Source organism: Bos grunniens, chromosome 3 (assembly GCF_055505025.1).
Source record: "Bos grunniens cultivar Pamir isolate PY7600 chromosome 3, Bosgru_T2T1.0, whole genome shotgun sequence".
Classification (NCBI taxonomy): domain Eukaryota; kingdom Metazoa; phylum Chordata; class Mammalia; order Artiodactyla; family Bovidae; genus Bos; species Bos grunniens.
In genome coordinates this window covers 97129694-97702137 of record NC_141167.1, presented here as the reverse complement: position 1 = coordinate 97702137, position 572444 = coordinate 97129694, and the positions used below count along the sequence as shown (strand labels likewise).

At 42.2% G+C, this 572444-nt stretch overlaps 3 protein-coding genes and 8 long non-coding RNA genes across 37 annotated transcripts; 5 read left to right on the top strand and 6 right to left on the bottom strand.

The window, feature by feature from the left end:
• Window positions 1-5227: 5227 nt before the first annotated feature.
• On the bottom strand, window positions 5228-8707 carry LOC147376193 (uncharacterized). The gene is made up of 3 exons (XR_015160838.1): window positions 8361-8707; window positions 7822-7955; window positions 5228-6864 (listed from the first exon to the last, which is right to left on the bottom strand). It is a non-coding gene; the product is annotated as an uncharacterized LOC147376193 (long non-coding RNA).
• A 4463-nt stretch (window positions 8708-13170) lies between these two features.
• HAO2 (hydroxyacid oxidase 2) lies at window positions 13171-43926 on the bottom strand. 2 transcript variants are annotated; one of them, XM_086392147.1, is made up of 8 exons: window positions 43616-43926; window positions 28746-28884; window positions 26634-26785; window positions 24489-24772; window positions 22853-23062; window positions 18391-18549; window positions 17753-17822; window positions 13171-13995 (listed from the first exon to the last, which is right to left on the bottom strand). In XM_086392147.1, the coding sequence occupies exons 2-8, from the start codon at window positions 28874-28876 to the stop codon at window positions 13940-13942; spliced, it is 1062 nt and encodes a 353-aa protein (XP_086248273.1). In that variant the 5' UTR covers window positions 28877-28884; window positions 43616-43926; the 3' UTR covers window positions 13171-13939. The 2 variants fall into 2 exon arrangements, with proteins under 2 accessions (XP_086248273.1, XP_086248274.1); XM_086392148.1 differs by lacking the exon at window positions 17753-17822.
• On the top strand, window positions 28884-41678 carry LOC147376192 (uncharacterized). The gene is made up of 2 exons (XR_015160839.1): window positions 28884-32779; window positions 40566-41678. It is a non-coding gene; the product is annotated as an uncharacterized LOC147376192 (long non-coding RNA).
• Window positions 43927-91464: 47538 nt separating the features above from the next.
• LOC147376190 (uncharacterized) lies at window positions 91465-105384 on the bottom strand. Its single transcript, XR_015160836.1, has 2 exons — window positions 105339-105384; window positions 91465-91649 (listed from the first exon to the last, which is right to left on the bottom strand). It is a non-coding gene; the product is annotated as an uncharacterized LOC147376190 (long non-coding RNA).
• A 64470-nt stretch (window positions 105385-169854) lies between these two features.
• On the bottom strand, window positions 169855-201302 carry LOC147376189 (uncharacterized). 9 transcript variants are annotated; one of them, XR_015160832.1, is made up of 3 exons: window positions 200994-201302; window positions 197216-197303; window positions 169855-170941 (listed from the first exon to the last, which is right to left on the bottom strand). It is a non-coding gene; the product is annotated as an uncharacterized LOC147376189 (long non-coding RNA). The 9 variants fall into 9 exon arrangements; XR_015160829.1 differs by having other exon boundaries at window positions 197216-197337; window positions 200994-201301; XR_015160831.1 differs by having other exon boundaries at window positions 201012-201301.
• Window positions 201303-278049: 76747 nt separating this feature from the next.
• Window positions 278050-379250, top strand: WARS2 (tryptophanyl tRNA synthetase 2, mitochondrial). Of its 5 annotated transcripts, XM_086392139.1 has the most exons (8): window positions 278050-278149; window positions 325547-325804; window positions 354968-355048; window positions 362255-362340; window positions 372761-372852; window positions 372961-373016; window positions 376298-376416; window positions 378569-379250. In XM_086392139.1, exons 1-7 carry the CDS (start codon window positions 278060-278062, stop codon window positions 376370-376372), a joined length of 738 nt encoding a protein of 245 aa, XP_086248265.1. In that variant the 5' UTR covers window positions 278050-278059; the 3' UTR covers window positions 376373-376416; window positions 378569-379250. The 5 variants fall into 5 exon arrangements, 4 of the variants coding, with proteins under 4 accessions (XP_086248265.1, XP_086248263.1, XP_086248264.1 ...); XR_015160823.1 differs by lacking the exon at window positions 372761-372852; XM_086392137.1 differs by lacking the exons at window positions 372761-372852; window positions 372961-373016.
• A 5337-nt stretch (window positions 379251-384587) lies between these two features.
• Window positions 384588-386578, top strand: LOC147376187 (uncharacterized). Of its 2 annotated transcripts, none has more exons than XR_015160824.1 (3): window positions 384588-384927; window positions 385955-386091; window positions 386249-386578. It is a non-coding gene; the product is annotated as an uncharacterized LOC147376187 (long non-coding RNA). The 2 variants fall into 2 exon arrangements; XR_015160825.1 differs by having other exon boundaries at window positions 384794-384927; window positions 385977-386091.
• Window positions 386579-415093: 28515 nt separating this feature from the next.
• On the top strand, window positions 415094-540978 carry TBX15 (T-box transcription factor 15). Of its 12 annotated transcripts, XM_086392136.1 has the most exons (10): window positions 416591-416713; window positions 416979-421262; window positions 489951-490164; window positions 495224-495325; window positions 497215-497386; window positions 498572-498739; window positions 510146-510210; window positions 519813-519874; window positions 526292-526389; window positions 538482-540978. In XM_086392136.1, the coding sequence occupies exons 3-10, from the start codon at window positions 490064-490066 to the stop codon at window positions 538638-538640; spliced, it is 927 nt and encodes a 308-aa protein (XP_086248262.1). In that variant the 5' UTR covers window positions 416591-416713; window positions 416979-421262; window positions 489951-490063; the 3' UTR covers window positions 538641-540978. The 12 variants fall into 12 exon arrangements, with proteins under 12 accessions (XP_086248253.1, XP_086248260.1, XP_086248258.1 ...); XM_086392132.1 differs by lacking the exon at window positions 416979-421262 and having other exon boundaries at window positions 415475-416713; XM_086392128.1 differs by lacking the exon at window positions 519813-519874 and having other exon boundaries at window positions 416598-416713.
• LOC147376186 (uncharacterized) lies at window positions 469468-471800 on the bottom strand. Its single transcript, XR_015160821.1, has 3 exons — window positions 471573-471800; window positions 471375-471479; window positions 469468-470048 (listed from the first exon to the last, which is right to left on the bottom strand). It is a non-coding gene; the product is annotated as an uncharacterized LOC147376186 (long non-coding RNA).
• Window positions 485471-490056, bottom strand: LOC147376185 (uncharacterized). The gene is made up of 3 exons (XR_015160822.1): window positions 489925-490056; window positions 486591-486794; window positions 485471-485994 (listed from the first exon to the last, which is right to left on the bottom strand). It is a non-coding gene; the product is annotated as an uncharacterized LOC147376185 (long non-coding RNA).
• A 5790-nt stretch (window positions 540979-546768) lies between the features above and the next one.
• LOC147376183 (uncharacterized) lies at window positions 546769-552061 on the top strand. Of its 2 annotated transcripts, none has more exons than XR_015161428.1 (3): window positions 546769-547105; window positions 549692-550062; window positions 550845-552061. It is a non-coding gene; the product is annotated as an uncharacterized LOC147376183 (long non-coding RNA). The 2 variants fall into 2 exon arrangements; XR_015161429.1 differs by having other exon boundaries at window positions 546771-547105; window positions 549692-549981.
• Window positions 552062-572444: the final 20383 nt, after the last annotated feature.

Genomic DNA, 572444 nt, shown 5'->3' with positions numbered 1-572444 from the left:
CTCTAGGCCAGAATACTGAAGTAGGTAGCCTTTCCTGTCTCCAGGGGATCTTCCCAACCCAGGGACTGAATGTCTCTCACATTGCAGGTGAATTCTTTACCCCAGCTGCAGACACCCTTTAATTAACTTTCTGACTCTATAGATTTGCCTTTTCTGAACACCCTATAGGTAGAGTCATACAGTGAGTGCATGGTCTTTTGTGTCTGGCTTCTTTTTCTTACCACGACACACTTTTGAGGTTCATCAATGTTGCAGCATGTATCAGTATTTCATTCCTTTTAGGTGTCGAGCACTATTTCATTGTATTGATCTCCCATATTCTGTTTATTCTTTCACCAATTGATAGTTGGGGTGTTTCCACTTTTTGTACTATTACGGATAAAGCTGTTAGGAACATTCCCATACAAGTGTTTGTGGGGATGTATGTTTTCATTTCTTTTGGGTGGATAGCTAGGAGTGAAGTTGTTGGGTCATATGGTAAATTTATCTTTAACTTAAGACATTGCCTAACTGTTTTCCAAAGTGGTTGTGCTCTCTACCAGTACTGGGTGAATATTTCAGTTTTTCCACATTATTGTTTCTTCATATTCTTCAACTGATATTCTCTATTTTTTAAAAAAATTATTTACTTCCGGTTGCGCTGGGTCTTCACTGCCTTGCACAGGCCTTGTCTAGTGGTGGCAGTGGGGGTTACTCCTGTGGTGCACGGGCTTCTCCTTGCGGTGACTTCTCTTGTTGGCGAGCATAAGCTCTAGGCGCACAGGCTTCGGTAGTTGTAGCACGTGGGCTCCGAAGCTGCGGCTCACGGGTTCTAGAGCGTGGGCTGGGTAGTTGCAGACATGCGTTTAGTTGCTCCGCAGCGTGTGGAATCTTCCTAGACCAGGGATTGAACCCAGGTTCCCTGCATTGGCAGATGGGCTTTTATCCACTGTGCCACCAACGAAGTCCAGCGTTGTCTATTTTTAAAATCATAGCCATTCTTGTGGGTAAGAAGTGGTATCTCATCTTGGTTTTGATTTGTATTTCACTAATAATGAGTGATGCTAAGCATGTTTTCATATGCTTATTAAACATTCCTATAGCTTTTCGGTGAAAAATCTATGTGATTCTTTGACCATTTTAAAATTGGGTTATTTATCTTTTTGTTTTGATTTGTAAAGTATTTTATATTCTATATCAAGTTCTTTCATAGATATGTGATTTGAAAATATTTTTCCAAGTCTATAATTTATCTTATCGTGTTATTGATAATGTCTTTTGTTTTAATACTTAAAGCATTTTTTTTTTTACAATTTTGTGTTGGTTCCTGCCATATAACAGTGCAAATCATGCATAATGACACATACACCCCTTCCCTCCCTAGTCTCCCCCCTCCCCCGATCCCATCCCTCCAGGTCGTCACAGAGTGTCAGATGTGCTCCCTGTGCTCTACAGAAACTTCTCACCAGTTGTCTGTCTTACACCTGGTAGTGTGTGTATGTTGATGCTGCCTTCTCCGCTCTTGTCGCTCTCTCCCTCCCAACTGTGTCCACAGCCCATTCTCTACATCTAAGTCTCCTTTCCTTCCCTGCAAATGCTGGAGAGAATATGGGGAAAACGGAACCCTTCTACACTGTCAATGGAAATGTAAACTGAGACAGCCATTATGGAGAAATGTATGGAGATTCCTTAAAAAACTAGGAATAAATCTACCATATGACACAGCAACTCCACTACTGGGCATATACTCTGAGAAAACCATAATCCAAAAAGACACATGTGCCCCAGTGTTTATAGCAGCACTGTTTACAATAGCCAGGACACAGAAGCAACCTAGATGTCCATTGACTGATGAATGGATAAGGAAGATGTGGTACATATATACAATGGAATATTACTCAGCCATAAAAAAGAATGAATTTGAGTCAGTTCTAGTGAGGTGGGTGAACCTAGAACCTGTAATTCAGAGTGAAGTCAGAAAGAGAAAAGCAAATATAGTATATTAATGCATATGTATGGAATCTAGAAAAATGATATTGATAATGTCTTTTGAAGAATAAATATTTTTAATTTTGATTAAGTCCCATTTTTCCATTTTTTTTCTTTTACCACTCGTGTTTTTGTCTAACTCAATGTTGGGAGGTCATGAAGATTTTTAATCTATTTTTTCTTCTAAGAAGTGTATGGTTTTAGCCTTTACATTTATGTCTATGATCGATTTTGAGGGGGTTTTTGCATGTGGTGTGAGTTAATGGTCTAGTTCAGATGGTCAGTTGAAAAGATGTCGAGTAACTTCAGTGGGAGAAAATGATAGCCTTTAAACAAATGACTCTGGGACAACTGGACTGTCCTCCATCCCCTTCAAGACTGAGATTTGTACCTGTTCAGGGAAGGTCAGAGCCTGTTAAGTAAGGCCAGGCCCATCTGGGTTACCCCCAGTTGGCATTGGAGTTTGGGAAGAACTCCTCAATATGACGCAGCATGGGTTGAATAATATGCTGTATCAGGGACACTCACAAAGGCCTAAGGTCAGCAAAGGAACAGAGGGCATGAGTCCCCCATCCTTCTACCCTACACTGATTGATGCATGAATGTTCAGGAAACTGCCAGGCCTGCAGTATGGGTCTGTATTCTAGTGTGGGGACACAAGCTTCCTTTATTCAATTTTTTTTTTTTGATATCCCATTAGCACAAGAAAGCAGGCTAATCAGTAGAGGAAAATACATCCTGTTGGTGCCAAGCAGTCTGAATTTGGAGTGCCAGCTATTTATAAGTTATATGAGGGGACTTCCCTGATGGTCCAGTGGCTAAGACCCTGTGCTCCCAATACAGGGGGCCTGGGTTCGGTCCCTGATCAGGAAACTAGATCCCACATGCTGCAACTAAAGATCCTGCCTGCCACAAGGAAGACAGAAGATCCCATATGCCGCAACTAAGATATGGTGTAGACAAATAAAATAAATAAATAAATATTTAAAAAATAAAAAAATACTAATTAAAAATAATAAATTTTGAAAAAGAGTTGTATGGGAAAGACAACTGCCCAGCACCTGGAGTCTGTGGGGCTCATAGGAAGTGTTTCTCTCTCTTTGGGAAGAAGTCACTGTTTCCAAGGGATCTATTCATGGTACAGTCTCTCATGCTTGGAAGAGGGAATTCCTTTACCTGGATAAGTTGTGAAAGTCCTGGGCCACTTAGGACAATTAAGTTCCTTGTGCCACAGTTCTAGAGAGGCAAATTTGGAAAGAGAAAGCATATGATAATTTTTTAAGCCACAGGGTTAGGTGAGATACTATACGGAAAGAATGCTTGTGGATACAAGGAAAAGCCTCAGAACTGAAACCCGGGAAAAACTTAACAACATATAGAGGTTGAACAGAGGAGGACGAGCCAGCTAAGGTGATGGAGCAGGAGTGGAGTAAGGCAGGAGGAAAATCAGGAGAGTATGACGTTAGGAAAATGACATGAGGGAAGTACTTAAAGAAGGAAAATGTGGTCGACTGTGTTGGATGTTGCTGAAGCATCAAGTGCAATGAAGAAAACAATTGACCATTGGTTTTGACAACGTGGAGTTCATAAGTAAGTTGGTAAGATCAATTTCCATGGATTTCGAAATTCTAATTGGAGTATGTTGCAAAACAGATGACGTCAATAGAGCGACTACAAAAAAACACTGGGTCTTGTTTTTTGATCCACTCTGACAGTCTCTGTTTTTTAAATCTTATTTGGTGTATTTAGACCATTGATGCTTAAAGGAAGTATTTATATAGCTGGGTTAATATCTATCATATCATAAGAAATAACAAGTGTTGGTAAGGATATGGAGAACAGGGAACCCTCCACTGTGTATTATTTGTGGGCATGTAAATTGCACCCACTACAGAAAACAGTATGGAGGCTCCTTGAAAAACTAAAAATAGAACTACCATATGATCCATCAGTTCCACTTTTGGGTGTTTATCCAAAGAAAATGAAAACACTAACTTGAAAAGATTTATGCATTCCCCCATGTTCATTGCACCATTATCTACAATAAACAAGATATGCAAATAATCTAAATGTCCATCAGTGGGTAAATAGAAAAAGGAATGGAGAGTTAGTATATATGGAGAGTTAGTTCAAGGAACTGAACAATACAAGTGTGTGTCTGAAACACAAGAATCTGGGAGAGGGTGGAATTAGATGAGGTTGTCAAGGTGAGCTGGGCCTTGACATGCATAGTCTTGAAGTCGTGATAATGATTTTGGCTTTCTCCTAAGAGCAATGTGAAGTCAAAAAAGAAATTTGAGTCATGCAGTGGCATGATGAGAATTACATTTTTAATAGGTCACTTTGGCTCCTGTGTGTAGAACAGATTAGTGTAAGCTAAGAAGACTCAGAGAAATCCACTGGGAAAGGAGTTTGGAAGTGTAAGACAAAGGATGGTAACTCACTCTCAAGTAGTGATATGGAGACAGAGAAAAGGTGACAGGCGCATTAGAAATAGAAGGAAACATTGCAGTCCTTCTAAACCACATGCCAGGTACACATGTTATGGTCTGTCTGAGTATAGCCACTGGCTGGTGTGTGATACTCCCTGGAAATCCACGATTTTAAGTAGAATGTGCTAGTTCAGATTCATACCCCATGTTCTATGCTGTGTTGGTTGATTTTGTAAGAGGCGGGAGATGGACAGTTTGTAATAATGTCACAAGATATGTGTTTTGCCTCCTGGAGCCAGCAGATGGTAGGCAGCGTAAGGAGTGTAAACAGGTCAAGAGTGCAGGGGAAAGGCTCACCCACTCCCTGCGGGCCCATTGGTTTAAAAGGTTAAGCGTCTGCCAAACCTGTAGCCTTATCTAGTCTAGCTGAGCCACTCTTTCTAGACACTTGACAGGACTGTTAACAATCATTAAACATATTTGATTAGTGAAAACTTTCCTCTAAACAGTCCCATGAAATGTACCACATCATTGAAAAAATGCATTAACCCTTCTAAATTCAGTACCAATAGCTCAACACAGAACCCAGTGTAAATATACCCTAAGTATATGATAACAAGGAGGGGTACCAGATAGGCAAAGGGAGAAGGAGTATGAGAACAGTTTGTCTGCTCTACTTAATATCCGATACTTGTAGCTTTCATGCTATGACATCAGACTTAAGTAGATGCAACAGACTGTATGGTCTGCAGTGCCTAAAATTTTACCATCTGGCCCTTTAGAGAGAAAAGCGGTCTGTCTCTAAACAGAACCTGTTCAAGAGAGTAGTAGGCTTCTTTTTTATTATTCGTTTATTTACTTTTGGCTGTGCTGGGTCTTCGTTCCTGCGCGGGCTTCTCATTGCAGTGGCTTCTGTTGTTGTGGAGCACAGGCTCTAGGGCACCTGGGCTTCTGTAGTTGTAGGCACATGGGCTCAGTAGCTTTGGCTCTCAGGCTCTAGAGCACAGGCTTGGTAGTTGTGGCATACGGGCTTAGTTGCTCCGAGGCATGTGGAACCTTCCCGAACCAGGCATCAAACTGGCATCCCTTGCACTGCAAGGGAGATTCTTATCCATTGGACCACCAATGGGAAGCCCTGCCAGTTCTTGATGTCCATGCATATATGTAGTTACTCCTGTTTACAGAAACCTTTGAATTTGGCATTAGTGACAAATGGAAATGGAATTGTTCATTGTTATTCAAGAGTAAAGCCAGACATGATGTCCTGGGTAAGAGGAACTCCAGTCAATAGGCCTATAGTGATGTGCTGGTAAGGTCTGTGATAGGGAAAGTGTTTTCTAGTCCTATGGTTAGTCTTAGTCTTTTGGTGAGCCTGTAACCATGGACTGTGAATTTCACCAGTGCTTCTTGGTCCCTCCTTGCCCCCTTAAGTGGGACCGGGTGGCTAGAGGGGGCTGGAGTTGGGTATTTCCCATCTCCCAAATTGGTTTCAAAAAACTAAGATCATGGCATCCGGTCCTATCACTTCATGGCAAATATATAAGGAAACAGTGGAAACAGTGACACACTTTATTTTCTTGGGCTCCAAAATCACTGCAGATGGTGACTGCAGCCATGAAATTAAAAGACACTTGCTCCTCGGAAGAAAAGCTGTGGCAAACCTAGATAGCATATTAAAAAGCAGAGACATTACTTTGCCAATAAAGGTCCACCTAGTCAAAGCTATGGTTTTTCCAGTAATCCTGTATGGGTGTGAGAGTTGGACCATAAAGAAGACTGAGTGCCAAAGAATTGATGCTTTTGAGTTGTGTTGTTGGAGAAGACTCTTGAGAGTCCCTTGGACTGCAAGGAGATCAAACCAGTTCGTCCTAAAGGAAATCATCCCTGAATATTCATTGGAAGGACTGATGCTAAAGCTGAAGTGCCAATACTTTGGCCACCTGATGCGAAGAGCTGACTCATTAGAAAAGACTCTGGTGCTGGGAAAGGTTGAAGGCAGGAGGAGAAGGGGACGACAGAGAATGAGATGGTTGGATGGCATCACCAACTCAATGGACATGAGTTTGAGCAAGCTCTGAGAGATGGTGTTGGACAGGGAAGTCTGGTGTGCTGCAGTCCATGAGGTCACCAAGAGTCAGACATGACTGAGAGATTGAACAACAACAACAATTTGGTTAGGTTGTGATAAAATCCTAGTCCATGAGGGTCTGGTAAAGTGGTTTCTCTTGAGGGCATGCTCATGTTCAGTCACCCAGTCATGTCCAACTCTTTGTGACCCCCATGGACTGTAGTCTGCCAGGCTCCTCTGTCTGTGGGATTAAATCAGCAAGAATACTGGAGTGTTTTGCCATTTCTTCCTCCAGGGTATCTTCCTGACCTAGGGATCCAGCCGCATCTCCTGGGCTCCTCCATTGGCAGGCTCTTTACCACTGTGCCATCTGGGAAGTCCCTCTTGAGGGCAGGCCTAGATAAGAACAGAACATACTATTGGGACTTCCCTGGTGGTCTAGTGGCTAAGACTCCAGGCTCCCAATGAAAGGGGCCCAGGTTTGATCCCTGGTCAGGGAACTAGATCCTACATGCTGCAACTACGACCCACTGCAGCCAAATAAATAAATAATAAATATTAAAAAAAAAAGAAAAGAACAGAATTCACCGGAGTACTTCAAAATGGTTACTCCCCACTCCCAGTGGAAGCTCTGTGGGATTTTTCTCTGGTATTCACTGTGAGAACCTAGTAGAGCTCCTGTTGGTAAAACAAAAGTATGGGGCGGAGTCTCCCCTGACTGTTTCCGCCTGGATTTTGAATTCTCAGATTTGTCCACTATGAGCCTCCAGCTATTCATCAGTTACAGTTCAGGTTTTCTAATGTCAGGGCTGGTTTTCATGGAGGCTTCTGCTCATGGATTTCTGCTCAGACAAATTATAGTTCTCTGTATCTGTTAGTTCTTCCAATCTGAGGGGCAGTGGTGTGCTCTGTGACTTCATTTTTCTGAAGGAACTAGAGGAGCTGTCGATGTTTCAGTTTGTTCAACATTTTGCTTGTTTTTGGGATGGACTAGCAACTTCCAAGCTCCCTATATCTTATATTGGGAATCAGAAGTCCCCTATAGTGTTTAATTTTCACAGTGAGAATCCAAGGAGATTGGTATTATTATTTAGTAGAAGAAGCAAAAGATGTTTTGGGTCTTGCTAAGAGTCTTGAAGATAGTGGAGTCAGAATCTGAATCCAGATAGCCTGACCTTGGAGTGACTCAAAAGCTTATCCTCTTTATCAGAACACATTTCTTTTACATACTCAGTGTTCTGTTCAATTGTTGAAACTTTCTAATGGGGAGGATTTCTCTGCCTTCTTTACAAATGCATTCTAGTGTGTGACATCTTTGGGCTTCCCAAGTAGCGCTCATGGGAAAGAACCCACCTGCAATGCAGGAAACATAAGAGATGCAGATTCAGTCCTTGGGTTGGGAAGATCCACTGAAGGAGGGCATGGCAACCCACTCCAGTATTCTTGCCTGGAGAATTCCATGGACAGAGGAGTCTGGTGGGCTACGTCTGTAGGGTCGCAAAGAGTTGGACACAACTGAAGAGAGTGAATACGCAGGCACATGGGACATCTTTAGAGGCCAAGAAATGCCTTCTGATGTTTCATATGTATCCCTCCATGTAACTGAGGCCATTCTGTTGTCCACACTTCTGGTTCATTGGACACTCTCTTTATAACATCTTTGCCCATATCCCTTTGAATCTTAGATCCATCCCTCTGAGTCCAGAAGGAAAAGCAACTCAAAAAATAACACATACATGTGTCCAGGACCAAAAAAAGAGTACAGTTATCACCCAAGTAGAAGTGCCCAGGGAGAACTTACATCAGATTCTCTCATAAAGTAAGCTAACTCCATTATCTGCACACCAAATTACCTTCATGCCATATGCTATTATGATTTATTTCTCTCTTACCCCAAACCAGTCTGGATGACTCAGTCAAGATCCCAGCGGTGATTTCAGGACAGAAGAGACTTCCTGGCCATCATGCCTACTTAGAAGGGGTAGTAGACAGCATACCCTGTAATAAGTACAGTTATTACAGAGAAACTTGGCTAATTTTACTGCATGTTCATCAGCCAGCAAGATAATCTTAGCATGAAAATAAAAAATTTGATTTATGAGATTGTGGTGAGGTGGCTAGGGAAGTGGATGTTCTCTTACCAGTGATTTCTCTGGTGTCAAACCTTACTGTCAAGGCTGCCTATTTATTCTTTTAGACCACAAAGGACAGTGTGGTACTGTGATATTCTCATTTGGTTTCTGACATAAGAGAATCATGAGACCAGAGTCACAGACTTAACACAAATTGGAAGAGACTTCAACAAGTGGTATCTGAGGCATAGTTCTGTGATCTATAAGTGGAATTCTAGAGAGTGAATTTCTAGAAAGTGCACTAAGCCCCAGGGGATGCGATGCCGAGTCGTAATGGGCAACAGGGATATGAGGGCTGAGGAACAGGGCAGAGAAGAGCAAAGTCCATCTAGACATGATGTGGCTGGGCTGTCCAGTTCTCTCAGGAGTCTGTCCAAAGCCTATCTACTGTCAGAGTCCATGTTCTTGGGGACCCTTGTGTAAGAAATTATTTTTTAGACTTTAATCTCTTTAGTTGGTTGAGCACTTAATGGAGAAAGCCTACATCTATCTAGTAAAACTAAAATATGAGTGCAGTAAAGGCCTCTCCTTTCTCATTTATTGGTCAAGAACTGATGCCTATGAGCATGCTTGGTTTCTCAGTCACGTTCAACACTTTGCAACCCCAGGTTCCTCTGTCCATGGGATTATCCCGGCAAGAATACTGGAGTGGGTTGCCATTTCCCCCTCCTGGGGATATTCCCAAACCAGGGATAGAACCCTCATCTCTGCATTGGCAGGTGGATTCTTTACAACTGAGCCACCTGGGAAGCCCCACAAGGACTGATACAGTCAATTTTAATTTGTGTTCAGAGTCCCCGAAGCTCTTGTCTGAAAACTCTCTCTTTACTACCTGTCCTGGAGGTCAGTGTGCTACACGAACAGGCATACTTAATGGGCCATTAGGTCCTGTAGCATCCTAGGTCACAAGCACAAATGTTTTACGCTTTCTCTTGCTTTTCTGTTCTCTCATGTCTTTGGTCTTGGCTCTGTGAACTAAAGTAAAAAAAATTCCGGAAGATTCCCGCAGCAGTGTGTGAATTAGTCTGCACTGTGACCACCCCTGCACCATAAAACCCTTTTAGGTCCTGTGAACCTTCCACATGTTTCTTCTCCAATCTGTGTGTTGAGGGCCTTCTTCAAACCCATGGTCATTTAGGCCTCCTGTCCCACAGCTGTGCAACGGTGATTGCTGTGTCAACCAGGCAGGTGCCCTTGGACATGGACTTTACTTGGTATGTCCCTAAACTTTGAGCACAAGCACCTATTCTTGCTGCCAAATTAAGACCCCTCCTTGGCCTCAAACTGACCATGAGCCTGACAGTGTAGGAGCCAATTTTAACTTTTAATTGAATAAAAAGATAGGGTCTAGCACAAGGGTCACAGTCAATTACCTTTTTCCTTTTAAAACCCATTAACAATGCCATCTAACTCACTCTCCTGGGCCTCTTTTCAAAGACCACAATTCTATAAAGAGGTTACTGCTCTTTCAGTATTCTAACCACAGTAACTTTCCTTTCCTTCTTTATTCTGGTTCATCTGTTCTGCCCCGTCTGATAGATAGGAAGTATGATTTTTGTTGGGGAATATTTTATGTGGATAGCTCTCTGTCCAGAGTCCAAATTTCCACAGTTATGTCATAAAGATATAGCAGATGTACAAAAAAATAGAGCTATTTCAGTCATTGCTGATCTGCCCTTTAAAGATCTTTTATTCAGAGAAGAATCAAAGGAATCGATGATTTGGGAGTCTGGGTGTTCACATCTCCTGTATTCTGGGTTCTAAATAAACCCCAGTATAAGCAAACAAGATTCTCTAATGCCACCATAGTTTAATTTCTCTTTACAAATATGTAGGTGGCATATACTCCATACCTTTGGGTATGCAGATGGTTAGAGCATCAAGAGTTATGATCAGGGAGGCTACCACAGGACTGCTTTCTCTTTCCGTGTTTCCCATGCTATCTAATGTTCCCTTGATCTTGCTTATATGCAATAAGCTGGGCAACAGAGGACTTTTGTTAAGGCAGGAGTTCATGGAGAAAAGTGTCGGCCTAGGAATGATAGGAGACTTTCCGAGTCCGTTGGCTTAGATTGTGATTGATTCAGCTTCTTTCTGTTGCTAACTAACTGTGTTCCCTCTGGGACCACTATATTTCTCCGTATGTGGCAACGCAATTTGATCCAGCTTTTTCTTTTTGGATTAATTCATTTAACACATATTTACTGAAAGCTTTCCATGGAGCTGGGCCTGGTTCATGCTCTGGGAATGAAGAGGTGACCACAGCTGATAAAGGGTGCTGTGGTAGTGCAGATGAGCAATAAACAAAGGATAAGTTAATTGCCAATTGTATTAAGTGCTGGGAGGGGAAAACACAGGGTGATGTGATGAGTAAAGGAGAGACTATTCTAGATGGGATTGTCAGGGAACTCTCATCTGATTGGGGTGGTGACACTTAAGTGTAGTTAGTCGCTCAGTCTTGTCTGACTCTTTACAACCCCATGGACTATAGCCTACCAGACTTCTCAGTCCATGGGATTCTCCAGGCAAGAGTACTGGAGAGGGTTGCCATTCACTTCTTCAGGGAAATCTTCCCAACTTGAATCTTGCCAACCCAAGGATTGAACTCAGATCTCCTGGATTGAAGGCAGATTACCGTCTGAGCTAAGCTGAGATCTAACTATAGGGAAAGAGCCATTCATGGGAAGAGGATGGGGAAGGACATTTTATGTAGAGGGAATAATAAGGATGAAAGTCCAGAGTTTTACTTATTTAAGAAACAGAGATGCAGATGTAGAGAACGGACTTGTGGGCACAGAGGGGGAAGAAGGTGGGATGAACTGAGAGAGCAGCACTGAAATATATACATTACCATGTGTAAAATAGACAGCTAGTGGGAAGTTGCTATATAGCACAGGGAGCTCAGCCTTGTGCTCAGTGATGACCTAGATGAGTGGGATGGGGTGGGAGTGGGTGGGAGGGAGGTTCAAGAGGGAGGGGATATGAGTATATTTATAGCTGATTCACTTTGTCATAGAGCAGAAACCAACCATTGTAAAGTGATTATCCTCCAATTAGAAATAATAAAAAGAAAGGAATAGAAAGGACGCATTTTGGCTAAGGCATGATGAGGGAAGGGGAGAGTGAAGGCTGAGGGAAGAACCAGATCATGCAATCTCCTGGAGAGCTGATGCTCAGTGTAGAACTGATACTGAATGGAATAGGAAGCCATAGAAAAGCCTTAAGCAGGTGAGGTATAGCATTTGCCTATCAGAGATCATGGCATCCAGTCCCATCATTTCATGACAGATAGATAGGGAAACAATGGAAACAGTGACACACTTTATTTTCTTGGGCTCCAAAATCACTGCAGATGGTGACTGCAGCCATGAAATTAAAAGACACTTGCTCCTTGAAAGAAAAGCTATGACAAACCTAGACGGTGTATTAAAAAGCAGAGACATTACTTTGCCAACAAAGTTTTGTCTAGTCAAAGCTATGGTTTTTCCAGTAGTCACGTATGGGTATGAGAGTTGGGCCATAAAGAAACCTGAGCACCAAAGAACTGATGCTTTCAAACTATGTTGTTGGAGAAAACTCTTGAGTGTCCCTTGGACTGCAAGGAAATCAAACCAGTCATTCCTAAAGGAAATCAGTCCTGAATAATCATTAGAGGGACTGATGCTGAGGCTGAAGCTCCAATACTTTGGCCACCTGATACGAAGAGCCCATTCATTAGAAAAGACCCCGATGCTGGGAAAGATTGAAGGCATGAGAAGGGGACAACAGAGAATGAGATGGTTGGATGGCATCACCAACTTAATGGACACCAACTCAATGGACACAAACTTAATGGACATCATCAACTCAATGGACTCCAACTCAATGGAGTTTGAGCAAGCTCTGGGAGTTGGTGATGGACAAGGAAGGCTGCGATGCTGCAGTCCATGGGGTTGCAAAGAGTAAGACATGACTGAGCGACTGAATTAAGCACTAAACTAGCAGGATTTGCTTGTACTTAAAAAAGTCAATGATTGTTGTATAGAAAACAGTCTATAACAAGGACCAAGATAGAACATGAACACCAGTTATGAAATTATCAATATTTATTTAGGATATCAGGAATTTATCCTTAACTTCCTTAATGTCTTCAAGTGTCAGATCTTATTTAGCCAAGCGCCCCTGCTCTAGAAGTCTATTCTTGCTGACTGCTGGTCTGGGGAGTTTTTACTCTGATAGGGCATTTATTCATTTTCCCATCTCTCCTTTCACCCTTTTCAGTCCATCCACTCATCTATCCATCCTACAAATGTTTATTGAGATGCTGCTATATGCCAAACCCAGTACCAAGCATATAGTTTCTTGCTCAGAGACATGTAAAGTCTATTTATGGAGAGAGACCAATAAACATAACACATTATAATAAGGATTGTAATAGTATAATGTGCAAAGCACAATAGGAAACCTTTAGCAAGTAGCCAGGTAAGAATAGGTGATATTTGAGCAAGATCTTAAAAGATAAATAGGAATTTGCCAAATAATAATCATAAAAGCTAATAGCTCTTTATTTTTTAAGAGGGATTTTTTCAAGTTTTATTTATGTATTTTAATTTTTGGCCACATCCTGCAGCATGTGGGAACTTAATTCCCCCACCATAGCTTGAATCCACACCCCCTATATTAGAAGGTGAAGTCTTAACCACTGGACCGCCATGGAAGTCCAAAAACCACTCTTTCTTAAACTTAGGGGCTAAGCATTGTGCTCTGAACTTTATGTATGTTATCTCCCTCAATCTTTCTCCCAACCTAATAGGGTAGGTATTATAAACCTCATTTTATACACAAAGACATGGAAGAACAGAGATCAAAAAACATTCCCAAGTCTCACAGCTTGTCAGTAACAGACCTGGCAATCCTATGTCTGTATGACTCCAAAGCTTATGTTTTTAACTATATTATTTCTCTGTTGTCTACAGATAGGAGTATGATTTTTGTTGAGGAATATTTTATAGGTATAGCTCTTCTGTTCTTGGGTACAGATTTCCATAGTTATTTCATAGAAACACAGTATATTCAAATAGTTTTAATCACTAGTTATTTCAGCTATTGCTGATCTGCTCTTTTAAGATCTCTGCTTTCAGAGGAGGATTTCAGGCAAGAGAGCAACATATACAAGGCAGTGAGGCAAAGAAGGGCATTGGCATATTTGAGGAAGATGAGGGATTTGGGGTGGAGTGGTTGAGGGTGCAGGGATAAACTGCTGGCCAGGATGGGATTGAGGCAAGAGGGCATCACACACCCTATGATTTTGTCTTCCTCCTATGGGCAAACTCTGCAGTCAGGCCATCGGCTGTCTTTCTTTACAACCTGGAGAACCGGATCAGGTCCTGATTGATCTCAGCAACCGATCGGCAACCTAAAAAAAAACAAAAAAAACAAAATGTAGTTTAAAAGCTCATTTCTCTGAAACCCCAGTCACCACCCCACCATGGGGATAGAAACAAGCCTTGACCCTTGCCCTCACCCTGATAAAATGTTATATATACAGAACATATCACGTAATTCTGATTACATTGGGAATTGTTTTGTGAGCCTGTGCTTGTGTCCTCTTTGAAAACAGCCATGGCAAAATGGGATGGTAAAAAACATAAAAGCAGTATTTCAGCCTTTTGAAAAGTCAGTTTGTGTGCAGTGAATACCCCTGACTACTGAACCACCAGGGAAGCCCCTGGTGTTGATGGTAGGTGACAGGAACGGCAGGTGAGGGATGCGTAAATAACTCATAAAATGAACTAAGTCAGCAGAAGCAGGAATTTGGAGCCAGAGGTGCTCTCATCAGAAGTGACAATGATTTTGACAGCTCTGGGTTTCCACGGGGCAGACAGAATTGTGCAGCTTTGGAGAGGGTAGACTTCCTCAAGGAGTGCAGAGATGCCAGAATAGAAACTGCTGATACACTGTAGTAGAAATAAATATTTAAACTATGCAAAAATGTCTCAGTCGTTGCATCAAAGTGTGTGATACCATTTTGAGACACTTTGAAGCATCCCATGTAAGCCCTGGTGCTATTTGTGTACTTGTTCTACTTATCAGCATGAGCTCATCAGATGGAGTCTTGGTCCACATGGTACCAGGGACACTGCCTTGTTCTTGGTAGAGGTTCACTAAAGGTTTAACAATGAATTCATAATTACAATGTACTCATGTTTTTTTCATTACTGTAAATTAGGAGGATATTCACACTAAAACACTTTGGCTAAATTAAAACAAAGTAGGTAGTTTCGAGCAATAAAACTCAAGAAGATTCAGCCCCTGTTGAATCTTCTGTTTCAGCCCCTGTCCCTTACAAGAGATGAGACCTAAGTGAGGTCTGTGTACACATGATTTATATGTGCACAGTTTTGTTTTCCAAGACAAATTGGGATTGTAACATTCCTATATGTACAGTTTTGGCATATGGTCTCACAATTAGGAAAAGATGATTTCTAAGCTTATTTTGATTTCACATGCAAATAGGGTTCTCTTCTCAGGGCTGAGATGTCACAAGGTTACAGAGGAAAAATGTCACACATCTCCAGGAGGTTTAGGATAGAGAAGTCATATTGACTGATCACCTCCTGGGTGCTGGTTTTGTGTCAAGCATCTTACATGCATTGTGCAGGGAAGGGCTGATCTTGGACTGCAAGGAGATCCAACCAGTCCATCCTAAAGGAGATCAGTCCTGGGTGTTCATTGGAAGGACTGATGTTGAAGCTGAAACTCCAATACTTTGGCCACCTGATGTGAAGAGCTGACTCATTTGAAAAGACCCTGATACTGGGGAAGATTGAGGGCAGGAGGAGAAGGGGATGGCAGAGGATAAGATGGTTGGATGGTATCACTGACTCAATGGACATGGGTTTGGGTGGACTGTGGGAGTTGGTGATGGACAGGGAGGCCTGGCATGCTGTGGTTCATGGGGTCGCAAAGAGTCGGATGCGACTGAGCGACTGAACTGAACTGAATGTGAAACTCTATGGAGTTTCACATTATGATTTTCTATTTGAGTGAGTTCCACTGAAAACACAGCCCTCCTCACCTGAGACCCCCTTCTCCCCAGGGATCAGCTTGGGGAGTCTTTCCTGCGGGACCGATACCCACAGAGAATGCTGAGGGATGCCCTTCAGCCTAGATTTTCTCTTCTTTCCCTTCTTCCCCAAACCCTCCTACCTATCCCACATTTAGTTGTTGATTAGTCATTTTTCTCTGCATTTAAACAATACATTCTCATTGGAGAACAGTTAGAAGGAAAGAAATATAAAAAGTTAGGCATAAAAGTATTCATCATCCTGTTTTCTCTTTCTTTTTTTTCCTGACCCCATTTAAGAAGAGGGCTCTCTACCCTTTATTTCAGAAAAAGATTTTCCAGTCTCTATTTCCATCCCACTGGTTGTTAAGTATAAACTTTTGGTGGAATAAAAAAGCTTTGTTATTGTGAATTCCCCTCCAGGCTTCTGTTTTAAAAGGTCAGACATAATGTCACAAAGACAGGAGAAAATATTTGGGGGAGCAACAGAAGTCACCTCAATCTCTCGGAACCTGCAGAAACTCATAGATCTTTCCATCTCTCTCTCCCTCCCAAGGGCAAAAGACATCAACATGATATCTGTTCACACTTGTGCCCTCCTCGCCCTCATGGGAGAGACTTGGTAACCTTGGGTTATTTATTGACTTATCTTCATAGGCTTTGGCCCCAGATGGACAGTCCTGGTCCATGATGCCTTAATCCACTCCCCCAGTTTTTTTTCCTATTAATCTACTCAGTTGAAAGGGACTGGCATTAATGCTGGTCTAAGTTTTCTAGCTTAAACTACTTAAGCCCAAAAGGCTGAGTTCACAGCCCCAGTGAACACTATGTAGCTTGGATGCTAAGTACAAGATACTTGTCTAGATAGCTGATGAAAACCAGACTAGAAAAGACCTGGACACCTTGCCTTGTGCCTGGCAGATGGCAGACACTTGGTAGCATCATCTGTGGAAATAAGTCAATGGCACAAAAACGACTCCACTTCAGATCTCTGGATTCATTATTTTGTTACTTCTGGAGGAAGTTCCTATTATCACCAAATTTTAGAATTGAGGCATGAATGGAGGTCTTATTTGGGTTTATCTTGTCTGCCTCTCACATTACAATCTATTACCATCTACAGCAGACAAAGACAGTCAGAGACAGAGCTACCGATGACTGGCATTTGGGCAGGCTAATTTTCTATGAGACAGCTCCAAGCATTTTAGAACATTTAGCATCCTTGATCCCTGAGTACTGAACACCTCCAACACCAACCCTGCATCATTGTGCCAATGAGAAAAAAGGATAAGCCACCCCCCACCCCCAAACCAAATGATTCTGAAGAAGGAAGTTAACATCATTATCTGAGAACCACTATTTCACAGGATCACTGGATTCCAGTGATCACATGGATTTGCTGAACACATGTAAGTTTTTATGAACATTGCTTTATAGTTACCTCGTTTATGCCTGATACCTGCCTGTGTGTAACTCCGAGACGTTCAAGTTTGTCTTGCTGCCTGTGGTTACTCAGGATGATGTTTTTCCTTCTCTCTGTTCTGTCATCCTGCTTGCTTCCACCTTTACAGTTCCTCCATGCTTTCCCTGTGACTTAATTTCCCTACTCTTAACAATCCATGAATCTTACTTAAAGATCACCCCCAGAACTACATCTGACAAGTTTGATGGGATCTGAGCAGGCCAAAGTGAGATGGGACCCTCTTTACCACAATCTGAAATTGCACTTGCTTTTGTGGCAGAGGTATCACATTCTGAGTTTGTGCTTAACTGGCTCAGATGGTAGAGAGTCCGCCTGTAATGCAGGAGACCCAGGTTCAATCCCTGGGTCGGGAAGATCCCCTGGAGAAGGAAATAGCTGCCCACTCCAATGTTCTTGCCTGGGAAATCCCACGGACAGAGGAACCTGGCAGGTTTACAGTCCCCAGGGTCACAAAGAGTCAGACACGACTGAGAGACTAACACTTTCATTTCACTTTGTCTCGGGGATTTCCTCTGTGCTCTCTCTGGGTTTGGGAGAGGCAAATGAGAAGGAAGGGCCCGAGCTTCTGTTCTTTAGACAGCCTGCTTTTAGCTCTGAGTTAGGAAAAGCATGGTAAAAACTTACCTGTCAGGGTCATGGAAGTGTGGAATTCATTTTTTAAAATGTCCAAAACTTCCTTAACACCATGTTCACCCTGCTCACAAGACAGAGAAAAGAGGAGACTCAAAGTGGCATGAAGGAACATCCTGACCACAGGCTGAGTTTCAATACTAAGTGAGGGGACTTCCCTGGCGGTCCATGCTGTCAATGCAGGGGGCCTGGGTTTCATCCTTGGTCAGGAAACTCGATCCCATACACCTTGACTAAGAGTTCGTGTGCCTCCTCTAAAGAACCCATATGTCGCAACAAAACTGAGGATCCTGCGTGATGCAACTAAGGCCTGGTGCAGCAAAGTAAATAAACATTAAAAAATACTTCTAAGTGAGCTCAGAGCTGTGGTGGGGCGGATGGGGGCTATCTGTGAAATTTGAACTATGTTGGGAATAAAGGAAAGCAAAGAGTAAAAAGGTGGGGCTGAGAGCTCTTGAAAATTTACAACATGCTGTGGAAGAAGTGTGGAGGGGCAGGTGAGGTGTCACTGTCCTTCAGGATCTGTGGCACCTCCAAAAGCTGGTTAAACTTGGGGGTTAAACCACAGAAGCACGTGGAAACAAATGAGAAGTGGGGTGCCTTCCGGTTGGTTTTCATTTTACCACTCTCACCTTGTAGGCAAGACCCCACAGAATGGGTCTCCCCACAAAAACGCACTTAGCCCCGAGGGCTAGAGCCTTCAGCACATCGTTGCCAGTCCGGATCCCACCATCCAGGTACACTTCAACCTTCCCTTTCACAGCGGCCACCACTTCTGTCAGGGCATCGATCTGAAAACAAGAGACAAGTGTGGCTCAGAGACTTCCTTTTGGACTCTCAGGGTGTCACGGGACAGCACTGCCCCCTGGGTTTGGCTGGCTCCAGGGGGTCTAAGCTGGGGCAATGCCTCAGGCTTCTATGCTTGAGGCTGCAGATGCTGTCAAAGCAGGGTAGCTACATTCCCAAGGCCCAGGGACTCTTTCTAGGCTACCCACTCCTGCCCTTTCCTGCTCCAACTGAGTTCAGGTGTTTACAGCTTGGAAGAAATTCTTGGTATTTCTTAACATCCCCAAGGGGGCATTTTTCCATTTGTAGTGTTCGCTTTTGTGTGCTGAGTCACTCAATCGTGTCTGACTCTTTACTGCCCCGTGACTGTAGCCCTCCAGGCTCCTCTGTCCATGGGATTTTCCAGGCAAGAATACTGGAGCAGGTTGCCATGCCCTCCTCCAGGGGATGTTCCCAACCCAGGGACTGAACCCAGGTTCCTTGTTTTTCCTGCATTGGCAGGGAGATTCTTTAGCAGTAGTGCCACCTGTTCTTTTTATTTCATTTTATTTTTTACAAACATTTATATTGGGGTATAGCCAGGTAGCAATGTGGTAGTTTCAAGTAGACAGCAGAAGGATTCAGGCATACATATACATGTATCCACTCACCCCCAAACTCCCCTCCCATCCAGGCTGCACACAACGTTTTAATCTTCTTCTTTTTAAAGGACATTTTGACTTTTGATTCTCTTCCACTTTCTCTGCTTCTAAGGTGGCACAATTAGAAATGTTCTCCATTGCTAAGGCCCTAAGTCTTTTTGGCAAAATGCGATTAACCGTGACCCTAGTGTCTGAACCACAGCCTGTTCCATGTAACTGGGCTGTAACTTATTCCTGACACAACACATCTGAGCAACTTGTTTCTGACTCCCTTACGGGATATCTGAGACACGGGAGAGAAAGGCAGTGGTAACATTGTAAGAGCTTGGTTGAAGCCTTAGAAAGACAAAACAAAAACACCTGATCACTCTGGCTGCCTCTCTCAACTGGATCTTTTCTCCCACCTTTTTTTCTCTTTCATTCCCAGCTGTGTGGTCAACAGCCCTGTAGAAATAAGGTGCCCCAGACTGAGCTATGTTCCTGGGCACCTCCAAGTCTGTAAGGAGGGGTGATGGCAGAGTCTGGGGGGAGGGTCCTGAAGGAAAAGTTTCTGGAACTGCCTCAGGGCTCCTGTTCTGTCTCTTTGAGGAATAACTGAAGAGGAGGAGTAGAATCTGCAGCGGAAGGAGTCGATTGAATTCTGCCTGAATGAGATCCTTTGGTGAGACCAAGCAGAGTATGAAATCAGGGAGGAAAGAGCTTTGTACTTTCCAAGTGGGTGGGGGAGAATTGAACATTTTGTTAACCTACATGTAAAGACTGGAGAGAATGTGCATCAAAATCAGGGTATTTTTACAGTCCCACCATGGTACTATGTGAAACATTTCTACAGAAGGCTCAATAGCTGTGGCACTCGGGCTTAGTTGCTTTGTGGCCTGTGGGATCTTCCTGATCCAGGGATCAAACCCACGTCTCCTGAATGGGCATGCTGTGAAAAAGAAAGAAATGTACTCATGCAAACTCTTCTGCCCTGTGCACTCAGTTGCTCAGTTGTGTCCAGCTCTTTGCAACCCCATAAATCGCACCCTGCCAGCCTCCTCTGTCCATGGGGATTCTCCAAGCAAGTATACTGGAATGGGTAGCCATGCCCTTCTCCAGGGGATTTTCCCAACCCAGGGATTCAACCCAGGTCCCCCGCATTGCAGGGGGATTCTTTACTGTCTGGGCTACCAGGAAAGCCCTTCTAGTGAGCCACATTGGACAATGGAACTGAGAGTAGTTTAAGAAGCACAGTAGGGGGTGAATTTCAGCCTGCGGTTCACTCAGTATGGCTTGAGAGTTAACTTTTGATAAGCCACAATAGGGCATTCATTAGAGTCTTCTGGGGCCAAAGCTAGCCTCCTCTGGCTCTGGAAGGAAGCACAGGAGTGTTAGATATGAAACATTACAGAGATGGACTATCACTGAGACAGTCACACCCCTCACAAGGAGGGACTGGGTTGAGAAGAGTGAGCAACTTACCCCAGGCACAAAATTTAAAGGGTGTCAAAAATATAAATAATATTTGAATACAATGTTTATAAAAATCAAATGGCAAACTTTGACCTGCAAGCTGGGGGCTTGTTTTTATAAATAAAACTTTATTGGAACCAGGGCCAGGTTACAGTGAAATGAGTGAGGCAACATTATGCAAGTGCAGGATCAGATCCTATCTCTGTTAAAACTGTTGCTATTCACTGTGGATTTTTCTGCATTAATTTTCATCTTTCAAATGGTGCATGAAACTATTATTCCTAATTCAGTTTTTTTTGGCATCTTCTTGAATTTTGAGCCAAGGGTGGGTCTCTCACTAGCCTCCCACTAATCTTGGTACTGTCCCTGGATGATCTTGGGTTTGGCTGTTAGGTCAGATGGCCTGGGAGAACAGCATGTTGATCAGTGTGATGGGGCAGAAGAAACTCTTTTTGTTCTGGCACCTTCCTTCCTCACTGCTCATTCTTTTTTGAGGAAGTGCAGTGCGAAAATTAGTGGGCCGTTTATCCCCACTCCTCTCTCAGAACTCCCTGAGGGAGCAAGACTAGCTAAACTGATTAATGAGAGACAGCCAATTATGTAATGTTTTATTAGAGTTATTTCAAAAGTCAGTATTCTACCCTGTTTGCTGCTGGTTGGTGAGGGGCTCTTTGCTTTCTGTTCTTATTGTCAGCACAGTTGGGTCAGCTCAGAACCTGCTATGCTCTGCACACTCTATTTTGTCAATTACTGGATACGTGAGAGATGGCTTTATGGGTATCCTTGATGGAGTTGGGTGAGAGAGCTCAGCGCATGTTCTGAAGACCTACATTCTCCTAAAGTCTTAGGTCAAGAGTTGGGATGGGAAGTAGAAGGCTTGACCATTCCCTGTAGTTCAATCCATGCTTGTTTGCTATGAGGTAGAACCTGGTAGAGAGGAGGAGGCCAGTGATTGGCATTTGAAACCTCCAAATTTCATAAGCCTTGAAATGTATAAACTGGCTGGTTAGCTTTTTCTATTTCCTGTAATTCTTTTTAAAGGAGAAATTGAGAATGTGCTAAAGATTTCAGGATGGTCACTGATGTATTGTTTAAAAGAGTGAACCCTTGGAAGCAATCCAGATGTTAAACAATAGGAAGGTGGTCATATAAATTGTCCATTCATACTATACACCATTAAAAACAAAAGCGAATTTATTGAAGTAAAATGATGCTCTTGATATATTGATAAATGAAGAGAAGAAAATTGCACAATATCATATATAGTTTTCAAACCTAAAATGTTACATTTACATTAAGTTGATTACCAAACTATTGTCATTAATAATAATGATTTTTATCTTAATTCTTTTTGTTTAGATATATTTTACAATTTACTTGCAGTGAATATGTCCTACTTAAAAGACCAAAAAAAAAAAAAAAAAAAAAACCCTTAAGAGGAAAAAAACTCACTTCCATTTCTCAGAATGAGTCAAGCAGCATAGAAGAATCCCTTGAAAAATACAAGCTATCAGTCTCCATGAAATCAATGAACTTCCTTTAAAAATTCTTTCCCTGCCTCCCTCCTTTTCATTTTCTTTCCCCAGACTCCATCTCTAATGGACAAATTCATAAGCTACGGGAAAATTTAGACTGTCTTGGATTTTTAGCAAAAGATTCATAGAGCATCTTAAGTTTTACTGTGAAAGTTATTTATTAGCTTAAGTGAGGCACCATTTCTTCCTGGGATGTGTCATATGAGAAAATATGAGGTTCCAATCCATGCAGACAGGCAAGCTTCCAGCTGAATGCTTCTTCCAGAAGGCAGGTGACCACTATGCCTTGGGAACAACTCTTCTATCAAATTTCACCTTAACCACTTATTAACTGTGTGAACTCACAAGTTACTTAACATCTCTACATCTTACAGTATCCTCATCTGTTAAGTAGGGATAATAATGCAGGACTGTTGTGCGCTTTAGAGATGACATATGTTGAGTTTGTAAAAATAGCCTGGTACACACTAGACTATTATTAATGATTAAAATTCCTTCATATATATATACACGCATATAACCTTCATATATATATACACACATATAACCAACATAGTCGGTTAGGGAGAGGGGAACGAGCACCAAATATCACAGAGTGCCTTGCTGTGGACACACATACAAACGCATGTGCACACACACAGCAGTTACAGACACACCCACTCTGAAGTCATTCTACTTACTGAAGCAGGAACCTCATCAAGCTGCCTCCCACCATGGTTGGAAACAATGATGCCATGGACATTGTGCTTCACAGCTAACTCTGCGTCCTCTTTTGTCAAGATCCCCTTAAGGATGATGGGCAATCGAGTCATGCTTTGAAACCAGGAGAGATCTTCCCAGCAGATGGATGGGTCAATTGGGGACATTTGGAAATAAGGCATTACATTTCCCTGTGGGGAATAAGAGAACCTTAGCCTTGAATTCCTTTGAGACTCTCATTCCAAAGACGAGGCACATTTGAAAAGCCGCCATTTGTAAGCTTGAAAAGAGGAACCGTAAAACCCAACACTACGTCTAGCTCCTTTCCAAACAAAACTTTTGTTAAAGAATTTCTACTCCCATTGCTTATTTGTTAACCATTACTTGTGTCCCTGCTCAAAAATTTTTCTAAGACCTGGGAACACAAAAACAAATGAGACACAGTCCTTACTTTCAAACCGCCCCCCCCCCCAAATCTCAGAGTTTATTAAGTGAGATAGATAAGCAAAAACATTTATAGGCCAATGTGATTGTTGTGACTGAGATATGTACAAGGTAACAATAACTAAGCAAGACTTCAATAATCTTAAGTCAGTATTGCGTGCCTGCTCAGTCATGTCAATTCTTTGTGACCCTCTGAACTGTAGCCTGCCAGGCTCCTCTCTCCATGGAATTTCCCAGGCAAGAATACTGGAGTGGGTTGTCATTCCCTTTTCCAGTGGCTCTTCCCCATCCAAGTATCAAACTCATATCTCCTGTGTCTCCTGCATTGGCAGGCAGATTCTTTACCACTGAGTCATTTGGGAAGCCCATATTTATCTTTGCTCACCATGTGAATCAAATATCTATAGGCCCCAAGGTATCCCTGGAATCTGAGCTAAGATACCAGAAACCCTCAAGGCCAATTTGTGGCTAAAGGGTAGAACTATTGAGTCACTTGGCTGGATATCGCAGCTGCTCATTGGCTGAAAAGGCTGGTATCATTATTTCTAATGCAGTCAAGGGATTCCAACTTTACCACAGCTTTCTCTCTCTGGGACACTTCATCCCATTGGACTAAAGGATTTTAATGGAGGAAGTGCCTTTGTAGTCACCTTGTTCAAAAAACTACACTGTAGCTCTCTGGTGCCCCATGGATGAGTTCCAGGTGTGCAGAGATATTGCTGCCCAGTTTTCAAGGCAGTCCTGCTCCATAGGCATTCACCTTGAATAGGAGCATCTTTTTCACATGGTCCATTTATCTATGTATGATCGTTTTCTAAGTGTGCCATAAAGTAGAAAATGTTGGAAGAAACTTTTACTCTTCTGTCTCATGAAAAAAAAAAACCAAAAACTTCTTTCCCTAGCTTTCTTATTTCCTAACATCCAGACCTGCCCAGAACACTTCTGGGGACAGGCTGGCCAGCTCCAGAGGTGAGAACAATTTGTCTTATATTCTGCTTATCTGGAAGTTCTGAGCAGCAGGAACTCCATCTGCTTTTTGAACTGCTGCATCCTTAGTGCCTGGCACAGAACAGGTACAGAACAATGACTTCTTGAGGAAAGAAAGAAGAGAGGAAAGAGGGATGGAAATCTGCCTCGTTACACCTGCCCTCCCGGCTCTGGTATCTTTCCTACCATCTCAGGTGATCCGAGATCTTTCAACAATAACTTCTTCATCAAGTCCACTTGGTTCGTAATGTCATTTCGTCTGTTGCCAACTTTGGGTACATCCACAGTGATGACCAGAGCTTTGAAACCCAGGGATTCCACCTTTTGGATCATCTGTTTGTTTATCTGCCGGTTCGGGTGCACATACAGTTGGAACCACCTCAGGCCCCTGGGGGCAGCAGCAACGATATCTTCAAGGCTACAGCTGGCATATGTGCTGGTGATGTAGCAGATACTGGCTGCCTGTGCAGCTGTAAAGCAAATGATACAGCTCAGGTTGGAGGGCAGTGACATTCTGAACTGGGGTGAAATGCCCTATAGGTCTGTGTTCCCTCTGGCCAGCTTGCCTGTGAGTGAAGATAAAGCTTGACCTCATTCTTCTTCCCTATCGGGCAGGCATCAGAGGTGTTTGATCAGACTGCCTGGGTCCTCCACTGTATAACTGGTCTTATAAACTCTGTATTCCATTAAAATATTTCAGGCTAGAAATGACATTGAGTCCCCAAAACCATTTCCCCAAACCATTTGAACATGTTGCAGCTTTCAGATAGGAAATGGACATCTTATGAATCCATTAATGAAGCAGAAAGAAACTAAAGAAGGTGAAGGTTGAGAACATAATTCCAAGGAGAAGACTGAGCTTTGCAGTAGAAAAAGCATGCTATCTGGAGGTAGAAGAAAACTAGTTCTACAACTTCTTAGCTGTGTGGCCTTGAGTCTCTTTTTCTTTATCTGTAAAGGGGGAAAATGATAATATCACTCTTATAGGGTTGTTGCAAGATTAAATAGGATACCAGCTATGGTATCCTTTTTTTTTTTTAAAGCTATGAAGTGAGGTACTGTACAAATGCTAGTAATAATGTTGTTGATGATGGTGACGATGCTGACGATGGTGACAATGATGTGCCAATTGCACCTTTCTCATTTCTCATTTTAATCATTTTCAGGGAGGGGATTCCCCAAGAGGTTAATGTCACTACCATTCTACAACTCACAGGTAGAGACTTTGACCTAATCACAATTAATATTTTCATTTCCTAACATCAACAGGAGATAATGCTTTCTCCTGCCTAAAACAACCCAACACCCTCAACCATGAAGATTTAGTAGAGCAGTCATATTCATACAGGGTATTCATATTTTAACTCAGCCAAATTTGTTCCTAACCAGATGGATGTCACTTTAGCTCTAGTATCCTTGGATTCATCACTTCCTATATCACAGAGTCAAAGGAAAAGACCCCAGGGAACCCTTGGGCAACTTGAGAAAAAAAGATTTGGTTTCAGTTGAAGATGACAAATGAATCCCAGGAATATTTTTGCCCCCTGCTCTTCCCTTCTCCTCCCTTCTTGTTTTTTGGTGGTGGCAAATGAGGGAAGAGACTGAGATGGGACTAGGAAGAAGACAAAAGCCAATGGAAAACTTTTTCTCAAATAAGATGATCAAATCAACTGTGGTTTTTCGGTCATTAAGTTGTGTCCAGTTCTTTGCAACCCATGGACTGCAGCACACCAGGTTTCCCTGTTCTTCACTATCATCCTGAGTTTGCTCAAACTCATGTCCACTGAGTCAGTGATACCATCCAACCATCTCATCCTCTGTCATTCCCTTCTCCTCCTGCCTTCAACCTTTCCCAGAGGATAAGAGAAATGGAACATTTGGACGAGACCACCTGCTAGGACCTCATGTTAGGAGCAAGGTCATGACTTTCTCCTCGTCCTGAATTAAGAGACTCGGCATTTAGCCCCAGCCCTGGCCCACGAGGGCTCAAAGAAAGGCCTCCCCCTGCTGGCCACACTAAGCAGCCCTTACCCCACAGGGCCAGTGCCCCTTTCTTGGCATGGCTTGGTGGGGTTTTCATACTCCCCTATTCATCTGTAGCTCCCTCCCACTCTAACCATTCTTTATAATGGAAAACTGGTATTTCCTCAATCTTAGGTGAAATGATAGGCAAATGTAGCTTTAACTGTTCCTTTTCCTATCCTTGATTCCAACCAGGTTCATGTCCGTAAGCGTCTTCCATAGAGAAGCTGGTTGCCCCTGCCCTGAAGGACATGTCTGCACACCTAAAGGGCCTTGGGAGGGGAGCCTCAAGGTGGGGGCAGCTCATACCTCTGGCTGTGCTCATTTCTCCATCAGGCCAGGCGAGGCGGTGGAAACCTGTGGGTGCAATACAAATGGGAGCACTGATCTCTGCTCCTTGGATGGTGGTCCGCATGTCCACCTTAGACACATCTTTCAGGTACCGGGGACGGAGGCGGATTCTGTGCTGGACAACAAAGAGATGTTCTGTTGGTGGGATCATTCTCCAGCATGAAGGTGCTGCTGGGACCTCTAGATTCCTGGCACAGGTCTAGGACCTCATTGGGTCCCAAGAAATCACTTGTGGGGTCAGTTGGCTGGTGAGGCAGTATAGACAAGCAGGAGGCGCCTTTCTTCTGGAAAGCCTCTCCCAACCCCCTATTCCACATTGACCTGGCCTTCCCTGAACTCCCACTGCACATATAGTCTTTCTGTTCTCTGCCTGCTCAATCAGAGTCTGTGTCTTGGAGCCATGCCTCCATGACCAGACTCTCAGCATGTGGAGGCTTTGATTGATGCATCATAACAAGAACTAGAATGGATATAAATGAGCAGGGCATAGTTCTAGGCTCTTCTCTCTTAGGTTAAACACAAATCTCTGTGTGTGTGTGTGTTGCTCAGTAATGTCCAACTCTGTGTGACCCCATGGATATAGCATGCCAAGCTCCTCTGGAAATCTTGCCAAGATTTCCCAGGCAGGAATACTCTGGGGTGGGGGGGTTGCCATTTCCTCCTCCAGGGATCATCATGACCCAGGAAACAAACCCAGGTCTCCTGCATTATAGGCAGATTCTTTACTATCTGAGCCACTAGGGAAGCCCAGACACAAGTCTCTTTAAGGCAAGTAAAGGTCATTGCAAGAGGACAAATCCCAGAGAATTATCACTTTTTTTTTTTTTTTTTTTTTGGTTAGAGGCTAATTCATTGAAGATCTGACTTAAACACTACTTTAGAAGAAGGTAGGGAAATTAACAAGTGTTAATTATATGAAACACATTTGTAAGTCCCAACAGAGACTTAGTTAACTTCGGGGTCCAAAAGTCCTTGTTTTCCACAAAATACTATTATTCCTGTACATAAACTGAGAAAAATTTTTCTGGAAATGCTGATTGTGCGAACTTCAGTCAGAGAGCCTCAGTTACTTTATCTGTGAAATAGGAGTAATAATTCGACTTTCCTAATAGTCTTGTGAAGACACATGAGAGGAAGCAATTAAAGTGCTTAATATAGTGCTCAATAAATATGAAAACACAGAAGATAGGGTTCACCTTGTGTCCCATTTTCCAGTTTTTTTCTGGCCTCAGTATCACAGAGGTCAGCAAACATTTTCTGTAAAGGGTTAGATGGTATATATTTTAGGCTTAGTGCCATGAGGTCTTTGTCACAATTACTTGGCTCTGCTGTTGTAACATCACAGCAACCACTGATAAGATGTAGATGACTGAGCATGGCTGTGTTCTAATAAAATTTTATTTATGGACATTGAAATGGAAATTTCTTATAATTTTGACATTTTGTAATTCCTCTTTTAGTTTTTGTCAATGATTTAAAAATGAAAAAAAGCCCAGCCTTAGCTTGTGGACCATCCAGAAACAGTGGGCCCGACCTGACCATCCAGAAATAGGCAGTGGGCCTGACCTGACCTGTTTACTGACCCCTACTTTACCACTGTTGTGGCAGCCCAGCTCTTCTCTCTTGAATCAATCTCCTGCTCTTCCCAAGACTCCTTGGGTCTCCATATTTCCTCCAGCATTGAGCCCTCTCTCCTGTTATACCTCCAAGCTGGAAGTTCAGGCATTCAGGAGATTTAGGCTTACCCAGCTGGCTTCTCCTCCCCGCCCTGGGGGCTGGAGACCCGGAGACTGTTGTGCTATCTTTTCAAGTGGCAGAGTCAGCATGATCGGCAGAGGGTGGCTCACTTGTGCTAGTTGTGCAGAGATTAAAGGTCTCTCCACCCATCCTATCCCCAGTTACCCACTCACCTGTGGAGAAAACCCCCCAAATCCCCACCACCAACAAAAGCCCATTACGATATTTTGAATACTCTGTTCTTTGGAGGCAGAAACCAGGACTGCTACCTTCCAAGGAGCTTTCAACCTGGGCACCTTAGCTTAGCAATAGAAAGGATACAGAAGACCAGACTTTTTAAATGCTGCCATGTTTTCATCCCGCGTGCAGCAGTCATCAGCTCCTCCTTCGATAAAATCCCAGGTGGACTTAGATAGGTGCTCCCGAGCATGCTCCCGAAAGTCTGTCAAACACACCAAGGGCATTTCTGGACCTTTAAAGGAAAAACCAAAACCAACCAAACAAAACTCAATGCGAATTCTTCAGATAGTTGAGGCGGGTGAAGGGGTAGGTGTGGACTATAGCACAGAGCTGTTTGGATTCAACGTGAACCCCCATGTAATCTTCATCCACAAGGAGGGGCTGCCAGACAGGCTGATTCCCAGACTGAGAGCAGGGAGTCGTGCTGCCCTCCTCTGCTTTCCCAGCCCCGGCTCCCACTCCTGGTTGTTGGGTCTCCTCACTGTCCCTCAGGTCTGTCTCCTTGTTTCTAGGCCTGCTGCCTCAGATCTTATTGAGGCCCCACCACCTCTTATAAGAATATTATGAAAATTTCTTAGTTTCCATCTTGTCTCCCTCCAGCTGCCGGGGACCTTTCTAAAATGCAAGTCTGGCCATGGCTGTTGGCTTTCGAGTGCCCATAGCGTGGCATTTGCACCTTTCTAGGACCTGGCTCCTGACACCAGCTTAATTTCTTGGTGGCTTTTTCTCATCAGCTGAGTCACTATAAACAATTTCTGAACATTCTGGAAGGCTATTTCATATCTCTGCCTTTTGGGAAGGAGATCCATCAGGCCAAGAAAACTGGGTCTGAACAGAAATCAATATCTGGGAGTTCCTAGGAACCTCTGGGTATATGAATACATGAGGCAGTTAGTTCATTATCTGGTAGGAAGTTGACTTTTTGCAACTCTTTGCCTGGGTCATTGAGCATGGTGCTAATTTTGAGCCAAAGAAAGTGATACATGCTCTCTCCATTCATTCCTATCCCCTTATTTGAACCTCGTAAATACGTGGAGCTTGGTACTTCTGCTATGACCATCCCTGAAAGAGGAAAAAGGGCAGGATTAGGTGGCAAATTTCTCTAGTAGGAGCAAGTATCTACAGAAATTCTGAAGGCACCAGTTACGGTCAGTCTCAGCATGTAGAGCTTCTGCATAAGAAGGTTCTGCTATGAAGGGTGATGAAATCTGTAGTACATAGCTCAGCACATCTCCCCAGCAGTTGGCCATGGGGTGAGTTACCCAAAGCCTGTGGGTAGAAACTAAGTGCCTACCAAGTTATCATCTGAAGGATGCAGATAAGACCCAGGGACTAGGGCTTCTAATGAGGTAACTCCCTTAATGAATGATGGGACCAGAGAGGCCAGATGAAATGTGGGGTGTTGGGAATCTTGGTGGAGGTGAGGCTGTGCCAGAATCCAGTTAAGTCAGAGGAAAGTAGCCTAAACACCCGCTTGAAGGGCTAAGCAGAAAGAAGTTATACAACAGACAGGAAGCACCCCTGGGATGTGCCATGAGTTCTGCAAGGAGGCCTGGAGGTGGAGTTTGGAGCACAATCACAGAGCTTTTTGAGGACAGCACAACCTGTCATGGGCAGAGAGCAATTGGGGTGCTAAGTTGAGTTTGGCAAAGTGCAGGAACAATGTCTAATTTATCTCATTCCTATCTGACCCTTAAAGGTTCAGTGACTTTCAGTGAATGAATTCATCATTGTATTTATCCAGCTGTATTGCAATCAATTATTTAAACCTCTCGGTGCATAAAAGGGTTAATAAAGCAGACCTGAGAATGCTAGACCTCGGAAAGCTTGCATAAAGTTTGGACCTTGGCTGAAGTCTGGGAACTTGGATTTCAAGCGGGTTCCCACCATCTCCTGATAAGAATGTCTCTCTGTGTCTAAACTATTTGTGCAAACAATGTGCTCTATGCTGAACATCTGCTTTCTCTCTGAGAGTCCAGAATTTTGGTATGGGCTAGGCAGACAGTGTCCCTGTGACCAGCTCCCAGCAAAAAACCTTGGGCATCAACTTTCTAAAACAAGCTTCTCGGGTAGACAACATCTCACAAAGTGCCGTCACAGCTCATTTTGGGAGGAATTAACTGCATCGTCTGTGATTCTACTGGGAGAGGGCTCTTGGGAGCTTATGCCTGTTTTCCTCTAGATTTTGCCCTTTGTCCCTTGCTGATTTTGCTTTGCATTCTTTCACTGTAATGAATCATAGCCTCAACTGTCTACTGTGTCCTGTAGATCTTCCTCGTGAATCACTGAACCTGAGACCCCCAACACACTTTGCCTCCCCAAGCAGTGGGACGCTATGTGACACTGAGCTGCTGTTCATAAGTGTTCGTTCCTTGAATTTACCATTCCCCTGTGTATCATCTCTCTGCTTTGTGGGCTGAGAATTCATCATCAAGTTTCAGCTCCCAGTGTCTCAACAAATCCCCATATCCTAAACATTACCCGCTCACAGAAATGTTCTTCTGCAGACTTTTAGCATAAAAACTTAACAGTATTTGCTTCTAATCTAAAGGAAATGGTACAGCCTCACTCAGAATCACTCACCTGGGATAATGTGAATAAAGCTGCTTGGAAATAAATAACGCACCATCTTTACGTATAGCAAACACAATTTTATCTACTGTCTGTCTACTATTTCCTTTTTCACCTACTATTTCCTTTTTCTTCCTAGTGAAGGAGAAGGAGAAGGTATTAGTTTCCTCTGAAGAGAATGGAGCCTGGGAAACAAATACTTTGTGAAGGATTAGACAGTCAGTTACTACAGGGGAAAGCTCAGACTCATATCTTCTAGTAGTTTCTAAAGGTAGACAGTTTCCATTTTCAATTTCATGGTACAGAGCAAAGTAGTTGGTTTACCTAAATTACTTGTTATACTGAGTTTAAAAGAATTTTGTAGGGGGAAAGTATAATGATGATGCTTCTTTATTTTCTTTTCATAGCATGTGTAAAATTTAGTAGAGTCCTGAGCCCATAATTTTTACTAGAGGTCTAACATAAGGTTCATAATTGAAGAGAAGGACAATTGTGTTGTTTCAAGTTTTCCCTATTTGGGAAGGAAACTAAGCACTATATGTTTTTATGTATTTCAGTTTGACCCATATTGGCTTTAAAGCCCCAGAAATTAAAGGGAGGGTCCAAGTTGTCTAACAGGTATGTTTTGTATTCCCATTTCATTTGACCTTCATTCCAGCATTTTTTTTTCTTCTTTTCTCCTCTACCCCAGTTATGCAAGAGGAAGAGAAAAGGGAGAAAAGGATGAAAGTCTTTTGCTCGCTGATCAACAGCTTAGCTCACTTTAGCTCATTTCATCTGTTTAGCTTTTTTTTTGTCTAGGGTAAAAAAAAAGATAAGGTGCAACTTACATACCAGTAATAAGGAAACTAAAACCTAAGTGTAAAGACACTCAGTGGTACCTGTTGCTAACGATCTGAAGTTCAAATCTTCCCGAGTGAGGGAAAGGGGAAGTTCATGGACTGGGGCTGGTTAGCATTTCAAGGCAGATTTTGCTTTCTTCAAAATTGCTAAGTACCTACCAAATTAGGCTAGATAACAACCTGTCTTCCACTGGAGTTTCATATGGCTCATATGTTGATGTCTCTTTAGGAATGATTTGACTTGTATGCACTCTGTAATAAATCTCGGGGTGAGGGGACATCATGGTGCAGGTGGCTGAGATTCAAGGGAGAATCTCAGGGCTATCTCAGATGACCTGCCTCCAGGATCAAATGCTTGGTGTCCTTTAAGTCCATGCGGCCTTGTCCCCTGGGAGCTTATGCCAAGTTTCCCAATGGAGTGGTAGAGATAACATCAAGGCTACATGTTGGCAGCCTTGTTTGAGACATTACTCTGTTCAAGGTTGGCTGACAGTGCTTTAATCTCTTTGTGAGTGACTATCTTAAGGACAGTGGCTGCAAAGCCTGGAGCCATTGCCATAGCAACAGTGGCCTTGGAACCAGAGAAGCTGTAGCAGGAGGAGGCCCTGGGAGTGGAGGGTGTGGACAGGGGAAGGAGGGGTCCTGGTATTGCTGGAGCCACAGGCAGTGTCAGGACCAGGAGATGGGAGTCAACAACACCCATAACTGAGGCAGGTGAGCCCCCAGGGAATCCTGAAATGAGGAGGGAAGGTCAAGGTCAGGGACTTGGATTCCTCTGTTGATGGACATCAGATGAATGGATAAGTGAATTGTGGTACATTTAACACAATGGAATATTACTTGTCACAAAAAAAAAAAAAAGGAACGGAACTGGGTCATTTGCAGAGATGTGGGTGGACCTTGGGATTATCATACCGAGTGAAGTAAGTCAGAAAGAGAAAAACAAATACCATAAATTAAGGCATGTATGTGGAATCTAGAAATATGGAATAGATGATATTATTTGCAAAACAGAAATAGAGACATAGACATAGAGAGCAAACATATGGATGCCAAGGGGGAAAGTGGGGGTGGGATGAATTGGGAGATTGGGATTAACATATATACTCTATTAATACTATGTATAAAATAGATAACTGGAGAGAACCTACTGTATAGCTCAGGGAACCCTATTCAGTGCTCTGCAGTAACCTAAATGGAAAGGAAATCCAAAAAGGAGAGGATATGTGTACGCGAATAGCAGACTCACTTTGCTGGACACCAGAAATTAACACCATGCTGTAAAGCAACTAAACTCCAATAAAATGTAAAAACAGAGACAGGACTTGGACTCTCGGGAACATAAGGTCAGATGTCAGTAAAGATGGGATGGGAGTGTCCCTAACACTGGTGTGCCCTGAGGAACCACGGATGGCATTTATATGGGGGCCTGGAGGCAGAGGGCCCAGGGTGGGTCTGACAGGTGCCGGTAGTCCAATGCTGCAAGAATGTACCCAGGGCTCTGTCAGCCCAGGGTCAGCTCTGGCCTTTTCCCTGAGGCTTCCCACACTGAGCCGAGGACTCAGGACCCCTTCCAGGACAAGAGGGCCGTGGTTTTGTTTTATTCTGTTTGTGCAATAATAATCTGTCCTCTCCAGCCACCACCCCACCATCCTTTCTCATGAGCTGGTTTTTCTCCCCAGTCATTAAAATTCCCCTCTTGAGCTGTGGGCACATCTTCCTATGAAGAGTAGTACATGTGGGCTCTTCAGAATCTATTCTGCCACTAACTATGGAGACTGTCTTTGTCTTACTCTAGGAGCTCTGTTTAAGGAGAGTGTGAGGTTGTGAGGGGAGGTGCATTTATATTAATGCTCATTCTGGAGCTGTTGTGACCTAACTAGGTTATTAGTGACCCAGTGTTCCACCCCTGCGGATGGTAATGATTGCAAATCCTGCCTGGTGAGAATGAGAAGACAGAGCGGCTGTGCTTGATGGAGCTGAGAGGGACTTTAGAGAGATGGAGAGATGTCTACAAGTTCACAGCACAGCGGAATTAAAAAATGAGCCTGGGTCTCCTGTCTCCATGCTCAGTGCTCTTTCTGATGTAGTATGTGACTCAGAATTTCTCTGAAGAGCCTGGCGAAATTACCTGGAATTTGTTTATCCTTACGTGGGCATTAGTTTCTAGTGTAGACCTGAGGTTTCTAGAGACTGAACTTATCTACACTGGATTTTATCACTCCAACCCCTCCTGACCCTGCTTGGTTAGCCAATATCAGCAAAAAGGGGCTGAAGCTGGAGGAACAGACTAGACTCTTGCCTGTGTAGTCAGTGGACCCACACTTGTGGGGGATGGAGAAGCAGTCTGCTTCAGAGGTTACTGACACTTAGCTCTATGAGCAGAGACAAGTTACTTCCGCTCTTTGGACCTCAGTTCCTCATTGGAGAAACTATGGTTTTATATATTTAGGTATAATCTCCACCAGATTTGGGGGGCTTTCCAGATGGCACTGGGGCTTCCCAGGTGGTACTAGTGGTAAAGAACCCTGCCAATACAGGTGGAATAAGAGACGCAGGTTCCATCCCTGGTTTGGGAAGATTCCCTGGAGTAGGAAACGGCAACCCACTCCAGTACTCTTGCCTGGACAATCCCATGGACAGAAGAGCCTGGCAGGCTACAGTCCATGGGGTTGCAAAGAGTCAGACACGACTGGGTGACTAAACAACAACAATACCAGATTCGAAGCCACTAGAGAAATTAAAGGTTGGGCTGATGTTTTATGAGGTCCTCATTCTATGCTTCTTTTGCCCATAAAAATGCAAAGACCTCTGTTTAGATGGATCACATTAGCATTCTTGTTCAGCACTTACTTCATGGTGATAAAGTGCAGAGCAGGGAACAAGCCCCTTATCTAGGCTGGTTCCTGACACCAATCAGCTGGGAGCTCACAGACATCCTTTGCTCTTCCTCACCAACCTTGAGGCTGGTTTTTACAATCTCTTCTGACCCTGTGGTGCAACCAAAGGCTTCAGCGGGGAACACTTTCACCAGTCAGGGCACCGTTTCCCTTTTACAGGTGGGTTCTCACCCCACTTGGGTTCCCAGATGGCCCACCAGCTAATTCATCATCCTACACACGTATCCTCTTCTTTCCCTGATTTCTCCAAACTATTGGCTGATTTTTCTTTCAGAAAACCTTTCTCACTTTTTCCCTTTCCCTAGTTTCTCCCATATCCTTCCCTTTTCCATTTGCAAACCAAAAATAACCCCCTTGTGGTGGATGAGACTGGTGTTGTGGAGTTTCTTGGATTATGAACAAAGTGAAAAAGTTCTGAAGTCATGTTGCTGCTGCTGCTGCTAAGTCAGTCGTGTCCGACTCTGTGAGACCGTACATGGCAGCCCAACAGGCTCCTCTGTCCCTGGGATTCTCCAGGCAAGAATACTGGAGTGGGTTGCCATTTAGACTTGGTTGAAGAAAACCTCCAAAGCCTTTGAATACACCCTCAGGGGCACAAGACTTCTACCCTCTGTCACCACAGAATTCTTTCTTTGTCTAATTAAGCCTGCTTGTCCTCTTCATCAGCATTTATAAAAACAAAAGAAACTATTTAGTAAGCAACTTCTTCGGTTTCAGTTTTAGCCTATTTCTAGCGTACAGGACTCTATACTCATTTGCATTGCAAATATGCTAATTTTCTGCTACTCTGGAAATCAAGTGGGTATTTTCAGTAACCTAGGAATCCAGCCACTATCTTAATAGCTTTCTTTCTATGGGAAAATATGCGCTGAGTTCCCAACAAATGACCTCCTAGTAGAGCTTTGGAGCACAAGCCTCGTTGTGAATAGTGTGCTTTCTATGGGCTGTTGGCTATCGTTTAGGACATACTGGGAGACCTTGATCCAAGGGTTCACAGGGTGTTTGCAGAGACTGGGAATTTTCTTCTCTTGAGCAGTGGAATCATTTGATTACACAAAGGCCCTTGGAGACAGCGTGGTGGCTCCTTAATAACAAGAATAGTGACGATAAATTCGCAACCATTTATGGAATGCTTCGTGGCGTGTCACGTAGCTTATTTTAGGTGAATTAATGTGCAATCTCCAAACACAAATATCATTATCCTCATTTTGCAGATGAGAAACCACAGGTTCAGAGAGATTAAAATATTTTGCCCAGCATCACATATCTAGTCATATACTCTGACTCCTGTGGCTTGGCTCTTAAGCATCACGAAAAGAAGCAAATATCTGCAGCCAAGTGTGGTTTGTAGGGTGAGAGCTGGCATCGAAAATGGTGAGAGTCCCATTTTATAAATGAAAAAATTAAAACTCAGAAAATTCAAATAAGTCGTCTCTATTCACATGATGAGGATGGCAGGGCCTGCCTAGGAATTTTCTGGTTTGCTCTGAATATTGTTTAGTCGGCCAGTACATGGTCTTAGTGGTTTGCTAGGCTTCCCAGATGGCGCTAGTGGCAGAGAACCCGTCTGCCAATGCAGGAGACATGAGACGTGGATTCAATCAGGAAGATTCCCTGGTGGAGGGAATGGCAACCCACTCCAGTATTCTTGCCTGGAGAATCCCATGGATAGCGGAGCCTGATGGGCTACAGTCCACGGGGTGGCAAAAGAGTTGGACACGGCTGAAGCGAATTAGCACACACACGCACAAGATCAGTTCAGGTCTCTGCTCTATAGGGTCAGAAGAGTTGCACAGGGACTTGCCTGGTGATCCAGTGGTTAAGACTCTGAGCTTCCAACACACGGGTTGTGGGTTCAATCCCTGGTCAGGGAATTAAGATCCCACATGCCTTGTGGCATGGCAGAAAATAAAAGAGCTGCACAAAGTGAGCTTGATCAGTTCCCACAAGATCTAGGCCACTGGGAAAGGTGTCCTGTGTGGAGATCACAGCCCTGCACCTTCGTTTGCTCAGAAAGGGTGAAGCGCACTAAACAGATGTCAGAAACTACACAAAGGTTCAGAACAAGCTCTGAACTCTACTATTTTCACTCCTGACTTGAGGTCTCGTAGGCATAGCTCTACGCAGGAGTGGCAGCTCCTGAGAGGCAGCAGGAGAAGAGTGAGAAGACAGAGAAGCTGCTCACGATGCTCCATGAGACATCAGTAGCTGAGGGAGTGCATGGAGCCAGGAGGACAGGATCTCATAAGTGTTATGTCTTGGGAAACATGGGCTCAAACTCAGCTCTGCTGCTTGTTCACCAGGTGCCATGAACAGGTTATTTGTAAAAGAAGATTATTAATGCCTGTCCCACAGGGCCTCATGAGGACTAAACACTGCTGCTGCTGCTAAGTCGCTTCAGTCGTGTCCGACTCTGTGCGACCCCATAGACGGCAGCCCACCAGGCTCCACCGTCCCTGGGATTCTCAACACTACAGTTCACATAATGTTCCTAGAGCAGTGCCTTATATAGATTAAAGTGCCAGTGGAAGTGTTAGTCGCTCAGCCACATCTGACTCTGTGACTTCATGGACTGTGATCCATCCTTCAGAGGACCAGGCTCCTCTGTCCATGGGATTCTCCAGGCAAGAATACTGGAGTGGGTTGCCATGCTCTTCTCCAGGGGATCTTCCTGATTGAATCCACGTCTCTTATGTCTCCTGCATTGGCAGACGGGTTCTCTGCCACTAGCGCCATCTGGGAAGCCTAGCAAACCAGGGATTGAACTCAGGCCCCTGCTTTGCAGGCAGATTTTTTTACTGTCTGAGCCACCAGGGAAGCTCTTGTATAGATTAGACTATCCTTAAACGGTAGAACCATTGGCATTCTTTCTCTTGTTGATGACATTCTCCTCTGAGGCTCTGGAGGTTGAAAGTGGATTTCACCTTCGAGTAATTCTGTGATGGTAGAATTTATTTATTTTTCCTTTTTTATTGGAATATAATTGCCTTACAATGTTATGTTAGTTTCTGCTGTACAAGAAAGTGAATCAGCTGTATGCATACAAATATCCCCTCCCTCTTGGACCTCTTCCCCCTACCCCTCACCATCCCACCCTTCTAGGTCATCACAGAGCACCGAGCTGAGCTTCCTGTGCTAAACAGCAGCTTCCCACCAGCTAGCTATTTTACAAATGGTAGTTTATATTTGTCAGTCCTAATTTCCTGATTTATCCCAACCTCCCCTTCCCCTCCTATGTCTGCATGTCCATTCTCTAAGTCTGCCTCTCTATTCCTGCCTTGGAAATAGGTTCATCTGTACCATTTTTCTAGATTCCATGTATATGCATTAACATACAATATTTGTTTTTCTTTCTGACTTACTTTACTCTGTATGACAGACTCCAGGTCCTGGTGATGGTATAATTCAAACTGTGTTGGATTTACTCGTTGGTTAATCCCACAAGGCTTGTCTAGTGCACACTCTCAGCCAGGACGAGCAGAGGCAGTCACTGTTCCGCACGTGCTCCTCGATGGTTCCCAGCTGCTTATAGATAGGCAGGCTTTATATGACTAGTTCTGGTCAATGGGCTAGGAGTGGAAGTGACTTGTGTTCATTTTGGGCCGAGAATTTAAGAGCTTCTATGTGACTCTCTTTTTTTTCCTCCTGTTACAACATCCAGGGGCCATGTCCATCAGGAGGCATTGCTATAGGATAAAGGTAGCTTAGATCCCTGAATCATCACCTGAAAAGGAGGAGCCCTGGGGATCAGCTGTTTTTTTTGAATAAGAAATAGATGTTTGAATGTTAAACCACGAAGAATTCAGGGTTTATTCCTTACCACGGCAAAGCCAAACCCAACCTATTATATCTAGGCATCATGCCAAACACTACAGGTTAAAAAAAGAACTACATGATGTTAGTCTCTATTCCCAAGAAGCTTACAGTCAAAAGAGAAGGTGGATTTCAACAGCTGACTCTCCTTTAGTCGATATGATGTTGCCTATAACAGAAATCCTTTTCTAGGAAGGGTTACCCAGGAATGTGAGAATATTCCCATTGCTTCTCAAATGGTAGCCCATAAGTGATGTTCCACTCCATCTAGTCTAGACAAGCTCCAATTCTCATCTATCTATAAAGTTAGGTTATGGCTGTCTATCCCACAGAGCTCTTATGAGAATCAAAGGATCTTGTCAAATGCAGAATAGCCTAATGATAATAGTAAGTTATCATTTAAATAATAGTAATGATCATAGTAAATTATCATAATAAATTATTACTATTACTTCAATAGTAAAGGCTTTGGAGTTTTGCTTCCTGTTAGGAGGTAGGATATCACAAAAAGCCATTTCTCCCTTGATCCTGTTTCCAGACTGTCTATTACAATCCACTGATCTGGGTATCTTTCTACCAATACCACCCTGACTGATCACTGTTGGGGACAGTTCTTCCTGGACTGATCCATAGATTCAACTTGAGTGCATGCATGCTCAGTCTTTGGGAACTTACAAATTATAGCCTGCCAGGCTTCTCTGTCTATGGGATTCTTCAAGCAAGAATACTGGAGTGGGTTGCCATGCTCTTCTCCAGGGGATCTTCCTGACCCAGGGATCGAACCTGTGCCCCCTGCATTGCAGGCAGATTTTTTTACTGCTGAGCCACTGGGGAAGCCAGATTCAGCTTGACCCAATTATAATTTCAGGAGGCTATACACCAGAAGGAATTGTTACCCGGTTCCAAGTAAACGTACTCCCCAAAGAAACTACACCAGCCCGACTGTCTGACAACATTAACTTTTTTGCTTTTTAGGAGCAGTCGCTGCATCACTGTTATCCTCTGTGGCCACGAAGCAGTGGTCAAGTGACAAAGTAGATCCCCGGGGGAAGGAACTGTGACTTTTAGATTTTCCAGAACCCTTTCAAGTGGACATCTTTTAAGCTATCTCCCCTCCTAAGGACATCCATAAGTACTCCCTCAGGGCTATTCCTTGGTGGCCTAGCAGTTAGGATTTCAGGCTTTCATTGCTAGGGCCAGGGTTCAATCCCAGGCCTGAGAACTGAGATCCTGCAGGTTGCTTGATATGGCTCACCCCACCCCTCCAAAAAAAAAAAAAAAAAATTACTCCCTCAGGTGGTTCTAAAACTTAACTTCCCTAGACATAGCCTCTCTATCTATAGTTTTTTTTTTTTTTGAGTATGATTGTATCACAATGTTGTGTCAGTTTCTGTTGTACAGCATAGTGAATCAGCTATTTATGTACATATATCCCCTCTTTTTTTATTTTCTTTCCATTTAGGTCATCACACAGCGTTGGGTAGATTTCTCTTGTTATACAGTAGGTTCTCATGAGTTACCTAGTTTATATATACTACTATGTATAAAATGGGACTTCCCTGGTGGCTCAGATAGTAAAGAATCTGCCTGCAATGCAGGAGACATGAGTTGGATCCCTGGGTCAGGAAGATCCCCTGCAGAAGGGAATGGCTACCTCCTCCAGTATTCTTGCCTGGAGAATTCCATGGACAGAGGAGCCTGGTGGGCTAAAGCCCATGGGGTCGCAAAGAGTTGGACACGACTAAATGACTAACACTTTCACTTTTTAACTTTTTTGTATATAATAGATAACTCATGGGAACCATCGGAGTGACTCTGCGGCAAAGCCTTCCTTTGCCAGGCCCCTCAGTGTCCTACTCTCTGTGTCCACATGGCGTCTTTCTGCCGAGACTCTTTCTTTGAAGACTCACATTTGAGCGCTTCCAGTGCCTCCAAGGCGAATTGGAAGTGGTCAGACAAGAGATGGCAAGACTGAATGTCGACATTCTAGGAATCAGCGAACTGAAATGGACTGGAATGGGTGAATTTAACTCAGATGACCATTATATCTACTACTGTGGGCAGGAATCCCTCAGAAGAAATGGAGTGGCCATCATGGTCAACAAAAGAGTCCGAAATGCAGTACTTGGATGCAATCTCAAACACGACAAAATAATCTCTCTTCGTTTCCAAGGCAAACCATTCAATATCACAGTAATCCAAGTCTATGCCCCAACCAGTAACATTGAAGAAGCTGAAGTTGAATGGTTCTATGAAGACCTACAAGACCTTTTAGAACTAACACCCCAAAAAGATGTCCTTTTCATTATAGGGGACTGGAATGCAAAAGTAGGAAGTCAAGAAACACCTGGAGTAACAGGCAAATTTGGCCTTGGAATACGGAATGAAGCAGGGCAAAGACTAATAGAGTTTTGCCAAGAAAATGCACTGGTCATGACAAACACCCTCTTCCAACAACACAAGAGAAGACTCTATACATGGACATCACCAGATGGTCAACACTGAAATCAGATTGATTATATTCTTTGCAGCCAAAGGTGGAGAAGCTCTATACAGTCAGCAAAAACAAGACCAGGAGCTGACTGTGGCTCAGACCATGAACTCCTTATTGCCAAATTCAGACTTAAATTGAAGAAAGTAGGGAAAACCACTAGACCATTCAGGGATGACCTAAATCAAATCCCTTATGATTATACAGTGGAAGTGAGGAATAGATTTAAGGGCCTAGATCTGATAGATAGAGTGCCTGATGAACTATGGAATGAGGTTCGTGACATTGTACAGGAGACAGGGATCAAGATCATTCCCATAGAAAAGAAATGCAAAAAAGCAAAATGGCTGTCTGGGGAGGCCTTACAAATAGCTGTGAAAAGAAGAGAAGCGAAAAGCAAAGGAGAAAAGGAAAGATATAAACATCTGAATGCAGAGTTCCAAAGAATAGCAAGAAGAGATAAGAAAGCCTTCTTCAGCGATCAATGCAAAGAAATAGAGGAAAACAACAGAATGGGAAAGACTAGAGATCTCTTCAAGAAAATCAGAGATACCAAAGGAACATTTCATGCAAAGATGGGCTCGATAAAGGACAGAAATGGTATGGACCTAACAGAAGCAGAAGATATTAAGAAGAGGCAGCAAGAATACACAGAAGAACTGTACAAAAAAGATCTTCACAACCCAGATAATCACTATGGTGTGATCACTGACCTAGAGCCAGACATCCTGGAATGTGAAGTCAAGTGGGCCTTAGAAAGCATCACTATGAACAAAGCTAGTGGAGATGATGGAATTCCAGTTGAACTATTCCAAATCCTGAAAGATGATGCTGTGAAAGTGCTGCACTCAACATGCCAGCAAATTTGGAAAACTCAGCAGTGGCCACAGGACTGGAAAAGGTCAGTTTTCATTCCAATCCCAAAGAAAGGCAATGCCAAAGAATGCTCAAACTATTGCACAATTGCACTCATCTCACAGGCTAGTAAAGTAATGCTCAAAATTCTCCAAGCCAGGCTTCAGCAATATGTGAACTGTAAAATTCCTGATGTTCAAGCTGGTTTTAAAAAAGGCAGAGGAACCAGAGATCAAATTGCCAACATCCGCTGGATCATAGAAAAAGCAAGAGCGTTCCAGAAAAACATCTATTTGTGCTTTATTGACTATGCCAAAGCCTTTGACTGTGTGGATCACAATAAACTGTGGAAAATTCTGAAAGAGATGGGAATACCAGACCACCTGATCTGCCTCTTGAGAAATTTGTATGCAGGTCAGGAAGCAACAGTTAGAACTGGACATGGAACAACAGACTGGTTCCAAATAGGAAAAGGAGTTCGTCAAGGCTGTATATTGTCACCCTGTTTATTTAACTTATATGCAGAGTACATCATGAGAAACGCTGGACTGGAAGAAACACAAGCTGAAATCAAGATTTCCGGGAGAAATATCAATAACCTCAGATATGCAGATGACACCACCCTTATGGCAGAAAGTGAAGAGGAACTCAAAAGCCTCTTGATAAAAGTGAAAGTGGAGAGTGAAAAAGTTGGCTTAAAGCTCAACATTCAGAAAACGAAGATCATGGCATCTGGTCCCACCACTTCATGGGAAATAGATGGGGAAACAGTGGAAACAGTGTCAGACTTTATTTTTCTGGGCTCCAAAATCACTACAGATGGTGACTGCAGTCATGAAATTAAAAGACGCTTACTCCTTGGAAGGAAGGTTATGACCAACCTAGATAGCATATTGAAAAGCAGAGACATTACTTTGCCAACAAAGGTTCGTCTAGTCAAGGCTATGGTTTTTCCAGTGATCATGTATGGATGTGAGAGTTGGACTGTGAAGAAGGCTGAGCGCTGAAGAATTGATGCTTTTGAACTGTGGTGTTGGAGAAGACTCTTGAGAGTCCCTTGGACTGCAAGGAGATCCAACCAGTCCATTCTGAAGGAGATCAGCCCTGGGATTTCTTTGGAAGGAATGATGCTAAAGCTGAAACTCCAGTACTTTGGCCACCTCATGTGAAGAGTTGACTCATTGGAAAAGACTCTGATGCTTGGAGGGATTGGGGGCAGGAGGAGAAGGGGATGACAGAGGATGAGATGGCTGGATGGCATCACTGACTCGATGGATGTGAGTCTGAGTGAACTCCGGGAGTTGGTGATGGACAGGGAGGCCTGGTGTGCTGGGATTCATGGGGTTGCAAAGAGTCGGACACGACTGAGCAACTGATCTGATCTGATCTGATCTGAGTGCCTCCTGAAGTCTCTAGCCTCTCTTCTCGTCCCACCTGCCACCTGCTCTCCCACCCCAGTTCCAAATACACGGTAGACAACCATCAACACACCTGGTATTAGCCTCTTCCAGTGCCTGGGGATAGTGGTGTCCGGCAGCAGCCACCCCGATCTTGGCTCACAGCTGGCTGTGGTGGGAATGGCAGGTCTCTATCCACAGCCCACTGAAGACAGAAGAGGTTCAAAGTTACAAGTTAATCTTTAATGGGAACAGCATCTAGCTTGGAAGCCAGTGAGCAAGTGGGCCAAAGCATGTTAACCATGAAATGAACTTTGCCAAGTTACATCACATTCAAGTGACATTCATTACCAAATTCAACCTCAAAATAAAATAGCTGTTAATTTGCTCAAGCCATATATTTCTCCCCTTGGGCAGCAAGGAGATCAAACCAGTCAATCCTAAAGGAAATCAACCCTGAATATTAATTGGAAGGACTAGGGCTGAAGCTGAAGCTCCAATACTTAGGCCACCTGATGTGAAGAGCTAACTCACTGGAAGAGAGTTGGCTGGGAAAGATTGAGGGCAGGAGGAGAAGGGGGTGACAGAGGATGAGATGGTTGGATGGTATCACTGACTCAGTGGACGTGAGTTTGAGCAAACTCCTGGAGATGGTGAAGGACAGGGAAGCTTGGTGTGCTGCAGTCCATGGGGTTGCAAAGAGTCGGACATGGCTTAGTGACTGAACAACAATTTATTTTCCCAATCCTTCAAAGATGGCTAAAGGAAGAGAATCAGTGATTTCAGTGGAGAATTACAAAAACCCCCATGTTGTAAAGGAAAGGCTTGTCTGGGGAAGTGCTGAGGGGATGGGTACGGAGCAGTCACACCTGGGAACTGGAACACAGGCAGCAGTGACCCAGCCAGGTTGTTCTGAGGGCTGTGCTATGTCAAGTCCTCCAGGCCTGACCAGAGACGAATAAGGGAAGCAGGGGGAACCACTAACACTTCTGAGTGGGAGAATGACTCAGTAATCAGGTGTAAGTCTGAGGAAGCCAATGCAAATGTTGTTGTTGTTGTTCAGTCGCTCAGACTCTGCAACCCCATGGATTGCTGCATGCCAGGCTTCCCTGTCCTTCACCATCTCCCAGAGCTTCCTCAAACCCATGTCCATTGAGTCGATGATGCCATCCAACCATCTCATTCTCTGTCACCTCCTTCTCCTCCTACCTTCAATCTTTCCCAGCATCAGGGTCTTTTCCAATGCGTTGGCTCTTCGAATCAGGTGGCCAATGTATTTCACAATAGTACATGTTAAAAAAAAAAAAAAAAAAAAAGAATTCTCCAAGAGCAGTCCTGTGGGGCTCACTAATGTCACTAATTAATGTCTAATTTGTCCAGGCCCTTCCCGCTGTGCTCCTGAGCCAGCCCCTCATTCTGCACCAACCACGTTATGAGTTGCTGACAATAGGCCTGACATGTGACACACATTATTTCACTTGATTTTCACAGCAACCATATGGGGCAATATTATTTTCCCATTTTTCAGAAAAGAAAATGAAGTTAGCTGGCTCAAGCTTTCCATCAGTAATGAGAAGAGTTGGGATTTGCATCTAGCCTGTAGCCCATTCAATGGCAGGTGAAAATTCTAGGATATTTCAAGGACCATGGCAGCGGGATTTCCCTATCGTTTAGAATCTGCAGCTGAACTGAAAAACAACTTTGCTGCTGATGTATTTACCTTCCCCATTCAAGGCTCATTCTACATTCACTTGAGGGTAATTGCTACCTGCTGTTTTACCACTAGATGGCAGGCTTACCTCAGAAATACTTTCAAAGTGACCCTCCGGCAGGATCTGAAAAGTCCTTTGCCACGGTGATTTTTACCCCTCCATAATCAGCCTCCAGGCCATGCCCACAGTCAGCTCTCACACCACCGGGCCTCCTAGCTATCCAGGAGACATTATGTTATGGTCAGGAACACAGACCCTGGAGCCTTGTGAGCGCCTGAGTGCCTGTCTGTTGCCACTTCTAACTTCTGAGTTCTGCAGTTTCTCCCAATGTCTCCTACACTTTAATGAGAAGTAAATGAGTTAATACTTATAACGTTCAGGTAGTCGGTGGAACAGTGGAGGTTCTATAGCTCTTATAGCTAGATTCATAGTTTGAATCAACTTCAAATTAGGTTCTCAAGTTTGAATCTAATGTGAAGTCCTGGGGATCTTTCAAATCTGGTCACTGAGCTAAGGAACATTTTCTCTTCTTTAGTATCAGCCTTCACTGCTGTAGCCTAAGTGAATTAATCCCCACAGGGGCACAGAGGGACACAAGCAGAGCTCTCTTGAGGTGGTTTGTAGCATCTCTTGAATTCCAGAGACTGGAACCATCTGGTGTTCATGATGGGTTCAGCTTTGGATTTGACACTGGGTTGGACAGGACAGCACCAGTGTGCTGGGAGCATGTTTCAGGGAGGCTGTAAAGAGATGTTGTTTTTCAGGTAGCCCTGGGGCTTCCCAGGTAGTGCTAGTGGTAAAGAACCTGTCTGCCAATGCAGGAGAGAAAGGAGAAGTGTATTTGATCCCTGGATGGGGAAGATCCCCTGGAGGAGGTCATGGCAGCCCACTCCAGTATTCTTGTCTGGAGAATCCTATGGACAGAGGAGCCTGGTGGGCTACAGTCCGTAGGGTCACTAAGAGTCGGACTTGACTAAAAAGTGACCTAGCATGCATGCACGCACGGGGTACCTATTAATCATTGTATGTGTATGTGCTAAGTCACTTCAGTCGTGTGGCTATAGTCCCTGAGGTTCATCTGTCCATGGGATTCTCCAGGCAAGAATACTGGAGTGGGTTGCCATTTCCTTCTCCAGGGGATCTTCCCTACCCAGGAATTGAACCCATGTTTTTTATGTCTCCTGCATTGGCAGGCGGGTTCTTTACCACTAGCACCACCTGGGAATGTGCCTGCTTAATTTGGGTGAAGGGAAATGATAGGTTATTCTTGGGCAGTCATGGCCCAGCTCTTAGAGAACAAACGTAGTTCTGCAAGCATAAAGGCACCCCCCAATCCCCTATGATGGGGGGCACCTAGGCCCTCCTGGTCCCAGCTGTGCCATGCAGCCATCTGTCTTGCTTAAGCTGATTCTAGAAATCAGACGAACCTGGAACTTTGAGGTCTGGGCTCAAGCCCACCACATGCCTGACCCTAAGGAGGTGCAGGCAAGTTAATATTGAATTATTGAAGCCTGAAGCCAACCAGTTGTGGATGGGGTCAAACGAGGGACAGTTTGATCTTTCTGCAGCTACTGAACCTCTCAGAGGCTAAGAGGCCAGCAGTGTGGTTGTTCCCCTGGGTGGGAGCAATTGTGCAGTGAGTCACAGGGAAGGATGGGGACACAGCCTGAAGAAGGGCTTTTTGGGGAATATGGTTATATGCCAGTGATGTTTGTCACAGGGCTGCATTGTCTGTCCTTGTTTTACAGGGTCTGAAGGGGGAAGGAAAATTCTTTCTCCATTTGCTAAGTTTGCTACATAGATCAGGTCTGATAGGAAGTAGAGAGAGCTTCTGAATATGAAGGTGAGCTAGGTAGCAAGAACTGGGATTATAAAGCTTCCCAAGATCTTGGAGAAAGTTGGGTGCGGGGTGCAGACAAGAGTTCAGGATCTCAGATTCTGCTGGGTGTCTGGGGTCACGGGCACGGCTATCCCCATGGGAGACAATGAGGGAGCCGCCATCAACAGCCCATTGATATGAGAGCCGCTGGCATCTTGGAGATGATTTGTATCCTTCAGAAGGTTTATGCTGATTCAGGATCAAACACAGCTTATATATGAGTTAGGTGACAGGGAAGAACAGTTGGTACAGGAGAGGAAGCAGTGGTTTCCTCCCTAAAGACACCTCATTTGTGACTTGGTCTTGCTCAGACACCAGGGGGTCTCACAGCTGCCCCATGATGAGGTGTGTAAAAGTCCTCACACTGTGCTCATAGTAGTGAGTGCTCAATAAATGGTAGTGTTATCCTTAACAATAGTCAATAACACTTAAAGGACATTTACAATGTGCCAGGCAGTGTTCTAAGGGCTTTGCATGTATTAATTCATAGGGATCAACTTTATCCCCATTTTACAGATAAGGAAATTGAAGCACACAGCAGAAAGTAACTTTTTCCAGATCACACGGCTGGCAAACACAGAGCTGGGATTCAAAGCCAGAAAATCTGGCTCCAGAGTCTACGCTGTTAGACAAAGTGACAAAGTGTTAGTTGCTTAGTCTTGTCTGACTCTTTGTGACCCCATGGATTGTAGCCCGCCAGGCTCCTCTGTCCATAGAATTCTCCAGGCAAGAATACTGGCGTGGGTTGCCATGCCCTCCTCCAGGGGATCTTCCTGACCCAGGGATTGAATCCTGGTTGCCCACATTGCAGGCAGATTTTTTACTGTCTGAGCCACTAGGGAAGCCTGACACTGTTAACTATTATGCTATTAATTCATATTTCAGAGTAGCTTATGGGAGACCAGAGGAGGAAGAGGTTGCTTCTGGCTGGGGTGACCAAGGAAGTGGGGGACCTGAACTAACAGATGTTCATCTGGCGCTTTCACATAAATTTAATTCTATTTCCTGTTTTCAATCCCAGTCCGTGGGTCTGAAGTTGAGCCTACAAGTCTTGCTCCTATGTGGACGGAGCTAGGGTGTTCAGCTGAGGCCCCAGACCTGCTGAACCCAGAGCCAGTGGGCCAGTTAATGAAGGACTCCTAGAGATCAGGAACTCTGGAAGACTCAGCGAGGGCCTTTGAGGCTCGCTGGCTGACTTTTGTCCCCGCTTGCAACCAAAACATGATGTTTCCATGTCTCTGCCTGTACTTGCTATTCCTTCTTCCTCAAATTTTCCCTTTTTTTTTTTTTTAGTTTTTAAAATTAAACTTAAAAAAATTTTTTTTTGAGATAATTGTAGATTCACATGCATGCTTCCTGGAATATTCTTACACTCCTACTTGTCCTTATGATCCAGTCGATGTGTCTCCCCAACCGTGAAGGCCTCCCCAGTGCTGTCAGGCAGAGCTGGCACTCTGTCTGTGTGTGTGTGAGTGAGTGAGTGTGTGTGAAACATGTCACACTGTATTCCAATTGGTCCATTATGGCTTTGCAGGATTTGGAGTTCCTTGAGGCCAGGAACCCTGTTGTATTCATTCTTGAAACTGAGCCCACCAGAGCCTGACATGTGACGAGTATTTGTTGTAGAATTAGAGAATAGATGAAGAAGCAAGCATAGATGCTGTCAGCATCTTCCCTTTACATTTCTACCCAACCTCTCCCTCCTCTCTCCTTTCAATCATCTGTCTTACTGGAAGAGCATAGCCAGTTTAATGCAAAGGTCAGGATAACTGGTTTCTGAACTGTTGACTGATGTTCACATTTCTGAACGTGCAATGACCTCAGCAGATCTAGGGCCAAACTCCATGTAAACACGATGGGTTATGTAGGGACAATCAGCTTTGTGAGGTGGTAGCTTTATTAAAGTCCTTAGATTCTGGTCAGCCCCAGCCGCTTGCCTGTAAACGCCACCACGGACTCCCACTGGAGCCCAGCCCTGTGGTTGTTGCATGAGCTGCACCAGGCCCCAGTGGGCTAACTAGCCTGCGATGTCACTATGGATAAGAGGAGGCCCTAGAGTCTCCGAAAGCAGATGCTAGAATCTGCCTTCTCCTTCCCTCTTCATGCACTGACTTTGCATGGTCTCCTCCCCTGAAAGTCTCCTGCATGTGCTCAGGGCTCATTCCTTGAACAAGGCGTATTCAGGACAGGCATATTCAAGTCGCATTTTGCAGGGAGGTGACAGCAAGCATTTAATGTGCTTCAAAAATATTTGATATTTGAATTGATAAAGAAGATGGGGTACATACATACAATGGAATATTACTCAGCCATATAAAAGACTGAAATAATGCCATTTGAAGCAACATGGAGGCAGCTAGAGATTATCATACTAAGTGAAGTAAATAAGAAAAAGACAAATATCATATGATATCACTTAAATGTAGAATCTAAAAAAATGATACAAACAAACATATTTACAAAAAAGAAAAAGACTCCCAGACATGAAAAGCAAACTTGTGATTGATTACCAAAGGGGAAATTTGGGGGAGGGATAAATTAGGAGTTTGGGATTAACATATACATACTACTATATATAAAATGGTGGCTTAGATGATAATGAATCTGCCTGCAATGTGGGAGACCCAGGTTCAATCCCCAGGTCAGGAAGATCCCCTAGAGGAGGGCATGGCAACCTACTCCAGTATTCTTGCCTGGAGAATCCCATAGACAGAGGATCCTGGTGGGCTACAGTCCACAGAGTCGCAAAGAGTTGGACATGACTGAGCGACTAATATATATAAAATAGATAATATATAAAATAGATAACCAGTAAAGACCTACTGTATAGCACTATACTCAATATTTTGTAATAACCTATAAGGGAAAAGAATCTGAAAAAGAATATTATACATAATATAAAAGGATATTATATATATGTGTGTGCTGCTGTTGCTGCTTCTTAGTCACTTCAGTGGTGTCAGACTCTGTACAACCCTATGGACTGTAGCCCACCGGGCTCCTCTGTCTATGGAATTCTCCATGCAAGAGTAGTGGAGTGAGTTGCCATGCTCTCTCCCAGGGGATCTTCCCAACTCAGGGCTCAAACCCAGGTCTCTTGCATTGCAGGCAAATTCTTTACCACTGAGCTACCAGGGAAGATATATATATATATATATATATATATATATATGGAAGCCATATTCCAATATATATTGAAATATATATATTCAGATATATATATGAATCACTCTGTTGAAACTAACACCTGAAACTAACACAACATTATAAATCAACTATACTCTAATAAAAAATCTGGGGACTTCCCAGATGGTGGGCCAATGGTTAAGACTCTGCACTCCCAATGCAGGAAACCCAGGTTGGATCCCTGGTCAGGGAACTAGATCCTGCATACCATAACCAACACCCAACTGAGTGCAAAAAAAAAAATGATCCATAAGCTGCTGAATCTAATTCCTAGAACCATGGGTTGACTATTATTTAACTACTAGACTACAATGGATCCCACCGTCCCAGCCCCCAACTCCCAGTTATTTCCACTAAGGATTGACTGTATGATTCCTGACGGTTTAAGGCCTAAGGCATGGAAAACAAAGTGGAAGAGAAGGCAGAAATAGAAACAGAACACAGTTATGTTCCCCCAGTAGCTGAAACAATCTTAGGTTTCATTTTAAAAATTAGAATGTAATTTTTACACAATAAAACAAACTCATTTTAAGTGTACAGTCTGATGAATTTTGGCATAACTGGTATAACCACTGCCAGTGTCAAGATACTGAACATTTTCCTTGCCACAGAAAATATCCTTGTTTCTTTCCAGTCAGTGGCTTCCCACCCACAGCAGAGATCAATGTTCTGATTCCTATCACTATAACTTAGTTCTGCCTGTCCTAGAACTTTACATTATTGGAGTCAATTAGATGGTTATTTATGTATGGATAGGTCCTTTTACTCAACAAATGCTATAGAGATACATTTCTGTTGTTACTTGTATGAGTGAAAGTGAAGTCGCTCAGTCGTGTCCCACTCTTTGCGACCCTGTGGACTGCTTCTTAGTCACTTCAGTGGTGTCAGACTCTGTGCAAACTCTATGAATTGTAGCCCACCATGCTCCTCCATCCATGGGATTCTCCAGGCAAGAATACTGGAGTGGGTTGCCATTTCCTTCTCCAGGGGATCTTCCCAACCCAGGGATCGAACCCAGGTCTCCCGCATTGCAGGCAGATGCTTTTAACCTCTGAGCCGACAGGGAAGCCTTGTATGAGTAGTTTATTTCTTTTTGTAACTGTTGAGTATTGCTCTATGGAAGAGAGTGAGACGGTTGGATAGCATCACTGATTCAATGGACATGAACTTGGGCAAACTCTGGGATATAGTGAGGGACAGGGAGGCCTGGCATGCTGAGCCCATGGGGTCGCAAAGAGTCGGACATGACTTAGCGACTGAACAACAACAACATTGCTCTATTATATTAATATAACACAAATATGTTTCTCCATTCACCTGTTGGTAGGCATTCAAGTTGCTCCCAGTTTGGGGGGTTATTATGAAAGTTTATTATGAAGCTTGGAGAAGCATTTCATAATTTCTGTGAAATTTCTTTTACAATTCTTTTTGTGAATGTTTTTTTTTTTTTTTCTCTTGGATAGATGCCCAGGAGTAAAGTTGCTGAGTAACAGAGTGAGAACATTTTTAACTTTGTAAGAAAAGTTCTCCAGAACTTTGAAATAATTGTGCCATCTCACACTCCCAACCATCAGAGTACTCCCACCATTCTCGGAGTAGGAGAATTTGGTTACCACCTAGGCTTCATTGTATTATCTCATAGTCGCTACTTAGAGAAACAGGTCAAAGAACCTTAACATTGGTTCTTATAGATTTCAGAGAGCGGTCTGTCCCCATGAAATGCCTCATTCTTGTGTATCCTTGATAGGAAAAAGATTTTCCATTCCTTGGGACCTAAGACCCAGCATGCAAACTTAGGAAGGATGCTTGAGGACTGGTGAAGGGGGACGGCACTATAGCTCAGCCCACCATGCAGGATCAAACCCAGCTATCAATTTGATGACAGATGTTCAAGCCAGATCACCCTCATCTCCAAGAGTGGCTTTGTAACAAGTCACTATCCCAGGCCTAAGTAATCACAGAATTTATTTGCAGTCTGTTAGCTAATTGTTCCCATACTGAGCACAGATCTTAACTAAATGCCAAAGTGACATTTACATTTCTGGTCTCCATTATGAAACAGCTGATAAATTACCATGCTTATATCCTGCCAGTAGAGTTTAATTTGCTTAAGATCACAGCTGATTTCTGAGATCCCTAAACAAGATAGGATAAATATCCCAGGATATGATGGAAAAGTTAGAGAAGACACAGATTTGCAGCCAGGACAAGGACATTACACTCCAGCTGTAAGACATTTAGCAAGTCACATCACTTCTCTCGGCTTCAGGTCCCTCAAAAGCAAAGTGGAAACAATTCCTATTTCTATCCATCTACCTGCTAGGGTGGGTATGAGATTCAAATCAGATGCAGCTGCATTCAAATCTTGGCTCTGCCACATTCTACCAAAAGTTTGACTGTGTTACTTATTTAATTTCCCAAATCTGGGGTTTCACCTCTGTTAAATGAAGATCATAAATGAATGCTTTGTGTGTGTGTTAGTAGCTCAGTTGTGTTCGACTCTGTGTGACCCCATGGACTATAGCTCACCAGGCTCCTCTGTCCATGGGGCTTCTCCAGGCAAGAATACTGGAGTGCCATTCCCTCCTCCAGGGGACCTTCCTGACCTGGGGACTGAACCTGGGTCTCCAAGATTGCAGGTAGATTCTTTACTGTCTGAACTGCCAGGGAAGCCCAAATGAATTCCTTGCACAGTTATAAGAATTAAGTAATGTACATAAAGTGCCTACTGGTAATGAGAGCCTCAATTTTAAGCAGACTACTTGAGTTATACATCAATCAGATGGCAGTTTTCTCAATCAAATGGCATTTACTCACTTGCCAACCAACCTTTGTTGAACTAGGCACCATGTCCTGCTGATAAAGCTCATACAGTGACAGCAACACTGGGGGGTGTTTTGCAACCCAAATTTCAACTGTTTTTCTTGTTTTTATTCTTCATTGGCCCAAATGTAAAACACATCTTTCCTCTTTCAGTAAGGTCATTTCCTCTTTTCTCCTATCATGTACTAATAATTAGGGTGGTCTGTTATTAATTATTCAAATAAAAGGATTTATTCTAGCCCCTACCCATATTTCTCCTCTTTTATTTTCCTGCACTTCTTGTATAGAATGGCTTCTGACAGTTATACTTTTCTTAAATTCACACTTAATCATTTTGTGTAAGTGCAAACATGTGACCCAATTGCCTGTCCTAATTTGTTCATGTGTGAATATCTACATATTGAAACACATTAAAAAAAAAACCATATGCTACTATATTTTCACCTTTGTATTATATTAATCGTTATGACATTACATTAATTTTCATAATAATGTGCATAACTGATTTTATTGTCAATGAATTTAATTTTAGAGTAGTAGAGGAGACAAAAGGCTTCCCAGATGGTGCTAGTGGTAAAGAAACTGCATGTAAGCTGTAAGAGATGCAGGCTTGATCCCTGGGTTGGGAAGATACCCTGGAAGAGGGCATGGCAACCCACTCCAGTTTTCTTGTCTGGAGAATCCCATGGATGTAGGAGCCTGGTGGGCTACAGTCCATAGGGTCGCAGAGTTGGACATGACTGAAGCGTCTTAGCACAGCATGACACAAAGGGGACAAAAGCTAAGGATACATAGTACAAAGAGGGTGTTGGGTCTGATGGTGTTGAGAACGATTCTTGCGGGTGAATTGGAGCGGCATCTTTCCATTCCTTTGGCTCCTCTTTTTGCTAGTACCACTCTTGCTAGAGCACGGGCTGTTGAATGTAAACCTGCAGTAGAGGATGGAGTCTCCTTGGGACCCTCCTTTGTCTGTGAGTGCTGTATCTGTATACCATCTGCTCCCCCGTCTTTCCACTAGATGCCAGCAATGTCCCAGGAGACTGCCTGGCTGTGCTGGGCCTCCCCGATGGTAATGGTTATGGTTTAGTCGCTAAGTCATGTTCAATTTTTGTGACCTCGTGGCCTGTAGCCTGCCAGACTCCTCTGTCCTTGGGATTTCCCAGGCAAGAATACTGGAGTGGGTTGCCATTTCCTTCTCCAGGAGATCTTCCTGACCCAGGGATCGAACCCATGTCTCCTGTGTCTCCTGCATTGCAGGTGGATTCTTTACCCACTGAGTCATCAGGGAAGACCTGGGAATTTTCAGAACAACACAAGGGCAGTTGTTCCAGCTCCAAGCATACAGCAGTGCTCCTGGAGTTGCTGATGGTATCTTAAGTGTGTGGTTTCCTACCTGCCCTGGTGTCAGAACAACAAAAGGGTCAAGTTTAGGCATACAGCAACGTATCGGGTGAGATCCATGGCATAACCACGGGTGAGATCCCAGCTTCTGTGCTGATGCCCTCACTGACCCACTCACTCACCCACTGACCCACCCACCCACCGAGTACATCTGCTGGAGACTGACCATAAATATTTACCTTTCATTAAACATGTCATCACTGCCGTTCACCCAGAGTCTCAAGAGTACCAGCACAGAAGCCAGGGGGGACTGGAGCTCAAGGCGGCCAAGAGTGAACCTGTGATTTTTCCAATCCCTGGAAAACAGTGCTCTGCATTCTGCCCTGGTCCAGGAGCCTAAGATAAGGCTCTGCCTGTGCTGACAACTATCTAGCTCTTAGATTTTGCTGAACAGAATTGAAAATGAATGAAAGGCCTCTCAAAGGAAAACTATATCTTCTCTGGATGATTTTATAAAGCTGAATTTTTGGTTAATTTTCTTTCAGCCAATAGGTTTTTGCGAATTTCCTTTTGGCAAGCTGGTTTTGCTTCTGGGTTCCTAACAGTTTTCCTCTTCCCTTAAAAATCTCCTTGCTTCCCCTCAACCTAACCATCCCCCTACCCCTTATGCCACCACCAGACATGAGCTGTATCTGGAAATATGCATTCCTTGTTCTTCTCCAGGGACACCCCTTCCGGCCTGAGGAGGAAGCATTTCATTGTCAGACTAGCTGTCTGGGACTGTGACAGTGGTGGGCTGTCACTGGTGTCATCCTGGTGAGGCTGGACCAAAGATTTGGCTTCAGTTCTGATTGGCTGGGGCTTGTATCATAATATCTATCAAATATTTTGAGTATCATCTCTGGCAACCATTATGTGGGTAGCACATCCGTTTTAAAGAGATAATCCCTGATGTTGGTAAAGGGATACTATGTCCAGAAGCTTCCTACATTTTGCTCTCGTCAGCCTATGAGAGCCTTAGGGCAAACCCCATGTCTGTATTTTCCTTGTTTGCATCTCTAATGACTGACCTGTGTCAGACACACAGAGGCCTAGTGGTTAAAAGCGAATGAGGACAGGTCTGGATTCAGAGCCCACGAGATATGTGACGCTGGTGAGTCCTTCCGCCTCTCGGAGGTGTCTGTCCACTGGGGAAAATGACAACAGCCTTCTGTCTCATCAGGATGCAGGAAGGAAGGGGTGTCAAGGGCTTTGAACAGAGTGTGACACGTAGTGAGCACCCAGGAAGTGCTAAGGATCGCTGATGAATGAATGAGAGAGAGCTGGTTTGATCCTCACAGCTATCCCGCTAGTTCGGCATTATTATATGCAGATAACCCACATGTCCCTTGGGCCTCCATGCCCTTTGGGGAGGCGCTAGTGGTAAAGAACCCACTTGCCAATGCAGGAGATGTGAGAAATGAGGGTTCGATCCCTGGGTGGGGAAGATCTCCTGGAGAAGGGCATGGCAACCCACTCCAGTATTCTTGCCCGGAAAATTCCACAGACAGAGGAGCCTGGCAGGTTACAGTCCATAGAGTCACAAAAAGTCAGACATGACTGAAGCAACTCAGTACACACAGGCCCTTTGGAGATTTAAGTGAAATGTACTCACACCTCAATTCCAGGACTGAGTAAGCCTGATTTCTCCATAGAAATCCTTGCTTCTTACCCTTATGTTCTTACTGTTTTCTCTTCCTGACCCTCTTGATTCTCCTCCAAGAACCTCATATCAGATCCATATTTCCACAAGAATCCAACCATACTTAGCCTTTTCTGAAGTGGGTCATTTTACTGAAATTTTTACAGCAGGTCAATAGCACCCATTCATCTCCCCCCCCCCCCCCGCCCCTCCCCAACAAGTCTCCACATGCTCTCTGGACTTTTTGGGCTCTAATACTTTCTCCGTTTGACCTTCTGCCTGACCCCACAGCCCTGGAAAGTGCTGTCCAGTTCTGGTTCTCTGGCTGTGCCATTTCTCATGAGGAGAGGTCTTGCTGGGCCAATTCGCTACTCCTCAGCCTTCCTCTCCCCAGTGTCTTACCTTCCACCCAGAATTCTGGTCAAAAACATCCTCAATGTCAAGTACATCTTGTTTTGAGAAAAAGGTTTCTAGCTTGTTTCAAATCATGCAGACAATCTCCTCATGCAGAGCTTAGTGAGAAGAAAGTATCTGGCTTTATCGTGTCTGTTAGTTTTTAATTTTTTATTGAAGTATAGTTGATTTATTGGGTTGGCCAAAAAGTTTGTTCAAGTTTTTCCATAAGATCTTATGAATCTTTTGGCCAACCCAATAAAATGTTGTATTAGTTTCTGCTGTACGGCAATGTGAGTCAGTTACACATATACATCTATCCATTCTTTTTAGATTCTTTGTGCATACAGGTCATTACAGAGTATTGGATAGAGTTCCCTGTGCTACACAGTAGATCCAGTCAGTTATCTATTTTATAGTATATACGTGTGTGTGTGCTCAGTCACTTCAGTTTTGTCCAGCTCTTTGCAACCCTATGGACTGAAGCCCACCAGGTTCCTCTGTCCATGGGATTCCCCAGAAAAGAATATCAGAGTGAGTAGCCATGCCCTCCTCCAGCTTCCTGATCTAGGGACTGAACCCATGTCTCCTGGGTCTCCTGCATTGCAGGAGCCACTAGGGAAGCCCTTATAATATATATAGTAATGTGTATATGTCCTCTCCAATCTCTCAATTTATCCCTGCCCCACACTCTCCCTGCCACCCCTGCCCTGGGTGGGTAAGTTTGTTTTCTACATCTGTGATGCTATTTCTGTGTTGTAAATAAGTTCATTCATACCATTATTTTAGATTCCACGTATAAATGATATCATATGATATTTGTCTTTCTCAGTATCTGTTTACTTGTGGCATCCAGCTTGTCAACCCATTCCTCCACAGAGGTTGCTGATATGGAGAGGGTCCCTTTCACTGCTGGCTAAGCCGACCTCATTCCCCACTGGCTTCATCCATCCCAATGAAGCAGCCATCCCAGGAGGATCAAAAGTGGAAGCATAGAGGTGAAAGGTGGCCTGGATGGTGGGGAGAATTCTCAGCCACATCTGCTGCTCGTCTTGTCTCCCCATGGGGAGCTCAAGTAGGTAGGGTGGCATGTTCTCTCTTCCCCACTTCTAAGGTTTTCTGTATTTTGTAGAGAAGAGAAATGGTACATTTTCAAGTTGTTTTGCTCTAGGCTCGGACAGTCCCTCACTCTGGCTTATTTTCCACCTGGAACTTGGGAAGGCTCCTGGAGGCAGGCAGTCAGTCACAAGGAGCCCATCTTACTGCAATTAAAACCAATGGGTAGACATTTCCATCTCAGAGTTTTGAGCAATTCTTTGCTTTTCTGGAATCCACCCACCTCTACCGGGGCTAGGTAGTGAGGCTGGGTGGTGGGTGGGCCTATTTGAATGGTCACATGCAGACTGAGGGCTCTCCCAGCCAGAGTTGAGCAACCTGGGTAGACCCCAGGTCAGATACACTTTGAGGAGGAGAGGGAAGACAACATGGAGGAAAGCCTACTGGGACCCCCAGAACTCAGTCTCTGGAGGCTGAGCCCTGCAGGCCACCAGCTGTTGAGTCTTCCCTGGCTCCTCTGGTCTCCACTCATTCTCATACTGACAACTTCTCCTTTCTTCTAGTCTCTGGTGAAGACTGAACCACTTCCAGAAGCTCACACCCCACTAGATCTTGCTCCAGTAGGCCCAATTTTCCAAGGTGATCTCTCGTACCATGGCTTACTCTTTTAGCTCGTTCATGAAAATCTTCTCTTCTTTCTAGTATTGCTTCTGTTCTGCATTTTCTCTTTTTCTGAAGTTGGGTCTGGGTGAGGAGGCTGCTCTCGCTCTTTGCCCCATGAAGTCATAGGCCAGTTAGCAGTGAGGTGAAGGGGAGCTTTCCAGGATCTTCCCCAGCCTCACTGACTTGCAGAAGTCTGCTTTGTATCAGCACAGATCTCTTGTGATTACAACCCTAACCTGTGTCCCCCTTCTCTGCCATTGGACGTACCTCAGTAGAAACATTTGAGAAGCACTGGCTCTGGACAAAGGGGCTCAACTGGGCTGCTTTTCTCCTAAGCCTTAGGCTAGAAGCCTGAACAAGCCTTTGGGGCTCACACATGGTCTACCTCACCAGGAAACTTCACAGACATGTGGGTTCCAAAGCCTCAGATCATAACAAGGTATTTGCTCACCTGGGGCTCTGTCCCTATAAATCCCTTGGAGACTTGAGCCTTGTGGGAAGGTAGTCACAAGCCAAGGAACCCATGACAAGTTACCCAAGTTCTCTGAGCCTTGATTGATTTATCTGTAATAGGAGAGCTATAGTTTGTATTTTATGAAGGACTTTGATGAGAATTAAATAGGATGATGTGTGTGGGAACCTAATATGATGCTTCCTATGTGGTGGGTCTTCTGGATTGGCTTCTTGTTCATCCCTTGTTAGACGTCATACTGCATTGTAGGCAGCAGGGCAATGCCTCATGCTCCCAATTTCTACATGTTCCCTTCCCTTTCATCATCAGAGTCTGTCTGACCTTAGTCCTATCCCCTCACCGCTTTGTTAGCAGAACTGATGAAATAAGTCAAGCTAGGGTGGGATGAAATTCAGTAGACATCACTATCATGCGTTATTTGATCAGACACTGTAGGCTGCATTCACCAAATTGATCCTCACACCTCCCCCACTCCCAACTTCTTTCTTGCTAGTAGAATCTGATTTTTTTCCAGGTGTATACACTCTTCCATGTAGCAATGTCCCCAGAAAACTCCATCCAATTTCCAACTCAAGGGTAAAAGCTGATGGGAAGTCCATTCTCTAAGCCAGTACTTAGTTTGGAAGTGGGCATATAACCCTGTTTCTGTCAAGGATGGGGAGGAAATGTTTGCTCTGGGAGCTTTCGATAAAGGTTTCCTCATTTTTTTCAGAGTTGCCACTGGAAGCTGCCATGTCTGTGAGTGTCATGTACAGCTTCTGTGCATGCTTGTCACCTTGAGGAGGGTATGTGTCTGTGAGTAATAGCATGCCTGTCACCTTGAAGAGGGTCAACCCAGGTTGTGAGCCAACATGCTGAGGCTGGCAGAGGACAAAGACAGACAGACCTTGGGACATTGCTGATGTCTTTGAGCTGTGTCATTCCTCAGCCCTGAGACATTCTAACTTCTTGTTATGGGAAGATAACAAACTGTCCATTAGTTTAGATCTATTTGAGTGTTTTTCTGTTACTTTAGCTGAGACATTCTGAATGATACAGTGAGATACCAGATATGGGTGTGGAAGATGGAGAGAGGAACATGGCAGAATGTTAATTCCCAGGGAGTGTAAAATCTACCGGGAAAGGCAGTGTGTGTGTGTGTGTGTGCCTAGTTGCTCAGTGGTCTCCTACTCTGCGACCCATGGACTGTAGCCTGCCAGGCTCCTCTGTCCATGGGGATTCTCCAGGCAAGAATACTGGAGTGGATTGCCATGCCCTCCTCCAGGGCATCTTCCCAAGCCAGGGACTGAACCCAGGTCTCCCACATTGCAGGCGGATTCTTTACTGTCTGAGCCACCAGGGAAGCCCATGGACACTGGAGTGGGTAGCCTATCCCTTCTCCAGGGGATCTTCCCAACCCAGGAGTCAAACCAAGGTCTCCTGCATTGCAGGTGGATTCTTTACCAGCTGAGCTATCAGAGAAGTCCCAGGGAAGGCAGAGGAGGACACAAAAATTTCTGAGAAGGGCTTAAGTAAAGGCATGGAAAACAGAGTGGGAAGAGAAAGGAGGGCTGGTTGTAATTCAACCACAAAACAATCTGTAGATCCACAGTCCTCTTTCTCAAAGTGAGACAGCTTGGCTTGTTTTTCTGACTAGCTAAGCAGTGGCCTGATAACATGAATCTTTAAGTGTTTTTGTTTGTTTGTTTGTTTTTCCGCCGTGCTGGGTCTCCGTTGCTGCGTGAGGGCTTTCTCTAGTTGTGGTGAGTGGGCTCCTCTCTAGCTGCAGGGCATGGGCTTCTCATTGTGGTGGCTTCTCTTGTTGTGGAGCACAGGCTCTAGGGTGCATGGGCTTCAGGAGCTGTGGTGTGTGGGCTTAGTTGCTCTTCAGACTGTGGGATCCTAGTTCTCAGACCAGGGATTGAACCTGTGTCCTCTGGATTGGCAGGCAGATTCCTAACCACTAGACCACCAGGGAAGTCCCGGTATTTAAGCTCTTAAACATGCAGGTGGTCAGTGGTGGGGCAGGTGGAGCAGGATGAAGGTAAGACAAACTTTTCTAGAGGGGTTTTTCTAGCCAGTTCTTGCTAGGCAGAACCCACTCCATGCTCTCAAAGACCTTCCCTGACCCCAAGACCTAGGTCTTCTTTTCCTGGTTCAGTTTTATCCTGGGGCAGGTAAAGCAGGAAGAGCAGGAGGAATAGTGGCCTTGGAGCCTAGATCCAGTTCCAACAAAGGGCTTTGTTGCTAGAAACATGAGGCTCAAGGGACATTGCCCGTTTTCTTCCAGCAGCCTGACTCCGCCTCAGGCCTTCCCAGGCTCCTCTTACCTTGCCCACTACCATCACTCCAGCTTTCCACCCATCACAGGCGGAGGTGGCTGTGGTCTAGGAAGTTCAATAGAAGAGACAGACAGCAGGAGACCAAGGTGTGAGATTCCTGAATGCTGAGGGCACGGTAAAGTGGGGCTCTGGCCAGCTTCCTGTTCCCTCTGTCCTGGAATGCTGAGTGCTGGAATTGAGTGGTGGCCAGCAAAACAAGAACTGGAAGAAAGAGCCCAGGGTTTCAAATTCTGGTGCTACCCAAGGACCGAGTCTGGCAACAGGGTAATACATGGGCTACAGCTTGGGCCGGTCCAGCTGTATTGAGTTCTAGGTCCACCTCTTCCCAGCCATACTGTTTTTGCTGACCTACTGAAGCTCTCTGTGCTCCCATTTCCTCATCTGTGTAAGGCTTTACTGATTAGCAGTTACTTAAACATAAAGGGTGTCAACTGAAAAAAGATGTCCAATGTGAGAGTTGTGAGTTAAGTTTTATTTGGAGCAAAATGAGGACTGCAGCCCGGGAGACAGCATCTTAGATAGCTCTGAGAGACTGCTCCAAAGAGGTGGTGGTGGGAGGTCAATATATAAAATTTGGTGAAGGGGGAGTTCAGTGCAATCAAGCACTTATTTTATGAAAGGTTTTCTGCTACTCATGAGAAGCTGATGCCACCATGCAAGGATATACTGCTTTTCAAGATATGAAGAGATGCAAGGATTGGGGTCATGAAATCAGTGTCTGAGAATATTTAACTATGTAAAGACCTGTTCCATCAGTTTCCCTGGAGCACGGACTGCCTCACGCTCCACCCTGAACTCTCTTCAGGGTGGGTTAAGGGTCAATAGCTGTGGCAGCACAGGGTTCAATCTCCACAGAGGTAGATGGCAAATGCCCTTGGCAAGTGCCAATTTGTAGTTGACAAGGGCTAGAAGGATTCAATAAATGAAAAAAATGTGTATACAAGGTTATAAGGGTGCCTGGCCCTGAGCTGAAGTGCAACCAATGTTAACCACTGTTGTTCTAGAAAACTGCAAACCTATAGGCCTGGAGGGAGGCGATTATTCTGTGGCATTAAAATGATCAGGTAATTGAGAACTTAACCTTTCAAACAATGAATGTCTTCTTTATGTTCAAAGGTTTCTTTTCAAAAGGGATGTCTATAATCATTGTCTCTACTTTCTTTTATTTTCCAGTCAGGCTTTGGTTTCTTGCCTTAACAATTGAATCCAAGCTTGATTTCTCAGGTCTCCTCTTGAGCTGTCAGCGCCATTAAAGTGGTGGTGGTTTAGTCATTCAGCCCTGTCCGACTTTTGTGACCCTGGGGACTGTAATCCACCAGGCTCCTCTGTCCATGGGATTTCCCAGGTAAAAACACTGGAGTGCTCTGCTGTTTCCTTCTCCAGGAGATCTGCCTGACCCAGGGATTGAACCTCTATCTCCTGCATTGCAGGTTGCCTCCTGCCTTGTGGGTAGATTCTTTACTGACTGAGCCACCAGGGAAGCTGGCATTAAGCTAGGAGGTCACTATTTCTTTTAACTCTTTCTTCCTTTGGCCTTTAGGACATAATTATATCACATATTTCCTCTTACCTCTTGCTGGTTCATCCCCATTTTCCTGATTTTTTCATGTTGAAGCATCCCAGGACTCAACCTCACAAATTTCTTCATCCCAGAGATGGAAACTCCATGTTACTAGCTTCTCAGGCCACTTTCATCAGGTCTCTCCCAACACTCAGTCCAAACAAGAGGAAATGATCACTGACCATGCCCACACACCCTCCAGATCCGTGGGGAGTTTTTGTGGCTCTTCATTCTGATAGTGCTTCATCTGGCTACAGTGCTAAAAGAGAAATAGCTAGGAATTATGACAACGTGTGAAGAAAGAGTCAACTAAACCAAAGACAATGAGATCAACATCACAAAGTTTAGTTCAGTTCAGTCACTCAGTCGTGTCTGACTCCTTGCGACCCCACAAACTGCAGCACGCCAGGCCTTGCTGTCCATCACCAACTGCCGGAGTCCACCCAAACCCATGTCCATTGAGTCGGTGATGCCATCCAACCATTTCATCCTCTGTCATCCCCTTATCCTCCTGCCCTCAATCTTTCCCAGCATCAGGGTCTTTTCAAATGAGTCAGCTCTTCGCATGAGGTGACCCAAGTATTGGAACTTCAGCTTCAACATCAATCCTTCCAACGAACACCCAAGACTGATCTGCTTTAAGATGGACTGGTTGGATCTCCTTGTAGTCCAATGGACTCTCAAGAGTCTTCTCCAACACCATAGTTCAAAAGCATCAATTCTTTGGTGCTCAGCTTTCTTTAGAGTCCAACTCTCACATCCATACATGACTACTGGAAAAACTATAGCCTTGACTAGACAGATCTTTGTGGACAAAGTAACATCACAAAAAGGCATGTTTAATCTCCCTTCTTCTTCCACCTTTTCTACTTCTTTTTCTGTTTCATATTTGTCCATATAGTCAAAGCTATGGTTTTTCCAGTAGTCATGTACAGATGCGAGAGGTGGATCATAAAGAAGGCTGAGCACCAAAGAACTGATGCTTTCAAATTGTGATGCTGGAGAAGACTCTTGGGAGTCCACTGGACAAGAAGGAGATCAAACCAGTAAATCCTAAAGGAAATCAACCCTGAATATTCATTGGAAGGACTGATGCTAAAGCTTAAGTTGCAATACTTTGGCCACCTGATGCAAAGAGCTGACTCATTGAAAAAGATCTTGATACTGGGAAAGATTGTGGGTGAGAAGAGAAGGGGACGACAGAGGATGAGGTAGTTGATTGCTCACTGACTCAATGGACATGAGTTTGAGCAAACAAGTGGAGGACAGAGGAGCCTGCATGTTGCAGTCCATGGGATCACAAAGAGTTGGACACGACTTAGTGACTGAACAACAACAATCTGTCCTTTCCTGTCCTGTGGATGGACACCTTACATATGCACTGTGAGCCCATCCCTGAATCCCTACAACACTCTCACTCACTGCCTTGAGCAGAACGGTGTCTGCTGAATAAATAGGTGGAGAATTTTCTTCAAGGATCCATTCTTACCTAGGGAATCCAGCCTGAAAGTTTTATTTTGGTGGGAATAAAAAAAGAGGTTTGGGTAGAATGACTAAACCACATTGGTCGTCTTTCAAGAAGGCATACACGGTGGCTTGGTGGTAAAGAATCCGTTTGCCAGGGCAGATGACATGCATTCGGTCTCTGGTCTCGGAAGATCCCACATGCCACAGAGCACCTAAGCCCATGAGCCACAACTTCTGAGGCTGTGCTCTAGAGCCCGGGAGCAGCAACCCCTGAGTCCACATGTTCTAGAGCCTATGCTCCATAACAAGAGAAATCTGTGCACCAAAACTAGAGAGGAGCCTCTCCTTGCCGAAACTAGAGAAAAAAAAAAAAATCCCATACAGCATCAAAGACCCAGCACAGCCAAATATAAAATAATAATTTTTTTTTTAAAAAGAAGGCATACCTGTGAAATGGAAAGGAGATTTGAGAAGGAAGACATATGGCTTCTCTTCCTGACTCTCTTAGGTTCCACATTCTGGAAAATAACCCCAAAGTTCCCTGCCTTTATTTTTGTTTATCATGAAAAATGAGACTGAGTTTAAGTGGGTCAGGACCTCACATACCAAGAAAATGGGGAATCAGAAATGCTTGGCATCTGGAGGGAGCGGGGTGGTGGAGGGGTAGAGTAAGAGATTTAATGCTTACCTTGTTTTTCTTTTTCACTATGAAAATCACAAAGTCAGATAAAAATCCTTGCTTCTGTTTTCCCGAGGATTTATGGCTGCTTGCTTGAGCTCTGCAGAGAGAAATAAGTCTTATAAACTGATACAATGCCCACTATTCTATATGAAAATGAATTTAAGGACCAACCAGGACAGGTCCCAACCTGCACAGAGCCCAGTGAATGAATAGAACCACATTATAAGGTTCTCCAGAGAGTGGGGTAAAAGGAACCGATTGTCTTCCTAAAATATACCAGCAAGAATGCAAGCCTTAATTAACAAAGCCCAAGGTTGATTTTTCTTGCTGCCTTTTTCTCTGAGAGACAAATCATAAGAAATGAATGAGGCTGAAAACAAATGAGAACCATATTTGGAAAGCAAAGCATAGTCTAACTCTTGGCTGAGCTGGTTGCAAAGAGCTAAAGTTCTTTAATCATCTCACTGGAGATGTAGCCAAAAAATGCAATTTGAAACACACACATACACACACACATACACACACGCACACACACACATTTCCACACCATGCCCTCCTCCTTTTTCACTGTAGATGAATCAAGATGGTGGAGACAGGATATGATCAGAACCATTCCTGCTCTCCATGACTTTATAAAAGGCTTTGGCAATAGGTAATCTTTGCTGCCATGGTCTGGGGAATTCATCTATCAATTCCTATTCTTTAAATGTTCACTGTGCGTGGTGCATTAGCTGCAAGGAGCAAACAAGCAGTTGGAATAGGTAACGGATTGTGAATATGCTAAGATGGCAACCTGTTTAAGATTCAGATTCTTCTAACAGATGATTTTTTTCTAGAAGAAGATGAATTAGTTTGGCTTAAAAAAAGAACATTACTACATCTGAAGGTGGGGATGGGGTGGGAGGGGAAATGACAACTTTATGAGAATTAAAATAGTCTCTTATTAGCTAATAAATTGAGGAAGCACAGAAGGTTTTCCTTGCATCTGCGTTAGCCACATCAACTTCGCACAGAGGCAGAACTGGTGGCTGAATATGGTGGTGTGATTTCAAGATGGTTCAGTATACAGTCCATTTCACTCCACCCCACAGTACCTGACAGTTTGCTTAAGGCTTGAAAAATTACTGTCTTTGTTAACATAGAGACAGAAGACATATCTATCTTGCTCTATGGAAGTGGGTTAAATTAAATATGGGCTTTTCTAATGAAGCCTAACTTAAAATGATATTAAATAAATCTAGCTTATTGTAGGAGAAGGCAATGGCACCCCACTCCAGTACTGTTGCCTGGAAAATCCCATGGACGGAGGAGCCTGGTAGGCTGCAGTCCATGGGGTCGCTAAGAGTTAGACACGACTGAGTGACTTCACTTTCATTTTCCACTTTCATGCATTGGAGAAGGAAATGGCAACCCACTCCAGTGTTCTTGCCTGGAGAATCCCAGGGACAGAGAAGCCTGGTAGGCTGCAGTCCATGGGGTCGCACAGAGTCGGACATGACTGAAGCGACTTGGCAGCAGCAGCAGGCAGCTTATTGTAGGAACATTTTTACCCAACTCATGATGTTTCTGTTTGTTAAAGGGAACTCATTTAGTCTAACTCCTGGCCCCCATTCTCTCTATTACTCTCATTTCCCTAGGGGAGGATGGAGTATCTTAACTGACTGAAATATCTGGGTGTGCTCAGCTCTGCTCCACCCTTCTTCCTCTTGGGAGAAGCAGCTCAGAGAGAGGAAGGATTCTATCCTGCTCTTCTGGGGGAGGGATCTTTCTCCTCAGTGGGGTCCAGTGTTGGCAGATCTACTTGGCTGACAGACAACCATATCCCCCAACCTGGTCTCTGTTACAAACAAGGGAGATTTATGTCTCGACTTGACCAGGCTTTTGTTTTACTGTCAGTTTGTACAGAACACGGGCACAAAAGAGGAGTGTTATATACTGGGCTCCTTCAGACACCCCAGCATGGTTTAAATATAAAGAAATCTGAATAGAGAACTTGAAAATGTTAGTTCTGATCCTGTCCTGGCTCTGTCTTACTTTCAGTTCAGTTCAGTCGCTCAGTCGTGTCTGACTCCTTGCAACCCCATGGACTGCAGCACACCAGGCCTCCCTGTCCATCACCAACTCCCGGAGTTCACCCAAACTCATGTCCATCGAGTCGGTGATGCCATCCAGCCATCTCATCCTCTGTCACCCCCTTCTCCTCCTGCCCCCAACCCCTCCCAGAATCAGGGTCTTTTCCAATGAGTCAACTCTTCACATGAGGTGGCCAAAGTATTGGAGTTTCAGCTTCAGCATCAGTCTTTCCAAAGAACACCCAGGACTGATCTCCTTTGGGATGGACTGGTTGGATCTCCTTGCAGTCCAAGGGACTCTCAAGAGTCTTATCCAACACCACAGTTCAAAAGCATCAATTCTTCGGTGCTCAGCCTCCTTCACAGTCCAACTCTCACATCCATACATGACCACTGGAAAAACAATAGCCTTGACTAGATGGACCTTTGTTGGCAAAGTAATGTCTCTGCTTTTGAATATGCTATCTAGGTTGGTCATAACTTTCCTTCCAAGGAGTAAGCGTCTTTTAATTTCACAGCTGTAATCACCATCTGCAGTGATTTTGGAGCCCAAAAAACGTAAAATCTGACACTGTTTCCACTGTTTCCCCATCTATTTCCCATGAAGTGATGGGATCAGATGCCATGATCTTAGCTTTCTGAATGTTGAGCTTTAAGCCAACTTTTTCACTCTCCTCTTTCATTTTCATCAAGAGGCATTTTAGTTCCTCTTCACTTTCTGCCATAAGGGTGGTGTCATCTGCATATCTGAGGTTACTGATATTTCTCCCGGCAGTCTTGATTCCAGCTTGTGCTTCTTTCAGCCCAGTGTTTCTCATGATGTACTCCGCATATAAATTAAATAAGCAAGTTGACAATATACAGTCTTGACGTACTCCTTTTCCTATTTGGAACCAGTCTGTTGTTCCATGTCCAGTTCTAACTGTTGCTTCCTGACCTGCATATAGGTTTCTCAAGAGGCAGGTCAGGTGGTCTGGTATTCCTATCTCTTTCAGAATTTTCCACAGTTTATTGTAATCGACACAGTTAAAGGCATTGGCATAGTCAATAAAGCAGAAATAGATGTTTTTCTGGAACTCTCTTGCTTTTTCCATGATCCAGCGGATGTTGGCAATTTGATCTCTGGTTCCTCTGCCTTTTCTAAAACCAGCTTGAACATCTGGAAGTTCACGGTTCACATATTGCTGAAGCCTGGCTTGGAGAATTTTGAGCATTACTTTACTAGCGTAAGATGAGTGCAATTTTGCGGTAGTTTGAGCATTCTTTGGCATTGCCTTTCTTTGGGATTGGAATGAAAACTGACCTTTTCCAGTCCTGTGGCCACTGCTGAGTTTTCCAAATTTGCTGGCATATTGATTGAGTGAAGCACTTTCACAGCATCATCTTCCAGGATTTGAAATAGCTCAACTGGAATTCCATCACCTCCACTAGCTTTGTTCATAGTGATGCTTTCTAAGGCCCACTTGACTTCACATTCCAGGATGTCTGGCTCTAGGTGAGTGATCACAAATCATGATTATCTGGGTCATGAAGATTTTTTTTGTACAGTTCTCCTGTGTATTCTTTCCACCTTTTCTTAATATCTTCTGCTTCTGTTAGGTCCATACCATTTCTGTCCTTTATTGAGCCCATCTTTGCATGAAATATTCCCTTGGTATCTCTAATTTTCTTGAAGAGATCTCTAGTCTTTCCCATTCCGTTGTTTTCCTCTATTACTTTAGGTGTTTAAAATTAGGGGGAAAGCAACTTCTCAAGGGGCTTCCCTCGCAGTTCAGTTGGTAAAGAGTCTGTCTGCAATGCAGGACAGAGGAAACCCGGGTTCGATTCCTGGGTTGGGAAGATCCCCTGGAGAAGGAAATGGCAACCCACTCCAGTATCGTTGCCTGGAGAATCCCATGGATAGTGGAACCTGGCAGGCTACAGTCTTAGGGTCTCAAGAGTCGGACACGACTGAGCAACTAAGCACACACACACAACTTGTCAATATTTCAGTTTTCTTGAATGTAAAAGTAGTTCCTAAGATCATTACCTTATAATTATACATGTAATAGAATGTCACCCCAAGACTTATGTTTATATAATAATGTGTTCTGTTAGAGACCTTTTCCCAGCCAGAGAAGATTTCAGGGCTTTGTAAAGACAGAGCCCGAGGAGTCTCTATTATTTACATAAGAGTTTGCGGATCAAGTTGTAATTTTCCAGAGAAGAATATAATTGGACCTTCTAGGTTTTGAGCCTTTATAAAACTGACTACCTCCTTGAGAAGGGGAAGTCTTGCAAGAGGTTAAGAATTATTCGCAAAAGGATCCCCAGTGTCTTCTGGGAAAACAGGGTCTGAGATCTCAACCTTGTGTCCCAATAATCAAAGTTATGATGATACACTGGAGGTGGATGAGGCTAACCCTAAGCAAGACCAGGGATGTGGAAGATTGATGAAGTCCCTGAAAATGAAATTATCTTGAGAAAGGGGGGGGAATTGAAGTTGATAGCTGGAGCTCAACACAGAGCTGATGGCACACGGATCAGTTAACAATGAGCACACTAGTACTGCCTAACAAACAACCACATAACACATATGGGTTGTTGGCAAATTAATAGAAATACAGCTGTAAATGTGCCCCAAGTTGATGACACAAGTAATTTCACATACAAATGGAAACCATTCACACGTGGATCTCTGACACTCTCCTCTTCTTCCCTTCACTTTCCTGTTTATTCTTAGTTTTCCTGAGTTTATAGTTATAGATACTGAGGAAGGGGAAATCTTGATTCCTATGGGAAATGGTCAGTGTTGTGGACCAGAGGAATAAGTATCATTCTGTTTCTTCTCTTCCTGAAAATCAGTTTTGAATAATCCTTTCACACCCATTTCCAACAACTGAGTGTGTGATGTAAATTTAGCCTCCAAGACTTCACTCAACCAGGGCAATAATTTCATGTTCCCTGTCTCTTGTTCTGGAGAAGGCGATGGCACCCCACTCCAGTACTCTTGCCTGGAAAATCCCATGGACGGAAGAGCCTGGTAGGCTGCAGTCCATGGGGTCGCTAAGAGTCGGACATGACTGAGCGACTTCACTTTCACTTTTCACTTTCATGCATTGGAGAAGGAAATGGCAACCCACTCCAGTGTTCTTGCCTGGAGAATCCCAGGGACGGCAGAGCCTGATGGGCTGCCGTCTATGGGGTCGCACAGAGTCCGACACGACTGAAGTGACTTAGTAGTAGTAGTCTCTTGTTCAGAGGAAGAATCCTTTCTTCCAACAAGGCCATGGGTCCTCTGACAAGAGACCACTGGTTCTGGCTGCTACATGTTTATAAAAGAGCAGAGGTTTGAGATCAGAGGATACTATTCTGCCTGCACTGGCCCCTCCTCCCTTGGTCTGTGGGACCTTCCAGCATATCCTTCCTGTGGTACCACGCTGTCCAAAATAGGGAGTCACGCAGATTAATGAGCAAACATTTTAAATGAACAAATAAAAATTACAGATCTTGTCTGCTGACCAGGGCCTGAGGCCATCTCAGTCTACACTGCCTATTTACAGCTTTTAAAGGAAAGGACAGGTCTGCTGCTCAGTTGAAGTCTGGTTCTCTGCGGTCAGTGCTTCACGGACATTTACAAAGAAGAAATGGGAAAAGAATTAAATGGTTTGTGGATATCAATGTACTTTTGTACGGGGAGGATATGAAGACTGGGATAAGGTATTGTAAAAACATTAGCTTTATATGGACACAGAGGAATGACTTGTGGTTGCCAATGGGGGAGGGGTTGGGGAAGGGTTGGGGTTAGCAGATGTAAGTTATTATATATATAGAATCGATATACAATCAGGTCCTACTGTATAGCACAGGGAACTATATTCAATCTCCTGTGATAAACGATAATGGAAAAGAATATAAAAAAAGAATGTACACATGCATAATTAAATCACTTAGCTGTACAGCAGAAATTAACACAGCATTTTGTAAAACAACTATATACTTCAATTAAAAAATCATTGAAAGACAACAGCTTTTGCTTTTTTGTTTTAATTATATTTATTGTTACAAACCCTGGAGGAAGGCATGGCAACCTACTCCAGTATGCTTGCCTGGAGAATGCCATGGACCGAGGAGCCTGGTGGGCTACAGTCCATGGGGTTGCAAAAAGTCGGACATGACTGAAGCAACTTAGCAGCAGCAGCAGCACTGTTATAAAGGTTAACAATATATAGTTACATGATTTAAAATTCAAAGGTACAAATGTTATCCTTGATAAATTCTTCCCTCTAATCCCAAGAATGTATGTTTTCAAGTGATCAATACAGATATAAATCCTGGTCTAACTGATGATTAGCAAAGTGAGCTGGGTAGTTAACTTAATCTCTCCAGTCTTGTGTAGTGGGAATAGTAATACATCATAAAGTTGTTATGATTAAATGAGATGATATGTATAAAGTACTTGACATAACATTGACACTGGATAATGATAGACAATAGCTAATGTTAACAACTATTCACTTCACAAAACAGACTCAGGTGGGCAAACAAACAAACAAAAAAATGACTTCTATCTTTCCTATTTATAGCCTTACTTTCTTTCTTGAGTCTCAATCAAACCGTTGGAGAAAAGTTAATGTAAATATTTGTGATTTCTGAGTCATCCTGGGTTACATGGTTGTTGTGTGGGTGGGTATCATGGTTAAGATTTCCTTCTTCTCTTTTACCTTCTCCCAGCTTGGTCTTTGTTCCACTAGGGAAAGGGCTACCCACCCCTTCTCTGGCTGCTGTCATACTTGCCAACTTGGTGTTGAGGGCTGGGATGGGTTCTGGGCATCTACTTCTCAGTATTGGTTTGCCTTGGTGCTCTGATGGGAGGACCCTGTCCCATATCCATCTGAGATACCCACCCACACAATAACCACCCTCTGAAATGCAACTGCAGTTCTTCAGAACTTCAGTAGTCCTGTTCAGGGGCTGCAAGATTCCGATGTGGCATTCCCTCATGCTGGTCCCAAGGCCCCATGGGCTTCCTCTCTCCCAGCTATCTTCTGTATCTCACTCAAGAGCTTTGGGTATTTTCAGATGGTCATGCATACCCCTTCAGGGATGCATAAAACTCAGGGTAGCCTCTGGCTCCATTATGGTATGCCACCATTTTTATTCCATTGTTGATACACAGCACTGTGTCATGCCTGCAGTCTTTCTAGACTTCATGCAGGAGGTAAGACACAGATCCTCTCCATCTTCAGACCCCCAGTAGAAAGCATGCTGTCCAGTAATCCTGGTGAAAGTGAAAGTCACTCAGTCATGTCCAACTCTTTGCGACCCCATGGACTATAGAGTCCATGGAATTCTCCAGGCCAGAATACTGGTGTGGGTAGCCTTTCCCTTCTCCAGGGGATTTTCCCAACCCAGGGATTGAACCCAGGTCTCCAGAATTATAGGCAGATTCTTTACCAGTGAGCCACAAGGGAAGCCTAAGAATACTGGAGTGGGTAGCCTATCCCTTTTCCAGGGATTTTCCCAACCCAGGAATCAAACCAGAGTCTCCTGCATTGCAGGCAGATTATTTACCAACTGAGCTATCAGGGAATCCTGGTGTGGAGAAGTTTGTTTGCTTGTTTGTGCTAAAAAGGCATCTATGGATTAAGGAGAGGGGCTTCCCAGGTGGCTCAGTGGTAAAGAATCTACCTGCCAATGCAGGAGATGCAGGAGATACGTGTTCGAACCTTGAGTCAGGAAGATCCCCCAGAGGAAGAAATGGCAACCCACTCCAGTATTCTTGCCTGGAGAATCCCATAGACAGAGAAGCATGGTGGGTTACAATCCATGGGGTCACGAAGAGTTGGACAAAATGGAGCAGGCAAAGAGAAGAGCATTGGCCTTGATATGAGAGGACCTGGGTGAAATCCAGACGCTGCCTCTTCATTGCTTGGTCACCTTGAGCACTAAATTCTGTTGAATCAGGGTTTTCTCATTTCAAATTATGAACAAGGATCACAACACCTTCTCTCAAGTTTGCTGCAAAAATTTTCAGGTAATGTTTTGAAAGTGGTTTAATATCTGTAAAGTTGACTAAAATCTCAACTATGGTTTTCCCCAGTCTTTCATACAACTAAACCATCTTACTATTGAAAGTCAAGCAAAGAAAATGAGAAAAGTTACCAGATAGGCTGACAAGATTACTCTTGATTAAAGATGCTGAAACAAAAGCTGGTTGGTAATGAAGCCAACACAAATAGGTAATTTACAAGAAGAGTTTATGAATTTCTGATTTAAAATCCTATTTTAAATAAAATAGGATTTCAATAATAATATCAATCCCTTAAAGAAATTTAGAGGCACTTAGCTGTGATCTGATATTTGACAAAATAATTTTATATATCTGCTATGAACTTAATTGCATCATTCTGAAACCCATGTGTTGAAAGCCTAGCCTTCCTGTGATAACCTTTGGAGATGGGGCCCTTGGGAGATAGTCAGCTTTAGATAAGGTCATGAGGGGTGGGAACTAGTGCCCTTACAAGAAAAGATGTCAGAGAGCCAGTACAGTTATTATACAGTTATTTCTAGAAAGAATGTAGGAAAGTTTCTGGCAGTTTTCAAATATGTATATAGTGAAGAGTTATTTTTCTTCATCTTTGTTTTTTGTGTGTGAGAAACTCAACCAGTTCTTCTCTTGTCTTCTCTAGTAAGTCATAAACTCATTGAAAACGGTAACAATGTCATGCTTGCTTTTGAATGATATGCAAACCCTAGATGAGACCTACTTAGGCTTCTGTTCTCATCTTGCAGCTGTCATTGTGTCACTCAGTAGCTGTGTGACTTCAGTTTTTACCTAACCTCCCTGAATCACCCAGTTTTCTCATTTGTAAAGCAGGGAACATGCCTGCCACACAGAGTTGCTATGAGTATCAAAGTGAATGGGGGAACATCTTTTCCATACTGCTTGATTCTCAGCACGTGCATAAGCAGAAGGTATTGCTAATTTAGCCAAAAGAAAATGGAGCCCAAAGAAGTTGATCATCTGTAGCTGATGAGAGGAAGCTGGGCTCTCGCAGGGTCTGGGAGGTTCAGAAGCTATGCAGACACAGGCCTAAGTCTCCTAGGAACACAACCTTTCCCAGGGGAGCACAGAGGAGCTCAGAGATGCTCAAAGACCAGTGGGACCTTGAATCAGGGAGATAAGCAGGAAGTTGCCATGAAGCCATGAGTCAGTTCTCCTCTAAGGCCTCGTTAGTAATAATGGATGTGCCCTCATATCAAGACTATGACTTCAGAGCTTGGGGTTCCCTCTCCTGTCCCCAGTTCTGGGCACCCAGACAAAAGGGTCAATGCTAGGGCATGACCATGAGGGAGGAAAATGAAGGCACAGATTTCTAGGAAGGAGTGTGTGTGTGTGTGTGTGTGTGTGTGTGTGTGTTGGCAGCAGGAGTGAGTCCAAACCCAAGACCTTGAGAACAGAAAGCAGGGAAACCCAGGATGAACACCAACACCAAGGCCAAGGGCAGAAGCAGCCTGAAATAAGGAGAGGTTTGAAGCTGGAGGGGAGTAGGAACTGTTCTCGAATGAGGACAGGAAGTTCCTACCAGCTGCTGAAGGTAGCACGACAACCCCCCAGGCTTCCCAAGAGGGCAGATGGAGCACGGGACACACACGTGCAGGGCTAGTTCACACACAGGCTGGGGCCAAAATTTCATCTCGTGAGCTATCCTCATGCTGTTCCTTCTCATTTTGATTCCTTTCTAAAATTTCCAGCAAAGCAGTGCCCTGCACATCACAGGGATTAAACCTTTGCTGACGTGAACTGAAAGTCGTTGTCCATGGGGCTGGGATTCACCTGGGGCCTCCTTGGAAGATCCGCTTTATCTTAAATTACATTCAGAACAGTAAATAATCCTTAGAATGTGTTTCACAGGAGCAGGACACTCATTTTAGTGTCCTGGACATGGTCCAAGGGATTGTAGTCTAAATTCTCCATTTCATACGTTCATGTTTCTAGCGTGGCTCAGAAAGTTCATTCCTGGGTTGCAATGGATTGTGAAGGAGGAAGTAAGAACTCATTTTCAGCCCTACCACAGACTCTTTCTGTTGCTCTGAGTCCCTGAGCAAGCGATCTCCTAACTCTGCTCTCAGTTACTCCATCTGGGAAATGGGAATAATAAACTCCCTCTTGAAAACATGAAAATGGATTAGAGATAATATTTTCAAAGTGATTTCCCAACTAGGTAAAAGAATGCTGCATATTTCATAGATACTCCCAGGGACAAGCTCACACACATGTAAAACCCATCTTCTTTCCTCTGGAATTGAGAAAAATTATAGAACTGGAACTGTGCAATTTATCCTTATCAGGTTTGAGAGGGTGTGGCTGAGTAATCTAACAGTTCGTCATTCCCAGCTAACTTCCAGAGGGGGTGAAACTAGTGGCTTTATAAGGAAGCAGTAAATCGAAACTAGTTCACTCAACTCTAGTCTTGGCTCTGGTTTGAATCCTCCCAGTAGGGCTTTAAGGTTTGGTGTGAAGCTTTTTTATTTTGCCAGGCACCCACACCTGGCTCTAGTGGTAAAGAACCCACCTGCCAATGCAGGAGACGTAAGAGACATGGGTTCAATTCCTGGGTTGGGAAGATCCCTTGGAGAAGGGCATGGCAACCCACTCCAGGATTCTTGCCTAGAGAATGTCATGGACAGAGAAGCCCGGTGGGCTATAATCCATGGGGTCACAAAGAGTCAGACATGATTTAGCGACTTGGCACAGCACAGTATCACCCTGGGGTCCAGCAGGCCTTATAAGACTTTCAACTGTGCATGAACCTGCTTCTGCTCACCAAGCAGGGGAGGTATCCATGATGCGCTCTTCTGGTGAGCCCAGGACTGCAGCTAGCTGGAGGCTCCATGTAAAACACTCTCTCCAAAGCCTAGCTCAAGGCCTGGCACATTGTGGGTACACAATGATAGCTGTTGAATGAATGAATGAATGAATGAATATCCCTGCTTTGTGTAGTTGAAGGTCAGGGCAGCTTCACTTACTCTGCCCTGAGAAAAGACACGACTGAGGGCATACTAAAGGGACACTTGGTGGGGGAAAAGGGGCCCTTGATGATAATACTAACACATTTAGCAATGCCGAAAGTACCATGATTATAAGCTTTTTTTTTTTTTTTAAATTTCACACACAATCCTATGAGGTAGGTTCTGTGATTATGACTTCTACTTTATAGATGAGGTCAATGAGGCCCAAAGGAGGTTTGTATCTTGCCTGATGGTTCAGTTGATGGAGGAGTTTACCTGATTGTGAGCATTGGTCTCTCAGTTGTGTCCGACACTTTGTAGCCAACCAGGCTCCTCTGTCCACAGAATTCTCTAGGCAAGAATACTGGAGTGGGTTGTCATTTCCTTACCAGACTGTAGACAGCCTCAATCCAGACCCTGCCCCCATAACCGCTCAGTTAACGTGAACATGACCCACAGCTCCAGCCAGGGAGCAGACTGCTGAGCACACGTGCAAATCACTGTCCTCTCCAGCCAGCTAGCATGAGACCAGAACTGCGGGCCACCACTGCTCAGCATCAGGACGCCTCAGAGTAAGCTGGACTTGGTGTTTCTGTTTTCAAACGGGGACCCGAGGCTGCAGAGCAATCAGATGTCTTGCTCAGTCACTGGGCTCCACACAGGAGAGCTGTGATCAGAAAGCAAGTCTCCTGTCCTCTGATGTGCAGCTCAGATCTCTGCAGTCCGGGCCCTGGCATCAGAGACACCCACCTGGTGCACCTCCCAGTCCCACCATCAGCGGTGACAGTTGCTGCCACACTTGGGAAACAATCGATAAACACCTGCTATGACGGAAGGACCTCAGGCACCAGAATAAAGAGCCAGACATGGAAGAGACTTTAAGGAATGTTGAATCCAACCCTTCATTTTACAAAAAAACAAAAACAAAAAAACCCCTGCAAAAACAGAGGCACCTTGCTTAAGGTCCCAAACTAGCTGCTAGCAGTGTGAGGAGCAGGTCTCCCAAGATGCCTCCTGTCCATTTACTACTCTGCTCTACTGTGCTGGGGCTTCCCTGGTGGCTCAGATGGTAAAGAATCTGCCTGCAAAGCAAGAGACCCTGGTTTGATCCCTGGGTCAGGAAGATCCACCGGAGAAGGAAATGGCTACCCACTCCAGTAATCTTGCCTGGAGAATCCCATGGACAGAGGACCTTATGTGCTACAGTCCAGGGGTCACAAAGAGTCGGATACTACTGAGCGACTAACACTTTCACTTTCATTTTATGCTGTGCTCAGAGGTAGCCATGAACTCGACCGAAAGCCTCTCCTTACTGCCTGCAGTGCCTCTCTGGCCTGGGCGCAAACCCTCACCACACCTTGCACAGAATGTAAGCCCTGCCTTGTGGAGCAAAGCACCCATCCTCAGAGATTCTCTCCTGTGTATAAAAGTGATCTTCAGTAAAGGCCATCAGTTCTGACCATCCCCCTCCTGCTCCTCGCCCAAAACTTAATTAATCATGTTTGCATCTGGATCTAGACAAGACAATAGCAGGGATGTGTTTTTGGTTAGGAACTGAAGCTGCATTCACAAAGGAATGTTGATTAGTCAGTGGTCGGTATCATTTTTCATGCCTTTTTAAGTTACAAAAAATTTTAATATCAAAGCATTTCTCCCTGCACCGCACATACCTATTTCTCATAAGTGCATTCTGCTGGCATAATTTTCTTTTCCTTCCTGCGGGCTCTGTTTATGAGATGATCCATCAGGTTGTCTGAGTCTCCATCTAGCCCTTCAGCAACCAAAGGCTTTCCAGGTGAGCTGTGAGCTACAGCCCACGGCCTCCCCCCATGTCAAAGGGGAAGGAGAAAGGCAGAGTTGCTTAGGGAGATGACTGGCTGGGACAGTAAGCTCTCCTTCTAGTCTGTTGGGGTCAGACTGAGGCCTCGTGATAAACGCTGCTGCTCTTTAGAACAGAGATGGACCCCTAAAGGGGAGATGGCATCCCGAACTTACTCTAGACTCAAAGATGCTGAGGTCCATCTGAATACCTCAATCTAGTCTTCACTTCTGCACCAGGAAAATGTCCTCAATCTGGGGAAATCTCCTAATGCAGGAAGCATGTAGTAATGTGTACGACACGCCCATATGTGTAGAACATGTCCAGTCACAGATGATAAGTCATGGGAGCAAGTAATGTTGGAAATTTGTGGCAGAACCAGAAATCTGCCTACCCCACCAGCCCTCAAGCTAGATGTGCTTTTCGTGCAAAGGTGATGCAGCAGTCACAGGGGACGGTGAGGTACTTCTTCTTGTTCAGTGGATTTTTCTGCTCAGTTCCAAACCTGGCTCAGGCACCAAGAATATAGCTGTGACAGGACTGACCAGAGAGGGCAAAAAGAATAAGATGTCCTAAGATGCTCAGGTGCAGGCAGACCCTCTGTTTTAGAAGCCATCAGCATCACAAGATCACTGATTCCTCAAACACCACTGGCTCCTGGGAATGGGAGAGGGCTTGTTATAGGAAAGGTTCATGACAGGAAACTCAGAGAACCCAGCTGAAGCAAATGGTCCCCAAAGCAGTTGGGGTTTACCATTTGAATTGATCAGATAATATGTTGTCATTGTTGTTCAGTCACTAAGTCGTGTCTGACTCTGCGACCTCATGGACTGCAGCACGCCAGGCTTCCCTATCCTTCACTATTTCCCGGAGTTTGTTCAGAATCATGTCCATTGAGCTGGTGATGCTATCTGACCATCTCGTCCTCTGTCACCCCTCCTCTCCTTTTGCCCTCAACCCTTCCCAGCATCAGGGTCCTTTCCAATGAGTCGGCTCTTTGCATCCTGTGGCCAAAGTATTGGCGCTTCAGCTTCAGCCTCAGTCCTTCCAGTGAATATTCAGGGTTAATTTCCTTTAGGATATATATCAGTTAATGGCCCCAGATAACTGTTCTCACTACTGATTTTGGCCAAAAAAACATTGATTGTGGGCTTGGACATTGAAGCTGGTGACTGACCTGGAGACCAAGAGTAGTCTGGGATAACCAAACAACAAACTCACATTCCCAGAAATCAACCAACTAATTAAATGGCTACTTATTTAGAAAATAAATTAGGTGCCACGTATGTGCCAGGTACTGTGCTAGAGGTGGACGGCACTGGTCCCATCTATCCCCCAGCTGTTTCCTAAGGCATAACCTTGGGGTTGGACAGGGACAAGGCTGGGTGTGGAGTTGCAGCCAGCCTCAGCCAAAGGAAATATTTCAGGATGTCTGTTTTTATACTCAGAGGCACAGATGGTACAAAGCAGAGGTCTGTAAACTATTGCCCTCGGGCCAGATCAGGCCGGCTGCCTATTTCTGTAATTAGCCTTATTGGAACAGGCCGCATCATTTACTGTTGTACCATCCACGGCTGCTTTTACACTACCCCAACTGAGTTGAGTAGTTGAGACAGAGACTCTGTGACCTACAGGCTCTAAAATATTTACAATCTGGCTCTTTACAGAAAAATATCTGCTGTTTCCATGTAGAGAATCAATGGTCAAAGAGGAAGTATGCTCAGCTTTCCTGGTTTCTTCCCCAAGACCCAAACCAAAAACTGGCCTCCTCATTAGAAAGTCCTTTTGTTCAGGAATTGTGATCATCTAGAACTGTCTGTAGGGCTTCTTTGGTGGCTCAGTGGTAGAGAATCTGCCTGCCAATGCAGCAGACAGAAGACATGCGAGTTTGATCTCTGGATTGGGAAAATCCCCTGGAGGAGGAAGTGGCAACCCACTCCTGTGTTCCTGCTGGGAAAATCCCATGGGCAGACGAGCCTAGTGGGCCACAGGCCATGGGGTCATGAAAGAGGGAGATGTGATTTAGCAACTAAACAACAACAACAAAACTGTCCTGGCAGTAAAATTAAATACTCAGTTTTATTAGCATCTGGGTAAATAACAGGTATATGTGGTCCTTTTTGGAGAAAGAAATGGCAACCCACTCCAGTGTTCTTGCCTGGAGAATCCCAGGGACGGGGGAGCCTGGTGGGCTGCCGTCTATGGGGTCGCACAGAGTCGGACACGACTGAAGCGACTCAGCAGCAGCAGCAGCGGTCCTTTTGGGCCTCTGGGGCAGGTGAATAAATGATGAACAAAGGTCAGAGTTGTTCAGGTTCTTCTACAGGGCCACAACACTGTCAGTCTGGCTAACCCAAGTCAGCCTTACTTAAACACTCACATGTCAGAAGCTCTCGACTTTGCTTTTTGTGGGGAAGCTTGGTGCCCTGGAAAGTTGGGCTCACAAGGCAGCCCTGGGATGATCCTCACAGCCGGGCTTGTGCAGGCTCTCCCAGGCCATGCTCCCAGACACCTGTGTCCTCAGATGACACATGAGGCCATTCCCAGACACCTCTTTGGACCCTAGATCTTTTTCCATTCTTTTTGAGATGCTAAGTCAGAGTTTCAGAGTGTCCAAGAACTTGCTAGAACCGTGTGTGCCTTAGCACCTTCTCCTGGATCTCTGTCTTCTTGGACTATACGGGCCATGGTCCAGGAAGGGTGGGATGGACAAAGAGGAGGAGGGTGGCAGTGTTCACACAATTCATGAATGTCAAAGAAGAGACAACATCTAAAGCTTCTGGGAAGGTTTTCAAGCTGCCAGTGGGATCCGCAGTGGAATGGAGGGCCGTGAGGGAACACTGATAGTTCCCAAGTCTCCAGATCTGCTCAGCCCAGCCCAGCACACATTAATGGGGGCCTGCTTGCTGACAAACCCATCTGAGTGCTGACTCGGGGAACTGGGGAGGAACAAGGCCCATGCCTTGCTTCAGAGGCTCTCCGTGGGAACTGTTGGCCTGGCCCTGCCAGTGGAGGGGCGGATGCTGCAGTGAAACCTGGGGCAGGAGTACACGAGGCGACACCAGGGCTCTGGAGGGCACCTGCAGAGAAGTCCTGCTATTGGCAAGGCCTGACTACTTGGTGTCCAGCCATCCCTTTCTTGCACTTAAAGCCCCTTCCAGCTCAAAGGTTTGGAATTTATCTCCTTACCACCAATTTTGTAAAATGAGATTGTCATTAGAAACATGAGGGGGTGGGCCTCGAACATCTAGATTATCTCTCTGTGGGAACAAGAACCAGAGAGAGAGGCAACGCTATGCCTGTTTGATGAAAGGGGAAAGTACCTCAGGTACGCTCAGTGCCCCATATCACAGATTTAAAAAATGGAGGAGCTGGGACTCCCACGAGTCTGGACATCAGATGCCCACCAGGAGCCCTAACGGAGGCCAGGAAGGGGCAGGCCAATCACAGAAGAGCACCTTGAGGGCTGGGTCTCCCTCACAGTTGTGCAGGTTGACCCCTGTAGAAAGAGCCCCCAGCAGGGGGAACCTGTGGGCTGAAAGTCAGTCTGTGTTCTAAATAACGACTCTCAGTGATCTGGGCCCTCTGGAGAAGGGCCTCTTCTCTACTCTCCACAAGAGGGGGCACTGGGGGATGGTGCTGGTCCCTGCTTGTGAGTGGATAGGTAGTGAGGTTGGGTGTGGGGAGGGATGGTAGATTCACCCCAGTGGGTCATTCGGGGAGGGCTGTGGACTGATCTGGTGCAAACGTATTTCATTTTAGAACTTTCACTGTTGTGGCTTCATCTGCTTCAGTCACTTCCTCTCTTCATCAAATACCTATGTGAAGTCATTCAGCAGAACATTTACCCATAAAGTACTTGTCCCGAGACCAAGACAGGAGATTAAAAAGAGAGAGAAGATGAGCGACAAGAACAAAGCATGCTGTCAACTGAGACATTCAAAGAAGTTGTTCCAAACACAATTTAGAGTTATTCCTTTTCTATAATTGAGGGCAAAATGGAGTTCTAGGAAAGAAGCAGAGACAAGTATTCCTTGAGTATTGTGGACTGAGTATTCATGAAACCTGTTTCCTAACTGAAGACGCAACAATTAGTGATAAAAGCATTGCCAGGACTTCCTGCCAATAATGTAGCCATTGGTGGTTCAGCCATTGGTGGTCCAGTGGCTAAGACCCCATGCTCTCAATGCAGAGGGCCTAGGTTTGATCCCTGCTCAGGGAACTAGATCCCACATACCACACCTAAGATTTGGCATGCCATAGCAAAGATCAAAGACCCTGGATACCACAGCTAAGGCTTGATGCAGTGAAATAAATTAATATTTAAAAAAAATACTGGAATTCATCAAAATCATAAAAAGTTTTTCACCAACTTGGGGTCCAAATGAAGTTTAATATCTTTTGTTTTTCCAGCCCCTCCCACCTGCTCTGTGAACAGTAAAATCCAAGGTTCTTTTCTGTGCTGTGACAAACAGTTGATTCTGGAGGAGCTTCTAGCATCAGCCACACCATGCCATGTCAGCACCAGACCTCCTCTGTAATTCTTTTGGCTATTGTATCGAGCAGGCTTCCCTTTTCCTTAAGTTATTTCTGCAGCCCAAGTGTGTCTCTCTGTCCCTGGACTTTAGTTGGGGGCACCCCAGTGCTTCTCTCCCAGAAGGTTCTCAAGCTCCTTTTACAAGTGGATACCACTCCACTTCAGAGATTGGATTGGCATGCCAGTAGGTGGAAGGACTTGCAGCTCCACCATAGTAACAGGAAGTTCTCTTATCTCTCAAGGCCAGAATATGGTGGGCCTCCAGGTTTACATAACCAAGGAAGACCTTCAGATTTTTTTCCCCCCTAGAAAAACTAAATCCCCTAGATGACCTAGAGTCTTTACTTTCCGAAATGAGAAAGTAGATTTTATCTCTGCCTTAAGAGAAGCCCTGCTACACACACTAATAGAACACTGTGGCAAATGGGGAGACGCGTGATTGGGTGACAGTCAAATCCATACCCTGGGTTCCCAGTCGCAACTTCACTTTCTGTGGTCGTTTCACTCACACTGTCCTTCTTGCCCCCTTTCCAGGCGTCTTCCTAGTAATATCATCCGTCAGAGCTGGGTTGGAAACTTGACCTCCTAAATAAATCATTGACCCACCATGCTCAGCGTGTGTTTTCATCATTCCCATTTTACAGATGAGGGAGCAGATCCAGGGGAATTCGTCACTTGGTTTCTTTATCTAATATTGTCATAGGGCCAGAACGCCCACGCAGCTCTGAGGTCTTAAGTCTCCAGCGCCAGACGTAATGGTGAGAGATTTCAGACCGGTGTGAGGACCAGTGCGACCAGGGGCCGCCGCGAGACCCCATCCCACCCTCGAACTGGGAGAAGCGGACGGTGGGGTGTGCTGCAAAGGGACCGCCCGGTCCTCAGGATCGCTGGGCACCCGGCGGAATAAAGCCTGGGCTAAGGCGGCTGACGACACCCTCACCCGGCTCAGGCTGCCAGCCACGGGACAGAAGGCACTGGCAAGAGCCCAGAGAGGATTCCCCGCGAGAAATATATCGCGTGCTGACATTTTTATGACCCGGGCCCGCTTACAAAACACAGGCCGGTGCACAGCTCCTCTCTCCCTGCCCAGCTTGAGATCACATGCTCGGCCTGCGGCTGCCACTTGGAGTCAGAAGAGCCCATATATTTCCCTCCTCAGATAGGCCTAGTGGTTCTCGTCAGGTGCAGAAAGCCAATAAATCACCAGCGAGGTCTCCGCGTATCTATCAGTCAGGAGGCTTGTCATCTTCTCGGCCTCGATTCACTTGAAAGCCGCCGGCGGGCGGGGCGGGGCCGGGGGCGGCGGGGGCGGGGCCAGCCGGCGCGGACACCTGGCGGGAGCGGGCGGGGCCGCGAATGTTCACAGCTCCGAGGGAAGCGGAGATTTACACCTCCTCCCCTCCGTACGCGCCGCCCTTGGCTTTGAAGTTCCGCGGCTCCGGTTTGGGGGAGGGGAGGTCGGTTTCCCCCTGCCCGTTGGGGCGGGGCGGGGGGTTAATATTCCCGTCACGTCCTCAGTGCAGCTACGGCTGGGAGGGATGGAAGCCGTGGGGGAAAGTTCTGGGCAACATCCCCCAAGGCCGGGGGAGGCAGGGAGGCGTCTCACGCCCAACTGTCCTGTCTTGACATCCGTAGCCGGACTCAGCTCAGCTTGGCCGAAAACACACTGAAACCGGAGTGAGAAGTTGGGGCGTCAGGTCCCCCCAACCCTTCTGCTCGGGAAACTCCGTTTCCTGTGTTTCAGTTCAGTCGCTCAGTCGCGTCCGACTCTTTGCGACCCCATGAATCGCAGCACGCCAGGCCTCCCTGTCCATCATCAACTCCCGGAGTTCACTCAGACTCATATCCATCAAGTCAGTGATGCCATCCAGCCATCTCATCCTCTGTCGTCCCCTTCTCCTCCTGCCCCCAATCCCTCCCAGCATCAGAGTCTTTTCCAATGAGTCAACTCTTCCCATGAGGTGGCCAAAGTCCTGGAATTTCAGCTTTAGCATCAATCTTTCCAAAGAACACCCAAGGCTGATCTCCTTCAGAATGGACTGGTTGGATCTCTTTGCAGTCCAAGGGACTCTCAAGAGTCTTCTCCAACACCACAGTTCAAAAGCATCAATTCTTCAGCGCTCAGCCTTCTTCACAGTCCAACTCTCACACCCATACATGACCACAGGAAAAACCATAGCCTTGACTAGACGGACCTTTGTTGGCAAAGTAATGTCTCTGCTATTGAATATGCTATCTAGGTTGGTCATAAATTTCCTTCCAAGGAGTAAGCGTCTTTTAATTTCATGGCTGCAGTCACCATCTGCAGTGATTTTGGAGCCCCCCAAAATAAAGTCTGACACTGCTTCCACTGTTTCCCCATCTATTTCCCATGAAGTGATGGGACCAGATGCCATGAGCTTAGTTTTCTGAATGTTGAGCTTTAAGCCAACTTTTTCACTCTCCTCTTTCACTTTCCTCAAGAGGCTTTTGAGTTTCTCTTCACTTCTGCCATAAGGGTGGTGTCATCTGCATATCTGAGGTTATTGATATTTCTCCCAGCAATCTTGATTCCAGCTTGTGCTTCTGCATATAAGTTAAATAAGCAGGGTGACAATATACAGCCTTCTTTCAAATACCATAAAGTGGCTGCGGAATCTGAGAGACCTTGATTCAAATCCCACCTTTGCCTTTGGGATTCCCTAGTGGTTCAGACCGTTAAGAATTTGCCTGCCAATGCAGGAGACCTACATTCAATCCCTGGGTCAGGAAGATTCCCTAGAGAAGGGAATGGCAACCCACTCCAGTATTCTTGCCTGAAAAATCCCCCTGGACAGAGGAGCCTGGTGGGCTATAGTCCATGGGGTTACAAAGAGTCCAACATGACTGAAGGACTAAAGACTTTAATTTTCTTTGGGATTTGAGTGATGGGCTAGACTTACTGATGGGCTTTCCTGGTGGCTCAGACGGTAAAGAATCCACCTGTAATGCCGGAGATCAGGGTTGGATCCCTCCCTCTGGTCCGGAAGATCTCCTGGAGAAGGGAATGGCTGTACGTGCCAACTGCTTAGTCTGTGACCACATGCAGTAGAATCATAAAAGATGATAGCTGCCTTTTTATTATTTTCTTTACCTGTAAGATTTTGGGTTTGGACTACAAACACTTAAAGGCCTCTTCTAGCTGGAAGTTGCACACCTCGTGCTGCTCAAGCAAGAGCAGGCAGGGGTGGAGCTGCTGACTACTCCCAGCCAGCCAGGAGTTCTGCTCAGGCCCTGGGATCCCCAGTTCTCAGCTCTCTCTACCTTTAGGATTTCAGAGCCTTAGGCCTGGGAAGTCTGACTAGGTTTGATAAATGCTTCCTTACTTGGGAAGCATTTGGAAGGCTCCTTCTATGCCCTCATCACATCTGGGCTAGGGGCATCACCCAATTCTGGGTGGGCGACCTATGTCTGGGGGGTTAACAGGAACTGCTCTTGGAGACACGGTCAACTGTGCACCACAGGCTGGTGGAATCCAGTGGCCCTTTTCCTCCCACAGTCACACCAACGTGTTCAGGGACCACATTCACCAGGCAGAGGGGTAAAAGCAGTTTTTGCTCTTATCCCATGGGAAAGCCAAGGAGAACCTGTAATCTAACCATTCTTGGTCTCAGATTTTTCAACTGCAAATCGAGGCTGGAATACCAGTGTTTTTCAATGGGGAGCTGTTGGCATCTGGGTCCAGGCCTATCCTGCACTTAGGGAATATTTAGCACTCTGGGCCAGGCATTAGATGCCAGCTGGACCTCCTGGTATTGGGACAATCAAAATGTCCTCATGTTTCCAAATGCTTTTCATTGAGGATCACTGGTTGATCCCATCTCCCCTCTAGTCCTAATGTTGTGTCAGTTTAGGAGTCCTGCTTCAGGCAGTAACCAATTATTCTCACTGTGACTTTGGCCAAACTGGTCAATGTTTTTATTTAATTAATTAATTAATTTATTTTACTTTACAATATTGTATTGGTTTTGCCATACATGGACTTGAATCCGCCATGAGTGTACATGTGTTCCCCATCCTGAACCTCCCTCCCACCTTCCTCCCCATCCCATCCCTCTGGGTCATCCCAGTGCACAAGCCCCAAGCACCCTGTATCATGCATCAAACCTGGACTGGCGATTCGTTTCACATATGATATTTTACTTGTTTCAGTGCCAGTCTCCCATATCATCCCACCCTCACCCTCTTGGTCAATGTTTTTAAAGAAATCAGTATTATAGGAATAATCAAACTCACCCTGTACTTTCTATACGTCACATAGCTTTGGTGAGGATATATACATTTTTTTTTAAAGGATGTGAAAACACTAAACTGATTTCTGAAGGTAAGGCACTACTATTAGTATGAAAAAATAATGATAATAGTACCTTATTATCAGGTTCTAGGCACTGCATGGGCATCTATTTAATTCTAAAAGGAGCCTCTCATGTAGGTTTTACTATTTTCATTTTACATATAAAGAAAATGGATTAAAAGAGTAAGTGATTTGCCCAAGACCATGTAGCTAGAATTTGAAGCCAGAACACGGACTGTCTGAATTCATGTACTAAATAATGTCCTCTTCTTCTTGTTCTGCATGGGTCATGGATTTGATCCCTGGTCAGGGAACTAAAATCCTTCATGCCATGCATGGTGTTCAGCCAAGAAAAATAAAATTAAAATTGAAAAAATAATAAAAGGAAAGCATGTGGGAAAAAAAGAAAAAGGGGCCAGTGATCTTAAGGTCTGTCTTATTAGTCTCTATGCCTTCCAGCCTCCCTTAGTATGACTCTCCATTTTCCTTGCTTCCTCTGTGAAAATGAAGCTTCCTTAAGGTCACTTTCTTTTGTACAATATTTCATATTATCCCACACATCCAGCTGTGGGAACCTGGACCCCCAGACTCAGATAGTCTCAGTATTCTCCTCTCTAAAATGGAAATAGTCCTAAGCACTCCTGCGTCTCCTGTTCCACAGCACTCTTCTGAGGATCAAAAGAACAAGAGTATGTGAGATTGCTTTGTAAATTGTAAAGTGCCATACAAATATGAGTTATTATTATTTCCAGCTGCGGTTGTCTAAGGACTACTTCAATAAGGGCATTATAAGTGATTGATAAGACTTTATGTGGTATTTGTGCTTTAAGGGGGAACAAGTCTTAAGTCAAAGGACTGAAACTCTGGTTTGGAATGTTGTTTGCAGTATCTAGACCAAGGGATTCAGGCAAGTGAATGGGGGGTTTGGGCCCAAGTCCAAAATACCAGTGGGCTTAACGTAGGTTAGGAATGACTATTAAATGTTGATTATTATTTGTTCATTGAACAAGTCAAAGAAAGTTAGTAATAATACTAGCAAATATTAATTTGAGAGCTTACTTTATATCAGGCATTATTCTAAATATTTTGTATCTCTGTTTGTGCTCATGCTCAGGTGTGTCTGACTCTTTGCGACCCCATGGACTGTAGCCCACCAGACTCCTCTGTCCATGGGATTTCCCAGGCAAGAACAGTGGAGTGGGTTGCCATTTCCTCCTCCAGGGGATCTTCCCAACCTGGGAATCGAACCTGCATCTCTTGTACTGCCAATAGGATTCTTTGCCACTTGAGCCTCTTGGGAATCTGTTTTTTATCTGCTGCTGCTGCTGCTAAGTCACTTCAGTCGTGTCCGACTCTGTGCGACCCCATAGACGGCAGGTCACCAGGCTCCCCCGTCTACATATATTTAATTCTTAAGAGAATCCAGTGAGACGAATATCTCTATGGGGAATATGACTATCTTCATTTTCCAAATGAGGAAAATAAGGCTCAGAGAAGGTATGAGGCTTTTTCTAGGGTCACACAGCTAATAAGTGATGGAGCTTGGGTTTGAACCCAGTCTTTCTGACCCCTTAGCCAAAAAGGAACAAAGAAGGGATGGAAAGAGGGAAGAAAAAAAGGAAAGGAAACTCGAAAGAAAGGTAGGCTGGAGAGAAGGACATCTATGTACTGAACACTCCTCAGATATATTATTCTGAGACTCTACGAGACAGAGATCTAGAACCCAGTGATGTCTAAATGAAATGTGTCCTGAAGGAGTCAAAGAAAGATCTTTGGGTCTATCTTTCCCATAAGGTAGAGCACATTCATCTTCACATCTGTGGACTATAAAGGAGCCACTACCACTGAGATGAAAATCTAGCCTGAGTGTGTGGAAACACATAAGGAGGGGCAGACAAGAGTTGGTAGAGGGGTTGTCTGGGTGAATCTTTGGGAATTCATAGGATCCAGCCAGGCAGAGTTGGGGGAGGAGGCAGGAAGCCACACACAGTGGGTGAAGCTACAAGTAATCTTTACCATGCAAAGACCGTGTGCAAGAGACAGGTGTGAGGCTGAAAGTGCAGTAAGATCCAGCTCGTTTGTGCCAGGAAGTTTCTCAGACAAGCCAAGAAGCTTGGGCTCCATCCTGTAAATGACAGAGGGCCATCAATGGTCTTAAGCAGAGTTAGGTTTATGATGTAGCTATTCATTCTGGCTCGAGTAGGGAAGCTGGATTTGATGGGTTGAGGACATGGCAAGAGATAGAGAGTGTTCAAAGTTCTGACAAGAGACTATGAGCTCCATAACTAAGGAACTCACCCTAGAGCTGATGAAGAGACGGAAGAGATATTTAGGAGATATTTTTAGAGGCATTTCATGATTGGATTGAAGTGGAATGGCTGGCACTGGAGATGTCTTGGTTGATACCTATATTTCTTGATTTAGTGACTGGAAAACTAGGGTGCTACCAGCAGAGGTTTAGAGTGCCAGAAGAGAGGTCAATTCAGAGAAATGGATTTGCCCAGCAGCAGACTGGAAAGAATAAATATGAAACCCTGGGAGGCAGTCCGGGTTAGAGATACTTATTTGATTTGTTAAAAAATAATTTATTAACTGTGGGGTGTTGACATTAGGCTAGGTGTGAGACTAGGAAATCAGGCTAGAACAGGTTATGTCACAGTAACAATTTCCAGATCTCAGTGACTTAAGACCAAAACAAAAGTTTATTTCTCATTTATACTACATGTCAAATTTAAGTGCTATTCAGGGGCTGTGTTCCACTTTGTCACCCAGGGACCCAAATTGACGAGGTTGCATCATCTTGTGACTTCAGCATTTAGCACTTGAGTCCTCCTCAGTCACCTTGGCAAGAGAAGAGAGAGGCTAAAGAGCCATACAAGGCCTTTTACCCCCTGAGCTGGAATTGACATGCATCATATCTGCTCACATATCACTGCTAGAGTTGGCCTAATGGTCCCACCAACTGCAGGGGTTGGGAAGTGTAGAGGAGCCAATATTGTATTATATAATCTTTGCTATTATAACTATAATATTAGTTAGCAAATATTATTGCTAACTAACAATCCTTTGATTTAATTGGGAGCTCACATTTGTGGTTTCCTATCATCTCGGGAGAAGAGGGTCTCATTACTTCCTTTTTCATTTTTTTCTCTTGAGAAAATTGACCTGGGGAATAAATGACTAGTCCATGATATTTTGACCACACAGTTGTTGAGCACTCCTGGGAGAAAGGAGCATGGAAGAAACATTTGTTGAGTACCTGTTACATGCCAGACAGTTCCCATATATAATTTCCTTCAATCTTCACAACCACTCAGGAAAAAAGATTTCTTCTATCCTTATTTTACAGAAGTGGCAAAATTAAATAGAAGGCCCAAGTTTGCAGACTCCAGGGGCTCTGTCCCACTTGCTATCAGCTGAATAGAGCCTAAAATTGAGCCTCCATTTCTATTTCTCACAGGATGGCTGTGAATTTCTCAGTTCCTATTGGCCCAAAGCTGAAAAGAGGCAGATGAAAGGCGTCCTGGACCCGTGGACTGCCGCTATGCCTTCCGAGGGATGGACTTCCAGCTTTTAGCCACATGTATGAAAGGGGCTGTTTCCATCTGCTGACCTGTCAGGCTCCCCCTCTCTCGAGCTTCTTTCCTCCCTCCTTGGAGTTTCTTCAATAAAACATTTCACTCCCCTGAAAAGCATCTCTGCTGAGTGGCATGGGGAGGGCCCAATATGGTTCCATTTAGCTCTCTGGGGATGCGGAGGCATCCTCTGCTCACATAACTCTAACAGCAAGTGGTATGTGTTTCCTTTCCCTCAAAACTATGAAAAAAAAATAAGTCTGGTTAACCTAGTCTTCCAGCCCACAGATCTCAGAAGTCCTACTCCCCACAGTCTCTGCATCACTCTGGATCCTGAGACTCCTGACTCTCAGAAAGACTCACGGGAGGGACACGACTGAGCAACTGAACAACAAGAATTTACATCTTACTGAATTTTCATTGGTTTTTAACCCCTGTTGCAAATCTGAATCACTATTTAAAAACACATGTATATATGTGGTGTATATATATATCAGTCAGTTTAGTTGCTCAGTTGTGTCTGGCTCTTTGTGACCCCATAGACTGCAGCACACCAGACTTCCCTGTCCATCAACAACTCCCAGAGCTTGCTTCAACTCATGTCCATCAAGTCGGTGATGCCATCCAACCAGCTTATCCTCTGTCATCCCCTTCTCCTTCTGCCTTCAGTCTTTCCCAGCATCAGGGTCTTTTCAAATGAGTCAGTCCTTTGCATCAGATGGCCAAAGTATTGGAGTTTCATCTTCAACATCAGCCCTTCCAATGAATATCCAAGACTGATTTCCTTTAGGATTGACTGATTTGATCTCCTTGTAAGTCCAAAGGGCTCTCAAGAGTCTTTTCCAACACCACAGTTCAAAAGCATCAATTCTTCAGTGCTCAGCTTTCTTTATAGTCCAACTCTTAACATCCATACATGACTACTGGAAAAACCACAGCTTTAACTAGATGGACCTTTATTGGCAAAGTAATGTCTCTGCTTTTTAATATGCTGTCTAGGCTGGTCATAGCTTTTCTTCCAAGGAGCAAGCGTCTTTTTATTTCTTGGCTGCAGTGACCATCTGCAGTGATTTTGGAGCCCACTCAAAATAAAGTTTGTCACTGTTTCCATTGTTTCCCCATTTATTTGCCATGAAGTGATGGGACTAGATGCCATGTATATATACACACACATATATATGGTATCTGTGTGTTGTGGGTGTTTTCAGAGATCAATCCCCGAACCTGGGGTGATTCTAATGTGCAATCAGACTGAGCACCTTTGTAAATTCAGACCGGGTCTTCAACTCTCAGAGGTTTTTCAACCTGAATAAAAAGATTTGAGAAAATTTTCTTCATGAACCAGTTAGACCCTAAGAAATACATTTCTAAAATTAAACTTCAGGCACTGTGCAGACTGGCAGAAAGGGTAGACATTTATTGAAAGAAACCAGCCTCCCTGGTATCCTTCTATTTCATTGCTTGCTTAAGTTGTCGGAATCATGAATGGTAGCCAGCATGAAGACAGGTTCCAGCTCCACCCCTTCACTCACTGTGTGATCTGGGCCAGCTACTTAACTTCTCTACATCTCAGTTTTCACATCTGTGAAATGGAGAAAATAAGCACACTATTATATATGGTTGTTATGAGGAATATATGAAACAATTGAGGCCTTCACACATAACTAGAATTTCATTAAAGACAACTACTATATTACTGCTGAGCTTCCCTGGTGGCTCAGATGTTTACGAATTTGCCTGCAATGCAAGAGACCTGGGTTCGATCCCTGAGTCGGGAAGACACCCTGGAGAAGGGAATGGCAACCCACCCCAATATTCTTGCCTGGAAAATCCCATGGACAGAGGAGCCTGGTGGGCTATAGTCCATGGGGTTGCAAAGAGTTGGACATGACTGAATGACTAACACTTTCACTGTATTACTGTTACTATTCTTATCACTATTGTTCTTTTTAGAACTCTTTGGATCAGCAATGGGAGAACTAGTGGATTCTTATTCTGACTTTAAGCTTGAGGATCTCTCCTCTGTGAGTCATAAGAGATAGATATACCTTTGGTTCCTGAGAACCTTTCCACATCCTATTTCACCTCCATAACTTGTTACTGGTCTGTAATCCATCCCAACTACCATCCTTGCCAGAATGTCCACAATACTCCTTAAATGTTACCTGTCCAGACCTAACACTTGACCTCGCTCCCTGACCTGCCCTCATATCCTGTGGGACTCTCTCTAGGAATGGTACCTCCATCCACCACCTACTCAACCGCCCAAGCTAAACACCTGGAGTCATTCTAGACTCCTTCCTCTTGTTCACTACCCCCACTCACTACTAAAACACCAACCAACCAAACAAAACAAACCCATAAGCAATTGCTTACTGGGTCCTGTTCTTCTCTTTCTTATTAGAAAGAATAAATTAATTCTTCTCTTTCTTAAATTAATCTTATGTGCATGCCCTTTGCTGCTGCCCCTTTCAGGCTCTCACATCTGGACTATTCTAACTGTCTCTTACTTGTCTTCATCACTAAGTCTTAGTTCTCCTATCTCATGGGCCACATTACCATTAGGGAGACACAAAGATAATCATGCTGTGCCCCTGCTCAAAACTCTCCAGCGGTTTTCTGTCATCCATCAGGTAGAACTGGGCTTTCAACATGGACTCAGGGTATGGACCATTAGTAAAACAATATGCACTCAGGTGTTGGCACTGTGACCTGTCTAGGTATGTGGTCTTTCAAAACCCTGTACAAACCAAACACAACATCTCTTAGCCACGAAGCCCCCAGGCCACCAGTCTGAGCCACTCCTGGTCTACCATAAAAATTCTAATTTCTTTGGTAAATCCTACAAGGCCTTTCCTGATGGATCTCATTACCTTTCTAGTCTCATCCCAACTTCTCTTTCCTAGCACTTTATACTTGCGTAATCCTGAACTACTGAATAGGTCATGTGCTCTTGCACCTCATGGTTTTGCTCATAATGAACCCTCTAATAGAATGTCCTTCTTCTTGGTATCCTGGGAAAATCTAGTTTATATTTGGTAGTTCAGTTCAAAGGTTAGCTATGCATGGTTCCCCAGAATAACTTAATTCTCCCTCTCCTACTTCTATCTGCTAATCCGACAATGATCACATGCATTGAAATTATTTATTTCATTTCATATTTATTCCCTCTGCTAGTCTCATAAACTCCTTAAAGCCAGGAGCTGTCTTTTAATTTAAGCATCCCCAACTGTCATTATGGTGCCTGGCCATAGAGAGTCTAGTGGAATACACAAGTGGAGGAATGTCATTAGCTAACATTTCAAGTGCTTCCTGATTTTCAGGCAATGACCTAAACACTTTACATATATTATTTTTAAATCACTATATCAGGATTTTCCTGGTGGCTCAGATGGTAAAGAATTTGCCTCTAATGCAGGAGACCTTGGTTTGTTCCCTGGGCCAGGAAGATTCCCTGGAGAAGGGAATAGCAACCCACTCCAATATTCTTGTCTGGAGAATTCCATAGACTGAGGAGCATGGTGGGCTACAGTCCACGGAATCACAAAGAGTCAGACGTGACTGAGCGACTAACACACAACACAACAATCCCTATACTGAATATACCTAAAATTAAGATAAAACAGGTAAGTACAGAATGGGTTCCTCTATAAAACACACACACACACAGGTTGTTCCTAAGAGCTTCATTCTCAGCTGAAAGTGATTCTGAAATCTGTAGGATTTGAGCATTTGGAATGCTCCAGAGTGACCTATTATGTCCTTACTATACAGAAATTATTAATTTTATATCCTTTAAGGTAGTAAAGTTCATGAAGGCAAGTACTGCAGTTTCTGTTTCAAAATTCTCAGCACCTGACATCAATCTTGGACACAGTGGGACCTGTGTAGATGTTAGATAAATGAATGAATGGACGTTCTGGTAGATCTCTTACTACACGAGTTTGGGAAACTCTGAAATCCTGGATACAGGACTCTGGCAGGCTCAGTGTTTTCTCTGACTTTTCCCTTCAGAAATGTACTGGGTACCTTGGATATAAATAAATAAATAAACCACAAATAAATGTGTCTGAGAAAAAGGGAAAACGAGAAAGATGGGGTCCAGAAAATGATATTAAATATGAAAAAGTGAGTAATAAATAGAAGACTGAGAAAATTAAAAGGCCAATATTACTACAGATATTACTTGCAAATATTACTCCATGATGTGAAGGTCAATCTTCACATTTTACTTGTGACGCTAAAAAATATTCCTGCAATTAAGCTACATGGCCACCAGATGTCAGTAAAGTAACAACATGGTCCATCGAGATTTATCAACCTCTGGAATTCTAGGCTACAACGTTTCTCTCAACCTATACAGAGATTTATAATTATGTAGTTCCATTGTTATAGTGGTGGGAAAAAAAGTTTATTAAAACAGATGACATTAAGTAAACAAAGTAAGAATGAAACACATACTTTTTATGGAAAATATAAATGTCCGCCAGACTCCTCTGTCCATGGGATTTTCCCAGGCAAGAATATTGGAACAGGTTGCCATTCCCTTCTCCAGGAGATCTTCCTGACCCAAGATCAAACCCGAGTCTCCTGTATTGCACGTGGTTTCCTTATTGACTGGGCCACCAGGGAAACCTCTACCCAAATTCTGTAAATACCTAAATGTATTTCTTGATTACTGTATAATAGCTAAAATTCCTAGCTTGAACTTCAACTGTTATGATCCTTTTAACAATTTCTGTGTAAAAGTAAATGCGATATTTACCTAGTCAAACTATTATCAATTCCTTCCATCCCAATTATCATCCAGGCCCCTTATCCCCAACCTCATCTTATCCCTCCCTACACACACACACAGCCACCTGTCATTCAGTGTTTGCTGCAGAATCTTCTGAGTAGAACATAGTAAATTAATGCTTACTTCCATAGCTAATTCTCATACAATTCCCTGAGTGAATTTCTAAGTATCTCTAACTTTCATCTTCTTCACATGAGGAACATAAGCTAATCCGGGTAACATGTTATAATTTCATCCCCCAGTTCTTTGAGCAATCATATTAGGATCCCTCTCTGTTCTCCCCCATTTCCATTATGTTTTTTAAACCTTTGTCATTTTATTTATTTTTACTTTTGGTTGCACTGGGTCTTCACTGATGTGCACAGGCTTTCTCTAGTTGCAGCGCATGGGCGTCTCATGGTGGTGATTTCTCCTGTTGCAGAGAATGCGCTCTAGGGCATGTGGGCTTCAGCAGTTGCAGCACACGGGCTCTGGTAATTATGGTGCATGGGTTTAGTTGCCCCATGGCTGTGCAATGTTCCTGGCCAGGGATTGAATCCTTGTCCTTTGCATTGGCAGGTGGATTCTTAACCACTAAACTATGAGGTAGGTTTTTGGAAGCTGTTTTTGGAAGCTGTGCTGAATTTTACTCATCAGCCCTAATTCAAGGATTGGCTGACAGGGCGGTGGTGGCCAATCCTTGACCTCGGAACCAGAGAGAAGTGAATTTACATCTTAGCTCTACCTCTTTTTTCTGCTTTTGCAAAAAGTAAGTGTATCCCTCAGAACATGAAAGGCTATGTTGCAGAATAAGCAGCTGTAAAACTTCAGTGGCTTGAAACAAAAGTGTATTTTTCACTGCCTGTCTAGATCAGGTTGGCAGAAAACCTCTGCTCTTTCCAGTCACTCAGGGACCCAGGTTTAGCAGCCTCCTTCTACATGGAGTAAGATGTCTCAAAGTCATCCAGAGTCATCTCAGTTGGCTAGAAACTGAGTCAGAGAGTCTTGTACTGTCATTTAAACACCCTAGCTCACCTCTCTTTTGGTCACAATTCATTGACCAGAGTGGATCATATGGCCCCATCTAGCTTCAAGAGTGTGAGCAAGTACACTTATCTATGTTCTTCATAGGAGAGGTGAGCTGAATATTGGCCAATAGTAGAAATATCTGCTATTGCCTAGCTTCAATCTCCAAAATTTAGTGCTGTGTTCTTAAGACATGTGGAACATGCTCATCCCCTCCCCAAGGAGACAACTTAAATATCCCAGTTCAGTTTAGTTCAGTTGAGACAACTTAAATATCCCAGGTCAGTTCAGTTCAGTTCAGTTGAGACAACTTAAATATCCCAGGTCAGTTCAGTTCAGTTCAGTTGAGACAACTTAAATATCCCAGTTCAGTTCAGTTCAGTTCAGTTGCTCAGTCGTTTCCGACTCTTTGCGACCCCATGAATCACAGCACACCAGGCCTCCCTGTCCATCACCAACTCCTGGAGTTCACTCAGACTCACGTCCATCAAGTCAGTGATGCCATCCAGTCATCTCATCCTCTGTCGTCCCCTTCTCCTCCTGCCCCCAATCCCTCCCAGCATCAGAGTCTTTTCCATGAGGTGGCCAAAGTATTGGAGTTTCAGCTTTAGCATCAGTCCTTCCAATGAACACCCAGGACTGATCTTCTTTAGAATGGACCAGTTGGATCTCCTTGCAGTCCAAGGGACTCTCAAGAGTCTCCAACACCACAGTTTAAAAGCATCCATTCTTCGGTGCTTAGCTTTCTTTACAGTCCAACTCTCACATCCATACATGACCACTGGAAACACCATAGCCTTGACTAGATGGACCTTTGTTGGCAAAGTAAATCTCTGCTTTTGAATATGCTATCTAGGTTGGTCATAACTTTCCTTCCAAGGAGTAAGTGTCTTTTAATTTAATGGCTGCAATCACCATCTACAGTGATTTTGGAGCCCCCCAAAAATAAAGTCTGACACTGTTTCCACCATTTCCCCATCTATTTCCCATGAAGTGATGGGACCAGATGCCATGATCTTAAATATCCGAAGTCAGGTATTAAAGTTTAGGATATCTGAATGAAGCATAGACATTCCTTCCTCATGATAACTTGGGTTGTAATTTGTATATCAGGTCTGGATGTGGCATCTTTTTATCTCAAGAGCTATGAACCAAAAATCCAAGTGGTCTGTTCCCACTTCCCAATTCACAGTGGGGATGGTAACTCCACATAGTAACCACAATAAGCACACCTATTCAGTAAAGAGGAAGAATGAAGACATGGAGCAAACACTGGCCTGCTAAAGTTCTGAACCCTACTGGGTTAACTTCTTGAGGCCCCCTGCTTGGAGTGGAAATGTACTTTAATTAATCTCTGATTCATCAGGTTGAAAGAGCTCCCTCATCCGTTCTTCTCTTTCACTGCTTTATCCACCCTATGGGATGTTCTTCCTGTTCTTTCATCCCACTGACAACCTCTAAAATAAGCATTAGGGAATATGATTTCCTAGGGCACTGAGAATTTATGCCAGTCTACTTCCTTCCCTAGATGATTAGAAGCTCAGGTCATAACAGTCACCATCTTTTTAGTCAAAGCCTATGATTCCTTGGTGTATGACTCTCAAACACTCATGAACCAGAGCGGAGGTGTTGTGGGAGGGATGGAGTGGGAGGTTGGGGTTAGCAGATGTAAGCTTTTATCTACAGAATGGATAAACAATTAGGTCCTTCTATACAGCATAGAGAACTATATTCAATATCCTATGATAAACCATAATGGAAAAGAATAGATTTTAAAGAATACATATGTGTGTGTGTGTGTGTGTGTATATATATGTATATATATTTGTTGTACAGTTGCTTCAGTCATGTCCGATGCTTTGTGGCCCCTTGGACTATATAGTTGGCCAGGCTCCTCTGTCCATGGGATTACCCAGGCAAGAATACTGAAGTGGGTTGCCATTTCCTTCTCCAGGGGCTCTTCCCAATCCAGGGATCAAACCTGAGTCCCCTGCATTGCAGGCAGATTGTTTTCCGTCTGAGCCACCAGGGATGTATCCCTTTGCTATACAGAAGTAATTAACACAACCTTGTAAATCAGCTATACTTCAATACAAAAAAATGAAAGTCCTCATATATTGGATTTCAGTTAGCTTAATATGCTGCTAACCACACCCTCAGTCCTTTCTGAAACGTGGCTTCCATATTTGCTATTTCTCACCTCCTTTGCTTTCTTTCTCTCTCTTAATTCAAGTGTCACATCTTTATTTTTATTTACTGGATATCCCACCCTTCACTGGATCTTCAAGACACGTTACTTCGTTCAGAGGTTTTAACACTCTGTACAATGGTATACCCTCAATTTGATCCTCCCCCCAGGGCTGAATTTTAGTTAGCCTTTGTTGCTCACAGCCTTTCTTATTCCTATTTTTTATAGTTTAGAACTGAGAAGCAGTTGACTTTGCAACTCTTCTAGTTTCTGAATTTTTAAATCTTCTCTATTTGCTTTCATTCCTGCTTGTAAATAAACAAATTCTTTCTGATTGCATCTCCTTCTAATCGCACCTTGCTACATATAACCAACTAAGACCAGTGCACACTACAATATTTTGCTTCCCAAACTCTTCTCATAGATCTGTATGTTAATTAGATGCATGATATGCCTCCAAAATGACTGGTGGTGACAGTTTTATCAAATGCTTTATCTATAACATGGATCATCAACTTTCCAGCCTCCAATATCAGTTTTCTTACCACCCACCACCTGGCCTATTAGCCAATGTCATTTATTTTGGGGGTCACATTGGGGTTTCTTTGTTGTTACAATATCATCTTTCTTCCTGCTCTGACATCTTTATCAGTCAGAATAGGCTATGCTTTGGTAAACAACAACCCTAGAAATTTAGTGGTTTGAAACAAGGTTGTGGTTACTCCTATCCGTTCAATGCAGATTGGCAGGAAAGCTCTGCTCATTGCAGTCCCACAGAAAACCAGCTGATGGAGGCTGTCACCACACCCTAAATGTGGGAAGCCCCCACCCTGGGTCATAAATGCTCCAGCCTAGAACTAACTTACTTGATTCCCCCCTGCAACTCATTGGACAGAAATAGGCACGTGGCCAAGCTACATGCAAAGGCTCATAGTGTTAATCCATTCAGTGGTTTTTACTTTCTTACCATATACACAAAGCAGGGCAGTGCTGATAATGTTTGCCTTACTGTTTGGTATCTATTTGTGTTTTAGAGAGGTTCCCGCTGACTACAGTAAGGAGAAGGGGTTGGGTGTCTTCATAATGGGGAGTGGAGCACAGGATGGACATAAGGAGGCCAGTTAGCTAGGAAGCTGGTGCAGTAGTCCAGCTGAGCGAGGATAATACTTGTGAATCAATGGATTTGATGATTATGAAGATCAGTCAAGATCAACAGTGAATAGAACAGGATGAGCTCCAAGTCATAAAACAATTCCAACTGTAGGTCAACAGAAGAAGCTTATATTTTTCAGCAATGGTAAGGATATCATACTCTGACACTCAGGCTAAAACTGAACCACCAGCCCAGAAAAAAGCAGTTTGACAACACTTCTAAGACCAAAGAGTGAATATTTCAGAATGTGGAGAAGAACAGCTAAATGTTTTTGTCAACTGCTCCTCCATTTAGCCTTGCTCACTGAGTTCCCACTTAAACCATTGTTTGTAACCTCAGACCTCTGAACCTTGCATCTACTCAGGGCTAGAATTTTTACCCTGAATTTCCAGGAACAGGTGCTGGATATATTTCTCTCTCTCTCTGTCCTTACACGGTGGTTCTTTCATTTTCCTCTCAAGGTCTCCCTTTGGGATTGATGAAAACTCCGAGTGCTGGGAAAGGAGGCCCTTTCCATGTTTTCACTCAAATTCCTCCTCTGTCAAGTTCCCTAGTTTCCTGTGAAAGTGTTATTGCCACAGACTCTTCAGACTTCATTATTAGGTTTGGTTTTGGTTAATGTCTGATAATGATCTCGAGAGAGGTGATAACTGCATATTAATGAGATTCACAAAGGAGCCAGATTGAAAACTGTTGCAAACTCCAGTGGTGACAGCAATAAACTGGAGAGAACTGAATAACACCCAGGGACAACACACCGTGGTGGAATCAGCACATATGACACTGACACTTCTGGTGAAAGAAACAGGAGTTTAGGCACTTTTTCTGTAAAGGAAAGGAGCAATGTAGAAAACAGCAGTCAACAGAAGGTGTTAAGGATAAAATGAAAAAACAAATGCAAACAGAGTTGCAAAACTTGTCCCTGAGAGAGGAAGTTGAGAAGGTTGCGGTGATTTCATCGATCTCCATCTCTGCCCTCCACCTCCATTTCCCCCACTTCAATGATGCTCACATGACCGAGGTCTAGCAAGTCAGTGTATGCTAGAACACAGTTTCTGGTTCTGGTGTACATATGTGACGTCACTTAGTCCAATGAGACTCATTTCTGGGATAATTTTGGTTTCACTGAAACTAATGTGAAAATAAGAAGATTTCTTTCTACAAAGATGGCAAGTTATACAAGTAACATAAGCCTGTAGCTGTCAGGGTACACCTAATGGAGAAGCCCTGGTTGTAAATGAAACCACATAGTAAGAAGCAGGGCTGACAATGGGCAGGGAGTGGGGAAGAGAATGAATGAGCTTTCTGGAACCAGCCATGCCTGAAGCTGTAAACCTTTGAATTGTTCAGTACTTTGTATTAACAAATTCCTTTCTGTAGAGAAACCAGAAGTCAGTTTCAATTCATTTCTTCATTTGCAAATGAAAGGGTACTAACCCCAGTTATGTTTTCTAACATGCTGCTCTTTCTTTATGTCCTTTATTCTCTAGCCATACTGGACAACTCCAATTTCCAGAGTATTTCGGGAAAATTATTCTTCTGAGGGTTTGTTCTAACAGTTTCCTTCTCTTGAAATGGAATAGCACCCATCCTACTAGGTTTATTTGTAAAAACTTCATGGTCCAACTTAGACCCTATCTTTCTGTACAGCCTTCTTGAACACTAAGCAGAATATCAAACTTTTTCTTTCTTTGCTTTACTGTATGAACAAACTAAGATTTTGAAAGAGAAGGTCAAAGTTGGAGAATTAAAATCATTTGATTGGAAGATTTACTGTAAAGCTATAGAAATCGTGTCAGGGTTCTCTAGGGAAACAAAGCCAATAGGCAGAGACAGATAGATACACATAGATATTAATGGATAGATTTATATAAGAGAGAACCCTGACTGATATGCGTGTGTGTATACATATCAGTTCAGTTCAGTTCAGTCACTCAGTTATGTCCGACTCTTTGTGACCCCATGAATCACAGCACGCTGGGCCTCCCTGTCCATCACCAACTCCCGGAGTTCACTCAGACTTACATACATCGAGTCGGTGATGCCATCCAGCCATCTCATCCTCTGTCATCCCCTTCTCCTCCTGCCCCCAATCCCTCCCAGCATCAGGGTCTTTTCCAATGAGTCAACTCTTCCCATGAGGTGGCCAAAGTACTGGAGTTTCAGCTTCAACATCAGTCCTTCCAATGAACACTCAGGACTGATCTCCTTTAGGATGGACTGGTTGGTCCTCCTTGGAGTCCAAGGGACTCTCAAGAGTCTCCTCCAACACCACAGTTCAAAAGCATCAATTCTTCAACGCCCAGCTTTCTTCACAGTCCAACTCTCACATCCATACATGACCACTGGAAAAACCGTAGCCTTGACTAGACAGACCTTCATTGGAAAAGTAATGTGTCTGCTTTTGAATGTGCTATCTAGGTTGGTCATAACTTTCCTTCCAAGGAGTAAGTGTCTTTTAATTTCATGGCTGCAGTCACCATCTGCAGTGATTTTGGAGCCCAAAAAATAAAGTCAGACACTGTTTCCACTGTTTCCCCATCTATTTGCCATGAAGTGATGGGACCAGATGCCATGATTTTCATTTTCTGAATGTTGAGCTTTAAGCCAACTTTTTCACTCTTCTCTTTCACTTTCATCAAGAGGTTTTTTAGTTCTTCTTCACTTTCTGCCAAAGGGTGGTGTCACCTGCATACCTGAGGTTATTGATATTTCTCCTGGCAATCTTGATTCCAGCTTGTGCTTCTTCCAGCCCAGTGTTTCTCATGATGTACTCTGCATATAAGTTAAATAAGCAGGGTGACAATATACAGCCTTGACGTACTCCTTTTCCTATCTGGAACCAGTCTGTTGTTCCATGTCCAGTTCTAACTGTTGCTTCCTGACCTGCATACAGGTTTCTCAAGAGGCAGGTCAGGTGGTCTGGTATTCCCATCTCTTTCAGAATTTTCCACAGTTTATTGTGATCCACATAGTCAAAGGCTTTGGCATAGTCTATAAAGCAGAAATTGGAGAAGGCAATGGCACCCCACTCCAGTACTCTTGCCTGGAAAATCCCATGGACAGAGGAGCCTGGAAGGCTGCAGTCCATGGGGTCGCTGAGGGTCAGACATGACTGAGCGACTTCACTTTCACTTTTCACTTTCATGCATTGGAGAAGGAAATGGCAACCCACTCCAGTGTTCTTGCCTGGAGAATCCCAGGGACAGGGGTGCCTGGTGGGCTGCCGTCTATGGGGTCACACAGAGTCGGACACGACTGAAGTGACTTAGCAATAGCAATAGCAATAAAGCAGAAATAGATGTTTTTCTGGAACTCTCTTGCTTTTTCGATGATCCAGCAGGTGTTGGCAATTTGATCTCTGGTTCCTCTGCCCTTTCTAAAACCAGCTTGAACATCTGGAAGTTCACGGTTCACGTATTGCTGAAACCTCACTTGGAGAATTTTGAGCAGTACTTTACTAGCCTGTGAGATGAGTGCAATTGTGTGGTAGTTTGAGCATTCTTTGGCATTGCCTTTCTTTGGGATTGGAATGAAAACTGACCTTTTCCAGTCCTGTGGCCACTGCTGAGTTTTCCAAATTTGCTGGCATATTGAGTGCAGCACTTGCACAGCATAATTTTTCAGGATTTGAAATAGCTCAACTGGAATTCCATCATCTCCACTAGCTTTGTTCATAATGATGCTTTCTAAGGCTCACTTGACTTCACTTTCCAGGATGTCTGGCTCTAGGTAAGTAATCACACAATCATGGTTATCTGGGTCGTGAAGATCTTTTTTGTACAGTTCTTCTGTGTATTCTTGCCACCTCTTCTTAATATCTTCTGCTTCTGTTATGTCCCTACCATTTCTGTCCTTTATCGAGCCCATCTTTGCATGAAATGTTCCTTTGGTATCTCTGATTTTCTTGAAGAGATCTCTAGTCTTTCCCATTCTGATGTTTTCCTCTCTTTATTTGCATTGACCACTGAGGAAGGCTTTCTTATCTCTCCTTGCTATTCTTTGGAACTCTGCATTCAGATGCTTTTATCTTTCCTTTCCTCCTTTGCTTTTAACTTCTCTTCTCTTCACAGCTATTTGTAAGGCCTCCCCAGACAGCCATTTTGCTTTTTTGCATTTCTTTTCCATGGGGATGGTCTTGATCCCTGTCTCCTGTACAATGTCACAAACCTCCGTCCATAGTTCATCAGGCACTCTATCTATCAGATCTAGTCCCTTAAATCTATTTCTCATTTCCACTGTATAATCATAAGGGATCTGATTTAGGTCATACCTGAATGGTCTAGTGGTTTTCCCTACTTTCTTCAATTTCAGTCTGAATTTGGCAATAAGGAGTTCATGATCTGAGCCACAGTCAGCTCCCAGTCTTGTTTTTGCTGATTGTATAGAGCTTCTCCATCTCTGGCTGCAAAGAATATAATCAATCTGATTTTGGTGTTGACCATCTGGTGATGTCCATGTGTAGAGTCTTCTCTTGTGTTGTTGGAAGAGGGTTTTGCTATGACCAGTACATTCTCTTGGAAAAACTCTATTAGCCTTTGCCCCGATAGAATGTGGTCCACTGAAGAAAGGAATGGCAAACCACTTCAATATCCTTGCCTTGAGAACCCCATGAATGGTATGAAAAGGCAAAATGATAGGATACTGAAAGAGGAACTCCAGAGTCGGTAGGTGCCCAATATGCTACTGGAGATCAGTGGAGAAATAACTCCAGAAAGAATGAAGGGATGGAGCCAAAACAAAAACAATACCCAGCTGTGGATGTGACTGGTGATAGAAGCCAGGTCCGATGCTGTAAAGAGCAATATTGCATAGGAACCTGGAATGTCAGGTCCATGAATCAAGGCAAATTGGAAGTGGTCAAACAGGAGATGGCAAGAGTGAACGTTGACATTCTAGGAATCAGCAAACTAAAATGGACTGGAATGGGTATATTTAACTCAGATGACCCTTATAACTACTACTGTGGGCAGGAATCTCTTAGAAGAAATGGATTAGCCATCATGGTCAACAAAAGAGTCCGAAATGCAGTACTTGGATGCAATCTCAAAAATGACAGAATGATCTCTGTTCATTTCGAAGGCAAACCATTCAATATCATGGTAATCCAAGCCTATGGCCCAACCAGTAACACTGAAGAAGCTGAAGTTGAACGGTTCTATGAAGACCTACAAGACCTTTTAGAAAAAACACCCAAAAAAGATGTCATTTCATTATAGGGGACTGGAATGCAAAAGTAGGAAGTCAAGAAACACCAGGCTTCACTAGTGGCTCAGACAATAAAGAATCTGTCTGGAATGCAGGAGATCCATGTTCTACCCCTGGGTCAGGAATATCCCCTGAAATGGCAACCCACTCCAGTATTTTTGCCTGGAGAATTCCATGGATGGAGGTGAGTGGTGGGCTAAAGTCCATGGGGCTGCAAAAAGTCAAACTTGACTGAGTGACATGTGTGTGTGTGTGTGTGTGTGTGTGTGTATGTTAAGGAATTAGCTCACATAACTGAGGGGCCTGCAAGAATGAAATTTATAGGGCAGGCTGGCAATTTGGGCAAGAGTTACTATTAGGTTTTGAGGTAGAATTTCTTATTCAGGAAACCTGTTTTTGCTCTTTAGGCCTTTCAAATGATTGGATGAGATCCACCCACATGATTAAGGGTAATCTCCTTTACTTAAAGTCAGCTGATTGTAGATGTTAACCACATCTACAAAATATCTTCACAGACACAAAAATATAAAAAACAAACAAACAAACAAAAAGTCTTCACAGTAACATCTAAATTAGGGCTTGCTTATATAACTTGGTATATACCCAAATTGGCATGTAAAAGTAACCATCGCAGTAATCCAGACAATGTGCTATTGACATGAAGAGAAACAGATTCATGGAGTAAAAAAGAGAGCCTTGAAACAGATGTATACACAAATGGATAAGTGATTTCAACTGAGGTACAATGGCAGACAATGGTGAAAAATAGTTTTTTACACAGTAGATCAATTGGATATTGATATGCAAAAAATGAGCCATTATCCATCTCTTTTACCATATAAAAATTTAACTCAAAATAGATCATGGACCTAAATGTAAATTCTAAAACTATAAAACCATAAGAGAAAACCTTTGTTACCTTGAGTTGGGTAAAGATTTCTCAGATATATTACCAAAAGAGCAATCTATAAAAGAATAAATAGATAAATTAGATTTAATTTAAAAAATTTAAAAGATCCTGTTAAGAGAATGAAAAGCTAAGTCACAGACTACAACTATTTGTAAAGTGCAAATCTGAAAGTAATTTGGGTCTAGTATTCATGGACTGTGGGGCTTCCCTAGTGGCTCAGCAGTAAAGAATCCCCCTGCAGTGCAAGAGACATGGGTTTGATCCCTGGGTTGGGAAGATCTCCAGAGAAGGAAATGGCAAACCACTCCAGTATTCTTGCCCGGGAAATTCCATGGTCAGAGGAGCTTGGTGGGTGTTAGTCCATGGGGTCTCAAGAGTTAGACATGATTTAGCGACTAATCCGCTATCACTACCACCACTCATTGAAAAAAAAAGGTCCTGATGCTGGGAAAGACTGAAGGCAAAATGAGAAGGAAGCAGAGGAAGAGATAGATAAAATCACCAACTCCATGGCCATGAATTTGAGCAAACTCTGGGAGATTGTGGAGGACAGAGGAGCCTGGTGTACTACAGTCCATGGGTTGCAAAGAGCCGGACACGAAAAACAACAACAAGTACTTAGAAAGAATAGTCAAATTTAACAATAAGAAAACAACAAATACAATAAAAAATAGGCAAAAGGTGTTAACTGACACTTTGCCAAAGAAGACAATTAGATGGCAAATAAGCAAATGAAAAGACATTCAACATTGTTAGTCCTTAAGGAAATGCAAATTAATCCCATAATGAGATATTACTACATACCTCTCAGATTGAGGAAATAAAAGGACTGATCACACCAGTGTTAGAAAGGATGGAGAGGAACTGGAACACTCCTACACTGCTGCTGGGATGTTAATATGACTCCATCCTCTGGGGAAACAAACTTAGGTGTTTCATAGATTGTTAAAGACACACCTACCATATAACGTAAACATTCTACTCTTACCTACTGGCCAGGGAGAAGTGAAGACATTTGTCTAAACAAAGAGTTGTCGTGAACATTCTCAGGAGCTTCACCTGTAGTAGCCAAATACTCAAACAACTCAAATATTCATTCAGTACAGTGAATGGGTAAACAAACTGTGATGTAACCATAGAATAGACTTCTATTGAGAAAAAAAAAAAAACTGATAGATGCCACAACATGAATGAATCTTATGTCAAATTTGAAAAGAGCTCATTCTGTATAATTCTATTTATATAAAATTCCTAACAAATGCAGACTAACAGATTGTGACAGAAAACAGATCACTGGTTGCCTGGGAGTGGCAGGGAGGAGTGAGGAGGGGTAGTTACAGTCAAGCCCAAAGAAACTTTTGTCTGGTAGAGGGGGTGATGAATAAGTTCATTATCTTAATTACAGTGCTGATTTCATGGGTATACACACATGTCAAAACTTATCAAGTCGTACACTTTAAATATGTGCAGTTTATTGTGTGTTGATTATACCTCAATAAAGACGTTAAATAAAAAGTCAGTGCAGACTAAGGACAGAGAATTTGAAGCGAAGTAACTAAAGAACACTTGGAGCTAAAGTCGCATATTTTTCAGCCTGCAAGTTCTTTACTGGAACCTGTGGTCTCGAATTCTGACGATGCCATTTTTAACTCCTCTGAGTCCCATATCTATCATTTGTAAAATGGAGTAACAAGGTTTTTTACTCTGCTACCTACCTCAAGGGGGTCACGTGAGGGCCAAAAGCGATAACGCACGTTAAAGTGCTTTGTGAAGGACAGCACACGACACAAATGTTAACTATTTGTTTCGTTACTAGGTAGCATCTGCATGCTATTCTTGCCCAATATATACGCTTCACGCCAGCTCAAACCCTAATCGCCTGTATAGAAAGTGCAATTAATTGTACAAGCTCCTGGAATAGCACTGAAACCCAGTATTCAGGGCATGTCACACCCTAAATACACAACAGATTTTGGAAAAAATCAGTTTCAGCCTAAACTAGGATGGGGAAACAGATGCTTTCACACATATGACAGGCAAGGGAGACCCACCCAAACGGGATGGAGTCCAGGGCAAGGGAACACAGCCAGCCTGCAAGCTTTTTGTGTTTCCTTCCAGAGGTTGTTACAGGGAGCAGTGACCCTGTAACATGGCTGGCCCTGATTGCTAAGAGGCTGTCTACATTTTGAGCCAAGTTTACATGGAAATTAACTGCTTTTTCTTGGCCTCTTATAGTAATCAATGGACTTCCCTGGTGGCTCAGACGGTAAAGAATCTGTCTGCAATGCAGGAGACCCAGTTTCGATCCCTGGATCAGGAAGATCCCCTGGAGAAGAGAATGGCAACCCGCTCCACTTTTCTTCCCTGGGAAATCCCATGGACAGAGGAGCCTGGCAGGCTATAGTCCATAGGGTTGTAAGAGTCGGACATGATTTAGTGACTAACACACACACACACACACACACATACACACAAAAGATGACTACAGAAACAGATAAATATCCTCAGTGCGACCCTCCTTTTCTCTCACTTGGCATTGTCATTTATCTGATCTGAAATAAAGCTGGTACATTCCCCATAATTAGAATTCATTTGCAATTACTGAAAATTTCCTCCTAATCCTCTCCAGGGACTGTGAACGTGCCAGATCCAGCTTCCCACTGCTGACTGAGGGAAAGCACTATGGGGCTGGACTACTCCTGAGCAGGGCTGCATAGGATCTTGCACAAAGCAGGGTGAGCATTTCCTGTGTGAGCTATGCCTGAAAGGAGCCCCTGGGAAATAAATCAAGAAGTCTGAGACATGACTCAGATTGGAGGAAAGATGGCAAGGTGGAGGATGGTGTGTGTAGAGGGGACAAGGGCAGAATTAGAGAAAAAAGTGGGAAGAAGTTAGAGAAGTAAGTGGCCTCAAAAACTGGGTGGCCAGTAATAAGTCAAGGAACAGACCTATGAGGCATCTTACCCCACAAATGTCTCAGATTGGCCTAGTCCTGTTTTGTATGTGGGACTCCACACATCTCACTGACTGGGGCTGGTTTCCTAGGAGACCAAGTGCATCCATCACCGAGGACCCCAGAGGTCCTGCAGCAGAGGCCCCTGTGACTGGGGATCACCTCACCCAACACTGAGACTGGGATGCGTGGGAAGCAGCATGTATCTTTACAAGCTCTTGTCATTGCAGCAAAGACTGTATCTGGAAGGAATAGAACTTGGCCCAAGGGGTCCCTTCTGCAATTTGGAAGTACATTTCTCCATCTCCTGAACTATTACCCTGATTCAACAGAGCAACACTGCTAGTTCAGAGTGCCTGAGCAGATTTTGCTCTCAGGAAGTCCTAAAGCCTACTGAAGGGCTTTCTGGTAGGACTTGCCTTTTCCCTGAGAAGGCCCACTGTAAAAACAAAACTCCTCTGTAGGTCCTTCAGTGTTCATCATTAAAGACTTATTTATTAGTGTTAAGTTTGCCATCTTTCTGAAGTCTTCTTCTAGAATATTTCTTTTTTATTTTTTAAGTAATTCTGTGGGTTTAAAATTATGTGGGTTTCTTTGTTTATTTTTGGCTGTGCCGGGTCTTTGTTGCTCTGCAGTCTTTTCTCTCGTGGCGGCGAGCAGGGGCTACTCTATAGCTGTGGTGCATGGACTTCTTGTGCTGGCCTCTCTTGTTGTGGAGCAGGGGCTCTAGAGTGCAAGGGCTTCAGTACTTGGGGCACGTGGCTCAGCAGTTGCGGTTCCTGAGCTCCAGAGCACAGGCTCAGTAGCTGTGGTGCACGGGCTTAGTTGCTCTGCGGCATGTGGGATCTTCCTGGACGAGGGATCGAACCCATGTCTCCTGCATTGGCAGGTGCATTCTGTACCCCTCAGCCACCGGGGAAGCACTGGAGTACTTCTAAGAGGACTAAGCCACCAAGTCTGAGGCCCTCAGTATACATTCGCTATGGTTGGAGGGGTGACTGTAAGTCTGAATCACCAGAGCCCTGTGTCCAAAGGAGAGGGAACTCCTGTGGAAGACAAAAACATAAATGGTAGCGGGCACAGGGAAGGAGTCAAGAAAGAGTCAAAGGCCAAGCCCACTTAGGTACCTTTTTGCTCAGTGTCAGGAGTCTTCATTAATCAGAAGTTGTTATTGTTTGGTAAATGCGATATTATTAAGCTTCAGACAAAGGAGCACAGAGAAGAAGGATACACTTGACTAGATGCGAGGCTCCTTCTGTGATGACTGATGAAGGCACAGATTCCAGGCTTCGGCAAGGAGGAGCACTCCCCTGGCTAAGACAGCACCTTCAGCACCCTCAAAGGGCAAACCCAGCTCAGGCAAGCCAGGCGCACCTCTGCTGTCAACAAACACCCTTCCCAGTGTTTCCAAGGAGCCACTCACACAGCCACCCTGTACTGAGGATGCTCCTTCTTCCAAATGTGTGTGCGGTTAAGGGGGCTGGCTTAGAAGCCCAGCCCCGAAGGACTGCAACTGGAAACATAGAAAGCATGAACCCTTCCAGATACCAAAGATTCCCTTTTTTCCTATGCTGTGAGGAGGCCTTCTTTCGAGCCAAAGGTGCTCCTGCAAACCCCATGATAAACGAGTGAAAGTGGGCTTCTTCAGCTGGGGTACGTGGCCTATGTGACAGATGGCTAAGTGGTGTGGGAACCATATAATCACCTGTGTCCTCCTACGGGGACAAGTTTACTCAATAGGACATAGTTGAAAACATTCTTCTGTGTGGAATATAATCAACACTGTCTATGAGCTTTCAAAAAAGTAACTGCAAGGCTTCTTCTTGCTGTTTCAGGTGGTGCCTCTCAGACTCCCAGGGTCAGCACTCACAGAGAGACAGCCTAACCCTCAAGCCCTCCATGGCTTTAGGGGGCTTCCCAGATTTCCTGTGAAAGTCATCAGCTCATATGGAATCCATCCCTAGGAATCCCTACTTGCCATTTCGGAAATTAACTCTATTGGTATAAGAGAATTCTTTAAGGCTTTGAATTCCAGTAACATGAAGACAGTGACCTCCATCCCCAAATACCTTGGGTCAATAATCTATTTTGGTGTGAACATAATCCATGCTCTAAAACCAAAGGCAAGATTTAGTGAAGGGGGAGAGAAGAATACCACACGAGAGGCTCACCATCAGAAAGGTTGGTGGTGTTAGAATGTACTGCCTTAATTTCATGACTTTGCTGAAGACCCATCTTAGAGTCGTGTGATGCCCTAGTTCTGCCAGCACACGCTCAATCCAGCATTTGCCCACAGCCTTGCCCAGAGGTGTGCACTGAAAGGGTCTGAGCCTAACTTCATTATATAAGGCTTGAAGAGACTATTCCAACAGAGCTGTACGAGGTAGGAAGAGAGATTCTTACTTAGCAGAGTGACCACCAACGCTGTCACTGATTTCAGATTGCCCAAACATTTCAGACTGCCCAAGGGCAGATCCAGGTTCTGTGTGGCATGAAGCTTGTACAATTTGGGGGAGAGGGGTCCTATCTAAATTAAGAAAAGAATGCAAAAGTAGCTTACTTTTGCAACCTTACAAAAACTTATGAAGAAGTGTATTGCTAGGCTCTCCCAAGGCCTTGGAAGAGGTCTGTGCAATTGAGGGACTGTTTGACAATAATCTACTCTGCTCCCAGGCTTGCATATACTTATGTATTTGCTGGGATTGGGGTGGGGAGGTGGTGGCAATACAGGGATTGTTGGTAATGTATTATTTTCTCTCCCAGTTGTAACAATCTGTATTTTTTCAAGCTGTATCTCATTTTATAGCTTCCTGTCCCAATTTTCCAGTCTCCTTGGGTTTGTATCTATTTCTCCTTCTGGCCGGGCTTGAGAGCAGCTCCTTGGGAGACTTTCAGGGGCATTCAAACAATGAGCTTGGCCCAGGAGCGTGGAATTTCCTGAAAGACGGCAGGCGTCTCTGGTGGGTTGCTGGGACAGACTGATCAACAATGTTGAACACTGGAGATGGAGCTGTACCAGTCCATGCCAAGAAGCTTTCAGCTCATATGGAAGCCATCAGTTCCCATCCATTAGCTAACTTGAAGGTGGCCAAGCCAGGGGACCAGAGCTGCCATGGCCAAGAACAAAACTACCCCATGCCCTGAAACAGCTGAGAGTACTGATGGGAGTTTCACAATGCCAAAGATTCTCTATTCTCCCATCCAGTTAGCCAAAAATGCGTATAATAAAAGTGGCTGCATTGGTTAGCACTCACACACATGACACTGCAGTCAAGATGGAACTTAATCACAAATCGTTTACACTACTTCAGGTTTCCTTGAATATTCATCAGAAGGACTGGTGCTGAAGCTCCAATACTTTGGCCACTTGATGCAAAGAGCCAACTCATTGGAAAAGACCCTGATGCTGGAAAGATTGAGGGCAGGAAGAGAAAGGGTCGACAGAGGATGACGATGACTGGATGGCATCGTCGACTCAATGGACATGAGTTTGAGCAAACTCTGGGAGATGGTGAAGGACAAGGAAGCCTGGCATGCTGCAGTCCGTGGGGTCACAAAGAGTTGGATATGACTGAGTGACAGAACAACAGCTTTGGGTTTACAATCCTTTGAAGGCCTCCCTGCTGATAGATTTCCAAATTCTAAACACTACTGCCTTCCTCTCGTCTTATTCCTCCTCATGCCCCAAGATCAGGTTGCATGAAAATTATGTGGGTTTCTCTTTCTTTTCTCACCTTCACACATGACTTTGCCTCTCTCCAGAACATTCATCTCTCCTTTTCAGTTAGTTAACTTTTACTCATCCTAAGCTCTCAACCTGGGGACACACTCTACACTTGATAGTTCCCTGCATACTCATCACATTTTACTATTATCTCCTATTTAATAATACCTGTCATCTTCACTCAACTAGAAGCTTAATGTTTCTGCTACCTTCTCCAGTATAACAAGCCACCCAAAACTCAGTGGCTTAAAACTGCAGTGGTTTTAATTAACTCTCATGCTGCCACAGGATGACAGATCTCAGCTGGGTGATACTTTTGCTCTAGATGGTGTCAACTGAGCTTCAGTTACCTGGGGCCTGGACTAGGCAGTGGCGTCTAAGGGAGCTTATCCACATGGCTATAGTAGTTGGTGCAGGCTGTCGGCTGAAACTCAGCTGGAGATGTTGGTGAGAGTGCCCATGTATGGCCTCTATATGGGACTTGGACTTCTCCCAGCATAGTTATGGATTCTATGAGGAAGAAAGGAGAAATGGCAAACCTTCTCCAAGTCTGAGCTCCAAACCCCCAGAATACTGCTTCTGCAGCATTCTATTGGTCTATGCAGACAAAAATTCAAGAGGAGAGAAAATAAATACTCATCAATAAAGGAGTGGTGTGCTCATATAGAAGGGTTTCCCAAGTGGTGCTTGTGGTAAAGAACCTGCCTGTCAGTGCAGGAGACATAAGAGATGTGGGTTCAATCCTTGGGTTGGGAAGATCCCTGGAGGAGGGCATGGTGACCCACTCCAGTATTCTTGTCTGGAGAATCCCATGGAGAGAGAAGCCTGGCAGACTACAGTTCATAGGGTTGCAAAGAGTTGGACACGACTGAAGCGACTTAGCACACACACATGCATATATAGAAAGCAGGAAAAATCAGCGGTAGCCATTTTTGGAAATTCTCTAGTATACTCTGAGAACAGTGACTAGGCCTTTCTTGGTCTCCAGCACCTGGCCCAGAGTCTAACCACTGAGAGGCAACATTTTGTCCATTTGGTCTAAGCCTGTCTTCTTTGCTAATGCTTGCATTCAGTCTTTGCTTTTGATGTATGCCCTACTCTCCCGACCATGTGGGTTGACTTTTCCACTTCATGGTTTATCAAAAGTCAAAGCAACAACCTTAATGATCTATTGGTTAAATAAGAGATTTATTACTCATAACCAAAAGGGCACTTGATGCAAGAGGAATACCATATGCATTAACTGAAAGTAAAAGGTTCTGATTTCTGCTTAGCAGATTATTATGGCCCCAGGAACAAATCTTCCTCCACCATCACCCCATTTCTTTTTTTTTTTTTAATTATTTATTTTTGCCTATGCTTGGTCTTCATTGCAGTGCATGGACATTCTCCAGTTGTGATGAGAGGGTGCTACTCTCTAGTTAGTGAGCCAAGGCTTCTCACCGCAGTGGCTTCTTTTGTTGCAGAGCATGGGCTCTAGAGCACAGGCTCAGTAGTGGTGGTGCGTGGGCTTAGTTGCCCCATAGCATGTTGGATATTCTCGGACTAGGAATCAAACCCATGTCTCCTGCATTGTCAGGCCGATTCTTAACTATTGGGCCACCAGGGAAGTCCCCCCGACTCATTCCTCTACCTATTATATCTGACTACCAGAGTATAGCCAAGAATGAGGAACCAGAAACTGAGGTTCTGCAGCCAGGTGACATATACCTGGAAGCTGGCCACTGCTGGTTTCTTTGGACCAACTTCATGGTTTCTAAGAACTTGGCAAGCATGATTAGAAATGTCTCCTGTCCTCTGATTGGTTGTAAGGACACGAGATGCCATTGCTCCTCCAGTCACAAGGAAGGAGCGGGGAGTGGTGAAGAAGTCAGGCATTGGTAGAACTACAGGCAGCCCATTAAGTATAGGGCTGGCTGCCACCATCACTAAACCTAACTGGTCCCACAGCTGGAACAGGAGCAGAAAGGAACTGCTGTCAGTTCACATATGTCATATGGTCACGTATGTCATCCTAGGAACAGTGTCTGGAGGGACAGGACTTCACTCTTCCTCATACCTTCTACTGCCATACTGACTCAGGCTTACATTTTTCACCCAACTCAAGACACACAAATGAGGTGAACACATTCCTCAGGATACCTTCAGGACACCCTCCTCAGATCATGACAGACCAAACATTTCAGGTTCAAAGTTCTTTCCATCCTTCCACGGTTTGAAGATGTAAATTACCCCTTTGGTTTCTCGTTTTCAGTGTTGAAGAGTCTGATACCAATTAGATACTTGTTCTTTCATTGACAATCTTCCTTTTTTCTCTAGAAGGTGATTTGGGTATTGTTAATTTACACTGTGAAGTGTTTCCCCTTGTTAATTCTGTTTAGAGTTCGAGGCATTTACCAATTCACAAAGACCCACTAACTGGTACAGAGGGCAGATGGACATAACACCCTGTGTATTCAAAATTGCAAGTGCTAAACTATTCAGAATACATACATATGGTAAGCATTTTTTAAAAACAGACTTTACAGACTAATACAGGTACTCAATAAACATTTGAGAGTAAAAAAATGGAATGAATGAATGAGGAGCACATTGCCTAGCACACAATAAATTCAGTGTAGCTATTATTATTAACAGCAGTGCTACATAAGTAAAGAAAGACACAAAAGACTTGGCCTCTGCCTTGGGGAGTGCTTAGCCTAGTTGAAACAGGTAGATATGCGTGCAGTACTTACGATATTATAATATATTCTTGAAATTCTAGAGCATCACAGAAGACAATGCTACTAACTCTCAGGAAAGTCCTCTAAGAGAATCAGTTTCGAGGATAGAATAGGATAGAGAGGGAGGGAGGAAAGTGTATTCCAGCCAAAGAGAAAAGCTTAATCCAAGGCCCAAATAGGGCATACCATCTTCAGTTTGTTGTGAGTAGAAAGGAGGTTAGAGGGAGAGAGGAAAAAGAGAAAGAGGAGGGAGAGGTTATCTTCAGAAGGGAAGTGAAGGCTGCCTTGGCTCTCTGAATCCCCACACAGTGCTCTGTGTAGATTTTATAGGTGAGAAGTCTGGGCTGAAAATGGTTTAGAGACCTGCTGAAGTCACCTGCATGTGTCGGGATGAGCCTGACATCCAACTGAATGGTGTTAAGGATAACTTCCTCATTTTGCAGACAGGATGAGTTTAGTCATGGGGAAGATGAATCCGGTTGTGGACTGAAAAAAAAAAAAAGCACAATGTAAAACCTGAGTTATGTTTTATTTGGCGGACATACTGAGGACTTCAAGACCAGGAGACATCTCAAGTAATGCTGAGAAACTGCTCTAAAGAGGCAAAGTAGGGAGCCAAGATACATAAGAGATTTTGCAACAAAGACCAGGTAGCCGGGACATCAAAAGATTATTGTTAATTAAAGAAAACCAGATATCTTGCATGTGTGCTAAGTTGCTTCAGTCATGTCTGACTATGACCCTATGGATGGTAACCCACCAGGCTCCTCTGTCCATGACATTCTCCAGGTGAGAATACTGAAGTGGGTTGCCATGTCCTCCTCTAGGGGATCTTCTTGACCCAGGGATTGAACCCGCATCTCTTATGTCTCCTGCATAGGCAGGCAGGTTCTTTACCACTAGTGCCACCCGTGAGGCCCCCCATGGGAAGATGCAAGAATCAAGGCTCACTGAAATCATTCCTTTGATATGCACCTCAGCTATCTGGGGGCTTCCCTGGTGGCTCAGATGGTAAAGAATCTGCCTGCAAGGCAAGAGACCTGGGTTTGATCCCTGGGTCAGGAAGAGCCCCTGGAGAGGGAAATGGCAACCCACTCCAGTATTTTGGCCTTGAGAATCCCATGGACAGAGGAGCCTGGAGGGTTACAGCGCATGGGGTCGCGAAGAATCAGACACGACTAAGCAACTACACTCACTTTTCAGTTATCTGGGGCTGGTATACCGTGTTTTCTTATCCTGAGTCTCCTCAGGTGCACCATGGAGTGGGGGTGGGGGGCAGCGGCTGCTTGATGGCGGGCATTGTTTCCTCCTTGAGTTCCCTCGGGGCTCACCCAGGGTGGCTGTAATGTGGTGGCTTAACGGCTGCAGCACCTTTTGTTTCCTGATACGCCAGGCTGCGTTCTTAGTCCACATACAGGTTTGCCCAAGTCCTCAGTCTGACCTGGGAAGTGAGCAGATCTAACTCATGAAAATTCTTGGCTTTTCCATTAAAAGGGCTTTCCCGTGGCAAATTCTGAACACAGCCTGAAATCAAGGTGTGCTCATGTTAAGGAACTGCTGACCGAAACTGCCCGCCCTGGCCAGGAACTATAACAACTGGTTGCATAAGTTGTCTCACAACAGGAGGCTCTGCTAAGGAGCATGGTGCTGCTGCTGAAAACTAACTGGGGAGGATTTGGGAGGAGCCAAATGGTGGGACGAGATGCCAGCCAGGAGATGGCAAGGCAAAGACAACCTGGAAACTAACCCTTTTACCACAAAACCTGAGACTTTAAGCCACGTGGCAGAGCAGTTCTCCTGGGTTCCCTCACCCTGTTGCTCTCTGCCGAGGTGCGTGCTGTGCGCTAAGTCACTTCGGCTGTGTCTGACTCTTTGAGATTCTATGGACTGGAGCCCTCCAGGCTCCTCTGTGGATGGGATTCTCCAGGCAAGAATATTGGAATGTGTTCCCATTTCCTTCTCCAGGGTATCTTCCTGACCCAGGGATTGATCCCATGTCTTTCTTTGCTACGAGTGCCATCTGGGAAGCCGCCCAGGTGACCTGTCCCAATTAAAATCTTTCATTTTGTCATCATGAGTCTTCTTGGACAATTCATTTCTGAGTGTTAAACAAGAGCCCACTCTTGGGCCCTGGAAGGAGTCCCCCTCCTGGTAACATTAAAAGACCTGCTCCTTTGGAGGTACAGCTTGTGCAGCTTAAACCATTTGTCTTAAAAATAGGAAAAAGCACAGTTAAGTTTTCTTCTCTGGAGAGAAGTTAACTGGAGGTTGTACTCTGGTTCTTTCCATACTGGTAGCAAATTCAGTGCCATTAGTCAGAGCTCACCTGACTTGGCCTGAAAAAAAACACAGAACTTGCAATCAGCTGAGGTTGCAGAAGTCATTTTAGAGAGAGAGGACTCTCTCAGCTGAAAATGATATGTTTCAACCCAAAACATGCCCCTTTTCATACCTGCTTGAAACTCCAAAACTTGACATGAGGAAGGCACAAGAAGTTAGAATGCAGAATCAGGCCTGTTTGGGCAGAAAATTGAGCTTGAAGAGGGGCCTCATAATGCAAAGCAGTTTACAGCAAGACAAAATATTTACACGGCAACTTCTTTACCTGTATCATTTCCTAATGGGACCTTAAGAGAGCTGAAGATCACTGCTATCTTCAGACAAATGAAAGCTGTTTTTAGCCAGGTTAAAGTGGCTCCGTCACCCTGACCTCTAAGAAGCTTAATATCAGGTCTAATGAAATGCAACACGCCTCTGACATCAGAGCCTGTCTGACTGCACATCAAAGGGGAGGAAATGAATGCTTTGATCTTCTCACTCACTGCTCTCTACAGAGCCTTCTAACGAAAGGAGGAGGGGGCTGCGAGTGGGAACGGGGCTCAGGGATTCTGTGTTTTCTTTCTGCTGTTAAAGTTCTTCCAGTTATGGAGAACTGGGCGGGCAGGGTGAAGAGAATGCGAAAATCAAGCTTTGAAGGATTCTCCAAGTGTGATTTCTATGGTTGTTGTTGTCTAGTTGCTAAGTCATGTCCGACTCTTTTGCGACCCCATGGACTGTACCCTGCCAGTCTCCTCTGTCTATGGGATTTCCCAGGCAAGAAAACTGGAGGGGGTTGCCATTTCATTCTCCAGAGGATCTTCCCAACCCAGGGATCAAACCTGAGTCTCCTGATTTGGCAGGTGGATTCTTTACCACTGAGCCACCAGGGAAGCCCTGGTTTCTATGAACAGAAGTCTCAATCTATCTTCTCCAAATCCCTCCCCTTCCTGTACTGTGTGACTCCTGAGTTCTAATATTAATGAGTTTCATTGATGTAGCTTGAGGCTTAACTTCCAAAAGAATATAAACCTCTCCTGGGAAAGGCAATAATATGAGCCATGTTATCCTTTTAAAAAGTGTCATTTTTATAAGGCATTTCAGATCTGGTCACTGTACTAGTTACAACTGTTCTGACTCCTGGTGATCACAGGGGGACGTCTGAATGCCTGACGGTGGGGCACAGGTTCCCTCCCTGACCTGGCCCTTGTCTAGCCCCTGGTCTCGGTGTCTACCTCTCTGTGCCCAACACATTAATCTTCGGCAGTCTCGAACTGCCTTGTGGTATTTCACCCACATCTGTGTGACTTTGGGCCCCTGACTTAGGATGGGCCATTCTACATCCCCATGGATTCAACCAGTCACGGACGGTATACAGTTGACCTTTGAACAATGTGTCTTTGAACTTCAGGGGAAGGTGAAGGGGTGGGGTGGTGGTGGTGGAAGAAGACCCTTTGCAGTTTAAATCTGTGTTGTTCAAGTGTCAACTGTATAAATGAATGAATTCTTAAAATTTACATCATTATGTATCTGCTTTCTTCTTGTTCTGCATTTTCAGTGAAGGGGGGAATGTGAAGAAAAGAGAAGAGAAGAGAAGAGAAGTGTGAGGGCCTCCCAGAGGGGAAAGGGCAGCTGAAAGAGGCAAGTCATGGTATTTTCAGGCACATTGGCTGGTGCTGGGCTCACTCAGGATGATACCAGCTCTGCAAGGTGGCGGGGGTGACTCAGGGCTGATGTCCTAATGTTCTGAGGGACAAGACTGGCACATTTAGTTGGGGTGGGGAGGAGAGAAAGGAATGGCAGGAGCCAGAAGAGGGAGTTAAGGCTGAAGAGGCAGAACACAGCTTAGGAAGCCTGGGCCGGGGATGGGTAAGAAGGGGTGGAAGGGCATTGCCTACCTGCAGTGGTACCAAAGGCAGAGGACAGATGCCTATGAACTTACTAGAATCGAAGATGTTGAGTGAGTTTCCCTTCAGTAATTAGAGTCTACACGAAATAGGAGAAAGTAATCTCACAAAAGAGTTGCATGCAACTTAGCAACTAAACAACGACAACAGATTTGCCTAAACTATGAAACACGAGGAGGTGGAAGGTTCGATTCTGGCTGAAGGTGGAGAAGCTTTGCATGGACACCTTGGATTTTGGCTTCTCTGTATTGCCCATAGTAATAAAGACTGAATGCATGTTTTCACCATAAAAAAGTGCAGAGAAATATTTCAAAATTACTAAAAGTTTATCTCTGAAAAAATAAAAGTATCCTATATATCTTTCTTTGGGCTTTTCTTAGTTCGGCATTGTGGCTTCCATGAAAAAGAGGGTCAGAACTATGATTTTTATCTTGTTGAAGTCTTACTCATGGTCATTGAAGTCTATATAATAAGAATCCTTCAGAGGTAATATTCTCCCTTCTGAGACAAGGATGTGGTAATACCATTTGAAATGCATCTGTGGGACTCTTCTGGTGGTCCAGCGATTGAGAATCTGCCTTCCAATGCAGGGCCATGGGTCTGATCCCTGGTCAGGGAACTAAGATTCCTCATGCCTTGGGGCAACTAAGACTGCAGACTGCAACTAGAGAGAAGCCCGTGCGCTGGAAGGAAGACCGAGTGTGGCCAAAATTAATTAACTAATTAGTTAAATAAAATGCATATGTATTTTCTCTTCAAATCTCTAGGAAGGGGGCTAGGTCATTAGCAGAAAGAAGGAGAGAGAGACAGAGAAAGAGTTTTTTTTAGAAGATAGGGCCTAAGGCACAACCCCATGTGCCAGGGCAACAAGACTGAGGCAGAAGTGATGCCAGGCTGGAAAAGTTGGCATGGAAATTCAAGATGCTTTATTAACCAATGAATCACTCTTTTCTGAATAGTCAGAGTTGGTTGCACATGGCTCTGCCGTGGACAGTGCCTCAGAACAGACCATCAGAGATGGAAATGGAGAGGAAATTTATCTGCTGGTCTCTCTCCATCCTGTCTCTAGTTGGTTAATTTCCTCCCTGTGGAAGTAATTCCTCAGCACTTTTGGGTTGTGTGACCTGATCCTTTGGGTATTCCAAAAGCTGTGGTGTGGTATTTCATCTGAATTTGGAACAGCTGGGAGGATTTTGAGACTCTGGCCAGTACAGAGCTGGCAACTCTGAGAGCAGAGAAAGCAAGTAAGGGCCTGGGAGAGGATAGGGAGACTGATACAGAAAGTTAATTGTTTAAGATGGGAATTGGTTCATCCTAAGCAATCATTCATTAACACTGAATATATTTCTCTTGCTTCTGGAGATTTTGGTTTTGAAGAAACCTCTTTGTCACTGATAAATGAACAACCTTGAGCATAGTCTACCGACCATGATCTTAATGGTTTATTTGTGGTATCATGTAAAAGATTTCTGGAAATAAATCCTTCATTGGAACTCTAGCATTATTATCAGTTTCTTTTTAAGATTTTTTTTTAAAGGTTTAAGAATTATCTCATGTATTTTTAGTTTCATGTCATTTGTTACTGTATTTCTAACTGAGAGAGCCTCTGTGTGGTTGGTTTTAGCAGAAGCTTTATCAGAGAACTGGGTCCTGATCCTGTTTGGGTCAAGGTCAATGTCACCTCGCCTTTCTCTTGGGCTAGAAGAGTCGTTCTTAATTTGGGGGGATTTTAGGCACACTAGGAGTTCTGATAGCACACCTGAAGGGATGAAAAGCCTCCAAATCCCACTAATGACACCATAATCACCATATCATCACAGCAATGTTTCAGAATGCCTGTAACACTGCCTGTGAGGGCTCTCAGCACACAACCCCCCTTTAGTTCTTGGGTGGCCAATAACAGAAGCAAGTACTGTCCTGGTCTTGACTTCTCCTATCTACCAGCAACACTCTGTGTGTTCTGAAGGTCATAGTCTTAGCTCTTGGTCCAAAGATCCCTTCTTACTAGATCACATGCCCCGCTCAATTCAGTATTCTGTTGGAGAGCATTGCCATAAAAACCACTCAGATATAGAAAAGAGAATCCACACCTCAGTGAACACTGGCAGCCCATCTTTGAAGGGTGTGCATGTCCTTGTTGAACTATGACACATTGTTGAAAAAATACCAGACTAAACAGAGGACCAACTATCTTCTAGACCTAACATCTATTTTTACAATTGCAATAGCAGAGAGTATGACGAAGGAAGCTCATGAAGAGCAACCCTAAAATCCAGAGGCCTCCTATTCATGGCTTAATCTTGTGGAAACCCTGTCTCCTATTTGAGGAACACATGTTTCAATGAACAGTTGGGTTCAGTTGCTACATGTCCTTGTCTGAGAAACGCATCTGTTGACATTACCCATTCTTGACATGCCCAGGTTGTCTTTTTTGGGAAAAAAAAATGGGATGACTACTAGACTATAATTTAGTTTTGATCCTGCTTCCCATACTCCCTCTGCTATTAACTGATCATGATTTTGAGCAAGTCATACAGATTCCTTCCCCTTCAGGCTATCAGTCATCCAATGAGACAGATACAGTAGCTGCTCCAGCTTCCTCTCTGGTCCATTCTGAAGCTATGATTCATCACCGTCATGGTCTTGGATTTGGCCCTCATCATCTCACACTTCTACCTGCATTGCAGGAGACACATGAGACTTGTGGGTTTGATCTCTGGGTTTGGAAGATACCCTGGGAGAGGGAATGGCAGAAAAGCCTGGTGGGCTGCAGTCCATGGGGTCACAAAGAGTCTGACATGACTGAAGGAACTGAGCATGCATGCACGCACCTCATGTTTAGTCGATTCTACTCCCTCACCACCAGTCTCTCCCTGTGCCAGGTATGTGCCTGGTCCAACCTCCGCCACCTGCTGCCACTGTATCTCTCTAATCATGGATCTAACCATGTCTCTTACTGCAAAGACCTTATGATAATATTCCTTCAACATTTTCTAGCTGATCATAGGATAAACATTAAACTGCTAGTTTGGCTTTCTAGGTCCCCTAATCTTCACTCTTACCCTCCCCTCGGACCTCCAGGCCCCTCAGCATTCTCTCAGTTTCTCTACTTTAGGACCTTTGTACAAGCTATTCCCTCTGTCTGTAAAGCTCTCCTCCACTTGACCCCACCTGCTTTCTCTTTACCTAGTCTTTAACTTCTTTTCCTTAAGATATCATTTGAAATGGTCCTTTCTCCAGGGAAGTCTTCCCTGACCATCCCTTCTCCAGATCATATCTCCAGTTACTTATATTTCTGCATAGGTGCCTATGCTTACTGCCTATAACTCACTTCCATTTATATTTATATGATTTTATTCATTAATGTCTAGAATGCATATTGCTTAAGGGCAAGGACTATTTCTGTTTTGTTCACTATATGCTTCCCAGTTACTCAGGAGACATTTGTTAGTTTAATAAAGCAAAGATGGATGGGTGACCTATGAGGAGGAATATTTGACTTTTCCCAACCTGGCCTGGTTCACCTTCCCCACCTCCGTTTCCATGTCTTTTACATTCCAGTTACTTAACATTACTCACTGTTATAAGATGATGCTGTGTTTATGAACTCTACACCTGTTTAAGATCAAAATCCTTTCTATGTTGCATCAGTTGGTTGCTAGAAAGATGATTCTAATATTACAATGAAAAGACCACAGTCTGTCTCAGGTAATGAGGTAATAAACCTTATTAGGAAGAGGTTTTGGTTGGGAAAAGTGAAGACACTCAAGAAGCATGTTAGTTCTTTACAAATACATGAAAGACTCTCATGATGATTTATGCTCATTCCCTTCAACTTTAGAGACAAGAATCAGAAATAAAAGGTGAAGTTCATAGGGGAACAAATTCTGGCTCAATATAAAGAAAGAATTTTATGATAAATATATGTGGCAGAAAGGAAATATGCTTGTGTCCATGAGCTCTTTATCACTAGAAGTGTATAAGCCAAGGTTAGAAGACCACTGTGAGATGGTTGGATTTGATGACCTCCCAGGCTGCTGCTCTACTTCCTGTGGAATAATGTTCCTATTAAACCAGTGTCTGAATGGGACCTCCAAGAACACTATGGGTTTAATGGAGACCAATCCGTGACTTAAATATTTAAGCCTTTTATTTTAAATTTTGACAAAGGGCTGAGGTGGCTTGGAGAAATGACTTCTCAATTCAAGTGATCTTTTTGCAGGCAGAGAACAATATAGACATGTAATCTCCCACAATGCCACTCCATTATTTTTTCCCTTTTTAGTCTCCCAAGGAACCTAGTTCTCATGCAAGGTGTGCACTGTCTTCTGGAGCCCACAACACTCTTCCTTCTGCTAAGATCCTGGCTCCACCTAGTGGTATGACTTGATGTTTTGTACACAATGGGTGCAAGGTTGGGACTGAAACAGTGACCGATGGGGGGGCTCCTGTCACTTGAATGGGTCTCCTTGCTCTCTGACTTGATGTCTCTCTCTAGTCTTGTTTTGTTGACTGGGATTTAGTTGACTTGAATTGGTGATGGCATCATTCTACTCTGCACCTTTAAGAGAAGTCTGCCTATATCAACACACATGTTATTAGCAAGGAAAGGACTTACTGCTTCTCAAGCTGTGCATCATGGAACCCAAGGGGTTGCACAGAGGAGTTTTGGGAGTCACTACAGAGAGTGAAGAATATAGGCTGAATTGTCAAGAATCTGCCTCCCTCTGCCACCCTCTTATCCCCCTTTCCTATAAATGTTTCAATGCTGTGTTCATATTACCTTTTCTTTTTTATAAATTTTGTATAAAGTTTACAAAAGAAAAATGTGTTATTTAAAATAATATGAAATATCCTCAATTTCCCCTAATTTTAGAGCAAATCAAAGCTGGATAATTTGTCCAAGTTTACAGAGTGGACTCTGTTAGAACCATAGCCCACACCTCCTGATGGTCAGACTGCGGCTCTGTCATCCCAAAGGAGTGTAGTCTTAACCCATGGGTACTTTAGTGGTCAGGCCAGAGTTCCCCACCCCATTTCATTTTTACATATGGAAAAAGAGGACTGCAGTGATTCCAGAAATCATATTGTGCATGGTTGCTTCATTCTTATAAAACAGTTATTAATAGTTTTATAAATACGACAACTGAATCCTGGAGAAAGCAAAATATTTGTTAAAAGTACATGATTCGTCCATTGGTGACCAACAAAAAGAAGCATTAGTCACTCTCTTCCCATCTTAAGTTTAGGGTTCTGTGCTTAAGACATGAATGTTATAGGAATATATGATAAGTAGACACTTGAAGAGATGTATACCCTTGATGACTGAGTGATGGCTGCAGTATGATGCTCAAAGATGACAATCTTTTTGTCTTTTTACTAGAATGTAAGTGCTTCAAAGACAGTGACTATGTCTGTTTTGTTTATTACTGTATTCCAACATCTTGCTCATTGTTGGCACAAAGCACATACTCAGTAAGTATTAATTGCTAGAAGAATAAAAAAATATTTTTCTACCAGGAAACTTGACTCCTAAAAGTGTCTAATTACATCAATTAATTACTTATAACCACTCTTACCCTCAGCAGCCAACTAGACCAGATATAGCCTAGGTTTTAAAAGCTTGAAGATGATCTTTTGAGGGTAATGATGGTGATGATGATAAGGATGATAACATGCATATAGGTGGTTTTCTGGCTCTACTGCAAAACAAACTGAGCTAAAACATTACTGATCTAATTTGAAAAACTTGTATTAGAGTGAAGAATTTAGGAAATTTTGAAGTAGGCACATCACATCTACTTGTCAGGTTTTGCTTCTTAACAACTGAGGGCGTTATTATTGTTAATGCGTCAGCTCATAACAAAGATAAAAATAGACAAGAGCAGAAAGGAAGGAGTTGTTCTAGGCCAGTACTCACTCTATATTGCTTCATTGATGATTGTTAACTCCAGTAATGAAATGCTTTTTCTATTTAATAATAAGCTGTTAACAATTCTCTTTGAGCTTCTGACCTGCTACCCAGGAGGCTTCTAGTCTAAATATATTTCATCAAATGTAACCCAGATTTCCTGAACTAGTGTCCAAATCACCTGCTCAATCTGTCATTTGTAACAGAAAAACAAGCGTGCAGAAGGTGATAACAGTTACTGAAAAGAGCAGTGTAGTGGAAATGTGCACTCCAGTTCCTAATTTATTGACAGTTGGTAGTAAATTGGCATCACTGATACAATGGACATGAACTGGGGCAAACTCTGGGAGATGGTGAGGGGCAGGGAGGCCTGGTGTGCTGCAGTCCACGGGCTTGGAATGAGTCCAGCATGACTTGGCGGCTGAACAACAACTACACTAGTAAATTAGTAACTGCAAGAAGGTACAGAACACAAAGTTCTTGCCTAATGTGTGATAATTCTGACGACATAGGAAATAAGCAGATTTCATGGTTCCCTGAGGAGACTGGGAGAACACAGTTTGTTGGGGGCCAGCGTGAGGCACTCCGCCCGTGGCAAAGTTCATGAGGAAGGAGGCTCAACATACGCAAAGGTGGGATCGAGCCTCAGGAGTCCCCCTGGAAATCCTCGAGCATCTACCCCCATAACCACAACCTGCCTACTTTACTACTTTGTGCTTTCACCTACACCTCTGACCTTATGGGGGGCTGTCCCCCACCACCTCTTTCGGAGAAGGAGTTAACTTAGAGCTCCAGTTAATAAAAACTCTTGGGCATGACAAGAGTGTTTTAACCTACGAACTCCTCTGAAGGTTCTCTAGCCTGCCTGACAGGCTTGTCCGGCCACATGTGATTGCTCACAGCCTCCCAACCGTGAGAGGCACGAGATGCTTTAAACCTTCTAAAAACAGGTTCCTTAGAAAAGTTAGAAAACCATTAGTATAAGTATAGTGGGCTGATTAGAAACTGTATTGATGAAGGGTTTTTCATTTGTTGAGCCAATGTTTGTTGCTGAGTCTCCACATCCCCTGCCCTTACACACATTAATGAATATATAGAAGAAATAAGTATTAACCTTTGATATTAATCGCGTTAGACCTTAGGCTAAGTAAATTCTTTCCTTAATTAAAACCCACTATACCCTCACCCTATAGGAATGTAACTTTATCTGGTACCTTCAGAAGGTGGAGTCTTTTTTAAGAATAATCACCCCTGGAGAAATAAGTGTCCTGGTTGACTGACTGCTGTCACAAGGAGAGGGTCATAAATTGTCAGCAGGCCCCCTGGCCAGAAGATGATGTAACACCCCTAAGACCTCTGTATACATTTGTATGAAGCACCTGACTTTGATAAAAGTCAGGACTGCTGACCCTGCGTGACTTTTGCATAACATCTCAGTGTATAAAAGTAGACCATGGAAAATAAAGAATTGGGATCAGTTCCTCAAAAGACTGGTCTCCCCATGTCTCTCTCCCTCAAACTCTGGCTGAGTCTCCATCTGGAGTGTGGAGCCTGCCATGCTTACTAATTTTGCCTGGGCTTCTAAGATCTGACCGGGGAGGCCTCAGTGTCTCCTCTCCTTTGGGAGAATGGAAGGACGCCTGTGGCCTATGTAAGTGGTGCAAACTTCTTGTCTTGAAGTTTTATTGGTCTCCCGCGTAAACCAAGCTACTCAGCCTCTTTTCTCCACTGATTTTCCCTACTGAGCTATCCTCATTCTATTACTCTTTATATCTCTAATTAATATCTAATTGAAGCTATTGTATCCTGATCCTCGCCGACGCCATTCCCGCTTCGAACTCCCTGGATCAGCTGGGGCTGGACCTCAGCAACAGTTTAAGGACATCACACAGAAACATCTTCTGGTAACCAACATAGCTCCTTAAAAGGAGAGTTATTATTCTTGCACCATGACCATATGAAGTTAGGAATTAGATACACTTCAGAAAGCCATTCCTAGGGTCTGAAGGAGGATTTCAGACAAGTAGACTCTCTAGTCATTTCCATGATAACTGGATAAAAGTCACCCCCAAATTACCTATAAAAATTTGAAGACTTTAGTCATTAATATATAGGTTACATATAGGTCAAATACCACTGGGAAGTGACTCAGCTCAATCCATGTTGAGCTGGCCTACTTCAAAGTTCATGCTCCTGATTAAAAAGTCCAGTTATGTACTCTTTTTAAAAATCGTGTTCTTTTTTTTTAATTTTTAAATTATGAAAGTACAATAATACTTTTACAGGAGACTTGGAAAATACAGAACAAAGTTACACATAGTTTCACTATATATTAGAATTATTTTTCAAGTAGATAAATTAATATTTTAAGTTGGCAGTCCAGTATCAAATCCTCAAAAATTAATAGAATGAATAGATGTAAAAATAGAAGGATATAGTTGACCTGAAAAGCACTATGAACCAATTCAACATAATTAAGATTTATACAATTTTCACACAAAAGCAGGGCACAAATTCTATTCAGTTATGTACTTTTAATGTGTATTTTTTTAAGGACTATGATGTCTTGATAACTGTATTCAACTGGATTGTTATTTGGTCTGGTGATGGAATATAACTGAAACCTTGGGACAACTGTACTGATAAGCTGTGGAGTTACCCCATCTCAAATACCTAGGCAAAACTGGATAGTCTCCTTAAGGGTTGATGCTTTTCCAAAATTAGTTATACTGGAAAGAGAAAACGAGAGAGATGGGGAGAGATGGAGAGAGAGAGACAGATATCATCTAATGCTCATGTCAATTCTTAGAGTGATATATTTCAAAGTAACATGGGTGTCGATTTTGTGACCTTCTTAGCAACTTGCTTTAGGCACTTTCTCGTGGATACTGTGGACTCAGGGCTACTTAAATCCTATCTTATTCTGCAGTGCACAGAGAGGCACGGTCACATATGGCTGGGAAATATCTACCTGTCAAGTTGGTCCTACATTTGAAGATGAACCTTGTGGCTAATTTCAAGCTGGTCATTCTATCTGATTCTTCCCTGGAAACAAGAAGACAAATCTACCCAGTTGCTTACAGTTAATCTGGATCCTTCTGACTAAAAGTTCCAAAGGCACAGATTGTTGGCTTGAACAGCTTTAACCAAGGAGGGATGAACTGTCCTCCCTAGAGGGTGCTGAATGCTAGTAGTTTGGGCTGGACAAGGGCTCTCCTTTTACACTCATGTTGGAAATTCTTGTCCTTTAAATCTGTACAGATATAGAGTTTTATGGAAAGAAGAGGAATTTTAAAAGAGGCATAATGGTTAAGTGGAAAGACAAAGAGAGAGTTAGTTTTCCAAAATCAGAGAGATTGGAAAGAGAGTGACAGGTCAGTTTTATCGAGGAAATTCTGCTGTGCTAATCTTAGTATAGCTTAGCAAACAACAAACTGATCACAACAAACTGTGGAACATTCTTAAAGAGATGGGAATACCAGACCACCTTACCTGCCTCCTGAGAAATCTGTATGCAGGTCAATAAGCAGTTAGAGCTAGACATGGAACAACAGACTGGTTCCAGATTGAGAAAGGAGTATGTCAAGACTGTATATTGTCACCCTGCTTATTTAGCTTATATGCAGAGCACACCATGTCAAATGCTGGGCTGGATGAAGCACAAGCTGGAATCAAGATTGAAGTAAGTGAAGTGAAAGTCGCTCAGTCATGTCCGACTCTTTATGACCCCATGAATTACAGTCCATGGAATTCTCCAGGCCAGAATACTGGAGTGGGTAGCCATTCCCTTCTCCAGGGGATCTTCCCAACCCAGGGATCGAACCCAGGTCTCCCGCATTGCAGGCAGTTTCTTTAGCAATTGAGCCACAAGGGCAGGAATCAAGATAACTGGGAGAATTATAAATAACCTCAGATACATAGATGACACCGACCCTTATGGCAAAAAGCAAAGAAGAACTAAAGAGCCTCTTGATGAAAGTGAAAGAGGAGAGTGAAAAAGTAGGCTTAAAATTCAACATTCAGAAAACTAAGATCACTGCATCTGGTCCCATCACTTCATGGCAAATAGATGGGGAAACAATGGAAACAGTGAGAGACTATTTTGGGGGGCTCCAAAATCGCTGCAGATGGTGACTTCAGCCATGAAATCAAAAGATGCTTGCTCCTTGGAATAAAGGCTTTGACCAACCTAGACAGCATATTAAAAAGCAGAGACATTACTTTGCCAACAAAGATCCGTCTAGTCAAAGCTATGGTTTCTCCAGTAGTTATGTACGGATGTGAGAGTTGGACTATAAAGAAAGCTGAGTGCCAAAGAATTGATGCTTTTGAAATGTGGTGTTGGAGAAGACTCTTAAGAGTCCCTTGGTCTGCAAGAAGATCCAACCAGTCAATCCTAAAGGAAATCAGTCCTGAATATTCATTGGAAGGACTGATGCTGAAGTTGAAACTCCAATACTTTGGCCACCTAATGTGAAGAACTTATTAGAAAAGACTCTGATGCTGGGAAAGATTGAAGGCAGGAGGAAAAGTGGATAACAGGGGATGAAATGGTTGGATGGTATCACTGATTCAATGGACATGAGTTTGAGCAAGCTCCAGGAGTTGGTGATAGACAGGGAAGCCTGGTGTGCTGAAATCCATGGAGGATCAAAGAGTCAGACATGACTGAGTGACTGAACTGAACTAAACTGAAAATATCTATTTTCTTTAATATTATTATTCGTAGTAGCCAAATCTCAGTATTCTTATCCTAAAAATTATAATATCTACCTTGCTGGGATGTTAGGTGGATTGAATTGTGTAATGCACGTGAATTGTGAAACAATCTATAGCTACTTTGTGAGTATTATGTAATCTAACACCTGTCATCAAAAATACTGTTTTGTTAAGATCTAGATTATGATGTAATGATCATGGGAGGGGTGACAACGTGTATTTCGTATAGATGACAAAATGTTTAATGTGAAAATTCAAATGCATTTAGAATTAAAAATTTCAATTTATAGTGAATATGTCTAATGTATATGAATTACACAGCCTAATTATAATATTTAATTGTATTACCTATCTTAAACTATTTAATATAATTTTATACATGCATGCATGCTAAGTTGCTTCAATTCAGTTCAGTTCTGTTCAGTTGTTTAGTCGTGTCCAACTCTTTGTGACCCCATGAATTGCAGCACGCCAGGCCTCCCTGTCCATCACCAACTCTTGGAGTTCACCCAAACTCATATCCATCAAGTAGGTGATGCCATCCAGCCATCTCATCCTCTGTCATCCCCTTCTCCTCCTGCCCTCAATCCCTCCTAGCATCAGAGTCTTTCCCAATGAGTCAACTCTTCTCATGAGGTGGCCAAAGTATTGGAGTTTCAGCTTCAACATCAGTCCTTCCAAAGAGCACCCAGGACTGATCTCCTTTAGAATGGACTGGTTGGATCTCCTTGCAGTCCATGGGACTCTCAAGAGTCTTCTCCAACACCACAGTTCAAAAGCATCAATTCTTTGGCACTCAGCATTCTTCACAGTCCAACTCTCACATCCATGCATGACCACTGGAAAAACCATAGCCTTGACTAGACAGACCTTTGTTGGCAAAGTAATGTCTCTGCTTTTGAATATGCTATCTAGGTTGGTCATAACTTTCCTTCCAAGGAATAAGCATCTTTTAATTTCATTGCTGCAATTACCATCTGCAGTGATTTTGGAGCCCCCCAAAATAAAGTCTGACACTGTTTCCACTGTTTTCCCATCTATTTCCCATGAAGCGATGGGACCAGATGCCATGATCTTCATTTTCTGAATGTTGAACTTGAAGCCAACTTTTTCACTCTCCTCTTTCACTTTCATCAAGAGGCTTTTGAGTTCCTCTTCACTTTCTGCCATAAGGGTGGTGTCATCTGCATATCTGAGGTTATTGATATTTCTCCCGGCAATCTTGATTCCAGCTTGTGGTTCTTCCAGCCCAGCGTTTTTCATGGTGTACTCTGCATAGAAATTAAATAAGTAGGTTGACAATACACAGCCTTGATGTACTCCTTTTCCTATTTGGAACCAGTCTGTTGTTCCATGTCCAGTTCTAACTGTTGCTTCCTGACCTGCATATAGGTCTCTCAAGAGGCAGGTCAGGTGGTCTGGTATTCCCATATCTTTCAGAATTTTCCACAGTTTACTGTGATCCACACAGTCAAAGGCTTTGGCATAGTCAATAAAGCAGAAATAGATGTTTTTCTGGAACTCTCTTGCTTTTTCCATGATCCAGCGGATGTTGGCAATTTGATCTCTGGTTTCTCTGCCTTCTCTAAAACCAGCTTGAACATCTGGAAGTTCATGGTTCACATATTGCTGAAGCCTCGGTTCTGTCCAACTCTTTGCGACCCTATGGACTGTAGCCTGCCAGGCTCCTCTGTCCATGGGCTTCTCCAGGCAGGAATACTGAAGTGGGTTGCCATGACTTCCTCCAGGGATCTTCCTATCCCAGGGATCAAACCTGTTTCTCTTACATCTCCTGCATTGGCATATGGATTCTTAACCACTAGAGCCACCTGAGAAGCCCAGTTATACACATATACAATTTCAATTTTTTTCCAAGATATCCAAGATCTTAAAGATTATGACTATTGCAGATATCTTTCGACAGTGCTCCTAAAATAAGTATTTCTATATAAACTGTATGTAATAAGTTGCTAATCCCTTCCTTCCAGTGTTTTTTCTGATGATACCTACCATGATTTAATCATAGTTCCGGGATATCTTTGATGAATCTATTTCAATGTTAACTCAACTACTAGCCAATGTTTATGAAAGAAAGTTTGTTAGGCATAGATTGACTTCTTTGACATGTTTTAGCCCTATGAAATAATTCTGGTCAACTACCTTCCCCTCCCAACAATGCTCATAATCACAATTTCTCTGCCTCTCTATAGCAAGGTCTTGTGAGAGAAGGTTCCCCAGGTTATTCCCATCAGAATGACAAATGATGGTTACATCAAAAAGGCTTTTCAGAAAGGGAATTCCAAGCTCTGAACACAGACCACCCATGAGAGGAATTTCCTTGATTCACAAGGACTGGGTGGGTTATGCTACCCAACACATAGTCCCTTGTCAGTGGCAACAGGGTCAGGAAAGAATTCCACTATTAAATGACACTGCATATCTTTTTCATTGCAGCTCATGAAGACAAGATTGTTTTTCTGCTTTGCATTTCACATTTTATACATTTAATGTTTCAGCCTTCTGCCCATGCTATTTATTCATTTTTTTTACAGTCAGTTCTCATTAGTTAGCTATTACATACATTACTTTACCAACAAAGGTTTGTTTAGTCAGAGCTATAGTTTTTCCAGTAGTCATGTATGGATGTGAGAGTTGGAATATAAAGAAGGCTGAGAGGTGAAGAATTGATGCTTTCGAACTGTGGTGTTGTAGAAGACTCATGAGAGTCCTTTGGACTGCAAGGAAATTAAACCAGTTAATCCTAAAGGAAATCAGTCCTGAATATTCACTGGAAGGATTGATGTTGAAGTTGAGGCTCCAGTACTTTAGCCACCTGATGCAAAGAGCCAATTCATTGGAAAAGACCCTGATGCTGGGAAAGATTGAAGGCAGGAGGAGAAGGAGATGAAAGAGGATGAGACGGTTGGATGGCATCACGAACTCAGTGAGGACATGAGTTTAAGCAAGCTCTGGGAAATGGTAAAGAGCAGGAAAGTCTGGCGTGCTGCATGGGGTCAAAAAGAGTTGAACATGACTGAGTAACTGAACAACAAATACATAATATCAATAGTATATTTGTGTCAATCCCAATCTCCCAATCCAACCCAGTTTCCCCCATGTCCCCTCGATATCTATCCATTTAATCTCTATGTATGTGTCTTTATTTCTGCTTTACAAATAGGTTCATCTATACCATTTTTCTAGCCTATACTATTTCATTATCATCATTATTAAGACTTGATAATCCTTCCCCCTTATCATCATATTTATTATGCATCTATTTTTTTAAATAGAATTTTTAAATGTTGTGTTGGTTTCTCCAATACAACAATGTGAATCACACACTGGTATACATACATCCTGTCCCTTTTGAACCCCCCTCCCACATCTACTCCATGCCATCCCTCTAAGTTGTCACAGAATACAGGGTTGAGGTCCATGTGTTATGCAGCAACTTCCCAGTAGCTATCTATTTTACATATAGCAATGTATATGTTTCAGTGCTACTCTCTCAAATTGTCCCACTCTCTCTTTCCCCTGCTATTTTTTTTCTGCTATGCTTACTACAGGGCTTCCCAGATGGCAATAGTGACAAAGAATCTGCCTGCCAACGCAGGAGACCTAAGACATGGGTTCAGTCCCTGGGTTGGGAAGATCCCCTGGAGGAGGGCATGGCAACCCACTCTAGTATTCTTGCCTGGAGAATCCTATGGATAGAGGAGCCTGGCAGGCTACAGTCCACCAGGTCTCAAAGAGTTGGACATGACTGAGCAACTTAGCACCCACACAGGCTTACCACAGAGTGAGCTGGAGCTCATGACTTTTCATACTATCTGGCCTCCCACCACACAACAACAAAGCCATTAGGCAGCTATTAGAAATTAAATCAGAGAAGGCAATTGCACTCCACTCCAGTACTCTTGCCTGGAAAGTCCCATGGGCGGAGGAGCCTGGTGGGCTACAGTCTATGGGGTCGCTAGGAGTCAGACACGACTAAGCGACTTCACTTTCACTCTTCACTTTCATGCACTGGAGGAGGAAATGGCAACCCACTCCTGTGTTTTTGCCTGGAGAATCCCAGGGATCGGGGAGGCTGGTGGGCTGCTGTCTATGGGGTCCCATAGACAGTCGGACACGACTGAAGCAACTTAGCAGCAGCAGCAGAAATTAAATAGTTTAGTCACTGGCAGATTTGGGTAGATAAAAATTGGCGTCCAGAGGATGAGCCCTCTAATAAAAAGGTGATACCAAGGGTGTGATTAAAAAATGAGTACTGTGCCCAAATCCTACCAAACTTATAAAGCCCTGTGCCAGTGTAGCCTCCTTACCTTAGAACTTGCTCCGTGAAAAGCAGATTTTTTTAAAACCCTCTGACATCTCTGCCTTTCATGCATATCTTATTTTCCCCCCATATTGCCTACTCTCTGAGCTCATTAAGTTCATTAACAGTCATGTTCCTGACCTGGAATCACACCAAACACCTAGCACAATGCATGGAGCAGTCAGTCAATGCCTGCCAAATGAGAAAACAAATCATAATCTGCCAAGAAAAATGTGTTGAGCATCCAGGCACTGTGAAAAGCACTGAGAGTATAACAATGAAGAAGGCATCTGAGATCCTGCCCTTAGGGAGCTCACAGTCTGATGGGGAAGGAAGCCCAAGAACTCAACAGGCAACTGCTGTAACATGGTATGCTCTCTGATCTGATGAAATGACTGTGGAGCAGAAGAAAACTCATGCACAAAGCCCTGTCAAGTACCTTGGGATTCAGGATGAAATTTCCCTTCCTCCATTTAAAGCAAGAATGACAAATTCAAATGTCAACAGAGGCCAGGTGGGTAACATTAATGATCAACAGAGGGGAGCATGGAGAGTATTGACCTGAAGAGTCAACGTTGTATCTCCAGCCTGAGAGCTGCTCAGCTCCCATCAACCATAGTCATGCAGGCCTGAACACTGGCCCAGTGTCACCATATCTATTTCTTTTCTTGGAAGCAGGCAGTTGGACTTTTATGTGAAATCTCCTGATTTTTAAATGTCGATCACTAATTTTCCATTTTGATGGCTCATATCCGGCTTTAGAGCTACCAGTTTGTACTTTTGATTTGGGGCTTCCATTGAAGGCGTGCACAGAGCATGTCATGTGAAATGCTGGGCTGGATGAATCAATATTGGAATCAATATCAAAAGCTGGAACAAATATTGCTGGGAGAAATATCAACAACCTCAGATATGCAGATGATAGCACCCTAATGGCAGAAAGCAAAGAGGAACTTAAGAGCCTCTTGATGAAGTTGAAAGAAGAGAGTGAAAAAGCTGACTTAAAACTCAACATTCATAAAACTAAAATCATGGTATCTGGTCCCTTCACTTCATGGCAAATAGATGGGGAAACAATGGAAACAGTGACAGACTTTATTTTCTTGGGCTCCAAAATCACTGCAGATGGTGACTGCAGCCATGAAATTAAAAGACACTTGCTCCTTGGAAGAAAAGCTATGACCAACCTAGACAGCATATTAAAAAGCAGAGACATTACTTTGCCAACATAGGTCCATCTAGTCAAAGCTATGGTTTTTCCAGTAGTCATGCACGGGTGTGAGAGTTGAACTCTAAAGAAAGCTGAGTGCTGAAGAACTGATGCTTTTGAATTGTGGTGCTGGAGAAGACTCCTGAGAGTCCCTTGGATGGCAAGGAGATCAAACCAACCAATCCCCAAAGAAATCAGTCCTCGATATTCACTGGAAGGACTGATGCTGAAGATGTAGCTCCAAAACATTGGCCACCTGATGCGACTCATTGGAAAAGACCCTGATGCTGGGAAAGATTGAGGGCAGGAGGAGAAGGGGGCAACAGAGAATGAAATGGTTGGATGGCATCATCGACTCAATGGACATGAGTTTGAGCAAACTCTGGGAGATAGAGAAGGACAAGGAAGCCTGACATGCTGCAGTCCATGGGGTCACAAAGAGTCAGAAATGACTTAGTGACTGAGCAACAACAATGAGTGAAAGTATGCTTCTTAGGAGGACCCTGTGGGCCCTGTGTACCATGTTTGAATCCCAGAGGCTAGGCCACTATCTCTCCATCTCTCAGCCCAATCTCCTCTCTGCGTTCCTCTCTCACATCCTAGTCCAGTAAGTGTCAAAGGCTTTCAATCAAAACTGGTTGGGGAAGACTTGACACCTATAGCTCATGGTAAAATGGGTTAACCTTTGAGAAAAGTCAGAGGTACAGGGCCCCTGGCCAGGAGGTGGGGGTGTAAGTGGAGTGGGAGAGACCAGTAGGGAAGTCTCTTGAGTTTTACATGATGGGCAAGGCTTTCCTTTAAAGAGCATTAACCAAGGTCAGATTAACAAGTCAACACTGAAACTGTAGCCAAACAAGTCTCCCTAATTGTGGGGAGAAAATCAGAGAAGGGCCCAGAGGAAAGAGACCAGCGGACAAGACTGACTCCAAAGTCTTCCCTTCTCCATTCCCTGGCAGGCTTGGGGCATATTAGATAAGGTGAAGGGAAATTGCAAAATTAGAACTGGCAACTTATATAGAGAGGCCCATTGCAAGGCCATGGGCCTGAGGCGGGCTGGGAAAGTTGAGGAATTGTGGGGGAAAGAGGATTTGGCAGCCTGACTTCCTGTGGCTGTATCCAAGGCTAATTAGTTTGCAGTGTTCTGTGTGTGCCTGAATGGAAACGATCCCAGTACTCAGAGGCACGGGGGTGAGGAAATCAAAACCACATGCACCAAGAAAGAGAGGGGAAGGGGCTGGTGGGAGAGGATGGCGAAGGGGGAAAACCTGTCCTTTTGGCTACATTTTCTTTTTTTCAGGAGAGAGCTCTCATCATTCTGTTTCATGACCAGTAAATCACCACCACGGCCCTGTCTATCACATCGCCCATCTGCTGCAGAACTCATTAAACATCAAAAGATGGTCTATCAGTTCTGCTTAGTTAGAAGTCTGACTTACTAGAGGTCTAACCAGGGAGAGGTTTGCATGTTTTCAATAATAGCTTAAGGAACTTCTTAACACCCCATAAATTACTTAATGCAACAAACTCTTCCTGTAGTCCAGCCGGCATCTGCAAGTTGCTGAACCAACCCAGACCAACCCCACGGTGATGGCTTTGGGGCAGACACATTCCAGAAGACAGCAGAGTTAATGCTTTAATGCATAATTCTGAGCCCTCTATTAAGAACGAGACGATCTTGCTGTGTGTGTCCTCCCTAGAATGTGCAACTCAGTATTCCTTTGTCTTTGTATTTCTGACTCACTGTCTAAAAGAGATACCTTGGCTGGGCTCTTGTATGTATGTGCTGTGAGTTCACGTTGCCAGGCACCTCACTGCAATGGGAAATGGTCAAGTTGAGAGACAGATTCATAACTAGGGGCAATAAAATTAGAACCCTGCCCCAACCTTTAGGGTACAAGCTCAACAGACACTTAAATCAATAAATGTTTATTGAGTGCCTAACTGAGTTAGAGCTGAGCCATACAAAAGTGATTTCAGACATTTTGACTCCCTTAAAGAGTCCCCAGCATTATAGAAACATTACAGAGACATAACCATTTTCTGTTTTTTCTTTTTTAAAACATGGGAGGATGACATTTCCTCCACCAGCTGCCTTAGAAGTTCCTTGGGTGTTGGGTGCGTTTTGCTGTCACTGCTTCATGCCACCTAGACTCCTATGTGCTCAGCCCTGTGAGGGACACAGTTTGAGTAACACACAGCATCTGCTCAAGAGAAACTTCAAAGAGGTAACTCAGAACCACGTCTTCTCTAAGAAAACACAGGGTCAGGAACTCAGCCTGCAGCTCCTCATTCCATTTCATTTTCTACGCACTTGACAAGGTCACAAAAGAAATTTCAAGCACATGCCTAAGCATTATTCCCTCTACAGAGGAGTCTGTCTAGCATGAGGTTAATACTGAAACAAATATCAATAGGGACAAACGTCATGCTATTATTTTATTGTTTATGGCATGCCATGCTGGCCAAGATTATTAGGACACAATCCCTCACCTCAGAGAATCCCCTGGCTGTGGTGAGACAAAGCCCACCCCAGTAAGAGAAATGACACATGTATTAAGAAGATTCTATGGTAACAGGAGAAGGTGCTCAACTCAGACATGTGTGTGAGCAGGAAAGGCCTTCTTAGCAAAGATGATGCTTAAGCTGAGTCTTAAAGAACCAACTCACCTACGGTAGGGAATTGGAACATTCTAGTACCAATGGTGTGGCTATTTGCAGTGATCTGTCTCCCAAAGCAGCAGATGATTTCATTATCCTTGTCTTTACAAGACAGTTAATGAGTAATTAGTATGTGAAGACGGAGAAAGCAATGGCACCCCACTCCAGTACTCTTGCCTGGAAAATCCCATGGATGGAGGAGCCTGGCAGGCTGCAGTCCATGGGGTCGCTAAGAGTTGGACACGACTGAGCGACTTCACTTTCACTTTTCACTTTCATGCATTGGAGAAGGAAATGGCAACCCACTCCAATGTTCTTGCCTGGAGAATCCCAGGGACGGGGGAGCCTGGTGGGCTGCCGTCTATGGGGTTGCACAGAGTCGGACACGACTGAAGCGACAGCAGCAGCAGCAGCAGTATGTGAAGAACACCATACTAGGTACCCTAGATTCAAAGATGACCTCTGTTCCTAAGTGACACAACTTAGAAGTGATGAATGGATGGATGGATAGAGACAGATGATGGCAATACCTAGTCTGTACTTTTGCTGCACTGAGTCTTGCTTGCAGCACGTGGGATCTTTAGCTGTGGCATCAGAACTCTTATTTGCAGCATGTGGGATCTAGTTCCCTGACCAGGGATCAAACCTGGGCTCCCTGCATTAGAGATGTTGAGTCTTGACCACTGGACCGGCAGGAAAGTCCCTACCCTCACTTTCTTGAGAGGGAGATAAGAAAGATATTACTTCATCCATTTAGAAACTGAAGAGACTTATCATGGTAATGAATACTGTGGACAATGAGTGCACAAGACTGATTACTTGAAGGAAGAGAGAAAGGGAGGATAAATGTGGGTAAAGTGATGGAGAAACAGGCCAGGAGAGTGATGTTTTCAGAGGAAGAAGATGACCTGGCCAAGCTGAGGTGGGAAAAGAAAGCCATCATTCTGAATACTTGGGCCATGTGCAGCTATCAGTCTCAGAGCAAACTCTCACATCTGGCTGAGGCAGCACCTCTGTGAAGGCTTAGAGGCCTGAGTAAGGGGTCAGGGACACATCATTGATAGCCATGTTGAGGGACACAGAGGTAGAAACAATGTAAATAGAAACGATCTGTGGGAGGTTACCCTGGGCTTGCCCTTTACACTGCAACTAACGAGGTTAGCAGCTGCTTGGAGTGGGGTCAGCATGGGCCAGGGGCCAGGACGTCACTGCAGTGACTTTCCTGCCATCTCCTCTCTGCTCTCCTCCATGCCAAGTCCCACAAGGTTTAAGTCTAGACCCTACTTCATGCTCCTCCTCTGGCAAGCCTTCCTTGATTTCACCAGCTGGGTCAGAGGCCCATCTGACAGTCACCAGGGGGTCCTGAAGCTCTGAGTGTCTCTGTCTCTCCCTCTAGACTGTAAGCCTCCTGAGGGCAAGGACCATGTTTCTATAGTCCCAGTACTTTCCACACTGACTGGCAAAGGAGGGGTACTGGATGTCTGTTGAATAACTAAATGAATGAATGAGTTAGTCTACACAAGAATACCACCAGATTCTCCAGACAATGACAATATGCCTTCTACATAAATCATCTAGTTCCTGGAGTCTACAGAGTATCTTTTATTTATTTTTTTTAAATCTAAAAGCTCTTCTCTTTAGAAAGAGCCTAGGTTTTAAAACACAATTTGTGATGGTCTTTTGGGTATGTCAGCTTGGCCAGATGACAGTACCTGGTGATTTAACAAAGCAGTGGTGGCTTAGATGGTAAAAAATCCACCTGTAATGCAGGAGACCAGGGTTCAATCCCTCGGTAAGGAAGATTCCCTGGAGAAGGGCATGGCTACCCACTCCAGTATTCTTGCCTGGAGAATTCCACGGACAGAGGAGCCCGGTGGGCTACAGTCCCTGGGGCTGCAAAGAGTTGGACAAAACTGAGCAATGAATACTTTCACTTTTTCCCCCCCACAATATAGGTGTTGCTGTGAAGGTATTTTGTAAATGTAATTAACATTCATAAGGTATGTGGATTTTTAAATAGGGGAGATTGTTTTAGATAATCTCAGTGGGCTTGATTCATTCAGTTAAAAGACCTTAAAAGCACAGCTGAGGCTTTTCCAAAGAAGAAAAAATTCCCTCTGTGGACAGCAGTCTGGCAGCTGCCTTTCTGACAGCTTGCCCTATGGACGTGGGACCTCCCTAGCCAGTCCCCACAGTCAAGTAAGCCAATTCCTTGCAATAAATCTCATAATACACATGTTCTACTTCTGCTGCTTCTCTGACTGAGTTCTGACTGATACACTATAAACTCAAGCTGAAATACACTTGAGCTTATACACTATAAGCTCAAACTGAAAGAGTTTGAGCTTGGAGTTCCCTAATGCATTTCCAGTAACTAAGAAGATGTCAGGCTTTCACAGCTTTAAATCATTCTTGCTGATACAAGAATTCATTGGCACTCTCTTTCTTCTTGCCGATACATTCTGTCAAGTATCTTTTCCTAACATGGATGTGTTTGTTTTATAATAAATCTATGGATCTAACCCATCTTTCTCAATCATTTATGCAGGGGTGGTAAGAAACAGATCTTAACATCAGACTGGGCTGCTCTGCCACCTTGAAGTAGTACAGATTGGAACTGGTTTTAAGACTACAGAACTGACCATGAATCTTTTGAGTTTTCAGGCCCAATTCCAACGCCCATATGCAGAGGGTTTCCTGTACCAACATGCAATTCTGGGACACCAGCAGAGTGTCCAAGAATTCAACTCAATCCTGACACCATCTACCCAGAGACAGAATCAGAATTCACAGATGAGGGCTTAATCCCACAAGACCACCCTCCATTTCAGACACCAGTCACAAGCCCTGGTTTTTACCTGTACTTCTGACCAACTAGCTATAAATCAGAAGTTCTCATGATCTCCTCCTCAGGTTTGGTTAATTTGCTAGAGTGGCTCACAGAACTCGGAGAAACATTTAATTTACTGGAGCACTGGTTTAATATAAAAGGATATGATAATGGACACAGATAAACATCCATATAGAAGACGAGATGGGCAAGGCAAGAAGAAAAGGTGTGGAGTTTCCATGACCTCTTTAAGGGCTACTGTCCCCAAAGCTCCATGTGTTCACTGACCCAGAAGCTCCCTGAACCCTGTCCTTTTGGGTTTTTATGAAGGTTTCACTACCTAGGCATGATGGATTAAACCACTGGCCATTGGCAACTGATTCCGTCTACAGCCCCTCTTCCCTTCCTGAGGTCAGAGGGGTGGGATTGAAAGTTCTAACCCTCTAATGACATGGCTGGTTCTCTTGGCAACTGGCCCCTACCCTTGGGTCAGACGCCAAAATACCCTACCCCAAGGCATCTTCAGAAACTGAGGACAAGAGACCAAATATTATGCCATTGTTCTTATCACTCAGGAAATAGCAAGAGTTTTAGGAGCTGTGAGCCAGGAACATCTGAATGACCCAATATCTGTTTTCTCTATAAATCAAAATATCACAACGACTTATTCCAGAAACTTAAGTAGCAGAACTTTTACCATGTTTAGTTCCAATTTCTGGAAAAAAAAACCCCAGCTTTCCCCAGAATAAAAAGCAACCTAATTGCGATTGCTTGGTTTTGGCCGGCTGCATAAAACTGAAAGGAAAGAAAGAACTTGGATGGTTGGTGGTAAAGATAAAGCATGCACTGAGTACTGTAATCCGTTTCATCAGTCCCAGCATCTCTTGCTTATTATTGTCAATTGCGTAGGCATAACTCCTTTCTCAGGCTTTATGATTCACTCTGCCCTTTGGGATTGTTTCTACTATCTAAAAATTAACTCCATATGTATGTGCAACCTTCCATTTATTTTCTCACCACCTTCTATTTTTAAAAATTATATCTACTTTCCTTTTGTGATATTTATACTTCTTTTCTCAGTAGACGTTTTAATAGTCTCACTATTTTAGCACTTCTAAGGTATATGGAGTCAAAAACGTTTATAAAACATCTGAAAATTATGCCAAAATGCAGCAACTATACTAAAGAATAAATGTTTGGCAGAGACCTAAAGTGTAGGGTATTGGCCAATAGCGCCATCTGTTGGTCCTGGGTAGAGCTGGCTTCTGTTTGGCTTTATTCTTTTTCTTTTTTTTTAAATTAATTAATTTATTTTAATTGGAGGCTAATTACAATATTGTGGTGGTTTTTGCCATACATTCACACGAATCAGCCATGGGTGTACATGCGTTCCCCATTCTGAACTCCCCTCCCACCTCCCTCCCCATCCCATCCCTCAGGGTCACCCCAGTGCACCAGCCCTGAGCACCCTGTCTCATGCATCAAACCTGGACTGGTGATCTATTTCACATATGGTAATATACATGTTTCAATGCTATTCTCTCAAATCATCCCACCCTTGCCTTCTCCCACCGAGTCCAAAAGTCTGTTCTTTACATCTGTGTCTCTTTTGTTGTCTCATATATAGGGTCATTGTTACCATCTTTCTAAATTCCATATATATGTGTTAATATACTGTATTAGTGTTTTTCTTTCTGACTTCACTCTGTATAATAGGCTCCAGTTTCATCCACCTCATTAGAACTGATTTAAATGCATTCTTTTTAATAGCTGAGTAATATTCCATTGTGTAACCACAAGGTTCTTATCCATTTGTCTGCTGATGGACACCTAGGTTGCTTCCATGTCCTGGCTATTGTAAACAGTGCTGTGACGAACATTGGGGTACATGTGTCTCAATTCTGGTTTCCTCAGTGTGTATGCCCAGCAGTGGGATTGCTGGGTGGTATGGCAGTTCTATTTTCAGTTTTTTAAGGAATCTCCATACTGTTCTCCATAGTGGCTGTATGAATTTGCATTCCCACCAACTGTGTAAGAGGGTTCATTTTTCTCCACATCCTCTCCAGCATTTATTGTTTGTAAACTTTTTGATAGCAGCCTTCTGTTTGGCTTGAGATGGTACCTTATTGTGGTTTTGATTTGCATTTCTCTGATAGTGAGTGACATTGAGCATCTTTTCATGTGTTTGTTAGCCATCTGTATGTCTTCTTTGGAGAAATGTCTGTTTAGTTCTTTGGCCCATTTTTTAATTGTGTCATTTATTTTTCTGGAATTGAGCTGCAGGAGTTGCTTGTATATTTTTGAGATTAATTCTTTGTCAGTTGCTTCATTTGCTATGATTTTCTACCACTCTGAAGGCTGTCTTTTCACCTTGCTTATAGTTTCCTTCATTGTGCAAAAGCTTTTAAGTTTAATTAGGTCCCATTTGTTTATTTTTGCTCTTAGAAGATCCTGCTATGATTTATGTCAGAGACTGTTTTGCCTATGTTTTCCTCTAGGAGTTTTATAGTTTCTGGTCTTACATTTAGATCTTTAATCCATTTTGAGTTTATTTTTGTGTATGGTGTTAGAAAGTATTCTAGTTTCATTACTTTACAAGTGATTGACCAGTTTTCCCAGCACCACTTGTTAAAGACATTGTCTTTTCTCCATTGTATATTCTTGCCTCCTTTGTCGAAGATAAGGTATCCATAGGTACGTGGATTTATCTCTGGGCTTTCTATTTTGTTTCATTGATCTATATTTCCATGTCTGTGCCAGTGCCATACTGTCTTGATGACTGTAGCTTTGTCGTATAGTCTAAAGTCAGGCAAGTTAATTCCTCTAGTTCCATTCTTCTTTCTCAAGATTGCTTTGGCTATTCAAGGTTTTTTGTATTTCCATACAAATTGTGAAATTATTTGTTCTAGTTCTCTGAAAAATACTGTTGGTAGCTTGATAGGGATTGCATTGAATCTACAGATTGCTTTGGGCAGTATACTCATTTTCACTATATTGATTCTTCCGATCCATGAACATGGTATATTTCTCCATCTATTTGTGTCATCTTTGATTTTTTTCATCAGTGTTTTATAGTTTTCTACATATAGGTCTTTTGTTTCTTTAGGTAGATTTATTCCTAAGTATTTTATTTTCATTACAATGGTGAATGGAATTGTTTCCTTAATTTCTCTTTCTGTTTTCTCATTGTTAGTGTATAGGAATGCAAGGGATTTCTGTGTGTCAATTTTCTGCAACTTCACTATATTCTTTGATTAGCTCTAGTAATTTTCTGGTGGAGTCTTTAGGATTTTCTATGTAGAGGATAGAAACAGTGAGAGTTTCTATGTAGAAAACAGTGAGAGTTTTATTTCTTTTTTTCCAATCTGGATTCCTTTTATTTCTTTTTCTTCTCTGATTACTGTGGCTAAAACTTCCAAAACTATGTTGAATAGTAGTGGTGAGAGTGGGCACCCTTGTCTTGTTCCTTACTTTAGGGGAAATGCTTTCAATTTTTCACCATTGAGGGTAATGTTTGCTGTGGGTTTATCATATGTGGCTTTTATTATGTTGAAGTATGTTCCTTCTACACCTGCTTTCTGGAGGGTTTTTTTTTTTTTTTATCATAAATGGATGTTGAATTTTATCAAAGGCTTTCTCTAGACAGGAAACACAGAAAAGGTTTATTAAACTCGAACCCAAAACAACAAAGTAAATGGCAATGGAATCATACTTATCAGTAATTACCTTAAATGTAAATGGGTTGAATGCCCCATCCAAAAGACAAAGACTGGCTGAATGGATACAAAAACAAGACCCCTGTATATGCTGTCTATAAGAGACCCACCTCAAAACAAGGGACACATACAGACTGAAAGTTAAGGGCTGGAAAAATGTATTTCATGCAAATGGAGACCAAAAGAAAGCAGGAGTAGCAATACTCATATCAGATAAAATAGACTTTGAAATAAAGGCCATGAAAAGAGACAAAGGACACTACATAATGATCAAAGGATCAGTCCAATAAAAAGATATAACAATTATAAATATATATGCACCCAACATAGGAGCACTGCAATACATAAGGCAAATGCTAACAAGGATGAAAGGGGAAATTAACAGTAACACAACAATAGTGGGAGAATTTAATATCCCACTCACACCTATGGATAGATCAACTAAACAGAAAATTAGCAAGGAAACACAAACTTTAAATGATACAATGGGCCAGTTAGACCTAATTGATATCTATAAGACATTTCACTCCAAAACAATGAATTTCACCTTTTTCTCAAGTGCACATGGAACCTTCTCCAGGATAAATCACATCCTGGGCCATAAATCTAGCCTTGATAAATTTAAAAAAATTGAAATCATCTCAAACGTCTTTTCTGATCACAATGCGGTAAGATTAGATGTCAACTACAGGAAAAAAACTATTAAAAATACAAACATGTGGAGGCTAAACAACACATTTCTGAATAATCAACACATCACAGAAGAAATTAAAAAAGAACCAATACAATATTGTAAAGTAATTAGCCTCCAATAAAAAATAAATAAATAATTTTTTAAAAAAAGAAAGAAAGAAAAAAATGTTCAAGCAGGGCAGGAAGTACATAGAGGGGATTCTTGTGTTGGTTGGAAGGTTGGACTGAAAGTCCTTTAATGACCTTTCCAACTTGGAGTCTATTGTTTTTGAAGTTTGCTTGCAGCCTTGAGAGGCAATACAATAGAGTGATTGAGAGTACAAAGTCTGGAACCAGATTGCCAAAGTTTAACTCCTGACTATTGACTTTATGGACTTGGGCAAATATTTAATTTCTCAGAGTCTCAATTACTTCATCTGTAGAACTGGGACAATAATTGTACCTTCCTCATAAAGTTATTAAAGATTAAATGAGTTAATATATGGCAAGTACCAGCAACTGACACAGAGTAAAAAACACACAAATGTTTTTTTCAATAAATTTTCTGCCCCTTCAAAAAAAAAAAAAAAAAAGAAAGAAATCAAAATATACATAGAAACAAATGAAAATGAAAATACAACAACCCAAAACCTATGGGATTCAGTAAAAGCAGTGCTAAGGGGAAGGTTCATAGCAATACAGGCTTACCTCAAGAAACAGGAGAAAAGTCAAATAAATAACCTAACTCTACACCTAAAGCAACTAGAAAAAGAAGAAATAAAGAACCCCAGGGTTAGTAGAAGGAAAGAAATCATAAAAATTAGGGCAGAAATAAATGAAAAAGAAACAAAGAAGACCATAGCAAAAATCAACAAAGCTAAAAGCTGGTTCTTTGAGAAGATAAATAAAATAGACAAACCATTAGCCAGACTCATCAAAAAAAAAAAAAAAAGGGGGGGAGAAGAATCAAATCAACAAAATTAGAAATGAAAATGGAGAAATCACAACAGACAACACAGAAATACAAAGGATCTTAGGAGACTACTATCAGCAACTATATGCCAATAAAATAGAAAACTTGGAAGAAATGGACAAATTCTTAACAAAGTATAACTTTCCAAAACTGAACCAGGAAGAAATAGAAAATCTTAACAGACCATCACAAGGACAGAAATCAAAACCGTAATCAGAAATCTTCCAACAAACAAAAGCCCAGGACCAGACGGCTTCACAGCTGAATTCTATCCAAAATTTAGAGAAGAGCTAACACCTATCCTACTCAAACTCTTCCAGAAAATTCCTCCATCCATGGGATTCTCCAGGCAAGAATACTGGAGTGGATTGCCATTTCCTTCTCCATCAGAAAATTGCAGAGGACGGTAAACTTCCAAACTCATTCTATGAGGCTACCATCACCCTAATACCAAAACCAGACAAAGATGCCACAAAAAAAGAAAACTACAGGCCAATATCACTGATGAACATAGATGCAAAAATCCTTAACAAAATTCTAGCAAACAGAATCCAACAACATATTAAAGGGATCATACCTCATGACCAAGTGGCCTTTCTCCCAGGGTTGCAAGGATTCAATATTTGCAAATCAATCAATGTGATACACCACATTAACAAATTGAAAGATAAAAACCATATGATTATTGGCTTTGTTCTTATAAAACATTGTAGCTGACCCTTCAACAATGGAGGGTTAGGGGTGCTGACCACTTCCCTTGCCATCAAAAACCCATGTGTAACTTCACAGTGGGCCCTCTGTATCTTCAGTTCTGCATCCATGAAGTCAGCTAACCATGGACTGTGTAGTCCTGTGATATGTGCACATTTACTGAAAAATCTGGACTCTTGAAGTGTTGTTCAAGAGTCAACTGCGTTCCTGTGACAGTGCATGGGAAGGGGAACTACTGTCATTATTCCACAAACACTGGAAATACCTGCTTGCTCTGGGTGTTAAAGAATTTATGGTAAGGTCCACATTGATCACTAAGTAATAAGAGCTTTGGGGGCCCTTTAGGGGGCCAAAGGACCCACACTGGGAGAGCTGCAGGAGCTGCTCACTGTCCCCAAGGCTGAGGCTTTTTTCAAGGGACCTCATGGTGACTGGGGTGAGGGCCACGACCCAGACCAGAGGTTCTCTGGCTGCACATTAAAACTTCCGGGTTGAGGCACAGGCTTTTGTTTCAAAGTTCCCCAGCTGATGTTAGTGTATATTCAAGGCTGAAAACCACTTACCTAAAGGCGTAAGAGAAAGACATGGAAGAGTTAATGTCCTACATGTTTGTCCACCCTCCTCACCCCAGGGTCCATTCTTTTCAGCCACAGTGCCATTTCCCAAAGCTACTTCCAGGAGACCAAAATTATAAACATAATAAAAATTTAGCTATCTAAGACAAAATTTATATATAAATATATGAAAAAGATAATGAAATTCACCAAAGTTAGATTATGAATAAACTCTGTGTTTTTGTATTTGTCCATATTACTTATTTACTAAAAGGATCATTATTACCTTTATAATCAGAAAAAAAGAGTTCTATAAAAAGAAAGAATATAAACTAATCATTCTGTTACTAAAATACAGGCAAATTAAAGAAACGAGATGGAATAGCTCAGGGAGAAAGGAAGATGTCTCTACTAAATGATGTCTATGAAGCGACTTAGCAGCAGCAGCAGCAGCAGCAGACTGTCTCTACTAAATATATTCACGTCTATTTTCCAACCCTTGCTTTATCTCTGCATCATGCATGACTGTCTTCTTTTAGTTATTAATTAATTATTGTTATAAAAGAATGCTGTGTACTCAGAGCAGGCCTCTCCATCACTGCATCTGGGATGAAAACTGTTCCCTAGAATAACAAAACAGAACTAAATTTTGCTGAATAGACTTCTTAGAACACATTGATCCATATAAGGAAAGGAACAGTAGAACAGTCACATTGTTTGGTACTAAGATGATGGTCACTAATTTGCTGCACATTTTATGTTTAAAAATTAGGCCTAAAAAGTAGTGATTATGGCCTCATCTGTTGCTTTAGACCTGTATTTTCTTTGCCTCAAAAAACTAAATCCACCACAGGTGAACTTCATATTCTTTATAGAGAAAGGAATCAGGGATGGCTTTTGCACCCTGGCATGACAAGATAGCTTTCCACAATTTCAAGAAGGACACGGGTCTTGGCCACAGCAGCATGCTATGCTGAGATGAGCCAAGAAGATGAATGCAAGTTGTTCTGTTCTTAGAAACTTCCTGAGGATTTCATTAAGGGCTTTTTTCATGAAGTGTTCAAGTTTAAGGTTTAGGAATGTTTTAGTATGTCGAAACACAGAGTTTCATTCAGTGGAAGAAAATCTTGCATTGACAAACCTATCTACCAAACATTTCTGTACCCTTAGATTACAATCTACATTGATTGATATGCCACATCCTGACACATTCCTTCAGACTTTTGTGACGATTATAATCTGCTGGGGTCCAGCCCCGGTGGATCCAGGGAATTCGAAGGAGAGACGGCATCAGCGATCAGGAAACAACAGGTTACTTAAATGTTAATTAAAGATATAAAGAGTGGTTAAATAAGAATAGCTCAGTGAGTAAATTTAGTGGAGAAAAGAGGCTGAAATAAGGATAGCTCAGTGAGGAAATTCAGTGGAGAAAAGAGGCTGAATAATTCAGCCAGAAGGTGAGAGAAAGAATGACATGGGGAGACCAAGTTTTGGTCAACAAGGCCCGCACTTTATTTTCCAAAGTAGTTTTTATACCTTAAATTATGCATAGAGGATAATGGGGGAAGGGGTAGAGTCATGCAGCAAGCCAGGCTTTCTTCCTGCAAACTTATCATATGCAAAAGTTTAGGTGATTTGCATCATCTTCTGGCCTGGAGGCCTGTTAACATTTTAAGACCCTTTCTTCAGAAAACTTATTTTTCTCTAAAGGTGATTGGTCAGGAGCCACCCTCCAAAAGCATTAGATAAAGTTGCATTCCTATAGGGGAAAGGTGTGGTGGGCTATAACAAGTAAAAGAATTAACTCAAGGGTCCAAGGTTACAAACACTGCCAGGGACACAGCACGTAAGGGATATGGAGACTTAGCAGCAAACATTGGCCCAACAAGTGAAAAACCCTTCACCAATACAATTTCTAATAAATCTTTTAACTGCTCAAAGAAATCTGTATTTAGACAGTTTAGAATATCTCATGCCTCTCACAGTTGGGAGGCTCTGAGCAATCACATGTGGCCAGAAAAACCTGTTCAGGCAGGCTAAAGGACTTCCAAAGGAGTTTGTAGGTTGAAACACTCTTGTTATGCACAGGAACTTTATTAACTGGAGCTGTAAGTTAACTCTTTTTTTCAGAGAGAAGTAGTGGGGGACAGCCCCCCCCCCCCCCCGTAAAGTCAGAGGTGTAGGTGAGAGCACAAAGCAGAAAGTAGGCAGACTCTGGTTTTGGGGGTAGATGCTCAAGAATTTCCAGGGGGACTCCTGAGGCTTGATCCTGCCTTTGTGTATGCCAAGCCTCCTTCCTCATGACCTTTGCCATGAGTGGAGTTCCTCACGCTGGCTCCCGGCAGTGATAGAATTCCAGTTGAGCTATTCCAGATCCTGAAAGATGATGCTGTGAAAGTGCTGCACTCAATATAGCAAATTTGGAAAACTCAGCAGTGGCCACAGGACTGGAAAAGGTCAGTTTTCATTCCAATCCTAAAGAAAGGCAATGCCAAATAATGCTCAAAGTACCGCACAATTGCACTCATCTCACACGCTAGTAAAGTAATGCTCAAAATTCTCCAAGCCAGGCTTCAGCAATATGTGAACCGTGAACTTCCAGAAGTTCAAGCTGGTTTTAGAAAAGGCAGAGGAACCAGAGATCAAATTGCCAACATCTGCTGGATCATGGAAAAAGCAAGAGAGTTCCAGAAAAACATCTATTTCTGCTTTATTGACTATGCCAAAGCCTTTGACTGTGTGGATCACAATAAACCGTGGAAAATTCTGAAAGAGATGGGAATACCAGACCACCTGATCTGCCTCTTGAGAAATTTGTATGCAGGTCAGGAAGTAACAGTTAGAACTGGACATGGAACAACAGACTGGTTCCAAATAGGAAAAGGAGTTCGTCAAGGCTGTATATTGTCACCCTGTTTATTTAACTTATATGCAGAGTACATCATGAGAAACGCTGGACTGGAAGAAACACAAGCTGGAATCAAGATTTCCGGGAGAAATATCAATAACCTCAGATATGCAGATGACACCACCCTTATGGCAGAAAGTGAAGAGGAACTAAAAAGCCTCTTGATGAAGGTGAAAGTGGAGAGTGAAAAAGTTGGCTTAAAGCTCAACATTCAGAAAACGAAGATCATGGCATCTGGTCCCATCACTTCATGGCAAATAGATGGGGAAACAGTGGAAATAGTGTCAGACTTTATTTTTCTGGGCTCCAAAATCACTGCAGATGGTGACTGCAGCCGGGAAATTAAAAGACACTTACTCCTTGGAAGGAAACTTATGACCAACCTAGACAGCATATTGAAAAGCAGAGACATTACTTTGCCAACAAAGGTTCGTCTAGTCAAGGCTATGGTTTTTCCTGTGGTCATGTATGGATGTGAGAGTTGGACTGTGAAGAAAGCTGAGCACCGAAGAATTGATGCTTTTGAACTGTGGTGTTGGAGAAGACTCTTGAGAGTCCCTTGGACTGCAAGCAGATCCAACCAGTCCATTCTGAAGGAGATCAGCCATGGGATTTCTTTGGAAGGAATGATGCTCAAGCTGAAACTCCAATACTTTGGCCACCTCATGCGAAGAGTTGACTCATTGCAAAAGACTCTGATGCTGGGAGGGATTTGGGGCAGGAGGAGAAGGGGACGACAGAGGATGAGATGGCTGGATGGCATCACTGACTCGATGGATGTGAGTCTGAGTGAACTCTGGGAGTTGGTGATGGACAGAGAGGCCTGGCGTGCTGCGATCCTTGGGGTCGCAAAGAGTCGGACATGACTAAGTGACTGATCTGATCTGATTTAGTATGTATTCTTTGATGCCTGGCTTCTTTTGCTCAGTGTTACGTTTTTCCAGTGGTCATGTATGGATGTGAGAGTTGGACTCTGAAGAAAGCTGAGCACCGAAGAATTGATGCTTTTGAACTGTGGTGTTGGAGAAGACTCTTGAGAGTCCCTTGGACTGCAAGGAGATCCAATCAGTCCATTCTAAAGGAGATCAGCCCTGGGATTTCTTTGGAAGGAATGATGCTAAAGCTGAAACTCCAGTACTTTGGCCACCTCATGCGAAGAGTTGACTCATTGGAAAAGACTCTGATGCTGGGAGGGATTTGGGCAGGAGGAGAAGGGGACTACAGAGGATGAGATGGCTGGATGGCATCACCGACTCGATGGACGTGAGTCTGAGTGAACTCTGGGAGTTGGTGATGGACAGAGAGGCCTGGCGTGCTGCGATTCATGGGGTTGCAAAGAGTCAGACATGACTGAGCAACTGAACTCAACTCAACTCAACTCATGTTTTGATAATTATCTCTGCTGTTGTATGGGGTGGTGGTTTCTTCATTTTCAGTGCCGTATATTTTTCATTACATGGATATAACCATAATTTATTTCTCTATTATACTATTTGAGGACATTTGAGTTGTTTCCTAATTTGAAAAAATGCTGCTATGAACTTTCACTTCTAAAATTTGTTTTTTGTAGATATTTGCATGCATTTGTTTGGAGCATATCTAGTAATGAGATGACTAGGCCATAGGATATGCATATGTCCAATGTCAGTACACATTAAGTTTCTCAATGTGGATGCACCAATTTGCACTTCCAATATCAACATGTGTTCCATTACTCTACACCCTCACCAACTGGTATTACCTATCAGTCTTTTAAATAGTCAGCCAATGTGTTGATATATCATATATTTCATTGTCATTTTAACTTCCAAACCCTAAACCTCTTTAAGGTTGTTTAGTCACTAAGTTGTGTCCTACTCTTTTCTTCCCCATGGACTGTAGCCTGCCAAGCTCCTCTGTTCATGGAATTTACCAGGCAAGAAGACTGGAGCGAATTGCCACTTCCTACTTCAGAGGATCTTCTCAACCCAGGGATCAAACTCATGTCTCTGGTGTCTCCTGTATTGGCAGGTGATTTCTTTACCACTAAGCCACCTGAGAAGCCCATAGATTTCCCTCTACATTCTGCTAAGTTTAGTTACATCTCTTCAATTTTGACATTGTATTTTTATTATCATTCAAATATATATCACATCTTCTTTATCCATTCATTTATTGATGGACACTTAGGTTGCTTCCACGTCTTGGCTGTTGTAAATAGTGCTGCTACGAACGTTGGGGTGCATGTATTTTTTGAATTAGAATTTTCATTTTTTCCAGATATATGCTCAGGAGTGGGGTTGCTGGATCATATGGTAACTCTATTTTTAGCTTTTTAAGGAACCGCCATACTTTCTTCCATAATGGCTATGCCAATTTACATTACGACCAAGAGTATAGGATGGGTCCCTCTTCTCCATAGCCCCTCCAGCATTTATTATTTGTAGACTGTTTAATGATGGCCATTCTGACCAGTGTGAGGTGATAATTCATTGTAGTTTTGATTTGTATTTTTCTAATAATAATCAATGTTGAACATCTTTTCATGTGCCTATTGTTTCTATTGCCTGCTTTAGAAATTACTATATTCCTTTTTGACTTATCATAGATTTTCTGAAGCTAATAGTGTGTAGTTTCATGCACAATGTAAGAATTTTGCAACAGTGCATTTCCATTTACAGCTGCATCTTTTATACCATTTTGCACATGATTACATTCACCTGTATTATAAGCTACATACTACAATTCTATAGTTTCATATGAAATAGTCATTTCTTATAAAGAAATCAAAAGGAGAAAAAATATGCTTCTATTTATCTATGTATTTACCGTTTCTAGGCACCTCCATTCCTTCTTATTGCCTCATGTTTTCATCTAATGTCATTTCCTTTCAGCCTGATGAAGCTTCTTTAGCATGTCTTATAGTTTAGTTCTGCTGGTGTGGTAAATAAAAAAAGTTATGTCTGGTCTCTCTCCCTTTGGAATTTCCTTAGTAATAGGAGTGTCTTTGTTATGCTAAGGAGGTGACTCTTGGTAGATCTCTAGGTAGCATCAGAATGAGGACTGGTCACTAGAAAAACCAACCACATAATTAGAGGAACTTTGGGCCAGCCCAATCTCTGGACAAGGGAGGGGAGCTAGACACTGAGCTCAGTCATATGACCAATGATTTCATCAATCCTGCCTATGCAGCGATCCCTTACTCCTTCCCCTAAATCTGTGGCTCAGTGGAACTTCCTTGTTGATGAACATATCAACATACTAGAATAATGATTCTGTGGGGCAGAAGCTCCTGTGCTTGGAACCCTTGCAGATCTTCTTTTATGTATCTGTTCATGTGTCTATTCACTTGTATCCTTCATAATAAGATGGTAGTGAGTATAGACTTTCCTGAGTCCTGTGAGTCAATTTAGTGAATTATTCAAACTGAAAGTGTGATGTGTGTGCTTCTCATATCTGTGCTCGGTCAGTCAGTCGTGTCCAACTCTTTGCAACCCCATGGACTGTAGCCTGCCAGGCAGCTCTATCCATGAACTTTCCAGACAAGAATAATGGAGCAGGTTGCCACTACTCACTCCAGGAGATCTTCCTGACCCAGGAATCGAACCCATAACTCATACATGTCCTGCATTGGCAGGTGGGTTCTTTATCACTAGCGCCACCTGGCAAGCCCAAAAGGGGGATGGGAACTCCTACATTTATAGCTGGTAGGTTAGAAGTGTGGGTAGCCTCCAAGACTTCTGACTGGAGTCTGAAGTTGAAGTAGTCTCATGAATAACTTTGCCTTTAACTTGTGGGTTCTGCACAAACTCCAGGTAGTGCAGAATTGAATTTAATCGCAGAACACCCAGATCCTGTCAGGGAATTGGTGTAAGAATATAGATGGTAATGAGTTTTCTTAGCTTTGTCTATTTAAAATGTTTTAATTTTGCCCTCATAGGAAGGATATTTTCACTGGATATAGATTCTATGTCTATAGTTCTTTTTGCCACCTTTCAGCACTTTTAAAGATACTGTCCTATTGTCTTTTTACTCCATTGTTTCTGATAGAATCCCAGTCATCATTTGAATTGCTCTTATACACGATCAAGAGGAACTAAAGAGCCTCTTGATAAAGATGAAAGAAGAGAGTGAAAAAGCTGGTTTAAAACTCAACATTTAAAAAAACTAAGATCATGGTATCCAGTCCCATCACCTCATGGCAGATAGAAGGGGCGAAAGTGGAAACAGTGACAGACTTTATTTTTTTGGGCTCCAAAATCCCTGCAGATGGTGACTGCAGCCATGAAATTAAAAGGCACTTGCTCCTTGGGAAGAAAGCTATGATGAAGCGAGACAACATATTAAAAAGCAGAGATATTACTTTGCAAAAACATCAGAAATGAATATAACTGACTGGAGTTAAGAGCAGATATGAAAAGGCCAAATAAAGTGTCAATAAAATTTAAAAAAAAGGCAAAAGATCAATAGAAAGTATTCAATCTAAAGAACCAAGGAAAAAACTATGGCTTTTCCAGTAGTCAGGTACAGATGTGAAAGTTGGACCACAAAGAAGGCTGAGCCCTGAAAGACTTGATGCTTTTAAACTGTGGTGCTGGAGAAGACTCTTGGAGTCTCTTAGGCAGCAAGGAGATCAAAGCAGTCAATCCTAAAGGAAATCAATCCTGACTGCTCATTGGAAGGAGTGAGGCTCAAGCTGTAGCTCCAATATTTTGGCCACCTAATGTGAGTCATTGGAAAAGACCCTGATGCTGGGAAAGATTGAGGGCAGGAGGAGAAGGGGGCAACATAGAATGGGATGGTTGGATGGCCTCTTCGACTCAATGGACATGAGTTTGAGCAAGCTCAGGGAAATGGTGAAGGACAGGAAAGCCTGGTGTGCTGCAGGCCACGGAGTCACACACAGACATGACTGAGTGACTGAACAACAACATATACAATGTTTTACTTTCCTCTGGTTCCTTCTGGATTTTATCTTTATGTTTGCTTTTCAGTAGTTTAACTATAATATACCTAGTTGTGGTTCTCATTGTATTTATCATGGCTGACATTTATTCAACTTCTTGGATCAATTTTTTCATGAAATTCAGGAATTTTTCTAATATATTTTTTTCTGCCCCATTTTATCTCCCTCTTTCTGAGACTCCAATCACCCTTAAATTAAACCACTTGACATTGTCCTCCATGACACTGAAGTTCTGGTGATCCTTTTTTTCTAATTTTTTTTCTTGGTTCTTTAGATTGAATACTTTCTATTGATCTTCTTTTTTTTTTTTTTTTCTTATAGTGACACTTTCTTTGGCCTTTTCATATCTGCTCTTAACCCCAGTCAGTTATATTCATTTCTGATGTTTTTCCTTTCAGGTCTAGAATTTCCATTTGGCTGTTTTTAATAGGGTTTCCCTGATGGGTACAGCTGTAAAGACTCTGCCTACAATTCAGGAGTTGCAGAAGATACAAGTTCAATTCCTGAGTTGGGTAGAGGAGCCTGGTAGGCTATAATTCATGGGATCGCAAAGAGTTGGACATGACTGAAGCAACTTTCCATGCATGCAAGAATAGTTACCACCTCTCTGCTGAAATTCCACATAACTCCATTAATTATAATCATGCTTTCCTTTGAAAGTCTTTGAAAATATTTATATGGCTACTTTAAAGTATAAAAATGCCAATATCTGGACCAGCTTAGAGTAAGTTTCTATAGATGATTATTTCTGTTAATCATAGTTTTCTGTTTCTTTGTGTGTCTAAAAATGTTTCATCACACTGTAGAGGCTGGATATTGTTATCTTCCTCTGAAGAGTGTTTTTTTTCCCCTTCCTATCAAGGAATTAGCTTGGCTGAATTCACACTCAAGGATCTCTCCCTTATGATGTGCAGTAGTTAGTGTCTCTGCTAAATTCTTTCAGACTTCTGTTGCTGCTTTTCACTGGGCTATCTGGAGTCTACCCCACACATGTATAATTCAGGGGTTATTCAGGGTTTGAGCAGAGTTTATATGCACATTTTGGAGCTCCTCTCTTTGCTCACACTTCTATGATATGTTTTTTCTCTCTGCTACTGCTAAGTCACTTCAGTCGTGTCCGACTCTGTGCGACCCGAGAGACGGCAGCCCACCAGGCTTCCCCGTCCCTGGGATTCTCCAGGCAAGAACGCTGGAGTGGGTTGCCATTTCCTTCTCCAATGCATGAAAGTGAAAAGTGAAAGTGAAGTCACTCAGTCGTTCCCGACTCTTAGTGACCCCATGGACTGCAGCCTACCAGGCTCCTCTGTCCATGGATTTTCCAGGCAAGAGTACTGGAGTGGGGTGCCATTGCCTTCTCCGATTTTCTCTCTAGCTGCTTTGAAAGTGTGTTAGTTGCTCAGTTGTGTCTGACTTGGTGCAACCCCAGGCTGAAGCCCACCAGGCTCCTCTGTCCATGGGATTCTCCAGGCAAGACTACTGGAGAGGGTTTCCATTCCCTTCTCCAGGGGATCTTCCCAACCCCGGAATTGAATCCAGGTCTCTGCATTGCAGGCAGATTCTTTACTGTCTGAGCCACCAGGGCCGCAATAGTAGTCCTAGTACTAAACTCCATTTAGTAATTCTTCAAGCTGATAAGATTGCTGGTCAGCAGTAAAATCCGCAATGCAGGAGACTCGGGTTCAATCCCTCAGGAAGATCTCCTGGAGAAAAAAATGGCAACCCACTCCAGTATTCTTGCCTGGAAAATCCCACGGACAGAGGAGCCTGGTGGGATATAGTCCATGGGGTCACAAAAGAGTAAGACATGATTTACTGACTAAACAACAACAACAGATCTATTTAGATTTCTTATTTTCTCTTGTCCCACATCTGATAAATTGTGTTGCTCAAGGAGTTTAAATTGAAAATTTCAAATTTACTGGCATAAAGTTGTTTGAAATATTTCTTATTATATACTCTTTTACAGTAAATATTTTGAATTTACATGTAACTGAGTAGGAAACTAGAGAAAATTTCAGAGTACTGCCCCAATCTAAATCTAAAACTTCTTTTAAAAATAGTATCTGTGACATTTATTTATATTTTTACACTATCTATTTCACTTCAACTTTATAAAATTTGTCATTTAACAAAATTTTCAATTATTTTTTCAAACTATATAGGTTTTATCTATATAAAATTTCTGTTTCAAAATATTATTATCTATAAGTTAAAATATGGTTGAACTTCCCCCTTCAAAATTATATATCCTGAAAATTACCTAAACCTTATACTTTTCTCTTTAGTAGTAAAAAAGGCCTTAGAAAATGGTACTATAGTTCAATTACATATGAACTAGAATATATTACCTGAAAAGTGGTTTTCTTGTAAAATCTAGATTCCAGTTTTTCCAGCCAAAAGGAAAAATAGCAAAAAGATGTTGATTTAAAATCAAGTACAAATTTAAAAGGCTAGTTCTGTGAATTTTAATTCTCAAGTTACAATCCAGGGTAACCTCATCTGGGAAGTAAACTTCACTTGATACTCAATAAGAGAACGTTTTTATATACTTCTCAAGTATCTTTTTGTTCATTCCCTTGTCGTTACCCATAATTCAGTTATCACAATGGATCCTTAATTCATTATTTGAAACTTATACTTGGTTTTCTACACTTAGAATAACCTCATGTTTTCTTTTCCATCCAAGCAAATATCAATTTCACCATTCCTGTTTTCTATCAAGGGGTGAGGTCAAATAGGAAGAATGAGGTTAGATCTGTGTCTTCTTCAGTCTAATGAAAAGACTGCTTCACTCTGTCACAAAGGACATTACTCTATTTTCTTTTTCATAAGTCAGGATTATTGAAGAGTAATTTGCACATAGTAAAATCCACCCTTTTTGGGTGCAATAAATTTTAAGAAGCTCATACAGTACAGTAGCCACCACCACAATTAAGATACAAAACATTTTTCTCAATCTAAAAGTTCTGTTATGCTCCTTTGTTGTCAAATCCCTCCTTACATTCCCAGTCCACAAATAACCACTAATCTGTTTTTTATCCTTATAAGTTTGCCTCTTCCAGAATGTCATGTAAATACAATGATGCAGTACTTAGCATTCTGAGCCCAGCTTCTTTTACTTGTCATAATGCATTTAAGATTGATTCATGTTGTTACATGGATCAGTAGTTCATTCTGTTTCATTACTGAGTAATATTCCACTGTGTAGATGTACCACATTTTGTTTATTCATTCATTAGTTAATACACATTCTCCCATCAACAGTTGTTCAGCAGCGAGTTGTAATTTTGGAATTCTTGCAGGAGAAGATGAGCACACATCCTCTACTTCACCATCTTGTAGTCTTGTCAAAGGTCAAAGGCTAACAGAGTTTTGCCAAGAGAATGCACTGGTCATAGCAAACACCCTCTTCCAACAACACAAGAGAAGACTCTACACATGGACATCACCAGATGGTCAGTCTGAAATCAGATTGATTATAACCTTTGCAGCCAAAGATGGAGAAGCTCTATACAGTCGGCAAAAATAAGACCGGGACCTGACTGTTGCTCAGATCACGAACTTCTTATTGCTAAATTCAGACTTAAATTGAAAGTAGGGAAAACCACTAGATCATTCAGGTATGACCTAAATCAAATCCCTTATGATTATACAGTGGAAGTGACAAATTTAAGGGATTAGATCTAATACAGTGCCTGAAGAACTATGGAAAGAGGTTCGTGACATTGTACAGGAAGCAGTGATCAAGACCATCCCCAAGAAAAAGAAATGCAAAAAAGCAAAATGGTTGTCTGAGGAGGCCTTACAAATAGCTGAGAAAAGAAGAGAAGTGAAAGGCAAAGGAGAAAAGGAAAGATATACCCATCTGAATGCAGAGTTCCAAAGAATAGCAAGGAGAGATAAGGAAGCCTTCTTCAGTGATCAATGCAAAGAAATGGAGGAAAACAATAGAATGGGGAAGACTAGAGATCTCTTCAAGAAAATTAGAGATACCAAGGGAACATTTCATGCAAAGATGGGCACAATAAAACAACATAAATGGTATGGACCTAACAGAAGCAGATATTGAGAAGAGATGGGTAGAATACACAGAGAACTATACTAAAAAAGATCTTAATGACCCAGATAACCATGATGGTGTGATCACTCACCTAGAGCCAGACATCCTGGAGTCCAAAGTCAAGTGGGCCTTAGTAAGCATCGCTACAAACAAAGCTAGTGGAGGTGATGGAATTCCAGTTGAGGTATTTCAAATCCTGAAAGATGATGCTGTGAAAGTGCTGCATTCAATATACTAGCAAATTTGGAAAACTCAGCAGTGGCCACAGGACTGGAAAAGTCAATTTTCATTCCAGTCCCAAAGAAAGGCAATGCCAAAGAATATTCAAACTACTGCACAATCGCACTCATCTCACACACTAGCAAAGTGCTCAAAGTTCTCCAAGCCAGGCTTCAACAGTACATGAACTGTGAACTTCCAGATGTTCAAGCTGGATTTAGAAAAGGCAGAGGAACCAGAGATCAAATTGCCAACATCCACTGGATCATGGAAAAAGCAAGAGAGTTCCAGAAAAACATCTATTTCTGCTTTATTGACTATGCCAAAGCCTTTGACTGTGTGGATCACAACAAACTGTGGAAAATTCTGAAAGAGATGGGAATACCAGACCACCTGATCTGCCTCCTGAGAAATCCGTATGCAGCTCAAGAAGCAACAGTTAGAACTGGACATGGAACAACAGACTTGTCTGAATCAGGAAATGTCAAGGCCAATTTAACTTATATGCAGAGTACATCGTGCAAAATGTCAGGCTGGATGAAGCACAAACTGGAATCAATATTTCTGGGAGAAATATCAATAACCTCAGATATGCAGATGACACCACCCTTATGGCAGAAAGCAGTGAAGAACTAAAGAGCCTCTTGATGAAAGTAAAAGAGGAGAGTGAAAAAGTAGGCTTAAAACTCAACATTCAGAAAACTAAGATCATGGCATCTGGTCCCATCACTTCATGGCAAATAGATGGGGAAACAATGGAGACAGTGACAGGCTTTATGTTTTTGGGCTCCAAAATCACTGCAGATAGTGACTGCAGCCATAAAATTAAAAGATGCTTGCTCCTTGGAAGAAAAGCTATGACCAACCTAGACAGCATATTAAAAAGCAGAGACATTACTTTGCCAACAAAGGTCAGTCTAATCAAAGCTATGGTTTTTCCAGTAGTCATGTATGGATGTAAGAATTGGACTATAAAGCAAGCTGAGAGGTGAAGAACTGATGCTTTTGAACTGTGGTGCTGGAGAAGATTCTTGAGAGTCCCATGGACTGCAAAGAGATCCAACCAGTCAATCCTAAAGGAAAGCAGTCCTGAATATTCATTGAAAGGACTGATGTTGAAGCTGAAACGCCAATACTTTCTCTCTCTGATGCGAAGAACTGACTCATTGAAAAGACCTTGATGCTGGGAAAGATTGAAGGCAGGAGGAGAAGGGGATGACAGAGGATGAGATGGTTGGATGCCATCACAGACTCGAAGGACGTGAGTTTGGGTGAGCTCCGGGAGGTGGTGATGGACAGGGAAGCCTGGTATGCCGCAGTCCATGGGGCTGCACAACTCAGGGACGGAACTGACTCACTGAGTTAATGAACATTTGAATAATTTCCATTGTTTTGCAATGCTGGATAATGTGACTATAAACAGCTGTGTATATGTTTGTGTGTAGATATATAGCTTCATTTCTCTTGGGTAACTATCTACGATTGGGATTTCTGAGTCATATGGCAATTGCATATTTTGTTTTATGAAAACTTCCAGGCTGTCTTCCAAAGTAGCTATATAATTTGCAACCCCCTCAGCAATGTATTAGAGTTCCATTATTCTGCATTCTTGGTGGCATCCCTTTTCTAGTAGGTGGTATCTGACTGCTGTTTAAGTTTGCATTTCCATAATTACTAATGTGGTTGAGTGTCTTGTTGAGTGCCCTTTGCCATCCATGTATTATCTTTAGTGGAGTGTGTGTTCAACTGTTCCGCTCAGTTTTAAACTGTGTTGTTGGTTTTCTTCTTCTTGAGTTGTAAGTGTCCTCAATATATTTTAAATATGTGTTTGAAAGTATTTTCACCTAGTCTATATCTTGTATTTACATATTCTTAAAGTATCAAATGTTAAAATTTTGATAGTCATTTATCAATTTTTCATTTATGGGTTGTACTTTTTATATTTTATCTAATAAGTATTATCTGACCCAGGGTCATAGAGATTTTCTCCTATGTTTTCTTCTAGAATTTTTAAACTTTTAGGCTTTACATTTTGACTGAAACCCATGGACAGAGAAGCCTGGCAGGCTACAGGTCCCATAGAGTTGGGTAGGACTTGAAAGTAAATTACCTTTAATTCCTGGTTTTATACATAGGTTTTATATGTTTTATACATAGGTTAATGTATGGGTCAAGACACATTTTGTTTCATATGGATATCTCACTGTTTCATCATCCTTTGCTGAAAAGACAGTTCTTTCACCACTGAATTGCCTTGGCTGATTTCTAAATTCTTCACTGATTTTTAAGTATTTCATTTCACCAATATCTCACTGTCTTGATAAATGTTGTTTCCTAGTAAGTTTTGAAAACATGTAATGTGAGTCCCCTTTTAATTTTCCAAAGTTGCTTTGATTATTTAGTTCCTTTTATTTTTCTCATAAATTTTAGAGCCAGCTTATAGAGTTCTAAAAAAAAAGAAAGAAAGAAAAACCTGCTTATTTTGATTGGTTTTGATTGGAATTGCATTAACTCTAGAGATGAATTTGGAGAAAAACTGATCTCTTAACAAGGCTGAGTCTTCCAATTAGTGAACACAATATATCTTTCCATTATTTTAAGTATTTTGTTTCTCTCATAATAGTTTTAGGCCTTCAGCATACAAATCCTACACATATTTTATTAGATTTTTCCCTTAGTATTTCAAGTTTCTACACAGACTCTATATAGGCAATCATGTCATCTGTGATTAGGGACTCTTTTACTTTTTTTCTAACTCATATACCTTTTATTTCTTTTTCTTGACTTAATGCATTGATAAGGACTTTCCGTATGATGTTGCATCAAAGTGATGAGAAGGAGCATGTTTATTGTATTTCTGATATTAGTATCAGCATTCAGTCTTTCACCATTAAGTATGATTTTAGCTATAGCTTTTCCATGGATGCCCTTTATCAGGCTTTCCGGGTGGCCCTAGTAATAAAGAACCCACCTGCCAATGCAGGAGATGCAAGAGACTCAGGTTCGATCCCTAGGTTAGGAAGATCCCCTGGATAAGACCATGGCAACCCACTCCAGTATTCATGCCTGGAGAAACCTATGGACAGAGGAGCCTGGCAGGCTACAGTCCATGGGGTCCCATAGAGCTGGGCACGACTGAAGCAACTTGAAAGTAAATTACCTCTAATTCCTGGATTGCTTAGAGTCTTCATCATGAACGGTCGTTTTGTCAAATGCTATGTCTGCAACTAGTAAATGATCTCATGGTTTTTCCCTTCAATCTGCTGATACAATAAATTATATTGTGTGATTTTCAAATATTGAATGATTTTGCATTTCAATGACAAACTCCACTTGGTCACAGTGTATTATCATTTTAATATATAGCTGGATTTTTTTTTTTTTTTTGCCTGTGCTGGGTCTTTTGTGTGTGAGTGTGAGTGCACGGGCTTTCTCGAATTGCAGTGCACCGGGCCTACTCTTTGTTGTGGTGCTCAGGGTTCTCATTGCAGTGGCTTCTCTTGCTGTGGGAGCAAAGGCTCTAGGCTTGTGGGTACACGATGTCAGCAGTTGTGGCACACAGGCTCAGTAGTTGTGGCTTGCAGGCTCCAGAGCATGGGCTTACTGGTTGTGGTGCCTGGGCTTAGCTGTTCCACAGCATGTGGAATCTTCCTGGACCAGGGATTGAACCCATGTCCCCTGCATTGGCAGGTGGACTTCTATCCACTGCACCACCAAGGAAGTCCCTATATTGCTGGATTTTATTTTCTAATATTTTGTAGAAGTTTTTATATCTGTATTCACAAGGAATATTCGTTTGTTTTCTTACAATGTTTTTGTCTGACTTTTATATCACAGTAATTAAATTTAGTTACTCATAAAGTGAGTTGGAAAGTTTTTTTCTCATTATGTTTTTTTTTCCTCTTATAGAACTGATATGACATCTTGATAAAATGCAGAATTCATCAGTGAGGCATCTGGGCCAGGAGTTGTATTTGGGGACTGTTTTAAACTATGAATCCAAAAGTTTTAATATAGGACTGTGCAGTTTATCTTGAGTAGTTTTTCTGGTTTGTATCTTCCAAGGAATTTGTTCATTTATTTGTCAAATTTAGTATGTATTGTATTCCCTTATCCTTTTAATGTTTCCCATGTTGAGAGTTACAGCTCAAATCTCAGTTCAGCTCTTCTAGCTTTACTAGGTGTCCGGTGCTTGCCCTATATAAGTGTATTTCCAAGTAACAGTCAGGTTGTAGGCAGTTGTGTTTCCCTCTCTTGGTATCTGTCCTTTTGGGGATTCCCACTTAGCTTTCTACTGCTGCAGCTGGACCATATTCTCGTTCTTCTCCAGTAAGACTGGGTTTCATACTAGAGCTTTAGCCATCTGCCTGGTGCAGATTAAAGTCTGAAAAGTATAAAATCTGGAAACTCAATGGTATCATTTTCTTCTTCATGTATTAACTCTCTTCTATAACGATAGTTTTTTAAAAAAACATATTTTGACAAGTGTGTGTGCACTTGTGCATGAGGTGTGTGCACTCATGGGCACACACGTGGTCTGATAATAAATACTCAGATATTACTGGAGGTGGAATCTACTCTTTTTTTTGTCACTGGTCCTATAACCCCAATTATTAAGTCTGTACCATATGACATATAATCCCTTTCTAAAGGAGGAGGAGGAGGAGAAGGGGACGACAGAGGATGAGATGGTTGGATGGCATCACTGACTCGATGGACATGAGTCTGGGTGAACTCTGGGAGTCGGTGATGGACAGGGAGGCTTGGCATGCTGCGATTCATGGGGTTGCAAAGAGTCGGACACGACTGAGCGACTGAACTGAACTGAACTGAAAGGAGAGAAGTCTTCCTTAGACTCTATAAATCAAAGATAAATCATCCCAATAATTTCAGATCCTGCAGCATTTTCTTGAGCCATTTAAAAATTGCAAGCATCAAGTAATGATCTAGGAACCTTCCTTCCTAGATTTAAAGGGAATACAATTTGAGTTCTCACTTAATTACTTTCACAAGATATAGTATACATCATGCTTTCACAAGATGTAGTATGATAAATTCTCCAGTTACATGGAAACTTATTTCAGAGAAAGTCTTTTGCCCTGAATCCTGCCTCCTTTCCTGTGCCTCCCTGCTGGGTTAAGCTGGGAAACCTAAAGGAATACCTGAAAATCCCTTTGTTCACTTTTCCTTAAGCCAAGAAGAAATGCTGCACAATCAACAACTTGTTTTTTCACTTGAGGTCCATCTGGTTTGCTCTGCTTTTCCAGCCACCAAAAAGTACCAGAACGTCCCTCATGTTTAGATTTCTAAATATCTCCAAATAAGATAAGAGAAGGGCAAGTTGATTAACACTGGGACTTCACTCTACCTCTGTAATATCCATCTATTCTTCCTGCTGCTGCTCCTGCTGCTAAGTAGCTTCAGTCATGTCCGACTCTGTGCGACCCCATAGACGGCAGCCCACCAGGCTCCCCTGTCCCTGACTTCATCAATAAATAAGATGCTTATTCATGCAGCAGACATCTTAATAGGAAAAGGAGGGTCAATGATAACTAAGACATGGTCCTTGCCCCCAGGTAACATTTTGTTTAGCCATGTAAGCAAAAAGTACAGCAGTGTGTTACAAGCTTTGTGCTGGAGGGGTGGACAGTATTGGGAGTCACAGAGGAAAGAGTGGATAATTCCATCTGGGGAGTTCAGGGGAAAATCAGTTTGGGTGAGTGTTGGCAAAGTGTACAGAGATAAGCAAGGGAGAACCTGCCATTCAGGTATGGAGATCACAGGCCTGAAGCCACCTGGTATTTTTAGAAAAAAATTACAGAAATGTTGGTGCCACTGAAACATGAATATGAGATATGATAGGGAAGGAGGCTGGGGAGGTAGGAAAGACTCCCAACAAGGAGGGCTCTGTTGCATGATGAAAGAGTTTGGACTTCGTCTTGTAGAGGGTACAAAGCCATTAAAGTGTCTTCATTAGGAGGATAACAGGATCACATGTGTGTTTTAGGAAAATCCTATGTTCATTCCTGTATGTTCTTGATGCCTGTCAGGGTCCCTCCCTGAGGAAGGGGTCTGAAGAGGATAAGAAGCAGGGTCAGCAGAGAAGAAACATGGTCTTGAGAACCATCTGGTCTAAAATTAGACTACAGTCATCTATTGTGCACTGCACTGAGCCTCTTTTCATGCCAGATATGGTCTGCTGACCAGACCTGTTTGGACGTGGCTTGGGTGAGAAACTGGTTGGCTTTTCCAAAGACAGTTTGGACTTTAAGAGGAAAATCACAGCATCAGAGGTCCAAGCAAAGGGGTATTATAGGCCAGTCAGACTACAAAAATTAATGCTGCAAAAGAATCATAATTAAGTCTTTCTGACAGTATAACTGGGAAGGGAGTTGAGGCCATTGGTCACTGGGAATAAAATTGGAAAGTGTTATCAGATACTATTACTGTTGGGAAATTAGAAAGAAAAGAATGAAAATTGAGTTCATTTTTCTTTCTAGAAGCAGGACTAAGAGGTTCAGGCAAGTTCTTGGGAGCTCTTAAATGAACAAAATAATGAAAACTAGGGAGCTGCATGTAATGGCACAGGAAAAATGTGTCTCTCCGCAAGCTTTGCTTTTCTTCCCAGAATCAGAAGGTGTACAGTCAGAGCTGGGGCAGCTGACATGACATTTATTTATTTTTTTCTTTAAAAAAAAATTATTTATTTTAATTGGAGGCTAATTACTTTACAATATTGTGGTGGTTTTCGCCATACATCCACATGAATCAGCCACAGGTGCTCATGGCATGACATTTATAATGTGGCAGTGTCTGTCTAAACCATTTGACCTACATTAACTATAATATGCGTGCTCAGTCGTCTCTGACTCTTACAACCCCATGAACTGTAGCCCTCCAGGCTCCTCTGTCCATGGGATTTCCCAGGCAAGAATACTGGAGTGAGTTGCCATTTCCTACTCCAGGGCATCTTCCTGACCCAGGGATGGAACCCGTGTCTCCTGCGTTGGCAGGTGGATTCTCTACCACTGAGCCACCTGGAAAGCCACCTATACCATGATAGTGAATTAAAACTAAAAGGCAGCTCTCTGGAGTCTTCCAAAGAAACCCCGCCTGTTCCGCACTGTGCTGAGGTTCCCTGCAGAAATGGTAGTACCTGGTGTACTGGAAAACGTAGACTTAAGCACCTGGCTTCAAGTCTTAGCTCAACTACTTACGAGCTTGAAATTAAGCCTGCTTATTCAACTATAAAGGGGAAATAATGGAACTTATCAACATGGTCATTACTAATGAGTTAAAAAAGTAAGAATTCTTTTGTTAAGGGTTACTAAAATGTTAATTAATAATAATATTGACCAGTGAACACTGATAGTATCTAGAGCTAAACTGTTGAATACAGTGGTTGAATACAGACCATATGTAGCTATTTGAAATGTGGTTTGTCTGAACTGAGATATCTTGCTAGAGTTGGCACCAAAAAAAAAGAAAAACATCTCAATAATTTTTACATAACTTACACATAAAATCATAATATTTTAGATATATAGGGTTACATAAAATATAATTAAAATTTATCTCTTTGTCTTTATTTATTTTAATGTAGCTACTAGAAAATTTGAAAATATGAGTGTGACTTGCATTGGGGATTTGCATTCTATTTCCAATAGGCAGTATTTAACTAGGGTGTTTCCTGTTTGTGAAACAAGTGATATGGAATATGAGGATTTTGAGAACCACTTTTCAAAGTAAAGCCAGGATACATATATATGACAAACTTATCCATCTCACAAATTCATCCACTTTTACAATTCATTTCACTGACAAGCTTTGAGCATCCACCTTATGCCAAGGACTGGATACAGCATTGTTGTGCCCTGTGGGAGCTCACACATGATCATGAATGAGGATGGGGAATTCCTAGACAATCTACAGCACTTCACAGTCATCAGGAATGTGTTTGGCACCCCTCATACGCTATTGGTGGGACTGTAAATTGGTGGAGCCACTGTGGAAAACAGTATGGAGGTTTCTCAAAAAACTAAAAATAGAGCTACAATTCAGTTCAGTTCAGTCACTCAGTTATGTCTGATTCTTTGCGACCCCATGAACCGCAGCACGCCAGGCCTCCCTGTCCATCACCAACTCCTGGAGCCCACCTAAACCTATGTCCACTGAGTCGGTGATGCCATCCAACCATTTAATCCTCTGTCGTCCCCTTCTCCTCATGTCCTCAATATTTCCCAGCATCAGGGTTTTTTCCAGTGAGTCAGCTCTTTGCATCAGGTGGCCAAAATATTGGAGTTTCAGCCTCAACATCAGTCCTTCCAATGAACACCTAGGACTGATCTCCTTTAGGATGGACTGGTTGGATTTCCTTGCAGTCCAAGGGACTCTCAAGAGTCTTCTCCAATACCACAGTTCAAAAGCATCCATTCTTCAGCACTCAGCTTTCTTCACAGTCCAACTCTCATATCCATACATGACCACTGAAAAAACCATAGCCTTAACTAGAAGGACCTTTGTTGGCAAAGTAATGTCTCTGCTTTTTAATATGCTGTCTAGGTTGGTCATAACTTTCCTTCCAAGGAGTAAGTGTCTTTTAATTTCATGGCTGCAGTCACCATCTGCAGTGATTTTGGAGCCCAGAAAAATAAAGTCTGTCACTGTTTCCATTGTTTCCCCATCTATTTCCCATGAAATGAAGGGACTGGATGCCATGATCTTAGTTTTCTGAATGTTGAGCTTTAAGCCAACTTTTTCACTCTCTTCTTTCACTTTCATCCAGAGCTACAATATAACCCAGCAATTCCACTACAGTGGATATATCCAAAAATATTAATTTGAAAAGATATACACACCCGAAGTTTCACATCAGCATTATTTATAATAGCCAAATATGGAAACAATCTGTGTCTATCAACAGATGAATGGATAAAGAAAATGTGGGGTATATGTATACACACACACACACACACACACACCATGCAATAGTGCTCAGTCAGAAGAATGAAATTTTGCTATTTGCAGCAATATGGATGGACGTGGAGGACATTATGCTAAGTGAAATATGTCAGAGACAAGTACTGTGTGATGTCACTTGTACATGGAATCTAAAAAATACAACAAACCAGGTGGCTCAGACAGTAAAGAATCTGCCTGCAACGTAGGAGACCTGGGTTCGATCTCTGGGTCGGGGGAAGACCCCCTGGAGAAAAGGCATGGCAACCCACTCCAGTATTCTTGCTGGAGAATCCCATGGACAGAGCAGCCTGGTGGGCTACAGCCCATAGGGTCGCAAAGAGTCGGGCACAGCTGAAGAGACTTAGCACGCATGCGGTGAATAAAACAAAAAGAAGCTGACAATAGATATGGAGAACAAACTGGTTGTTATCAGTGGGGAGAGGGAATGGGGTTGTAGGAGTTAGAGGTACAACCTACTGGGCGTAAGGTAGGCTCAGGGATGTACTGCATAACATGGGGAATGTAGCCAATATTTTGTAATAATTATAAATGGAAAGTAGCCTTTAAAAGTTGCATAAAATTTTTAAAAATGTGCTTGGTTCTGACTCCATATCACCCTAATATATCCTCAAGGTCAGAGGACACGTGACGCTGGGAAATCCCTCTTGGTCTGAATATTCTTCTTCTTGCTGCGGCCCACAGCCTCTCAGTGTTTCAATGTTGCATATGGACCTCAGTGAAGGGTGGGTTTTTAGAAAGCTCTGTCAGCTGAGTCTGTAAGTGCCTAAGAGGCCAAGGTCATAGGTTTGTTCCCTGTATGGGTCATTTCACTTTGCTCTGATCCATGCCTCAGACTTGCCCCTGCAAACCCCAGCCAGCTGCCTTGTGAATATCTTTGAATACTTGGGGGAAAGGGTGAGAGCGTGTGAGGGGAGCAGGGCAAATCTCTCACCACGGTTGGGGCAACAACTGAAAACATTCTTGACCAACAGTGAGACTCCTGGGAGGAGAGCCTGTGTAACTTAATGTATTCCTTTGCACAGTGAACCCAGTTAAAACCATTTCCCCCTGGCACCCCTCTATGTGATCACTGACCAGTGTGGAGCTGGTGGGACAAGGCTCCTGGACACCATAACTCCTGGACAGGACACATGTAGCATTCACTGGGAATTCAGATTTTAATTTTTTTCTAAAGATGATGTTGCCAGTGAGCACATGGGGTCTTCATGTCTGACTGACAGAGATTGTTTATATTTGGAAATAAGGACAACTATCTCTCGAGTGACCTGCTGGTAATATTTATATTCACATTCACACAGAAAGGTGATGTGTTTTAATTCCAGCCTAGGATTCAGCCCCGAATACCTCACTGAAGCACTGCTGACAGAAGGACTGGTCTGGGGTCTCCAGCTACACAAATAAATACTGGAGCAGGGCCTAACAGGAAGACCCTCACTACCCAGCTTTTTCCAGAGGATAATGATGGATGGCTGTATGTTTATGTTTACTTGGTTTCCCAGGAGACTGGCGTCTTGGTTTCTACCGGTCATGCCTTCATGAGCTTTCCTTGAAGATGTGAGCTGCTCACCCCAACAGCCCAGCTCTGGCCCATAGGTCTCCGCCACGCTCAACGCAGTCAAGAGAGGTCATTGTGTTTCTTGGATGACTGGTTAACTCTTCACACACCACTGCTTCTCTGAGCCTCTGCCTGTAGATTTCCAGAACCAGCATGGCAAGAGTCAAATCTCAAATCGTATAAAGAAACTCGTGGTTGGCAGAATAATGGTCCTTTGACGATGTCTGTGTTCTAATCCCCAGAACCTAGGGATATGTTCTGTTCCGTGGCCAAGGGGAATTAAAGTTGTAGAGTGAATTAAGGTTGCTAATCACTTGACCTTAAAATGGGGAGACTGTCCCAGATTATCCAGGTGGGTCCAGTGTAATCAGAAGGCTTCTTAAAAGTGGAGAGAGATGCAGAAGGAGAGATCAGGAAAGATCTTGGTATGTGATGTAAAGACTGGACCGGTCACTGCTGGAGGAAGGAGGCCATGAAAAAAGCAAAAAAACAAGAACTGGTGATTTCTAAGAGGCTGGAATCCCTACAGCTTCCAGAAAAAAATACATTCAGCCCTACTGACAACTTGATCTTAGCCCAGCAAGACCCTTGTTGAACTTCTAACCTACAGAACTATAAGATAATACATTTATATTGTTTTAAGCCATTAAGTTTATGACAGTTTGTTACAGCAACAAAAATAGAAAACTAATACAGAGTTAGATGGGGTGAACATGGACTTGACATCCAAACTCCTCGTGATATGCAAAGTCCTCCCCGCTTTAGCACAGTGTACCCTAACAGAATACATTGTTCCCCAGATATGACAGGCTGGTGTGCACACCACATGCTGCTTCCTACAAAGTTTTGGAAAGCGAGGGATGATGGAGCCCTAATCACCAGGTCCTCCTGATTCTTCGTTAGCAGGGAGGATGAGCGTGGACTTTGGGATTCAGCAGACCTTGGTCCTGGCTCTGGGCTTTCATGCTTTTATGATCTTCTCTGTGTGAGTCAGCCTCTCTGCTGTTCTGCTTCTGGAGGGGGATGTTACACCTTCACATGGTTGCTGCAAAGAGTACATAAAATAAAGTGTGCAAAGTATCTCGGGGCCTGGGAGAAGGTAGAAAGTCAACAAATCTGGTCCTCTTCTATCTGCTTTGTTATTATTTCTCAGATATCTCCTATCCCTTCTAATCCTGTGGCTCTAGACGGCATTTGAAAGTGAAAGTGTTGGTCGCTCAGTTGTGCCCGACTCTTTGAGACCACATGGACTGTAACCCACCCAGCTTCTCTGTCCATGGGATTCTCCAGGCAAGAATACTGGAGTGGGTTGCCATGCCCTTCTCCAGGGGATCTTCCTAACCCAGGGGTCGAACCCAGGTTTCCTGCATTGCAGGCAGATTCTTTACCATCTGAGCCACTGGGGAACTAGACAACACTTAGTTTCTTATTATTTCTTACCAAGATTGTATCAACAGCTCCCAAAGGGCTAATCACAGACTTCACTCCTCCTTGACAGCCCTCCAGGAGTTTTTTCTAGAAGATAGAATTTCTAGAACATGACAACTCTCCTGCTGCCAATTCTTCAGTAGCTCCCTGTGGCCTATGGGTTGAAAGGTCTGAAGTCATTGGGATGGCTTGTGAGCATTCTCCACAATTTCATCTCCACTCCCTTCTGTATTAGAGCTCTCTAGCCTAACTTCCGGAGAAGGCAACGGCACCCCACTTCAGTACTCTTGCTTTGAAAATCCCATGGGCGGAGGAGCCTGGTAGGCTGCAGTCTGTGGGGTCGCAAAGAGTCAGACACGACTGAGTGACTTCACTTTCACTTTTCACTTTCATGCATTGGAGAAGGACATGGCAGCCCACTCCATTGTTCTTGCCTGGAGAATCCCAGGGACGGCGGAGCCTGGTGGGCTGCCGTCTATGGGCTCGCACAGAGTCGGACACGACTGAAGCGACTTAGCAGCAGCTTAGCAGCCTGACTCCTCTCCTCATTATGCTTTTACTCATCTTGCACCTGTGTGCCCTAGTTGCTATTTTCCATCTCTGGAATAGCAGCCCCCCTCTCTCACCTGTTGCTGTTGTTGCATGCCTGCTTGGTCATGTCTGCCTCCTTGCACACCTGGAGAGCTCCTTTTATCTTTGGAGGTCCTGTTCAAATGTTGCCATTTTTGCAAAGCCTTTTCTGATTCCTCTGTGAATTTAGCACTGCCTCCACTGTTTCTGTCATGCTAAGTACACTACAGAACTTAATCAGAGCACGTTTTGATGGTTTAATACATTTGCCTCCCCCTCCATCTTTGATGACAGAGACAGTGCACTTGGCACCTTTGCTCTCGGAGTTTAGAGTATTCGTTTTGCATATAATATATATTCAATATAAAATATACTCAATATTTGTTTTTATGAGTATGGAGGAATGAATGGATGAAAAAAATACATGAACAATCCACATCTTTTAAGTCGTTGCCATGGAACTCAATTTTACCTTTCACATCCCAGGCTTGATGCCCCCAGGAGGGGCTTTCTGTGATGCTGCACACACATTAAGTCTTCTAAAATAATCAGATTATCGAACAACTTAGCATTTGTTCTATTCTTCTTTTACTTTGGTTCCCCAAAGAATGTTAACCTTAAATTCACAGGAAATATGTTTTTGAGTGCCAACAAAACAATAAGTCAGTAATTCCAATATAATGGTTGGGAGAAGATATGAAATATTCTTGTCTACCTGGCCAACTCCCTCTTTTCTGGGAAATGTACCTTCTTTCTCTTAGGAATTGCTTCCCCTGCCCCCTCACATCAGCTATGACCATGGAATTTGAGTAAGGACTGCCTGTCACAGTGGAGAGGAAGGGACAAAACTCAAAGCTATCCAGTCAGAACTTCCTCTGCATTGCGGTCCCCTCCAAACACCATAATACTGTAATGATGACATCATATGTAGAGTTCATTATCTGATTCTTCTGCCATAAGGTAGAGTTTCTATGTTTATTTAGAGCTGTATCCCCAGCATTGAGAACTGTGCAAGTACAGAAGATCTTGAAAGTATTTGTTAAATGAATAAATACATAATGGGATTTCCAGGAGCCATGAAATCTGCCATCTCAAAGAAACTGGTGGGGAACACACAGAAAGAAGCAAAGAAGTAAGACAGGGTCCCAATAGGCTCAAGTGTCATAGTTCTGGCCCTTGAGGTTTTTGGAGTTTCTGTGGTTCATGCCTTCTATTGATCCCCTTTTTGGGGGCTGATGTTAGTTTAACTTAACTCCCCAGTGGCTCAGAGGTCAAGAATCTGCCTGTGATATAGGAGACCTAGCTTCGATCCCTGGGTCAGGAAGATCCTCTGGAGAAGGAAATGGCAACCCACTTCAGTATTCTTGCCTGGAGAATTCCATGAACAGAGGAATGTGGTGGGCTGCAGTCCATGGGTGCAAAAGAGTCGGACACAGCTGAGCAACTAACAATCACGTATATACCTGTCACTTGAGACTAAAAGTCCTGAGTGATCTAAAAGTTTTATTGTAATAAATTCAACTGTGAGAGCCCAGGAAAGTAGCCTATGGAGTTTACTTGGCATAGGATATGAATGTATAGCAGTCAAACTCCTGAGTATTTGAGTAAGGAACATTTGAGGCAGACTCATGCTGCCCCCCAAAAAAGAGAGGCAAAAAAACGATATTCAACAAAGATTTACTGGGTAAGATCACATATGCATTATTTCCTTTTCCCTGTAACTTTATTTACCCCATCCTCTGACATCCTATCAGTCAGGGTCCAACCAGAGAAACAGAACCAGTATGTGATACATATTAAGGCAGCAGTCCCCAAACATTTTGGCCCCAGAGACCAGTTTTATGGAAGAAAATTTTTCCACAGGCTGGGGGTGGAGGATGGTTTGGGGATGATTCAAGCACTCTACATTTATTGTGCACTTTATTTCTATTATTATTATTAAGCTCCACTTCAGATCATCAGGCATTAGATCCCAGAGGTTGGGAACCCCATTAAAGGACTTATTGGCTTCTGTGATTGTGGAGGCTGGCTAGGCAAATCTGAAATCCATGGTGCAGACCATCAGGAACACACAGGCAGGAGGTGCTTCCACAGGCAGAATTTCCTCTTGAGAGAAGCCTCAGCTTTGCTCTGAAGCCTTGCAACTGACTGAGTCAGGCTCACCTAGATTATCTAGGGTGTGATTCCTTACTTAAAGTCAGACTTAAATTGTGGACTTAAATGATATTACAAAATATATTCAAAACAATGCCTAGATTAGTGTTTACCTGAACTCCTGCAGACTGTAGCCTGGCCACACTGACACATCAATCTGCCCACTGCACATGGCAGAGCCTATCTACCTCAGTTTGTTTTAAGGTCTGAGACTGTGCTGCTGTGCTCAGGGGCCATCTGGCTGGCTCCAGTCACATGCCGAGTATCTGATGAGTGTCACTCTCCAAGGACTCTTGGTCCTGCTGGGTTCCTGACTAATAATTTTGTCTTCAACTTCTACTTCTTGGAGTCTCAATTCCTATTATTCTCTTTGAAGTTACTTGACTGTCCCTGCTATTAATCCAACTCATGATGACCAAAGTTTGGGTTTATTAACTAGGTCTTAACTAGGTCACTCCTTCACTTTGAATTCTTTAGTGACTTCTCCTTGCCTTAAGAGAAAATCCAGAGTCCTTAAGACAGTAAGTCTTAGCTTCTACTTGACCATTTTTTTGCTTTTAATCACTCTACACACCTTCCCCTCCCCTTTAATTCCCTAAGCATGACTTTCCTTCTCATTTATCTGGAGTTCCCTGACCCTGATCTTTATCTCAGGATTTTTTACCCTTAAAAATGAAGCCCAGTCCTCCTTTGATGCAGAAAGGCTTGACATTCCTCTTGCCTTACTCATACTGCCCATCCTATGCCCTATGGCACCACCACCTCCACTTATCATATACAACATATTGCATACAATAGCATTTTCAACTATTTTTTTTTTTAAAGAAGAAGAAGGTAGCCACCTAGAAAAAAGTGATCTACAGAGGTGTCAAAAGAGAAACATCTACTTCCACCTCCTAACAGATCTTTCTGCCAAACTGTTAACACTTCCTTGCTAAACTTTTAGAAAAATTGTTTATGCGTGTATCCTTCTACATGTACATATAATACCCTGCTTATTTATAAATGAGGTGATGCCAAACATGCTGTTCTGCCTCTTGCTTTCTTCACTTATATGAGAAAATATTTTCATTCCAACACATAGACATTTAATATGTGTAGTGGCTAAATAATATTCCATTTTAGTGACAAAAAAACTTTATTTAATGAATCTCATATTGATGAATATTGGGTTATGTTCAGGTTTTCATATTATTTATCTATATCAGGTTGCTTTTATAAGTATATTTCTAGAATAAATTTTAGGACTGGCTTAAAGGACATTTGAACATGTTGAAACATTGCCAAATTGCATTCCAAAAGTGTACACTAATTTAAATTTTGACCAACAGTATAAGTTTTCTTACTTTAATATTTTCTTTCCAATATCAAATTTGTAAAACTTCTAATACATGCCTATTTGTCTGATGAAATGAATTTTTTGTTGTTGTTTTGATTGGCACTTTTTAAATCCCCAGTGAGGTTGGGCATCTTTTCTTATATTTCATTTGTATTTTAGCTTTTTCTGAGAATTCCCCGTATAGGTATGTATGTGTGTACATATGTACACATATATATAGTGTGTGTGTGTGTGTGTGTATGTATATATATATTCACATCGCTGTTGTTGTTTAGTCGCTCAGCTCCATCTGGCTCTTTTGTGATCCCATGGACTGTACACCACCAGGCTCCTCTGTCCATGGAGTTCCCAAGCAACAATGCTGAAGTGGGTTGCCATGACCTCCTCCAGGGTATCTTCAAGATCCAGGGATCGAACCTGCATCTCCTGCTTGGCAGGCAGATTCTTTACCCACTGAGCCACCAGGGCCATACATACATATACAGGGAGTTCTCACAAAAAGATTATATATATACACACACATATACACATACATATATGTATTTATTTATATCTTTTTCTGATAACTCCTTGTTTATAAATTTATGTACTTATTGTCTCTTTAAGGAAAGAAAATTAACCTTTTATCTGTCATGTTTGTTTTGGACTTTTTTTTACCAAACTACTATTTGTCCTTAGACTTTGGTTATAGATTTTATATAAATATTTTAAAGTTCTCAAATGTAATATACTAGTTTCCTTTATGGCTTCTGGGTACACTGTGTGTTGAATGCCTATTTTTTGGCAGGAAATCCAGATCTGGGATTCAAAAGGGAAAATCACCCGTCATGCTAAAGGATTATTTTAATAGCCATGGAGAAGTGAAAATGTATAAGGAATTTTACTACAAAATGCTTCTGTTTTGGGTCCTAGGGAGATCCTGTCTCAACCCCTAAAACCTGACAAGCTGAAGAGGGCCAGACATTCTCAATTGAGGATTTCTTAACCTAATTGAGGTTGGGTTTCAATTCCAGCCTTGGGAGAAGCTCTATCTCTCTAACCATCTCCTTGTCAATGCACAAACCTCACCCAGGCTGCTTGGTGAAGTCTGAGAAGAAAGGTCCCTAACTATAGGGAGACACAATTCTGACTCACACTCGATGGTTCAAAAGAAAGTTAAACTCACTCCTGGAATCTTCTCACATGTTCTTTCTGTGTCATGAGATGAAAAAGAAAAAGTCATCATTTGGAGAGGACAGTGTTCAGGCAAGATAAAAGGGACAGACTGGATCAAGCTGGTGGCATCCCGTCTCCCTCCATACAGTCATAACTCACAAAACACACACCAGCTTAGGCACATTGCTTCCAAAGTGTTGGGAGCTGTTAGGGACAACGGCACTGTGTTCCAACATGACCATTCGCACTGGCTTCCTGTCATCTCATTAAGAACTGCACGTGAAGTTAGGACAGCTTCTTCCCAGACAGCAAGCTTCCCAGTTGCCCCCCTGTGTGTAGTGATCATGAGTCATCATGTCTTGTAGGTATCATGGCAGTAGTTATGTCTGGGCCCATGCTGGCCTCTTTGCTGGTGATATCAATGTTGAAATGGGACCACAGGGTTAAAAGTAAGGTTGGAAGAGGATTAGGTGCTAGAAGGAAATGTGAAGAAAATGCCCAAATCCAGCCCCTGAAGAAAACCCGTCATGGAACTAGCCAGAATGAGACAGTAGGTTACCATAAGAGAAGACACATGATTGGAGCAGAGGCAGAATTAGAATCTCTGGTCAAATCCAAGGTCAAAGCCACAAGGAGTTAATATAGAACAAAATGCAGAAGTCAAGGGGGAAGGATAGTCAGTCCGGTTAAATCCTCAGGAACAGTAGAACTGCTCTCTCTTAGAAGCCCCAGTGCTTTGTGGCATGAGCAAGACTCTTAATTTTCAAGGCATGTGTTACAGCCCTCAACTTCAGAAATAGGACAACAGTTAGCAGTACTGTAGTAGCAATTGCAACTATGCAGACACTGACTCCACAGAAGAGCACCCCAAGTCCAGGAGGACAAGTGTGGTCCTGAAATCTCAATGGTCAGGTGTGTGGGAACAGTTACTGGGGAGACCCCAGGCACATGGTTTTCTGGGCTCTATGCCCCAGCTTCTATTCCTTGGCTCTTTAATTATACTTTATTTTCCCTATCTTAAATAATGGTTTAAATATTGGTTTTCTTTTTTGATTTCTAGTTGTATTTAAAAAATTACAGAAGTAGTGCATGATCATCATAAAATAGTCAAGTAACATAAAAGTATAGGCTTCTCTGGTGGTTCAGTGGTAAAGAATCCACTTGTCAATGCAGGTGATATGGGCTCAATCCCTGGGTTGGGATGATCCCCTGGAGAAGGGAATGGTGAACCACTCCAGTATTCTTGCCTAGGAAATCCCATGGACAGAGAAGCCGGGAAGGCTACAGTCCTTGGGGTCGAAAAAAGAGTTGGACACGATTTAGTGACTAAAAACAGAAACAACCACATGCTGCTGCTGCTGCTGCTAAGTCGCTTCAGTCGTGTCCGACTCTGTGCGACCCCAGGACGGCAGCCCACCAGGCTCCCCCGTCCCTGGGATTCTCCAGGCAAGAACACTGGAGTGGGTTGCCCTTTCCTTCTCCAATGCATGAAAGTGAAAAGTGAAAGTGAAGTTGCTCAGTCGTGCCCGACTCTTAGCGACCCCATGGACTGCAGCCCATCAGGCTCCTCCAACCATGGGATTTTCCAGGCAAGAGTACTGGAGTGGGGTGCCATTGCCTTCTCCGAAACAACCACACAAAAGCATATAAAGTAAGAAATGGAGTGTCTTCCTTTCATTCTACTCACCCTCCCCAGTGGAAATCAATTTCAAAAGTTAGATTTACATATGTTTAGAGCTTCTCCTGCAGCTTACTTTTTGTAACTCAATCATACACTACAGACACCCATTCCATTTCGGTATATGTGTTTCTATTTCACTCTTGTTAATGACTACATAGTAGTCATAGCAAAAATATGCATTAATTTTATATTATAAATACACACACACACATATTTGGCCGTGATAGATCTTAGTTACGGCTCACAGTATCTTTGTTGCTGCATGCAGGCTCTTAGTTGCATCACGTAAGATCTAGTTCCCTGATGAGGGATCAAACCCTGGCCTCCTGCATTTGGAGCATGGAGTCTTACCCATTGGACCACCAGGGAAGTCCTATATTTTACATTATAAATAATGTTGCCTTGAATATTTTTGTACAGATATTCTTGCTTCTGTATATATCTATACAGATATAGATTGCTTCTGTAGGATAAATTCCTAGGAGGGAACTGCTGAGAGCATATTTAAAATTTTAATAGGTACTGTCAACTTGCCTTCTTTGTTCTAGTTTATACTTTTACCAGCAGTGTGTGTGAGGCCCTTCCCCCCACCTTAGTCACCACTGTATAGTATTGCTTTATTTTACAAATCAGAGCCTAATTTGATGTACACTGCAGGCTTCAATGTATACTCCAGGCGATGGGTGTTCCAAACCTGGCACTGATCATTAGGCTGTGAATACTGCTCTGGCAGCCTAGAAACTCTTGGTTGGGGCCTCTTGGGTTCTTCTCCTACTACTTCCACTCTCATGATCACTGGGGTGTATACATTTTTTGTTTGTTTTATTGTTGAAATCATTTATTGGAATAAACTGTCATATATCATATTCAAACAACAGCAATTATCTACATTTTCACGTTCTTCATTGACCAGGGTACATTGCTTCATTCTTTTTTGTTGTTCCTTTTTAAAAAATTTTAGTATTATTAGAGGATAATTACTTTACAATACTGTGATGATTTTTGCCATTCATCAGCACGAATGAGCCATATGTATACCTATGTCCCTTCCCTCTTAAACCTCCCTCCCAACTCCTCCCTATCCCACCCCTCTAGGTTGTCACAGAACACCAGCTTTGAGTTCCCTGCTTCATACAGCAAACTCCCATTGGCTATCTATTTTACATATGGTAATGTATATGTTTCAATGCCATTCTCTCAAATCATTCCAATGCAAATCAAAAATACAATGAGGCATCACTTTACATGGATCAGAATGGCCATCATCAAAAAGTCTACAAATGATAAATGCTAGAGAGGGTGTGGAGAAAAGGGAACCCTCTTATGCTGCTGGCGGGAAGGCAAATTAATACAGCCACTATGGAGAACAGTACAGAGATTCCTTAAAATTTTTTATGTTAACAATTCCATGCATTTTAGAGTTTGCCTAGTGTCTTCCCCACTTTATTTTATTTAATCTTCACAAAGTTTCTATTGGGTATGTAGGGAGGAAAATTTTATTTTGGAGATGTGGAGCAATTAATGATTTTCTTAAGTTCACATAAAGGGAAAGGCCTAGGACTTGAATACAAGTCTCTTAAGTTCAAAATCCATGTTTTAGCCACCATTTCCCTCTATGACTCACTAGAACAGAGTTCATCAAAGTTTGTGTTTCTGATCAATAGCTTTCTATACATAGAGATTTCTACATAGAGATATGTCTACTATCTCTAGAGAAACTTACATTTGTTCGTTGGTTGGTTGGATTCAGGGCTGCTGTAAAGTTGGTTGGTTGGCTAGATTTGCTGTAATTTGTGACTTAGGGGTATCCATTTTGCTCATAAAGTGTTCTTAAAATTTGAATATTCTGGTATGTGGCCCACGGTGACCCAGGGCCACATCTCCAGGAGAAGGTAACTGGTGGGGTGCCCAGAGGCCTCATGGTGACCTTATCTAGTAAGTGTCAGTGACAGAATTGGAACCAGACCTGTCTGACTCCAAAGCCAAAACCTTTTAAACTTTATTCTATGCACCTCCTCATATAAAGCAAGATGCTCAGGGCAGAAGATCAGTGCATTCTTTATAGGCAAATTACATGGGAATCCAGATTCTCACCAAGTTGCATGCTGAGCACAGAATAAGAAAAAGGAGAGTTCAGGGTCTTAAAAAGTTAATTTCAGTTCAAATAGTTGAAGGCCAGCTTACCATTAGGGGGTCACACAGTCAAAAGCCAAGAGGTACAAAAGAGTGCAACATAGATGAATCAGGCAGGTCAGGGAGCAGGTGTGTAAGGAATAGTAGAGACTGTGGCAAACTGGACAGTGATCCCTTTCTAAAGGGAGTCGTCGCTGCTTTATCACTCTAGCCCATTGTTGCCAGTTCAGACAAGCCAGGTCTTCCCAATTTTTCAACAAAAGCTAGAATCTTAGATGTTTTCTATATGAAATTAGTGGAAGATTTTTTAAAATACTGTTAAATCAATACAGTGTAGACCAAGAAAAACTTGTCTGTGGGCCAGACGGGGCTTATCAGGTGCCAGTCTGTGAGTTTTTATGATAGCAAAACATATACCCTGAAAATCACAAAGCTCAGAGCCCTTTAGTAAAGCCTGCTTCACCTCTAAATGATTAAGATCGGCACTCTTTAGATTTTCCTTTTTATCTTTTGGGGCTGATCTCTGCTTATAGTCAATCTCCAGAGAGAACAGAGTTATATTTTATTCCCTTTCCTCTTACTAAATTACATCTACATTTCAGCCACGTCTCCTTGGGAGGATTCTTAGCTCAACTTTTGGTTGGATTGACACTTAAGTAGTCAGTCCCTTGTATTCTTATTATTGCCATTATTATTTAGGGAGTTATCATTATTCTTAAACCACACAGCTAATCACTGCCTTTGAGTGTGGATTTTTCAACTCTTAGAGGACAACCCAGTTTTCAAATTCTCAAACGGCCCTTTACTGTTACCAAGTTATAGGGACAAAAAAGCCATTTTCACCTTTTTCAGATATTAAAAATTATTTTTAAGTACATAAATATAGCTTCATTGGCTTATAGAATTTTTTTAGTGAGTGATTTATTCTTCTAAGAAGGGTTTGGGAGAGTTACAGTTTGTAGAAAAGAAAGGAAGAAATAGGAACACTCTTCTATATTAAAAAAATATAGTTATTTGGCGGCATGTAGGATCTAGTTCCCTGACCAGGGATGGAACCCCAGCCTGCTGCCCTGGTGGCATGGAGTCTTAACCACTGGAAGTCCCAAAGGGACACTCTTCTTGACACCAAAGTAAGCAAGAGGAATTGGACTGAATTTTAATTCAAAATGAAGACTGACCTTTGCTTCTAGATCTCAGTGATTCTAGAACTGACCCTCCCTCCCTCCAGATGGGTGCAACTACTCCTGCCTCATGACACACAGAAACTGCAAGATCAGTTGAACTATCACTGGAAAGTGGAGGAAGAGAAAAAACTCCCAGAAATGGAAGGCATCACCACCCTTTAGGCACATCACGCCAATCAGAGCAACACTGCAATGTGTCAAGCATGTTTTCAGCAGAAAGGAATGGGTGAATTTAATGGCACTCAGGCACAGGGGATTCTATCAGCATCTTTCCTTCATAAGAAAACTACTAAAAAGACACTAATTCAAGATTTACTATTGGACTTCCCCACTAGACATTATGTTGAGACATGATATGCGGTGACACGTTACAAAGTAAATGACATTCAGCCAGAATCTAAATGACTAGAAATCTAAAATAACCAGATTTCATCTCCCACCCCACAGACAATGATAATAATGACAACCCAAAAAAGCCTGACATCTGCTAAGTTTCTAAAGTTTCTCCAACTCACCATAAAGATTTTATTTATTCTCTTGTAAAATGTATGCTCATTATTTTTATGGTAAGGTGATTCTTTGAAAATTGGTAATGTGAAATATGAGACTTCTAAGACAGCTTTAGCAAGAAAATCTGCCATATTTGCTTTCTGACTATCCCACCAGATTATGCAAGAATTTTTTGGGATTGCCACTTCTTAAATTTGGGTGGTGAAGAGTATAGTTAAAATAGATATGGGCTTGAATCCCATCCAGTTAAACCTAATATAGTCTTGGGCAAGTTCATTAACACAGCTCAGTTTCCTCAAATGAAAATCAAGAATGGCAATATTTACATTACAAGGACATTTGTGTGGGGATTGAATGAGATAATTTATAATAATAACATACCATACAGTAATTCTTTAATAAATGGAGGCTGCTAATGTCTTCATCTCAACTCAACCACCTGTTTAGGGGCTAAATGGCAATAAGTCATACAAAAATGCACACTTCTCTTGAAGTAACCATCTCTGGTGGAGAGAAACTGCTACCACCCAGGAAACCTTGAGAGCTCAATCTAAGACCATTTGTAGAAAAGGGCCAAGTGACCAGTGTGGGCTTCCTTGGTGGCTCAGCAATAAAGAATCTGTGGGTCAATGCAGGAGATGTGGGTTCAATTCCCAGGTCAGGAAGACCCCCTGGAGAAGGAAATGGCAACCCACTCCAGTACTCTTGCCTAGGCAATCCCATGGACAGAGGAGCCTGGCAGGCTACAGTCCATGAGGTAGTTGTAAAGAGTCAGATACGACTTGGTGACTCATTACCAACAACAAGTGATCAATGTACAACATCAATTTGGAAATGGAGAGACATCATGAACACAAACAACAGAGCATTTCTACTTCCCCTTCTCACCTGGTCCCACTGCTGAGGCACAGAGCTGGGGGAGGGAACCAAGACCAAGCTCCCCATCTTCCAGCCAACTCACTTACAACCTGAGAGCTGCAGGCTGAGGCATCACCAGCCAGGCCAAGGATGGTGGATGCAATTATCTCCCAGCCCTTTGAAGTTTCAGCCAGGAATATTTGTTGTCACTATCACGTGTGATTAGGACAGCAACATCCTCCTGAAGAAGACAGAACTCTTTGTCCACCACCCTCCCTCCGTCACTGCCAGAGAGCAGGAAGCAGGGAGAGGGGCGCCAGCCCCTCTTGGTCCAATTTCACATGTTGGTTTTTCAGCATTAATAAATTGGTTACATTTGCCCCACATTTGGCAGGCAAGGTTTCTAATAACACTCTGATCCCTTCAGAGAACATGAATCACTGGCATGCGGGGGGCTCTGGTTACCTCCCCCCACTCTCTGCTGCTAAAGATCCCACACATTAGCAGGGGTCAGGCGCTCGCCTGGGCCGGGGCAGAGTCTAGGACAGGGGCCATGGCTTCGAGGCACTGTCACGGAGCTCAAAGATTTTCCCTCAGAGGGAGAACAGATAACTTTGAGCCCAGGCAATGTGCAGCTTTCTTCAGCTGTCAATCCTACCTGGTTTGCATATAGATTGAGAAAATGTGTGAGATTTTACCACAAGAATTGGTCCAAAGAATCTGAGGGGGGTGGTGGTGGTGGTGGTGGGTGGAGAGGGGATAGGAGAGAAAAAATGTGGGATGCAGATGTCTGAGAGTTATGTGCTGCCCCAATGCTGCTTCCCTTGTGAAGCTGAGAGTCGTGGGGGATGGACATCCTGAATGAGGACAGTGTACATTTCTCAGAGGCAGCTTTTCTTTCTTTTCTTTTAAAAAGGCTGCTCTGTGTAGCATGTGGGATCTTAGTTCCATGACCAGGGATCGAACCTGTGCTCCCTGCACTGGGAGTGTGGAATCTTAATCACTGAACTGGCAGCTTTTCTTCTTGCAGTGCAATTAGGTGTGAAAACTTTCATGCATCAGGGGAAAGCCCTGAGAAGAGGTCCAGAGTCAGGAGGCAGCCACAACTGCGGCCTTGGTGGGGCAAGGAGAGGGATAAAAGAAGGGGAAAGAAAGAAGCTAAACAGAGCATGGGCAGGTGGGGGACAAAAACTAGGAACAAAATAGGAGGAAGGGAAGGGGAGAACAACAGAAAAAGAGAATCGAGACAAGAAGGAGAGGAAAGCAATTCAATTGATTCCAATAAGTATTTTGTGGGAGAGAGAAGTGTTTTTATATAATAAGTATCTATCAAATCTGCTTCCTGCCCTCCAAGAGCTTACAGGTTAGTTAAAATGCTCAGTCACACAGCTCATCCTGGAACAAAATATGACAGAATATAAAGCAGATGTCAGCGTCATGGAACATGAGAAAGAAGGGCAGAGGTAATCGTGGGAAGACTTGGTAGAGGAGGTGGGTCTTAAGAATCTTCTAGAAGTTTGGTGAGCTAGGTAGGCAGAGGTGTGGGGCAGGCATTCCTGGTATTAGAGAAACAAGGAAAGGAATAGGAGTAAAGAAAAGACAAACGAAAAGTTGAAGCCTGCCACTGAGCTGCCTTAGTTACCACACAAGCCACAACTATAATACCTTACCCCTTTTATTCAAAGAAATTAGAAAATTCCTAGAGGACCTAGTAATCTCAGGTAAGCCACAGCCCAGCAGCTCAGCTCCAGGCCTGGGGGAGGGAAGGGAAGTGTCTCATGTACCCTGGGCTAAAGCGGGTAACTCTTTCATCCTGCAGGCACCTGGGTGGCCTCAGACAGAGGTTCCCAGTCAGCCCACCTGAGGCCACAGACTCGTCTAAGAGTCTCACCCGGCAGATTCCCAAGCATCCCCGCTCTCCTCCGTATCCTTCACTCTGTGGTTTTCACATTTCCAGGAAGGAAGCTCTTTTTCTGTTCTGTTTTTCCCAACTTTCATTATGAAAAATCTAAAATCTTCACAAAGCTTGAAAGCATACCATACTGAACATGAGGCACACTTGAATCATTTCACCAATTATTAAAATTGAATTCTATGTTCAATGGTGTGCTGATAAACCCAGTCTCTGGGGGCACAGGAGAAAGCCCTAGGTGTAACATGTGTCAATCTCTGTGGTATAAGGACTCCCACCACGACTGATTTCAAACTAATTTTAAACCATTAGTTTAACAATGGTTTCCTGATATTTATTTGCTCTCAGGAGCTGGTAAGAGCCAGTTCCAGTATACCATATTTTTCCTGAACTATTTTAAATAACTTGCAGATACAATGGCCCTGAACCAAATAACTTCAGAGTGTGTTTCCTAAGAAGAAGGACATTCTCAAACATTCACAACATCATTATCACACTTATGGGGAAAAATTAGCAACATGCTTCATTGTATTATCTAACAGACATTTCCCACTAAAAATTTCCAAATCATCCCCCAAATGTCTTTCATAGCATGTTTTAAAAAATCAAGAATCCAATGAAGGCTGCATATTGCATATGGTGTTTGTTTGTTTGAATCTAGAATGGTCACCCCCCTGACTGCTTTTTAATAAGTTTTTTTAATGACACTGACTTTTGTGAAGAGTCCAGACCAACCATCTATAGAATGTGCCACATTCTGGGTTTATAAGGTTGTTTCTTATGGTTAGATTCATTAATAACTTAGATATTTTTTGGCAAAAATAATCCATAAGTGGGCTTCATATCAAAACAATAACAATATCAGATTGTTCCACTATTGGTGATGCTCAGTTTGATCACTTAAAGCAATAACCATCAAATCTCTCCAAACCAAACATTTTCCCTTTTGTAATTAATAATTTGTGAGGAAATATACTGATGATGTATGAACATCCAGTTACTTTTACTCAGTGGTTAACATCTGGTTATGGTCCTTGCCTGAATCTATTATTACTGTAGGGACTGAAACACAATGATTCCCTAATTCTACCACTTTTTCTGCATTTATTAGGTGGAAGATAGAACCCTTTTTTTTTTTTTTTAAGTTATTTCTCTTTTCAGAATGACTGTGGACTCATGGGCTTTTTTTTTTCTTCCCCAAAAAACTTCAATGGATTTTAATCCATTACTGTCATTTTCTTTTTGATGTTCAAATTATTCCAAAGTTGGCCAGTGGGAACTCCTTCAAGCAAGATCCTGTGTCCTTTTGACATGACCTCATTAATCTTTAAGTATTTCCTTTCTTTCTGGCACACCAAGATTTCTCCAGGTTCCCTTGTGTTTGCCCTGTACCAGATCAGAAGCACTTATTTCTTCATTTCTTTAGTGAGAAGTGATATTTAGAAATCAAGATCTGGGTGCAAGGTGTGCTCATTGCCACAGTGGTATTGTTGGTGTTGTTGCCAAAGGCCCTTTTGTTTGACATGGTTAGATGGAAATGTGTGTGTGTGTGTAATTCATAAACAGAATAATTTATATGTACATAATTTATAAATCCCCTGGAGAAGGAAATGGAAACTCACTCCAGTATTTCTTGTCTGGAAAATTCCACTGACAAAGGAGCCTGGTAGGCTATAGTCCTTGGGGTTGCAAAGAGTTGGACACAACTGAATACACACACAATTTATAAATATATACATACATACACACACACATATATTGAGTTCCCCAATGCCTAGTATATCAGAATGTGATCTTATTTGGGGATAGGGTCTTTACAGAGGTAATGAAACTAAAATGAAGTCATTAAAGGGTAAGCTCTAATGCAATATGACTGGCATGCTTATGAAAAGATGAAACTTGGATAGAAAGGCATACACAGAGGGAAAATGATGTGAAAACACAGGGAGAAGATGGTCACCTTCAGGCCAAGGAGACCTGGAACAGATCCTTCTCTCCCAGCACCAAGGAAGGCATCAAGGCTGCGACACCTTGACTTTGGGCAAAGCTGCGAGATAACACAATTCTGTTGTTCAAGTCACCCAGTCTGTGGTACTTTGGATTGGCAGCCCAAGCAGAGCAGATAAATACACTGCCATAGCAAACTACGTCAAACAGCAACCTAAAGCAACACATGTTGGCTTTCTCACATTTCTGTCGAAGGCTGGTTGTCAATCTTACCAGGGTGAAATCAAGCTATGGGCAGGGCTGCACTGCTTTCTGAACTTTGCAATAAAAGGATCATGAACTTCTTATTGTCAAATTCGGACTTAACTTGAAGAAAGTGGGGAAAACCACTAGACCATTCGGGTATGACCTAAATCAAATCCCTTACGATTACACAGTAGAAGTGACAAATAGATTCAAGGGATTGGTTCTGATAGAGTGCCTGAAGAACTAAGGATAGAGGTTCATGACATTGTACAGAAGGCAGGGATCAAGACCATCTCCAAGAAAAAGAAATGCAAAAAGGCAAAATTGCTGTCTGAGGAGGCCTTAAAATAGCTGAGAAAAGAAAAGAAGCTAAAGGCAAAGGGGAAAAGAAAAGATATATCCATCTGAATGCAGAGTTTCAAAGAATACCAAGGAGAGATAAGGAAGCCTTCTTCAGTGATCAATGCAAGGAAATAGAGGAAAACAATAGAATGGGAAAGACTAGAGATCTCTTCAAGAAAATTAGAGATATCAAGGGAATATTTCATGCAAAGATGGACATAATAAAAGACAGAAATGGCATAGACAGAACAGAAGCAGAAGATATTAAGAAGAGGTGGCAAGAATACATCAGTTCAGTTCAGTCGCTTAGTTGTGTCCTACACTTTGGGACCCCATGAATCACAGCACGCCAGGCCTCCCTGTCCATCACCAACTCCCAGAGTTCACTCAGACTCACGTCCATCGAGTCAGTGATGTCATCCAGCCATCTCATCCTCTGTCGTCCCCTTTTCCTCCTGCCCACAATCCCTCGCAGCATCAGAGTCTTTTCCAATGAGTCAACTCTTCGCATGAGGTGGCCAAACTACTGGAGTTTCAGCTTTAGCATCATTCCTTCCAAAGAAATCCCAGGGCTGATCTCCTTCATAATGGACTGGTTGGATCTCCTTGCAGTCCAAGGAGATCAGGAATCTTCTCCAACACTGTAGTTCAAAAGCATCTATTCTTCGGCACTCAGCCTTCTTCACAGTCCAACTCTCACATCCATACATGACCACAGGAAAAACCATAACCTTGACTAGACAGACCCTTTGTTGGCAAAGTAATGTCTCTGCTTTTGAATATGCTATCTAGGTCGGTCATAACTTTCCTTCCAAGGAGTAAGCGTCTTTTAATTTCATGGTTGCAGTCACCATCTGCAGTGATTTTGGAACCCCCAAAAATAAAGTCTGTCACTGTTTCCACTGTTTCCCCATCTATTTGCCATGAAGTGATGGGACCAGATGCCATGATCTTCGTTTTCTAAATGTTGAGCTTTAAGCCAACTTTTTCACTCTCCACTTTCACTTTCATTAAGAGGCTTTTTAGTTCCTCTTCACTTTCTGCCATAAGGGTGGTGTCATCTGCATATCTAAGGTTATTGATATTTCTCCCAGCAATCTTGATTCCAGCTTGTGCTTCATCCAGTCCAGCGTTTCTCATGATGTACTCTGCATATAAGTTAAATAAGCAGGGTGACAACATATAGCCTTGACGTACTCCTTTTCCTATTTGGAACCAGTCTGTTGTTCCATGTCCAGTTCTAACTGTTACTTCCTGACCTGCATACAAATTTCTCAAGAGGCAGATCAGGTGGTCTGGTATTCCCATCTCTTTCAGAATTTTCCACGGTTTATTGTGATCCACACAGTCAAAGGCTTTGGCATAGTCAATAAAGCAGAAATAGATGTTTTTCTGGAACTCTCTTGCTTTTTCCATGATCCAGCAGATGTTGGCAATTTGATCTCTGGTTCCTTTGCTTTTCTAAAACCAGCTTGAACATCTGGAACTTCACGGTTCACATGTTGCTGAAGCCTGGCTTGGAGAATTCTGAGCATTACGTTACTAGCGTGTGAGATGAGTGCAATTGTGCGGTAGTTTGAGCATTATTTAGCATTGCCTTTCTTTAGGATTGGAATGAAAACTGACCTTTTCCAGTCCTGTGGCCACTGCTGAGTTTTCCAAATTTGCTGGCTTGTTGAGTGCAGCACTTTCACAGCATCATCTTTCAGGATTTGAAATAGCTCAACTGGAATTCCATCACCTCCACTAGCTTTGTTTGTAGTGATGCTTTCTAAGGCCCACTTGACTTCACATTCCAGGATGTCTGGCTCTAGGTCAGTGATCACACCATCGTGATTATCTGGGTCATGAAGATCATTTTTGTACAGTTTTTCTGTGTATTCTTGCTACCTCTTCTTAATATCTTCTGCTTCTGTTAGGTCCATACCATTTCTGTCCTTTATCGAGCCCATCTTTGCATGAAATATTTCCTTGGTATCTCTAACTTTCTTGAAGAAATCTCTAGTCTTTCCCATTCTGTTGTTTTCCTCTATTTCTTTGCATTGATTGCTGAAGAAGGCTTTCTTATCTCTTCTTGCTATTCTTTGGAACTCTGCATTCAGATGCTTATATCTTTCCTTTTCTCCCTTGCTTTTCGCTTCTCCTCTTTTCACAGCTATTTGTAAGGCCTCCCCAGACAGCCATTTTGCTTTTTTTTATTTCTTTTCCATGGGGATGGTCTTGATCCCTGTCTCCTGTACAATGTCAAGAACCTCATTCCATAGTTCATCAGGCACTCTATCTATCAGATCTAGGCCCTTAAATCTATTTCTCACTTCCACTGTATAATCATAAGGGATTTGATTTAGGTAAAAAAGATCTTAATGACCCAGAAAACAATGATGGTGTGAACACTCACCTAGAGCCAGACATCCTGGAGTCCAAAGTGAAGCAGGCCTTAGTAAGCATCACTATGAACAAAGCTAGTGGAGGTAATGGAATTCCAGCTGCAGTATTTCAAATCCTAAAAGATGATGCCATGAAAGTGCTAGACTCAATAGGCTAGCAAATTTGGAAAACTCAGCCACAGGACTGGAAAAGGTCAGTTTTCATTCCAATCCCAAAGAAAGGCAGTGCCAAAGAATGTTAAAACTACTGCACAATTACACTCATCTCACACGCTAGCAAAATAATGCTCAAAATTCTTCAAGCCAGGTTTAACAGTATGTGAACTGTGAAATTCCAGATGTTCAAACTGGATTTAGAAAAGGCAGAGGAACCAGAAATCAAATTGCCAATATCTGTTGGATCATTGAGAAAGCAAGAGAGTTCCAGGAAAACATCTATTTATGTTTTATTGACTATGCCAAACCCTTTGACTGTGTGGATCACAACAAACTGTGGAAAACTCTTAAAGATATGGGAATACCAGACCACCTGACCTGCCTCCTAAGAAATCTGTATGCAGGTCAAGAAGTAACAATTAGAACTGGACATGGAACAACAGACTGGTTCCAAATTGGGAAAGGAGTACATCAAGGCTGCTTATTTAACTTATATGCAGAGTATATCATGTGAAATGCTGGGCTGGATGAAGCACAAGGTGGAATCAAGATTACCAGGAGAAATATCAGTAACCTCAGATATGAGGTTTCAACCACCCTTATGTCAGAAAGCAAAGAGGAACTGCAGGGCCTCTTGAAAGTGAAAGAGGAGATAGAAAAAGCTGGCTTGAAACTCAACATTCAAAAAATGAAGATCATGGCATCCAGTCCCATCACTTCATGGCAAATAGATGGGGAGACAATGGAAACAGTGACAGACTTTATTTTCTTGGGCTCCAAAATCACTGCAGATGGTGACTGCAGCCTTGAAACTAAAAGACGCTTGCTCCTTTGAAGAAAATCTATGACCAACCTAGATAGCATATTAAAAAGCAGAGACATTGCTTTGCTGACAAAGGTCCATCTAGTCAAAACCATGGTTTTTCCAGTAGTCATGTATGGGTGTGAGAGTTGGACCATAAAGAAGGCTGAGAGGTGAAGGATTGATGCTTTCGAACTGTGGTGTTGGAGAAGACTCTTGAGGGTCCCTTGGACTGCAAGGAGATCCAACTAGTCGATCCTAAAGGAAATCAATCCTGAATATTTATTGGAAGGACTGATGGTGAAGCTGAAGCTCCAATACTTTGGTCACCTGATGCGAAGAGCCGACTTATTAGAAAATACCCTAATACTGGGAAAGATTGAAGGCAGGAGAAGAGGGGATAACAGAGGGTGAGATGGCTGGATGGCATCACCAACTCGATGCCCATGAGTTTGAGCAAGCTCTGGGAATTGGTGATGGCCAGGGAAGCCTGGTGTGCAGTCCATAGGTCACAAAGAGTTGGACACAACTGAGCAACTGAACTGAACTGAACTTCTTTCCAGAGTCTCTGGGAAAGAATCTGTTCTCTTACTTAATTGGGTTGTTTGCAGTATTCAGTTCCTTTTGGCTGCAGGGCTAAGGTCCCCATTTCCTTGTTGTCAGTTGAGGGGTGTTTCCAGCCTTTGAGGGTCACCTACCTGCTTTCACTCATGACTGCCTTACTCCACTTTCAAGACCAGCAATGGCAGGCTGAGTTCTTCTCATGACTTGACTCTCTCCTGTTTCTCCTTCTCTTACCTTCTCTTCTGCCTTCCTGTCTCATTTTTAAGGGCCCATATAGTTTCACCAAGCCCACTCAGATGATTTGGAATAATCTCTTTGGATTAAAGAATTAACCTTAACTCTATCTGCACAGTTTCTTTTGCTATGCAAACACAGGTCCAGATGTAGATATCTTGGGAAGGGGTATGTTATTTTTCTGACTACACGATGATATCAATATATTTAGTTATTTGTTTTGTCAAACAAATATGTACAGGATAGTTTCAGGACTCCAATTATGATGTTATTATGATGAGTTTCAGGACTCCAATAACATCATAATTATTAAAAAATGGCCAACTAAGTAAAATTAAAATTTCTTGAAATTCTTTTTGTCCCTACACTGAGAAATTGCACACGGAGTACTATGTTCAGAATTAGACTTAAATTCTTTACACTGTGTCGTTAGATTATCAATTTGGTAACAACTTGATTTGTTTCTGTTTGCATTAAATGTGAAGGTTTACTTCTTTTCCATCTTTTCACACTTTGTTTTGTGAATAAGTAAAACACTTATGTCTGACTCTTTGCAACCCCATGGACTGTAGCCCGCCAGGCTCCTCTGTCCATGGGATTCTCCAGGGAAGAATACTGGAGTGGGTAGCTATTCCCTTCTCCAGGGGATCTTTCTGACTCAGGATCAAACTTGGGTCTCTTGCACTTCATGTGATTCTTCAACAACTGAGCCACCAGGGAAGCCCTGATACAATTTATAAGTCAAATCTATATGAAAAGATACACCTAGAGAAGTCTTATTTGTATTCTTAATCCAACTTCTAAATTCTAAGGACTGGTGTGCCAAGTACCTGCTCTGATTTCTGTCACTGCTGCTGTGTAAGACAGATCTTTGACATATTTAGAGCAAATATGTGTTAGTACATATCCATCATCATTTTCACCAACTACCATTTATTGCAGATCAATTACTAAGAAGAAAAAATAACAGAGCACCCTGTCCCAAGGTACAACAGAAAGAATCCTTGGGGAAATAGACTTGGAATGCTACAGAACAGAACAGGTGAGGAGGGAGGCTCAGTACTTGATGAAAGATTTAACTATTAATACATGATATAAGGCCATTGCTTAGGGTTCTGGAGAAAGACTTCAGGAAGGATACAAGACTTGATTCAGAGCACTTTAAGAAAGGAAAATGATATGAGCAAAGGCACAGAGGAGGCGCATTCCAGACTGGGGAACAATTAGCCAACCAGCTTGGAGGAGTGGAACAAACACTTGAGATGGAACTCAGTGAAACAGACCCAGCTTCAAACGCTGTCTTGTGACCACAGGCAAGTCATCACTCAACTTTTACACTTCTCAGTTTCCTCGACGAAAAATGGAAATAAGTCTAAGGAAATAAATATTAAGCCATTCTCAGAATAATTTGATAGTAACAGACCTGGAATGGATATTTGGATTTTTTTTTTTTTTAATGAATATACTACGGGCTTAGGGTCGAAGAATCAGTCTGAAGCAAATAATGAAGGACCTTCATTACCTGGCTAAGAAGTTTGAAACCTATCTTATAGGAGCCAGTTCAGTTCAGTTGCTCAGTCGTGTCTGACTCTTTGCGACCCCATGAATTGCAGCACGCCAGGCCTCCCTGTCCATCACCATCTCCCAGAGTTCACTCAAACTCACGTCCATCGAGTCAGTGATGCCATCCAGCCATCTCATCCTCTGTCGTCCCCTTCTCCTCCTGCCCCCAATCCCTCCCAGCATCAGAGTCTTTTCCAATGAGTCAACTCTTCGCATGAGGTGGCCAAAGTACTGGAGTTTCAGCTTTAGCATCATTCCTTCCAAAGAACACCCAGGACTGATCTCCTTTAGAATGGACTGGTTGGATCTCCTTGCAGTCCATGGGACTCTCAAGAGTCTTCTTACAGTTCAAAAGCATCAGTTCTCCGGCGCTCAGCTTTCTTCACAGTTCAACTCTCACATCCATACATGACCACTGGAAAAACCATAGCCTTGACTAGATGGACTTTTGTTGGCAAAGTAATATCTCTGCTTTTCAATATGCTATCTAGGTTGGTCATAACTTTCCTTCCAAGGAGTAAGTGTCTTTTAATTTCCTGGCTGCAGTCACCATCTGCAATGGTTTTGGAGCCCAAAAAAATAAAGTCTGACAGTGTTTCCACTGTTTTCCCATCTATTTCCCATGAAGTGATGGGACCAGATGCCATGATCTTCATTTTCTGAATGTTGAGCTTTAAGCCAACTTTTTCACTCTCCTCTTTCACTTTCCTCAAGAGGCTTTTGAGTTCCTCTTCACTTTCTGCCATGAGGGTGGTGTCATTTGCATATCTGAAGTTATTGATATTTCTCCTGGCAATCTTGATTCCAGCTTGTGCTTCTTCCAGCTCAGCGTTTCTCATGATGTACTCTGAATATAAGTTAAATAAGCAGGATAACAATATACAGCCTTGACATACTCCTTTTCCTATTTGGAACCAGTCTGTTGTTCCATGTCCAGTTTTAACTGTTGCTCCCTGACCTGCATATAGGTTTCTCAAGGGGCAGGTCAGGTGGTCTGGTATTCCCATCTCTTTCAGAATTTTCCAAGGGGAGGTTTTATTTTGCATAAGTAATAAATAAATTTATTGTTTTAAAACAATATAAATTGTGGTTAATAATATGATATGTAGGATTTCCCTGGTGGTCCAGTGGTTGAGAATCTATCTACAATGCAAGGGACATGGATTTGATCCCTGGTCTGGGAAGATCCCACATGCAGTGGAGCAAGTAAGTAGGTCTATGCACCACAGCTATGAAGCACACACGCCCTAGAGCCCATGCTCCACAACAAGAGAAGCCAACGCAATGAGAAACCGTGTGCCACAGCTAGAGAGCAGCCCCTGCCCACCTCAACTAAAGGAAGCCTGCGTGCAGCAACAAAGACCCAGTGCTGCAGAAAAAATCAATTAATTTTAAAAAAGAATATGACATATTTACGTCTGCAAATTACTTTCCTTGCTAAGTCATATGTACTAATGGGCTTTCTATGCTAATACCTTTTCTCTTTAACCAATGCATAGTATTTCACAGGATAAATTAATAGAACCTATTTTCCTACTGAGTACATGTGTGCTTAGTCGTTCAGTCATGTCTGATTCTTTTTGACCCTTTGGACTGTAGCCCGTCCGGCTTCTCTGTCCATGGGACTTTCCAGGCAAGAATACTGGAGTGGATTGCCATACCCTACTTCAGGTGGTCTTCCCAACCCAGGGATCGAACCCAAGTCTCCTGCATCTCCTGCATTGCAGGTGGATTCTTTACCTTCTGTGCCATCGGGGAAGCCCCATAGGTTGTTTTTAATTTTACAACATTATAAGTAAGATTGTAATGTAAATCATTATACAGTAACACTTGTGCATTTGTTCACAAAGGTACTTACTTAGGAAGGCTGTTTCTTCGGGCTCTAAAACTTTAGCGTGCATCAGAATGGCCTCTCCAGTGACTGTTAAACCACAGATCCTGGATGCCACACCAGGATCTCTCCTGGCTGACCACACGGACACAACCATGATGCAGCAGTAATCCCACTGCTTTTTAGGTGCAGCTCATATATCGGGCGGAGAAGGCAATGGCAACCCAGTCCAGTACTCTTGCCTGGCAAATCCCATGGACAGAGGAGCCTGGTAGGCTGCAGTCCATGGAGTCACTAAGAGTCGGACATGACTGACAACTTCACTTTCACTTTTCACTTTCATGCATTGGAGAAGGAAATGGCAACCCACTCCAGTGTTCTTGCCTGGAGAATCCCAGGGACAGGGGAGCCTGGTAGGCTGCCATCTCTGGGGTTGCACAGAGTCGGATACGACTGAAGCGACTTAGCAGCAGCAGCAGCATATATCGGGACCACACAAAGTAGCCTGTGACCAAGCGAGTACGTTGTGATGCACGTAAGCAGTGCTATAAATGATCTCAGCTGTTACATAGTCATTATTTACAAACCTGGGGTGAGAGAGTCTGAACACGCCATCTTGGCTAATTTGCTCTCTCCCCACACTGGATTGCTAAAATTAAACTTGTTGGGTAAAAGTTCTGCAAATTTTTCACCCTGATGAATCCTGCACAGTATCTTCCACAAAAGTTGTATTAGTTTGTACCCTCAACTGCCGTGCGTGAACATGCCCTTTCCCCCAAAACACACGCTATTTTAACTCTTGTACTTTTTTGGCTAATTGAATTGTGTAAAAAACAAAAAAGGAATCAGGAGATAAAGCTGATGTTGTTTAAGGGTACAAATTTGTAATGAATAACAAATAAGCCACACTGATCAATGTAGGTATAATGAATATAGACAATACTGTACTATAATTATGTGATGTGATAACTATATCTACAAAGGTAATCATATCACAATACATACACATATCAAAGTAACATGTTGTACATCTTAAGTTTACATGGTTATGTCAAATACATCCAATTTAAAAAATGGAATAGAATCTCATTATTATTCTCTATTATACTACCCTGAGTACCTTTTCATTATTTTTACTCTAAATCCTAGTTTTTTTCATCTTATTAAAAGAATAATGTTTATTGCAAAAAATTTAAGAACTCTAGAGAAGCAAAAACAAAATAAAATCATCCATGATTCCACCACACAGATCACCCATACTAACATTGGGAGTATTTCTTAACTTTTTTTCACTTAATAACATATTACGAACATTTTTTCCATATCATGTCATTAACTGTTCTTCTCCAACATCAGCTTAAATGGCTGCATCCTATCAATGGAATGTTTCTGAATGAGCATTGACATTTACAAGATGACATTTTTGGAGGACTGATTTAGGAGCAAGATTTGGGATAGGAAAAGCCTGAAAGCAAGAAGTCAGGAAACTACTGAAATAATACAGGAGTGGTGACAGTGGAATTAGATGACAAGGTGTGAATACAGAAAACATTAGGAAGAAAGAATCAGTTAGCATCCATGATGGAGGGTGAGGAAAAATTCTAAGCAAAATCCAGCAGGAGAGCCCTGGTTTGGGGATCATAAATCTGGGAGATGCCTTGAAAAGGGACAGAGATCATCTTTTCTATCTTAGTGGTTCAGTGGTCAAGAAACTTCCTGCCAAGGCATGGGACATAGGTTCAATCCCTGGGTCAGGAGGATCCCTTAGAGAAGGAAATGGCAACCCACTCCAGTATTCTTGCCTGGTAAATCCCATGGACAAAGGAGCCTGGCGGGTTACAGTCCATGGGGTCACAAAGAGTCAGACATGACTGAGCAACTCAGCATGCGTGCAAGCACACAGGATAAGGTGGAAATACCACAGGCTTGAGTATTAAAAAGACAGCATTGTGCATCGCTGCTTTGTCACTTATTGTGACCTTTTTCAAGCCTCTGAACTTCCTTGACTTTTTTTGTCTATAAAATGAGAATGATATTTATCTTATAGAGTTGTTGTGACATTAAATGAGACGATGTGTGTAAAATGCTGGTCAACAGCCAGCAATTATTTAAGAAGTGGTGGTTTCTTTTTATCACTCTAAGAATAGCAATAATATAATACACCATGCAACTTGGCTCCTCCCTAAAGGAGGAGCTCATGGATAACCTAGGCATATCTGCTCGACTGTGAAATGAAACTCACCAATGAAATGAAGTTAATTCCGAAACAGTCCCTTTCGTGAGTAGCTCTCTGCTGTAGCATGCAGAGCAGGCTGCGACTTACCTCCTGAGCTGAAGCTCCAGGGATGTGCCATGTGGTGGCTGGAATCATTCCATGTGTGCAGGATTCTTCCAGAGGTTTCCTGAGAACACTGAAGAGATGGCCACAGTGGAAGCAATGAGCAGCTGAAATCAATACCACAGAATTGGTTCTTACTCTTTTTTCTTTCCTTTCCCTTCCATCAGTGCAGAAGGAACTCAGGCTTGGTATTTAGCTCATTTCAGGGTACAGGTGCTGATTGTAATATAGCTGGAGGCAAATCAATGTCTCTCAGTTGTGGTCTTCCTTTCTTAAAGTGGAAATGTTACTTCCTAGAGTAAGTCTGAGAAGCAAATGGGGTATTGCATTTGAAAGCGCCTAGCATGTGTCCAAGAGGAGTAGACACTGAACACTGTTGAATTTCTTTTGAGGATCTCTCTAAGGCAATCTGTCTATAGGCCAGAAGAATTAAACCATGCCAGAAAATGTAGTTGTTTCAACTGCCTGGCAACCATCTAGTGTATGATTTAAAGAGACATCAGAATAGCTTTCACCCTACTCCCAGTCAGCCCCCAACAACCAACAAATCTCTGACATAGCAAGAAACACAAAATATCTACCCTTCTAATTTAAATCTCAGGAGACAGGTAAGGTGGTCTGGTATTGCCATCTCTTTAAGAATTTTCCACAGTTTGTTGTGATCCACACAATCAAAGGCTTTAGTGTAGTCAATGAAGCGTAAGTAGATGTTTTTCTGGAATTCCCTTGCTTTTTCTATGATCCAACAGATGTTGACAATTTGGTCTCTGGCTCCTCTGCCTTTTCTAAAACCAGCTTGAACATCTGGAAGTTCTCAGTTCATGTACCATTGAAGCCTAGCTTGGAGAACATTGAACATTACTTTGCTAGCATATGAAATGAGTACAATTATGCAGTAGTTTGAACATTCTTTGGCATTGCCTTTCTTTGGGGTTGGAATGAAAACACCTTTTCCTGTCCTGTGGCCACTGCTGAGTTTTCCAAATTTGCTGGCACATTGAGTACAGCACTTTCACAGCATCATCTTTTAGGATTTGAAATAGCTCAGCTGAAATTCCATCACCTCCACTAGCTTTGTTCGTAGTGATGCTTCCTAAGGCCCACTTGACTTCACACTCCAGGATGTCTGGTTCTAGGTGAGTGACCACACTATCATGGTTATCTGGGTCATGAAGATCTTTTCTGTATAGTTTTTCTGTGCATTCTTGCCACCTCTTCTTAATATCTTCTGCTTCTGTTAGGTCCAAACCATTTCTGTCCTGCATTGTGCCCATCTTTGCATGAAATATTCCCTTGGTATCTCTAATTTTCTTGAAGAGACCTCTAGTCTTTCCCATTCTATTGCTTTCCTCTATTTCTTTGCATTGATCACTGAGGAAGGCTTTCTTACTCTCCTTGCTATTCTTTGGAATTTTGCATTCAGATGCATATATCATTTCTTTTCTCCTTTGCCTTTCACTTCTTTTCTAGCTATTTGTAAGGCCTCCTCAGACAGCCATTTTGACTTTTTGCATTTCATTTTCTTGGGGATGGTCTTGATCACTGCCTCCTGTACAATATCACAAACCTCTGTCCATAGTTCTTTAGGCATTCTGTCTATCAGATCTAATCCCTTGAATCTATTTGTCAATTCCACTGTATAATTGCTAGGGATTTGATTTAGGTCCTACCTGAATGATCTAGTGGTTTTCCCTACTTTCTTCAACTTAAGCCTGAATTTTGCAGGTCAAGAAGCAACAGTTAGAACTGAACATGGAACAACTGACTGGTTCCAAGTTGGGAAAGGAGTACATCAAGGCTGTATATTGTCACCCTGCTTATTTAACTTATATGCAGAGTATATCATGTGAAATGCTGGGCTGGATGAAGTACAAGCTGGGATCAAGATTTCCAGGAGAAATATCAATAACCTCAGATATGCAGATGACACCACCCTTATGGCAGAAAGCAAAGAGGAACTAAAGAGCCTCTTGATGAAGGTGAAAGAGAGAAGTGAAAAATCTGGTTTAAAACTCAACATTCAGGAAACTAAGATCATGGCATCAGGTCTCATTACTTCATAGCAAATAGATGGGTAAACAATGGAAACAGTGACAGACTTTATTTTCTTGGGCTTCAAAATCACTGCAGCTGGTGACTGCAGCCATGAAAAAGATGCTTGCTCCATGGAAGAAAAGCTATGATCAACCTAGACAGCATATTAAAAAGCAGAGACATTACTTTGGCAACAAAGGTCCATCTAGTCAAAGCTATGGTTTTTCCAGTAGTCATGTATAGATGTGAGAGTTGGACCATAAATAAGGCTGAGTGCCAAAGAATTGATGCTTTTGAACTGTGATGTTGGAGAAGACTGTTGAGAGTCCCTTGGACTGCAAGGAGACCAAACCAGTCAATCCTAAAGAAAATCAATCCTGAATGTCCATTGGAAGGACTGATGCTGAAGTTGAAACTCCAATACTTTGACCACCTGATGCGAAGAGCTGACTCATTAGAAAAGACCCTAATGCTGGGAAAGATTGAAGGCAGGAGGAGAAGGGGACGACAGAGGATAAGATGGTTGGATGGCATCACCAACTCAATGTACTTGAAAAGAAAACTTAGACCCTATCACCAACACCCCATTTGCCTTAGATAACATGAAATGCACTTCTGCAGTTAAAAGATACTTCACCAGAGAATAGGGTGATCTGCCAGAGAAAGTGAACCAAGATTGATTTGTCCAATATCTACTACTATAAGGGCTTCCCTAGTGGCTCAGATGGTAATAAATCTGCCTTCAATGCAGGAGACCTGGGTTTGATCCCTGAGTCAAGAAGATCCCTGGAAAAGGGAATGGCAACCCACTTCAGTATTCTTGCCTGGAGAATACCATAGACCAGAGGAGCCTGGTCGGCTGCAGTCCATGGGGTTGCAAAGATTCAGACACGACTGAGCAACTAACACTTTCACTACTATAAGTCAAGCCCTCTTACATGCCCTGTATAATCTTATTTTCATGAGCCCTTGGGTAATATTACCCTGATTTATCAGATAAGGAGACAAAGACTCAGAAAGTTTAAGGAGGTATTCAACACAGTTAGAGGTAGCTACTTCCCCATTTTCACCTTCTTTAAAGTTAGTCTCCCAACATATAGTCCTATCATCTTGGTTGCTTTGGAGAAACACAGTGTCTTCTAGCCCGCCATAGAGAGGAAGCAATAAAGACCATGTTTCCATCTTTGTTCAGTTGCACCCAACGCTAGCTTCATCCTAAACTAGTCACCAGTTAACTTCAGTGGCTTGTGTGCATGCTCAGTCATGTCTGACTCTTATGTGGCCCCATGGTCTTCGCAGACCGCCAGGCTCCTCTGCCCATGGGATCTTCCAGGCAAGAATACTGGAATAGGTTGCTGTTTCCTCCTCCAGGGGATCTTCTTGACCCACAGGGATTGAACCCACATCTCTTACATCTTCTGCGTTGGCAGGCAGATTCTTTGCCACTACTATGCAGTGTTAAGCTCTACTATCTACTACAGTATTCAACTCTGTAGCTTTAGTATGTACTGTCAAGCCCACGCTGATGAAACTGTGGGCAGTAAAGGTGGAGAATTACATTTTTAAAATTAAAACCCAATTTGTTTACTCACTTGCTAAAAACAAACTTTCATAGTGTGAACTGGTTCCTGAATTTTTTTTTAAAGAAGCCCATTGTGTTTTCGAGATGAAGTGAGTGGAAATCTGCTGTTCCCTGCTGCCCTGTCTCCTGCTCCTTTCTCTTTCTCACCCTGTGTGCATCTATTACCGCTTGCTTCCGTCCAGAGATGCTCGCAGCTGTTTCCCTTCCTCCCTCTTGAGCGCTCTAGGGCAGCTTTCATTCTTCTACCTCGGCACGCCTGGGGCCACATGGAAACTCCCCCACCGTGTGATTGCTTCCACACTTTTCTAGGCTTTAAAGAGTATCAGCTGAGAACTGCTGATTGATCCCGAGTGGGGAATCCTCCCTGACAAAGCAATTTGCAGTTGATGAAGGAATGTTGAGGCGTCCTTTCTGCTTCCTGCCCCCACTCCCACATCCCGTCTGCAGGTTGATACCCTCCAAATCAGAGCTCACCCTTGCTAGGGCCTCCTTTCCTAAGTATTAATATTCCTGGGGAAGCTGACTTTTCTGTTTCTCAGACGCTGATTTTTTTCTGATTGAATTATGCTGCTGCTGCTGCCAAGTCACTTCAGTCGTGTCCAACCCTGTGCGACCCCAGAGACGGCAGCCCACCGGCTCCCCCGTCCCTGGGATTCTCCAGGCAAGAACACTGGAGTGGGTTGCCATTTCCTTCTCCAATGCATGAAAGTGAAAGTGAAGTTGCTCGGTCGTGTCTGACTCCTAACAACCCCATGGACTGCAGCCTACCAGGCTCCTCCATCCATGGGATTTGTCAGGCAAGAGTACTGGAGTGGGTTGTCATTGCCTTCTCCGATTAAAGTATAGTTGATTTAAAATATTGTGTTAATTTTAGTTGTACAGCAAAGTCATTCAGTTATTTTCTGATTACATTCCATTAAAGGTTATTGGGCTTCCCTGGTGGCTCAGATGGTAAAGAATCTGTCTGCAGTGCGGAAGACCTGGGTTCGATCCCTGGGTTGGGAAGATTCCCTGGAGGAGGGCATGGCAATCCACTCCAGTATTCTTGCCTGGAGAATCCCCATGGACAGAGGAGCCTGGCAGGCTACAGTCCATGGAGTCTAAAAGAGTCGGACATGACTGAGTGACTAAGCACAGCACATAAGCTATTACGAGATATTAACTATAATCCCCTGTGCTATACAGAAAATCCTTGTTGATTATCTATATTATGTATAGTAGTCTGTATCTATTAATTTCATACTCCTAATTTGTCCCTCTCTCTCCCCTTTGGTAACCGTAAGTTTGTTTTCTGTGTCTGTGAATCTGCCCTATCTTGTATATAGAGTCATTTGTACTATTTTTAGGTTCTACATATAAGTGATATCATGCAGTATTTATCTTTCTCTGATTTTACTAAGTATAATATTCTCTAGGTCCATGTATGTTGCTGTAAGTTGCAATATTTCATTCTTTTTATGGATGAGTAATACTTCATAGTTTGTGTATGTGTGTGTGGGCACATACCATATCTTCTGAAGCCAATTGTCTGTTGATGGACACTTGACTTGTTTCTATGTCTTGGCCATTGTAAATGGAAGACATTGATCATTTGAACCACTTGATCATTTCAGTTTTAAATTAGATTTCTAGCTAGACTAGAGGAGCTTCCACGGTGGCTCAGTGGTAAAGAATACACCTGCAATGCAGGAGATGCAGGTTTGATCCCTGGGAGAAAGGAATGGCAACCCACTCCAGTATTATTGCCTTGAGAACCCCATGGATAGAAGAACCTGACAGCCTACAGTCCATAGGGTCACAAAGAGCTGGACATGACAGAAGTTACTGAGCACACATCTACGCTAGATTAGAGATTTTATTTTGAAACTCAAATATGGAAAAGAATCAATTGCTTCCCAAGTGTTTAAGTTCCAGGAGACACAGATTTCTCCTGCTCAGGTAGCATGAATGGTTCATACCCTCTGGTACCCACCAAGCAACAGGAAACCAGTGGGGGGGGCTAAGGCAGAGCAGCAGATGCTGCTGATAATGTTATTTTTGGTTAACAGGGAGTTACTGCAGCCTCATCAGTGAGTGAAGGAATGGGGACAATAGCAAGCAGAGTTAGAGTGCTCACTTTGCTCCAGGGACTATGCTAGTCACTATCAAATATGGGATTTTATCAATCCTGTCCACAACCTTTCTAGAAGATTCAACCCCATGTTCCTAGAAAATTAAGACTTTCCAAGGACCTTTCTCCTACGTCAGTAATTTATCAATGAAATACCTGAACGCAGAGAAGTTAAATAGGGGCAGTGATGCAGGCCACTTGGTCCTCCGCCTCCCAGCTCAGTGTACTTTCCATTTCTCCACCACCAGCAAGGATTCCACATACTCAAAATTCACACTGGGAATACAGTAAGTGTTTCAGATTGTCCATTTCATGTTGTGACATCTGCTGTCATTTGGGGCTACCCAGGTGGTCCTAGAGGTACGAAACCTGACTGCCAATGCTGGGGACATAAAAGATATGGGTTCAGTCCCTGGGTGGGGACGATCCCCTGGAGGAGGGCATCACAACCCACTCCAGTATTCTTTTTTTTTTTTTTTTACTTTTTTATTGGAGTTGTCCTTTTTATTTAATTTTAACTCCAATTTTTTGGAGTTGTCTTTTTTGTTGTTGATTAACAATGTTGTGTTTGTTTCAGGTGTACAACAAAATGATTCAGTTTTACATGTACATGTATCTAGTCTTTCTCAAATTCTTTTCCCAATTAGGTTGTTATAGAATACTGAGTCAGAGAAGACACTGGCGACCCACTCCAGTACTCTTGCCTGGAAAATCCCATGGATGGAGGAGCCTGGTAGGCTGCAGTCCATGGGGTCGCTAAGAGTCGGACACAGCTGAGCAACTTCACTTTCACTTTCCACTTTCATGCATTGGAGAAGGAAATGGCAACCCACTCCAGTGTTCTTGCCTGGAGAATCCCAGGGATGGGGGAGCCTGGTGGGCTGCCGTCTCTGGGGTCACACAGAATCGGACACGACTGAAGTGACTTAGCAGCAGAATACTGAGTAGAGTTCCCTGTGCCCTACAGTAGGTCTTTGTTGGTCATCCATTTAAAATTTTTGCTGTTATTATTAAAAGTGGAACCAAAATCCCTAGCCTATAACAAAAATTAAATGTTATAATACATTGAAATAGAGCATCATATGGATTTTAGGGATATTGTATAATTTATTCACAGGTATTCAGACCATCTAAAATAGCTTAACATTCCCATGAAGGTTTTATCAGTACCTCTGCTCCAATATCTCGCCACCTTTATTTGGTGAGTAATTTCTAAGGCATCATTTATTCATTCTTCCAGAACAATAGCCCCAGGACCAAATGGCAGACCAAAGAATTACAGTGAAATCGATTAACATATAGTAGGTGGTGCACACGGTGAAAACATCTAGACAAGTGATAGAAGATACATTGATTAGCCACTCATTCTACAGGGATTTATTGTGTGCTTATTTGATTGATGCCGTCAGATTGCAGGGCGATCTAGTTTAAATAGATAAGGAGATTGTAAGAACATCAAGATATCAAGTGAATTGGAACTGAAAACTGGAAAGCCACTGAGGGCTGTTAAGATAGCCCTCCGCCCATCTTGCTCTCTGTGGGCATAGAGTGTTCAGGCTCTGATCCTGTTTGTGCAGTTCCATCTTCCTCCAGGACATCATATTCTTCTGATCCGTGGAGACCACTCCTCATTCTCAAGCCTGCATGTCAGTTTGTCTCTCCAGACTGTGGGTTCAAGCCTTGACTTGGCTTGTCTTTCCCACCTGGTTCCCACAATGATTGTCTCAGGTGCCAAATATTACAACTCCAAATTTCAGAAAGAGGAATGTAACTGGTCCAGCTTGCATCAGAAGTGGTCCAATCAGCCGTGACCACGGAGTCATGTCTTACGAGTATGGCCATCTCAGGAGGCCCCTTATCAGAAGTGAGAGGTTGGGGGACTTAGCAGGGAAAAGAGATGTGGGCTGATTGATTTTAAACACTAACTCTATGCTCTGTACAGCACAGTGAGGCAGAACAAACATGGCAGCATAGACAAAACTTTCAAAACCACCTTCTGCCACTTCCTAATTAATCTGGATAAGTTAAATGACTCTCAGCATTGATTTCCTTGTCTGTAGAATGGGGACAATAACTACCTCTAACTGTTAAAGTGGAGGTTAAATGAGAGGATGTTTGCCAAGAGTTTGGCACAGGACAGTAAAATGCTAGTTTCCTTTTGCCCTTGTTTATGCTAAGCTGTATGCCAAGTTTAGAAGCATCACCTCTCATAAGTGTTCTCATGGATGTGGAAAGCAAACCACTAGTATTTACACTACAGAAAAACCAAGAATTCTCTACAATACAGAGAGAAAATATTAAACAGACACTTTCCTTTCCCAGCATCTCTTTTTTTTGGTGCCAAATAACATTAATAATTAAAGTTTACATAGTGCTTGACAGTACAGAAACCATTTTTCTCTCCTGTCTCCTCTTGTTATAATGACCTTGTAAGGCTGATAAACTTATTAGCCTCCTTCTACAGCTGAGGTTAAATAAGCTAGTCAAGGTCACATGGCTTATAATCGACAGATTGGGATTTAAGCCTGATCCTTTGACTCTAAAATCTGTTATGCTTTGCAGTGCATTCACCAGAATCTAATTAAGCTTAGTGTTGACTATTTCAGGAATGGGCTCCCAGATGACTCTGGGTAAAGAATCTGCCTGCAATGCAGGAGAGGCAGGTTCAGTCCCTGGGTTTAGAAGATCCCCTGGAGTAGGGCATGGCAACCCACTCCAGTATTCTTGCCTGGAGAATCCCTTGGACAGAGGAGTCTGGTGGTCTACAAAGAGTTGGACAGGACTGAAGTTTTGGCACATTTCAGTAACAGACTGCCCAATTTATTATCTGGTTCCCTACCTCCTTTCCACCACTGCTCCAGGTAAAGTCTAAACACTGTACTGTGACTGTTAAGAGCCTTCCACAGTTGGGTTCCAGACTCTCTTTCCAGCCTCACAGAGTACATTGACCAAATACACCATACTCTTCTGTGCCTCTGTGGGTCTGCTTACTTCTTCCTATCCTAAAAGTATCTTTCCCTTTCTTCTAGTCTAGTGATGTCCCATAAAGGTCCAGTTCAACTGTTGCGCCTCTGGAAAGCCTTCCTTATAGCCCCACACCAGGCAGCATTATTCCTTCCCTCCTCTGGCTTCCCTTCAGTGTTTTCACACAGCCTTGAATTAAAGCAGCTACAGACAATGACAGGAACAGAAGACTCTTCACCTTTGTGTCCTCAGAATCTATCAGAGCACCTCGCACACAGTAGACACTCAATAAAAGTCTACTGAGTTGAATTGGTTGAAAGTACCAAAAGTTGTATAACCACAACAGATCTGGTTCTGGAAGAATGTCTTTTGGTCATTACAATGATCTGCATATACTCTGCCTACCCCAGAGCACTGTAAATGAGATCAGAGCCCTTTTCTGATGCATCACTGTACCCCTGAAAATGCTCAGCATGCTTTGTTCTTTTTGTTTTTTAGTATTCATTTTAAACTTTTTACTTATTCGGCTGCACCAGGTCTTAGTTGTGGCATGTGGGATCTTCCTTGCACCACGCTGGATTTTCCAGTGCGTGCACACAGCAGTTGCAACACGTGGGCTCTCTAGTTGCCCTGTGACATGTAGGATCTTAGTTTCCTGACCAGGGGTTGAACCCAGGTCCCCTGCACTGCATGGTGGATTCTTAAACACTGAACTACCAGGGAAGTGCTTTATTCTTAATAAATACACAATAACATTAAAGAAATAGGAATTCCTTAAAGATCTGACATGATTATGTGAAGAGAATTGTAAAATATGCGAGTTAAATTTCATGCCTTCTACTCAAAGGGCATAAGTACTCTGAGGTTTTACCTTGTAGAGTGTGCCCAGGTAAATGGCACCTGGCTTGAGCCAATTCCATTGTGGAATGCAAAATTCAGTGAACCCACACCATCTCAAATCCCTCACAATGCCAGGAAAAACCCATGCTCGGATCAGGCACCAGTTTCAAATATTTCCTCCAAGATGGCTCAAGGTACCTAAGAACAAACGATAATAATATTTTAAAAGCAAAACAAAACACTTGTGAGCTGGGCCCTGTCATCATGTTACACTGTGGTCATCCTACTGGTAATTTATAAGACTCAGGGAAAACAGTGGTTAAAGCAGGAACTGTCTCTGCTCCAGCTTCCTCACCTAAAAAGGGGAATGATATTTGTAATGAGTTCATCAGGTGGATGTGAAAATTAAATGAGTTAATACACAGAGTTTAAAACAGTGTTTGCCACATGGAGCACATGTTGCTGCCGCTGTTATTAATGACAAAACAACAGGGCGATTTCAGAGGGAAAATGCAAAAAGTTTGCCAACCTTCACTAAACTTCCCTGGTGGTGCTAGTGGTAAACAACCCACCTGCCAATGCAGGAGACATAAGAGATGAGGGTTCAATCCCTAGGTCAGGAAGATCCCCTGGAGGAGGGCATGGCAACCCACTCCAGTATTCTTGCCTGGGAAATCCCATGGACACAGGAGCCTGGTGGGCTACAGTCCATGGGCTCGCAAAGAGTTGGACATGACTGAAGTGACTTAGCACACATGCATACACGCACCAAATTCTAGGCCCAAGTTACTTTGTTTTACTGACCTAGATTTCATGACTAGACCTGAACACTAAAGGAAATCATTAGGCATCTTTGACTCCGCCCTTGAGTGTATGTGAAGCCTGAGTGGTTGTTGGAGATCTTTCCAAATCTCTAGTAGGTCCCCTGGACTGGATAAAGTGAAAGATGAAGAATGAAGCCATCTGCCCTCTTTCCTGACCATCCCCGTGCTGCCCTCCTTCTGCTCGACCCTTTCACTAGTGTCTGGGAGCACCCTGTGCCTCATTCTCCCCCTGTCAACTGTTTTCCAGTGTCTTTTTGTCTATTAGCCCTTTCCCTGTGACCATTTGTCTGCATTTGTATGACACTCATCATCTGGCTGATATGGGTCCCCGTACTTTCCAACGTGTTAAATCTTACTTCTCAGACAGCAGTGAACTCGTCAAAGGCAGGGCAGCACCTGTGTCTCAGATTAGTCTGTGCTCTGAATTCCTGCTGCCTGCTCTGTAGGGCGGTGTGTGACTTTACCCTCATATTTTGTTGTCTCTCCAGAAAATATTTTTTAATGCTTGTGATAGACAGCAAGGAGATCAAACCAGTCAATTCTAACGGAAATCAACCTTGAACATTCATTGGAAGGACTGATGCCAAAGCTGAAGCTCCAATACTTTGGCCGCCTGATGCGAAGAGCTGACTCATTGGAGAAAATCCAGATGCTGGGAAAGATTGAGGGCATGAGGAGAAGGGGACGACAGAGGATGAGATGGCTGGATGGAATCATCAACTCAATGGACATGAGTTTGAGCAAGCTCTGGGAGATGGTGAAGGACAGGGAAGCCTGGCATGCTGCCCCCCATTAGGTCAAAAGGACTCGAACATGACTGAGTGACTGAACAACAAAAATAGGTTGAGAGAATCTAGTCATGTATTGCAAAAGACCTTAGAAGAAAATGTAGAGTAACACATACCAGGTATTGTCTAGATGTTTAAGTAAGTTTTTCCTAGGTGTTCATTTTAAACCCTCTTCTATTTTCACGGAGGGTGCTGCTCCTTTGACATTTGTCTAGAAAGGAAGAGTTATTCCTGTCCAGGTAGGTGCCAAGTCCAGTCCTACCTAGTTTTGAAGCCAGTCTGACAAAAACCCATGCTTCTCCAGGGGCTCAGACCTTCACCCAGTAGGTCTGGAACTGGTCTTATTGCTACTCATCTGCTCCCTATCTTGTATACTTGATGTTGAGCCTGACAAGCCATAGCTATGCCTTTCTCCCGTCAGAAGGCCCAACTCAAGTGACTGGGCTTCTCCATCTCTTTCCTACTGAATACTTCCCTTGTGGGCTGGCAGTCTGCCTAGACCTCCAGCTCCACTTAGTCAGCCAGTATGACCCTGTCCACTCCCCTCCCCTGGCAGGGGAGCAAGGCACTGCCAGCTAAAAGGCTTCATCGTTCAGTGCTCTTATGGAACAAGCTGTTTGCCAAAGATGAAGGCCAAGAGCAAGGTCAATTCACTGCTGGGAAATGCTTAATAATGGCATGCTGACCCAGGACCAGGAACCCAGAACCAAGCTTAAATGTATGTTACTGTGCTCTACTGATTGCTGCCATATTGATTCATTCTACTGGACTTTCTTAGAAACCAACGGCTTGAGTCAAGTGTGAATTCACTGACTCCTACAGTGGGTAGTTGGGCATCTTTCTGATGAGACCCTGAGCCAGGTTTGATTCCAGCTTCTCATCATTGCCTCCAGCCCCTACAACAGAGGGCTTCTCAGGTGGCTCATTGTTAAAAAAAAAATCCACCTGCCAGTGCAGGAAATGCCAGAGACACGGGTTTGATCCCTGGGTCAGGAAGATCCCTTGGAGAAGGAAATAACAACCCACTCCAGTATCTTGCCTGAAAATCCCATGGACATAGGAGTCTGGTGGGCCTACAGTCCATGGGGTCTCAAAGAGTTGGAAATGACTATTCTTACACAGCAATTCCTCTGACATGAGTCTTTCTAAGGTTTTCCTTCATGGGAACTAGAGATCAAAATAAATCTAAGGGTGAGAGAACACACCAATCCTTACATGTTACCTGGAGGCCCTGGCCTTAGCACCACACCAAGCTGAATCCTTTAAGGGAGCTCCAGGAGCTGCCACCGGCTCATCAAAACAGGGTGCCCTGGTATGGTTCTCCACCCCTTGTTCCCCCTAATGCTGTCATTTCCAACTAGGAAAGATTTTATTCGGTGTGCCTGTTTGCCAAAATTCATATAAATCAGGGTGTACAGTTTGCAAGACTAAGATTTGATTAATCTTAAAAAATTTAGAAGCTGCATGAGTGGGGTTTGAGATTAAGTGTGCAAAGATGTTTAGGAGCAGCCTCCCCACAGCCTTCAGATTGAGATGGATGAGGAGCAATACTGGGTTTGAGCTGCCCATAATTGAAAAAGTATGTGCCCAAAATATCATATTTATCCTTCATTTCTCCAAGAGCCATAACTCTAAGGCCTTCTGTTAGAACCTCAATAAAATGAATGTCTTCAGCTTTAAGAGTCCCGGATACTCTCGGCGTTTATGATACTTATTATAGAACAGGGTTGGAATGCTGTGGATAAAAAGTATTGTGGGGAAAGAGGGTAGTCACTTTCCTAAAGGGATCTGGCCCCTAGGATTCCCTGAGAAAGCAACACCAAAGTGTAGATAAGTTGCACTGGTGAATGAGTGAATAATAGGAGGGACTGCTGATACACAAATAAAATCTGCCAGCCCCAGGGGGCTGTGCCCATAGCAGCCACAGCATCCTCCCAGAAGGCACCCAGGGCACATTCAGAGCTGCTAGGGGCCTGGTGCGGGGGCCTCCATTCACTCTCTGTTGTGCACAAGTGAATGTGATTCCCGAAGTTGTGCAACAGGGTGGCTGTGAGTAGCTGGAACCAAAGGAGAGACCAAAATGTGGGCCCCAGGGACAGGATTGTAGGTCCACCTGCCCTCACTAAGCTCTGAAATTATGACAGTAGCCCCTTCAGAAGAAACTGAGGGATGACATTCATAAAAGCACTCAGCAAATGCCAAGCACCTACTCTGGCTGCAGTCTCTTACCTGCCATGACTCTGCTGCCTGACTACGACTTCAGTGGGCCAACACCTAATCTGCTGCTCACTCCCTGACCACCCACCCATATCCTTTCCCATTTCACCCATCCCTGCTTCCTTAACTCTTCTTGTTTTAAATGACATAATACAGACCCCCAAACAGAAGCAACTGTAGATCAGACCTTGGACTTCAAATCTGTCCTGAAAATTAACTTTGTCCTTTTCTCCCTTTGGAATACTTGGATGTTGACATTTAAAAGTTCTGTGAGTGCTTTGTGTGAGTGCATTTGTATTCACACCCATCACCAATACACAAATAATTCACAGATGACGTTTCTAGTTAAGGGCAGGCCTAGGGCTATAAAATCAACTTTCAATGTGAATTGGAAATTAAACTTAAGTATTAAAAAGTTGGCAAGAACCTTAACATAAGATTTTATTTTCACTGCAAGTCTGTTGAGTTTGAAGAAGGGTCATGCCTAGTAGCTAAGTGGAAGAGTGCAATGTTAGAAAAGGAAAAGAGGGTGATTGTCCTTGTTTATACTTTTAAAGGTATAATGCAGGGTCGAAAGAGATGATATCAATTAGCACACTATTCTGACCATCCATTGGAGCTGGTAGAGTTAGCAAAACAAAGAATGAATGGGCAGGTCAATTGACTCCTGGCTCTGTATTGAGGATTACAACAGGGCATTTCACAGGTAGCAGCCCATCAACGCTCCTTGGGGAACTGTATGGAGTGCAGCATCCCAGACTGCCCTGAGGTCCTGAGTAAAGAGCTCTGGGTGGTCAGGGGACCATACCGAGAAACTCACATGCTTAGTGAAAACCTGCTCACCAAGCCTCCGTCTATACCAAGGACACCCAGGGGTTCATTTGATTATTCTTGAAATTTATTCATAAGTTTAAATTTTCATAAAATAAGAAGTAAAGTAAAACAAACAAACAAACCAAAAAACCCATCCTCTCCTTAAGTGCCTAATCCTCCGAACACCCACACATCTCAGAAACATAAGCACATAAGACAAAGGGGAAGTGGAATTCACCTCCAGCCCTAGTTCTTGGCTCAGTATGGAACTGTGTGTGCCTTGAATCTCTTCTGCACTTGTTGAAAAGCCACATAGGGGATGCTTAGTCAGAAGTCTGGCCACTTCAGATGAGACCAGATGACGGACTGACAGCATATACGAAGGGGTACTTTTGTCCCTGACCCTCCCGAGGACAGAAGAGGGGCCCTGCCAGACCCTCAGGTGTAGATGTGTTTTCCCCACCGAGTGACAAGCCACAGTCAGAAATTGTTTTCCTAGGGCCTAGGAATCCAACATATGTGACTGATTAGAGCTAATATCTCATTTCTAATTCCACTGATTCCTTGAAAAGAGCAAATCTCAAAGACCATGGCTATTCTTAGCAATTTCATCTCCTCCCCCATGGTGCTCACTGCCCCCGAGCCAGGGAGAAGGTGGCCAGCAGGGACTGTCGCCAGATGCGGGTGGCAAGGACTCCTGCTGCCCTCGAGCGTCGGTGGGACATGGTGTCCCGAGGACATGCCTACAGTCAGAGCAACACAGACCCACACATGGGGCTCTTTCGCCTCCTGTCTCTCCGTTTCCAAGCCACAGCTGTGGTAGAGCCACCATTAATAATGAGAAAGCTCCTTTCTGGGCCCACAAACTCTCCGACTTCCTCATCCAAGATACATTCCTTTTCCCTGGCCCTTTAATCTTCCTGTGGTTTGGTAGGAAAGCCTCTCCATGGCCTTCCTTTTTGTTACCACAGGAAACAAAGGAAAACCTTGGGTCCCATCCCTCCAGACAGAAGATTTTAGTCCTCAGAGTGAATTTCTCAATGTAGACATAGCAGCGTCTCAGGACGCTTAAGCAGCGTCTTAGGCCCCTCCGAACAGAACTGAGGAACAAATAGAGTTGGACCCGCCCGTTCAGCCATTGCGAGCTGTGGCGGGGAGGGGGTGTCCCACACACCTCAGTGGTTTTCCCTGAAGTGGCCTCAGTGAGTGTTTATTGAACTGAGTTAATCACATGAACTCTGCCTCAGCATTCTTTAGGCGTAGCCAGCCCTCAGTTTTGAGAGAGCCTGTGGTTACACAGATGACACCTCAGACCCAGAACAAATGACCTGATGCCTATTTTCAGCACCACCACCATGCAGTTGTGTGATCTCAGGCAAGTGTCCTGACTTCTCTGAGTCTCACTTTCTGCATCAGTGAGAACAAGAGCTACTAAACGTTTTCTATGACCTCTTCAAGGTCTGAAGAGGTACAAGTGCCTTAAGTGAGCATCCCCACCAAATTGCCGAAGGCCATTATACATTTCGGTGTTCTGGTCTCTATTCTTCTGGCTTTGAAAGTAGATCATGATGAATGCAAACTCAGGGTTCACATTCATACAGCAAAAATCAGAGCCCCCAAAGCAGCGCTGGGGATAAAAATGATGATAAATGGAAACTAACTCTATCATCCAAAAATACCCCCTCAAAACTCTGAAGAAATATTGATAATAACTCTCCATCTGCTGAATAAATCAGAACAAGACTGGAGATCCTACCCAACATTGTTTGAGCATGGAGGACAGCCAATAACGTACTAGAGTTTCATGAAAACTGATCTCAGGAGGACTGACATAAATAAAACATGTCAAAGTTTTAAAGAGGAAAGTGAAAAGAAAAGGGACAGCAGAAGTGTTTTCTGTTTACTATTATCCTCATTGTAAAGAACTTTTGTAGAAAGAGCACAGGTCTGGGACTCAAGATGCTTGACTTCCAGATACTCTGTACCACTGATGACCACCTAAACTTTACAGTCATTTCACCTTTCTACGCAGGCTACTTTGCCTGGTGATTGTGAGAAGTGGATAAAAAAATTAAACAAAACATATAAAAATTTATTTGGGAAAAAGCTGCCCCAAAACCTAAGATGTAATGTGAACAGACTGCATGGTTAATTACAAATAACAGCGGAAACTCCTCTCAGTACTAAAGTGAAAGAGCTGAGGGAGGGAGCATCTGCTTTAGGGCTCCCCCTGCAGGTTGTCCCAGATGTTGACACCAGGCTAGAGCCCAAGATTTCCAGCCCTATGGGACCCTCAGGGGATCTGAACTCAGCCTGGGCTAAGCAGTGAGACCTGTGGTGGGGATGAATGAGGGGGGAGCTGAGTGAGAAAGCTCAGTTTAATCTCTACTGCCAAGATTCCTACAACGCTATTAAGGCCCACCGGGATCCTCTCCCCACTGACAAGTCCCAGATCTGTTGGAAAGGGCCCAGATTTTTAACAGGGTCTTAGTTATCCCAGCCTCTTGCTCTCTTCAATCTAAATATTCTGGGGGAAAGCCCAAGTTCCCCCAAAATTCCCTCAAAGTGCTGGGTAGCTCTGGGTAGCCTGGATGGTCAGTTACTACTTAGGATGGAAGAGGGGTGAGGGGATCTCTACCAGTTTGCAGAACTGTTGGCTTATATATCGACTCTTGGTGCCTCCAGTGAATATCTGTTATGTTCCCCAAACAATGTTATAAATGTAGTCTACAGTTGAAATGACTAATCAGCCATATAATGGACCAAAATATCTTAGGTTAAAGTAAGAACAGCTGTAATGATTGTAGTACATAGTTGGAAACTCAAACTGGGACAAATCCAATAATTTATAGTTATCTCTGCATGTTTACATAAATGTGGTCAAATGCCAGGATTGCTAGCATATACCACATGGAAAATAAAACTCATTCTTTTGGAGGGGAGAGAGGGGGTGTTCTCTTAGATATTCTGTCCAGGAAAGAACCTGAAAATACATGGCACAGAGAGTAGGGCATGCAATCTGAGATACATACAATAATCTTCAGGAGAGTTCAATACCACACACACAAAAATTCTTCTGTTTAAAAGTCGTGTTTTCTAAATTTCTCCTCTTCCTTATCCTTCTTCCCCAGATCCTGAGCTTTTGATGCTGATGAAATGTCTGAATCTGTTGCTTCAGGGGCACACCCCATTATTCTCAGGCTTCTGGGAGGCATGGGGGTATCAGAGATCATGTGTGACTTTTTAATATAGATGCAGGGTAAAGTGATCCCCACAGAGAAAGAAAAGGGGTTTGAATTATCACTTGCCTTGTCAGCCTTGATAGGGTCAATTTCCACAGATTTTAGGGGGAGAAAGTTGTGTTACTTGAACAAAATAGGTATCCCAAAGAATCTGAGAATTTTAGCATTGGAGGGAAATTTAAGAATCATTATATATTACTGACCAAAAAAAAAAAAAAAAAAACACCTGTTGCCTAAAGAGGGAAAGTGGCTTATTTGAAATGTATTAGCATCAGAACCGGAGAAGGCAATGGAACCCCACTCCAGTACTCTTGCCTGAAAAATCCCATTGATGGAGGACCCTGGTAGGCTGCAGTCCATGGGGTCACTAAGAGTCGGACACGACTGAGCGATTTCACTTTAACTTTTCACTTTCATGCATTGGAGAAGGAAATGGCAACCCACTCCAGTGTTCTTGCCTGGAGAATCCCAGGGACGGGGGGAGCCTGGTGGGCTGCCGTCTCTGGGGTCGCACAGAGTCGGACACGACTGAAGCGACTTAGCAGCAGCAGTAGCAGCAGCATCAAAACCAAAGCTTCCACTTGAAAATATGCATAAACAGGAAAAAAAGAGTGAAAGAGGAAAAGGGAAACAAAGGAAGATGTTGGTTTTGCAGCGAGAGACAGAGAGAGTCAGAGACAGAGAGACAGAGATACAGAGAGAGGCAGAATAAAGAAGAAACTAAGAGATAAGAGAGAGAAGAGCCAATCTTATAAGAAGACAGAAAGCAGAAGGGTTGTTGCACAAATATGAGAAAAATATGCCATGGTATATATTTAACAATATCCCACTGTTCCCTTTCCTGACTCCTCTGTGTACCAACCAACCCTCCAACTTACCAGACGGCATGTATCTTGAAATAATCTAGAGTTCGGGGCAGTCACAAGCACTGGAAAGCCTGCCATCAGCTTTAACAAAGATATTTTTGTCTAATTTGGACCATTTTTGAAAGAGACCTGAAAAATCATCTTTTCATTTTTGGATTTTTGTTTTTTTCCTTCCCAGCCACACCTAAACCATTCCAGAGAGATGAAACTCTCTAGTGATCCTATTCCCAGAAGGAAGCAGACTGTCTTAAAGCATCTGGCCTGGGGCCCTCGTGTTGTCACAGCTCATAGCTCATCTTTCTCTGTGCCCTGAGCAGCTGATCTGAATACAGAGTTTACGTGAACTTCAAAGAAAGCTGGCAGGATGGAGTTTGGGGCCTCACTGCTTTTAATCAAGATGGATTCAAAACTTTTGCTTATCAAGTAGAAAACTAAAACCAGCAACGGCAAATTAATTGACACCGACTAAAAAGGAAATGGCAATCAAAAAGGTGCACGAAACTCAATAAAATTATATTTAAAGCGGTAATACTCTCCTCCCAGTTGATGATGGATCGAGTTTACTTCTTGCCTCCATAAATAATATTAGCTCATGAAATTAGATAGCCTCCTAATTCTATGCAGGGAAACATGCAAAAGCTCAAAAACATTGTTTCCACCTGCATGTCATGATGATGCTATTCCTTTCTCCTTGACGGGGGGCTCCCTGTCCAAGCTTTTTGGCCAGCTGGTGGGAGCTGCGCCACTGGCCACTCACCCTGGCTCTGCACTTCAGTGTACCATCACTCAGCACTCCACCTGCTTCTTCTCCTCTCGAGCTCTGCTTCACACAGGGACCATCCACATGGAACACATCAAGTGCTGACTTGGGATCTAAATTGTTTTTCCCCAAGTTGGTCTCCCTCAGGAAAGCACTGAGTCTGGCACATCATAGGTGCACAGAAGGAACTTCTTAAGTAAAGGAGGGAAAAAGAAACCCGCATTCCTGTAACATCACCCCAGCACCCAGCACCATGAGAAGCATGTACGAGATGAGCCTCGTTCACAAGATGGCGACAAGATGGAGTCCCTATCACTCTAGACTGGGAAGTTTGCTGAGTCCCTTACTGAGAAGATACTGCGAGCCACTCGGAAGCCCTTCTGTGTCAGAGCAGAAGGAAGAGTTGAGGAGGAAGAAAGGGCAGACAGGGGAATAGGTCCCTGGAGCCAGTCCCTGGCTACAAATATCTCACTAACTTCTTCATGGGCTACATTTTTTTTGCTGTTCTCTCCTTCTTCTAATACAAGCAAACGTGATTTCTAAGACTTCAATTTCCCTCACCCTCTTATAGACATCAAAGGAGAAAGTGTTCAAAAACAGAACCCAAAGGGAAAAAAGATAAGCACTAACATATTGGGTGTTTCTCACTCTCCCTTAAGGAGGTTTTTCTAGTGACACAAAGAACATCACCCCCTTTTCCCACCCTCTGTCCACTCCGAGTCTACCGCTGCTTCTGCTGTTCAATTCTCTCCAAGTAAAGATGCAATCAAGAGAAAGATATGCACAGTACTCTAGCAGTTTACTCTTAAGGCGAAGAGGAGAAGCAAGGAGTAAGCTAGAGAGAACTAGTAACAAAGGCAGATCTCTCCAGAGACACATACAGTATTTTTAAAAAAAATGCTTTTCAAAGAAGATAAGTGGTCAATAAGCACATGAAAAGATGTTCAGCATCATTAGTCATTAGAGAAATGCAAATCAAAACCAAAATCAAAGTGAACTATCCCCTGCCACTCACTAGGATGGCTAAAGTAAAAATGACAGAAAATAACAAGTGCTGATGAGGATCTGGAGAAACTGGAACCCTTGTATATGACTAGTTGGAATATAAAATGGTGCAGCTTTTTTAGAAAGCAGTCTGGCAGTTCCTTAAAAAATTAAACGTAGATGTCTATATGACCCAGCAATTCCACTAAGTTTATACCCAAGAGAACTGAAAACATGTACACTCAAAAGTTTATAGAAGCTCAATTTGTAATAACCAAAAGATGGAAACAACCCAAATGTCCATCAACTGATGAACAGATAAAATGTTGTATATCCATCCAATAAAATATTATTTAGCCAAAAAAGGAAAGAAGTACTAATACATGCTACAACATGGATGAACCTTGAACAGATGATGAGTGAAAGAAGCCAGATACCAAAGTCCACATACTCTGTGATCCATTTACGTGAAATGTCCAGAACAGGGAAACCTAGAGACAGAAAACAGACTAGTGATTGCCAGGGACTGGAGAGAGATGATAATGCAGAGTGACTGCTAAGGGATCAGGGTTTCTTTTAGGAGAAATGAAAATTTTCCAGAACTAAATAGTGGTATTTGCTATGACCAGTGCATTCTCTTGGCAGAACTAGTCAAAGCTATGGTTTTTCCATTAGTCATATAGGATGTGAGGGTTGGACTATAAAGAAAGTTGAGTACCAAAGAATTGATGCTTTTGAACTGTGGTGTTGGAGAAGACTCTTGAGAGTCCCTTGGACTGCAAGGAGATCCACCAGTCCATCCTAAAGGAGATCAATCCTGAATATTCATTGGAAGGACTGATGCTGAAGCTGAAACACCAGTAGTTTGGCCACTTGATGTGAAGAACTGACTGATTGGAAAAGACCCTGATGTTGGGAAAGACTGAAGGCAGGAGGAGAAGGGGACGACAGAAGATGAGATGGTTGGATGGCATCACTGACTCTATGGACATGAGTTTGAGTAGGCTCCGGGAGTTGGTGATGGCCATGGAAGCCTGGTGTGCTGCAATCCATGGGGTCACAAAGAGTCGGACATGGCTGAGCAACTGAACTGAAATAGTGGTGACAGTGGCACAACCTTTTGAGTATATTAAAACCCACTGAATTGTACACCTTAAAGTGCAAACTGTACGGTATGTGAATTACATACCTGGTGGTTCAGAGGTTAAAGCGTCTGCCTGCGTCTGCCTGCAGTGCGGGAGACCTGGGTTCGATTCCTGGGTCGGGAAGATCCCCTGGAGAAGGAGATGGCAACCCACTCCAGTATTCTTGCCTGGAGAACCCCGTGGACGGAGGAGCCTGGTGAGCTGCAGTCCCCCGGGTCGCAAAGAGTCGGACACGACTGAGCGACTTCACTTTCACTTTCAAAAAATATTTTAAAGAAGATTTTGGTATTGCTCAAATGACATTTAAGACCCTGCTGGGAACTCTAATATTAACTTGGAAAGTTTGTATAGTTACAAAGAGCACCAGCCTCTCCACCTTTCAGCCTCCAACTCTAACCCCAGTGAAGCCCAGATCCATTCCTATATAGCTACTCCTAAAGGAAAAAACAAAAAACAGGAGGACAGACATCAATCGGTGATTATAGGTGAATTGAGGCCCATCTAAAGTTTGTGAACATTCCTTGTGAGGAGTGGGGAGGAAGCTGGATGGAGAAACGCAAATAAAGGAAGATGAACCACCACGTTCCAAGAAGGGGTCACACACTGAGTATGAAAGGAAGGCAGTGTCTCCTAAGAGGTCTCTTCTGAATCCCTCTCCAAGTGTTGATTCTACACTAGTGTGGCCAATGTAACCCACTTACTTTGGTCATTTCTGAGCAAAAGTGAGGCTTGTCTGCCTGCTGGGCTTCTGCTGGGGTTCCCACTTTGCTGGCCTAACCTCTCCCCTTCTCTCTCCTAGGATGTGTAACGGCCTCTGAAGGGCTGCCAGTGTACTGCATGACTAGTTGCTTATTTGTTTTTAAAGTTAAACTCAAAAAAACCAAAATGATATCTTCAGAAGATACTAGGCAACTTTTTTTTTTTTTTGAAAATAGCTTTTATCTTGTTCTTCTGCATCATGGAAGAAAAATGGGTACTTAACAAGAATATTTTAACAAATTCACAAAGAAAGAATAATAGAATGTCAGTGTAATCTTAATGAATTAACAGAGTGTTGGACATCAATGACTACTATTACCATAAGGAAGGCTTTGAGACATACATGCCTCCTGATGAAGAACACTTCACCCATGAGGTTGTTATGACCAAAAGGGGGGGAAAAAAAAAGACCTGAATTGGGATAAATGGAAACATAGAGGTTAGAGGAAAAGATTAAGCTTTGCTCTGGGGAAGTAATCAGCAAAATCCAGACTATAGGAAACTGCAAAAAAGTGATCCAGTTTCTTCATTAAGTGAATTGTAAGGAAAAATAAAGTCATGGAAGGGAAAATCTATGGATTAAAGGACATTTAAAAGATAATTTTAGAAACAGGTAAAACCAAACTAGTGTTTAGGAACATACACCTAGGTGGTAAGACTAAAGAAAAGTGGGAAGTGGTTGCAATAAAAGGTGGATGGTGGTTACTCTAGCAGAGAGAGGGGTGGTGGTTGAGGCGGGCATTTAGGGGCTTCTGGGGTGACTGGAAAAATTCTCTAATCATGGGTAGTGTTTACAAGAGTCCTGAGTATTCTTGCCTGGAGAATTCCATGAACCGAGGAAACTGGCAGGCTGTAGTCCATGGGTTCACAGAGAGTCAAACATGACTGAGTGACTGAGCACGCATACATGCATGCACACGATCTTAAAGCAGTGGCTTTAACCTGCACATCTTCTTTTTATGGTTTTCTGTTACTCATTATAACAATAAAAAAGATTTTCAAATAACATTTAAATTAATTCAGTGGGAGAGATGGGAAAGAAACCCCAGAAGATGGAGAGAAAGATATTAAGAATGAGTCACATTTACGTGACATAATTACTTTTTATAGCAAAAGCAGAACCCCTTTCTTTACTGTATACAAAGATGACTGTTGATGTCACTCAGGACTCTCCTCTTTAAAACACACACTTAATTTGCACCATTCTTGCAATGGAGTTAAGGTGGAGATGGAAGAGTTAGTAGGGGAGAGATGGAAACAGAGCCTGGCTTGGTGATCGCCGGTGTGGGCTGGGGGAACGGGAAACATCTTGAGGCCACCACTGGGCAGAGGCCTAGGCAGCAGCAAGGAAGGCATCTGGCCCAGTGTCCGCAGGGACCCCCGCCAGCGAGACACCAGCTTCCCCAGGAGCAGCTGTGGAAGTCAGGACCCGTGCGGGGAAGTGTCAGCCATGTCACAACCTTGGCAGCTGAGAAGTGAGGCCTCCGTGTCTGCCTGTCTGCATGTCTGTCAGCATGATATTCTGGGTCAACAAATATTCACCAGGATGCACCATTTCAGCTGACCTACGCCACCCTCTCTGCTGCAGGAGAAAATAAACAGGGCCGGGAGGTGCAGAGGACTTCTGCCACCTTCAGAGCTGCCGTTGTGCTTTGTGTGTGAGCCGAGAGCTCAGGCAAATTTGTGCAGCTAGTATCATCACGAACCCAACACCTCCCTTGAATGTTAGATGGTAACACAGGGCCATCGACATGTCAAATCTGAGAGGATAACATTCAAGGGGAGCTTAGCTAATCAGTGAGCAACTCTCTCTGTACACTGCCAGTGGGAGGGGTCCCCTGGCGCAGTTTCTTTCTTCCTCTTCCTTTTCTGTGCCCTCAACATCTATGTTTGTATATCTGTTTCAATTTTTCCTTTCATTGCTAGTGTCTATGCATCTGTATTCACAGCTAGACTGGGGGCCACTCATTCAATAAGCATTTGTTGAGCAATTCATTATGTGCAAAATAAGAATAACTAAAAAATAAAAATGCTAAAGTGACAAAATAGTAACTCATAGACATAAGAGATATTAAACAAACATATAAATACATAATTACACACGCTATGAGTGCTGAGAAAGGGAAGAAAAGGGTAAGACGAATGATTATACAGAGAGATCTGTTTGATATTGCCACATCAGGGACAACTTCAGTGAGAAAGAATAAGTAGGAACTGGCCAGTCCTGGGATGGGGAGTGTGTTGCTCGGCAGGGAATGTGTCCAAGGCATGAGGATGAGAGGGACACCGGTACAAGCCAGGAATGGAGAGGTAGGCAGGGCCATGACATTAGGAACCTGGTAGACCTTGAAAAAGTCTTAAGATTGTTACCTAGGTACAAGGGGAAGGAGCACATATTTAGTACTGGGAGACAGGATAGATAACTAGCACGGTGGACAAAAGCAGTGATGATGGTAATGTGGACCAGAGAGGAGAAGGTCCTGATGGAGAAAAGTCCACAGACCTGAGATGTATCTGGGAGACAGATTTGGAGGGATGTGAGTGGTAATGGTTCATTATACAACTTCTTGAAGAATACCCAGGTAGGTGAAGGTAACATTTACTATCAAAACCCAATATCCAAACAATATAAGACTAGCACAAAAATTTGTTGTTGTTCAGTTGCTAAGTCACGCCTGACTCTTTGAGACCAAATGGACTGCAGCATGCCAGGCTCCTCTGTCCTCTACTATCTGCCAGACTTTGTTCAAATTCATGTCCATTGAGTTGGTGATACTGTCTAAGCATCTCATCCTCTGCCACCCCCTTCTTTTGGCTTTAATCTTTCCCAGCTTCAGAGCCTATAGCAACCCACTCCAGTGTTCTTGCTGGGAGGGTCCCATGGACAGTACGAAAAGGCAAAAATGGAAGCACATAAATGCACAAATGCCAAAGCATGACTGAACCCATTTCTGAATATCAATATAAAACTCTAGATACAAGAATTAGCAATTTGAATCCAGCAGTGTGATACTAGTAGCTAACATCATTAGGGATATATATATTCACCATGGGCCAAACTGTTATACATATATTAACACGTTTATCTTCACAACATCCAACATAAGGAATATTATTGTCCTCATTTTACTGTCGGGTAAACTGGTTCAGAATAATGAGCTGCTTTACCTGTATCAACACAGACGACTTTCCCAGACATCAGTTCAATTCAGTTGCTCAGATGCATCTGACTCTTTGCAACCCCATGGACTGCAGCATGCCAGGCTTCCCTGGCCATCACCAACTCCCAGATCTTACTCAAACTCATGTCCATAGAGTCGGTGATGCCATCCAACCATTTCATCCTCTGTCGTCCCCTTCTCCTTCTGCCTTCAGTCTTTCCCAGCATCAGGGTCTTTTCCAATCAGTCAGTTCTTCGCATCAGGTGGCCAAACTACTGGCGTTTCAGCTTCAGCATCAGTCCTTCCAATGAATATTCAGGACTGATTTCCTTTAGGATGGACTGGTTGGATCTCCTTGCAGTCCAAGGGACTCTCAAGAGTCTTCTCCAACACCACAGTTCAAAAGCATTAATTCTTTGGCACTCAGCTTTTTTTGAGTGTGGTCCAACTCTCACATCTAATCATGACTACTGGAAAAACCATAGCTTTGACTAGATGGACCTTTGTTGGCAATGTCTCTGCCTTTTAATATGCGGTCTAGGTTGGTCATAGCTTTTCTTCCAAGGAGCAAGTGTCTTTTAACTTCATGGCTGCAATCACCATCTGCAGTGATTTTGGAGTCCAAAAAAATAAAGTCTCTCACTGTTTCCACTGTCTCCCCAACTATTTGCCATGAAGCGATGGGGCTGGATGCCATGATCTTAGTTTTTTGAATGTTGAGTTTCAGGCCTACTTTTCCACTCTCCTCTTTCACCTTCATCAAGAGACTCTTTAGTTCTTCTTCACCTTCTGCCATAAGGGTGGTGTCATCTGCATATCTGAGGTTATTGACATTTCTCCCAGCGATCTTGATTCCAGCTTGCACTTCTTCCAGCCTGGCATTTTGCGTGATGTACTCTGCATATAAGTTAAATAAGCAGGGTGACAATATATAGCCTTGGTGTACTCCTTTCCCAATTTGGAACCAGTCTGTTGTTCCATGTCCAGTTCTAACTGTTGCTTCTTGACTTGCATACAGATTTCTCAGGAGGCAGGTAAAGTGGTCTGGTATTCCCATCTCTCTCAGAATTTTCCACTGTTTGTTGTGACCCACACAGTCAAAGGCTTTGGCATAGTTAATAAAGCAGAAATAGATGTGTTTCTGGAACTCTCTTGCTTTTTTGATGATCCAAAAGATGTTGGCAATTTGCTCTCAGGTTCCTCTGCTTTTTCTAAATACAACTTGAATATCTGGAAGTTCACAGTTCACATACTGTTGAAGCCTGGCTTGGAGAATTTTGAGCATTACTTTGCTAGCGTGTGAGATGAGTGCAATTGTGTGGTACTTTGAGCATTCTTTGGCATTGCCTTTCTTTGGGATTGGAATGAAAACAGACCTTTTCCAGTCCTGTGGCCACTGCTGAGTTTTCCAAATTTGCTGGCATATTGAGTGATTGAGTGTAGCACTTTCACAGCATCATTTTCTAGGATTTGAAATAGCCCAACTGGAATTCCATCACCTCCACTAGCTTTGTGCCTAGTGATGCTTCCTAAGGCCTACTTGACTTCAAATTCCAGGATGTCTGGCTCTAGGTGAGTGATCACACCATTGTGGCTATCTGGGTCATGAAGATCTTTTCTGTATAGTTCTTCTGTGTATTCTTGCCACCTCTTCTTAATATCTTCTGCTTCTGTTAGGTCCATACCATTTCTGTCCTTTATTGCACCTATCTTTGCATGAAATGTTCCCTCGGCATCACTAATTTTCTTGAAGAGATCTCTAGTCTGTCCCATTCTATTGTTTTCCTCTATTTCTTTACACTGATCACTGAGGAAGGGTTTCTTACTCTCCTTGTTATTCTTTGGAACTCTGCATTCAAATGGATATATCTTTCCTTTTCTCCTTTGCCTTTCACTTCTCTTCTTTTCAGAGGTATTTGTAAGGCGTCCTCAGACAGCCATTTTGCCTGTTTGCATTTCTTTTTCTTGGCGATGGTCTTGATCACTGCCTCCTGTACAATGTCATGAACCCTATAATGTCCCAGACATAATGGTAAGTAAAAGTCAGAGACTTGTTTCTGTGTATGATTCCATTTAGTATATGAAATTCAAAAATGGGCAACATTGATCTATGATATCAGAATAGGGGTTACTCTGTGGGGAAGCGCTGACTAGAAAGGAACATGAGGGAGCCTTCTTGGATACTGGAAATGTTATTTTTCTAGGTCCAGGTGATTGTCCTGTGATGTATACATGAAAGGTTGTTGCTGAGCCATGAAAGACACCAGGATTCTTGGCTTCTGGAGGAGAGGAATTCATTCTGGGACAAGTGACGAGGCTTGATTGCTCAGAGCTTTTGCGTAATAAAGTTTTATTAAAGTATAAAAGGTAGAGAAAGCTTCTGACATAGACATTAGAAGGGGGCAGAAAGAGTGCCCCTCTGCTAGCCTTTAGCAGTATGTTATATACCTGTCAGCAAGCTGTTCATTAGAGAAATGTCTCAAAACTCAGAGTGCTACCAGGCCCCTCAGCCACAACATGCATTTTGAGATAACATTGGCACAAGGTGAGGCATCCTGGGCGGATAAAAGGTTGACATGAATCTTGAAGAAATGCAGGTTTCCAAATAAATATATAAGTTCATCAACATAGATTAGGAGAACAATGTATGAGCAAAACATATAGGTTTGTTGAGCCCTTTTCAGTTCTGAGTCTTAAGTGGAGCCGACTTGAAGAAAGACAGTCTAGGGTAAATACATAGCTTATTAACATAGCTTCAGAAAAACATTTCCATGAGAAAAACACATTGGTTAGCTCAAGGTTTGAGAAAAGTTAAGTTCAGGTGGAACCAGGTGTCATCACAGTAACACAGAATTTTAAGAGAAACCTCCTTTTAATTTTGTATAGAGAAGGGAAAAAAATCTGACACTTGTAGTTTACTTCCTCCTGCCACCTAAGAGAGAGAGAAAAATGTCTGACACTTGCAGCCTATTTCCTCCATTTGGAGATCCCTAGCCTTCCTGCCTATTACCCTCTCATACATACCTGTCTGTAAATTAAGATTTGTGCACTTTATTGTATATGTTTTACCTTGGTTTTAATAGAAGGCATGACAACCTTGGAAAAGATATTTGGATGACACGTAGAAGATGAAAAATTAGTATCTTCATAGAGCACTCTAAAAACTAATTTAAAAGGTTGAAAAATCAATCTATTGGTAGACAAATGACATAAACACACAGTTCAAAAATAAAGAAATGTAAGTAAAAATAAATATATATAAATTTGGTAGGCTAAACAATGCAAGATAAATATCAATGAGATATTTTTCTCCTACGTGTGTATGTATGTAGTCAGTCATGTCCGACTCTTAGTGACCCCATGGACTATAGCCCACCAGCTCCTCTGTCCATGGAATTTTCCAGGCAAGACTACTGGAGTGGGTTGCCATTCCCTTCTCCAGGGATCTTCCCAACTTGGGGATTGATTCTGGGTCTCCTGCATTGCAGGCCGAGTATTTATTGCCTTAGCCATTAGGTAAGCCTATATTTTTTCCTAAAGAATCACTAAAATAAAAATGGTTGGTAATATCAAGTATTGTGACAGTGTGAGGAAATTCATACACAATGTTGCACATGAAAGTATAAATTGTTACTAATTTTTGAAGCCAATTTCACTGCAGGTATCAATATTCTTCACTGAATATACTTGAGACAGAAATTCTATTTCTCTAAATTCATCATAAAGAATTATTCCAAGTATATATCAATATTTGGCTATACGGATGCTCCCCATAACTGTCTTGAAAAAAGCAAAAAATTGGAAGCCACCCATATACAGGTAGTTAGTGAGAAAATAGATGATTAGTGAAAAATTATTGTGTATTCATATAACAGAACAACTTCCCCGGTAGCTCAGATAGTAAAGAATCTGCCTGTAAGGCAAGAGACCAGGGTTTGATTCCTGGCTTGGGAAGATTCCCCTGGAGAAGGGAATGGCAACCCACTTCAGTATTCTTGCCTGGAAAACCCCATGGGCAGAGGAGCCTGGCAAGTTACAGCCCATGGAGTTGCAAAGAGTTGGACATGACTGAGTGACTAACACACTCGTACAACAGCCACTGTTTCCACTGTTTCCCCATCTATTTGCCATGAAGTGATGGGACTGGATGCCATGATCTTAGTGTTCTAAATGTTGAATTTTAAGCCAACTTTTTCACTCTCCTCTTTCACTTTCATCAAGAGGCTCTTTAGTTCTTCGTCACTTTCTGCCATAAGGGTGGTGTCGTCAGCATATCTGAGGATACTGATACTTCTCCTGGTAATCTTGATTCCAGCTTGTGCTTCTTCCAGCCCAGCGTTTCTCATGATGTACTCTGCACATAAGTTAAATAAGCAGGGTGACAATATACAGCTTTGACGTACTCCTTTCCCAATTTGGAACCAGTCTGTTGTTCCATGTCCAGTTCTAACTGTTGCTTCCTGACCTGCATACAAGTTTCTCAAGAGGCAGGTCAGGTGGTCTGGTATTCCCATCTCTTTCAGAATTTTCCACAGTTTATTGCAACCACACAGTCAAAGTGGATCACAATACTGCAGAGGAACCTGAAATATTAGGTCTGTACATCAGGGTAAATTAGAAGTGGTCAAACAGAAGATGGCAAGAGTGAGCATCGACATTTTAGGAATCAGTGAACTAAAATGGACTGAAAAGGACGAATTTAATTCAGATGACCATGATACCTACGACTGTGGGCAAGAATCCCTTAGAAGAAATTGAGTAGCTACCATAATCAACAAAAGGGACAGAAATGCAGTACATGGGTGTAATCTCAAAAACAATGGAATGATCTCTGTTTCCAAGGCAAACCATTCAATATCACAGTAATCCAAGTCTATGCCCGAACGGTTCTATGAAGACCTACAAGACCTTCTAGAACTAATACCCAAAAGAAATGTCCTTTTCATTATAGGGGACTGGAATGCAAAAGTAGGAAATCAAGAAACACCTGGAGTAACAGGCAAATTTGGCCTTGGAATACGGAATGAAGTAGGCCAAACGCTAACAGAGTTTTGTGAAGAGAACGCACTGGTCATAGCAAACACCCTCTTCCAACAACACAAGAGAAGACTCTACACATGGACATCACCAAAGGGTCAATACTGAAATCAGACTGATTATATTCTTTGCAGCCAAAGATGGAGAAGCTCTATACAGTCAACAAACACAAGACCGGGAGCTGACTGTGGCTCAGATCATGAGCTCCTTATTGCCAAATTCAGACTGAAATTTAAGAAAGCAGGGAAAACAACTAGACCATTCAGGTATGACCTAAATCAAATTCCTTATGACTATACAGTAGAAGTGATTAATAGATTCAAGGGATTAGATCTGATAGAGTGCCTGAAGAACTGTGGATGGAGGTTCTTGACATTATGCAGGAGGCAATGATCAAGACCATCCCTGAGAAAAAGAAATGCAAAGAGGCAAAATGGTTGTCTGAGGACACCTTACAAATAGCTCTGAAAAGAAGAGACGTGAAAGGCAAAGGAGAAAAGGAAAGATATATCCATTTGAATGTAGCATTTCAAAGAATAGCACGGAGAGATAAGAAAGCTTCCTCAGTGATCAATGCAAAGAAACAGAGGAAAACAATAGAATGGGACAGACTAGAGATCTCTTCAAGAAAATTAGTGATACCGAGGGAACATTTCATGCAAAGATAGGTGCAATAAAGGACAGAAATGGTATGGACCTAACAGAAGCAGAAGATATTAAGAAGAGGTGGCAAGAATACACAGAAGAACTATACAGAAAAGATCTTCATGACCCAGATAGCCACAATGGTGTGATCACTCACCTAGAGCCAGACATCCTGGAATTTGAAGTCAAGTAGGCCTTAGGAAGCATCACTAGGAACAAAGCTAGTGGAGGTGATGGAATTCCAGTTGGGCTATTTCAAATCCTAAAAGATGATGCTGTGAAAGTGCTACATTCAGTATGCCAGCAAATTTGGAAAACTCAGCAGTGGCCACAGGACTGGAAAAGGTCTGTTTTCATTCCAATCCCAAAGAAAGGCAATGCCAAAGAATGCTCAAACTACCACACAATTGTACTCATCTCACACGCTAGCAAAGTAATGCTCAAAATTCTCCAAGCCAGGCTTCAACAGTATGTGAACTGTTGAACTTCCAGATATTCAAGTTGTATTTAGAAAAAGCAGAGGAACCTGAGAGCAAATTGCCAACATCTTTTGGATCATCAAAAAAGCAAGAGAGTTCCAGAAACACATCTATTTCTGCTTTATTAACTATGCCAAAGCCTTTGACTGTGTGGATCACAACAAATGGTGGAAAATTCTGAGAGAGATGGGAATACCGGACCACTTTACCTGCCTCCTGAGAAATCTGTATGCAAGTCAAGAAGCAACAGTTAGAACTGGACATGGAACAACAAACTGGTTCCAAATTGGGAAAGGAGTACATCAAGGCTGTGTATTGTCACCTTGCTTATCTAACTTATATGCAGAGTACATCACGCAAAATGCCGGGCTGGAAGAAGTGCAAGCTGGAATCAAGATTGCCGGGAGAAATGTCAATAACCTCAGATATGCAGATGACACCACCCTTATGGCAGAAAGTGAAGAAGAACTAAAGAGCCTCTTGATGAAAGTGAAAGAGGAGAGTGGAAAGTAGGCTTGAAACTCAACATTCAAAAAACTAAGATCATGGCATCCAGCCCCATCGCTTCATGGCAAATAATTGGGGAGACCGTGGAAACAGTGAGAGACTTTATTTTTTTGGACTCTAAAATCACTGCAGATGGTGATTGCAGCCATGAAGTTAAAAGATGCTTGCTTTTTGGAAGAAAAGCTATGACCAACCTAGACAGCATATTAAAAAGCAGAGACAGGGTTATCGTTAGCATCTTTCTAAATTCCATATATATGCGTTAGTATACTGTATTGGTTTTTTCCTTCCTGGTGCACTGGGATGACCCAGAGGGATGGTACGGGGAGGGAGGTGGGAGGGGGGTTCAGGATTGGGAACACGTGTACACCCGTGGTGGATTCATGTTGATGTATGGGAAAACCAATACAATATTGTAAAGTAATTAGCCTCCAATTAAAATAAATAAATTTAAATTAAAAAAAAAAAGCAGAGACATTACTTTGCCAACAAAGGTCCATCTAGCCAAAGCTATGGTTTTTCCAGTAATCATGTATCTATGTGAGAGTTGGACTATAAAGAAAGCTGAGCACCAAAGAATTAATGTTTTTGAACTGTGGTGTTGGAGAAGACTCTTGAGAGTCCCTTGGACTGCAAGGAGATCCAACCAGTCCATCCTAAAGGAGATCAGTCCTGGGTGTTCATTGGAAGAACTGATGTTGAAGCTGAAACGCCAGTACTTTGGCCACCTGATGTGAAGAGCTGACTCATTTGAAAAGACCCTGATGTTGGGAAAAATTGAGGGCAGGAGGAGAGGGGGATGACAGAGGATGAGATGGCTGGATGGCATCACTGACTCAATGGACATGAGTTTGTTTGGGTAATCTCCGGGAGTTGGTGATGGACAGGGAGGCCTGGTGTGCTGCAGCTCATGGGGTTGCAAAGAGACACGACTGAGCGACTGAACTGAACTGATGCATATATATATATACAAATAATGTACATATTAAGGGCTTCTCAGGTGGTTTAGTGGTAAAGAATCTGCATGCCAATGCAGGAGATGAGGGTTTGATCCCCAGGTCAGGAAGATCCCCTGGAGAAGGAAATGGCAACCCACTCCAGCACTCCTGCCTGGTAAACTCCATACGCAGAGGAGCCTGGCAGGTTACAGTCCATGGGGTCACAAAAGAGTCTGACATGATTTAGCAACTAAACAACAACGTACATACACATTGTGTAATTTTATTAGATGAATGGTTGAGTATGAACCAAAGAGGTAAAAGTAGTTTTATGCTGGTAGAATTAGTCAATGATTCTTGTTTCTTTCCTATAATTTTTCTATTCTTCATGAATTTTTAATAGTGAGAATATATTTTACAATCATATTAATATAAATATATATGGATATATTCACAATAAAAGAGAAAGTATATCTGGCTAGATTTCCTTGCAGTTTTCATTTACAAGCTCCATCTACCTTATTTTTCTTCCTATTCAGTAAAATAAGCTTTAAAAAGTAGCAATTACCTTTCATATAGTACAGGGGTTGTTACCTGGGGCACTGATTTTCTCCTAGATAGAGTAGTTTGAAGCTGTCCAATTTCTTCTGAACATAGTTTCTGAATTTTGGAGAGTTTCCCCCTCTGTAATCCCCAAGATATAGCCAGAAGTCACTGTCCTAGGCCCTCTTGTTGCTGACATCATACACGTAATGGGTGTTGCCAATCAGATGTATCACATGAGTCCTCAGCTGGCAAGCTAATGCTGTAAGCGTGCTGACGTGAATGGCATTTATCCCAGGTGAATACGACCACAGGGGCTCAATGGTTGAGCTCTTGGCATTTTCAGTGCAAATGGCAATGTCTCTCTAAGAAGCAGAGTTGTTGCCAAGTGTTGGTAGCAACGGTATTTTCACTGGAGCAAATTCTACAGTATGATTTGGTGTGGTGTCTGGCCTCACTATTTCTAAGTCTGGCTCTCTTGCCCTCCAGAGGATTTTTGAACTGCTTAATATTTTTACCAAATTCTTTTCCTGCCTAAACTAGCCAAAGTGGATTCTATTATTTGCAACAAAGAACTGTGCCTAACAGTAATACCTTCATCTCATTTTAAAAATGAAGAAATTGGACCTTAAAAAAGTGGCAAAAATGTCCCAAGAGTATATATCAAGTAAACAATGAGACAGAAGTCCAAGACTTTTGAGTCAATTTCTAAGCTCTTTAGACTCTTAAAATTAAGCTATTCTAATATTCTCCATGAGGGAAACTCTTCAATAAAAAATAAATGTTACCATTTAATGAATGACTTCTATGCCAAAAGACTCTGATGCTGGGAAAGATTGAAAGCAAAAGGAGAAGGGGCAGCAGATGATGAGATGGTTAGATAGCATCACAGACTCACTGGACATGAGTTGGAGAAATCTTTGGAGATAGTGGAGGACAGAGAAACCTGGCATGCTAAATCCATGGGTCACAAAGAGTCAGACATGACTTAGCAGCTGAACAACAACAAAAAATGCCAAAATTGCACATCAGCTGTGAGAGGGATTCCAGAGATCACCTAACAAACCTGATTTACAGATGAGGAGACTGGGGCCGAAAACATAATGGAATTTTCCCAGTGTCACTCAGAAAGGGTAATGGCAGATCAAGGAGAGACAACCAGGTTTGCTGATTCCCATTTCCTTTACATCAGTGAAGAGTGAAGCCGTTTATTAACCTACACAGAAATGCTTACATCACACAAATCCAATGCCTAAATGAAAATCTTGTTTAAACTTAAGAAGAAGTAAACATTAAATGTATAATGAATAACCACATTGAAAACTTTGCTGACCAGTCACATGGATACTCTGGATTCTACCAGAATCACCCGCTTTGTATGTAACTGAGAAGCCTGAAGTAGCTTTTAAGAAAAACCTTACGAACACACTGCCTGGGGCAGTGAGATCACATTTCTACTTGGTTAAGAAATAGAGAGTTTCATCAATAGGTTTGGTGCAAGAAATTGTCCTTTCTGAAGAAATTGGGGAAGTTGTTAGATCCCTTGTTAACCAATAGAAAAATTATGAGATTGAGTGTCTAAATATTTTAAAATAAAAGTATTTTGGAACAGACATTACTATCTGTACATGCATCGATAAATTTTTGCATTTTAAAAAATATTTATTTTTGATTGAAGGATAATTCTTTTACAATACTATGTTGGTTTCTGCCATACACCATAAATAATCATTTTTGTTTCAATAAAATCTAAGATGTGTTTTACCCTGCAGGCTATTTCTATTGACTCTGCGGGTATGGTGAAGTCCTGTTACATAGAGGAAAACTGAAACTTAATATTTCTGATTCATTTCCCTTTAAATCATCCAAATATTACTTTTTATGGACTATGAAATAGCCAAATAGTCTCTAAGGGGGTATTAAAGCATTTCAAGCTTTGCTTCCCTTAAAATAAAATAATAAATGTTAAAATGGAGGAGGTAGACTCCAAGTGATTCTACTTGGTCTACAAAAGTTCTCATCAGTCCAAGATCTAAAATGTCTGAGTGGTTCTGAATTTTCTAAATTTTCCTTTTCCATTAAGAATTGACTCTTGTCAATTGATCTCCTTGTCAAGGAGACTGCCTTGAGCACTTAAGATCTATCTTCCTATCAGAAGAATGAACTCTGTCCCTGAAAACCGTATACCCTGTCTTTCTCCATCCGAAATTACCTTCAGAAACCAACACAATTTTAAAGCAATCATCTTCCAGTTAAAAAATAAATTAATTAATTAAAAAAAGAGAAATTGTCTCAAGATGTTTTAGGATGAAAGTATTATACTAATATAAACCATATACTTGTTACATGCAATCCAAGAGACAACTATTGAAAATTTGCACTTAACTAAGCGAGTCTACTTTTTCAAAGCCATTGAGTGGTTCAGTAGTGGAGTGTACAGCACACTAAGGGCCAAATTAAGTAAAATCATACACTGACACAATGTGGACTTCTTCCCATCTTTATCATTGTTTTTGAGATGAACACCTCTGAATGGTTGAAAGAAATCAGGTCACTTTTGCCTTAAGCCCTCCTTTATCTTAGTTCTCCCATAAACATACTTACATGAATAACTTGAGTAATTTGAAAGAAGGTTTAAGAAGTCTAAGACTGAAGAAGTCTTTATTCAAACAGCATTTTAGCACATTGTGCCATTTGGATAGTAAAAGCAATCACCCTAAGTTCTCCATTTCCAGGCAATTGAAGAACTGATTAGAATTTGAGGCTGGATTTTGAATTTGAAGTCAGAATGACAGAGATACCAACAAAGCATCTAAAGCAGAAGTCAGAGGAAACCCCTCAAATTAACTAATTCACTCTATTAATATTTACCCAGTACTAAATATGGACAAGCAATATATTTGGCACTGATGATATGACAGCAAACCAGAGAGACATGCATTTTCAAAAAAAGCTGGATGACTAGAGATATGCTTGGCTTGGTAATAACAAATACATTCCAGGACCCTTTGATGGCATATTTTATATTTTCAGAGAAAGGAAACATAGAAATACAAATACCCATTGATGAATCTTCACTTGCAGTCCTGAGATATTTAGTCAATGCTTTACATACCCACTAACACTCTCCTTACCTGGGATTCAATAACCCCATGATTATAATACATAGGATTCACTCAAATTTCCATTGTTCATCCTTGGTCTATGTTTCAGCCCTACTCTACTCACTCTCAGCTTGTCTTTGCCTCCTAGGTCATCATGAAAATTAAATCATTGAACTTCTACTCTCCTGAGTCTTCACTTTGCCATCTTTGAACTTGTCTAGGTCCTACTCTGAAATGGCAACCCACTCCAGTGTTCTTGCCTGGAGAATCCCAGGGATGGGGGAGCCTGGTGGGCTGTCATCTATGGGGTCGCACAGAGTCGGACACGACTGAAGTGACTTAGCAGCAGCAGCAGCAGCAGCAGGTCCTACTCTCTTAATGTAATCCCAACACATAACATTATAATAAATCAGAAGAAAGTTGAAAATGATATGAAAGCTCAAGTAGAAAATAGCATATGTGGATGCTCAAGGAAATCTTGAAAATAAAAAGAAATAAGAGATAATTAGCTCTACTAGATAATGCAATATATTTTGAAACTTCAACAAGTAAAAAAGGTTTGCTATTCAACAAAAGATGGAAAATCAAAGGGACAGAATAAAGAGTTCAGAAACAGACTCAAGTATCCATGAAGTTTATGGATAAACTTATGGATAAACATATAACTTTATGGCTTATGATAAAGGTGACATTTCCAACTGGGTGAGGAGGGAAGTGAAGAATTCAAAATATGATCTGGAGCAATTGGCTAACCATTTGAAAAAATATTAAAACTATATTTCTCTCAATAAAAAATAAATTCCAGATGGATTAAAGATGTATAAAACAAAAGATATAAAAGAAAGAATGAGGAATAATAGAGACCTTACCTTGTCTCTTGAAACAACTTAAAAAAAAGACAACTACAAGGAACAATGATTTTAAAACACTGGAAATCAGGCAACAAAAGACAGCAGTCTTTGAGAGAAGGAAACAAATGATATGAGTTTTAAGATTGCCCCAGCTGTGAGCTGGAGAGACTATCAAGGCTGCAGAATAGGGAAGAGGAAGCCAGTTACAGTAAAGTGACCTCTCTAAATTGAAAAGATGTATCTGTGAGTCCAGGGAGGCCAAGGTAGTTAGAGTAGAGGGTAGGGCACTAGAGAGAAAAGAGTTGCAGAGAGAGCTCTGGAGGTTTTCAGAGGGTTCCCTTGCAGTAAGTATGCAGCTCAGTATTGCTTGGAAAATGTGAGTAAACTAGTAGAAGCCCCAGAAGCTGGGGAAGCAACCATTTGAAAGGTTGAGAGAGAACAATACCTCACAAGAGGTCACTCACAAGGGGACAGTTCCTGTTGCCACCAACCACAGTGAAAATCCTAAAACTCACAGGGAATCAGGAAAAGTACTCACAAGAGTTTGTCTTATTAATGGAGGAAAATGAGCCCTAGACTGAATGCTACTCTGGTCCTACCTAACAAAATTTAACAAGATCTAAACAGATCAGTGTTTTCCAAGCAATTAACTATGTTCTAGGACAAAACTCAAGAATATTTACTGTATAAAGAAATCAGCATCCAAGAAGATAAAATTCACAATGTCTGGTATCCAATAAAAAAATTACCAGGGATACAATGAAATAGAGAAATATTACACAGTGGGAAAAAAATCAATCCATAGAAACAGTGTCAGGAATTAGTAAGACAACAGAATTAGTATTCAGGGATATTAAATCAATTATTATAAGTATATATCACCTAGAAATCATAAAAAGGCACAAATCAAATTTCTAGGAGTGAAAACTACAATATCTGAAATTAAAAATATACACCTGATGGGAACACCAGCATATTAGACATTGCAGAGGAAAGTATTAGTGAACTTGAAGACACAGCAATAGAAGAAAGCTTGAGTGATTTTTAACAATAATTTTGAAATAAATACATTAAATAAAACAGAGAAATAAAAAAGGAAAAAAGAATGCCATTTGACATATACAAATTAAAAACTGCTTGAAATGAAACCTGAACAAAAATTTTATTTAGGTTGAATAAATATAGTTGATTTACAAAATTCCATTAGTTTTAGGTGTGCAACAGTGATTCAACATTTATACAGATTATGCTCCATTTAAAATTATTATGATATATTTACTATATTCCTCATATTATACAATATATTCCTGTATCTTATTTATTTTATATATAGTGGTTTGTACCTCTTAATCCCCTGCCTCCCTCTTGCCTACCTCCATTCTTCTTTCCACAGGTAACCACTCATTTGTTCTCATCTATGAGTCTGTTTCTGTTTTGTTGTATTCATTCGTTTCATTTTTTTTAGATTCCATATACAAGTGATAACATACAGTACTTGTCTTTATCTGACATTTCGTTAAGCATAATACACTCCAGGTCCATTCATGTTGTTGCAAATGGCAAAATTTCATTCTTTTTATGGCTAGGTAAAATATTGTGTGTGTGTATACACACACACCACATCTTTTTTATCCATCCATCTGTTGAGAGACATTTAGATTGCTTCCATTATTTTGCTATTGTAAATAATGCTGCTCTGAATATTGAGATGCACATCTTTTCTAATTAGTGTTTTCACTTTCTTTGGTTATAGACCCAGGAGTGTAACTGATGGATCATTTGCTAGTTCTATTTTAGCTTTTTGAAGAACCTCCATACTATTTTCCATAATGACTGCACCAGTTTATATTCCTACTAACAGTGTAGGAGGATTCCTTTTTCATGTGCCAGTTGGCCACCAAAGGGTGAGCTTAAAATGATAAATATTCTCAAAATCAGTAAGAAAAAAATAAGCAATTTATGGAAAAAAGAGGGGGGAAATGTTGTATTAGTTATACATTGCTGTACTACAGATTACCCCAAAATTCGGCAGCTTAAAACAACCTGCAAACATCTACTATCTCGTGACTTCTCAGGGCGGGAATCTGGAGTGGTTTATCTGGGAGGTTCAGCTCTGTGTTTCTTGTGAAGTTGCAGTCAAGCTGTCAGCAGGGCCACAGTATCTGCAGGCCTGACTGGAGCTGGATCTGCTTCAAACTCACAGAGTTTTTGTCAGGCCTTACTTCCTTGCTGGCTGCTGGCCAGAGACCTCTTCCCATGTGGGTCTCTCTCTAAACTGCCTGGGTGTTCTTATGACATAGAAGTTTCTCCCAGTGTGAGTGACTAGAGAGACAAAGAGAGAGAGAGATCTCAAGACAAAAGCCACAGTGTGTTTTTTCAACTTAATCTTGGCAGTGACTCACCACTACTTCCACCATATTCTTTCTTTTAGTAACACAGACCAAACCTGGTGCATTGTGGGAAGGACTCTACAAGAATCTGAATACTAGGAGCTGAGGATCTTGGGGCCATTTTAGAGGTTGCATACCACAGGTCAAGAAATATAGCTGTCCAATAAACATATTAAAAGCTGCCTAATCTCACTTGTCATTAAGGAAGCATGAATGGAAACAACAATAAAGTTATTTTTCATATATTAGAATGACAAGGATTGCAAAGTCTGGTATTAACAGTGTTCAAAGTAAAGACAGGCATATGGGTACACTCTAAGGCAGGAGTATAAAATAGCTTCTCCGCTTTGCAGGGGTAGTTACTGATACCACTCACCTAGAAATACAATTTCTAAAGTTTTATCCTATGCATATATTAATATTTGTACAAGTGGACATATGTGTACACAAATACACAAGAATGTTTAGTAATTTGTTAGTTGTAAAAGCAAATAACTGGACACAGCTTCAATGCCCCTTCCTTAAGCACTAGGCTCTTAAATGAACTACGATAACCTATTCAATGATGCATTAGCCAGCTGTTAAAAGAGAATTCTAAGATACATTATTAGGTTAGAAAATTAAGGTATAAATATGTAAGAATGGCATGCTGCTGTATATACTATGTATATACACAAATACGTACACACACATAAACATGGAATTCATTTACACACATGAACATGGAATTCTCCAGGCAAGAGTACTGGAGTGGGTAGCCACTCCCTTCTCCAGGGGATCTTCCTGACCCAGGGAATGAACCCAGGCCTCCTGCACTGCAAGCAGATTCTTTACCATCTGAGCTACCAGGCAATCCCCATGTGTATATATATATGATTAAATATACATATATACATTGAGCTCTGCTTCTTCCTATCCTGCATAGGCTCAACACCTCTACCGTTTCTCCTCCTTCCACAGACTCAATCTCCCTTTGGACTCTAATCCCTAATTACTCACTCTATTGAGTTGTTTCTCCTTCTCCTCTGATTTGCATCTGCCTACAAATGTGCTCTTCCAAAATTATTGCCCTCCTTTCTGTCCCCATCCTGTCATCCTCATGCTGTTGACCCACTGCTTTCTTTTTCATCAGTTTCCATCTTGATGGAATAAGAGCTATAGCTAATTGAACCCCCACTGTGCCAGGCACTAGTCCAAGTTCTTAATGTATAAGTCAACATGTTCCAGATATGGAAATTGAGGAAAGGGGAGATTAAGTCCCTTGCCTAAGATCACAGAGTTAGTAAACACAGTGGGGATGCTAATGACAACAGTCTGATTCTAGGATCTGTGCTTTTAACTACTGCTTCCCCTACACAGGTTTTATTTGTCCCCTCTTCTTCACCTCCCATTAATATCTCAGACATTGCAATCTGCCTTCTACTTTCTAGCTCCACAGATGAAACAGTACACATTTGTTTTCAGACTTTATTCTTTTAAATCTCTTTGTGGCATTAATTCTAACTCCTTCCCTCTTAAAGTGCTTTGCTTGGTTTTCATAAGACACTCTTGTTTCTCTTTCCACTTCTTTTACTACCCCTTTATCATTTCCTTTGCTTGTTCCTCTTTCTTCAGTCACCCTTTCCAAAAGGCCATTCCTCAAGATTCCATCAGTGGTTCCCTTCTCCTTCTACATGCCCCTCCTGAAGTGCGGTCCCATTCCATGCCACTCATCTCTAACCCTGCTTACTCTGTGAACTCCAGGTCTATACTGTCTTCAATGGATAGCTACAAAGAAGTGTTTCCTGGTCACCAAATCAGTAACTCCAGAAATCTCAAACCATATCCATCTTCTCGCTCCTCTTTATGTCTTCCTTACCCTTGTATCTATTGTCTACTAGGCCACTTGAATAAAAACTGCAGAGTCACCTTCTAATATCATTCTCCTCCTTCTTGTCCATTTGCTTTAGTTCAGTTTGTCTGACTATACACTATACTATGACAGGACCTTCATGATTATCTTCCTGTCTCTGGTCTGTCTCATTTCCAAGATATACTTCACACTAGTACTAGCACTAGTCTGGCTTCCCTGGTGGCCCTGGTAAAGAATCTGCTTGTAATTCAGGAGACCCGGGTTTGATCCCTGGGTTGGGAAAGATCCCCTAGAGAAGGAAAAGTCCCTTTATGGCTTTTCACAGCAAACAACAATGACAATAAAAAACCAACCTCTGTAGCTTATCACTCAAAGACTCAAATTATCTGCTCCCCAGCCTCACCTCCCATCAGTTCCTCTCACCTGTCCTAACTTAAAGTTCCTAGAACTACTTCCTTGTCACCAAGTACATGTTTCCGTGTTTTCACACTGATAGGCTCTTGCATATGTTATTCCTTCTTCCATGAGTTGCTTCCATTCTTTTCATGCTTGGGAAATTCCTGAAAATATTTTAAGACTGGGTCAAATGGTGCTTCCCATGTGAAGCCTTTTTAAGATTTATTCGCCATTTTCTACTTTCATGTCAACCTGACATTATATACATCTACCTATTATAACACTTATTACAGTTTACTTAAATTAACTGTTTATATACCCGTCTCCTCACTAAACTCTGGATCCACTGTTGCTAGGCCCCATATCTTATTTAGTCTTGTACTCTCAGAACCAGGAACACAAACATCTTCATGATTTTGCAAAAATGGTAAATATCTTTGGAAAAATATTTTAACTGCATCTTGCGTATGTTTCCTGAAATATGTGCTCTAGTCATATACTATCCAATTTGTAAAAACAAACACAGAGTCAAAGCCTATTCACAGCCTAAAAGTGAGATATCCATAAGTTTGTTGGATTTTGAGTGAGATTTTCCCTCAGTTCTTATTTTATCTGGATCAGTGTATTCAATAACCCACCTTAACAGTAAGCACGTGCTTTAGTCGCTCAGGCGTGTCTGACTCTTTGTGACCCTTTGGACTGTAGACCACCAGACTCCTCTACCCATGGAATTTTTCAGGCAAGAATACTGGAATGAGAGATAAATCCATGCACCTATGGACACCTTATCTTTGACAAAGAAGGCAAAAATATACAATGGAGAAAAGACAATCTCTTTAACAAGTGATGCTGGGAAAACTGGTCAACCCACCTGTAAAAGAATGAAACTAGAACACTTTCTAACACCTTACACAAAAATAAACTCAAAATGGATTAAAGATCTAAATGTAAGACCAGAAACTATAAATCTCCTAGAGGAAAACATAGGCAAAACACTCTCTGACATAAATCACAGCAAGATGACCCACCTCCCAGAGTAACAGAAATAAAAGCAAAAATAAACAAATGGGACCTAGTTAAACTTAAAAGCTTTTGCACAACAAAGGAAACTATAAGCAAGGAGAAAAGATAGCCTTCAGAATGAGAGAAAATAATAGTAAATGAAGTAACTGACAAAGAATTAATCTCAGAAATATACAAACAGCTCATGTAGCTCAATACCAGGAAAATAAATGACTCAATCAAAAAATGGGCAAAGAATTAAGCAGACATTTCTCCAAAGAAGACATACAGCTAACACATGAAAAAAAGCTCAACATCAATCATTACCAGAGAAATGCAAATCAAAACCACAGTGAGGTACAATTTCACACCAGTCAGAATGGCTGCTATCAAAAAGTCTACAAGCAATAAATGCTGGAAAAGGTGTGGAGAAAAGGGAACCTTCTTACACTGTTGGTGGGAATGCAAACTAGTACAGCCACTATGGAGAACAGTGTGGAGATTCCTTAAAAAACTGAAAGTAGAACTGCCATACGACCCAGCAATCCCACTGCTGGGCATATACACCAAGGAAACCAGAATTGAAAGAGACACGTGTACCCCAATGTTCATCGCAGCACTGTTTATAATGGCCAGGACATGGAAACAACCTAGATGTCCATCAGCAGATGAATGGATAAGAAAGCTGTGTACATATACACAATGGAGTATTACTCAGCCATTAAAATGAATACATTTGAATCAGTTCTAATGAGGTGGATGAAACTGGAGCTTATCATACAGAGTGAAGTAAGTCAGAAAGAAAAACACAAATACAGTATACTAATGCATATATATGGAATTAGGGAGAAGGAAATGGCAACCCACTCCAGTATTCTTGCCTAGAGAATCCCATGGACAGAGGAGCCTGGTGAGCTGTCATCTATGGGGTCACACAGAGTCAAACACGATTGAAGCAACTTAGCAACAGCAGCAGCAGCATATATAGAATTTAGAAAGATGGTAATGACTACCCTATATGCGAGACAGCAAAAGAGATCCAGATATAAAGAACAGACTTTTGGACCCTGTGGGAGAAGGCGAGGGTGGGATGATTTGAGAGAACAGCTTTGAAACATATATATTCCCATATGTGAAATAAATCATTAGTCCAAGTTCGATGCATGAAACAGGGCACTCAAAGCTGGTGCACTGGGACAAGCCAGCGGGATGGATGGGGAGGGAGGGGGGAGGGGGTTCAGGGTGGGGGACACATGTGCACCTATGGCTGATTCATGTCAATGTATGGCAAAAACCACCACAATATTGTAAAGTAATTAGCCTCCAATTAAGATTAAAAAAAAAAAAATACTGGAGTGGGTTGCCATTACCTCCTGCAGGGGATCTTCCCAACCCAGGGATCAAACCTACGTATGTCTCCTGCACTGGCATACTTCCTGAACTGGCATGTTCTTTGCTGCTAGCACCTCCTGGGAAACCCACTTGATGGTAGGTTTCATCAAAAGTTCTTTGAAGAACTAATTCTACTCTTGTACCAACTCTTCCAGATAATAGAAAATAATTACATATCACTCAACTCATCAAATGAAGCTAGAACATTGATAGCACAAGCTAAGTCAATTTAAGAAAAGAAAGTACATGCCAATCTCACTTCTGAAAAAGGATATGAAAATCCTAAGGAAAAGCAAACAGAATCATCCCAGCAGAGATCTAGACAAAAGATTAAAAGAGGCAATTCACGGCAGAGGAAATAGTTGACCAATTAGCACAGTCTCAGGTTCTCAACCTTAAGGAAACATGAACTAAAGTCATAATGAAATTCCACCAAAACTCTTTGGGTTCCTAGAAATGAGTATCCTGATAATAACAGATGTGGCAAGGATGTGGAGCATGCAGAACTCTCAAAGAGTTAGTGAGAATATGAATTAGTGCACCCCTCTTTGAAAATTGTTGTTCAATTTGAATTTACACACACCTGGCTTAGCAGTAGCAGCAGCATGATCCAGAATTTGATGTTCAAGCTGCTTTTAGAAAAGGCAGAGGAACCAGAGATCAAATTGCCAACATCCGCTGGATCGTGGAAAAAGCAAGAGAGTTCCTGAAAAACATCTATTTCTGCCTTATTGACTGTGCCAAAGCCTTTGACTGTGTGGATCACAATAAACTGTGGAAAATTCTGAAAGAGATGGGAATACCAGACCACCTGACCTGCCTCTTGAGAAATCTGTATGCAGGTCAGGAAGCAACAGGTAGAACTGGACATGGAACAACAGACTGGTTCCAAATAGGAAAAGGAGTACGTCAAGGCTGTATATTGTCACCCTGCTTATTTAATATATGCAGAATACATCATGAGAAACGCTGGACTGGAAGAAACACAAGCTGGAATCGAGATTGCTGGGAGAAATATCAATAACCTCAGATATGCAGATGACACCACCCTTATGGCAGAAAGTGAAAAGGAACTAAAAAGCCTCTTGATGAAAGTGAAAGTGGAGAGTGAAAAAGTTGGCTTAAAGCTCAACACTCAGAAAACGAAGATCATGGCATCTGGTCCCACCACTTCATGGGAAATAGATGGGGAAACAGTGGAAACAGTGTCAGACTTTATTTTTGGGGCTCCAGAATCACTGCAGATGGTGACTGCAACCACGAAATTAAAAGACGCTTACTCCTTGGAAGGAAAGTTATGACCAACCTAGATAGCATATTCAAAAGCAGAGACATCACTTTGCCAACAAAGGTCCATCTAGTCAAGGCTATGGTTTTTCCTGTGGTCATGTATGGATGTGAGAGTTGGACTGTGAAGAAGGCTGAGCACTGAAGAATTGATGTTTTTGAACTTGTGGTGTTGGAGAAGACTCTTGAGAGTCCCTTGGGCTGCAAGGAGATCCAACCAGTCCATTCTGAAGGAGATCAGCCCTGGGATTTCTTTGGAAGGAATGATACTAAAGCTGAAACTCCAGTACTTTGGCCACCTCATGGGAAGAGTTGATTCATTGGAAAAGACTCTGAAGCTGGGAGGGATTGGGGGCAGGAGGAGAAGGGGACGACAGAGGATGAGATGGCTGGATGGCATCACTGACTCAATGGACGTGAGTCTGGGTGAACTCCGGGAGTTGGTGATGGACAGGGAGGCCTGGCCTGCTGCGTGATTCATGGGGTCGCAAAGAGTTGAACACGACTGATCGACTTAACTGAACTGAACTGGATCAGAGAAACTCCTGCACTCGTCAGCCACAATACAGGTACAAGAATGCTCATGGCAACATAGTTCATATTTGTCCCAAACTAAAAATAACTCATCTGTCCATCAACAGTAGAATGGACAAATAAATTGTGCTATATTCATATAATGAAACACTATAAGGCAAAACTATAGATAAACCTAACAAACTTAAAGAAGCCAGATACAAAAGAATAGGTCTAGTATCAATACATTTACGGAAAGTTTTAAAACAGGATAGAAAAATTATTAAACTATCTCAATAGGGCACATATTCATAGAGGGTAAAGTTACAAAGAAAAACAAGGATCAGGAGGATTATGATAAGGATGGGATCCACTGTTCAGGGGACTGGTAATGTGCTATTTCTTAATTTGAGTAGAAGTTACCCATAATTTGCTTATTTATACAGTACATTTAAGTTTTATATATGTATATATTTCTATATGTGTGTGACATTCCAAAACTTGAAAAAGGCTTTAACAAGAAAATAAGCAAGTCCAGCTAAAAAATACTATCATTAAATTCTGCTTCACTTCATAAAAACATGATTAAGAACAAATTTTGCCCTTTTGCATTGTATGTTATTCTATAGTCAATGTTGAATTCTATAGACAATAATCACCCACAAAGCTGCTGACAAGGCCCAGACTATTTAGACTCTCAAAGAGTCTATGTTCAATAAAAAAGAAATAATAGGAATGGATGTTTCTTACAGAAATATCTGACTTACAACAGTATCAAGCCAGTTTTTTCAACTGGTTTCCCAGTATTTAACATTTTTAAGAGATGATTTGGATTGGTTTGTTTTAGTCTTAATTCTTCAGATAAAGAACTTGTATTCACATAATAACAATGAAGATAACAGCTATCACATATCGAGTGCCTGAGTTTTCAATGAGAGTTAACATATTGCATTCTTGCTATGTTCTCATTGCATTGCTCATGTGATCTCATTTAATGGTCACTGCAACCCTACAATGTAAGTAATATTCATAACTGCTTTGCAGATGGTATTTACAGAGATAAGATAACTTGTACATACAGGTAATAATCTAATGACTCTTAACAAGGAACTGAATGCAGATCTTTCTTACTCCAAACACTCTGCCATGAACCCAGCACAATGGTAAACATTGCAAAAATGCAAAAATGGTACAACATAGTTGAGAGTGTTAACAGGGTGCAAGATGTCATAACACGCCTTAAGGAACATGATGATATCCCTTCAAGCCTGCCATGTATGAGTCAAGCCCATGGAGAAGACAGTGGTCACACCTTCAAACAGCTAGAGAACATGCCAGACACCATGCAGTGAAAGCGGGAGTGTGATACAGAAGCAATAGATTCCACTTCCCTCTTTTTATTACTTTTAACTTTTAAATTCATGAGGTTTGTAACTGTGACTGATTTCTACCGGTAGCTTGGCCATGAACTATGAATAGTTCATAGTTCTATGAATATGAACTATTAGTTCATGAACTATGAATAGTTCATAGGCCATGAATGGCCATCACTTCCATGGCCACTTCTAGGCATTGTTTGTTGTTACAACAGAACATTGGGCCTTAGCTATTTCCATTCTTGTGATTAGACCCAACAGTGGCTAATAGAAAAGTGGGCTGGGAGCAGGTTGAAATAATGAATACCTTCCTTGGATTATGAACAAAAGAAATGGTTCTTAATCAGAAACAAGTAGAGACAAGGAATGCCACTAAAATCCTACAATACACAGGACCACACCTCCATCCTTCTCTCCCATCACCCCAGCAATAAATAATTACCTGGCTCAAAATGCCAATAGTGCAGAGTTGAGAAATCCTGGCCTACAAGAACCTTTGAGAAACACTCAGAGAGAACAGAAGAGAATTTGGGAATGTGTCTGGTGATTACAAAATTAATCAGCAGAAAGCAAAAGTGCATACACACACAATTGGTTAGAAGAGATGATAAAAGATCTCAATTTATGCAACCAAAAAGATATAAAATTATCAAGAAACGGGCACAATTTACAAAAATAAAACTTTAAGGGCTACTGAGAAACATGTGCACAGTGAAAAAGTTTTCTTGGGAAGGAGCAAGCAATGTGGTAAAGATGCCTACTTTCCATGATTAATCTGTAAATTTAGCATGCCTCTGATTTTTTTAAATGCCAGAATGATTTTCTAAAATAGTCAACCTGATTCTAAAATTCATATAAGAAACCAGCAAGGAAAACAGGCACAAATGCCATGGAGATTTTATACATTATAAAAGTAGCATTAAAATCTATGAATAAAAGATATCCATTTAATAAATGATGTTGATACAACTGGGTAGTCATCTGGAAAAACAAAGCTTGCTTGTCATTTATATGAGTACCAGAAGACACTATGGAATTTCTTAAAAACAAAATCAAAGTGGGAAAAACTTATCTAAGTATGTCACAAAACCAAAGCCCAGAAATCATGAAATAAGAGGTGAATATATTAATTTTGTAAATAGAAAAGAATGACAAGCAGGAAGATACATTTGCAACTTAAGTCACATGGATCTAATCTTCTTAATTTATTAAAAAGCCCCTCTAAACCAATAGAAAACCAACAACTCAACAGAAATGTAAAGAAAGGAAATAGACCAGCCACTCAAAAGGAAATTCAAATGGCGCTTAAATTTGTGAAAAGAAGCCAACTTCACTTACAATAAGGGAAATTTACAAAAATGTTTTACCTTTTCCTCCATCAGACTGTCATAAGTTCCAAAAATGTTGTATTTATGTGAGTATGGGGAAACAGTTATTCTCATACAGTAGTGTGGGTATGGGCTTCCCTGATCGCTCAGTGGTAAAGAATCCACCAATGCGGGGATGCAGGAGATATGGGTTCAGTCCCTGGGTCGGGATGACATAGTACGCCAGGAAGGCATGACAACCCACTCCAGTATTCTTGCCTGGAGAATCCCATGGACAGAGAAGCCTGGTGGGCTACAGTCCATGGGGTTGCAAAGAGTCAGACGTGACTGATCACGCACACATATCCATGCAGTGTGGGTATATAAGCTGATGGTCAGCCAGCTTTGAACTAAACAACTTGATGTCCGTACCTTGTTTTTTTTTTAATTTATTTTTGATTGGAGGATAATTGCTTTATAATTGTCGGTTTTTGCCACACAACAATGTGAATCAGCTGTAAGTATACATATATCCATTCCCTCTTGAACCTCCCTTCCACCCCTACCCCATCCCACCCCTCTAGGTTGCACATATCTTTTAACCCAGGAATTTCATTCTACATATCTACTCATACATGTGTAAAATGTTTAACTTATTTAGTGAAGCTGTATCAGTAATACCAAAAAAATTAGTAAGCTCCATAAATGTTCATTAATAGCAACCATAAAAAGTCAGTATATAAATGTTTGTTAATTGTGGATGCCAAAATCATAGCACATTTATAGTATAGATACTATGTAGCCATAAAAAATACTAAAGCAACTATTTTTGTGTGAATATGAACCAATCTCTAAATCTCCAAGGCAGATTGTTTTAAAAATGCAAGTTCAGTTCAGTTCAGTCGCTCAGTCATGTCCAACTCTGCAACCCCATTGACTGCAGCATGCCAGGCCTCCCTCTCCATCACCAACTCCCAGAGTTTACTCAAACTCATATCCATTGAGTCAGTGCAATGCAAAGAGGAGAGCAATGTGTGCAGTATGTCACCATTTGTTTAAAAATGGAGGTGAAGAGATTCATGTGCACACAGATATAAATATATATTTGATTGTATACATAAAATATCTTTGGAGTGAGTCACATAGAAACAAGTGACTTTGGTTGTTTCTTCAGGGTTGGTGACTAGGTAACAGGAACAGAAGCAACACTTTCAGTTCATTGTATATACTTTTACACCTTTTAGATTCTGAACCAAATGTGACTGTCACCTCTAACAATCAACCAACAAATCAATCAGTCAATAGGAAATTTAAAAACAAATCCAGAACAATCAGCATGGTCTTTTGCTCTGGTCAACAAAGTTTCTTGCCCCTTTTCCTACCACCCCTGGCCTTTTCTAGGCTGTTGTTGCTGGGAAAACTGGGAACAGAGAGTTTAAAACATGGGGTTATCTTTCCTCTGTATGCACCAAAGCCAGGCTAGAACTCTGCATGGGTTCGCAACAGTCTGCTTTTAAATCCACAGGAGTGGGGAATTTAGCTTATTTTTAAATTGGATGGAATTCAGAAAAGAACTGCCAAAATGATTAAATAGACTGGAGAGAGTGGTTCATAAAGAAAGATGAAAAGACCTAGATGTGTGTAATTTGGCTAAATGACAGCAGGGCCAGGCTGTGGTTAGAACATACAAGTATTCCAAGTGTTCAATCACCAGGAGAGGGGAGGAACAGTCGATGTAAACAAGAGAAAGACAAAAATATGAAAAGAAAAACAGAGTGTCTCCATCCTTCCGTCTGTCTCTATCTCCAGAGCGGCCTCTCCAGGAATGCCAGGGATGTTCCTTGGATAACATCTTAGAAAATCTTTTCCTTTGCATCGTTACAAGCCCACACCAGCTCCCAGGCCAGGGGGTGAGCTGTCACCACAGAGACCTTTTATCTCTACCTAAGTTCCCCTTCCCCACTACTCGTCTCCTAGAACTAGTGCTGTCTTGGATCCAGGTAAGCATTTTGCTTGCTTTTTCTCTCTTCCCCATGCATACTCAAGGGGGGTCAGTCTTTTGGGTGCTCTGTGCAAAGTATATTAATCATTCACTCATATTTCAAAATCTTTCTGTGTGTATATGATAAGGCTGGAGAACAAGACTGCTGTTCCCTGCTACTCTTAGGGAGTCCACAACAGCTCATGAGAGTTCTACCATCAAGAAGAGACCAGTGATGGGACTTCCCTGGTGGTCCAGGGGCTAAACTCGGCACTCCCAATGCAGGGGGCCTGGCTTCAATCCCTGGTCAGGGAACTAGATCCCACATGCTGCAACTTAGAGTTCGCAACTAAAATCCAACATCCCATGTGCCGCAACTAAGACAGTGAAGACTCTGCCACAATGCAGGAGAACTAGGTTTGATCCCTGGGTTGGGAAGATCCCCTGGAGAAGGGAATGGCAACCCACTCCAGGATTCTTGCCTGGAGAATTCCATGGACAGAAGAGTTTGGTGGACTTCAGTCCACGGGTCCCAAAGAATCGGACATGACTGAGCCACTAACACTTCAACTAAGACTTGGCACAGCTTAAACAAATAAATATTTTAAAAAAAGAAGAAGAGACCAGTCAGAAGACCAGGTTGACATGGGCCAGCTTAGCAGCAGCATTGGACTGTACATTAAGCCCATCTCCCTAATCAACCTCTTATTAAGCCTATCCCTGGAGCATATAGAAAATTTACTGCAATGCCATAGAAAAATGAGTACCCTGGGGGTTATTTTACTCTTTCACAATCTACCTGCCTGGTCTTTTTACCTGCTATATCTACTCCACTCCTTATTTTTCTTATTAACTAAACTTCTATTCATGTTCCTTTGAGCTTGTGTATCAGTGTCATGGGTGTATGTATATATTGATGTGGGAGTATGTATAAGCATCTCCATGTGTATGTATGCATACTCATGCACCCGGTCTGTACTTGTGCATTTCTGGGTTTACACTCATAAGTTGCTGTGTTTCTAAGAAAATGCACATATGGGTAAGATGAGCCAAAAATAAGACAAGTCAAAAATAAAATTTAAGAAGTACTCTGGTAGGGATTCCAAAACTAATACCTAAGAGTATATTTTAAAAGCCATTTGTGGTTTATGTTTATTTTAAATGTTCCCCATTTATCAGATGAAGGAACTGAACTGTGGCTGAAATGTGAGCCCAATGTGCTTACTATTGGCAGCAGCAGGTGAGGCCACGCCCCTGTGGGCAGAAAGTGGGGTCTAGGGGAATAATCATTATAACTCTCAATTATCCTGGAAAAGAGCAGCTTCTGGGTCAGGGGGCGAAACATTGGCAGTTGGCCCCTCAACTGTGGGTAAGGAGAAAATTACTTCTTTCTGGGCTCTGGTTCTCTTGAGAAGAAGCTCTGAAGGGTCTAGAAGTGCTGAAGGTTTCTTCTACACAATGGAGAGAAGCTGGACTCCACCATATGCAACCAGGTCAGGCGATAGACAGCCTTGTAGCAAGGGAGGAAGCAGGCTCATTGCTGCTGTGCCATGATTAATTAGGATTGCCTGTAGATTACAGAAAACCCATCACACACAAATATGTCCAGAAGTCATTATTCCAAGGATTTCATGGTGATCTCACCAGGTCATTAGTGACTCCATCTCCTTCTCTCTGCTCTACCATCCTCAACATTCCCTTCTAGCCTCAAGACCACCTCATATTCCAAGATGACTGCTGTCAATTCTGCCCTCACATACTCATTTCAAGCATCAGGAAAGGCAAAAAGGAAGTACCTCCCAGTTATATCAGCTGCAGCAAGGAGCCTTCCCAGAAGTCCACTTCTGCTGCATTAGTTGGAACTTAGTCCTGTGACTGTACCTAGCTGAAAGGGAGGATGGGAAAGAGATCCTTTTAGTCTGGTTCATCACCATCTCAAATTCAGTTATTTTTCTACAAGGAAGGAAGATCAGAGAACAGATATTGGATGGAGTTTCTTTGCAGCAGCTGAGCAGAAATGTGGCCTATAGCAAACTGCATGAAGACGTATCAGTTCAGTTCAGTTCAATTCAGTCGCTCAGTCGTGTCCGACTCTTTGCGACCCCATGAATCGCAGCACGCCAGGCCTCCCTGTCCATCACCAACTCCCGGAGTTCACTCAGACTCACGTCCATCGAGTCAGTGATGCCATCCAGCCATCTCATCCTCTGTTGTCCCCTTCTCCTCCTGCCCCCAATCCCTCCCAGCTTCAGAGTCTTTTCCAATGAATCAACTCTTCCCATGAGGTGGCCAAAGTACTGGAGTTTCAGCTTTAGTATCATTCCTTCCAAAGAAATCCCAGGGCTGATCTCCTTCAGAATGGACTGGTTGGATCTGCTTGCAGTCCAAGGGACTCTCAAGAGTCTTCTCCAACACCAAAGTTTAAAAGTATCAATTCTTTGGTGCTCGGCTTTCTTCACAGTCCAACTCTCACATCCATACATGACCACTGGAAAAACCATAGCCTTGACTAGATGGACCTTTGTTGGCAAAGTAATGTCTCTGCTTTTGAATATGCTATCTAGGTTGGTCATAACTTTTCTTCCAAGGAGTAAGCGTCTTTTAATTTCCCGGCTGCAGTCACCATCTGCAGTGATTTTGGAGCCCAAAAAATAAAGTCTGACACTGTTTCCACTGTTTCCCCATCTATTTCCCATGAAGTGGTGGGACCAGATGCCATGATCTTCGTTTTCTGAATGTTGAGTTTTAAGCCAACTTTTTCACTCTCCTCTTTCACCTTCATCAAGAGGCTTTTTAGTCCCTCTTCACTTTCTGCCATAAGGGTGGTGTCATCTGCATATCTGAGGTTATTGATATTTCTCCCGGCAATCTTGATTCCAGCTTGTGCTTCTTCCAGCCCAGCGTATAGTTGCCAGCTAAAAGATGATTTTGGTATATACTTCCTTTTGGTTATTCCTGAGGCTGGACAAAAAAAGTAATAAGTTCTGTTCTTGGCTGCACTGTGGGGTATTAAAGAAAGTTTCTGTGTCTACTCCTGGGCAGAGGGGATGGTGATGGTTACAATGGCCACAAAGAGCTCTCTGGAGCAGCAGAGCCACTTCACAGTCAGGGACGATGTGTCTGCGCTGTTACTACTGATGGTGGCTGGGGGCAGGGGGACAAGCAAAACATCTCCTATAGACTCCTTGAGAAACGCTAGAGGATAAGAACACCTCAGAAGTCACCTGGGGTGAGGACAAGAACACCTCAGAAGTCACCCGGGGTCCTACTGTCCCACAGGTTAGGGTTACCTTGTTAAGGTACTTTGTGCTGAACCACACACATGACTTCATTTATAACCATGAGCAGGTGAGGCCTGGATAATATTTGGTGACTTGAAGTAAAAGACACATTTCAAAATCATATGTTTTGTAAAGAAAGAATTGTTTTAAAAATGTGGATGCATGCATTTTAGACTAAGTTATACTTTTTAAAGTAAACGTTAGTTGATGCTCACTTTGGTGATTGGTAAACTTGGTGATTTTCAAAGCATCTTTCATGGACCTCTTATTTCATGGAGTACCTCAGAGACCAGGGGGAGGCCAAATGAGCTAGGCATTGGTGTCCAATTGCTGCTGCTTATATGACATTCCTGTTTTTGTATTCCATATAACTTTGTATTTGAAAAACTATTTCCACTGCTCAAAATTAGAAACTACTGGCTCAGGTATTAAAGCTTATTAATAGTGGTCATCAGTAAAATTGGTCTAATTATCTTAAATACAGCAGTGTAGCAGAAAAACTAAATAGAAGGACGTGAATATACTACATCTACTCTTCTAAGAAGAAGATCCCAGCTTATAGCAACATTAACTGATACATGTTATATCAGTCACCATGATTTAGGTACTAAAAGAGCTTCTGGACATCATCGACTAAAATATTTAGAAGGAGAGAAAGGGATTCTCCGTGATTCAAGTTTTAAAATTCTTGTTTATCCACCTGGAAAGATGAAAGTGGTGGCAGTGAGGAATAGACAGATGAGTGGAACATGTAATAAAAATCTGATCAAAGTTTTCCAGGTCATGAAGAATATAGAAATGGTGAACCATAGACTCTTAAACCGAATCCTAGAATACAAGAATTTGGTGAAACTCCTTGAGTTTGAAAGAAGCAGATACACAATGAATAAGAGGAAGTATTACCCTATGAAGCAGGTGATGAATTTATGAGACCTATTATCTCAAGTGAGCATACAAGGTGAAAATAGAAATTGAGTACAGAAAAGTTTAGCTACATGGCGGGCTACATCAGTTCTTCAGGTCTTGACTTCATAAATGGCTATTGGAAACCTGAAATAGGAATTTGAAATAAGGTAGCAAAGTCTTGAAGTCCCTCCTAATCTTCTGGGGCCAGTGTCTTGTAAGGTAATCACTATTTTCCATGCACAGTCCATAATTCTACTTTCAGACTTGCATACTGTATGGATGGACCACAGATTGACATGTATTCTTATGAGTGTTTATATAGTGGGAAGGACTGGCATTTCCTCCATAGCCAAGTTTTCCTAAAGCAGTAGGGTATAACATCAATCAAAAACACAATTTATAGTGTACATACTGCTGTTACTCTCAATGTAAGAATATATATGCCTGTTTTGCTAGGTTGGCTTTATGTTTTATTTATCATAACATGGATAATAATTATGACAAGCAATATGTATATATATGTATATAGCTGTAATATCTTCATTGTACAAAGCTAACATTCAGTGACATTTCACCATTAATCATATATACATACAACTTTTATTAAAACTATTTTTTTAACCGATTTTTAAAGAAACTGGGGTATAGGTGCTTTACCACATTGTGTTACTTTCTGCTATACAACAAAGTGAATCAGCTATATGTTCCACTACTGGGCATATACTTCAAGAAAACCATAATTCATAATTCAAACATGTACCCTGATGTTTATTGCAGCACTATTTACAATAGCCAGCACATGGAAGCAACCTAAATGTCCACTGACAGATGAACGGATAAAGAAGATGTGGTACATATATGCAATGGAATAAAGCTATTTTATTACTGAAATTTCAGCAGGAAAAGAATTCTATTACTGCAAATCCAAGCCTTGATCATCTAGCACTCCATTTCCTTCTGAAACAGTGGTATTTGGGACACACACAGTTACTTTAAGAATTATTGCATGGCAACAGAGCTGCCCACAACTGTAACTTTGTGCAGGTAGCCCGTCACAGGCAGCACCAGCACGTGTGATTTACTGAAGAGAACCGCGGACTGGCAATTCAGGCTACTCCGAAGAGACAAGAATAAATCCCCTTAAGACTGAGTCGGTTCCAACACTGTGAGAAGTGTGGCCCTCTACAGAAAAGAAGAGGCGGCTGCTGAATGAAAAAGCTGCAACTGACCTTGCAAGGTCAGCCAGTTCATCCCCCTCAGGCAGAAACCCTTAGAACCCAAAGTAATTTGAGGATAAGGCAGCCTAAGAGAGAGGGAGTGCATTGGATTCCAGAATCTCTTCAACATTAAGAACTTCACTGCCAAGAAATTCTTTTCGGGTTTAAAGATAATTCTTCACTTGTATGGCTAATTTGCTTTTGTTTTCTCTTTTCTTCTCCCGAGAGACAAATAAGTTGGTCAAGGAAGACTGAGGAACCCAAGGAGCACAACTAGCCTGCTGCTGCTGCTGCTGCTGCTGCTGCTAAGTCGCTTCAGTCGTGTCCGACTCTGTGCGACCCCATAGATGGCAGCCCACCAGGCTCCCCCGTCCCTGGGATTCTCCAGGCAAGAACACTGGAGTGGGTTGCCATTTCCTTCTCCAATGCATGAAAGTGAAAAGTGAAAGTGAAGTCGCTCAGTCGTGTCCGACCCTCAGCCACCCCACGGACTGCAGCCTTCCAGGCTCCTCCATCCATGGGATTTTCCAGGCAAGAGTACTGGAGTGGGGTGCCATTGCCTTCTCCACAACTAGCCTAGAGATGGTGAATTCACATCCAGAGCACCCATTATGTGTCTGTTCTTTCCCTCAGGTCTGAAGAACAGCAAGTGCTTTACTTGGCATGCCTGAGGGCGCTGGTAGGAGGCAGCTGGTCTACCTGTTTTTTAGATAACTAAAATTCTTTCAGGCTCAGGGTACAACGCACCAGGGAATCATTTGTTGGTGCCTACCAAAAGAGAGAAAAAAAGAAAAAGAAAAAAGAGTAGAGAAAAGGAGGAGAGTGGCAATTTAAAACTCTATAAAAATACAGAGCTCTGTGGGTGCAAGCCTGGTGCCTGAACATGGGGGTGAGCAGGAGGTCTCTTTTTCACCCAGGTAATGACTGTGTGAGCCCCATAAGGAGATGGTTAAATGAAACACCGTGATGGCTGCTCTTAAGAGGGGAAAAATATGTCAATCACAGTTTGCCTTTGACACAAGGAAATTCCTTGAAACTGAGAATGGAGAGTGGAAGGGAGGGAGAATGTCTCCTGATGTGGGTGGCCAGGAAACCGGGGGCCAGGAAAGCATGAGAGGAGAGAGGGAGAGAAAGAGAGAGAGAGAGACAGAGAGGGGAAAAAAACACAGGATTGAATTCTAATCAAAATGCTATGAGGCGTTCACACCAGGCCTTGAGAGAATATTAACAAGGTTACCCGAGGGGGGGGCCTTTAGCCCCAGGAATTATTAGTGAATATGGAATTATATTTGCACAAACATTACCAGATGCAAGGAGCTAAATGTCCTGCAGATGTGGAAGGAGCCAGTGTATGTTCCAAACTGGCGGCAGCTTTATTTGTTTTACCCTCCTTATGAGAGCCTGGGCAGCACGTTTCTGAGGGGTTACATTTCTGGGATGACCAGCACACCACTAGGCCCCTGCTTCCCAGCTGCTGTTTGCACCAGCCTCAAAAATACCTCTGCCCAGGACCATGGGGAAGGGCTCTGAGGGAAGTTTGCAACCTTGCCAGCTTACCTCTACCACCACCAGGTATCACAGGGCTCCAAGGGGGTCATGGGCCTCCAAGAAGGGATTTTCAGAGATGAGAGAGTTCAGAGTCAGATAAATCATCACAAATTCAAAGAGGAGCTTTGAAATCAAATGTAACCAACTGACGTAAGGGTGAAAAAAAAAAACAGCAAAATCTAAGACAAAGAGCTCCTTCTGGTGCGCCACCATCAGATTCTTGAGTCTCCGTTTAATTTGGATTCATCACTGCTGAAGGGGTCACATCTTGTCTCTGTGCCTGGACAAGTTGTTGCCTTCAGGAAGTCTCCTGAACTGGATATTCCAAATTCCTGTCACCATCTTGCTCACTTCAAGCAAGACGTGCCAGTATGAGGGACGGAATTGTTCGACATGTTGATACAACACACAGGGGCAGTTGATTGTGAAGCTAATGGCATGAGACCCCTCCAAGGCTCTCCTAGGAACTCTGTCAGTATGTGGGCACGGTTATCTGTTTTTATAAAGTTTACAAAATTAAGGTATTTAATACCAACTAGTCAATACTGCTCTGACTCCCCTTCTCCCTATCACACTTGCTTTTGTTAGATTAGCTTCGGAGCTGAGTTGAAAATACATTCAGCTTGAGTAGAGTGGGATGTATGATGTATGATACACGTCACTTCTGTGTACAGTTGACCCTAGCCACCCAGTTGTGGGAATGGATTCCAGAAACACTCCTAACATTGTCGGTTCACCCAAGGAGCTGAGACCAAAATACATCATGCTGAACTGTGCATGTATCTTACAAAGCCCAGCTCCAACTATGATGATGGAACACGATTTGACATGGATAGTCAGAAGCTAGTTCAGAAAGACTTATCTAAATCTTACTGTGCTTATATGAAAAACCTTCATAGAAGTTTTCCCAAATTTGACAACAGTTGTAAAATTCTGCCTGATAGCAGAAGCAAAAGTTGTGCCGAAAAAGGTTTCTTAAACTATCAGTAACTAAAAACAAATCTTGATAAGTCACATCAGACATACATTGAAATGTTTCCATTCTCTCTAAGCAATATATTACAAAATTTTTGTCATATGAAAAGGACATTAGACTATATACACACATATCAAATAGAAATATTTCAGGTAATTAATAAGTTAAAATATTACGTTGTGATGTTTGTGGATTCTGTGGTATTTGTGGGATTTATCGATTTGTTGGTTTTTTTTTTTTTTAAGAGTTTTGTTGTTGGGTTTTTTTTTTTTAAGAGCTTTTTTGTTGTTTTTTTTTTTTTTTTTAAGAGCTTTGTTCTTTTCTCATTCTAAATAAATACCTGCTTTAAATTGATAACCAGAATTGTGTATTCTTTTTCTTAAAGAAGATTTCCAATACTATATAAACTTCAGACCCAATATAACCCAGATTTGCCTCTGGTCCACGTACCATGCAAACATACTACTTTCTTGTCACTCATCAGCTTATAAGGTAGGCCTTGTTGGTACCATTTTGAAAAGGAGGAACCTGAGACTTTTAGTCGTGTAGTTTCTATATAGATTTGAATCCAGTCTGTCTTATGCCAAAGGAAGTAAATAAGTGCTATTTCTAACCATTTCCCCCACCCCAGGACACCCTGCTTCCTGAAGTCACCACTCTTTGTTTTATCTAGTCTGGTTTAAATGGATTGTACTGATACCCTGCTCCCTGCCACCCCAATCCATCTGCCCTCTGAACCACCTCATTGTTAACAAATATGAAGGATCTCACTGTCGGAAAAACGTTTCTTCATTTCCTTTCCATTACTCTGAAATGTGCCCTAGTGGACCCCTTGGTTGATTTCTCCTTCTTGTGATATTTGACAATTTTTGGTAGTGTTTACACTTCATGGAAAGAAATAAGAAAGATATTTCAAAGCATCTGGGCTGAAGGACAGACCATCTTTGAAATTTTTTTAATTGAAATTCAAAACACACCCCCTCCAGGAAGCCCACTAGATTAATTCCAGGCAGCAAAATCCCCCTGCTGACCTTTCACGGTCCCTTTATAATTTATTATTGGCTATATGGAACCATACTAGATGTGTTTGCTTATATCTTTTCTTACTAGAAAACTCAAGATTAATGATGCCTTACAAACTTAAACTTAAATGCATATTTGGATCCCAATTTTTCTGTGGGAACTTAGTCAAATTTTCGCAATATATTAGGTAAGGAAATAAAGCCGACTTTTGTCTTTGGCATTCCTCAGTATCCATCATGTTGCTTTCAAATTGAAAAACATGAAAATTCATTTTATGTAAAAACAGAAAACCTCACTTCTATGGTAGAACAAAAGTCCATCAAACTCCTAGTCTGGTTTTCCCAAATTCTAATATGTGGCTTTAGCTCTTTCAGGGTGTAATAGCGGCAAACAAAAATGCTTCAGTTTTTCTCTCTGTAAAATAAGAATTTTGTTATTTCTTTCCCATTTACTTCACAAAAGTCTCATGGGGAATAAGAGTTAAATGATTAATGACCGAAAGCTCTTGGACAAACACAAAATGCTTAATAAAAATAATCCTTCATTGCCACAGTGATAGGCACCAATGACATGATGCTAAACCTTGACCAAGATTGAAGGCAATTCAGATAAACCTTGGGCTCTGTCCATGAATCTGGGTTCCTTTCCCCCTTGTGAAGACAATCGGGGCTCATGTTCCTTGACTTCCTTCACAAAGAGGCCCTACCACGCTCAAACTCAACCCCCCAAGTAACCTGAAATCTTGCTTCCTGGTTGTGGAGAAGCAAAATGTGGGGAACTGTAAAATGCACCATCGTGAGGTCAATATAATTTTATCCTCTCTTTCTCAGGGAACATGCCTGCTCAGTCCATACCACAACATTATTAGGAAAACTATTTGAGATCAGAACTCAATTTTTCATCTAGTGCAAGCCCTTCCCGAGAGAAGCTTTTGCGTAACTCTGCAAAGAGTCTCCAAATGAAATAATGTTTCCTGTCATGACCGAAAGAACTGGGGTGTGCTTGAAGAGTAAATACATCTCTATTGATAGAAACTGCAAAAGTTATTTTAAAAGGGAACGAGGGATTCTGGCATTTCTTAGTTTATCATGTTTAATAACATAATCTCTCCCTGGTCTTCAGGGATAAAACAGCCACATGAAATCACCCAGGACTCGAATCTAATCCCTGAGAAATCCAGAAAACTCAAGATGCATATTTACTCAAACTGCCTTGTCCTAAAATGACTTTTTTTTTATTCCCTTCTTTAACAGGATGAAAGAAAAATAAAAGAAAAGAACCTGTTAAGTTCTTTCCCTTTTCGAGAAAAGAACCACTAAGCTTCGTTATGCATTATGGAATGGGACAATGCAGTACAAGAAGCTTGGGATTTGGAATCAGATAGAATTGAGTTTGGAATCTAAACAGGATCAGTTACTAGATGTGGGACCTTTAATAAAGTTTATTTAACTCCCCTGAATCCATTTCCTTGTCTATTGTGCTCAGTTGCTTCAGTCCTGTCTGACTCTTTGCAACTCCATGGAGTGTGTAGCCCACCAGGTTCCTCTGTCCATGGGTTTAGCCAGGTGAGAATACTAAAGTGAGTTGCCATACCCTTTTTCAGAGGATCTTCTCCACCCAGGGATCGAACCTGCGTCTCCTGCACTGCAGGCAGAATCTTTACCACTGAGCCACCAGGGAAGCCCTTTTTTGTCTATAAAAAGGGACTAAAAATCTCTATATCATAGAGCAATAGTGGAGACTGAATGAGATACTTTATAAAGTGCCTGGTAGAGTGCCTAACATAAACAGTCATACATCATAGCTAGTCATCGTCATATTAGTGAAGACAATAATATATTCCTGGACTACCCACAAATCTATTATAACTAATCAATAAATTATTTTGAGAATCTACGTGCTGGGCACTACAAAGGAGGAAATAAAATGACTTACAAAATGAAACCTATCCTCAAAAATTTGACCATTTACTTTTAGTTTTGAAAATGTGAGTAAATTATCAGTGACTAGATTTACTTTGCTGTGTTTAAAAAAAAAAGAAGAAGAACAATAGCAACAAAAAGCTTAGACAAATATATGAATCAAACAACAGCTCTCAAGATATTGGAAATAAGCAGTGAAGACTAATGATCTCTGAGTGAGCCTTAGGGTTGCCTAGCTTACTGTCTGAAGAGTTTCCAGTCGGGTGACAGAGAGAGAAGAGTTGAGGAGATGAATTTGGGAGTCCTGGTAAGCTGACAAGGCTGGAATTCTCAGACAGAGAACAAGAGAGGAGAGAACTGCACGGAGAACTGAGAACTGCTGAGATTCCCTTTCAAACTTTCAGTAGGTAGCTGATTAAGCATGTCAATGAGCAAACTACCTGAGACTAGGTAGTGAACCCGCCTTATGGAATAAGAGCAAACTATTCAGGGGTTCACACAGAGACAGGAAAGTGGCCGTTCCCATCAGCCAGCATGGAAAATTTCTTAATTCCTGAGGCTGAGATTAGTAACAAGAAGTTTCTTGCCTCAGTAGTGGGGAAAAAGTAACCCAAGGCTAAATATTGTTCTGGTCCCACTAAACAAAGCCTAGAAGCAAGACCCAAAAGTATCAAACTGCTTCCAAATAGTTTAACCACATCTCAGAACAAAGTGGGATGATATTTTTAAGAATACAAAAATGTCTGACTTCCCACAAGATAAAATTCATAATGTTGGGCATCTAATAAAAAATGCCCAAATACACACACACAAAAAAATAGAAAAATAAAACCCATAATGAAGAGGGAAAACCAACCAATCAAAATGTACTAACAATTACATAGATGATAGCACTAATAAAGGACAGTAAAACATTTATGATAACTCTATTCCATTGTTCAATAAAAACCAAAAGAAAGATTGAACAAGTAAAGACAGGGAACATTTTTTTAGCTGAACCTCTATAAATGAAAACTAAAATGTCTAAAATAAGAAATACCCTAGACAGGATTAACAGCATATTAGGTATCATGGAAGAAAAGTAGGTGAATTTGGAGACACACCAATAGTAACTATCTATCGATAAAATGAAGCACAGAATTTTTTAAAAGAAAAGAACAAGAGAAAAATAAACCACTCAGGTTACAGTGTTCAAAAGTTACCTTAATTCTTTTTAGCTGCATGGTTATCAACTTGATAAAGGGTTAGGTTTATTTTTTCTGATTGTATTCAATTTGGGGGTTTGCTACTTTCAGTCTTTTCAAATTAATTTATTTTTGAACTTGTAAAACATCAATGTATATTCAAAAATCCAAACTACATTACAAACTTCGCTGGTGGTAGAGTGGTTAAGAATCTGCCTGCCAATGCAGGGAATACAGGTTTAATTCCTGGTCCAGGAAGATCCCACATGGCACAGGGCAACGAAGCCCATGCTCCACAACTACTGAAGTCTGAATGCCCTAGAGCCTATGCCCTGCAACAAGGAAGGCATCGCAATGAAAAGCCCACGCACCCTAACGAGAGAGTAGTCCACGCTCGCCGCCACTACAGAAAGCCCACCCACAGCAGGAAAGACCCAGTGCAGCCCAAAATAAATTAATTAATTAGGCCAAGACTACACTAAGGGAAACCACACTCCCATCCCTATCTTAATGAGCTCATTACCTACCCCTTACCTTATATCGAGTACCACTGTCATTTTTTATTTTTACTCTCTGTGTCTATTTTGTGCAAAAATAAGCAAAGACACACGTGTTTTTATTTTTCCTTCCTTCTAACACAAAACATAGTATACTACATATACTTTGTAGTATCTTGCTCTTTTTTGTGTTGTTTTGTTTTTTTTCTCATAACAGGATGTCCTGGAAATCATTTCATAGCAGTTCACAGAGGTCTTCCTCACTGTCCATCATGGCTGCATCAAACTCCATTGAGAGGATATACCATAGCTTACCAATCTCTTGTGGAAGGAAATTATGATGTTTCTGCTTTTTTGCTATCACAAATATTATCACAATGAACAATTTTAATTATATATTGTTTCATTTTTTGTGGCAGAAATATACTGAGTATATATGTATGTATCCAAGAGTGTATTAGTCAGCTAGGGCTGCCATTAAAAAATACTACTGACTAGGTAGCTTAAACAACAGAAATTAATTTTTTCACAGTTGTGGGGGCTGGAAATCCAAGCTTGAGGTGTTGGTGAGTTTGATTTCTTCTGAGGCCTCTCCTTGGCTTGCAGACGGCCACCTTCTTGCTGCGTGCTCACACGGTCTTCCATCTTTCTGTCTGTTGTCTGTGTCCTAGGATCTCCTTACATGGATACCAGTTGCACTGGATTAGGGTCTACCTTGTTGTTGTTCAGTTGCTAAGTTGTGTCCAGCTCTCTGTGATCCCAGGGACTGTAGCCCACCAGGCTCCTCTCTCCATGGGATTCTCCAGGCAAGAATGCTGGAGTGGGTTGCCATTTCCTTCTCCAGGGGATCTTCCCAACCCAGGGATCAAACCCATGTCTCCTGCGTCTCCTGCATTGCAAGCGGATTCTTTACCACTGAACCACCTGGGAAGCCCAGGTAGCACCTATATAACCTAACCTCATTTGCCTTAATTATTTCTTTAAAGATCTTATTTGCAAACACAGTCAAATTCTGAAGTACTGAGGGTAAGAATTCAAATATATGAATCCAGAAAGGGACAGTTTCTGGCCCCAAATCAACGCTCAGTCAGTTCAGTTCAGTCACTCAGTCATGTCTGACTCTTTGCGACCCCATGAATCACAGCATGCCAGGCCTCCCTGTCCATCACCAACTCCCGGAGTTCACTGAGACTCACATCCATCGAGTCAGTGATGCCATCCAGCCATCTCATCCTCTGTCATCCCCTTCTCCTCCCGCCCCCAATCCCTCCCAGCATCAGAGTTTTTTCCAATGAGTCAACATGGAGTCACATGAGGTGGCCAAAGTACTGGAGTTTCAGCTTCAGCATCATTCCTTCCAAAGAAATCCCAGGGCTGATCTCCTTCAGAATGGACTGGTTGGATCTCCTTGCAGTCCAAGGGACTCTAAAGAGTCTTCTCCAACACCACAGTTCAAAAGTATCAATTCTTCGGCGCTCAGCCTTCTTCACAGTCCAACTTTCACATCCATACATGACCACAGGAAAAACCATAGCCTTGACTAGACGGACCTTTGTTGGCAAAGTAATGTCTCTGCTTTTGAATATGCTATCTAGGTTGGTCATAACTTTCCTTCCAAGGAGTAAGCGTCTTTTAATTTCATGGCTGCAGTCACCATCTGCAGTGATTTTGGAGCCAAAAAAAATAGTCTGACACTGTTTCCCTATCTATTTCACATGAAGTGATGGGACGGGATGCCATGATCACTTTCTGAATGTTGATCTTTAAGCCAACTTTGTCACTCTCCTCTTTTACCTTCATCAAGAGGCTTTTTAGTTCCTCTTCACTTTCTGCCATAAGTGGTGTTATCTACATATCTGAGGTTATTGATATTTCTTCCAGCAATCTTGATTCCAGCTTGTGCTTCTTCCAGTCCAGCGTTTCTCGTGATGTACTCTGCATAGAAGTTAAATAAGCAGGGTGACAATATACAGCCTTGACGTACTCCTTTTCCTATTTGGAACCAGTCTGTTGTTCCATGTCCAGTTCTGACTGTTGCTTCCTGACTTGCATATAGGTTTCTCAAGAGGCAGGTCAGGTGGTCTGGTATTCCCATCTCTTTAAGAATTTTCCACAGTTTAGCAAGAAGAGATAAGAAAGCCTTCCTCAGTGATCAATGCAAAGAAATAGAGGAAACAACAGAATGGGAAAGACTAGGGATCTCTTCAAGAAAATTAGAGATACCAAGGGAACATTTCATGCAAAGATGGGCTCGATAAAGGACAGAAATGGTATGGACCTAACAGAAGCAGAAAATGTTAAGAGGAGGTGGCAAAAATACACAGAAGAACTGTACAAAAAAGAGCTTCACGACCAAGATAATCATGATGGTATGATCACTCACCTAGAGCCAGACATCCTGGAATGTGAAGTCAAGTGGGCCTTAGAAAGCATCACTACGAACAAAGCTAGTGGAGGTGATGGAATTCCAGTTGAGCTATTTCAAATCCTGAAAGATGATGCTGTGCAAGTGCTGCACTCAATATGCCAGCAAATTTGGAAATCTCAGCAGTGGCCACAGGACTGGAAAAGGTCAGTTTTCATTCCAATCCCAAAGAAAGGCAATGCCAAAGAATGCTCAAACTACTGCACAATTGCACTCATCTCACATGCTAGTAAAGTAATGCTCAAAATTCTCCAAGATAGGCTTTAGCAATACGTGAACTATGAACTTCCAGATGTTCAAGCTGGTTTTAGAAAAGGCAGAGGAACCAGAGATCAAATTGCCAACATCTGCTGGGTCATGGAAAAAGCAAGAGAGTTCCAGAAAAACATCTATTTCTGCTTTATTGACTATGCCAAAGCCTTTGACTGTGTGGATCACAATAAACTGTGGAAATCAATGCTAGGTACTGTTAAATTCCACTTCATCAGTTTATACAATTTGCGCTACCACCAGCAATCAAGCACTTATTTTTAAATTTCTTAAAGTACAGCTGAAAGAACTATTGCTTAGCCGTAGCCACACTAAAGTGTTTTCCTTTCATACTGAAGGTTACAATTTTCTTCCAGCTACTCTAGCTCTCCTTATCTAGGAAAGTCAAGTTTCAGTTCCACTAATCCCAAGTTATTTTCTTATTTACCAATTGCATATGAGATACCTGACATTGTAGAAACATCTTTTGTAGCAGACCAGATTGGACTTTAAACTGTTATGACACAGATGTTTTATCCTGAATTTGGATATTGTTTTACAAAGAATTCTTGCCCTGAAAAAAAAAACCTCTTCTACTACAGTAGTGATTCTAAGAGTAGGACATGTGGGTTTTCTCAACTAAAGAAAATGTATAAAGCTGGGGATAGATCCAAGTTTTCCAGCCTATGTGAGGGAAAAGGAACTGAGCAGACTTTATCCCCAAAGAACTTAAAATAAGAAACATAGATTGTACTGTCCTTAACCTTGTCCTTTGCATTTTACTTGTAGCTTATAAAAATTTTTACAGTAAGCCCTATTCTATGGATAACGACCTCATGGGAAAAGAGCAACACTGCAAGAGATTTACAGCTATCTCTGGGCTCCTGCATCTGGGTACCACAGGTTATCTCCTCCAGTTCTCACAGGTGAGTAGCCTATAAGGTGTATTCCTTTCCCCCACTTCAGCCTAAATGTATTAGACAAAATTCTGCCTCCGACTTCTCCCTCCCAAAAGTCTTCTTTTGAGAATGGTCTCATACTCCGGGCTTTACAAGTGAAATCTTATCCCTAAACGGTTACATACAAGTATTTGGAAACTTTAATCTTTTTTAATTACAAAATAAAACATTGTCGCTGTATCAAATATAGTACAGACATGTATGAAAGCAGAAGGTGTAACCCATGAGAGTGTTTATATGTTGTCATTTATAAAAACAAATTTTTAGTGATGAGAGCAGGCAGGAAACATACTTTCATGCCCTGTTGCTGGATGTACACCTAGGTTACCATCTTTGGAGACAAATGAGATAGTCTTCAAGATGCAAATACACATAACTTCAGAATTAGTCATTTCAGTTTTTGAAATTCACCTTGTAGATATTAGATTTATTTTTTATATGTACAAACGTGTATTTATAAAGGTGTTCACTGAATCACTGTTTGCAATAGTAACAATCTAAAAGCAATCCAAATGTCTACCAAAAAGAGATTGTATAAACAAATAAAGATAACTCTCATTCAAAGGAAAACTATGAAGCATGTCGTTTTCGTTAAAACTGAGTTATAAGTGTTTACTGATATGTTAAGATGCTTGTGACACAATAAGGGAAAAGATGAAGTTGTGGAGCTTGTAGGGAAAGAAAACACGTGGGTGTTGTGACATCTCTATCCTTTGCATAGAATATTTTCAGAAGGATGCATGACAAATGGCTAATACTTCTTTGGGCAGCAGGATTCAGGATCTCAGACAGGATATTGGAAAAGAGAACTTTTTGCTCTTGTTTTGTATTTTTCTTACAATTTGAATTATTCAAGAAGCCATTTCCATCTTCTTGGGCATGCCTCTTACTCACAGTCCCAAGTTAAGTAAATCATAATGCATTTGTTTCTCATTTTTCCCTGAAAGCTTTTTTTTTTTCCCTACAACCTTCCTTTTCAGTAGCCATTCTACATAATGTTAGAAAATGGTTGAGTTTTGTCTAAGATATAGTAGGAGTGGAAGGGGAAAGAAAAGCAAGTTGGGTTTCGTCTTACATAATTCTTTTCTGTGTTATAATAACACGTCTAAACTCCCAGGCAACACACCAAGATATGCTTAAATAAAGAGAGCAAGAAATTTGAGGTGGAGAGCTTGGGATGGAGATACACAGAACATCTGCTTCCCCAACCATAATTCTAAGATTCCTAATTATTTGTTAAATGTTTACTAACTAGATCTTGGAGACCAGGAAATAGTTTTCTCATACTAAAATTACATTACAGCTGTAAAATGTGGATGCTTAGTTATTTTGTTATTGGAAAATATCTGACCAGTATTTATTTGAGAAAGATTAAGAACTGCTAGAACTCATTAGAATAAGACTTTATGAAATAGATCTGACCATCTTGAAACTACAAAATTTTTTTACAGCCCCACAGAAAGATAAATATTGGCTAAACCTCACAGCTGGCCAAGGTGAAAATCAACGCTGTACCAGAGGACTATCAGCATCTTATTCTGAGGACTCATAGCTGTATGTCAGAATTGAAACATACACTGGCTGGCCATGTCATTCCACAGTACTGACATCTTCTAAAAGTACTGGATGGCATATGTAAATTAAAATAAAATGAATATTTAATTTCACTTCTAGAATATTTAAAAGTATTTTGCAATTCCCCTGGAGAACTGCAGTCTCTCTGGACTGTTGCAAAGCCAGGGCTAGCGATCCCTGCCAGGGAAGACAACTGGTGCCAACTGCTTCTGAGAAGTCAGGGATGGTATGAAATGGCACCAAGACATGTCACCGTCACTTGTTTGATTGGAATTAAAAAAAAAAATGAATCGAGCAGTTGACCTTTCCAAGTAGTTACCTGAACAGTGTTATTGTTCAAAGATTTCTTAAAAGCCTGCATTGCCAATTCAGTGAAAGCACAGCCTAAGCGCTTCCCCCACCAATTCCAGCAATGGAAAACCATCTGCATTCTGGCTAAGCCCAGAACAATTGAATTCTCTGTGCAGAAAGTATCCATTCCTCCCACCATTCCTGTATCCCATCCAAACACTGATGTCTGCTTCAGTCTGCAAGGGAATGAGCGCACAGAGGCAGTTTGTTTCAGTTGTGTGAAACAGAAACCAAAGTCTGCAGCCCACTTGAGAGTTCTCAAAGCATTTTCCCCTCATATATCCTGTGTTCCTTCTTTACATACAACCACAAATTAGAGGGAAATTAAAATATAATTTTCTATCACGTGTGCAACCGACCTTTCCTCCTCAGTCTCTCAAATCAGGCTGAAAATGTCATCAATCCATATTAACTTGAGAGTTAGGTGAACATTTTTATGTTTCCTTAGAAATAATAAGGGCTTCCCAAATAGCATGGTGGTAAAGAATCCACCTGCCCATGCAGGAGGTGCAAGACACACAGGTTCGATCCCTGGGTGAGAAAGATCCCCTGGAGAAGGAAATGGCAATCTACTCTAGTATTCTTGCCTGGAGAGTTCCATGGACAGAGGAGCCTGGTAGGCTAACAGTCCATGAGGTCTTGAAGAGTTGGACATAACTGAGCACACAAAAATAATAAATTAAAATTGAAAGTGATTTGTCAGCCATCCAAAATGAGAATTTGACTTCAGATGTTTCAAAATTAGCATCTACGTTGTTTTATAGTATTTAATGCAACTAAGCAATCATTTACTGAGCACTGCCTGCATGCAAGGCCTGTGCTGTACAACCTCAGGAAAACCGGTGGCTGCTCTAGAAAGATCTTGGGAGTCCACGGAGAACACAGACAGTCATTGTGTTGAGACAGAGTGTGAGTGGCCCTCTAAGATATGGGAGCATAGGGCACTGAAGGGAGCACCAGCTGGCATGCTAACCCCACCTTTGGGAGGAAAACATGTCTCATGGGGCTTTAAAATAGATGGTCACCACATCTTCACGGTATGTTAAGGAGAAACATACTGCTTGGATTATGGGAAATGGTATGAAAGCATCCTGTTTGGCGAAAGCAAATGAAAACATGCATATTTCCCCCTTGACTTTGTCCATGTTCCTCATGTTTTTTTCCCAAATCCCTCCCATATCTCATCATGAGCTGTAGTTCCTTTTGAGCCGCACAGGGTGCTGGCTGTAAATAAATTCCCGGGAATAGGGCCTGAAAATGTGTGTGTCGTGCCAGGGAATGGGAGGCAGGGAGTGGAGGGACCGAGGAGGGACAGTCAGACAGCGGGGAGAAGGCACCCACAAAACAGCTGACTCTGGTTAGCAAAACACCCGAGGCCAGGGACAGGCAAACTTGATAAGGATCAGACCGCTGAATTGAGATATTGCTTTTGGGATTCTCCAATAGCTACCCCTCCATTCCAGTGCTTTCCTCCAGGCAGGGTTAGATTTCCCTCTCTGAGCCTCCACCAAAAGTCTGCTTTCCTCCCTGGTGACACTTGCTCGAGGAGGGACAATCTGATTCTCTGTTCATTTGTTACCCCTAGAAAGCTCTAAGTGTATGTAGTTCAAGAATTTTATTTTATCTCTAGGATCTACCATAGTATGTGGCTCAGAGTACCTCTCGGAAAATTAATTATTTTTATGGGCTTCCCTGGTAGCTCAGTGGTAAAGAATCTGCCTGTCAGTGCAGGAGACGTGGGTTCAATTACTGGATCGGGAAGATTCCCTGGAGAAGGAAATGGCAACCCACTCCAGTATTCTTGCCCGGCAGTCTCATGAACAGAGGACCCTGGTGGCTACAGTCCATGGGGGGTCGCAAAAGAGTTGGATATGACTAAACAACAAAAACAATAATCTTTTAAGTTAAAAAACACTAGGAATCCACAAATTGAAGCAGAACAAACACACATACTTAATCCCACAGCTCAAAAAAAAAAATTACATAGAGATCTAAAAATTCCCTTTTCATATCCTTCTTTTTTCTTTTGCTAAAATAGATTTATCTATCTATCTATCTATCTATCTATATATATATATAGTAAATGTTGGTTGAGTGAATAAATAAATCTAATAGAGTGGAAGAACCTGAGGGAAGGAATGTCAGAAGTTAAGCCAACAATCCAAAGGATCATCTCCCCATCTCAAGATCCTTAATTTCATCACATCTGTAAAGGCCCTTTTGCCACATTTCTTGGCTTTAGGGTGTAGACATCTCTGGCGTCTATTATTCTGTCTACCATAGAGCCTAGGGGGCAGATAGACAGAAGATTTAAGTCTTACTGTGTCCAGCCTCTCCTTCTAAGGAGCACTCTGACCTCACATACTTTCCCTCTTTTGATCTTAATTTCTTAATCCATAAATAGAGAAATTCATCTAATAAGTGTGTTGCTAGCCACACACTTTCTAAATTTTAGATATAGAATAAAACAGACAAAAGTCCCAGCTCTTATGATGCTTGCATTCTAAAGAATGAGAAAGTAAACTAAAATATGTTAGATGGTGATACACACTGAGGCCTGTTGAGGAGACCAGCGTGTCCAGGGTAGAGCCAGGTGAAAGGAAAGCAATGGGCCCAGAGGCCAGAAAGGGAGGCTGGGAGGGAGAAAGTGGACCATGGGGGCCTTATAGGTCTTGGCAGGGCCTTGGGTTCTTTCCAAATGACATGAGAAGCTACTGGAGGGTTTTGAACAAGTGGCCATGATCAAACACAATTTTAAAGGCTTACTCTGGCTGCTGGTTGAGAATAAACTGAAGAGGACAAGAATGGATGCAGGGAGACATGTTAGTACCTTATTCTCCTATCTTCACTCCTCTGTTCATCTTTACATGAAGGACACCTTCCCTGTCCTTCATTTGCATATCCATGCTTCCATCATGTGGTTATCCCTCCTAAAGGCATCCAGCTCCTCTTTCCAATTTGAAATTCCACTTAGCTCTCCTTCATGAGCCAGCTCAGCACTCAGAGCTATAAGGGCACTCAGGAACTCATTATTTTTGGGTGAAGAGAGTGGGGTAAATACCCTGAGGCTGCCTGTCCAAGGTTATAACAAATAGTAGGTAGTGGACCCAGGACTGTCTCTAAAGAAAATTTAAAGATCTTCTTGATGCGAAGATATTTTCCCTGAAGTTGTTTGTGTTTGCAGTTTCCCTCATTAAACTATGAACTGGAAGAGCATCGACACTATCTTTTTCATTTTTGTGTACTTACTGCTTAGCATGGTGGCTGGCATAGGCTAGACACCCAGTAAGTTTTTGCTAGATGAATAAGTAACAGAATGTCAAACCCTGAAGAATGTGTTTTAGCATCATGTTGTCAAATTTTACCCCGCCGTCTCCTGGCTTCAACTGTCAGACAAATTTAAAGGTCTAAGAATCTCTGAGACCTAGGTTGAGTGTTCTAGGAAAAGGGGCCTTATTATTTAACAAGTGGAGCTGCAACAGGATTGGGGCAGGATCTTCCTGACACAGTAAAGATCAGATTTCTTTACCTTCCCTCCTTGATTCCCAAGTGGTTCTAAGACAACAGGAATAAAATAAGCAGTAATAAAATAAGCTCTAATGGAGTGTTAGTCTTTGAGGAGAACCCACAGATCTTCTGTGCCTTAGGCATGTGGATTTTGTTTTTATTTAGATGTTTGTAGTTGTCAGTCTACTACAACTACACTTCTCAGTCGTGTCTGACTCTTTACCACTCCATGAACTGCAGCACCCTAGCCTTCCCTGTCCTTCACCATCTCCTGACTACAGTGATAATAGAATTGATCAGTGTAGCTGGGGCTGGCATAAGGGCTGTGCGTGTCGACCAGGAGAGATGTCCCAAGAAGTGCATCCTTGTTCTGTCAAGGGCTTTGGGGGCTCATATTTAGTGATCTGGTTGCTAATATTTTAGAAATTGGGATATCTGAGAATGGTGCCTATGCTATTGTATTTTAACAAGTTTATAAGTTGTCTTCCCTGTAATATTCAGCTTCTCCATGGTGAAATCCATGTCCTGATACTCTGCAGATCCCCAGCGCTTCAGACAGTCTCAGGTTAACAGTAGGTGGTCAACAAGTATGACAAGAAAGTAGGAAGGAAGGATGGGAGAGAGGCAAGAAAGAATGCTGGCTTTCCAATTCCTTTTGTTTCTGAGGTTTCAGAGAGGGAACCAGAAAACTAGAGCCAAACAAAGGAGGTGATACATATGATAAAATCAAAGAAGTATCACATGGTACTTGAGGGACAGAAAGATTATGTTCTTAGTACTTTAGTTTTATGGAGTATGTATGCAGTAAGCACATATTAAATGATTTTTGAAGGCGTGAATAGTATGAATCAATAAAAGTAATAGTGCATTTGTCAAACAACTTTACAGCTAAATGGTTCTCCTATCTCTTCCAGTTCTTACTCTGCCTCCAGGCTCTCTCCCTGGCACCAGCTCCCAAACACCATCTCCCCCTAACCCAGTGCATGTGATAATATTAGAAGACTGGTTTGTTAGAAGATATTAGGCAAAAATATTAGAAAATATTTGTTAGAAAATATTAGAAGACTTTGTTTTTTATTATCTAATGATGTTCTCACTGCCAACACTCTCCTCAAGTTAGTCACAACTTGGTTCGATGCCTCCAACACAGTACTCAAAACACAGTTCCTAGATCTTTCATAGACTTACAATGAAATGATTATAGAGTCACTGACGTCCCAGTGGGACTATCTGTCAAAATGGGAAGACAGTTCAGCCTACTGGCCTGTAGATGTATTTGCAAAGCACTAGGAGACCTCTGAGGAGAAGGCAATGGCACCCCACTCCAGTACTCTTGCCTGGAAAATCCCATGGACAGAGGAGCCTGGTAGGCAGCAGTCCATGGGGTCACGAAGAGTCGGACACGACTGAGCGACTTCACATTCACTTTTCACTTTCATGCATTGGAGAAGGAAATGGCAACCCACTCCATTGTTCTTTCCTGGAGAATCCCAGGGACGAGGAAGCCTGGTGGGCTGCTGTCTATGGGGTCGCACAGAGTTGGACACGACTGAAGTGACTTAGCAGGAGACCTCTGGGTTGAACATGTAACACCTGCATGAGTATAAGCTTATATAGTTAAGGGCTGGAAGGAGTTTTGAACACGATCTGATTCAACCACTCCCATTTTTTTCAAATAAAAAGCAAGCTGAGAGGTTAAGGACTTTCTAATGTCACTATGCTAGTTATGGCAGAGTTGGGACTGGTAATAAAATCCATTCAGTACTCTCATCACTTCCTGGAACAGTCTCTTCTCATACAGTCTCTCCTCTCTTGCTTCCCATTGCTTCAACCCTTCTGATGGAAGTTTATCCTCTAAGATGCAAAACTGATATGAACAAATCCTTAAAAAGAGATGCTGGCAAACAGAGAACTTGATGATAAATAGGGAGATGATGCAAGCACAAGAGCTGAATCCAGAAATAAATCATATCTTCACATAGTGTTTACTGAAATTGCATTCTGAATAATTTCCATAGAAATTATTTTACCCACCGCAGGAATGTTACTCCATCCCACAGGGATCTGACCAAACAGAAAGAGAAGCAGAATGGAGGAAAAGAAGTAATTGAGATTTATATATAAAACATTAGTTGGAACCTGAGTAATAAGCCTCAACTAATCAGAATATTTTATGCATTCTGCCTTTTAGTGGAAAAAGCGAACCACAAGAAAGAAAGTATATATTAGAGATTTAAAAAATGTTTCCAGGACTTATTTTAGGCTTTACATTTTTTCCCCCAATTCCCTGCACTGTCTCTTTAAACTATCCCACTGGACACTCCCCCTCCTCCTTCTCACAAGTGTTCATTTATTCATTTAATTAATCTGCCAATATTTATGGAACCCTTCTCTGATGTCCCAGGTATTAGAGATGAAAACATGGCTTTCCCTCAAGTTTAATGCCCAATTAAATGTTATCTTAAGAAGACTGGGATTTTTTTTTCACTTTTTAAAGTTATATTTCTAGTTGTATAAATGGATTGTTCTGTATTGAGCATTTCATTTGGCCTTCTAGATCTATATTGTACCATTCTGCAACATGTTCTGTGCTTCTTGGGGAGTAGGGACCTTCGTGTCCTTTTGCCTTGGAGTTCGGAGAATGACAGAAACCAACAGATGAGAAGATAAGAATGTGGGAGGAGAGATAGGCAAGGCTATTCTCATTCCCCACACCTGCTAAGCTGTGGGTGTACAGTGGCTACATCCCTCTCCTAAAGATCACAGCACTTGCTAGGTAACCTTTCCTAAAACTCTTGGATTAGCAGCTATCCTATAAATCACTGACATAAATATAGTTCTGAGCAATATCAAAAAGCGATGTAGTTGGGAGCTAAGTGAACTGCTACCTAAAGTCACAGATCAAGATATTCTGCCCGCCTACCCTCTGAAAAGAGATCTTTGCAAAGCCACTTCATGTTCACAGTTGGGTGTGAAAAGTTTCATATTCTCTGTTTTTCATAAAGATAACCCTCCCAAACCAGGACAACAAGTAGGCCCAATTTTATTTGGGTGAGAGTAACTGCCTGGGGCACAGTCCTGAAAAAGTTTTGAGGCCTGTTCTCAATATCTGTATCTCAGTATCATCCATGGATATTGGTCAGGGCATATGCTCTGAAATGCAGATCCTGACTGTATCTGATCTGGGACAATTAGATTCTCTGACAGAAACCAGTTCCTAGAATTCCAAGAGTTACAATGTGAGGCATTTAGCCCTCCAATTTTTTTTTTTACTCATTTTACTTAAGGAAAAAGAGGGACGTGATGATTAAATGGTTCACTGAGATCAGTAATGGAACTGCCATGCAAATTTTCTCCAAATTCATGCTCAGTTCTACTTATTAAGGACAAAAAGTGAAAAAAAATAGCTGATTTTTAGAGAAATTCGGGTATCTTTTGAGGTTGTTTTTAGAAAGATCAAAACCTAAGAGTTATGTCTAACTTTCTGTGCTCACAGCTAGGATCCTGGAATCACACCAGATAGGTACAGTGTGGGAAAGAATATGATGTAGTTTGATTACACAGACAAAATAGAAAAGAACCTATCTAAAGACACTCCAGGAAGCTTTTTGGAGGCCTTGCTATAGTTCTTTTTGTAAAACATAAATTTAGAAGAAGGAAGCCTGAAGTAGCTAAGAGCAAAGAGTGGCAATTTAAAGAAAGAATGACTGTACATATTACATATAGAGCTTGTCTTTAGGGCCACACCACTTGGAAAAGATACGACATGCAAAAACAGACAGCAAAGTAAGATGTTCCTTCAAAACTTTAATTTGCTCATTTCTAAGCTCCATTTCCTGCAAGGAACGTATGTCCTACAATTGTGGGTAAACAGTAGGGGTGGGAAACATTGAAAAAAATCTTACATTTCTCCAAAATTATTCTCACCATTCTCAACCCACTTAATTAAGGAAATTAAGGAAGCAATTCTCTATCTTCTCTGAAAATCTGTATTCTAATATTGAAAAGGCAGTTTGAAAAAGAATATGGAGAGAAAATATAGAAAACAAACAGGAATCCCAGGGCCTGTAACACCCTCATATAAAGAGTCTTCCAATATTGCACACAAAGAATTCTACAGGTAATGCAGTCAGTTGTCCAAAGATCAATAAATCAATCACTTATGTCTACTCTGGCTTTCCCATCCTTACCACCTTCTCCCAACCCTGCTCAAAATGTCTTCACTGTTGTACACTAAGAAAGAGTCCTTAAGGTAAGAAGTTGAATCTGAAAAAGACTATGACCTTGATCCTTAAACTTAAGAAAAAGATACTTTGAGAAAAATTCTACTTTCCAATCCACATTACCTAGCCTCTCCCTTGATTTTTGCTAGATGATATCTTTCAGGAAAAAAGTGATAGTACTGCACCCTTAAAACCCTAGCTTTCCTAAAGACCAGATAAGCCTCCTAATTACTACCTTCACTCAAAGAAGATGCTACAACCTGCACTTTCCCCAAAAAAACTACTAGGGAAAAACAGCATCTTTGAATGTTAGGGAAGGAAAGATGAGCCCATCAACCCTCTAAGATTCAGCCATTTATTTACTCTGAGTTTGAAGTATGACAAGGATGTGCCCTTAGGTAAAACTGTCCCCTGCTTGGACCAGCATCAGTCTTAGCTCCTTTAGCTTCACAGTGGTGTCACTTAAACTACAGCACTCAACTGGAGAACAAATTCTTCCTATTTCTGCTCTTATCTGTTGTGTGATTTTCAGCAAGGTACTGAGTATCTCCGGACCAGTTTCATTAGATATAAAATGAGATACAGAACTAGAATTAAACCAAAAGTATAAAAGAACATTGTCCAAATCACTGTTATTATTTCCCACGTATTTTAGTGACTCTTGGAAGCTATCTCACTCTAAGGCAGACTCTGCCTCAATTCGATTTAGATCATAATAAAATGAGTCCAGTAAAAGATGGTATGGCCAGAGAACTGTGGTTGTCTCCCCAGATTACGAAGAAAAAGGTTTGCCTTCATTGTGCAATCTCTTCCTTTGTATTTGAAAAACATATTCCATATAAATGAAAGGTCAGAGGTGAATGGACTGTGCTTCAAGTAAGTTTTGAACATAGATGCCATCTAGTCTTTGCATTCTGCAAAATTCTTCTTTAAGTGAATAAATGTGTAGGGTAACTCTCCATTACCTTGATCAGCATCTAATACCAACCTGACACTTAGAATTAAATTAGAGAAAACAAAATTGGATACTTTGAGACTTGAGGGCTTATTACACTACAAGAGCTAAGACTGGACTTAAACTCTTTCCTTATCCCATTTAAATCTAACAAGATATAAACTCTCCATTACTGAGGAATAGAGGTGTGTCTACAGAGGTGGAGGTTTCCCCTTGATGTTCTTGGACAAGGAAACCTAATCCTTTCTTCTGACACACATGGTTGCAATAGAAAGCCTTCCCCAACTGCCAGTCTGGTTTTAATCTATTGTTTCAAGCAAGATGGGATTTGCGGGGAATGTTAAGGAAAGAGCAAAATTACCAGAACTTACTATAAAAGTGTTGATGAGAAATCAAATTTTAAACAAGCATTCAAAAGTGTAAGCATGAACATATGTAGACGTACAGTGCACGCTACAAGTGTTAGACAATAAAAGGTTTTAATTGTAAGTATATCTAAAGTCTGCTTTTAATACATTTATATCTCATTTTACTAAAGCTCTTTGGCTTACCAAATGATAACCATGGTAAAATAATGCCAATAAATATAGTGGCACCTCATTTAAAAAACACTGTTGCACAATGAAATACTCTGTAAGAGAACTTCCCATGTAATCAAACTAACCCTGCCTTATACAAACCTTTAAAATGTTAACCATTTTACAGAGAAACTTGTCCAAAAGTTACAAATTTTTCTTTAAAAGAGACACTGAATAACAAATCTTTCCCTGAAGATTCAGGATTAAGGTTTAAAATACTTATTAAAATATGCTGAATATACTGCACTTCTTAGAAGAGCAGAAGATGGTGAGCTTTCTGGTGACACTTTCACCAACACCAAAAGGTTTCAGAATGTCATTGTGAAAAAGTGTAAAAGCAGACAAAATTAGCTTGCTTTCAATAGTGTCTTTTCTGCTGTCAGTTGTCCCTTCTGTATAAAAGTATATCAACCTATCAATTATTTGCTTGCCTCCTTTGTCAAACTAAAATTTATATTTAAAATGTGTGCCTACTCTGTGCAAGGTATTACATACTAGATGCTAAGGAAATTTAAGAAATACAAAAGGAATCCCCATGCTGGTTGAGTGACCTGAGTTACCAGATCACCACTCTGGTGGGAAACACAATTTATTCTATGTTTGAAAAGAACTTTTATTTTTTGAGGTATAGCTGATTTATGTTAATTTCAGGAGTACAGCAAAATGGTTGGGATATATATATGTGTGTATATATTCTATGCACATGCATATATGATATATATATATATGTATATGTATACTAGTTGCTCAGTTGTGTCTGACTCATTGCAACCCCATGGACTGTAGTCTGCTAGGCTTCTCTGTCCATGGAATTCTCCAGGCAAGAATAACTGGAGTGGGTTGCCATTCCCTTCTCCAAGGGATCTTCCCAACTCAGGGATTGAAGCCAGGTCTCCTGCATTGCAGGCAGATTCTTTACCATCTGAGCTACCTGGGAAGCCCCTATACACACACACACACACACACACACACACACACATTTTTTAGAAGATTTTTTCCCCCTTGTAGTTACAAAAGATTCAGCACCCTGTGCTATACAGTAGGTCTTTAAGAAAAGAACTTACTTTTAAAAAATATATACTGAAGTGATTACACTGCTGCTGTCCTGACAGACCTTCTTCAATGGAAGCATGTCTTGGAAATATGTCCCATGAAAATATCATCAGTCATGTTGAGTCTCCAGAGATAAAAGACTAAACTTAACTGTTGGAGGAAGTAGAGTGGGCAGATCCTGTGACAGCTTTCTGCCAAAACCCTCCTCTTCAACTGTTAGGCTTTATCTTATAATCCAGATGGCTGAGGATGTTAGAAGTTCAATTTTACTAATTCCTAGGGTCATTAAATCTAATTAATAATATACCAGTAAAAAAAAAAACCATGTTTTATAATGTTAATGCTTTACTGTACACATGAGTATAAAACCAAGGCATTTATAAAACTGCATGTTTATAAGTTCACATCTTTATAAAGATCAATCGTCACTTCTGCTGGCAAGGTCTCTTTCCTGGGTTTCAGTAATATCACATTTGGGGGATTTTTAAACACATTTTGGCAACCCCCTTCAATTTCTATCATCTGACTACTTTTATTCCACAAACTCTACCTCCTAGTCTCAAAGGTTTTCTTGGATTCAATTACCATCTGTTTTGTAGCTCAGACCTCTTTCCTGAGGTCCAGACCTATCTATCTAATTGGTGCCATATTTTCAAGTACTACAAGCACCTCATATTTAACAGAGACAACCAAACAGATTAGTTCTGTCGAAGAATGAGACTTGATTTCCTTAGTGTTTTTGTTTGTTCTTTTTGCCCTCATTCCTATGATTCCTTCTCTGCTTACTTCTGAATTACATCAATTATGCTTGAACTTCACCAGTACTCTGTACCTCTCTTACGAAATTTTTATTGAAGGGTTTTAGTTGAATAGTTTTGTCTTTGTTAATTTCAGTTCCATTAAGTGTATCGGTATCTTTTTATGTCCTGCATTTATCTCCTACCTCTCCCTAATGAATAAATACAATAAAACACATAAATGAATTCTAACGAATCTTTCCCAATATTTTTACTGACAGATTTTTGGGTACATTAACAGAGGTAGGAGTACCCTGTTAACTCTTCTCATAATTTAAGCTAAAACTCAAAACCCTTTCTTCTATCAAGTATCTCCTTCCTTCTGAAGTCTTCTTTAGGGGAGGCTGAAGCACCACAGTCTTTACCATCCCACTTTCCCAATGTTGGCATTTACTTCTTTAACACCTAAAACAGTGCATCATTTATCTGCTACCCCATACACTACTTGAAGGCAAGATGTGTCTTTGCACTTTCAATACCTAGCAGACGGCCGGGTTCAGCAAACGTTTGCAGATCACCTGCATTAACGAGGCCACATAGCTCTCAAAAAACCACCTGCTGCCCTCTAAGAGGATTAGGGAGGTCCCACTGCAAGAGAAACTTCTTAAATGCTTGCCTCAGGACGGTTAGGATCCGAAAGGCTTTTTGACTTTCTTCCAGTTTAAAACTGTTACTAATATCCCGTCCTTCAAGAAACCTGCGCAAATACTAGGTCTCCATGGCATAAACTAAAGTCAAGACACATCCGGATCCTAATCCACAGCTGCTCTGCGAATGCCGGACTCCCACCACCCTCCAGCTCAGAGGACCGCCCCGAGAGCAAGGGCGCATGCGCAGCAAGCAAACGCGCTGAGAATCTGGGATTTCCTCTGACCAGATGTCACTCAAGACAAGACGGCTCCGCCCTTTTCAAGATGGCGCTGCACTCAATGCGGAAAGCGCGTGAGTGCTGGAACTTCATCCGGGCACTTCATCAAGGACCCGACGCTGCTCCCGTTCCCCAGGTAACCAATGCTCGCCCTTCTTCCGCCGGTTTCCCATCTCGCTAGGTCCTTCTCGCCCCTTTCCTCCCTCCTTTTGCTTCACCCTCCCCGTTTTCTCTGGAGAGTACCGAGCTCTTCCGTTCCTAAGGTTGATTCACCTAAGAGTGCCTTCCTACTCGGAGCGTGAGGACGTTGCAAGGATACGCGTGACGTAACGCGCCCCTGGTGGGAGGTGCGCGCCGCCGCTTGCCCACTTGGCCTTAGTACCTTAGTCTCTGGGCGCCGTAGCTCCACTGTTGCCGGGCAACCCGGGAAGCTCTTCCCTGTGTGAAGTTGTCAGACACCAGAGAGCGAGTCCATCTGGCACTGCCCTCGTCCTGATGTTTACTTTCCTTTCCCTAACAGTAAGCCAAGGGACCTGGCGGAGAAATTGGAGAAGACACCTCATTAGTAATTAGAATGTTTAAGGAGGTGCACCCTCATGGCATCCTCTCTCTGGCAGTGCGATACTTGAACAATGTCAGTGTACCTTCCACTCTATTTCTCCCCATTGTCCGGAAGCAGACCTGTATGTAGAAGGTTCTATGAAGGAATTTAAGCAAGCTTTCCAAAGGTGTGGTCCTGTCTGGTAGCACTGCTGTTACCAGGCTCCTCTGTCCATGGAATTCTCTAGGCAAGAATATTGGAGTGGGTTGCCATGCCCTCCTCCAGGGTATCTTCACAACCTAGGAACTGAACCCAAGGCTCCCGCATTGCAGGCGGATTCTTTACCATCTGAGCCACTAAGGAAGTGTGACATGACAAATCATTTTCTCTCTCTGGACTTCCTTTCTTCAGCAAAATGGGTGGAAGAAGGGTTAGACTGATGACAGTGTTACTTCACGCTTTGAAAAATGAGTGGCTCCACGATAACGAAGCCAAAGCAAAGCAGTGATATTAATTATCAAAACCCAGATATAAATTCAACTTGGTTTTCTAATCATCCCATAATTACTTAACTTTCTGTGCTTAAGTGTTCTTCATAGATATTGGCCTAACCAGATTCTTCTAAGAACAGAGGATATTACATTGGAAAGTTATTTATCAAAACAGTTATTTAAATGTTGTTTTAAATTTCAGGTGGCATAGTTAAGTAAGAATTGATTGCTACTTAGATAAATACAGCAAATATCCCTCTCTTTGAAGTTTGGAGATTTGATTCTGTAGTACCAGAATTGGTTGATTTCTGGGAATTCTTGGCGGTCCAGTGGTTAGGACTCTGAGGTTTCACTGCTGAGGGTGTGGGTTCAATCCCTGGTGGGAGAACTAAGATCCCACAAGCTGAGTGGGCGGGGAGATTTGGTTGATTACTATAGTTATATACTATATTTCTAGGTAATAGCATAATAAAACCTGTGAATCCAAAGTTACTAAATCTTAGACTCAAATTCCCTCTCATAACAAACTCAAGAGTTGTGAATGTCATGAGAAACAGAATCAAAGAGAAAAGGGAATCAAACTACAGTCTGCTAATGCTTGTCCCAGGAAGTTTAGGGCATTAAATCATTATAAACGCTAAAGAATAGAATTTGAAATCTCTACTATTGTTTCAGTGGCATTTATGAATACAGTTATCTTAATCAACTGTTAATCTAGATTGTTTCAAGATGTAGATTCTCCAAAATAGTGTTCTCAAACCTTTAATTTAGCTTTTGGTAGAATACAAATTAAATATACGAAAGAGCACTTCTTAAAGCATAATTCTACATGTAAATTTTAAAATTCTTTTTCAGATTCTTTTCCATTATGGCTTATTGCTGCATATGGGATGTAGTTCCCTGTGCTATACAGTAGGACCGTGTTGTTTATGTGTTTTATATATAGTAGTCTGTATTTGCTAATTCCAAATTCCTAATTTAGTCCTCCACTGCCTCCTGTAATTTTCAGTCATTAAAAATGATGGTTTGAAGGACTAGTGCAGTCTTTTGAAAGACCAATTGAGAAAAGGTACAAAATTACATTCACAGTGTCATAATATTATATTTGCAAATAAATATTTATGTAAGTATCTATGTACAGGAAAAAGGACTAGAAGGAAACAACTGTTCTTAACTTTTTTTGCTTTCTCTTTGGTCTTCCTAAGTAATGGATTAAAAGTGATTTAAGTGTTCTTCTTTAAGCTTTCTGTAGTTTTCACATGTTCTAAATTGAAGAGATACCACTCTCAGACCCAGAAACAAGTCTTAAAACATAAATCTTCAGATGAATGCATAGCCATCATATCATCTGTGCTATTGTAGATCTCTGAGGGAGAGTTTGTGGGACAGTACTTGTCCCACAGTGCTGTTATTTAAAATGGCCTTAGAAAAGTTATTAAAATGGCTTTAGAAAATGAAAAATTTATGGCCATTTTTCCCGTATGTATCTTCTTTTTCACTTGAAAAGCTTCCTTTGAAGTCAAAGAGATTTTGTGAACAGATGCAGAAATATGTGAAGGAAGAATTGGATTCTTAAACCAGATGCATTAGACACTTTTATGATATCTCATAACCTTTGTAGAAAACAAAAATTATTTTGCAGGGCTATAATATAATGAAAAGAAATGTGTATTTATCACATGAATGATTCTATCAACAAGTAAGAAATAGCAATTTGCTTCTTATTAGTTTTGGCTGTACAGTCACTTCCTGAGGTGAGAAGCAAAAGTGGATGAACCGTGGCAGTACTTTGCCAGAGTATTGAGATTCATAGGTTGTTTTAATGATTTCCTATGAAAGCAAAATCTTGGTTAATAACCATGGCATTGGGGACCTTCAGTTATCTCAAGAGGAGGCTTTTGCCCTTCAAGGCTAAATGTAGAATCAAGTTTAAAATGAAAGCTAGAGAGAAAACAGAAATAATAGTGTATCAAGCCTTACTCATTATGAATGTCTACAATTTATATGAAAGCGGTTTATTTTGCCAGGTGTTACCTGACAGGAAACCAGTGAAGTCTGACAAGATGAGAGTAGTCACAGAGTCAGAGGAATGAAGATCTGACATTTTATGTTTAAACACTGATGGCATTAGGTAAATTTAAGCCTGTCATCTTTGACCAAACCAAGAATCCACACTTACTTAAGCACTAACTTATGATTGTATTGTGCAAAGAGTGAAATATTGATGGTTAGTAGACTTTTGCAAGAATATTTGTGATCATTCAGGTGAAGTATAAAATGTCCACATTTTATCACTGTTGAACAACACACTTCTTATTAGCTGTCCCATCCTGGATTTGGCCCAGTATTAACATACTGTTTCTACTGTTTATGGTCACTAAATGTGACCTATGGTTATTCAATGAAGGAATCATGCCTGCCAAAAAATAGGCAATGTATTAGATTTTAGATCTTGTGTTTAGTTCTTACAACAAGTCTTTTTTTAAAATCGCTCTTTTTTAAAAAGCATTAAAAAAAATCATTTGGGATAAAGAGTCGCAAAATGAGTACAGAGCATTCCTGTATATGCGTCACCAAGCAGCTTCATCTTGCATAATATACTTACTAAAGCCAAGAAATTAACATGGGACAATTTCAAATTTCACCGATTTTTCCACTAGTCTCCTGGCTTAGGATCAAATCCGGGATCCCATACTGCATTTAGTTGTCATGCCTCCCCCAGTCAATGGCACTTCCTCAGTCTTTCATGACCTTGGCCTTTTTGAAGAGAATTGGTTAATTATTTTGTAGAATGTCTCTCAGTTTGAGTTTGTCTGATATTTTTCTCATTAGACTGAGGTTAGACAAGAATCCTCTAGAATACTTCCTAACAAGGCTTTAAGATAGGTATTAACACCTTATTTTAAGCATCCAGAAGTAGACTTTAGTTAAGTAACTTGCCTAATGTCACAAAGCTAATTAATTATGGAATTAGGATGGTAAAATTGACTGTTAGCATTTCATTTCATATTTTGCAATTAGTATTTGTTGTTAGAGATTTCTGTGATCTTAATGGCATTAAATTGGGATAGTGTTCCCAGTGACTCTTCCCTTTAGCTTTTCTCTGCCTTGTCCATTGTCTGTCCAACCGGCAGCATGAACTAATCAGCCTGGAAAGCTGTCAGGACTGCTATGACCCTCTGGAAATTGTGCTAGCTGCTCACTGTGCCAGTTTGATTTGGCTACCTCCTCTCTGTGCTTTTCTTAAATAAGGATGTTGCGTGGATGCACTCTAAAGTTCCTTTTAAGCTCAGTCTATGAGTCCATTTGGTTTTTTTTTTTGGCTGTGGTGGGTCTTCATTAACTACACATGGGCTTTTCTCTAGCTGCGGTGAGCAGAGGCTCCTCTTCTCTGTGCTGCCCGTGGCTTCTCTTGATGCAGAGGATGGGGCTCTGGATGCATGGGTTTAGTTACCCTGCACCATGTGGAATCCTCCTGGACCAAGGGTCAAACCTGTATCCCCTGCATTGACAGGCAGATTCTTAACCACTGGACCACCAGGGAAGTTCCGAGTCCATTTGTTTAAAATGCTATCTAGGTTAATTTTCCTCGTGAACTGACTTAGCTTATTCAAAACAATAGTATTTAAAAATCTTTTAAAATCTCTTTGTGTAGCTGATGAAAACTGAGGGTAACTGCTGAAAATACAGAGAGAAAGTATGAATCAATGCTGAGCATTTATGCTAGCAGCCACAGTTAGGAAATGCTGAAAAAGGTGAGGCTGCTGACTGCCAGCATCTTTCTCAGTATACCTATTGCATGTCTACAGGTTACAGAACTGCCTGTGGAGGCTTATGCAAATGTGTGTGTGTGTGAGAGAGCACGTGCATGCTAAGTTGCTTCAGTGGTGTCCAACTCTTTGCAACCCTATGGATTGTAGCCTGTCAGGCTCCTCTGTCCATTGGATTCTCCAGGCAAGAGTACTGGAATTGGTTGCCATGCCCTCCTCCAGGGGATCTTCTCAACCCAGGGATCAAACCTGCATCTCTTACATCTCCTGCATTGGCAGGCAGGTTCTTTACCACTAATGCCAACTGGGAAGTCTCTTTCTATATATATCTATACACACACATATAATATATCTATTTGTATATTTAAGCATGTATGTATGCATATCCTATCTTTCAGAGAGGGAACTAACATTTAGCTAAGGCTTGTTATGTGCTAAGCCTTCTTGCTATGTACTATACAGCTTTATCTTATTTACTTCTCACAAAAATCCTGTAAATATTATTCTATCCATTTTGTAAAACTGGAAACTAAGGTTTAAAGAGGTTAGGAAATATTCCCATCAGAGAGTTGGTAAATGGCAGTGCCAGGATTCCCACTCAGCCTTTCCTGAGCTCTTCCCACTTGACCAGTGATCTCTTATCAAATAAAATCCTATATGAATCCCTCTTAGATAAAGCAGATAAAAGTAGAGCATTTTTCTCAGAATGGGTGAAAATAATTGCAAATGAAGCAATTGACAAAGGACTAATCTCCAAAATATATTACTACAAGCAGCTCATGCAGCTCAATATCAGAAAAACAACGCAATCAAAAATGGGAGAAGACCTAAACAGACATTTCTCCAAAGAAGACATTCAGATGGCCAATAAACACAAACAATGCTCAACATTGCTCATTATTAGAGAAATGCAAATCAAAACTACAATGAGGTATCACCTCCTACCAGTCAGAACAGACATCATCAAAAAATGTACAAGCAATAAATGCTGAAGAGGATGTGGAAAAAAGGGAACCGTCTTGCACAGTTGGTGGAAATGTAAACTGATAAAACCACAGTGGAGAATAGTATGGAGATTTCTTTAAAAAATATAGGAATAAAACTACCATATGACCCAGCAGTCCCACAACTTGGCATATACCCAGAGAAAGCCATAATTCAAAAAGACACACGTACCACAGTGTTCATTGCAGCACTACTTACTATTTGCAGCAGCTAGGACATGGAAGCAATCTAGGTACCCATCGACAAATGAATGGATAAAGAAATTGGGGTACATATGTACAATGGAATATTACTCGGACATAAAAAGGGATGAATTAGAGTCAGTTCCAGTGAGGTGGATGAACCTAGAGCCTGTTATACAGAGTGACGTGAATCAGAAAGAGAAAAATACTGTCTTAGTGAATATATACGGAATCTAGGGAAAATGGTAATGATGAACCTGTCTAAAGGGCAGAAATAGAGACAGAGAGCAGAGGACACAGAGGGTTGGACAAATTGAGATAGTAGCTTTGGAACATATACATTACCATGTGTGAAATAGATAGCCAGTGGGAAGTTGCTCTTAAAACACAGGGAACTCAACCCAGTGCTCTGTGACAACCTAGGAGAGTAGGAAGAAGATTCAAGAGGGAGGGTACATATGTATACTTATGACTGAGTCATGTTGTCATATGGCAAAAACTAGCAAAACATTGTAAAGCAATTATGCTCCAATTAAAAATGAAAAGAACTTTTCTGACTTAAGAAATACTAAAGTAGCTATGGCCCCACTTGCTTGGCCCCTCCTTCCCTCCACACACAACCAGGGACTGCTAAGACGGTGCCACGGTGTCTTGGATTTCTTAAGATAAAGTTTGAAAAATACTTCATCTTCCTTAAATATCCAAGTGGGTTTGTTGGCTTAGGACCACATATGATGGATGGATTTTTAAGGGGCTGCTCTATAAATGAGTTTATATGTATGTATTTTATTAATAAAATGCAACCTTTTTCCATTTATCTTAAGCTAGAGTATTTGAGATAATAGCAGTCAGTTTTCTTTCCTTTCTTCTTTCTTTTCTAGCTTCTTTCATCCAAACACAGTTTGCTTCTGCATAATATGCAGGTGCTTATGCACAGCCTAGCCTCTGTGCATGCGTGCTACGTTGCTTCAGCTGTGTCTGACTCTTTGTGAGCCTATGGATTGTAGCCCGCCAGGCTCCTCTGTCCATGGGATTCTCCAGGCAAGAATACTGGAGTGGGTTGCCATGCCTTCCTCCAGGGGATCTTCCCCACCCAGGAATCCAGCCCAGATCTCTTATGTCTCCTGCACTGGCAGGCAAGTTGTTCACCACTCACCTGGCCTCTAGCCACCTCCCAAAGAGTACTTTCTTCAGCTCTGCTCTTGATCCTGTTTTACCACCACCTATCAGGGGTTCAGGAATCTCTCTTCTATCAGCATGAGGCCTAAGCCTTCCTCCTGAATTTCCACAGGATAAATGTACAGGCTTACGATAGAAGCTGCTCTGCCCATGTGAGGCACTAGATGCAGAAAGATAATTTATAGGCACAGAGGTGATACACTGACTCCAGCATGACTGACTTTAACCCTGCTCAGGCATTAACAGTTTTCTGTCTGTATCATTTCTTAGCAGTGAAAGTGAAGTGTCCGACTCTTTGCAACCCCATGAACTGTAGCCTACCAGGCTCCTCTGTCCACAGAATTTTCTAGGCAAGAGTACTGGAGTGGGTTGCCATTTCCTTCTCCAGGGGATCTTCCCAATCCAGGGATCAAACCCAGGTCTCCCACATTATAGGCAGATGCTTTACCGTCTCAGCCACTAGGGAAGTCATACCCTACCTCTTATTCCCAGTCAGAAGCTTACACTTTTTCTTAACTACCCTGTTTACTGAGCAAAGCAGGGTCATATCTAGGTTCATCCCACCCCATCATCTGACTGTTTATGGTCTTGTAATCATTTACCAAAATTCATCTACAGCTCTGTTTTTTCTTTGGCACAGTCTTCCTCGCATTGAGCCTACTTCTGGTTGGCTAAGAACTGCCTTGTCGACTTTGCTTTTGTCTCTTCAAAAGCACAGTTGACCACCCTGATTTCTAACCCACAGAGGTTCTCTCAATTTCCACTTTTACATTCCCTGCCCTCTAGGCTGGGACACCAACCAGTGGACAGACAGAGATGTCAGTTTCTCCTTTGCATTCCTGTCCTGGTGTTCTAGTGAAATTCTTCAGTCCCAGGTAACTCCACTGTGGATGGAGCCCCTAATGACCTTGGTTACACTGCTTCTCGTTTAAGGTTCTTGGGATAATGATTGTAGATTTTTCATCAGTGCTTTCAGAAACATAATATAACATAGCATATCACAAATAACAATTTTCAAATGGAATCTGTTATTTTCATTAATAATATTCTGCTCTAATATAACACTTTGTAGTTTTCAGAATGCTTCCCATATTCTCCTTTAATCTTGAGGACAACATGCAATGTTTTGTTATTTAGTTATCTAAAATTTTTACTTATTGATTAAATTTTCATTGTATCTTCCTATTTTTTTTATTATCATCATCATTTATTGTTAGAAGAATCCACTGTATATTTATTTGCCTTTCTCTAAAAAATAAGACAAAAAATTAGCTTCTATGGAACAACACATGGCCTTTTTAAACAGTCAGTTCTACATGTATTTCAGCAGGTAGGAAAACTTTTTAAAACAAAAGTATCCATGTTCTTTCAGTTATCCAAAATCTTGGAATTGTGGAGGCAAGCTTCAAGTGTGTTTCCTTGTAATATATATCCAAAGGAGGGTATGACTTTACAAATGCGTTCTTTAGTAACTAATAGTACATATATTAGTATGTACTAATATATTGAGCATAATAAATTGAGCATCAGTGCATGCTTAATTTAGGATGATAAAAATAACTGGAACCAAATCAGCACAATATGAAGCTGTCCTGAGGTTGAATGTAACAATTCCCAGAAAAGAAGCCTGGTGATATCGACAGTTTCAATGATGAAATTTTCACTTCCCAGCAGCGGGGGTTTCTTGGAACTGTTTACATATTCAGTATTAGGACATTGCTAAAAAAGATAAACTGAGACACAGGATGGAGTCACCTTTGACCTGAGGCTCAGGCTGAGGACACAGAGGGGACCTGGCCATTCTCTGGAGCTCTCAACCAGCCGGGCCCGACTTTGAGCTGAAGCACAGGGAGCTCCTGAGCAGTAGGCTATTAAAAGCCACACAGCTCTTCTATGCTTGTCCTTTGTTTCTTCTTGGAAAGACTTTGTTCACTCTAGATATACATGTTTCTAGAGCAAAGAATGTTCAGAATTGTGCTTGGCCCTCGAAGAATTTTATTTATTTTTTACCAGTTCTGTAACTATGATGAATTAAATAAGTAAATGTCAGTATCCTTTAAAGTTTTAGTTCAAGAGGTATTATTTTCTTATTTGTACTAAAATTAATTCAATGTTTAATTCATTTTGGGACCCTGGTCTGATGGGACTGTGACCATTTCAGTTATTATGGAATATGATGAGAAGGGAAATGATACCAGCACACTTTTATTGAGTGTTTACCATGTACCATGCATTGTTTGAAGCACTTGACACGCATTAGCTTGTTTAATCCTAACAATGCAATGAGGTCATTGTTAATATTAGCCCCATTTTACAGATGAAGCTACTGAGAGGTTAAGTAGCTCACCCAAGGTCACATAGCAAGTATCAGACCCAAGATGGCAACCCTAGGCAGTACTGATTCCAAATTCTGTGTACTAAATGTATTAAACGACATTAAATTCTGAAGCAAATTACCCGTGTTAATACGCTGATAACTGCCATGCAAACTTTTAAATCTGTTCTGTGAAAGTCACTTATATATCTTGCCATGATAACATGCAGAGTAGAAATTATAAATCATCCTCTGTTGTTGCTGAACTTACAGTCTTGTTTGGCTCAATGAGTTATGAGAAAGGAGCAAAGCTGTCTTATAAATTTATCTCCGTGTCTCTCTTTGGCTACTGCCACTAGGATTACCCTGTGTAAAATAAGGGCTTTTAACACATAAGTCCCTAGGTGCATGTAGGAAGTTGTGTTTATACACAGTCTATAGCTGCAAGGTCAACCTGTGCACAGCCCTGCAGGCAGAGGGGAGGTGGTGAGTGCTGAAGCTTATGGATGGCCAGGGGACCACTATCTAGGGTCTAGTTGGGATTTATGGCTAGAATACTTTCTTCAAAAATAACAGAGGTGCAAAATGAGAAGATGGGAAAGATTAAAGTAATTAGTGTTGTGGGGCATTTCTACAAGGAATGAGTAAGAATTTGATTCTAAAAGATTCTCATTCCAAAAAGTTCTTAGAGTCTATTATAAGTTGAAGTGTTATTACTAATTAGTATATTAGTTGGGATGCTGTTGAGGCTTCACAATTAGCAACATTGAATAGAATTTATTTTACACACCAGACAAAGGGCTTCTCATGAACCTTTCCTTATAACTCCCACAAACAGAGACTTTGCATGGACCATTCTATTTTATATTCATTCAGCCTCACTCTTTACTCTAATAGTTTGAGCCCCTTTTGGGGAGCAGGAGAATGTAATTGTGAAGGGAAATGGAGCTGTTTACTTAAATCCCTGATTTGGATTCCTGTCCTCCCAGGGGGAGAATGGTCTGAGCAGCCAGTTCATAAATTTACTGGAAGAGAAAAGAGCCTCTTGGGTTGGGGGTAAGTGTGCAGCGTGAAGGTGGAGTCCCAAGGGAGATGTTAAGGGCCAGATGATGTGGAGCCCTTGCCAATTCTGGGGAGAGAGCCAGGTTGGCCCTCCGTGGATACTGGTTACCTGGCCATCTTGGTTGGGAAGGAAATTCCTTCTGTGCAGGCAATATTGGCTTCTCCCATGGCTGGCAAGTTTCCAGGCACCCCCATGCTGCCAAGCTGTGAAACTCAGTAACCCAGAGAAGCCAGTGTCTAGAGACTCAACAGCCATACAAACATTACACTTGTCATCTTAAACTTGACTGACCTCTCACGAAGAGGAAGTGTGGTAAAGCAGAAGGGACACGACTTTCAGGATCAGTCAGATTACATGCTAACTGTGTGATGTCAGGCAAGTTATGCAACCTCACTATACCTCAGTTTCCTCATCTGCAAAGTATTAATAGTAATACTCACATGGTAAAACTTTTATGTGGATTCAAAATTCTATCATATGTGTAAAGTCCCTTGGCCAATGCACAACACCTGGTGGGTCCTCTGTGCTTTATGATGGTTATGTCTTCAATAATATATAATTCTTCTCACCTACTTTGCTCTCCTTTACCTCTTACCAATCTTAAGAACCTTGTGATTCTTCTCATTTCCACACTATCCTTCCCCTTCAGTTCAGTTCAGTTCAGTCACTCAGTCGTGTCCAACTCTTTGCGACCCCATGAATCGCGGCACGCCAGGCCTCCCTGTCCATCACCAACTCGCGGAGTTCACCCAGACTCACGTCCATCGAGTCGGTGATGCCATCCAGCCATCTCATCCTCTGTCATCCCCTTCTCCTCCTGCCCCCAATCCCTCCCAGCATCAGAGTCTTTTCCAATGAGTCAACTCTTCGCATGAGGTGGCCAAAGTATTGGAGTTTCAGCTTTAGCATCATTCCTTCCAAAGAACATCCAGGGCTGATCTCCTTCAGAATGGACTGGTTGGATCTGCTTGCAGTCCAAGGGACTCTCAAGAGTCTTCTCCAACACCACAGTTCAAAAGCATCAATTCTTCGGCGCTCAGCCTTCTTCACAGTCCAACTCTCACATCCATACATGACCACTGGAAAAACCATAGCCTTGACTAGACAGACCTTTGTTGGCAAAGTAATGTCTCTGCTTTTGAATGTGCTATCTAGGTTGGTCATAACTTTCCTTCCAAGGAGTAAGCGTCTTTTAATTTCATGGCTGCAATCACCATCTGCAGTGATTTTGGAGCCCCAGAAAATAAAGTCTGACACTGTTTCCACTGTTTCCCCATCTATTTCCCATGAAGTGATGGGACCAGATGCCATGATCTTCGTTTTCTGAATGTTGAGCTTTAAGCCAACTTTTTCACTCTCCTCTTTCACCTTCATCAAGAGTCTTTTTAGTTCCTCTTCACTTTCTGCCATAAGGGTCAATCTGACTAGATTAACCTCCCCAAAGCAGTGTGCTAATGATGTTGTTCCCTTGTTCAGAAATCTTTGAGGGCTTCTCATAAAGTTTAGACTCCTTATAACCCCTCATTCCAACCTTCCTTTCACAGTCCAGATCCAAAACACTTCTCTAGGTCATTGCTGTCCTACCTACATGGATCCTCTGCCCTGGAGTTAATAGAATTTCCAAGTTTGCTCAGAGCTATTTCCTTTGACTTCTTTGTTAATGTTACTATCTCTCCTTGTAAAAACCTTTCTTCCCATTTAAATTTGTATGTACCATCAATCTTTAAAGAGTGGTGATTCTTTAAAATAAAAAACAAGAAAACAACAAAAACATAACTCATGTATGGAAAACTGTCCTTTAGCTGGAAATGATTGCTCCCATTTTGAAATTTTATAGGACTTTGTACCTTTCTTATAGAAATTAACAAATCCTTCCTTATATACTCTCTCTTCTTATGGACATTTGCTTTAAGACAGATGGAAAGCTTGATTTGGAGAAGGGGTTGTTTTTTATTCAGACTTTTTTGTGAATACTCCACCAGGATACAGTTTATGATATATACATTGTTTCACAGGTGCAGCTTCCGTTTTTCATAACTGTATCTAATTATACTGGGGTTTGCTACCTCTGTAAATTATACTAAAGTTTGTTACCTTTGTATATAGAAAAGCATAGACAAACTGAGAATTAAGATGAGAAGGTTTAAAAAAAAAAAGATGAGAAGGTTTTATTTTGAGTGTAGTTTTGCCTCAAGAGACTGTCTAGTTCAATAAACACGCATATTATCTATACAACAAATGACATCACGCTTTGTAGTATTAAAAGTATGCTTTCAACTCCTGAAGGAAGTATAATGTTCATTTATTATGTCAGCATTGATACAATACAATTTTTCTTAATCATTCATTGTAAGTTCCTTTAAAGCAACCTGTGAAGGCATGCCTTAGGACCTTTGCTCTACAGATCTTGGTACGCTCTGCAGAGATATAGAAAACAGCCCTAAGTCTCATTGTACTGTTACACTGTGTAGACAATAAGGCCATTTGTAAGTGTCCCACCTGGAGGAGGAAATGGCAGCCCACACCAGGAATCTTGCTGGGAAATCCCATGGATAGAGGAGTGCAGGTTACAGTCCATGGGGTTGCAAAAAGCAGGCATGGCTTAAGTGACTAAACAACAGTAACAAGCTTCCCATCCAGTGCTACTCCATTTTCCTTTGGACCATGATAGAGTACAGTGGGGCTTCCCAGGTGGCTCAGTGGTAAAGAATCTGCCTGCCAATGCAGGAAACTTGGGTTTGATCCCTGGGTTGGGAAGATCCCCTGGAGAAGTGAATGGTAATCCACTCTAGTATTCTTGCCTGGGGAATCCCATGGACAGAGGAAACTGGTGGACTATAGACCATGGGGTCACAAAGAGTCAGACACAACTGAGTGAGCACGCACGCACACACACACACACACACACACACACACACGAGTACAATAGTATGATTCAAGAAGAATTTATATCTACATTACAAAGAACTTACATTTTCTTCTTTTAAAATGGCCTATTGACATTTTAGTAGTTGTTAAGGAAAGTTTATTGTTATACTTCCTTACCAATTTATCATTTACATGTTTAATAAAACCCCAAATCAACCTAGCATAATCACAGAACTGTTTTATGATAGGATGTCTTGTCTGTTAGATGGGGTTTAGTTGCAGCATCTTCCTGATAAGTTCGTGACTACAGTGGCCAAACATCTTGTTAAACCCAGGATGAGTTGTACCCATCAATCTTTAAAATGTCTTGGAAATTCCAATGTTTCAGCATCCACATGACATCTCCCACATTGTTTTTCACATTCTAAAATAGAACAGAAATTCTTTAGCAGACCATGTGTCCTTAATTTTGATTGGGAATATATTAACATATCTATGACTCAAACAGAGACACAGCTTTCCCCTCATCTTATTTTTCTGTTTAAATAGCAGACTTTTGGTCAGTGTTCCGTGACTCCTGTCTTCCTGAAAGTCAAATGCCTGCCTTCACACTGACTGTGGAGAGAGGGTCATCCAGCTTCCATGTGGACCACATGTAAGAAGGAAGGGGGAGAGAAAGAAGGGACTCTTCCAAAAAAAAAAAAAATAACAAAGCCAAGATCCCTGACAAGATAGCTGTCAGCTGAGTAGCACTTTAAATTATGTGTTTAGAGAGATCATCAAGAAAAGCACATAAAGTAGGAAAAATAATTTTCAAAAATTAGCAGTTTTTAACCCTTCATAGTGTTAAACTGAGAGAGAGAGACCAGAGTTGAAAAATCCAACAGAGAGATGAGAGAAGAATCATTAAATTGTGGGTCAAAGGATTCCAAGAGTGTAGAGAATTTCAAAGGAAAAATGAAGAGCAAAATAGTGCTATAGTATGATACAAACTAAAAATTACCTCCCAGGGTTTATAACTGGTGTATCACTAATGATATTAGCAACAACAACAGCTTTAGAAGTCATTGGTGCAAATTAATGAGATGAGAGGTGAGGAAGTTGGGACTGCTCTTGTGAGGAGCCTAAATGAGAATGACGTGCCAGAGAGGGAGAACGGAGCTTTAAAGAATGATCTGACCAAGAGGATTGTTTGGAGGTAAGGTCTTTGGGGATGGTGGAGACTTGAGCATGATTGCAGGAGCCAGTAAAGATGGAGAGATTGCAGATACAGGAAAGAGATGGAAAGAAATGCACTCCAGAGCAAATGATTGAACATCAGGAGAAACAGATAAACTCTGAGGCTGGGAGAAAGGGGGTAGAGATGACTGTGGGTCTAGATGAGTTTGGGCTGGGAAATTCAGGAACCCTAAAACCTGAGGGGTATAAATTCACTCAGGGAGCTTCAGTCCTGAGATAATGGAATCAGGTAGTGGTTTAGCGGATAAGCACTGAAAGTCAGACTGCCTAGGTTCAAAGTCAAGTTCTATTCGGTAATTGGAAGTCCTTGGGCAAGTTACTGACATCTATTCCTCATTTTCCTCATCTGCAAGATGAGTTAAAAGCTTGAACTCCATAGGCAGACTGCCAGAGTTTGGAAATAGTAAGCTCTCCTTCCAGCTAGCAATACGTACTTGGCAAATTGTTTAACTTTTCTATACCTCAACTTCTTCATCTGTAAAATGGAGACAATAAAAATGTCTACCTCCCAGAATTACTGTGAGGATTAAGTGAGTTAATGTTTATGTGTCTGGAGCAGTACCAGGCACATCGTTAATACTACGTACGTTTTTAAAAATGGTTCATTAAGCAGTGTTGAGAATCTAGGGCCTAAGAAACTATAACTTAAATTTATGGGTAGATTCTACATTGTTTTAAGATTTCTCACCAAAAGTGCTCAGGTACCAAAATATGTAAGTGAAGAATGAGCTTTTTAGCCTTGACCCAGGATTGGAGTTTCTGCATGGCTGTCAGGACATAATGGAGATATGAAATCAGATGGCTAACAGGAAGGTGGACGTGGGGAAGACAATTGTATCTTAGAAGCAATTATAAAGACTTTGTCTTTTATTAGGATTGAGTTGCAAAGCCATTGGAAGGCTTTGTTTGGAGGAAGGAAGGCTGACACAGGTTTTTATTTTATTTTTTTATTTTATTTTTATTTTTTTATTCTTCCAATTTTATTTTATTTTTAAACTTTACATAATTGTATTAGTTTTGCCAAATATCAAAATGAATCCGCCACAGGTATACATGTGTTCCCCATCCCGAACCCTCCTCCCTCCTCCCTCCCCATACCATCCCTCTGGGCCGTCCCAGTGCACCAGCCCCAAGCATCCAGCATCATGCATCGAACCTGGACTGGCAACTCGTTTCCTACATGATATTTTACATGTTTCATTGCCATTCTCCCAAATCTTCCCACCCTCTCCCTCTCCCACAGAGTCCATAAGACTGTTCTATACATCAGTGTCTCTTTTGCTGTCTCGTACACCGGGTTATTGTTACCATCTTTCTAAATTCCATATATATGCGTTAGTATACTGTATTTATGTTTTTCCTTCTGGCTTACTTCACTCTGTATAATAGGCTCCAGTTTCATCCACCTCATTAGAACTGATTCAAATGTATTCTTTTTCATGGCTGAGTAATACTCCATTGTGTATATGTACCACAGCTTTCTTATCCATTCATCTGCTGATGGACATCTAGGTTGCTTCCATGTCTTGGCTATTATAAACAGTGCTGCGATGAACATTGGGGTACACGTGTCTCTTTCCCTTCTGGTTTCCTCAGTGTGTATGCCCAGCAGTGGGGTTGCTGGATCATAAGGCAGTTCTATTTCCAGTTTTTTAAGGAATCTCCACACTGTTCTCCATAGTGGCTGTACTAGTTTGCATTCCCACCAACAGTGTAGGAGGGTTCCCTTTTCTCCACACCCTCTCCAGCATTTATTATTTGTAGACTTTTGGATCGCAGCCATTCTGACTGGTGTGAAATGGTACCTCATAGTGGTTTTGATTTGCATTTCTCTGATAATGAGTGATGTTGAGCATCTTTTCATGTGTTTGTTAGCCATCTGTATGTCTTTTTTGGAGAAATGTCTATTTAGTTCTTTGGCCCATTTTTTGATTGGGTCGTTTATTTTTCTGGAGTTGAGCTGTAGGAGTTGCTTGTATATTTTTGAGATTAGTTGTTTGTCAGTTGCTTCATTTGCTATTATTTTCTCCCATTCTGAAGGCTGTCTTTTCATCTTGCTAATAGTTTCCTTTGATGTGCAGAAGCTTTTAAGGTTAATTAGGTCCCATTTGTTTATTTTTGCTTTTATTTCCAATATTCTGGGAGGTGGGTCATAGAGGATCCTGCTGTGATGTATGTCGGAGAGTGTTTTGCCTATGTTCTCCTCTAGGAGTTTTATAGTTTCTGGTCTTACATTTAGATCTTTAATCCATTTTGAGTTTATTTTTGTGTATGGTGTTAGAAAGTGGTCCAGTTTCATTCTTTTACAAGTGGTTGACCAGATTTCCCAGCACCACTTGTTAAAGAGATTGTCTTTAATCCATTGTATATTCTTGCCTCCTTTGTCGAAGATAAGGTGTCTATATGTGCGTGGATTTATCTCTGGGTTTTCTATTTTGTTCCATTGATCTGTATTTCTGTCTTTGTGCCAGTACCATACTGTCTTGATAACTGTGGCTTTGTAGTAGAGCCTGAAGTCAGGTAGGTTGATTCCTCCAGTTCCATTCTTCTTTCTCAAGATCGCTTTGGCTATTCGAGGTTTTTTGTATTTCCATACAAATTGCGAAATTATTTGTTCTAGCTCTGTGAAGAATACTGTTGGTAGCTTGATAGGGATTGCATTGAATCTATAAATTGCTTTGGGTAGTATACTCATTTTCACTATATTGATTCTTCCAATCCATGAACATGGTATATTTCTCCATCTATTAGTGTCCTCTTTGATTTCTTTCACCAGTGTTTTATAGTTTTCTATATATAGGTCTTTAGTTTCTTTAGGTAGATATATTCCTAAGTATTTTATTCTTTCCGTTGCAATGGTGAATGGAATTGTTTCCTTAATTTCTCTTTCTGTTTTCTCATTATTAGTGTATAGGAATGCAAGGGATTTCTGTGTGTTGATTTTATATCCTGCAACTTTACTGTAGTCATTGATTATTTCTAGTAATTTTCTGGTGGACTCTTTAGGGTTTTCTATGTAGAGGATCATGTCATCTGCAAATAGTGAGAGTTTTACTTCTTCTTTTCCAATTTGGATTCCTTTTATTTCTTTTTCTGCTCTGATTGCTGTGGCCAAAACTTCCAAAACTATGTTGAATAGTAATGGTGAAAGTGGGCACCCTTGTCTTGTTCCTGACTTTAGAGGAAATGCTTTCAATTTTTCACCATTGAGGATAATGTTTGCAGTGGGTTTGTCATATATAGCTTTTATTATGTTGAGGTATGTTCCTTCTATTCCTGCTTTCTGGAGAGTTTTTATCATAAATGGATGTTGAATTTTGTCAAAGGCTTCCTCTGCATCTATTGAGATAATCATATGGTTTTTATTTTTCAATTTGTTAATGTGGTGTATTACATTGATTGATTTGCGGATATTGAAGAATCCTTGCATCCCTGGGATAAAGCCCACTTGATCATGGTGTATGATCTTTTTAATGTGTTGTTGGATTCTGATTGCTAGAATTTTGTTAAGGATTTTTGCATCTATGTTCATCAGTGATATTGGCCTGTAGTTTTCTTTTTTTGTGGGATCTTTGTCAGGTTTTGGTATTAGGGTGATGGTGGCCTCATAGAATGAGTTTGGAAGTTTACCTTCCTCTGCAATTTTCTGGAAGAGTTTGAGCAGGATAGGTGTTAGCTCTTCTCTAAATTTTTGGTAGAATTCAGCTGTGAAGCCGTCTGGACCTGGGCTTTTGTTTGCTGGAAGATTTTTGATTACAGTTTCAATTTCCATGCTTGTGATGGGTCTGTTAAGATTTTCTATTTCTTCCTGGTCCAGTTTTGGAAAGTTGTACTTTTCTAAGAATTTGTCCATTTCTTCCACGTTGTCCATTTTATTGGCATATAATTGTTGATAGTAGTCTCTTATGATCCTTTGTATTTCTGTGTTGTCTGTTGTGATCTCTCCATTTTCGTTTCTAATTTTGTTGATTTGATTTTTCTCCCTTTGTTTCTTGATGAGTCTGGCTAATGGTTTGTCAATTTTATTTATCCTTTCAAAGAACCAGCTTTTGGTTTTGTTGATTTTTGCTATGGTCTCTTTTGTTTCTTTTGCATTTATTTCTGCTCTAATTTTTAAGATTTCTTTCCTTCTACTAACCCTGGGGTTCTTCATTTCTTCCTTTTCTAGTTGCTTTAGGTGTAGAGTTAGGTTATTTATTTGACTTTTTTCTTGTTTCTTGAGGTGTGCCTGTATTGCTATGAACTTTCCCCTTAGGACTGCTTTTACCGTGACACAGGTTTTTAAACTTACCCTGGCTGTTATGTTAAAAATAGAAGAGCAAGATGAAAGTAAGACCAATCAGAGGCCAGTACAAGATCTGCATAAGGGATGACAGTGGCTTGGACAAGGATGTAATAGAAATGTGCTTGTGTGTTTAGTCACTTAGTTGTGTCCAACTCTTTGCAACCCCATGGATTGTAACCCACCAGGCTCCTCTGTCCATGGGATTTCCCAGGCAAAAATACTGGAGTGGATAGCCATTCCCTTCTCTAGTGATCTTCCTGACCCAGAGATCAAACCTGGGTCTCCTGCATTGCAGGTGGCTTCTTTACCATCTGAGCCACCAGAGAAGCTCAGTAAGAAGATTTCATCAAAGATGAGAAGTGGTCAGATTCTTGATATTTATTTTAAAGAATGTACAGTCAACAAGGTTTTTTTGTTTGTTTGTTTTTTACTGATTATCTGATCAGTACAAGGGGAAGAAGGAATCAAGATTGATTCCAAGGTTTTTGGCTAGAGCAACTATAGGAATGAGTTTGCCACTTGCTAAGATGGTAAAGACAGCAAGAGGAATAAGACTTTGGGGATTGGGTTGAAGATCAGGAGTTGAGTTTTAGACATCAGGAGTTTAGATGAATAGTTTAGATCAGGAGTTTAGATGACTAGTTAACATTTGAATGGAGATGTCAGGTAGACAGTTGAATATATGAGACCCAACCTCAAGAGAGACATCTAAATGCAGACATTAATTTGTAAGTCTTCAGCATATACTGTGCTTAAAGCTATGAGATTGGGTGTGATCATTTAGGCAGTGTTTTTAGAAAGAGAAGAGGTCTAAGTACTGAAGCTGTGTGAGCATTTCAACTTTAAGAGATTGGAATGATGAGAAGAACTAGCCAAGATAGTAGTAGCCAGGTAGGTAGGAGTCCAGTTCACGTGCATCTGTGCATTTGCGCAGTACACACACACAGGCACACACACAAGTTTTTGCACATGCATACGTGCACACAACATATCCTATATGAAGACAGAATGATCAGGGGTACCAGCTACTTTTCTTTATGGATTACTTGCAGGAAAATTTAATTTCTCTACTTGTAGGAAAAATTAATTGGGAAACCAGGTGATTAAATAAGGTAGCTTGATGGGTGTGGAATCAGAACAAGGTGTGTGTGTGTGGTGGGGGGTGGTCTTTGGGTTACCTCACTGGTGACTGTAATTAAGCTGTGATAACCCAAAACGCCGCCCTCACTTTGGAGCATACATGCTTCTTGGACAACATATTCCTGACTGGTGTCATAGCACTATTTCCCTTGGACGTGGCTTTAAAACAGATGGCCAGAGTTTTCCCAAAGGAGCTGCTTTTTCTAAGCTTCCACCCCTCCAGGAGGCATATTCTTTCCTTAGATATGTTAATGTACCTCATCTTGTTTCCATTAAGTCTTGTCCTCAGAGTTATACTTTGGGGGGTGGGGGGCGTGTCACTATTTCCTAAAATATGGACCTTCTACCTAGAAAAATATGTACATAAACTCTCAAAATTTTGTGTTCAGTTTTACAAGTCCATGAATCCAGCTTAAGAACTACTTGAAGTTTACCTTTCTGTTTTGTTGGCTCGTGGAAGGTAAACTTATTCCTTTCTTTGAAAGCCCCCTTTATTGTTGTCTCCTGTACCACTTACTACTTACAAAGCTGGTCTTATGAGCTACACCATAGGATTTTTATGTGAAATTATTTAATAATGAAGTAGTCCTGGCACTTCAATGAGTGAAATCTTTTGTCCGAAGAAGGAGGTAGACTGTCATACCATATGCCTTCAAAAGGACTCAGTGAAGTTCTAGTGTGTGCGTATACAATAACACAAATGTGCAAGGCTCATGCTCACCAATTCTGAAATTCAGCCTTTAGTAAGTGGTGTGTGAATCTTACTATAAAATGCTGCTGCCTAAACATTTAAGAATATATATATATATATATATATTATTAAAGTTTGGAGGAAACAGAGGAAGATTGAAAATATTTGCTTAAAAGGTGAAAAAAAAAGCTATCCAGAATATTAAGAGCAACACCCATCTGAACTTCACAGAAAGTGTCATGAGAGTGCCAGTGATTAGAACTGATCAGATATTTGGCTGTCCTTTTCAACCAGAAGATGGATTTGAACCATATTACTACATCCATCGTTTAGTTTTGAAGAGAGAGGGGGGAAAATAAAGTCAATTATTTGTCTCTTTGTTCAAAGGCCTTTTTTGTATTGTAGATCCCTGAAAAGCTGGTGGAGAAGCCAGCCTTTCACATCCATTAAGGTTAGCTCTGAAACTGTTGAATTTGATCTCTTCCATTTGCCATCTGGATACAGTAGAGAAAAAGCTATTCTGCATTGGGTTGCTGGACACCATCCAGAAAATAATATGTCAGGGGCATCAAAGGCTTGAGGCACTTGGTCCAGTCTGTCTAATGATCACAGGCAGGGTCTGCTCTCCAGTTTTGTAGTATGTTTTATTTTTGCAGTGACAATATATATCCCAGTAAAATAGATCACAAGGATTACTGCCAACTTGTCAAAGCTAGGATTCTTCCATCATACACTTCAAAAAAAGCGGCCAGATTTTAATTGGGCAAAGCTTGACTCCCAAAACTGAGGAAGCTTCATCTCATCACAACCTGTACCCTTTCTTAAGGAGAGCACTTAATACAAGAAGGATTTTAATTCCTAAGATTGTTTCATCTCACATCCAAATGCCATATTTTTAAAGTCTCCTTAAAACTGACCTCATTTAAAGTTGTATTCCTTACTCTCTTTATAAGTGGGCCCAGTATCTGGACAGCTAATGACCAAGCTGGCAGCTTTCCAGGATTCTGACAACCACATCTCATTATTCACACCAACTGGAGCCAATTGTGGCTGGATTTTTTTTTTTTTTTTTTTCCCATTCTATTCTGTTATTTAAAAATGTGGATAGGAAGCAACAGCAAGCAATGGCATGTCATTTGGTATCCTCTGGGATTGGGAGGAGCCTTGCATAATAGGTCCTGTAATATCAGGGGCATATGGCTGTGTTTTAAGGTAGCTGGAGGCCATCTAACTCTAAGCTCTGATAAAGCAGGTTTAGTTTGGGTCTTTGCAGATTGTATTTAGGGATTAATTTATAGCTTCTGCAATAGGTATAATCATAGGGCAGTTGCTGTTCTGTCTCTTATGCTGGTAGGGGGTAGCAGGAAGAGTTGCCAAGCCCTAATCATGGACATTACTTTTCTTTGTGGACAAGAATGGTTGCCAAGGAACTCGCAAGTCTCCCATGCTGACCTCGGAAGCTGGAGAAACCCTGGCTGGGTTCTGGCCAGCTTACTGAAAGGGGTGTCGTGGACAGTAGTACTCTGGTTGTGTGCCTTGTTCAGGTTATCCAGTAGATGGTGGTGGTGGTTTAGTCGCTAAGTCATGTCTGTACTTGGGACCCCATGGACTGTAGCCTGTGAGGCTCCTCTGTCCATGGGATCCACCAGGCAAGAATATCGGAGTGGGTTGTCCTTTCCTTCTCCAGGGGATCTTCCCAACCCAGGAATCGAATCTGGGTCTCCTGCAGTGCAGGCAGATTCTTTACTGAGCTATTATTCTGCTCCAAAATGGTACCATCCACACTCTCATTGTTTAGGACTTTATTCTCAGAATCTTCCTGTTCTTTTCCATTTAGATACTGCATTGAAAACAACAAATACTTCTCCTCCATGAAGAAACACAAGTGAAATCCCCAAACCATACATCAAGTAAAGCAGCATTATCCCCACTAAGCTCTGTGCACATGCTCACAGCTTCTGTTTGGTTATTACCAGGATAGACTGGGGGCTTCCCTGGTGGTTCGGTGGGTAAAGAATCCGCATACAGTGGAGGAGACACAGGAGACTCGGGTTCAATCCCTGTGTCGGGAAGATTCCCCAAAGAATGAATATGGCAACCCACTCCAGTATTCTTGCCTGGAGAATGGACAGAGGAGCCTGGCAGGCTACAATCCAAAGGATCGCAAGAGTCAAATATGACTAAGCACGCACACACTCATGCAGGCTGGACTAACCCTTTCTGTAGTTGGCGCGTTGTTTTTTCTATAGTTTCTACCTGCTCTCAGATCCCCTCCCTGGCTTAAAAATAAAGGGAAGATGGTGATGTCAAGTCATTATTAGAGCCAGACTTCCTGGCCCAGCCACCTCCTTCCCAAGGGACTTAGCCTGTCTGTGCCTTAGTCACCTTACCTGTGACATGGGACTAGTTGTAGCACCTACTGTTTTGTTATAGGTTTGTTCCAACAGTTGAGCAGCAATGTGAAGAAAGAGCCTGGCATACCACAGTGCTCAATATATATTTGCTACTGTTGTTATTATTTGATGTACTTTAATACGAATGGATTTCATTATTTTCACTTCAACCAAATATTTAGCATTTTGAACCCTTTATTATTCATTGAACATGAAAAAGATTTTGAATTCTGCTGAAAGAATTTCAGGGATGCACAAGCAGGAAAGATTGAGCAAGGGCGGTCCTTCAGATCACACTATTGCCCTGCTGGCTCTGAAGCTGCAGCAGAACACAGTGAGTTGGAGGAGCTGAGTGGCCCCATCCCTTATATGAAGTCCCTATAGCTATAGCTGGGGGCTTGTCCTGGGGCTCAGCGGGAAAGAATCTGCCTGCAATGCAGGAGTCACAGGTTCAGGCCCTTTGCTGGGAAGGTCCCCTGGAGGACGAAATGGCAACCCACTCCAGTCTTCTTGCCTGGAAGATTCCATGGACAAAGGGGCCTGGTGGGCTATAGTCCATAGGGTTGCAAAGAGCCAGACACAGCTGAAGCAGCTTAGCATGCATGCTCAGCTCACTGGAAGATAAGCTCCAGGAATGCAGGGATTACATCTTTTCCTTCACCTTTGTTTTACCAGTGTCTAGAACTGAGCCTGATCTCAGCTCAGCCCCTCACAGACTCCTGTGATGATTTTTTTTTTAATATACTTATTTATTTGGCAGTGTTGGGTCCCAGCTGCAGCACTCAGGATCTTCCACTGCATGTGGGATCTTAGTTCCCTGAGTAGGGATCAAACCCAAGTCCCCTGCATTGCAAGGGGATTCTTAACCACTGGACCACCAGGGAGTCTGTTTTTAAAAGATATTTATTTACTTTTGTCCTTTAAAGAAAATTTTATTTAGTGCCATTATCTGTCTGGACCCCTTCTTAGTTTTAAAGAATCCCCTCTGAGCTTTGCTGGGTACGGTGGCCTATGAGAATTAAAATACTGTTTTATCATCAACTTAGCATGGGCCTGATACCCTAAATGTGTAGCTCTGATAAACTTGATTAGGCCAGAGACTCTTTACCTAAACCCAGACCCAAATGTTGGGATGTGAATTACCAGCAGCCTGAGATAGAGGGTGCAAGAGATCAACTTGACCTCTTAATAGGGGAAGAGGGGAGTCTAGGGAGCCTGGCTCCAGGCAGGGTCATAGGGATGGCAGAAAGGGCAGGATTCACCTGGTAACAAACAGGACCCATGCGTGGTCCTTGAAACTGATCAATTCAGTAAGTCATTCTTTGACCCAAGTGGGGAGCAAGAGAAGGCGAAGAAGGGAGTTCTTCCTTCAGTGAGCTTTATCTGTCATAGAAGAACAAAGGTAAAAACAGCTGCTGTGGCGTAGGACCCCATTTAGCAAGTAAGAATGGAAAATCGGGAACCAAGAGAGACAAAATTGAAGATACCAGGTAGACAGAAATACAAGCAACACAGTGTAGTTTTGTGGAAATCAAGGAGAGGGTTTTGAAGTATGATAATAAAGAGTGTCAGTTGTTAGATTCAAAGAGGTCTTTGAAGAACAACAAGGCAGATGAGGCTGTTGGAGTGAAGGATTAAGGAACCATTATTAATTTAGAAAAGCTGTAGTAACTTGGTGGTTGAGAAACCAGTTTACGGGGAGTTAAGAGTGGTGGTGGCAAGTACAGGGTTCTTCTCATGGTAATTTTGGGGAAGAGTAGAAAAGGAAGAAATAACTCCATATAGGGCTAGACCTCTTTCTGTACTTCTACACAATGGGAAAGAATGTAGAAAGAGGTAAGATTTAAGATGGAAAAAAGCAAAAGAAAACTTGATGGAGAAATATTCTTAAGAACATAAGAAGGTATAAAATCGGTAGCACCGTGGGAAAAGATTAATCTTAGAGGGATTTTCCTCTCTAAAACAGAAGAGGAAAGAAGATGGTTATCTACATGGAAATATTTGGCAGTACAGAGTAGGGAAGCTGATGCTACATATTGAAGTCAGTAAAAATGGACTAGGGTCATCTAATAAGAGGGGAGCTCCTGGGTCTTAAGTAGACTAGAGATTTTAAATTAGCTATAAATAAAATGGACCAGTGAATTGCTAGGCATGGCACAATAGTCATTGAGCTACAGAATTCTCAAGGGCAGGGATCATGTATTGCTCTTGTATCCCCACTGATACAAGAACACAGTGTTTGTACCATGGTTAGTCCTCAATAAGTATTTGAATGGATGGGTGGAAGGATGGGTGGATGGATGGATAAATGGATGGGAGAAAGGAAAGAAGAAAGGAAGGGAGGAAGGAAGGAAGGAAAACAGGATTGGTGGATGGTTGGATGGTCTGTTACCTACATGTGTGTATTGAAAGTTTATTTTAATTGAATTAAACTATTCTTGACCCTAAATGAGGGCCTAGGTGAAATCAAGTATAGTCATTAGACTAAGCCCTTAACAGTTTGCAGTTTGGAAACAGGACTTAATATATGACACCTTTTGTCTAAACCCTCAGTTTTTGTTCACTTTCCTTAGGATGCGGAACGGCAGTGGTATTTTGTCAGTGCTGGCTGATTGCGTCGTTAGATCTGGCACACATTATTCTGCTGCTTATAGCTTCTGGCCCAGGTTCAGAAATGTCATTTTTGGGCCCCTATTTGCAATTTCAGGGTCCCCCAAAGAACCTGTACCTTCCTGCTTTTGCCTCCTCATCTGAGTTACTAAATTCTGGTAACTTAGATAATTCAGATGTCCTTACTTAAAGCTGAATGACTGGCTTGTGTGTTAGACTTGGAACCCATGTTAGGAATTCTGTATCAGATGTAATAAGTGAAGATCCAGATTTCAGATTTAATGGTTTGTTTTACAAGTAAAAAGTAAAAGATGGAAGGGAAAGGAAGGTAAGGACAGACAGTGCTTGAAAAAGAAAAGGAAAAAGACTTCTAGTCTTTCATTTTTCTAAGAGAAGAAACTGGTGATGACACTCTCCTTTAGTCAGTAATTATAGTTAGAGTACCTGTGGTATACAGAAGCATGAGACTAGTAAAGTGTAACTTTTTCACTGGGAAGACTGTTTTATTGTCCTTTATTTAAAAAATAGCATGGGCTTGTTTTTATTTTAAATCAGTGAACTGATATTCCAAATCAGTTATTTCCTAGTGAGGGGAAGTTGAAATAATTCTGATACTAAAACATACATTCTGCTCAACTTGCCAGTTAATGTCAGGAGTTTGCTGTTTCATTACCACCAGGGACACTAGTAGGACCAAAGCATTTTTCTCCAGGTTGCTTTTGGTTGTTTGGAAATGTCACAGTGGAAGCCCTGGCCCCTTGAACCAGAGCAACAGCAGGTGAGCAAAGGAGGAACTGGATTTCAAAATATTTTGTTTTAAGAGGTTATTTGTTATGTTGAAGTCATCACACAACATCTGATGTTGATTTTGAGATTGTTAATGTATCCTTTTTAAGCATTCAGATTAAAAAACATAAACACATTTCCACTCAGTTTTCCCATAAATCCCATCCCCTCACTCAACTCAAAACATCCTGACCTGCAGTGTTCTGTTGTGCTTCTGCCCTTGCTGGCTTAGGCTGCTCCCGGGTTCCTTGGGGGCGGGGCAGGGGCGGGGGCAGGGGGTTGGGGGTGGGAGCAGTGCACACTGCGTCTTCCAGAAAAAGGAAATAGTGCTGTATTGTACAGTAGACACACTCTACCTAAGGGCAGAACTAGTCAAAAGTCAAATTGAGTTTACACTACAAGCTCTTTGTATGCTTGCAAATTGCCTTCTAACTGTACCTAGTTAAAATAAAATCAGGAAATTATCACATAAAATCCATCCTGAACCTTAAAGTAAAATTGCTTACATTCTGAGCAGAGTTGAACAACTTTATCAAGGGTTCGTAAAAATAGTGTTTTCAGCACATTTTATTCTAATAGTGTGTTGTTATAGATTGAGCTAAGATTGCAATACAGGGACTTCCTTGGCAGTCCAGAGGTTAAGACTTTGCCTTCCAGTGCAGGGGGTACAGGTTCGATTCCTGGTCAAGGAGTGAAGATCCCATATGCCCTGGGGCCAGAAAACAGAAACAAGAATGTAACAAATTAAAGAATCAAAAAAATCTTAAAAAGATTGCCATACATTAAGAATTTGGAAAGGTGTTCTGATAGTTGTAGGTGTTGTTGATAAAAGATGCGAAGGTAACCCGGCAAAGGATAATTTGAAAATGTCCTTCTAGTCTTGTGAATATCCTTCCCTCATTCTCTTCCCTGGGGATGCTGAGTAAGATAAGACCAGACTTCCAGCTCCTGCACTGTGGAAGTGTCATACGGTTAGTATGCATTCCTACCTCACTTATGTACATTTATTAAACCTCCACTCTGTTGATGTTAAGAATGTTAAGAAACATGAATCTTGCCCGTGAGAATTTCACTGGCTGGTGAGGGTAGCAGACTTGCTGGAAAAGTAAATTACAGCCCAATCAAATGCTGTACTAGAGGGAGAACAAAGCATTGTGGGTACTTAAAGGAGCAAGTAACTCAACTTAAACCTAGGGAAGCTGGGGAAGACTTCATAAATGTGGTGACAACTGAACTGAGTCTTAAAAGATAAATTGAAATCTGGCAGGTGAAAGGCACACCAGGCAGAGAGAAGTGAATGTGCAAAGGGTTCAATTTTGGAAAGAATATGGCTTCTTCAGGTAACTAAAAGAAGTAGACAATTCATGGAGTAAAGCGGTGAGAAAAAAAGGCTGAAAAAAATACACTTAACTTCTTAAGTCTTCTTGGGTCTTCTTAACTCATCAGTGCTGGTGGGATAGAAACCAGCAAAATTGCTAGAAACACAAGAGAACTTGCAAAATACTTTGTTACGTAATTCTTCTAATAGGTCATTGGGCTATTTATTCTCCAACAGTGCTTTTTTTTTAAAAAAAATTGTCACCAAGATGGAAAATTAAAAAAGAAAATCATCTATATATTATACTTTGGTATAACTCAACTGATGACATTTCAATAGCATCATTTTTACACAGCTGGGGTTCTGCCTGTCCTCACAAAACAGCTTTGTTTTACTTTGTACATACATTTCTCGCTCTTCATTATTTGATGGTTATGACACAAACATCTGCAGTTACTTTCTCAATAACTATGATTATTTAATAGTAATATACAAAATAAGTTAGTGTTATTTTTCACAAAAATGTCCAAGAACTGAGGTAAGCACCAGTGTCATTTGTGGTACCAAGTATTTCATCATTAATCATTATTCAGTATATAGTAATTTGTCATCTAAGTAGTTGAAAAATAAGACTACTTTCAAGATGTACTTTCAAGCCATCTGATTGAAACTGTTGAAGATGGGAATATTCTGTTACTTACACTAATTATTTTACTTACTAATATTTAGTCATAAAACAGAATTATGTGCAACAAAAAAACATTTCCAATTGAAGAGGAAAGGGTCTCAAAAATGCCAAGGGAAATTGTATTTAAAATCATTACAATTTGAATGTGAGTGCTGCTGTGTGGTGAAGTTGTTGAAAATTTTTCATTTTTGACTCAAAGTATGTTTATAAAAATAGAATATGCTCATACAGATACATAAACTATGTAAAAATAGTCAGATTTGGAAATTTATTGGAAAACAGTGTTTACTTCAAAAGGGACATGATAAATATTCATTGATGAATAAAGGTAGGTTTTTGGAATTGAAAGTCAAACTAAAATGTAAAGGAGAATAATTATTTTGGTTTCTATTTTACAATTTGATCAGCACCAAAATGCACAAATTCCAAATAAAATAATTGGAATCAGAGAAATGAAACTATGATACTGCATTACTTTATAAATGAGATAAATGTTTCTTCAGCTTAGTCAATGATAAATGATGAGACAATTTAAAGCAGAATGAAAAAATGTCATCAATTTGTATAAACAATCAGAAAAAACAAGTCTCCCTTAATTAAAGAAATATTCTTGAATTTCATTAGGCACAATGAGACAACTGACTAAGGAATGCAGAGTTATTTTGCACATGTACACACACAGTGAGTGCAAATCAGAACTATGACATTTCCATTAAACATAAATAGAAAATTGAATGTGGGGTGGTGAAGTTTTAGAGGAAGGGCTAAAAACTCAACTGTGAAAAATTCTAAGGTTTATTAACAAGAGTGGGGCTTCTCTGATGGCTCAGTGGTAAAGAATCTGCCTGCAATACAGGAGATGTGAGTTCGATTTCTGGGTCAGGAAGATTCTTCTGGAGAAGGAAACGGCTACTCACTCCAGTATTCTTACCTGGGAAATCCCATGGACAGAGGAACCTGGCGGGCTATGGTCCATGCAGTTGCAGAAAAGTCAGACACACATTAATAAGTATAAAGAATTGGAAACTCTGAAATGACCTCTATGCTGACACTTCTTTGACAACAGAGCCTCTAGATCTGCATAAGTTGCCAGATTTTTCAGAACTTTTATATAAGAGGCTCAACAATGTGACAAGCAGGAAACTCTGTGGCATGCTGAAAATATGTTGGATTATTTGTTCTTCAACATTATGGGCTATCATTGATAACTTCCTGAGATCTTTCAAATATAAAGAGGGATGGTGAATTAATGATCAGCTGACACTGGTTTCCAAATGTGAATTTTACCCTTTCCCCCCCCAAGTTTATTTCATACAAAGCTTTATAAGAATTCTTTCTAGGAAATTCCCTAGTGGTTCGATGGTTAGGGCTCCACATATTCATTGCTGAAGCCCAGGTTCAATTCCTGGTTGGGGAACTAAGATCCCACAAGCCACATGGCACAGCCAAAAAAAAAAAAATCTTTCTGAAGAGCTTCAAAGAAAGATTATAGATGTGTTTTCTTAGTTTTTAAGAGAAATAGTTCACTGTTTATTATCTAAGAAAACCTGTATCTCAAAGTGATTTGGGCTGGGGTCATTATGCCAAAAAATAATCTCTAAGGTTTCAAATAAAAAAAAAAACCCTTTCAGGGGAGAACAGCAGTGTTTGTTATTGTTGTTCAGTCTCCAAGTCATGTCTGATTCTTTGCAACCCCATGAACTGTAGCACACCAGGCTTCCCTGTCCTTCACTATCTCCCTGAGTTTCCTCAAACTCATGTCCATTGAGTTAGTGATGCCATCTATCCATCTCATCCTCTTTTTCCTTTCTCCTCTTGCCCTCAATCTTTCCAGCATCAGGGTCTTTTCCAAAGAGTTGGCTGTTTGTATCAGGTGGCCAAAGTATTGGAGCTTCAGCTTCAGCATCAGTCCTTCCAATGAATATTCAGGGTTGATTTCCTTTAGGATTGATTAGTTTGATCTCCTTGTTGTCCAAGGGACTCTCGAAAGTCTTCTCCAGCACCACAGTTCTAAAGTACCAAATCTTCAGCCCTCAGCCTTCTTTATAGTCCAACTCTCACATCCATACATGACTACTGGGAGAATCATAGCTTTGACTATATGGACCTTTGTTTGCAACATGACGTCTCTGCTTTTTTTACATGCTGTCTAGGTTTGTCATAGCTTTTCTTCAAATAGTACATATCATACTGCTTCATCAGAAGAGGTGCACAATCAATATTTTTTGGACCAAAGGAAACAGTATTTGCTAAGAGTAAGTTTTCATTTTCTGAGTTATTATAGTGTGAGGAAATTTCAGATCTGCTGTTTAAATGGACAGAATAAATGGAGCAAAGCTAACTATATACAGTAATTTTGTAGAAGCAATGCAAATATGATCCTAGACCTTTGATTTTTCCCAAAACAAAGTAACAGCAACTCATTACATCCCTGTCATTGATTTTAGCTATTTGTTTATTTGATGTAGGCTGGATGGGATCACCAACTCGATGACATGGGTTTGGGTAGACTGTGGGAGTTGGTGATGGACAGGGAGGCCTGGCGTGCTGTAATTCATGGGATCGCAAAGAGTCGGACACGACTGAGCGACTGAACTGAACTGAACTGAACCTAATAAAAATGCTTCCTGACCTCAGCACCACTACCTGCGTATGTGTGGTTGTGGTCTGGCCAGTCACGATAGCTAATGCAGAATGCTCGTGTTCTAGTCTGCCTGGCCCCATCATGGGCTTGGGCAGCTCTGGAGAAGAAGCTCAGTGTCCTAACAGACTGGCCCTGAAAGACTCATCGTATTAGTTTACCACATTATCCAAGTGTATTATTCTTTAAGGCTGCGTTAACTGTGTCGCAAACCGGATGGCTTAAAACAACAGAAATGTATCGTGTCACATGCCTGGTGGCTCAGAGTCTGAAATCAAGGTGTCAGTAGGGCCATGCTGTTCTGCAGGGGCTTTAGGGAAGAATCCTTCCTGGACTCTTTTCTAGATTCTGGTGACTTGTTGCAAACACGGGCGTTTGACTAGCAGCTACATCACTGCCATCTCTGTCTCCTTTGGTGCATGACCTTTCCCCTCTGTATCTTTATGTGTTGTCTCCTCTCCTTATAAGGACAGTAGTCATTGGATTTAGGTCCCACTCTGATCTGGTGTGACCTCGTCTTAGTTAATTACATCTGCAAAGACCCTACTTCCCTGTAAGGTCACATTCTGAAGTTCTAGATAGAATGAATTTGGTGGAGGGGCATACTCAGCAATGGAAATGCTCTAAATTTAATCTGACCTAGAATAATATCAGCTGGCATATAAATATTTTGTACATTTGGGTTTTAAATTATAGATCCTGAAGATTGCTCTTGTGGTTTTAATTGAATACAATATTGGCTCTGATGCTAAGGATGATAAATGAAAAATAGCATGTTATAAAATATTAACTATAAATCATTAACCTGGAGTTTCTAATGAGACTTCTCAGTTGCTTAATTAGGGTTCATTCAGGGAGCTACTTGCCCCTGCCAGGTCTGTTATCTGTATGTGTGTGAAGTCAGATTATGAAGGATTTTATGCACTAACTTGAGGGGTTTGGACTTGACTCTGTAGAAAAGGACAAACCAGTGGAGAGTCACTCTTTTAAAAAGATAGTTCAGATAGTGATATGGTGGATATAGATGCTAGATAGAAGCCACTGAAACAGCACAGGTGAAGTGATTGGAGATTAGACTGTTGATAGAGAGGGAGTAGTGAAATTGTGTTGGAAACTGTCCCTGAAGATTTAGCAATTGGTTAGGTAATGTTAATAATAACAGCTGATTTTTTCCAGCTTAAGATATATTTGACATATTGTATGTTTAAGGTGAACAACAAGATGGTTTGTTACCCATATTATTGTGAAGTGGTTACTGCAATGAAGTTAGTTAACACATCCATCACCTCATGTAATTTTATGTATATAAATACAGTGAGCACATTTAAGATCAATCATTGCTAATATTTATTGAGTACGTTCTTTGTGCCAGGCACTATTCTAAGCACTTTTTATGTACTAATATATTTAATTCTTATAATAACCCTATGAAGTAGTATTAATACCATTAAAATGTTGGTTCAGAGGAAGAAACTGAGTCACAAATATTGGGTTGGTTGGCCAAAAAAGTTCATTAGGGTTTTTCTATACACTGTTTCAGAAAAACACAAGTGAATTTTTTGGTCAACCCAGTACTTGCCAAAGATCACATATCTAGCGATTGAAGGAGTCAGGATTTTAACCCACAGAATCTGATGAAGGAAACGAAAGAATCTGGTTGGCTGCTACCTTTGGGAGACTGAGTGGATGGTTCTGTCATTAGCCACGATTGAAAATACAGAAGAGCAGGTTTGTGGGCAGTTTACTGGAAGGTTATGAGCCAGTAGATTTAATTTTGGATATCATATTAAGTTTGAAGAGCTGTTGGTGGGAAATCCTAATGAATATACCTTGTAAATAGTTGATACTAAGTACTAGAAATAATATTTGGTATTCAAATTCATCTTTTCTCAAAAAGAGAGTACTGTGTTTTAATACATACATTATGTAGCTGTGGTAAAACACGACAAATTGATGATACCATCTCTCAGCTCTAAAAAACTAAATGAGTGCCTTCATTGGGGCAAAAAGTCTTTGTGGGTATATTCCTATGTCCTCTTTACATGGTTAGGTAAGTAAATATCTTACCCAGACTTTATGACATTTTTCAGCTAAACAGACAGAGGAAAGGAATTCATTCATTATGATTTGTACCCAGTGATCACAAATGAATTTAATTCATTACAAACTCCCCTTATACCCTCACCCTTTGCTCCACACATTCCACCAAATACACCCCTGCCTTGCTGTAACCGCGGGGTATTCCAGTTCAAACCCAGCTGTTTATGGGAACTGCTTTTGTTGAAATCATTAAAGAAAGAAAGGCCTGTGAATTCTCCTTCCGAAGCACCGCCTGTTTTCTGTGTCATTTCAGTCTCATTAATCAGCGTGGCCACAAGGTAGACGTTGCGCTGTGTATTTTACTGTCCCCAGCACAGCAGCTCCTGCATCTCTGCCCCCAGGCCGACGCACTGGGGAGAAAGAGAGAGGGAAACCATCAATCTTGCCAGTTGCACATGTCAGCAGTGATTCCTTCCCCCTTCCTGTTGGCTGTCTCTCTCACCACCTGTGTTTAGAATTAGCACCGAAGCTGCTGCCCAGATGAATAAGAACCACTGTCCCTGTCACCTGCCCTGTACTGGCCACCACTTCTAAAGGAAAACAAAAAGTACACAGGGCAATTATCTTTACTGTGTGCAGTGCAAGAGAGAGAATCACACATCCCCACAGAAGTTCATTATGTGAACATAAAATTACAGCAGATTTGAGGTTGTACAGTCTAGGAGGTAGCATCATTTATTGAAGCAGAGGGATAAAAGCAAATAATTTATTGAGTGCTTTGTTGTATTCTCATACACTTCTTCTGAAGTATCTACAGAGAGTCTAGTCTCACAGGGAGGCTTGCTGGTGGTTCCAGGAGTCCACTCTGTCCTGCAGTGGGTCCCTCCCCTTCATGTGTATGCACCAAGTCTCTGGACTAAGTGAAGCATGTATAGCTGAATTTGATCTGCTTCTGTTCAGGCCCTGACTCCACTATTTATTAGACATTCACTGCTCACTGAACCCCTCTGTGCCTCAGTTTCCTCACCTATAAAACAGAGTTGATAATACTACCTACCTCATAAGGCTTTTTGTAAGGATTAAATGAGATAATGCATTCATAGCTCTTGCTAGAGTATTTGTACATAGTAAGCACTCAACAAATATTAGCCATTATTATTATTAACCTCATTGTTCAGATTATCAAACTGAAGTTCAGAGAGATTAAAGAATTTGTACAAAGTGCTGGGATATGCAGAAGCAATTGAACCTGCTACAGGACTGTCTGATCCCCCAAATCTGTTTTCTATTACATTATGTTGTTCTATTCTAGTTCCATCTTACAAATAACTTCATGTGTGAGCTTAATCAATCACTTCACTTTATTCATGTCTTTATTTCCCATTATGTAAAATGAAAATGATAATACCTGACATTCCTGTTGGTATGAGACTCTTGTAATTATATGTAAATTAATCATCATCGGGCCATATGCAGTAAAACCAGGCATTTATTTTTTTTAATTTGGCTACAAAAAATGTTCATGCCCTTAAAAAGAGTTAAATAAATACAAGAGTGTCAAAAAAGTAATCATTGCTTATTCCCACTCTTTGAGATAACCACTGTTAAGTTAAATGTGTATTCACCTTCCTTGTCAAAGGCAATGGCACCCCACTCCAGTACCCTTGCTGAGGAGCCTGTTAGGCTGCAATCCATGGGGTCGCTAAGAGTTGGACATGACTGAGCAACTTCACTTTCACTTTTCACTTTCATGCATTGGAGAAGGAAATGGCAGCCCACTCCAGTGTTCTTGCCTGGAGAATCCCAGGGACGGGGGAGCCTGGTGGGCTGCCGTCTATGGGGTCGCACAGAGTCCGACACGACTGAAGTGACTTAGCATAGCATATAGAACTTCTGTGGGCTATGCATTGTTCTCAGGCCTTGAGGAGGGTGCTATTATTACACCCATTTTACAGATGAGAAAGTTCGGTGACTTGCACAAGGAAACACAGCTAGTGTGTACAGAGCTGGTATTGGATTTGGCCCTTTGACTCCAGAGTTGGGCCTCTTCACCTCCACTCTGTGCTCTTAGTACTTATGTTCTTCTTATCTGTTGCATGCTACTCCATCATTTAAAAATAAAACTACTGTTTATTTAGTATGTTCCCTAATGGACATTTAGTTGCTTGTAGTCCTTTTGTCATTACTCATATAGGGAATGCCAGGTAGACTTACATTCTAATATGAGTATTTCTGTAGGACACATTTCTGTATGTTGGACTCGTATGTGCATGCTAAATCACTTCAGTCGTGTCCAACTCTTAGTGACGCTATGGACTGAAGCCCGCCAGGCTCCTCTGCCCATGGGATTCTCCAGGCAGGAATACTGGAGTGGGTTGCTGTGCCCTCCTCCAGGGGATCTTCCCAACCCAGGGATAGAACCTGTTGCTCTTGTGTCTCCTGCATTAGCAGATGTGTTCTTTACCACTAGCACCACCTGGGAAGCCCTACTGTTGGATGGTTGGGTGAAAATCTTTAAACACTTAAAAATTTGACCTCCATCAATGATCAGATATTTTCTGGAGAGCTTACTCCATGCCAGGCACTAAGCACTTTACACTAAAAAACTCATCACTAATAAAGTCATCTACCCTGTGAGTCTGGTATATTATTATCCCATTTTGTAGGTGTTTAAGACCATATAAGTCATAGAGCCAGGACTCAGCCCAGGCAGTGTGGTGCTAAAGCCTACTGCTTAACCACGATAAATAACCAGACAAGTTATCACAGTCATCATATTTTACTGCTTGAGTTTGCCATTTTTCTAACTTATTCTAAAGTTAACAGAATGAGCTGACAGAAGGGTCTGAACTGAAACAAATACTATTCAAACAACCCTGGGAATTGTATCAGTCTACAGGTTGGATGGGAGAAGGCAAAGGCACCCCGCTCCAGTACTCTTGCCTGGAAAATCCCATGGACGGAGGAGCCTGGTAGGCTGCAGTCCATGGGGTCGCTGAGGGTCGGATACGACTGAGTGACTTCACTTTCATTTTTCACTTTCATGCCTTGGAGAAGGCAATGGCAACCCACTCCAGTGTTCTTTCCTGGAGAATCCCAGGGACGGGGGAGCCTGGTGGGCTGCCGTCTATGGGGTCGCACAGAGTCGGACACGACTGAAGTGACTTAGCAGCAGTAGCACAGGTTGGATGATGAGAAAGGGGGCCATGGGTCCTGCAAAATAACTTTTTTCACCCAGTAGTATTTAGGATAGTCGAAGAGTTTTTTTGGTGAAATATTTTTATACCGAGAAAATAACTTTAGAATTTTTTTTTTCTCTGTTTGTAGTATTGTGTGTATGTGTGTGCTCAGCTGCTCAGTCGTGTCCGCCTCTTTGCGATCCCATGGACTGAAGTCTGCCAGGCTCCTCTGTCCATGGAATTCTCCAGGCAAAAATACTGGAGTGGGCAGCCATTTCCTTCTCCAGGGGATCTTCCTGACCCTGGGATCAAACTTGGGTCTCCTGCATTGCAGACAGATTTTTTACTGTTTGAATCACTAGGGAACCCTGCAAGATATTCATGCTGTCTCTCAAAGTTTCAGAACACCGAGGTCATGGAGTTCCTTCATTTGTTGGATATAAGAATTTCTGGCATCTTGGTTTCACTTATCCAAGGCCACCAGTGGTTAGTTCAGGTTTTCCTCAACTGACTGAGCTGACCATGAAACCCAGCTACAACTGCCTGAGTTTTGAATTCAGACTCTGTAGGGGTTAGAGGAAGTTAGAGAATTTTTCACACAGGGAAATAGGTAGAAAAAAGCATTCTATACAGTGATAATTTTGTATTCTATCCATTACAATTCTGATAGCAAAATCTTAGTGGGATTATTTTCTTGTCAATGTCTGGGCTCTACGTGCTTCTTGAATCCCTGCTTGCTAAGTCACTTGAGTCGTGTCTGACTCTTTATGACCCTATGGACTGTAGCCCGCCAGGCTCCTCTGTCCATGGGATGCTCCAGACAAGAATACTGGAGTGGGTTGTCGTGCCCTCCTCCAGGGGATCCGACCCAGGGATTGAACCCACATCTCATGTCTCCTGCATTGGCAGGTGGGTTCTTTACCACAAGTGCCAGCTGGGAAGCTTCTTGAATCCCTGAGCCATAAGGATTTATGAGACTGGGCATTATCAAGTAAGTTTACCTAATGGTGGAAGGTAGTGTGCTTACTTGATCTTTTCTCACCAATGTAGGGACTCTAGCCACACCTTCATAATCTGTTGACCATAATTTGCTGAACTTCTGCCTGAAGCCAAAGGGATCCTTGACTGTGGATTAATGCATAAATGCTCAGGGATTTTATTACCTTGAAATGTAAATTATAAGCAAGTGAACTTTTCGCATTTTTGTAGTCCATTTGTATGCTCATGTGTGTGTATGCGTTTGTTTGTGTGTGTGTATTTCTATGTTTCCAATCAGGTCGGCAGTTTTAGAGAGTAATTATGTAGTAGTTGGTAGGAATAGTGGTTTTTCAATCTTGGACACACATTAGAATCACACAGGGAACTTTTAAAAATTCCCTATGCTCATGCCAAATCTCAAACTGATTAAATCAAAATCTCTGAGGATGGGACCCAGGCACTGGTATTTTTCAAAGCTCCCAGGTGATCACTGTGTAGACAAGATTGAGAACTGGTAGCTTAAAAATGTACCTTCTGTCTTTTATTCAGATGTTTTCATTTGTACCTCATTTTATGTAGTTGAAGTGAATTTTAAGACTACATATGAGTGCCCCCAAAGCCCCTCTCAAATGAGGGCATCAGAGTCACCTGGAAGGCTTGTCAAGGCACAGCTTGCATAACTCTTTAAGTTTTCTTCTGGAATAAGCCCAGGTATCTGGGCTTATTGGTAGGTCTGGATTGGAGCCCAGGTATCTGCATTCCTAAAAGGTCCCTATTCAGGTGATATTGCAGGTACAGAGACATAGGGTGGGAACCTCTGCTCCAGCACCTGCCTTCCACCTTCTGAACTTTCTTCTCAGCAGTGGCAGCCAGGGCAGCCACCTCCAGGACAGACCATATAGGCACAATATCAGTGTTAGGTAAGCTGATAATGCTGAAGGAAGCTCCCACATGTTGCTCCACCTCCAGTTCAGTTCAGTTCAGTCGCTCAGTTATGTCCGACTCTTTGTCACCCCATGGGCTGCAGCATGCCAGGCCTCCCTGTCCATTGCCAACTCCCGGAGTTTACTCAAACTTATGTCCATTGAGTCAGTGATGCCATCCAACCATTTCATCCTCTGTCGTCCCCTTCTCCTCCAAATAATCGTAAATCTAATCTCAAAAGTCCGTATGCAAATACAGCCTGCTCTTCCTACCAGATTGTTCCTCTTAAGTGTTTTCTGCTCTGAAGTCAGAGCCACCACTGGGTAGGTAGTTCTCGTGTGTCCCAAAATAGAACTTGGATTTCACTTTCCCACAGAAACAATTTTATGAATGGTGTTTAGGTGCAGCTGAAATACTGTTGTTAAAACCATCCTTCAGGAGTACTGTGGGTTCAATGAGGCTTCCATGGGCTGCCTTCCAGGAGTTTAACTGCCTTTTAAAGAATTGAGTTTCTGAGTTTCAGAAAACCAGTTTTCAAACATGAACGTAATTTGTTTAGGAACTACCTATAACTGGAACATTTGGTTCATTCTGTGTGTAGTTATTTTGCCCTTTACATGGAGCCAGAGTCAGGGGTAGGAGTGGGAGATTTGTCATTTATTCCACTAACACTTAGTAGATGCTCACAATGTGCCTGGCACTGCTATGTACTAGGGATATAAGATGAAAAAGACAGCCCCAGCCCTGGAGAGCTCATATTCTAGGTGGGAAAATATTTACTAAGCAAATAAGAAAATATTTACCAAGTTACCAGGCTGATATGTGCAATAATGAAGAGCTGATGAAAGAAGGATCTGTTCTTCTTGGAGAGAGTGACTGCGTGTGTGTGTGTTTGGTAGGGAGAAGGTATATTTAGCAAGTTTAAAATCAGGGAAAGATTGTTTGGCCTTGAAGACTATGGAGGGGTTCTCCAGGCAGAGACGAGGACGAAGGATATCCAGGCTGAGGGAAGAGTCTGAGGGCAGAGGGGAACGAGCAATACAAGAGTGGCAAGTAACTAGGTCAGCTGCTCATGGAAGATAATGGAGGACGACTGGGAAAGGGATTAGTGGTCACATAATGTCCGAGCCTTATCCCAGAGGAAGAAAGGAAAAGATGTATACATACAGCTAAGTCTGTGTATGTGGTATTTACATTTTTGTCCCAGCCTTTTTTGTGTGAAAACTCTCTTTTCTGTATATTTCCTGTTACCCTAAGGAGGAATATTTTTTCCAACAACATATTAATATTTCGAAAATATACTGAATCAAGTTGTTTGCAAACCTGTGCTCTAGGAAGCTCCTCATGAGGCTGGCTGGATGAAGGCAGAAGAGCCCACCGGGGCTCCTTCACTGACTCTACTGTTGGCTATACACCAAGCTTTTCTTTGGACTTTTCTACATGTTGGGCATATCTAGTAAGAATATTACATTTGAAAATGAGACTCGGGTTCTATCCCTGGGTCAGGAAGATCCCCTTAAGGAGGAAATGGCAACCCACTTCAGTATTCTTGCCTGGAAAATCCCATGGATGGAAGAGCCTGGTGGGCTACAGTCCATAGGGTCACAAAGAATTGAACATGGCCAAGCGTACACGCATAAGCCTGTATTTTACCAAAAAAGGCAATGATAAAAAAAAAAAAAACTCTTGTATCTTTCTAGGCAATGATTTCTCTAACACTTTGAGATCAATGTTCAAATTTTCTTATGGGGAAAAACTAATATTTTCTTAAGCATTTCAGATCATTCTTTATACTTAAAAATTTTTAGTATTCTTGATCTCTTGCCTGTATTTACTGTTCCATTCAATGTAAAAATAAATTATGTAGTGGTGGTTAAGATGTTTATGTCAAGAATTTGACCCTGGCTCATTTGGTTTAGGAAGCAGTATTATTGTTAGAAATTAAAAGTGTTTCTCACTACATATCATGTTATAATTATTTATGTTGTGTTTAGATAATATATTTGAGTCACTCTTCCAATAAAAACTAAAAGGACTTGCCAGATTATTCCATACCTACATATAAGCTTTGCGTTTCAACATAGCTTAGCTTCCCTTGGGTGACAGTGCATTCTCTCCTAGGAGCCAGAGTCCCTAGATTTTATATTTCATCATCTGATGGGGAGACATTCACTGAGGTACTATTCACTGATGTGTAAGAAAGAAAACAAAAAAGAAAGGCGTGAGGAAAATAAGCCCAAAGATATGCTGAGCTACAAAAGAAATAGCTGCAGGAGAAAAGAATGTGATAAATATGAATACAAAAGCATCAGGTGGTCTGGTGAGCCTAGCTCTGGAGGTCTGGATTCTGGGCCCAGCTGTGCCACCAGCTGTTACCTGGGCCTCTCAGGAAACATCTCCTTCCCTTTCTGAGAAGCACACCTTCCCTTTTGGAGAAGCATGTGTGTGGAGAGGGGAGTTGTGGGTGGGAGTGAAGGTAGTTAAAGTTCAGGCCAACCTTGAAGTCAAGAAATTCTAACCTGATGCAGACCAGTGAGAAGGTGGGCGAGTCCAGTTCTGAGAGCTGAGATTCAGATCTGACCACCTGCCTGTGATCTTGTGCAGGTTACTTAGCCTTCCAGTGTCCTTCCTGGAAAGTAAGGCCAGTAATTCCTGCCTCTGTCACATGCAATGAAGCCCATGCAAGTGCCAGGGAATCTTTCTGATTGCTTGAGTCCAGCACAAGAATGAAAAATACATCTGTGAAAGCATTCTGCTGTGTGATGGAAGGACAGCACAGTGCGTGGGGTGGGAGACAGATGCACAGCTCTTAAAATTTGGAGGTGGCTTAAAAAAGTTTATAGAAAACTGTTTTAAAAACTCAAGTTTATTCCTTTCAAACTGCTTCCCTGGCCTAACAATATGTGGTCAGTGCGTCTCGTCTGTGCCCTTATGGAACTCGAAGTCTAATGGATTAGTCACTCCTCTTTTTATCTTTTTGATAATGATTTTTTCCTACAGGTTTAATTGCTGGCCTACATATTCCTTCTGGTTTGAGGGTGACGTAAGACCTGCTTTCTCTTATATTGAATTAATATTTACTATATTGATTCCCAGGTCTGAGCATCTGGTTTCATTTCTAAGCAGAAACGAACCCTTTCTTTTTTTTTTTTTTCCTTTTTTTTTTTTTCGCTTGGTGCTGAGTCAGCATTTTCTCACCAGACTCCTGGCTCTCTGTGCTTCTGAAAGAAAGCGCTGACTGTGGCAGAACAATGCTGAGCCGTGGCCAAAGAAAGCTTCAGAGAAGCACCTGGATCCTCCCAGCCAGGATGGAAGTGCTATTTTTCTATGCTGGGTCTCCTATGTTTCAGCTCTTAAATCACTAGTTGATGGTAGAGACATTTTCAAGGAAGTGTTGAAAATTATATGCAAGGGGCCTAGATATATGTGATAGGGTGATATACATGATAGAATTGAGAATCCCTAACAGAGAGCTGCTTAAGCTGTATTTTTTATTTAGCAAAATAAAGACTTACAAAAAGAGATTTGAAACCTAATTAGTTGATAATGCTGATTCCTTTCTAATCACAGTCTGTGATAACATGCTTTTCATGGAACCAGGTAGACACGATGGTTGTTCCGCCAAGTTTTTGGCCTACCATCGACTATAGTTAAAACAGGTATGATGCATACACAATCGATGCCCCAGCTGGACACAAGCAGGAGTTTGTAATAAGAATCTTGAAATCTTTAGTTGAAGTCTTTGGTTGCCACCTCCATACCAAAGTTGAAAGTGTGTCTAAGCTTGTAGGCAGGCTTTTTTGGATGTATATTATGCACTTGGGAATAAAATCAGAAGCTCTCTTTAGTTGATTAGAAAAATTATCTTTTGCTATTATTAGCAGCTTGGGATTTTTCAACTGCTTTTGGATGCAATCACTGAAGTTATGATAATTACGAATTTGGAATGTGCTCAGTCCCTTATAACAGGAATGATTTGAGCTACGTCTGTCAGATTGATAAATTTGTTCTCCCTCTGATTCAAATTCAAACTCCCATCCTCTCTTCTGGAATATATCAAATCTCAGCGTTGAAGCTACCCATTGGTGATACTAATTCTGTTACAAAATGAGCCAAGGCCTGCATTGACTGGAAGTGGCCTTTGTTAAAGAAATACATCTGAAATAAAAATGAAGACCTATTTTGTAAAACGGACCTTCTTTTTAGTCTCTGTGCACAGCAAAGGGATCGAAGGTTGATGCTCCAGCCTGCCTGAGGAGTAAATGCCTGTGGGCTGGTCTTGAAGCTGTTTTCTTTGTGGTTTGCCTCCCATCCACTGGGAAGCCCATGCTCCTTTCATTTTCATTCTTTTCCAGCTCTCCTGCTTTTGAACACAGAACCCCCATCCTCCTACCACCCAAACGCCACATTCCAGCCCCATGATTTCATGGTACCAGGCGTATCTCCCCTGCCATGCCGTCAGGCTGCCTGCTGACTCTTGCAGGGGGAACAGACGGGAACATAAACTCACCACCGAAGAGCAAGACACTCTCTGTATATTTTTAAGGCCAGGAATCCAGTTCTCATTTAGAGCCTGTATTTTCTTAATAGCTCCTTGAAAATTGAACAAACCATTTCTTGTTGCTCTTACTTCTTGATAACATCATTCCCTCTGCCTGGATGTATAGAAGCACAGAAACTAGAGAATGAAAAAGATGTATTAGATCATGTCTAGTTCATTCCCACTGGTCACAATTCTTTTTTTCCCACAGTCTGTCCTCTAGTGCTTTTCTCTTCTAGTTTTCTCAAGAATTAGTGTCTCCATTTGTCCTGCGGGATAATTCCTGAACATGGAGGAATTTGTATGGAAATATTCTTTTTTTTCCCCCAGCTTGATAGTCCTGGTCCTTACAATCTTTTACATGACCATAAACAGTCCCCTTTCATCCTAGTTCAAGCGTTTCTGGATGGTATTTTTTTTTTCCTTTCCATTTATTAAGTTCAGAGCTTGTTTTTCTGCTTTGCTTTGTCTCTTCATCAATCAGTCCCTAAAGCCCATTAATCATTTTTAACCTCACTGAAAGCTCCTTTACTTATTCCCATATCAGGAACTCAGGGCTTACTATGGTCTAAGGTACTAGAGAAAGCCTCACTGATAGGTACTTATTCTATGCTAACTCTCTCTCTCCCTTTCTTTTCTTTCTCCCCTTCTTCCTCTCCAGCCCCCACCTCTGTCCCTCAGCCTCAGTTCTCATCTACCAACTATTTTTAAAATAATATCTCTAAATTATGATTTCAGGAGTTAGTCATTGAGGGCGTTGTGTATGTGTGTGTGTGTGTGTACATGTGTATGATTCTAAGTGCAAATCATATTTGTTCTCGGTTACTTAAAAGGTATTTTTCATATTCTCAGAGCCACAAATCTTTTAGGTCTCCTGAGTGCTTGGATCAAGCACAATTCTGGATCATGGAACTATGATGTAACATTCTATTTTATAGCTGTCATCTGAAGAATAAAGAGGAAAATAAGCAGATATGGGGAAAATAGACTGTATTTGTAGGATTTTAAATTTTAGGGAATAGGAAAAGGCAAAATTTAAGTAGTCTTAGCACTCACATATCTGAAGTAGATTAGCTCTTAGGAGCTAATATTATATATAAAGTCTGTGGTAAATGTTACATTCTTTTTTAAAAAATTTCAGCTTTGTTGATATATATCAACAAATAAATTGTAAGATACTTAAAGTGCACATATACCTTGGTAATCTGATATATATTGTGCACAGATCCCCCTTTCTGGCTTTGTGATAATCTGGAGGAGTGGGATGGGGTGGGAGATGGGAAGGAGGCTCATGAGGGAGGGGACATATGTATAGCCATGGCTGATCCATGTTGATATATGGCAGAAACCAACACAATATTATAATTATTCAAGTAAAAGTAAATAAATTAAGGAAAAAAAGATCCCCCATCAAGCTCATTATTACCACAACCAACACCTTACATATTTGTGTGTGTGAGAGGGAGAACATTTAAGTTCTACTCGGTTAGAAAATTTCAATTATACAACACAGTGTTATCAACTATAGTCATCATGTTCTGCATTAATTCTCTTTTGCTGTATGGTTTTCAAGATTGGAGGACCCAGTATTATAAAGATGTTGGTTCTCCCCAAAGCAATCTATGGACTCAATGTAATCCTAATCAAAAATCCCAACAGGTTTTTTTTCTCTTGGAACTTGACAAGATGACTCTAAAATGCATTGAGAAGTGTAAAAGACCAAGGGTGAGTTAGATACTATTGAAGAATAAGGCAGAAAGCCTTGCTCCACCAGGTCCCAAGACTTATTAAAAAGACAACTGTAATACTGGTGCAGAAATAGACAAAAGGACCAGTGAACCAATGAGACAGAATAGAAAGACCAGATACAGACTCAGACATATAGAGATATTTGATTTATGCTGAAGTGGAATTCTACAGCAGTGGGAAAGACAATCTTTGCAATAAATGGTGCTAGAACAATTAGGTATCCACATAGGGAAAAATTAAAAGGAGAGAAAATAAAGCAGATGCTTGCCTCACACCATATGTAGAAATCTCCAAATTGATACAGGCTTAAATGTGAAAGATAAAACCTTAAAGCATGCACATACATATATGTTTTATATATGTATACACATATCTTCATAAACTTGGAATTTTGGAAGATTTGTTCTATGACATAAAAATCTGTAATCAAGATTACATATTTGGTAAAATTAGGACCATCTCTTTATCAAAAGATAACAAAAAAGCAAATAGCCACACAAGGAGAGAATATATTGGCCACACATGTAACTAACAAAATAGTAGGATCCAGAATATACAAAAAGTCCTAAATCAATAAAAACATTTTCCAACTTCAGAAAAATAGGCAAAATAACCTGAATAGGCTCTCCACAGGGGAGAGCAATATGGGTATTAAAATAGCAATAACCATAAGAGTTCTCAGCTTCTCTAATAAATAATCAAAGAAATGCAATTAAACTGTAATGAGATTCTACCTTATATCACCAGTTAGCTAAAATTAAAACTACTGGCAAAGTGTTGGTGAGGATGTGGACCAACAGAAATTGGTGGTAGAAGCTGCATACTTAGGAACAGTTCAGCACACTGTAGTACAATTGAAAATACATATGCATACCTTGAAGAACTGACTCACTAGAAAAGACCCTTGATGCTGGGAAAGATTGAAGGCGGGAGGAGAAGGGGACGACAGAGGATGAGATGGTTGGATGGCATCACTGACTCGATGGACATGAGTTTGAATAAGCTCCAGGAGTTGGTGATGGACAGGGAAGCCTGGCGTGCTGCAGTCCATGGGGTCGCAAAAAGAGTCCAACACAACTGAGCGACTGAACTGAACTGAATGCATACCTTGAATTGAAGTGAAGTGAAAGTCGCTCAGTCGTGTCTGACTCTTTGCGACCCCGTGGACTATACAGTCCATGGAATTCTCCAGGCCAGGATACTGGAGTTGGGTAGCCTTTCCCTTCTCCAGGGGATCTTCCCAATCCAGGGATCGAACCCAGGTCTCCTGCACTGCAGACAGATTCTTTACTGGCTGAGCCATATGACCCAGCAATTCACCTCCTAACTATGTACACTAGAGAAACTTGTACACAAGTAAACATAAGAATATTCTTTTTCACCCATAACTTTTTTTTTTTGGCGACAGAGAAGTTGCAAAATAATACAACGAATGTAAAAAGTTTGAATACTTGGTGGCTAAGCAAAACATGATAGCCAGTGGAAGGAGCATCCATGAGCTCTGAAGTCAGTGATACTTGGCTTGAAATTGCAGTCTCATGTATGAGTTGTGTGACCATGGTCAATATCTTAATATCTCTGAACCTCAGTTTTCTCGTCTGCAAATTGGAGGTAATCATATGCCTACCATATTGTGTATTATAAGGGATAAATGCATTAATGCATATAAAGCATTGAGCATAAATATCAGCAACATAGTAGTTGTCCAGTAAATTGCGGCTATTATTAGTAATATTTTTACTATTGTTAAAAATGATAAGGATGCATTTTATTTTTTCAAAGCCTTTTAGTTATAGCACATTTATTGATATACATTCATTTTTGGTTTTTCACTATACAATGCAAAATTATTAAAAGGAAACATGACATTTTTTCACTCTGTATTAGGGACAGAAAATATATTTTGAAAAAAATTTGCAGGGGAATTCCCTGGCAGTCCAGTGGTTAGGATTCCATGCTTCCACCACAGGAGGCACAGGTTCAATCCCTGGTTGGGGAACTAAGTTCCCACAAGCCACATGGTATGGCAAAAAATTTTTTTTTGCATTCAAAATCTTTCAAATACAGAGGCACATTTTTTTCCCCACTTCCTTTTATGACTTCAATAACAGCAAATTAGGTCAGTAGGAAAGCATGTCAAAAATGATTTTATAATTTAAAAATTATGCAAAATTAAAAACTTCTTTTGAAGAAATAAAAAAAAACAAGTATGATTTTATCAAAAGTCAAAGGAAACTAAAATGTGAAAATGTTAAATAACTTTATCAAGAAGTAATATCAGAAATGAAGTATAGGTTTCCTAAATTTTAACCCATGATTCTGCACGTTGAATTATATCAGCAATTATTTTTAAAGAAAACTGAATTAAGTGGTAGTAACCTTTAGCCCTAATGCTGTGGCCTTCATTGCCTTACCTGCACAATGAGTGAATCATGTCATAACAAACCCTTGGAGCCCCTTTAACCTGCAGTGAAATTTCACTTCTATGTCTGAAGTCTTTGTAATGACCACCAGAACCACAGTCATCTTTTGCTCTTGGGCATTCCTGCCTGTACCCCACTATTTATCTTTCCAAACGGGTTATGACTGTGTTGTCATGTTGTATTGTTCCTTTTATTTCCATAAGCGTATCTTCTATCTCCAATTAGATTGGAGATGCAGACCTTTCCTTACATGTCTTTGCATTTGTAAGGTTTTGGGTGCAAAAAGAAAAAAATATATATTATCATCTTCTGTCCCCTAATAGCACCTAACATAGCGTTTGCACCAAGTAGGAACAAAATAAATGCATAAGGATGATGAGTGTCAGATTTCATTAAAAAAGAAAAATAGGAGTAGCCATCATAGCTGTGGTACCATGGGCATCAGATTCATGGATTCTGCTTCAAAAACAATTTTGTTTGTTGTCCTTTGTTCCAGAAAGATGCCGTGAAGCGAATATTCTCGGGCATTCAGCCTACAGGAATCCCCCACCTCGGCAACTATCTGGGAGCCATTGAGAGCTGGGTGAGGTTACAGGACGAGCATGACTCCGTGCTGTACAGTATTGTTGACCTGCATTCCATCACTGTCCCCCAGGACCCAACCATCCTCCGGCAGAGCATCTTGGACATGACTGCTGCTCTTCTTGCTTGTGGCATCAACCCAGAGAAGAGCATCCTTTTCCAGCAATCTCAGGTCAGCTTCTCAGATTAGAACTGAGAAAACTTTTATTTTCAGATTATTTGAGGAAAAAATTCAGTGGTTTATATAGCTCCTGTTTGTGATTTTTTTTTGACCTTTCAAAGGTGACTTCATCAAATGTAACTGTCTCATTTTCATTTTTCCCTGTATTCATATCATTGAGTATTATTATAATGCAATAATATTTTTAGCTATTTCCTGAACTGTACTTGGTAAGTTTATAATGCTTCATATACCAAAAAATTTTATCCTATTATTACTTCTAACTCAAGAATTGTTTTTCTATATTGGGTTGCATTCAAACTGATGAATTCATGCTGTTGACTAGTTTCCTGGTGATGAGGGATAGAATTTAGCAACTGATGGTTTTACGTAACTCCAATGTTGCTTTGCTGGGTATTGCATTTGGAAGGTCTGTTGGATAATTCCTATTGTTCATTCTTTGTATAATAACTTTTGAGAAGATTTGAAAGAGCTAGCTAGGAAATTGGAAGACGATGTCCAGTGTATTGAGTCCAAGCCAAGAAAGGCCTCAGAACAAAGCCAGAATATTTGACTCATATCTTTACTATGGATGAGTCAGTTTGCTCTTGGACAGGCAGATAACCTGGCCTAGAGACAGAGCACTTAAGAAACTCCCTAGCAAAGAAGATGAGAGTTTTATCTGAATCATGCTTTACATTACATGTTGTCTTTAACCTGATGATGAGCCCCAGCCAAGAATAGTATGTTATACATGTTTTGGCAAAATTTAACATGTATGCAAGTGTGGTACGTGTCATACATGTGTACACCTCCTTTCTTGATCATAAACTTCTGACACTCATTATTTTTATGCATACTTAATCACCCACAGAACTTAATGTAAGGATTCACACACAGTAACCATTTAAAAATATGTAATGAATGAGAAGACTATCTTCAAAAAAATAAATGCAGTTATCAACTTAAACTTGTTGCCAGCTTAGAGATAATCTGAAAGAATAATAGAATCTAATCATTAACGTGACTTTTAAAGGCAGTTTACCTCAATTTCCTTTTTCACTAAGGAAAGTCAGGAAGGCTTTCTTTACATATGACTTTACAGATTGAATCTTGAACAGATATAATTGTTATCAAGAACTTGCTTATGTTGAACAAACATCTGCCTTCCTGTAATTTTCAGCCACTCATTTAACTTCTCTCTGAAAATACGTAATAAATAAACTCTGTCTTCCACATGACTGCTATTTCAATACTTGGAGGTATTGCTTGTGCATCATCCTTACCCTCCAGGTCCTTGTTCCATAGGACTTACCTTCTTCATACTAGCTGTCCTTAGATGTCTCACCCTCCTGGTTGTCCTACCTCAGAAGCATTCCTACCTTTTCTCTGAAAAGATGGTGCCTCTCATATTTCATGAAACAATGTCTATCCGAACTCTTCACACCCTCTCTCACGTTATAATAATCAGATCAGATCAGATCAGTTGCTCAGTTGTGTCCGACTCTTTGCTACCCTATGAATCGCAGCACACCAGGCCTCGCTGTCCCTCACCAACTCCCGGAGTTCACTCAGACTCATGTCCATCGAGTCAGTGATGCCATCCAGCCATCTCATCCTCTGTTGTCCCCTTCTCCTCCTGCCCCCAATCCCTCCCAGCATCAGAGTCTTTTCCAGTGAGTCAACTCTTTGCATGAGGTGGCCAAAGTACTGGAGTTTCAGCTTTAGCATCATTCCTTCCAAAGAAATCCCAGGGCTGATCTCCTTCAGAATGGACTGGTAGGATGTCCTTGCAGTCCAAGGGACTCTCAAGAGTCTTCTCCAACACCACAGTTCAAAAGCATCAATTCTTCGGCGCTCAGCCTCCTTCACAGTCCAACTCTCACATCCATACATGACCACTGGAAAAACCATAGCCTTGACTAGATGGACCTTTGTTGGCAAAGTAATGTCTCTGCTTTTGAATATGCTATCTAGGTTGGTCATAACTTTCCTTCCAAGGAGTAAGCATCTTTTAATTTCATGGCTGCAGTCACCATCTGCAGTGATTTTGGAGCCCCAGAAAATAATGTCTGACACTGTTTCCACTGTTTCCCTATCTATTTGTCATGAAGTGATGGGACCAGATGCCATGATCTTAGTTTTCTGAATGTTGAGCTTTAAGCCAACTTTTTCACTCTCCTCTTTCACTTTCATCAAGAGGCTCTTTAGCTCCTCTTCACTTTCTGCCATAAGGGTGGTGTCATCTGCGTATCTGAGGTTATTGATATTTCTCCCAGCAATCTTGATTCCAGCTTGTGCTTCTTCCAGCCCAGCGTTTCTCATGATGTACTCTGCATAGAAGTTAAATAAGCAGGGTGATAGTATACAGCCTTGACATACTCCTTTTCCTATTTGGAACCAGTCTGTTGTTCCATGTTCAGTTCTAACTGTTGCTTCCTGACCTGCATACAGGTTTCTCAAGAGGCAGGTCAGGTGGTCTGGTATTCCCATCTCTTTCAGAATTTTCCACAGTTTGTTGTGATCCATACAATCAAAGGCTTTGGGATAGTCTGTAAAGCAGAAATAGATGTTTTTCTGGAACTCTCTTGCTTTTTTCATGATCCAAAGATGTTGGCAATTTGATCTCTGGTTCCTCTGCCTTTTCTAAAACCAGCTTGAACATCTGAAAGTTCGCAGTTCACATACTGTTGAAGCCTGGCTTGGAGAATTTTGAGCGTGACTTTTCTAGCGTGTGAGATGAGTGCAATTGTGTGGTAGTTTGAGCATTCTTTGGCATTGCCTTTCTTTGGGATTGGAATGAAAACTGAACTTTTCCAGTTCTGTGGCCATGGCTGAGTTTTCCAAATTTGCTGGCATATTGATTGCAGCACTTTCACAGCGTCATCTTTCAGGATTTGAAATAGCTCTACTGGAATTCCATCACCTCCACTAGTTTTGTTTGTAGTGATGCTTCATAAGGCCCACTTGACTTCACATTCTAGGATGTCTGACTCTAGGTGAGTGATCACACCATTGTGATTATCTGGGTCATGAAACATCTTTTTTGTACAGTTCTTCTGTGTATTCTTGCCACCTCTTCTTAATATCTTCTGCTTCTGTTAGGTCCATACCATTTCTGTCCTTTATTGTGCCCATCTTTGCATGAAATGTTCCTTTGATATCTCTGATTTTCTTGAAGAGATCCCTAGTCTTTCCCATTCTGTTGTTTTCCTCTATTTCTTTGCATTGATCACTGAGGAAGACTTTCTTATCTCTCCTTGCTTTTCTTTGGAACTCTGCATTCAGATGCTTATATCTTTCCTTTTCTCCTTTGCTTTTTGCTTCTCTTCTTTTCACAGCTATTTGTAAGGCCTCCTAAGACAGCCATTTTGCTATTTTGCATTTCTTTTCCTTGGGGCTGGTCTTGATCCCTGTCTCCTGTACAATGTCACGAATCTCCATCCATAGTTCATCAGACACTCTGTCTATCAGATCTAGTCCCTTAATTCTAAATTTCACTTCCACTGTATAATCGTTAGGGATTTGATTTAGGTCATACCTGAATGGTCTAGTGGTTTTCCCTACTTTCTTCAATTTAAGTCTGAATTTGGCCATAAGGAGTTCATGATCTGAGCCACAGTCAGCTCCCAGTCTTGTTTTTGCTGACTGTATAGAGCTTCTCCATCTTTGGCTGCAAAGAATATAATCAGTCTGATTTTGGTGTTGACTATCTGGTGATGTCCATGTATAGAGTCTTCTCTTGTGTTGTTGGAAGTTGGTGTTTGCTATCACCAGTGCGTTTTCTTTTTGACACTCTGTTAGCCTTTGCCCAGCTTCATTCTGTACTCCGAGGCCAAATTTGCCTGTTACTCCAGGTGTTTCTTGACTTCCTACTTTTGCATTCCAATCCCCGGTAATGAAAAGGACACCTTTTTGGGGTGTTAGTTCTAGAAGGTCTTGTAGGTCTTCATAGAACCATTCAACTTCAGCTTCTTCAGCATTAGTGGTCAGGGCATAGACTTGGATCACCGTGATATTGAATGGTTTGCCTTGAAAACGAACACAGATCATATATACATGTTAATATATGTATATATAGATTCCATATATACATGTTAATATATGACATTCATTTTTTTTCTTTCTTATTTACTTCACTCTGTATAATGACTCTAGTTTAATCCACCTTATTAGACCTGATTTAAATATGCTCTTTTTTATAGCTGAGTAATATTCCACTGTGTATATGTACTACAACTTCTTTATCCATTCATCTGTCAATGGACATCGAGGTTGCTTCCATGTCCTAGCTATTGTAAACAGTGCTGCAGTGAGCATGGGAGTACATGTGTACTTTTCAATTATGGTTTCCTCAGGGTATATGCCCAGTAGTAGGATTGTTGGATCATATGGTAGTCTTATTCCTAGTTTTTTGAAAGAAATCTCCATACAGGTCTCCATAGTGGGTTGTATCAATTTTAAAAATTATATTCTATTTCCATAATTATTCTAGGTGAAAATGTCTAATCTCCACAAAGTAGCCACTTGTCAGACTGCTTTTAAAGCAACTTTTAAAATTAAAGGCTTATGTACAACTGCATCCATTACTTGCACTTTGAGCTCATAGCCCCAGAAGGAACTACTCTATTTTAAATATGTTCTCTGTTGTAAAGGGTTTTTGGCAGTGACCTCCATAAATATATAAAAATTTGCAATTATTGACGTATCTTCTTCCACATGGTATATTATTGTTCAAAATAGCAATTGAAAGAGTAATCCACAATATGGCGAGCTTTGTAAGAACTCTAAGTGAGGGATAATAAAATTCACCTTCCCTTTGGCTTTTTATGTTACACAGTGAGCTCTCTGTTTCCCCAACTATTGTAGGTCTAGGTCAGAGAGTGGAGGCAGCTGGGGCTGCCTGTTTCCCCGGTAGCCTCTGAACTGTCTCACAGGTCCCCTCTTACCATCCCTGACTTCGGCTCCCTTGGGGGAATTTGGATAGTTTGTCAGGTAAAATTTGAGAAGAGTGCTCATCAGCCCATATTCCACAATTTGTCACACAAAGACAGTATAAAAGACTTCCTCAGGTATCTTTCTGTCCTCAAGACATGCTTGGTCTGGGCCATTTCCTTCTTTAACTCAGGCAACCAATATTATTACAGCTTAGTGGGTAGACTGGTTATTGTATCAGATTTTCTTTCCTGTTTAAAATATTTAGTGAAGAAAACTTGAAATATATGTAGAAGAGTAGGAGAATAGTATACTTTACCCCCATCATTTATTAACATTTTGTGATTTGTCTCTCCAATTTTGTTTTCTTTTTTTTTTAAATATACTTGTTCGTGGTTATCTTTGCCAATTTTATTTATTTATTTATTTGGCTATGCTGGATCTTCACTGTGGCCTACAGAGGCTTCTAGTTGCTGCATGCAGGCTTAGTTGCCCTGAGGCATGTGGGATCTTAGTTTCTGGACCAGGGATTGAACCCACATCCCCTGTATTGGAAGGCAGATTCCTAATCAGTGGACTACCATGGAAGATCCCATGTTGTTCTCTTTGTTGAAGTATTTTATAGCAGATATCACACATCATGGCATTTCATGCCCTAAATATTTCAGCATGCCTTTCCAAAAAGTCAGGAAGATTTCTTACATAACCACAATAATATCATCAGACTTAACAAAGTTAATGATAATCCCATATTATCATCTAATACCCAGTCCATGTTCAAACTATGCTGGTTCTCCCAAAATGTGTTTTGTAGTTGGCATATTGAAATGATGATCCAACCAAGGTCTACAAATAACATTTGATTATGGATCTTAAGTCTCTTATTTTTCATGCCTTTTGATTTGTTGATCGTTTTATTTCTGTAAAGTTAATCTTTCCTCATTTAAAACTTTGGTTTTTGTGCTACCACTTTTTTTATCCCTTTAATATGTTAATCAGCTTTTCTTTTACTCACTAGAAAATTAGCCTTTCTGGGAATAAACATGAACCTTAATTTTCTTCTTAAGGCACTACTTTTGCAAGTTATATAGACAGTTTCTGACTTATAGTGGTTAAACTTATGATGCTTTGAAAGCTATATACATTCAGTAGAAACTGTACTTTGAATTTTAGATTTTGATCTTTTCCCAGGCTGATAATATGTAGAAAGATACTCTCTTATGATACTGGGCAGCTCCAAGTCAGCCACAAGATCACCAGGGTAAATGATCAAGACATAATCAATCTGTTTTCCACTTTGAGTACAGTGCTCAATAAATTACATGAGATATTCAACACTTTATTATAGTATAGGCTTTGTGTTAGAGCCCCTGGAGAAGGAAATGGCAATTCATTGCAGTATTCTTGCTTGGTAAATTGCATGGACAGAGGAGGCTGATAGGCTACAGTCCATGGGGTCACAAGAGTCGGACACGACTTAGTGGCTGAACCACCACCACCACCACCACCAGGGCTGATGTAAGTGTTCTGAACATAGTTAAGCTATGGTGTTGGGAAGGTTAGGTATATTGTATGTATTTTCGACTTGGGATATTTTCAACTTAATGGTGTGTTTATCAAGACATGACTCCATTGTAAGTTGAGTACTCTTGGAGAGAGAACTTTATTCTGTCTCCCACCATGCCTTTGCCTCAGGAGCTGATGGCAGAGAGGCAGTACAGAGCCAGAGCTGGCCTCCAGGCCCTGGACTACTAAATTACCCTTTCACTCCTGCCTCAGTCTTACCAATCGATGGTCCGTTCCCCACATTGTAGCCATGTGCTCTTTCTACTTAAAATAAACCTACCCTCAAGGCAAAAATCTAAACTCAGTTTCTAGAAAACCCTTCAATCATAAAGTCCCTGAGAACATCAGGTCAGTGTTTCTTCCACTCCACCACTTTTTATCACAAGTTATTTTGTGTTCAAATGATCTGATTAACTTTTATCAAGAATTCTTTAAAGCGGAAGTTAAAATATTTTCTTGTTTTATTTTGAGAAAACTTGATAAATCAATTCTTAACTTATAAACAGATAAATTAGAGATCAGTTATGTAATTATAACAAGGTTTTTTTTTATTTTTTTTCTTCTTTTTTTAAAATTTTATTTTATTTAACTTTACAATATTGTATTGGTTTTGCCATATATCAAAATGAATTGTCCACAGGTATACATGTGTTCCCCATCCTGAACCCTCCCCCCTCCTCCCTCCCCATACCATCCCTCTGGGTCGTCCCAGTGCACCAGCCCCAAGCATCCAGTATTGTGCATCGAACCTGGACTGGCGACTCGTTTCATATATGATATTATACATATTTCAATGCCATTCTCCACAGTGTTTTTAAGCATTTAGTTGATCATAGAATATGATAGGAATTTAGAAAACAAAATATTGGGAGCCGATGCTAGTTAAAATTGGTTATTCTTGCATTTGCACACACACAATTATTTGCAAATAAAATGAAGAATTTTTGAAATTGTGAGTTAGAAAAAATTTTTTTTTACATTATGTAAGTGTTCTTTTCATGTTCATCCACTGTGTTAAGCAAAGTACTTCACGGATAAATATAGAGGCCAGTTCCCCGGGCTATTGTTGTCTACCAGAGTAAGTTCTAGTAATTGTTTGAAATAGCGAAAGAATTTACCTATGTTGGGATGCTGATTTTATCAATTATTTTTATCTCCAGTCCTTTGCATTCTTTCTCAGCAGTCTGACTGGAACGATTGAGACTTATTGAAGATTTTTCTCATTATTTTCTTTTTCTTTCTTTCCCACTGGCCTCTAGTCATGGTGCTTCCCCTAAAATATGTTTGCCATATGTGGGGAATTTTTCGGAGCCTCTCCTCTAAAAGGTGTGCCTATGTGCATGCATTTGTGTGTGTGTGTGAGTGAGAGAGGGAGAGAGAAGACGCCTGCCTGTGTGTGTGCTTGGCAGAGCTTTCCATCCAAATGCCAAAGTCAGTGGTCTTTTATTTCTAGCAGGCTTGAGTGCAGATCCAATCTGATTCCCACAGCTGTCTCTGAGGTGCATGTCTCCACGTCTTTAGTTGTTACTTTGCTTGGGATTGAGTCACCCTGCAGATGGAAGATAAAAGCTGGAGTTCATAGCTTTAGGCATTGGCTTTCTGCCAAGGCTAAGAGAAAAGGACAACTTTGACCATCAGACCTCCTGTTACAGAGGGTCCGAAACAGTCCAGGGAAGAGTCCAGGGCAAAGAATGAAATCTGCAACTTCAGAATGTGACCTCATTCTCTAATTAGAGCGAGGTTTGGTTTCCCAGGAAACAAAAATCAATAATAGTAATACAGGAAGGGGGACTATGAAGGAACCCATTTCCGAATGAGGGCCAACGGAACTGACTACATGAATCTTGGCTCAGTAAATACAAACAAAAGTACCTGACCCATGGTGCTTGTCTTAAAGATACAAAGCCAAATCCTAAACTAGGACCGAGAATCTCTTGTGTTTTCATTTATCCTCATAATTTTGGAATCGTGTTTAAGTATGTATTTATATTTGTTAAACTCTCAAGTTGTTAGGCTACTGACAACAGGTATACGTTCAACTCATAAAGGAAGCAAACAAACCTCTATATAACTTAATGGTCTTGAGGAATCTATTTGTAAAATTGGCATCACTTCCAGAGTTTCCAGGGAGAGGCAGAGGTTCTAAATGTCCCATGGAATAAATAATAAAGAGAAGTTAGGAAAATTATTAAAATACCCAAACTCCTCATGTTATTTCCTTCTCTAAAAGTTTCTGCTAGTACCACTTCCTTGCCTAGATCTATACTCATATGTGATTCGATGAGAAGCTATTGTATTTGTGTTGCTTCCATCCTGGAGCACAGAGTTAGGTCATATCTTAATTACACCTCCAAGAAGAGCTTTTTTACTATCAGGGCAATGAGTATGGGCTCTGAAGCCAGATACAGTTTGAATCTCACTGTGATCTCTTCTCGTTGTGACATACTAGGCAAGTTACTGAAGCTCTTTGAACCCCCTTTATAATGTCTACAATAAGGATATTTAAATAACATGATGTATACATATGATTCCTGACAGATGTTAACTTTCTCTCTCACCTTACCTCACCACACACACACTGTCCCCAATCCAGGCTTCTTGATTTAAGGATGGAGTGCATTTGTAAGATGAAGATCAAATATAGTGACTGTGCCTCTCTTCATTCCCAATGACAAAATATTTTCACAAGAGTTTGTTATCGAGAAATATTTCAAACATTGAGAAGAGTATGAGTATGGATGGCTGCTCTTTGAAATGCTAACCTTTTGGCATACTTGCATGCAGTTTTTGTTTTTTAAGAAGTAAAACATTACAAGTATAGTCAAAACTTTTTAGCTCTCTCTAGTCTCATTCTGCTTTCTGCCTCCCCAGAAAATGTGTGTGAAAGTGTTAGTCACTCGATCATGTCCGACTCTTTGTGACACCATGGACTGTAGCCCACCAGGCTCTTCTGTCCATGGAATTCTCCAAGCAAGAATACTGGAGTGGGTTGCCATTTTCTTCTCCAGGGGATCTTCCCGACCCAGGAATTGAACCTGGGTCTCCCTCGTTGCAGGCAGGAAATTTAATCATTTTGACTGCTGTATGATATTCCATTGTCTGGCTCTATCACAATTTATTTATCTATTGTTGCTTGCCTGGCTAAAGATATTTAGATTTTTTCCAACTTTTTGTTACTGTGAATATTATTACAATGGGCACACTTACATATGCTTTTTGTGCACCTCTGAAAGCCTCTCCAGAGGGAACCACTATGCTGAATTTAATATTCATCATTCCCATGTACCTGTTTACATTTTTATTGCATATGATTTGGCCATAACAATCCATATTATTTATTTTGTATGTTTTAGAACTTTACATAAATAGCCTTATGCTGCACATATCTTCCTGAATCTATATTTTTGTATGCAGCATTAATTATGTGTTTGAGATTTAATCATTTTGATGGCTGGATGATATTCCATTGTCTGGCTGTATCACAATTTGTTTAATCTATTGTTATTTTCCTGGCAAAAGATATTAAGATTTCTTCTAACTTTTTGTTACTGTGAATAATACTACAGTGGACATACTTACATATGCTTTTTGTTCACCTCTGAAAGGCTTTTCTAGGTGTACATACCCAAGAGTGGAATCATGAGGATATATGACATCAATGTTAGTGAATTATTGCCAGCTCAGTTCAGTTCAGTCACTCAGTAGTGACCGACTCTTTGCAGGCCCATGGACTGCAGCACGCCATGCTTCCTTATCCATCAGATTCTCAAACTCATGTCCATCAAGTCGGTGATGCCATCCAATCATCTCATCCTCTGTCGTCCCCTTCTCCTTCTGTCTTCAGTCTTTTCCAGCATCAGGGTCTTTTCCAATGAGTCAGTTCTTAGCATCAGGTGGCCAAAGTATTGGAGTTTCAGCTTCAGCATCAGTCCTTCCAATGAATATTCAGGACCGTTTCCCTTTAGGATTGACTGGTTTGATCTCCTTGCAATCCAAGGAACTCTCAAGAGTCTTCTTCAATACCACAGTTCAAAAGCATCAATTCTTTGGCACTCAGCTTTCTTTGTTGCCCGACTCTCATATCTGTATGTGACTACTGGAAAAAATATTCCAAGGAGTATTGCCAGATTGCTCTCCAAAATGGCATTCCAACTTATGTTCCACCAAAAGAAGAGTTCCTTTTGGTCTATGGCAATATTTGGACTTCCCTGGTGGCTCAGACGGTAAAGCGTCTGCCTACAGTGTGGGAGACCTGGGTTCAATCCCTGGGTTGGGAAGATCTGGAAAAGGAAATGGCAACCCATTCCAGTATTCTTGCTTGGAAAATCCCATGGACGGAGAAGCCTGGTAGGCTACAGTCCATGGGGTCACAAAGAGTTGGACACGACTGAGCAACTTCACTTTCTTTCTTTCTTTCTATGGCAATATTTGGTATCAGTTCAGTTCAGTTCAATTCAGTTGCTCAGTCATGTCTGACTTTTTGCGACCCCATGAATTGCAGCACACCAGGCCTCCCTGTCCATCACCAACTCCCAGAGTTCACTCAAACTCACGTCCATCGAGTCCGTGATGCCATCCAGCCATCTCATCCTCTATCGTCCCCTTCTCCTCTTGCCCCTAATCCCTCCCAGCATCAGTCTTTTCCAATGAGTCAACTCTCTGCATGAGGTGGCCAAAGTACTGGAGTTTCAGCTTTAGCATCATTCCTTCCAAAGAAATCCCAGGGCTGATCTCCTTCAGAATGGACTGGTTGGATCTCCTTGCAGTCCAAGGGACTCTCAAGAGTCTTCTCCAACACCACAGTTCAAAAGCATCAATTCTTCGGCACTCAGCTTTCTTCACAGTCCAACTCTTACGTCCATACATGACCACTGGAAAAACCATAGCCTTGACTAGACGGACCTTTGTTGGCAAAGTAATGTCTCTGCTTTTGAATATGCTATCTAGGTTGGTCATAACTTTCCTTCCAAGGAGTAAGCATCTTTTAATTTCATGGCTGCAGTCACCATCTGCAGTGATTTTGGAGCCCCAAAAACATAAAATCTGACACTGTTTACACTGTTTCCCTATCTATTTGCCATGAAGTGATGGGACCAGATGCCGTGATCTTAGTTTTCTGAATGTTGAGCTTTAAGCCAACTTTTTCACTCTCCTCTTTCACTTTCATCAAGAGGCTCTTTAGCTCCTCTTCACTTTCTGCCATAAGGGTGGTGTCATCTGCATATCTGAGGTTATTGATATTTCTCCTGGCAATCTTGACTCCAGCTTGTGCTTCTTCCAGCCCAGCATTTCTCATGATGTACTCTGCATAGAAGTTAAATAAGCAGGGTGATAGTATACAGCCTTGACGTACTCCTTTTCCTATTTGGAACCAGTCTGTTGTTCCATGTTCAGTTCTAACTGTTGCTTCCTGACCTGCATACAGGTTTCTCAAGAGGCAGGTCAGGTGGTCTGGTATTCCCATCTCTTTCAGAATTGTCCACAGTTGATTGTGATCCACACAGTCAAAGGCTTTGGCATAGTCAATAAAGCAGAAATAGATGTTTTTCTGGAACTCTCTTGCTTTTTTGATGATCCAGCAGTATAATTAGACATTATTTTTGCCATTATAAAAGATGGAATATCTTATCTCATTGTTGTTTTAATTTGCATTTTCCTGATTACTGGTAAGGTTAAGGATTTTTTCATGTTTAAAACCTTTTGTTTTCTTCTGTGAATTACTTTTTCACCCCTTTTTCCCACTTAAAGAAATTGTATTTTTTTATTGTTTGTAGAAGTTATTTCTTTACATATCCTAAATATTTATCCTTTGTCTGTTTTACATTGCCTTTTTTCAGTCTGTGGCTTGTCTTTTTAAATTTGTAAATGCTGTCTTTTATTATACGGAAGTGTTCATTTTAATGCAGTCAATTCAGCCTTTGCCTATGTGGTTTTGTGCTTCTGTTTGTCTTTTCAAGTAATTGTTCTCTGGCCTAATGTCATACAGCTATTCTTTATGATTATTTTCTAAATGTTTTAAAGTTTTGCTTTTCGCATTTAAGTATTATCTACAAATAAATCTTACCATCTTTGGATCGTACACATTTTGACAGATTTTATTTGCATTATTTTTTAAAAACCACATTTGAATTATCAGCACAGATCATATCAGGAGTGCCTTTAAGTACTGAGAAGATGTCTAGCACATGTAATGAATGCATATTTTCCAAAATTCTAATTTTTGCTTGAAATCTGACGTTTTATCATTAGCAACACTTTTTGTGAATTGTTTTCCTTGAAATTCCCATCTACCCTTTTTTCCCTTGATGACTTTTGCTAGAGGCTACTCTGTTAATCTTTCTGGAGCACAGATTTGGTTTTGTGAGACTATCATATCTTGGGCTTTCCAGGTGGACTAATGGTAAAGAACCTACCTCCCATTGCAGGAGATATAAGAGACACGGGTTTGATCCCTGGGTCAGGAAGATCCCCAGGAGGAGGGCATGGCAGTCCACTCCAGTATTCTTGTCTGGAGAATCTCAGAGACAAAGGAGTCTGGAGGGCTACCCTCTATAGGATTGCAAAGAGTCGGACATGACCGAAGCAACTTAGCATGCATGCATGCGCTGTTATATCTTTCTTTTCTATTTCCTTTGTTTTGTTGTTTCCTCTCTTGCTTCCATTGTCTTTGATATTACTTTATTGTTGTTTTTATTAAATGGACCTCATTAATTTTAGCCATTCTTATTTTCTAATATAAATTTAAATATTCATTTCCTTATAAGTACTGCTTTATCAGCATCCACAAAGTTGTGATATGTAGTATTTTCACCATAACTCATTTGTGAATGATTTCTAGCTCGTTATTTATTTGACCTGTGATTTATTTATAACTAGGTGTTTTAATTTCCAAATACATGACTCTTTTTTAAAAACCATTTTACCCATTTGAATGACTAAAATTAAAAAATACTGATATGGCTAAGTTTTGATAAGGATGTAGAGCAATGTGAGCTCATACATTGCTATTAAGAGTATAAAAAGTCAGTTTCTTATAAAATTAAACATATACTTATCATGTGAAGTTGCTCAGTCGTGTCTGACTCTTTGTGACCCCGTGGACTGTAGCCCACCAAGCTCCTCTGTCCATGGGATTCTCCAGGCAAGAATACTGGAGTGGGTTGCCATTTCCTTCTCCAGGGGATCTTCCCAACCCAGGGATGGAACCCAGGTCTTCTGCATTGCAGGCAGATGCTTTAACGTCTGAGCCACCAGGGAAACCCACAGTTCCCTAGGCATTTACCCAAGAGAAATGAAAACATTGTCTACAAAATGACTTGTGCTTCCTATGTAGCTCAGTTGGTAAAGAATCTGCCTGCAATACAGAAGACCCAGGTTCAATTCCTGGGTTGGAAAGATCCCCTAGAGAAGGGAATGGCAACTCAGTCCAGTATTCTTGCCTAGAGAATCCCATGGACAGAGGAGCCTGGCAAGCTACAGTCCATGGGGTCACAAGAGTCGGACTTGACTTAGTGACTAAACCACCACATAAATGTTCGTAATGTTTTTGCTCGCAGAAGGCAATGGCACCCCACTACAGTACTCTTGCCTGGAAAATCCCATGGACAGAGGAGCCTGGTAGGCTGCAGTCCATGGGGTTGCTAGGAGTCGGACACGACTGAGAGACTTCACTTTCACTTTTCACTTTCATGCACTGGAGAAGGAAATGGCAAGCCACTCCAGTGTTCTTGCCTAGAGAATCCCAGGGACGGGGGAGGCTGGTGGGCTGCCGTCTATGGGGTCACACAGAGTCATACACGACTGAAGCAACTTAGCAGCAGCAGTAGCAGCAGCAGCAGTCCCAAAGTAAAAACAATACAAATGTCCATCAACAAATAAATGATTGTAGAATATTCAGTCAATGGACTGCTATTCAAAGTGAAAAGGAGTATGTAACAATATAAAGGAATAGCAGAAACATATGCCAAGAGAAGCCTGTGAGAGAATAATTCATATTATATAGTAACATTTATTTGATATTGTAGAACAGGCAGAACTAATCCATAATAACAAAAAGCAGATCAGTGGTTTCCAGGAGCAAGGGTGAGAAAGGGATAAAGAATTAACTGCAAAGTGGTATGAAGAAACTTTTGGGTGGCATTGAACTGCTCTGTATCTTGATTGGTATGGTGGTTACACATGTGTATGGATTTATTAAAATTCCTAAGACTGAGCAGCTAAAATGGGTCCGTCTTACTCTTTGTACATTGTGCCTCACTGAGTTCAGTTCAGTTCAGTCACTCAGTCGTGTCCAACTCTATTAATGTTAAAATGTTTTTATAATCAGTAGGCACTTAGAATGTTGTATAAGTGAAAAGAAAAAAAAGAGAAAAACCCATGGAACTGTGTGAGAACTTTATAGATAGTTCAATGTAGTTGTCTTTCAGACATGTAAAATGATAAAGGCAAAGTAAATATGGCATGAAAATGTCATGTGAGCTTCAAGTCACCCACTCACAATGTAACCAAAAAACAACCTGCTCACAAATGTAGCCAGTAAACTAATAATTTGATATGTTGATGTAACATGCTCCCTAAACTTGTAAAACCAGCAAGAAGCACTGTGAAACCAAGTGTTGCAACTGTTGAGTCCACTCCAAGCAAAGTATTAAAGAAAGAAGCATTGCCTGAGATAGTGCTTTGAATTAGACTGACGAGATCTTTTCTGCCAAGAATTTTAGGGAATTTTAGTCAAGAGGTAAAAGAGTTTGAAAGAAGAATATGAAAATCATCTTATGATTTAAGACTTCCATCATTTTTGTTTGTTTTAAAATTATTTTTAATTCATGTTTTTCCTTGTTTAAATATTATTTATCCTAATCAAAACAGCAACAAATATATGTAGGGAGAGATATCTTTTACGAACATATCTTGTACTTACTTGTTGTATATTACAAAATAAAGAACACAACTCAGTGTTTGTTTGTTGATTTTTAATGAAGCACCTTGTGCTCCAATTTCCCTGTCCTTAGTCTTTTCTTCTTATATTTCTTTACTGCTCTGATTCATTGATATATTGATTCCCTCATTCCTTTTAGGATTTTCTCTTGATCCCAATGTTAAGGCAGTAACTTCATTTTTCTTCTACTCTAATAGTTCATTTATTTCCTTTACTGATTCATCTTTAATCTCCAGAATTCTGTCCTGAAGTAGGTAGGTAGGTAGACAGATAGATCTATTATATATATTCTGTCCTTGTGAAGTTCCATCTGCTTCTATAACTTTCAGCTATTTTCTCTCAAATTTTGCTTCTATCCTTGACCTTTCTTCCTAACTTCAGACATTTTTTGTGTGTGTTTCTAGCTGTCTTCTAGGGGAGAAGAAAATGGCAACCCCCTCCACTACTTTTGCTTGGGAAATCCCATGGACGGAGGAGCCTGGTAGGCTACAGTCCATGGGGTCGCAAAGAGTCGGACACGACTGAGTGACTTCACTTTCACATTTCACTTTCATGCACTGGAGAAGGAAATGGCAACCCACTCCAGTATTCTTGCCTGGAGAATCCCAGGGACAGGAGCCTGGTGGGCTGCCGTCTATGGGGTCGCACAGAGTTGGACATAACTGACGTGACTTAGCAGCAGCAGCAGCAGCTATCTTCTAGACATCTCTCTTTGAGATCTGTCAGAAAATCTCAATGTGAACATATCTAAAACCACAGATTTGGCCTATGAGCAGCAGTTTGCTAACCCCTACTGTCTGAGGATTATATGTCCTCGTTCACTGCCATGTGACCAGCAGGCAGTGCATCAGTAGGAGAAACATCTGGTCATACTCCAGTGATGTTGGGCTTGTCCACATGACTTGTTTTAGCCAATGGAAAATGAGTGAGCATGATACACACCATGCCCAGGCAGAATCTTTACAAGCCACTCCATGTTTGTTCTAACTCTCTTGCTCTTTTTCCTTCCTCCTAACTCAATTTAGGTCCTAAATTGAGAAGGTAAATAAAGCAGAGTAAACTTCCCAGGTGGGTTCCCAGGTGGCACCAGTGGTAAAGAATCCACCTGCCAAAGCTGGAGACACAAGAGATGCGAGTTTGTTCCCTGGGTTGGGAAGATCCCTTGGAGGAGAAGATGGCAACCCACTCCAGTATTCTTGCCTGGAAAATCGTATAGGCAGAGCCTGGTGGGCTACAGTCTGTAGGGTCACAAAGAGTCAGACATGACTGAGCACGCACGCACACACACACACACACACACACGCCAGCCTACAGCTACTAATATGTGAAGTCAATGAAAAAGAAACCATTGCTGTGAGCCGCTTATTTAGGGCTGTTACCCAACATAAGCTAGAAAAAGCAGACTAATTCACTGCTATAGATAAAAAAACAAAACAAAACAAAACATATGTTTACACATACACATGTATAAATTAAGCAATAGAACTTAGAGGGAGGTGACTTTTCAGTCTGGAGTAGACTTAAATAGCTACTTATTTAGCTTTGGAAGTATTGGACTAAGAAAAAAGTATAGAAAAATCCAAATGCGTACAGATAGATATTCGTTGGCAAACATAAGTACCAACAGGAGGCAGACCAGTTGAAGAGAGTGAATGAAAGTTTATTGATAAAATTTCTTTTAATTAAAATCAGAGTTCTTTTAATTAAAATCAGATCCCCAAAGAAGGCCCCTGTTAAGGGGATTTGTGATGGGGATGATAAGAGTCTAATAAAGATAACTCAGCATGAAATTGCTAGTTTTTGAGAGAAAATGATAAATGGGAATTTGTGTCTGAACAGTCTTACAAGTGCCTAAACCAAAACTTAAAAGTACCTGATTCCTGGGAAGATAACATTTATATGGGAAATAGTAAAATCCCAAGGGACACTTAGACGTTTGATCTAAGATTTATTGAATTAGCTAATTGCTTGAATGGATTTGATCAATACCTAGAAACTGTATTTTTTTTTTTTTGTATCATGCTATGCTGTACTTGTTAAGTAAATGTTTTTGAAAAAATTTAAATTCAGCAAAACAAAGGAAATAGTATAACAGAACTCATGTTCCCAACACCAAGGGTGAATATTGTTGACATTTTGTCATATTTGCTTGATCTCCTGTATTAAATCTCCTGTATTAAAGTTGAAGGACCTTTTCATTCTTTCCTTGCCCACTCCTCTCACCCCTCCTCCCTGCATCCCTTTTCTCTATCCCAGGCAATGAAATCTTGGACTTGGCCCGTATCAATCTAGCCAATTTGTCACACCTGTTTTCATGTGCAATCCCATGAGCAATATACAATAGTTTTAATTGTGTGGTTTAAAAAAAAGATACAAGTGGTGCTGTATTGTAGAATCTGTTTACAATTTTCCTTTCCCACATAGCAGTATGTTTTTGTGATCTCATGTTAATTTTTTATATTTGGCTAGAGTGCCATTATACAAATACGCCACCTTTTATTTAGATATCACCCTGTTGACAAACCTTTAATGTTTTCATTTCATGTATTCATTTAACAAATATTTATTGAATACTTACCGTGTCCCAGATCCTGTGTCAGATACTCATATCAATGAAGAAAAGAGACAAAAATCTTTGCCACCATGGAAGTTATATTGTATTGGGATGACACAACATAAATAATGACTATAGTAAATAAACCAAACACAGTGTATTAGAAGGTGATAGGTTATATAGAAAAAGGCTAAGGGGGATTGGGAGTGATGTTGAGGGAAACACAGGTTGTTATTTTAGACAGCATGGCTGGGTAAGCCCCCTTGATAAGATAATATTACAGCAAAGACTTAATGTGAAGGGTTAGTGAGGTGAGTATGTGGGGAAAAAGAATTGCTATCAGGGAAGAGTCAGTGCAAAGCCCCTAAGTGGGGAGTGTGTCTGGTATATTCAGGAAACACAAGGAGGTCAGCAAGGCTGGAGAAGGGGGAGCAAAGAGGGTACGGAGGAGGATTGGAATCTAGACATTATAGGGTTAAGTAGGAAGAGATGATCATGATAGACCATGGTAAGGACCATACAATTCACTCATTTAAAGTGTACAGTGAAATGACTTTTAGTGTTCACAGAGTTGTGCATCCATCACCACAGTCAAATTTAGAACATTTTCATCACTCCATAATGAAACCCAGTACCCATTAGCAATCACTTCCTTTGCTCCTCTCCCCTCTCCATAGCAATCTCTAATTCCCTTTGTTTTCTATGAGTTTGCCTGTTTTGAACATTTCATACAAGTGCATTTTGTGATTGGCTTCTTTCATTTAGCATCGTGTTTAAGGTTTGTCTATTTGGTAATATTTATCAGTACTTCATTTGTTTTTATTGTTGAGTAATATTCCATTGTATGGATATACCACATTTTGTTTATTCATTCATTAGTCAGTGAATTCATTACTCGTATTTGGGTTGTTTCCACTTTTCCAGGGAGTGTCCTGGTGGCTCAGAGGTAAAAATCCACCTGCCAATGCAGGAGATATGGGTTTGATCCCCGGGTTGGGAAGATCCCCTGGAGAAGGAAACGGCAACCCGGTGTTCCTGCCTGGAAAATCCCAGGCAGAGGAGCCTGGGAGGCTACAGTCTTGGGGTTTCAAAAGAGTAGGTAGCAGAAGAACATGCATGCACTTTTCCAGATATTTCCCACGTGAAAAATGCTACTCAGAAAATTTCTGTAAAGTTTTTTATAGTTGTATGTTTTAGTTATCTTGGTATAGATCTAGGAATGAGATTGCTGGGTGATACGGTAACTCTATATTTAACATTTTGGGGAACTGTTAAAAGTGTTTGGAAAGTGGCTACACTACTTGGTATGAGAGTTCTACCAGCAATGTACAAAGGGTTCCTGACTTAGGATTGTTCAACTTACAGTTTTTCAACTTTACAATGGTACAAAAGCAATAAGTACTGTAGCAGAAATGGTACTTTGAATTTTGAGTTTTGATTTTTTTCCCCCCAGGCTAGCAACTCTCATGATGCTGGGCGTCAGCAGCAAGCTACAGCTTCCAGGCAGCCCCATCATCACGGGGGTAGACAACTGACACACTTAGGATTCTGTACCTATACAACCATTCTGTTCTTCACTTTCAGTACAGTATTCAATAAATTACATGAAACATTCAACATGGTATTATAAAATAGATTTTGTCCTAGATAATTTTGCCCAAATATAGCTAATGGAAATGTTCTGAGCATGTTTGAGGTAGGCTAGACTAAGCTATGATGTTCTATCTGTTAGCTGTATTAAATACATTTTCAACTTAGGATATTTTCAACTCGATGGATTTATCAGGAAGTAACCCCACTGTAAGTTGAAGAAGATCTGTAAAGGAGTCCAAATTCTTCATTTCTTCAAACATTTTTGTTGTCAGTCTTTTTTTTTTTAACTATCCTAATGAGTGTAGGGTGATAGCTCAATGTGTTATTTTTTTCTCAGCGTGGTTTTGATTTGCATTCTCCTAAAACGAAGTTCATGGCATCTGGTCCCATCACTTCATGGGAAATAGATGGGGAAACAGTGGAAACAGTGTCAGACTTTATTTTTGGGGGCTCCAAAATCACTGCAGATGGTGACTGCAACCATGAAATTAAAAGACGCTTACTCCGTGGAAGGAAAGCTATGACCAACCTAGATAGCATATTCAAAAGCAGAGACATTACTTTGCCAACAAAGGTCCGTCTAGTCAAGGCTATGGTTTTTCCAGTGTCATGTATGGATGTGAAAGTTGGACTGTGAAGAAAGCTGAGTGCTGAAGAATTGATGCTTTTGAACTGTGGTGTTGGAGAAGACTCTTGAGAGTCCCTTGGACTGCAAGGAGACCCAACCAGTCCATTCTGAAGGAGATCAGCCCTGGGTGTTCTTTGGAAGGAATGATGCTAAAGCTGAAAGAAACTCCAGTACTTTGGCCACCTCATGCGAAGAGTTGACTCATTGGAAAAGACTGATGCTGGGAGGGATTGGGGGCAGGAGGAGAAGGGGACGACAGAGGATGAGATGGCTGGATGGCATCACCGACTTGATGGACATAAGTTTGAGTGAACTCTGGGAGTTGGTGATGGACAGGGAGGCCTGGCGAGCTGCAATTCATGGGGTCACAAAGAGTTGAACACGACTGAGCGACTGAATTGAACTGAATAGACTAATGATGTTGAAGAGTTTTTCATGTGCCTATTAGTCATTTGTGTATCTTCTTTGAAGAAGTGTCTTTTCAAATCCTTTGCCCATTTTACATTGGATTATCTGTCTTTTCATTGTTAAAGGATGAGTTTTTTATGTAGTCTGGATACAACTTTCTTATCAGACATGATTTGGAGGTAACTTCTTCTGTTTGTAAATTGTCTTTTACTTTCTTGATGTTTCCTTTGAGACAGAACATTTTAAAACGTTGATGAAGACCAGTTTATCTTGGTTTTTTTCTTTTGGTATTTGTGCTGTTGGAGTCATGGACTAGCAAATCACTGATTAACACAAGGTCAAATAGGAAAATTTACTCCTATTTTTTTTTCCAAGCAGTTTATACTTTTGGCTGTTACACTGAGGTCCCTGATCCATCTTGAGTTAATTTTTATGTATGGTGAGAAGTAGGGGCCCAGCATCGTTCTTTTGCATGTAGATATGTGTCTATACATATTCAGTTGTCCTAGCATTATTTGTTGAAGAGACTATTCTTTCTGAACTCTCACTTCTTTTCCATTGGTCTATCAGTTCAGTTCAGTTCAGTCGCTCAGTCGTGTCCGACTCTTTGCAACTTCATGGACTGCAGCATGCCAGGCCTCCGTGTCCATCGCCAATTCCTGGAGTCCACTCTAACTCGTGTCCATCGAGTCGGTGACGCCATCCAACCATCTCATCCTCTGTCATCCCCTTCTCCTCCTGCCCCCAGTCTTTCCCAGCATCAGGATCTTTTCCAATGAGTCAGTTCTTCGCATCAGGTGGCTGAAGTATTAGAGTTTCAGCTTCAGCATCAGTCCTTCCAATGAATGCTCAGGACTGGTTTCCTTTAGGATGGACTGGTTGGATCTCCTTGCTGTCCAAGGGACTCTCGAGTCTTCTCCAACACCATAGTTCAAAAGCATCAATTCTTCAGCGCTCAGCTTTCCTTATAGTCCAACTCTCACATCCATACATGACTACTGGAAAAACTATAGCTTTGACTAGACGGACCTTTGTTGGCAAAGTAATGTCTCTGCTGTTCAATATGCTGTCTAGGTTGGTCATAGTTTTTCTTACAAGGAGCAAGCGTCTTTTAATTTCATGGCTGCAGTCACCGTCTGCACTGATGTTCTATCTTTATACCAGTACTACATTTTCTAAATTTGTATAGTACTACATTGATTGATTTTGGGGTGTTAAAGCAAGCTTGCATTTCTGGAATAAATCCCACTTAATTATGTTGTGTAATGCTTTATGTATGTTGCTGGATTTAATTTGCTAGTGTTTTGTTGAGGGCTTTTGCATCTGTATTCATGTCATTGGTCTGTAGTTTATTTTGTTATGATGCCTTTGCCTGGTTTTGGTTTTAATGTAATACAGGCCTCCTAGAATGAGTAAGGAAGTGTGCCCTCTTCTTTTATATTTTTGGAAGAGATTGTGAAGAATTGGTATTAATTTTTTAAATGTTTGTAGGAATTCACTAGTGAAATCTGCTCTCTACCCACCGCCGAGGGTTCATTTTGTTGTTGCTGTGTCTGCTTATTGACTTTTCTGCAGCAAATCTGTAAAGTCCATCTTCACAGTCCTGTGTGGTCACTACAGCCTCTGCCGGGTTAGCTTCATGTTCAGGTAAAGATTGAGCTTGTTGTTTTTTAGTCATGTCCAACTTGTTGTGACTCCATGGACTGTAGCCTGCCAGGCTCCTCTGTCATGGGACTTCCCAGGATGGAGTGGGTTGCCATTTCCTTCTCCAGGGGATCTTCCCAACCCAGGGAATAAACCTGTGTCTCCTTCATTGACAGGCAGATTCTTTACCACTGAGCCCACCAATGATTGAGCAGAAATGTCTAAATGTTTTGATCCTATATTTCAACCCTTTGCTGAGGGGCTTACACAAGGCCTCAAGATGAGCCAGAGGTAAGAGATTGGGGTTTTCTCACTTTTTTCCTGGGCATGTGCACAGCCTTGCCAGAGGCCCAGGAACATGTCAGATCTTTTCAAAGCCTTCCATAAGCATATCATTTGCCAGCTTTTCTCCATAAGATTTTTTAGCCAGCATTTTGTTTTTCTCCTCCTGGTATCAGCCCCTCAGGCAGCAGTAATATTAAGTCATTGCTGGTGATTATTTCTGAAACATGTCCTAAGGAGAGGACTTCTCCGACTGAGTGAACTCTAAATCAGGTCTAATAATCACCAACCCTGCAAATGAGGGGCTTTTCCCCATTTTCCAAGTGGGCAGCTGTCAGGTTGAGTAGTGACAATTCTCTAGGGTTGAGTCTTTATGAGGAGCTCCAGACCTCAGCTTTCCCTACCACGGGCTGCTAGGCTGCTGTTTTCATGGCCACACAGACACGGGGAGAGACTGATGGGGATCAGGCAAGTTAAAATGCCACCAGGCTCTCTGTTCTTACTGAGACTGTAAAGTTTTTCTTAATTATTCTTCAGATGATTGCAAGCCTTTGGTTAATTTTCTAGAGTTTTATAAAAGTTGACTTTGACAGTTTTTGCTTGTGTTCTCATTGTTTTTATGGAGGAGCAGATTTTCAGAGGTTGTTACTCTGTTGTTTCAGCAGTCCCTCTACCTTTTCTAAGCACCAGAAAAGTTTTCATTTTATTTTATTCAAGACCAAGTGTAGTTAGATTTACAAGCCTTTTGCCTATTTTCACAAGCTGAACATACCCATGTGCAGGTTACATGGGTAATTTGTATTGATCTTTATTCCCCTTTCCATTTACTAACCATCCCTTTCCCAAGATAACCTGTTTTTAAATTGAATATAATTTAGTACATACTCTTTTACATCTGGCTTCTTTCATTCAACATTATGTTTATGAGATTCATTCATGTTGTTAAATGTAATTTAGTCTTCCCCATTGCTGTAGTAGTCCCTTGAGTGAGTATACCACAATATATGCATTCTGTGTAAGTGGACATTTGGATTACTTACAATATAGGGCTATTACAGTACATTCTTGCACGTATATTTTTGTGAACATATGTAAACATTTCTGTTAAGGTATAGAAATGGAATACCTGGGTCATATGTTATATGAATGCTGAGTATTAGTGGATACAGTCAGAATTCAAAGGCGGTGGGACAATGTTTACATTCCCACAGCACGGTATAAAGGGCTTCCTTGGTGACTCAGATGGTAAAGCATATGCCTGCAATGGAGGAGACCAGGCTTCAATCCCTGGGTCCGAAAGATTCCTTGAAGAAGGGAATGGCAACCCACTCCAGTATTCTGCCTGGAGAGTCCCATGGACTGAGGAGCCTGGCAGGCTACAATCCATGGGGTTGCAAAGAGTCGAACATAACTGAGCGACTTTCACTTCAAGTCAGCACAGTATAATAGTTCTGTTTACTCAATATCCTGACCGTACTTGGTAGTATTTTGGGGTTTTCAGCTTAATCATTCTGGTGAGTGTGTAGTGGTATCACTAATTTGCACTTAGAACATTTGGTCGGTTTTCATAAGGTTATACTGCTTTTTTCTTATCAATTTGTAAGCGTCCTTTACATATTCTGTATACCAATGTATTCTGTTTGCAAACATCTCTTCCCACTCTGTGACTTGCCTTTTTTCCCTCTTTTTGAAAAATAATTTTTATTTACTTATTTATTATTTTTATTTATTTATCTTATTTTTGGCTGTGCTGGGTCTTCACTGCTGCATGTGGGCTTTCTCTAGTTGCAGCGAGTGGGCACTGCTCTTCCTTGCAGTGTGCTGGCTTCTCACTGCAGTGGCTTCTCTTGTTGCATGTCCCCTGCATTGACAGGTTGATTCCTAACCACTGGACCACCAGGGAAGTCCCTTTTTTCCTCTTTAATGGTTCAGCAGACTTCGGCATCAGGTGAAGAAGGACAGGGAGTGATCCCTGAGAGATGGGAGACAACGGCTCCAATTTACTGCCTGAAAAGAATTCCCAAGCAAAGCACACAGTGTGAAAGTATTAGTTGCTCAGTTGTGTCTGACTCTTTGCAACCCCATGGACTGAAGCCTGCCAGGCTCCTCTGTCCATGGAATTCTCCAGGCAAGAATACTGGACTGGGTTGCCATTTTCTTCTCCAGGGGATCTTCCTAACCCAGTGATCAAACCTGAGTCTCCTGCGTTGTAAAGGCAGAATCTTTACTATCTGAGCCACCAGGGAAGTCCCTTTTTATAGTGGTGTTTGATAAAAATATGTTATTAGTTTTAATGTAGTTTCAATTATCAAGATTTTTGCTGTTTAGTGCTTTTCAGATCCTATTAAAAATTCTTACTGATCAAAGGAAATTAAAGATGCAATCAACTGGGTTTTTTTCCTACAAATTTTTTTAAATGTTTAGGCAAAAAATTTTAGCCAACCCTGAAGAATACCAGTGTTTCCTCATGAGTGTATTTTAAAGATGATTGTCCTCTTTCATTCACAAAAGCACCAGCAGAGAATCAAGTCTTATACAGCTCTATTCCAGAATAGTTTTTTTTCCTTCCTATCAAGCCCAGCAATTCCATTGAGTATATTTCTTAGCCCATTTGTTTGTAATCCCCCTGTCTTCTGTTTTCAGAGATAAAGGAGCCCATTAGAGTTGAAGTTCTCTCACTTTCTGCTCTCTACTGTTATCCCACAAAATAGATCCTCATCTGTATTTATTTCTCTTCCTCATGTTTCAGTGGAAGATGTAGGTTTATCCCACCTTTAAAAAAAAAAAACAAAATTTTTGTTCTCAGTCCCTACCACTTACCTTTGTTTCTATCCTCCTTAAACAAGAAATGTCTTACACACGAGATAAAATTGCGTGGAACTAAATACACCCGCACAATGAGTGCATGTAGTACTGGTGAAATCTCAATAGGGTGGACAGATTGTATCAAATTCTGTTTCCTGGTTATGAGGTTGTACTGTATTTATGCAAGGTGTTGCCTTTGGGGGAAACTGAGTGAAGGGTATACTGGATCTCTCAGTAGTATTATTTCTTACAACTATAAGTAAATCTATAATTATCTCAGCTTAAAAAGTTAAAAGATTCTTTCTGAAATTTCTATAATTGTAATGACTGAATTGCAAGCTGAAATCAAGATTGCTGGGAGAAATAACAACCTCAGATATGCAGATAACACCACCCTAATGACAGAAAATGAAGAGGAACTAAAGAGCCTCTTGATGAGGTGAAAGAGGAGACTAAAAAAACTGGTTTGAAACTCAACATTCAAAAAACTAAGATCATGGCATATGGTGCCATCATTTCATGGCAAATAGAAGGAGAAAAAGTAAAAGCAGTGACAGATTTTATTTTCTTGGGCTCCAAAATCACTGTTGATGGTGACTGCAGCCATTAAGTTAAAAGATGCCAGCTTCTTGAAAGAAAAGCTATGACAAACCTAGACAGTGTATTAAAAAGCAGACATCACTTTGCTAACAAAGGTCTGTATAGTCAAAGCTGTGGTTTTTCCAGCAGTCATGTAAGGACATGGGAGTTGGACCATAAAGAAGGCTGAGCGCCAAAGAATTGATGCTTTAGAATTGTGGTGCTAGAGAAGACTCTTGAGAGTCACTTGGACTGCAAGGAGATCAAACAAGTCAATCCTGAAGGAATTCAACTCTGAATATTCATTGGAAGGACTCATGCTGAAACTGAAGCTCCAATACTTTGGCCACCTGATGCAAAAAGCTGACTCATTGGAAAAGACCCTGATGCTGGGAAAGATTGAGGGCAGGAGGAGAAGAGGGTGACAGAGGATGAGGTGGTTAGATAGCATCACTGAACCAATGGACATGAATTTGAGCAAACTTCTGGAGATGGTAAACGACAGGAAAGCCTGGTGTGCTGCAGTCCATGGGGTCACAAAGAGTCAGAGACCACTTAGTGACTGAACAAGAACAGCAATCATTTATTGAGTGCTTACTGTATGCTAGGCACTCTACCAAGCACCGTCAGGTGGACACTGTTGTTAATCTCATTGTATACATGATAAAACTGAGGCACAGAGAGGTTAAGTCATTTATACAGGGCTACCCATCTCATGAATGGCAGAATTAGCATTCAGAAACCATGGCCTAACCTCAGAGACAGAACTCTTACGAACTCTGCTCTATTTCCTTTTTTTTCTTGTTCCATACTTAATGGATACTACTTTGACATTTCATATTTTCACAGGTGTTTGCCATACATTTTGTTTACTCTTTTTTAAATTAATTTTTACTGGCATATAGTTGCCTTACATATACACTATTGATACTATATACAAAATCAATAACAAACTGTGTAGCATACTGTGCAGCACAAGGAACTCTACTTAATGCTTTACTTGTACATCTGTCTTTATATGCTGCCTCCTAGTCACATTTCAACCACCGCTTTATAGTTCAGCATTCATCCCAGTCACTCCCCTGAAATTGCTTTTGGCCGGATTACCAAGGGATTCTTTTTGGTCCCAACCATTCTTTCTGCAGCCTTTGTTACTGTTCAACAGATACATTCAACAGATATTTACTGAGCACCTATAGTGTGCCAGACTCTTGTTTTACAGCAGTGGACAGGGTAGGCAAAATGACTGTAACTGCAGAATACATGTCTTTACTTGTTAAGATTAAGAGGTCAGAAATCTTAAATCACTGCTGACTTGTTTGTGGATGGTCAACAGACCACTTTATTGTTCCGTGTTTTTGCTTTTCTGTGGCTGAAACAGGTTATATTTTTATTTTGTTTGTGATTTCACAACATAAGTCAGAATGTACTATATTTAACACCATTTTCATTTTCTCCAGATAGAAATCTGATCACTTCCAAGCAGTAGCCATGAATATGAATAAATTAAGAGAGCCAAATCCTGAAGTATAGTACCCTTCTGATGTACTTATTAATGATAAATTATGAAAATTATTTGCCTTTGACCAAAAAGTGTTACTGTTTTTCTATATAAGAATAATTGAATTTTATGCCACATTATTTGGAAACACCAGGAAGATCTCTGCAGAATATTCAATAGGTCTCATTCCATATATCCAAATATAAAGCTACTCCAAGGAAAATACTTGACTTTATAGAGACTTCACGGTAGCTGTTTGCATATCAAAAGCTGAGCTCTTGAGCCCTAGTTGAAGGAAAGGGATCATCTTGTCTCTTTCCACATGTTCATGGTTATTTTCTGTGTTTTTATTCTTTCCTAATTCAGTAAAGAAAAAAAAAAATCTCTCCTAGTTTTTCATGTCAAAAAACAGCTCTTATTTTATTAGTTCAAGTGGGAATGTTTTTTGCTGGTGACTGGAAGCGACTATAATCCTCTTGCTTCCAGCCAGGGTTCCTGTTTCTGTCTGATAGCTGTTTGTTTACAGCAGCAGTTAGCAATTTGCATGGACAGTGCTGTCAAAGTCACTGCCCTCAATGAACCCCAAATGCCTCTTGGAAGAAAGATGACAGATTCAGCCCAGCAACTTGCAAAACTTTAAAAGTGATTCCTTGTCAAACATGTGAAAAACAACTCTTCCCTCTCCATGACTTGAGGGGAAAAAAAAAGAGAAACTATCTTATGCCAGATGGCGATTCCTTGCTAGTAAAATAGGCCTGGGCTGATTCAGCTTCATTCCTTTATGTTCCATTTGCAAAACCCACAAAGAACACATTTGGGGCCACTTTCCAGAGCTGGCAACCATCTCTGCTTTTTAAGGAAATCAGATGGGCACACACACACAAAGCCACAATGGATGAAGGGCTCAGAATCCCCAGGGTCCTGAAATGGGATGCATAGGCCTTAAATTCTCGGTGACCAGTTAGAACCTGGCCCAGACCCAAGAATCATCCCAATTGTTGCCAGATTTGGTGACTTGATTTAATTTGGTTAAAACAGAAACAAATTGGGAGAAGGTTATGTTTTCTTGTTGATTAAACCTCTTCTTAAAAAAAAAAAAGGAAAAAATAGAAACTATAAAAACACGCTTTCAGATGATAAATTGACTCTTAAATTTCAAACTACTGTGGGTCTAAAGGACTCAGTCTTTAATTTTCAGTCCAGTACCTTTTTTTGCCATGAAAGATATTACAGCTGCTTTCATATATTTAGAGGATTGGACCAGTGTGTATGCGTGTTTGTGTGTGTGCATGGGTGTATCTTCTCTTTGGCTTTTATTTTTCTTACATATAATTGACTTATTATATTAGTTTCAGGTATATAGCATAGTGGTTCCATATTTTTATAGATTACACCCTGTACAAAGTTATTATAAAATCCTGACTAGATCCCCTGTGCTGAAATAGATGGCTCAGGACATAATGAAGTCCCCTCAATGAAGATGCTGAAGCAATGTCTGGTTAGCTGCTGGCTAGGGATGTTGTGAAGAAGATTGAAATACTATACTAGTAATGGTATTGGGTAGTTTTTAAGATGTCTTCTGCATCTAAAATTCTATGCATTATGAATTAACTCCCTTGATTTTTTAAATTACCATGATCTGGGATATTTTAGTCAAGGTAATACCTATTGTCCATTTCGTTTTGCCTTATATGCAAGATGATATTGACCACCTTTGTTAATGTTCTATTTTATTTCTTCAGGTGTCTGAGCACACACAATTAAGTTGGATCCTTACCTGCATGGTCAGATTACCTCGATTACAACATTTACACCACTGGAAGGTAAATGCCATTGATCTGATTAATAAACAGAAAGAAGTTCAGTCCCCACTGCAGCTGTTTTTCCCCTCTCTGTTTATTTTTGTGTTAGGCTCTGGGAATCCTGAGTTTTCTGGCTTGCTATGCACTAGTGGCTAGCAAGACCAGTATCTTTAACCTCATCGCCTCAGGGTATGAAAGAGAAAATAGAAGGATTCTCCAAGATTCTTTCGAACTAAAAAACTAGTTACAAATATCCAGCTTATTCATTATTTGATTTTATCTATGCATGGTCAGTCCTTAGTGACTGTTAGTTAGACTTGGTAAGACTTTGAATGTGCCACATTCTAACTAACAAACAATCACCATTTCTGGATTACTAGACCCTGAGGTTACCTCCACCAGAATTAACTGGCTGTTAAGGCCTGAAAGTTATCATTGTGGGGAGAAGAGACTACATATTTTATTCCATATTTAAACAAATTGAGTCTAAGCAACAATTCAAACTCACAGAAAAATTAAGTCTGTTCTTTTTCTAAGAAGTTCAACTGAGAAATATAAATTGGGTAATTCATAGTATTCCCATGTAATTTTGCAATTGGATCACACCTGAAGGTATGTAGCCCTCCAGGACATCAACACTAATTTTAGTTTCAAGCTTCTTTGTAGCATATTTTCAGGGCCACTGATTTCCTTAAAAGCTTGTTCAGAAGGCTGCACATACACTACAGAGAGAAACAGAGCTTTAAACTGGCAGTACCTGAATAAGGCATACTGGTGGTGCTGTAGAATCATTACCTGCCAGGAGTTAGAAACAAAATTGATAATGTTCTCTATCATATGTTGGTTTGTGGCAAGACTTTCCCATTTTATCATAATATGGTAATGCTAAACTGAACACTGAAATACTTTTCAGTTTGGTTCAGTTTAGTCGCTTACTCGTGTCCGACTGTGACCCCATAAATCACAGCACACAAGGCCTCCCTGTCCATCACCAACTCCTGGAGTTCACTCAGACTCACATCCATCGAGTCAGTGATGCCATCCAGCCATCTCATCCTCTGTCGTCCCCTTCTCCTCCTGCCCCCAATCCCTCCCAGCATCAGAGTCTTTTCCAATGAGTCAACTTTTCACATGAGGTGGCCAAATACTGGAGTTTCAGCTATAGCATCATTCCTTTCAAAGAAATCCCAGGGCTGATCTCCTTCAGAATGGACTGGTTGGATCTCCTTGCTGTCCAAGGGACTCTCAAGAGTCTTCTCCAAAAGAACTGATTTAATGGGAAATGCTCCCACTTTAAAATAGTGTCTAAGGATCTCCTGGTAACACGTTGCCAGTGTTACCAGGCAACGTGAATAAGCCTTCCACTAGTCTGTGATTTCTTATTTGTGGGGAAAATATGAATTTCAAAGCTAGTCTTATCCTGGAGCTTGGAAACTGCCTTTGAGGGTCATTCTTTGATTAACAAATACTGATGATGCCTTCTGCTAATCTCATAGCACGCTAAGTACTGGAGATATCATAGTCGCCAAGATGGATGGATGCAGCACCTTTCATGAGGTTTGTAGTCTATTTTGGAACAGATTCCCAGGTGGCACTAGTGACAAAGAACCTGCCTGTCAGTGCAGGAGCCTTAAGAGATGTGGGTTCGATCCCTTTGTCAGGAAGATCCCCAGGAGGAGAACATGACGATCCACTCTGGTCTTCTTGCCTGGAGAATCCCATGGAGAGAAAAGCCTGGCAGGCTGCAGTCCATAGTGTTATACAAAGTTGGACACGACTGATGTGACTTAGCATGCATGCACAGTTAAACAAAAAATCAGAGGGAAGGCGCCAAGATGGCGGAGGAGTAGGACGGGGAAAACACTTTCTCCCCCACAAATTCATCAAAAGAGCATTTAAACGCCGAGTAAATTCCACAAAACAACTTCTGAATGCCGGCAGAGGACATCAGGCACCCAGAAAAGCAACCCAACTCCTCGAAAGGAGGTAGGAAAAAATATTAAAGACAATAAAAGAGACAAAAGAGGGAGGGACGGAGTTCCGTCCCGGGAAGGGAGTCTTAAAAAGAGAGAAGTTTCCAAACACCAGGAAACCTTCTCACTGCCGAATCCGTGCCGAGCTTTGGAAGCACAGAGGACAACATAACAGGGAGAAAAAATAAATAAACAATTAAAACTCGCAGATTGCGAGCCCTACGGTAACTCCTCCAGCGGAGAAGCAGCGCAGACGCCTGCATCCGCCATTAGCAAGCGGGGGCTGGGCAGGGAGGCGCGGCGCGGGCTGCATCGCTGAGAGTAAGAATCTGGCCCGAATACCCTGAGCGCTATCTGAGCGAAATAATTTGGGCTAGCAAACCAGACTGTGGGATATCTACCATGCGAAAAGCCAGCCCTAACCTAAGACACCGCCAGCCCGCGTACAGAACAAAGGACTAAACAGAGGTAGCCGGCTGCAAACCTTCCCCCTCCGCTGACAGGCAGCCAGAGCCGGAAGGGGGCAATCGCAGCCCCAGAGAGACATTATCTATAAAACTGGCTTCTTTGCTAACTAAAACTTATTGGGGGTCTGGACGGTCAACATCTGCCTGAGAAGGTGCGCCGGTTTTACACCCAGATAACCAAGTGGCGGGGAGGCGATAAGTCGCAGCATTGGCGCTCGCCAAACACCTCATCACCTGAGCTGCTCGGACCTGGGAAGAGCACAAAACGCAGCCCCAGCTGAGTCTGCGCCTCTGAGGACTACCTGAGTGCCTGAACCTGAGCGGCTTGGACCTGGGAGGTGCATGCAACCCAGGGCCAGCCTCGGATTGTTCCCGGCGGAACAACCTAGAGCCTGAGCAGTGTGGGCAGGGAGGCTACACGCGCCGTGAGCGGGGGCAGACCCAGTGTGGCTGAGGCACTGCGAGCGCACGCCAGTGTCATTTGTTAGCAGCATCCCTCCCTCCCTCCCCATAGCGCGACTGAACAAAGAGAAGAAATACAGCTCCACCCACCAGAACACCGACACAAGCTTCCCTAACCAGGAAACCTTGACAAGCCACCTCTACATACCCACACACAGCGAGGAAACGCCACAGTAAAGAGAACTCCACAAACTGCCAGAATACAGAAAGGACTCCCAAACTCAGCAATTTAAACAAGATGAAGAGACAGAGGAATACCCAGCAGATAAAGGAACAGGATAAATGCCCACCAAACCAAACAAAAGAGGAAGAGATAGGGAATCTACCTGATAAAGAATTCCAAATAATGATAGTGAAATTGATCCAAAATCTTGAAATTAAAATGGAATCACAGATAAATAGCCTGGAGACAAGGATTGAGAAGATGCAAGAAAGGTTTAACAAGGACCTAGAAGAAATAAAAAAGAGTCAATATATAATGAATAATGCAATAAATGAAATTAAAAACACTCTGGAGCCAACAAATAGTAGAATAACAGAGGCAGAAGATAGGATTAGTGAATTAGAAGATAGAATGGTAGAAATAAATGAATCAGAGAGGATAAAAGAAAAACGAATTAAAAGAAATGAGGACAATCTCAGAGACCTCCAGGACAATATTAAACGCTACAACATTCGAATCATAGGGGTTCCAGAAGAAGAAGACAAAAAGAAAGACCATGAGAAAATACTTGAGGAGATAATAGTTGAAAACTTCCCTAAAATGGGGAAGGAAATAATCACCCAAGTCCAAGAAACCCAGAGAGTCCCAAACAGGATAAACCCAAGGAGAAACACCCCAAGACACATATTAATCAAATTAACAAAGATCAAACACAAAGAACAAATATTAAAAGCAGCAAGGGAAAAACAACAAATAACACACAAGGGAATTCCCATAAGGATAACAGCTGATCTTTCAATAGAAACTCTTCAAGCCAGGAGGGAATGGCAAGACATACTTAAAATGATGAAAGAAAATAACCTACAGCCCAGATTATTGTACCCAGCAAGGATCTCATTCAAGTATGAAGGAGAAATCAAAAGCTTTTCAGACAAGCAAAAGCTGAGAGAATTCTGCACCACCAAACCAGCTCTCCAACAAATACTAAAGGATATTCTCTAGACAGGAAACACAAAAATGGTGTATAAACTCGAACCTAAAACAATAAAGTAAATGGCAACGGGATCATACTTATTAGTAATTACCTTAAACGTAAATGGGTTGAATGCCCCAACCAAAAGACAAAGACTGGCTGAATGGATACAAAAACAAGACCCCTACATATGTTGTCTACAAGAGACCCATCTCAAAACAGGGGACACATACAGACTGAAAGTGAAGGGCTGGAAAAAGATTTTCCATGCAAATTGGGACCAAAAGAAAGCAGGAGTCATAATACTCGTATCAGATAAATTAGACTTTAAAACAAAGGCTGTGAAAAGAGACAAAGAAGGTCACTACATAATGATCAAAGGATCAATCCAAGAAGAAGATATAACAATTATAAATATATATCCACCCAACATGGGAGCACCGCAGTATGTAAGACAAATCCTAACAAGTATGAAAGGAGAAATTAACAATAACACAATAATAGTGGGAGACTTTAATACCCCACTCACACTTATGGATAGATCAACTAAACAGAAAATTAACAAGGAAAAAAAAAAAACAAAACATGTGTCTATAAAGCTCACTAAAGCAAAGCACAGTAAAATGAGGTATGGCAATAAAAGGCATTAAATTTAAAAAAAAAAAAAAAAGAAAAGAAATGGCTGTGAAATTTTAATTGTCATTTTAATATCTATCTAAAGGATCATAACATTTATCTCCTTTAATATATAAATGTAGTGAAATAGTATTGCTTTCTGAGAATAAAACCTACTTGGTTATGGCGCATTACTTTTTAATACACTGCAGATTTCTTTGGCTCCTATTTTAAATTAAAATTTTTGCATTAATTTTCATAAGAGATATTGATCTACAGTGTTCCCTCTTTCTGTTTTTTGTTTGTTCACTTTGATCTCTTTATGAAATGTTTTCATATAGCATGTACTCCTAAAATGAATCGTCCTGCTCTGAGATTATTTAAAGAATTGAGAAACTACCTGTTTCTTGGGTTTATTGGAATTTTCCTTTAAAACTACTAGATTGATCTTTCTGATACATTTTTCATTTTGTTATGGCTTTTGGTAATTTTTTCTATTACCATTTCTATTATTTCTAGGAAAAAAAAAAAAAATCAGAGTATGCAAAGTTTTAAGAGGACAAGGTTCCAATTCTATGGGAAGATCTAAGAACCCCTAGCTTGGTTTTGATTGGGGCAGTGAGGGGCAAAACAGTGGGGTAGAAGTATAGGATCAGGGCTGCTGAGGTCAAGGTTATTTGGAGGATTGATGAGATAACACAGGTGTGAGGCATCTGGGGCCCATAATAGGCATCCAATAAATATTAGAACTTCCCACATCTCCCCACTTCCTTTGTAGTTTCAAGATCTAGTATTCTAATATAAAAAGACAAATCTAATGCAGTAGCAATTTTTAAAAGTTGGGTTCTTTTCTCATTTGTTTGTTTCCAAATTAAATTTTTGTTAGAATTACCTGATAATCAGTGCAAACTGGCCTTTATCATGGACATTATAATAAGGAGATGTACTGAAGGAATTGTATGGTCAACTTTCAAATTTCCTATGAACGCCCTATAGCAGTAATAGTGCTGTAAGCCAGAAACTGGGCTTCCCTGGTGGTTCAGTGGTAAAGAATCCTCCTGCCAATGCAGGAGACGTAGATTTGATCCCTGGGTTGGGAAGGTCCCCTGGAGAAGGAAATGGCAACCCCCTCCAATATTCTTGCCATGGAAATCCCATAGACAAAGGAGCCTGGCCGGCTACAGTCCATAGGGTCGCAGAAGAGTTGGACATGACCTAAAGACTAAGCAACAAAAACAAGCCAAAAATTGCTGGAAGTAACCAGAAAAGCCTGTAACTAAATTATGGAACATTAAGACGACTAAAGGGAGAAACTATTGTCTTCAGATCCAGCCTCAAAAGGTACGTCTGCATTTTGGCTTAGGAAGCCCGAATTGTGAGGGCATGTGTGAGCCTGATTCTCGGAATCATGCAAGTTTATAAATTGAGTTATTCATTTCATTCAGGAATCACTGGATTTCAGAGAAGTAATTCATATTAGATAAACAAAACTTATTTACACACCAAAATATCAATTTAACGTGCATGCTTAGTTGTGTCCAGCTCTTTGCGACCCCATGGACTGTAGCCCACCAGGATCCTCTGTCCGTGGGATTCTCCAGGCAAGAATACTGGAGTGGGTTTCCATTTCCTCCTCCAGGGAATCTTCCTGACCCAGGAATTGAACCCATGTCTCTCGTCTCCTGCATTGGCCAGCAGATTCTTTACTACTGTGCCTCATGGGAAGCCCCATTTATCAGTTTACACGTATGATATACCTAGACCTTGGAAGCAGTTACCAGTGAACTGCACACAATAGTCCCTGCTAATAAGCAACTCTACCCAGAAAGCCAAATTTCCTGTAGCAAGGGGGTTAGTACCACTAGGGCTGATGTTCGGGGTGTGCATACCAGTAGTTTATTATAGTCAGCACCCAGGACTCACCAGTTGTTAAATATTTCTAATATCACCTCCGGTGTTTCCATTAGCTTCCCTGTTAAGGAAATATTTTGGTTTTTACAACCTGTACTGTTCATTGGAATCACTTTACTCTCACTGCGTTCCCACCTAAAGATCATGACAGATCATTAGAATTGGTAAGATGAAAATTTCTCTTAGTTTCATTGTTTTTTAACACCATGATTTTCAGGGTTTTGTTTTAATGTGATATTAAGGGGGCATTACAGTTTTGTCAATAGCACAGTATGAGACTTCTGGAAAGTTTCCACAAACAGTTTGATGTTAACTAATATAATGTCATGATATTTTCTGACCTTTCCCATGAAATCTGGAATTTATCTGATTTGGAGTCTAGAAAATCTTAGACTTTTATATTAATAAAATGGAAAAGAAACAGTGGCAGTGCAGGATTGTTTCAAGGGACAGTGGGGAAGTGGATTCACCTTATTCCTGCCTAAGCCGGGACTGTGGAGGCAAGCCAGCCAGAAGACGGCCAGATTTGCTAAAAGGGACTGAGTCGGGATGTTGTTACAGGTGGCTTCAGATCACCCTTTGCTTGCTTTTAAGATTTCTTAATTTAGCATTATAATTAGGTTCATGTCAGATTTGTTTCTCTCCTCTCTTTTCACCCTACAGGCAAAGACTGCCAAGGAGAAGCATAATGGAACCGTGGGGCTGCTCACATACCCAGTGCTCCAGGCAGCTGACATTCTGCTGTACAAGTAAGGAGCAGAGTTCACCCCAGCCCTAAATGTAGTCATGCTGACAAGAGAGTGTCACCTGACTCTAGAAAATTTGGCCCACGGGGAAGGATGGTTACAGCAAGGGGCAGGCACATGAATCCATTTGCATCTATTCCCCAGTAATAATGCTAAATCAAACCAGTCAGTCCTAAATGAAATCAACCCTGAATAGTCTTTGGAAGGACTGATGCTGAAACTGAAGCTCCAATACTTTGGCCACCTCATTGGAAAAGATCCTGATGCTGGGAAAGATTGAGGGCAGGAGGAGAAGGGGACGACAGAGGATGAGACAGTCGGTTGGCATCACCAACTCACCAACTCAATGGACAAAAGTTTGAGCAAATTCTGGGAAATAGTGAAGGACAGAGAAGCCTGGCATTTTGCAGTCCATGGGGTCATAAAGAGTCAGAGACAACTGAGCAACTGAACAACAACAAATAGAAGTATGTTTAAATGTGAAACCAATAATTTTAAGAAGTAGCATTTAAATAGCACTTACTATGGATTGCAAGCAGTCATAAGTAATTTACATACATTAACCCATTTAATCCTCACAACAGCCTTAAGAATCTGTACTGTCAGCATCCTCATTTTACAGATGTGCAAACCAGAGCACAGAGTGGTTAGTAACTTGCCTGGGGTCAGGTGACAGCAAGGCCTGGACCTAGGATTTGCGCCTATAAAGTTTACGTACAGAGTCTGTGTTCTTAACAGTATGGGATATAGTGTTCACTTCAAGAGTTTTGAATATTGATTTCTCAGATAATCTAGCCTCCCAAGAAATGCTATTCCATAGCACTTGCTGCAGCTATGCAGATGCTCTCTATCTGCTCTAAGACCAGAGCCACTAGTCACGTGTGGCTGTTAACACTTGAAATGTTGACAGGAACTGAATTTCAACTTTAATTTTAGTTGATTAAAGAGCTGCCTGTGGCTAGTGGCTACTGTATTGGACCGGAGAGCAAGTTTTTCAACATGCTATAAGGTGCCCTCACTTTTCTTGAACCCACAATCTATAAATCAGCTACTCCTGCCACTTACAGGTCTCAAGACTATACAACCAGAGGATGCCAATGCCTTGCACTCTCTGTAGGACTGGCCAGGGCTTCTGACCCCATTCCTCTTCCCGTTCTTCCCTGCTATCCCCACATCACCTCCCTTGACGCCTATTTGGCCATTTAGAGATAAAGCCTCCCAGTCAGCAGGTGCTCATAGCCAAGCATTGTTATAGTGAAAGCTTCTGAGGAAAAAGATAAATTCGATGAGTGTTTTTTACTCCTTTCCCCTAAAGCCCTGACCCCCATAAAAGTGCCTCTTCTGTGGGAAAACTGGAATTCTTTGCATATAAATGTGATAATAGCATGGAGATGATAGTGTATGTTCCTTGTGACATGACCCCAGAGCCTTTGTGCAATGATGGTGGAAACAGCCAGAAAAATAGTTGCTCAGCTTTACGTATAAGGAATGTCCATTAGTACATATAAGCTGTCTTCATTTCATTAAATTTAAGTTTGATTCACGTTATGATTATGTCTCTGTTTGCTATTTTAACTTGAATGCTGGGCCCCTCATAGCATTTATTATTTATAATAAGTAACTTTGGACTTATCCTGGAAAATCTAGAACATTTTTCTCCAGAAGCTGCAAATGAAAGTCTAAGAAGGATCTAATAATATAGTTTCCCACTGAAGTAGCATATTTACTTAGAAAGGTTCTACAAAGAACCTTGATTTTGTCACCTGTAAAGAACAGAAAAATCCTTCCTAAAGGATTATAATGAAATACGTCCCTTGTCTATGCTTGATGGTGATATCTCTGACTATCACAGCCTTATGTCTAGTTCCATTTTCAAGGGCTACTTCTACATAGAACCAGAGGCTGATTTTTCAGCACCAGGATTTGGAAGCACACAAGCACAGCGGATTTCTTTAGTAGTTCAAGAGCTCTCATGGGAGAGTCCTCTGAACTCAGGGCTATGAAAAAAAAGCGAACTTGAACAAGAATGATTGACCTTTTTGTAATACCATGGAACAGAGAGTAGGAGGGAGCTCTAAAGGGCCTCTTCTCCAAATCCCTTGCTCTACCAATGTGGCCCAGGCAGGCTAAGCAATCTGTCCAAAGCTGTGGAGCCAGACAATGGACAGAGGAGGCTCGGGGTGTGATCATGGTCTCCTGAGGCCAGTGCTCACCCTCCTTAAGGAGCCAGTCGTAAGTTATGTTAGGAGGCAAGATCATCACATGAATAACCAGAGCAGTATGAGATCACCTATACCAAAGTGATGATGAATTTGTTTTCATCAGTTGCCCAAAAATATAATTGGCAGAATGATAAAAATCCTATAGTTTCTTGGTTAATGGTACATAGCTCAGGGGCTTATTAAATTCTGTGTAAATTGAAATCACCTAGTATATACTCAAAACAGAGATTTTAAGAGTACAAACAACAATTTAAAAGACTGACATTGGCAAAATTAGCTCCTTAACATCCTCAAATTTATCACATCATCTACCTTTCTTTCAACCCAAGTGTGAGATTGAAAATGTCCTCTTTTCTTACATAAAACAATAGTTATTTCAGATGCGGCAGGTAAACACCAAGAGCTTTCTGGTAGCTTCCTGTCTGTCTCACTCTGCCCAACATCAGCAGGTTCTCACAGTTGGTTAAGACTTAAAAATTAGTAGTTCTTTTCCACCCTCAATTATTCCCCTGTAGCCAAAAAAAAAAAAAAAAAAAATCCCATACTATAAATATTCCTTAACTCTTCCTGATCTATTTAGTGGTTAGAATATACACTAAGAATGCCATCAGATTCCTTCATTTTTCCTGTTTTCTGAGAGGAAAATTATGGTGGCAGATTTTTGCCTATTCCTATCAGGATTCTGCTATATTAATTTGTTAAACGAAAGTATTTTTCCATAAAACTAGGAACTGGAACTTCCTGGGTGGCCCAGTGGTTAAGACTCTGTGCCCCCATTGAGGGGGGCCTGGGTTCAATCCCTGGTCAAGGAACTGGTACTCACATGCCGCAACCAAGAGTTTGCATGCCACAACTGAAAGACCTCGCGTGTCACAATGAAGATCGAAGATCTTGCCTGACACAGCTAAGACCCAGGGTAGCTAAAATAAAGAAATAAATTTATTTTTTAATCCAAGGTTATTGTCTATATTCAAGATGATTGTCTCCTACCTTAGCCTACAAACTATCTACCTATAACGCCACAATCAGATCAAAGATGTGGAGCTGCATGCTCCTTTTCTTACGAGAAACAACCCTATGTTTCTGTCCTGTGTGGTCTCAGGCCAGACATCCTGCTACCAGCCACGCATACTCCAGCTCACAGACTCTGTTCCTTTGGATTTTTTTCTCCTGCCGTCTTCCTTTAGACTATTCCCAGGAGTACTGTTGCTGCACTATGCACATCCCCCATTTCCTGGGCATGTGTGTCCTTTGGGCCCCTGCAAAGTGTGCAGACAAGTACAGTAAACTCAGCTCTGTTTACTACAGCATTTACTCTGCTGACATACATTTCTCATCTGTCTTACTGTGCTTCCTTCCAAAGTTTGCTGCTGCTGCTGCTGAGTCGCTTCATTCGTGTCCGACTCTGTGCGACCCCATAGACAGCAGCCCACCAGGCTCCCCCGTCCCTGGGATTCTCCAGGCAAGAACACTGGAGTGGGTTGCCATTTCCTTCTTCAACGCATAAAAGTGAAAAGTGAAAGTGAAGTCGCTCAGTCGTGTCCAATTCTTAGCGACCCCATGGACTGCAGCCTACCAGGCTCCTCCATCCATGGGATTTTCCAAGCAAGAGTACTAGAGTAGTGTTCCAAAGTTTAGAAACTCCTAATTGCTTGATAATAAGTAGCAGAGGCAGAACTCATCCAGGTCTGATTTTTAGCCTGTACCATTGTTTTCCCTACAATGCAGCTCAAGCACTTGGGGTATTTTTTGTTTGAGAAATTTCTTAATTTTGAAAAATATGATAACTAGAATGTTTATGAATATATACATTATAAATATAAATAAATACAAAAATATATTTATATACCAAAAAATTCATATTTTTTCTCACAAGCAAATCTATATGTGGCCCCTCATAATATGTTGATGTGCAGAGCTATTATAGATTTCATGTTTCTTTTGTCAAAATCAGCATTAGGATGAGTGGCCCATGATGGGCTAGAGAACAAACATGAGGGAAGGCAGTGGAAAAGAGGTTTTCCAGATAACTGTATGAAAGATTTATGTAAGTGTTTTGGGAGAACTTGGTAAGGAACCCAAGAATGGAGGTTTTGAGACCATCTTAAGCTTGAGAATGTGAAGTGAAAGTATTAGTTGCTCAGTCATGTTCAACTCTTTGTGACCTCATGGGCTGTAGCCTTCCAGGCTCCTCTGTCCGTGAGATTTCCCAGGCAAGAATACTGGAGTAGGTTGCCATTTCCTTCTCCATGGGATCTTCCCGACCCAGGAATCAAACCCTCATCCCGTGCATTGGCAGGCAGATTCTTTACCATTGAGCCACCTGGGAAGCCCCAGACAATTCAGTATACTCTCCTAAAAGCAGGGGGAAGGTATTTGTGCACTTTTAAGAACAGGGTGAAATGATTCGATTTATACTTTTAAAAGAGAATTGATTGATATGCAAAGGATGAGTCGTAGGGGCTCAGCCAAGGTCGGGCTCAGCCAAGGTCGGTAGGCTACTAAGAGGCTCTTTCATTAGTCTGTTTAGACCACAAAGGTGGCAGTGAAGATGAAGAGAAGAGACAAATTTAAAAGATTCTAGGATGTAAGATGGCTAAGACTTCATAATGGATTGGATGTGTATGAGAAAAAGCCATCAGGGATGTCCCCAGGTTTCTGACTTACACAGCAGGATTGATGATGGTGTTGCCATTCATTGAGATAGGGAATACTGTAGAAGGACTAGCCAGAAGAATTTATAAGTTCATGTGGTGTTTTCTCTTCTCTTGGAAGCTTTAACTCCCTAGAGGTTAAAACCTTTATGTCTCTCATAGTCCTGACACCAGGCCTTGCACATCATCGATCTTCAATAAATAATTGCTAAATTAAGGAGTCATTACCAGAGGTGGTGATTTCATCCCTTATAAAAGGACAAGCAGCACCAAACCCCTATTCCAGCCAGGTTGGTTAAAGGCAGCAGCGCTGAAAATGCACAAATACAGCCAAAGAAGTAGGGGGAAAAAAAAAAGGAACAAATTTCTGTGAGCAATGATTATTCATCTGGACACTAATTCTGCCTTAGGGGTGGGGTGGGTCCCAAGTGAATGTAGATGCAACAAGGAACTAAGCAAAAGAAACATGGTTTAGTCACCAAAGAAGATCAGACGCATTGTTGTGTGACAGAAGTTATAACAATCAAAATTATGAAAGACTTTTGTTTTATGTTGTGTCTAAGAAAGTACAGTCAGGGTAAGAAAAAAAGAAAATGGGTAAAAAGAGAAGACATTAATATGGAGATCATTATGTAGGGTATAAATTTTAAAAGAACAGCAGTAAATTATTTGAAGTGAAAGGAAGACTGTGAGGAGAGAGGTTGAAAATGTGAAGAGAATAAGCCCCATAAGTGGGCAGAATCAAAGACAGGCTGAATTAATGTAAAGTGTAAACTCAATGGATGCGAAGGAAGGGCCAAGATAAATTATAGGAGGTGAAAGGAGCAGCAGGAGCAGAGGGAGGAAAGACTAGAAACAAACAAACCAAAGTCAGATGAAAAAGCCAAGTGGAGCAATCAGTCCAGGTGAAAAAAATTTAAAAAATTTTTAATCCCTTTTTGTAAAAGCAAAACCTCTCAGGATTGTTAGCAAAGAGGCAAGGATCCGACAGAAGGCAAAGACTTATGCAGAGTCATTATGAAAACTAAATGTGTTTTCTGTTTAGTTTGGTTGCTTTGTGAATCTGGAACCATTTTGACATGTGGAAATATTCATTTTGATGTGCTTAAAGTGTATTGATTATGGTAATTGTTTTTTCTGTGTTAGTTGCAGTCCATTGTGATTTCCTATGGGCTACTGTAATTGCTTTTTAACCTACCCTGTGGGCTAATTTGGTTTGGGGCAGTCAAGATGACCTCTGCATGTCAACCTTACTATAATTACAAGGCGGGAGTGCAAAGTCCAGTCACAGAAGAGAAATTTAGGAAGGTGTGGTGAGTACATGTACACCTCAGAGAGGAGCATGTTCAGGGTTGTGGATACTGCGGGAAACATAAAAAAGAAGATTTTTGTTTTCATTTCTCATTAAGTCAGTAACTTTCTGCTCCAGGCTTTGTGAAAGAAGATCACGGGACATGATTTTGTAGAATTTCCTAAATAAATCTACTGACCTTCGAAGAAGAGAAATGACTTCCTGACCCTTTGTCATGGTCCCTGGATTTTCCCTTTCCCTTCATTATCCTGCCCCTATTTTCCTTAAATTAAAAGACTCCTCAGAAGTCCTATATCATACCATTTATATTTGGGGGTTACCTAATCAGATATATGAACTGCCAGTTTGTAATATGTCTTCTACCCAAATCAGGATTGCTGCCCAGGTCTGTGGCTGTCTCAGGGATTCTATGTTGATATGTATGTTTGTGGTATGAGTCTGCTATCAAAAAGGAAAACGATCCTGGTTTGAAAAAAGTCAAAACGTACCACACATCAAAGTCCCAATATTGTCATTCTTGTATGATTTTGTCCTTCATACTGTCAGATATTAATGAGTTTACATTATACTAATAGCCCGTGTATATTGAGCTCTTACTATCAAGGACTATGCTTGATTAGCTTATCTCATCTTTGAAACAACAGTAAGAGGTCAGCACCATTATGATCCTCATTTTATAGAGGAAACGGAGGCTTTAGAACAGTGAGAAACTAGGCTATGATAACTCAATAGTAGCTAACGGAGCTATGATTTTAACTCATTCTGATCGTTCAGTTCAGTTCAGTTCAGTTGCTCAGGCGTGTCCGACTCTTTGCGACCCCATGAATTGCAGCACACCAGGCCTCCCTGTCCATCACCAACTCCTGGAGTTCACTCAGACTCATGTCCATCGAGTCGGTGATGCCATCCAGCCATCTCATCCTCTGTCGTCCCCTTCTCCTCCTGCCCCCAATCCCTCCCAGCATCAGAGTCTTTTCCAATGAGTCAACTCTTCGCATGAGGTGGCCAAAGTACTGGAGTTTCAGCTTTAACATCATTCCTTCCAAAGAACACCCAGGACTGATCTTCAGAATGGACTGGTTGGATCTCCTTGCAGTCCAAGGGACTCTCAAGAGTCTTCTCCAACACCACAGTTTAAAAGCATCAATTCTTCGGCGCTCAGCTTTCTTCACAGTCCAACTCTCACATCCATACATGACCACTGGAAAAACCATAGCCTTGACTAAACGGACCTTTGTTTGCAAAGTAATGTCTCTACTTTTCAATATGCTATCTAGGTTGATCATAATTTTTCTTCCAAGGAGTAAGCGTCTTTTAATTTCATGGCTGCAGTCACCATCTGCAGTGATTTTGGAGCCCAAAAAGATAAAGTCTGACACTGTTGGAAATAGATTGAAAAGCAAGACAAGGTCTCAAAAAGCTTATTTGCTAGCAGGAGAGAAAGCAAGATACAATTAAATAAGCAAACAAATGAAGTAACTATTAGACTAGGATTAACACTATAAAGAAAATAAATAAGATATTGTGAAAAAGAATAACAGGGAAGCTAACTTTGGAGAGTAGAGTTAGGGAAGGTTTCTCCAAAGAGGTGATATTTAAGCTTAGACCTGAAATCAAGGCACCGGTAAGAGTTAAGGGAGGAACATTCTAGTAGAATACAAGAGCAATACATTCAATAGATCCAGCGCCCTGCCTTAAATATTTGAATTATAAACTTCCCAGGATTCATCATCTTGTTTTCTGTCTTTATAGAGTTCAGTAGCAGGAGAGTCAGGTCTCTCACAAATTCATTTCAATGTTCTGATATAATTTAAACATTCTATATTCAACCAGGAAAAAGTGAGAAATCACTTCTACTATTTCTATTCTTTTTAACATATTGGTACATTTCCCACAGGTGGTGTTAGTAAAGAATCCACCTGCCAATGCAGGAGACACAAGAGATGCAGGTTCAATCTCTGGTTCAGGAAGATCCCCTGGAGTAGGAAATGGTGACCTGCTCCAGTATTCTTGCCTGGAAAAATTCCATGGACAAGAGGAGTCTGGCGGGCTACAGTCCATGAGGTCGCAAAGAGTTGGACATGACTGAGCACATGCACACAGACACACACACACACACACACACACACACACACACATACACATGCCATTTCCTCCAAACCATATTTTGCAGCTGACATTCCTTGTTTGCACACTACATACCAGGCACCAACTATGAGCTTTGCATGCATTATTTTACTCATTTCTCAAGCACCTCTTTGAGTAGGAACTATTATTAGTCAGCTTTAAAAATTTTTAAAAAGGGATTTAGTTTAAACAACTCACCCAGGAACACCCAGCTGCTGAGTGGCAGAGCAAGAACCTGATCTCAGCCTAACACCAGAGCACCCACTCTAACCACTATGGCCTCTTCTTTATCTGAATGCACATTATATATATTTTCCAAAAAGTTTGCATCCTGAGTGGGTTTTTTGGTCTTATGTTTTTCCACATCATTAAATATTTTATGTTTTTAATGATTTTAATGTTTTCTTTGTTTTGGGCCTTTTGCTCTATAGAGAGATTGTGTTTTCTTTGCTTTTATCTATTCCAGTGCTTTGGAAGGTGTTCTTTCTGGTTTTAGTTCTAGTAGTGGTTATCTTTCAACAAAAACCACCCAAATAAGAACAAATAGGCTTTCAGAGCTTGCCACAGCAAGACTCAGCCACCATCACTTGTGTTCTGCAGCCAGGTGGGGGAGTAGAGAGGCTTTATAGGAAAGGAAGTCTTCAGGGATGCTCTGTTTAGACATTGTTGCCATGGGGAAGCTGGAGGCTAACTAGAAATGGGGCATCTTATGTGATTGGTTTGGGAAACATATTTGACTTTCTCTGGTTGGTCCTAAGTTGGACGAAGAATTGGGATGTTGGCAGTTATTAACCAAGTCTTGACCATGCTGGGTCCATTCCTGCAGAGACTGGTTTGTCTTCCTTGGTTGGTTGCTCCAGAGGTTTTGGGTCAGAGATTTTTGGTTATAGAATGTCTGACCATTGTCCATTTGTATACCAGTTTGTATCTTTTTGAAAAAATATTTTTGACTCTTTCATTGATCTTTTCAAGTAAAAAATGTGATATTGTGTGGTTAAGATGGCTTATTCATTACACTTGCAGATCCTGAGTCTATACTCATACTTGCTTTTGATTTGTAAACTAACCTGGGATTTTCAATTGACTGTTGTTACATAAATGACTTGATTTCAGGTTACATCATTTTCTATTTCAAATTGTAACCAAAATTTAGACTTTATGTTCTTAGTCTTTTTTAGCCAGTCCTTATACCTCAGCATCTCCATTTCTGAGTTCTTTAGTCCATAGATTTACTTCAACTTTTTTTCCAGTCCTTTACAATTTTTCTTCCAGCCTGAGAATTTCTTTCTGTTCAGCTTACCTCATCTGTAAAATTGATTTATGTACAATAAGAATGTATTAAAAGTGCTTAGCAAAGTGTGCAGCATATAGGAAGTGTTCAATAGCTATCAGTTACTTTATCATCATCATCATCATCATCATCATTATTATGAAAGTGTTAGTTGCTGAGCTGTGTCCAACTGTTTGCAACACCATGGACTGTAGCCCACCAGGCTCCTCTGCCCATGGGATTTTCTAGGCAAGAATACTGGAGTGGGTAGCCATTCCCTTCTCCAGGGGATCTTCTCAAACCAGGGATTGAACCTGGGTCTCTTGCATTGAGGCAGATTCTTTACCATCTGAGCCACCAGGAAAGCCCAATTATTAGTGTGAAAGTGAAGTTGCTCAGTCATGTCCAGCTCTTTGCGACCCCATGGACTGTAGCCTACCAGGTTCCTCCATCCATGGGATTTTCCAGGCAAGAGTACTGGAGTGGGTTGCCATTTCCTTCTCCAGGGGATCTTCCTGACCCAGGGCTCAAACCCGGGTCTCCCACATTGTAGGCAGATGCTTTACCATCTGAGCCACCAGGGAAGTCCTCAATTATTATTAGTATAGTTCACATATAAAACACAGCTTGGCTAGGTTTTTTAATACTTTTTTCTCACAACCCTATAAACATGGTTTCAATGTTGTATTATCAATCTTTTGTCTGTCTTTATTTCTAACTATTGGCTTATAGGATTTTTCTTTAAGTTTATAATTTAAAATTTTTTTCTGGATTGTGTTTTGGTGTGATTCTCTAGGATTTTTTTTCCTTTTTTTTTTTTTTTTTTTTGCCGCACCAGGCATGCGGGATCTTCTGTGATCAGGGATCAAACCCATGCTGATGCACTGGGAATGTGGAGTCTTAACCACTGGACCACCAGGGAAGTCCCAGGTTTTTTTTTAATATAATTGAAACTTGCTGTGTTCCTTCAGTAAGTATACTCATTTTTGTTTGCTTACTTCTTTGTTCTTAAGTCATTAACCTCTCCTTCTGTTTTAGGTTATTTCTTCTGTTCACGTGGTCCTGATGTCCTCCTGAGGAGGACCATATTCCAGGTCAGAGGATGGCCCTCCAGCCTGTCATTTGCGTGTCATGCTTCTCTCTTTCTCCTCTTGCTCTGAGTTCTTGGAGAGCTTCAGGTTTCTTTGCCAGATCACTGATACATCCTGTCCTTAGGATTCTGCTCCTACTGCTCCCAATTCTTCTGTTATCTGTTTGGTTTCCTTCATCACTTTACTTTCTCTTCATTGAATTGTTTTCTGTCACCACCTATGTTTGTTTTTCTTCTATTGTGATTTCTTGCTCATGTCTAATAACAGCCATGCCCTTCTGAATCCTATTGAGGTTACACAGCAGTTTTCTTTAAAAAAAAAAAAAAAAACAACACACAGTTGTTTCTTGTAAAAGTTCATTTTCAAATGTTTGACCTTGCTCAGGCTCTGAAGGGTAAAGTTCCCTTTCCTTCGTTCCATGATATTTTTCATAGGCCTTGTATTGGGGTCTTTCACTTGTTTGTTTGATTGGCTGATTTCTTTCTCTTTTGGGGGGTGCTGAACTGGGTCTTTGTTGCTGCACAGGCTTTTCTCTAGTTGTGGGGAGCAGAGTCTAGTTCTCCAGTTGTGGTGTGCGGGCTTAGTTGCCCCTCAGCATGTGGGATCTGCCCCGATCAGGGATCGAACCCATGTCCCCTGCATTGGCAGGCAGATTCTTAACCACTGGGCCACCAGGGAAGTCCTCATAGATTCATTTTTATGTGTTGGGTTTTTAAAATCCATATCAGAACAAGAAAACTATATTCAAATAGTGTTTTGCCAGCAGACAAAAATCTGTGAAGGCCTCTGTGTCCACCATCTGTCTACTAGGATGCTAGTTGAATTCCCTGCTCAGAATTCAGCAGGAGGGCAGAATCGTGTGCTGCGCCCCAGCCCAGTTGCTTGTGTTGCTCAACTAGGTTAGTACTGATGCCTTAGATAGATTTTCTCCTATTGCCTGCCTGGCTCCTTCATTCTCTGAGCAGATGTATTACACGAAAAAGAACAGTCACCAGGATGCCTGCTCCCAGGTTTCATTCTGCTTCTGTCTCTCACCTTCAGCACTTTACTTTTAATTCATTCACACAGAAGCCTGTTAGTTCGGTGCCATCTCATTTCTTTATTTTTGCTCTTGCTGCCCTTCCCTGTGGAGTCAGATCCAAAATAAATTTCCCTAAGACCAATGTCAAGGAGATCACCACCTATGTTTTCTTCTGGGAATTTTATGGTTCCAGGTCATACATTCAAGGTTTTAATCCATCTTGAGTTAATTTTTGAATATGATATAAGATACCAGTCCAGTTTGGTTCTTTTACATGTAGTTGTCCGTTTTCCCCAACACCATTTACTGAAAAGAGTGTTTTTTCTCGATTGTGTATTCTTGCCTCCTTTGTCATAGATTAGTTGACTGTACATGCACTTGCTTATTTCTGGACTCTGCTCTGCGTTGATCTGTGTGTCTGTTTTTGTGCCAGTACAATACTGTTTTGATTGCTGTAGCTTTGTAATATAGCTTTACATCAGGGATAAAGTACCTAGTCTTTATGCTAGTCAAAACTACCTTCACTTCCTCATACTCTAGACAGTTTTTTCAAATAAACCAGTAGCCTATGGAGAGTAATGCGCAAAAAAATTTTCCAGTTTTTCAGGGACCACTAATTAACCACGAGGCTAGTAGATTCTCTCTGTAACAAAGTACCATAGTTTTCTAGCAGTTTTTCTCTTCTGTGGCTGTTTTGAAAAGTTGTTATTTTTCCACTCATATGTACAATTGTCATTTAAATATTCAAGTGTACTCTAAGGCTGATGCTTCCACAGGCAGAATATTAAACGTCCTTGATCAAGAAACTACAACACTTTATTAGCTGTAAATGTCAACTCCTAGCCCAACACTACATACTTAAAATCACCTGTCTCCTTCCTTAGTAATATTTCAGTATGTTTTCCCCATCAGGACTTCTCTATAATGGTTCATCTTTCTTTGTTTGATATACCTCCTTATGTTCCAACACAGCAAACTTTATATATGGGATTAAAATAATTATAAACAATGTCTTTATATGTTGATAATTTTCATCTTACCTCTTCTTTTTTTTTTTGGCTACACCATGAAACATATAGGATCTTAGTTCCACCACCAGGTATCAAACCTGCACCTCCTGCATTGGAAGGGCAGAACTTTAACCACTGGACTTCCAGGGAAAGTCCCATCTTCATTTTTTAATAAAACAAAATATTACAGGGACTTCCCTGGTGGTCCAATGGTTGGGAATCTGTCCTCTCAATGCAGGGGGCCCGGGTTCGATCCCTGGTCTGCGAACTAGATCTCCCATGCCACACACAACCTAGAGTTCACATGTCACACTAAAAAAAAAAAAAAAAGATCCTGCATGCTGCAGCAAAGATAAAGATCCCACATGCTGTAACTAAAACATGGTGCAATCAAATAAATTATTTCTTAAAAATAAATAAAAATAAAATATTGCAGATAAAATCAAGATCTCCTTTGTTCCTTTCCCCAGACCCTTTCTCTTTCCTTCTTTAGAAGCAGCTATGATCATGAATCTTTGGAGAAGCTTCTAGTATGTTTTTATATTTATATATGCATCTATAACCAATACGTAATATTGTCATATGTACTTTTAAGATAAATGTCAGTGTACTGTACATGTCTCCTGCGACTTGCTTTTTTCATTCAACATTGTTTTTGAGATCCGTCTACATTGTACTAATAGATTTTATTCAAGTTCCCTTAGCATGTTGATTGTTCTATGGTTGCAATTTACATAAAAACAGACGATATTCCAAAAAAAGACTTTGAGTCACTCCCTGTGTGACAGGGAGGAAAACTCTTGCCTGAAGAACTTTCTGCCATCTTTGATTTGAAGAGTGGGGTGGAGTGTCTTTCTAGTGTGAGTGCAAGCCCTGAAGTAAAAAGCGTCTGGTCAAAGCTAGGATAATATGTGCTGACTGGGTGAGGGAAAGAGGAGTGGTTTAAAATACAATTATGCTTGGAGCACATGCTCTTTAGGATACCATTCCTCCCTCCCAGCAAGATCCTGTCACGCTGGTGTTGAAGCCTGTATTCTTCAGGTATGGAAGACATACAACTAGAGTAGACAAACATCTCCTTGGCATCTGTCTGATACACAGATAAAGACTTGGGTCTCAACATTCCCTCTGTAGCTGGTGAACATTTGTTGAACACCAACAGTGACATAGGCACAGGAAATGCAGCTGCTTGCAATATCATTTCATTATAAGCAGGAGCCTTGCTGAGTTCTTCTGTCTGCCTTTTATTAAAGGTCCACACATGTTCCTGTTGGGGAGGATCAAGTCCAGCACATGGAGCTAGTTCAGGATCTAGCACAAAGTTTTAACAAGAAGTATGGCGAGTTCTTCCCAGTACCCAAGTCCATTCTGAGTAAGTAGCAAATACGAGATTGTCAAATCAGGTTGCATTTTGAAGAGAGAGGATTGGATGATGGAATAAGAGATTTGGAACTTTCTTGGGACTATATTTGGCTTTGTCATGAACAGACTTCAAGATTTGTAATAAGAATCCCATCTTTTTCTGTAATGTAGGACTAGTAGGCCTCATTGGATTATTGAATAAAATAACCAAGAAAGTTTGAAAAGCATAAGAGAAACTAGAAACTACAAATAATCATTTTCATTATAAAATAACATACATATGTACACATGGGTATATGTGTGTGTGTGTGTGTACTCAGTCGTGTCTGATTATTTTGCAACCCCATGGATTACAGCCCACCAGGCTCTTCTGTCCATAGGATTTTCCAGGCAAGAATACTGCAGTGGGTTGTCATTTCCTTCTCCGGGGGATCTTCCCAACCCAGGGATTGAACCTGTGTCTCTTGCATCTCCTACATTGGCGGGTAGATTCTTTACCGCTGGTACCACTTGGGAAGCCATATATATATATATGTATACATACACACACACACACACACACACACACACACACCACACACACACATACATATATATGTATTTCTAAACACATCTTATTTGGTAGAGAGGTATCTTTCCCTATCTTGTGGATGAGGAAACTGAGGTTTGGCAAGGCTGGCTTTGTGCCCAAGTCATGTTTCTAGCTGGTTGGGAAGCTGGACCCTACACCAAGCTCTTCTTGTTCCAAAGCCAGCTGACCTTGCCTTCTCTGTTCACAGTAGAACAAAAGTACTAAGAGTGAGAACCACTGGATCATAATCTAGATAAACCAAGAAGGTGCTGATGATCCTTGTACTTTGCCTTCTTATGCACAATGCACAACTGAGATGGAGTATACAGTTCTGCCTACTGAGTCCAAAACCTCACCTGTGGCTTGCAAGGCTATACTAGTCTGGAATCTTATCGAGGTATCAATATTTTGGTAGCAGTGTTAACTTATGGCAGGATCAGAGATGACTGAACCTAAACTCTGCCCCTCTTTATTAAGCTGACTGCATTTTAAAGAATATAACATGTGCCTAGTATCAATTTAGAAGCAGAAGGTGGATATAAATTCCTAAGGTATTCCAACAGTTCACACAAATATATTTAGGGCCCCCCATGCATTGAAATCAACCTTCTTTTAGCAATAAGGACTATTTTCATGCTTTGGTCAATTTTACTTTATCTATATAAACTTTATATGTTTCTGTAATAGCCATAAGTTAGGCAATTATTAATAATACTGGTTTATAAAGCACAGCATAACATTTTTATTCTATCAGAGCAATAACGTCACTTCTCTCACTCTCGTGTGTGCGCGTGCATGTGTGTTTGTGTGTGTGTTGGTAATTACTTACCTAATTAATGGTAAAGAAATGGAAAGATGCCATAGGTTGTGAAAACTGGCATGGGGGTAGGAAGGGCAGGAGTTTTAGGCAGGGGGTGATTAGCCAATAGGGAAGAGCAGAGAGGAAAGAAACAGGATACTTTTTAAACTGTGCATGGCACAACGGTATAGCTGATACAAATTCACTTGTATAAAATTATATGTTTTTATGTGTATATATACATTAAAAGATGCATGAAAATATGATCAAAATATTAACATTTTATTACATGCTGCTAAGTCACTTCAGTCATGTCCGACTCTGTGCGACCCCATAGACGGCAGCCCACCAGGCTCTGCCGTCCCTGGGATTCTCCAGGCAAGAACACTGGAGTGGGGTACCATTTTCTTCTCCAATGGATGAAAGTGAAAAGTGAAAGTGAAGTTGCTCAGTCATGTCCGACTTCAGATACGATAAGCCGTATCATAGTGACCCCATGGACTGCAGCCTACCAGGCTCCTCCATCCATGGGATTTTCCAGGCAGGAGTACTGGAGTGGGGTGCCATTGCCTTCTCTGATTATAGTACACCTTTACTTTCATGCTTGCTCAAATTGCTTGAATTTTTTACAATGAATGTTTGTTATTTATTTAATCAGATAAAAATAATGAAGCTATTTGATGTTCTCACTGCTTTTTAAGATGTAGACACTGACATTCCTATTGGTGTTTTGTTATTTTGTTTACATCTTTTTTTTTTTCCCCTGGGATGTGTGTTGGTGTTTCTACCTAGCATCAATGAAGAAGGTGAAGTCCCTGCGTGATCCCTCTGCCAAAATGTCGAAATCAGACCCCGATAAACTGGCCACTGTCAGAATAACCGACAGCCCAGAGGAGATAGTGCAGAAGTTCCGCAAGGCTATGACAGACTTCACCTCGGAGGTCACCTACGAGCCCGCCAGCCGAGGAGGCGTGTCCAACCTGGTGGCCATTCACGCAGCAGTGGCCGGGCTCCCCGTGGAGGAGGTGGTCCGCCGCAGCGCTGGGATGGACACTGCTCGCTACAAGCTGGTGGTGGCAGATGCTGTGATTGAGAAATTTGCTCCAATTAAGAGTGAGATTGAAAAACTGAAGATGAACAAGGACCACTTAGAGAAAGTTTTGCAAGTTGGGTCGGCAAGAGCCAAAGAATTAGCATATCCCGTGTGCCAGGAGGTGAAGAAATTGGTGGGCTTTCTATAAGAAGTTTCAGTGAGTCACAAAAAGACTTTTCTATCTTGTGGTCTGTGCACTCCGATAAAGGCAGCTTTTCTCATAAGCAAACAATTAGAGTTTAGCAACACATAATTTGGTACATCTGATCATTGGTTTCATTTGATGAATAATGATTTGTAGGTTTCAAATAAAGCAGTGTTCCGAAACCCAAATTCTCTAGCAAAAAAAAAATGAAATAAAATAACACCCAGAAGGCATAACTATCTGAATCCTCAATTATTTGATGCATGCTCATTGGCCTTAATTTATTGACACAAATATGATTGAGGTAAGTAGTAGTTAATTTGGCCAATGGGTGTTTCATTTTTTGTCTCTCTGGAGTCCTTACCATCACAGGTGCTCCCTATATCTATCCCAACCTTTTTAAAAAGTAATATGTAGAAGTCTTAGACTTATAATCCTTGGGATGCCATTTGGACCAATTTGTGTTCAGATCTCATATCAGAGCTCATAAAAATAAGTCATTTGTCACTGAGATGATCCCTGCTTTATTGTATTTAATCTGCTTATTTCCCAAGAGACCACACTGATTTTTCTAGAAAGTATTATTATTATATTTTTTATTCAGAGATACATGATATAACCTTCTGAGAAGGTTGAATTATTTCAACTTGATTTATTTATTGTACTAAAGCCCAGGTCCATGGATTATGTTCTTGATATGTATTTCCTTGCATTTGTCCCTCAATTTAATGTCATCAACCCATCATGAAATCTATAGGAGAGGAATTGCCATTTTATATCTGAGGAACATGAGGCTCAGAGAGTACTGTTAGCTTGTACAGTATCTCTCCATAAGTAAGAAGCAAATCCAAGATCAAAACCTTTACTCCTTATTCCTAAGTAGTGCTTTTTTCATCAACACATAGAGAGCATGTTTGAGACCCCAAGCATGTTTGAAACGCCAGCATGTTTGAGACCCCAAGCATTCTTATTTTGAAGATGAGTACAGATTGAACTGAACTGAACTGAACTAGAAATATAGGACTTCCCAGGTGGCTCAGTGGTAAAGAACCCTCTTGTCTAGGAAATCCCATGGAAAAAGGAACATAGTGGGCTACAGTCCTTGGGGTCAAAAAAGAGCTGGACACAACTTAGTGAATAAACAACAACTGGAAATACAGACCTGAACTACTGATACTGTTTATATCAGCAAGTCAACTAATAGCTGCTAGATTTAAATCTGGATTCAGCCAAACTTGATCACATTTGCTGCTCAGAATCCCCAACGCAGGTCCCAAGTTTTGTCTCCTTATGCTTACCTCAGAAATACCTCAAAGTATATTCTGCCTGACTACAAAAGCAGTTGGCCTGAGAATTCCCTGGCAGTCCAGTGGTTGACTCCAAGCTTTCACTGCAGGGGTCACGGTTTCGATCCCTGGTTGGGGAATTAAGATCCCACGTGCTATGTGGCACAACCGAAAAAAAAGTAGTTGGCCCGATGAGTTGGATTTTCCCATTAAGTGGAAGCTTCTCATCTCACATCTGCTTCAGTCTAAGTAGTAGCAAGTCTCTCTAAAACCTAGCTTCTCTGCACTTCCCTTTCCCACATCTGAAAATGGAAATGATAATTGTGATTCACCACACCAGGGCCTGATTGATTTTGTAACAGAAATTGATTGTAAGTTTTTTGTCAGTGAGTACCATGATCACCATTTACACATGAGAAATGAGCATGCTGGGCAAAGAATCTTTACTCGCATTTCTTAAAGAGAAGGAAATAGAGTGGTCTTTTTATCAGAGTAGATATTAATACACCTAACACTGCCTCCCAGAATCCGAATTAAAAGATCCTTTTTGCATCTTTACTTGAAAAGGGGTGTCTAGAGTCTTACAGCCTCCTGGCATATTTATCCAAGGCTCTTTTTTTTTTTTTTTTTGCCTTTAAAAGAAATCCTAGTATGAATCCTGAAAAATGACTAAATTAAAGGTGGATCTTTCAAACTGTCTGTGTTTTTTTTTTTTTTTTAACCACCTTAACACATTTTTTATCCAAAGAACTAAAGGCACCATGGAAAGAATCTCAGAGGAGAAAAACTAGAAGACTTGTGATAACTTCTAAGGAGCAAATCCCTGTGCAGATGAGGTTGGGCTCGGGAGAATCCTGTTGTTATTCTTTGAAAGTGACCTGAGGACTCATCACATCTAATAGCCAAGTCCATAATGATTGAGAGAGGTGACCCCTTGATTTCAGTAAGTTGATAAAGGAGCCAAGGCTAGAACCTGGATTTATTTTCACATCCCTTCCACTTAGCACTTACAGGCCTCCACATAATCTTTTTATCAAGATGAAAAATTAGAGCGAAATCCAACTTGTGGCTTCTCTCAGAAGGTGATTTTAATTGTTTTCCTGTATGTTTTGTGGAGAGTTGAAATGATGAAAAATATTTAGATGATGGTGATAATGTTCAGGTAACTTAGTGCTCTGTAGCTCTGCCCCCTGCCAAGCCCTACTTCCAATCCATGTTGAGGGACTGTCATTCAGAATACAGTGGATGTATCTTGCCTTTTGTAGGTGCCTGGTAAACATCTATCCAAATAATGTCAGAACATGGGCTAGAGAGTCTTAATGAAGTATGGATATTTTTTTCAGAAACCTTCTTGATGCAGACCATAAAAGTGCTAATCATAAAACAAGAACTAATACTTGAGTCCTCACTCTGTATCAGGCACTCAACATCTTAGAACAGTATGTTTCCAAATGTGGTCCCTGACTTAGCAACATGAGCATCACCTGGGAACCCATTGATTCTCTGGCTCTACCCCAGATCTACTGAAGCAAAACTTTGAAGATGACCCCAGCAATCCTTTTTAACAGCCTTCTAGGGAATTCTGATGTATGCTAGAATTAACTACTTTTATATGAATTCTCTCATTTAGCTCTCATAAACCAATAAAATGAAACTATTGTCAGTCTCATATTATTAAGGATGCAACCAAGGCATAGGAGGTTGAGTAATTTGCCTAAGAGAGTCCAGCTTCCAAGGGTTGAGTCAGGTCATCTGATCCAGGGTGCTGCTAGGCCACAGTGGATCCTGCACAATGTCTTCTGGTGTGTTTGGGGTCATGTTCTGAGGCTGAACTGTCCAATATGATATATATGTCCATCTAAATTTAAATTAATTAAAGCTAATAAATAAAAAATTCGTTTCCTCTGCAGCACTTTCAAGGGCCCAACAGCCTCAGTGACTAGTGACTAGCATCTTGGACAGTACAGATGAGAGTATCTCAGTCATCACAGGAATGTCTCTTGGACACTGCTGCTTTAAGGCTTCAGCTTACTGATTTTGTTTGTAATAGTTGACGTCAAGCACCTACAGTTGAGGACTCTCCCTGGAGAATTCTTCAACTGGAGAATTCATGCAGATAGCAAAGCGATTAGGTGAGAATGACAGGCCTGATAGTTTCCCAAACTTCAGTTCAGTCACTCAGTCGTGTCTGGCTCTGGGACCCCATGGACTGCAGCATGCTAGGCTTCCCTCTCCATCACCAACTCCTGGAGCTAGTTCAAACTCATGTCCATCGAGTCGGTGATGCCATCCAACCATTGTCTTGTCATTCCTTTCTCTTCCTGACTTCAGTCTTTCCCAGAAGATACAGATACAACTTAGTATTTATAGTTTCTTAGATAGTAAGAATACATACGTACTTGCTGTCTGCTGGGTACTTTGTGTGTTTATATGAAATAGCTCATTTACTGTTTATGTCATAAGACAGAAACTATTAGTGCTACTTTTTCAAATAAGTAAAGAAAGATTCAGTAACTTGGCTAGACTTGTACATTTGCCATTAGTCTGTAGTTTCTTCTAGTTGGGAACCCAGTGGAACCTCTTAACTCTAAATGTGCCCAAGGAAGTGGCATGCCCCTTCTTGACTACTCTGGATTCTGTTTGTCTCCTGCATGTCCCATTATCTTAGTCTTCACATCTCCTTCCCTGCTTCCTTTCTTCCTTAAGTGCTCTTATAATAATTCCCTTAAAGGTCTTAGTTTGTGCATGCAGGGTGTTCCTTAGGCTGATTTCTCCCCACCTTCATTTCCTGCAGTCCACTCTGTCCAGCACCGTGTGCCTATGTTACTAGGTAAAGGGATTGTACTGTGGGGCAGCACTTGGTCTCTTTAACATGATGACTCTGTGTCTGTTCTCATCGACTATGTGTTCTCCCTGTGTGACGAATGTTCTCTTTTCACTCTGTCAACTGGGGGGGACTTTGGAAATTTTTTTGGCTGGGAAGAGTCAACTTTCCCTGTAATTGAGCTGAAAACAGATTGCCTATTGCTAGCATGTAACAAACACCCCCATAGACAGTCAACCTGGAGGCTTTACTGTTAATCATTTAAGCCCTCATATGTTAACTTTCAACAGTTCTGCTATATTGGCCAGGCTGGGATTATCTTATTTCTCCAGGAAGGAAACTGGCTCAGAGCATTAGTGACTTATCCTCGGATATGAGATTCAACATTATGACAAAAGTTTATGTAGGGCCTGCTTTGTGAAAGGCACAGGGGAAATGCAATGTGCCTATAATGTAGAGGAAGACACACAGATATCAGGCTCAGTCTCAGTCGTGTCTGACTCTTTGCCACCCTATGACTGTAGCCCACCAAACTCCTCTGTCCATGGGATTTTCCAGGCAAGAATACTGGAGTGGGTTGCCATTTCCTCTTCCAGGGGATCTTCCCAAACCAGGGATTGAACCTGCATCTCCTGCATTGCAGGAAGATTTTTTTTTTTTTACCACTGAGCCCACACACAGAGGTACTAGCTAGCAAATATTGGATGAGCATAGAAATGAACAATTACCAAGATGTTTAGGGAAGAAATAAGACAGATATAGGATAAGAGAAAGGACTTTCATATCTCAACTAGGAAATGACCCAGAAAGATGAAATTTGCATTTAGGGAAAAGCAACGCTACACAGTATATAAACAAAACGAGAATGCAAATATTAGATTGAACCATGGGAAACTGTCACTATTGGATTACTTTTACCAACAAAACTGGCAGTAAGTTGCATGTGGATCTGCCCACTGTGTCCAATGAACAAGCACTTTGTGGAGTGCCTGTTTTTCAGGCCCTATCTGCTTAGAATAGGCCAAGAATTAGAAATGAGACACAATCCCTACCCTCAGAGTCCCCGTTTCTTCTGTGGAGATGAGCATGGAAAGCCAGTGAGAGGCAGACAAGCAACTAGAACCAAAGTCTTCTGAGTCTTGTATATCTTCAGGGTATATCAACTAAGGCATTATTTGAAATATGGCTTCTAAGTGTTGTACTCAGTGGCTCTCAGACAGAATATTTAGTATTTGATATTTAACCATGTTGGCTCTATGGAATGCAAAGTAGTTCTTTGAAATATTCCCTTTCCAGTCCTGCCCACATACACTGTAAAACAGGCTGATGGTCATGATTTTCTAGAAGTGTTTCCAAAAAGCAGATGATGTGACTTTATAGGACTCTATTTAGAATAAAGTGATCTGATTTTACATAGTCACCGTCTTACTCATCATATCCAACTTAATCCCTTTTTCCAATAAGATTTTGAAGTACAGACTCCTCCTGGGAAGAAAGCCATGTCCCCGGTCCTATCTGTGAATACAGGATGAAGATGCGCGTGGGCCTGGCATTTACAACCACATCCCACACTAGCCTGGCCCCCGAGGAAGCTCATTGAGAGCAACTGTCAGTTCAAATAGTTTGTCCAGAGAGTTTCCTGAGTTTGCAGCAGCCTCTACCCCAAAAGGAGGTCTGGTGATCTTTTTTTTTTTTTTTTTAACTCTGTGGCTTGTCCAGACGTGACATGGGAGCCAGACCTGGGGATAGAAGTGTTCCCACCATGAACCAGGCAGAAGGGTTATTCTTACATTGGAAGGGGAGGTGAGTACTGATGGGAATTCAAAGCCACAAACTGCTTTCTGATGGATTTCTCTCCTGGGATTAATTAATAGTGGAATTGCTGAGGTTGGTTGTTGCTCAGTCAACAACTATTATATTACTTTGTTCTTAGGCCTGCCTTTTTTACTCACTACTTTCTAATCATCTTTAAAACTCCTGTAAGCTAAGTACGAAGAATTCCATGGTAACTAGTTTGCACCACATCATGCAGAAGGGGCATGTGCTTTCACTCTTGGGCATCTCCTCCCCACTGCCCGTATCTAAATGGATGCCCAGTCTAGCTACTGCTGTCATTTCTCTTATCTATTGCATCTACTATTCTCTAGAGAAACAAATAAGCAAAACACACCTCCTCCTGAGACCTTTCAACTTTGGCAGTCTTCTAGCTCTCCCATCCCTGCTGTTTCAAGATCTTCCCTGATGCCTGTGTATGTTTCATCTCTCTTCAAGTCGCCCTTGATGTCTCACATTATGATAGCCAATGTAAGCGTCTTCTGCCAGTTCCTGGGCAACTGTGTATTCCTCCTTATTTCCTTCCCACTGTTCTACAATAACTACCATTGTGTACATCACTCCTACCCATTCTCTGCCCCACTGTCCTTTCTGCACCAGCCACTATCATGACTTCAATGCCATTATCACACCTTCTACAACTTCATATTCATCAATCCACCTCTTCTTCCATATTCTTCCTTTTTTTTTTCTTCTTTTTTAATTTTTTAAATTAATTTAACTGGAGAATGATTACTTTACAATATTGTGATGGTTTTGCCATACATCAACATGAATCAGCCACAGAGGAATTGGGGAAAGAACCTTTCAATGTCCTTTTGATGTACTGGCATATTGACTCGTCAAGGTAAATGAAAGAGTTGTTACCTTTCAATCCATCTTAATTCCAAAGTAAAAACCTCTGTATTAAGCATAAATGTTTCTCCACCCCACCCTATCCCTCCTCTCCTCCCAGAAAATATGTGCAGATACATAAAAAACTCTCATTGTATTTTAGATTTTTGTCCCTTTATACATAGGTTTGCCGTAAAGTTGTGGCAGAGACTGCTAACTATGCCCCAGTATCCAGCCTGTCGTTCTTCCCTTTTGGAATGGAACTCTCACCCTTCATTTTAGCAGAGCACATAGTCACAGGTAGGAACTACATTTCCCAGCCCCTGCAGCAAGGTATAAATTTATTCCAGCCAATGGGATAGAACAAAGGTGTTATGTGCAATTTCCATTTTTTCAAAAGTCTTTATTGGCTTTGTTACAATATTGCTTCTGTTTTATGTTCTGATTTTTTGACTAGGAGAAGTATGTGATCGTAACTCCCTAAACAGGTTTCAAACCTGCACCCCCTGCATTGGAAGGTGAAGTCTCAACCACTGGACCACCAGGGAAGTCCCATGTGAAATTTCCAATTCACATCTTTTTAAACAGAAATTACTTCCTCCTCCCACTTCCTGGAACTGCATGTTGGACCCATTGATGAAAGCCACAAGAGAAAGATGGGGAGGGTCAACCCCTATCTTGGGTCCCTGGACTTGGCAAGAAGCACTGCCTTTCTATCCTGGATTGCCCATGTACCTTGGGACTGTTATGTGAGAAATAAACTGTTATCATATTTAAGCCACTTTAACTTGAGGTCTCTCTGTAACAGTACCTTAGCTATTACCCCAATACCTTACTGGCCTCTTTGTCCAATGTCTTCCTGCAATTGGATTATTACAATTCAACCAACATTTTACGTGAGCCTTCTATGTGGTAAGGTGGTGGTTTTCAAAGTATGGCTCCCAGACCAGCAGCATCATCCTCACCTGGGAACTTGTTAGATGTGCAAACCCACAGACTGCTTTCCAGACTTGCTGAATGAGAAACTCTGGGGGTGGGACTCAGCAATTGGTCTTAACAAGCCCTCCAGCTGATCTGGATGCACATTAATGTTTGAGAATCACATACTGGGCAGATAAAAAAGGAATAAAACCCAGCCTCAGTTGAGGAGTTTACAATGAAGTAAAAGGCGTGCAAATAGATAACCAATCACAAAAATGTAATTATTGTCTTGACTTTCTATTTCCTGTCTACTCACCTTTTTCATCAGATTAACTCAAAATAATTTAATTTAGACTATTTTTATTTATATATATGATTATTTATAGACAGCCTAAAGATTTAGGTCATTTGGGTCTATGCTAAAAAGGGAAAATAAATGAAGTTACTTTTGTAGGTCAGCACAAATTTGGTTATCAACATTAGAACCAATGAAAGTCTCCTGAAGCCAAGAGAGACAAATAAGAAAAGGGAGTTATTTTATACTGTGGGTAGTAAAATTACAGTACTTATTACCCTATAAAGGGTTATATGGCCTAGAAATAAAAACAGTTGAGTGTGGATTAAATTTATGAGTGAGAAAGTCATAAAATTACATTAAGCACAAGTTAGGAATGTTTAAATTATTTCTGAAAGTATCTGACGTCAAGATCATAAACGGAAACTACAGTCTTTGCTGTCACCACGCCTATCATCATATCATCAGTGTCCCAAACTCTATGCTAGATCAGACTAGGCCAGTGTGGGATTGGTGGTGGGATGGAAAGGCAGATGACTGAGAGTAAGGACTCCTGTGCTTAGTGTCTTTTGTATAAAACCCATACACTCTTCAGATCTGATGGATGATAAAAGTAAAAGAAATAAGGGAGACAATGGATGCAGTTCATGAAAGCATGTGTTATGATTTCAGATTAAAGCCACTTTATTATTCATATTAACAGGGGACAATGCAGATAACTGAAACCTGTAGATAATCCAAAAGCTAAATAAAATATTATTACCACTATACACAGCAAGCTGATTTTACGTTTTTAGTGCCCGAGCTAAACACTCTGGATAATGCCATAATATGGGAGAAGCATTAGCATGCCCTCGAACTGGCCAATCTTGAGACTCAGGAAGTTTAGACTTTTTACGATAATGAAGAGGTGGCAGTTAGTGTTGCCCAGCTTCCCCAAAGTCATGTGAATCTTTAGAAGAAAGGGTTTGATTCCACCACCTTGTATTAGGAACACAACATCATTTGCTACTAGAGATTATTTTAGCCCTGGCTTATACCTTCCAAAATCTTGCAGGGTCTTTGAACTACCATCCAGTTTGGTAAAATACAACCACTTTATTTCCTTCATTTCCTGCTTTTTTGCTTTAAGGATATTTCATCCATCTTCTTCTCCCAAATCCTGTCAGTCAGGATTTCTATTCCAAATAATCTGGAGTCACAAGCATTCAACAGTCTGAAGGCAAGTGAGCCTTTTATTGCATTTTTATTGAGAGTAAATTGAACTATGTGGGCAGGCTAGAGAGGGGCTCCTCTGTGAGGCTCCAATATGCCCCACCGGTGCACCCCAGCAAGGAATCATGTTACAAGAATGACATCACAGCCATCTGCTTATATTGGCTGACCAGACCCATCAGACCCCTGTGCACTGCCAGGCAGGTTAACTCCTTCTTCATCCACAAGAGCGTTTATGTGAGCCCAGAAGTCTCTTAATTCTTGTGGATTTCTAATATTTTCCTAATTTAACATATGAAGAAGTGTTTGGTAAACTATAACCATAGTTCATCTTCACAAACCTGTATCAAGCATAAGGATTGTTATCCTCATTTTATAGATAAGTTTTCCCTGTGTCCTTCAGCACCAACTAATCTATTTATTGCACTTAAAGTTTGTGCCATAAATTACTATTATTTTTCCTCTTATATATACTTGTTTGTAACTGTTTTGAGCACATACCATTGCAAATATATATATATATATATATTTTTATTATTGATCTTGTAAACTACTCATAGTCTGGGGCACAATACTGGGTACAGAGTAAGTGCTAAATAAATGCTTATTGCCTGAAAACAGCCCTGAGAAGACAGAGAGGGTTTAGGAGCTGCCAAGTTCAATGACTCCAAACTATGTAAACTCATTAATTAAAAAAATTTTTCACTACTTACTATGTGCCAGGCAGTGCTAGACACTGAGGGTACAGTGGTGAACAAAATTGACAAAAATCCCTGCCCTCTTTGAACTGAAATTGTAGCAGAGACAGACAATGATCCAACAAGGAAAGAAAATGGTGAGTCATAATGTGGTGAGTGCTATGTAGAGATATAAAGAAAATGGGGGTGGAATGTGTTATGGATTGAATTGTGTCTATTTCTCAACCCCCTAAAATTCATAGGTTGAGGCCCTAGCCCCCAGAACCTTAGAAGTGATCTTATTGGGAGACAGGGCCTTTAAAGAAGAAATTAAGGTAAAATGAGATCATTAGAGTCCTAATCCAATCTAACTGATATCTTTATAGGAAAAGGAGATTAGGACATTAGAAAGATATCAGGAATGCTCATGCACAGAGAAAAGACCACATGGGGACTGTATAGAGGAAGGTGGCCATCTGCAGGACACGGAGAAGTCAAACCTTCTTCAGAAGAAATCAAACCTGAACCTGCCAACACCTTGATCCTAGACTTCCAGCCTCCACACTACGAGAAAACAAATTTCCATTGTTTAGCAGTCTGTGGTATTTTGTTAGGGCTGCTGCTGCTAAGTCGCTTCAGTCGTGTCCGACTCTGTGCGACCCCATAGACGGCAGCCCACCAGGCTGCACAGTCCCTGGGATTCTCCAGGCAAGAACACTGGAATGGGTTGCCATTTCCTTCTCCAATGCATGAAAGTGAAAAGGGAAAGTGAAATTGCTCAGTCGTGTCCGACTCTTAGCGACCCCATGGACTGCAGCCCACCAGGCTCCTCCATCCATGGGATTTTCCAGGCAAGAGTACTGGAGTAGGGTGCCATTGCCTTCTCCGTGTTAGGGCAGCCTTAGCAAACTAATACAGAGCACTTCTTTTAAATAGGGTTATAAAGGATGATTTTGCTGGAGTTAAATTTAGTCAGAACACTGAATGAGGTGAAGAAGACAGTGATGTAACATATGGGGAAGACCAGTGCAGAAAGAGGGATCATCAAACTCAAAAGCCTTGATGCAGGAGGCTGCTTGACTTGTTAAAGGATACCAAGGGGACCAGCGTGGCCAGAGTCAAGTTAATGAGAGGGAGAGGGGTTGATGAGACGGTAACTGGAGCACGGTCAAGGCCTCATAGGACATTTAAGGATCATGGCTTTTACCTTAGGGTAATAGCATTGGGATGGAGAAGGCAATGGCACCCCACTTAGTACTCTTGCCTGGAAAATCCCATGGACGGAGGAGCCTGGTAGGCTGCAGTCCATGGAGTCCCAAAGAGTTGGACACGACTGAGCGACTTCACTTTCACTTTTCACTTTCGTGGGTTGGAGAAGGCAATGGCAACCCACTCCGGTGTTCTTGCCTGGAGAATCCCAGGGACGGTGGAGCCTGGTGGGCTGCCGTCTATGGGGTCGCACAGAGTTGGACACGACTGAAGCGACTTAGCAGCAATAGAATTGGGAAGCCACTGCAGGTTTAACTTACAAAGGTTTCACTCAGGCTATTATGTTAGAAAATAGACTATAGGGGTCAGAGATGGAAGTGGGGAGACCAGTTAGGAAAGTATTTTAATCATCCCTATAAGAAGGAAGGCTTGGAGAACGGTAATAGTGATGGAAGTTGTAAGACGTGGTCAAATTGGTGATATTTGTGAAAGCAGAGGTAACAGAATTTGCTGACAGTTTAGTTGTGATATTTGAGAGAGGAAAAAGTCAAGGATAACTTTAAGAGTTTTGACCTAAGAAGTTAGAAGGATAGAGTCCTTGGTTACTGAGATGGGACAGACTGTAGAAGGAGCAAATTTAGAAAGATCAGGAATTTCATTTTGGACATGTGGAGATGTTTAGTGAGCAGTTAGATATTTAAAACTAGAGGTCAGAGAGAGGTGCAGGCAAGGGATATTATTTGGGAGTCATCAATATAGAGATAGCATTTAAAGCCAAGAGTCTTGATGAAGTCTCTAAATGAGTAATCATGGACAGAGAAAAGAGGAGGACTAAGGATTGACCTTGTTTCAAGGTACAAGGAAATAAGAAAATAAGCAGCAACAGGACTGATAAAGACAAGTATGATAGAAGGAAAATCAGGAGGGAGTGTTGCCTTGGAAGACACGTGAAAAAGATGTTTTCTGGAAAAGGACTAATCTGTGTCAAGTAAGGTGTTGTTTTTCAGTCGCTAAGTAGTATCCAACTCTTTTTGACCCCATGGAGTGCAGCACACCAGGTTTCCCTGTCCTTCAGTATCTCTTGGAGTTTCCTCAAGTAAGGTAAGGACTGAAAAAAAGACCACTGGGGGCTTTAACAATTTGGGACTCCTTGATGACCTTGATCAAAGCAGTTTGTGTGGATGGTGAGGTCAAAAGTTTAATAGATTTAAGAAGAAATGGCAAAAGAGACATGAGAGATGATCATCTTGACAGACTTGCGAACAATGATGCTGTAATGGGACAGTATGACACTGATATGGATGGATTCAGGAGAGTTGTGTTACCTTCTAAGTTGGGAACGGGGAATAATTGTGTGTATGTATGTTGATGAGAATGATCCAGTAAAGAAGGAAATTTTATGAAGCAGGAGTGAGAGAGAACAATTACTGAAGCAATGTCTTTGAGTGAGAAAGGATGGGATCTAGGACACCTGTGAACAGGTTGGAAATAGGAGAAGAGACAGGAAAAGGAAGAATATCTGGATGCAGAATGCAGGTGGACTTTTGTGTGTCATAGGAAAGCAAGTAGGTCTGTTCGCTGCTTCAGTTTTCTTAGTGAAAAAGGAATCAAGGTCTGAAGCAGAAAATTAGGATGAGGGAGGGCACGATGGAAGTTTGAGGAGAGAGACGGGGAAGGTGTAAAGTAGTCCCATAGGGAAAAGGAAAGGGAAAGGAGCAGAGACATGTAATAGAATTTCCAGGCAGCATTTAAGGGCTCTCAAGAAACTAGAGAACATGAATTTACGAGAGCAGCCAATAAAGTTGATTGTTTTGCTCCAGCCACATTCTGCTTTGTGGGTGTAGGCAGTATGTAGGGAAACTGGAAATTAACCTAGAACTGGGCTTTGCTAGGTAACTGCAACAAAAGAGCAAAATGGCTAAGGACCAAAGTGTGTATAATAATTAGCTATGGCACCCAAATGGGGCCAAGGGGAAAGTGAAGGTGTGAGGGATGTGGAGACAGTGAAAAGAGGGCGAGATCAATTGACTGAAGGCCCCAGTGATGTCAAAGAATTGAGAGGGTAAGCTGGAGAGACAGGAGATGTTGATCTTACTTTGAATTCAAGATTGTGGGCAAGCAGTTCTTGATACTGACAAAGTCTGAGGGAATGACCTGAGGAATGATTGTTGAAATAGGGAGGAAAACGTTATCTCTGGAGAAGGTCAAAGAAGCTGCAATATTGCAAACATCATTTATTTCACTGTGCAAGCACAAAGACCATGCCCAGAGTAGAATGGATATAAGTGAGTGTAAGCCAGGAATTAAATCTTTAAGAAATGCAGGAGAATGGTCTTAGGAAGCTATAGGCTAATGACTAATTTCAAAATCAGAGTTTTAGGGAATAGAGAGAGAGAATGATCTGGCAGTATCAATGAGAAGCAAAGGGAACACTTCCTTGACCTCTAGCTGCTAATATTGTACATAGGCTGTAGAACAAGATTTCCTGTATCTCCACATCTCCTAGGGTAAGGGGCCTGATGGGTGGTGAGCATTGAGTTTGGAAGATTATATTGGGCGCATTCAGAAACACGTGGTTGGTCACTGGGCAGTTATTTCTTAACCTATAGATGATCCATCATCATTTAAGCTGTCAGCAAAGTTTTGTAATTCTGTTGTTTGGCCCTACTAGTGTGACTCCTAGTCTAAATGATGTGTTTTTTGTTTCTTTATTTTTTATTTTGTTTGTTTTTGTTAGAGGGATTGGGAAGGTGAAGGGCCTGACAGTCAGTTTAGCCCATTTCCTTTGAGACCATCTAATGGTATCTCAAAATTTCCAAATAGGGATGCTTCCTGGAACAAGCTCTGTCTCAAATAAAAGGACTCTTGGAACATCTGGGGCTGTCCGGGCAGGCACCCCCATAGGAATCTGCTGGCTTCCTGGAGCTGCTCTGTTCTGGAGCTCTAGAGTCACTGGATATAGTTGGGACTGGCCCACGGTTGCTTTCTGCCACTGTTTTACTTGCTGTGTGTCTGTCATAAGGACACCATTGAAGTGACACGCTACTCTCTCTGGGGAAAGTGTTGCTTTGCACTTAGCATGCCTAGCTTTTAGAGTTAGTTTCTCAGTTTGGGCAGCTTTGAATTCCAGGAGTGTACATGTCTTAGCCAGCAAGGAGGAAAATAATATTGGAGTAAGTGATGATGCCATCTTTCATGTGGCTAGTAAGCCATCCCTAAAGACATTTCCAAGAGAGGCATTCCAAAATGTCTTGAGCAATCATTTGAATAAGGTGTAGAATCCCAGGGTTACTTCTTTGAAGGACAACTCCAATTTGAATAAATTTTGTTACTTAAAAAAAATATCAGCCTCGTTGCTTTCTAGTCAGCTTTCAATCCTTTAGAAAAATTGTAACGGATCAAAGGAAAGTGCCCTGCCTTAGTGACAGCTGTTACTCACCATTATGAGATGTGTGGATGAGATAGAAAATACTTCTGACTTGCTATATTCAGGAGCAGACTCAACACTGGCCTCCAATTTAGCCAACATTCGAATCAAGTATTTGGGACTTTTGAACATGCTAAGCAGAAACACAGTGAGGAATCAAAGGATGAACTATTCATGGTTTGGAGAGCCAGCATTTTAAATGTTGGCGTATCATGCTTTATGCCTAGGTGCAGGATGATAATGAGATGGCTCCTTAAGAAGCAGAAAGTCTTTCTATGTGGAAAGCCACAAGGAATGATGAACAACTTGATTCTGATTACCTATGCTTGCCATGGGGAAATTTTAAATGAAAAATATAAAAAGTGGTGAAAAACAGAAAGCTCCTTGAAAGTACATTTTATGTCTCTTTTATTTTTTTATTAGACAGTGTTACACAGGCATATAAACCTCTGTGATGACTTGGCTCCAATGGCAAAATCCAGTTGATTGGCAAATATTTTCCAAAAACAAAATCTCCTGTAAGAATATATTAAGGCGCTTTGGTGCTTTCCAAATTCCCTTTGGCCAAATAACTTGAATTTATAGGAAAGGTTATCATGATGTGCTTGAAATAGGCCAAACTAGTGCCCCAGTGGATGGAAAGTTTGTGATGATCTGGTTAGTGCTCACACAAACCTGCTGAGCTTAAACTAACTAGAGAATCTAAAAAAGCTATGGGTGGTAGGAGTGAGGCAGGCTGTAACATGGAAGAGTCATCCTCTGGTCAACACATCCTGTTCTCTATGTTTTCATAGCCTATGGGGGAAGGTATCCGAGGAGAAGATACTGGTTCTGGGAGGAATCTGGGCAGGAGACTATATGGCCTGATTAAAGGAGGAGTCTGAACAGAAATTTCCCTACCCCTTGACTTGTCGTGCCTCTACCAGGATACCTGGCACTGCCCAAAGGGATGCCTTAACACTACATTTCTCTTAACATTTTCTATCTTAAGTTGAAGCTTCCCCTTCCCCATACTTTAAGATGATTGATAAGGTGCCCAGAAATATGAAAGACATTGTATATAACAAAAGCGTTAACACTGAGTTCCTGCTCTCAATACATGACACTTTAGTTAGGAAGATAAAACTTAAACCCATTTAACATGGTCAATCCCTCACCATCAGCAAAAATAGTTTTGCTTTGCATGACACATTCACTCAAGAGATATGTCATGGAGGGGGTTTTAAGTGAATGAAGTTACCTATCCAATCCCTTTTGTACTCCTTTGCTTTATATTTCATTTTGTCCTTTCATTCAACATATATTCATTGATACTTGCAATGAGGAAGGCACTATGCTAGGCACAGGGAAAGCCTAGATAAACATGATAACATCATAAGGCTATTAATACCTATCAATGACACCCCCTGAAAAAAAAATAGCACCCCCGTGCTATTGTTTCAGAAGGAGGAAATGGTGAAGGGGTGGGGGAAAGAAGGGTGGGGAGGGGAGAGTTAGATTTTGAAAATGCAGTTATCAAATGTTAATGGTAGTGAGGCTAGAAAGACAAATTGAACAATTTCACAGCATCTATGGGAAAGATTCATTGTGATGCATTCTAAACAAATGATTTTTAAAATTTGGTTATTATCTTCACTGTTCCTTCCTGAGGTGACTTTTCAATCCTGCTATAAAAGTACTGAAAGTATTTTGATGGAGTGAAGTATATAAAAATCCCAAGTTTGTGGTGTAAAACAATAAATGAAATTGGCATTCTCTTCTGAAGCATGAGGACTCTCTGCCTGTTCCGGGGGTTCCTGTTCTATTGGAAGCCCTCAGCTGGTCTTTAGCAGCAATGATGACATAAAGGAAAATTACATTCTGATGCAGAATTCAGCCCCTTCATCTTTCTCCTGTCTCTACAGCATGAAGCTAGGGCCCCATAGAGGATCTAATATCAAAAGGAAGAGGGTAATACCACTACATGGAGAAAAAAAAATAATTACCAAATTTCCTGAATAGTAAACAGCTTTAAAAAAAAGAAGAAGAAGCTGAACCCTTTGATAGCTTGGCCCTTGGTCTGCCCGTGAATGCCTTAAGGATTATATCATCAGACTGACTCCAGCAGCCCGTGCTATTGTTTCAGAAGGAGGAAATGGTGAAGGAGTGGGAGAAAGAAGGGTGGGGAGGGGAGAGTTAGATTTTGAAAATGCAGTTATCAAATGTTAATGGTAGTGAGGCTAGAAAGACAAATTGAACAATTTCACAGCATCTATGGGAAAGAGGTTTCTCGGGAACGTTTCTCCTTTTCTTGCGGGATTAACGTAAACGTTTGGATTCAATAACTTCTACCACAGATGACATTAGCTCAGTACAGATACAGAGCGACCTGAAGTCGTGCAGAAATGCTGTTGCTGAAAACTATCACCTGGGGGCAGTCTTGTGACTTGAATTTCCTCCACCTCACTCTAGTACGCATTTTACTGCTTTTTCCCTTCGAAGTGCTCAAATTCTTTACCCGAGGTTGAGGGGTGAGAAAAAAGGGCAAGGGAGGAGACAACTTAGGAACTGATTACTACACTTTCTTCGACCGGAGGTGATTCCACGAGAATGTGCAGGAGATGTGTCACAACAGTTCTCCTTTAGTTCTTTGAAATGGAAAAAGTTCAGAAGCTGAGAAGGCGGCGGGGCGGCGGCCGCAGACAGCGCGTCCTGGGGTGCTAACGACCTCAGGGCGAGGGCGAGAGGCCAGGGATTCCTGGGATTCGGGGCTTTTCCCGAGACCTCACGCCCCGGAGCCTGAACACCCGTCCCTGCCCTGCCGCGCTAGCCCCTCTGGTTCCAAGACCCCCGGCTCCCGCCCACAACCTTGCGGGGACTCGATAGCAAAGGGAGGAGAGGGGCGTGGACCCTGCCAGGCGCTCGCCGATTCCAACCGTGGAAATGCCGGCTCCGGCCCCCAGGTCTGCCCTTAAGTCTAGCTGCTGCCACAGAAGTCAGAAGTTCTCGTTCACAAGCGGGTGCACTCATCGGTTCGCTCCGGGGCGTTTCTCGGCTGGAATCCGGGCATCGCCAGCGGGCCACCGGGACGCAAAGCCGGCCCAGGCCGCCCGCCTCCAGCCAGGGCCGGGTCGGGGGCCGCGGGCGGCGGGGCGGGATCCAAGATCATCGGCCGCACCCTTCGCAGTCGAGCAAGAGACGGCAACTTTTGTGCTCTGTGCGACGCCCGGGGGTTAGTGTCTTAGCATCAAGAACCCCTAAGACCTTCCTGTGCTAGAGGATAAAGCGGGTGAACGGAAAGCGGAGCGCTTGGCCTCCCGCGGGCCGTGGGCGGGCGCCTGGGCCTGGGGTGGGGGCTTGTCCTTCCAGGCACAGGGGCTGGGGCGGCCGGCGAGCCGGCTGAGCAACAGCGCAGTCGGCCATGCGAGCCGCCGAGTTGTAAAGTAAAAGCCCTGAGCACCGAGGCCGAAACAAAGCCAGACCCCGCTCCACAAAACCACGGCGGGGATTCGAGGTTTATGAGCGAGGACTTCCTCGAGGTTTTACCTCCTTCCCTCTCTGGCCCACCGCGCTGAAAAAGGGGGCACCCTCCGCCAGCAGGAGGAGGGGACGTTCCTGAGGGGGGGGAAATATCAGGCCGGGAACTCGGAGCAAATGGGCTCCACGAGCGCTGGGCCTCAGCTTTCACCACAAGTCCGCTCCGAGTCTGGCTGCCGCGCAGCGCCAACTGGTCGATCGGGGCCTGGCCCGCCGACTCTACAGAATTCACCGCGTGGGCCCATTTCTCCGGAAGTTGTGCCCTGCGGGACAGGCCCTTGTTGGGAAAGGAGGCAGCCGCTTTTCAAAATCTGGTGGGGGTGCGGGGGTGGGGGAAGGCGGGCAAGATATTAAAGCTCCAAAGGGTTTTTCTTTCTTTTTTTTTCCCCTGCTTAAGACGGAGAAGAGGGCAATGCCGGGCTAGGGTAGATATTGAGCTTCAACCCTCCTCTACCTCTAGACCCTAGAAATAAGGTGTGTGTGTCGGGGGAGGGGGGGGGGGCGGTGCCGTACACGCCTTCGCAGCCCGCTCGTGTTGGCGAGGTAGGTGGGGGGAGGCGCTCGGAAACTTCGCGAGGGGTCACAGGGCTCCAAGGCGCCCGGATCCAAGACTTCTCCAGGTCATGTGCGTGTGAAGGCCCGAGGAACGTCAGTTACAAGTAGGCCTCGGGACCGAAAGGCGCAGTGGGACGCAGAGCGGGCTTCCTAGAGGGTTCTGGTCGGGAGCTCGGCCCCGCCGCCTCCCCTGGCTTTTTCCTTTTTTCTGCAGCCCCACCCGAACTCCGCGCTGCGGCTTCCCGCCTGGAACAAAGGCAGTCTCCCCACCCTGGTCTGCGTCTGAATATCGCAGGCACGCAGGAATTGAGGAAGCCTCCACTCTCTCCCGTGACCGAGAGAAAGGGCAGAGCCACGAAGGCTGCGTTTAGCACTGCCCCGCTTCCTGCGCGGAGCGGCCAGGGCCGGGCTCTTTCAGCCCGGCTCCTGCGCCTGAGGGTGCGGCCGTGCCTCTCCCACCGGCCCGCACCGCTGCCGCTGAACCCAGGCCCGGGAGGGAAGCTCGCCGCCAAAACTCCCTTCTGGGCGGAAGCCGCCCAGCTCGGTCATTTAGGGATCCGACGTCGCAGGGGGTGAGAGCGTGACTCACCTGTACAGGTGTAGTGGAAATGATTGTGCGCGTTTAATTTCGAGGCTGTATTTCCAAAATCTAGATGGCAAAATAAGAGCGATGTTCAGAAAAGGAAAAGCCGTTTATCTCATTTGTTTAGGGTAAAAGTGAAAATGTTTTCAGCTTGATGGGGCTGGATGTTTTTCTCCGTTGTCTCTTTCACTAGACAAAGCTAAGGCGAATGGACATTTAGGGAGGTCTTGTGCAGTTTACGCTGACCTGTGAATCCGTAAAAGGAAAAGCTCCGGTTCCCAGTACCCTCTCCTCCCTACCTTCGCGTTGGGGGATATTGTACCCGTCTCGGCCGTTGGTGCGGTATTTGCTTGAACGCAACAGCATCTGGACGAGTTCCGGTGGCGTTCAGTTCCCACCCTCTCCTCTGCCTCCAGTCTCTCCAGCAGCGTTTTCTTCTATTGCGGCTTTTAGCCAGCTTTCCTATTTTGGGTTCATCTTACCTTCCTCTCTAGTTCTGTGTCACACTCTCCCCCAGGTGGAAATCCCCCCAAAGGTACTTCTAGACAGAATCCTTATACCGTTATCTCTCTGCTTGGCTTGGAACTTAAAATTCAAAGTCACAGCCCAAGAATATGCTTGTACATGCAAATACCTACACCAAAGCTGCGGAATCTCATCACCAGTTCCGTTAGATCTCAGAGGTTCTGAGCACTGCTACCAGGGAGTATAAATCTGATTTTCACCGACTATGCTGAGAAGCCACAGGCCACTGGCTCATTTGTTGCTACCCTTTTAGGGTAGTGTTTTCTGGGCTGGTAATCCACCGATAAAGCAAATAAGGTGATAGGGACATATGAAAAAGACTGCTAAAAAACTCAGTGATATTTTGAGCCTACTGGAAGAGTTTCTGAATTTGCCTAGTAGGGAAAACTGAAGGCACCCTTCTCCCATTCTGCTTTTTCTGTAAATATGATTTCATGCTATGTAAATGAATTTGTATAGTAATGTGTGTATTTGTGTGTGTGTATATATATATGTGTGTGTGTTTATGTATATATATATATATATGTTTGGGTGTGTGAGCATTCTATTGAAGTGTGCACCTGTGGGAATTACCCTAAATCAGTCTCTCCTTTCTGGCATATGCTTTGGAAAGATTTTCTTTGGTTGCAGAGTTTGTGATTCCCAAGCTCCTTAGACCGCTCCTGGAAGGAAAACAGGCTTCAGAAACGAAAAGCATTGTGTAAAGAGGATTTAGCATACTCTGTTTCTAAGCATTTCCCACCCCATGGTAGCCAGACTGGAGCTTCCACAAATGCAGTGGAGGAGAAGCGCGAACTCACAGGGTGCCAGCAGACTCTTTATCACCTCTGGCATTGACCCAAAGTGTGTGCATCCTGAAGTCTGAGCCCCCGTCATTCTGATTGTTGAGAGCTGAAACTCTCATGAACCTTCCATGAAGCCGGAGCAGAGTTTCCAGGATGAACTTGTACACAGACACACCTGCATTTCTACAAAGGAGAGCATAGTAAAATGCCCTGCACACCATAGACATTCAGTGATATTTTTGTTGAGTGAATGAATGAACTTGTGAATGTTTATTTTCTTTCAGGTTAAGGTTTTTTAGCTAAATGAATTTGTATATGTGTATGTGCTATATATATGTGACAAGGAATTGTGTCACATATCCCAGAATGTAGGAGAATTTTTTGGTGTCTGCCTCTTTTTTTCCTTTCCAGTTCTTCTGAGGAGCTCCCTCACCCATGTCCCTGCCTGAGGCACTGGTCTCTGCAACCAGTTGGTAAACTTATCCAACCTGCACCAAAGCCTGTCAGTCAACCAGTAAAGGCAAATGCATTACTTTGGTCACCTCCTTCCTTCCCTCACAGACACTCATGTTTTCATAAAGGTTCTTCGACTGATTTCACCCCACACACCCCCAAGTTCCTTTGTACATCTCTAGGTATACTGCTGGGTTTCACAGGCCTACAGAAGGACTGGTCCTCCCTATTAACCTGCCTGGCCTCAGTCAGCATTTTCACAGACTGGCTGAAGTTTTCAGGAATGCTTGGGGTCTTCATCTTGGAAAGGTAGAAAAAAGCCACCGTTTCCAATCTGGTTGAGACAAGTCTAATGTTCTAGGTTTGTTTTATAAAAATGTATATTTAATCACAGTGCAGTGTGACTTCAGACACTACAAACCTGGTACCTCAGAAAAGAGAGTCCAGTGGATCAAACTCTTGCCCTCCAGTAGACTGCGGATGCTCACCCTTCTGTGGGAGTCGGAGGTTCCTCTTCTGTGCTCCAGACAACCGGCTACCACCTAGAGGATGCTGATACCCTCTTTTTCCCACCACCTTCTGCCCCCAGACCCCTTCAGAGGCATAGCAGGCTGGAAGGAGCAGCCTACCAGTGCCCTAGTCACCATAGGGGAGGTAAGGAGCAAATTTCTGCCCCCTCTGAGCAGAAACAGTCTGCCCCAGTCTGAAAGACCCAGGAAAACAAGGACAAAGATTCTTCATCGTTCCGTTTCTCCTTCCTCATCTCCCACCTCTCCCCTCATACTCTTCCTAGCATTTGAAAGTCCAGGAGGTCCTTGAAGGGAGCTGCCTCTAAAGGCTTTGCTTTGCTTTTTCAGGAAGGAGAGGGGGACAGGGGCAGGAAAGGAGTATTTTTAAAGCTCCTCTAAAGCCAAACTGCCAAAGAAATTGTGACAGCTGTTTGGGACAACCTGTAATGTTCCAGACCCCACCCCCAGCCCCTCAGGAGGGACAGTAACTCCTCTTTAAACGAGATGACAGCAGTCAGGACTGAGGAGGTGGGGGGCAGTCTAACTTGTTTCTAACCTGAGCGGCTAGAAAAATGTCAAACTGAGGCTGCATCTGGAGTAGCCTCTGTTGCTGCTCTGTGGTGAATAGGTTAGAGGAACAGGCCTGACCCACAGCAAAGTGAGGCCTTGGATTTAGGAGCAGGACACTTCTGATCTTCCGTTTCCTCACCTGTCTGCCCCACCTACATCAGAGACTAAGGCCCCAGGGAGTCTGCGACTTGCTAGCTAGCGCTTTACAGTTTATAAAGAATGAGAGTGGTGACAACCCAAAGGCTAGTCAGGGACCTCCGCAGCCTGCCGCCTGCCGCCTTCTTGAAGTTCTCCAGGGGCCGCTTTTTGAACCGCCTTTAAAAATCGAAACCAAACCCCAACTCAACAGTGTTGAATCAGCTGCTCACTCTACCTGACCCGCCCCCCCTCCATGTGATCTACAGCCGCGATCGCTAACGATCACCTAGGGACAAATTAAGGAATTGAAAATGCTGAGCTTGAGAAGCCAAATTCCTTACACTATCTGGGGTCGTTAATCACCCAGCAGAAACCAGCCCGGCAAGCAGGAAAAGTAGCTAGAGGGACAGAAAGACAGTGTGGGTCTGTGCGCTGGTGTTCAAAGGGCTCAGGTGGTGGGATTCAAACGTAGACGTGCACACGTGTCGGATGTGCTCCGAATGGGCGCCACAGTTGACGCGCCTCGGGAACCATAAAGCTCTTTTAGGCTGCCCCAATTATTCTAATTTTACAAACGGGAAATGTGGACTTGGTAATCAAGAGACTCGTGCAAGGTTAGCTGACGACTTGTTGGCCCAGTGAGTCGGGTTTGCGCCCACCCCGCGGCTCTTGCCTGAGAGAAGGCTGATTGTTTTTTACCCAGTGTGGTGAGAATAGAAGATTTGCGTTCGGAGAGTGTCTAAACCTCTTAGGAACTCACCTCCAAACGCGGGGTGGGGTTAAGGGCACTGCACGCTGCAGGAAGGCGAGTGCGGGGGGCCAAGTGGGACGCGCGAGATTTGCCGAGATAGGAAAGCGTGTACCTGGAGGGGGCAAGTGTAACTTCTCCGCGAGAAAGGAAGGGAAGTTTCATCGCCCACCACCGTCTAGGGTGGGGGTCATTACAAATTCAGTATCTGGGAAGCCTGGCACTTGGGATCGGCTCTCCGGCACCGTGTCTTGCAAGCAACAAGCGCTCGGGCTCTCCCAGAAGTCCGTAGCTGCGGGACTCTGGCCCCTTGCCCATCCAAAACCCGAGAGGCCAGGCCCGGACGCCCCCCTCCTCCCCGGTGCTCAGCTCCCAGACTGCTGCTTGGGGAAGCACTGAGGTGTTTCGGGGCTTCCCTCCTTTCGGGGCCGGGGCGGTGGAGAGTTCCCCTCACACATCCCAGCAGACAGGCTCCGGGCACTGGGCTCCTCCAGGGCCGGGCCAGGCCCACTTTTCTCCTTAACCCCCTCAGTTATCCTCTCTTCTGTGTGGCCCCGTAATTATGGGGACAATGTGTTTAGTGAAGCTCCTCAGACAATGGAAAGTTCCGAGATTTCCTGGACATTGTGTTTGGGAGGCGGGGCTGGGACCCGCTGACCCCCCTCCCTCCCCCCCACCCCGCTTCTCTGCCCCCTCAGCCACCGGGCAGCAGAAAGAGGCGGCCAGCCGACTCCTGCCCTTCGGCCGAATGACCCACCGCTGCCGCGCCGCCACCTCTGCACCTGCCTGGCTGAGGTGAGATGCCCGGCGCGCGTGGTCAGGGCGGTGCGCACAAGCTGCTGGGGCGATGACCTCGAGTGACGGGCGGGAGAAGGGAGTGTTAGAGGGGTGGAATCATCTCCAAGGGAGCGGGAAGAACAAGAACTTTTAGGTGATCTGGGTAACGGGTCCTAACTTTGCCACTCAGAAACATAGGAAAAGTCAACGAAGTTTTAGGAATCTTGGTTTTCTCGGCTAGAAATGATATTAACATCATGTTGCCCATCCTGGGGGATGATAGTTCTCTTTTCTGAGATGCAGTTCCGCGGGAGGCTGGGGAGACACGGAATCTAGAGCAGGAGAGAGGAGGCGCGCTGTCGGCTGTTTTAACTCTTCCTGCCCTGGCAGGGAAATCTGAAATTTAAAACATCGGAAATGGCCAAGCAGGAACAACTCAAGTGCAATCGAGGTGATATTGCACTCTTGGTCTTTCCAGGAAAGGAAAAGACTTTCGGGGGTTTAGAAGAAGACAAGTCTTCCGGCTTGCCCTTGGGGCCCGCCCCAAAGAGCGAAGGAAGCCCAGTGGGTACGTGGCGGGCGCCCTATGCGTCTTGCAGGGAAAGTAGGCTGCAGACACGCGAGAGAAAAAACAACTACACTCCGCCTCTTGGCTCCACAATAACCGTGCAGCGAAAACGGAGAGAAGGTCAGCCCCTCTCCAGGACTCAGCCCAACCTGGATTCAGCTTCTTCGGCCGCACAAACTCCCAAGCTCTGAGAACACGCGGCGCACCCCGCGCGCCTCGCGGCGAAGGCACTCGGGCCACACTGCTGAGTTCTCCCCGTGGCGAATGCGCTTCGCTTAAGGAAAGCAATTGAGAGCCGGAAGGAGTCCAACCTAATCGACCAGGCCTGCAGAGTCGCCTAGTTGGCCTGTCACATATCCACAGTCAAGATCCTCGCTATTCTCTGCCCAGAGAGCCTGGGATTGACCCGGAAGCCCCGAATAATTCGAATCCTATCCTAGTTCACTCCAGTCCTGGCAGCAGAAGCGACCTGCAGCCTGAGAGCAGGGGAGGCTGACAAGGAGCCTCTGGTAGCTACTTGAGTAGGGACAAGGCGATTTGGTGGTGTCTCCGAGGTTTATGTGGATATCTGATGACCCGACGTCCTGTCGGTGATTAGCCACCCTCACCCACGCGCAGGAGCCTCGGGGCTCTGATTCTAACGCCCGCGTGGAATTGGTCAAGTCGAGGTTTCTCCACGCGCCCAGGACCAGCTAGGCGCTTCCCCGCTGCGCACCCCTCAAAGTTGAAGGGGAAGATAATTTCAAATACACTGGTCAAAATTCACTGTTGAGAACACTTTGAAGTTGGCTGTGACTGCGCCACTCTCTCTTGCTTCCTCCCGCAACTCCCTCTGGACCAGATGCACCAGAGAGCCGCGCTTTGATCTTGCAAAGCAGCAATTTATATTTCTTTAAAATTTTTTTTCTGTAAAAAGATGATTGGATCTGAGAGAATATAATGTAATTCCGCGAACGCAGGGCTGAGGAGAGATTTTCTGGGCCGGCCAGGGCTGGGCCCGAGGCGCCAGGCACATCTGCTCGCTCGGGTTTGCAGCGTATTACTCTCTCCGCTGGTTTCTTCTTTCCGCCCTGGCGACCCAGTTCCTGTGATTCACCCCAGGCAAGAAGCTGGGCTTTATTTGCCTGTGGGACCTAGAGATGCTGAGAGGGAAGGTGTGGAGGAGAGGAGGCAGGTTTAGGAAAAGCTAAGGTGGACACTCCACGTTAGGTGAATTGAACTGTAAGGAAGGAGAAAAGGAGTTCAGAGAGGAAAAATACCTTCTGCCTTATAGAGAGGTCTTCCCCATGTGGCTCAGCTGGCAAAGAATCTGCCCGCAATGCGGGAGACCTAGGTTCGATCCCTGGGTTGGGAAGATCCCCTGGAGAAGGGAAAGGCTATCTACTCCAGTATTCTGGCCTGGAGAATTCCGTGGACTGTATAGTCCCTGAGGTTGCAAAGAGTCGGACAGGACAGGAGAACTCTGTGCCCTTCAGCCTCTTCCCCATCAGAAAAGGAGTAGGGGCAGCTGCAGCCTCAGCGGGCAGAGGGCCAGCACCAGGCAGTACCCATCCAATCTTTCCTGCCTTGGGGATTTAATGAAATAAAATCGACATGCAACCTTTCCCAGCATTTTGCCTAGTAACTTCGAATTGCAAACTACAGAAAGCACCAAATATCCTGGGCTTCCCACCAACTCCTCCCACCCAGCTGGACAACCCTCCCCCCTCTGACTAGGCAGACCTGGCCAAACTCCCACCACTCTAGGGTCTGCTTGGGGTCTCTTATTCCCTGGGGTCCTCAGATTCTCAGCCCTTTTCTCTCCATGATTGTGCTCTGTCTACTGTACCTGATATCTCTTCTCTGCCCTTCCTCTGCTCCCAGGAGACTATCCAGTGCTTGTGGAAGGCGAGGCAAAGCTGGGGGGAGGTGGGAAGGATGGTAAGGGGGGTGGTCGGGGTGGGGCATCATGACCAGTTCCCCACCGCCCTTCATTCTGCAGGCTCCTCCTGCTAGGCAGCCAGGTTCTCTGAAGGAGTCAGTTTAAGAACCTTTCCCTGAGGGCTTCAACACCTAGGTCACTAGGGCTCTGCTGTGCTTGGTGTACTTGCTGAAAAGATTCTTTTTCCAGGCCCCCTCCATAATTCTCTGCCCCGAGTCACCTCGAATCCTACCCTAGGAAGACAGATCAGCATTTCAGACCCTGACTTTACGGCCAGACCACTACTAAGTTTTCAGGAGTTGAAGCAGTTCTGGCCTCTTTCTCTTCACCTTCCTTTCTCTTTGCTTTCTTTTTCCTTTTCTCTCTTTTTCCCTTTTTGCTCCACTCCCCCCCCCCCGCACTTTTTCTTAAGTTTTATCTTTTCCTTTTGTCCTTCCTTTCCTTCTCATGTTTGTCTGGCTTTTGCTTTATCCAGCCTTTCTCAGTCTTAAAAGCCCCACTCCAGGTTTTTCAGGCTCTAAAGAGCCCACCAAAAAAATAAAAAAATAAAGAGCCCACCAAGCAGCCTTCCCTCTCCCACTGCTCAACCCAGATAGAGCTTGCAGTGGCGGCAGTGTGGGAAAGGGGCAGCTCTAGACAGAAGCTCAGGGGCCCCTGGGGCCCACGGCTCCCGAGAGAGACTTGCTGGGGCCTCCCTGCACATGCCTTTGCTCTCACTTACCTGACCCACACTCCCGCTTGCTTATGTTTCTCCCCACAGTCTTCCTCACAAGATACATGTGAGCTCAACTTCCAGTTATAATGTAAAAATTCAAGGGAAATAGAAAGAAAGGTGGCTAGTAGTTTCCCCAGGCAGGTGGGGGAGCAGTCAAGCCAGCTGGTTGGGTAGAAAACTGCTTCTGCGGCATGGAGGGAAACTGCCTGGCAGGTTGGATATGGGTAAAGATTACTGGTGAGGGGCAGGAGGGAGGTTAAAGAACAGGGGAGCTCAAGCCTTGGGCAGCCCCCACACCAAGGAAACCGTGCACAATACTCCGTTGGCTGCACAGAAGTTTTAAAGCGGCGTCTGCTTAGAGCAAGTTCACCAGTAAGACTGCATTTGCCATCAGGGAAGAGAAAAAAAAATAGCCCAAGAAGAGAGGCTGCCAACATTCCATAGAGAAACCAAAATCTGGAAAAGGGGAAAAGGAGGAGGGAAGGTCTTCTTGCGTTTCACCCACTTCCCTCTTTCTGGATCCCATGGGAAATAGTCAGCTGGACCTTCCTAGGGACTGTTCTTCCCCACAGCTCCCTTAGCACCCACAGCCCCAGTTTGCCAGGCCAGCCTTCTGTCTGGACGGGGAGGGGTAGGGGAAAGATGCTGAAGCCTCAGGCACTGAAAAACGAGAGCCAGCTCAATATGAGCCTTCTTGGAGCCCAAAGGTTACATGGGACTCGGTGGCACCTTTGCTGAGGTGAAGACTCCGATGGGGAGTTGGTGTCTCCTGTCCAGCATGGGTAGCTCTTGTTGGGCACGGAGGACCTCTGCTTTACTCCCCTTTCTCACCAAATTAAGCCAGAAGCTCTCTCTCCCAAGCTGAGGTTTTTCTTGAAAATTCTGTGGAGTTCCGTCCCCAAGAACCTAGGAGTTTTTCCTCCCTGTTCCCACTTCCCCAGACAGATGAGATTTCCAAGTCCTCAGTTATTCTGAGGAATAAAAGACTGATAGCAATCAGGTCTCAAGCCACAGGACCTGTTCCTTATCTGCATTTCATCTGGATCTGAACTGTAGAAACATGGGCTACAATATATGAAGGGCCTTGCTGATCTTGAAGTTGAGCCTGGGGAATGTGTGTATGGCAGCTGGTGGGGATGGAGGGAAACTCGATTTGGAGACATTTGAGGGGCCACTATCTAGAGCAGCATTTCTCTAGTGACCATGGAGTTCTGGAGATGGCTCCCATGCTGAATTAACACATCCTGTGCTCAGAAGCTCCCAGTCTGAGGGCGGAGACCATCTGTATGGCACTGATTACCTCCACAATGGTGTGGACAGGTTCCACTGGAGAAGGACAGGTGCTTGGAACTGAGTTGGGGGCTCCAAGGTTTGCTCCTAATAGCTCAGTTACCAGCCCAGAAGTGTGTGAGGATGGCAGCCTGGAGATTATCTGGTTGAGGGAGGGAACACAGGCAGAAAGCCTCTAAGGAATAGGTGGTTGGGGGCAGTTGGGGGTGACAGTGGGTTGTAGCCAAGAAAACAACACTTTAGCAAAGCAACCCAACTGGTTTGGGAGCTGTGGCAAGAGCTGGCCCAGGGCTGCAAGTCCGCTGACAGAAGCCTGCTTGAAGACAGTACCATGGAGCCACCAGAGCCTAACCAGAGCTTGCCTGCTAGGGTCAATAGCCTTCAGGTTCTGCTCAGCACCCAAGCGAGCACTGAGGAAATTCCCAAAGGGAACTCTTGCCCTTTTGTCTCCTAGCTGGAAAGGATGCTGCACTCTAGCTGGGAAGGCCTCCTAATTGTAATTTAAATGAGAGTATGCTTTTTATTTTTGACCAGTAGACTGCAGTTCCATCAAAGTCCCTTTCTTGAACCCACACCCTCCCCCAAGTCACAGGCAGAGGGAACCTAGGTGTGCAAATTGTATTTATGTGTCTTTGTACCAAGAGAGGTTTCAGTTCTGTTCAGTTGCAGGTATAGAATTCTAGCTCTAGAGCTAGATTGTGTGTATCTGTGTGTGTGATCAGTCACTCGCTTTGTCTGACTCTTTTATGACCCCATGGACTGTAGCCCGCAGGCTCCTCTGTCCATGGGATTTCCCAGGCAAGAATACTGGAGTGGGTTGCCATTTCCTTCTCCAGGGGGGATCTTCTCAACCCAGAGATAGAACTCTCAGTCTCCTGCACTAGCAGGCGAATTCTTTATCGCTGAGCCACCTGGGAAGCCCCTAGAGTTAGATTACCTGCACTAAAAGCTGTGAGACCCTTGCCAAGTTACATAACCTCTCCCTACCTCAGTTCTCTCATTTGTTAAATGGGGCTGGTAATACTATTCTTGGTTCATAGAACTTGAAATGGGTAAAACAGGCTAGTGGGCATAAAATGCTTAGCACAGGGCCTGACACAGAATAAAAGGTTCAGTAAATACTAGCTCTTCATAAGAGGTGCAGACCAGAAAGAGTGGAGATACAGAATGAGATGTGGTAGCAAGAGAAGAAGGCTGCAATTCTTCTCATCTTTTCTCTCTGCCTTTCCTGGAAGCAGGGGCCTCTGGATGGCATTGCCTTCTGTTGTTTTATTGAGCTGGGTCAAAAGTTCTCTTTCCCAGTGAAGATAGCCAAGGAGAGCAATACTAAGGGCAGGTGTCCGTGGCGCAGTTCCAGGCCACCCCGGGGCCACTGGCCTTTGCCCCTTAGGAGCCTCAAGCCTCCTGCATCCCTGGTGCTGCACAGACCATTGAGAATTAGGCGAATGTGGGTTCATGGGTTGTCCTGTCCTGGAAATGCTTTCAGTTACCTGAATTTGTTGACTGTCTTATGAGATCCTTGGAAAGCATGTGACGTTAAGTGAATATTTTTCCTAATTAGGGATAGACAACTTTCCTCGCCCCTGGTTTTCTGGAGTCGGTGGCTGTGGGCCAGAGTTCAAGGTCTTCTGCAGTTTGAATGCGACCAGCAGTGGGACTCCCCTCACCTACCTCTTTCCCAGTGGCTAGCCTTGGAACTCTGGCAATGTCTGGCTCTCCAGACACCCATCATGTTTCTTTGTTCCAAAAGACTTTTTGAGTTATTTAAAAAAGCAAATAGTTTGTTTAGTTATAAAACAATATACATAATTGCTTTTATATTGCATGTATGGAGATTACCAAGGAGGAAAGCCCTATTGTTTGGACAAATGAGCCCTCAAAATTGTTTTTTATATGTGTAAAAAATCCACTTGATATGCATATGTTATATGCCATATTACATGTGGTATATATTATATACATCATACCATAGAATACAAAACCATATGGCTTTATATTCTATGGTATGTAACATGGTTTTATATTCTATGGTATATAATATGGTTTTATATGATATATGTGTAATATGTATATAATATATACCATCTGTATAATACGGCATATAATATATGCATATCAAGTGGATTTTTAACATATATAAAAAACAATTTTAGGGCTCATTTGTCCAAACAATAGGGCTTTCCTCCTTGGTAATCTCCCTACCTCTGCTAGTTTAGGTGTCACCAGGGACTCAATGCATGTAACCGGAGAGTTCCAGATTCTTTTCTACCCCCTTTGGTTTGGTTTTGTCCAAGAAGGGTCAGAGAGGTGGCCTATGAATTATGGACCAAAACTAAGGAAAAGTCTCCTATGATCTTGCTAATGCCTTTTACCAGCCCTTCATCTGCAGCCTGAGAACAGAGTCAAGCACACCTCTGGCTAGCTACCCCAAGAATTCAATTCCTCAGCCCTTCCTCATAGCTTCATGGTCAGAGAGCTGTTTTTCAGTCTTTCTTCCATGATGGACAGTTTGTTCTCCAGTCATGGGAAGGGAGAGAATGATCTGTAAGGAGGCTGAAAATTCTACTTGGTCTCATTTTTGGGTGACAGTTCGGGGCCTGGTTAGCTGGTGTAGTTCTATCGAGGACATTTTGCTCTTGGGTGGCCTATTTTTATTAGTGAAATGTAAACAATTCTGGCAAAAAAAGTCATCACATCAAGACCCTAATACCACAAATCCTTTGACTTTAGCTGCTGGTCCTTGTGGACAGCCCTATTTCAGTGTTTCAGGAGTCCCTCTCCCTTGCCTCACTACCGCCAGCCTCAGCTCCCCCTCAGGGATCTCAGGGAACTCTCTTGATCCCAAGGTCCCTGGCAGGCAGTCCTGGGTTGTGGGGCCTGGCGCTTCTTTCCGCAAGCTTTAGATAATCCTTCCTCTCAGTGGAAACACTAGAGAGAACTGTTAGCCTTGATTTAGCTAAGCACCTGCAAACCTAGCAAGAAGGGGGAGATGGGGAGTCACAGTTACGGGGCAGACCTGGAAGACCTGGGAGGTGGCAGGGCAGAAAGAACTTGAAAAAATGCTCTGCCTGGGAAGTATCTGGCTTCCCAGGTTTGGGAAGGCTGGCTGGCTGAAGGGTGGAAGGGGCTGCAGGCAATTAAAACCAAGCAAGACAAAATCCTACTGCTTCTGCTTGGTCCTGCTGTTTTTTGTGGCCCAGGCTCCCAGTCCCTGCTGGGCTCCTGCACTTTGGAGAGTGTCCTGGTCTCACCCATGCATTGTGTGACCCTCTCAGGCCTGAAGGCTGGGTACTGCTCATTTTCCCCTTCTTTCCTTGCTGGAGAAACCTTGACCATCTCTGTGCAGATGAAAAAGAGCAGACTAGGGACAGCCACCTGAAATTAACCTTCCGGAGGCAAGGGAGAGCCCCAGGGAGCTGTGGAGTGGGGAACTGCAGTGGGGAGACCTGCCCAAGGGCCAAAGGCTTGTAGATTTTTGCAGCCTTTGGGGTCAGCTGAGTGTGTGACCAAGATGTTTCCCCCATGCGTGTGTATTATACTGTGTATATACCCAAGCACGTCTTGTTCCTACATGCATGCTTGATTCTACAAAGGCATGTGGCTACACGCGTGTAGCTGTACACTGTGTGTACCAGCATGTGTGTGCTGCCAGATAGCTGTAACCATGACTTTGTGTTGGTCACGCAAAATAATGCATGAGCCTTGTACTTACGAGCTTCCTATAAAAGAACGTAGTGGTTGCCGGTGTACCCGCATTTATTTCAAGGTGCATGATATTTCGCTGGCGGCCTCAAAATCCGCTTTGATTTGAGTTGCCTAGGGCGGCCAAGCAACCCTGAGCTCCTGAGGATGCGGAATGTTACCTTCCAGCCCAAACCAAGCAAGGCGAAGAATAGGGGATGGAGGGCATTCCAGGAAGCCCTCTCGCCTGGAGCCCCAGGCCCGCCTTCAGTAGGGCCTCGGTACCCAGAGGCTGGCTCCTCCCTCGCGCTCAAGGGGGCTCAGCGCAGGCTCGAGGTTTCGCTTCTTGCGAAGTCTGGCCGGGCCGAGCCGGCGCCTGGGGCGGCGGGCGCACACCGAAGGCCTAGGGCAGGCTGCCGCTGCACGGGACGCCCTGGGGAGAGAGAAGCCGGACCTGAGGGAACAGGATTTCCTCGCCTCCTGGGCGCGGCTGCTCGGCCCGGCCGCACAAGGCCCCCTTTGTGGAGGGGCCCGTCTCCGGCGCAGAACGAAGTAGGCGAACAATAGCGCAATGTTGCCGCCCGCCGGGCCAGGCTCTCCCGGTTACACCACGGCCGCCGAAGGCGAGGAAACCGGGTGGCGCTTTTTTATAGTCGCAAATATAAAACCGGGGCTTTCTCCCCTTACGCTCGCCCCCTACCCCAACGCCGATAGAAAGCAGATAAATTTATGAAGGGCGAGCTAAGAGAATAATTACAGGGTGAAGGCCGTTAAATTTTATTTCCAGTCCCAAAGGCAAAACCTGCGATTTTATTGCAAACATCTGGAAGGACCGAGAGGTGGGCACGCTGCTGGTTTAAAATAAAAACAAAAGATTTTATTTCGCGAAAACAAAAAAACATCATTAAAGACCCTTTTGCCCCCACGGACTTTTATTTTTAAAAAGTGCGAGGGGATGGTTGAGTAGTCGAAGACGCACGACGGCCCCACAGTTCCCAGTATCTGGACGGAGCCGAGCTACTGGAGATGAGGTCCACAGGAGTGAGCCCGGGCTGGTTCTCGGGACCAGCACTAGGCAGGACTTTCCGGAAATCCATTCCCAGCCCACGCCCACGTGAGGGCTCCAGGCCAATTGTGCCACTCAATAACTGGGCGCCAATTTGGGAAAAGAAGTGAAAAGTGGGTCCATTGGCCTCACATTCCCTGAAAATTCTAGCACAACAGTAACAAAACCCCAGATCTGCCCAGTTTCCTACCGATTATCTTGCCTGCTTTGCTTGGTTGTAAGGTAAAATTTAGGAGAAGAAGGGGGCGACAGAGAATGAGATGATTGGATGGCATCACCGAATCAATGGACATGAGTTTGAGCAAACTCCAGGAGATGGTGAAGGACAGGGAAGCCCGGGGTGCTGCATTCCATGGGGTGACAAAGGATCGGACATGACTGAGCGACTGAACACAACAACAAAGGTATTTGGGACCCCTTCACTCTGCCATCAGGGAAACTGAGTCCATGGGGCATTCATCCATGTGTCTAAGGTCCTATAGCTTAGAACTGAATGGGACCTGGTTGCTAGGCTCCACCTGCCTTGAAGTCCTCTAATGGTTTCCTAGAATCCCACAATTGCCTTATAGACCGATTTGAAATTTTTGTTTAAAAATTTTTGTTTTTAGTTCGTTCCTCAAAACTGCAAAGCCACAGCATTTGGTGGATCACCTTAGTATTATGGCTTTCACAGTGGTGGTGTTTAGAGGTATTTAGTGTGGAGAAACAGAAGGAAAGGACAAAGCATGTGGAGGATGTAGGGTTCCATTTCTTGTATTTTTGTTCCTATCTTGCAGAATTCTGATGTTCCTTTGGAAAATCAAGTTACCTGGACGCAGTCGGTTTTAGGTGAGCAGGCACTAAGCTGCCCCTCTCGTGGCTTGACTTTCCTCCTGTCAAGGCTAGGCCTGAACGTCCACTTTCCTTATGCGATGGGGGTCCTTGAGCGGCTCTTCCCTCTCCCCTGCCCCTCTGACATCTCAGGTGCTCAACAACTTTCTCATCCTTTTGGGGACCCTGCAGTGGGTAGAGTAGGGCTTCCAGCTTGGTCCTTGTCAATCATCCTTAGGCCTGAAATAGACCTGAACTGGACTTAGCACCTGTAGATTTCACCCAAGGGTGAAACGGCCCAAGGGTGGAGCCTATGTTGGGGAAACCTGGGGAGTGCCTTAGGAATTAGAGTCGAATATTGGACACCCCACTCTCATTCCTAAAGGTTAAAGAAGAGAGAAATTGAGATAACAAGAGGGATTTTGAAAGCCCCTTGATGTAGCGAGTAGAAGGAAAATGCAGACCATATTCCCAGATAATTACATTTAATACCCCCTAACTCTGTTTTTCTTCTTCTCTCTAGTTGCATAGCCCTCCTGCTGAATCTTTCTCCAGACCTTCTGCCCTGTCAGCACAAGGTCACACACCAAGTGCATGCCCCTGGGAAAAACTTAAAATTGATCCCCGAATTCACAGAAAGAAAATTTCCCTGCCCCTCCCTTTTACCCAGAGGAAAAGTCCTATTTTCATGGCTGTTCTAAACGAGTGTGGCTTTGTTACCATCCAATTTGTTTTAATGGCCTAACCCACAACTCTGGGATACATGTGTATGGGGGATGGGGGTGAGACAAGGTATGTGCAACCTGAAGGAAGGGTATAGGAGCTCCTTTGAAAACTTTGTGTAGATTATATGCTCTGGCGAGGGGTGCAAATGCAGGATGTTGAAAGTACATCTCATTTTTCTGTGTACAACTCTTGGACATGTGTGTATGGACATTTACATTGTTCAGGCCTTCTAGATCTGCATCTAGGTGGTGGGTAACGAAAATGCCCTCTTTTTTGAGAAACTTTCATGACCTTGGAGTGGGTGTGAGGCCTATGGTGCAACACCCAGGCTCTGAGCAGGGTCTGAACCCTAAAGACCTGCTGGGGCCTCGCTGTCTGCTGTTCACATTGGGTTTTGAGATCTGTGAGAAAAAGGCAGGCAAGAGGCTACCAGAGGGAGATGGAACATACAGGGGGCAGGGGAGGAGGAAAATGCTGGGAAGGAATAGAGGCCTGCCCCATTGCTACTCCATCGGGACTGATCCTGGCAGGTGCTGGCCAAGGGTGGTTATATCAGAATTGGGAGCCAACAGAGAGGTCTGAGCTGTAGGGGGAAGGTAACTGCGGGTTCCTGGCCTACCTTCTGTCCAACCCCTGGAAATGGTGGAAGCCCGGGCAGTGGTCTCTTTTGGCAAGGTCACCTAAAAGCAACCCTGAGTGGTGAACTGAGGTAGGAGACCCTGCACCTGGTCACCCTGGTTTTTGCCTGGCAGTGAGGTGGGAGACGCTGAAGGGCTGAGTGCTGGATCCCAGGGTTTGGAGTGCTGCTCAGGGACCCCCAAGCCTTGAGGCGCAGGCTCCTGGAATGCCGAGGAGGCCAAGCCTAGCTGAATCATCCTTATCCGGTGGCTTTTCCATTATTCTTTCTGCATTGGCTGAACGGGATAGCTTCATCTTCTCCATGCTGGAGGCCCATTGGAGGGGGCTCCAAAGCTGGCCTTTTTCTCTCTCCTCTCAGAGAGGCCCAAGGTACATTCAGGACATACATTGTTGCCTCCAGAACCAGAGCACATCCAACTGTAATAGCAAGAACTAGATTTCCTGGCTCTTCCGTGGTCAGTAGGGGAACGTGGCTTTTCAAAGGTCCATCAGGCCCTCCCTTCTCTCCCTAAAGGTGGAAGGACCGATGAGCGCTCGTTCTTGGGGAGGGTTGGGGGCGCTGCTGTGGAACAGCGTGGGCTCCTCTGCCCTAGGCTTTACGGTTCAGACTCTGCTCAGAGCCTGGGTGTCGGCATGACTTTTCTGCTGGGGCCTCTCGGTCTGCCCTTCGCATCCGGGAGCCGGCTCTTTCCTGCCTCTTTCTTGCGCTGGAATAGAAGCTCTGGACCAGAGCGCTGGGACGATCGGATCGTGGCCTGGGCCGTCCTCCGCGAAATCTGAGACTTTTGCCAGCTTGGCAGGATAAACTTTTTGGCCCCTCTAAACTCGCTCTGCGCTGCATTGCGTGCGCTCAGGGTCTCCAGCGGCCCGAGACCAGTAGCGTAACCTGGGAGGGAGTGTGTGAAATCAGGATGGCCCAAAGTATTGGATTTAAGTCCCTTAGAAATCCCGACAACCACGTTGTCCTGAAAGATTTTTTTTTTTTTTTTTTTTTTTACGATGGGGAGGATCAGTGGGGCGGGGAGAGCCGGGCTCCCGAGGTGATCGGGTTTGAAGGGAATTTTGAAAAAGCTCCGTTTGCGCTGTCAAAGTTCCCGTCTGCCCTCGGCCAGCCCCTCTCGGCGGGTTCTCCAGAGCCAGCGCCCCGAGCAGGCGAAGCTCGGTTTAGCATCCACGCCGAACGGAAGGACAGCATTTGCTGCGTGCGGGGGCACAGTCAGGATCCGCCTGCCGAGCGCTTGGTAAGCCGGGTGCCCCTACGCCGGCCTCTCGCTTTGAGGGCGCCTACGTCACCTTCTCTACCAGGTAGAGCTGGAAGGAGGCAGCGATCTTTATGTTTCCAATTACAAGACCTTGGGTAGTAACGAGGCTTTCTTGTTTGTTTCTTTCGTTTTGCCATAATCAGAGTTGCTTAGAAATCTTTCAACAGGAAAATAGGAACCTATGAAGCGAGGGAACTAGCAGATCTGAAAGCATCTGGGGGGCAAGCGCGATTTTATTGGAATCGTTTTCTGGTGTATTTGGACAGGTTGACGTTTTGTCGGAGCCCCTCAGTTCCAGCTCCGCATTTAAAATGACCCTAAGCTTGCAGCGACTATGAGACCTAGCAGATTTGAAAGGAAAAGGTATGAATTTGGGACTTGCAGGAGTTTGTAACGGCACAGATCTGACCTCGACTTTCACCCCCGCCCCCCACCACGAGGAACCGTGGGGGACCGGGAAGCCAGGAGTTAAAGTCGGCCCAGGAGCATCCCGGGGACAGCCAGCGCGGAGCCTTGGCCGCGAGCCTCAGTCTCTCCCCCCTTTTCATTGGCCCGCGTTCTCAGGGTTTCTCCAGTTCCCTCTTCGCCATTGGTCGGGGGCTGGCTTTTTTTCCCCCTCAGTCTTTCTCTTCCTCCCCCCTCCCTCTCCCTCGCCCCTCGGACAGGAGCGCACCGCCTGCCCCCAGCTCCTCGGGAAGGGAGGAATTTAGAAAAAAAAGTTTCCCAGAAGTTTGGATCAGAGCAAGGACGGGAAGACCAAGAGAGGAAGAGGGAGAGGGAGGAGAGAAAGGGAGAGGGAGGAGGGAGAGAGAATAAAAAAATGATGAAGTCCAGTCTACACCGCCTGTGAGCGCCTGCCCGGGTGGGTGGGAAGCAGGACTCGGGCGCTCATGCAGCGAGCGGGTGGCGCTCCGGGCGCACGTTCCTAGCGGCTGGGGCAGCCAAGGACGTCGGTCCTAGCCGGCCGTGCAGGGCGCAGGGGGAGGGTGCCCAGGACCCGCGGAGCCGCTGCCTCAGTCTTGGCCGCCTCGCCGCCGCCTCTCCCGGGCCCGGCCCGGTGGGCGCTCGGAGCGTGAGGGCTCGGGCTGCTCCCTCTACAGTGGAGGCGAGCGGGAGCCGGGGTGCGGGCGGCTAAGATGAGTGAAAGGAGAAGATCTGCAGTCGCCCTGAGCTCTCGAGCACATGCCTTCTCCGTTGAAGCCTTGATCGGCTCAAATAAAAAGCGGAAGCTGCGAGACTGGGAGGAGAAGGGGCTGGACCTGTCCATGGAGGCGCTGAGCCCCGCGGGCCCACTCGGAGACGCGGAGGACGCGGGTGCGCACGGCCTGGAGCCTCACCCGGGTGAGTGCGTGGAGCCGGAACGCGGGAGGCGGGCGGAGGGGGGACGCGGGGAGGCGAGCCGGCGGGGAGAGTGGCGAGTAGGAAGGCCCTGACCGTGACGCCGTCTTAGTCCAACGCCGGTTTCTTTTTCTTTGCGCAATGCCTTGAGGTTTCCCCTAATTCGCTGGAACCAATTTGGGGGAACTGGCCTGAGCCTTGCAGTTTCGTCGCCAACCTCAAGCCAGAAGGCCTACTTGCTCGCATCCCCTTCTCTTTTTGGGAGCAGAATGCAGTGTTCTCCGTGTCCGCCGCTGAGAGGGCTGCAGGCCCCTGGGGTTAAGAGGGGCGAGGATCGAAGGCAACGGCCCGATCGCAGAGGAGCTGGGATTCGCTTCTGAGAGCTCCGAGGACTGGCACGGAATTCTCCGTCCAACACCCCTGTGGAAATTGCCGTTTGTCCCGTTTAGCCTGCAACCTCGGTCCTTTCCCTTCCCCCACCAACTTTTCTGGGACTCAAGTTGTTGTGTTTCTCCTACTCCCTTCGACGAGGGAGCACAATTATATTTCTACTTCGTCCGCATTTGTGGAAAGAGGAATGGGTGTTAGCCCCCTTACGCTGCGTCCGGGACCACTCTTCAGAGCCCATGTCTTTGCGTATTTGTGGGGAACGGTGCAGTATCGTGTTGAATTTGTACGCATTCTATGCACAGTTATATGCACATAAAATGTAAAACACCGGGCGGATGTCGATGTCAATATTTTAACAGAATCTTAGAAGGGGCGGGGAACAACTTAACGTTTTGTATTAAGTGCCAAGATTTCAACTGTGCAAAACAGTCCGGGGGAACAGCTGTTGTCGGAAGAATTTTGCGCGCGCGCGCACACACACACACACACACACACACACACACTCAGGCTACGCTCACTGCTTGGTTTAGCGCTTCAGAAACTTTCCAGCCAGGATTTGTAAAACTTTTCGGGACTGACCAGCTAGGGCTGGGGAGTAGATTTGGGTCAGAGCGCCGGCAAGTCGGAAGGGGGCGGCGGATCGTAAAGAGATGAGGGGCGGCCGCAGGCCCATGAGCTTGGGGACCCAACTTGAGGCCCAGGAAGGAGCTTGGGGGCTGGAAAACTGGCCGATCCAAGGAGAGACAGCTGTCGCTTACATTTTCTCTTTCGGCAGTGACAGTTCAATTTCCATGCTCCGGAGGCTAATAATAACGCGATTAGCGGGTGACCTGCAGAGACAGAGTTTTATGAATTCTCCGTGTTCTTGCGGCCGGTTACGGTATTTGGGTTTAGTGCTGGGGAATTATTTTTATTAGTCGATGAAAAGAAAATTAAAAGGAGATTTATTTCATCCGCTCAAGCCTTTCCCTGTATTTGGATGCGGGTGCCTGTCCACGCGGACCCCTGTGTGGGCAATCCAGAAAGGAACGCGTGGCTAATGTGTGTTTCCCATCTCTGGACAGACCCTATTTCCTCACCGCACTTATTTGTTGTCAAAATCTCCTTTGGGCCTTCACACAGTTTAGTGGAAGTTCTTGCAGGTCTTAGGACAGCTCATAATTGGGGAGGTTATTTTATTTTATTTTTGCGATGGTGGAAAAGGGAGAAGTTACTTAACTGAGTATGCAGACGCTCTGTCCTGTCCTCCGGTACTTTTCTCTGGGAGAGGGGATACAGGTCATAGGGAGCTGGTGTAGGGTCGCGTGTCCAAAAGGATCAACACTCGGATCATAATAGGGGACTCAGCTGGCAGTTTTCTTTCTGAAGTTCTTCTCAGAAAATAATGAGGAGAGAAAAATGAAGATTTGGAACAAGGAGAGACCAGTTCAGGGATGTGAACAGGAGGACCTGGTGTCCAGAATGCTGTTTCCTCAATCCTCCAGGATGGGGGTAGGGGTTGAGGACCTAATAGAGAACTTTACCTGACAGAGAGTTGAGGTAATGAGTTCCCATTACCTTTATAACTTTTTTTTTTTTTTTAAAGGGCCTTTGGGTTAGAGAAAACGAAATATGTTTGTGGGGCAAAGGTCCAGGAGGAGGAAATAGCTGGAAGCCAAGAGCACTGGAGGCGCCTTCTTCAGAGCCGGGCTGCATCCTGCTGAGCCTCGTTCGGTGGTAGACCAGGGGAATCTCCAAGGTCCCTGCAGTGGCCAAAACTCTTAGGACCAGGACAAACAGGATGTAGAATGAAAAACAGATCTTTCATTCAAAGTGCGCTCTGATGTGGAGGCTTCGCAGTCAGGGGAGTGGAGGAGGCAGAGCTTTGGGCTTTGAGCCTGGAGGGTAACACTGGAGGGCTTGGGGTTCCTTTTAGACCTTTCTTTTTGTCTCTAATACAGACAGCTAACAATACAAAGGCAGGGCCACATGTAAAGATGTGTGTATGGTGGAGGCGGGAAAGGGGGCGCAGGGACTCCCATCATGCCCAGGGCCGTGTCTCTGCCCGGCTGGGCCTTGCCACTGTCTTTAAACTTTCTTCTCCCAAATAGCACAAGAGGGGCTGGACTCACTGTGGGGCTCAGCTGCCCTAGGCCGATGAGAAATCAGGAACAGGAAAAAATCCCACCACGACAAGAATATTACCAAGGGCCTGGGGGATTAAACAAACATGCACACGTACACTGGCCATCCGCCTTAGATCAGCTGTATTTATCATTCTCTGTTTATCATTCTCACCATACCCCTCTCTGACCCGTACCATCGTTTTCAGCCCTCCCTCAAAATCCCGGGATCTACAGGTAACTTAGGGGTCCGATTTTAATGCTCAGCTTTTATTTATTTATTTATTTTTCTCAAAGACGTGGCTTTTGCTTTTTCACAGCCCGTTTTTCTTTCGGCGTCCGGACAGAGCTGGCTTTAGTTGGCGCCGAGCGCGCCCGCAGCCTGGGGCGCCAACCTGCAGCAGCAGGGGACCGGCCCGGCCTGCTCGCTGTAGGTCTTCACACATCAGAGGACACACAGTATGTATTTCAAAATTTTCCACCAAGCCTGGTGGTTCCCCGCCTCCCCCAGACCCTGAGGCCCTCAGGGCCCTGGAGGAGGGCCTGCGAGGTACCCTCATTTTCACACCCAGGCCAGCACTCTAGTCTTTCGGAGAAGCCGCCAGGAAACAGCCTCTGCGGGCTGCGGAGGGTCTCAAAACCCGTCTCCGAAAAGCCTGGCTCTCGGGTTGGCTTGCCCCCCGCCTCTCACACAGCAGCAACGGAGGAAACTTTCGAGCCACGATCGCCGGGAACAGCTGCTCCGGCGGCTGCGGCCTTGGAAGTATATTTCGGGCACGCGGCGGCGCCATCTGCGTTCGGACCGCAGCCTCTGCTCCACCCGGCTTCCCCAGCTCCAGTTTGGGCCTTTCCCGCCCAAATCCACAGCCCAGTGCGACCGAAGCCCGATCTCCCGCGGAGAAAAATAATTTAAACCTTCTGCGAAGGGATTTCCCTTCCGAAGTCCGTAGGCCTGAGCCTCTGCAGCCAAGGCGTTCGGCGGCGGCCTAAGGAGGTGGCGACGCACGCGGGTGGGCACACAAAGCAGGCACACCCAATAACGCCAGGGAGATCCGCACGCACACGTGCACTCACGTCAGGCGCTCGCGTTGTCCCAGGCGGCCGGCTGCGCAACCTGTAGTAGAATAAGACAAGAAAAAGCCCTCGCGGTTCCCAGGGCCCTTGCTTCCTTCGAATTATCAAAATTAACTTGTCACGGGGATTAATCTGCCAGTTTATGGTTTGTTCGCTCAGAGTAGAACTCCAAGATTTTAATCCTGTCCTCACATCTCTAACCGACTCCCCCTCTCCGCAATATGGAAACACAAGGGTCAAAACAGAGGAAATGATTCTTCACTTATGTTTAAGTAAAGAGGAAAAGCGATGCGTTTGAGACTGTGGGGGAGAATATACTTGTGCAAGGCAAGCACCAGCCAGGGCGCAGGCCGCGGCTTGGACCCTAGTGTTAGGGTAGGAGGCGCGCGGCGCAAGACGCTTAAAGGTCTTTCTCCGGAAGAACTTCGGTTCCTTGGTGGTGCGTGCGTCCCGACGCCCGTGCAGGCCTAGAGGTGCCGGCTCTGCGCCCTGCAAAGAGCCAAGTGTGGGGCCTTCTGAACGTGACCTGGGTGTCAGGTCAAAACAGTCTTCCACTGTGGCTGTCTCTTTGGTAATGACATTGTGTCACGAATCCGAAAGGGAGTGAAGGGGTAGGCAAGGTCTGAATTCGTTGTAGGCCGGATTAGGATGGTGGTTTGCTGGGGCCTGACTGCCAAATGCCTTTTTTTTGCACGGTCTGGGAGAGCGCACCGCAGTGTCCCCAGAGAGGTGGGGAAGGGAATGGAGACGTTCTGCGTAAAACTCCAGTCCTGGCGTGATGGCAAGACGGAAGGCACTCGGAAGGAGATTATTCTAACGCGTTTTATCCCATGAATCGAGCAAAGTGCTCGAGGGCAGTGGGGAGGACAGAGAATGGAGGAAATCCTGATGCCCAGAGTTTGGACTGTGGTGGAAGGAAAGTGGTTTGGGCTGTGGTTTGCACCTCCGCAGGTCGCCCTCTTGTATCCCGCCACCTCCACTTGCAGGTGAGGGAGGTTTCAGAAACGGGTGTAAAGCGTGTGGAAGGCGCGCGCGCGGGAGATGGGGTGGGGCGGGGCGGTGTTTTGGCTTCATGGCTACTCGGTGCAGGGCAGCCCCTTGCCCGGCTGGCTTCTGCCTCTCGGAGACCGGTCCGAAGAGCACAAGCCTAATGGGCGGTGAAGGCTTTCCTGGACAGATCAGCTTACAGCCTAGGTGCGCAGCGATTCTAAATTCGCGTCTTCCACGCCCCACCCAACGCTGTTTCTTATAGAACATTTTATTTGGATTCAGAACTAGCGCCTTTGGGTTTCCTGATTTTATACGCAAAAACTCCCAGAAAGAAAAGTTCACGAGGTGACGTTCATGCAGGGGGAAAGGGGAATTAAATTTCTTACAGTGGAATTTGGATCTAAATTATATTGATATATATCTGCATATCGGCTGCCATTTCCTGTGCGTTTCCGCATTACTTCAAATGGTGTCTTGAACATCTTTTAATTATTAAAGAAAATTAGATTAGCATATTTAATTAATATACCTGGCACGTGAGGAGCAAGCCAAAAATGGTATGAAATGCTTAACCTGGGAGCTAAAACTGAAATGATTGGGTATTGGTGGTTTGTGTACCCCGATTTATTTGTATAATTTCCTTTGTGTGGACAAGTTTAATGGAAGCAAGTCCCTCATCATGAATCCTTCATTTTGGGCCACAAAGAGGGAGGGACAAATACATTTTGGCTCAGAAGACCGAAACATTTTGTTCATCCAAGCCTCTCTAAGGGCATTGCTAGCATTAAAGAGTGAAATATTCCAGGTCTGTCACAATCCTTTTCTGTATTGCCAAAATTATAATATTAGTAAGATGAGAGCACTTTTTTTGAGATCCTGGTTATGGACTCTAACAGAAGTTTATTTCTCATACCCCAGGAGAAAAATGATTACTTCTTAAATCTGAAAGTTTCTTCTCTAGGTGATGGTAGGTTTTGTTTTTTTTTTTTTTGTAAGCCAGGCTGAACTGTGCAAATTCCACAGGGATAAAGAACAGATTGGCATTTCACTTTCCTTTCTGGAAATGCAGAAATCTGTCCAATGATTGTTCAAGGGTGTAACTGGTTATTGCTTTCTTACTCCCAAAAGACAAAGTAGTTAAGCAAGGGGAGAATATTTGAGTGGCTTTTTAAGTTTTAACTTTTGGGGATATTTTTTCACAGAGAAAAGTAGGGAGCTGATGGAACGTGGAATCTTTCTCCCTTCTTCCTCTCATCCAGGTGATTTATTTTTGCTTTGCCTTTTCTGGTTTCTAGTGAGCTTTGAATTTTATATGTGCATGACTGAGATACTCAGGGGTCTACACTGGTTAGAGCAATTAGCAAATTTAGAAATTAAGGTCTGTTTACACTTCTCCGGGCATGGATAATCATTAGTTAATTTAAGTGAGGCCCTTGTTCTAAGTGTCAGGGTGGAAAATGAGACTCAGTAGGGAGGACCGGAGGTGAAATGGAAAGAGGTGGGGAATTGCAACTGGTGACAACAAATCAACATTTATTCCCTGCCATTAATGGCTTCACTTTGAGGCAGGGCAGGACATTTTTACTGACTACAAACTGATGATGAGTTTTTGATGCCAGAAGTGAAAATAGGCCCTGAAATCACTACTTTTTATTCTGTAAAATTTGCATGTGTTTATATACAAATTTATGCATTAACATCAAGTTCTGAATAGGTCATAGATAAAATTTCAGAGAAAAGAAACTGCTTTTTTTTTTCCTGTTTGGAGCCAGTTTAACAAACTGGGAATATCTAAAATCTGGGGGGCCAGAGGTTTTGTCATATCTAGATATCCTTTGACAATTCAAGAGTATCCTGGACCTGAAACTTACAGTTACTGGAATTTTTATTTAACTTTCAAATTAATTGATTTTGACTAAAGGCTAAAAGAAAACACCAGAAAATGAGACTGTGCAGGTGTAATTGAAAAGAACAAGGAGAGTGGAAATTTTTCTAATGTCTAAATTTTTCTTTATTTTGTGAATAATGCCATCTTCCTTTTGGATGGACAGAGGCTGCCTTGTATTCCGAAGAGTAATTTCATCTTCTCCCAAGAGGAGACTTAAGGGAACCACTAAGAGAAGTCTGGATAATAATGATGGTTAATAGAAATCATGAGAGAAACACTGTGATTTGAGGGAAATAATTTAAGAATATAGGAAATGTATTTAAATCTTGTCTTTATATTGTCTGCAGTATATTTGCTGAGCTATTTCCCAGTTGTCACACACTTTAGAGGATTGCAAGAACAAAACATCAACCCCCTAATTGTGGATTGCAGGAGTAATCTCCTAATATAGCCTTCTTTTAAAAACCAAAACGCTACAGATAACAGTAGAGTTCCTCTTACAAGATCTTCATTATACACCTAGCTGGATCATTAGAGTTCAGTGCCTAGTTCTCCACCAGGTGAACCAAAATTCTGACCCCGAACACCCCCTGACTTTCTTTTGCTATCCCACAGCCCAGAGCGTAATGTCAAAATCTCCAGACCGGGATTTGGAAAGCAGTTAGGTCCCCTTAACTTTCCCCTTTCCCGTCATCTCCCCGCACCCCGACATCCTTTTCCCTTACTCCAACCTCCTACACACACCTCGGTCGCTCATTTTTACCCCCTTAAAAAAAAAAAAAATTCAGATGACGTTTCATTGAGGAAGGCATTGGGATTGCATCTCTTAATGTGAAACCATCCCTGGGAAACCAGGGCCCCTCGGGTGACTGTCACGAGTCGGCGAATTGGGCCGCTGTCGCGGCTGCCGGCCCTCCGCCCCTCGTTACTTGCCCGGGTGTCGGCCGTCTCGGCGAGGGAGCGGCGGCCGAGCCTCGCGGCGCGCGGTCCGGGGTTCCCTGCTCCGGCTCTCGAGGCTGGGCCTGGCCGATCCGTGGGCCCGCAGTTGCCGCGGGGCCTTTGAAACCAGGGCCGGCATACTGAGGGATGGTGGGTGCATTTCTCAGCTCTACTTACATCCTGGAGAAATGCAGGGACAGTGGGGGTAATCAGGAGGGCTTTGATGGAAGATTCCCGTCCCCCCTCCCAAAGAAAATTCGGAGGCGGTGGTGGCGGGGAACCCCAACCCAACTTTAAATCAAACTGGATCCAAGGATCTTACACCTCGCGCCCTGGGGGAGTTTGAGCTTTTGCTTTCATCAGGCTAAACACATTTTCGGGGAATCAAACGCACTTCAAACATCAGCAATTAGAAACCAAGAAGCCCTCGGCTCGTAGAGTTTTAAAATCCCTAACCATTTCCAAATGGGTGATTTCTAGGGTCAGTCACTATCATAGCCAGCCCGTTAAAAAGGAAAGTCATTTTGTCGGTTCGAAACGCAGATGATTCCCGGATGCGTGGGACTCATAACCCAGAGATACTTCTTTTCAGGAAGCCCGCGTTGCCCACCGAGACAAAGGGACAGCAGGCAATTGTTCTTCATGCTGTTCTTGGAGATTTGAAACAATGAAGTAATGCGTTTCTCAGAAAAGCAAAGAAATCACTCAGCTTTACTAAGTAGATTGAGAAATGACTATATTCTGCAAGAAGCCAGCCAGATGGCCTCCCTTCAAGAGCTGAGCGTTCGCTGCGAGGGAAGTCCCGCCTCGAGGCATCCTGGTTCCCAAGCGTCAATCACACCAGGTCCCAGGGCCCAGAATTGTAGCCTAGTGGATAGGTGACTTGGCTGTTTCAGGCCTCCCATTCTTGCTACTGAAAAATACTCGCTTTTCACAGTGGGGAGGGGCACGCATTTGGGCGGTAAGTCGTTGTGAATGCAGCAGTGCTCTCCCTGGATATGACAAATCTTTCTTAATTCAGTTGCCTAATACTTTGATTTCTTTGCAGCAAAACTGGAGAAGGGCTCCGTGTATATATATATCTATGCACTGTATATGAAAAGAAAGGGCTTAGTTAGAAAATTAATTGTATACGCAAGCTTGCAGAGGAATACTGAATTGTGAAACATTTCAGAAACTTTAATTGCTTACATGGTTATCTTTGAGTCTTCACTACACTACATTGGACACAAGCCCTTGTATTCTAGATTATATCCATGTATTAAGATAGGAAGTGGGCTACACTAACTTAAATTAGACTAGATTCTAGTGCAAGCTTTGTTATTAATGTTGGAACCGAGGATATTGGTTTTAAAGGCAGACATATAAATGGTGAAAAAAAAAGTTTTAAAGTTGGTTCGTAGCCACTGATGAGGCCTTGGTTCCTGGTTCATGAAATACGAGAGAGGCTTAAATAACACCTGAGGCCCCTTTAGCTATAAGATTCTGTAATCCTGTTAACTTAAAAAATAATTTTTATTTTTTCCTCCTAATACAACTTAGCTATCATTTGACTCATCCGGGAGTTGGTGATGGACAGGGAGGCCTGGCGAGCTGCAATTCATGGGGTCGCAGAGTCGGACACGACTGAGCGACTGAACTGAACTGAACTGACATCCTTTACTTTGTTGGAATGAGGGAAGTTTTATTGCAGTTGTAGAAAGTAACAGTAATAGCAACATAAGACCAAAAAAAAAATTTTTTTTTATAGCTAGAATTAAGAGCTTCCATAAAGCTCTTGAAAAGTTTTTAGATTAATATCACATGTTCAGATGTCCCGGATCAGTGATTTCTAGTCTTTGTGTTTGATATAACCTATTGTTGCTTGTGTGAACGCCCAGGGCTCTCCTGCCAAAAGAGTTCTATGGCATTACTGAATTTAAAAGAAATACAAGTTATTTTTGCTTCTAACATTTTTTCTGCCATTCTCAGAAATAGCTGGAAAAATTCTATGGATTTGAAAAAAATGAAGACTGAGGAAAGCAACTTAAGCACTGGTAAACTGAGTTGGTGGACCACCCTCCCACCTGGCTCCACCCCCCAGAATCAGTTGCCCCTCATTTCTATCTGAGCCTGATAGAAAGCACTAGGAACTATTTTCCATGTCCAGTCTGCTAAGCCGAGATCTTGATCTGGCAGAGATGTGAGAATGCTAAAAGGATGACTTAGTAACAGGCAAAACGCTTGTCAACAAGATAGATCAGAAGACAGCTTAGCATTCAAGACCTCTATTCATAGCTTCTGAACTTGAGGGCAGGGTCAGACGAAAAGACTGGGCCCAGGACACACTGAGGAGGGTATCTCATGTTTCTATCTTGTGGGACTTTATTTCCTTATAGACTTCTACAGTTGGAACCCCAGTGACAGCTCCCCGCCTCAGTTGCTGCCCTGTTCTCTGCTGCTCTAGCCCCTGTGCAGAATTTCTTTTGTTATGGAATTTTAGATTTACTGGTCATCCTCTCTCACTGTTGCCCTATAAACTGCTGTGGGGCTGTCTTCATTGCTTTGTATGTCTAGAGCCTGGTGCAGGTGGCTGGCACAGAGCAAACACTTAGTAAATAATAAAAATATACTGATAATGCAATAAGAGCAATGATAACCAATTTATTGAACACTATGTGCCAGCCACTGTGCTGTTATATAATTATATACTATCAGTATAATGTAATATGTGTAAATATATATTGTTATATATTATAGTAATAATGTAATGTGATATATAACAATATATATTCCAAATAATTATATATAACAATTATATATGTATGTAGATTTTCCAAAACACTCTAATGAGATAGTTATTTGTATTATCGTTTCAATTTGTTACAATGGGTGGATTGTAGAATGGTTAAAAGCTCAGGTTTCTGGGGTTAAACAGCTTGTGTCTGAGCCCTAGTTCCAACACTTGGGCAAATTACTTAATCTCTATCAACCCCAGTTTCTGCATCAGTAGTAAGAAATGTATTCATCAGAAGGTGGTTGTGAGGACTAAATGAGATAGTGCACATTTAAAGAAAAAAGAATTTAGCATGGTGCCTATTATTCCTATCAATTGAACTGATAGTGATTACTCACCTTAGTGACTAGTTTACATAAGAAACTGTTGCAGATTGTAAATTACTATAGCCCGTATCCCTCTCCCCCAGTCTTTTGGTTTAAATGGGATGTTTGGGACTTGAAGTGGGATCCCCACTTGGTGTACATAGCCTATGGTTGGAGACAGAGGACAGGATTTTAAGTGTGCATGCCTTAACTCAAACTGAACTTTGAAAGCCATTGCTATTCAGGGTTCCACTGAGGCAGGAAGCCAGCACCTGAGTGAGCACCGGAGGGAGGGAGAGAGGGCTTTCAAGGGTGGGGATCAGCCAGCTGACAAACGGTAGGAAGAGGGTCTGGGCAGGGGCTATGGCTGGGGAGCCTCAGCTTTACCAGCTCTTCAGGAACTCCATTCTGGCAGCAGACAGAGGGGCCTTTCTGGATGCAGGGAAGTGGAATAACTCCTGTGTGTTTCTCTTTGGTTAGTTTTTGGAGCCCAGAAATCCCCCAAAGGTCAGGTTTTATTGTATAGGAAATAATGTTCATCTTCATAAGGCTTTGTTTGTAAAGCCTGTCTTCTGATGGACCCCAGGATTCTGGGCAGAATGGCCAGTTTAACCAGTGAGCTGAGGCTGCTGTGAAGGATTTTTAGGTGCTGCTTGGTTGGATTAAAAAGAGAGAGGGAGAGTAAAGGGACTAAATGAAAGGGAATCCTATAACTAAGCTGACTGTTGGGAAAGAAGACACTGGGAAGTCTTTTTCCAGTGAAGCAGAAGAAAATGCAGCCATTCTGTGAGAACTCATATCTGGCTGCACACTTTTGCACAGTTTTCTTCCTAATGGAAAACAGAAGTCTGGATTTGATCATTTACTATTAAAAAAATATAGCTACACCTCAGACTTTGTTTATATTGATTCTCCACCACAGTGGGAGAAGGTGCATTCCTGGGGAAAGAGGAATAGAGAAAGGATCCCTCCCAAGGCCTCCCTCCTTCAAGGAGCTAGGGCCCTTCACCAGCAGCACTCAGGTCCTTCCTGGCCATTCAGAGGAGGGACCTGCTTTGCCCTGACTGGAGGCAGGTCTCGGTCTTCAAAATAGACTCTCTGCTCCACATTTGATCAGATGTTTCCATACTTCCAATCTTACAAGCATCATCTTATCTCAGCATGCCCACAGTGCTAGCTATTAAGAGCTTTCATGGCTAGAGAGTGGACCCTGTACCAGTCACCATGCTGATGGTTTTACTCACCTTCTCACTGTATACACTCTATACACTGTATAGTCCTCCAAGGGAATTAATTGTTTCCCTGTTTACAGAAGAGGATGCGTGCATGCTGCTAAGTCAATTCAGTCGTGTCCGACTCTGTGTGACCCTATGGACTGTGGGCCACCAGGCTCCTCTGTCTATGGGATTCTCCATGCAGGAATACTGGAGTGGGTTGCCATGCCCTCCTCCAGGAGATCTTCCTGACCCAGGGATTGAACCCGTGTCTCTTATGTCTCCTGCATTGGCAGGTGGATTCTTTACCTCTAGCTCCACCTGAGAAGCCCGCAGATGAGGAAAATAACTTGCCCACAGGCACATAGCTCTAGGTTACTTTAGCTGGCCGGGCCAGAGTTTAAACACAGCTCCACATGGCTCCAGAATCAGTCTTAACCATTAGACTGTATTGCTCCCCACTGTGGATGACTCTTCAGTGCTTTAGAGAGAACTTTGTACTTTTGTAGATGGAAACTTATGCTTGCTGTCTGTGCTGTTCCCCTAAAGTGATTGTTAAATCATAAATAAGAGAGATCTCACTTATAGTTTCTGGTTCTCTATCTTCCTTTCCTGTTTTAAGTCCCTCTAGCCCGAAGGTGGGCTTCCCTGGTAACTCAGTGGTAAAGAATCCACCTGTGATGCAGGAGACTTGGGTTTGATCCATGGGTCAGGAAGATTCCTGGAGGAAGAAACAGCAACCCTCTCCAGTATTCTTCCCTGGAAAATTCTATGTACAGAGGAGCCTGGTGGGCTACAGTCCACAGAGTCGCAAAGAGTTGGACATGACTTAGTGACTGAACAACCAACAACAAACCCTAAGATGCCTTCTTCATACCTGCTGTAGAGGCCTCTATGACAGCAATTCAGGGTTGAGTTTATAAGCCATAAACTCAACTCATATAAGCCATTTTTGGAATGGGACAAATACAGCCTTTTCAGCATGACTTGCTTTGACATTAATGCACAGAAATCTCAATGTTTGAAATACAGTGGCTATATATTGAATTTTATCTAAAACCTCCTCATCCTAAATCCCCTCCTGCAGTGAAATTCAGGGGAAACTTTAACTGCTCTGTTTTACCCATTCCTTTCTCCATTCACAATGGGATGGATGGAATCTTATTGGTAATTGATTCAAAATGGAACAGCTTAGAAATGTATCAGTTGCAGTGACGAGCAATTCGTGCATTTCTAAGTGCTGTTGATTTTTTTTTCAAACTCAGCAATCACAGCTGAAATCCCTTTGCCATGGATTGAATTTACAAAGGAGGAGATTCTGATTTCCACAGTGGCTTCTTTCTAATGCCCAAAGATTAGGAAACTGCCTTGAGGACCCACAGCAAGTACACTCGCTCTGAGAGTCACGGCTTTAACTTTAACCTCTGAGTGACTGCTCTGATTCATTTATTTTGTAACAGCTCTATTTAGAGCAGTCTAGTTCCGTATGGGATCAGTTATTTGCAGAAGTCTCTCATCCCGATAAACGTTTACAACCCAGAACTCCTTTACTCTTCTGACGCACTATAAGTGGGTATGATCCAAGCAGTGAGTTTCAGGAAACTTAGCAGTGGGTTTCAAGGGTTTTTGGTTGACCTGTTCACTGTCTTTCCATCATTTCTCACCCCCTCCTTCACTCAGAGTAACCGTTCTCTCTTAGGAAGTCTGATGCCTCCAACAGGGATTTGGAGGAAAAAGAATCCCCCACCCCTACCCCCAGTTTCAGTGTGTAGACTTAAGTATTAATGTGTTTCTTGGCCCTTTAATGGTAAGGTCTATCATATTCCTGTCTATTGTGCACAGTGAAAGAAAAATGGCTTTTAGAAGCTAAAAAGAGAAAGATGTCAAGTCAGTCTCTGTTTTCAAGCTTTACTTTCTCCTTTTGCCCACCTTGCTCTGGGCCGGCAGTGATTGATGAGATTTGATATGCTCTCACAGCAACAGAAGCATATGGATCTCTGGGCCCATTTCCTTTCCCAAGGAACCCATGTGGAGCCAAACTCTTGAAATATAGAGTGTGGCAGAGGATGAGATGAATGCTGCAGTCTTGGGTGATTTGCTGGATTTCATCCATGAGATGCGTCCATTTAGAAATGTAGATGCTTCAGGGATCTGGAATCAGCCAGGCCTTGGCCAGTTCAGTGTTCCTTCAGTTCCTTCAGTGTTCGGAACACTGGTTGCATGACCAACATTAATCCTGGGAACGTTAGATCCCATCTGCTGCAACCGTGCATTACCCAGATTAGACTGTGACATTACAGAGATTTAAGGCATCTCTGTGATATTCTGACTGGGTGGTAGGTACGACAGAAGGCACTTCCTATGGACACAGGACAGTTTGACTGCCGTGGGAGCGAGCAAATAGTAAACCATGGCCTAGAGAGTGACTCTGTGTGTGTGTGTGTGTGTGTGTATAGGGAGGGCTGGGGGTGTTATGGAGAGCTGGGTGTAACGGTTCCCCAGCCTGCGTGGGCGAATTGGTTCCGGATGTTAACATTTTTTCCTTGGGGCTTGACTACATTCTTCTTTTTCTTTGCCTGTCTGTTTTCCTGCCCAAATTGTTAGGCCTGTACAGCTGTGTGGCTCATTGCTGGTGAGTGTTGAGAATGACAGATCTGGCTTTAAGGCAGGGGCAATTTGGGGGCATGTGTGTAGGTAGACTTTTGAGATGTTTTCATCCAGCATCTTTCCTAAACTTTGAGGATTTTTTTTTCAATCCATCATCTTGCCAGCTGAGTACCAACCCTATACTGTATTGGATGGCCTCTGTTGGGGAATGAGTATGAAATTCTGTAGAAAGCAGACGGTCCTTCATATCCTAGAAGCAGAAGAAACCAGCCAGTGTGGGAAACTAAGATAACAGATGGAAGCCAAAGAGGCAGCCTTGTACAGTGGAGAAGAGCATGGGGTGCCGGTTAGGGAGGCTGGACCAGTGGACGTGGTTCTGACTGTGTAGCCTGAAGTTAGTGACTTACTTCTGTGCCTCCAGTGCATCCGTGTACAATGAGGGCAGTAACACATGCTGCAGAGCTGTTGTGAGAGTTAAGTGAGATAACAAATGCAAAGTGCTTGGCACAGTGCCAGGCCTATGGAAAGTGCTCAGTATTTCCATGCTCATAGTTATGCTGTTGGTAAGTTGAGAACTCAGAAACTCTCCAGTGTTCTTATGAGAAACCTTTTGGTGAGTGTCGGACAGCATTGTCCCGAACTACCCTTCTTAGCTTATCTCCACTGCTTGCCCTATTCCCTTTACACAGGCTGACTTTTTAAAAAATGGCATACACATTGTATAAGTTTAAGTTATACAGTGTGTTGATCTGATACATCTATATACTGAAACATGATGACCACCTTTTGTGGTGAGAGCATTTAAGATCTGGTCTCAGCAGCTTTAAGGTACATAGTGGAGTGTTGTTGAATATAATCACAATGCTGTGTGTTAGGTCTCCAGGACTCATTTACCTTCTCTCTACAAGTTTGCACCCTTTGACTAACATCTAAATTCCCCCACCCCACCCCTGCTACTCACCATTCTACTCTGTTTCTATGAATTCAGCTTTTTAAAAATGCAACGTATGGGTGAGATCATATAGTATTTGTCTTTGTCTGACTTATTTCACCTAGCGTAATGCCCTCAAGGTCCATTCACATTGTGACAAATGGTAGGATTTCCTTCTTTCTCCTGGCTGAATAATATTCATACACACATATGAGTATATATATGTATATGCCCATTTCTTTATCCATCCATTGATGGACACTTTATTTTATTTTTTACTTTTATTATTATTATTTTAGCCTTTTTTGGCCATGGCACACGCCTTGTGGGATCTCAGTTCCCTGACTAGGGATTGAACCCTGGCCACAGCTGTGAAAGCGCCAAATCCTAACCACTAGACCACCAGGGAAGTCTCTTTTATTTTAAAATTTATTAAAGTATAGTTGATTTACAAAGTTGTGTGACTATCTGCTGTACAGCAAAGTTATACATGTATATACATTTTTCGTATTTTTACATTTTGGCTTATCGAAGTATATTGAATATGGTTTCCTGTGCACTTAGTGTTTTTATGTCTTAATTATTGTGAATAATCCTGCAACAAACATGGGCATGGAGATCTCTTTTTCAGTTCAGTTCAGTCGCTCAGTCGTGTTCGATTCTTTGCGACCCTATGAATCGCAGCACGCCAGGCCTCCCTGTCCATCACCAACTCCTGGAGTTCACTCAAACTCATGTCCATCAAGTTGGTGATGCCATCCAGCCATCTCATCCTCTGTTGTCCCCTTCTCCTCCTGCCCCCAATCCCTCCCAGCATCAGGGTCTTTTCCAATAAGTCAACTCTTCCCGTGAGGTGGCCAAAGTATTGGAGTTTCAGCTTTAGCATCAGTCCTTCCAATGAACACCCAGGACTGATCTCCTTTAGGATGGACTGGTTGGACCTCCTTGCAGTCCAAGGGACTCTCAAGAGTCTTCTCCAACACCACAGTTCAAAAGCATCAATTCTTCGCCGTTCAGCTTTCTTCACAGTCCAACTCTCACATCCATACATGACCACTGGAAAAACCATAGTCTTGACTAGACGGATCTTTGTTGGCAAAGTAATGTCTCTGCTTTTTAATATGCTGTCTAGGTTGGTTATAACTTTCCTTCCAAGGAGTAAGATCTCTTTTTGGAATACTGCAATTCCTCTGGACAGAGGCCTAACTTTTTATCATTCTCCATGCAGTTGTTTCTGCTCCTCCTTCTGTTTTGAGTACTTTTTGCCTCTCCTTCCCTGAAATTTCCTCTGAAAAAAGTTAATACTGCTTCTGAGACCTATCCTAAGCATCCAATGTAACAGGAATATTCCAAGATGAAAAAGAATAATTTGATATAAATGTTAATTGGCATGATGTACAGAATCAAACATAGGGTGACTTCAGAAGAAAATTACATGTATCCATGCAGAGCTCATGTACAATTTGGGTATTGCCATAGGGAATGAATTTCTCAGATGTCACCAATTTTATCTTCATTTGGAGTCCACTGTAGGGAACTCCTCTTTTAGGGGCCTGTCTGTAATTTCCTCTCAAAATTGTGCCAATGTGCTGCTGTGATTTTATAGTCATAAGGCAGTCTCATTTAGACAGCCTACAACTATCAAGTGTGTAGCCAACATGGTAAAAATACAGAGGTCCCCCACTGGCCTTCATTATCACAAAGCTCCTCTTGAGGGGAGGTCTTCACCAAGTAACCTGATTTAGACTGTTTATGAGGAAGACTCCCATTCTGCCTCTGGTTTCACAGAATTCCTGCAAGCTTCACATTGCCAGCAGGGAAGTAATTAGTTTGTTTGTTTGTTTGTTTTATTGGGGTATAGTTGCTTTACAATGTTGTGCTGGTTTCTGCTATGCAATGAAGTGAATCAGCCATATGTATACATATGTCCTCTCCCTTTGGATCTCCCTGTCACCCACCTCCATCTCACCCATCTAGGTCGTCACAGAGCTCCGAGCTGAGCGCCCTGGGCTATGCTGCAGGTTCCCTCTAACTATCTATTTTACACAGAGTAGTAGTGTATATATGTCAATTCCAATCTCCCGGTTCATCCGTCAAGCCCCCCCTCTCCACTATGTCTGCATGTCCATTCTGTATGTCTGTGTCTCTATTCCTGAGCTGGGCAGTAATTTGAATTTAGCTCTTTCTTGCCTTAACATCATTTATACCTATTATCCTCTTGTTATCCTAATAGATTGGCATTAATCTTTACACTCGGGCAGTTGATGCCTTCAGCCAAGAAGACAGTGACTTTGTCTGTCTCTCTTGTGTGGCCCTCTCTGTGCACATGCACACGCTTGTACACTCTCACAGTACTTTTGATTGGTCTTTTCTACATTTTAAAATTGGTTACAGAAGAAGAGGTAAAGTCAAAGCCTGTAAAAATCAATACTTTGTACCTTTCTTATGACACTTAACACATTTTGCCTTGAGTGATAACTTTTTGGACAGCATATTTGTTTTGTAAGCCAACTAGACTGGAAAACCCTGGAGAGCTCTATGTCTCTCTCATCTTTGAATCCCTATTAGGTCTCCATGAACATTTGCTAAACTGAATCAGTAGTTGTCAAACTTTAGTGAGGGGTATGGTAAGCACAACAGCCACTTTAGAGATGATTTGGCTTCTAGATGCTCCTGGAGAACAACCTGAGGTGTTTGCCAGTTGCCTCTAGGTGTAGTCTTGGACATGTGAGTTGATATCTTTATACTCTTAAGTCTCTGTCTCTAATGGAGATAAGATCATCAGATTTTAGTGAGAAGGAAAGAATTTCTAGTTGTCCCATTAACAAGACATTTTTGTAGCTAGGATTTACCCAGTGCTGTCTGCTTGGAGTCTATTTCAGAGCTCTCTCTCTGACCAGGCTTTAGCATTTGGAAGCACAATTAGTTTGTAGGAGTAACTGCCTCATCTTACTGTATATGTCTCAGGTCTTATGTCCATGGCAGCCTCTGCTTTCTGCCCAGCAAGGGAGAAAAAGAAATAGAATAAAAGGCAATCTGAAAACCCCCAGTGTTAACAGGACAAAAATATCTCTAAATGAAAGACAGATTGCACAAGTTTGCCTGAGAAAGTAGCATTGGGTTCAGCTGAAGCAGAGTGTTAGAAATTCTCCTGGTCATTCCTTCCATGAGCAGCAGGAATACGTGAACCAACTGGCAGGAGGTCCCAGCTCAGGGCCCGGTCCCATGCTGGGAATGAAGGTGAACTGTCAGGAGGAAGCCCTCTGAGACACAAGGGAATCTTTGAGGAAGATGGAGAGGCGCATGTGTGGAAGCTCTGAGAATACTTTTCAGAACAAGCACCATCATAATGAAGAGTCAGGGGCTGAGATACACAAAGTGACAGGTACTTTTTGGTACCTGTCAAATCACATATAAGACCGTTAATACTGTCTGGGAACTGACTCAGGGCGTCAAGGAGAAAAACAGCCTCACTTCAGTCTTTCTTTTCATTCCTCATGTCCTGTCTCACTGCCGTGTGTGGCTGGAACTCACTTTAGAGGATATGGCTCTCCAAACTTGTCTTTGTTTGGGCTCTTGGTTTAGTGTGCTCACGGTGGCAGCTGACTGTTGGGACTGACCCAGTATCATCGTGGGTTCTGCAGGGCTCAGGACTTTCAAACCATCATTAAATTTAAAACACAGCAGAGGGAAAACAAACTCACATGAAAGCTGACAGACCTGAGGTGAGTTGATGCCTTGAGCTCCAAGCTGTGGGAAAAAAGACCTTCTCCGCAGTTCATTTATTTATTTTTTATTGGAGCACAGTTGCTTTACCATGTTGTGTCAGTTTCTGCTTAACAGCAAAGTGAATCAGCCATATGTGTACACACACGTCCCCCCTCTGCTTTGGATTTCCTTCCCGTTTAGGTCACCACAGAACTTTGAGTAGAGTTCCTTGTGCTCTACAGTAGGTTCTCACTGCTTATGTCTATTATATGTCAGTCCCGATCTCCCAATCCATCCCATCCTCCCTTCCCCTCTTTGTATCTGTATCTTTGTTCTCTGTGTCTGTGTCTCTGTTTCTCCTTTGCAGATAAGTTTATCTATATCATTTTTCTAGATTCCACATATATGCATTAATATACAATATTTATTTTTCTCTTTTTGACTTACTTCATTCTGTATGACAGTCTCTAGGTCCATCTGCATCTCTGCAAATGGCATCATTTCATTCTTGTTTATGGCTGAGTAATATTCCGCTGTATATATAGACCACATCTTCTTTATCCATTCATCTATTGATGGACATCGAGGTTGTTTCCATGTCCTGGCTATTGTAAATAGTGCTGCAGTAAACATTGACGTGCATGAATCTTTTTGAATTACGGTTTATATGTAAACAGCAGGATGATTTTGAATCTGTCTTCCTCTAGTTGACTATTTTTGCTCCTGAATCATGAAGATGCTTCTTCAAAATGAGTTTGTGGGTCCCTAAATGTTAGTAGCCAACAGATTTTAGGAAATGTTGGTATCTTTTGGGATTCCAACATTCCGACCTAAGGCTTATTCTGAATCCTCTTTAGAAAGGGAATGTGACCCAGGAACTCAGACTTAGGAGGGGTACCCAGGAGAACTCACCAAGATCTAGTTGTCAGTCTTGAGGTATCATATTTGCATATCTCTGAAGGACAGCTGGGCTCTTCAGACACTGAAGTGCATCTTGATGGGTATGTGCTGCCCATACGAGGTTTAAAAGTTCATTACTCATTTATAGACATCCCGATCCTTATCTGAATGTTAAGCTTCCCTCTAGATCTCTCACAGTCCAGAAGGTCAGGATCAATAATTAGAGATAGTAAGCCCAGAAGGTCACTGCTGCATAGTCCCTTAATACTCACACAGATGGAGTTCTTTCCGGTTTCACTGGAAAGACTTTGTCCCCATCAAGTGAAGGAGAAGGTGGGATGATCTTGAGTTTCAGGATTCTGGGAGAGGCCTCTCCTTTGAGCTGCAGTAGGTACAGAGGGTGAGTAGAGTTGTCCAGGATGCTCAGGGACTTGGTGCACATACTCTGGGAAAAGAGGTGTTTTGATTGCTGTGTCATTTGCCTTTCATGACTCACCAGACAGCTTAACCCAGATCTTGTTAACCATCCCTGTTAGGTGATAATAGTGATTATGACATTTGGGCTATTTTGTCTCAGGGCAATCCAAAAACTGACTTTTAATCCCACACACATTTATTCTTTCCAAAAAAAGCTTGAAACACCCAGTAACTCAAGATTGAATTTGAAGCTTGTTTTTGTTATCTGGCAGTGAATCTGGGCAAACAGGGAAGCTCCCTGTACTTGGCTTAGGGACCATGTTCTTTACAGACTGTAATCCAACATCCACATCACATGCTTCTCTACAGATGGGAAGCGTGGCACCAACACCCTTTTTTCAGAAGGTCAAGCCAGAACCAGCAACCCCTCAAATTGTTCAGTAGTTTCTATGCTTTTAGAGCTTCTAGGTCTTTCCTTCTTAATCTGGCAGCAACAACAAAACAGCCTGTTTACTTAGCATAAAGTCTTATCGGCACCAACTCCTCTGATATCTGAGTAGTCTCTGTAAATAAATTTATACTTAATTTTAACCACTGGGACTTACAGCTAGGTGCTGTATATTTTTTGAGGTACATGAATTTTCACCAAATGCGTACATGGACTCTTTGAATGATAGACTTACTTTTCAATGTTCAAAGGATGTTTGTTGTTTATAGGTATTATAGAATGAAATGCTATGAGGGCAAAAAAAAAATCCATAGATAAAATGACAAATTCCTATCATATTGGTAATGCTAGATTTTCATATACCAAATTTGCTAAAAGTCATATCTTCCTATAACCAATTCTGTATTCTTTGTTGAGACTTGAAAATGGACCCGTTTTGTGTACTTGATGACTTAGATTTTACCTCCCTACATTACCATGCTCAGAGATTCAGTGTATTTCTAACTGAAAATAGCAGCATCTATTTTCAGATAATTTCTTAAAGAAAAATTCAAAATATTTCACAAAGGTCAGCCTCTAAACATTGCTTAAATTATGATTAGGGAAAAGCCCTAATTCCATGTGTATAGTTAGGATATTGAATGGAAAGGCTCCTCTAAAGGAAAAACGGCACCTACTATTGGTAACAGGCAACTGGCAATGGAGGGAAGTCATTTATCCTTTCTGCACTCTTATTCCTCCATGGAGAATGGGAGAGAATGCAGCATGCCAATCAGCTGTCTTTCAGAGGTTGTGGAAAATAGACTTTTATGGTAGAGATGGGCTCTGGTTATTATTATTGTTCTGTTTCAGATAATTAAAAACATGTTATTATGAAAATTTCTCAACCTTAAAATTCCATGAACTTTCGTGAACCCATCATCCATCCTCAGTGCCACCAATATTTTTGCTTGTCCCCATCTTTATTTCTACTTTTTGGCTGGAGTATTCTAAAGCAAACCTCAGACTTTATGTCATTTTACAACAAAGTTCTTCGGTGCTTGAGTAGACCTCAAAAGAAGGGTCATTTTCTGACCTAAATAAAATGCCATCATCACATATCACATGATTGATACTACTTTCTTGATATAATCTTAGTTAGTCCATATTCAACTTGCTTTGATTTGTCCAGAAACTATTCAGCCCTCATTATTATCAACTTTTCTTCTCTGATTTTCCTAGTTGGTTCTTTTAATGACACCACACACCCAACAGAATTCTACACTGGGGCTGATGCCCAGTGTACCTGAAGGGTATGTTACCAGGCTAGATTCTGGGGTTCCAATCCAAATATTCCTTTCAGAATATCTGGATGAGGACAAGGGGGTGAAACTTGTATTTTAGAAAAGTCCTCAGATGATTTTGATAGGCAACAGGTATGGAAACTACTGTTCTCTACCACTGTCTTTTCATTAGGAATGCCTAGGGGACAAGGGACTGGTTAGTACAGGTTTAGCTTCTTAAATGAGTGCTCTGGACCCTGTATTTTTAAAGCAATTGTAATAGTTCTGCCAGCACCCAAATAAATGTCATAACTGAGAACATTCGTTATTGTAGCAAGGACAGAAAATTACTTTCTGTTTTAATAAGAATGACTTGTGGCTATTGAAATAACGTGGGGCAGTAAAGTAAGATCTGATTACAGGCTCCCTAGGCAAATGAGGCTCAGGATGTTTTTCTGGTTGTGGCAAATACAACTTGTTATTTTATAGAGGTCATGGAAAATGAAACTCCTTCAGGGTTTTAACATTGGCAACAGAATACCATTCTGGAAGTGAATTAAATTAGAATTAAATTTAATTTTATGCAGGTTAACTCAGGGAGCTCTGCCCAACATTTGCAACTCTTAGAAAGATGTTTAGAGCTGAATGAAGCACCAAGCTGAATGCAACACAGGTTTGAAAATGAAACATTTGGTTAACCTTTTCTTTTGTCTCCATGGCTTTAAACAACTGATTTGTCTATTTTATCTTCCCTTTGTCCCTTTTCTGCCTTTAACTGATGGTTAGGATCCACTGAATTGTTGGATGAGTTGCTGTTTTGGTGGAATACAGCTCTGTCTGTTAGGCATATGGGGAACATAAGCCCTGGGCTTGATGGTGGTAAACATATTATTTGAAGTTATCTTGATTGAAATATTGCCTAATAGTGCTACTACTGACAGGTCATTTCTTTAATTTTTACTCGGTGTTTCTACCACTGTGAAATGTGAAATGACTACTAATTGTGGGGTCATTTTGGGTCCTTTAGTTTTGCAATTATTCAATGAGAGACTTGACTAAATCCAAACAATATTAAACAAATATGTTGATTAACTTTTCTGCTACAAAAATCACTGTTAATTGCTTGCAGATTCTTTAACAAATAAATATGTGGTTTAGTGAGCAGTTGTCACTCGTCTGTATCCCTAGGTAGTTGGTGAGTCTGTATTTGGAGGTTGATCCTCTAAGCATCACAGGGTCAATCCTTTTGTTTTTCTCCCATGGCATCTCTCCAGTACCTCTAATAGAATATGGTCATGGTGATATTGGATACAGTTGTTCACATGTCCTCTTGACCAGACCTGGCATTTCCTATAGGTCAGGAATCTGTCTTTAGGCTGTTATCTGCAGTCCTCACACCACCCTCACCTTGCAATCCTATATAGTTATATATAATAATAATAAAATATGTGCATGGCAGTTAATGGAATAATCATAACTTTGGGTTTTGTTTGCCTGATTGACTATTTTGACTAAACCATCAGCATTCAGAAAACTAAGATCATGGCATCTGGTCCTATCACTTCATGGGAAATAGGTGGGGAAATAGGGGAAACAGTGTCAGACTTTATTTTTCTGGGCTCCAAAATCACTGCAGATGGTGACTGCAACCATGAGATTAAAAGATGCTTACTCCTTGGAAGGAAAGTTATGCCCAACCTAGATAGCATATTCAAAAGCAGAGACATTACTTTGCCAACAAAGGTCTGTCTAGTCAAGGCTATGGTTTTTCTAGTGGTCATGTATGGATGTGAGAGTTGGACTGTGAAGAAAGCTGAGCACTGGAGAATTGATGCTTTTGAACTGTGGTGTTGGAGAAGACTCTTGAGAGTCCCTTGGACTGCAAGGAGATCCAACCGGTCCATCCTAAAGAAATCAGTACTGAATATTCATTGGAAGGACTGATGCTAAAGCTGAAACTCCAATACTTTGGCCACCTCATGAGAAGAATTGACTCTTTGGAAAAGACCCTGATGCTGGGAGGGATTGAGGGCAGGAGGAGAAAGGGACGACAGAGGTTGAGATGGCTGGATGGCATCACCGACTTGATGGACAGGAGTTTGGGTGAACTCTGGGAGTTGGTGATGGATAGGGAGGCCTGGCGTGCTGCAATTCATGGGGTCACAAAGAGTCGGACACGACAGAGTGACTGAACTGAACTGAACTGAAATGACTTTATAATTCAGTCAAGTTGCTGGCTTTTCACCAAAAAAGATCACCAGTGTCATATTGCTAATATTTTATATTTGTGTGACAGTTTGTTTTCTCAGAGCATTGTCTGTCCTAGGATGGAAAATCACGATAATCTCATTTGATTCTCTCAAAACCATACAAAATGGAGCCAGTAGTCACCGTATTTTGGAGATGGGGAGACAAATGGCCCATGATCACAGCCAGGTGTGAGCAGAGCCCTGGGAGAAAGCCATTGATTTTCCATGAGCAACCTCCCCCCAGACTCAGTACCCTCTCTTCCCTTACCCTGGGTTGGAAGACAAGCTGGAGGCAGGTAGGATGCGGCTTTACACTCTGAGGGCCTTTGAATGTACACTGAGGCTCCTCTGGTTCTACAGGGCTGAGCTGGCCTGTAAGTACATGGTAGTGATGTGGAGAGTTTCCTTCATTCTTTTTGAGGAGTCACTGTTTCTGGGCCCAGAATATCTGCCTGTCTGTTTCCTTAGCTGCTGCCCAGTAGGCTCAGGAGCACCTGCTCTGTACTATTTGTTAAATTCCTGCTGAATGACAGTGATCAGTAGGTACCTCCTTCTGGGGATGGGCTTCTGTTACCTGTACACCTGTTAAATCACTGACTTCTTGGCAAATGTGTTTGTAGGTTTTCCCAGACAGGCTGAGTCAAAGCCTAAGAATCACAAGGTAGGTTCTGTATTTTTCCTCTTAAAAGTACCAGGCTCACCTCTGCATCTTAGAGGTCATAGTTGTCCTGCAAGATTCCATTCCTTAATAGAATGTAACAGTTGTTACTTATTTTTCTTTTTTTCTTACAAATTAAAAATACTCAAATAACTTGTACACATATTAAAAAATTCAAATAGCATAAGAAGTAGTCACTGAAATGCACTAAGTGAAAATTAATCTCCCATCGCTAGTGTCCTGGTTTATCACTGTAGGGTCAGTCACTGTTACCACTTTGTTTTGTATCATTCCAGGTAGAGGTATAATGTATATGAGTCATTATATGAATGATTATATGATTATAATCATATAATTATTCATTATATGAATCATTATATACACTTACATACATATGTTTATATACAAACCTTTAAAATCAAAACACAGATTTTGGCATAATACACCCAGTACTTTGGACTTTATGAAGTTAGTTTCAAACTGTTATACTGGAGATTGTTAAATAGACATACTTACAGGTTTTCCCCTTCCTGCTGTTTTAAAAGTCCCATAGTATTCCAGTGTGTGGATTTATCATCATTTTTACCCAAACTACTTTAATGGACCTTTACATTGTTTTCAGTCATTTTCTTCTGTAAATAAAGCTCCTAGACTATGTGAGGGGGGCATTTTGATAGCATTTATGGAATAAATTCTAGAAGTAGAGTTGTGTGGTTGAAGTTACATCATTTAAAATTCTGATGGATGTTCCAAAATTGCCCTCCATAAAAGGTTGTGCAATTTACACTTCCACCCACAGGACATGACAGCCTAGTTTCCCACCCACTTGCCAACAGTATATTAGAAAATGTTTCCATCTTTGCTAACTAATATCCTTGTCTTTGAAAACTGTTTGCAAATTGATCTTGTCATAAATTCTTTTCAGCTCTCCCCACAACTTCCCTATTTTTTCAAGGTACAGAACTTAAGTTTATAGGGCTTTAGGGCAATTCCTTCTTCCCTTAAAATAGGCAGAGGGTTTCATTTAATCTCTCAGGCTTCCCTGTTCCTGCATTTATTACCAATCATTACTTTAACTTATTCTTTTAGGATCCTGGGGTGCAAGTCATCGTTGCCGGAGGCTTTCAAGGTGTTGAGTCAATAAGAAATGGCAGCAAACATTTCTTGTTAGTGAGGGAGAGAATAAAAGGCATGTCACTCAGGCTTTCTGGGTGCCACTTTGGTTCAATTATCTTCAGATGTTTAAAATCAAGGCTGTTTCCAGACCATTTCAAAGAACAGCAGGGCAACCTGCTGAGAACTGTGTGAAATGAACACCCTGTTACAACTAATTAGCGTTACTGTTTTCCTTGCAGTTGGGGGTGAGAGGAAATATATGAAGGGTGTTTATCCCTTCCTGTAGTAGAAAGAGGTGGAGCCACTAGAAAAGCCTGGAGGGGGACTCAGAGTATGATTCCTACATGACTGTTCCCACTTTCCTCCAAAGAATGGCTGTGAGTAGTTATGATCCAGGCTACTCGTTCCATCCCAGAGCTGCTGCCTTCCTTGATCCATGCACAAGCTCTTCGGGTTGTTTGTACAAGAGGCCAAAGACAAATGGTGCATTCAGTTAAATTCAACAACTATTTATTCAACACTTATGGTGTGTAGATGAGTGAGGAATAGTCCCACCCTAAGGACTTTACATTTAGTCTTGAAGTATGAAATGAAGCAGGGCAAAGGCTAACAGAGTTTTGCCAAAAGAATGAACTGGTCATAGAAAACTCCTTCTTCCAACAACACAAGAGAAGGCTGTACACATGGACATTACCAGATGGTCAATATCAAAATCAGATTGATTATATTCTTTGCCAAAGATGGAGAAGCTCTATACAGTCAGCAAAAATAAGACCTGGAGCTGACTGTGGCTCAGATCATGAACTCCTTATTGCCAAATTCAGACTTAAGTTGAAGAAAGTAGGGAAAACCACTAGACCATTCAGGTATCAGTTCCCTTCAGTTCAGTTTAGTCACTCTGTCGTGTCCGACTCTTTGCAACCCCATGAATCGCAGCACGCCAGGCCTCCCTGTCCATCACCAACTCCCGGAGTTCACCCAAACGCATGTCCATTGAGTCGGTGATGCCATCCAGCCATCTCATCCTCTGTCATCCCCTTCTTCTCCTGCCCCCAATCCCTCTCAGCATCAGGGTCTTTTCCAATGAGTCAACTCTTCGCATGAGATGGCCAAAGTATTGGAGTTTCAGCTTCAGCATCAGTCCTTCCAATAAACACCCAGAACTGATCTCCTTTAGGATGGACTGGTTAGATTTCCTTGTAGTCCAAGCGACTCTCAAGAGTCTTCTCCAACACCATAGTTCAAGAGCATCAATTCTTTTGCACATTCAGGTATGACCTAAATCAAATCTCTTATGATTATACAGTGAAAGTGACAGATAGATTCCAGGGATTAGATCTGATAGACAGACTGCCTGATGAACTATGGATAGAGGTTTGTGACAAGGTACAGGAGGCAGTGATCAAGACTATCCCCATGAAAAAGAAATGCAAAAAGGCAAGATGGCTGCCTGAGGAGGCCTTGCAAATAGCTGAGGAAAGAAGAGAAGCTAAAGGCAAAGGAGAAAAGGAAAGATATACCCATTTGAATGAAGAGTTCCAAAGAATAGCAAGGAGAGATAAGAAAGCCTTCTTCAGTGATCAGTGCAAAGAAATAGAGGAAAAAAATAGAGTGGGAAAAACTAGAGATATCTTCAAGAAAATTATAGATACCAAGGGAACGTTTCATGCAAAGATGGGCACAGTAAAGGACAGAAATTGTATGGACCTAACAGAAGCAGAAGATATTAAGAAGTGGCAAGAATACACAGAAGAACTATACAAAAAAGATCTTCAAAGATCACAGATAACCATGATGGTATGATCACTCACCTTGAGACATACATCCTGGAATACAAAGTCAAGTGGGCCTTAGGAAGCATCACTATGAACAAAGCTCATGGAGGTGATGGAATTCCAGTTGAGCTATTTTAAATCCTAAAAGATGATGCTGTACTCAATATGCCAGCAAATTTGGAAAACTCAGCAGTGGCCACAGGACTGGAAAAGGTCAGTTTTCATTCCAATCCCAAAGAAAGGCAATGCTGAAGAATGTTCAAACTATTGCACAATTGCATTCATCTCACATGCTAGCAAAGTAATGCTCAGAATTCTCTAAGCCAGCCTTCAACATTATGTGAACCATGATTTTTCAGATGTTCAAGCTGGATTTAGAAAGGCAGAGGAACCAGAGGTCAAATTGCCAACATACTTTGGATCATCAAAAAAACAAGAGAGTTCCAGAAAAACATCTATTTCTGCTTTATTGACTATGCCAAAACCTTTGACTGTGTGCTGCTGCTGCTGCTAAGTCGCTTCAGTCATGTCCAACTCTGTACTACCCTATAGACGGCAGCCACCAGGCTCCCCGTCCCTGGGATTCTCCAGGCAAGAACACTGGAGTGGGTTGCCATTTCCTTCACCAATGCGTGAAAGTGAAAAGTGAAAGCGATATCACTTAGTTATGCCCGACTCTTAGCGACCCCATGGATTGCAGCCTACCAGGCTCCTCCATCCATGGGATTTTCCAGGCAAGAGTACTGGAGTGGGTTGCCATTGCCTTCTCTGACTGTGTGGACCACAATAAACTGTGAAAAATCCTTAAAGAGATGGAAATACCAGACCACCTGACCTGCCTCCTGAGAAATCTGTATGCAGGTCAAGAAGCAAGAGTTAGATCTGAACATGGAGCCTCAGACTGCTTCCAAATCGGGAAAGGAGTACGTCAAGGCTGTATATTGTCACCCTGCTTATTTAACTTATATGCAGAATATATCATGTGAAATGCTGGGCTGGATGAAGCACAACAAGCTTGAATCAAGATTGTCAGGAGAAATATCAATAATCAGATTGCATATCATTAATCACATATGCAGATGACACCACCCTTATGGCAGAAAGTGAAGAAAAACTAAACAACCTCTTGATGAAAGTGAAAGAGGAGAGTGAAAAGTTGGCTTAAAACTCAACATTCAGAAGACTGAGACCATGGCATCTGGTCCCATCACTTTATGACAAATTGATGGGGAAACAATGGAAACAGTGAGAGACTATTCTTTTGGGCTCCAAAATCACTGCAGATGATGACTGCAGCCATGAAATTAAAAGATGCTTGCTCCTTGGAAGAAAAGCTATGACCAATCTAGACAGTGTATTAAAAAGCAGAGATGTTACTTTGCTAACAAAGATGCATCTAGTCAAAGCTGTGTTTCTTCCAGTAGGCATGTATGGATGTGAGAGTTGGAATATAGAGAAAACTGAGTGCTGAAGAATTGATGCTTTTGAACTGTAGTGTTGAAGAAGACTCTTGAGAGGCCCTTGGACTGCAAGGAGATCAAACCAGTCAATCCTGAAGGAAATCAGTCCTGAATATTCATTGGAAGGACTGATGCTGATGCTGAAACTCCAATAGTTTGGCCACCTGATGTGAAGAACTGACTGATTGGAAAAGACCCTGATGCTGGAAAAGATTGAAGGCAGGAGGAGAAGGAGTTGACAGAGGATGAGATGGTTGGATGGCATCACCGACTCAATGGACTTGAATTTGAGCAAGCTTCAGGAGCTGGTGATGGACAGGGAAGCCTGGCTTGCTGCAGTCTATGGGATTGCAAAGAGTTGGACACGACTGTGTGACTGAACTGAACTGAAATACTTTAAAATATAGAGAAAAAGGATAAAAGAGTAAATATTTGTAGCCTCTGAAAGATTTTGAGGATAGTGGTTATAAGGTTCAGCTGGGTTTGAGTTGTGATTTTTTTTTTGTCCCTTACTGGCTCCAAAAACTTACTTAGCTCCTCTTGACTTCAATTTCCTTGTTTACTTAGGTCTGTTATAAAAATTACATAAAGGAATCCATAGTTAGTGATCAATTAATATTAACATATTTTGTCACCAGGACTGTGCCTTAGGAAGAGCTGTATGATAGCAGTATTCAATAAATAAAATGATAAAGTGTGTAATGGGGAAAGATGAGAATGGGGAGATCAGGGTTTAGTTAGGGTAGGTGAGGTCACGTGGCAGCGATGAGTAAACCCTAACTGATGCTCTTTTGCCTGAGCAAAGATGGCTGCCTTATCCCAGCTGGTGCCTTGGATGCAGAGAGACTGCAGTACAACCCAGCAGCACCCGCTCAGGTTTCAGCAGAAGGAATGAGTCAGACTTGAGTCATAGTAGTAGTTCATTCACTCATTCAACAAGCATTAACCTAGGCAGATAGGCCACTAGGTGCTGGGAGGAAGAAAGATGAAAACATACAGTCCCTGCTCTCAAGACGACAGACAGACCAACACAGAAATGTAATACAAGGTGATGAGTGCTCCAACAGAGCATGTGCAGGAACCCCTGACCCAGTCTGGGTTGCGAAGAAGCCAAGAAGTTATTTTTAAGAGAAATTTATTGGAGTGTAGTTGCTTTACAATGTGTTATTTTCTGCTGTACAGTAAAGTGAACCATCCACAGTATACATATATACCTCTCTTTTGGATTTCCCTCCCATTTAGGTCATCACAGAGCATTGAGTAGAGTTCCCTGCATACAGTAGGTTCTTATTATTTATCTGTTTTATACATAGTAGTATATATATGTCAGTCCCAATCTCCCAATTCATCCCTCCATGCTTTCCCCTCTTGGTGTCCGTATGTTTGTTATCTACGTCTGTGTCTGTCTTTCTGCTTTGCAAACAGGTTCATCTGTACCATTTTTCTAGATTCCACATATATGCATTAATATGCTATATTTGTTTTTTCCCTTTCTGACTTATTTCACTCTATACGATAGTCTCTTGGTCCACCATGTCTCTGTAAGTGGCACTGTTTCATTCCTTTATATGGCTGAGTAATATTCCATTGGGGGGGCCTCCCTCATGGCTCAGTGGGAAAGAATCTGCCTGCCAATGCAGGTGATGCAGAAGACTTGGGTTTGATCCCCGGTCTGGGGAGATCTCCTGGAGGAGGAAATGGCAATCCACTCCAGGATTCTTGCCTGGAAAATGCCATGCACAGAGGAGCCTGGTGGGCAAGAGTCGAACATGACTTAGCAACTAAACCACCACGACCCGTATTTTATCGTGTAAATGTATCATATCAGGAAGTCAGTTTTAGTTTCCTGATTGCCACCACATTTCCCAGAAGCAGGGTCTAGATGAAGGAAGACCTGGCGTGAATTGCAGTCCCTGTGCGGCTACCCCTCTCCCACTGCCCCCACAGCTCAGTACCATGGCCACTCCCATTCTGTCCCTAACCTCTCTTGCTACTGCTTCCTGTGGGGCTCTGGCTCTGCCTGCCAGTGTCCATGACAGCAGGAGTAGCAAATTATTTCCCCCTCACACCGAGAGGGTGGGTTGGGCCAAGCCCAGGATAATTAAAATTGCACTTCAGCCACTCCTGTGTTGACCAGATCTTGGTTTCTGCCCTCCCTCCTCCCTTCCAAGAAATGAATAGCAAAAATTTGCTATGATTGAGTCAGAGTGGCCACTTGTCCGTATTTGCTCACACCCGCTTAGCTTGGAACATGAAAGCCTGATCATGAGGGGAACTCTTGACGGCTCACACACTAGCCTGCTTGGGAGGCTGTGTCATGTCCTATAAATGACAACCCTGTGCCTCTTGCCCTGGCATGCATTCCTGCAGCCTTTCCTTTCAACCCCCAATTTGGCCTCCTGGTCACCCTACCTTGTTATGTAAACTTTGGTGCTTTGGGGGACCAGCTCCTTTTTCTGTGGTCCTGGGAAGCTGGCATCTGTGGACATCAAAGCCTGGAGAAGCTTGGGCATGGAGTCTGGCCACTGAGTCAGTGACCTTGAAGATGGGGGAGCTGGTGGCAAAGATGAAGGTACAAGTGTAGTGAAGAACTTCAGGTGTTCTCTGGGTCTGATTTGCATCACTGTTTCCATCCAGTTGCAAAAATGCATCAGGCTCTTGAAACTAGAGCTTGCTGGTGTGAATCAGATGAAACCTGAACTGTGTGGAAGGTGGCAGGTTTTCCAGTGCAAGCCTAGTGAGTGTACTTGGGTGGAAAGTCACGTCAGGCCCATAAACACAGAGAGATGGAGACACCGCCAAAAGCAGAGGCAGAAATAGCTCAGGGGTCCCCATCTTGCTTCACTCAAACCCACCAGCTCCTGCCAAACATTCCTCTCTCTTGCTCTGCCTTCCGCTTTCTCCTCTTGGTTTTTCTTTCTCTCTTCAAGTTGTATTTTGCTTTAGGGACTCTTCAGTTATGTAGGACAACGGTTGTCTTGCTGGTCTCGAAGTGGCTAGGTATTTTCCTGGACTGCAAGAGACGTGCAGAGAAGCTGGTCTCCTCCAATGGCTTCTTTCTAGGAAGCCATAGGAAACATGCCTCTCTGCTCAGCCCAAACACAGTATATCCCAGGTGTCTGACCAAAAAGGAGAAATTGGCTCCCAGCTTAGGTTTTCGTAAGAGTGTTTTTGGATGTGTTGAATTTATGGCAGATGCTTGTGCTTATTCTGGTTTGGAAGTCAGATTTCATCTCTTTCTCATTTGGTCTGTGGATAGCGCTATATTTGGTAGTAATGAATTAGGAGACTGATGTAGGACTGCCACCGACAGTGAAGAACAAATCTCTATACTTCGCTAGTGCTCAGAATGTTAAGGTGATTTGGGGAGCTGGGTAAAATACAAGAGTAATGAAACAGGTGCTGTAGCAGCAGTAACTCCAGGGAGGGCTCAGCTCAGCTTGGCAGGAATGGTGTGTTTTTTTTCCAGCTATAGAGACTGGAGCCCCTGCAGTGCTGACAGAGGTCAGGTATTGGGAATGTCCAGGACCTTCATCTCTCAGGCACCAGCCTGAGACACCTTGTACATTTCATATTCAGATGCAAAAGCCTTGCACACCTGGCAGACCACAGCTTTTTGCTTTCCAACACAGAGAGATGATGGTCTCTTTCACAGATGTCTGTAGATACATACTCTCACATACTTGAAAGCTTTCTCATAGGGGCAGCGTGTATCCCCCATAGCCCAGCATTCAAAGTTGGGAGGATTCAGTGAGGCATTGTGGGAAGCATTTAGCACAGACCTTGGTGCAGATCAGACAGTTGATGTTTTTAAAATTTTATTGAAATATACTTGATTTACAATGCTGTATTCATTTTTGCTGTATAGCAAAGTAATGGAGAAGGCAATGGCAACCCACTCCAGTACTCTTGCCTGGAAAATCCCATGGATGGAGGAGCCTGGAAGGCTGAAGTCCATGGGGTCGCTGAGGGTCGGACACGATGGAGGGGCTTCACTTTCACTTTTCACTTTCATGCATCGGAGAAGGAAATGGCAACCCACTCCAGTGTTCTTGCCTGGAGAATCCCAGGGATGGGGGAGCCTGGTGGACGTCCGTCTCTGGGGTCGCACAGAGTCGGACACGACTGAAGTGATTTAGTAGTAGTAGTAGTAGCAAAGTAATACAGTTATATTTATATTCTCTTTCATATTCTTTTCCTTTATGGTTTATTGCAAGATATTGAATATAGTTCCCTGTGCCATACAGTAGGACCTTGTTTATCCATCCTATATAGAATAGTTTGCATCTGCTAATCTCAAACTTCCAATACTTTACTCTGCACCCTCCTTGGCAACCACAAGTCTGTTCTCTTTGTCTATGAGCTTGTTTCTGTTTCTTCGATAAGTTTATTTGTGTTATATTTTAGATTCCATATATAAGTGATACTATATGGTATTTGTCTTTCTCTAGGCACTTAATTGTTGACCTTCCTTCCTCTACTCCACCTCCCTTTTCTGCCTTATCCCTACCTTCTCTCTCAAGGAAAGTTACTAGGACTTGCAATTAATTTTCCATTACATATATATATATATATATATATATATAATGGAAGATGTTATGCTCTTTGATGATGGTATGACTTCTTTTCTCTGAGTTTGACTCTCCATTAAATAGTATTTATAATACTGAAACACTAAGCGTGGTCTTGTTCTGATCTTTTAATGAATTTGCCCATCTCACTTAGAACCCTAATCTCTATCTTTGCCTTTCCTAGGGTGAGACATGTGTTTGAAAACAGTCACTGGAAAGCAGAAGAATCAGGGCTGGCTGAGGGGAGTTGGTAGGGAGTTGGTAAGCACCTCACAGTCACCTGACAAGGCAAGATATTGTAAAATGTGGGCTGGAACCATGGGGATTTGGTTACTTTGTGGGGAGACTGGGCTGGTGGTGATATGTGAGAAATATTGTGGGAGCAGAGTGAAGCCCTAGACTGTGCTCCCTATGGTGGGGCTGGGACTAGGGTGAGAAAAGGTATACTACACTAATCAAGATAGACAATATTACTTTAGTGAAGTATTGACAATATCAAAGTTAAGGTGAAAAAACCCATAGTGAACTAAATATCAAAATATTGGAGTGATATTTGAGCCTGAAGCAAAACGAAAAGTTAGGAGTACTGAACTTGTCTGTATTAGTCCACTAAGGCTGCCATAACAGAATACCATGGACTGGGTGGCTGAAACAACAGATATTTATGTCTCACAGTTCTGGAAGCTGAGAAATACCAGATCAAGGTCCAGCAGGATTGGTTTCTAGCAAGAGCTCTTTTCCTGGCTTACAGATGGATGCCTTCTCACTGTGTTTTCACATGGTGGTGGGTAGGGGGAAGAGAGAGAGCTCTAGAGTCTCTTTTTATAAGGGCACTAATCCTATTATGAGAGACCCATCCTCATGACCTCCTCTAGCCCTAATTACATCCCAAAGACCTCATTTCCAAATATTATCACACTGGGGTTAGAACATTAACATATGAATTTTGGCAGGAATATAAACATGCAGTTTATATTAGATTATAATATATATTATTATATATAATTATTATATATAGTTTATATATTTATATGCTGCTGCTACTGCTGCTAAGTTGCTTCAGTCGTGTCTGACTCTGCACAACCCCATAAACGGCAGTCCACGAGGCTCTCCTGTCCCTGGGATTCTCCAGGCAAGAACACTGGAGTGGGTTGCCATTTCCTTCTCCAATGCATGAAAGTGAAAAGTGAAAGTGAAGTCGCTCAGTCATGTCCGACTCTTCACGACCGCATGGACTGCAGCCTACCAGGCTCTTCCATCCATGGGATTTTCCAGGCAAGAGTACTGGAGTGGGGTGCTATCGCCTTCTCTGATATATAATATATTATACATATAATAATATAATATATAGTAATATATAATATAAATTATATTATAAATATAGTTATATAATTATAATATATAAAATATAATACGTATAATTAATTATATTAAAGATAAGGGTATGAATCATTATCTTTAATATTTTGATTTTTTTCATCACTAATTGTTGTATTAATTTAAAAAATATTGCATTGAAATATCATTTATCTGGATTACTGAATTTTTTGGTGCTTCCTTAAAATTGTCATTCCTGGCCCTGCCTTAAGGAAACCACTACTCCTGGATCTGGGGTGGGGCATTGGGTTAAGGCATCACCCTGAGCTAAAGGATCAAGGTCTGACCACTCATTGGATTGTCCAATGCTGACCAAATTCTTCATTTCCTTCTTCTTCCTTGTTTATTATCAAGTGTATAGTTGCATTTTCAACACTTGATTATTTTTATTGTTTCACAAAAAGTGGAAAGTGAAGTTGTTCAGTTGTGTCAAACTCTTTGCGACCTCATGGACTGTAGCCTACCAGGCTTCTCTGTCCATGGGGTTTCCCAGGCAAGAGTACTGGAGTGGGTTGCTGTTTCCTTCTCCAGGACATCTTCCTCATCCAGGGATTGAACCCAGGCCTTCCACATTGCAGGCACACTCCGAGCCACCAGGGAAGCCCCTTATTGTTTGCATTTCATCCAACACTGTGATAATTAAATATAATATTCCATAATCAAGTCTAATTTCCTGAATTTCTCCTATGAATGAAGGTAGTTAGGAACCAGAGAACCCGTTCTGAACCTTCAGTTTTATTATCAGACTGGTGGTGACTTCTGTAATTTCAGTGTGTCAGCAGATTTAGTCTAATTTTAAAGATTACAAATGTCTCTTCAGCTCTCTGATATTATGGTGACTTTTTGAAATTTTAAAAATATTTTCTTAAATATTTTAAAACTTCTGATTTTGATATAATACTAAACTTACAGAAAATTTATAGGAACTTCTGTCTATACATATTACTCAGTTTCACCAATTGATTATATTTTGTTTCATTTGCTTTTTTGTGTGTATACATGCACATACATACACACACATATATAATTGTTTTCTGAACCATTTATGAGTAAATTAGAGACCTCGTTCATTGATGACATGTGCTATATAACCAAGTCTATATTTAATTTTCATTATTTGTCCTAATCTTCATCACAGATATTCTTTTTTGCTGATTCAAGATCTAATCCAAGATCATGCATTGCATTTGATTGTTCAATTCCTTTCATCTCCTTTAATCTGCAGTATAGTTCCTTAGCCTTTCTTTATCTTTTCTGACTTTTTTGAAATGCACAAGCCAGTTATTTTGTAGATCAGTTGTTTTGTGTTATCTGATGTTTCCTCAGGTTTAGATTCAGGTTAGACACTTTTGGGGGAGAAACACCACAGAACTGCTTTGTCCTTAGTACACCGTATCAAAGTGCATGATGTTGATTTCTCCCAATTTTGGTGATATTACCTTTTTTGTTGTTGTTGTTGTTAAGAAGACACCACCTAGCTGCTTTCCTCTCCAGTTTTTGTGTCCAGTATTATAAGATATAATTGATATGTGACATTGTGTGAGTTTAAGATACACAATCTGTTGATTTTGATACGTGTATTTATGTGAAAGAGTAACCACAATAAGGTAATTAACACATCTGTCTTGGTGATGTTTACATTGATCACTTGGTTAGGGTGGTATCAACCAATTCTTTCCACTGTAAAGTTAATTTGTTTTACTTAGAATTCAATAAATTATTTATGGAGAGATATTTTGAGACTATCCAAAATCACTGCAGATGGTAATTGCAGCCATGAAATTAAAAGACGCTTACTCCTTGGAAAGTTATGACCAACCTAGATAGCAGATTAAAAAGCAGAGATATTACTTTGCCAACAAAGGTGCGTCTAGTCAAGGCTATGGTTTTTCCAGTGGTCATGTATGGATGTGAGAGTTGGACTGTGAAGAAAGCTGAGCACTGAAGAATTGATGCTTTTGAACTGTGGTGTTGGAGAAGACTCTTGAGAGTCCCTTGGACTGCAAAGAGGTCCAACCAGTCCATTCTAAAGGAGATCAGTCCTGAGTGTTCATTGGAAGGACGATGCTAAAGCTGAAACTCCAATACTTTGGCCACCTCATGGGAAGAGTTGACTCATTGGAAAAGACTCTGATGCTGGGAGGGATTGGGGGCAGGAGGAGAAGGGGACGACAGAGGATGAGATGTCTGGATGGCATCACTGACTCGATGGACATGAGTTTGAGTGAACTCTGGGAGTTGGTGATGGACAGGGAGGCCTGGCGTGCTGTGATTCATGGGGTTGCAAAGAATCGGACACGACTGAGCGACTGAACTGAACTGAACTGATCTTATTCCTAATCTAACTTTGACCCACTTCTTTTAGCATCCATTGATGGTTTTGTTCCATTTTTATTTCATTCAAAATATTAAAAATTTGTATTGATATTTCTTCCTTTACCTGTGTGTTATTTATTAGTGTGTTGCTTAATTTCCAAGTATTTGGGGATTTTCTAGCTATCATTCTGTTATTAATTTCTAATTTAATTATATTGTGGCATGAAAGCAGACATTGTATTATTTTTTTTTCTTTTAAACTCATAAGCTTTGTTTTATGGCCCAGAATATGGTCTGTCTTGGCATATGTTCCATGTAAATGAGAAAAATGAGTATTCTTCTGCTGTTAGATGAAGTAGTCTATAGATGTCAATTATATCCAGTTGATTGATGGATATAATACAGTGTTGGATTCAACTGTGTCCTTACTGATTTTTCAACCTCTGAATCTGTTTCTGATGGAGTGATATTGAAGTCTCCAACCGTAATAGTAGATTCATTGGTTTCTCCTTGTAGTTCTGTCAATTTTTGCCTCAGGTGGTTTGATGCTCCGTTGTTAGGCACATATACATGAAAGATTGTTATGTCTTCTTGGAGTATTGACCTATGCTATGTAATCACCTTCATTATTCCTGATAATTTTCCTTGCCCTGAAATCTGCTATGTTTGAAATTAATATAGCTACCTCTGCTTTATTTTGATCGGTATTAGCATGATATGTTTTTCTCTACCTACTTGCTTTTAATCTATGTGTGTCTTTATCTTTTAAGTGGGTTTCTTATAGACAATATAGAGTTGGTTCTTGTTTTCTGATTCCCTCTAACAATCTGGAAAAGGAGTACGTCAAGGCTGTATATTGTCACCCTGCTTATTTAACTTATATGCAGAGTACATCATGAGAAACGCCGGACTGGAAGAAGCACAAGCTGGAATCAAGATTGCCAGGGGAAATATCAATAACCTCAGATATGCAGATGACACTACCCTTTTGGCAGAAAGTGAAGAGGAACTCAAAAGCCTCTTGATGAAAGTGAAAGTGGAGAGTGAAAAAGTTGGCTTAAAGCTCAACATTCAGAAAATGAAGATCATGGCATCCGGTCCTACCACTTCATGGGAAATAGATGGGGAAACAGTGGAAACAGTGTCAGACTTTATTTTTCTGGGCTCCAAAATCACTGCAGATGGTAATTGCAGCCATGAAATTAAAAGACGCTTACTCCTTGGAAGGAAAGTTATGACCAACCTAGACAGCATATTCAAAAGCAGAGACATTACTTTGCCAACAAAGTTGCGTCTAGTCAAGGCTATGGTTTTTCCAGTGGTCATGTATGGATGTGAGAGTTGGACTGTGAAGAAGGCTGAGCGCTGAAGAATTGATGCTTTTGAACTGTGGTGTTGGAGAAGACTCTTGAGAATCCCTTGGACTGCAAGGAGATCCAACCAGTCCATTCTGAAGGAGATCAGCCCTGGGATTTCTTTGGAAGGAATGATGCTGAAGCTGAAACTCCAATACTTTGGCCACCTCATGCGAAGAGTTGACTCATTGGAAAAGACTGATGCTGGGAGGGATTGGGGGCAGGAGGAGAAGGGGACGACAGAGGATGAGATGTCTGGATGGCATCACTGACTCGATGGACATGAGTCTGAGTGAACTCTGGGAGTTGGTGAGGGACAGGGAGGCTTGGCGTGCTGTGATTCATGGGGTCGCAAAGAGTCGGACACAACTGAGCGACTGAACTGAACTGAACAGTCTTTATTGTGCCAATCTTTAACTGATATATTTAGACCATTGATGTTTAAGTGATTTTTGATATAGTTGGATTAATATATACCAATTTGTTGCTTTTCTATTTGTTACCTTGCACTTTGATCTTGTTTTTGTCTCGTACACTTTTTCTGCCTTTTGTGGTTGTTAAGTATGATTCCATTTCTCTCTTTTCTTAGAATATCAATTATACATCTTTTAAAATTTTTGCTTTTATTAGTGGTTGCCTAAGAGTTTGTAATATAGATTTACAACTAATCCAAGTGTACTTTCAAATAATATTATACTACTTCCTAGGTAGTGTGAGTGATACTTTCTTTTCCTCTTTTTCTTTGGCTGTACTGTGAGGCATGTGGGATCTTAGTTCCCAACCAGGGATTAAACCTGGGTCCCTGCAGTGAAAACACTGAGTCCTAACCCCTGAACTACCAGGGAATTTCCTGATAATTCTTATAACAACCAAATATTCCTAATTATTTCTTTCCATTCTTTTTTAAAATTGAAGTGTAGTTGACTTACAATGTTGTGTTGATTTCAGATGTACAGCACAGTGATTCAGATGTTATTGTTGTTTAGTTGCTAAGTTGTGTCTGACTTTTTGTGACCCCATGGACTGTAGCCCACCAGGATCCTCTGTCAGGCAAGAATACTGGAGTAGATTGCTATTTCCTTCTCCAGGGGATCTTCCCGACCCAGGAATCAAACCCATGTCTCCTACATTGGCAGGCAGATTCTTACCACTGAGCCACCTGGGAAGCCCTGTATATATGTGTGAGTATATGTATATGTATGGGCTTCCCTGGTAGCTCAGACGGTAAAGACTGCAATGTGGGAGACTTGGATTCAATCCCTGGATTAGGAAGACCCCCTGGAGAAGGGAATGGCAACCCTCTCCAGTATTAAAGCCTGGAGAATTCCATGGACAGAGGAGCCTGGTGAGCTACAGTCTATGGGGTTACAAAGAGCTGAACATGACTGAATGACTAACATACACACACACACACGTGAGTGTGTGTATGTATGCATGTGTGTATTTGTGTGTATTTGAATATGGGCCTTCCCTGGTGGCTCAACAGTGAAGAATCCACCTGCCCATGCAGGAGATGCAGGTTCAATTCCTGGATCAGAAAGATCCCTTGGAAGAGGAAATGGCAACCCACTCCCTGGAAAATCCCATGGACAGAGGAGCCTGGTCCATGGAATTGCAAAGAGTCAGATACAACTTAGCAATTGAGCATGCATGCATACATATATATGCATATATTCTTTTTCAGATTCTTTTCCAGGTTATTCCCTCCCATTGTTGAAACATTTCTGTCATTCATTTCACTTATACATATGCATATGTTTGTATGACTGCATATATATAAATGCTTTTGCATGTATGTATATGCACATAAGCATATGAAAATAAGCATATACATATAAGCATAAAGAAATACATAAACATGCATAATCAAATACATTGTTGTTATTATTACCTGTTGGGAAAGTCAAAGTTGCTCAGTTATGTCCAACTCTTTGCGACCCCATGGACTATACAGTCTGTGGAATTCTCCAGGCCAGAATACTGTAGTGGGTAGCTGTTCCCTTCTCCAGTGGATCTTCCCAACCCAGGGATCTAACCTAGGTCTCCTGCACTACAGGTGGATTCTTTACCTTCTGAGCCACCAGGGAAGCCCAAGAAAACTGGAGTGGGTAGCTTATCCCTTCTCCAGCGGATCTTCCTAACCCAGGAATTGAGCCAGGGTCTCCTGCATTGTGGATGAATTTTTTTTTTTACCAGCTCTACTACCAGGGAAGACCCAATAAAAAAGGTGCATGGGATCTTAGTTTCCTGACCAGGTATTGAACCTACATTCTCTGCATTGGAAGCAGGAGTCTTAACCACTATACCATTAGGGAAATCCCAATTACATGTTAGATCAATTAATAAGAAAGATAGAATATTTTGTTTTACCTTCACTTATTTATTCTTTTCTTTACATAGATCCAAGTTTCTGACCTGTTTCATTTTTCTGCTCTATGAAGAATAGTTTTCAACATTTCTTACAAGGCAGGTCTCTGGCAGCAAGTTCCCTCAATTTTTATCTGAGAAAATTTTAATCTTTCCTTCACTTTTGAAGGATAATTTAGGTTGGTTGGTTGTTTCTCTCAACTCTTTAATTATTTCACTCCACTCTCCTCTTGCTTGTATGGTTTCTGGGAAAGGTCAGCATTAATTCTTATTTTTATTTTTCTATAGGTAATGTGTTTTTCCCCCTCTGGCTTCTTTCAAGATGTTTTTCTCTTTATCTTTGATTTTTTAAGTTGGAATATTTGTGTTCAGGTACAGTTTTTTTGTTTGTTTTTTAATTTATCTTATTTGGTGTTATCTTAGCTTCCTGGATCTATAATTTGGTGTCTGACATTAATTTGGGGGAAATTCTCAGTTACTATTGCCTCAAATATTGCTTCCATTCCTATTACTCTTATTTTTTTGGTATTCTCATTATGTTTATGTTATACCTTTTATAGTTGTCCTACAGTTCTTGGATATTCTGTTCTTTTTTTTTTTCAGTCTTTAACTCTTTAAGTTTTCATTTTGGAATTTGCTCTTATTATATCCTCAAGCTCAGAGATTCTTTCCTCAGCCTTTTCCAGTCTACTGGTGAGCCCATTGGAGAAGGCAATGGCACCCCACTCCAGTACTCTTGCCTGGAAAATCCCATGGATGGAGGAGCCTGGTAGGCTGCAGTCTGTGGGGTTGCTAAGAGTTGGACATGGCTGAGTGACTTCACTTTCACTATTCACTTTCACACATTGGAGAAGGAAATGGCAACCCACTCCAGTGTTCTTGCCTTGAGAATCCCAGGGACGGGGGAGCCTGGTGGGCTTCCGTCTATGGGGTTGCACAGAGTCAGATACGACTGAAGCGACTTAGCAGCAGCAGCAATGAGCCCATTACAACCATTTTCCAAAGCATATTAAAAAGCAGAGATGTTATTTTGCCAACAAAGGTCTGTCTAGTCAAGGCTATGGTTTTTCCAGTAGTCATGTATGGATGTGAGAGTTGGACTGTAGAGAAAGTTGAGTGCCGAAGTATTGATGCTTTTGAACTGTGGTGTTGGAGAAGACTCTTGAGAGTCCCTTGTACTGCGAGGAGATCAAACCAGTCAACCCTAAAAGAAATCAGTCCTGAATATTCATTGGAAGGATTGATGCTGATGCTGAAACTAATAGTTTGGCCACCTGATGTGAAGAACTGACTGATTGGAAAAGACACTGATGCTGGGAAAGATTGAAGGCAGGAGGAGAAGGAGTTGACAGAGGATGAGATGGTTGGATGGCATCACCAACTCAATGGACTTGAATTTGAGCAAGCTTCAGGAGCTGGTGATGGACAGGGAAGCCTAGGGTGCTTCAGTCCATGGGATCACAAAGAGTTGGACACGGCTGAGCAACTATACTGAACTGAATAACCATTTTCCATTTTGTTACAGTATTTTTAATCTGTAGCATTTCTTTTGACTCTATCTTAGACTTTTCATCTCTCTGCTTACATTATTCATTTATTATTGCATTGTCTCCTTTTTCCATTAGAGCCCTTAGCACAATAATCACAGTTGTTTTAAATTCCTAGCCTGATAATTCCAACATCCCTGAATCCAACATCTGACTCTCATTGTGCTGCTGTTCAGTCTCTTCAGACTGTAGTTTTTTGCCTTTTAGTTTGCCATAGGGGCTTCCCTGGTGACTCTGGTAAAGAATCCACCTGCAGTGCAGGAGACACAGGAGATTCGAGTTCAATCCCTTCATCAGAAAGATCCTCTAGAGGAGGGTCTGGCAGCCCACTCCAGTCTTCTCTCCTGGAGAATCCCATGGATTGACTGCTACTGCTAAGTCGAGTCAGTCATGTCCGACTCTGTGCGACCCCAGAGACAGCAGCCCACCAGGCTCCCCCGTCCCTGGGATTCTCCAGGCAAGAACACTGGAGTGGGTTGCCATTTCCTTCTCCAATGCATGAAAGTGAAAAGTGAAAGTGAAGTCACTCAGTCGTGTCTGACCCTTCGAGACCCCATGGACTGCAGCCCACCAGGCTCCTCCGTCCATGGGATTTTCCAGGCAAGAGTGCTGGAGGGGGTGCCATTGCCTTCTCCATGGACTGAGGAGCCTGGCAAATACTGTCTAGTCCATCAGGTCACAAAGAGTCAGACACAACTGAAGCAACTGTGTATAGCACCTGCCTTGTAATTTTTGGTTGGAATCTGGACATGTTGTACTGTGTGAAAGGAACTGTAGTAAATAGGCTTTTAGTGGTGTGGTGGTAGGTGTGGAAGGGAGAGAAAGAATTAGTTCTCTAATTGGGGCACAGATGAGCCTGTGTCCTGGACTGTAATCTTCACCAGTGATTCTCAGTTTTCTCCTCCTTTTCCCTTGAGTGGGACAGGATGGATAGAGGGGTGCTGAATTTGGGTAATTTCCTTCATCCAGATAACTATTTGCTCTGGCAAATAGTTACTTCTTAGGGAAGGCCTTGTTGGGAAGAGAATGCTCTGGTGTATTTCAGAATGGTTCCCTTTCCATGCTGGAAGTATGAGGGAATTTTTCTATGATAGTCACTAAAAAAGAGCTCCTGGAGGTAAAACTCACAAAAGTGTGGGATACCACCTATAACTGGCTCTCCAGAGTTGTCTCCAGCAGTTGGTCAGTTAACAGGTTAGGTTTTCCTACCCTGGCACCAGTTCCTGCAGAGGTTTGTGCTCATGGGTTTCTGCTGTACTTAAGTTGTGATTCTCAGTATCGCCACCACCCCCTCTTTGATTGGGAGAGTGATTTTCCTTGTGGCCTCATTTCTCTGACATATCTAAGCAAATCTGTTGATTTTTCAGTTTTTTTCAGGTTTTCACTTGTTGTTAAAGTGGAATGATGACTTCAAGGTCTATTGGTAAGGAAATTTTTATCTCCATCATTTCTTTTCTGTTTATTAGTTGACCTTTTACTCTAAGGTCTTTAGTTAATTTTCTTTGAATTTTCTTTGGTTCAACATTTCAAGCCTAGGTGTGACTTACACAGGTGCATGGCTGTATAATTATTATTAATTAATTTATTTTTGGCGGCACTCAGTCTTCGTTACTGCACTTGGGCTTTCTCTAGTTGCTGCGAGTTGGGACTACTCTCTAGGCGTGGTGCATGGGCTTCTCACTGCACTGATTTCTCTTATTATGGAACACAGTCTGGGCATGTGGGCTTCAGTAGCTGTGGCCATGGGCTTACTTGTCCAACAGAATGTGGGGTCTTCCTAGACCAGGGATTGAACTCATTTCCCCTGCATTGGCAGGTGGATCCTTAACCACTAGACCACCAGGGAAGCCCAATGTATAATTTTGATTTAGGTAATTGATTTATTTGAATGTTTGTTGAGAACTGCAATAAATCCACCGATTAACTTAATATGCTTTTGTCTAGTGATGGTTGATTGTTTGGTTAGTCCTCATAGAGTCTGTAGAGCATAAACATGGTTCCTGATCTTAAGAAGTTTATATACTTATAGGGAAGAGAAGATGAGCATATACTAAGCCATGGCCAATGTCATATTAAAGTATATAAATCATCACTGTGTTATATAGGTACCAAGAGTAAGTCTGTACCAATTCTGAGAAGCAAGTTATGGATGAGAATGAGAAGGCAGGCAAGATCTTATAGCTCATAGCCATCAGGAGAGGAGGTCTTTGCAGACCTGGGATAAACTCTGCACATTTACCTTGCCTGGAAAGATGAACTGCTTTATAGGTGAATTTTTACATGGGGCTTATAAATCTCGATGGGACACACATAGGGAAGAGTGGGCTGCTGTCACTAAGCCTTGGGTCTCACTAAATCTCCATACCCAAGCATTCCTTGGAGCCTAGAACAAGGTCATAGAGTTGAAGCAAGAGACCATGACCCAAGTAATTCTCTCCTTTTTTTTTTTTTTCCATTCCCTGCTTATCTTAGAGGTGGAAGCGCTTTCTTTTTGTGAAATTGTTCTGTGAGCTGTGTTTCCAGACCCTTGCAGAAAGAATATTACCTATTGATAGCAGAAAAGCATGACAGAATTTTTTTTTTTTCTGACTGAACAATTTTGTGTTTCCAGACTGCCTACCCTCTGGTTGTGAATGCTTCAGGGGCAGGGCCCTGCATTATATTTTATGGCACTCCCCATTCCCTGTGCCCCCGCATGAATTATCCATCTACTGACTGGTTTTCTGAAAAACACTGACTGCTTTGGGATGTGTGTGATAGGAGACAGAATGATGAAATTTGTTGACTCTTGTAAATTTAAAGCTTTTGCTGTGTTAGCTTAACATTGTGACCCTGGAGTGGCTCTACATTCTCCATCGCAGAATAAAAATCACTATAGTAGTTCCAGACCTCACTTTTCAATATATATTTACACATACATACACATATATCTCTGGAGAAGGCAATGGCCACCCACTCCAGTATTCTTGCCTGGAAAATCCCATGGACAGAGGAGCCTGGTGGGCTGCAGTCCATGGGGTCGCAAAGAGTCAGACATGACTGAGTGACTTCACTTTCACTTTTCTCTTTCATGCATCGGAGAAGGAAATGGCAACCCACTCCAGTGTTCTTGCCTGGAGAATCCCAGGGAGGGGGGAGCCTGGTGGGCTGCCATCTATGGGGTCACACAGAGTCGGACATGACTCAAGTGACTTAGCAGCAGCACACATATATCTCTATTATATATATATATATATATATATATATATATATATGTACACGTATATATTTTTCATGGAGAAGAAAATGGCAATCCACTCCAGTATTCTTGCCTGGGAAATCCCATAGACAGAGGAGCCTGGTGGGTTACAGCCCATATGGTTGCAAAAGAGACAGATACGACTGATTGACTAAACAACAACAAAAACAGTATATATTTTAACATATTCTAATGTATTTATCTACATATATATATTAATGTAGTCTTCCCTATTTAAAATGCTGGTGACCTTTTAAAAGAAAAAGGCCCTTATATATTGAAAAGTTTCTTTGAAATAAAAATAAAACCATGACCTAGATGACCTCCAGTGGTGGGCTGTAGGCTAACTTAGAGTGAGGGAGGCATTCCTGACAACCCTAAAATGACACTATGTAGGTGATTCTATGTTGTCCATGAAGGTGGCTTCTGGAAAGATGGCTCAGATTCTCCATACTCCCTTCAGCCTCTCTTGAGCCTGATGAACCCTGAAGCTTGGTATCTTATAATTCTTCCAACCAAGGTGGTACTTAGAATTCTGCCTTCTTAATGGTATGGTTAGATCTTGTGGAACTTTAAGTCTATGCTGAATAAGAACCTGTTAAGTCACGCAGTGCTCCCAGCTAGGATGCCTGCATATATCAATCGTGGAAACCAACAGTTGGATCAAGGAAATCCCCCAACTTGAAATGAATATTGACTTGAGTTATTAAGCCCAGAAATATTTCCTGTCTTTGAGATTTGCTGGTAGGCCATGCTTGCCTTAAGTTAAAGGGTCAGATTTTCCCGTAAGCACTTGAGCTCTCTTGCTATTTCGGGTAACCACCTCTCCACACACGCATGCTTCATCAGGAGTCGGAGCAGGGTGAGTCTTGTCAGCTATGTCCTGTGCCGCATTGGGATCTCTTCCTTGGCCAAGTTCAAGTGAATGCACTTGATGAGTTTGCCTCCTTCTGTGATCATGTTGTAGGGCTTTTGATTACACGTTATTGTAGGTAATCCATCCCCATGTTAACAGGCATTCCTCCAAGTGAGGACAAGACCTGGCCCGTGGTAGATGACGACTCTCCCTTGGGATCTCCTGGGGACAGGCTGGTGCTTTTAGAACTGCAGTGTGCCTTGATCTTAATTTATCTGTTGTATTCAATATCATCGGAAGCCAGGGAAAGGCCAAATACCTGACCTCCATTCCAGGGTTGTGATATTGCACCCATTCCAAGCTTCCTTTGATCCTTGCTGCAACAAGTCAAGTAGGAGAACGCCTTAGCTTTCCTTGGTACCCCCAAATTCATCTGACTTTGAGAATTTGAGCCATTTAGTTTTCAAAATACAGATTGTTTTGGTTGCTGGTTGGAGAAAAAAGAAAAAGCTTTGACAGTCTCCTAGAAAGTAGCTGATGAGACTGATGCTTTTCCAAGCGTCCATGTGAAGATTAATATTCCTCCCAGCCATCACCTGGATGTCATGAGATAAGATGATTCTTGAGGAGTAGTACATTGGGCTTCGTTTGATCTTCCTAAGAACTTAGAAAGGCAGGCAAGGGCCACTAATTTCAGTTTACAGTATTCATGTTAAGTCCACTCTTGCTTCAAATGAAGACAACTGCTTGGCCTGGTTAATTTTAGAGTGTTTATTTAGAACAAATTCAGGTCTGCTGAAATAATATCTACCTTTGTAGGGGGCAAGAAAATCTTCACCAAAATTCATGAAAATTTTTCATTTAGGGAAGAGAATTGTTGACTTTCTTGAGTGTAAAGGTCGATAAACTGAAGGAGAAAGAAAGAAAGGGAAAGAAAGGAAGAAAGAAAGAAAAGTGAAACAACCTGTGTGTAAAACATTAGTGCTGGGTTAAGAAGACATTGATTTCAGATAATTCCCATATGTGTAACATCATACATATTATAAGCACATGGCCTTTCTCATGTATCATCCATTCCCATCTGAAATCTTCTGGTGTGAACTGTGAAATAATGAAACTGAATTTTAAAATCTGTTTTATAATTAGAATCAGTAGCTTTGTTACAAAATCCAGTTTTAAAGAGTATAATCTCAGCTGTCCACAGGCCAGAAACCAATTCCTTGTAATATGGAAAAAATGCCAGTACTGGGTCTAAATATTTTTTAAAAAATGAAATGTCCCCATTTTCTCCAGCCTTCTTTTGTGGCTACTTTCTCTGTCTCATACTGCTCAGAGGGCTGAGCTGAGGATAGATCTAAATATGGGATGTACTGTTGCTTCAGGTGCTAAGAGCCTTTTCCTGATGGTTTCCTGCTCTTGGTTTTCTGAGACAGCAGAATTTCAAGAAAAAGAAGCACTCGATGTCTGTCTTTTGTGGGCTTCGGTGCAGGTTCTTAGCCAAAGAAAAAGTCCTTGGCAGCTTTCTGGGAGCCCAAGAGTAGCTGTGTTTCTATTTGCTGAGCCTCCGAAAGGTAGTTCACTTGGGAAATTCAGCCATACTCATGTGGGTGCCCAGTCTGGGCATTTGTGGGTGTTGGAGAAGGCAATGGCACCCCACTCCAGTACTCTTGCCTGGAAAATCCCATGGACGGAGGAGCCTGGTAGGCTACAGTCCATGGGGTCGCTAGGAGTCAGACACGACTGAGCGACTTCACTTTTTCACTTTCCTGCATTGGAGAAGGAAATGGCAACCCACTCCAGTGTTCTTGCCTGGAGAATCCCAGGGACGGAGGAGCCTGGTGGGTTGCCATCTTTGGGGTCACACAGAGTCGGACACGTCTGAAGCGACTCAGCAGCAGCAGCAGCAGCAGCAAGCCTATGTTAGGGCAGACTTCCCAGGAGACAGAGTAATTAAACACCTTGAACTGATGGTTGGCTCCAGGGTTGTAAAAAGTCTTATAAAAAGAGTGGACCTAAGGCTGTTGCCTCTAAAGGCCCTGGGTGAGAGGGGAACTTGCACTTAAAATAATTGAGAGTCTTGGTTTCAATCTGTGAAGGCGTGTTTGGTTTTTGGTTTTGTTTGTTTGTTGTTGTTGTTTTTAACTTTTATTTGGAGGCCCACTGAAGTTCTTTTCTTTATTTTTGGCTGCACTGGGTCTTCATTGCTGCACATGAGCTTTCTCTAGTTGCGGCAAGTGGTAGCTACTGTTCATTGCAGTGTGCAGGTTTTTCGTTGCAGTGGCTTCTCTTGTTGCGGAGCACGGGTTCCAGGGCTAGCGAGCTTCAGTAGTTGTAGGACACAGGTTCAGCAGTTGCAGCTCATTGACTCTAGAGTAGGGGCTCAGTAGTTGTGATGCACAGGCTTAGTTGCCCCGTGGCATGTGGGATCCTCCCAGGCCAGGGATCAAACCAATGTCCCTTACATTGTAAGGCAAATTCTTAACCACTGGACTACCAGGGACGCCCTGTTTTTGTTTTGTTTTGAATCCATGGATAGTTTTAAGCACAGAAAATTCTTTAAAAAATTACATTCCTTGTTTAGACCTGTATTATCTTCCCAGCAACTGATGGCACTGCTGGAGAGTCACATTCAGATTTCTAACACTGGTGGGGACCAGCCCCTTTCACACTTGCAGCAGGAGGGGCGGCACAGGAAAGAGAGAAAACTTTACAGGGGCTGTAGGTCTGGGGAAGCAAGGCCCATGTCGAGACAGGGGGCTCTGACATCAGGCCATGACCTTTGGAGTATGTGATACAGACTGGCAGGGGTGGGAGCAGGAAGCAATCTTGGCTGAGGTCAGTGGTGACCTTCAGGTTTCAGCACACGGATCGGGGACAGTGGGGTGTTGCAACCGAGGCCATGAGGTTGAGCAGAAAATGGCACCTGTGGTTGCAGCAGGTGAACTGTAACGACTGCCAAGGAGAGCTCAAAAGCCATTTGGAGACCCTGCCAGCCAGAAGGCGAGGCCTGAGGCCTGGGATGCCACAGATCTCCTGCTCCAGGCTCAGGGCCAAGGACTGTTATTGTTACCCCAAAACTCCTCCAGTCGCCCTTCTCCAGCCGAGAGAAGTAGTAGGCAGAACAGGCTACTCCTATTCTTTAACTGAGAGACGTGCTGCTTCTTATTCTGGGGAATTTCATGTCAGCAGTTGCCTGCATGTGAAACTCCACAGAACTCAGTGTGGAACTCTGCTAAGAACTTAGGATACCAAGCCAACTGGGGACAGTGTCTCCTACACTGTTGGGAGATGAACTTCTTCCTAATTATTTGATAATCTTCTGACAGCTGCAGTTCGAACATTTCTAGTCTCCAAGAGCTTCCCATGTGGTGCAGTGGTAAAGAACCCGCCTGCCAGTGCAGGAGATGCAAGAGACTGGGGTTTGATTCTTGGGTTGGGAAGATCCTCTGGAGTAGGAAATGGCAACCCACTCCAGTATTCTTGCCTGGAAAATTCCATGGGAAAAGGAGCCTGGCAGGCTACAGTCCATGGGTCACAAAGAGTTGGACACAACTGAGCATGCATGCATGAGTCTCTGGGAAAGGAGAATCTTTGCTGCCAAGTAAATTTATTCCGAACTAGGTGTTTTATGACATTACTGATAAAGTTTATGTCTAGTTGTTGTTTTCCTGAAATATTCTGCTCTTACTGAATATAGCTGGAGGGCATCCGAATGAATGAGTCTGGCTGTTCTTAAAAGTTTACACTTGTTGCGGTATGAAAATTGCTCCTGTGTGCTTTTTGGTGGCATAAATGGCAGTACCTATTCAGAGTGCCACAGTGACATGCCCAGCTCCCCTGTCTTCACTACCTCATTTGGCAAAGAACCAGATTAGAGTGACTGAGGCTGTCTCTTTCTTATTTGTTTTTTGGTAATGGTATTTGAATTCTACCTGGTGTTTTGATTAAATCTTACCTTCTGTAGAATGGTAAGGGGTAGCCCTGTAATTATCAAGGCATAAATATCAGATATTCATTAGAAAAAAAGTAACAGAACAGTAACAGCAAAGCCACATCAGCGGTCATGCAGCTTAGACCAGTGCCCCTTAAAGAGGGTTTTTCTGGAGGGCCTCAGCTCTGCCCTGTATTTAGAATTTGTTCTGAGAGGAAGGTAGTCATGTGTTTTCTACTGCTATTGGCAGATACCTCAGTGGTCCAGTGTGGTACTCATTTAAACTATCTTTGTGGCCAAAAATGAGACCACACTGTGAGGGCTTCTGCCCTAAGGCTCCATGAAGAGAGAGGTTCTCTTTTTCTAACTTTTTATTTTATATTGGCTTATAGCTGATTTACAATGTGATAGTTTCAGGTGGACAGCAAAGGGACTCAGCCATACATATACATGTGTGCTGCTGCTGCTGCTGCTGCTAAGTTGCTTCAGTCGTGTCCGACTCTGTGCGACCCCATAGACGGCAGCCCACCAGGCTCCCCCGTCCCTGGGATTCTCCAGGCAAGAACACTGGAGTGGGTTGCCATTTCCTTCTCCAATATACATGTATGCATTCTCCCCCAAACTCCCCTCCCATCCAGGCTGTCACATAACATTTAACAGAGTTCCCTGTGCTATACAATAGGTCCTTGTTGATTATCTATTTTAAATATAGCAGTCCTCTTTATGCCCCTGGCTCTTGGCTCTGCATTAGCCGGCTTCATTCTGGGTCCTTCGTCCCCTCTGTCCCCTCATGTTCCCTCCCAGTGGAGAAACACAGTCCTGCCCCCTGTGAAGCCTCAGGCCTCACATTAGCAGGGGAATCTCTCCTCCACAGCCACACATGCCCGGTCCCCAGGACTGTGTCACGACCTGTGGAGGGGTATTTTCTGCTTCTGTTCCATAAAAGCAGCCGTTTACAAATCTTTTGGAATCATGACACGTCTTTCTTCTCCCTCCCTATTCATTCCTCCCAGCTGTGCCTTGTAGCCAGAATGCACTAAATCAAAAGTAAAGTATTTGTTGTGTACTTATGCTAAGGGATGGTTCTTCAAGCTAGATATTAGGATATTATCTCCTATCTTTACATTTTAAATGTAGATGTATTTCAAGGGCCACAGAATGGACTACTTGATATTAGGACTGTTTTAGAGAAATCTGGGTTGGATGATGGCTACAACTATGGGACATAGAAAATAAATGAGAATCAAGAATCACGCATTCTTTATTAGGCATTTCCTTGAGAAGGTTAAAGGAAGCTGTAGACATTACTGAGTCCTGCCACAGCAAAGAAAGGAGACAGGCTTTCATGCAAGAGCTATTCTGAGGCTCAGAGAGAAAAGAGACAGGAATGCCTTGAGGTTGCTTAGAGATTTTGTGAAACTCATTGAGAGATCTGGAGACAGCTTGAGTCTTGGATCACAATTTCAAAGCATTTGTGTTTTCTTTCCATCTGCTCACAGTTCTCTGGGTTCTGGTGATCTGGACCACCTCAAGACACTGTGCTGACTGAGAGGCAGAAAAACTAGCAGCTGCTTCTGTTACCCTCAGACTGGAAGGCCTGGGCTAAGGGCCTTGCTGTCAGATCCCTGCCAAGGCCTTTGGCTTTCTTGAATGACTTGATCACACACTGATGTTTCAAGGCTGGGTGCTCCCCAGCTGGAGCCCTGAAAATGCTTGCGTGGCATCCCCAGAGAAGGAAACTAACTTGAAAGAAACTCCCACAAAGTAAATCACCAGGACCGGATGGTTTCCATCCAAGAGTTGGGGAAGGAAATGAAGTGTGAAATAGCACAGATACTGATGAAGACATTAGTTCTCCATTAAAACCACAACTGTGTCAGAGCAGAGGAAGTTTGCTAACATGATGACCTTATTGCAGGAGGAGAGAGATTAGTGGCCTATCTGCTGCCTCTGGAAAACCTGGTCCACGTGGAAAGAATGACACAAAATATGCACAAGGACACAATAGCCTTTATTCCCTTAAAGTAGGGAAGAGGAACAGCATTGTAATTCATGCATGGCAGCGTTTCAGTGGAGGCCTTGGAAAGAGTATGATAGCGAATATGTAATAACCTGTGGGCTGCTAATCTCCTGTTCCCATGCTGATGGCAGACTTCACTAATTGATCTGGCACTCATCTCTCTAAGCTTGAATCAGGTTTTATACTCCCCAATTTTGTGATCTTCACTGCCACCATCAAATGACAAGAGTTGACATATATGTTGAAATGCATTTATCCTCTTTGTCTAAGAGGATGTATTTTTATCATGGACCACATGAACTCGTCATTAAATTGCAAATAATGACAGAAGAAAGTCTTTCACAGGTAGTTCAGGAGCAGACAAGAGACATGTTACATTATTTCTTCCAAAGACTAAGTTAGCAGAACATCTAACTCCAGGGATAAACAGCTTTATCCTGGATTCAGGAACTGAATCCTAATGTGTTATCCCAATCCAAACCATGGAAGCGTCTTTCTGATGGGGAGGAAAGTCAGCTCCTCTGAACAGTCAGCAGCATGTCCAGAAGGTCCTTTTAAGAAACGAGAATCAAGTCAGCCTCCATCATTAGGCATTTCCTTTGGAGGTTAAAGTTGTAGACGTTGTTGAGTTCTGCCACAACAGTAACTCTGTGGGCAAAAAAAAAGTGAGACAGACTTCCAGGGAGGAGCTACTCTGAGGCTTGGAGAGAACAGAGATAGGAATGTTGGACCCTGGAGAAACAGTAACTTTTTGAAAAACCTCAGGTTTCATTGGGATGCGCCTTCATTTCATAGAATGGGAGCAGCCTGACTCTGCTGCAGGTATGGGAATTCCATGGGCCTAATTGGAGAAGGAAATGGCAACCCACTCCACTGTTCTTGCCTGGAGAATCCCAGGGACGGGGGAGTCTGGTGGGCTGCCGTCTATGGGGTCGCACAGAGTTGGACACGACTGAAGCGACTTAGCAGCAGCAGCAGCAATGCGCAAAATGTTTTGCCTTTGGACAAAACTTCTGTCACGGGTAATGATTAAAGTTGTTTGGTTATAATAGCTTTCCTACAGCCTCATGGCCTCCATATAAAGGGATATGTGATAGAGCAGACCTCCTGGAATGGACTGTAAATGATCATCTAGAGAAGGAATCTGCCTGCCTCACTAGATGGTGGGCTGTTTTTCTTGATCAATGAAAAGGTGCTACACACTTTGTTTAACAGAGAATCTATAGTAAAATGTACTTATCATGGGAGACACCCTAACTGTACTGTGATTTCTTGCTAATAAATCAGGATCTTGTCATATCACAGGGCTATCACTTGGGAGATGAGCAGGTGCTGGGGTTCAAGAGGACAGGGCAGCAAGGATATGATGGGGTCCCTGGTCATCAGATCTGGGTGCCATTAATAAGTTGCCACTCCATCGCTAGATACTCTGTGACTTTGCTCACCTCTAGAGGAATCATGGGTCATGGAATGAGATGCTGGGGAGGTCATTGTGTCTAGATCTTTGCCTTACAGGAGCTAGGGATAATCATCTTACTGTACAGCACAGAGAACTCTAGTCAGTGATCTGTGGTGACCTAAGTGTTAGTCACTCAACTGTGTCCAATTTTTCGACCCCATGGATTGTAGCTGCCCAGGCTCCTCTGTCCATGGGATTCTCCAGGCAAGAATACTGGAGTGGATTGCCATTCCCTTCTCCAGGTGACCTAAATGGAAAGGAAACCCAAAAAGGGGACATATGTGTATATATATATAGCTGATTCTCTTTGCTATACAGTAGAAACTAACACAACACTGTAAAGCAAGTATATGCCAATAAATTTTTTTTAATATTTAAATTAAAAAATAAAAATAAAGATCATAGTTGATTAGAGTACCTTAGGGTGCAGTGTAGGGGAGGTGCAGATGAATGAGAGGAGGGAATCCAGGTCTTCTCATGTCACCACTCTGCTTCTGAGCCTCAGTTTCCTATCTTTAACAGGCTGTATAAAAGAAATGTGGATTTAGCATGCTGTTTAGAGCACAGGGAGAAATCTCTGTGAATTAAATGATTAAATGCCATGCCGATTACTTACATTTCCAAGTCATTTGTAGTTTACAAAGTGCTTTCATCTGCATTATTTTACCCTGCTGATGACTCCCTGAATTGGGTAAGCAGTGAGATTCCTAATCCACTTTCCATAGCTATTTCAACTGAGACTCAGCAGGGTTAAATGGCTTCCTCAAGGTCACACCAAGGTCAAAACCAGGGGTCAAGCTCCTGATTTCTGATTCTGAATCCAGGGTTCCTTTCCCCGTACAGTGATAGCTCATGGAGAGTTGGTTCTATATATCATTCACTTTAATGACAGCAGAGTGTTCAGCGTCACGGCGTGGTAAAAATAGACTGTGAGGACAAGGAGGTTCTCGGTAGCAAACAAACTGAGCTCACCAAAATGTTCTCGCGGGCAGACTCGGTTGCTGTGGCCTTTAGGAAAGCCTTGGCAGTCCTGCCGAGGGCAGCGTCACCTACTCGCCACGTCCAGCTTTCTCTGAGAAGCTGCCTCTTGGCTCCAAGGCCAGACACAGGCACTGCCCTAGAGGACACAGGCAGGGCTGGGGGGTGGGGAGGGGGCAGGATTTCTTCTGAGGTGTGGAGTTCGTGGGCTGAGAGCACATCTCTGATGTTGGGACTGGACCATGTGTCCACAACAGCGAGCGGGCTGGGTTTTGGCACACAGAAGGAGAAATAGCCTGGGGAGCCTGGGGTTTCTGTGCCCCCGAGGGTTTTCTGAGGGGCAGCGGGGAGGACACAGAGAGTATGAAAGAGTAAAAGTAGCCAGGCCAAAGGAAAAGCCCCATTTTCATTCACGTAAAGATAATTCATAATCACCCTACTTTTCAACGTGATGTGGTATGGATTATAGTAAAAAAAAAAATCACACATGTATGCCATTGTTTCGGAGAAGGCAACGGCACCCCACTCCAGTACTCTTGCTTGGAAAATCCCATGGACGGAGGAGCCTGTTAGGCTGCAGTCCATGGGGTCGAAAGAGTCAGACACGACTGAGCGACTTCACTTTCACTTTTCACTTTCATGCATTGGAGAAGGAAATGGCAACCCACTCCAGTGTTCTTGCCTGGAGAATCCCAGGGATGGGGGAGCCTGGTGGGCTGCCATCTGTGGGGTCGCACAGAGTCGGACACGACTGAAGTGACTTAGCATAGCATGCCATTGTTTAGTTGCTAAGTCGTGTTCAACTCTTTTATGAACCCATGGACTTTCTGTAGCCCTCCAGGCTCCTCTGTCCATGGAGTTTTCCAGGCAAGAATACTGAAGTGTATTGCCATTTCTTCCTTCAGGGGATCTTCCTGACCCAGAGATGGAACCCAGCTCTCCTGCATTGCAAGCAGGTTCTTTACTACTGAGCCATCAGGGAAGCCGTCACTTGCATGTATATGTGGCTAAAATAAAGATAAATGGGAACTAAGGGATCATACAGAGAAAGTTGAGGTGGTCTCATATGACCATTTAACACTCCTAGACAACACAACCACTTTGTAAGGGAGACAAAGAAAAAATATATGTATGTGTGTGTGTGTGTGTGTGTTTCTATTAGGATGCAGCACTAGTATTCCGTGTAACAGTCTTTTAAATATTTCTTCCTTTGGAAATGTCCAGCTAAAGGGAAATGCTTTACATTACAGCAGAAGAGAGTTGGAAAATAGACAGTTATCCACTTAAAGAAATCCTATTAAATCAGTGGTCCTTGTCCTTTTAAAGTCAGTAGATTCCTTTGATAATTCCATGAATACCATTTATCCTCTTCCCAGAAAAATGCAAGCTCCTTCAAATTTAACTTATAATTTTATGTCATCTATAAAACTCCAAAGCCCATTCATTGATTTTAGGTAAATGACCTCTCAATTTAAAAAATTAGAAATTTATCCCTAATTTCAGAAATGTTGTCATAATGGTTTTTTACACTTTTTACTCTTCCTATTGATGCTATTTTGTTAAATAAGAAACAGTGCTGAAAGATTTTGTGGCAGTTTTTATACAGTTAAAAATATCTGAGGTTTCTATTTTTGTTTTAACATTTTCATAATGTTTTTTTAATAATTGAAGCCATATAAGAAAGTATGGGAGGTGGAAATTGTGTCTTGTTTAAACAATTTTGCTAATTTTTAGGCTAGAGTTTACCCTATATTTAATTAAAACCAATATTTCTCTTAAAAATAAAATAAAAATTTAGAAATTAACATTTTATGGGATAATTTTTTCTTTACAAAAAGATTCAGTACATACAGTTTAGATGATTATAATTAAAATGTAGATATATAGCCAAGTCACATAAAATATTCTGATTTCTCTGAAATTCCCTATCCTATGTCATTGTATTTTACATATGTAGTCATTGCACATTCACATATAATTTTATTTCTGTCTTTTATTGGTTTCTCTTAAAGACGTGACATAGTGTGTATTCCATTGTATTTTATATCTGATAATGTGCAATATTTGGTATAATAAGGAAAATCTGCCTTCACTGTAAATCAATTTTGATTACATGTAGAATATGGCATATAAAACAATACTTTAATACCTACAACAGCCCACACGCCATCAATAAGATCTCATCCTTCAGACTTGTGAATTCTTAGAAAAAATTACTTCCACATGTTCCTAAAACTCCTTAAGGTTTTTGACTGGTTGGTGGTCTATTGATTCTAAATATCTGACCTGTCAAAACGCCATCTTTAAACTTCAGTGATGCATAGAGGCTTGGAATTAGCCAGGGCTGAATTTATTACAGAACAAAGGGAGGTGATGATTAACACACCCATCTGAGCAGTAGGGGGGAAAAATAATCCTTGAATGGATTAGATGCCATGATCCTAAAACCACATTCTCTGAGTGTTGGGCCCTTGCCCAGAAATGGGAAGAGGCCAAACTTTGATGCCTTTTAAATGACAGGGTATCTCCAAGGGACTCTGCTCAGGGACACTGGGGCAGAGAGTTGAGGGTCAGTTGGGAAAAAAGGCCTTTCTCTCTCCTGTGGTCTAGCAGAGTTGAGCACCTAGACCCACTGTCCGTGCAGTGACTCTCAAAACTGACAGCCCACCTTATTAGTGTTATATAATTATCAGTCTGCCTGCCTGGTGGCGATTACATTAAAGTGTAAATAAATTAAAATTTATTTTGTTAACCACTAACCAGGAATCCCTTATAAATTTTTTTGGACTCCAGTAGGCTACTTTCAAGACTGGCACAGAGCCTGCTGAGAAGATGAGGTGAATTATTATGCAGTGTCCCTAGAAGCTGAGTCATAGGCTGGGTCTCTCCATTCACTGGCAATATCTGGTAGATTCTGAGCATTCCCAGGGTGTAATCCCAGGGAAATGTACCTTTGTAAGCATAGTCCATAAACAGAGCACCAAACCCACTTTCTAACTGGTTTTCTCTTTTTCCTCTGCCACATCTTATAAAGTTTATGAAAGAATTACCGATTTTTAAAATAGCATTGTATAATAATGTTGATGGAGATTGACTCCTTAAGAGAATCCTCCAACAAATGGGTACCCTCCTGAGAAGGAAATGGACCATTAGGAAAGTGCTTTTGACTCTCATTCTCTGGGAGGAGGAGCCCTTGAATCACAGGCCCAGGTGCTCAGGAAATCTCCTGTCACTCTGAGATGGGCTAGGACATGGTACCAAGTCCAAAGCTTCTAAATACAGTTCAGGCTGGGTCATCATGACAGTTGCTGAACTGGCACCACTATGGGGATTGAAGTGGGAACTTTGACAGTGCTTAAATGCCACGGGCCCTGGGCTCGAAGTCTTTCTGGGCTGGAGTAGGGAGAGGCTGTGCAGAGCCTCACAGAGAGGAGGGTAGGAACAACCTTGGCAAGGAAATCCTGCTGCCTCGGCGACATCACCACTCCTTCAGAAGGCAACAGACACCCAACAACACACCAGCTATTTTAGAAGCTGTCAGTTTCTGAATTGCTGACACACTTGGAGGACACTGTTTCTTCAAAGGTCATTCTGACCATTCAAGGTAGGTAGGCCTGGGGAAAAACAGAGGCATGCTGCATAGCCAAGGTGTTGGCCGAGGAATGAACGGAATTAAGTGACCTGGTCAAGATGACGCAAAGAGTCAGAAGTGGGGGTAGGAATATTGACCGTGGATTCCCAAAGCAACCTTTACCTAGAAGACAGTGGTAGGCTTGCTTTCTTTCCTTTTTTAACCCTGCTCCACCCTTTTATTGGCTATCACCAAAAAAATCCACCAGGTTAGCTTCCTTTGACTCACTCTCTCTGGGGAGGGCTTTGAAGGAAAGAAAGAAGACAGGAGAGACTTAGGAGGTGGGGTTTACAGAGGAATTTTGTTGGGGACTTGGGACATGAGGGTGGGATTCTAAGATTGGCAAGCATCTCAAGGAGGGGGTTGGTAAATTGTAAACATAAAGATACTGCTACGAATACAATTAATCCAGAGTGTTTGTCTCACTCTTAATGCTTGCCCTGTGTCCCCAAAGTGGGTTCATTTCTACTATTAAAGAATTCAATTTTAGAATTTTTGGAGTGGATGGATGAAGTGGAGTGAAGTGGATGGGGGATGAATTCCAGCTTTGGGGTAAGAGAGGCCGGAGTCCTTTTCTTGTCTCTGATGCTCCTGTGTAAGTGGCCCTGGGCACCTAGATTAGGTCTCAGTAATCTCACTTGCCAAAGGGGTTATAATGCACAAACTTAGGTCTCACCTGCGTGCTCTCTGGGAGACTCCCTTAGGCACCAGATCTTTGCTGCCTCCTCAGGGTGTGTTTTCCTCAGCCTGAGCCATAGCGTAAGTACTTTTGACAAGGTTGTCAATCTGGGGCCAGGGGACCCTGCCGGCTCCCAGCTCTTCCCTGTCGTTCCCACCTCTTGTGGAGCAGTGCCCTTGGGCTGCTTCTTCAGCCAAGGATGATCGCTCTGCTTTTCTCTTCAGGGCTAGAATTTGCTTCCCTGGCCCTATTTCCTTACTGAAGATCCAACATACATCTCTTCTCAGTGGTCCACCCTGTTTTCTCTTCTTTCAGGTTCTAGTCATTTTCCTTCTCAACTAGTGTGGCAGCCATCACAAACCAGGATTCAGTTCAGTTCAGTCGCTCAGTCATGTCCAACTCTTTGAGACCCAATGGACTGCAGCATGCCAGGCCTCCCTGTCCATTACCAACTCCCAGAGTTCACCCAAACTCATGTCCATTAAGTTGGTGATGCCATCCAGCCATCTCATCCTCTGTCGTCCCCTTCTCCTCCTGCCCTCAATCTTTCCCAGCATCAGGGTCTTTTCCAGTGAATCAGCTCTTTACATCAGGTGGCCAAAGTATTGGAGTTTCAGCTTCAACATCAGTCCTTCCAATGAACACCAAGGACTGATCTCCTTTAGGATGGACTGGTTGGATCTCCTTGCAGTCCAAGGGATTAGACCCACATGAAAACTGGCCTTCTTAGCTGGCATTTCCACTGTTCCTTTGCTTTCCCTCCTTCTACCTTTCCACAATCTCTCCTTCTAACACATTCAATTCTGATAGCTTTTGTTCTAGGCCCTGAACTGTTGTCTTCATTATGTGATATTTTTCAGTTCTACATCCTAAGTTTTCTTTGCTAGAATTTGCTTTTCTCTTTTTAAAAGAACCTTCTTTCTCCCTCTCAAATATGTATTGGGAAGTGATTGGGGAAAGATCTAATCCTGTGGCCACCTCCTTTTCCAAATTATGGACAGAACTAACATTTAATATACTCCCACAGTGTGCTAGAGGCTTTGCTGGGAGCCATGGACATATCTGCTTTACTGAGGAAATTGACTCAGGCAGGTTAAATCACTAGGCCAAAGTCATAAAGCTGGGTCTTCGTGATTCTGAAGAGGGACTGTGCTCCTTCCCTTTCTTGGCAGCGTCTCTGGAAAGCCCACTTCATCACAGATAGCAGGGACACTTGCTGTGAGGGTCTGGAGGGTGCAGCAGCTCTGTGTGCAGGAGCCATCCTTTTCCTGAAGGAGAAGTCATCTCTGCACCCCTGCAATCCTGCCAGAGAGTGTGTGTGTGCATGCATGCACACACACACACACACACACACACACACACACACACACACACGCATTACTAGTTCCAGCACTTGTAGAAGGGCTTGCTCCTTTCCTCATTTTACTCTCATTATCACAGGCAACTTTTCTCCTTAAGTTCATGTGGAGGAGAGTTAGTGTCAGGAATTTTTAAGATGACTGACTGATTGCTATTCGTAGAGGTGACCAAATTCCCTGATGCCCCAAAAGATTTCAGGTTAGATGTTGCCAATTAGTTTTAATGAAACTCATAGTCCTGGAAGGACTAGCTAATGGGATTCGAAAAACTTAAAGTATGCCTGGAGGTGACGCTGTTGGGTTTTCATTGGGAACATGGCATTTAATTAAGACATCTCATTAGTGGGGATATTTTGGTCTCCTGAAGAAGATCAGAAGAAGAATAGCATTCAAGATTCTTGATATGGCTCCAGCCTTCTCTGGCCTCACCTCTTTTCTTGCTTTGCTAAACATATAGCACTTCCTTCATTCATTCATGAATTCAACAAAAACAACATTTTATTGAGTGCATAATAGATGCCAGACATTGTCCCGGGTGCTGAGGATTCAAGAGAAATCACACAGATGTGGTCTCAATTACTAGCTGTTCTCTAAACCTGTCTGGTAGACTTTACTGCCATGCCTCTGCCATAAAATTCCCTTTCCCTGGAATATCTTTCTTCTTCTTTCCCTCTCTCTTCCTTTTCATCTTGAAGATATCTCTTCATTAGGCGCAGAAAAGACCCCTGCACTGGAAGAGGTTCTTGTCACCTCACAATTCCTACAACATTTTGTTGATACTCCTTTTAGATAATAATGAAAATCAGCATTTATGTATCCCTTTTACTGGGCTTCCCTGGTGGCTCAGAGGTAAAGAATCTACCTGCCAATGCAGGAGACATGGGTTCAATCCCTGGGTCAGGAAGATCTCCTGGAGTAGGAAATGGCAACCCACTCCAGAATTCTTGCCTAGAGAATCACATGGACAGGAGCCTGGCGGGCTGCAGTCCATGGGGTCTCAAAGAGTTGGACACGACTTAGTGACTGAATAACAACAACACAGCAATCTCTTTCAGTACTGATAAAGTATTTACATAAACCCCCAGACACACACTTTGTTAGTAATTCATAGAAATTTCACAAAGTAGGTACTAATGATATCCTCAATTTGTAAATGATGAAACTAAGGCTTATAGAGGTTAAATGACTTGTTCAAGATTAGACAGTTGGGAAAAAAGAGATGAACTTCAGAACTTGGTTTTTTGAATTGCAGTCACTCAGCATGCTGTATGCTATGCTGGATTGTAACTGTTCAGTTAATATTAGATTCCTAATTAACCTGACCTATCTCCTAAGTGATTTTGTAAATTCCTGAGGACATAGGAACTTGGCTTGTTTCATTTTGTGCCTTCACAGTATCTAACACACTTGTGGGCCCAGGCTAGATAGTCAATAAGTATTTGTTGAATAAATGAGTGATTGATTGAATGGATAAATTTAGAAAATTACTGGAGAGGTTGTTACATTTTCTAGCCACATGGCTCTTCTGTTAATTAAACAAGATGGTCCATTATATTTGTCTTGATAGGTTGGGTGGATTTGAAACTAAGTGTAGCTGGTGGTGTCCTAAGTATAATCTAAGGATATGGCATGTTCCTGGCTATCTTTGAATGTCTGTGTTGCTTACATGTTTGAAATTGCCACTTCCAAGTGCAGTCACTCCAGGAGTCATAGTTAAATTATAATTGTTGACTGCAAGTCAGCTGCTTAATTCTTCCCCTTTAGCATGTTAGCATGGATTTGTTTTTTTACTGGTGCTCAGTGAGAATAGCCTAAGAAGGTAGAGCAAGTTCTTCTAGAGCCTTTAGGGGAAGGCCTCCTTTTCACATCATGGAAATTTGGCAGATATTTGATGGTGTTTTGGTGGTGGCTGCCGTGGAGGTGGGGGTGGTGGTGGGAGGTTGGGAGTAGTTGTGGTTGCAAAGAGCAAACAAGCACTGGTTTAGGGATGAGCTAATGTGTCAATTCACCCAGAAAAAATGCCATGAGCCTCGGGGAGGGGCATGTGTTGACAGCTGCTGGCCTAAAATTGACTAGTCAATCTTGAAGACCACCCATTCAACCAGGATCAAATTTTGGAAGACCTCTGGGGCAAGAGGTTTTTAGATTTCAGTATTACCATGTAACTTATGATCAATTTTTGGTTATTCCATTTATGCATTTTATGTACTTTGATCAAGAATATTTTTTGAACCAAGAGTTGGTCTCAAAACTTGTAATTTTATGGGGGTGGGGGGAAGAAATAAAATATTTGAACTTAGGATTGTTCTAGAAAAATCCAGGACCCATAGTTGTCCTTATTTATTCTTAGCCTTCCCAACTAACTTGATCATTGCCTTGTAATCTTATATATTAATTTGATGCTTTACTGTTTATAAAGTGCTCTCACATGTTATTATCAGATGATTTCTCCTTAAGTATGCTGCTGCTGCTAAGTCGCTTCAGTCGTGTCTGACTCTGTGTGACCCCATAGACGGAAGCCCACCAGGCTCCCCCGTCCCTGGGATTCTCCAGGCAAGAACACTGGAGTGGGTTACCATTTCCTTCTCCAATGCATGAAAGTGAAAAGTGAAAGTGAAGTCGCTCAGTCATGTCCAACTCTTAGCGACCCCATGGACTGAAGCCCACCGGGCTCCTCCATCCGTGGGATTTTCCAGGCAAGAGTACTGGAGTGGGGTGCCATTGCCTTCTCCACTCCTTAAGTATAGGTATACATTTAAGACTATCAAAAGCTTTGGTGCCCTGAACTCTGACCTCAGCTTAAATAAACCAAATTATGCACAAATAGGAACTACTTCAGCTGTGTTTTCTTGTCTTTCCATGCTGTCATTTCACATTTCACAAAGTCCAAACATTTTCCAATCCAAGTATCTTCTAATGTTATTTTACTTAATTTCTCAGCTAAGGCATAAGAGTGATCTTTAGTGATCTGTCACATTTGGATCTTTTACCCAGGGAGGGCTGGAAACAGGAGGTGAAATACAACAAAAAGGGCCTTTTACATTTGTATTTATGTGTTAAATAATGTTAAGTTGGTGAAGAGACCTAAAATATTCCTGAACATAACTGCCCTCTGACTGAGAAAGGAAAATTCCCATCTGACCTTGGTTTGAATTTTCTCTTTTCTAAGGATGTTTTAGCTTCCGCAGAGCTATCTTCTCACCCAGCAGCCTGGACATTAGCTCGGTGTTTCCCACTTCAGAGTGGGAAGCTCACAACTTTGCAGGACTAGCTCTAAAAACTGGGCAACGATCGATAGTGGAAAGAGCATTACCTGTAGTGTCAGACTAACATTGCCTGCAGTGTCAAATCCCACTCTGACCCCTGCTAGTCATATAACATGAGAAAAGCTTCTTCATCCTGCCAAACCTCAGTTTCCTCACTTATAACATGGCAGCAGTAATGCTTATTCCGTAGGATTTTCTGTGAAAATTGCATGAGGCTTACATATAAATGTATACCAACTATTTAGTGTAGTGCCTGCTATTTCTCTTCTTTTGTTTGCTTCCACCTTTAAAGCATGCTGGAGCACTAGAGGCTGAACCTTTGGTGACATTGAGCCTTTGTCTGATCAACAAGAAACAGATATAAAAATGACTGCTGCCACTTCTTTGCAAAGCCTCTTTAAAAGGCTTAGATCGCAGGGATGACATTGGGTCCTTGCCTGTGGTCTGCTTGTCAGTGAGAGAGGTGCTGGTTGTCAGGTGCAGAGTGCTTTAGGCAGCTGAAGGATATGTGCTCTCAGTCTCCTTAATTGGATTATTGGCATGGGAATTGCAGGCTTCAGGTTACCACCCCCCCCCCCCTTTTCCCAAATAAAACTTGGACGGCATGGAGGGCTCAGAGACTTCATTCCATTACTAAAGTCATCTAACAGGCTCATTTGAGTGTTTGCTATCATCATAATTTTAGTTTAATCCAACCTGGGTTATAGTTCATTCCCTTGAAGCTCTGGAAGGGGTATCAAATTTGGGCTCAGTCCGCACTCAGGTCTGTGCCAAATGTTCTGCCTCTGCCGTATTTAGAATTACTCTATAAAAAGTTTCATCACCAGATTTTGCTAAGCTACCTGATAAAATCTGATGTCCCAGGACCAATTTCCACTGTAGAGGTCCTCTGGAAATAGGAATTACTTGAGCCAGGTACAGGGAGTGCTGCCTGAGTTATAAGCTTCTGATGTCTGCAGTGGTATGAATGGGGACACCTGAGATGACTGTGGGGGTATTGGTTTCAGAGATTTTGGGACTTAAGATGTAGATCAAGGAGTGGTTGCTCTAGCGGTATCTGATAGAGGGTACTGCTCAATATAGTCATGTCCCAGTTATTGGCAGAAACAAACCAAGAATGATTGTTTGATTATCATCTGGGTTGGGTCTTTCTCTTTTGTCTCAAACTACTTTTTCCCTTGGCTTAAAATGACACCTGAAGTCCAGTCTCATGGAAGTGACTGTCCATCTAATCTCAGAAAATTCAGAATCTCCTATCTGCCTCTAGAGTAGTCTTCTACCACCAGTCTTCCACACTGAAACCAGGCTATCATGTATCATTCATTCAGGAGATGTAGCAAAGTGTGAAGCTCAGTTTATGGAATTCATAGTCTAGAAGGGAACACCAAGCTATTTTCACTTTCATTTAAAAGAAAACTTTGGTGTAAACAAAATAAAGTCTAAACTCCATATTATGACACGCACACATTCCTCCTAAAATATAAACTCCATGAGGCCAGGGTTTTTTGTTTTTTCTCAGATGATGTCTCAAGAATTTATTGATAGAAGAGTAATTGGTACATCTATTATGTACCAGTAAGTCATTGTCTAGTTGAGTTGAACCTGATTTTTCCAATTTATCTCACTTTCCCTCTTCCCTTATGTATTTTAAGCTCTTGCCGTATCAGTGTGCTTGTAATTTTCTAAAAATGACAAGTTCCTAATGCTGTTCTCACTATGTGAGATTCCGTCCCGATAATGTCTTTGCTTGCTCATATTGAACGCATATAAAGCTCATAGAGATTTCAAGCCCACTCTTAAATTTCACCTCATGAAATTTTCGATCCTCTCATCCATTGGCTTGTTTGCTCTTCAGAGTTTCCATTAGTGCTTTGCTCCTACATTTGTCAGAGCACCTATCAAAGACCACTGTCCTTAACAGGTTCTGTGTCCTTCCTATCATTGTGAGCTCCCTCAGAGCAAGAACTGATTTTATCTGTCTTGGAACATTCATATACAACCTGATCTATATAAAGCAGAAATGTTTGGTTGAATAAAACTGACAGTAAATATAGTTTAATATGCCTGCAATCCTTAGGAGGTAGAACTGATGTAATCTGAATTAGGCTGTCAATATTACTTGAAATGGAGAGAATACTAGTAACTCTTAGAGTTGTTTTGTTAACTGATGGTATGTGTGTAAAGTCTTAGCAGAATGCCAGTAAGTGCTCAATATATGTTGACTACTAACTCTTTGGGCTTCCCTGGTGGCACTAGTGGTAAAGAATCTTCTGCCAATGCAGGAGATGTAAGAGATGTAGGTTCAGTCCTTCAGTTGGGAAGATCCTCTGGAGGAGGGCATGGCACCCCACTCAAGTATTCTTGCCTGGAGAATCCGATGGACAGAGGAGCCTGACGAGCAACAGTCCATAGAGTTGCAAAGAGTCAGACACGACTGAAGTGACTTAGTATGCACGCATTAATTATTTGGTTGGGACAGTTCTTATGAGCTTATCTCACTGTCCATAGTTATTCTTCTGATAACATTAGATTCTGTTTTTATCATAAAGATATAAATGTAGTTTTTGAAAAGGAAGATATCTTCCCCTTGACTCTAATAGTAAAATAAGGAGATAGCAAAGATAAGGAAACTAAGATACTGCAAAATGAGGTGGCTTTCCAAGACCCTACTCTTGGTTTTTCAAGCCCCAAAAGTAAATATGCCTTGTTAACTGTAGTAATAAATGATTACTTAAAATTATTAGTGAAGTGGAGATGAAATTCACCTGGCAGACTCGGATATATGTTTGGTCAGTGTGTGCATGCTAAGTCGCTTCAGTCATGTCTGACTCTTTGCCACTCTATGGACTGTAGCCCACCAGGCTTCTCTGTCCATGGAATTCTCAAGGCAAGAATACTGGAGTGGGTTGCCATGCCCTCCTCCAGAGGATCTTCCCAACCCAGGAATTGAACTCACGCCTTCTGACTTGCAAGTGGGTTCTTTATTGCTGAGCCACCAGGGAAGCCCATGAAATATGTTTTCATAATATCTAATTTTGAAATTAAGTCAAAGAACACATAATACAGGTTTTTCCTATACATGTCAACTGAATCAGTTTATCATGGTTGGGTTGCTGCTGTTAGACTTGGTGTTCTTTAAGCTGTACTACAAATCCTTTATTAAACATTAAACTTAAAGGGGACTTTATAGTATCCCTAATTATATGCTCATGTGCTGTGCTATAAAGATTAAGGAAAATAGGGACCAGAATAGTCATGTGACTTGTTGTTGTTGTTCAGTTGCTAAGTTATGTCTAACTCTTTTGCCTTCCCATGGACTGTAGCCCTCCAGGCTCCTCTATCCATGGGATTTTCCAGGCAAGAATACTGCAGTGGGTTGCCATTTCCTTCTCCAAGGGATCTTCCTGACCCAGGGATCGAACTTGTGTCTCCTGTATCAGCAGGCAGATTCTTTACCACTGAGCCACCAGGGAAGCCCAGTTATGTGACTTGGCCGAGATCAAACATTTAAGCCATTTCAGTTGTAAGGATGGCCAGCCAAAACAGTTGAAGGGTGTTACAGAATTGCTGACTGCTTTGGCCAAGGATGAATGTAGTATGATCTTGGGGAGACCTGATCATTGATTCAGGAAGTAGAAGACCAACTTCATAGGCCATGTTGTTTTTAGTTTTTTTTAGTCTTAATTTCCTCATCCACAAAATTGACATAAACATAATATGCCATATATTATATAGTATATTAATACTATCTATTAGAAACTATTAGAAAGAAACTATTTTATTATTGCTATTGTTTTGCATGAATTGAGAACTGGAATCTCTCTAAGCTAAATTGAGCTTTCTCTGAGAACTTAGTGTTACAGTATCCAGCTTGTCTATATAAAACAGGTCAGAGAGAGAAAATGAGTGACCCTATGAACTGATGGTTAGATTCTCTTTTGGAAAGCAATAGATATGTTGGTTTGACTCGGAGTCACATGCTGTTCTCCAGTGACTTGTAACTGGCTTAATGCAGGTTCCCAAAGTTTTCTCTTTTAACTTCCTTAGTTATGCGTAACTTTTCATTTATGTTCCTGACTTCCTAAAACTTCCCTCATTACAATATTGTTCACAAGAGACATCTGATAGCCAAAACATCTATCCAGGTCATTCAAATGAGTTCCTAATGGTTATTTTTTGAAGGCAGGAAGTCACAAATTGCCAAGAATGAAAGAACCTTGAAAACACAGAAGTATTTTCTGATCTTCAAAAGACATTATATTTCTGAATGGAGGACCTGACTTAATTGAAATAACGTACTCACTATGCACTTAGGTAACTTGAGTGTACATTCTGATTAACAGATGAAATAATTTATCTGGCTAGCCTAAATATTTTATGTAACTATGATTTGGAAATGTACTTTACAAAGGAATAAATTTTATTTTTACCTCGACTGTTGATCTGGACTCTGAGATGACTATTTTAAGGGTACTGTAGAGTAGTTAATGTCACAGGTAGCCCTCACTGCTCTAGAAGTTAAAAACCAACTATATAGAATCAGTGATATATATATATACACATACAATTGAATATTATTCAGACATAAAAAGGAAAGCTCTGTTGATATTTTTAATAACTGAAAATGTAATTTTTAATGACTGTTATTATGTTACAGCACCACAGATGGATCTTGAGGGCATTATGTTAAGTGAGATAAATCAAATAGAGAAAGATAGATATTGCATGATCTCATTTATGTGTGGAGTCTAAAAAACAAAAAGCACAAAACAAACAAACAAAAAACCCTAAACTCCTAGTTGCTGCTGCTCCTAAGTCGCTTCAGTCGTGTCCAACTCTGTGCGACCCCATAGACGGCAGCCCACCAGGCTCCCCCGTCCCTGGGATTCTCCAGGCAAGAACACTTGAGTGGGTTGCCGTTTCCTTCTCCAATGCATGTAAGTGAAAAGTGAAAGTGCAGCCGCTCAGTCATGTCCGACTCTTCGCGACCCCGTGGACTGTAGCCTACCAGGCTCCTCCATCCATGGGATTCTCCAGGCAAGAGTACTGGAGTGGGTGGGTTGCCATTTCCTTCTCCAAAACTCTTAGCTATAAAGAACAGATTGGTTGGTTCCCAGAGTCAGGAGCTGGAGGGGAGGTGAAATGGGTAAAATGGTCAGAAGGTGCAAATTTGTAGTTATTAAAATAGATACGTCCTGAGGATATAGTGTACAGCATGGTGACTGTAATTAATAATACTCTACTGTATATTTGAACCTGCTAGGAAGAGAGATTTTTAAAACGCTGACTGCACACACAAAAATAACTAGGTGTGGTGAAGGATGTTAACTAGATTTATTGTGATGATTATTTCACAGTATATACATACATCGAATCTTTATGTTGTACATGTGAAACTAACATTAGGTTATGTGTCAGTTAATATCTATAAATGTAAATTAATCTTTTAGAAAGATGAAGTTGGTAAATAAAAGTTGCAGAAAATACCCGAGAATGCTACACTCAGAAAAGTGTTTATTTCTACATGATGAGATTAAAAGTGATTTGTTTTTTTGTCTTTTTGATCATCTATAGTTTCTATAATAAAACATACATGTTCCTTTATGAAAAAACAAACTATATAAGCTATAATATTAATTTTGTTTCCAACCTGTGACAGTTAAACAACCAAGGATAGAAAATTACATGCTGCATTCGTGTGATTGAAAATACGAGCTGGTACCTGCATTCTGTATGTAGAAGTCGTTTGGGCTTTATTTTGTGAGGGAGTGAGACTTCAGGAGCACAGAGTATTTCTAGGCAAACAACTGTTTCTGAAAATCCTCTTCATGTGAAAACAGTGCCTCTGTCTCCACATCTTGTCCATTCCTTTCTTAGTAACCATGGAATGTTCCAGCCTTCTTAGATCTCTTTCTTCCCTGAATTCCTATGTGACATACAGAAAAATATGTAATGGTATGGAGAACTGCATGGTAGTATTTGTCTCGGTCTCCGATTATTTATGAACATTTCCAGTTTCTACTTGTTCTGTAAAGAGATCCATTGTGTACTTCAGTATTTTCCAGAATCTAGCACAGTGCCAGGCACATAATAAGCACTCAATAAACACGTAATTAATCAACACTAACTGGGAAATTTCTCAAGGTCTGGATTCTGTTTCAAATTATCTACATGGTACCTTGTATAGGGCCACATGCTGATAGGTGCTTATTGATGGATTTGATTGAAACTATAAACAGAATACTCAATTCTTCAACTCCTATGATAATGTGAATTTGGATCCTCAGTCTTTTCCTCTTTTCATTATCTTGCCCAGACAGTTTATAATTTGATACTTCTGCAATTTTTTTCAAGTCCAGCATCAAATTTTTCTTTCATGAATCATGGTTTTAGTGTTTTATCTAAAAAAACAAACAAACATTGAACAGCTAACAATCTATTGGAAATAGTTGGCCACTGAGTACTTAGAACTAAAGTCCCAATTAAGCAATTTGTATAATGATCTTTAAAAAAGCTTATCTCTTTTGACTTATTTACACATGTTTTGGACTTTTTCCTAAAGTTTTGAAGTAGAATTTAAAAAAAATGATGCTTCTAATTGAGGTAGCTTGGGTTAATCCTGAAAGTTGCATTAAGAAGGATTCTTACATTCTTCAAACCACTAGAGGTAGAAGAGATTATGAAAGTTTTCAGTTCAGTCCTTCTAATTGTACTATGAAGAAATAGGTCCAATGTGGCTAAATAATTTGCCCAAGATTATTCATTAGTCCATTTAATGTTACATTCTGAATACCTATTTTATTCCAGATGATGAAGGGAGTTAAGAGCAGAGACATTTACTTCCTTACTCTGCAGCCACCATTCCCATTCTAATCCCTACCTCAATTTGGCTACCTTTAGAAATTGATCACTTATTGCAGCAGTATCTTTCCTTTGTTTCCTCCTTCCTAAACACATGCTAGAGAAATCATGTGTCAAAAATGTTTGCCGGGCTCTACTTAGGTGGTTTATTTCCTTTTGTTTCACAATCATAGCATGCTATGATAGGGAGATTTCATAGTACTTTGCTCCCAAAAGTACGACAAGACTGTTTTTTAAAAATCTTGCTTTGAGAAGATCTTGAAAAAGTCACAGTTTTAGTGATAAGCAAGGAGCTCTTGGCGTATCACAGAAACAAAATGGGATTTGGGAATCCAGACCTCAGGGGGTTGGATTACTATTGTTTGGAGAGTGTGTGATGATGTCATGGCTCTGCTGAAAGGCAGACTGAATCAGGCTGGGATAGAGATTTGTCGCTCAACTACAGCTCTCACCTTAGATGAGTAGCTCCACTTTTCTATACTTGGAAGAGATCAACATTAGCTTCTGTTTAGTCCAAGGTATAAAATTATCATTTTATATTTATTTTTACATTTTTTTTACATTGTAAATTAATATTTACATTTATTCCATGCTTAGACATGGAAAATCTGGCTATACAACTTTTTAATGTTTTTGATGAAGATGATGACTGGATCAGTGATTGTGGATAAACTAAAGATTATGGGCAGAGGCTTCCCTGTTGTTTGGGAGCTTGGTTCAGTTCTGCGGTGTGTTGAATGTCTTCAGCAGTGAGGGTGAGGAATTGGGGAGGATGGAGAAAAATGACACTTGGCTTCCCATGGGCTTGCAAAGCTGTGATAGATTCTTGCTAGAAATGCTGCCTGGCCTTGAGAGAGGAACACTTTAGGACTGGAAGGAAAGAAAATTAAAGGTGTCGTGAGAGGCGTTGTTCACAGGCCTGGAAACCTGCTCCAGTTAGTGAGGATGGCCACGAGATGGTCTGGCATTGTGTCCCAGCCTTCTTCCGTCATGTTAATGTCAAGCACTGGTGCCCAAGAGGTCCTGACCTTTGACAGCATTGAAAAGCCAGTTGTCAGAGTAAGACATTGTTGTTTTTAACCTTTCTTTATGTATGTATTTAATTAGGGGGTAGAAATCAAAATCCTAGATGTTAAGGGTGAGTGGAAGAAATACGTTTTTAGGCTTGGTTTGCAGTATCATTTGACATAAGGAAACTACTAGCTACTCCAAGTTTGGAAAATATTAGGAGATACAATTCTTCTAAAAGTAAATTCTGAAAAATTACAGATCTGCCTCTAGCATTCTCTTTGGTCTGCATCCTCCCTACTCCCCCACCCCCAACCCTGCCCCTTCTTTGAGAATAGAAGACGCAGGAGGAAAGGACCATCTGGCCCAGCATGCCAGCTTTTTATTTGGTTGCTCTCAATCCTACCTTCCTGTTTGCATCAGCCCTCCCCTCTACCCATACTTTAGAAACCAATCAAGGTGTCTCCTAAACTCATTTATTCCCTTTGTTTTAACCGCCTTCTTGGGGTAACCTTTTCCATATGCTTACATCCTTGCCTCACAACAGACTGGTTTGTTTTTTTTTTTTAAATCCAAAATGGCCTGATTGGGCTTTAGGGAAAGCCATTTACTCAAATATACAACAAGGTGTTTCTGAAGATCCCTAACAGCTTTTCATTACTTGTGATGACCAGGATATATAAATGGAGGAAAAGTTGCTGTGTTTAAAAGTAACTGACTGATGGACAGTGATGCTGTGTGGTATGGAATTAGAGAATACATTGCTGTTAGCATGGAATCTTTTCCCCCAAGTTGAAAAGTCTAATCTGGGTTTGCAGCTGGAGTCTGTGATGATGATTCTTTCTTAAAATTTGGCCTTTGTTTATTTTGTTGCCCCAGTTTGGTTTTATTCCCTTCAACACGGTGACATTCACACTCTTTCTATTGCCTATTGTGGGCCAATTTTCTTCAGCTGTTGCTAGAACTTACTAAAATGCCAGATTTCATGTTGGAAACATGAAACCTGAAAGAAGATCGTAAATCACAAAAACAAACCACACACACACACAAATACCCTGAGTACTGTGCACTGGAGCTTCCCAGCTTTAAGCCTCCTTTTGTTACCCCTCTCCCCACCCCATCGTGCCCCCCACCCTGCCTCCATCGTTTTGAGGCCAGGGGCATGGGGGGAGTCAGCAGTTTCTCACCTAAGGCTCAATTATTTATTTTGCAGATTCCGAGCAGAGCACAGGTTCTGACTCCGAGGTGCTCACTGAGCGGACTTCCTGCTCCTTTGACACTCACGCTGACCTGGGCCCTGGTGCTGCAGGCCCTGTGCCTGCCGCCATGTCTTCCATGGAAGAGATTCAGGTGGAGCTACAATGTGCTGACCTCTGGAAGAGGTTCCATGACATTGGAACCGAGATGATTATCACCAAAGCAGGCAGGTGAGGACAATTCCTTTAATAGCCAGATTCGAAGACCAGGAGAACAAACTTAGGAGCTGTTACGTTTTTCTTTCTATTTATTTGTGGTAGGTGGCCTTGGTGAAGCCAAAGCCACTCCCATTCACTTTTCAGCATCTGGATATCTTGATAAAATGCTTTTTTTGTGTTTATTGGGTTTTGCTGTTTTCCTCCAAGGATCACTCAAACCTAAATCACCTCTACCCTCACAAACATTTTCTGCTTGCAAATGTGTTCCAGCCAGTACTAGAGATCCATGGTACCTAACAGTCAAACAATAGATCGCCAAAGCTAGTGTTACTTCACCAACCAGTGTTTTCAAGAGAAAAAGCTTGCATCTTCTAAGGCATTTAAATCAGCCAGATATTTTTGTAAGAATTTTGTTTTTGGTAAAATTTGGGCTTAGTGCGTGCATTTTTGGAACTCTGCTGATTGATTCATTGTGTTTTACTGTTGGCTTTAAATTATCACTTTAATGGGACCTACTGAAAACTCTTTCAAAACGATTTATGTAGGATGATAAAAGTTTTAAAAACACAGCATTTCTTGAAATAAACACCGTTAATTAAGCTACTTCTTTATTTGTATCTTTACATATGTTCAGAGTTAGGTATCTGTTTTGTGCTAGATATTCAACATGTATTACATTATTTAAACTTCACAGGAGTCCTTTGAGGGAGGATATGATAATCCCATATATAGATGAGGATGCAAAAGCTGGAAGAGGTTAATTAACTTGACTAAGGCCACACAGGTAGTAAAGGAGAGCTCAGAATTCTACACAAATCTGTTTGGCTCCAAAACAATTGTCTTAAGTATTTATGTCTGTTCTGCCCTTTGAATTCAAATGAAAATAAATCTGTACTGAATTTTTTAGTGTATAAGAATAGTTCATTGAAATTAAAGCAGTTATAGTGGTTTCATATTTACAGAGTCAGTCCACATAGTCTCACATCACAGAGACCAAAAAGACTCACCTCACTGATGGTAAACTATGAACATTCAAAGCAAAAGCATGTTTTGACTGGGTCTAGTTCACTTGAATATGCATTTAGAGAAACCTCTCATTAAGATGTTACAAAAAGATGATCTTAAAATGAACCAGAAGTCTTATTCAGTTTCATCCTCCCCTGTAAACCCCCTTCCTTCTTTAAGTTTTAGTAGAGAATAAAGTCATTAAAAAAAAACTTTATTTGGAGGAGCAATTTGAGTAATTGAAGGAGAATTACTTTCAAAATACCTTTCAGAATTATTTTTTAAAAATTGAAGTATAGTTGATTTACAATGTGTTAATTTCTGCTGTTCAGCAAAGTGATTCAGTATATTCACACACACCCCTGCGCCCCCCCCACATATATATATATATATATATATATATATATATATACACACATTCTTCTAAATATTCTTTTCCATTATGGTTTATCACAGGGTATTGAATATAGTTCCCTGTGCTATCCAGTAAGACTTCTCCGTTTATTCAGAATTACTTTCAAAAGCCATCTTTTTTTGTTGCTTGAGTTTCATTCTACATTTTGAGATGTTATGACTTGGACAGAAACAGCAATTCAAGGAAGATATTTTTATTCTTTTTCTTAGTGTTTGTTAAGGGCATTAGTTTGGTGAGAGGGGAAATACTACTTGTATTGTCTATCAGATTTTCCAGTTTTCTTTGGGGGGCAGTTTACTTACTACTATTAACATTATGTCTGTGTATTTTAATCACATTTGTTCCTGATATCATTCTCTGTTCCCTACACATCAATGAATTCAGTTTATTCGAACACTTCCTTGACAACTCTCCTGTGATGTCATTTCATGATTTATTCTGCATTGTTTTCTTTTCTGTATCTCTACCTTCACAAATCACTTTGGTCTGAATATATGGGCTTCGCAGGTGGCTCAGTGCTAAAGAACCTGCCTAAAGAACCCACCTGCCCTTACAGGAGATGTGGGTTTACTCCCTGGGTCGGGAAGATCCCCTGGAGAGGAAAATGGCAGCCCATTCCAGTATTCTTGCCTGGGAAACCCCGTGGATAGAGGAGCCATGTAGCCATGGTGGGCTACAGTCCATGGGGTCACAAAAGAGTCAGACATGACTCAGTGACTAAACGACAACAACCTGAATAGATCCAGGCATTCTGAGCACAGACGTGCAGTTTGTTCTTTATTCATATCCCTCTGTTTAGATTTAGAAACTGTACTTGTTGCTCCCGTGTTGAAGTGCCTCAGCTATTAATGTTACTGTCAGTAACTCTGCTCAAGTAATTCTGGAACCACTGAGAAACATGCAAAGAAGTCTTTCTCTTCTGTAAATTTTCTTCATTCCCTCCCCATCCCAGAAATTGATTCTTTCCTTTTCTCTTCATTTTTCTTCCTATGTAGTGTCCTTTTCAGTTTTAATTTCAGTTTCCATTGTATTAGTTATGTATGCCTCTCTGTTCTTTTTTCCCCTCTCAGACCTTAGTCACCATCTACTTCTTTTCACATTCCAAACTGTAAACTTGTTGATTCAGAACTACTGTCGTCTACAGAACCCTCAATCTTTGAGTGCACCAACAGAACCTGCATGGTCAGCACCATGGACAGAGGTGTTTGTAGGGATTAATGGGTTTGGAAGTCAAAAAAATTGACCTAAATTTAGGCATAAAATGAAAACTCATCTCATTTTGTGAATATGAAAGATTAATTTTTCCTTGGGTGTTATGACATTGCTTGATATTCTGTGCTAAAATACTGACAAAAAGAAAAAGCAACTTTGGTAAGATTTTAATGAGAGAATTCAAATATCAGCGTAGAATTGAAAGCAGGAGTCACTGTGAGTATTGTTTAGTTCTTTTCCTTTGTTTTATAGATGGTGAATTTAAATGACTTCTCCAGAGCCATATAGCTCATTCATTTTAGAACTTAAGTTCTAAAGAACTGGAAAAAGACAGGTAGCATCTCCACTCAAGGTCATATAAATGTTTTGGACAAAACAGGTATTGAGTTTAAAACCATCTGACCCTTTTTCTTGAAGTCATCAGGAAATAAATTCATCTCTTTTAGTGTAGTGTAGCCCTCTGTTGCTGGCTGACAGAAACCACATTTTCTTATCTCAGGTAGTAAGAGAGAGGATTTTTCCACCCCCAGAAAGATGTTCTCCAAACATTTATATAGACAGGGCAATCATAAGTCACTGTTATTAAGAAGGGAATTAATGATCTATACATACATGTATATACCAAGGTTCCCAAATTTTTGGAAAGAGTTAATGTGAATCAAAGTGCCTCACCTACAGTGAATGATAGATTTAGTCATTGTGAGCAGCCCACAATAAAATTTCATTAGCTCGCCATAATACTAAAATAGAAGACTTTCTAATTAAACTTTAAGAATAGAGAAAGAAAATCTAAAACTGAAATACCAATAGAAGCTTCTGAAAGTTATAAAGTGAAAAAGAAGAATTGGTAATACTGACATTATTCTTTGCAAATATTTAAGAAACAGCCACCATCCCTATTGAAGATCTATGGTCACTCTTGTACTTTAACCTCAAACAAGATTATGATGTCACCAACCTATAACCAGAGGACTTTTGTTTTCTGAGTAATTTTTGATGAGTAGTAGAGTGTGTGACTAGCACAGAAAGCCCCTCATGTAAACAACCAATGCACATTTGTGAGATGACTGTCTGGGGTCAGGGTATGGTCTATGGCTGTGAAATGGAGCAAAGCCAATTAGGCCATATGTGGATCAAGCCTGTGACCTTGACCTCATTAGCACCGTGCTCTGCCCAGTTCAACTAACTGGCCCCAGATGGTTAAACTTAATGCAGCATTTTGTGTACAAGTATCCTAGAGCACATTCAGGGCAATCCACATTTTTTAAAAAACTGAACACTTTTTATGTCTGGCTCCTAAATGAATGACATGCAAAATAGCCTGATGTTTTTCTTCTTTCTTATGGTTAAAGAAGAATGGCAAATTTTATTTTAGTCTCCTTGAAACTTAATACCTCTTTGGGGCTGCTCCCTCTCCTCCTCTTCAATTATGAGAGTAGTTGTAAAGTGCCATATCCTGACCTCACTTGCTTTGGCAAGTTTAACAAGCCATTGTGGTGGAAACAAGGTATTGCCCAGAGGCCACTAGAATTCATTTGGTATTTGCTTCTTATTCCACAGGGTCCTTCCTCTGACACACACGTTGACAGCCTGAGAACTTGCAGAAATTTTTCTACAGTTTTATGTGTTAAAAAACAAAAACAAAAACCGTTGGTGGTCCTTTGTTTGAGAACTGGTAGCACCTTCCTTCTTTTTTTCTTTTCTTAAGATATTATTTTTAGAGTGGTCATTTTCAAGTAGACAATCAAAAAGTACTTCATGATCACTGCAATTAACTGTGATAAGCTACTTAGGGAATAAGAATATAAGTTATTCAAGTGTATTAAGTATAAAAGTGTAAGTATATTTAAAGATGTTTTAGGGAATTCCATGGCTGTCCAGTGGTTAGGAGATGCTTCCACTGCTGCTGCTGCTGCTAAGTCACTTCAGTCGTGTCCAACTCTGTGCGACCCCATAGATGGCAGCCCACCGGGCTCTCCTGTCCCTGGGATTCTCAAGGCAAGAACACTCAGGCAGCCCAATTCAATCCCTGTTTGAGGAACTAAGATCCTGCAAGCTGCATGGTGCAGCCAAAAAAAAAGAGACGAAGAATGTTACAGTCTAATAGGGAATGTATATATATGCATTTTATCTATCTCTTGTCTCTCCATCTGTCTCACATTAAAGATTAATGTAAAGCATGCTATGGTATAAGATCTTTGAGTGTATGAATAATCAAACAGTTCAATTTAAGTTCAGAAGAGGTGTTATTTCAGCAGTATACATCCTCAGGATATTTGATAGTGATAATTTTCAAATTGAAAAAAAACAGCCAACTTTGAGAATTAAAGGATATGGGATTTCGACGTGCTTCCTATTAAGAAGAGACTCATCAAGTGTTTACTCTTGCTACTTCTTCCCCTCTGATTGCTGAGCTTCCTGCCTTGTTTGCCATTATAGGAGGATGTTTCCTGCCATGAGAGTGAAAATCACTGGCCTGGATCCACACCAGCAGTACTACATAGCAATGGACATTGTACCTGTGGACAATAAAAGATACAGGTAATGATGACTGGCATGTGGAATTGTGGGCATCACCAGCACCCAGGATGTTGTGTAAACTCATTAGATGACACATTTTAACAGTGCACTGCAAAGAGTTGACTCACTGGCAAAGACTCTGATGCTGGGAGGGACTGGGGGCAGGAGGAGAAGGGGACGACAGAGGATGAGATGGCTGGATGGCATCACTGACTCGATGGACGTGAGTCTGAGTGAACTCCGGGAGTTGGTGATGGACAGGGAGGCCTGGCGTGCTGCGATTCATGGGGTCGCAAAGAGTCAGACACGACTGAGCAACTGAACTGAACTGTACAATGTACTGGGTGGGGAACAAGGATAGAGGATATGCCAATGGCCTGTGGCAGAACATCAGACAGGAGAGAGGCAGGGAGTCAGAACCAGTAATGGTTTGGTCTGGATCCTCCTAACATTTCTATAAAGACTGGGATTATATAGGGACTTCCCTGGCAGACCAGTGGTTCAGACTCTAAGCTTCCTCTGCAGGGGGCATATCTGGTCAGGGAACTAAGATTCTGCATGCTGCATGGCACAGCCAAAAAAACAAAGATAAATACTTTTTTAAAAAAGTGGGATTGTGTAGTGTATGCCAGGGTAGCAAAAATCAAATGGATCTTAAGTCTAAAACTAATTCAGTTAACACTGAAAGTGATTAATGTGTTGAATGATTTGGTTTATGAAATACTAGGTGAGCTGAGATGATTTATTTTGAAAAGTGGTCAGAGAAGTGCATTAATACAGTATATTCAATTATATACGTGGTGGATTATCCTGTTGTTGATGGAGGGGAAGAATGGGAGAATTGGGTAAGGCCTCAGAAGAATATCTATTTAGGGGAATTATTGGTAATTAATATGGATTATGAACAAGTTTGCTAAATAACCTTCCTTCAGAGCCATTAAAAGGCAACATAGTCTCCACGTGTCTCACTCATAGTTCTTGTCGGAAACAGGTTGTGGCTTAATTGATCTCCTGAGTTCTCAATCAACTCAGTGAGTCATGGCTCATTTTTGAGATATTTCAGAACTTGGCCCTAAGCCCATGAATTTGGAGGTTAGAGGTGAATAGAGAAGTTCATTACTTGTATGTTAGAGGGAGTGCTGGTTAAGAAAAAAGTGGTCTTGATGTTGGACTTAGTAGGGGAGATGCTCCTTTCTTTAAAAACTTCCTTCATTTCAGTGAAAATGGAGACCGCTGTCTTAGTGCAGCCATTCCCAGAAACACCAGGACTTCCCAGTTAGTTTTCTTTGATTAACCTAGTCTCATTCCAGTGACTTTGTGGGAAAATAATGTGGATGTTCAAAACTAAGTTTTCATCAAAATGCTTCAAAACGCAGAGTCTTAGCTAAGAAATGGTTAACAAGTGAGAGGCTTGGAAGGTCTCTGCACATGGCTGTGTTTTATAGGACAATATGGAAGATGTTTTTAATAAGGAACCAAACCCCGAGCAAGTGGCCAATGGATTATATGGTTTGCATTTGAAAGGTGAAAGGTTGCAGTAAAATACCTTTTCCATAGCTAAACACGTGGGTTCAGGATGCCTGTGTGCACACAGGGGTGCAAGGCAAGGAGAGGAAGAAGAAAGAAAAGGAACTGTGAGAATGTTTTCCTTGTGAGAGCTGCGGCTTTGATCATTAACCACAACACTTTTCTGCCCTCCCCCACCCATCTTTTTTCCCATTTCCATCTCTATTTCATTTTCCCTGGTTATCCACCCTTCCCTTTTGCTCCTTTGTATTCTCTGTTTAATCCTCCCGCCTCCATTTTTTTTCTCATTTGTGTCTCCTCCCTCCTGTCCCTAATTGTTTCCTGGGTCTCTGCTCCTCCCCTGCATCTGTCTCTGAATTCTCCTCTCTCCCTCTCTGTCTCAGATATGTGTATCACAGCTCCAAGTGGATGGTGGCTGGCAACGCTGATTCCCCCGTGCCCCCAAGAGTTTATATACACCCTGATTCTCTAGCTTCTGGAGATACTTGGATGAGACAGGTGGTCAGTTTTGACAAACTCAAGCTGACCAACAATGAATTGGATGATCAAGGACATGTGAGTCAAATAACCCCATCTCTTCTACCTTCCTCTTTCCCTTTTTTTCCTCTAGAACTGACTAGTCCCAGGAGGTTTCAAATGGGTAAAAAAGAATCTCTATGCTATTTTGAGTCATTTTAAGTAATTAAGCAAGCATGAAAGTTTTTTTTTTTCCTCTTGTGAAATTACATTTATTACACATCTAACATTTAGCAACTGTCTGTTATGTATCAGATTGTGTTTATCAGACAGAGTTCTTGTGCTCCAGGAACTCACTGTCAAGTCAGGAGAATTCAGACAGAAACACAGGACGCATTTCAAAATGCTGAAATAAATAATATCGTTTAGTAGAATAATTCTTATTATTTGTACCATATAATTCATATTATCCTCTGAGGGCAATAAACTCAGAGAAACTGTTGTAGGGGCATTTCTGGCTGATTGGTCAAGAAATTTATGAATTTATAAGAGAAGTCTAGGTCTTAAGGCTGCTGCTGCTGCTGCTAAATCACTTCAGTCGTGTCCGACTCTGTGCGACCCCATAGATGGCAGCCCACCAGGCTCCCCCGTCCGCTGGCCAGGTGTAATTGGTGCCCCTGATTTAATTTTGGCGGTTAACACACTGAATTTTCACTGAATGCCAGAATCCGCACTGGATGCTATGCATGAAGACTGAAGAAACGAAAATCATGGCTCCTATCTTTAGGGAAATGGTAACTTTCTGAGGAAGAGAGAACACCCATATCCCCTTAGCTCTCTCATAACATGAGAGAATGTCCATAAAATCAATAACAAAGTTCAAATAATGGCTTGTAAAATTTAAAGACAGAGGAGCCCATCCTGAAAATGTGAAGCAGGAAGGAACATCCATCACACAGCAGGGGTTCTGAGACCTTTTAGTGGAGTGGAGTCTACTGGTATCAGAACCAATTCGCTCAATATTTATCCAAATGAAGAAGACACATTGCACTCACCACCTATGACTGAGATCCTCTGCTACGGGTTCTGTGTGATGTGATGCTCCAGTCACTTAGTCCTTCCAGCCATGGGCAAGTACACTGATTTCCAGTTTCCTGTATGTCTCACCTCCAATCTGTGTTTTCCTATAATGCTTTTATCCTGTAATTTGTTTGCATAAGAACTAGCAAAGATGTAGAGATCTTAGAGGCAACCCTGGAGTAATGTGTCCCCTTCTCATTTCAGATCATTCTTCACTCTATGCACAAATACCAGCCTCGAGTACACGTGATTCGCAAGGATTTCAGCAGTGACCTTTCACCCACCAAACCCGTCCCTGTTGGGGATGGAGTGAAGACATTCAACTTTCCTGAGACAGTGTTCACTACCGTCACAGCCTATCAGAACCAGCAGGTACGAGGCTGCCTTTGAGAGTCGCCTGCTGCAGCTGCCTTTAATGGAGTTTATTCATCCTTTTGTAAGAACTGCTTAGTCCTTCTCCATGGCACTGAAATGCTGGAGTGAGAGCCACCAGGCTGGTGGCGCACAGACAGCACTGGTGATGACAAGGCGATAATGCCTGGTAGCAGCTGTCAGAGTCTAGATTTAGATCAGAGACAAGATCTTTGACCAAGAGGACCAAACCTAAGTCATTTTCAGGTCTCTCTGTACTTGTACCCTTGTTTCATGATCTCTACTACATCCTGGCAAATGTTCCTCATCACTTGAAATTCCTGAGGTTTGATTCATTCTTTCCCTTTTATCCTCTCCGGGGAGCCCTCCATCAGGCTACATCAAAGTCATCAAGCCTCTCAGACTCTATGTCAGACTCACCACTTCAATTTATACTTTCAGAGGTAGTTGGCTTGTGCTCACCAGCCACACCCTAAGATCTGTATGATTTGATGTCAGTAATATATTCATTCATTCTGTTAATATTTATTGAGAACTTATAATAGTCTCAGCTTAGCAGATTAAGACTCATTTCTTAATCTCATTTCTCCCTAAGCAAAGAAGAGTTTAAGTTGAGTGAAAGACACATAAATACATAATAACAGAGATGTGGACAGGGTGTTTTTTTGTATTGGTTTGGTTTGTTTGTTTGTTTTTTTCTTTGGTGTGGGAAATGAGGGAAGTTTTCCTGGAAGAACTGAAGCTTTTTCTGTTGTTGAAACACACATAGAAATTAGCTAGTTGGTGGGGGAGAGGAAGAGAGAGGCCAAGTCTAGGATTACTGTGGGCATTTCTAAAAAACATTCTTTTTTTTTTTTTTAAGAGAATGACTTGATGGATTTACAAGTTGTCTCACTTTATGCAGTTCTCTAAAAGTTACATATGAATCTCATTTTGTAAGTTAGATTGTATTTCACATTTTGGTAAATTGTCTAATTAATAGGATCCTGCAGTGAATTCTTTTCCAAAACAAAGATTTTTTTGCTTATTTATTTTACTTGAAACTCTGCATACTTTTGTTTTGGGCCTGCTTGGAGCAAAATGGACTTATACTATAGAACTCAATACCTTTTATATTGGACACTGTGCTCTAAGAAAGAAAGAAATAGGAAAGCTTCATTCCCTAAATATTTATTGAGGGCTTACTATGTGCCAGGCAGGTGAAGGTATGTTATACAATCTTCAGTTCATATTGAAACTTTTTCTACCTTTCATAGTACATCCTGGTAAGATTCCTTGGATACTTTTTATCTTAGGGGAATTTGATACACAACAATCCCTTAGTCGGACAAAGGTTAAGTGCTATATGGTTGTTGCACTTTCTCAGCAGCTGTAAAGTGTTCCCAACTTCAGACTTTCCTCTTAGATGCTGTATTTGATCTCAATTGGAGAAGGCAATGGCACCCCACTCCAGTACTCTTGCCTGGAAAATCCCATGGACGGAGGAGCCTGGTAGGCTGCAGTCCATGAGTTCGCTAAGAGTCGGACACGACTGAGCGACTTCACTTTCACTTTTCACTTTCATGCATTGGAGAAGGAAATGGCAACCCGCTCCATTGTTCTTGCCTGGAGAATCCCACGGACGGGGGAGCCTGGTGGGCTGCCGTCTATGGGGTCGAACAGAGTCGGACACGACTGAAGTGACTTAGCAGCAGCAGCAGCAGCAGAAGGGCTTTACTTTGTGATGAGCGGTATTTAAAATTGTTTAAACTCTCTCAAACCCCTCAGACAGTAAAATTGCAGAGGCCATGGAGGGTTCTTACAAAAAAACTTTAATAATCAAGATTTCTTAAGCTCTGATATAAGATAGAGCAGCAGTATCAACATGACTTTTGGAGCAGTTGGGACTTTGGGATTAATTGTATTACAGAAGAGGGGAAATATAAGTTCTTTGAATAATTGAACTTTTTCCAAGACTACACCAGCCATCATTTTAATTATTACTTTCTCATGCAGGTGGAGAGATGTGGCAATAAATATGACTCTAGAATGTAGCTTGTAGAGCAAAGTAGAACACTGTTGAATGACCCTTCCACTGCCTCACTGAGATCCATTCTAGATGCTAGGAGAGTCAGTACTGTAACCCAAGCTAAAGCTAAAACTCTACAACTCACCAAAGAAAACCAAGCATGAGCATGAAATCTCTTTCAGTTCCTTTGCATTTCATAGACAATGTTCCAGCATCTGAGTACATTCTACTCATATAAATATTTTGCCTATATCTGGACTTGAAAGAGAAAGTGAACTTTGCTCAGTCGTTTCTGACTCTTTGTGACCCCATGGACTGTAGCCTGCCTCGCTCCTCTGTCCATGGAATTCTCCAGGTCAGAATGCTGGAATGGGTAGCCATTCCCTTCTCCAGGGGATTTCCCCAACCCAGGAATCAAACCTGAGTCTCCTGTATTGCAGGCAGATTCTTTACCAACTGAGGCACCAGGGTAGCCCACATATGGACTTGAATAGGGGCAATGGTAGTTTGGCGGGGGTAGGATGCTATGACTAAGATCATGGGATTTGGTAGTAGACCTATCTGTTTGGTTTCTACCTTTTTATTGGCAAATTGTGTGACCTTGGGCAAGGTCAAACAATTTGTGTTTTCCTCTCATCTTGTGTTTCCTAGCCTGAAAGTGTCCTGACCTTATTAGGACTACATGAGGGGACATGTACTGTCACTAACATAAACCTGGCATCTGATTAATAGTAGTCAGCCTATATTGCTAAATGCCTGGGTCTGCACAGGCATGAAAGATAATGGGGGAATAGAGGCAATTTTAAAGAATAAATTTCTTATTAAGGAGAAAGAGGATTCTTGGGGACTGGAGGAGGTACGTGGGCTCTCGAAGGAATTATATTCAATAGGTAACTACTTTGATCTCTCTGTTCTCATGTCACATTGGTGAATTCATGATGTGCTGACATTCAAAATAGATGAGTCATACTCAATTCCACCCATTTTAAAATCCAGATAACGGCTTTTGCCTGTTTAACAAGCCTCCATTCCCTGGATAAATCAATAAGCATGATTGTTTAACCTTCCCTTTGGCTGTGTAGATATGATTTAATATAACACAGTGCCTTCTAATAAAGCAAACTAACCTTGGCTCTCTCCCCCAGGAATCTAGAGGGCTGCATCCTATAAGGCAGATCTGTTATGTACAATAATTTTCAAACTTGTCGTGAGGATGCCGGGTAGCATAAACTGTTCTCTTTTGTGAGCTGCATTCAGTGATTACTGTGTTTTTATTTCCTCAGCCTTCTAGATTGAGAACAAATAATACCTTAAAGCAAAGTTGTTTACTTCATATTTTTTTTTAAGGAAAGGGTTAGGGAGGGCTATGAGTAAGGAAAGAGCAAAGAGTCAGGGATAGATTCTCATTGTTCTCAGGGACTTGTCCGGAGGAGCACACAGCAGGAAGGACAGTAGAGGGGATGGAATTGAAGTGAACTGTTGTCCAGCCTTCCTAGGGAAAGGCAGTGCATTGTTCTACATACAGCAAAGGGCTAGACATTTGCAGACCTGGATTTTAGTCCTACATTTTCCACTAGCTTCCCTGTGTCACTTTGAGCAAGTTATTTTGTCTTTTGGGGCTTCAATGTGTTATTAAAATGTCATTTATTTTAAGAAATAGTGATGACAGGAAGAGATAGTGGGGAGCTATTAATTCTCTTTATTTGGTAGAATAAAAAATTGCAATATCAATATTGATCCTTCACATGGTGGAAGGGGAAGATTTGGAATTAGCCTGTGGCATTTTGAAGCCCTGAAACCACTAATTAGGAGGAAGGACCCTTCCATCTCCATGGTGCTGGTGGTTTTGTCACTGTCATGTCCAACTCCTGCAACCCCATGGACTGTAGCCCGCTAGACTCCTCTGTCCATGGATTACCCAGGCAAGAATACTGGAGTGGGTTGCCATTTTCTCCTCCAGGGGATCTTCCCAGTCCAGGGATCGAACCCATGTCTCCTGCATTGCAGGCAGATTCTTTACTGACTGTGCCACCGGGGATGCCCTAAAACTGAAACCACTAATTAGAAGGAAAGACTCTTCCATCTCCATAATTCTAAGCTGTTTATAGTCCATGCAGGGCTGACTACATGCTTGGAACATGACTGAATATATAATTAGCCAACATACCTCTACTACCAGGTTCCTGAAGTATCTGTGATTCTGCTTCTTTGCATAAAAATAGGAGTGGCATGTGAAGAAAGAGTTTCTTTTTTCATGAAATAATTGATGCTTTTCTTGCCCATACTCTCTACTGACTGACACATAGACTCCCAGGGCTGCTAACATACTGAAGTTATTATTGCTGTTATTTGCTCTTGGAGTGCCAACTTGGCAGGCCCATGGCAGAGAGAAAAGTACACGATGCCCAGACTCTCATCGAGAAGGACAAGAGGGTAGAAGTGGGAATAAAGGTGATTCTACCCTTAATGCTTTTTCTTGAAAGAAGCTAATGCCAATATATGTCCCCATGGTATTAGCAGGAAATTTCCATGGCAGAGTCTTTGTCCTCTCTAAGGGAAAAAGACTGCTAAACCTTGATTTTTTTTTTCCCTCCAAATAGGAAACTATATTTCAAAATGACACAGCCCTGTCTTCCTCAGGTCACACAGTCTTATTTCTTGATGAGAATTGGCTACATGAAACTACAGCCAGGCCAGGCTTGTGTAAGCAAATCCAATAGGATTTCTGAGCCACTCATTATACCCCAAACTACTGAGCCAGTTTTGCCTTAACTTTGCAAATTAGTATAGAATTTTTGTTCATATTGGATTAAAATTTTTTTATCCTTATGGAATACTTTTCAAGCAATCTGGTAAAAAAAATAAGAGTATGTTAATGAGGGAAGTCCCTTTGAGCCTTGGGCTGGTGAAATTATACTGAGGATATTCAGATTTTCTTTGTAGGTTGTGTTCTTTATGTCTGCACTGTGCATGGTGAGGTATACCTGATTTATTAACTGCATCTATGTTACTAGGCAAAACAGTGAGGGAAAATGATTAAAATGAATAGTGGCAAGCCATAACCACCCCCTTATGTGCCATTGTCTTCAATAACTCAGACTACACAAATCAGTATAAGGTTATGGAAAGAAAATCAGTGAAGAAAAATGTTTCCATAACCCCTGCATTTTCCACGTTGCCTCATTACCATTGGACCAAGTTTGAACACAACTGCTGTAGAATAGCTTTAGTTACAACGGAAGTTACTAATAGACCTTGTTCTGATGGGAAAGGCATTTAAGATTTTTGTCTGTAATCCCTATAGTGAAAGCAAAAAGGATTGGTGGAGTTGTTTGGTCTATATTCTCTAAGGTTTATTATGGCTTTGGGACTGGTGATTTCTGTTTCACCAGTGAATGAAATTCATTCACTCCCTCACTCTATGCATTCATTGAACACAAATAGCATGTCATCCTGGCTGGCTGTGGCTGTATGCATGCTCAATCATGTCTGACTCTTTGTGACCCTGTGGACTGTAGACCACCAGGCTCCTCTGTCCATGGGATTATCCAGGCAAGAATACTGGAGTGGGTTGCCATTTCCTCCTCCAGGGGATCTTCCTAACCAGGGATTGAACCCACATCTATATTTACATATATCTATCTATAATATATAGATATATATTTTCCTCCCAAATCTTTATGGATGCTGTTGTAAATAATAAAATATATCTTTAATATTGTTGAAAATAAATTTCATTTTATTTAATTGTAACCTGCATATTATAATGTTAGGCTAAGTGCAAATTTTGATTTACTACTACAATCGATGGGAGATAAACTAGCTATGAGAAAAATATAAGATAATATATCAATTCTTCAATATCCCTTTTAAATAATTGATTTATGTGGGAAAAAACCCAAATAAATTATATACAATTTGGAAAAAATAAAGAGAGTGTAGTTAAGAGAGTGGCAGAAGAACCCTATATTGGAGGGGTAATCAAGGAAGACCTTTCTCAGGAGGTTAACATTTGGATTGAGACTTAGGGTGAGGAGGCAGTTATATGAAGAGTAGAGAAGAAAACATTTTAGTCTGGGGGTAGAATGGGTTTCCCTGGTAGCTCAGATGGTAAGGAATCTGCCCGAGATGAGGGAAACCCGGGTACAATTCCTGGGTTGGGAAGATCCCCTGGAGAAGGGCGTGGCAATGGCAGTCCACGCCAGTATTCTTGCCAGAATCCCATGGATAGAGGAGCCTGGTGGGCTATAGTCCATGGGGTTGCGAAGAGTTGGACACAACTGGAACGACTAAGCACAGCACAGAATGCATGTGAGGGTTCTGAGCAGGGAAAGAGCTTGACATGTTTCAACTCTGAGAGCAGCTCAGTTTGCCTGGAGCCTGTGGACCAGAGTTAGGGGAGGGTGGGGAGGGATGGAGAGGCAGGCAGGAGCCAGGGCATGCTGACCCTGCAAGGCCAGGCAGAGCTTGGATTGAATTCTGAGTCCAGTGGTAAGCACTGAAAGAATGACATGGTCTGACTATGTGTTAACAAAGATCACTTTGGTTGCTGAGGGAAGAGAAGAGATTGGACAGGGACATAAGAGACGTAGGTTCAATCCCTGGGTCAGGAAGATCCCCTGGAGGAGGGCATGGCAACCCACTCCAGTATTTTTGCCTAAGGAATTCCCATGCACAGGGGAGCCTAGCGGGCTACAGTCCATAGGGTTGCAAAGAGTCAGACATGACTGAGGTGACTTAGCACACAAGAGTGGAAGAGGAGAGATTAGTTTGAAGGGAATTTAGAGTAGTTTAGTCAAAAGACAGCAGTGACCTGGTCTAACTAAGATGGGAAGCCAGAGGTCGGCAGTCCTATTTGATCATAATAAACAAATAATATTAAGGGTACGGCTGATCATGAAGTATTCAAACGAACCTCCCCTGCTACTCCAGATGTACAGTGCATGGGCAGGGATGGGTGCAGTGGGGTTTATGAGTCCTCTTTGTGGTTGCTTGGGGGCCCGTGTGCTGTCCTCTGGTCCTCACTGGCCTCTGCCGGGGGTGTGGCCTGGGGCCAGGTCTGGGCTGATCCTTGGGTTCCTTGTGTTGATATGCTGTACCAACAGGAGACCGTTCAACTTGTGCTTTTGTGTTCCTGCCTCAGTCAGACCTCCCGGGCTTCCCTGGATAGCTCGGCTCCACCTCAGGTTTCATCTAGGTCCTCTGGCTCTGGTCTGGACTGCAGCACCGCTGTGTCAAGGTCACCCTGCCTTCTCCTCTGAGACCCTGACCCACTGCAGAAGGGCCATGGAAGGCTCGGGAATCCTAACTCAGGCCTCTTCTGTATTTGTGCTGGTGCAGCCACCCCATGTGTGTCTGGAGGTGACCTGCCGGTGTGCCTCTGAGTCTCCCCAGCCCTGCCCCTGGATCTTCGTTTGAGTAGAGAGCAAAAGCGCATGTAAACCTAACCACTTGCTTTTCTTTTGTCTGTCACCTCTTTTCTCATGTCCCCCTGGAGTAGAAAGGGAGGATTTTTTTTACTTCTTTTTCTACCTGATGAAAATTCATCTCATGTCACACCTTTCCTTATATAGGACAGCAAGCTGTCATTTGCATCCCTTTCTATACTGTATCTGGAGAAGGAAATGGCAACTTACTCCAGTACTCTTGCCTGGAGAATCCCATGGACAGAGAAGCCTGGTGGGCTATGGTCCATATGGTCTCAGAGAGTCAGACACAACTGAAGCGACTTAGCATCCACTATACTGAATCTACTAGGTGGCTCTTGCTATGGGAACTGTGGGATTATCGATGTTGTGAATACATTGATTTACTCTTCCAAAATACTGTCCATGTTAACCTTGATATTTGTGTGTGCACGCACGCTTAGTCATGTCTGAATGTTTGCGACCCCTTCAAGCTCCTTTGTCCATGAGATTCTCCAGGCAAGAATACTGGAGTGGGTTGCCATTTCCTCCCCCAGGGGATCTTCCTGACCCAGGGATAGAACCCACATATCCTGAGCTGGCAGGCAGATTCTCTACCTCTGAACCACCTGGGAAACTTACCCATAGCCAAAGTTGTTGGCATAAGCATTAATTGGGGTTGTACTTTGGTGTGGACAGCTAATATTGCTCTCTTCTGCCTACAGGGTAACTAAATGTCTGCAGGGTAGTAAAGGCTTTTCATGATGTGGCCTGAGGTCAACCTCTCAGTTTTCTCTCTCACGTTCTCTTCTTGTACCTTGTGCTCTGGTTACATCAGACTCTTCAGTGTTTCTTAAAAAGGGTTCATTCTGGAACTTCTCTGGTGGTCTGCTGGTTGAGAATCTGCCTTCCAGTGCAGGGGATGTAGGTTCGGTTCCCAATCAAGGATCTATGATCCCACATGCCACAGAGCGACTAGGTGTATGCACGACTAGAAAGTCCGCACACCGCAACAAAGATCCCACATGATGCAGCTGAGACCAGTGCAGCCAAAACAAACGCTTCGTTCTTTCCCACTTCAGTTCTATGACTTACGTAAGAGCTTTCTTCTTAAATGCTTCCCTTGTTCCTTTCTCCCCTTTTTGCAGATTTCATTAAAATCCCATGCATCCTTCCCAGCTTGGCTTACATGCTTCCTCTAAGGTGAAACCTAGGAGCCCTTCTGCTAGCTTGAAGCAATTATTACTTCCTCTAAGCTCTTATGGCACTTTGCCTTTATTCAAAACCTTATAACTTTTTGTTTTATGTTGTAATTATTAATACATATATATATCTTCTTTTTTCTCCTTGAAGATAAGCTTTATTGGGGAAGGCACAGATGATACACAGTACTGACTGTCCACCACTCTGCAATTGCAACCGGTCACATGGTTTTGCACACAAATGTAATGCAATGTGTATGCTCACTCGTGTCTGATTCTTTGCAGCCCCATGGACTGTAGCCCATCAGACTCCTTTGTCCATGGGATTTCCCAGGCAGTAACACTGGAGTGGGTTGCCATTTCCTTCTCCAGGGGATCTTCCTGACTCAGGGATCAAACCTGTGTCTCTTGCATCTCCTGCATTGGCAGGCGGATTCTTTACCACTGCACCACCTGGAAAACCCTTGATAATAAATGAGTAAGGAGTAGCACCATCACTCTCTTCATAAAACTCTCTAAATCCCACATTAAAAACTGAAACAAGTAGAAAAGTGTTGTATTTCCTAACATTTGGTGGTATTTGTCTATTAAATCTCCATGCAGACTCCTTGGCCTGAGATACAGGGAACTGTGGGAAACAGGTTTTCAACCGTTTCTCCCAGGCCCATAAAATAGAACGTCATTATATTTGCAGGGGTCTGTGCCCCCAAAACACAGCAGCGCAATCATATATCACAAGCCGCTATCGTAAGTGAGTCGGACAGGATAAGCCAACTTGAAAGAGAATATAAAATATTATAACTCCAACTTGAAAAGAAAATATGGTGTGTGGTTTATTGCTATGGATTATGGAGGAAGAAAACTGATTTTAAGTCAAAAACAGAAAAGCAGTGACAGTCTTAAAAGTCAATACAGTACTCACAGGGCAGACACTAGACTTTAGAAAGCCGAAGCTCTGGGTTCCTGCTCTGGTCTATAAAATAGATGTGAAATTGCTTTTGCTTCATTATTAGTGCTACGTTATTAGTGCCACTCTGAAGCAAAGAATGTTTAGGGGGAAAAAAATAAACTTTGGTACTTTCAAGGCAGAGTCTCTTTTTCAGAATCTCACTTTGTATTTTAAAGACCTTCAGACTGTGGCTTTAGGAAATTCTGTTGTGACAAAGGGAGACAGAAGAGGGACCTGGAAAGATTTGCAATGTTAAGAAACACTGATTAGACGTCCTAGTGATAAGTTCTGCTGGGATCAGAAATGGGAAGATGTCCCTAAGTCTGTTCCCTATGTCTGCATCTCCATTCCTTCCCTACAGATGGGCTCATCAGTACTATTTTTCTAGATTCCATATATATATATATATGCATTACTATACGGTATTTGTATTTCTCTTTCTGACTTACTTCAGTCTGTATAACAGGCTCTAGGTTCATCCACCTCAGTTCAACTGACTTAAATTCATTCTTTGACCACCTAGAGGGGTGGGATGGGAGGGGAACAGGAGGCTCAAGAGGGAGGGGATATATATATATATAACTATGACTGATTCATGTTGTTGTAAAGCTGAAACCAACACAACATTGTAAAGAAATTATCCTCCAGTTAAAAAATAAATGAATGAATTTTAAAATTCATTTTAAAAATAAATGAATTTTAAAAAGGTAAAAAAAAGAAATGGAAAGATGATCTTAAAAATGAAATTTCCTTAATTCTAGAATTACCATTGAGGATGACTTTCCTCCTTTCCTGAGCTTCCTAGGCCCTACCTCTAAGTCTCTGTTGTTTGAATGTAGTGAGTCATTACCATCCAGTTCAGACAGAAGATATCAAAATGCCTCCCATGACAAAGGTTAAAGGCAGAAACACAAGAGCGCAGATGGAATTTGTTGGTCAGGCCTGTTCTGGTCTGAAGGCAATAGGGTATTATATACTGAGGCAGAATGGGAGGGGATGAAGATAGAATGCAGTTGAGGGGGAATCTTGTGCTGAGTGGTGGTTGAACCAGATGACTCCTAAAGACCCATCCAACTTGGGTTACAACTGTTTGCACTGGATTTGCTCAGCCTTAGGAAGCTGCTTCTTTGTTTCTTTTGATTAACTTATGGGACTTAAGAGACTGGGTAGATGCCCTGCATCCTGCCTCATCCCGTCCTCCATTTCTAGATTTTTCTTTGGGTGCAGCCTTGACAAAAGTCTAGCTACTTTTTTGTGTTGTCTACAAGATCATTTTAGGTCATATCAGATGAGCCATACGCAAAGGCAAAAAAGGCACAGCTTAAGTGGGACAGGAAATGCAGGCAATTATTTGGTTCTGTCAGGCTGAGGCAGGTTGTCTGGTGGTCTAATTTCACCTGATTGGATTGACTAAATCCATTAATTCATTCTTCACTCACTTGCTCACTCATTCATTTACTCATTCATTCAACAAGCACTTTTCAGGTACTTCCTGTGTGTCTTGTATCTGACCATTGTCCGGTTTTCCATTTGGATACCTTTGTTTGTCTGGGCAAATGATTTATCACCATTTGGGGGCAAGGAAGGTGAGCAGAAGAGAGTTTACAGAGTCACATACTGGGAAGACCTTGGTTTTTAGGAAGAAGTGGGTCAGGTGGGTCAGACATCTGTGTGCCAGGCCCAAGTCCTATGTCAACTTCAATCTAAATCTCAAACTAAAAGGAAGTTAAATAAAAATAACAGCTGTTGTTCACCGCGTGATTTTTGTTAACTTTCTAGGAGCAACCAAAAAAGAAATCAGTTAATATAAATACAGTTCATCCTTTTTTTGTTTGTTTCCAGATCACCAGATTAAAAATTGACCGAAACCCTTTTGCTAAAGGATTCAGAGATTCTGGAAGAAACAGGTGAGCAAATTGGATAAGACTCACTGACCTTTCTTTTCTATGTGGCATTATTTTCCCCACGCCCTATTGGTGGCTCTGGCTCCTGCTTTTTGGAGACGTTTGCACGCTAAATAGATGCAGGCCAAGAGAAATGGGTAGTTGTTCAGGAATCAAAAAGCTGCCTCCCAAAGTTTGAATTATTCAGTTCATTGTTTGTAATTTGTGCTTGTGTTCAGTCGTGTCCGACTGTGACCCCACAGACTGTAGCACTCTGTCGCCATGCTCCTCTGTCCCTGAGATTCTCCAGGCAAGAATACTAGAGTCAGTTGCCACGCTCTCCTCCAGGGGATCTTCCCCATCCAGTGATTGAACTCTTGTCTCTTGCGTCTCCTGCTTTGGCAGGTGGCTGGCTTCTTTACCTCTAGTGAAACCTGGGAAGCCCAGTTAGTGGAATAGCCTAAGGAAAATGCCTTCCTGTTAATGAGTCTTTAAAATAAGACAAAGGCCTTTGTTTTCAAAATGTAGCTAATGAAGAATGGTTTCTATTCTGTGCCCAATGGTCAAGTCAAGAACATGCTTGTAAGATGTTTCCTGTTGCCTCCTTTTTGGGCCTCTGCCTTCTGGGCTTATTGAGAACCTTGTTAGTGAAGAGGAGCTCAAAATAGAAGCTGGCCTTTCATTAAGAAGCCTCTATGGTGTTTAAGGTGTTTACTTGGGGTCCATGCATATTTCATGGGTTTTGTGAGTTACCAGATAGTGAAAGAAAAGTTGTGAGTGAATGACCAGGTGTGCATTTTTCTAGGGAGAGGTCCATAGCTTTCTTCAAATTTTCAAAAAATATCTGTGACCAAAAAGTTAAGAATTTCTTCTTTAGACATCACCATCTGTCTCCAGAGACCAATCCTAGTGACTTTAGTTATCCAATTACTTTCTTTCCTTCTGTATCTTCAGCAGCATTTCATGTTTATTTTCTTGGCATTCTAAAGAATGCTTTCTTTTTTTCTCCTTTTTCCCTTTGTTTTGTCTTCCCATTGGATTCCTTGTTTTTCAGAGGCATGACTTAGAAGACAAAATTAGAACAGAGAGGGTGTATTGACCAGGACTGGAGCTTGCACTGGGAATTGGAGGCACACTTTAATCTTGAGATTAAGACCTTGTGTCATGAAGCATATATCTCTGGTTAGAAAATTGCGATAACAGCTCAGTTCAAGTCCTGAGGGTCTCCTGTCTCCTCACTAGGCTAGAAAGGACCTTGACACATCATTTGGCCATGGCCTGTGTCTGCCTTAAGGCTGGTGAATATCTTACTGCTTAGGACAGACAAATGTCTGTCCTGAGTGATGGACTGCTCTTCCTTGTAAGAATGCCAGGAAAATAGAACTAGAGATCCTCATTAGTCCATGTGAGTGTCTTATTTATTAATTTCTGATAGCATGGAAATTCTTTATTATGTCGTATTAAAACCTGCAGGCTGTTTTCAGTAATATCAGTAATTATAGAAGTTATCTGTTATTGAACACTACTGTGTTCCAGACTTTTTACTTATATTCTTTCTAATTCTTGCTGCTGCTGCTGCTAAGTCGCTTCAGTCGTGTCCGACTCTGTGCAACCCCAGAGATGGCAGCCCACCAGGCTCCCCCGTCCCTGGGATTCTCCAGGCAAGAACACTGGAGTGGGTTGTCATTTCCTTCTCCAACGCATGAAAGTGAAAAGTGAAAGCCAAGTCATTCAGTCGTGTCCGACTCTCTGCGACCCCATGGACTGCAGCCCACCAGGCTCCTCCGTCCATGGGATTTTCCAGGCAAGAGTACTAAAGTGGGGTCCCATTGCCTACTCCGTTCTAATCTTTAAGGCAACCTATTTGTTACCAATGAAGAAACAGGCTCAGAGAGCTTAAGCAGCTTTTCTAATGTCACACAGTAAATCTGGGAGTAGGGAAGATAACCCAAGTCCACCTCACATCAAAGTCTGTGCACTTCAAGCTTTATCATGCTAGCAGTTTAATCTTGCTTATTTTATATTCAACAGATATGGGGAATAGAGCTCTTTCTCTAAAAATCATTCTTCTACTTCAAGATCCTACTCAAGTAGCCAGAACTTTCCCTTTCCCAAATAAATCAACCAGTATTCTCTCGCTGTCTATGCAGATTATTCACCACGACTTTGTTATTTACCTCCTCTGTGTGTGTGTGCGTGCGTGCATGCGCTCAGTCACTTCAGTTGTGTCCGACTCTTTGTGGCCCTATGGACTGTAGCCCACCAGGCTCCTCAGTCCATGGGATTCTCCAGGCATGAATCCTGGAGTGGGTTGCCACGCCCCGTCTCCAGAGGATCTCCACAACCCAGGGATTGAACCCTTGTCTCCTGCATTGCAGGCAGATTCTTTAGTGACTGAGCCACTAAAGAAAGCCCTATTTACTCCCCATATTCCTGTAAATAAGGGGTCCCTAGTAGAGGACAGGAGGTCAAGCTGAACATCCCTAGCAACTGAAACTGTGATATGATGAAAGTGAAGTCATCTGTGTCATGAAGGGACTGGGATGAATTAGCGAAGGTAGAAGCCATTCTTATCCTCCAGCTCCCTGGGAAGCTAGACTAAAATAAACTTGTTGGGGCAAATACAGGAGTCCCTGTATTTTCTCTTTAAGAAGCTCAAAATTGCCTGTTAACCACACTTTAATTCTTACTGGCTGCCTGCAGCATGACAGCAAGAATTATTAACGCTGTTTGGCAGATGGGAAAATTGATGGGTGAGGATATAGAGGATTATTTATAAATCTCCAGGAACTGGTGGTCTATGCCAACACCAGAATCCAGTTAGTTCATCACCTTCTAATCAGTGGCTCATTGATGGCCTTTCTTGTGCTAACAGAGTTCTTAAGAATCTATGATTTTCCCCATGAATTTTAGACATCAGATGACTCATACAGACGTGCATGGTTTGATGAGTTGCATAGAAATGTACCCGAAACATATGGATTACATTTCCTTTAAAGACACATGGGCTTAAAAATTAGGAGGGAAAGTGCTTGGCCAGTGTCTTTTGGTTTTGTAGAACACAAAACATTTGTGGAATACTGTGGAATTACAGAAATTGCCAGACCTCAAACCAAAACACGTTCAGGTTTGTCGATCTCCATCAATCCCAGTGTGATCCTGAGGTTCCAGAGGGGCGTGTGAGAGGAAAGATGGGAGGACGCAGCTGCCACTGCCCTCTCTTAAAAAGCCTCTCATGAGTCTCCCTAGGCTCATAAACCTCTTACTCCAGTGCTGGGGTGACAGAGCGTGGCTAGGGTGACAGCAGTGTCCTCTGAGGGTTGAGAAGAACTTGAGGCAGCTCTTGTGAAGACACTTATTTCCCATTCTTATTTATTTGTCTTTGGCTGCCCTGGGTCTTCACTGCTTTGCAAGGGCTGTCTCTAGTTGCGGAGAGCGGGGCTACTCTTCCTTGCGGTGCACGGGCTTCTCACTGAGGTGGTTTTTCTTGCTGTGGAGCACAGGCTGTAGTCATGAGAGCTTCAGGAGTTGTGCTCACCGGCCCTAGAGCACGTGGGCTTTAGTAGCTGTGGCACATGGGCTGAGTTCCTCCGTGGCATGTGGAATCGTTCTGGGCTAGGGGTGGAACCCATGACTTCTGCATTGGCAGGCAGATTCTTATCCATTGCCACCACCAGGGAAGTCCTCCCATTCTTATTTGAATGAAAGGAGAGGTCTATGACAAGTATTCGTGGCTTGTAGCCCCATCACTTTCTCCTTCCCCTCAGTGGGAACCAGGGTGATGGATGTGATTGCTGAGTCTGGAACTCTTCAGGACTGCTTGCCTGCAGAGAGTATGCAATCTGGGCTCTTCCCATTGCATGGTAAGCCCAGCAGAGGAGGCCTGCAGGAAGTCAACTCATTTCAGGGGGTTCCAACACACTCTTTCAGCCTTCGTACCTGTGCTGTCATCTTCAAATACTTTTATCAATAGTAAAACTGGCGTTTTGGTCTCCATGACATCAGGCTCCTAGGTCTTTCTCAGAAATTTATTCTGAGTTCAAATGAGGACAAGGGGTGATAACCGTTGGGCGTTCCAGAACCCCAGTGGGAATCCCAGTGAGTTCACTGTGTCAGCCCTGTGACATCATCAGAGCCCATAATGGTTCCTCCTGCTTCTTTAGGAAGCACCATTCACATGCTACAGTGTGAGAAGGTCACTGCCCTTCGACCTTTACTTATGGAGCTCCTACTTTTCATTCCCATGTAATTATGTCCCTGAATAGAAGTGTCTACCAAAGTGTGTGTGTGTGTTCATGTTATGGAGAAGAGTAGTAGACATCTAGTCCTTTTGCAGTGAAAACACTGACAGATTTTGCTTCCAGGCATTGTCTCTGCAATGGGAGGGAGATTGTTTATTTCTGTTGTTCTTCCTTCTAGATTTCTCAGAAATTCTGTAGCCCAAATACAGCTTTGGGTGTAAGCATCAATATATATTTACCTTTAGCAGGCCCAGCCCAGGGTGCAATATCCAGCATCCCCTCTGGGAGATTCCTCATAAGGAGGAGGCAGTAACACCTTCTTGTTGCTGAGGGAAAACAGATGCCCTTAGCTTGAGTTAAGTTTTGTCTTGTGATCTGTGCTCCTGGGCTCTGTTTGTTCCCTGCTAGAATGAAGCTCCTTGCAGATGGGGCTCCACCTTTTTCAGGTTCTTATTCTTATATTTTCCCCCCTGTAGTGCCAGGTATATAGAGTAAAATAATAATTGTTCCTTTAGTTACAAGACATTAAACAGAGTTGATGGGAGGCAGAGAAGTTAAAAATTGGGATCTCTGGAGTAAGAAAGCCTTAAGCCAACCAGGGGTGAGTCAGGTAGAACAACAGTGGGGAGCTGGTTTTGGGCGCTAAGAACGGAATAAAGAGTGAATCTATAATAGTCTTTGTAGGAAAGACTAAGGGCAATTTTAATTCAAATCTGAGATGGACTGCTGTGGTAAGACACTGATTTAGCTTAATTGTAGATTAGCAATGTTCAGGCCATTTGAACTGGCCCTCTACAGTGAGGGCATGTCTGGGCTGCCTGGCTCCCTGAAGAAGGAGAACATCCAGCAAGTTCCAGAGGTGTGAGCCTCAGGGAAGATGGGCTCCCAGAAGATGAGCCCAAGCAGAGTAAGTTTTGGTTGAGAAAGGTCATTCAGGAGCAAACTGAGAGGTCAAATTACATCTTTGGTGATGACCACCCCAATGGGCATCTCTGTCCAAAGCAAAGACAAAGGTCAGGAGGCTGAAGAGAAACAGGAGTCTTTGCGCTGAGTCTCATAGTCGAGAAGCAGCCTGGGAGGTCTTATGTGTCCACGTGCCTGGAGAGCCCATGTGCGCAGCTAGAGGGAGCATTGCTACGGCAGAGACCTTGCACTTGAAAGGGGACAGACAGAGGAGCAGCAGGAAAGAGGACTCTGCAGGTCTCAGCCAACATCTAAAGTGAAAACCTTGTTCCTGTTAGGATTTTATAAGATTTTACAGAAAGCCTCAGTTAGTTTGGGAACATCTATATAGTTCCCAGGGACTTCCTCCAAAGCAAACACATACACAAAGAGGAGAGGATTAAAATTATGACCTGTCGATGGAATGAAGGTTCTGTGAACTTGTTTTAGAAGTGGTGTGAACTGTGTGACCCTGGGTTCTCCTCTGTTAGCAGCCTTCATCCTGTCTCTGACCTTGGCCTTTGCCTATACTCCCAGCTTCCGTACAGTCTAAGACAACTACAGGGGGCTTGTCCCAGGTGACATGGTTTCCTCCAGATGCCCCTTGCTGGCATGGCGCTCCAGGAGTCACTGTTGTGATTCCATGACAGGTCCCCCTGGGAGTTGCCCTTCTGCAGCCCAGGGAGTTGCTGCAGTTTTTTGAGAGGGTGTCTTTGTCTCGATGGAGTTTGCCCTTGGAGGCTTAAACCAGGACACTCAAATTCCACAAGGCAGGGACTGTCAGAGAGGGCCAGTGGCAGGCCCTATATTATGGGGAGCTTGGTTTCAGGGGAAAGTAGTTTTAATAGGTTGCCTCTCACTAAAAACACAATAGGGCCTGCACTGTTGTTCAGTCACTAAGTTTTATCTAATTCTTTGTGACCCTGTGGACTGCAGCATGCCAGGCCTCCCTGTCCCTCACTTTCTCTCAGAGTTTGTCCAAGTTCACGTCTATTAAATCTGTCATGCTATCTGACCTTCTCATCCTCTGCCACCTTCTTCTCCTTTTGCCTTCAGTCTTTCCCAGCATCAGGGTCTTTTCCAATGAGTCAGCTCTTTGTGTCAGGTGGCTAAAGTATGGCTTCAGCATCAGTCCTTCCAATGAGTACTCAGGGTTGATTTCCTTTAGTATTGACTGGTTTAATCTCCTTGCTGTCCAAGGGACTCTGAAAAGTCTTTCCAGCACCATAGTTGTAAAGCATCATTCTTCAGTGCTCAGCCTTCTTTACTGTCCAACTCTCACATCCACACGTGACTACTGAAAAGACCATAGCTTTGACAGTATGGACCTTAGTCAGCAAAGCGATGTCTCTGCTTTTTAATTTGCTGTCTAGGTTTGTTATGGCTTTCCTTCCAAGAAGCAAGCCATCTTCTAATTTCACGACTACAGTCCATACTGATTTTGGAGCTTAAGAAGAGAAAATCTGTCACTGCTTTCCCTTTTCCCCCTTCTATTTTCCATGAAGTGATGGGACCAGATGCCATGATCTTAGTATTTTTTAATGTTGAGTTTAATAGGTTGCCCCTCACTAAAAACACAATAGGGCCTGTACTGAGTCTGAGCTAATTCTCAGAGTGTTTCCAGCAAGCACTGCTGCTTTCTGGGAATGTGACTGGTGGTAGTGTTTCCTGGTGCCTAGTGTCCCTTACATGTGTCGGGGGACGGTGATCTAAAAATGGAACCATTGACTGCCTTACAGGAATGGATGTGTCTGTTTACTGGAAGAGGATGCTTAACGAGGCTGAGACTTAATGCAAAGGAAGGAATCTCTACTGGTGGTGGGGAAAATATTTGGGAGTAAAGTTTTTTTTGTGGTCCCTCCAGTTAAGCAGCTGCTGTCCCAAGGCCATGTTCACTGAATGGAAAGCCATTTCCTGGCAAGAAAGAGGACTGTGAGATGAGGAATTAGAGTGCTGAAAATTAACAGGAGGAAAAAGGGGAAAAGGTTAGCCCCAAGGCCACATCCTCTGAAAGAAACTTTTCTTTGGGAGTTAAGGTGCATGTGGGTCTCAGTTAAAATCTGTTAGTTGAGTTCTCTAGTATAACCAAGTATCTCGAATACTGTGTACATACTTATCTATCTGTTCAGCTGAACATATGAAATTTTGTTAGTTGTAGGTCAAAATGGTGAGATATTAGCTATTTCATGCAGTTCAACCTTGTATATTTATTTCTAGGCATTCAAATCATAGTATATAAATAGTAGTAGTAATCATTTCATTTAGTATCTGTGGTCCAAATTTTCTACTTTTACCTCGGAGCTGATTGGTATCAGTATAGAGTTTCCCATTTTACTGATGGTAAGACTGAGTACAGTGAGGTAGTTGCTTTTAGAGCTGGCAAATCTGCCAGTAACAGCATCCAGAGAATCGTGTCACACTCCTCTGACAGGCATCACTTGCCGATCAGCAGACACACTTGCCCCTGTCCACCTCTGATTCCTTGTCACTCCTGAAGGTAAGCTTAGAGCCAAAGAGCTGACCGCTTGCCTTCCTTTCAATCAGCACCACTTTCCAAGTGTTTCCCTCACTTTAAATTTCTATAGTTTTTGTTTGTTCTCCCTTGAGCCATTGGCTGTATTTTTCCAGCCAGTCTCATCCTGCTCATTCCTGGCAATCTCACTAGCCCCTGGAGATTTTGTACACTCTTTTGTTATCCCTGGCCTGGGTGCCATTTAACAGATCTATGGAAGCAATCAGTGCTGGACTCCCTGGTAGGCGTTGCTGCATCTGCAGCTGAAGGTAGCTGGCTTCATAGTGGACTCTGGCAGCAACATCCTTCCAGGCTCCTCCTGTTCATCCAGGCCATAGCTGGTTTTCACGTCCCCAGGCTTATGGTCCTTCAGCCAGTGTTTAACATTTTTCTCTGCCTTGTTATTTGTTCTCCCTCCTGTGTCATGAATCTTTCCCCCTATTGTCCTCTTGGCCATGTGGGTTTGCCAGAGAAAGTTGGCAGTTGTTTTATTATCTATGGCTCTTGCCCAGCGATGGTGTCATCTAACAGAGTGACGTCTGTTTAATGGCTAACATATTGGAGTCTGAAATATCTGCAAGATAATGAGGCCTACAGAGGCTTGAGGGACACGTTTTTTTGGTTCTTAGAGGAGAGAATGAGAAACGAAATTAGGAAATGTACGGATCCTTCCCCACTCAATCCAGAACCAGAGGGCTGACAAAGCTTTGTATTCCAATTAAGTAAGAATGTTTTCTCTTGTTCCATATCACAACCTGAGCAGATGGTGGGATTTCTGTTACTTGAGTTAGACCAGTGGTCATCATGCTTTTATTGTATTTTCTCTCTTGTGTTGAAATATTTTGTCCTAATCAGTGTGCATTTATTAAGTACCAATTAAGAGGGAGTAAGAGTGTCTCCAGTTTACAGGTAGGGAGCTTTAGGAGTGTGAGGTTATATAACTTGGCAAGGTTGCACCAGTTAAGTGGCAGGGTTGCAGCTGGAACCCTGGTCAACAGCCTGGCTCCTGACCTCGTGCTCTTAACCAGTAAGCTAATCTGTGCCTTGTGTAATTTAGCATTACTGTACTTATTCAGACTCCAAGTGGTTACAGCACTCCCATGTTGGAAATCCCTGGGTAAGGAACAGTTTTAACTCAACTCTAATCATCTGTCCACTGGATACCTGTTCTTTCAAACCATTGTAAAGTACCAGTTCATCAGGTAGACGTATTTATTGCACAGCTAAAGCCGAGGTTTTTAAAAAAATTTTACTTAGAGGATAATTACTTAACAATATTGTGTTGGTTTCTGCCATATATCAACATGAATCAGCCATGCTGCTGTTGCTGCTAAGTCGCTTCAGTCGTGTCCGACTCTGTGCGACCCCACAGATGGCAGCCTACCAGGCTCCTCCATCCATGGGATTCTCCAGGCAAGAATACTGGAGTGGGGTGCCTTTGCCTTCTCCGAATCAGCCATAGGTATACATAATTACCCTCCCTCTTGAACCTCCCTCCCTCCTCCCTCCCCATCCCACCCCTCTAGGTTGTCACAGAGCCCTGGCTTTGGGTTCCCTGTGTCATACATCAAACTCCCACTTTTTATCTGTTTTACATAAGGTAATGTATATGTTTCAGTGCTACTCTCTCAAATCATCCCACCTGCTTCTTTCCCCCTACCCTGCGCCACCCCCTGCCCCATGTCCGAAAGTCTGTTCTTTATGTCTGTATCTGCTTTGCTGCCCTGCAAATAGGATTGTCAGTACTGTCTTTCTAGATTCCATATATATGCGTTAATATATGATATTTGTCTTTCTCTTACTTCACTCTGTGCAACAGGCTCTAGGTTCATCCACCTCATTGGAACTGACTCAAATGCATTCCTTTTTATGGCTGAGTAATATTCCATTGTATATATGTACCACAACTTCTTTATCCTTTCATCTGTCAGGTGGACATCTAGGTTGCTTCCATGTCCTGGCTGTTGTAAACAGTGCTGCGATAAACATTCAGGTACATATGTCTTTTTCAATTATGGTTTCCTCAGGGTATATGCCCAGTAGTGGAATTGCTGGGTCATATGGTAGTTTTATTCCTAGTTTTGAATGATGGCTTCTTTGCCAATTTGCAGACTTTCATTGGGAGGTATTTAAGACTATCCCTGGAGAACAAATACCCTGAGGAATCTTAATATAGGAGAAGATTCCAGATCTAGTGAAGAAGAAGGACATGTGGAAGGTGTGACCTGACCACAGTGGACCAAGGACAGTCTAAGACAAAGGATTAGAAAGTTGACATGTGGTAATTAGACTTGAGAAAACAGAATATTCTGGTTTTGTGTCTTTTCAAATGTTGGAACAGGAGGAGAAAGGAGAAGAGTTCTGAAGCACAGTATCGACCGTGGGATATAACCCAAGAACCTAACGTGGAATAAATACTCATGGTGTCTGGCCCCCCACGTCCTCCACCCTCCTCATCTTGCACTTGGAACTCCAGTCACCCTGAACTATTTTCAGTTCCTAGAATACATCTTCTTTTCCATGCCTCCAAGTCTGTGCATATACTATTAACTCTACTGTGAAAGCTCTTTCTTCCTCTTATCTGTGTGAAAAACTACTGAGTGCCCTATAATATTAAGCTTAAATAACTGGCCTTTTATGGAACACCCCCCTGCCCTTGAGTTTTCCAGGTGTATTCAAGACATCGTGCTCAGTGCCTCATGGCATCTTACGCATATCTCCAGTATAGCATGTGTCACACAGTTCAGAAATCAGTAATTTACAGGTCATTATCTTTTTGTTGAGCAGAATTCTCCTTAAGAGTAAATGTTTTTTACCTTTATATCTCTTGAAACTAGCACATAATTGTTTTCCTGATTGAATAACCTCTATTTGACTTCAAGACCCCATCTCAGTAGACTTCTGTTAGTCCTTGACTGTCTTCTATTGAGAGCTAATCAGTTATCTTAACAATCCCTAGCATAAGTTCCCCTTGTTAATGGAATCACCAGCAAAGAGTAAGATGTCAGAATTACAAAGAAAATAAATGAAAGAAACCTAAAAAATAATTTTCTATCTGAAGATAAATAAAAAACAGAAACTATGCATAGATGTGTTATCTAACAGGTTATGGGTCTAGTTGTAATTATTATAATCATCAAATATTTGATAAACCTCAAAGGGATGGCGGAGAAGGCAATGGCACCCTACTCCAGTACTCTTGCTTGGAAAATCCCATGGACGGAGGAGCCTGGTGGGCTGCAGTCCATGAGGTCGCTAAGAGTCAGACATGACCGAGTGACTTCACTTTCACTTTTCACGTTCATGCATTGGAGAAGGAAATGCCAACCCACTCCAGTATTCTTGCCTGGAGAATCCCAGGGACGGCAGGGCCTGGTGGGCTGCCGTCTATGAGGTCACACAGGGTTGGACACGACTGAAGCGACTTAGCAGCAGCAGCAGCAGCAAAGGGATGGTCTCACTTTTTTTTTGGAATGAGAAGATCGGAAGACTATTTCTTTTCACTTTGGTGGTTTTTCCAAATCAGTTGATCTCAAGGCATCATCAGTTTACAGAAGAGCTCATTGATTTCGCTTCTTTGCTTTCCCTTTCTCCCTCCTCTTCAGTGTGTGCTGTTGGCTTGGCCAGTGAGCAGACGGAAATGTCTAAAGAGGAGAGGCCTGGAAATCAGAGAGATGATTACAGCCAAATGACTAAACAGAGGGGGTTTAGATATGGTCTCTGTTGTCACTGGAGCAAGAGGGAAAAGTAAGCAAGACGGGGACACTGGCCAATTTGATCATCTTTGATTGGAAGCTTCAGAGATGACATCAGGTCTCTGGTGTTTAGCAGACCCTTTGAGGCCCACCATGTGGAACATGTTAATGACATGTAGGTTACCTAAGACTACTTTTTTTTATCTGTTAGAGAATGAATTCACTTTTAAAACCCTTGAGATGAAGTTTTAAAAACTGGGATATAATGATGATGAATAAGTAAACAACATGTCATTGCTTAGTATAAACTTTGAATAGATATACAAGTGGCTGAAGATGTTAATGGGTAGTTGGCAAGGATTCTTATAAGAAAAGATGAGGGTAGAAATGACTGGCCTGTGCTAGGGGACTCACACTCTGTTGAAGGTTAGAAATTCCATGACCAGAACAGAAGAAACCAAAGAAAAACTGAAACCTCTCTGGGACCTGAGTCAAGAAAGACACAAACAGCCATATGTAGATGCAATTCCCGTCTCTAGTACTAGAGAATTCTTTCTGTCTTCAGAGTTTTGATGGGATATCAAGTTGTTTTCCTGTTTTAGGCTTGGAAAAATGAATGCTGATTAAAGTTTGGGAAATAGTGACTCAGTAATAAAAATAGTAATAAATATTAAATAAGTAATAAAAATGATTCCTTTATTTATTAAATACATATAAATTGAAATCTTGCCATGTAAAAGGCATTGTGCTAAGTATGGGACATAGAAAAGCATGGTTGTGGGACTTCCCTGGTGATCCAGTGGTTGAGAATCCGCCTGCCAGTGCAGAGGACATGGGTTCGATCCCTGATTGGGGCAGATCCCGCATGCCGAGGGGCAACGAAGTCCATGTGCCACAGCGACTGAGGCCCACAGGCCCTAGAGCCCATGCTCCCTGACCCGAGAAGCCACTACAGTGAGAAGCCTCACACACCACAGTGGAAGCGTAGCCCCTGCTTTCCACAACTAGAGAAAGCACATGTGCTGCAACCAAGACTCAGGGCAGCCAAAAATAAATTTTAAAAATATGGTGGAAAGTAAATTAGCTAATACTTACCTTGCTGCAGCACTTTACCAAATCCTGATAAAGAAAAAAAATAGTGCTTTTGAACAATTTGATCTATATAATAAAGCTTAGTGAAGTCTGAAGACAGATGATGTGGCATATAGTAAACAATAACTATGCTTGTGCTTAGTCAGATCCATCTCTTTGTGACCCCATGGACCGTAGCCCACCAGGCTCCTCTGTCCATGGAGATTCTCCAGGCAAGAATATTGGAGTGGGTTGCCATGCCTTCTTCCGCCAGGGAATCTTCCCGACCCAGGGATTGAACCTAGGTCTCCCACATTTCGGGTGGATTCTTTACCATCTGAGCCACCAGGGAAGCTCATAGTAAACAGGATTGATTTTTTTTAAAAAAGAGACCCAATCTGAATATATCAATAGATTCAGTAAGGTCTAGGATGAATCTATAAGAGATAGATCCACAGAACATTAGTAAAGTGTGGTCAGGAATGTATGGACTTAGCTGTTAGTTTTTGGTAGTCATGCCCAACCCCAAATTCACCACCAGAAAACCCTCCTGTGACAGACACCTGGACTAGATGGGCCATGGGCATCTCCATATGTGGCATGTCGTACATTATGTTAAGAGCTAAGAAAGCTTTTCCTGATGAGGATGTGGAAGGTGTCTGGCACTCTTTTTATTTACTCATTGGCAGTATTCTTGCCTAAAGTGTCCCATGGACAGAGGAGCCTGGCAGGCTGTGGTCCATAGGGTCACAAAGAATTGGAGACGACTGAAATGACTTAGCATACAGCACAATAGGACCAGGGGCTTCCCAGGTGGCTCAGTGGTAAAGAATCTGCCTGCTAATGCAGGATATGCTGGTTCCATCCCTGGGTCAGGAAGGGATGCAATTCCCGTGTCTAGTACTAGTACTTGGAGAAAGGAATGGCAACCCACTCCTGTATTCTTGCCCAGAGAATCCCATAGACAGAAGAGCCTGGTGGGTTGCAGTTCATGGGGTCGCAGAAGAGTCGGATGGACTTAGTGACTAAACAACAACAATAACAACAACAATGGAACCAGAGGGTAAAAGTTACATCAGCTACACTGGAATTTTCTGCATTACCTTTGATACTTCTATAAACCTAAAAGTATTCCAAAATTTAAAATGTTTATTTTTTTTAAACTAAAAATGTTTATTTTTTTAACAAGAAAAGGTTACATCAGAGATTTCAGCTCAAGGTCAGAAAGAACTTTCTAATAGATCTGTCACAAAACTATATATTTTCCTTGGGAAATACTCAAACCAAGGCTAGATAACTCTCCATCTAATAGATGGTAACATAGGGAGGAGATTTTAGATTTGGATAATGGATGAATGTCTGCTATCCTTTTTAAAGTTAACAACTTATATAAAATTATTAATACCTTTGCCCTTTTTGCCTGTTATGTAAATAAGATTAATGTTCATTTTTTATTCCTTTAACAAATATAACATTGGCAGTATAATCAGTGTATTGTGACTTCTTCACAGTGTTCTATCACTTTATTATGAAGTGAGAAGGACCTGTTCTTTGTCCTTGAACTAATATTTTGTCCCCATCATTGGTACATGTTGCTGGGAAGAATGGAATAGGAGGTGGAACAATAGAGACTTTGGCCATTTTCAGTGAGCCTCTCATGCCATTAAAGAGAATCCTAAGATGTTCTGGTGAGCCCCCAACATTCCAAAACAAGGCAGTAAGAGCTAAGCCTGGCCTGTCTATTTTTTATGTTCATCAAGGCTCAGCATGGCTTTATCTGTCTATCCCCTTATTATTCTGAACTCCCTAATTGCCTGGACTGTTTCTCTCCACAAATAGTTTCATGTACTGTATTCAGCATTAATGTACGGTGACTATGTGGAGATGTCTTCTATTCCTACTTTTAACAGATTAACAGCTAATAAACACCATGCAACGCCCTCTCCTCTCAACCTCTTCTAAAAATACAGAGTTTGATTTGCCAACATTGGTGTATTTAAAGCCTCCAAGATTCCAGGGAAGACTTTAGAAAGTTAACTGTGCAAGTATGGCCAGTTCAAAGAAGAAATTTTACAACACAAAGAGTCAATCAGTGTATCAGCAGCTCATCAGAGAAGAACCTCGGGGGATCTTGTAATCATTTCTTAGGGAAGGATATTTGTTCCCACTTAAAATAAAACTTCTCACATTATTCTTGCTGTGCTGGACTGAAGAGAATGCTGGATATGTATTACCTAGGGAGGACAGGCAGCGTAAATTTCATCTCAAGAGGAAAGCGTATCTTTTCCAGGAAGGGACACTGTGTTCCTTTCCAGTGACTTTGCAATGAAAGGATTTATGCTCCCTATTCTTCTTTAACTTTCTTCTCCTACCTTCTGCCAGAATTTCCCCTGCCTCCATGTGGCTGCAAGTGAAACAATTAGTTTTAAAGAGTGAATAATCAGAAGCTGTGTTTCAAAGCTGTAAACAAAGCACCAACCAATATTCTCTTTTGAGGCTATGGAATATCAGCAGTAATATACTTAAGATTATCCAGATAACCTAGATAATTATGTTAAAACAATGTCTATCAATCTCATAAATTGTTGTTGTTTAGTTGCTAGGTCGTGTCTGACTCTTTTTTAACCCCGTCGACTATAGCCCGCCAAACTCCTTCTGTCTCTAAGATTTCCCAGGCAAGAATACTGGAATGGGTTGCCATTTCCTTCTCCAAGGGATCTTCCTGACCCAGAGATTGAGCCCCTGTCTCCTGCATTGGCAGGTAGCTTCTTCACCACTAAGCCACCAGGGAAGCCCTAAAGATATATACATATATATAACAGAATTTATTGAAGGATAAACTAGGCAGTGTGCATACAGTTCAGTTAATGGAATTTCCAGTATCAATGAAGCAGAAGCCTTAAAGTAATATATTATAAAAATATTGGCTGTTCCTGAAGTCCCAAGTATATGACTCTCAAAGACCACGTTGGTTGTTATATTACAGAATGCAGATAAATATTTGCAGAAATGTACTGGTCCTTTTGTTTGAGGTATAATTTTAGGGACCAAAACACTTGTTATGCCTTCAAGTAGGCATTTCCTGTTGCAGCAGAAATTCAAGTGTATTTGATTACTTATCTCTCCTTCTATTTCTATTACCCTGCCTGTCTCGGTTGATTTAAGAAGCCTTTAAAGGCACAGCAATATGACGGTTTCATTGACTCCACGTACCTGGTGGCGGAGTTGACTCTGGGGCGGACTATATCGGTGCACTGTGGTAGTGATGATGACATTGTCTTGTAGGGAAATGGTCACTGCTGCTCTCTGCTCAGATCTGTTCCTGACATCCAGGGGCCTTGACCTTTAACATTTAACGTGTATTTTTCATGCAGGCTAAGCCTTCTCTGAAGAAAGGTCAGAGTGAAATTCTATCATAGCTATGACTCGTTTGCAGATAATCTGAATTGGGTTAATTTCTTCTTTCTCCTGTAGTCTAGCAACATCTGTACCTGTGCTCTTCCAGACCAGTTTACCACAGTGATGATATCTCTCAGTTCTTATGCATATACTGATTGTCACCAAACCACCTCAGGATTTTTTTTTTTTTAAGTCAATGAATTTCTGGGGATTATTTAACAACTTGCTGGCTTTTCTCTCTATAGAACGGGACTGGAAGCTATCATGGAGACTTATGCATTCTGGAGACCCCCTGTGCGCACACTCACCTTTGAAGATTTCACCACCATGCAAAAACAGCAAGGTAAAGCCCCGGGCAAGGCCTCTGCTTAGAGACTGTGCGGGGGAGGGAGTGAGAGCTGAACTGAATATAGCACAGCTGGCCCCAAGCCAAGCCACGAGTTACATGGACTCTCCTGGAACGAAGAGTACCAGATAGCTCCGTAAATAACCAGAGCATCACCGATTGTACAGATAAGCTGGTTTCAGAGGCAGGGTTTTACCTGGCACCTCCAGATCCCTCTCCCTTTTCCCGAAGCAAGGTTATGTTCATGATCACTATGGTGGTGAGATGATTGTTTCTATCACTAAGCATTCATGTAGCCCTTAGGATTTGGAAAGTGAAAATGTTAGTCACTCAGTCATGTCCGACTCTCTGTGACACCATGGACTGTAGCCCACCAGGCTTCTCTGTCCATGGGGTTTTCCAGGCAAGAATACTGGAGTGGGGTGCCATTTCCTTCTCCAGGGGATCAAACCTGGGTCTCCTGCATTGCAGGCAGATTCTTTACCAACTGAACCACCAGGGAGCCACCAGGGGTGGAGACTGGGAGATAATAATAATTTCATTTGTTACTCATGGCAGCCTTATCTGTTTTCGTATTCTAGTTTGTAGATAAGAAACAACTTAGCCTCAGACAGTGGCAATGAATCACTCAAGTCTGACAGTGAGGCGGGGGCTGCTGCAAGCCCCTCTGAATCTTCTCACTTGTGCCTTCTCCTGTGGCTGGTGTGGAGCCACACCCATCTCAAGTGGATGGGCAGAGTAGACTTTTTTCTTCCGCTGCTTTGTGCTTTTTATCCGATTTCTAATCTCCCTTCTCTTCTCAGGTTGGGAAGCCTGTGGCCACGTGAACAGGCTCATGGGCTGATTTCACCTCCTCTTTTCAGTCCAACCACTGGCTCTCCCTGGGGCAGCACCCATTCACCGGGGTACCCAAGTGAAAGTTTCCCAAATGTCAGACGCTTAATGAGTCTTCCTCTCCAGCCTCCTCTTGTCTTGAAGTGACAGTGATCAAAATTAGTTTGAACTCATTCTATCAAATAGTTGCTATTAATAGAGTCCTAGTTTTTAAAATATGGCTCAGTGATATAGGAATCCCTTCTAGGACTTGATAACATATTATATTTCACCCCCTTATCAGGGAGGTTCTAGCAGTCTGCACACTGAATTAAGTTTTATGATGTGAATTACTGAACTCCCTCAGGCTTTAACATGAGATAGTGATTAAAAGCATAGGTTCTGGAGTCAGACAGCTTGAGTTAGGCTCTTATCACTGTTCTTTGCTAGCTTGGTGACACTGATCAAGTCCCTCATCCTTTCTGACATTTAGTTTTCTTATCTGCATAATGGGAGATTGTAATAGAATTCATGTAAGGATCAAATGAGATAATACTCTTAAAAACACAGGAAGCCCTCAGTATGTGCTTTCTGTCATTGTCGTCATCATCATCATTGTTGTCATTGTCTTCACCCCCATGTCCCTCATATCAATACCAGAGAAGAAAGCACACCAGAGACAGGAAATGTTGCTGTTCTGATAATTTATTCATAACATGATTAGACCATTCATCTTCACAGGGATCTGGGGAGGCAGGTGGTCCAGAATATCCATCTCTTTAAAAAACTTTTTGTTGCTTTATTTTATATTGCTTTTTTACTATGAGAGAACAAGTAGGCCTATTTTATTTTTGGCCATGCTATATGGCATGTGGGATCAAGCCCACACACCTGACATTGGAAGTTCAGAGTCTTAACCACTGGACTGCCAAGGTAAACCTTTTATTTCCTTTTTGAATAAAGGGAGGAGAAATGGAAGCCATTTGTTGGAAGCATCTTGCTCCTTCTGATGCTGTCAATATATATTCAGGGTGTTGCTGATGCTTTGATGCCTTCATGGCCCTTCAGTGGCAGACTTGTGTGGGAGTTGGGAAATTTGGGCCTTCATCTTGATGGTCACTAAACTGTCTGTATAACCTTGGTCAAGTTACTTCTGAATCCATTTCCTCATCTCAAAGAAAAGTAATTATCCCGAACAGTGATGATGTTTTTTGTGTGTGTTTGTGAGGGCATTTACATAAACATGCTTTATAAATGAAGCTGCCATGCAGAGACACTTACTTGATCCTATTTATTTCTGAGGTGTCTCCTTGCTTCTCTGCCTTTGCTTTGCTCATTGACTTTCCAAGCCCTAGCTGAGCAGGAGTTTGTATCATGAAGGCTGGCATGAGAAGGGTGGTAGGGGTGCCAGTTCCTGAAAGCAGGCATGGGTGGTAACATTGTGTTCATTGCTGTGTCCCCAAGATCTACCCCAGGGCCTGGCACCCAGGAAGTGCTTAATGAATAGTGAATGAGATCGCTTGGTGGCACTATGGCTCAGGCAGGCAGGGTCACCATCTGGTTAAATCTTGGAGCACAGTCTCTGGATGTGGGCATGGATACCGATGTGGAGTAATGGTTGGGGGTGGCTACCTACATATCGCCAGCATGTAGAACCGCTGGGCAGGTGCAATAGGCATGGGGAAGCTGAAAGGGAACCTGCATTGCTAAGGTGTGCAGCATAGCAGGGTTCATGATGCTTCTGTTGAAAATTTATCCATTTGAAGACTTACTATTGACATATGGGAAACAAAGGTTTAAGAGAAACTGAACTTGCACAGCAAGATGTCACACTTGTTCATTGAGTCTCTTTTTATACTGACGAGGGGAAATGAGCATAGAATTATTGGATACATATGGTGGTGAGGTGGTGCTAGAGGAAAAGCCAAGACTCTATTCAATAGTTTAATTGGAATATATTTTTGAACTATACATTGAACTTGATCCAGATTCTCATTATTAAAAAATATGTGGCTTGGGTTTCTTGACATTAACAAAGGATGTAAAAGTAACAATACTCATTCCCTCTTCCTTTAAAAACTGAGGTTTCCAGTAACTCTGGACAGTATCAGTCATAAAATGAACAAAAGAGACATAGCTGTCTGTGTTAAACTGTTTTGTGTCTTAGAAGTAAAGAGTGGTGAGTTTCTAGTGGAAGCTTCAATGGCAGACTGGTTTTGTACTAACTCCCTTTTGGTGAAGAGACTATTGGGAATGTTGGCACCCAACTAAAGATCCAAGCAGTGATCGACCCACCCAGGTGTCCACATTACCTCATTGCTTCAAGCAGATGAATATCTGGATGTCAAACACTTAGCCCTGGGACAGTTTTGTGGTGTTGCTGCTGCTGGAGGCTGGATCAGCCATTCTGCTTAGATGAAGCGAAGGGTGCTCTTTCCATCTTGCCCTTGTTGTCAGTTAAATTTCTCTTTCATTAAGACCCATCTGTTGATAACATTTCAAGGAATGTGCTTAGGTGAATTAACCACAGTTTTAAAAAAATCCAAATCCTTCTATTTTAAAAAATATATTGAATGGATGCTCTAAATAGTTGTTTTCTCTTATGGAGAAGAATGCATGGGAGTCATTGTCCTTTGACTTTAACACAAAAATAAACAGAGGCATAGAGCAGCCTAGGAACATATCTGCAGTTAAGTGCTGGCAGAACTGAGTTGAGGACTCAGTGGATCTCCTGCTTCACTGGGTACTTTCCTTTCCACCAGACTTTCTTCCTTCTTACTTACCATACACACACACACACACACACACACACAGTTTATTAATCCATTTGGTGGTTAATTGTCAACAACTTGAGCATTAGCTCTATAAATAGTAAATCCATATTTCATTTTTATGAAGTCAAGTGTATGGTTTTATTTTCAGACATCTTCAGAATCAGCAAGGGAGTTTATACTTTCGGATAGTCTGGAGATAGAAATTGTATTTCAGGAATGGCTTCTGCCTAAACACTGCTTGTGGCAGGGACAAAGAGAACTAACCAAGTAAGTTGTGCTTATGGAAGTGGAGTGAGGCAACACAGACAAAGAAGTAAAAAGAAATAAGAGCCCAGGTCAGTTATAGCCAAGTTTAATCCTGTTGTTGTGATGAGGTTGTTCTGATAATATACACAATGGAGCTACAAAGAAGTAAAAAGAAATAAGAACCCAGGTCAGTTATAGCCAAGTTCAATCCTGTTGTTGTGATGAGGTTGTTCTGATAATATACACAATGGAGCTACTTGTATGACCAATACTGAGAGGGTTTTTGTGAGTGGAGTCTCCAAGTGATCTGACAACGGTTATGTGAAAAGGAGCCATCCGGGACCAGTGGCTCCAAAGCTGGTCATACGTCTCCATCTGCGAATGTAAGGAGACCTGCCATCGACAGAAAAGCTCCCTTCCCCTCAACTGGTGGCAGACATCACTAGACGAATTTCAGCACCTTTGTGTTTTTTAGTGTTTATCAGGCAGTTAAAAGTTAGGCTCATGAAGGGCTCTGTTGGGGTTGTCAACAACTTGAGCGTTAACTCTAGTAGGTCCTTATTTTTACCAGTTAATTTGTGTTGATGAGAGGTTGGTCAGTGAAGGAGATCAAATACTGAGAAAATTCATACTAGTAAAGAGATTGGGAATGGAGGAAAGTTCAGTAGACAGAGGTCTTTGATCATTACAATGTTTCAAAGATAGCCAGTTTATGTTGATCTCATTTATCCCTGAGGTAAGGAATAATGCCCGAGAGGAGTTCTTGACGAGGACTGGAGAGTGTCTCAATTTAATCCATAGAGCAAATAGCTGCTCGTGCTTCTGGGGCTTAGTTGCTCAGTCATGTCTGACTCTTCCTGACACTGTGAACTATAGCCTGCTGGGTTCCTCTGTCCATGGAGTTTACAGGCAAGAATACTAGAGTGGGTTGTCATTTCCTCCTCTAAGGGATCTTCCTGACCCCAGGATGGAACCCCAGTCTCCTGCATCTCCTGCCCTGGCAAGTGGGTTCTGTTCCATTGAGCCATCTGGGAAGCCCCAGGGCAAGTGGTTATTGGGTACATATTCTGTTTTGTCCTATAGTCCCTTATGCTCAATACATCCAAAACGGAGCCCATGATTTGCCTCACAGACTTGGCGCCCTCTCCTGGGGGAAGGACGCTGCTGCCCATTAGCCATCTGAGACAGTTCCCTCCCTCCTTACCCACCACATCCAGTTCAGTTCAGCTCAGTCTCTCAGTCATGTCTGACTCTGCAGCCCCATGGACTGCAGCATGACAGGCCTCCCTGTCCCCACCATATCCAGCCATTACCAAGTTCTTGAATCTGCTCATATCTCTAATCTCCCTTGTTACTACTCCACTCCAAGGCATTATCATCTCTCACCAGACTTCATCCTCAGGCTCCCCATGGTGGTGACCTAGCTGCCAGCATTCCTGGACCTGCATCTTTTTAGGTTTAAATTGGATGGGAAAGGTCATGTATCTCTCTTTAAGATTTCTAGCACAATCTTACTGAGTTTCATTGACTCTAACTGAGTTGCCTCTGAATTAATTACTGTGGCAGGGATGGGTTGCTTAGATCATCCAGGCCTGAGTCACATCCCTTCCTTGGAGGTATGGGTGAAGGGTGAGTGGGAAAGGGAGTGTTTCTCAGAGGGAAAAGTGGATGCTATTGCCAGGAACGAGGCAGGATTCCAAATGACAGTAATAGCAGATGTAAACTGCAGCAGAGAAGGCAGTAAAACAAGTATCAGAGAAAATAAGCAAGTTAATGGAAAGTGAAAAAATGGGAGTGTGCCACTTAGGGAATATGGTTATTGTTGTTCACTCAGTCATGTCTGACTCTTTGCGACCCCAGCACACAGCACGCAAGACTTTTCTGTCCTTCACCGTCTCCCAGAGTTTGCTCGAACTCATGTCTGTTGAGTCGGTGATGCCATCCAACCATCTCATCTTCTGTTGTCCCCTTCTCCTCCTGCCTTCAATTTTTCCCAGCATCAGGGTCTTTTCTAATAAGTTGGCTCTTTGCATCAGGTGGCCAAAGTATTGGAGCTTCAGCTTCAGCATCAGTCCTTCCAATGAATATTCAGGACTGATTTCCTTTAGGATTGACTGGTTGGATCTCCTTGCAGTCCAAGGGACTCTCAAGAGTCTTCTCCAACACCACAGTTCAAAAGTATCTGTTCTTGGGCACTCAGCCTTCTTTATGGTCCAACTCTCACATCCATACACGACTACTGGAAAAACCATAGCTTTGACTAGATGAACCTTTGTTGGCAAATTGATGTCTCTGTCTAGGTTTGTCATAGCTTTTCTTCCAAGGATCAAGCTTCTTTTAATTTCATGGCTACATTTGCCACCTGCAATGATTTTGGAGCCAAAGAAAATAAAGTCTGTCACTGGTTCCATTGTTTCTCCATCTATTTGCCATGAAGTGATGGGTCTGAATGCCATTATCTTAATTTTTTTGAATGCTGAGTTTTAAGCCAGCTTTTTCACTCTCCTCTTTCACCCTCATCAAGAGGCTCTTTAGTTCCTCTTAGCTTTCTGCTGTAAGGGTGGTATCATCTGCATATCTGAGGTTATTGATATTTCTCCTGACAGTCTTAATTCAAGCTTGTGCTTCATCCAGCCGGCATTTTGCACAATGTCCTCTGCATATAATTTAAATAAACAGGGTGACAATATATGGCCTTGATGTACTCCTTTCTCAATTTGGAACCAGTCTGTTGTCCCATGTCCGGTTCTAAGTGTTGCTTCTTGACCTGCATACAGGTTTCTCAGGAAGTAGGTAAGGTGTTCTGGTATTCCCATCTCTTTAAGAATTTTCCACAGTTTATTGTGATCCACACAGTCAAAGGCTTTGGCATAATCAACAAAGCAGAAGTAGATGTTTTTCTGGAATTCTCTTGCCTTTTCTATGACCTTGGAGAATTTTGAGCATTACTTTGCTAGCATGTGAAATTGGAGAAGGCAGTGGCAACCCACTCCAGTACTCTTGCCTGGAAAATCCCATGGATGGAGGAGCCTGGTAGGCTGCATGCAGTCCATGGGGTCGCTAAGAGTCAGACACGACTGAAGCAACTTAGCAACAGCAGCAGCAGCATCATGCAAAATGAGTGCAATTGTGTGGTAGTTTGAACATTCTGTGGTAGGTATGACTGTGGTGGGGAATGTGGTAGGTATGAAATAGGGGCATTTAAGAAGCAGAGAGACTCAGAACACAGAGAACCAATGTGAAAAATGAGAATTGGGTGAATCTAAAACTGTTTTAAAAGGAAGAGGTTTGAAACAATGTATATCTTTAAACTTTATGGAGCGATGCACTCTTTCTAGGATTGAAAAGACTCATACAGACTCTTTCTAGGATTGAAACCACATAATTCCCATTAACACCATAATGTTTATATTTCTGTTTTGAGAAGAGTGCTCATTTCAACTAAGGGTTATTCCTTAGTTAGGATAAACAGGGGTCTGATCATTAAGCTTTATGGCCTCTGGGTTTATTCTCTGGCATTCATCTATAGGATTCTGACGTTCTACCTCTTACCTGTTTGAAAGCCTTGAAGAAGGCTACTCAAGGGCACCTGGTGAATCAGCACTCCTCAGGGACAGATGCCATTGAGTTATATGAGAGAAGAGCCTGGCTCATGGAACCAAGTAATTATATGGAAATTTATTCATCACTAGCCCAGATGGGGTTTTGTTTCACTGTTTTTCAATTTTGGGGGAAGCACAACAAAATAAACCCACAAGGACACTGTTTGTGAAAGTCTCCATGTTACAATCTGGAAGTGATCAATCTAAAGATGCAAAAGTCAGCAGGTTTGGTATTCAGGATTTTCATGGTCACATTTAACTTGTCTTCATGCTACACAAGTATATTCTAGGTTATTGCCCTTGTATGGAATCACTGCTAAACATGTATTCTTTTTGGTTATTTTGGCTGTTGGCCTTGAATGTTGGAGCAAGTTAACATTGGAGTGAATTTTGAGTACCTCCTCACTTTGGGTTGTGGGTCGAATAGCCTGCAGGGAAGTGGGGTGGTGGAGGATTGGTCCTGAAATGCTGGAGTACGTTTAGCTACTTACAGCATTACATTTTAATCATCTCTCAGAAGTGGGGCCCCTAGTGGTTCAAATGGTAAAGAATCCATTTGTAAGGCAGGATACCTGGATGTTATTCCTGGCTTGGGACGATCCCCTGGAGAAGGGCATGGCTACTTAGAGAATTCCATGGACAGAGGAGCCTGGTAGGCTACATGCAGTCCATGGGGTCGCAAAGTTTGGGACATGACTGAGTGACTTCACACTTCAGAAGGATTAAGATCTCTGAGGACAGTGAGAAGGACACCCACTTACCTAAATTGTTTGTATTCAATTTCACTTCGCTGGATCTGATCTGAGGAGAGATGGAGACATGGGGCATCTTATTTCCATCCCAAGGTGGGAGTGAGAGGGAAGGGGCAGATAGTTCAGAGAGGAAACAGTTGATTTAGCCTTTGGGATATGGACCTGGTGGGTGTCCAGCGCTCCACCATTCACAGCCTTAGAGACTCCAAAAGCCTGTTACATTTGGGCAGTTCACTGTGACATAATGCTTCCTACAGCGTAGAGTGGCCAGGATGCTCAGCTCCATGAACAGGGGCCAACCCACAACAGCCATCCCCACTAGGACCCAATCTTTCCCAGCATCAGGGTCTTTTTCAATGAGTCAGCTCTTCAGCATCAGGTGGCCAAAGTATTGAAACTTCATCTTTAGCATCAGTCCTTCCAATTCAGGGTTGATTTCCTTTAGGATTGACTGTTTGATCTCCTTGCTTTTCAAGAGGATAATATATTATTTCATCCATTTCTCTGTACATGCTTACAATGTTAGTATTCAAAATTCCATCTATATGGAGAAGCCCACTTGCCAAGGTCCCATCATTAGAAAGACCACTGGGATTAGAACTGGGTTTGTTTGACTCTATAGCCCCTGTTCATCCATTAAATAAAGTTTAAATCAACACTCTGAGAGCATTCCAGACCTGGCTGTTCAGAGCAGATGGGGACAAAGACAAGGCTACACAGGAAAGGGAGGCATGATTTCCTTTGAGAGACAATTCTGACTGCTGTGTATCAGAGAGGCCTGGCCTCCCACTTGGCCCTGGCTCTTCTGGGTTGAGAGGCCTCTAGGAAGCTAAGTGTTGAAATGCACAGGGAGGGCAGCTTGCCTCCTTATGCTTATTTAGCACTTGGCTGGCACTCCCAATCTTGTTTAACAGCTGACAAGCTGTTAGATCATAAGAGAGTAAAGATTTCTCAATATCTTGGTTTGCTTCTCGGCACAACAAATGCCATAGTCTTCTCTCTTTTGTGTGGACTTTGAAAAAAATGGCTGTTATCTTTATTGATTATTTTAAGTACATAAGAGCATTTCTTCAAAGTGGAATGAAACAACGTGACCTTCTCTCAGACAGGCTTGCTCTCCCCCTTCAAACACTAGTTTGTATGGGGGCTCTCACCCCTTGAAGCTCAGCAGGCCACCAAGCCTCATTTCCAGTGAGTGTCATTTAAAAGCCAGAGCAAGCTGACTACAAACTTTTTAACATGTGCCTCTCATCTGCTCGGCAGAGATCCCTGTAACTTGTTAATAGTTCCCTTCTTATTTTTTTCTAGTGAAACCAATTGAGGCCTTAAATCAGTACCATTCGTTCCATCATGGGCCCTCCGAGAAAAGCATTTAGAGTTATAAAAAGTCATTTGCTCCATCTTGCACTTCCTGCTGCAGGGCTCAAGCTTGGCCTGGTGGAGCGTATACCTATGACGGGATGGTACGGCATGCCGAACAGGGGGTCTCTTCCAGGACCACATAAACACCAGATCTGGAAGAGCCAGGATGGACTTTCAAAGAGAGGAGACCAGATACACATCCCATAAAACGCAGATCTCTTTACAGCTGGAGTTGAGTTTCTCCATTTGTGCATAGCACTTATTTCACTGACGTGCCTGGTAGTTAGGGTGGAAGAGGGAGAAAAAAATGTAGGATGCCTCAGAGAGGAACCACATGCTTGCAGAAAATGAATCCCTGAGCTTCATGTAAGGGTCTGTAGGCTAGGCCACTCAGTGGCACAAAATTAAGAAGTGTGTTCTCGCTCATCCTTGTTGTTTCCCCTTCAAGAACTTCTTCATTGTGTTTAAATGACTCCTGGGAAAGTACTTGTTATTAGCAATTCACACTTTAACAGAAATGTAATCCGCCAGACATAAATATAATTCTGAGAAGGACAGAAACTGAAGCCTATCAGTTCGAGCCCTTGTTTCCCAGGTGAGGAGATTTAAGATGTAGCTTGCCCTGCCCATGGATGGAAGCTGGATGGAGGCCAGTGAACCTAGAATCAGGTTTGATGCCCTTCTTTCTGTGGTCAGCTCTGACTTACTTCTCTTAGAGGTATTTACAGTGTTGGTCTTATCTCAATTTGTGGAATAAACATCTTTTTATCTCTCTTAAGGGAATTTTCCTGTTGCTGGGAAAGGTTGAGGGCAGGAGGAGAAATGGGAAGCAGAGGATGAGATAGTTGAATGGCATCACCAACTCCATGGATATGAGTTTGAACAAACTCCAGGAGATAGTGAAGGACAGGGAAGCCTGGTGTGCTGCAGTCAATGGGGTCGCAAAAAGTCAGATATGACTTAGTGACTGAACAACATCAAAGAGAATTTAAGATTTAAACAAGAAACAAAAAGGAGAATTTCCTGAAATGATTCTACAATCAGGAGCTATTGATATCTAAATCCAGTTCTACCTGGGGAAATTCTTTTGACCAAGCAAGAGAAGTTGGTTGGGCTTTGTAAAAAATTAACTTTGAAAAAACTATTAACAAGAGCTAAATTTATGCTTCTACAGCCAAAACTACTGTAATACTTGTGAAGGTAGGCTAAGACTTTTTTACCCCCTGTGCTAAACATTAGCTTTGGGTTTCTCTTTGAGGTATCTGCCTCTCAACTTGCATATGTGGATCTTCTTCATTTGTACATTGTGGCTGGCTTCTTTGGATCCCATTATCTCTAGAATCCTGCTAGTTTTCTTCACATTTTTCCCTCACTGACAAAAACCTTATTTCTGCTCCTTTCCATGTTAAAGTTCCTTTACTCTTGTATAGCAGCTCAAGTTACCAGGAATCCCTACATGAGTTGTGGATGGCCTAAAGGGCACAGTGCTCCTTGGGGAATCACAGCTCTCAACAATTCTGGGCAAGTCCCAACCTTGCCCTGAAAAAGAAATTCCATGAGGGGAGAGTCCCAATGAAAGACAAAGTAGCTGCTCCTTCTGGATTTCACCTGAAAGGCTCAGCAGTCCTGACACTCATCACTGCCTTCAGCTTCCAGTAGATGGGACAGGAAGTGGGTGCAGAGCTGCTCTTCACAGTCTGGTAAAGGGGAGGCTCAGAAAGGTCATTTTTGACCTTCTTAAACTACTTGAGGGCTTCCCTGGTGGCTCAGATGGTAAAGAATTCGCCTGTAATGTAGGAGACCCAGGTTTGATCCCTGGGTTGGGTGGGAAGATCCTCTGGAGAAGGAAATGGCAACCCACTCCAGTATTCTTGCTTGGAAAATCCCAGTGGACAGAGGAGCCTGGTGGGCTACAGTCCGTAGGATCGCCAAGAGTTGGACACGACCGAGCAACTAACACTTTCACTTTCAAACTACCTGAGAGCACATTTGAAGTAGATTGGGTTGAACTGGCCCTTTGTCTATCTGTGCATCAGCCACCAGTGCAATTCTAACATCTGTGGTATTATAGCAGCTCTCTCAAATAAAATTCAGGGATTTTAGGAGATAAAATGGTCCTAGACATCATCTAACCAAAGAGTGGTCCCTGGACTGGCAGCCTCAGGGTCACTTGACAACTTGCTGCAAATCCTCAGGCTCTGTCCCAGACTTTTTTTTTGTTCGGTCGCTAATTCATGTCTGAGTCTGCAACCCCATGGACTGTAGCCCACCAGTCTCCTCTGTCCGTGGGATTTTCAGGCAAAAATACTGAAGCGGTTGCCATTTCCCATTCCAGGTGATCTTTCTGACCCACAGATTGAACCCTGGGTCATTCCTGAGTCTCCTGCATTGGCAGGTGGATTCTCTACCACTGAGCTACCAGGGAAGCCTGTCTCAGATCTATAGAATGAGAATTCTGGGGGTGGAATCAGTGATCTGTGTTCCAACAAGCCTTTCAGGTGATTCTCATGTCTCAAAAGAATTTATGTTTTATTTTTCAGGGGGCAGCACAGGCACTTCCCCAACCACCTCCAGCACTGGGACACCATCTCCTTCAGCTTCTTCTCATCTTTTATCTCCATCCTGTTCTCCCCCAACGTTTCATCTGGCCCCCAACACTTTCAACGTGGGCTGCCGAGAGAGCCAGCTGTGTAATCTAAACCTCTCCGATTATCCACCGTGTGCCCGAAGCAACATGGCTGCCTTGCAGAGCTACCCAGGGCTGAGTGACAGTGGCTACAACAGGCTCCAGAGTGGCACCACTTCGGCTGCTCAGCCCTCTGAAACCTTCATGCCTCAGAGGACTCCATCCCTGATCTCAGGAATACCAACTCCTCCCTCGTTGCCTAGCAACAGCAAGATGGAAGCCTATGGTGGCCAGCTGGGGTCCTTCCCTACTTCCCAGTTTCAGTATGTCATGCAGGCAGGCAATGCAGCTTCCAGCTCCTCATCACCACACATGTTCGGGGGCAGCCATATGCAGCAGAGCTCCTACAATGCCTTCTCTCTCCACAATCCTTATAATCTGTATGGATACAATTTCCCTACTTCCCCTAGGCTAGCTGCAAGCCCAGAAAAACTGAGCGCCTCTCAAAGCACTTTACTCTGTTCTTCTCCTTCCAATGGGGCCTTTGGAGAGCGGCAGTACCTGCCTACGGGGATGGAGCACGGCATGCACATGATTAGCCCTTCCCCCAATAATCAGCAGGCGACTAACACCTGTGACGGCCGGCAGTATGGGGCGGTCCCAGGCTCCTCGTCCCAGATGTCTGTTCACATGGTTTAGTGGCCAGTCCCAGCACCACGGAGCCAACAGCAGCCGATGCAGATCCGGAGTCTCCAGGGGCAGATCCTCCTCTCTGGGAGCCCAACGCCTTTGAAAAACAGGAACTGTGTATTATTATTATTATTACTTTCTGGAGGAGGAAAGCACATACCCAACAACAACAAGAGACACTTAAAGCCACTGAAGGAATACTTGCAGTGGAATCATCTCTGACTCAGTGGCCATTCTCCTGCCTTCCCAAATCTTAGCATCGTCTGTCTACTCAGAGTGGCCTTTGAAGAAACTGAATAATCGTTTTATAATGTTAAGGGAGATGCTAGCATGTAGCAGCCATGAAAAGTTACCCACACACAGATACATACCTACCTTTACATACACACATACATATGTGCATGCATACATACACACGTACATAAATATATTCATACACAAACTCATCCATACACAAACATACATGCACAGTGACTCGGAACTGGGTGAACTCTGTGGAGGGAAGCCCAGCATGGGTGCTTTCACCAAAAATTTGTCTATGTACAGCAGTAGACGGACTGGGTCAGCAGTAGCTGCCTGCCAACATTTCTTCCCTGCAGCTTACCCTTTTTCTGGAATGAACCATGTATCCTGAAACCCCTTCCCATCAATGGGGGTGGAAAGACGTCAGTACTACAACCGGACTTGGCTTCCTGAAAAAGATGGCCTTTGAACTTCGGCTCTCTTCGATTTGTGTGCTAGCATTGATGTTCCCAGTGGTGCCCGTGAAAAGAGGGAGTAAGAGCAGCTGAAAGAGAGAGAAGGAGAAAGAATAGAGAGCAAGAGAGAGGTGGAGAATAAGACTGAATGAGGAAGTGAGAGCAGTGATGAGAGTTTAAATTCACTGAGGAAATGGGTTTGGTCCTCACCCCTGCCCCCCAGGTTATGGAAAGAACCATGGAGTTGTTGAGTAAACCTCTCTGGGACACTATGTATGGTCAGGGCACGGGTGAGAAGCACCCAGGCAGGGCATGAGTCTCAGTCCCACAGTTCTGACCACTGTGAGCCAGAAGAGAGGGGCACCACACAGGAAGTGCCGATTCCAGAGCACGCAGCCTGGCAGGGGAAGGGAAACAGAAGGAGTGTGAGAAAGGAAGGGTTTTATAACCTCAACAGATGATACCAAGAGCAGAGGCAACACAGGGAGGTCTGGCCTTCTGAATGCCAGATCCAGATGCCTGACCTGGATTGCTTTCCCCATTTCCCCTGTGGCAGGAGGAGTCCTGTCACCTTCCAGAGAACTGAGAATGGGCCTTCTAGAATACATCCTTCCATCTGCTCTTAGATCGCCACTTTTTTTTTTTTTAATCAAATAGTTCGTTGCAATTTTGAAGTTTTGGATTTCTCCTTTCATCTTTACCTTCCCTTTCAAATCCTTTAATGATAAGAAAAAGTGAAGTTTGGTGCCAGCTAAACTTTTTAAGTGGTGTGGAAATGAAGATAGTACCAAGTAAAAGAATTCAGATATTACTAAGATTTTTTTGGTTTTGAGGTGTTGTAGATAAATGTATTTATGTGCCTAGTGGGGAATCCAATATTATGAATATTAAAAAAGGGGGCAATAAAAAGGGTATGTAAAATATGTATGAAGAAAAGGTGTATAAAAATTTGCCCTTATGCACGGAACTCTGTTTCTAAGTGCCAAGCACAGAAAGCCGCTAAATAAAATCTTTGCAATTGTTTTCTGCGTATCCGTTCATATGGAATAAGAAAGCAGCAGCCCATGCCTTTGAATTGTGCTGTGCATAATAAGCACAGCATTCTCATCTCTACTACTTAACATGATCTTGTTCAGAACACACGAAGTCTGTATTACCATCCTCATTTAATGATCAGTAACTAAGCTTCATAGGGACTGATTTATCCAGATCACACAGCCCGATGGAGAGAAAACTAGGACATGAAGCCAGGACTGTAGTGGGATACCTGGTTTCATGTTAGCTGCAAAAACCTGTGAGTCAGCTGCTGTATGACACAGGGAGCTCAACCCTGTGCTCTGTGAGGACCTATAGAGATGGGACTGGAGGGGTGGGAGGGAGACTCAAGAGGGAGGGGATATATGTATAATTATAGCTGGTTCACATTGTACAGCAGAAACCAACACAACATTGTAAAGCAATTATCCTCTAATTAAAAATAAAAATTTTTAAATTAAAAATATAATTAATCTATTTCATGAAAAGTTGTAGAAACAAGAATAAATCTATATGCCATTTTTAAAAAAACAAAACCCGTGAGTCTAATAGCCATCCTCATTGTAGCTAAGTGCCAGATATTACACCATGTGTCTTTACATAGATATCTCATCCAATCCTCCCACAATTCTATAGTGGGTATTTTTTTATGATCATATTATAGATTTGGAAACCAACTTAAAAAAGTTAAAGTCTTTGACCAAGGCCCTCAGGCAAGTGATTAAGCTGGCAGTTTGCCTCATGGTCTGTGTAATTAGCATTATGCTTTTCTGCTGGAGCCACAGCAGACTCAGAATGCACGGGGACCATCAAGAAAGAATTCTGAGGGGTTCGGGCCAGAGTTTCTCTGAGGCAGGATTTACTTAGGATGTTTAATCATAAATATATATCCTCCCTCTTGAATGTGCTCCTCCGGCACAAGAGGAGTGATTTTGAGTTGTTAGGCATCAAATGACTTTTTAGAGACTAATAACATGCCCAGGGCTATTCCATTTGTAAGCATTTACGCATCATCTCATTGGAGCCTCACAATAACCGGGAGAGGTGAACAGGGCAGAAACTATTGTTTTGCAAATGGAAGGCTAGGATTTTGAAGGTTGGGTTCTGTCCTTACAGAAATGTCACTGGGAAGCCATAGTTCAGTTCAGTCCAGTCACTCAGTCGTGTTTGACTCTTTGCAATCCCATGGACTGCAGCACGCCAGGCTTCCGTGTCCATCACCAACTCCCAGAGCTTACTCAAACTCATGTCCATCATGTCGGTGATGCCATCCAACCATCTCATCTTCTGTTGTCCCCTTCTCCTCCTGCCTTCAATCTTTCCCAGCTTCAGGGTCTTTTCCAATGAGGCGGGTCTTCACAGCAGGTGACCAAAGGATTGGAGCTTCAGCTTCGGCATCAGCCCTTCAGGACTTAAAATCTCCTGCTCTTGCACCTACCTCAGACTGTCTCCCAGGGGACAGTTACACTGGATGCTCACGGACCCATTTCGCCAGGGCTTGATTTCGTGGGGGTGAAGTTGCTGGACCACCACACTCTTTCAGTGGAAATGGAGCTTGGGTTGGGAAAACAAAAACTTTAGTCATGGCTTTGGTTTAATGAATAATTTCAAAGAGTGGCCAGTTAACTCCATTAGCCATCAGCTCAGTTGTGTTTGACTCTTTTGTGACCCTGTGGAGTGTAGCCTGCCAGGCTCCTTTGTCCACTGAAATTTTCCAGGCAAGAGTACTGGAGTGGGTTACCATTTTCTGCTCCAGGGGATCTTCCTGACCCAGCAATCAAACCTGCCTCTGTCTCCTGCATTGGCAGGCTGGTTCTTTACCACTGTGAAACCCAATTAGCCTTCAGATCATTGCTAACATAGCCAGAACAGTAGCTGATTGAGTATCTTCATGGATTGTAAGCTCTCTGGGTGACATCTCAAAATATAAAAAGACACTCCTATTTGAAAATCTAGCAGTCAACCCCTGGTTTCACAGTGGTAGACCAAGAACAACAATATATGAAACTTATTGTTATTTCTTACTGATTTAGCAACATACTAAATATTGTTCACTGGTCTACCAGTGTTGGAGGTTTTAAGTAATAGGAAAGCATAATATACTGAGCAACAAATGACATAGAAGCTCCATATTTTCATTCAATAGTAAAAATAATTTCTTACCTTATTTTTTTCTTATTAAAGAGCAATAATTATGCAAGAGTATTAAGTACCGAAAATATCTATAATTTGGATAAATTAGAACAGTCCAACTTGGTTACTTGGATCAAATTGCCAACATCTGCTGGATCATTGAAAAAGCAAGAGAGTTCCAGAAAAACATCTATTTCTGCTTTATTGACTATGCCAAAGCTTTTGACGTGTGGATCACAATAAACTGTGGAAAATTCTGAAAGAGATGGGAATACCAGACCACCTGATCTGCCTCTTGAGAAACCTATATGCAGGTCAGGAAGCAATAGTTAGAACTGGACATGGAACAACAGACTGGTTCCAAATAGGAAAAGGAGTACGTCAAGGCTGTATATTGTCACCCTGCTTATTTAACTTATACACAGAGTACATCATGAGAATCGCTGGGCTGGAAGAAGCACAAGCTGGAATCAAGATTGCCAGGAGAAATCTCAATAACCTCAGATATGCAGATGACACCACCCTTATGGCAGAAAGTGAAGAGGAACTCGAAAGCCTCTTGATGAAAGTGAAAGTGGAGAGTGAAAAAGTTGGCTTAAAGCTCAACATTCAGAAAACGAAGATCATGGCATCTGGTCACATCACTTCATGGGAAATAGATGGGGAAACAGTGGAAACAGTGTCAGACTTTATTTTTTGGGGCTCCAAAATCACTGCAGATGGTGACTGCAGCCATGAAATTAAAAGACGCTTACTCCTTGGAAGGAAAGTTATGACCAACCTAGATAGCATATTGAAAAGCAGAGACATTACTTTGCCAACAAAGGTTCGTCTAGTCAAGGCTATGTTTTTTCCAGTGGTCATGTATGGATGTGAGAGTTGGACTGTGAAGAAAGCTGAGCACTGAAGAATTGATGCTTTTGAACTGTGGTGTTGGAGAAGACTCTTGAGAGTCCCTTAGACTGCAAGGAGATCCAACCAGTCCATTCTGAAGGAGATCAGCCCCGGGATTTCTTTGGAAGGAATGATGCTGAAGCTGAAACTCCAGTACTTTGGCCACCTCATGGGAAGAGTTGAGTCATTGGAAAAGACCCTGATGCTGGGAGGGATTGGGGGCAGGAGGAAAAGGGGACGACAGAGGATGAGATGGCTGGATGGCATCACCAACTCAATGGACATGAGTTTCAGTGAACTCTGGGAGTTGGTGATGGACAGGGAGGCCTGGCATGCTGCGATTCATGGGGTCACAAAGAGTCGGACACGACTGAGCGACTGAACTGAACTGAAGTTGGTTACACTTGAATTGGCATATACACTTGAGTTGGCATATATTTCTCTCTATAACTGAGAAAGTAATAAAAAACTTTCAACACAAACTGGATAAGGATTGTCAAGAATATATTCTACCCAGTTATTTTTAATGAAATGATGAAAGCTTGTTTTAATTGGCACAATGACTGCATACAAAGGGCTATTGAAAGCTTACCCTTTGAGTTAAGATGCTCATGTTTTTGAGAAAAGGCTGTCTTGCTCCCCTTTGATTCTCAAGGCCCAGTATGAATCCTAATACATAGTCATTCTTATTGTTGAATTTATTGGCCAAACCAACTTTTTCAATAGTGCAAAATGGTTACATGGCTGAATTCACTCCAAATTAATAGGACCCAAATTAAAGATTTATTGTTTTTCACACAGCATTCTGTGACAGAGTAATGAAAATTTACTTTACATTCATAGCTTGACAGAATCCATTACACATAATAGAGGACTTAAAAAAATACATGTCATAGTTTTGTCCTTGAAAGTGTTCACTTTTCAGGGAGTCATGCACATGTGAAGCAAATGAAAAAAATGTCTCTCAAAACTCGATGAAGATTTTCAGTGTAAGAAGGTGAAATTGGGATTGTTTTCACTGCAGAGGTAGAACTTGATTATTTGGACATAGAAATGAACAATTAAACTTGATCCTGTCTTCAGGGAGCTCATGATCTGGTGTGAGAGTGACATAGAATATGCTAGAAAATGAATAATGTAATTTCAGATTGCAAACATCATTTTGAGGAAATTTAAAAAGATGATAAGGAATGATTGGGGAATGAGGATGAAGGTTCATTCATCCTTAATAACCCCTGAAGACAGGGTTACTAATAGGGCTGGGGCTTCGCGGGTGACACTGGTGGTAAAGAACCTGCCTCCCAGTGCAGGAAATGAGACCTGGGTTTGATCCCTGGGTCGGGAAGATCCGCTGGAGGAGGGCATGGCAACCCACTCCTGTATTCTTGCCTGGAGAATCCCCATGGACAGTGGCCCTCCAGTCTCCTCTGTCCATGGGGTCGCACAGAGTTAGACACCACTGAAGCAACTTAGCATGAATGAACATTACTAAGAGGGCTACATTTGAGTTAGTACAAATGAAGACTTATTTTAGAGTTTACTTACTCCTACTTCTGCCAAGGCAGGCATGTCCTCACTGGAAGATGTGCTTTGCTAGTTTTGTGTTAGCTGAAGCCAGGCATTGTTGTCCTTTTCCAAAGGCTTTGTGTTAATGGCACTGATACTTATTTACCAATGCCCTGCTGCTGACCTTCTGAAACTGGGGCCATTTACTGACTCCTCAAATTTGAATCTACCTTCTACATGGTCCCAATAAGGTTTTATTTTTCACGACTTCCTTGGCGGAGGAGGAGAGTCATTCCTTCTCTCTGACTTTATTAAAAGGTTAAAATAAATGCTCAAGCAACCAATTAATTAATTAATAACAGACTAATAATGAACAATAATAAATAAGAAAAATACTAAATACAGCTTAGTATTTTAGTTTTCTCAGAACTACTCTGTGTAATAGATATTGAAAACTTATACTTTCAAAAAGATTCCAGCCTGGTTGAGGAGTCAAGATATATGCCTATAAAGCAGTGAACAATGAAACCATTAAATTGGTGGTGGTAGAGACCAGATGCATGGCAGAATTTTAGAATGAAGCACATTTTTAGTGAGTCTTTGTTATATGTTACACGTTATGCAAGGTTATCCTATAATCCTTGCAACGATCCTCTAGGATTTGTATTTAAATCCCAGTTTTACAGATGGGGAAACTGAAACTAATAGAGGTTTAGTAATGTGCACAAACCCACTCCAGTGTTCTTGCCTGGGGAATCCCAGGGATGGGGGAGCCTGGTGGGCTGCCATCTATGGGGTCGCACAGAGTCGGACACGACTGAGGTGACTTAGCAGCAGCAGCAGCAATGTGCACAAAATGAACAGAGCTTGTATGCAACAAAGACAGGGCTCCAACAAAGACCTTTCCGTTAGTATGTTTTTCCCCAAATTAGATTTATAAGGTCAATAATAAAGAGAGGTGTTCCTGGAGAAGGCAGAGCTTGAATAGTCCTTTGAAGAATTCATAGAAACCATATAAACTGAGGAGAAATGAGGATGGTGGGACGCAGTACAGCAAAGACAAGTAATCTCTATGGGACTATGAGTTACGGTGGTGGGACTGGGGGAGAGGATTGTTACTCTCTTAAGTCAGATCTCAAAAATCACAAGTCCTATGTTCTCCCTGCTGCCCCCAGTACTGTGACCGTGGACTCCCTTTTCTGATACGAGTTGTTCTAGCTCTGTGGATGGTCAGGCCACTCAAGATGGCTGTTCTCTTGCTCTCTGGACAACCCCAGCTCAACCAGTGCCTGCTTCACCTACACCCTACTCACAGACTGACTTCCCTACGTACTCACCCCAGGCTCCAGATAAGGATTGCTCAAGCTTTAGATCAGAATTCTCCACTATGCTTATCAAAGGGGCATTGAGGGGTGTGCCCCTCTGCTGGTTTCCCTGGTAAATTAGAAGCCCACCTGACCTCAATTCCTCCTATAACTGGTAACTGCCCCCTCACGCTGCTGGGAGTGAAGCCTGCCGCCATGATCTACTCACCACGGGCTGCACACGGCGGGGTGTCATTCCAGGATCTTGCTTCAGACATGTAAGATCCCCGCTGTCCATTAAACCAGCAGCCCCCAACCGTTTTGGCACCAGGGGCCAGTTTTGTGGAAGACAGTTTTTCCATGGGCCCGGTTTCAGGCCTGGTGTGCTGCAGTCCAAGGGGTCGCAAAGAGTCGGACACGACTGAACAACGGAACTGAACTGAGGTTTCAGAATGACCTCAGTTTCGGGATGATCCAAGTGTATTGCATCTATTTTTAAAATTTTATTAATTAATTAATTAATTTTTGGCTGTGTTGGGTCTTCCTTGCTGCTTGGGCTTTTCTCCAGTTGTGGTGAGCGGGGGCTACTCTCTAGCTGCTGCGTGCAAGGCTGTCCTTGCGGTGGCTTCTCTTGTGGTGGAGCACTGGCTCCAGGGCCTGCGGGCTTCAGTAGTTCTGGCACGTGGGCTAAGTAGTTGTGGTTCACGGGCTCTAGAGCACAGACTCAGTAGTTGTGGCACACAGGCTTAGTTGCTCCACTGCATGCGGGATCCTCTGGGACCAAGAATCAAAACCCTTTCTCCTGAATTGGCAGGCATATTCTTTACCCCTGAGACACCAGGGAAGCCCTCAAACACATTACATTTATTGTGCACTTAATTTCTAATCTAACACCGCCGCTGATCGGACAGGAGGTACCAGTTTGTGGCCTGGAGGTTGGGGACCCCTGCTAAACCATTGAAGGTGGGCAAGCGTAGAGCTTCCAGGACTGCAGGGTGCAGCCTAACATTCTAACTTGGGCAATTCAGGATTCCCTCCAGTGTCTCAGTGGGAACCTTCACCTTGGAAAGGACCAGTGGGGACTAGGGGGTGATTGAAGAGTCATGTTATATCCTCCCAACCTTCCCACCCCATCGGTCTAACCCGCTCCCACCAAGTCCCCAGGGATAGGTGCAGCTGCCACACTCCTTGTGTCTAGCTCTGCACGAGCCTGTTGCTTTCTCCAGCTGTGCATGCTGTGCCATACGGATGGTGAAAGGTGAACCTTGTTTCTTAAGGCTGAGAAAACATTCATCATGTTTTCCTTCTTAGCTCATTGCACTGTGAAGGGGAGCAGAATATGCTACCCCAAAATATGCCACTTTGGTGTGTGGATTATTTTTAGCTGAAGGCAATCAAGACCTTACAGATTGGAGAAAAGCTTTACCTCTCCTTTAATTACCTAAATGAGTTTAGATGGGGGAGTGGGGCAGAGGAAATGGACCAGGAAAAAAAAAATCCTATTATGAGAGACACCTTTTATCTGATTGCTTGTGCTCCATGCAAACTTCTAACCACCAAGCATCATCTGCTCTTAACTTCCTATGAATTGCCCTCCTCCCCTTTGAAGCCCCAGATTCCTAGTACAGCCCTTGGCTCAGGAAGGTTCCTAAGGCCTCAATTGCCCTACTTGCTCTTTAGTTTCATATCTTTGGGGGCTTCTTTACAGAGGTGGCTCAGTGGTAAAACAATCTGCCTGCCAGTGCAGGAGACTCAGGAGACACAGGTTTGATCCCTGGGTGGGGAAAATCCCCTGGAGAAGGAAGTGGCTAATCCACACCAGTATTCTTGCCTGGAAAATTTCAATGGACAGAGGAGCCTGGCGGGCTACAGGCCATGGGGCCTCAAAAGAGTCAGAGACAAACGAGCACACACACAGAGACAGAATTAAATTTATTCTCCTTCTGTTAATCCGTCTTGCATATGTGTGAGCTAAGTTGCTTCAGTCATGTCTGACTCTTTGCAACCTTGTGGACTATAGCCCTCAGGCTCCTCTATCCATGGGTTTCTCCAGGCAAGGATATTGGAGTGGGTTGCCTTGCCATCCTCCCGGGGATCTTCCTGTCCCAGGGGTCGAAACTGTTTCTCTTGTATCTCCTGCATTGGCAGGCAGGTTCTTTACCACTAATGCCACCTGAGAAGCCCTGTTAATCTGTCTTATGTTAATTTAATTATTAAATCAGCTAAAGAACTTAGAAAGCAAGAGGGGAAACTTTCCATCCCTACAGCTGCTCAGAGCACTTATCTTTCATGGGCCAACCTAACAACATTTCCTACTTCAGATGCTGTATACTCATACTGTTTGCTTTTGTTGAACTTTATTGCAAGCCCTGTTGGCTCAGCTGGTAAGGAATCTGTCTGCAAAGCGGGAGACCTGGGTTCGATCCCCGGGTTGGGAAGATCCCCTGGAGAAGGAAATGGCTATCCACTCCAGTATTCTGGCCTGGAGAATTTCCTGGACTGTATAGTCCATGGGGTTGTAAAGAGTCAAACTCAATTGAGTGACTTTCACTTTCATTGTAAGTCCAGTATAGGCACAGAAAACCAAAGAGATTTTGAGTCCTTGTTAGTACTTTCATTCAATGAAGCCAAAATGAAGTGGGTTGCCAAAGAATGGCCAGGTCAACCTTCATACAATTCTAATTCTAGGAGAAGTTCCTGGACTCTGTGAAGAGGAGTCTTGGAGTTGTACATGTCTTGCCACACTGCACATCCTTCTCCCACCCATGGGCATGTAAAGTACCCCCTAAGCTGTCTCTAGATGATGTAACAGATAAACCCCCAAATGTTAAGAAATTAATGTTTATTTCTCATTCACTTCACAGTTTACATGGGCTTCCTGGTTATGTGGCTCTTCTCCAAGCAATGATTCTGAGAACCAGGCTCTGACCAGACTTCACTATCTTCAGCATGTAGCTTGGTAGTTCTCCATTCAGGCAGCAGATGGAGGAGTAACGGAAACTTGAACATAGGAGATATTTACAAGCCAGGCTTGAAACTGGTTACCTGACTCCTTCTCCATTTTTGGTTAGAACTCTAACCACACCTAACTGCAGGAGAAGCTGGGATATATAGTCTAGTTGAGCACCGAGAAAGGAAAGGAAACGTGTGTTAGGTATGAATTAGGAGTCTCTGCAAGTCCATGAGCTGATCTAGGCTTATTTCCTAGGATATGCTTTTCCTATGAAACCAGTAGGTAAGGGTAAGTCTAGCTTCTAGTCCCAGCTTGACTGTTTTGCAAAACAACCTGCAGTGGTTGACTTTACCCCATTAGGGTTCAGTTCATCAGTAAGATATATGTTTCAGGAGTTCTTTCCACTCTCCTAAAATATATTGAGGTTTTACAAAATTGCAGATGAGATTTTCTCAAGTGGTAATAACTAGAAAACAATAAACATTTATCAAGTGATTATTGCATGCCAGCTAAGTGGTTTACATACATCATTTTGTTTAATTATCAACAGCAATCTTCTGAGATAGTTACTATCATTATTATGCCCATATTGCTGGTAAGAGAAAATGTACAGAGGCTAAGAATCTTGCCCAAGGGCACACTCAATCAGTCCCATTCAAAGCCTTCACTATTCATTAATATGTTAGTTACAGCAGGCTTTTTCATTCATTTGTTTTTATATTTATTTACTCAGCAAAATGCTGAGAATGCTATATTAATAGATAAGTCATGTTCCCTGCTCTAGAAAACTTAATATAAGGAATAGCCTCTTTTTTTTCCTTTTTTATATGGAAGTATAATTGTTTTACAATGTTGTATTAATTTCTGATGTACAGCAAAGTGATTCAGTTATATATATATATATATATATATATGTGTGCATGTATATATACTTTTTCAGATTTTTCCATTATACTTTATTATAAGATTTTAAATATAGTTCCCTGTGCTATACAATAGGATCTTGTTTATCTCTTTCATATATAGTAGATTATATCTACTAATCCCTAACTCCTCATTGGAAGGACTGATGTTGAAGCTGAAACTCCAATACTTTGGCCACCTGATGCAAAGAATTGACTCATCTGAAAAGACCCTGGTGCTGGGAAAGATTGAGGACAGGAGGAGAAGGGGACGCCAGAGGATGAGATGGTTGGATGGCATCACCGACTCAATGGACATGAGTTTGAGTAAACTCCAGGAGTTGGTGATGGACTGGGAAGCCTGGCCTGCTGCAATCCATGGAGTCACAAAGAGTCGGACATGACTGAGCGACTGAACTGAACTGAACTCCTCGTTTATCCCCCCTCCCTTTTCCTTTTGGTAGCCATAAATCTGTTTTCTACGTCTGTGGGTCTATATCTGAAAATTAGTTCATTTGTGTCATATTTTAGATTCCACATGTAAATGATATCATATTTGTCTTTCCCTTTCTCACGTCATGGAGAAGGCAATGGCACCCCACTCTAGTACTCTTGCCTGGAAAATCCCATGGACAGAGGAGACTGGTAGGCTGCAGTCCATGGGGTCGCCAGGAGTCGGACACGACTGAGTGACTTCACTTTCACTTTCTTACTTCACTTAGTATGATAATTTCTAGGTTTCAAGTCCATCCATATTGCTGCAAATGGCAGAATATCATTCTTTCATGACTTTCCGTGTACGCACACACACATACCACATCTTCTTTATCCATTCATCTGTTGATGGACATTTAGGTTGCTTCCTTGTCTTGGCTATTGTAAATAGTGCTTCTATGAACATTGGGGTGCATGTATCTTTAAATTAGAGTTTTCATTTTTTCTGATTATATGCCCAGAAGTGGTATTGCTGGGTCATATGGTAGCTCTACTTTTTAATTTAAAGGGCTTCCCTACTGTGCTCCATAGTGGCAGCACCAATTTACATTCCCATCAGCAGTGTAGGAAGTGAAAATGAAGGTCACTCAGTTGTTCCAACTCTTTGTGACCCCTTAGACTGTATCCTGCCAGACGTCCATGGAATTCTCCAGGCCAGAATACTGGAGTAGCTGTTCCCTTCTTCAGCAGATCTTCCAAACCCAGGGATCAAACCCAGGTCTCCCACATTGCAGGTGGATTCTTCACCATCCAAGTCACCAGGGAAGCCCATGATGCCTGCTGTGCTGTGCTCAGTCGTGTTTACTCTTTGTGACCCCTTGGACTGTAGCCTGCCAGGTTCCTCTGCCCATGCGATTCTCCAGGGAAGAATACTGAAGTGGGTTCCCATGCTCTCCTCCAGGGGATCTTCTCAACCCAGAGATCAAACCTAGATCTCCTGCATTGCAGGTGGATTCTTTACTGTCTGAGCCACCAGGGAGGGTTCCCTTTTCTCCACACCCTCTCCAGCATTTATTCTTTGTGGACTTTTTAATGGTGGCCATTCTGACTGGTGTGAGATGATATCTCTCTGTAGTTTTGACTTGCATTTTTCTAATAACTAGCAATGTTGAGAATCTTTTCATATGCCTATTGGTCATCTGTATGTCTTCTTTGGAGAAGTGTCTATGTAGGTCTTCTGCCCACTTCTTGAATAGTTTGTTGGCTTTTTATTGTTGAGCTGTATGAGCTTTTTATATATTTTAGAAATTAAGCACTTGTTGGTTGCATCATTTGCAAATATTTTCTCCCATTCTGTAGGTTGTCTTTCCATCTGGTTTATGGTTGCCTTTGCTGTGCAGAAGCTTCTGAGTAGGTCCCATTTGTTTGTTTTTTATTTCTTTTGCCTTGGGAGACTGACCAAAAAAAACATTGCTACAATTTATGCCAGAAAATTCTTTGCTTATGCTTTATGGTGTCATGTCTTATATTTAAGTCTTTAAGCCATTTTTTGTATATTTTTGCAAGAGGGTATGTTCTGTTGATTTACATATGGCTATCCAGCTTTCCCAAACCACTTGCTGAAGAGACTATCTTTCCTCCATTGTATATTCTTGCCTCCTTTGTTGAAGATTAATTGATTATAGGTGTGTGGGTTTATTCCTAGGCTCTTTTTTTTCCTGTTCCATTGATCCACATGTCTGTTTTTGTGCCACTACCATGCTGTTTTGATTTCTGTAGCTTCATTGTATTGTCTGAAGTATGGGAGAGTTATGCCCAGACTTCTTTTTTATTAGGATTTCTTTGTAATTTCTGTGTCATTTATGGTTTCAAGTAAGTTTTAGGATTATTCTAGTTCTGTGAAAAATGTCGTTTGACAGGGATAGCATTAAATCTGTACATTGCTTTGGGTAGTATGGCCATTTTAACAATATTAATTCTTACAAATGAAGAGCATGGAATACCTAGGAACAGCCTCTTACTCGGTTTCATCCAAAAAGATGCCACATTTGACACTGTAGTGTGAGTACCTAAGGATTAACTTCTTTGGTTTTAATGTTCCCAGGTAGCACTAGTGGTAAAGAACCTGCCTGCCACTGCAGGAGATGAAAGTGACATGGGTTTGATCCCTGGGTCAAGAAGATCCCCTGGAGTAAAAAATGGCAACCTACTCTTGTATACTTATCTGAAGAATCCAATGGACGGCGGAGCCTGGTGGGCTACTGTCCATAGGGTCACAAAGAGTCAGACACGACTGAAGTGACTTACCTCAGTATATGCTTTTGATTACTAAGGCATCCACTTCAAAGACATCTATCCTCAACAAATGCATTGCCACCTACACAGCTAAAGCCCACCCCACACATAAATTTCCTCTTTTAGAAAGCCCTCAGTCACCTAGATGACTGAGGGCTTGAGTAACCATGCTTCGACCTTCTAGCACCTTAATTCCTGCTCTTAAGTTTTAAGTTCACCAGTAGCTGGTGAATCCACAAAACGTTAGGCACCCCACCTTCAATTCCAACAGAGGCAGAACCCAAGGTCCACACTCTTTCTATTCGTGACCTGTTTGTGTGGCTCTGGGCATGCCATGTACTTTTCAGGACTTGGGAAGAAACCTTGTTTTGTCAAAGTTCCCCAATGGCTGTTGCTAAGGTGCATCTTGCAATCATAATAAGGACCACAAGGGCTGGTTCAGCCACAACATTGGCTCTGGAGAGGAAAAGCCTGTGGGGGCTTCTCACAGCAGTAGGGCCCAGGTGCGCACCCCCAGTTGATGACATCATTATTCCTAGTTGATGACATCACTATTCATAGGCTGAGACAACATGAAATAGACACAGGTATGGAAGCCATCTTGAGAGTTTCAGGATCACAGTCTTTTTATTTGAACTTTTAATTTTGTATTCAGGTATAGCCAGTTAACAATGCTGTGATAGTTTCAGGTGAAGAGCAAAGGGACTCATCCATACATATACATGTATCCATTCTCCCCCAATCTCTTCAGCCTGCAGTTCTGCAGGCCTGTGGAATGACCTTTCCTATCCCTAAGTAGGAGCACAGAAAGCCTTGTTGTGTAATGTTCTGCGCAGTTGCCAAAGACCCAGTAAAATTTTTTTGCGTGGCTTCCAAACTAAGTTTCTAGAACTAGGTTTTGTCTAACCCTATGATAACACCCACACTTTTGTCTCAGAGTGTGGCTAGTGATGATCTTCAGAGAGGAAGCTCAGGAAGCGGCACCCAGTAGAATAAGCCCACCACCATCCTGGTATGCTCACCAGTTAGCTGTCTGTTCCAAGGAGAGCTGGTTCAGCAATCCCTTCATCCAGAAGTGGGTCCCAGAAACATGAAGGTTCCATTTCCCTTTTCTAGAATGCTTTGTTCTAGGGAGTGTTTCATGCTTCATCAATAGCGTCTTTTTCCTAAATTCTGGTTTTGTTTCTTTGCAATATATGCTTACGTACATCTTTTCCTTAGAGCTCTCCAAGCCTTACACTAACATGGGTTAATTCTTCTGAAATATGGCCTGGGAAGGGCTTCCTTAACCATTCAGAATTAGAGAAGACTGAGGCCCTAGTTGAAACAGTCAGGGCAAAAGCCAGAGGATCCACAGTTGGAAAGACTCTTTTTTTTTTTTTTTTTTTTTTTTATATACAAACCTCCAGGATGCAAGATTCCTCGAGGACATTCTCTATTATGCGGCTGAACAGGACTATCCTCAAGCAAACTGAAGGTGTTGCGATTGGGGAAGATTATCTCTGGGGTTCTCAGTCTGTATCTAAGACAGGAACACCAACACGCTTGTGAGGATGAGGCTGGAAAGCTGATGCAGAGGGTGAGGCATCCATATGTCATAACAGATAGTTGGATTTCATAACATATATGAATCCCAGCAGAGCCTTTCAGGAGAATTTAAGGAAGATACTGTCAGAGGATACTGAGTTATAGACCAATCCAAAGTGGCTGCTAATTTCTTGCCTCCTATAAAGTGAGAGTGTGGGGGAAGTCAGTCATCCCCCTCCATGTGGCCTCTGCAAGACCTGCTAAATACAGTTATCCTCTGAGTGTTGAACTAGTTAGTCTTTCTGTGGTAACTGCAGTTGGATGTGTGTCCTTCCATGTATCAACATAAGCCATATGTAACATTTCATGACAAAGTGATACAAAAAAAGTTTCTGAAATAGAATTAATTCACAGGCCTGGAAATAATTTTCATCTAAACTCATTCAACTAAGCCTGCAATGGCTCTTCAACATGTCCTGAAAATCTGTTTTGTGCAGGACATGGTGCTAGATGTTGGTAATATATTGTTGTTCTTGTTTAGTCCCTAAATCTGACTCTTTTGTGACCCCATGGACTATAGCCCACCAGGCTTCTCCTTTCCATGCGATTTCCCAGGCAAGAATGCTTGAATGGGTTGCCATTTCCTTCTCTAGGGGATCCTCCCGACTCAGGGATCAAACCCATGTCTCTTGCATTGGCAGGTGGATTCTTTACCAGTGAATCCCATTGTTAATATATAGTCCTTACAGTTTAGGGGTTCACAGTCTAGTATGGATACAGACCATAAACAGAAGCAATTAGTGTAGTGTTTTGTAGGAATGAGATTGTAGAGACAAAGGTGGCTGCGGCAGGAGCACAGAAGAGAAGTAGTTGGGTCAATTCAGAGTTCAGGGAAGACATCCTTTGGGTACTGATAGGTGGTTAAAAGCTAGACTGCTTCACACAGATGTAGAATAAGCTGAAGACCAGTGATTGTAGTCAAGATGGCTGTACTGATGCTCCAAGGAAGTGCAGAAGCCCACTGATACATGATGCAGTATGCTAGTGGGATTCTGGGAAATTTTGTATCAGCAGATGTGGAATATTTGGAAATCCCAAAACTTGGGTGAAGATTTAAAGCTCAAGGAAGCAGGTGCCATTAGATCTGTGTAAACTCATTTTGATAAATTAGAGTGCTAGCCAGCAGAAGGCGCTACAGGAAGCAGCATCATGGAGACACGTCAGGCAAACATCGTCACGCCATATCCATGTTTATCCCAGAAAGGATTGCAGGAACCCCAGCAGCACTCTAACCTATCTGGAGAGCCACACCATGGACAGCCGCCACGTCATCTTCCCAGCATGAACCTGATGACGCAGATGTGTGCAGGCACTTAAGCCACCACAGAAAAGCTGAGCACTGAGTGAAAAGGTCACTTGTGGGAAGGTGTGATATGTGTGGGGGAAGCCAAATCACAGGAGAGTTACCCACGCCAGGGCCAAGGCGAGCACGATTCAACAGGAGCCGTCCGGCCTGTTCAGTTCAGGCATTTCCTAAGCCCACACTCAAAGAGTGCTAGCAGGACCCAGAGATCCAAAATTATGCGTTATTTAACTTGGCCGTGAGCATGACTAGCTCTTTTGTGACTTGGCTGTTCTTGGGGATGTCACACCTTAATCCCATTGGGCTTCACCGAAGAATATTTTTTTAGGTGCGTTTTATACTTTGAATGACATAGTCCTTTCTGTCTCAAGAAATAAAGAAGAACCAGTAGTAGGGAGTACATTCACTCCAGCTCATTCTCTCAGGGAATATGCTGCTTTGTAAGGAGTTGTACTGCAGCACACAAGCTCCAACAGGACATGCTGTTGCACAAAAAGCCATCTTTTTCTTCCACTGCTTTAAGCCTGATCAGAACTAGGAGACATTAAGGAGGAAGTAGGAGTGTGACAGAGCAACCCTTGGTTACTTGCTTACACACATATCCCTGGTGACTCAGATGGTAAAGAATCTGCCTGCAATGCAGGAGACCCAGGTTTGACCCCTTGGTTCTGGAAGATCCGCCGGAGAAGGGAATGGCTACCCACTTGAGTATTCTTGCCTGAAGAATTCCAAGGACAGTGGAGCCTTGGCGGGCAACAGTCCATGGGATCTCAAGGAGTCGGACACAACTGAGTAACTAACACCTTCACTGTAGGCTTAATTGAAGAACATCTATTTTTGGCTTCTGCTTTCCTGAATGCCCACTTCAAGAATCTCACAGGACAAGATTTATTGAATTTTGAAACCTGAGCTCTATCATCTGTTCTAAGAGAAGACAGATTTCACAGACTGTCCAAGTACAGAATGGAATGCTGTTGTGATATCAAGAGAGAAGGAAGCTGGCCTGAAGACAAGATTCAGAAATCTGCAACAATGAGAAGTGAACAGAGACTTTTGTAGGGCCCAGAGGCAACAACTGTCCAGGAGTCCAGTCTTCTAACTCACTTTTATAGGTCAGGAGATGACAGAATGAAATGTACTCTTATTTGATTTCAATTGACTCTCCCCCACAGAAGCAGAATTTTATTAGTGTGTTTTGCTTTTAGAGAAGCTACAGTCTTTGGGCCATATCCAGTGCTTTTTCTGCTATACAAGGGCAGACAGCATACAAGGAACATACCCTAGACATATTTTTAAAGGCCTGGATTTGAGACTTTGGTTCTGTGAAACGGAGATAATCACATATTTCTGAGAAAAGATAATCAAAAGTTCTACTTGTAGGGTCGTGGTGGTGATTTAGTTGCTAAGTCGTGTCTGACACTTGTAACCCCATGGACTGTAGCCTGCTGGTCTCCTCTATCATAGGATTTCCCAGGCAAGAGTACTGGAGTGGGTAGCCATGTCCTTTTCCATGGGGTCTTCCCAACCCAGGGATCAAACCCAGGTCACCTGCATTGCAGGCAGATTTCTTAGCGGTTGAGCCACCAGAGAAGCCAGGCACCTGAGAAATGCTGGTTATGCTGGTATTTGTCCATTTGTCTTCCTGTTAGAAAATAACACTGAGCAAAAACTGTTTTAAAAAAGACATGATTAGGATGGCTTTCCTGCCTGCTCCATTAAAGTTGACCTAGGAAATTCTGAACTAGTGAGAATCTTGCCTAGGTCAGACTGCAATTGGTGGGAGCACCTGCCTGGTAAACTGGGGTACTGAAGAATTCTACTTTGATGTCTTACTAACTGAGTCATTCATGGGAATGAGCATAATGTGGGTAGGCTGAAACAGTAGAAATTTTATGTTCCAATCCTGTCTTCAATCAGCTGTATTACAGTCCTCAGGCCTTTCTAGGCCCTTTTTTCCTGTCTTTAAAATAGAAGTGTCACAAGAGGTGGTTTGGAAGATTTCTGGCATTTCTGATGTTCTATGGAAGGTAGCTGGGTCTCATTCATGATCCATCTTTGGAATAGATTCCACTTAATAAGTGAAAAGATAGATCAATAATAAGCTGAAAAATCTCACTTGCACAGAAAGGAAAATGGGTGTCTCATCTCTGCTCAAGCACTTCTAAATGTTTCTTCATTAGTTTCTATTGCAATGTCCTTTCTTCTTCATAGTCATGACACTCTAAGAAATAATGAAACTCCAAAGCTTAAGGAATTTGGTAGTGAAGATGCCTGGATTTAGACCCTGGAGTGTTTATCAACATCTATTATTGACCTACTTCTCTAAATGTATATATTCCCCTCGTGGACTATAATACTCAAGGATAGGAATTTTTCTCATATTATTCTTGATATGTAGCAAATATTGGAGTCACAATAGGTGCTAAATTAATTATGAGTTGACTTGATTTGATAAGGATTAAGTATTTTCTTTACATATTCATTTTTTAAAATTTACAAAGTGACTTCTTGTTTCAATGAAATAAAATGCCAACAAATATTCAATGAAAATATAGCACACTATTGTTAATTCTTTAGTATATATCTTACTAGATTTTCCTAAGCCTATTCAGCCCATACAGTCATATATTTACTCACACTTATATAGTTGGTGATGGACAGGGAGGCCTGGTGTGCTGCAATTCATGGGGTCGCAAAGAGTTGGACACGACTGAGCAACTGAACTGATCTGATACATTCTCATGGATTTTTATTTCCTTCCTTTACTTGTTTTTAATGAAAAAGTGATAGTACCATAGATAATATTCTATAGATAGCTCTTTAAAATTAATTTTATTTATCCTATAGTTGGGTTTGTACTACTTTATAATCTGATGCACTATAATTTTTATCCAGTTCTCTACAGATAAACATTAAGATTGCTTTTATTTTATACATTTGTTTTGAAAATCCAGACAAAGTTTAAATAAAAATTTAAAAATATGTATTTTGGCTACTTGTATGCATTAAATCTTAGAAAACTCAGGTTCTAGCCTTTATGGGTTGAATCTGCTGGAAAATCTATTGTATATTCCAAAGATAGACTCTTAGTGATTTATCAAGCCTTCTCCAGATCTCTCATAATCCTCAAATGAGCAAGGCTCACTCAACAGCTGCCACCAGCCCTGGTTTCCCCAAAAGGGTCGTCTTGTGGGCTTCAGTTAACCTGACTGTGAACAAATTAGGTTCTGGCTCCAAAAACCTCCCCCTCTCTTCCACAGATGCACAGAACAGGACAGGTTCTCCCTGCCTCTAACCATACATAGACAATTTTAGCAACAGCCTGCCTGGCATCTGTTTCACCAGGTTCTTAATCTCAGCACCATTAGTAATTGACACCATAAATAAGATCACCGGTGAGTGCCTGGAATCTTGGGATGGGCCAGGAATTTGACCTGGAGATGCTGGGGGATCTGACAAGAGCAGTCTTGTGGTAAATTAATATCTGTGGCAAAAAAAGGGTGACTCTAGCACATAGCTGAGTAGACACGCAGGTTTCCCAGTCTGGAGGTGCTCCATAAATAAGATAAAGTTTCCTGACCTATCTCTGGGATTATTTGTAGCCATGGTTACAGCATGTGATAGCTACAAGTGCTTTCTGTAACTAGGGGAGTGGGGCTTCTAACTTCAGGCTTTTGGCCAGAGGTTGCAAACTTCTGGTATGTTGTCAGTAAACATGTAGAATGCTAAATAGTAAAAATAAATAATTTGCCAACATTTAAAAATTGGGAGGTTTGGCATAAAATTCTGAACTTCTGGTATCTTTGGGGGGAAAAGCAAAGATTTGGCACCACCAAGACCACAGTTTCATGTGGGGGCCAGACAGGGCTGCCATCTTCAGTAGGGTTGTGAGCGCTCCAATTTGACAGTCTTCCTCTGGTCTTCTTCCCTAGCCTGTAACTGCAGGCCTCTGGCTAGGATATGATGCCATTGACAACCCAGGTGTTCTGTGGCTACTCATGGCTAAGCAGATGAGCTAACCACTCACACAGTGTTAATTAGTGGCAAACTTTGGGCCTCCCAACTCTCAAATATTTATTCTTTCATTTACCTAGAGGGCAAAAATGCTAACATTAAGATTCACTCAATGATAAGAGGCGACATTTACCCTAGCAGAATTATTACCCCTCTTCTCCAGATAGATAAACTGAGGTTCAGAGAAATTAAGTGAATTGTCAAGCTCACAAAGGTAGTAAGTAGTAAAGCCAGGACTTGGCTTCCCGTTAACGAAGATTCTCATTCCAAAAGTTATGCCTGGAACCACTGTCCCTCGCTTTATCAGTTACTTTCAAAACTGAAAATGCCTCCAGGTGAAGGGAGGCTTGGGCTTCCCAGGTGGCTTAGTGGTAAAGAATCTGCCTGCTAATGCAGGAGATACAGGTTCGATTCCTAGATTGGGAAGATCCCCTGGAGGAGGAAATGGCAAACCACTCCAGAATTCTTGTCTAGAGAATCCCATGGACAGAGGAGCCTGGTGGACTATAGTCTATAAGGTAGCAAAGAGTCAGACATCACTGAATGAGTGAGCATACATACACCCAAAGGGAGACTTGGCATGTTCATTGGCTGATACTAAAGAATCGTTCATTGGCACCTGTTTTTAGCTTATAAGTAGTCCATGTGGGTACAGAATGCACTTGAAGGAGGGTGGGGACTGAGATGAACCTTCCACTTGAAGACCAGGACTACATAGAAAGAAGGGCATGGGAGGATGGGGTTCAAAGAACAGGGTTGGTATAAAAATTTTTCACTTCTGATAAGAAGGCATGTCCCAAGGACCCTGAGGAACCAAATATTACCAACACAAAAAGATTTTAATGGGGGATGAACATGCAGAATAGGAAGTTTGTGGGGAAAAAAAAAAGAGATAAAGCTCCTTTTGTTAGAACACACTCATTTGGAGAATGCTTAGAATAAATGGCAGATATAGGAAGGAGCAAAGCACTGAAGTTTGTTTCTTTTTATCCTTTTTTTCTTTTTCGGGCTGCACTGGGTCTTCGTTGCTATGTGCGGTTTCTCTCTAGGTGTGACAAGCGGGGGATTCTCTTTATTATAGGGCAAGAGTTTTTATTGTGGTGGCTTCTCTTGCTGCAGAGCAAAGGCTCTAGGCACACAGGCTCAGTAGTTGTGGTCCATGGGCTTAGTTGCTCCACAGAACATGAGATCTTCCTGGACTAGGGATTGAACTTGTGTTCCCTGCATTGGCAGGCAGATTCTTAATCACTGGACCACCAGGGAAGTCCCAGCACCTCAGTTTCTGACAAGTTCTCATTTTCTTCACCAAGGAGAAGTGTCTCAACTGTAAAGTATAGAGCAGATGTAATTAAAAGGAAATTGAAGGCCAAGATAGGTGGGAAGAGCGAATTAGAGTCCTAGTGAGATAGTAGGCATGGTTCAGTGGATGGAACATAGGTTGTGGAGTTGGACAGACTTGGGTTTGACTCCTGACTCAGCCTGACTTGTGTTGTGTAACCTTGGTCAGCTTTCTTTTCTAAACCTCAGTTTTCATGGTTGGGATTAAATGAAGCATGTGTGTTAAATGCCTGGCACATTGCACACTCCGAGTGCATAACTGAGTGGGCATGCGGGTTTCTCAGCCTGAAGGTACTCCTAAGTAAGACAGAGTTTCCTGACCTATCTCTGGAATTATTTGTAGTCACGGTTACAGTATTTGGTAGCTACAAGTGCTTTTTGTGACCAGGGGAGTGGGGTTTCAGACGTCAGTAAGTTCAGTTGTTTAGATCAAGATGAGTCATACCCTGGGTACCAGGAGAATTTATACATGAGATGGGGAAACTCTTGTTGGTAATGGTTAAAAATTCACAAATACTGAGAGAGGTCCTAGAAAAATTGGAGAAGGGCAAGGGGCAAGAGTTTTTGAAAGAGCGGTTGAAAGAGAGATTCAATGCTATAGACTTAGTGTCAAATCCAGGCAAAATTCTATAATATATTAATTGGATGGTTAAAAGACAGCAATGATTACTAGAAGTCAGCCCAAAACTGTTAAGAAAAAAGTCATTCCAAGTAAATCCCACTTTAACTTTTGTCTCAAAATGTTAAATTAATCGATTAGGTAAATGCTGTGGATTAGCAAATCACACTATTGATGTGACATTTGACAAAGATTTCAAGATATTTTGTGGACAAGATGGTGAGGCTTCAATTGAATGATAGTACAGCCAGGCTTATAGAACTCAAATATTGTGGGTGAGGGAACAATTCTTGAGGGAACCATTAAGGTTATGCCACAGGGTTCTCTATTTGGTCTTATCCTCACTGACATCTTTAGCAGAAATTTGGATGAAAACAGATTATATGTCATAAAAATTCAGAGCACATATAAAAACTGAAAGAGGAAAATATCAATAACACATTGAATGAAATGATCAAGATTCAAAAATATATTGCCCATCTTCAAAATGGACTGGTAAGGAAGATCAGTAAAACTATCAGAGATGCATATTTATTTTTACTTTAAAATTTGAAAATTTTCAGCTCTTGAAAATACACAAAAAGGGGAGGACTATGTTGGAAAGAAGCACATGTGAAAAAAGATCTGGATCTTTCTTTTCAGAGTTGCCTAAAATTTCATTTTAAGTCAGAGTATGCTGTGATTTACTTCCCAGGTGGCTCAGTGGTAAAGAATCTGTCTGCCAAGCAGGAGATGTGGGTTCGATCCCTAGGTTGGGAAGATCCCCTCGAGAAGGAAATGGCAACCCACTCTAGTATTCTTGCCTGGGAAATCCAATGGACAGAGGAGCCCAATGGGCCATAGTCCATGGGTGTGTCAAAGAGTCGGACATGACTTAGCAACTAAACAACAACAACAACATGCTGTGATTCATAAACTAGTAGATTCACTCAGATTCTGTCTGTAGTAGGGGTAACTGCAATATTAGTAGTGATAAAAGTGCTGTTAGTAGTAACAGTAGCTCATATTTATTGCACACTTCTTCTGTACCTAACATGTGGTTTTACATGAATGAATTAGTCTAGTATACACAGAAGAATTAGACTAATGGCTGAAACAATGCTAAAACCTCAGCGACTTAATATCATAAAATTTTATTCTTGTTTACCTTACACACCTTTGTGGGTCAGGGAGGAGAGCTGGGGATGAAGGGACACAGTCGTGCTGAGACTCAGCCTCTATTTATCCTGTGGTTCCATCCTCCTCTAGGTCCTTGGAATTCTCTCCATTCAACAGGCAGATGGCAAAAGAAAAGGAAAATCACCTGCAAGAAATTTTGGGGGTGAAATAGAACAGATCTGAAAGTGGTACTTATTGTTTCTGCCCATGTTTCATTGCCTGAACTCAGTGACCTGCCTCCTCTAATTTCAAGGGAAACTGGAATGTATACTCCAGCTGTGTGCCCTGGAGGATGGACAGAACACAGATGCAGGTAAGCACTAAGAGTCTGGATCATTTATTTTCCTATTGAACACATATCTATGAGGTAGATACTGTTATTAATCCCATTTTAAAGAAAGGAAAGACATTCAGTGGTGTAACAGTTCAGAGCTCAGTATTACACTTAAAGAAGATTCAAGACAAGTTTAATATTTTAGAGAAAAGGGACCAATCTCTTCATGGATTCGTGTGAGTTTGACAGAACTGTTTATGTGTAACTTGGAAAGGAGAAGACGAATGGATGCTAGGATAAATATCTTCAAATAATTGAAGAGTTTATTTGACTGAAAGTAAAAGAAATCATTTTCTAGAAGTTGGAGTCATTTGAAAAAGTCACAATTTCTGGCATTGCTAAGAGGTCTTTGTCCCCAGAGAGTTCCTATGAAGACAGTAGTACTTTTGAAGGATATTGTTATGGGGCCCTCCAAATTGGGTAGAAACTTTGTTCTATGATTTTCGTGGGGGGATAAAAGACACGATGCTTTTTTTTATTATTAAATGTTAAATTTCCAGCATGGGCCTTCACTTTCTCACTGGCATTATGGATAGAAACAGGCTTCTACAAATTTACCATGCAAGCACAGTAAAATTTCTTTAAATTAACAGAGCAGGGTGTGTATGTATGAAGTTGTAGGAGTGTTGGTAAAAAGGAAGTAGGATATAAGAGAGTTGGTCTGTATTATGGATTAAGAATGAATAAAAGAATATTTTTAAAAAGAATTTGGTTTTATTCTATTATTTTCAACCTGATTAAATCTTACCTCTTTTTAATATCTGTTTTTAGTGAACAAGCCTAACTTAAGATGTGTTTTCCTTTTTTGATAAATAAATCAGTGATTCTAAATGAGTAAATAATTTTTAATTTTCATTAAAGTGAGTTAATAGCAAATTTCCCCATATTCTTGTTATGCCCCCTCACTAATTGGTTAGATCATCTTTCTCAATGTATGCTAGAAATAAAAACTAAATTTCAGGCCCTGTTGTCAGCATGAGAAATTTTGAATTAGGAACAGTTGAGTGAATCAGAAACATAAACTATAAATAATTCTTGTTCCTTAAGGCAAATCTTTGAAGAATTTCTACTAAAACTTCACTTAGGTGAAAACAAGAAAGTCAAAGTGAATTGAATTTGAATACATTCCTGTATTTGGATTCTTGCCTATTTAGGTCTAGACGTCTGACTCTCTCCTCCTCCATCTTCTCCTCTGCCCACCATCTGCTTACTCTGGATTAATGAAGTTTGACTTCTTTCTTATCATCTTCCCTTCTCCCTCCCATGAAAGGTAGCAGTGATTATATATCCTGGGCTCTAGAGCCCTAAGAAAGCTTGGGAGGGAGTGTGTGGGACTGGGGGATGGTGTTGAGCTGCCAGAATAATGGTTTGCTGAAATGACTAATATTTTCTATGATTCACTTGAAGACCTTTATTGGTGTTGCGTAGACCCAGTCTTCCTGGAGGAGGGCAGAAGGCAGGGCTAGAGTTCCAGCTCTGCATTTTATGAGCTATGGAAATTTGGGCAAGTGGTTTAACCTTTCTGAATCTCAATTTCCACATTTCTAAAATGAGAATAATAAGATCACTTGATCTGTCTTTACTCACTTCACAGAGTGATGGGTCAACATAGTGATGTAGGTGAATGTTCCTTGTAAGTAAGAAGTTTCTTTCCTCCTCCCTCACTCCTATTTCCTTCTTTATTTCTTTCTTTCCACTTCTTTCTGTAAAATTATTTCATGGACCATTAGAGCCAAAAGATAATTTTTGAGCAATTTCCCCTGAATGACCCTGAATGGAATTATGTCTCTATGACTGAATAAATCTCTTCTCCTGGGCTCCAAAAACCCATAGTTGTGTTGAGAAGCCCCAGAAGAATTTTGTGGAAATGTTTCACTTCCTCAGAGAGACAGGACAAAGGCATCCTCAGCTAACAGGCTCTCTGTGTCTAAGAGCAGGCAGGATTGCCAACTCTAACAGAAAGCTATAAAACACTGGTGAAAGAAATCAAAGAGGACACTAATAGATGGAGAAATATACCATGTTCATGGATCAGAAGAATCAATATAGTGAAAATGAGTATACTACCCAAAGCAATCTATAGATTCAATGCAATCCCTATCAAGCTACCAATGGTATTTTTCACAGAGCTAGAACAAATAATTTCACAATTTGTATGGAAACACAAAAACCCTCGAATAGCCAAAGCAATCTTGAGAAAGAAGAATGGAACTGGAGGAATCAACCTGCCTGACTTCAGGCTCTACTACAAAGCCACAGTCATCAAGACAGTATGGTACTGGCACAAAGACAGAAATATAGATCAGTGGATCAAAATAGAAAGCCCAGAGATAAACCCATGCACCTATGGACACCTTATCTTTGACAAAGGAGGCAAGAATATACAGCGGAGAAAAGACAATCTCTTTAACAAGTGGTGCTGGGAAAACTGGTCAACCACTTGTAAAAGAATGAAACTGGAACACTTTCTAACACCATACACAAAAATAAACTCAAAATGGGTTAAAGATCTAAACATAAGACCAGAAACTACAAAACTCTTAAAGGAGAACATAGGCAAAACACTCTCTGAAATAAATCACAGCAGGATCCTCTATGACCCACCTCCCAAAATATTGGAAATAAAAGCAAAAACAAACAAATGGGATATAATTAAAATTAAAAGCTTCTGCACAACAAAAGAAACTATAAGCAAGGTGAAAAGACAGCCTTCAGAATGGGAGAAAATAATAGCAAATGAAGCAACAGACAAACAACTAATCTCAAAAATACAAAGCAACTCTTGCAGCTCAACTCCAGAAAAATAAGCGACCCAATCAAAAAATGGGCTAAAGAACTAAATAGACATTTCTCCAAAGAAGACATACAGATGGCTAACAAATACATGAAAAGATGCTCAACATCACTCATTGTCAGAGAAATGCAAATCAAAACCACAGTGAGGTACCATTTCACGCCAGTCAGAATGGCTGCAATCCAAAAGTCTACAAGCAATAAATGCTGGAGAGGATGTGGAGAAAAGGGAACCCTCTTATACTGTTGGTGGGAATGCAAACTAGTACAGCCACTATGGAAAACAGTGTGAAGATTCCTTACAAAACTGGAAATAGAACTGCCATATGACCCAGCAATCCCACTGCTGGGCATACACACCGAGGAAACCAGAAGGGAAAGAGACACATGTACCCCAATGTTCATCGCAGCACTGTTTATAATAGCTAGGACATGGAAGCAACCTAGATGTCCATCAGCAGAGGAATGGATAAGAAAGCTGTGGTACATATACACAATGGAGTATTGCTCAGTCATTAAAAAGAATACATTTAAATCAGTTCTAATGAGGTGGTTGAAACTGGATCCAATTATACAGAGTGAAGTATGCCAGAAAGAAAAACACCAATACAGTATACTAATGCATATATATGGAATTTAGAAAGATGGTAATGATAACCCTATATGCGAGACAGCAAAAGAGACACAGATGTTTAGAACAGTCTTTTGGACTCTGTGGGAGAGGGAGGGGGGTGATGATTTGGGAGAATGGCATTGAAACATGTATAATATCATATAAGAAATGAATAGGCAGTCCAGGTTTGATGCAGAATACAGGATGCTTGGGGCTGGTGCACTGGGATGACCCAGAGGGATGGTATGGGGAGGGCGGTGGGAGGGGGGTTCAGGATTGGAAACACGTGTGCACACATGGCGGATTCATGTTGATGTATGGCAAAACCCATACAATATTGTAAAGTAATTAGCCTCTAATTAAAATAAATAAATTTAAAAAAAAAGAAAAGGAAAAAAAAAAAAAGAAAGCTGTCCTGCTCTTTGAGAAAGCAATGGCTCAAGAACAACTTCCTTCACATTTTCTGAAGATGCTGGGCTAGCTGAATTCCTTGCAGGAAAGAGTAAGGTGTATCTTGCTTTGGCATCAACTCAGTGAACTGTGACATTGTGGCCCTGAAAATGCTGCTCTGTGCTAAGTCACCTCCGTTGTGTCCGACTCTTTGAGACCCTGTGGACTATAGCCCATGAGGCTCCTCTGTCCATGTGATTCTCCAGGCAAGAATACTGGAGTGGATTGCCATGCCCTCCTCCAAGGGATCTTCCCAACCCAGGGATCAAACCTGCATCTTTTGTTTCCTGCATTGGCAGGTGGATTCTTTACCAGTAGCACAAACTGGGAAGCCCAAGGTTCAGCTCACAGCTTTCCAAATACAGGCAGAACAATTGACCAAGGACCTAAATTCTGCTCCCTGAAATCCACAGCCTGTTTTATACAAGGCTGTGCCTCCCATGAGCTGTTCCATTCAAAGATGGTGTTGCTAGGATACTAAGGCAAGACCATGCCTGGGAGATGTGGGATTCTGCTAATGGTTGACTCTGGCTAGCTCCAGAACTCCCCAATGGCCTTGATGAATCTTCCTTAAATGATGTAGGAGTCTAGGAAACTTTTGCCCAACTTTCTGTTCTTCCTTTAACTCAGAATCAGACTTGCCTCCTGGCCTGACAGCTCTCTCTTTTATTTTTTTGGCTCCTTCTCCATTTTAACTCACACAGGCATTCTCCTAATTAAATCAGTGTACATTTAATCCCAGCTTGACTTCTGTACTTGGCAGATCATTTAAACCTCTCAGTTTCAATCCTTATATCTCACAAATTGGGAGAGTCAGGGGATGGAAAAAAGGCGTAGAAGAGGGGAAGGCCTTATTCAGTGTCTACCATGGGCCAGGCACTTTCTCATTCGTTGATTTGCATAATGATCACATCAACTGTAACGTGGCAGGTAGTACTGCTCTTTTACAGAAGGGGAAGCTGAAGATCAGAGAAATGAAATCACTAGCCCAGGATTATGGCAGACCCTAGATTTGAACCTAGATCTCTCTTGTCTTCAAGGTTACATCTTCTTTACCACTTTCTCTTCTCTTTTGGCTACTTAATTGTGAGGATCCTATGGGACAAGAGATGTGAACACACTTTAAAAATGTAAAAAATGTTATTCCAAAGCCAAAGATTAATATTTCCATTTTGCAGTCAGGGCCATTACATAATATGCAGGATTCAGTGCAAAATGGAAATGTGGGGCTCCTTGTGGAAAGTGTATTGAGAATTTCAGCATGGCGTAGCAGAGCATTTAACCAAGTGTGATCCTTTCTGAGTGTGGAACCCACAGAGCCAACCTGGCAGGTGAAATATCAATACAGGGGCAATCATATTGAGCTTGTAGGAAATTTTCTAGAAGAATAAGTCAAAAAGTTAGTTGTTCAGAGAGGTGATATGGAAAAGAAAGCTTTAGACCCTGGTATTCTCAATGCCCCAGAAGTGACCTAATGATGATTCATGTATTGCAAAAATAATCGCAATATTGTAAAGTAATTGTTCTCTAATTAAAAAAAAAAAAAGAAATGACCTCTGGAGATCTTTAGGGGAAGTCACTATATTTCAAACAAAAACAGAGGCTGCTGAGCCAAAGGGACTCAGTAATGTTTATAACAAAGCATGAGCCAGTGGGCATGAGGTCTGTAGCAGTTCCTTACCAGCTCCAGTATTTCTGGCTCTGGATATCTCAGCTTCTTCTGAAGGCACTGGGGGCCTCTGTCCTAAGGCATAGCTCATGGAAAAGCACAGGCCCTGTTCTTTTCCCCACTGAGCTATAAAGTTGTGCCTGCTCAGTTAGTTCTGGACTCTGTTTTGGGGGCAGTCTGCTCTCTTGAGAACAGTGCTGCTTTCTTCAAGTATGGGCCAAATACTAAGTTTGCGATAGCAGAAACTCACACCCACTTTGCTTAACCAGATGGATGGCAATATTGTTCTGTGGAGGCCTTAGATTCAAGCAGCCTCATTATGGGTGCCTGGATGTAGAATGCATGATTATGAAATATTAAGGCAGGCAAATCACCATATGATTTCCTATGTGGTTGGGGGCATCTTTGTTTGGGTCAAATATCCACTTGTCAGGAAAAGCCTAGATTATCCTCTTTGTTAGGCATGTGTGAAAGGAAAGGTCGATCAGTCATGTCTGACTCTGCGATCCCATGGACTATATAGTCCATGGAATTCTCCAGGCCAGAATACTAGTGTGGGTAGCCTTTCCCTTCTCCAGGGGATTTTACCAACCCAGGGATCATACCCAGGTCTCCCACATTTCAGGCAGATTCTTTAACAGCTGAGCCATAAGGGAAGCCCAAGAATACTGGAGTGGGTAGCTTCTCCCTTCTCCAGTGATGCATGCTCAGTCACTATTGCAACCCCATGGACTGCAGCCCATCAGGCTCCCCTGTTCATGGGATTTTCTAGGTAAGAATACTGGAGTGGGGCCATTTCCTCCTCCAGGATATCTTCCCGACCCAGGGATCAAACCTGAGTCTCCCATGTCTCCTGCATTGGCAGGTGGATTCTTTACCATTGTACCACGTGGGAAGCCCTCTAGTAAAGCAACCTGAAGTATACATGCACATGATCTTGGCCCTTGGTTAGTTTTTAGTGAGCATACGGATCCTCTTAAACTGTGCAGGGAAATCCATCAGCATTGTCCTCATTCTGGCTTCGGTTTGACCTTCCACTTTGAGCTTTTGACATGGTTAACAAGAGCTACTACATCATTTCATGGCACAAAAGCTGGTGACAGCTTGGTGGAAAATAGTCATGAATCTTGCAGTTACTGAATAGCGGAGTACCTTAGTGGTCCACTCCTGTGCCTTTGGGCAATCTAGCACCAGCCTCATCTCTCGCCACTTCTTTATCTGCTCTTTGTGCTAATGAATGCTATCCTGTTTTACACTTACTTGCTTTTGTGGAGAACATTTAATTGGCCTGGAATGCCTTGATCCCCTTTGTCGATGGAAAGAACTACTCTTTTGAGAGTGTGTCAATTGCTTGCTCCATCCTCTGGGCTCTCATTCTCTTCTCAGTACTAATGCACATGTGCTCATCATTCATTTGCATGCTGTCTTCCCAACTGGTGGGTGTGTATCTAAAGAACTGGAGTTCTCTCTGGTCTCCAGAAGCTTGGAGACTGCAGTGTGCACACCATAGTAAATTTTGATTAAGTGATGGATTGACAGGAAGAGAATAAATGAAGCATCCCAAATCCAAAGGCTCTCTCCCAGCATCTTTCCACAGAATCAAACTGTTTCCTACTCCAACTTATTCTTATTTTGGCTTCAGTGGAAATGTTGATATCATTTCTTTCTTTTTTTTAAGATTTATTTGTTTATTTAGCTGTGGCGGGTCTTCATTGCTACACTCAGGCTGTCTCTGGTTGTGGCGAGTGGGGCTGATCTTTGTTGTGGTATGCAGGCTTCTCATTGCGGTGGCTTCTCTTGCTGTGGTGCGTGGGTTCTAGGCTTGCAGACTTCAGTAGTTGCAGCACGTGGGCTCAGTAGTTGTGGCTCTCGGGCTCTAGAGCGCTGGATCAGTCATTGTGACATATGGGTTTAGTTGCTCCAGAAATCCAACTGGTGTCCCTTATATTGCAAGGCAGATTCTTAACCACTGGACAGCTAGGGAAGTCCCTAGACATCATTTTAGTATAACAAACAGCAGACCCTCCTGAGCCTTCACTTTTCACAGAGAAACAATTCTTATCTATTTAATAAAGTCATGCTGGCCTTATTTTTCAACTGTTTGGCTATATCCAATATTCTTCCTGGAAATTTCCAGAGAAAATTGACCAACAAAAGAGTTCATTCTTTGGATTTAGTTCTCAATATCGAGGCGGCCAGGATGCAGTCAGCATGGCTTGATAGAGCCAGGAGTATCCAGCTCTATAAAATTCTTCTGGGTGGTATATGATTTAGTGTCCAGGTTGTGTGAGAAGAAAAACTCCCCCAAAGATCAAAAGGGACCTATGTCTTGCGAACCAGGATAAGGTGAGCCAATGTCACCAAATAATTCTATAGATTATAATATATTACAGTTTGCCAGAGGCCCACTTCTGGATTAGTTTTTTATATCATTTACAAATTATATCCAATACTCAATCTATTTTATTTCACTCTCTCTGTGAGGGTCAGGGAGAAGTCATTTTACAAGAGGTGGCCTATCACCTAAGTATTGTTTATGATTTCAGAGGAATATTAAAAGCAATATATAGGACTATGATCAAGTTATAACAAATGGGAAAATTTTTTTCAAAGCCATGAACATTTTGTTAGCATAGATCTTCTAAGTGGAGAAATAAAAAAATTATGACAAAAATCCTATATTTTTGGCTAAGAAAACAGATGATTACTTTATTAGTCTGTGTCTTCAGTTTGTAGTGTTTGCAGATGCCTTCCATGTTCTGGGCACTGCACAAGGGGATAAGGTTATAGGCTTATCCTTAAGCCTTATAGGGTAAGGCTTGTTTTTAGACACCCAGGTTTGTCAGAAGTATAGTGAGAGTGGGTTTGTTTCCATGGCAACTATTACAGAGTAGGTAAGCTATCTTTCATTGGCTAGCTCTGGTCCTTTATATCTTTATCCCATGAATCAGAGAGGATGCTGTTATAACCTCATGGGGAGAGGCCTCTGCAAGAATCCGTAAGCTCCCACAGCCTATGCACTTGGCTTCTGAGTGGCTCATATCTGTGAAGCATAGGAGGCAATGCTCTGGGAGGAGCAGGGGAACCTCATGATTACCCTGGGAGAATTTCAGAAGTAATCTGGGATTAGGTTAGTGGCACCAGCCCCCAGGCT

Excerpts from the sequence above, each read along its gene's own strand:
- HAO2 (XM_086392147.1), bottom strand. The coding sequence starts at position 28,876 with ATGCCCTTGGTGTGTTTGACAGACTTTCGGGAGCATGCTCGGGAGCAC. Across the intron at positions 17,823-18,390 it reads TGTGGGGTCTTGCCTACAAG|GGTGAACATGGTGTTAAGGA; the intron begins GTGAGAGTGGTA and ends TCTTGTGAGCAG. Across the intron at positions 13,996-17,752 it reads CACTTCCATGACCCTGACAG|GTTGCCGATCGGTTGCTGAG; the intron begins GTAAGTTTTTAC and ends GTTTTTTTTTAG.
- WARS2 (XM_086392137.1), top strand. The coding sequence starts at position 278,060 with ATGGCGCTGCACTCAATGCGGAAAGCGCGTGAGTGCTGGAACTTCATC. Across the intron at positions 278,150-325,546 it reads ACGCTGCTCCCGTTCCCCAG|AAAGATGCCGTGAAGCGAAT; the intron begins GTAACCAATGCT and ends CCTTTGTTCCAG. Across the intron at positions 325,805-354,967 it reads TCCTTTTCCAGCAATCTCAG|GTGTCTGAGCACACACAATT; the intron begins GTCAGCTTCTCA and ends TTATTTCTTCAG.
- TBX15 (XM_086392123.1), top strand. The coding sequence starts at position 416,509 with ATGAGTGAAAGGAGAAGATCTGCAGTCGCCCTGAGCTCTCGAGCACAT. Across the intron at positions 416,714-489,950 it reads CGGCCTGGAGCCTCACCCGG|ATTCCGAGCAGAGCACAGGT; the intron begins GTGAGTGCGTGG and ends TTTATTTTGCAG. Across the intron at positions 510,211-526,291 it reads AGAGATTCTGGAAGAAACAG|AACGGGACTGGAAGCTATCA; the intron begins GTGAGCAAATTG and ends TTCTCTCTATAG.